General features: G+C 38.9%; 1 protein-coding gene across 2 annotated transcripts; it reads left to right on the plus strand.

The window, feature by feature from the left end:
* The first annotated feature begins 18,430 nt into the window (after positions 1–18,430).
* On the plus strand, positions 18,431–458,522 carry PLXDC2 (plexin domain containing 2). 2 transcript variants are annotated; one of them, XM_069547392.1, is made up of 14 exons: positions 18,431–20,192; positions 201,877–202,088; positions 249,759–249,905; positions 270,622–270,691; positions 328,001–328,123; positions 333,930–334,048; positions 349,806–349,905; positions 364,566–364,661; positions 364,864–364,945; positions 403,375–403,441; positions 410,401–410,551; positions 411,979–412,017; positions 428,637–428,797; positions 458,017–458,522. In XM_069547392.1, exons 1-14 carry the CDS (start codon positions 20,081–20,083, stop codon positions 458,131–458,133), a joined length of 1,596 nt encoding a protein of 531 aa, XP_069403493.1. In that variant the 5' UTR covers positions 18,431–20,080; the 3' UTR covers positions 458,134–458,522. The 2 variants fall into 2 exon arrangements, with proteins under 2 accessions (XP_069403493.1, XP_069403494.1); XM_069547393.1 differs by having other exon boundaries at positions 403,375–403,435.
* The last annotated feature ends 118,194 nt before the right edge of the window (positions 458,523–576,716 follow it).

Genomic DNA, 576,716 nt, shown 5'->3' on the forward strand with positions numbered 1-576,716 from the left:
TGCAATCACCATGTGCAATAATTTTGGAGCCCAAGAAAATAAAGCCTGTCACTGTTTCTATTGTTTCCCCCATCTATTTGCCGTGAAGTGATGGCACCAGATGCCATGGTCTTAGTTTTTTGAACGTGAGTTTTAAGTCAACTTTTTCGCTCTCCTCAAAATGAAGATTGCCCATTAGATTGCTCTGAGCTAGTTTCCTATGTATCTGCCTACTAACCCTTCTAGTATAATAGACTTTATACAGTATTTAACAAGTAATAGAACCATGGGGTCACAGAGAGTTGAACACAATTTAGCAACTGAGAAACAACAACAAAATAATCTTTAAAAATTTGAGTCCAGATCTGCCAAGGCTGCATGTGAAGTGATTATGATTTCCTGAATTTTGGGTTTATCTTTTTATTCTGACCAGAAAAGAGGCACAATTTTGAATCCCTAAGATGACTGTGGTTGACATTAGCCTGTTTATGTGGGCGTGTAGAAACTTGCTGGAGCCATCAAGTTTCAGTTGACTGTAAGGCTGAGTTTTCACCACACCCTTTCACTTCAAGCTTTTGCATCACATTGCATGAGCCATTCTGCCTCCTGTATGCATTGATTTTAATTATCCACATCCCATGTGAGGATTGCCCTTCATTCCTTAGTAAAGGTTGTTGTGCTTGTGATATAACCTATCAACATTTCTCAAGTTTAAATAGTACGTATCTATAATCATGTTGACTGTTAGTTTTCCTCCTAGCAGTAATATGTTTAGAGTTAATTCACTCTATGGTATTTTCTTATTGGAAAATAAAAGAAACTAGAAATAATGTTGTTGATAGATTTTTGTGTGTGTGAATACTTTATACAGTATATTAACATGAAAGAAACAAAAAAGGCAAAAGTTACATTTCATCCAGAATTTGGTTTTTATCTATGTCCAAGTAAACAGATGTCAGTTTTATCTACATACTAGTCGTATAAATGTGGCATAATGCATGCATGTATTCTGAGATTTATATTTAATTTTTTTCACTTGCTGACATTTTCTTCCAACTCCGTTCTCATTTGTTCAAATGGGTTATTATTGTCCTTGTTGAAATGGTTTCAAATGTCTGTTGGTGGAAAGTTATATTGAAAGTTATATTAATAATTTTAGCCTTAAAAATGAATATATGTAATTCACATAAACCTTTAAGACATTATGATAAGTAAGCTAATAAGTCAGAAACAAGGACGAATGTGGTATGATTCTACTTATGAAGTACCTACAACAGTCAGATTCAGATAGTAGAACAGTAGTCGCTTGGGGCTTGGGGTGTAGTGGGCGTGGAGGAGGAGAAATGAGGACTTTTCTTCTAAAGAAACAGACTTCCAGTTTTTGATGAAAAAGTTTTGAATATGGTTAGTCATGTTGGCTGTTCAACAATGTATTTTTAATGCTAATGATTTGTATACCCAAAAATGATAGAAAATTTTTATGTACATTACACCACAGTTTTGACAAAACAGAGATTGAAATATCTTGAGTCCATTTGGGATCTTAGTGTCACTTTAGGGACACAGTGAAATCCAACTAGAAAGGATGTGGAGAAGCACACTGTAGTGGGCTTAAGAGCACTATAAATTAGCATTAAAATAGCTGTTATCTAATGTAATTTATAATTTTAATGACTCATTTTAGTCAATCTTTGCATATGAAGACATTTAAGGAAACTTTGACTTGTTTTTAAGAAGCATTCAGATATTATACTGCATTCTTTATCTGTTTCCTTGTTAAAATTGAACAGACATGAATCAGTTGAAACAAATTTGTTTACAAAGAACTTCAGAAAAAGTCAAGTGAGAAAATAAGTTCGGTTGAATTACATACTGAGATTCCTAACAACACAAGTCAGTTTCCATGTATGTTATTCCTATTTTAAAGATGAAAAGTGAATAACTACTTAAAAAACTATACAAGGGAGTGATGAGCAATAGATATCGAAGTTGCTTTAGGTAGGAGCAGGCTTCATGAAGTTAATGAGTTTAAAATCTGAATACTTTATACTGACATGCAAATGAAGTATATTAAAGGTAAGAAAACTAATAGTATTTTGTAAATCTTAAACTTCTTTAAATAAAATATATAAATGTTATGCTATTTTTGGACTTCCCTGGTGGCTCAGATGGTAAAGAATCCACCTGCACTGCGGGAGACCTGGGTTCAATCCCTGGGTTGGGAAGATCCCCTGGAGGAGGGCATGGCAACCCACTTCAGCACTCTTGCCTGGAGAATCCCCATGGACAGAGGAATCTGGCGGGCTACAGTCCATGGGGTCGAAAAGAGTCGGACACGACTGAACAACTAAGCACACATGCTATTCTTATCTACATTTTCAAAGAATTCACTTAGATCAGATATTTTACGCTTTACATATTTTTCTTCCTGTGATTCTTCAGTGCTTTCAGATTTATTACCCTCCTTAATCCCCAGTTTTCAAACTGTTTTACAAAAAGTGGGGGTACATGTCAGTAAAAATAGTACGGGCAGGATCTCCAAAAACATGTTCTTCCATAAAAGCAATTGGCAAAATTATCAGAAAAATCTTTTCAAATTCTGGAAATTAACCAAAGTATCGTAGCAACACAATGAGTATTATGCAAGAAAAATAGTTAACTCTGAACAATAGTGAGGTTTGGGGTATTTTATCATACGCTGGCCCTATGCACCTCAGTGGTGGCAGTAATAGGTAATATTCTGCATTTCTGGTGTAGCATGGCATTCATTATAGTGAGCAAATAGAACAAGATCTCTTTCAAAGCCTTATTTTCATAGTATGGTCATTATTTTACCTGTCTGAAGGGTTCCTGGAAGATCTACTTTCAATTTGGAGTATATGCTATACTAAAAGCCTCCTTCTCTTACAGCACGGTAAAAACATTTAGAACCAAGTGCTGTCTTTGCAGCTGCCTGGGGAGATTTATAACTACTGAAGAAAATATAACTTTTGGAGAAAACAGATTGACCAAAACAATCTTAAGAAGGAAAACCTGGAGAATGAGATGCCTGTAGTGGCTCTGAAAGACCTCGGACGTATTGCAAGGGATCTAGAAGGCCACATGCATGCGTGCCTGCTGAGAAAGACCATAGAAGACCACAGTGGCTCCTCTGTGGCTGACCATAAGGCCATGGCCAGCAGAAAGTGGAGACTTAAGGTAGAGCCGAAAATTATCTGGCTGAAAGTTGAAGGCATACAACATGCACACAAGCCCCTCAGCAAAGACAGAAAAATTGGTTCCAGTCCTTTCAGGAAATCAGATCAACAAGTGCTAGACCAACCAAATAGACTCAAATGGCCACACGTGACATATAAAGATTTCTCCCAATTAGTACAGGAAATATCACTAAACAAATAGCAATGGCTATAGAGAACAGCAGCAACAAACCCTGGGGAGAGGGTAGAGTCTGATTTACAGAGTTGTCACACTATTTAAAATGTTCAGTTTACAAAAAAAAAAAAAAAAAGTTTGCAAAGAAGCACAAAGGAATAGCTCATGCATGAGGAAAAAGCAATTAGTAGAAATAATCTGAGGAAGGTCACATGTTCTACTAGAAGAAAGCAAAACTTTAAATCAGCTGTTTTAAGTAATGTTCACAAGAGCTAAAGGAAACTATGTCCAGATGAGTTTTTAAAAATTATGAAAATGGTATCTCAAACAGAGAAAGTTGATAAGGAAATAGAAATTATAAAGATGAACCAAATAAAAATTATGTAGTTGAAAAGTATAATAACCAATGGAAAAATTTACTAGAGGGGTTCAAACAATTCTCAATAAACTTAAAAATAGTGAAATCTTTTTCTGACTATGATGATATATATCAGTAACTGGAGGAAAATTGGCAAATTAACAAAACGTAGATGTTAACACACTCCTGACTAACCAATGGATCAAAGAAGTAGTCAGGAGAAATCTAAATATATCTTAAAATGAAAATGGAAACACAATACACCAAAATCTATGGGATGTGGGAAAAGCAGTTCCAAGGAGGAAGTTTATAAAGGCTCTATTAACAAGATCTAAAATAAGCCACCCAACTTTATACCTCAAGGAACTAGAAAAAGAACAAAGTCCACTTAGTATAAAGGAAGGAAGGAAATAACAAAGATCAGAGCAAAAATTAATGAAGTAAATAAAAAAATAGAAAAAAAATCAATGAAAATAAGACTTTTTAAAAACAAACTTTTAGTTAGACTTATCAAGAGAGATGACTCAATTTTATAAATCAAGAGGGAGACACTGAAATTGATACCACAGAAATACAGCAGATCATGAGAGACAATAAAAGAGACTATATACCAGCAAATTAGACAGTCTAGGAGAAATGGGTAAATTACTAGACACATACAGCCTCCCAAATTTGAATCATGCTCAAAATCTGAACAGACCAAGAGACCGTATCATTAATCAAAAGCTTCATGACCAAAAATGTCTAAAATGTCTAATCAGATGTTTTCACAGGTGACTTCTGCTGAACATTTAAAGAATTAAATAGCAATTCTCAAGCTCTAAAAAAAAGAAAAATTGAATACTGTAGGAGAAAACATTCCAAAACCATTTTAAGAGGGTAGCACTAAAGTGAAGTGAAGTCACTCAGTTGTGTCCAATTCTTTGCTACCCCATGGACTGTAGCCTACCATGCTCCTCCGTCCGTGGGATTCTCCAGGCAAGAATACTGGAGTGGGTTGCCATTTCCTTCTCCAGGAGATCTTCCCAACCCAGAGACTGAACCCGGGTCTCCCACATTGCAGGCAGACACTTTACCATCTGAGCCACCAGGGAAGCTCTAGGGTAGCACTATTCTGATACAAAAGAAAAGGGTAGTATTTAAAGTGCAAGTCACTTAGCCATGTCCAACTCTTTGCTACCCCATGAACTATACCATGCATGGAATTCTCCAGGCCAGAATACTGAAGTGGGTAGCCTTTCCCTTCCCAACCCAGGGATCGAACCCAGGTCTCCCGCATTCCAGGTGGATTCTTTACCAGCTGAGCCACAAGAGAAACCCTAGTATAAAAAGAAAATGGCAAACCAATATCTCAGATGAATATAGTTGCAAAAATACTCAATAAGTATTAAGAAACAGAATTAAACACATTTAAAGGATCATACACCATGATCAAGTGAAACTTATCCCTGGAAGTCAAGAATGGTTGTCAAATGTAAGTCAATAAATGCAATATACCACATTAATAGAAACAAAAAACATATGATTATCTAAATAATCTTAAGACTGTCATGTAGATGGTTTATAATCCTAAGATTCATATGGAACCACAAAAGAGCCCAGATAATGAAAGCAATTTCTTCTTAAGCAGTAAGTACCACACTTCAAACTGTATTACAAAGCTAGTAACCAAACCATAAAAAGACATAGATTCATGGACAGCATCAAGTGTCCAGAAATAAACCTACCATACACAGTTAATATTTGAATACTAAATGAGGAAAGGATGGTCTCTTTAAAAATGATGTCGGGAAAACTGATATTCATATTCCAAAGGTTGAAATTGGACAGATATTTTATGACACGCATGAAAATTAACTTGAAACAGATGAAGGATTAAATGTAGTATCTGAAACCATAAAACTCCTACCTAATTCAAGGGAAAAACTTCTTGAGTTTTATCTTGGCAATTTTTTTTTTTGATCTGATACCAAAAACGCAAGCTAAAACAAAAATTAAATAACTGAACTACAAACTAAAAAGCTTCTACACAAGAGTAGCAGTCAAAAAGTAAATGGAGCAACCCATGGAATGGGAGATAATACTTGGAAGCCATATCTCCGGATAAGGGGCTAATATTCAAATATAAGGGACCTAAATAATTTATTAGCAAAAACCCCAATACTAATAATCGGATTTTTAAATGGCCAAAGAACTTGAATAGTCATTTTCTCAAAGAAGACATAAAAATGGTCAACAGTGCTTAATATCACTAATACAAACCATAACCACTAGATATCACCTCCTGCTGCTGCTTCAGCTGCTGCTAAGTCGCTTCAGTTGTGTCCAACTCTGTGCGACCCCATAGAAGGCAGCCCACCAGGCTCCCCCGTCCCTGGGATTCTCCAGGCAAGAACACTGGAGTGGGTTGCCATTTCCTTCTCCAAAACATGCAAGTGAAAAGTGAAAGTGAAGTCGCTCAGTCAGTCCGACTCTTGGCAACCCCATGGACTGCAGCCTACCAGGCTCCTCCGTCTATGGGATTTTCCAGGCAAGAGTACTGGAGTGGGGTGCTATTGCCTTCTCGGAGGTATCACCTCCTGTTACCAAAAAAGCAAGTGATAAGGGGTGGTGAAGATGTGGAGCAAAGGGAACTCTTGTGAACTGTTGGTGGGAATGTTAATTGGCTAAGCTACTATGAAAAAATAATATGGAGGTTCCTCAAAAAATTAAATAAAGCTGTTTATGTAAAGCAATTATTTATTTATTTAAAGCAATAAAGTATATAAAGCAATTATACTCTGGATATTTATCCAAAGGAGATGAAATCACTATCATCAAATTGGATAACAAAGTGGATAACACACCCCTGGGTTCATTACAGAAATATTCACAATAGCCAATATGGAAACAATCTAAATATCCATCAGTGGAGGAAGAGATAAATATCATAAAATGGAATATTATCCTGCTGTTAAAGAAAAAAAAGTAAATCTGTTCATTTGCGATAACATAGATTTACCTTGAAGGCATTATGTTAAGTGAAATGAGTCAGAAAAAGAAATGCTGAATGATTCCACTTATGCGCAATGTAAAAAAGTTGAATTCGTAGAAACTGAGAATAGATTAGTTGTTGTCCAGGACTGAGGGGTGGGAGGATATGAGATATTAATTGTAACTACAAATTTTCAGTTTCAAGAGGAATAAATTCTGGTGATGTAATGTGCAGCATAGTGAATATAGCTAACACTACTGTATTTTATATTAAAAGTTGCTAATAGAGTAGATCTTGGACATTCTCACCACCACCACCACAAAGTCATCATTATGTGAGAAGATGAATGTGATAGCCAACATTATGGTCAATATTTCTCAATATATACTTGAATCACATGGTACACCTTAAACTTACAGTGTTATATCAATTTTATCTTAGCCAAGCTGGGGAAAAATGTCTAAAACAACTTAAACTTCCCACCTTAAGAAATTAAAAAAGAAAGCAAGCTAAATCCAAAGCAAGCAGAATGAAGTAAATGATAAAGATTAGAGGGAAATAGAGAATTGAAAAATACAGAAAAGCAAGACAAACAGTTTCTTTCTTTCTTTTTTTTTTGAATGATCAAAATTGACAGACCTTTAGTTCAACTGACCGAGTATAAAAGAGAAGACTTTAGTTTCTACCATCAGGAATGAAAGTGGACATTACTACCAAACTTCCCCAACGAAAACCAAATTTAGGGGGATATTATGACCAATTGTATGCCAACAAATTAGGTAACAAATGGACACATTGTGAACAAGATACAAAATACCAAAACAGATTCAAAAATGAAATCTGAACAGTCTAACAAAAAGTAAAAACGCTGATTAGTGATAAAGACAGCTTTCCACAAAGAATATCCCATATCCAAGTGGCTTCATTGGAATGTTCTGCCAAATGTTTATTAAAGAATACTAATTCTTCAAACTACTCAAAAAATAGAAGAGGGTACACTTACCAACTTAAGAGGCTAGTTTTATCCTGATGCCAGAATTAGACAAAGTATCAGAAGAAATACAGATCAGTATCTCTTACCAAGATGGCTGCTATAAACCTCAAGAAATACTAGAAAATTCAATTCAGAAGCTTAGTAAAAGGATTATAACCCATTACCAAATGGAATTTATATCATGACTGCAAGATTTGCTTATCAATACACTATATCAATAGAATAAAGGGATACAAGAGATATGGGTTCAAGCCCTGGGTCAGGAGGATCCACTGCAGGAGGGCATGGCAACTCACTCCAGTATTCTTGGTTGAAAAATCGCATGGACAGAGAAGCCTGGCAGACCATAGTCTGAAGGGTCACAAATTGTAGGGCAGGACTGACTAAACACACATGAAGAAAAACAGACATCTCAAGTTATTGAATTTAGTGCTTTTCTATTTATGGGAACATGCTAGAGTCTGAGTTCATTGAAACCATTCCTTCGATATCCACCTCAGCTATCTGGGGCCAGTATCCCATTTGGGGCTTCCCCCGGTTGCTCAGAGATAAAGAATCTGCCTACAATTCAGGAGATGCAGGTTAGATCCCTGGGTCGGGAAGATACCCTGGAGTAGGAAATGGCAACCCGTGACAGTATTATTGTTGGGGAATTCCATGGACAGAGGAGCCTGGCAGGCTACAGTCCATGGGGTCTCAAAGAGTCGGACACAACTGAGCACACACCAAGGGAACAAATGCACAGTCATACTGGCAGATGTAGAAGAAGAAACTTGATCCAACATCCATTCATGATAAAAAAAAAAAAAAAAAAAAAAAAAAAACTCAAACCAGGAACAGACTGTATCTTGCTTAGCCTAATAGAGGGAATCAATGATAAACCCATAGCTAACATTACACTTAGTGATCAAAGAACTAAAGGTTTCCCTCTAAAAACAAGACAACCACTCTCAAAACTTCTATTCATCATTGCACTGGAGGTTCCAGCCAGGGTAATCAGGCAAATAGAAAAAGAAAAAGGCCCAGTTATATTTAAAAGAAAGATATTGAGCTTTATTTGCAGAAAACATGATCTTACATATAGAAAACTATAGAATCCACACATATTAAGAAACTTTTAGAATGAGTTCAGCAAGGTTGCAGAGTACATGACTAATAAGCAAAAAAATCATTTGTATTTCTCTATACCAGTTGTTACTGGATAAACTATATGCCCTCCAAATTAATATGTTGAAATCCTAATACACAGTACCTCAGAATTTGGAGGTCAGTTCTTTAAAGAGGGTCTTATATTACCATGAGGCTGTCAGTGAAGGCACTAATCCAGTCTGAATGGTGCCCTTATAAGAGGAAGTGTGGACATAAAGACTTATACAGAGAGACTTCAGGGAAACACTTGCACAGAGCCAAGATTATGTGAGGACACTTAGAGAAGGTAGTTGTCCACAAACCAAGGAGAGAGGCCTCAGAAGAACCAAACCTGCTGACACTTTGATCAAGTTTCCAAAACTGAGAAAATTTATGTTAAGCTACTCAGAGCATGGTATTGTTTTGGCAGCCATAGCAAAATAATATGCTAGCCATGAACAATTCAGAAATGAGACTGAGAAAGTTCCATTTATAAGAGCATAAAAAAGCATTTATGAATAAATATAACAGAGGTACAAGTCTAGTACACTGAAAACTCCCATCTTGAAAGAAATTAAAGACCTCAATAAATGGAAAGACATTCCACATAAATGGATTGCAAGATTTCTTATTGTTGCCATGGCAAAAGTTTCCCAAGTTAATCTACAGAGTAAGTTTAATCCCTGTCAAAATTCCAACTACTATTTTTGCCTAGTAACCAGAATAGCTTGGTACTAGTACTAGGATGCACATATAGATTAATGGATAGAATTTAGAGTTCAAAAATAAACCAGTCTATGACCAACTGATTTTCAAAAATGATGCCAGTTCATTCAGTGAGAAAATTATTTTGTCAGCAATTACCAGGACAGTTGTATAGCCATATACAAAGAAATAATTTCGGTCCCTTCCCTCATACTGAATAAAAATATTGAAACAAGATGAATTAGAAACCTTAAAAAAATAGCTAAAATTATAAAACTCTTAGAAAACAGAGGTATAAATCTTTGTGACTTAGAAATAGACTTGGGTTTCGTATATATGGTACCTAAAGCAGAAACAATGAAATAGATTTAAATTGATTTTAAATTAGATTTTTTTTTAAGTTGTGCATATAAAGACACTATCAAGAAAGTGAAAAGGCAGTCCACACAATGGGAGAAAATGTTTGCAATTCATATATCTTGATAAGAGCCTAGTGTTCAGAATATATGAAGAGCATTTACATCTCAATAATGAAAATCACCAACCCAATTAAAAAGGAGCTCCCTTGTAGCTCAGTTGGTAAAGAACCCGCCTGCAATGCAGGAAACCCAGATTCGATCCCTGGGTTGGGAAGATCCCCTAGAAAAGGAAATGGTAACGCACTCCAGTAGCCTTGCGTGGGAAAGCCCATGGATAGAGGAGCCTGGTGGGCTACAGTTCATGGGGTCGCAGAGTTGCACACAACTTAGCAACTAAACCACCAACTAAAAAAGAGCAAAAGAGTTTGGATAGACAGTTCTTCAGAGAAGATATACTAATGCCCAGTAAGCAACTGAAAAGATGTTTAATATCAATAGTCAGTCAGTCAGTAAGTGTTAGTCGCTCAGTCATGTCCAACTCTTTGCGACTCCAAGGACTGCAGCCCACCAGGCTCCTCTGTCTGTGAGATTTTTTCCAGGCAAGGATACTGGAGTGGGTTGCTATTTCCTTCTCTAGGGGATCTTCCCAACCCAGGGATCAAACCCGCACTGCAGGGAGATTCTTTATAAACTGAGCTACAAGGGAAGGGAAATATAAATCAAAACCATAATGGGATACTACTTCATACCAACCAAGATGGCTATATAAGTATTTTTTTAATGGGAAATAACAAGTGTCAGTGAAGAGGACAAGAATTTGGGACCCTCATACATTGCTGAGAATTTTAAAAGATGTAGCCACTATGGAAGACAGTTGGTCATTTCCTCACAAAGTTAAAAAGACTCAACGTATCATCCATGTATCCACATATATTGTTCGTGATGTCACAGCATTATTAGTCATAACAGCAACAAAGTGGGAACTATTCAAATGTCCATCAGGTGGATATATAAAATGTAGTATATATCCACTCAATGGAATACCATTTAGCAATGAAAAGGAATACAGTATTGATACTTGCAATAGCATAGATGAACTTTGAAAACACAGTAAACAAAAGAAGTCAGACCCAGAATCACATATTGTCTGATTTTGTTCATGTGAGGGATAAAGAACAGGCAAATACATAGAGTCAGAAAGTAGATTAGTGGTTGCCAGATGCTGGGCCAGGGGAGGACAATGGGAAGTAACTATTAGTATGAGGTTTTTGGTGTGATGGATATAGTTCTGGAAGTAGAAAATCCACTGTACACTTTAAACGAATGAGCCTAGAGCTATGTATGCTAATTAAACTATACATCAATAAAAAAACTCAAAGTGATGAAGATGCAAAGGAGGAAATTTGGCGAAAAGGAAAACAAGAGAATGCGAGGTGAGAAAAGGAAATGCAGGAGAAGCCTTCAAGGCTGAATATTGGTCATGTGGTGGTTTGTGTGCAGAGTACTTCAGCAGTGAACATAAGGCCCATGATCTGTGCAAGGAGTTAAGAGTCTCCATCCAGGGTTTGCACAAGCACAATTTCTGCTGGGTCCCACACTTAGAAAACATATTTCTTGAGGCTCAGACATATTTTGATCAGTTCAGAAAAGCCTGGGTTGACAATGTCCACAACAAATCAGCATTTTCAGAACTTTTCTGAGGGTTTCATATTAGGCATTATGCAGCATATTCCTTAACATATTTCATTTATTAATTCACTAAGTGCTTGCTGAGTACTTGCCCATTTTCCTTTTTAGCAGAATGCAGGAGTTGAATTTATCTTTGCAAATAACCGAGGAATAAGGTCTATGTTGCTAGTACTCATTGTTGCCACATGAAAAGAAATGTCAGGTAATGCCCTTACCCTTTTTAGGGGTTGCTGGGTAGCACCCTGCAGGCCTATAAGCCTTGCAGTGGCCCAGCCCCAAAGATGAAAAAGAACCTGAAAATGGCACCAGAGTTAATGACACTGGATAGGGGATCTTAGATGTCTGAAACAGAGAGTCCTGGAGCAACACCCCACTGTGTATAGCAGACAGAACATGGCAGCCATATTCACTACTCAGTAGAGAAGGCAGCTACCATTTATAGGGGGAATTGACATCAGGTTGGTTCATCAGTTACCAGGGAAACCAGCAGCCTGGGCATGTCATTTATAGGCCCTCAGTTTAAAGAACATCACAAGGGCAAGTGTTTCTCTTTAATAAACTAGCAGGTGGAGCCATTCTCGGGCAGGAGACAAGCAAGTTCATATAAGTAGGGTATACTTAAAGCAGGGACTGGTCGACCAGGGGATGTACAGAGAGCAAGAGAACAGCCATCTTGAGCGGCTTGACCATACATCACACCCCTACACACCCTGCACCACCCTTACAATCTTGGTCCACCCCTCTTCTGTGATATACCTAGCTTAGGTCTGTAGAGGTGTAATGCAACCAGATACAACATATAGAATCCAGAGTCTAAGAAGTGGGCAAACTTTGGATACAGGTTCTTATCAGGTCAAATTTTTATGGATGTCCACAGGACAACATCGGTATCTGGCCAGAGAGCCTGCAATCAAATTCATTTGGCAGTGAGTGAGGTCACTGCTGTTGCCTAGCCCATAAACAGACTCCCTCTACTTGGGCAAGGGACGAAATAGAAGATATTTAGTAGGTACAATACAGGGAAGATCATGACCATTAAGCAGAACACAAGCAGAAAACAGCATTCTGAGATCATATCATTCCTACCTGTAGTTTTTGCCCTGGCCTGTAGTACCCACAGCCAATGCCAAATAGACTGGAGAGAGAGAATTACAGACCATAGGTTAATATAATGGTGCTTTTCTCCACTAGGGGGGCCAGATTACTTACCTTGGTAGTCTTCAGTGAGTCCAGGGAAAAGACAGGTGAAAACGGCAAGTAACTTTCTAGTTCTATTCCACACACAGGGTAGCAAACCCAGACTACCTGCTAGTCCCAGGGTCACTTTTTTATGTTCCTCGGGGGGTGTAGATCCTATGGTGAGGGCAAAAGCAAGTTACTGTCCTGACCTATACCTGGCAGTCGTCTTTTGGTGCCAACAATTGAATTCTGAAGGTGTTGACTAGTAGCCTCTTGCTTAACATGACGCAGGCTCTGAGACGATTGCTCCTGGAATGATCGGTTTTATAGTTCCTAAGACTACAGTCCACGGGGTCGCAAAGAGTCGGACATGACTGAGCGACTTCACTTACTTACTTACTTAGGGCTTGAGTTAGCCTCCGGGCCCACAAGCTGAGAGAGCAGGATTGTAGGGCAGGAGAAAATGCCAGCATATGTCATTTTCATAGACCTGTTCCTGAACTTTGTGGCAGGTGAAGTGGGTTCTTTGGTCACTATGTCCATGGGGTCCCGTACGGTGTGCACAGCTCTTCTATACCCTGAATAGGGGGGTTTGCATTACTTGAGGACTCCCGTAGGCATTCTGCAATCCCTTCCACCTGTTGTGATGCATTGCATACTGCATGTAGCTGTTGTTCCTTCACGCTGTATCCTTGCTTTGCCGCTTTGCATAGCTGTGACGAGAAAGGGACACTCGTTTTGCTATTGTCACAGCCCCTAGCCAAACCTAGGTAACTGCCCATGTCTAACTCACAAGTCTATTCCTGAGTTAGTATCCTTAAAGCTTGTGTCTGTAATCGTTTAGGGGCAGTGGGTCAAGGGTGTGCTTGCATTTTTGAATAATCTATGACCTTGTTCTGTCTGTGTTCACCAGTCATCCCTGTGTAGTCAAGGTGAACCACCAGCACAAGACTGCTACTCTTAAACTTGAAAGACTCTGGGATTAACAGGATATGGAAGAGAAAGATATCTCTCACGGTAGATAACTGCCAGAGAGTCCCCCATGCTGGGTGGGTTAGCCACCTTGGGACTAACCCCACAATCTTCCATTCCCTGTTATTTTTTCCTGACATCTTTGTACTCAAGGGATTTTCCCTGGCATCCCAACTAGCTCACCAGCTGCTGAGTCACACTGGGCAAGTCCACAAGCCTTGTAGTTCACCAGCCTGGACACTGAAGAAAGAGCCCCAAAACAGTGACAGAGACATCAGTAATACTGGATAAGGGAGCTTACCTGTCTGAAATAAAGGGTCCTGGTGTGATGCCCGACAAGGTGCTACAGGCAAGCGACATGGACACCATCTTTACTACTTAGGGAAGATGGCAGCTATTTATAGGGGGAATGGCCTTTATATTGACTGTCAGTTACCAGGGAAACCAGCAGCCTGTGCCTGCCCCTTACAGCCCCTGAGGTTAATGAGCATCAGGAGGGCAAATGTTTTCTTCTAATAAATTAGCAGGTGGAGCCTTTCTGGCCTAAGGATTAGAACAATCACTAGCTGGGGCAGGGGGCAGGCATTTCTGCCTGAGTAGGGTATAGGTGAAGCAGGGACTGGTTTAGCAGGGGCTGTACAAAGAGGATGGAGCAGGCAATGGCATCCCACTCCAGTACTCTCGCCTGGAAAATCCCATGGATGGAGGAGCCTGATAGGCTGCAGTCCATGGGGTTGCTAAGAATCAGACACAACTGAGCGACTTCACTTTCACTTTTCACTTTCATGCATTGGAGAAGGAAATGGCAACCCACTCCAGTGTTCTTGCCTGGAGAAACCCAGGGACGGGGGAGCCTGGTGGGCTGCCGTTTATGGGGTCGCACAGAGTTGGACACGACTGAAGTGACTTAGCAGCAGCAGCAGTCTATTTTAATAATTTGTTTTCTACTATTTTGAACTACACATTTTTGTACTTTGCAATTTACTGGTCAAAAAACTTTAGCTTATTAAGATTCAGAAGACAGTATAAACATGTATGCCATTTTAATGCAGTATGTTATTTCATTATGAGTGAGCCAAATATAATTATATTTTAATTTCATCTAAATGGTAAATGTACTATTGACATGAGGATAAAAGGCATTAAGTACTCTTGCATACTTAATGTCCCTGAAAAAAAATAAGAGTGCTACTGGCTGTCATGTAATTTTTTAAATGCTTATTTCATTCAAAATACTCTATTCATAAAAATTTTACTTAAGATTATAAAAGAGCAAAAAGCTGAAATATCCAGAAATAGTATAATGAATTCTCAGTTGATTCTGAGAGCAGAAGTCAAACAAGGTGAGTAAACAACAAGGAACTACCCTATTGTCCCAACAATCCTACTACTGGGCATATACCCTGAGGAAACCATAACTGAAAAAGACACATGTACCCCAATATTCATTGCAGCACTATTTACTATAGCTAGGACATGGAAGCAATCTAGATGTCTATTAACAGATGAATGGATTAAAAAGTTGTGGTACAATGGAATATTGTACAATGGAATATTCATATATGTATATTTCATGTATACAATGGAATATTACTCAGCCATAAAAAGGAATGCATCTGAGTCAGCTCTAGTGAGGTGGAGGAACCTAAAGCCTATTATACAGAGTGACGTAAGTCAGAAAAACAAATATTGTATATTAACATAAATATATGGAATTTAGAAAGATGGAACTGAAGAACTTATTTGCAGGACAGCAAGGGAGATACAGACAGAAAATAGACTTGTGGACAAGGTGAGGGTGGAGAGGGTGGGAGAAGGAGAGGTTGGGATGAACTGAGAAAAAAAATCACCCAAGATGAAGAAAGCACTCTTGTAATTGTGTGCTAAAGATAAAAAGATTGGTTTTATCAAATGGTGACGGAGAGGAAATGACTTAGACCTGGAGGAAAAGGTCATAATATTAGATTAGGACTGAAGGAAAGGAATCCACTAATAGTAATTTCCCTTTTGTTGTTGTTCGCTCACTCAGTCATGTCTGATTCTCTGTGACCCCATGGACTGAAGCGCGCCAGGCTTCCCTGTCCTTCACCATCTCAGAGTTTGCTCAAATTCATGTCTGTTGATTTGATGATGCCACCCAACCATCTCATCCTCTGTTGTTCCCTTCTTCTCCTGCCTTCCCTCTTTCCCAGCATCAGGGTCTTTTACAGTGAGTCGACTCTTTGCATCGGGTAGCCAAAGAATTGGAGCTTCAGCTTCAGCATCAGTCCTTCCAATGAATATTCAGGGTTGATTTCCTTTAGGATTAACTGGTTTGATCTCCTTGCTGTCCATGACAGCAATTGTATAAAGTTTTAACAAGTCCTATTAAAATAGACAAAAACTATTTCCTGAAATAATAAAAAATAGGTTACAATAAATAATGAGTACCCCCCACAGCCTGTATTACATCTCAATTCTTTTCCAAGTAAGCATGATGGTTTCTTGAGTATCCTGTTAGCCAAGTTTCAATTTAGGAGAGATGACAAAGTTGGAGGTGGGATGAGATGGGTAATTGTAATTACCTTCAGGTAGATAGTATTGCACTTGGAATGTGCAGAAATGGCTCTGAAGGTCAGTATACAAAAGGGGCTGTGAACAGGACTGAAATCTGTATAGACATTACCTCAGGTGCTAATGAACACCCAAAGTTCTCTGTTGGCGAGAGTGATTCTCACGTACAATTTTAAGATCTTAAAAGGAGGGTGTTCAGTGAATTTCAGATCTTTTGTCATGGACAAGGAACTCAAGCACTGCTCCATGAAGATTACTGATTCATTTGTTCCTTGAGAGGTTAGTTAAAATTAGGCCAATGAGTAAAAAACAAACAAACAAAGAAAATCCCAGCAATTCAGTTCTTATAACTACAGTACATAGAAACAAACCTCACTCACTGTAACTCTTCTCTTTCTAGTAAGATGGAAGATGAAACTTTTTCCTTAGAGACATCTTAATTTGTTTCCCTCAAAGTGAAATAGATTATTCTGTGGTGAAATATGTATGGCAGACTTAGATCATTTAGCCCACAAAGTATACTACTTTTAATTAGGAGGATTTTATATGAGTAATGAACTTTCCATTTCACCCTGAACATACCATCCTACATACATCTTAGTTATTTGTCACCTGCTATAATGTAAAGGAAAAATAATTTTTAACAAATAATCATTGGTTGACATTTAAGGCAATGTACCAAAGCCTAACTTTATTATGATGGTGCACTTCTTTCTTAGTTCTGAGCACTAAATCATTACGCATGATTGAATTTTGCTTACCTGCATCTTCTCCCATACTTAAGCATTTTCTGTGTGGGCTGCTCTTCAGAATAAGACTGACTTATTCATAAGATATGAGTAAAATGAAACAACACCAGTGAGATAGACAAAACCTACAGAAGCCTCTCCAGAGTCACTCTGAATTACCACTTGGCTCCCTTCCAATTTTTGGCATCAGATTTCCTCTTAGGGTATATAGCTTCCATCAGAAGGGCAAAGCATTGCTGAAAACAACCCAAAATAAGTACTGCTAATTTGCACATATAATAATAAAGGAAAGAAAGAAAGAAAATGATACCGGGGGGAGGCAGGGACTTGTTCCTTCTTTGAAAAGCAGGAAACACCCATTTTTCTACTGTGAAAGGGGATGGGAAACACTCCAGCCTAAGGAAGAGATGCTCTTGAAATGGCTCCTGCTAGGTCCCCATGATTTTACGTATAAATGGGACAAGGAGCTGCACTGAATGTTTTATTTGTTCAGGGATTCATGAAGTAGTGAGGTCACCAAGGATACAGAGGGAAAAAAAATCAATGTTAATTAAATGACAATCAGATTTTGATAGGAAGATTAGTTTTTCAACTTAATGTTAAATAGATAAGAATCTCAGGTACTCAGCTTTGGGTGTAAGGTTACCCAGAACTTAAAAACGATTGGCTGGGTAGAAGTAAAAGAACCAGGTTTTGTAAATAAGGTGAGGAGGGAAAATCAACTGGTTGGAAGAAAACTCAGGAGAGAGCAAAGAGCATAAAAAAGTGTGTGTGCATAACATTTGCAAAATAGCAAGTTGAGTATGGGGTTGAGGACAACACGGTACACTTTTTGTTTCTCTTCTGCTCACCAGCCAAGTAACCATGAGAGAGACATTCTTTGGGCATCAAATTGGAAGAGTAGTTTAATTATCTGGCTCCACTTCCAGTGGGTATTGAGACAAAATTAAGGTGGTTATGGATGGCACCCATGAATTTTTCAGAGCATGGAAAAGACTAACAGGACCGTTCGCACTTGTGCCACCGAGGCGACTTCTCCATTTGATTTGGAATGCCTTCTCTCCTCTTCCTTCCCTCTCTTCTCTTTAAGAAGCATAAAGTCATGTACATCGTGCTAGGCACTGTTCTCAACTCTTTAATTATTCCCCATTAACGCATTTAATCCAATGCAACCACCTTTTAAGGGTATAACTACAAATCTCCCCATTTGACGGATGGGGAACTGAGACTCTAAGGAAAACAAAGCCATTTAGCTAATCAGTAGGGGAGGTGGAATCCTAACTCAGTCTGGTTCTAGAATTTTAACCGATGTGCTGCTTCCCTTTCTTTCTTTGTAAATCTTTACCCCAATTAAAATAAAGTTAACTATTCAAAACAAGACGTAGACTATTGAGAGGGCTGGAAAGGGTTAACGCTGAAGCACTTCCGCGAGCTGAAAAAACAAAAACAAACGAGCTAGCGAAAGCCAGTTAAAGCCCCCGTAGGAAATTCTGTGGGCCTCCTGTTTCTTTAAACTCTCGCTTTCGCTCCCGCTGACACTTTATAACAAAGCCGCCGTGGCGGGTCTGAGCCGCCGCGCGCTGCCGCGGCCCCGCGGGTCTGGGGTCTGCGAGGGCTTCGCTGGGTCAGTAACCGAATTGTCTTGGGTTTGCTTTCTCCGCACCCCCCACCTCCGCCGCACACGCCCTCCCAGGAATGGCGAGCTGTAATTAACCCTTTAGCGCCCAGGAAGACCCCGTCGGCGGCGAGTGGCCCCCGGGTCGGCTGCTGGGCCGCAGAAGCCCCGCAGACGGGCGCGAGGGCCGCCCAGAGCCAGGTGGGTGCGGGCGCTGCAGGCTCGCCGCCGGTGGGGGCGAGCCGAGTGCGGGGATGGCGCCCGAGCGGCGCCGAGGTGCCGTCCGGCACTCCCCTCCTCGTTCGCCTTTCTCGCCTCCTCTCCCGGAGCTCCTGGCCGCCGAGCTGCCAGGGGCACGCCGGGCTGGAGTTGCCCTCTCACTCCCCCTTGCTTTCCTCCCCGGGTTTAATCTCTCGGTGACTCCTCTGCCAGCCCCGAGGAAAGTGCAGCCATTGGACAGGTCGGTGCTAGCTGCCGGTTTCGGGGAGGAAGGTGGGAGACGCCGGGAGGAGCGAGGGGGAGGGAAGGGGGAGGCGGGAGGAGGGTGCAGCGGCGGATCTAGCAAATTGCGAGCCGCCTTCCCTCCCCAAAGTGTGGAGCAGGAGCGCGGGGGAGCGCGGCGGCGTCGGCGGCGCCTCCTCCGCCACCAAACTCCGGGGCTCGGGGCCACCTCCTCCTTCGCCAGGAGGATCCCTATCCCAATAGGTTTCAGCCTGACTTTTTCCTCCCGGTTTCTCCCCACCCCCCCACCCCCCGTGTCCCAATACATTTTTCTGCCTTCGGACCTCAGACTGCTGCAGCCTGAGCCTTCCCAAGGCTCAGTTCTTAGGGGTTTCTCATCCCTCCCGCTGCGGGCGAGGACGCGCGCCCAGCGTCGGGCGAAGAAAAGAAGAAAAACTTGTCGGAGGGCTTTCGCCAGCCCGCTGTTAACCCCCTTCCCGCAAACCTAAGCCTCCTTGGGGGGGGCATCCCAAGACGGGAAAGTTCCTTCCGAGCCAACAGCCCTCTTGGATTTGGAGGAGGCACCCGCGCCGGCTGTGGAATTAGATCTGTTTTGAACCCAGTGGAGCGCATCGCTGGGGCTCGGAAGTCACCGTTTGCGGGCACCGGGGTGGCGCTGCCTGTGCGGAACAGAGAGTTTGCCAGCCCCAGCTGCAAGTGGCCTCTCGTCTCCGCAGTTGTTGTTCTGTGTCCGGGGTGAGGACTGCGAGTGTTGTGGCAAGTTGTGAAGGGAGACCTGGAGGTCCGGAGAGGACTGCGCTCCGCTTGCACTCCCTTCTTCCTCGTCCAGGCTCCTGGGTGTGCAATCCCAGAGAAATTTACAAAGGCCTCTGCGTCCCTCCGAGACCGGTCCGCAGCATTCAGCCCCGTTGTCCCCATTCCCAACGGGAGCCCCCGAGCAGCACAGGGCGCCGGGAAAGGACTGGCGGGGAGCGGGAGATCGCGGCGGCGGCATGGCGAGGTTCCGGAGGGCCGACCTGGCTGCTGCGGGAGTTGTGTTACTTTGCCACTTTTTAATGGACCGGCTTCAGTTCGCTGAAGGGAAGCCTGGAAATCAAGTCAATGGTAAGATGCACTTTCGCTTGTTGCTTTCCTGCCCAGTCGAAGACCTCTCTGGTACCCAGTTCTCCACCCACCTCCACTCCATCTATCTGCCCTTGGTAAAGTTATTGCAATTGCATTTCAAGTAAACTTGAGCTTCTCAGATGAGCAGAAGGTTGGCTGGATGAGTAGGGTAGTACGAACTGAGGGTTTTTCTTAAGATTTACCACTTGCGGTAAGCAGGGGATGGTACTGTCTTCCCCCGAGGCGTCCTGAGAGGGCTCGGGTGTTAGAGCAAACCTTCCCGCGGATACCTCCCCAGGACGCATCCCGGTCTGCGTCCTCCCGGGCTCCTCCTCCTTCCCTCCTCTTTGCCTCCTGCCGAGATAAACTAAGGGGGTGCATTGTGGCGGATGTGGTGGCAGCCGGGGATTGCAGCGCTCCCCTCTGCTGGAGAAAATTCCCTGTGGCCGCACCTTCCTCCCGCAGGCGGTCCCAACCTCTGCTAGCTCTTGCTATCTGGGGCTGAGCCGGCGCTGGAAGTGGGGCGGGGTGGGTGCGGCGGGACACCGGGGAGGAGAGGAGGTGGCAGAAGTGGGGTGGACGCGCCTCTGGAGACCAACCACCCGCCCCATTGTCCTCCGCCGGCCGGCTTCGCGGACAGGCCTGAACGTGCAGGGGTTCCTGCGAGTGGCCTGGCTCTGCCCCCGCGCGGAGCCTGGGAGCTCCGCACAGCCCAGAGGCGGCGCCCCCTGCTCGGGCGGCTGCGCCAGCCAGGTGCGCGTCCAGCCCAGGACCGCGCCCCCGGGGTCGAGCGCTGAGCGGGCGATGCAGCCCTCGGCCGGGGGCCCGCCGGCTTCTCCCGGCCAGGTTCTGCGGAGCGGAAGGTCCAGCTGCCTTCCGGGACCCTGTCCACCGTGAACCGAGTATCTGCTCCCCATTTCGCCCCGCCCCCGGCCCCCCCACCCCAGAAATGCATAGACTTTGAGAGTAGGTGAATGAGGAAAAAACACGATAAATAAACGCTAGCTGGTTAGAATAATCAAGGTTTTGTTTTGTTCTTTTAATTCCGAGGAGGGGAAATAAGTGATTCCCCGGAAAGGATTCTGGCGTCCACAAATGTCATACTTGCAATTCTCAGAGGGAAGGCTAGGGAGAGCACCTGGGGATTCCAGGTGAGGTGAATCTAGAAGGAGGTCCTTAAATGAAATTTTACCAACCTCAGACAGCCCGAAACACTGTCTGCTCCTGCTGAAAATATTACAGAGAAAACCGATTCTGACTGTGCTCCGGTTTATCATCAGAGGGGTGTGTGTTGGGGATGGGATTGGGCAACAAGATACCACTTTTAAAGCTGTGAATAAAACGCACATTTTCTGGATGTCGGTTTGTTCTGCATAGAAGGACATGGGTGGTTCTTGACAAGGTGTTATTTATATCAATATATCATACCTTCTGTTTATTTCTCTGATACATTTCATTGGTAAAAAAATAAAACTGTTACTCGTCTGGGAAACAGCACATTTATTTTAAAAAGGGCAACAGTAATTTTAATGGGTATATTCATGAAAAAAATAAATGCTTAAAGAAAGCAATTAATTATATCCCATAGAGAGGTGGGTGTGCCAGCATGCATCCTGAGTTGTTTATTTGAAAACTTCTTCGGCACTGAAAGTAAATAATGCATTTACAGTTAAAAAAAAAAAAGCAACAAATGTTTATTTTTTCCTGACCCTTTTCCATTAATAATATATTACTAAGGAAAGAATAATATATATATATATGTAAGTTTACTAAGTTTTCAAATTGAGGGTAAAATCCATTCCACTCTAAAACTGGTCATATAATTAAAAGCTTTTACTTCGGGGATTATAAAATACATATATTGCTCAACATAAATCTTCAGGTGTTGTAAATGAATATTTCTGTTGGAAAACTACTCTAGAAGCCCATATATTTATAGGCTTGAGTAAAAAGGAATAGTTTAAATTTCTTGGCAATTTTTTTAAAGATATATTACAAACTGAAGTAGCTTCTTTCCCAGATATCAATCTCCATTACTTTCATGAAATCATCTTGGAATTAAATAGTTAGCATACTGTAAAATATAAAGCGTAGCAATGAAATGGAAGAAAAAAATACTTTTCTTTGTAAAATAGTCTAGCTAAAAGTTCAAAACAAGAAATTTTTAAAAAGTTCAACAGTCTTGGAATTTGGCATGTAGCAATCAGGATTTTTAATACAGACATTTTGACACAGGGGGGAGAAACCTGATTTCATAACAGAAACATTTTTATTATGCATTACTTTAGAAATGCTGCAGTTGACTTTGTTGCCACCAGAGGGCAAAGAAACTGCTAATTTCCTTCCCATTCTTTCCCAAACCTTGGACTAATGATCCTCAATATTTTGTTTTTCCTATGTGCAATATTTGTTGATATTTCAACTTGACATTTAAAAATGTATGGCAACTTAATGAGAGTTTATTTTATTTCCCATTTTTCATTAAAATTAAATATTCATTTAACATTTATATAGTACTTCCTACATGTAGACTTATACTTTGAATACATTCTTGTGGTATAATAAGTAATGGAAAACCCCGAATGCTCTCTTCTTCATCACTGTTGGCAATTATTACCACATTATTGTGGAATTCCCAAGAATATATTTGAAAACATCTCTCTTATGATTAAAAGTTTGTTATTGTATAGTGAACTTTTTAAAAGATTGAATGTGTTTTTCAGTTCAGTTCAGTCACACAGTCGTGTCCGACTGTTTGCGACCCCATGAATCGCAGCTCGCCAGGCCTCCCTGTCCATCACCAACTCCCGGAGTTCACTCAGACTTGCATCCATCGAGTCAGTGATGCCATTCAGCCATCTCATCCTCTTGTCCCCTTTTCCTCCTGCCCCCAATCCCTCCCAGCATCAGAGTCTTTTCCAATGAGTCAACTCTTCGCATGAGGGGGCCAAAGTACTGGAGTTACAGCTTTAGCATCATTCCTTCCAAAGAAATCCCAGGGCTGATCTCCTTCAGAATGGACTGGTTATATTGATACTTATATCTGAAAAGTATTTGCTCATACTAAATAGTACGCCTCAACCAATATTTAGAGAAAAATAAGCCTAGAATAATGTTAAATTTTATAAGTCTCAAATCCTTTCCGTATTGTCATACATTCATCTTTATATCCTGAACTGATTGTAAAAGCTTTGTAACAATGTCAAAGGAGATAGATGCATTAATCTTAACTCAAAACTTTAAATCAGGAAAAAAGGCCTAAAAATATGTAGTTATATTTTGGCCTCATTATTGCTCTTAAACATGATTTAATGCAGCAAATACATTCATTACCACTAGAGAGAGAGCAATGATAATTTAGGACCCCAAGGAATTTTCACTTTTTAAACTTTCTAATATTGTTGTAGAGACAAGTAGTTTATTTTTAGCAGATCATTTACATTTAGTTGTTTCTCTAGTTGGATGTTTTTCTATTATTTTCTGCTTTCATTAGAGTTGAAAAACTTAGTTTGAAATACCACTAATTTGTGGAGTTTGCTATGAGAGCATTTCTGTTGAGATGTACTGTCACTATATATAGACATATCTGGGGCAAAAGATTATGACAGAGGGTTAATTCAAGTGAATATTCTCTATAAAATGGGCATGTGTCAGATTATTAGAAAATTTTTAAAAATTTTTTTTTATCAATGACTCCAGATTGCATATAAAACATTTTTAAAATATAGAATGTGAGAGTCTTTTTTCTTTAAAGGATAGATAGAATTTGAAGCCTGAGACTGGGTAAGTTTGGAATGAGACATAACTAATCTTGAATATTCAGTTCGGAAGTAAGGTTTGAAATTCATGGATATTTGCCCAGAGATTCAGAATCATTACAATTAGAACCATTTATGCATTTCTTAAGTTTGATCTTTAGAAAGAGGTTCTTATCAAGGAGAATGTGCTTGAGTAAAACTTAGGAGTGAAAAATACTAATTCACTCCCCACAGATTTCTTGTCTGTGAGAATCAGATACTTTCATACAGAGATGTCGATACTGTGGATTCTTTTCAATAGTTTTGGTCTCATTTTTTGCTTCCTAAAATGTATCTTCCCTTGTAGAAACAGTATGTTCATAGAGATGAATGAATTGATCAACCATGATTATGAGATTTAAAATCTTAGGTCAGTTTCCCACTACATGAATCCCAGCCTCTGAATGAAGCCAGTCAGTACAGAGGAAAGCAGAGCCACATGATGGAGAAGCTTGAGTCCTGTTGACACTGTTTGTGGCCCTGGATCCAGCCATGCCTGAAGCTATTATATCCCCTGGACTTTTCAGTTATATGAGCAAATAACTACCTTTCTTTGATTAAAAAACAAAACAAAAAAAAAAAAAACAAAAAACAGGCTCTTCAGATGGCCATTACCAGTAAGATGGAAATAATACACAATAGGCCTCAGAACAATAGTTTAAAATGAGAGAAGAGAATCCAAAGGTCTGTCATAACGGCCTTAAACCTTCTGTTAATAGAACTTTCAAAAAGTTCATCTCACTATTCTGCTACACTTCTGAGTTCTGACTTTATTTTCTCTCATGTACTTAATCTAATACCTTAAAGTGCAGTGTATACTCTGTGTATGTATGTATATATGTGTGTATATATGTGTGTGTATACATGATATGTGTATATAGTGGTGGTGCTCTATTTTCAGTGGCGATGAACACTATTAAATAAGTTCAGTTCTTTTTGAAATTACTTTTCAACTGAATTGTGCTTAGGCCTCATTCCATGAATTTACACTGAAGGTGGCTTTCAAAACGGTCTCCCAAAACTCATTACTGGATTTCCCAGGTGGTGGAGTAGTGAAGATTCCACCTGCCAATGAAGGAGACACAGGAGAGGCAGGTTCGATCCCTGGTGAGGAAGATCACTTAGGGTAGGAAATGGCAACTTCCTCCAGTATTCTTGCCTGGAAAATTCCATGGACAGAGGAGCTTGGCAGGCTGCAGTCCATGGAGTCACAAAGAGCTGGACACAACTAAGCCCAAAACTGGTCATGGTAGCTGTTACTGGGGAAGGTGGTTGGGGTTGTGGTGCGAAGCTTTGCACAGTAATTGTTCCTCAAGTAAGAGAGGGAGGGAGGGAGGGAAAGAAAGATACTGTGCCTTAACAATGATACAGTTCTTATGAACTGGTTCGTTTGTATCTTTTGGACATTATGAATAGCGACCGGAAATATTACTTTTAAAAAAACAAGGTTTTTTGAAAGCTCAGAGCACAATTTGTGGCTCGAGTCCAACAAGTATATGAACCTTCTGGGGTGCGTTTCTTGTACTGGTTTACCTAGGTCTTCATCTTGTCTTTCCCTACTTTCATTTAGCTGTGTCCAGCTTTTCTCACTGAAAATCTTGTATTAGTTTTAGAGAGAGGAAATAAGTAAATAAAAAGCAATCACCCTAATACATAAGGTTGTATATTACAAAGTTGCTCTTCTGCTTTCTTTTAACCTAATTTCAGTCCTTTGCCTTTATTCTGAGCACATATTTCATGAAGCTTCATGAAGCTCTGATTATCTCTTTCCAGTATCCCACTCTGAGAAATCTTTCTTCTTCCCTGAGGTTTACACAGGAGGTCTTCTCTCACTATCCCCCAGACTATGATTCTGTTCAGCTGAGGAAGTTGCTGCAGAATGACAGACTAACAACTACAGACAGTACTGTATCGATGCTTTTTCTAGGACCCTTTTCCCCACTATTTATTGTGTCATGTATTGCCTGGCCTAAAGAATTCTATTGGAGGAAAGAAGAGAATACAAAATATTCTACATTGTATTGTAACCAGACTTTGAACTCATTGCATGTTTTTTCTTTGTTTCTCTTTTGCCCTCTTTAATTAAAAAGGTGATAAGATATGGATTGATGGCACAGATTTGGGTATTTAAATAGAATTAGAGGTCTTGTCAGGAGCCTGTTTGCAATTAGGATAGCCTGTTAAGAATTGTAGATCTGAACACAGGGTCAGAAACTATGTGACCTTGCTTGAAACACAGACTTGCAATCGCTTCCTCCAGAGGCCATCCAGACACATCTGAGCACTAGTAACTCGCCTCTCCCCTCCCAATTAAAATCAGCTGTCCTCCCTGCTTCAGGCATTACAGTAGACAGTGGCCTGTGATTTTGTCAAGAGAGGGTCAAGAAGGCAGGGATGCAAAATGACTTCCATTTTACTTTTCTGGAATCTTATGGTTTTTCCTGTGGTCATGTATGGATGTGAGAGTTGGACTGTGAAGAAGGCTGAGCGCCGAAGAATTGATGCTTTTGAACTGTGGTGTTGGAGAAGACTCTTGAGAGTCCCTTCGACTGCAAGGAGATCCAACCAGTCCATTCTGAAGGAGATCAGCCCTGGGATTTCTTTGGAAGGAATGATGCTAAAGCTGAAGCTCCAGTACTTTGGCCACCTCATGCAAAGAGTTGACTCATTGGAAAGGACTTTGATGCTGGGAGGGATTGGGAGCAGGAGGAGAAGGGGACGACAGAGGATGAGATGGCTGGATAGCATCACTGACTCGATGGACGCGAATCTGAGTGAACTCCGGGAGTTGGTGATGAACAGGGAGTCCTGGCGTGCTGTGATTCATGGGGTCACAAAGAGTCAGACACGACTGAGCAACTGAACTGAACTGATGACTTAGTTCCTCTCTTTCCCCCACCTATTATTTTCCACTCATTAATTGGAAATTTTCCCTTGAATACGTATTGTTCAAGGTGTGATCCTCTAGGTAAGGTGCTTATCTGACTGTGGCTATAGGACTATAGAGAGCCTGCTGGGAATTTGCCCTGTGGGTAAACTGCATGAGAATCAGAATGTTTAAAAGTCAAGTTTGTACAGAGTCCTTGGAGTGTTCAGTGATAGGAGAAGTCTACATAAAGCCAATAAATTCTCTCTAAGCTTGCTACTTGGTAAGTACACCCTGGTTTATTTAGATCAGGCTCATGTGTTCTTTGGTGCAGTTGGAATATGGAACATTCAATGTGCAGTGATGATTTTTAGATAGTAGTAATATCCTCCTGTGTTTATATGTATCTGTTTGTAGCAGTAGCTCCCAACTTTTTCTCTCTGTAATCATAATTTGGACATCCTATTAAATATTTATTTCCCTAAACCCTGAAAGGGAAGTAAGCTAGGTGTAATGTATTATTTTACAATGTGAAATTCATAAACAATGATGATGTTCAAGATGTGAAGTAGTCCTGTAGGTGCATTTAAGGCACAGCTCTTTCTGAGTCTATGTACATACAGTACATACGTATTTGCATAATTCTCTCCAAGATACAGCTTAGACAGCAGCTACTACTGACCCAATGAACCTGATTATTCAGTTGGTATATTTTTGTTTGTTTGGTTAAAAGAACCTATTGACCTTACTGCAGATGTAGCAGTAGCTGACTTCTTTTGCATGCACCCGCCCCTTTTCCATGTTATCCATTTCCTTCAATACATTCAAAAGGGTCTATGAAGAAATTACATCAATGTAATCTACATTGCAAAATAGTCCTGAAAAAGTGTACAGGAATTAATTTTTGCTGTACTAACTCATATTTTCAATGCTTATGGGTTCTTGATATTTAAAGGAATCCTGTCCTGAACTTTTGATTAAAAAAAAACAAAAAACACCTCAATTATTTTGTTAGACCATAGTTTTGTGTTTAAAATTAGCTATAGGGCACTAAATCCATACTTCTTTGAAATATTATATCATCTGATGTTAGCTGTCTTATTGACTTTAATTGAAGTATGATTGATTGATATTAGGTAGTTTAATTGTGACTTTTAGTATTTATATATTTCCTGGGAATATACACCTATAATTACTTTTTCCTTTTAAGGGTAAGGGTGACTGTAAGGGTAACTTAGCCCTTTTAGTAGACAGTCAACTTGTTTTTATATCACTAATTTCTGATTTACATATTTCAAAACTATTTTCATTTCAATTATTTACCATTTTCTGTATTCCAAGAAACAAGAACTAAAAGGCATATTGCTATGTATTTGCATCTTTGGTTCTTGTTTGTTTGCAGTAGGGATAGAGTCATTGAGTTTATTGTCATGCAACAAAAGTTTAAAGAATATTTTAACACCTATTTGAAAACTCTGAATGCCCTATAAAAGTAAAATTGACTTGTAAGGTTAAAAAAAAAGCCATTTCACATTTTAGTTTGAAAATGTTCTTGCTTCATTATAAAGGTATTGCTCAATGTTTTATTTTCATATGTTGACATAACATCATAGGGTATTGTATATCTTGCATAGTATATATATTTTTATCTGTTTAGATTTATAATTTGAATTTTTAAATTGTATGTAGTTTTCTAAATGCTTATTTATTTTATTCAACTTAAATGGATTTTATGAAAGCTTTAGATTGAAGTATATGCAATAATATTTTCTATATCAAAACACTGTAGTGACATTTGTAAATGTGGCAGGAACTGTAAAATTTTTACATGTTATGAAACAATTTTGATTGAGGCTGAATTTTATATAAATGTATCACATGTAATTGTGTTGGTCCTAACTTTCCCAGTTGAGTTATCCCCCAATCGATTTATATAGTCTTCCAGTTATTTTTCTATAAGGGATGTATCCAATCTTCCATCAGCAAAAAATCAGTACTTTTCTTAAAATGGAACAGCGGTATGGCATGTTTTATTTCTGTTTTATTGAGATGCAATTGATATATAACACAGTGTAGGTTTAAGGTGCATGTGCGTACTGAGTCATGTCCAACTCTGTGCGACTCCATAGACTCTTGCCCACCAGGCTCCTCTCTCCGTGGGATTTCCCAGGCACTAATACCAGAGTGAATTGCCATTTTCTTCTCCAGTGGATCTTCCTGACCCAGGGATAGAACCCAGGTTTAAGGCAGACAGCAAATGATTTGACATCCATACATCATGAAATGATTACCACAATAAGTTGAATGAACATCCATCATCTCATATAGGTACAAAATAAAAGACAAAGGAAAATTTTTTTTGCCTTGCGATGAGAATTCAAGATTTACTCTCTTAAGAGCTTTGATATATAATGTATAGTAATGTTAATTACATTTATCATGTTGTGTATTACATTCCTAGTACTTATCTTATAACTGGAAGTTTGTACCTTTTAACTGCCTTTGTCACCATACAAAGATGTTATGTTATCAGTTCACTTCAGTTGCTCAGTCGTGTCTGACTCTTTGTGACCCCATAAACCGCAGCACACCAGGCCTCCGTGTCCAACACCAACTCCTGGAGTTTATTCAAACTCATGTCCATTGAGTCGGTGATGCCATCCAACCATCTCATCCTCTGTCATCCCCTTCTCCTCCTTCCCTCAATCTTTTCCAGCATCAGGGTCTTTTCCAATGAGTCATCTGTTCGCATCAGGTGGCCAAAGTATTGGAGCTTCAACTTCAATATCAGTCCTTCCAAGGAACACTCAGGACTGATCTCCTTTAGGATGGACAGGTTGGATCTCCTTGCAATCCAAGGCACAAGTCTTCTCCAACACCACAGTTCAAAAGCATCAAATCTTTGGTGCTTACCTTTCTTTATAGTCCAACTCTCACATCCATACATGACTACTGGAAAAACCATAGCTTTGACAGACCTTTGTTGGCAAAGTAATGTCTCTGCTTTTTAATATGCTGTCTAGGTTGGTCATAACTTTCCTTCCAAGGAATACACGTCTTTTAATCTCATGGCTGCAGTCTTGGAGTCCCCAAAAATAAAGTCAGCTGCTGTGTCTGCTGTTTTCCCATCTATTTCCCATGAAGTGATGGGACCAGATGCCATGATCTTCGTTTTCTGAATGTTGAGCCCCCAAAAATAAAGTCAGCTGCTGTGTCTGCTGTTTTCCCATCTATTTCCCATGAAGTGATGGGACCAGATGCCATGATCTTTGTTTTCTGAATGTTTCCTCTTTCACTTTCATCGAGAGGCCCTTCAGTTCTTCTTCACTTTCTGCCATAAGGGTGGTGTCATCTGCATATCTGAGGTTATTGATATTTCTCCCAGCAATCTTGATTCCAGCTTGTGCTTCATCCAGCCCAGCATTTCTCATGAGGTACTCTGTATATAAGTTAAATAAGCAGAGTGACAATATATAGCCTTGACGTACTCCTTTTCCTATTTGAAACCAGTCTGTTGTTCCATGTCCAGTTCTAACTGTTGCTTCCTGACCTGCATACAGATTTCTCAAGAGGCAGGTCAGGTGGTCTGGTATTCCCATCTCTTTCAGAATTTTCCAGTTTATTGTGATCCACACAGTCAAAGGCTTTGGCATAGTCATTGACTGCATTCCCCAAGCTGTACATTTCATCCCTGTTACTCATTTTATTAACTGCAAGTTTGTACCTCTTAATTCCCCTGGCCTGTCAGTGCTGTTTTGAACACTGGTTCTGTGTATAGCCTTACATACATCTCCTCATGTTCATATGTAGGACTTCTATTTAGAGGTAGAATTCATGGGTTACTGGGGTTGTGAATGTTCTACCATAAAAGGTAAAACCTGGGACAAACCCTGATAGACTTTCCAAAGGTCTGTTCCAAAGAAAATAATGCTTCAAAGATAAAGGTGGATGGTACCCTGAAGATTATCCCTGTGCAGATACCACACTCTTCATTACTTTAGCTTTTAACAAGTCTTTGTTTGGTGGGGCAAATCTGTCCTCCTTGTTCTTGGTCTTCAGGAGCATCTTAGCTATCCTAAAGGCTTTTTGGACTTCCCAGGTGGCTCAGTGGTAAAAAATCTACCTGCAGGTTCAATCCCTGGGTCAGGAAGATCCCCTGGAGAAGGAAATGTCAACCCATTCCAGTATTGTTGCCTGGGAAATCCCACAGACAGAAGAGCCTGGCAGGCTGCAGTCTTTGGGGTTACAAAGAGTTAGACACAACTTAGTGACTAAATAACAACAAAGGAATGCTCTTTGCTTTTTCATATCTATTTTAGAGTAAACTTTCAGATTTCTTTAAAAACTCTGTTGAAGTTTTGATGGAAATCACTTTATATCTTAGGGTCATTTGGTAAAGATTTCAATTTCAAAACAACTTGGAAACGATGTAATTTATTTTCTACAACAGCTAAACCCACAACAATTACCACTGTGCTTCATAACAAATTGTTAATAGTAGCTATTTGGCAAGTGACCTTTTTTTAGTTGAAACAATGTCCTTAGATTGAATGTTAGTGCTATTTTCCTGATCACATCATGATGCTAGACATAAATCTAATTGCTTCTTGGGAAATAGCAGGGGGAAACCATAGGTTGATTAAAATGAACAATTCAACTAAAGAAAAAAATGTTAATTCCTAACTTTTTAGGAACTACCACAAATGAGAGGTGGCTGCCAGGCAAATAATACATGGAAATGACGTTTTTACAGTGTCATTTTAGTAACCTATCTCTTGATTAGCATAGCAGTTCCAAGCAAGACTTTAAATTTGCTGCTTTGTAAGCATCATTGAGAATGGTAAAGTCCTCTAGATTTAGGATTTACATTGAAAGAGAGTACACTTTATAAATTGCTTCCATTTAAAGATAGTAAATTTATGATTTTATTTAGACTGTAAGACAATAAATTTAAGGTTTATAATTTGCTTAATTTGAAAATCCTAATTGCACCTCCTTCTCAGCCCAGTTTATGTCTGGCCATTGCTCTGAACCCTGCCTGCTGATCTGGATATTTTTTAATAGGGAGTAAACGGACAGGCTGGGCAGGCTGTTTTATTTCTTTGTTATTTAGCCTTCATTATCTTTTTAACATCTGTTGTTCATTTCAGATATTTTTAAAAACATGATTCAACATCATTTGCGGATGATAGTCTCATTGTCTACACATTGCAAAACAGCTTTACACAGGAAGCCAGATTTGTGCAATCTTAGTTTTGGTCAAGCTGTTTTTAGAAGAGCGGTTTGTAGAATAGGCACAACCAATGAGACACTGATTTTTTACAAACCAAGCACTGATGTTTGACTTGAGACTGCCTTTCTGTATCCCCAGTTCCCTTATCCTAGCTCTGGCAGGCACCATCCTTTCTAGCCTTGTTCGTTTCAGTAATGCCCCACTTTCCCTCCAACATCATCCTGCTGGAATCCTTTCTTCATTCCACAGCTGGAAAGATCTTTCTGAAATGCGAACCTGTGTCACCCTTCTGCTGAAAATGCCTTCAAGTCTTCCTCAGGCTCTCACTCTAGAGGTCAGAGGCCTCGATTACCTGATCCTGGTTTACTTCTTTAGGTTCAAGTCCATCACTTCCTTCCTCCTGCTCTCCCAGGTTTCCCACACTTTCTTTCCCCATGAAGCTACATATGCCGTCCCCTCTGTTTGAAGCATCCTTTCCTTCTCTTCCTGTCTATTGGTCTTTCAGGTCCCAGCTTCATCTTGATTTTCAGCATCAATGACTCATTCCTCAGTGTTTCTCTGCCAGCTCCAAGACTGAGTTGAGTCCCTCACCAAAGTGTATTCCGCACACCCTCATGGTGTCACTTATCATCAGTGGAGTAACAGGCCGTGCCTGCACTTGACTATGAGCTGCCCAAGGTGAGAGGCTGTTTGTGACTGATCACCACTCCCTCACCAGCTCCAAGTACAGGAAGCCCCACTGAACATTTGTAGAATGGAGGGGTCTTGTTATGTCTTCTACTTTGTGTGATAATACTATTAATGGTTGCTTAGTCGCTCAGTCGTGCCCAACTCTTTGTGACCCCATCAACCACAGCATGCCAGGCTCCTCTGTCCATGGGGATTCTCTGAGCAAGAATATGGGAGTGGGTTGCCATGCCCTCCTTCAGGGGATCTTCCTAACCCAGGGATCGAACTCAGGTCTCCCACATTGCAGACGGATTCTTTACTGTCTGAGTCAATTCATTTGTTTAGATTTACCACTCAGACAAAGGGTTTTGTTTGTAGCTTATTTCTACATATTTCTTTGGGCAGAATTTCTCACTCATAATTTCTTTCACATGACACCTTGGATTTAAATACCCATGATTACAATCTGTAGACAAACCAGAGATTGACATCAGAGTAAAGGAATTTGTCATATATGTTTGTGAAGAACTGACAATTCATTCACAAATGATGGTTTAAGAATGATCAAGTCACTCAGTAAGCTAAGAAGAATAGAGAAAGCGATACTTTAGTGATTTATAATCCAACAATTTGAATTGTCTGGTAGAATGTTAAAATTGATTCATTTGTTTCTCTTGAGAGAATGCCATGGTTAAAAAGCATAGATGGATAAACAGTGAGTGAAATAGAAATTAGATATTGAACCATGAAATCTGCATGAAGAGCTTTCCAGGTATTTCAAAGCTAAAGATGCAAACTGGAAAATGTGCTCTAAGATGATATACTTAAAAGAGTTCCAGATACAAATCATTGGGCAACTTATTAGACATTTTTTCAACAAGATCCTAAAAGATTTCTTAATGCTTCATACATCTTAGCTTTTGCTAGGCCATCAATCTGTACCCAGAATGGGACCTCACTGATGTGAGTTAAAATCTTTCCAAGGTTTTCAGTGTGATTCACTTGCTGAAGTTTTGGTCAGCATCCTTCATGATGTATTCAACTTGTATTTGTTATTCTACAAGCATATTTTTTTCACCATATCTTTCTATTTATTGCTTTTCTAGAAACATCCTCCAAAGTCCTTCTGATGTATCACACTAATTTTATGGAGTGAACATCTGAGATGTGTCTCTTACCCCCTTCTTCTTGTAACAGTACCTTCTCATTATTTGGGGATGTTCAGTCTTGGAAACAGCATGTCACCACCATTTAGGAAGGTCATCTTGGTGACTCTGTGTTGTTCACGTGGGTCTTTGTCATTTTGTTGTGCTTCCCCAGATAGTTCAGCATATGTCCCAAAGGTGGATACTCATAATAACCTTTCATCTTGGACTTCAGGCCTATTAGTCCTTGCGTAAATGTTACATGCATATTCTGGAAGAGAGAGTCTTTTTTATAAAAGTTATTTTGGGGGTTGTTGCATTGGGAAAAGATACATCTAAAGCCATCTATAGATAAACTTCCTGACAGGCTTCCTTGGTGGCTCAGATGGTAAAGAATCCTCCTGCAATGCAGGAGATAAGGGTTTGATGGCTGGGTCAGGAAGATCCTCTGGAGAAGGGAAAGGCTAACCACTCTGGTATTCTTGTCTAGAGAATTTCATGGACAGAGGAGACTGGTGGGCTATGGCAAAGAGTTGGACACGACTGATCCCTCTGACTATAAGTCATAAGTCAGGAAATTTCAGTTTTTACTTGAGATGTATTGCTTGCATCTGAGTCTTAGTAAATACATCAAAGTTTTCAGTTATATTGTTATTTGAGTAATCACTTGATTGAGGACTGTTTCTCTCACTAGACTGTAAACTCCATGAGAGTAGGAACCACACTTGTTTTCTGGTTTTTTTTTTTGTTTTGTTTTGTTTTTGTTTTTTTTTTTTAGCACGTTTCATAGTGTTTGGAATATAGAAAGTACTCGATAAATATTTGTTAAATGGAAGTTTCGAATAAGTTCATTTGGGAAATATTCTCTCAGTGATTGGTAAAAGTGCTCAGACATCAGGTGAGATTTATCAGATGAGTTCAAAGTTGCAACTGCAGTAGATTTTTCCCTGTTGGTTTTCTTAAGTAATTCTTTGTCCCTTTCTCATTCTAGAAATTAAGTTCTCTTACCTGAGTCTTATTTTTCTAATCTTTCTTCACATTTAATTTGGTGTTTTCCTTTTACTTTCCCTGCAATTCCTATTATTTTATTTTTCTTATGGGTCTAGACATATATTCCCAGCAGTAAAAAGAAGAAGATCTGAACTCTTCAATGGATGATACATCATAGCTTTTCTTAGGCCATTAATCTGTACCCAGGATTAAGAGGCAAACAAACACGAAGCAGAAAATAGTTGATCCATAGCCAGTGCTTATTCATTTTATTTGCTTAATTCTTTTTTATTGGGATTTCCCAGACCATTAAAAAAAATCTAAAAAGAAAACAAAAATAGTAAGATTACATGCTAACATAGCACCCAACACATAGTAACTTCTCAGTTTAGACTTGGTTGACTTACATATTAAATAAAGACCCACAAAAGCCTGTTGCACTTCTAATTTTAAAATTCATTGACTCATTCCTCTCTTTATTCACTCATTCAATAAGTAATCAATTAAAAAAAAGAAATGGAGGAATAAATCGATGCCTTTTTAAAAAGTGAAATAGGCTCTTGTAGGTTAATTGGAAACCTAGCTGTTCTATCTCACATACGTAAGATATAAGTAAGTAACTTATATGTAAGTTGAGGTCTGCCATATGCTACGCACATACATGTGATGAGTGCTTAAAATACATGACATTTTCATGGTATGATTGAAATCCACTTAAAAGTTCTGTTCACCCAGTTTTCATAAATTAGTTCAGCCGTTCCTCCAATGGGATAATTTTAGTTGTGTCAGGCGAGTGTATTCCCCTCGGTTCTGTCTCATCACAAGAAAGATTTGGAGTGACGGACATTAAAGCCCTCGGCGTGTCACAGCTCTTGGGTCTTGGACAGACTGTTATAGCTCTCAGGTCTCGAACAGACCGTGTTATAGCTCTCAGACAAATCAGTGTTACAGCTCCGTGTTACAGCTCTATTTTATTTAGATAATAGCAGGAAAAGCCATCCTTGAGGCGTGAGGGCATGTCGACTCAAAAGACGTGAGGAGAAGAGCGCCCCAGCGCGGGAGAGAGGGGGGGAGAGAGACCTCTGGCCCTTTGGCCCCTCTTTTTATATGTCTTCCTCCCCCTGGGCTTGCCCCATGTGAATTGGGCTAGCCAGGAGTGCTGTTTGTTCTGCCTGAGGTCCTCACTCTGGTCCTCGGACCTTCTTTGTTGTGTTTTCGCGGGCTTTTCTCTTCCTTGTCTTTTAGCCACCACCATCCTGGACTCCTGTTTCCTATTCTAACTACCCAACAGTTGGAAGATGCGTTTGTTTAATCAATTTAATTTCATATTTTATTGTCTTGGATAAATAAAAACTAGTTTCTATTCTTAAGAAATGTGACCCACAGGGAAACACAAGCACAGACATAGTATGACTCTCATAGAAGAACCATGTCCAGGGTTTGGCAGGGGTGGGGTTGGGAGAAGGCCTTTTGGGAAGACAGCATTTGATTGCTGTATGGTTGTTAAAGGAAGTTTCTGATGCCAGACCGCCTTGGCTCACAATTTACCAGTTGAGTGACCATGAGCAAAAATGTTAACTCCTGGAGCCTCCATTTCTTCATCTGTAATGTGGGAACAAAATTACTTATCTGTGCTGAACATTTCTGTTCTCTGCAGGTTTGGTGAGGTTGCCATAGAAATATTAATATAAGGAAGTGTGGAAGCAGTAAGTGAAGGGAAAAACTGAACAAGAGGGAAAAAGTAGGGCAGAACCAAGGAAGGAGTGCTCCACAGAATGGTGAGCCAGCTGAAAAGGCTTCCAGTGATAATTTAAGATATTAACTACCGTGGTACCCATTTCAGACTGTCTGAGATTAAACCATCATCTTTGGGGTAGTAATAACCACAGGCAGTGGTACTGTTGCAGGTGCAGGAAGAATTAAGGCCCGTGAGTGCTTTTGATGGCCACATGGGCATCAGATGGCATGCAGAGGCCCCGCCAACAGGCTCCAACTTGCATGACAAGGTCCCAGCATCAAAACACTGCTCATTTTCAGAATCCTCGCCCTCACTCAGCCGTAGCCTAGGGCAAGCTTTGGATCTGAAGAACATTATTCCAATAAAATGTACATTAAAAGAACACTCAAATAATTTATTTTTAACAGACTCATGTTGTGTAAAATGAGAGGAAGCTTCCAGAAACAGTTTTCTCTTTTTGGCCTGCGTTGAGGACACAAAATAAAATTCTGCTGCGTCATCGGCTTTGAAGGAAGAAAAGAATTCTTTGACCTTATTATTAATAACATACTTGCTTCTGGAGTAAATAAACTGCCGTATAAGATTACACAACTCCCTTGGGTGATCAGGTAACTTTGTTGGATTTTATTGTGATGTTCTGTGTATAAAGAGATCCAAAATGCTACATGTGTCTTAGTGAATTTATCAGAAAAGGTAAGCAGTATATATGTAAGAGCCTGACAGCTATCCTGAGATTTCATCAGTTAATGGAAGATGAGAAATGTCAAAATAAGAAATGAATAAAAACTCTTTACACATCTAGAGTTCTCTGAGCAGTTCCTATTTAGCATTTTTCCTGCAGAACTACAGAAGGCCTTCAGTGCTTTAGTTAGACCAGCCCTACATACATAGGTGGAAGAGGTGAATACACTTATGGCTCTGTTTGAGAGCCATGGAAAAGCTTCCAGCTTCTGTCCCCTACACTACACTTCTGTTTGTGGCTGCTAACTTCAGAGAGTGGTGTTTTGGGTTGAGGTAATGTGTTGTGGAAAATGTCAGTATTAAAAGGAGAAGCAATAGTCATTCACAGCCTTTCTGTTTGAAACCTTGCAAAACAGGTATGGTAAAGAGATAGCATCCAGGTTCAAACAGACTGGGCGGGCAGGCAGGCCCCTTGTTAGACCAAGAACAGGAAGAAGTCACTAAGAGCATGTGTGGGCATGTGCATGCTAATGTGAAGTGTGTGTGTGTGTGTGTGTGTGTGTGTGTGTGTGTGAAGGTGTATGGAACAGGAATGCCAGAATTGAGGGGCTGATAGAGAATTGCTCCAGAGAGCTGGGTGGGCTTGGAGGACCAAACCCGTATGTGATGTCTCCGTGTGTGGCACTGTAAGGTATAGTGCCTAGGGTCCCATTTTAATCTATAACTACTATTACATTGTTTGCTCATATAATCAAAAGTAATAACTTCTCAATATATCCAAATTATCCAATTGGATTAGCCCATTAACTGGAAGAAATTGGCTTAATTATATGATGATCAGTATGAACAGGAATTGTTCCATCCCTCTCACATAGCCACATATATGTGTTTTACATTATCAATTACATTGAAGTTAATAGGCCATTAAGTTGGTGTTGATGAAGTTTATTTCTCAGAATTATTTATTCATTCAACAAACATTTGTTAGCTATAATCTAGGTGCCAAGTATTGTGTTGTAAAGAGAGAAAAAATATAGTCCCTGCCAGGTAGAGGTTACAGGGCAGTATTAGAAATAGAAGGTAAAGAGATAATTCTAAGAAAATGGGTGAGAGGAAGAGAGGGGACCCCATGATTTTCTGATCAAGAACTGTGGATTAGAAAAAAAAAAAAAAGACCACACAATTTAGGTTAAAGGGTCAAGGGAGACTTCCTTGAGGAACTATTTCAGTCTTGATTTGAAGCAAGAGTAAGATTTAGGAGCGTGGAGAAGATGGAAATATGTTCCCAACACAGAGAATGGCCTGGAGCCAGGAAATAGCAGGCTTTTTGCTGCTGCTGCTGCTAAGTCGCTTCAGTCGTGTCCAACTCTGTGCAACCCCATAGATGGCAGCCCACCAGGCTCCCCCATCCCTGGGATTCTCCAGGCAAGAACACTGGAGTTGGGTTGCCGTTTCCTTCGCCAATGCATGAAAGTGAAAAGTGAAAGGGAAGTGGCTCAGTCGTGTCTGACTCTCAGCGACCCCATGGACTGCAGCCCACCAGGCTTCTCCATCCATGGGATTTTCCAGGCAAGAATGCTGGAGTGGGGTGCCATCGCAGGCTCTTTGGCAACTGCCATTACCTGTGGGGAGAGACAGTTGAAAGACCAAGAAAGGTCTCCTCTGTCATAGAAAGGTGTTGAATTCTTGCCTGCAGGTGACAGCTGGCCATTGACAGATTTTTGTCAGCTGAGAGATAAACTCGGATGGGCCTCTCAGAAAACTAGTATTGGTATGGAAGGGGCAGACCTGGAGACAGACCAGATTTAGAAATGATTGAATTAATAAGGATGTAAGGTGACAAAGACTTCCAATAACAGGAGAGTGTCTAAGCCAGTTCCCAGATTCTCCAGGTGCTTTAGGGAAGGGACAGATGCGTTCAGCTTTAGACATGTGGAGTACTGAGATGGTAAAGGGACATTCCTGGGGAGATAGATGCCAGCTCTACCAGGTGGTGGTCTTGGATGAGATTGAGATGTGGAATCATCAACGTATAAGTGATAGTGAAAACCAGCGAAGAAGCATGACAAGACAGAGAAGAGCAGAGGGTCAAGGTCCTACAGAAGTGGTTTGGGAAGGCTGTATGGAGGAGGGTGCTCAGGAGGGAGAAGGAGGAGGAATTACCTGAAGAGGGAAGCCAACCTGGCTGAGGAAAAGCAGGTCATTAGAACTGGCAAGGAGTGGCATCTGGGAATTCAGTCAGAATTTAGCTTGGGTGGATGAAGGAGAGGTCCGCTTTTGCCAGATTTCATAAGTGATAAAAGTAAGAGAAGTTAGTGATCTGGATGAAACTACAATCTTTAGAGAAAATAAAAGGATGTCTGGGAAAGAACTGAAGGGGAGGAAGTACTTACTGTCAAGAGAGGGTTTTGCCAGGATGGGAAATTTGAACTTGTTTACAGGGCTTACCAGGTGACTCAGCGGTAAAGAATCTGCCTGCCAAGGAAGGAGATGCAGGAGGTGTGGGTTTGATCCCTGGGTCGGGAAGATCCCCTAGAGGAGGAAAGGACAACCCACGCTAGTACTCTTGCTTGGAAAATCCCATGGACAGAGGAGCCTGGTGGACTACAGCCCATGGGGCCACAAAGGGTTGGACGCCACTGAACACACACACACATACACATAGGTATGTGGAAGCAGGCAATAGATAGCTGGGCAGATTGAGAATATAAATATAATAAACTATACAAACATAATATTCTATAAATATAATAAACTATGTTGTTTCTGGAAGAATGATCACAGCTTTCCCAAAATGCAGCTTGACTCGTGGAATCCTTTATTATGTTACATGTAAGAAAATTGCTGGGACATCTAATTAACATTTAATTAAGGCTGGATGGTATCACATTTGTGGACCCTGAAGTCATCAAATCCATGAAAACTGAGAAATAAAGTTTGTTGGAAAGAGAATTTCACCTGAAGAAGTAGCAGCAAGAAAAACGAATGTTTCATATATTTTATCAGTTTCATTTATTTTATCAGTTTAGCCTGGGCTGCAAAATCTTTGTAACATGATAAATAAGCTACATGAGAGAAAAGGGCATTTAAAATATAACTTATTTAGTTTTTGTGCATTTTTTTTAAAGCCAGCATCACACCCTGAAGGAAATAGAAGTAATGACTTCATTGTTCTTTTATCAACAGGGACCAGTATTAAAATAATAAACTATGAAAAAGGAGTTGTTTTACCTGCTGTAGTTCATTTTTTATGGCTGTTTATGGATGAATATTGATAGTGATTAAAATAGTGCCCAGCACATAGTACATACTCAGGAAATAATTGTGAACTATGAGTTTTCTAACCTTTATTTGTATATAAGCAATCAAGGAAATAAGACCAAAATACTTTTTCATAAAAACTTTGGGTCTCTCTCCTGCTGCTGCTAAGTCACTTCAATCGTGTCTGCCTCTGTGCGACTCCATAGATGGCAGCCCACCAGGCTCCCCTGTCCCTGGGATTCTCCAGGCAAGAACACTGTAGTGGGTTGCTGTTTCCTGCTCCAATGCATGAAAGTGAAAAGTGAAAGTGAAGTCGCTCAGTTGTGTCCGACTCAGTGACCCCATGGACTGCAGCCTACCAGGCTCCTCCGCCCATGGGATTTTCCAGGCAAGAGTACTGGAGTGGGGTGCCATTGCCTTCTCTGTGGGTCTCTCTTCTAGGAAACAGTAAACTCTTATAAAAGAGGTGTTTATTTTCTTCCAATATTGCCTTCAAGGTGAGTTGGAGTTTTATCAACAGTTGTTTTATAAAATTGTTAGAAAACTTTAAAAGGATTGATTGTTATCATCTGTAACATGCTACCCAGCAAGACATTCCTGACCAGCTTGAAGTTAAGAAAAAAATAATCAGCCTTAATTAAAGGCTGATTAAAAACAGGAGCACAAGTTAAGAGCAATAAAACCCTCTTAGCTGTAGATTTCGTGCTCAGGCACTCAGTCGTGTCCGACTCTTTGTGACCCCATGGACTGTCACCCACCAGGCTGCTCTGTCCATGGAATTTCCCAGGCAAGAATACTGCAGTGGGTTGCCATTGCCTCCCTCTTCCCAACCCAGGGATGGAACCGCATCTCCTGCTTGGCAGGTGTATTCTTTACCACCACAGCACCTGGGAAAGATTGTAAATTTGTTACTCTTTGTAATTGGAACATTGCTCCATGCCTTCAGAGAGAGAGAGAAAGAGAGTGTGTGTGTGTTTGGGGTTGGGAGTGGGGTTGAGAGAGGGGGTTGGGAAGTGATGAGTGAGGAAGAAAGTAAAAGATGAAAAATGACATGGCCTTCGGTTGGATTCTGATAATCTAATGGTATTTCTGGGTATATACATAAAGCCCCTTAGTTTGTGCTTTCTTAAATTATATCTATCCTATTTTAACTTTGAAATGTATTGCAATGACCAAGATGATAAAATGCAGAATTAATTAAATTTTTGTTTCATCAGACATGCAGAAATGCTAATGTGCTTATAAATATGCCTCTATCCACAGTGATCCTTCAGCTTGTAACTGAACTTGTTAGGTCATTTATCATTGTCTACGTTACTGGCTTTGTCATATGCGTCCCTGTAAATCAGGAACACAGGCCTCTCCTTTTAACTTTTTGTGTTTTTTCCATTTCTTGTTCACTTGATCTGACAATATATTAGTGAGAGATAAACTAGCATAAAACCATTTAGTTTTTCTAGCACTTGTATTTGAATAAAAATAGTTATAATTCAGTGAATTTATGTGACTTTTTCTTAGTAAAACTTATGGGCTCTAAATATACACTAATGTGTCTAGAATAGATGATATAATGCTTTGTTAATGTATAAAATAATGAACATACAATTTTTTCATATTTTACATATTTTTGTTAACCTTGTAGTGTTTTCTAACATGTAATAATAAATACAGCATTGGAAATTTGTAATCAAGTTTATTTAGCCTTTCCCTTCTCCAGGGAATCTTCTCAACCCAGGGATCAAACCCAGGTCTCCTACATCACAGGCAGATTCTTTACCAAGTGAGCTATCAGGGAAGCCTAGTAATACAGCACTGGAAATTTGTAATCAAGTATGTTTAAGTCCCAATAAAAAAGACAAATTGGCTTGTTAGACTCCTTAACCTTATGAAGGTCTTGAAACAATTCTGAGACCTGTAAGTTCAGATGCCTTAAGTCAATTACTATAGAGCAAAGACTGAAATATTAGAATGATAAAGCAACTCAACTCATAGCTTCCATCTTCTCACATTCCCTTGCCTTTTTTTTTTCCTGAGTTCCTGCTTGTATTGGGTACACCTGTTAATCTGCTCATCAGTTTTACATCTCACAGTTCACTTGCTCCCTGTGTAAATCTTGTTTCTCTGGCAACTCTGTCTTGCAAGGAGGGATATGGGCATTGAGTTTCATCAATACTTGTGAACTGATTTACTTTTAACCCTGGAGGTTAAATATGTTCTTCTATTTTCAACAGTTGTGCTTTGCGGGGAAAGAGTGCCATGCAGAGCTGACTATTGGTTTGCCTGCTGCTAGTTCCTCCTCCTGTCCTGCCTGTGGTCACTCCCATAGTGGGCAGACAGGCCTCCTCCACCACGTGCTGGTCTGGGTCACAAGAGGAAGCCATGAGCGCTGATGATTGGTAGTCAAGACAAGGGAGTCAGACCTTGATTTGAACTCAGCCCCACCAGTCTTTCATAAAGGATCTTCTTACTTATATGGCATCATAAAATTATTGACTATAATTACTTTGAGAGGAGAGAAAAAGCTATCCTATTCTCATAACTATACTATATCTCATATATATTTAATATCTATGGTCAAAGAGAATTTGACGAGGAGCGCATATAATTTCATTTTTATTTTGGTGAAGCATTGAGCATTACTGATTAGATATATACCATCCATGTCATTGCTATTATCAAAGAAATGATTATGACAGGGAAACAGATGTCAGAAAGCAATTACACTAATAACAACATGATTACTGCCACCAATTTAATTCCAGAAACCTGCCTGGAATCCTTATGAAGCAAATAATTTTCCTCAGCTGTATAGAGTAGGCACTGATCTCTTTCCCTCCTCACAGTTTCAAAGAAAATGTGCATTAAAATGTTTTTTGATTCGATGTATCAATCAAACGGCATCAGCTATCCAACGTTTCTCTAAAATATCAGATCTTTTTCAAAGTAATGTAATTATTTTTTCAAAGCATACTTTTACAGATGGAGGGTTTTGTTTGTTTTAAAAAAAATTGTTTGCATGTATTTAACCATCACAGTTTGAATTGTGTGCATTATGACAGAATATATCATGATCCTTCTTTATTTTCCAGGTTACATAAGTTTCTACCTTGTTTCTCAGTGTTCTCTTTTTGTTTTTTCACCTTGACTCACCAAATTACAATGTTTCAATATTTTGTGCTTTTTCTTCTTCCAAGTTATAAAAGCAATCTCTGTTATAGATATTTTAGAAAATACAAAGCAGTACACAGAGGAAAAATCTTGCCCATCACTCAATGGTCCAAAATGACCAATATTAGAATTTGATGTGTTTTTTTCTTTTTTAAAAAATTCTTATGTATCTATCATCTTTCTTCCATCTATTCTGGCTCTAGTGCAGTACAGTGCTCAGCCACATCTGATTCTTTATGACCCCATAAACTGTAGCTTGCCAGGCCCCTCTGTCTATGGGATTCTCCAGGCAAGGATACTAGAGTGGCTTGCCATTCTCTTTTCTAGGGGATCTTCCAGGCCCAGAGATCGAACCCAGGATCGAACCCGAGTCTCTTGTGTCTCCTGTATTGGCAAGCGGATTCTTTACCCCTAGCACCTGGGAAGCTCCATTCTGGCTCCACCACTTATTAACCTTAGACTCAGACAGAGATCTGCGCCTTATGTTTCTCCTTTATAAAATGGGAACAATAACAAAATCCTACCTCATAGGGTGACTTTGAGGATTAAATAAATTACTTCATGTAAAGTGATTAGCAGAGGGCCTGACACAGAGTAAATGCTCAGCAAATGCTGGTGATTTGCATTCCTCATTTCTTATTTATATCTTATTTGCCTGTCCTGTTGTAGTAGATATATTATAAAAGAGAAACAAAATAGAAATTAAAAGGAACAAGACACCCCAATGGATGATCTGCCATACCCCACATTGGAGACCACTTGGCATAGGACATTGGACATTTACAGGAAAGATAAATGACAATATTTATCAATATCTTCAGATGACTATCTTCAGATGACCATATTTACTTTGAAATTTCAGATTTGGGATAGGATTCCAAAGTCATTTTGAAAACTTGGTACTCTCTAACAATAATTTATATATTCTTACCAAAAGGAGATGTGACTTAAGGGCATCTTATGATGCTTTAGTTTGAAGCCTCTAAAATAACCACAGGCCTATAGTAGCAGCTTTACATGCTGGGATTATTTTTCAGAGTTCAGCTAAATTTACCCGTATCCCACCCCTTCTCCATCATAATAGTTTCCTGACAATTACAGCCCCCAACAGCCTTGTTCTCTCTTGATTTCTCTTCTGTTCTACCTACTTGAACTTGACCATTTAGCTGCTTTATTTTTCCACCTGTGTACGTCATGGCATAATGAACATCTTTACTAAATAATGTGCTTTTGTTGTTGTTGTTGTTTAGTTGCTAAATTGTGTTTGACTATCTGCACCCCTGCAGACTGTAGCCCGCCAGGTTCCTCTGTCCGTGAGATTTCCCAGGCAAGAGTACTGGAGGGTGTTTGCCGTTTTCTTCTCCAGGGGGTCTTTCCAACCCAGGGGTCAAACTATGTCTCGGCATTGGCCCGTGGATTCCTTACCCCTGAGCCAACAGGGAAGCCCTCAAGTAACGTACATGTTGGCTTCAAATCAAATGGACTGAAATCTAGACCTTAGAGATGACCTGATTGGTAATTATTCAATACTTTATTCTTTTATTTTATTTATTTAATTTTTAATTTTTATTTTTACTTTATTTTACTTTACAATACTGTATTGGTTTTGCCGTACACTGACATGAATCCACCATGGGTGTACATGCGATCCCAAACATGAACCACCCCCCCTCCCTCCCCACAACATCCCTCTGGGTCATCCCCGTGCACCAGCCCCAAGCATGCTGTATCCTGCATCGGACATAGACTGGTGATTCGATTCCTACATGATAGTATACATGTTTCAATGCCATTCTCCCAAATCATCCCACCCTCTCCCTCTCCCTCTGAGTCCAAAAGTCCGCTATACACATCTGTGTCTTTTTTGCTGTCTTGCATACAGGGTCATCATTGCCATCTTTCTAAATTCCATATATATGTGTTAGTATACTGTATTGGTGTTTTCTGGCTTACTTCACTCTGTATAATCGGCTCCAGTTTCATCCATCTCATCAGAACTGATTCAAATGTATTCTTTTTAATGGCTGAGTAATATTCCATTGTGTATATGTACCACTGCTTTCTTATCCATTCATCTGCGGATGGACATCTAGGTTGTTTCCATGTCCTGGCTATTATAAACAGTGCTGCGATGAACATTGGGGTACACGTGTCTCTTTCAATTCTGGTTTCCTCAGTGTGTATGCCCAGCAGTGGGATTGCTGGGTCATATGGCAGTTCTGTTTGCAATTTTTAAAGGACTCTCCACACTGTTTTCCATAGTGGTTGTACTAGTTTGCATTCCCACCAACAGTGTAGGAGGGTTGCCTTTTCTCCACACCCTCTCCAGCATTTATTGCTTGCAGATTTTTGGATTGCAGACATTCTGACTGGTTTGAAGTGGTACCTCATTGTGGTTTTGATTTGCATTTCTCTAATAATGAGTGATGTTGAGCATCTTTTCATGTGTTTGTTAGCCATCCGTATGTCTTCTTTGGAGAAATGTCTATTTAGTTCTTTGGCCCATTTTTTGATTGGGTCATTTATTTTTCTGGAATTGAGTTGCATAAGTTGCTTGTATATTTTTGAGATTAGTTGTTTGTCAGTTGCTTCAATTGCCATTATTTTCTCCCATTCAGAAGACTGTCTTTTCACCTTGCTTATATTTTCCTTTGTTGTGCAGAAGCTTTTAATTTTAATTAGATCCCATTTGTTTATTTTTGCTTTTATTTCCAGAATTCTGGGAGGTGGATCATAGAGGATCCTGCTGTGATTTATGTCAGAGAGTGTTTTGCCTATGTTCTCCTCTAGGAGTTTTATAGTTTCTGGTCTTACATTTAGATCTTTAATCCATTTTGAGTTTATTTTCGTGTGCGGTGTTAGAAAGTGATCTGGTTTCATTCTTTTACAAGTGGTTGACCAGTTTTCCCAGCACCACTTGTTAAAGAGATTGTCTTTACTCCATTGTATATTCTTGCCTCCTTTGTCAAAGATAACGTGTCCATATGTGTGTGGATTTATCTCTGGGCTTTCTATTTTGTTCCATTGGTCTATATTTCTGTCTTTGTGCCAGTACCATACTGTCTTGATGATTGTGGCTTTGTAGTAGAGCCTGATGTCAGGCAAGTTGATTCCTCCAGCTCCATTCTTCTTTCTCATGATTGCTTTGGCTGTTCGAGGTTTTTTGTATTTCCATACAAATCTTGAAATTATTTGTTCTAGTTCTGTGAAAAATATGGCTGGTATCTTGATAGGGATTGCATTGAATTTGTAAATTGCTTTGGGTAGTATACTCATTTTCACTATATTGATTCTTCCGATCCATGAACATGGTATATTTCTCCATCTATTAGTGTCCTCTTTGATTTCTTTCATCAGTGTTTTATAGTTTTCTATATATAGGTCTTTAGTTCCTTTAGGTAGATATATTCCTAAGTATTTTATTCTTTTTGTTGCAATGGTGAATGGAATTGTTTCCTTAATTTTTTTCTACTTTCTCATTGTTAGTGTGTAGGAATGCAAGGGATTTCTGTGTGTTGAGTTTATATCCTGCAACTTTACTATATTCATTGATTAGCTCTAGTAATTTTCTGGTGGAGTCTTTAGGGTTTTCTGTGTAGAGGATCATGTCATCTGCAAACAGTGAGAGTTTTACTTCTTCTTTTCCAATTTGGATTCCTTTTATTTCTTTCCTGCTCTGATTGTTGTGGCCAAAACTTCCAGAACTATGTTGAATATTAGTGGTGAAAGTGGGCACCCTTGTCTTGTTCCTGACATTAGGGGAAATGCTTTCAATTTTTCACCATTGAGGATAATGTTTGCTGTGGGTTTGTCATATATAGCTTTTATTATGTTGAGGTTTGTTCCTTCTATTCCTGCTTTCTGGAGAGTTTTTATCATAAATGGATGTTGAATTTTGTCAAAGGCCTTCTTTGCATCTATTGAGATAATCATATGGCTTTTATTTTTCAATTTGTTAATGTGGTGAATTACATTGATTGATTTGCAGATATTTAAGAATCCTTGTATCCCTGGGATAAAGCCCACTTGGTCACGGTGTATGATCTTTTTAATGTGTTGTTGGATTCTGATTGCTAGAATTTTATTGAGGATTTTTGCATCTATGTTCATCAGTGATATTGGCCTGTAGTTTTCTTTTCTTGTAGTATCTTTGTCAGGTTTTGGTGTTAGGGTGATGGTGGCCTCATAGAATGAGTTTGGAAGTTTACCTTCCTCTGCAATTTTCTGGAAGAGTTTGAGTAGGATAGATGTTAGCTCTTCTCTAAATTGTTGGTAGAATTCAGCTGTGAAGCCGTCTGGACCTGGGCTTTTGTTTGCTGGAAGATTTCTGATTACAGTTTCAATTTCCGTGCTTGTGATGGGTCTGTTAAGATTTTCTATTTCTTCCTGGTTCAGTTTTGGAATATTGTACTTTTCTAAGAATTTGTCCATTTCTTCCACGTTGTCCATTTTATTGGCATACAACTGCTGATAGTAGTCTCTTATGATCCTTTTTATTTCAGTGTTGTCTGTTGTGATCTCTCCATTTTCATTTCTAATTTTATGATTTGACTTTTCTCTCTCTGCTTCTTGATGAGTCTGGCTAATGGTTTGTCGATTTTATTTATCCTTTCAAAGAACCAGCTTTTGGCTTTGTTGATTTTTGTTGTGGTCTCTTTTGTTTCTTTTGCATTTATTTCTGCCCTAATTTTTAAGATTTCTTTCCTTCTACTAACTCTGGGGTTCTCCAAGTCTTCCTTTTCTAGTTGCTTTAGGTGTAGAGTTAGGTTATTTATTTAACTTTTTTCTTGTTTCTTGAGGTATGCCTGTAGTGTGATGAACTTTCCTCTTAACACTGCTTTTATAGTGTCCCACAGGTTTTGGGTTGTTGTGTTTTCATTTTCATTAGTTTCTATGCATATTTTGATTTCTTTTTTGATTTCTTCTGTAATTTGTTCGTTATTCAGAAGTGTGTTGTTCAACCTCCATATGTTGGAATTTTTAATAGTTTTTCTTCTGTAGTTGAGATCTAATCTTAATGCATCATGGTCAGAAAAGATGGTTGGAATGATTTCAATTTTTTTAAATTTATCAAGGTTAGATTTATGGCCCAGGGTGTGATCTATCCTGGAGAAGGTTCCATGAGCACTTGAGAAAAAGGTGAAATTCATTGTTTTGGGGTGAAATGTCCTGTAGATATCAATTAGGTCTAACTGGTCTAATGTATCATTTAAAGTTTGCGTTTCTTTGTTAATTTTTATATTTGAAAAATTTCTTGTGAATTTTAAAGCATCAACTACTGCTATGTCCAGAGTGTCTTCATAAGAACATGGATACTGCTGAGGACTTCTTCTTAAGATATTTTCTAGGAGAGAAAGATATGTTAGAAAACAAAGAAGTGGGAAACAAGGGTGAGGAGCAAGTGAATAAAGAACAAATAATGCAGGAAGATACCTTTGTCTACATAGAGGACAGAGGTCTCAACATCAGCTGCCTGAGTTTCTCCCTTCTAGGGTGTTTTACATGGTTGTGAAGAGCAAAAGCACAGTTTGTTTAGGAATAAATCTGATACTTAGTGGTAAAACAGGATTAACAGCAAGCTTATCTGGTAAATGTATTCTCAAAACAAGGTTTTCTAGCCATGTGAATGGAGGCTTCCAGTCAAAATTGCTAACATCTTGCCTTAGAAGATGAGGGAGGAAGGGGAATTATTTTCATGGGTGCTATCGAAGGCTATGCACAACTAGCTTTGACTCACTCAGTCAAATGACCAACTATTAATTACCAATACTCACAGATAGAGAAGGATCTTCCTTCCCAAAGATTATAGAAATGTGGGATTTCCTATATTGTTGTAAGGTCACGTGCAAGGTCATTTATTATCTCCAAAATTCAAGATTCTGGTCATTGGAACTATAAATATAAGCCCAGATTTGTTTTCTTTCAATATTTTCAGAATCTAATTGTGCCAGGAAATGTCTCGCTTTGATTTATTCTGGTTATTCATCTCTTATGTCTGATAGGAACTTACTGGGACATACTTGCAAGTTCTCGCTTAGCAAAGCCACTGGTCCTGGACATGCTTCTCTTTGGTGAGCCTTCCACCCTTCACATGGGGCCAAGTCACTTCACCTCTCTTTTTCACTTTCTCTGTCAAAGAAGGCCTCGTGCCAGTTCTGGATCTCTCACCAGGTGTGCCATAACACACAGGTCTCACAGGTGCCCGATAGATCATAATAAATGTGTAGGATTTATTTTTTGCTACACCTTTGGAGAGGCAATTATGGTGACTTCTTGTCAGATGAAATGTTAAGCCAAGCTGTGTAGAATTGGGGCAATTTATTGTCAGCAGGCAGTAAAGTGTAATTTTAAACCCTTGCCAAGAGGAGAACAGGTGTTTGCTGGAACTTGTGGGAACTTTTCTCCTGCGTGTCAATCATAGAGCCAGGCCCTGCAGTAAACAGCTCTCCTCAGTAAGTAACACTAGGTGGGTACTTACCAAACGAAGAGGGCCCCATCTCTGAAGGCCATTTATTTAATTCTGTTAAGTCAGTTCTCTTGTTTCCATAATATTCTGACCACACCAACATTTTACCAAGCTGCACTAGATTTTATGAGTCAGACCTCTCACTTCTTGCTAGGTACCTCCAGTGTAGCCATGGCAACCACCCTAATGAGTAAATATAAACCTGGTGCTTGTGCCAAAGGTGAGTAATTTGGATCTGGTAGTAGCAGGAAAGCTATTTTTAGGGGAGGTGGAGGAGAAAATGAAAGGGAAAAAAGCATTAATTATCTTTCTTCTTTATTTTCTTGTGACTCAATATTTTTGCCTTAGAAGACATGAGTGGAAGGGGGAAATGGCAGCTTTGTGAAGTGTTTGAATCCAGATCCAGGGCAAAAAATAAGTCTCACTGCATCAGCTTCTCCTTGAGCCTTTTAGCTTTTGAAAAACAGTGTTAGTGATATGAAACACTCTAATCATCTTTTCTTCATATATAATAGCTCTCTTTATAGGAATAAACCTTACTGGGAACAGTTTTTGTCCACAAAAACATAATTGAGATTTTTGGTTGTGTTCATAATAAGCCCTGAATGGAAGGATTCCTTCATCTCCCAAAACGTTTCAGAGAGGGGCTTCCCTGGTAGCTCAGCAGTAAAGAATCTCCTTCGCAATGCAAGAGACATGGGTTTGATCCCTGGGTGGGGAAGATCCCCAGGAGAAGGAAATGGCAACCTGCCCCAGTATTCCTTCTCTTTTCTTTTTAAAATTTACTTATTTTTAACTAAAGGTTAATTGATGCCCAATATTGTGTTGGTTTCTGCCATACATCAACATGGCGGAGCCATAGGTATGGCTATGTCCTCTCCCTCTTGAACTTCCCTCCCACCGCCTACCCCATCCCACCCCTCTCAGTTGTTACAGAGCCCCCGTTTGAGTTCCCTGAGTCATTCAGCACATTCCCACTGGCTATCTATTTTATATATGGCAGTGTATATATTTCCATGCTACTCTCCCCATTTGTCCCACCTTCTCCTTCCTCACTCCAGTATTCTTGCTAGGAAAATCCCATGGACAGAGGAGCACGCTGGGCTACAGTCCATGGGGTCACAAAAGAGTCGGACACAATTTAGTGACTAAACAACAACAACAATCAGTTAGTCTTCAGGGAAACAATGTCAACACACACAATGTGGGAAAAAGGGAAGAAGAGAGAAGAGTCTCTAAGGCAACATTCTTAGGTACATCACTGGCTTGGTATCCAGTGGTCATTTGAGAAGTGTGACAAATATCCCCACAAAGAGAATTTATGGGTCATTTTGTTCCATTCTACAGTCCGTGGGATCACAAAGAGTTGGATACAACTGAGCAACTAACACTGCTTGTTCCATTCTAGTTCAAGTCCTTACTGAAATTAATAAGATGTTTTACAGCTTCTCGCACCAAATATTTGAATGTACATGCTTTCTTTTTGGCCCCAGGTAGAGTTCCTGCTCAGTGGCTTCAGTCGTGTCTGACTCTTTGCTATCCTATGGACTATAGCCCACCAGGTTCCTTTGTCCATGGGATTCTCCAGGCAAGAATACTGGAGTGGGTTGCCAGGCCTTTCTCCAGGGGATCTTTTCCACCCAAGGATCGAACCCAGGTCTCCTGTGTCTTCTGTATCACAGGTTAGATTCTTTACCTCTGAGCCACTAGGGAAGCCCAGGTAGAGTTCAGGTTATTTCAAATAGCAGATTTTCATACATGGCAAAAAAAATTTTTCTGAGTAACCATTATAAATAAATGGAGCACACATCCCAGAGATTCAGAAGCACCACTTTGGTCTTCATGCAGACCTATAGAACACATGGGAAAATCACACAGGCAAGTGGTTTTCTCAGGTGAAAAATGCCTGGCTGGTGTACATGTCTTAACTCAGTGGTTCCCAAAGTGAGGAGCATAGCATCACCTGAGAACTTACTAGAAGTGTGGAGTCTCAGTTTCCTCCCACCCTAGGTCTACTGGATTGGAAACTTGAGTAGGCACCAGCAAGCTGTGACTTAACAAGCCCTCCAGGCAATTCTGATAGATACTCAAGTTTGAGAATCACTGCCTAAACTTATCTTTCCTTTAGGAAAGCCCCCTCTCATTTCCTGAGTCCTGAACTTGACTTATTTCAGTCTAACACATCCCAGGTGGCTCCGTGGTAAAGAACTCACCTCCAAAGCAGGAAATGAGGGTTCAGTCCCTGAGTTGGGAAAATCAACTGGAGAAGGAAATGGCAACCCTCTCCAATATTCTTGCCTGGGAAATATCATGGACAGAGGAGTCTGGTGGGCTACAGTCCATGGGGTTGCAAAGAGTCAGACATGACTTAACGACTAAACAACAACAACTCTAACTATAGCTAACATTCACTGTGCTCTAAATTGTATCATAGTGTGTGCCAGGCACTTTACATGTATTATCCTGTTCTCAGAACAACCCTGTAACAGAAAGTCTATAATTAGCTTCATTTTAATGATGAAGTAATGGATGCTTATGGAGAGAAATTTTCCCAAGGTTATACAATTAGTGAGCAGCAGTGACTGGGATCCAGACTGTTTCACAATTAAATCTGTGCACCTAACCAACAGAACTATATCTCTGATATATTTATCAAATGCAAAGTTGTTAAACACTTGGGTTAGAATAAAATTGTCTCAGACCCAGTGGGATCCCATTTTATGTGGGAAATTGATCTGTCTTCGCCAACTTCCTCTGTGTGTACTGACTCACCTAGAAAATATTGCTTTTGTTCTTCCTTAATCCAGTTCTGTGACTACAGTCTCAAAACGCAACTGACTCCTGGAAGCTTTCTCAGATTTTCTCTGTGCTATGGATCATTTCTGTAGGCATTTGCTGTCAATTTTTGTTGTCTTCTGTTCCTGCAGGTTGGTGGGTTTGCACTATTTGCATGCCTCCTGCATTGAATCCCTCAAGTGAATTGCAAATTCTTCCAATAGAGGAACTACATCTTTTATTGGTGACTTCTCTCAGTTTCCCAGCAGGGTTCTGTACCTGGTAGGCTTCCAACAAGGCTTGTTGTCTAACAAGGATGTTTATAAACTCTCTTCCTGGTCCTTGAAAACTGTTTTAGGTTAGGTTAAGGAGAAGCCCACCTGAAACACTGCTGTGAAATAGCAAAAATGAATTAGAAGTGCTTAGTCAAAGTACCGAAACGAGAGATAACTGTTGTTTTTTTTTTTTTTCTTTTTTTTTTTCTTTTTAGTTTTTTATTTTTTACATTTTAGTTGTTTTTTAATTTGAATTTCCAAACACCTTTAGTGCACATTAAGATGAATTTCAAATGTTTCCATGAAGTACCCACTAGGATTGCATAGTCTTTCCTCTCCTTGTTGCACCCATGGGCTGTTCTTTTTGGCTGCACCTGAATTTATTGAAATGATTCTGTTTGCCTCAAAGAGTTTTGAAGGGAAGAAGAGGATGGCAGAGTTTTTAATGAACTCACTCTCCACCCCATGAAACAAAGCCTTCAGAAAAGACTGTTTCACTTTGTAGTTTTAGTCTAAGTAATGGGACAAAGGTTTTAAACTCTAAGTGGTAAATAAGATTTTTATCATATGAAGAAGGAATTCCTACTAATGCCTTTTTGATATCTCATCACATGCATTTATGCAGATTATCATTTCCTTTATGATCCTTAGAAGTCCATGTATTTTTATTTAAATATAGTGATTTGTGGAATTTCTAAGTTTTTCAATGCATATACACACATGTATAATATTTTAAGTGAAAAATAGTCTTATTACAATAGAAACATGTTTATTGTAGATAAAGGAAATAAACAAATATAAACACAATAAAATAATCCAAATGCATTTTTCTTTCCCATGTGATAGACTTACTGATATAAATTAGTATACATGTATATAAACAAATACTCTCTCTCACACACACACACACACAGAGTCATAAACATTTTTAACTAAAACCTAATTCTACAACGGTGGCTCAGTGGTAAAGAACCCACCTACCTGCCAATGCAGGAGATGCTAGAGGTGTGGGTTTGATCCCTGGGTTGGGAAGATCCCCTGGAGGAGGGCATGGCAACCCACACCACTGTTCTTACCTGGGAAATTTTGTGGACAGAGGAGCCTGTCGGGCTACAATCCACAGGGTTGCAAAGAGTTGGACATAACTTAGCAGCTAAACAGCAACAATTCTACAAAATGAAGTCTGATATAATATTACATATTATATGTGTTATCCTTTCCCAGTGTGTGGATAGATTATTCTGACATTCAAGAAGTCTGAAGTGAAATAAGCACCTAGGAGCAGAAGACAGTACAGAGAAAATAGTTTTCCAGACTTCTGTGAGGGCTGCTTTGCCTGGAGAATTGGGCAGCGGGGACAGCCCAGGCCAAGCAGTCTTTGGGAGTATTAAACATAGTTCTCTAAGTTACTTGTACTTTCTCCCTAAATTATGTTAATCTGATAGACCTAAAGTAGTATCAATAATTGACGTCCCACTTCAGCAACTTTCATTAATTTTGAGCACCGAGGAGGAGTATTAGGCTTAGTGCTAGCCTCACTGAGGAGGTTAGTGCCAACCTCACTAAGCATGGACAATAACTGCTTTCCTTGTCAATTTTCTTGCTCTGGGTAGTTGAATTAGAAATACCCCTTATCTTACCTAGCAGAAAACTGCACCTGCCTGACTGCCAGATTTCCTCAGACATACACACACTCTTTGAATAAGGGAAAAAAAAAAAAACTGAATATGTATTTTCCCACACAGTAATTTAGAGTACATAAGTACTAATTTTTCCTTTAGTAAAAGTCTCCCTACTTAAAAATTTTCAGTGAGAAGTCAGCTGAGTTGTTTATAGATGCTGTGCCCTAAAACGTTTGAACCTCTTCTCTTTTATGGGGTATTATAATTAAACGGCAAAGTAGAAAGCAAATTTGCTTAAAAGATTAATATCTCATGGATGTTTAATCATGAAAGACCAGTCTAATCAGTTCCTTCAAGACCACTACTTACCCACCCCATCCTGAGAGATTCTAAAGCAAATAATCTGCATTTGAATTACTATCTGTTAAATTCTTTATCAGGGCGCCAAAATATGCATTTAAAAATATTCTATATACTGCAGTTTAGGAGAGACATGAATTTTAATGAATTTTTGAGCAACTGACCAGAAAGCAAATTGTGTCTTACTCAGAACTTTTGACTGAATGGCAAACCTAGACCCTAGAGCTAAATGACAAGTGAATTCTGCTTAAAGTTCAAGTGCTTTGCTGTTGTATCTTGTTCTGGGATAGCCAGCCCTCTTGTTTAGTTGCTCAGTTGTGGCTCTTTCGGGATCCCATGGATCCCATAGCCCACCAGGCTCCTCTATCCATTGACTTCTCCAGGCAGGAACACTGGAGCAGGTTGCCTTCAATTTGGTTTAACAAACATCTGATTAGTGCTTGCAATATATGAAGCATTCAGGTATGTAACCCTAGAAGAGTCAAAGAATAATAAGACCTATTTCTTGTTTTTGCAAGTTTTAAAAAATAAAGGATTTCACAATAGACAAAAATAGACACATAAAATATTTTATGATGTTGATAATTGTTATAAATAATGGTATTTTATAGTGCTGTGTTTTGGGACATCAGTGGAGAACTATTATCCTTGCCAGGGATGGTCATGTTCCAAACAAAGGACTGATTTTCTCTTATTCCCTTATCATCAACCATTAAGAATCATGTAACATCACAACTTAGGGCCTCTCCCATAATAAAAGTGCAACACAGAGTTGCTTAGCTGACCTGAATCAAAGTATTTCTACTTGGAATTTTTAGAATATTTTTAAGGAGCATCAGGCTCACTTGAGAGATTTTTAGAAATTTGAAATCTCCCTAGGCCTACTAAAACAGAATCTACTTTGGAAAAAGATTCCTACATGGTTCATTCATTAAAGTTTAAGAAGATCTAGTCTAGAGCCAGTGAAAAATGGGATAAATCATTGAAAAGTAAGAAAGAAAAGTGAATTTTAGAGATAAAAGTTTTTTAGCCATGGTAATATTGTTACATTTTATAATTCATCTAAAGTCTGTGGAATTATAAAATGGAAATGAAGGAGAATCCAGACCTCGAAACATATATTCAGTAAATGGGCACTACTTGTACCTGCCAGATAATGAAAACCTGCATTTTTATGAATGTGTTTTTTATTTTGTTTAGACCGCAGAATAGTCCGTATCAAAAGGCCCTTCTAAGGTGAGTGAATTACCATGAGTCAATTATTAAGCAAAAGAGTCTGGATTAATAAGAATATTTTTTGATCTCCTCATATTGTTGTGATTGTTTCTAACTCAATCGTAGTCTTAGGCTGGCACAATAAAGCAAACAATGTAATCATCACCAGGCTGAGAGTGAAAAGACTTTTTATTAATTTTATAGATGTGAACTAATCACAGTAATTTGAATCTTGGACCCCATTCAAAAAAGCCATTTATTTGACTACTCTGTGATGTGTGTGTGTTTTCAAGTGTTCCATAAAGGCAACAGATACAGAAAAGTCAGAAAATAAGAGCTCCATTTTAAAGTCTGAAAGATTGGACAAGGTATTCAATGCAGAGTCCTTTGTTATCTGAACTCCAAGAACTTTTGAGAAGTGGCCATTGTATGGTTAGATTTTGCTACTTGGCTGTAACAATTTTATCTTCTGTTTTTGGTCCTCTCCCTTCCCCTTTTTCTTTTTAGTTTCTTAGTGCGGGGTGTATAGAATACTGAGCTTGCGAAGTGTTTTGTTACTGTGTTTTTGAAGGATGTGCAGTCCCTAGAAAGCTGGAGTGGGACGAAGGAAAGTGAGAAATGAAAGCAGACAGGCCAATAAACAGTGTTGCTGAAGTGGCCACAATTTCACAAGAACACACAGCTGGATGCTTAGTACCACAAGTTGTGCCTGAGCGGTTGTCTGAAACTATAATGTCTTGAAACAGATTTTTATCTGGATCAGTTTGTTTCCTGGATTCTCCCATCTTTTGTTTCTCTTTGATCAAAACTCACTCTAAAGGGCTCTGACTCCTCTGTACTTCACCCCCTCCCAGAAGCACCTGCAGGATCAGGCATCTCCTTGGGTGTTTTGTTATTACTATAGATAGATTAAACTGTAATGGAACTAAAATGCAAACTCTGTAAGGGCAGGGATCTTGGTTTTATTCATGAATGCATCCAATAAGCTTTAAAGTGTGCCTAGTTCATATAGTAAACGTTTGGTTTTTTAAAATTTACTTTTTAATTGGAGAAAAATTGTTTTACAATGTTGTGTTGGTTTCTGCCATACAACAGTGCAAATCAGTCATAATTATGCATATATCCCCTCCCTCATGAGCCTCCCTCCCCTCCCTCTTCTCACCCCCTAGGTCACCATAGAGTGCCAGGCTGGGCTCTCTGTATTATAGAGCTGGAGAGGGTGTGGAGAAACGGGAACCCTCTTGCACTGTTGGTGGAGATGTAAATTGATATAGCTGCTAGGAAGAACAGTATGGAGATTCCTTAAAAAACTAGGAATAAAACTACCATATGACCCAGCAACCTCACTACTGGGCAAATACCCTGTAAATATTTGTTGAGTATAATTTTTCATCTGTATTAGTAGAAATGACGTTTCTGACAGCAATAGACAAATATACACGTAATCAAAGCTCAAATACCATTTTACGTTTTTGGTCTGAGTTAACTGATATAACAGACTCATCAGGCCAATGAAATGTCTGATGTCATTTCAAATTATTATCAACTATCGGCCCTTGAAGTTCTTGAAAAGAATATTCTTTACTAAGTCTCATTAGATATTTATATTTATGGAATCAAACAGACCCAGATCTGAGTCCTTATTCTGCCTCATACAACTTTAAGAAATTTTCTTGAACTTTTTAAGTCATAGTTTCTTCTTTTATAAAACCCACAGTATTAAATGAGTTAATCGAATGGTTTTGGTTTAGTGCCTATAATAAAGCAAGTGCTCAAAAATGTCACTTCTCACAGCAAAGGAAACTACAAATAAGGTGAAAAGACAGCCCTCAAAAAGGGAGAAAATAATAGCAAAGGAAAAATTGGCAAAGAATTAATTTCCAAGATATATAAGCAACTCATACAGCCCAATACCAGAGAAACAAACAACCCAATCAAAAAGTGGGGAAAAGACCTAAACAGACATTTCTTCAAAGAAGATATACAGATGGCTGACAAACAGATGGAAAGATGTTCAACATTACTCATTATTAGAGAAATGCAAATCAAAACTACAGTGAGATACCATCTCACACCAGTCAGAATGGCCATCATCAAAAAGTCTACAAACAATAAATGCTGGCTAGGGTGTGAAGAAAAGGGAACCCTCTTGCATTGTTGGTGGGAATATAAATTGATACAGCCACTATGAAAGACGGGCTGGAGATTCCTTAAAAAACTAGGAATAAAAGCACCCAGCAATTTCATTACTAGGCATATACCCTGAGGAAACCAAAATTGAAAAAGACACAGAACCCTGATATTCATTGTCGCACTATTTATAATAGCTAGAACATGGAAGCAACCTAGATGTCTATCAACAGATGAATGGATAAAGAAGCCATGGTACATATGTATACAATGAAGTATTACTCAGTCATAAAAAGGAACACATCTGAGTCAGTTCTAATGAGGTGGACGAACCTAGAGCTTATTATACAGAGTGAAGTAAGTCAATAAGAGAAATATAAATATTGTATACTAACGCATGTATATGGAATCTAGAAAGATGGTACTGATGAATTTATTTTCAGGGTAGCAATGGAGAAACAGACATAGAAAACAGACTTATGGACATGGAGGAGGGGAGGAGGGAGAGGGTGAAATATATGGAGAGTAACATGGAAGCTTACAACTCCATGTGTAAAATATATAGCCAATGGGAGTTTGCTCTATGACTCAGGGAACTCAAACAGGGGCTCTGTAACAATCTAGAATGGTGGGATGAGGAGGGAGATGGGAGGGAGGTTCAGAAGGGAGGGGACATGGATGTACCTATGACTGATTCTTGTTGATGTTTGAAAGAAAAACAACAAAATTCTATAAAGGAATTATCCTTAAGTTAAGACATAAATAGATTTAAAAAATCAATTTAAAAATGCCACTCAGTATCACATGCCATTTAAAAATTGGACATATCAGATTTTATTATTTGAAGGTATTTTGTCAAGTTACTATGTTTGCTACTAGTAGCCCAGTCTTTTTTGTGAACTGTATATTTCTCACAAGTGTTACACATCATTTAGTGATTTTTTTCTTTAGCAGAAATGTCTTTTTTTTTTTAATCACACTTTTAACCAGAATCTTACTTTGGGGTCTTTAGACTTTAGCATGAGAAAATTATAGTAAAAATACTATCATTTTTATTAAAGATACCCAATAATTGAAACTTTACACATACACACACACTCACACCATGTGTCAGTATCTCCTCGAAGTGAAATCAGGTTTGACAAACATCGTTATCTGCCAGCTTGATGATCTGTGATGAACTTAGAAGCAGAGTTGAGCACTGAAAACTCTGTGCTGAGCATCCACGTGAAGCTCAGTCACCAGGAGCTCAGGGAGGACTCGGGCTTCGTGCGGTGTTAGTGCTCGTCCATCTCTTGCATCCTTGTCTCTTCTGGGCCTGACAACTCTGCTCTGGCATTTCACCCTCTGTCTGCTTTCCTCCACAGTTCGTGATTCCAGGCATACACGAAGAAGGGAAATGCAAACAGCGTGTACTGAAATTCTGACAGTTTTGAAAATTTTTAATTTTCCCTTACTTCTTATTTCATTATTATTCTTAAATACATTTAATTGCCTTCTTCAAGATATATATGTCACCACAGCGATGAAGATGAAAAAAATTATTGCTGAATCATTTCCTCATGGAAAATCGATCAGGAAAAATAGACATGTACAAAATAACTAGGACTATGCAAATTGGATTTCTACTGTGGCTAACATATTTTAAAACATACTTTAAAACATACTTTATTAAGTGTTTACTATATGCCACACATTAGGGCATTCATTTTACATGGATCATTTCATTAGACTTACTACTAACTATGTTGCTGCTGCTGCTGCTGCTGCTGCTAAGTTGCTTCAGTTGTGTCTGACTCTGTGCGACCCCATAGACGGCAGCCCACCAGGCTCCCCCGTCCCTGGGATTCTCCAGGCAAGAACACTGGAGTGGGTTGCCATGTCTTCTCCAATGAATGAAAGTGAAAAGTGAAAGTGAAGATGCTCAGTCGTGTCTGACTCTTAGCGACCCCATGGACTACAGCCCACCAGGCTCTTCCACCCATGGGATTTTCCAGGCATTTGCATTAGGAGAAATAAAGAATTCACATATTAAGTTACTTGTCCAAAGTCCTACAGCTAGCAAGTTACAGAGCCGGCAGACCTTTACCAGAATAGGGAGTCACTTATTTATTTCAGTTTTCAGAGTGTAATTAAAATCATGCAGTTCTTATATTTCAGTGTCAGGAGAAAGCAAAGATTGGCTAGAACTAAATCTATCTCTCTTAACTTTAGAATCACAGCCTACCCAGTTTTTAAAGCCTGTATTAATATTACAAGTTATTGCCTGCAAACAGTCAGTTTAAGGGATCAGATAATTCATGCTCCTAATTAGAACTTAAGAGGAATTAATCACTCATTTTTGTGTCCTTTTTTTTTTTCTTTTGGCTAAGAATCACTTAAATATTCTTCTTAAATATTCACTTAAATATTCTTCTCAACACTTCCAGAAGATATCTGGGAATAATACAGAGGGGCAGTTCTCATTTCCTTCAGTGTTGATTAGGGAATAATCATCTCTAGTGGCAATTGTTAGAAGGCTCTTTTTCTGGTATGGAAAGTTTTTATCTGTGGCTCAAGACATATTGTATTGTAATTCAGGCTTCACATAGGAAATTGACAAAGACATCAGAGATGTTGTACTTGAGATATATGCCTCTTCTTCATTCCTTTCAAGGGCTGGGCAAGCTTAAGTTCTAAAGAAGCATGTCGGCCAAACAATAGCCACAAGAATAGACCTGCAAAGGTAGTATTTACTCAATTTGAATCAATGAACCCTTGGCCAGTGGGTCATTATTAGAGTATTTTAATTTGCCTATATTTTCCTCCAGAAGTTGGGTATTTTCAATAAATTTGTTGGGGGGATGTCAGTTGTTGAAGGGCATTTCCTCCTTGGAATTGCTTGGTTTTTGGCTTGCTTAAACATGGCCTTGAAATTATAAACTATTATCTCCCCTTCTTCTGGTTTGCCTTAATTCCTATTGTTTTGGGAGCAACATGCAGACACTCGGTCAGCCAGCCAGCTGGCTTCTTGGAGGAATCAGTGCGGAAGTGCAGAAAGATGAGAGGCAGGAATAACAAGTACAGTTTTGAGCTTCTGATTTCTGAGGGCAAATTTTCAGGCAGAAAACTCCCCAGAGGTGGCTTTGGCCCTCAGAGTTACCTTCCTTTGTCACTCACTTCTCCTGTGGTGCATCATCTGCCAGCAGCTTGTGCCATGCAGTTCATTTCTATCTTCCAGCTGAACTGTATGGCTCCTGAGGGTGGACTATTTACTTCCTTTTTTTTTTTTTTTTTTTTCGGTTGTGTGGCATGTGGAATCTTAATTCCGCCACCAGGGATTGAACCTGTGCTCCTGGACCGCCAGGGATTGAACCTGTGCCCCTGGACTGCCAGGGAAGTCCCCCTTTTCAAAGAGAAATCCACAACACTTGATGCAGTATCAAGCACAAAACAAGAGTCTCAATAAATACTTGCTGAATAAGTGAAAGAATGATTTCTCAAAGCCAGTCTCATTTTAACTTTAGGACTGCAGATACAGTCCATCAAATCAGTCATTCATCTGAATTATCAACCCTGGCCTTGTAAAAGATATAAATATTTTTGATAAGATAAGGAGCTCTCAGGTTAATGGGAATGACATTTAGGTGTCCCTTTTCTCAACATGTAATTGGGATTAGCTTCACTGAAGAAGAGAAAGTCGCTCAGTCGTGTCTGACTCTTTGTGACCCCATGGACTGTTACCTGCCAGGCTCCTCTGTCCTTGAAATTCTCTAGGCAAAAATACTGGAGTGGGTAGCCATTTTCTTCTCCAGGGAATCTTCCCAACCCAGGGATCAAACCTAGGTCTCAGGCCTTGCAGGGAGATTCTTTACCATCTGAGCCACCAGGTGAATTCAAATTGAGGGTGGGGGAGAGTTTGGAAATAAGGAAAGTGAGTAGATTGGGGGATGGAAAGGACTTTGGGTTGAAGAGTGGTCCACTGGGGGAGGAGAGAACAGCAGGCATTGCCATGGCAATAGGAGCACTAGAAAGGAAGAGAGGTGGTAAATTAGAAGTCTCAAGATGCAGGGGAAATGGCAAGGGTACCCCGGAGTTAGCCTGCTGCTGCTAAGTCGCTTCAGTCATGTCCGACTCTGTGCGACCCCATAGATGGCAGCCTACCAGGCTGCCCCGTCCCTGGGAGTCTCCAGGCAAGATCACTGGAGTGGGTTGCCATTGCCTTCTCCAATGCATGAAAATGAAAAGTGAAAGGGAATTCGCTCAGTCATGTCCAACTCCTAGCGACCCCATGGACTGCATCCTACCAGGCTCCTCCATCCATGGGATGTTCCAAACAAGAGTACTGGAGTGGGTTGCCATTGCCTTCTAAAATGCCTCAAATCTTTCCCTTCCTTTCCTTGCTAAATTTTTTCCTGTTCCCAAGGCTTATATTTCAGGCCATATCATTAGTATTGCATTTCCGACTGTTATATTACATTGTATTTTATTATATAGAATAGTATTATATTATGGGTGAAGTAAGTTGTAGCGAGTTGACACAGGGGCCTATCACCATTCATTAAAGTCTTTCTATGGGGAAAATGCAGAGGATAACATTTTAGAATTTTGAGAAATCTTAGAAATCTTCCAACTCAGTGGGTCTTTAACTCAGCTTCAGAAATCTCTTTTTAAAAAGGAAAATCTTACTTTGCCTTGCGAGGTGTGACAGATGCAAATTGGGGTGGTCACCCTACCTATTCAGCTTGTCTTCCTCTTCTCCCTCCCTACCTCTCCGCAGGTGGTCTGGCCTCTGTGGAGAGGTCTGGCTCTGCAGTGCAGTTTGCAGTCAGTGATCTAAACACTTACACTTGTTTACTGGTGAAAGAAATCCAGTGACATTTAGAAAGTTGGCAAAACAAGTCAAGAGCAGGCCAAGTCTGGTCACCAGTGCCGTGTGCTTGCCCCGCCACCAAAATTCCCTGGCAAGTAAGAGCATCTGGCACCATATCTAACACAGTGTCTGACGCAGAACAGACACTTCATAAATAATAGAGGTGGTGTAAGGAGTGAAGAAAGTGAATGAATGAGCTCTGAACACAAGGTTAAATAGGTATCCAAGTATGTGGTGTCCTGGCTTCTTTTGAACAATGCTTGAGAGTTGCCTATACTTGGGGAAAAAAAGCCAACAGAGAACTGATCAGAAGTGATGCTTCATCGTTTTCTGAAGACATCTTTCTCGCTAGTCAGGCTCTCTCTTTCCCTTGTGAGAAACCCTCTTTCCATGAGGGCAGGGAGCATGGGTGTTTTGTTCACCATCGATACATACTAGGCCCAGTACCTAACAGTGTGCGGGACAAACCAGACGCTCAATACGTATTTGTCGAATACACAGTTTACTGGATCCCTCCATCTATATGATTTAACTGGGTAATGAATATGCTCCAAACTACACCCATTTCCTTCAGTATTTCTGGTCCTGGATCATTATGTACACACTCTTCATTGACAGAATATATCTGAGAGTCAGTTTTATCTAATCTCCTTTGCTTCCCTTCTGCGACCACACAGTTGTCAAAGTCTGATCATTTTACCATCTCAGTATTTCTTGAATTTGTTCAGTTCTTTCTGGCTCCTAAGTTACCCCCTGAAGTGTGGTGCCTTCGTGTTTCTTTCCTGGGCCACTTGTTTTGTTGGAGTTACCCTTGAGGCAAAAGCAGAAGGGGATGGCAGAGGATGAGTTGGTTAGATGGCATCACCGACTCAGTAAGCAAACTCCGGGAGATAGTGGAGGACAGAGGAGGCTGGCAGGCTACAGTCCATGGGGTTGCAAAGAGTTGGACACGACTTAGTAACCAAACAACAACAGCTCAGCAGCTCAGCTCCTTTTGGTCACTGTCTTCTTGCTTCTTCCTCTTCTTGCCTGATTGGTCTTTTCCAAAGTGAAGAAATCTCACTTTACCACCTCCTGGCTTAAAATGTTAATGTCTCCCTAGTCTCTATGAGATTGTCTGAACCCCTTAATTAGCACAGATTCAAGTTACCGTTTTAGCCTCCTTTCATGCCACTCTATTCTCAGCTTCCCCTAAACTAACAAACTGCATCTGCTTAAATGCACTATCCTCTCATTCCCTGTTCATCTATCTCTGGTGCCCTTCTGCCCCTCCTTTCAGCTTTGCAATTTCTTACCCATCTTTGAAGCCACAGTTCAAATGTCCAATTTTTGACCTTCCCTATAGTTCTCTTGACCTCCAGCTCCACCTCAGTTAGAGTTGGAGCACATCTTTTATAACTCTTCTGAATTCTAAGGTAATTGGCTTCCTACTAGTGTCTCCGTTGGACCATGCACTTGGTGGGAGAGAGGCTTCCTTACTTACCTGGAAGCTACATCAAGAGTCTGGTCTTTCAGACAGAGAAGGTTTTTCTGTGGATTATTCATATGGATTAGTAAGTGGTGTTAATTTAAAACTCCTAGGGAAATGCTAGAGTCTTAAACTCTAAATAGAGGAGATTCAGAAATTCCTTGACTTGCAGTGGGGTTATGCCCCCACAAACCCATTAAAGCTGAAAATATCCTTAAGTAGAAAGTCCATTTAATGCATCTAAGATCATATCTTAGCCTAACCTACCTTAAATGTGCTTGGAACACTTATATTAGCCCAAATTGGCACAGTCATTTAAAACGAACTCTATTTTATGATAAAGTGTTGAATATGTTATGTAATTTATTGAATGCTATACTGAAAGTGGAAAAACAGAATGGTTGTTTGAATCCAAAATGGTTGTAAGTGTATTAGTTGTTCACCCTTCTGACCACATGACTGAATTGGAGTTGCAGCTCACAACCTCTGCCCATCAGAATGAGAGAGTACTATGCAGTATGTTGCCAGCCCAGGAAAAGATCACAATTCAAAATTAGAACCTTTTATACTGAATGCATATTGTTTTTGCACAGTCATAAAGTCAAAAAATCATTAAGTTGAACTGTTATTAGTTGGGGACTATCAGTATATTATATGATGATATTTAAAGATACTCAGGTCTAGGGACTTCCCTGCTGGTCCAGTGGTTAAGACCTCATTTTCCAGTGCAGCAGGCACAGGTTCAATCTCTGGCTGGGGAATTAAAATCCCACATGCTGTGCAGTATGGCCAAAAAGAAAAAGAATGCCACTACCACATAATGTGGTATCAGAACACTATTTTTAAAAGGAGAAGTTAAAAACACCTCAAAGAAAGTAAAGATCCTCAGGTCTAAATACAGGAAATGATATTAGATATGTTCCAAACATGTATTTCTTTGTAGAACTTATAGTGGCATGATATTAATAATGACTATCATAATTAATACATAGGATAATCTGACTTAAGGAAATTTAAAAAAAAGTGTCATAATCCAACTAGTTCTAATTAAATAGCTTTAATTATTTGTCTTCTCTGCTAAGCTTGGGATACCCTTTTGCCTAGTACTTGCATGGTATTTATCTAGTATTTATATATGTAAACATAGAGTGTGAATAAATAGATTGGATTTAGATATCTATATATAATTATACAGCATAGTAATAGATAGTATTTATATTTTGTCCAACTCAGATGTATTACTTTTGTGTAAAATATGAGATTACATAAGTAACCCCATTCAGTCCAGAAGCAAAGATTTTATGCAGCCAGTATTAGTTGAGTCATGGTATTTATTAAATGTTTACTGTTTTCCAGTCAATAGAAATTCAGTAGTTAACTAAAGAGTTGCAGTAAAGATAGAATCATGGGAAGAGGGAACAAAGAGAGTTCTTTTCTCTTTGTGTCTTCTTCAAGTTTACAAATTTGAATCGGCTCATTAGTCGTGAATGAGAAAGTTTACTTGCTTTATGTTTTGCTATTAAAGGCATTTTATAATACCTACACTACACAACACCTACCCTACAGCAACTCATTCTTCTTTTCTTTTTAACACTGAACTTTCCAATCAGGGAAAATAGAAGCAAATGGTGTTAAGATCTATTTACACCCTGCCAAGAGTTAGCCAAGCTTCTTAGACTTATTGTAGGTTTGCATCCGCTTTCTTTTAATTGCCATTAGTCCCTGGGGCCTGATCTCCTATTCCTTCAGAATCTAGAAGTGAGAGATGGAAGCTGTCTGGCGCCCCAACTCTAAATCTGCTTTGAGGAATAGCAGAAATAAGCTGGGAAGAGCCTCCTATAACCTGCTGGAGTGGTTCCTGTTCTGCATAAACTCTTTTCTAGTTTTCTTTTTAAGAAACATAAACAAAGTTAACAAATGGGAACCTTTTTTTCCCCCAGTTGTGTTTTTAAAGGCTAAGAGGAAGTGGTTTTAATCTTTAAGATCTAAAACTGATCCCACCTCTCTCTTACTTGAGTCTTCATGGTGTATTTCAATTTCTAGCAGCATGTGAGATGGCTAAGGATGTGAACATTGTGCTATGACGTTTCGGGTTCCTTTTTCCCTGCAGTTTTGTTTAGATGAATCTTGGACCTCGGATAGATGTTCTTGCAGAAGTCGTGTTGACAAAGACATCTGTGCAGATCCCAGTTGGGAACAATATTTTAGTTTTGGGAATTGTTCTGAAACAGCTGCCAGCTGACATTACATTATAGAAGCATTTGCAGGGCTGATACACTGCGTGTAGCTTTTAAATTTGCCACTTATGAACTGACAGCTGGGCTGCTTAGAAATTATATTTAATATAATTGTTGTGAGGAACAGCATATCGAGCAGGACTTCCTAGGATACAGATGAGCATTGCTGCCCTACGCAAACAGCCCTAGGTTTGTCCCCAGCAATTCCTTATTTGTATGCTGTTTTGTACAGATAACTCCAAGAATGGAATTACTGTCTTGATGTTTCTTTTCAAAGAATGAATGAGTTAATGATTCAGTACCTTTAGAGAGCAAGAACTATTAATATATCCCTTGGTTTAATTCAGTATAATTTTTTACTTGTGGTCATGTCTCTTTGCAAAGGATTGCTGTTTCAGTATTTTTAAGAAAACAGAGTCCAAATATCTATAGGTTTTATACTAAAAACAAATACACATTTTTTATTGGTTTGAGATAATTGGCCATATATTAGCTGAGAAAAAGCAAAAAACAATTTTTTTGGTCTTTTTTTTTTAATGGAAGGTATAAACCAAACATACTTTTCAAAATATTATTTAAATACCAGAGGAAAAGAATATTGGTCCTGCTAGAAATGTGATTTAAATATGGTAATTCATGAAAATATGTGTTGGGGCTCTGACCAATTCACACTAATTATTCAGACACAAAGAACACATTGTTTTCTTCAGAGAGGGACCAAGTGAATGAATTGAAACAAAATGCCACTTGTGATAAATCCAGGAAGATTTTTTAATTTGAATGTGAGAAAGCATGCTTTCCTGCTGATTAATCATACTATGTTTTAGGCTAAAATAGGCACCTAACACCATTTTAGGTAAAATCTGAAAGTAGCACTTGCAAAGCCTTTTAGTATCCTGATTTTGACTGGATTTTGTCTACTGATTTAAATGTATTTCCTTTAAGAGCATTTGAAGAAAATATCCCCACATATATTTTGGTTGGTATCATTTGCTGTAAAGTTTTATTTACGGATATTTTATACATTTGATTGGATATACTGTTTTTAATTTTATAATGATAAATTTTGTCATATAACTTTATGTTTAACATCCTCTTGACTAGTAATGTAGCTGTGCTCAGAATTAGATTTCCTCACATGCTTTGCCTTATAGTTTAACAGGAAATTATATTACAACTAGATTTGGTAGCATTTTCCTCAAAAATCAATTACAGTTTTGCTTTAACATTCTTATATATACCAAATGCCATTTTTTCTTAAGCTTCATATTCTTCCTGAAACTAAAGTATAAATGATTTGAAAATTAAAAAATAGAATAATTTAAAGAAGTGTATTTTATTAAAATAATGTGCCTTTTTGCTAATTCTGAAGATTTTAGTGAAAGTGCTGATGAGATGCTGATGTTTTGGAAAAGGAGAAAATGGACATTGGATGAGAATTAACTAATCATATTATACTTGCAGTGAGTATTCACTGGCAATCATTATATGCATTGTGCTAGATAATGAAGATGCAAAGATGCATAGGATACAAATCCTTCAAAGAGAGTGTAGCAAAATAGATTGGATAAATATGGAAATATATTCTCAGGAGTCCGGAGAAGGCAATGGCAGTCCACTCCAGGACTCTTGCCTAGAAAATCCCATGGACAGAAGAGCCTGGTAGGCTACAGTCCATGGGGTCACAAAGAGTCAGACATGACTGAGTGACTTCACTTTCACATTTTACTTTCATGCATTGGAAAAGGAAATGGCAACCCACTCCAGTGTTCTTGCCTGGAGAATCCCAGGGACGGGGGAGCCTGATGGGCTGCCGTCTGTGGGGTCGCACAGAGTCGAAGGAATGCACATTGGGCTTTAGTCACTATGAGAGAGATTAAAGTTCATTTGCTGAGTTGTGTCCAACTCTTTGCAACCCCATGGACTGCAGCACACCAGGCTTCTCTGTCCATTACCAACTCCCAGAGCTTGCTCAAACTCAAGTTCATTGAGTTGGTGATGCCATCCAACCATCTTATCCTCTCATCCTGCAGGAGGAGAAGGGGATGAGAGATATCTAGTGTAGATTTAAAGAGTGAGTCAAGAGGGACTTCCTGGAAGAGGTGACAGCACTCCTGAGTTCAGAAGGGTAAGTGAGAGCTGGGGAAGCCTGGACAAGAGGTTTTCCTGGCAGTGGAGGTCAGTTTAATCAATGCCCTGATCAATGTCCTGTGGAGACAGAGAAGATGATGCTTGGGAAAAAGATCATGGTTCAGTGTGGCTGGAGGAGACAGTAGAAGAGCAAGCAGAGATAAGACTCGTTACGCTTTAGGTGTTTTACCAGCAAAAGAGTAGTTTTTAGATCATCTCTCAATGTTTTTAGATAGTCTCTCAATGTTGTATTCCGCATAGATGCAATGTCGATTAAAAAAAAAAAAACGGGGAGGGGAGTAGATCTAGTTACAGATGGCCATGAAGGTTGGAACAGCTCTGGAAACCTCAGGGGCACTGTACCTGTTCAAAGTTAAATCTGCACGATGGAAAGATTCCCTTTCCGGATACTCTGCGCCATAGGGAACTTGTCTAGTGAGTACTCAGTCGCTAAGTCGTGTCTGATTCTTTGCAACGCCATAGACTATAACTCTCCAGGCTCCTCTGTCTATGGGATTTCCCAGGCAAGAATACTGGAGTGGGTTGCCATATCCCTTTCTATGAGATCTTCCCCACCCATGGATCAAACCCACATCTTCTTCGTCTCCTGCATTGGCAGGCAGATATGAATCCTGGGAAGCCCAACTTGTCTACCCTCTGGGTTAAATTCTTTTGCTTTTTTTCTGTGCATAAGAATTAAGAAAGTTGGTGGAAAAAATTAGCACTTTTTTTATTCTTATGAAACGTATTTTCCCAGAGAATTGAGCTGTGCTTCACTTTGCAAATTTAGAAAAAAAGAATAAAGCTTTTATATGCTCTGACGGTCCTGCCTTCTCATTACTAGAATGAATGGATCAAAAGATACCCTGTTTGGCTTTGTGTTTTTAAGGCTTTCTTACATCATTATCATTTACTTTGCTTGCTTCTCCATGTTTTATCATTCCAAAATACAATAGGGAAAGGAAAAAAAAAAAACCCTCTAAAATACCTCCAAGTTCCTGAATATTCCCATGGAAGTTCTAGTTGAAGAGTTTTACTTTCTGTTTCAGCCTTGTTCATCTCAGGAAACTCTATACAGAACTGAAGTTTTTTTTTTTCTTTTTTTAATGGACCATTTAGAAAGAACAAACTCCTGTGACAGTAATAAGACTAAGGCAGGTTTTCACAATTGTTTAACACATCTTTTTAAGGCATCTCTAGGAAATGTACAGCTTTAACTTCCAGCTAAGGGCACAGGATAAACACCTACACATGGATGCCCTTACACCCTCCTTCCTCCATTTCCTGGCAGACATACAGATTCTGTTACCGCCCCACTGGTTATTGTTATTTCAGCCATACCAAAAATTTTTGTACTCTCCTGTCAGCTCCGGGAGTCACGCCTTCATCCTTGTTTATACTTTATTGCCACTGAAAAAAAGGATTATTGAAATGGACTTATGGTAAAAATCATGTTGCTGAGCTTTGTAGTTTTCTTGGCTTTTAGGTGATTAACACAAGAGGAAATGAGGTGTAATTTCCTGAATAAACTGAGTAGAAAGATAATCATATGCAGTCTCTCATTTTAGTATTCTAAAATGTGAGAATAACAACCATGGTGGAGGTAATTCCATTGAAGAAAATCCAGTAAAGAAGAATATACTTAGTGTCTACAAATCTATCTTTGAAAATCCAGAAGGAGTGACCCTATACAAGTTGATTGCTGGCAATATTCATAAATAGAATTCTCATGAAATCTATAAACATCAATATTAAAAACTAATAGAGGATCTCAGCTAGGTGTAAATTTATCTGTAAGCATACTGCATTTAGAAATTAAAGCTGTTGTTTACAGTTTTAGAATCTGTTCAAATATAATTGATGTTTTTATACACAGGTTGGCTTCCCTGATGCCTCAGCAGTAAAAGAATTTAACAAATGGTGCTGGGATAACTGGTCAACCACTTGTAAATGAATGAAACTAGAACACTCTCTAATACCACACACAAAAATAAACTCAAAATGGATTAAAGATCTAAACCTAAGACCAGAAACTATAAAACTCCTAGAGGAAAACAGGCAAAACACTCTCTGAGATAAATTACAGCAGGATCCTCTATGACCCACCTCCCAGAGTAATGGAAATAAAAGCAAAAATAAACAAATGGGACCTAATTAAACTTAAAAGCTTTTGCACAACAAAGGAAACTATAAGCAAGGTGGAAAGACAGCCTTCAAAATGGGAGAAAATAATAGCAAACAAAGCAACTGACAAAGAATTGATCTCAAAAATATACAAGCAGCTCCTGCAGCTCAATTCCAGAAAAATAAACGACCCAATCAAAAATTGGCCAAAGAACTAAATAGACATTTCTCCAAAGAAGACATACAGATGGCTAACAAACACATGAAAAGATGTTCAACATCACTCATTATCAGAGAAATGCAAATCAAAACCACAATGAGGTACCATTTTATGCCAGTCAGAATGGCTGCTATCCAGAAGTCTACAAACAATAAATGCTGGAGAGGGTGTGGAGAAAAGGGAACCCTCTTACACTGTTGGTGGGAATGCAAACTAGTACAACCACTATGGAGAACAGTGTGGAGATTCCTTAAAAACCTGGAAATACAACTGTCATATGACCCAGCAATCCTACTGCTGGGCATACACACCGAGGAAACCAGAATTGAAAGAGACACGTGTACCCAGTGTTCATCACAACACTGTTTACAATAGCCAGGACATGGAAGCAACCTAGATGTCCATTGGCAGGTGAATGGATAAGAAAGCTGTGGTACATATACACAATGGAGTATTACTCAGCCATTAGAAAGAATGTATTTGAATCAGTTCTAATGAAGTGGATGAAACTGGAGCCTATTAAACAGAGTGAAGTAAGTCAGAAAGAAAAGCACCAATTCAGTATACTAACACATGTATATGGAATTTAGAAAGATGTTAACCATGACCCTACATGCGAGACAGCAAAAGAAGACACAGATGTATAGAACAGTCTTTGGACTCTGTGGGAGAAAGTGAGAGTGGGATGATTTGAGAGAATGGCACTGAAACATGTATATTATCATATTTGAAACCGATTGCCAGTCTAGGTTCAATGCATGAGACAGAGTGCTCAGGGCTGGTGCACTGGGATGACCCTGAGGGATGGGCTGGGAAGGGATATGGGACTGGGGTTCAGGATGGGGAACACATGTACACCCATGGCTTATTCATATCAATGTATAGCAAAAACCACTGCAATATTGTGAAGTAATTAGCCTCCAATTAAATAAATACATTAAAAAAAAAAAGAATCCACCTGCTAATGCAGGAGACAGGGTTTCAATCCCTGGGTCAGGAAGATTCCTCTGGAGAAGTAAATGGCAGCCCACTCCAGTATTCTTGCCTGGGAAGTCCCATAGACAAGAGACTGGCAGGCTTCAGTTCACGGAGTGGCAAAGAGTCAGACATGACTTAAAGCCTAAACAACAAAGACATAGATTACAAAATCTTATTCAAGTTGTCTTTAAGTGCATACAAATAAAGGAGATGCATGGTACTGAGGATTTCCTCACAAGTTTTCCAAACTATTGATACACTCTTAAAAATAAAAACCAGTGTTGTACTTTGAGGATAAATGAAAAGCAGTGTACAACACTGGTTGTACAGGATCTGAATTCAGTGTCGTCTATTTTCTGACTATAAAGTGAAAGTCGCTCAGTCGTGTCTGACTCTTTGTGACCCCATGGGCTATACAGTCCATGGAATTTTCCAGGCCAGAATACTGGAGTGGGTAGCTGTTCCCTTCTCCAGGGGATCTTCCCAACCCAGGGATTGAACCTGGGTCTCCAGCATTACAGATGGATTCTTTACCAGCTAAGCCACAAAAATTTGCTTAAAAAGTAAGTTCAAAGCTACACTATTAAAAGGACATATGCAATCATAATTGTTTTATTTTTATTTAGTTAAATAGTTGCCCAAATAGCAGGAAAAAAAAATCTGTTGATTTTTGAAAAAGCATCCCTTTTGCTTACTGAATCACTTTTGTTATCCTAAAAATAATTTTTGTAGTGTTATCAGCCCACTTTTTCTTTTTTAACCTTCACACTATAATTCAAATATTATTTCAGTGCATAGTGATTGTATAGGAACCACCAGGATGAAACATATTTATGATTAATTCAAAAGTTTTAATGAGAAACTGCAAATCTTATATAAAAACGTAAGATATTTTTGTTTCTTCTGATTTTTTTTTCCTGTCACCACCTGATTATATCCTTTGGTGATTTTTAATTTTATAACTATTAGCACCTTCTAGCCTATCCTATAGATTATTGCAGATAGATTAGAATAAATCCATACAGGTGTTTTGAGTCAGACAACTTCAGGCCTAAGATTTTGCTATGTCTACTCTTAGTAATTATGAACAAGATAATTTAATTTCTCTAAACTTTCTTTGTCTAAACATTCTTCTTATTTGTATAATATATTAATTATTATATCACAGAATTCTTGAGAGGATTAAATAAGAATAAACAGTATAGTTATTGCTATGTTACTTTTTAATGTTTAAGTTGAAATGTGTAATTAATATTTTATAACTTTTATTATAGAGCAGTGTTTGTGTTTATCTATAATGTTAAATTTTTACTTTACTTAGTATAATAGCAACACATTGTATTTCCGAGCATCCTGATTATGCTAGAAACATGTCTGTGTTTTTGTGAAGAAAACACATGAAAATATATTTTAAAATTCACAGTGGAGGAATATATAGAAAGGCAGTGGTCATCAAAACAGTTAATAAGCCCTAGTGAGTATGCCTGGAGAAGGCAATGGCACCCCACTCCAGTACTCTTGCCTGGAAAATCCCATGGATGGAGGAGCCTGGTGGGCTGCAATCCATGGGGTTGCTAAGAGTCAGACACAACTTCACTTTCACTTTTCACTTTGATGCTTTGGAGAAGGAAATGGCAACCCACTCCAGTGTTCTTGCTTGGAGAATCCCAGGGATGGGGAAGCTTGGTGGGCTGCCGTCTATGGAGTCGCGCAGAGTCGGACATGACTGAAGCGACTTAGCAGCAGCAGCAACAGCAGCAGTGAGTATGCCCTTGGATGTTGTTTTATAAAAGCACTCCTAGAGGTCTGGGGCATCTCTTGAAACACTGAGAGATCAAAGGTAAATGAAATGCACATGATTTGAAAGTAAAGGTGATTTCTGGTGAAACCTTACCACCAGAGGAATGCTGAAAGAAAAGCCAGGAGGCTCATTAAGACAGAGTAAGCATTGCTTAACATGTTTTTGCACAAACATAGCCAAGAAAACAGTTTTTTGGGGGATCTTATTCCAAATGCCGATTATAAAATTATTTATATTAATGAGACGCTATGGAACATGAGCACAATTAAGAAACGACAGGAAGGAGAAGAAATGCACTTCCTAAGGAAAAGGTTGAAACTACTAGGGCATTTCAGTAAATTGAAAGTGGAAAATGTGATGTCTGTTGCTGCTGCTGCTGCTAAGTCACTTCAGTCGTGATGCGTGTTATTTTTTCTCTAAATATGGCTAGTGATAAAGAACCTGCCTGCCAATGCAGGAGCCATATGAGACATGGGTTTGATCCCTGGGTCGAAAAGATCCTCTGGAGGAGGGCATGACAACCCACTCCAGCCTGGAGAATCTCATGGACAGAGGAGCCTGGTGGGCAACAGCCTACAGGGTCACAAAGAACTGGGCAGGACAGAAGCCGCTTAGCAAGCACACACAGTTGAAGGTGATAAATTAACTGAAGTACTGAATGTAAAATGCTTAGGTCATTTCCTGGTATGAATGAGTACTCAGTGAAGATGAGAAATGTTACTGCTCCTCCTACTCCTTTGTTATCTTCTACTTCTGTTATTACTGTGATGTTTGATTGCTCAGATAAGGAGGGAAAGTGTGTCTTATTTTATTGACTGCTCACTGTGTACTAGATTGTGTGTTAAATGCTTTTTATGCATTAGCTCATGTAATATACACAGCAATCATGTGAGGTCGGGTCCATCATTGTCTCCTTTGAATATAGATAGAACAAACTGAAACTTGGTCTGAATTGCCCAAGATGAGAGCTAACATTTGAACCCAGGCAAACCGGCTATTAACCACCATTGGGATCTGACTTCACGATCTGACTTCATGCTTTCTCGTAGTGAGGGATTTCAAATGAGAGAGACAGCGGGTCTGTTTTATTCACTCCTAAATTGACAGTGCTTAGATGCCTGCCTGGTATATATTAAGCATGAAGTGAAGTGAAGTGAAGTCACTCAGTCGTGTCCGACTCTTTGCGACCCCACAGACTGTAGCCTACCAGGCTCCTCTGTCCATGGGATTTTCCAGGCAATCGTACTGGAGTGGATTGCCATTTCCTTCTCCAGGGGATCTTCCCAACCCAAGGCTCGAACCCGAATCTCCTGCATTGTAGACAGACACTTTACCATCTGAGCCATAAGCATAATAAATATTAATTAATAATAATTTAATAGATATTTGTTGAAGGAGTACCTTTTCAGGGATAATTAGGCTGAAATGCTCATTTAGAATAATGGGTGAGTTATTTTTCTTTAGGAGGAATTGGTGATTTTCTGAAGAAAATCAGGCATTTCTGAGACTATTAGCTATAACAGAGTCCTGAAAGTGAAGGACGGCATCTGTCAAGGCAACTGACTTGAAGTAGAGGAAAAAATCGCAGGCTTTGGCCAAAGCAAATTCATCCTTGTGGTGAAGTTCAATCCTATAATGCTGAGTTCCCAGAAGTCAAGAAAATACTGAGATTAAGTTTGGGGAGATCACAAAATATCACTAACTGGACAGTGGTGACAGCCCTGTTAGAGAATGCAATAGGCCAGAAAAACATTGAAACCTGGCAGGAATGAAAATCAGGACAGGGGATGAATCTGTGGCTTCTTGAAGAGAATCAGCCCAGCAGAGATGGTGTCAATCTTTAGTTCTTTTATCCTAAGAACACCCTGTACTTATTTCTGTGTTTTTGTAGTTTTGCCCTTAAATGCCTAGTAAAATTCTCTGAAAAATTTCGACATTGGCTTAGCTCAACTCAGTAGAGAAGCGTCTCAGCCACACCTAGACAAATGTGGTTTGGAGCCTTGGAATGTTCCAGAGGGAGAGGGCGGCAGCTATTGAGTTGGGCAACAGGGTGGAGTGAGGGGCTGCAGGGCGGAGACTTAGGATCAAGGTGGGGGTAGTTGAGGTTGGGTAAATGCCCATGACCTCCCTCCAGGGTATTCTCCAGCCATGAGGCCCTGTGGTCACGGGACATAGATTTTTCTCTGGGCTAAGTCAACCCAAATGTAGAGCACTGCATTTTGTTGCACCCTGAGAAATGCTTTTAAAGTTTCTCTGGATCTGTTTGAAGGTCACCAGGATATGAGGAGGAGTCTGGGACTGTTTTGTTAACTCCCCTTTTCCACTTGTCTGATCTTTATGCTGATTCAAATGATTGCACAAACTCCTCACAGAACATTTTGGCTGTTTACACAAAGAATTGTTTTGACAGAAAACCTCCTAATACTGCAAAAGGGTCTTTGCTGGTTCAAAACAAGGGTGTTCATGCAGTGTTTTTATCACGTGTGCCAAAGTGTACTGCAGTTCAGGGCTGATGCTTGCCCTCGGAATTCCCAGAGTTCTTTGCTGCAGAGGTTAGGATTGGGGAGGGGTGCCCAGAGGAGCGCTGGGAACAGGACAGCTTTGCTCGTGGAAAGTTGCCGGGGCTATGCTTAATGTATTATACACCTAGCAGAACTGTATGCTTGTTTGTTTTCTCTTTTGTAGAAGATCTGTGTAAAACTTAGAGGTAATATGGATCTAACATGGAATTCTACTCGGGGAGAATTCTTTAATCCAGTGTTTTTGAATACTTACAGTGATTCTGGAATTGATCCCAAAAGTTTATTTAAAAAAAATCATAATGTAAACAATGTATCAAATTTGTTCTTTCATTAAACATTACTTCTTTGGTATTACAAAGATCTATTTCCACTACAAAATGGGATTAGGTGGGGGTGGGGGTGCCATTGTGGTATTTTGTACTGCCTTAAATAATCTGGAGTCAGAAGAGGTTTGAGAGTCAATCCTTGGAACAAACTTGCAATTCTTATGAGGCTATATGATAAAAGATCCGGAGAGTTGTTTGTTTTTTTTTAATCATGGAACCAGGTATCCATATTCTTCAAATTTCAGACCTATCTGTGGGTAGCCAAGGAAAAGCAGGTGGTAGAACATTTAACTACAGCTTTTCTTACTGAAGATATACATACCCCAATAAATAGCTGGTTTGCACAGTTAAACACACTTATGATTGCAGATGTCTATCGTTGCTTACTGCAGCCAGTGAACTCAGTGAAAAGAATATTCTTACCAATGGTCTGAAGAATGAGTGGCATTTTCTGGGACAGTTGCTAGAATAGCTGCAATATAAATAAAGATTTTCTCTAACGTGTTTGTGTGTGTGTGTGTGTGTGTATGCACGTGCATGGGTGCGTGGGCACACAAGCTAATTGCTGTTCCATTTCTTCCAGAATGCTCAGCTAAATACATATGGGATTTAGAGTTCTTGCTGTGAATTTGTGTCTTACAGTGGATATGGAAATACGAGTTAATGTAATTAGTTCAACTTTTCCAGGGAATCAACAGCAAAACTTCTGTTTCCTTGAACTGTAAGATTTCCTTCAAGGTAAAATTCGAGTTCGTGAGATTTTATAATCTCTCATTCAGTCATATAAAATATGGGGCATTTTAACTGAGAGCAAAGCTCAGCATGTTGATTCTCTTGATATAGGCACAAGCACTCAATGCAGATTTACTCCTGAAAGTTTTGGTAACTGTTTGCCTTTTGACAACAACAAAAAATCTTAGCATTTGTTTGGAGCTTTTTGTTCCAATGTACTCCACAAAATTAAATGGTAATCAGTGGTCGAGATTATGAGTCCAAAATATGGTCCATAATTGATCCTTCCCCATTTCTTATTTTCAAGTCTTATTTGCCCTATGGTTCTGGGAGAGTGCAAAAGGAACTAGAAGGGGGGAAAAATAGGTTATGTGGGAGGGATTTAGGATTACAGAGTAAGAGATCTTTTCCTTTTGTGGTAAAATGAGTTTTGCTAACTTCAGAGGATTATTTTGAAACTAATAAGAAAAACGTGTATCAAGATTGAAAAATCTTTGTAGAAACTAGATTATATTCTCCTGCTTGACTGTGGTGAAATGTATACAAAACTGTAATGTCTGGTTTCTCAACCAACATTGTGCTAGTTGGTCTAGTTTCCTCAAAATAACAAAAGATTTTTAAAAATTTAAAAAACAGATTTTCCTTCAAGAGGAAACAAAACATCAGTAAATGTGAATCGTTGTGACAGAATCACTCCTGAGTGTGTCTAGTTATAGCAACCACAATATATTGTGTTTTTTTTTTTCATTTAATTTCACAGTTTCTCAGATTCCTGATTATGACATTAATCTCTTGGCTGCTGCTGCTGCTGCTGCTGCTAAATTGCTTCAGTTGTGTCCGACTCTGTGCGACCCCATAGACGGCAGCCTACCAGGCTCCCCCGTCCCTGGGGTTCTCCAGGCAAGAACACTGGAGTGGGTTGCCATTTCCTTCTCCAATGCATGAAAGGGAAAAGTGAAAGTGAAGTCACTCAGCCATGTCCGACCGTTAGTGACCCCATGGACTGCAGCCTACCAGGCTCCTCCATCCATGTGATTTTCCAGGCAAGAGTACTGGAGTGGGGTGCCATTGCCTTCTCCGAATCTTTTGGCAGATGGAAGCATTTCTGCCTCTTAATAACTGTTCACTGTTGTCAGGTTAAATATTATCTTTTGGCTAGGTTACAGTTGTGAAAGTTGAATTTTTCATCAGTGATATTACATTGCAGGTTCTTAAGAAATGTCATACAAAACATATTTCATCTTTTGTTAATTAAATTAACATTAGCTATAGGTTGCCTAATTGAAACCTAGAAAACAGATGATTTAATTTATATTGCAAATTCAGGGATGTGCTACTACTACTACTACTAAGTCGCTTCAGTCATGTCCAACTCTGTGCAAACCCATAGACAGAGCCCATCAGGCTCCCCCGACCCTGGGATTCTCCAGGCAAGAACACTGGAGTGGGTTGCCATTTCCTTCTCCAATGCATCAAAGTGAAAAGTGAAAGTGAAATCGTTCAGTCATGTCCGACTCTTAGCGACCCCATGGACTGTAGCCCACCAGGCTCCTCCATCCATGGGATTTTCCAGGCAAGATTACAGGGATGTACAAATGACCTCAAAAGTTCTCTATGAAGAACTATATAAAAGTTCTTTATATCCCACTGAATACAAAAAGATTGAATTCTGTGGAGAGAAAATGAGAATAGCAATATTCTGGTTAAAACTCTTTAATTTTTAGATGACCAAAATATGGCAGGGGGCTTCCCTAGTGGCTCAGATGGTAAACAATATGTCTGCTTTGTGGGAGACCGGGGTTTGATCCAGGGGTCTGGAAGATCCTCTGGAGAAAGGAATGGCAACCCACTCCTGTATTCTTGCCTGGAGAATTCCATGGACAGAGGAGCCTGGCGAGCTATAATCCATGGGGTTGCAAAGAGTTGGACACAACTGAGTGACTAATGCACACACACAAAGTAAGGCAGAGAAAGAGGGAGATTAAATGATTTTTCCAATCCGTGCAGATAAGTAGCATCAGCACTGGGACTACATCAAGCTTTCCTGGATTATCATTATTTCTATATATTGTATTCAAATGCAACTCTCTAGTTTGCTCTTTGCCCACAAAATTCATCCTCCATGTCTTTCAGGGTTATATAGTGTTTAGTTGGGCACATGGCCGCCTGGAGAGCAATGATTTTTTTTTTTTTCTTACCTACCTATTTGTCCAGGTATGACCATGTGACTAGGTTTATGCCAATTATAGAAGTGATATTTGCAGTGCCTGCATCATTGCCTAGAAATACTGCTTCCCATCCAAGGGGGTTAGGATGGAGGGCTGATAACCCAGCTTCAACGAGGAATTCAAAGACAATGCCATAGCAGAGAATAAAGTCAAAGGGAGCTGGGTCACTAGATAACTTCATGGAGCAAAACCACTCACTCCCCCTTAATTTCTGTCTCCCTCTTTTATAGTGGTTAAAATACATTCTATAAAACATTGATATGTTTTCCTTCCTCTTCCTTGGTCTTCAGCAGGGGTTAACATCAGTGGAAGAATATGTGCTCCTTAACCTAATGCCAGGTACCTTGGGATGGGAGGAGCTTAAAGCAGCCTCGGGTAACATTGCTGTAGCAGATATTACCTGAATCAACCTTGCTTTTTTGGGAAGATGCATTGGACAATATATGTATGGATAAGTGAAGATACCTAGAATGGGGTTGAGCAAGAAAGAATTTGGCAAAGGAATAAAAATGTCAGAAATACCACTTAGTAAATTAGAAATTTTATATTTCCTACAAAATATCAACATGAGATATCAATATTAGATATGTTTAAATATAAATACTTGGAAAATATCACATGACCATCACTTACACTTTTCATCAGACTTGACATTTTATTATTCATGGTCTTATATAAAAACTGAAGACTGGAATTATATTATTTTCCCACTTTAAAAATGTTTATGAATTTTGATTTACATTTTAAATTAAAGAATTTTTAAAAATACACATCTAGAATGTTATCTTTATAAATGCTCTTTCCCACTTCTTAGATTTTTTAAAAATGTATATAATTTTTGAAAAAGGAATAAACATTAAAAAACTTTGCAAGTTGCACACTGCATAAATAAATGCCGGGTTGAGTCAAGTTTAAGTAGAATAATTTTGGAGGGAATGATGGAATTCCCAAAGAAAAATCTTTGGATAACTACAGTGCTCAATTCTAGGCAAACGCCTATAATATATAACATGCTCATTGGCATTTGGATAATTTAATCCATCAATGAGCTAGCCTGACCTGCAATATTTAATTGAAGCTAGAGTGGAAAGTCTTTCTGATTTATTAATCTCATTGCATAGTTTTCACAGCTCAATTTGTTTTTATTGCTCAAGCAAATTTTTTTGAGTTTTTTTTTCCTGCTAATATTTTTCAGTTTCAAATCACCCTGTCCTCTTTGACATATTAGCAAGGACTATCAAATGAACTCTGGCTTTTTCTGAGTGTCATGCTATTTTGAAATAGCTCTCAATAGGTATTTTAATTTTCTTTGAGAATTGACGGCAAACTTGAGTCACAGCATGGGGAAGCTAGAACAGAAGGATTCTCTCCAACATATGTAGAGAATGATTCCTTTGTATCATATTGTCTTCTAAACTTCTTTAGTTTTCATTGATGCCACTGTCTTTGGTATACTGACCAGTCTTTAGGCAGGCGAGAATTCTACTACTGAACCACCCATGCAACCCTGACCAGTCTTTAAAGTCAGCGAGCTCTTCTTATCTCTGCCTATAGTATCAGCCAGAGAATCATTGCAGAATCTGGGGATCCAAATTTCTTAGTCACCTGTAAAGAAAAATACTTCATTTAGAGGAATAAAACAATACAAGGACAACTAATTAGAACTCTGAGAATTGCAACTTTGCAGAACACCATTAAGAAGAAAATGCAAAGTATAGGCCTGATTACACTACAGATTTTTAGGCTCTCATTAGCATTGACGACCTATAAAATATTGCATGGGTAGCATAGTGCTGGGCTTATGAAATGCATTCAGCTGAGGTTTGCTGTTTAAAATGCAAGTTCTTATTTATCTAGAACATCTAGATGCCATGTTTCATGAATTCAGGCAGTCTATGGGTTTTGTATCTCTATGTATGAATATATATATATATATCAAATTATTCTATTATTAAATTTGAAATGCCCTTTATAGACTAGGACACTTTACCAGGTGCTTGTATTTTAACAAATATAGATATTTAGTGATTTATATACAAAACCTGTTTGTGTATAACTTTCTTGAAATTTTTTTTTTCCATTCAGCTATTTTAGTATTGCATGGGGGAGGTCTATGGGCTTCCTAGGTAGCTCAGGCAGTAAGGAATATGCCTGCAGTGTGGGAGACCCTGATTCAATTTCTGGGTCGGGAAGATCTTCTGGAGAAGGGATAGGTTGGGCTTTCCTGGTGGCTCAGTCAGTAAAGAATCCGCCTGCAATGTGGGAGACCTGGGTTCGATCCCTGGGTTGGGAAGATCCTCTAGAGGAGGGCATGGCAACCCACTCCACTAGTCTTGCCTGGAGAAACCCCATGGACAGAGGAGCCTGGCAGGCTGTAGTCCAGGGGGTGGCAAAGACTTGGACACAGCTGAGAGAATAAGTCTGTAAGGTCCTGAAAAAACTGTAGCTGCAATGAAAGTAGTTTTGATACCATGTTATTTTTAAGCACCAAAGGACACTCACTCAATTGAGATCAAACATTGTCTTTTGCCTTAAAGAGACTATAACCAAATTGTGCATTTATTGAATTATGACTTTCTACCTTCGAAAAGATATTTAGGGCAGAGCAGTCAGACTGGTCTGTGGATGCAGGTGAGGGAGAGGATGAAGGACAGAACAAATAGAAGTGGACACAGAGCAAGTGAGGAAACAGTTTAGAAGCTGAAGTGTGCTCTAGAAATTCAGAGATTGAAGCCAGCACATCTTGTCGAAGAAATTAGAGCATCTGCATGGTTGAGTTGCCAAGTGAAGGATCACCCTAGAAGGATATCTGTTGCCCAGACAAAGAAGGCACATGGAACCAGTAGAAGTGTATATAAAGGGCGGGGGCAGGGGGTGACTAATGCTGTTAAGTGCAGTAAGCAGGCAGTGCCTATTTTGTGGGAAGGGAGAGCATTATCAGAGGTATACTTCTGGGAAATCAGAAGGCATATTTGACAAGAATTAGTTCAGAATTGTGGACTATCATGTAGATGTAGGGATAAGATGAGGGACTCAGGAGATGAACCACTCCATGACTGTATTATAGAAGGCCTTGCATTTCCCCTGAGGAGGTTATACTTACTTCAGTAGGAAGGTGAGAATCCACTGAACACATCATATTGCAAACATGCTGTGAAAGTGTGTTTAGAAGGATTACTTTAGCTGTGTTCTCTAAGATGGGTTTAAATATGAAGGAAGTGATGGTGGGACACCAGTTTGGAACCTTCTGTGGGTAATAGAGATAACATGTAGACAGTGGCTGACCTACTTGTGATTTTCATTGGTGGTAAATTGATTTAGGAAACTTGACCATAATGAATGTTTAGAAACCCTTGATCTAGGAAATTTTTTCTTTCCTTCTATTGTGCAATTGAAAAATAAAAATTTTCCTGGGGGGGGGGGGTCGGTTTGAAACAAATTCTCAGTTGGTATGACTCATGTGACATTATTCTGGAATAGTAGAAGCATTTGGGCTTCCCTAGTGGCTCAGACGGTAGAGACTCCACCTGCAGTGCAGGAGACCCAGGTTCATTCCCTGGGTTGGGAAGATCCCCTGGAGAGGGTAATTGCAACCCATTCCAGTATTCTTGTCTTTGTATCTATTTCTTTGTATCTATTACAGGACAGGCCAACTTGAATAATGATGTTTTAAAATTCTTTCCTATTTTTTAAAAAATTCTTTCCTATTTGAAATCAGTGAGAAAAGTACTGTCAATTACATTTACTCTTAAAAACACATTACTGGAATTTCCCTGGTGGTCAAGTGGTTAAGACTTCACCTTCCAATGCAAGGCTTGTGGTTTCCATCCCCGGTTAGGAAGCTAAGAGCCCAAAAAACCCACAACATTTAAAAAAAAAAACCATTATGAATATTAGTAATGTCATATGTAGTGTGTTAGGCAGAAGGGATATTTTTGAATTCTCTGTAAAATAAAGCTGTGAAGTGATGGGACCGGTCCCATCACTTTGTGGCAAATAGATGGGAAAACAATGGAAGCAGTGAGAGACTATTTTTGGGAGCTCCAGAATCACTGCAGATGGTGACTATAGCCATGAAATTAAAAGATGCTTGCTCCTTGGAAGAAAACCTATGACCAAGCTAGACAGCATATTAAAAAGGAGAGACATTACTTTGCCAACAAAGGTCTGTCTAGTCAAAGCTATGGTTTTTCCAGTGGTCATGTATGAATGTGAGAGTTGGACTATAAAGAAAGCTGACTGCTGAAGAATCGATGCTTTGAACTGTGATGTTGGAGAAGAATCTTGAGAGTCCCTTGGACTGCAAGGAGATCAAGTTAGTCCATCCTAAAGGAGATCAGTCCTGAATATTCATTGGAAGGACTGATGCTGAAGATTAAACTCTAATACTTTGGCCACCTGATGTGAAGAACTGTCTCCTTGGAAAAGACCCTGATGCTGGGATAGATTGAAGGCAGGAGGAGAAGGGGACGAAAGAGGATGAGATAGTTGGATGGCATCACCAACTCAATGGACATGAGTTTCGGCAAACTTTGGGAGTTGGTGATGGACAGGGAAGCCTGGCGTGCTACAGTCTATAGGGTCGCAAAGAGTCAGACACAACTGAGCGACTGAACTGAACTGAACTGATGAAATAAAGCATCCAAAGCTTTTCATAAATTGTCTATCTTTTGACTGCTTTTGCTTAAACTCATTCTCTGTCTAGACCTTATGCCCCAGTCATCTTAACACTATATTTATACTTTAATGCTTCTCCCCCTTATTTCAAACTGTTGTTACCCCTGAAATGTTCTTTGTCATCTCAATTTCTGTTTCTTTTAGGATCGTTTAAAATACAATAGCTAGATAATTTTTAAAATAGCCTCATGTATTTACAGTTCTTAGAAGTTTTCAAAACATTTTCCTATTATCTCAAAAATTTAATTTTATAATTAAAAAATTTTAGACTTTAATTTTTATAATAATCTTATAAGATTTTGAATATTATGTTTACAGAAGAATAATTTAAAGTGAAGTTCTGCTCAAATGAGCTTTGAACTTTCTTAAGTCTTATCAAGAATTGTTTCCTCAACCCCTCCACCGCACAACCGGCGTCTTAGATACCTCCCACTTCTCTTGCCTCTGAATGAACTCTGTGTATAAGATGTACATTTCCTTCAAGAATGGAGTCTTGTGATTTTCCCCCCAGTGTGTCCTTTACATTGTGAGCCTTTTTAACCCCTACAGCTGAGGCTAATTACAAAACTAGTGTGACTGAAGTAGTAACTGTGAAGTAACTTTGTAATTTTGTGAAATAGCTATTATATTTGCTGATATCAACTATATGGTGGCAAAGTTTCTAACAGAGTTTTTCTACTTTTCCACAACTTGTTTTAACATTACAAAGCTGCTCTCAGTTGCTTGAAAAGGCAGATGTGACAGAAAAAACTTAAAGATCTATTATATTATTGATAAGTGGAAAAAGGTTAAAGAACTTTAGTGGTCAATTAAAGGGCTAAATGAAATGATAAATTTCTCAGTTATTAAAACTGCAATTAAATGTAGATAACTTCACTATTGTTATGTTGTGGAGGGCATTGTAGTTAGTAGTTTTAAATTTGATATATCTTATTATTATACAGAGTCCATATTTAGCTATTTACCCTCTACAAATTATCAATGTTGTCTTTCTGATGTAACTGAAAGAATACTTAGCTTAGCTTAACTTAATGTTCCAGTTATTTCTTCATACAATTGTGCTGGTAAACATCTATTTTGGAAAGCTTTTGACTGCTGATTCCAGCTCAAGTTCATGTATAAAATTCAACATGTTTCAATTAAAGTTGCTTTTGAGTAATTTCTACGTGAATAGTTAAGTGATCAGTGGACTTTTGATGTATTCCTCATTATGGACCTCTGGCTAGTACTGAAGCAATTTGAATGTTTATAATAAAATTCAGGGTAATACAAATTCAGATTTGCTTACTTTTCATCATAAGATCTTAAAATTTTCATTTACATTTATTTTTGCTACAACTTTACATATTAGACATCAATTCATTATTCTGCAGTAGGAATGTTCACCTGAATATAGCAATAAGGACTAAGGGATCCGAGAATTTATATCCTTTAATCAAAGAGAACAAGAAGTCCAGAAGGTCAATATCAGGACTTTGTTTAGGCTGATAATGGAAGGATGGAGGAAGAGCCTAGTCAGGCTTTGGAGAAATCAGATAGCCAGCCAGCAGATCTAGGACTAAAACCCAGTTCTGTCTGACTCCAAAGTCAGGCAGCAGAACAACAGGCAGCTGTTGTCCTGCTTCCGTGAATAGACGTCATGAAGGCGTGTGGTAGAGGTGAGTCAATGAATTGGATATAATAGTGTGAAAGGCTTATAAAACCAAATATCAAATTCTGCACTGGATTCAAAGATACTGCTGTGATCAAATAGATGAGTTGTGGATAAATAGGAACATATGTAAAAAACATTTGCTTAATGTAAATTCAATATTAGTCAACACTCTGACAAAGCCAGCCAAGACCCCTTGACTAGTGTTAAAAGAAGCACAAAATGAAGAACAAATAAGATGAGAGTCCTATTTTATATTGTTTGCTTGGACTTGAGTCATGGTTTCTTTGTTCATCTTATACTTCAAGTTAAAGAACACTTATTTAGAAAATAAAAGCAGTAGAAGTTAAAAATGCTTGGCTTATAAGGAATGATTAAAAAACGTGGAAGGTGTTTGTTTAGTCACTGTTAGAAAGCCTAGCTGGTCATGATAGATGTCCTCAAAATTTGACCTTCTTCTTTTCAATATATCGATATATTTTGTTAAGATTTAAAATCCACAGCATGAAACTCAAAACTCAAAAGTATCATGTTCTACCTGTTATTACTTCTCTATAAGTCACTGTATGTCCTACATGAGTATATAATGGTTTATCTCAAAAGGCTAGTCTTTTACTATGAGGAAGAAGAAATGAATGCTGAGAATTCACTTTTGTCACTTTTTCCCCCCTCTGGAATATTGCAATAGTTTAAATAGTGCTCCCTAAGATCAATATTTTGATCTCTCTTTTCCTATGATATTTTTTCTTTCTTCTAAAAAAGTTTTTTTTCTTTTTCCTAGACTTGAAAACAATCATAGGAATCAAGAGAAGATAGTGAAAATCAAAACTCAGTTCAATTCTCTGGCCTCAAATTCTATATACATCTCCATCATCCAGCTTCTCCCTCTACAAACAAGTCAGTGTTGCAGAAGCTCATCTTTATTTAGATCAGTGATGCTCAAATGTTTGAAGCTTTAAAAATTTCCAGTAACTTGTCTATTGTGAGTTATATCTCTGTATTTACTATACTAGAAATGAAAAGTGAATTAAAATATTTACCTAATAGTTCATTTAAAAATAGAAAACCCATTTTAGGTTTAGATAAATGCCATTTTATGAAAAAAATAATATATTCCCGAAGACAAAACAGTAAGAAGAGTGGCAATATATTTTCCATGTTTGTACATTTCTCCAATTCAGCTTAATGGAAGATGGCTATATTCATCCATATGCTTCAGCATCCCATCTCTTATGTTATATTACACATCAGTCCAGGTAGAACAGTGGTTAAGAATCTGCCTGCCCCTGCTGGAGATGCAGGAGACATGGGTTCAACCCCTGGGTCAGGAAGATCCCTGGAGGAAATGACAGACTACTCTAGTATTCTTGTTTGGGAAATCCCATGGACAGAGTGGCCTGGCAGAGTACAGTTCATGGGGTTGCAAAGAGTTGGATGCAACTGAGCATGCACACAACCCCTAGAAAATTCCACCATAGACTCATGATAGAATGAGAGTGAAATGGACAAATACATTTGCCCTTTGAACAACACAGATTTAAAGAGCACAGGTCCACTTATGTGTGGATTTTAAAAAATAAATATATTGGAGATTTTTGGCAATTTGAAAAACCTGACATTAACAGTGCAGCCTGGAAATGTTGAAAAACATTAAGAAAAAGGTATGTCATACATATAAGATACAAAATTTGTGTTAATCAATTATGCTTTTGGTAAGGCTTCCAGTCAACAGTAGGCTGTTCCTAGTTAAATTTTTGAAGGTTCAAGAGTCATGTGAGAATTTTCAGCTGAGTGGGTGTCAGTGCCCCTAAACTTCCTATTGTTCAAGTATCAACTGAAATGTCTCAGTGATATTATGAAAATAGTTTTGACCTCTGGCCCCTTGAAAAGGTTCTCAGGAACACCTATGGGTCCCCAGAACACAATGCTCTGAAGAGAACTGGATATTCGGTATATTTTTTAATCTTCTAATTATGTCTCTGGTGGTTAAAGATAATGTGGTCATTGTACTCTGGATCATTGGCATTCAGTGATACTCTTATCAGAGAAACTAATGATTAAAACTTGGGCTTTATCTAAGCAAGAGTTTGGCTCAAGAGTGAAGAGGCTAAATATAAACAGTGTATGTGTGGGCATATGCCTGCTTACAGGTGCCTACTTTACATTTTAAATATGAATGTGTTCCTTGTAGATCAGTAGAGAATGAAGTAATACGGATCACTCAAAAAAATAGCAATGGTATCAAAGACAGTATTTGCCCCTGTCTTGAACGTAAAAGTGTTAAGACTTATTCAGGTTATTTGACACAAAAGTAAAAATAAAATAGATTTTTTTTTTTTGGCTTGAAATAGGATGGACAGTTTTTTACAATTACATAGACAACATCAGCAGGATGTAAGTCATTTAAAGATGACATTAGTCCTGAGCCAGCTAAAATAGGGAAGGAAACAAGATTTTGAGTTATCTACACAGCCCACATTCTGTCACCTATAACTGTTTAATTTCACTTTGAGATGCAGTCCTGGGGAGAAGAACACACATCATTCTGCTTCTAGCAGTGCAACATGCTTTGGTGTCCATCTGTGGGGAAATATTAATGGATTTGCCATAATTAAAGCATTTGCTATTGGAAGAGCTTTCCTTTCATATTTTCATTTTATTTGAGATTTTAAAAATAAACTAGCAACTGAGTTGTCAGCTTTGCCAAAAGAATGATAAGCAAGTATCATTAAATAAAGATTTATCTGACTGAAGGTGATATGAATTTTGCTCCCCGAGAATTCTGGGAGTAATAAAATTACTGGGAAATCATTCACCTGTGTATGGGATTGGGCATAAATGATATATTTTATTTTTAGGCCAAGTCCTTTTTTTAAAAAAATTATTTTGGTTACTGATCTCCATCCAGCAGGGTGTTGGGCAGCCTTCAAAATTATGATTAAAAAAAAATGCTCAGGAGTAGATTCCCTACAGCAGGGTGCAATGGACTGGGGTGAATTAGACATATTATTAGATTGGTTTCTAAGAGACGGCAAAGTAGCCTGAGGAGACTAGAAGAGGAGCAGGCCGAGTGACAATGTTATAACCAGAGCAAGGCAGCAGGCCACAGGCAAACAGTCCCCATCAGGGAGGTTCAATATGGATACAGATGACACGTCACAGCAGACAGATGGAACAGAGACACAGCCCATTCCTGCACAGAGGGAGATGGCCAAGCAACGGGCATCTGAGAAATGGGTCTCACAGCAGGCGTTTGGGATGGGTTTGGCCATACCTGGGATGGAGGGGTGGCAGTAGTGTTAGTCGCCCAGTCGTGTCCGACTCTTCATGATCCCATGGACTGTGGCCCACCAGGCTCCTCTGTCCATGGGATTCTCCAGGCAGAAATCTGGAGTGGATTGCCATTCCCTTCTCCAAAGGGTCTTCCCGACCCAAGGATCGAACCTGGATGTCCTGCATTACAGGGAGATTCTTTACCGTCTGAGCTACAGGCAAGACCCAGGGTAGAGGGGGAGGGGGAGTAAAATCAACAAAAAGCTCGGTTATTAAAAGTGCCATTAAAGAGAGACACCTGCTGCAAATCAGGCACAATTCTGTATCAGCAGAGCATGTAGAGCAAGAGTGGTGGTTTTGATGGTGCCAACAGGCATTCTTTGGAGGCCATCTCCAAATGAATTTCGGCTGTGTGTGTGTTGATTACAGAGTTTCAACTAATTCGATACAAATTTTCTCTTTTGAGTTTAGCCTGTGGTTTGATTTTACATTCTACAGGATTTAGTTGAGAAAAAAAAATACCATTTACCTCTTGGAAACATTTTTATGATAATACAATAGAGACCCATTTTTGTTTTTTTTGGAAGATGGTTCAGTTCAGTGCTAGTGTTCATTTTTCTTTTATGTTAGGATTTATTTATAAAATGCTTAAGAGCCCTTTGAAATCTTTTGGAAGTAGTATACTCCCTCTTTTTTGGGTATACTCTTTAAAATTATATGGTGACAAACTCTGTTGATTCTTTTCATTGTCAGTTACTTTTATTTCTCCTAATGCCCATGACACTCCTGTTATTAATTGTGCATTTAGGGTCATGCATTAACTCATTCAAGCCACTTGGGCTCCTCCCAATATACGGGTGTTCGATTCATTAAATGACGCATTAATTGTTTTCAAATCACTAGGGCCTCACTTAATAACTTGCTGGAGCCTGCAATTAAGTAGTGTCCCAGTGCCCCCAAAATGTATCCTCATTTAATGTCTCAGTCACTCTTGAAAAGGGAATTTGTTAAGTGACCACAATTATGCTAGAGTTGGGAAGCAAACTGTTACTTTTCTGAGTTCCTTTCTTTTTTTTTTTTTTTTTTTAAATCTGTGGCCTTCCCAATATCTTGCTGAGGTATCAACTGCAAATATATATTAATATCATAAAAGCTTGTAGTTTTGCAATTTCAAGATCTAACACATTACTCAACCTTAATTTTAGGCATCCACAGACCAGAAAATCAATGACCAAGACAGACCTTACACCTTGCACTCTGAGATGGGCTCCATAACAGTGCCAGCAGGTACCCCGTATAACGGAAAGTGTTACGTATAGGCACTGGACTAAATCTCTGTTTCAGTGTTTTCATTGAATTCTCCCCAACTATGGGGTGTAGGTTTTTATATTCACCTAGATTTCACAGATGAAGTAACTGAAGCTTACAGTAGTCCCAGGCAAATGGTAGGGTTAGAATCCTAGCAAAGCCAGTAGCCCTTTCATCTCCACATTTCAGGGACCTTTGTCATTCTTTCATTCCTCTAACAATCACTGATGCTCTCTGTGACAAATTTGACAGCTTACTGAAAGTGAAGGGTGGGGAGTCTATTATTCTGAATTTTGGGATAGCTCTGAGCTTCCTCCAATTCCTCTAAACTGTATAGTCATGATGGAGAACCACCTCTTGGTTTCCTTAAACCAAGAGTTGCGGAGTCCCAATCTTTAAATTCAGGTTACGCATAAGCATATAGCATATGTTTGCCTAACACAGTTTAATGTTCTTGCTGCTGTGACACATGGATGTATATGCGTGTATGTGTAGCTAATATGAGTGTATCTCCCTTCTATGCTGATCGTCCCTAACATATCTATGCCCTGTGTGTAGAAGTCTAAAAAATATGCCACCTCTGGAAATATTCTGCTCTGGGCCATTGGATTTAGATTCCCCCAACCCACCCCTAACCTTCCCCCCACCACCTGCTCCCCGACTTAACTCCTTTCTTTCCGATCTTCGATCGACTCTCCTACCGGTCCTGCAGCAGCTGTAGCATCCGCCGTCGCCCGTGGTCAAACTATTCTGCCCTGCGTTCTCCTGCTTGTACTGTCCTCTCCGCAGGTTCACTGCTCTCTCTCTCACATGCCTCTCTTTTCTCCGAGCCACCAGAAAAGAGAATTACACAACTAAAGCACTGAGGAGATAACCCAATACGCCCTGTTCTCTTTTTATCAAAATATTGGGTAGTTAGTGTTTCTCTTCCCTTTGTGGTAATACAAAAGTACAACGTTATAGTGCTGTGTGTCACTTACTCTGGGTAAAAGTTTGTTGTTTGTCGGCTTTCAGTGTTTCTGACTTAAAGAAGACTCGCACGTGGTTCTTGACTCGCTTCTTCCTGCACTTCCCCGCCCCCATCCCCGCTTTCTCTTTTGTCCCGTTTCTCTTCCCCAGTCTCCTGTAATTACCTTTCAGATCTGTTAAATTGCCTTCCAGGCTTTTGACCAGCATAGCCACAGACGCTAAGGTGGGAAATCCTATTTTCTGAGCTCTGCTCCCTTCTCCTCCAGGGCCTGCTGCGGGCTTTGTCAAATGAAAGCCACGGGGTCCCCACCTCTGCCTCCTGCTTAAAAGCTCCTTGCCTCTTCCCTACACAGAAATTAGGCCTAATTTTGGACCCGCTGCCTTGGGAGGTTGGTCGCCTCTGAGGTGGTTTTAAAGCTAGGCGTGATTAAGGAAATCTCTCTTTTACTCCTACACTAATTCCATTTACCCGTTCTAACTTATTTTTGAAGTAAAATTCAAGTCCAGTGACCCAAAGAATTGGTTTTACCTTCCAAGTCTGAACAGAGTAAACGGCAAATGATATTACATGGTAAATTACTCCTTTGATTTAAAAATAAAAATTGGATTTTTCATTTTAATAGGATAAGAGACCCTTACTGAAACAAAAGGTAGCATAGCTTCATTCTCATGTTGGATTGTTCTCTTTTAACCAGTTTTCTTGTTTATGGCGAAAAAAAAAAAAAACTCATGTGAAGAGACACTTCCCTATTTTAGAAGAAAACAGGGAATTTTAGTAATATAAAATATTAATATTTACAGTGCAAAGAAATTTCAGGCCACATTATTTCCTATAGAAGAGTCATATGCTCCTGGTGCTTAGTAGGTACTTGATTCATATTTATTGAGCAATGGTAACAGCTAGTACTGAAATATTTCTTTTATGTGCCAGCCACCATGCAAGGATTCTTAGTTAATCCTTACAGCCACTTAAAGAGGTATATTCTATTCTTGTTCTTGAGTTACAGGTTTAGCTCTAGGGTACACTGAGGTTATATGACTTAAACTTGTTCAAGGTCTCTTAGCCAGTAAGGAGCTAAGTGGGGATTCAAACCCTGACTCCAGAGGCTTGCTCCTACATCCACTGTGTATACTGCCATCCCGTGTATAAAGACCAGGCTTGTTCATGACATTGTATACCAAAGGTACCTGATGAAATAATTCTACTCATGAAAACTTCAGATGTAAACTTACAACTGTGACTGCAGTCAAAATTGCTGGCCGCTATGTACACAAAATCAATAGTCCTATACAGGAATATTGATTGCTAAGATTTCCTAATTCAGACTATTCCTGTTACTTCATCTTTAGTCATTAAAGCTAAATCCTTTGGTCAGAATTTTATTTAAAGGAAACAATACTTTCTATAAATAAACATTGACTTCTTATACTTTGAAATTCCTTCCACTCCGTCCCCAAAACTGCCTCCACCTTTGATGGTCACTTCATACAGCAATAGGTTTTGATGTTCTCTGGTGTGCCAACAATAGCCGTAAGTCTCAATATGGATTTGTTTATCTCCAAGTAAAACCCTTGGCGTGTAGAACAGACTAAGGCCCAAGTTAGACAACAGGAGGAAACTTTCTTCCTGACTGTTGCCTTAGATGCAGTGAGTGCCCTTTGCCACAGTAATGATTCACCATTGTTATCACAAGGGGTAGCTTCATCTGCTGCTGCTGCTGCTAAGTCACTTCAGTCGTGACCGACTGTGTGCAACCCCATAGACGGCAGCCCACCAGGCTCCCCCGTCCCTGGGATTCTCCAGGCAAGAACACTGGAGTGGGTTGCCATTTCCTTCTCCAATGCATGAAAGGGAAAAGTGAAAGTGAAGTCGCTCAGTCGTGTCCGACTCTTCGCGACCCCATGGGCTGCAGCCCACCAGGCACCTCCATCCATGGGATTTTCCAGGCAAGAGTACTGGAGTGGGGTGCCATTGCCTTCTCCAAGCTTCATTTAAGGCAGGTCAATTGGATAGCTATTTAGAGATCTAACTTTTGTTCTCAGGGCTTGGTTCCAACTGTCATCCATGAAGGGTAATACTTCTGTTTCAGTGGGGCTGACATGCATAATCATATTTTACTAATCAGTTTATACAGCCCATCAGGGGACTCCTGGGTGTGGGGAATTGATTTGATGCAGGACTTACAATGGTTGTGGCTATGATAAACACATGAGTGTTTGTTCAGAGTTTTCTGTGTTCATGATGAAAAAATTGCAAATGTATCCATATAAAATATTGTTATTCTGAATATTAAGTCTTACTGCATATTTCCAAGGCTGAATATACATCTTAAGTGTATAACAGTTGTCATGTTTGTTGCAGGAAGCATTAAACAACATTTGGTGGAATAAAAAGTACCATATTCTGATACTTCATCAGTTGAGATAGTTGAGAGCTTATAATAAGGTGTTCTATGGGCTACTTAATTTTTACATAATGACTGTTTATACATGCATTTTTATAACGCTCATCCTCAAAGTCCTAAATTCCTTTAGAAAGTCACATAACATAAATAATTGGGGGAAGTATTCCTTTATTCAAGAATGGCCATCAAATCCATCTGAATATTCTAAGGCTTGTTTTACAGAAGATGTGTCTGGGTCCAACATAATAATAATGTTTCCTCTGCAAAGAAGCAATCCTTCTGAAATCACGGCAGTGCATTAAGAGTGTATATAATAAACAGTGGAAAATAATCTTAGAGACAAAACCCAAGGAAGTGAAATTTTGTGATTAATAAAACAATTCTCCAGGGTCCCTTCACCATTCCATCAGCACATCACAAAAGCACATGGCCTCCGGGGCTCTGCTAGTAACACAGTCCTTTCAGAAGTGATTCCTTTCTTGCAGCATAAGTGAACTTTGATGAGGAAACCTGAATATTCAAGAGTAGGATTTAGTAAATGACTTGAATGGTTGGGGAGTCAACCACACTAACAGTGAACCCACTCCAGTGTCCAGGGGTTTGACCTGATGCAGTTTCATTCCTGAAACGGTATAAAGTCAAAGAAACACACTGGTCCTGAGATCGCAGAGGGAGTCAAAGCCCAATTTTTAGAAGGAAAAACTAGCCTGGGCACTCCTGCCCAAGCTGGAGGTACAGCAGGAGCCAGGGCTGTGAGAAATCTTCTGGAGGAAGATAAAGGTAGATGTTAATGAAAAAAGAAATTTCCAAGGTGTCCTTGGAGTTTGAAATCACAGGAATCCCTGGAAAACCAAAGGATCAGTACTTTCCACTTTCCATCACAGTCTAAGAAGTTAATTTGTTCCCCTAAGTTTTCCATGGCATAATTCCCCTATGTGTCATAGTCCCATGAATCAGCGATGTGTTTGCATTAACCACTTTCCAGTTACTGCCTTTCTTATGTTCCTTAGAGGTCAGAGTGAGGTGAGGGGGGATAGTCATTGGTTCTTACAGCTCCTTGTGCATGAGTGCTAAGTCGCTTCAGTCATTTCCCACTCTTTGCGACCCCGTGGACTGTAGCCTGCCAGGCTCCTCTATTCATGGGATTCTCCAGGCAAGAACACTGGAATGGGTTGCTGTGCCCTCCTCCAGGGATCTTCCCAACCCAGGGACTGAAGCTGCATCTCCTGAGGCTCCTACATTGTAGGCAGATTCTTTATCACTGAGCCACCCGGGGACCGGGGAAGCCCATATCTCCTTGTAGATCCTCTTAACTGGATTACTTTTCTTAACAACAACAACAACAAAAATTCATGAGCCTGGGGAATCATGGTCTTCTGCAGGGGGACAATGATAGATCTCCTTCTGTGGATGAGTTCAAGACTTGTCTTCTTTAGGATTCTTCTGTATTCCAGAAATACATTGGAATACTTTTCTTTTTGTTACATCTCTTTCATGACTCTTTTCTTTAGTGTTATCAACAAAATGTGGGAAGTGTTTTCAGAAACAGAAAATAGAAAATATACTTCATGCTTTTTATTGTATTTAAAATTTTTAACATGTTTATTTTCTCGGCTATGCATAGTGGGATTTTTTTTTTGTGGCTATCCACCCCATTGTCAGTTTTTCAGTTGAAAGTACCAAAGCCTGAGAAATTAAATGCTTGGTCAAAATTATACAGCTAGTTAGTAGCAGAGCTAGGAATTGATATTAGATTTCCCTAACTGGAGTGTATATGATTATATATGATAAATCTTCGTATATAATAATACACTTGCAATAGGTAGTTCATTAATAAATAATAATGTAATAATGTGATTTTCAAGTAGCAGGACTGGCTAAGAACTTTGCTTTTGCAACATCAGAAATTATGCTATCAGCTACCATGCATTTTCTCTTGTGCAGTCATCAAAACTGAAGAATACCCTCTACCTATAACATCAACTCATAAAAAAATATATTTTATCTTGGCTACCATACTCTGGAAGTTCCATTTAGGATTCATTTTTTTAGATATAAAAATAAGTAACATTATTTTCATATTTCAGATGACTAAAATCTTAGCCTTGAATCATTCACTCAATAAATAGAATAGGGAAGACAGTTCCCACTTGACATCAAAGAGTTTAGATATAATAAAATTGTCACCTTTTGTTCTGGTTATGCATATATAACCACTTCTCTTACTCACTTAAGAATTTTACCGCTCCATCATATCTGGAACTATTGAAACAGGTCTTAATCTTAATTTATAATCTTGGAAGCAGAACCAGTAGCAAATTAATAGCAACCACAAAAATTAGTTTTAATTAACAACAACTCCCAAAACTGATTCTAGATTAGTCGGTCATGCACAAGAATAGAAAATTAACAGCAACAACAAAAGTTAACTTTAACAGCAACAAGAGAAGGTGACTTTAATTTGAGGATTAGGACACATAGATTGCAAACCTATATCCCTTCTTTTCTTTGCCTCTGTGGTCCTAACTCTTGCCTGGAACAAGAGGGAATGAGAAAGTTTCCTTATCAGTCTAGGCTGAGGACTGTTCCATAGTCAGATGACCGCAATTGTCAAACCACAAGTATTTGTTCCTGCGGTTTTGAACATTCGACCTAGAACAGTTCCTTGCACACAGCAGGTATTCATCCCATATGTTAAAGAATGAATGATCGAGATAAATCAGTATATACTTAGCACCTGAAGTATTGCCACTAGGCTAGGTTCCATATACACAGTTCTTGCCCTCAGAAGTTCAACCCTCTTTTTCCTTAGCATCTCGTCTGGTGCTACAAAACAGAAACTGAAAACTCAAAAGATAACCTGTTAATCACACGCAGAGTTCACGTCAATTCTGCGGAGAGGAAGCCAACTTGGACTTCTGCTCTCTCCTCCTACTATCCTTACCCTTCACATCTGCTTTTCCTTTCATCACAGAACATCATCCCCAGTCTCCTCTGGGACCTCTCCTACCAGTTGTTTCTCTCCAGTTTGTTCTTAAAGTTGTTTCTCATATTTTTTGCATCATGCTTGTGGAAGATTTGCACACTTCACTGAAACATTAAATACTTAGGGATAATAATAAGTAAGCATGATGGCCAATTTCCTTCCCAGCTAGATCATTTATATAGATCAACCTTCTTGCCCTCCATCTGCTGCTTGAGCTGATGATATTCTGGTGGTTAAACATTCTGGCCTTTAAGGTGCCAACTGCTGCCTAATTAAAACATCATTTCTGCAAAATTATTGCAGGATTATTGATTGCACCTATTAATATGAGAATAAATACTCATGAACCATATCAAGTAGCTTCAAAAAGAACCTTGTAAGGCCAAATCACTGCAATCAAAGTACAGAAAGGAGCAGTACTTTGCTGGTAGATGTACCTCAGATGGATGTATTATGATCTGAAAGTATCACTAAACTCTTATTATTGGGGAAAAAAGTCAAATTTTAAAAAATTTTCCCAAATTAAATATCACATAGTTGCCAAAGGTGAGAAGATGATAGGATCCTGAGTTCATTGTATAAGAATACAGTGTGTGTTATTTTATATTTCTTTAAAACTTGCCCTTATGATATGCTAAGTCACTTTAGTTGTGTCTGACTGTTTCTGGCCTTTTGAACTGTAGCCCACCAAGCTCCTCTGTCCATGGGATTTTTCAGGCAAGAATACTGGAGTGGGTTGCTATTTCTTCCTCCAGGGGATCTTCCCCAAAAATAGCATAATAAAACTACAGTATTTTAATGAAAATTTCTGGCTTACCTGTTCTGATTTTAACTTCAAATCCTTATGTCTCTTGAATCAGTTTTTGACAGAAAACCACAAGATTCTGTAAAGCAATTATCCTTCAATTAAAAAATAAATAAAGTGGCAAAAAGATCTCGCATGCCGCAACTAAGACTTGGTGCAGCCAAATAAATAAAAATTTAAAAAAACCACTTCTGATTATTCAATTTTTTGTCATATTTTCTTACATGGTTAGAGCATGATTTTTTTCATAATCTTTTAGGTACATCATGATGGGAAAAAAGATACAGACATGAAGCTAGGAAATACATCACAATTCCTGGGGATTTCAATTTGGCCCCAATAAAATTGTTATTCCCTGTCCTACTGATGGTTTGCAAAGCCACATAACAAATGTGATTTCATTTCCCTACTTAATTTGAAAATATCATTTAATGAAGGGCTTGAAAAGCAATGAGGTTAAAATACAAATAGATGCAAATGAGAAATAGAAAGAATACAGGGACCAAAAGGTTAAATTAGGACTAAGAGGAATATGGTTGGAAGTGGCACTTTATAATGATAATTTTTAAGCTACATGTCTCTCAGCAATCATTTAGTTGAAATTTTGATTGTGACCTTCCTGATGACTAAAGCTAAAAGAGAAAGAAGCAGTTACATGATTCACAATTGTCCTCTAGGAAAATGCATGCCATTTCTTTAAAAGAAGCAAAAACTTTTCTTCAATAGAGAAAAAAAAGTTGTGTGCTGTGTATTCAGGTAAAATCCTCTACAAAGTCCCTATAGTTTTGGAAATAACAAGTACCTCGGGGCTTCCTATGTTAGAGTGTTTCAGTGTAAGCAGATGTCTGGACTCTAGGCAAACAGAACAGTGTATGCAAGTGTCTTCAGGCAAGGGCACGCATGATGTTTAAGGGAACGATACAGAGACCTGTGTGTCTGCAGCAGAATCAGTGACTAGAAAAGTGAGAGATGAGTTCAGAGATCTAGGGCAAAAGGGGAAATCACAGAGGCCTGGTGGGGACTGTCAGGATTTGGCATTTGCTCTGACTGGAATGGGACGCTGGAGTGTTTTAAGCAGAGGAGCCACACAACCCAGCTTATGCTTTAGTAGGATCATTCTGGTTGCTATGCTGAGAATAAACTACAGGAGGAATAAGGTGGTAGCAGGGGGCCTGAGTTAAGAGGCTATTGCCACAATGCAGGCAAGCTGGGCTTGGGCCCAGCTAGTACACTGAAGTTTGTGAAAACTGATCAGATTCTGGATCTGTTCTGAAGGTAGAGCCAATATGATTTTCTGAAGATTAGGTGAAAGGGAGAAGTCAGAGTCAGATAAAAAGCAGGCCACTATTAGCTTTATTTGTACCTTTGTATGAACAAGGAAAAGATGCTCCCTCTTGGACCTTATAGCTCTGGAGATTGTAGTTTGATGGCAAGTACATGAGTTGGATTTCAGTCCCTCACTTGAGCCGCTTGCCCAGGTATATTTGTCACCGGTTAGAGGATTCATGTATTTTCTCTGCTTTCCCCTGCTCCCCACCTGCGTTAAGGGAGCATGCATTCAACTCATACATAATCAAAATTGGTCAACTTCAAAGAGATGGCAACATAACTACTAGAAAAAGTTTACTGTAGCATATGAACCTTTTTTCTCATGGAAATGTGTTTATTAAATTTTCCTTTGATTTTTAGATACTAGGATTTTATTTTCATGGGAACTGAGAGCCTGAAGTTCTGAGGCTAGATGATAGTGGTAACTCCACATTCTCATTTCTTGTAAGGATCTAGATGTCTCTAGTTCCACTGAGTTGTTCTTTAGTCATTGAGTCATGTCCGACTCTTTGCAAACCCATGGACTGTATGTAGTCTGCCAGGCTCCTCTGTCCATGGAATTTCCCAGGCAAGAACACTGGACTGCATTGCTAGTCTCTTCTCCAAGGGGTCTTCCTGACCCAGGGTTCCAGCCCATGTCTCCTGCATTGGCAGGTAGATTTTTTACCACTAAGCCACCTGGGAAGCCCAAGTATACTATATCTTATGGCAAATAGTTCTTAAACATACAAAGCAAAAATATTGGAAATATACCTCTAAAAGAAAGGGAAGGGGTGAATGTTGGTGAGTGTTGGTGGGTCGGTGTACTTGTAATCGGAAAGGAGTTTACAAGTACAGATCTATTGAACCTGCAGGCAAATAGAGTATAGTTTACTAATTCTTTCATGCCTTTGTCCCTGGAGCTCTCTGCTGGCTGAGATGTTGCCATTTCACAATGATGACCACAGAGATGGCAACATCACCCTGTACCACTCATGCCCTTTGAGTGTGTGTGGCTGATCAACACAGACACACTCATTAGGATGCCGTATTATGGTGCGTTTGTAGTTGGGGCCCTGGAATTCTCTTTTTTTTTTTTAAACTGAAGTATAGTTGACTTACAATGACAGAATAATATATATATGTATATATATTATTACCATTGGATTCTTTTTCCATTATATACTATTACAAGATATTGAAATAATTCCCTGTGCCATACTGTAAATATTTGTTGCTTACCTGTCTTAGTAGTGTGTATCTATTAATGCCATACTCCTACTAAACTATCTGCCCCAGCCCCCAGTGACCCTGGAATTCTAATCCCATCTTTAAAAGGAAATATTTTGTGGAGAACAAAGTATTTGTGTCCGTGTTAATCAACCACACATGCTCAAAGGGCCTGAGTGGTACAGGGTGATGTTGCCATCCCTGTGATCATCATTGTGGAATGGTAACATCTTAGACAGCACAGAACTCCAGGGACAAAAGTATGAAAGAATTAGTAAACTATACTCTATTTGCCTGCAGGTTCAATAGATCTGTACATTTTAAATACATTTTAAAATAGATTTGGTTTGTTTTATTCACAGACTCTATTTTATATTCCTTTTTTTGACCCAGGCCCATGGCAGTGAAAGCTCAGAGTTCTAAACCACCGGGGAATTGCCAAGTCTTTTTTTTTTTTTTTTAATTTCTTTTTTGGCCTCAAGTGCAGCACCCAGGATCTTAGTTCCCCGACCAGGGATCAGACCTGTTCCTCTTGCATTGGAAGCATGGAGTCTTAACCACTGCACCTCCAGGGAAGTCCCTTAACCACATTTTATAGCTCTTAGAGCATCTGAGTTTTAGAACTCAGAACAGCACCTGACTTCTAGTCAGGCTGATGGAAGGAGCTTTCATCATTGTCTTCATCTTTGTAATGACTTATACCTGTCTATTCCCTCTCGCCATCAGAGAGCAAGCTTCCCAAAGCAGGGATCGTGATTTAGTCTTCTTGATATCTCTAGTGCACTGAATACTGCTCGACCCCATAAGTGTTTATTAATAAGTGAGTAACTGAATATGTAAATGAATGAATAATCAAATAATTGAGAGTGAGTAAATGAGAGCAAATAAAGTTGCTGGTCATACTCTATTCTGCCCTGGCCATCCGATCATTCCTCTAGTCTCTTGCCAAGCTGCTGTCAACTTTGATTTGTGACTTGGGTAAAATATATGCTGGCTTCTACAAGCTTTATTAATCTCTTTCTTCTTGCTAAGTTGAGTTTGGATTCTAGAATGCTGAGGTGGTAAGACTCTGGGATGTATTCTATTTTTCCAATGAACCAGAAGTAAAAACTAGTCTGGGCAAGATAAAAATGAATCTAAACAAAGAAATGTGATTGCTTCATGATCTCAAGTGTGTGTGTGTGTGTGTGTGTGTAAAATTCTGCCACACAACAGTTACCAAGATTTCTGAGATTTTGATTCAGGAATTGTCAGCCTTGCTGAGGCTACTACCTTATTCATAAGTCCTTTCCGAGTTTCAGTTCTTACCCATAGAATGTGGGTCATCACACAGTAACACACCATGCAAATTCCTGAGAGGCTGACATACAAAATAGAAGGCCGACAGTTACGTTACACATACCACAGCGAACAGTTGTAAAGATGGCTTTGTCTGTGCATTCTTTCTTTGAAAGGAACTTTATATGGAGGTAAAATTATAATCAAAACTTGTTTAGTGATCAAAACTAAGACAGATTAGCTGATCTTAATAGTAACAACGCTCAACAAAGAAGACTTATCTTCCCCATTATTAGAACAGAGCTTTCGGTGTCCTCTCTCTTGAATACCTCCTTCCCTGGAAATGTGGGGAAAACTATGGTCAGTATCCCAAAGCAGTCTTAAAGGGTTTGGTGAGGAATAAATGAGAAAATATATGTAAGATATATCACCAGGTAATTAGTAGTTACTCTGTACCAGTATTCTTCAAATCGGGTTATTGTGTACCCATGATGGAACACAAATGCTTACCATCTTGATCATAAACTTCAATACTTATTATTCCTTATAACCGATCTCTTTTATTCATCAGAATCTTACTATGATGCATTTCTTAGGAGTGTTAAAACTTCATAAGCACCAAGCAGAGGACATTTCCAAATAGGACTTCTGTAACCAGTGAGCTTTTTGATCATTCTGAATAGTAGGGAAAATTGAAATTGTTCTGCTAAATGGAATAAAGATTTAAAGGTTACCTTTCTGCATCTGTTTCATGTCTATGTATTTTAAGGTATATATTCTCAACACCGTTCTTATTTAACTTTAAATACCCGATGCCTCTCTTTAACTCTAAATATTTTTTTAAAATTTGCACTGGGATCATTTTTAAAAAGACCTTTGTACCTGTCTCATTCAAATTTCCTAAGGTTATTGTTTGGCCCTACAAAATTTCCTGAATATTTTACCCTATATTTGAGTCAATATCCTTGTGATAGTAAAAACTGTAATGTTAGCCAAGCAAACCTTTGTTAAATACCAAAAGCATTGGGAAGTGTTAGACTTATGGATTCACAGGCAGAGGAAGGGGGATCATTGAAGTCACCTCATTTCACCTTATAGTTAGAAAAGAAGCCAAATGACATCTACATTGAAGCCAGTATAATACGTGTGGTTAAGCCAGGTAGAATCCTGTTCTGTTGCCTGTAGTTTACAGCTTTTCCTACAGTGCCAAGAATCACCTTTTTCTATTTTCAGTTCATTAAAGAACAAAAGTATTTTATCAGTGGGATTTATTACAGTATATTTTGGGTTACAGATGAGTATTTAAAGCAATTTCCTGCAAATACAGATAGTGAATAGACACATAATATTTCAGAGTGTATGTTCTGTGTAAGCAAATTCTGTTTCTCCAGCTTTGAAATTTCTGTCTGCTGCATCTCAAAATATTTCCCTGAAGCAATTTCCATTTTTTAATAGTCTCCACTCTATCTTAGTTTATTACTCATGTCATTTTCCTCCGACTTGGTTTATTTTTCTCAAACTGATTCCACATGCTACTTTCAATCACAGCATCTCAAGACTTTGGATAAATGGCCCTGAAGCATTTCCCTGGCTTGGCATTCTGCAAGGATTTCAGTCTGAGTATACGGAGGCACTAGAGCTGAGATGTGAAATACTTTGTCTTCGTATTGCCTGTCCTTCCATAAACCAGTTGAGATTTAAAAGCAAACAAAAACTTATTTTATTCTTTGTCTATAAATTTAGTCTTTTACAAACTCCTTTTAAAGTCAGGTTAACCAAATGAACAGAAATCAATCCGAATTTTTTTCTTTTGAACATTCTAGTAGGTTGTCTAACCTTCTAATAGCTGGAATTTTGCCATACCATGAAGAGGAGGAGACATTGGGAGGTGAATAGAAAAACTGTTTACCAAACATCTCTGATGTATGTAAGTAAAGCGCTAATTACTGCTTTAATTTCTTTATGGTACAGTTCAGTTCAGTCGCTCAGCTGTGTCTGGCTCTGCGACCCCATGGACTGCAGCACACCAGGCTTCCCTGTCCATTGCCAACTCCCAGAGCTTGCTCAAACTCATGTCCATCGAGTCGGTGATGCCATCCAACCATCTCATCCTCTGTTGTCCCCTTCTCCTCCTGTCTTCAATCTTTCCCAGCATCAGGGTCTTTTCCAATGAGTCACTTCTTATCAGGTGGGCACAGTACTGGAGCTTCAGCCTCAGCATCAGTCCTTCCAATGAATATTCAGGACTGATTCCTTTAGGATTGACTGGTCTGATCTTCTTGTAGTCTGAAGGATTCTTAAGAGTCTTCTCCAACGCTACAGTTCAAGAGCATCAGTTCTGTGGTGCTCAGCTTTCTTTATGGTCCAACTCTCACATCCATACATGACTGCTTGTACGGTTGACGTTAATATCATAACTTTTTTTTAGAGTCAAATTCAGTGGCCATGGCCAGTAGGAAAAATGATATTAGTAATATCTTCACAAAATAGATACTGGTAATAGCTCTTTTCCTTACTCCTCTAAAGGTCTATATTGTATTTGTTTTAAAGAAACATAGGTAACATTCATATTTCCCTGGTGGCTCAAATGGTAAAGAATCTGCCTGCAGTGCAGAAGACATGGGCTCGAACCAGGGGTCAGGAAGATCCCCTGGAGAAGGAAAAGGCAACCCACTCCAGTATTCTTGCCTGGGGTATCCCATGGACAGAGGAGCCTGGCGGGCTGCAGTCCATGTGGTCTCAAGGAGTTGGACACCTGAGTACACGCACATGCACACACAGGTAACATTTAACACAATTTTTAAGCTGCCACAAATTCTTTCAGACGTTGGTGGTATATAAAATCTAAGAACATGAAAACAGAGACATGACAGCATTTAAATATGAGAAATGCATGTGCTAGTTAGCTCTATATCTAGCTAGACAGTCACATTTTTCTTTTGATAAGCATCCAAAGCTTGGATTGTATTTTCAAATAACTAGTTCTTCTAACTGTCTAGAGTTGAGAAAACCAGAAACTGGAGCTATTTTAATCTGGAACTGTTTCCTAAGGCAGTTTAATTATCTAAAATGAAGCTTTAAAGACTGGTTTCTTCAGCTTTGACCTGGGACAGCTTGACTTTTAATAAGCTCTCATGTTTGAGATCTCCCAAGTTTTTAGAGTATCTGAATGTTTCTGAAGGCAACAACATGTGATAAATTGAATTCCCATAAAAAGCCTGTGAGCATTAGTTTTTTCTATTAATAAATTATAACTTCAAACTTAATATTAGGTTATTTGAAATTTTATGTTTCAGTTCATTTTTTTCAATTATTTATTTAGTAACTCATTTGATAGCTAAGTCATTTCTGAAAATTAAAATTTAGTTAGTATAAATTAGTAAATCCCTGTGCTTCACTCTATTCTTTTAGTCAGTTATGATGGATGAAAATAATGATACCTACTATTTGGGATGCTATTCTGTCAACTATCAAGAGCAGACAGTAGTATACCTTTTGGAGAGGAACACTTTTTTTTCTTTTTCATTTTCTTTTTAATCTTTTCTAGTGTCTTTTGAAGTGGTAAATTTTGGCCTAGACCAAAATTTGTAAGTCTGCAAATAGAAAAGTTAATTTCTACTGAAGCTTGTTACTTTAATTCTACCTGAATCACTTGAGTTACAATAGTTAAAACATGTACATTTACTCACACACACATTGATAAGGATGGTGGTTAAAACGAAAAATGCCTCCATTCCCCAGCAAATAGGAAGATGAGAAATACACACAGAAAATTAAAAGAAAAATAGAAATAAGGAAGGAAGAAAGGATGGAAGAAAATATTCAATGTGATTACTTGAGTAATAATTTTTTGTTATTTCTTTTTTGCAATTCTTCTTGTTTTGTGGAATATTAAATAATTGCATGTGAAGTGAGAGTCGCTCAGCTGTGTCCAACTCTTTGTGACCCCATGTACTAAACAGTCTGTGAAATTCTCCAGGCCAGAATAGTGGAGTGGGTAGCCTTTCCCTTCTTCAGGGGATCTTCTCAGCCCAGGGATTGAACCCAGGTCTCCCACATTGCAGGTGGATTCTTTACCAGCTGAGCCACTAAATAATTGCATGGTCTAGTTTATTTCTCTTATTCCTTACCTTTCCTTCCTATTTTAAATCTGAAAAGAAGAGGCAGGTGAAAATATATAAGGATCTGGATTCTACTCTATTGCCATATGTAATTATTATATTCTATGTCAACAGAATTTTCATTGATTTATCCATAATTACATAGTAATTTCTGAAATTAATTGGAATTCTATATTTCCAAGATCTTTATTAATTTACCAGCACGTTTTTCCCGTTATGCTTTACAGCAAAACACCGTGCTCTGCAAATAAAGTTTATTATTCATGAGAAGCGATATGTCAAAAATTGGAAAGTCAAGGTTACTTTGAGGATTTCTTGTGTCCATTTTCAGACCAAAGCATTTACATGGTAGTGGAGATACAAACAAACACATGGTACTTTTATAATTGACCTCATTTCTACATTTGAGCAACCCAAGGCATGGCCATTATTATTCCTATATTTTTTGAGATGGGAACACTGAATCTTAGAGAAACATACAGAAAACTGAAGTCTAAGGTTACCAGTATTATGATCAAGGTCTATCCTCATATCCTTATACTTGAAACCATAACACTCTTCATCTTGGTGCATTGACATGTCTATCAGTATATAATGTTCCTTTCTGTGTCCAGTAACTTTCTTTGGTCTGAAGTCTACTTTATGTCATATTACACCTTTCTTTTGATTGGTATTTTTTAATATAATTTTGTTTATTTATTTTTTAATAAATTTATTTATTTTAATTGGAGGTTAATTACTTTACACTATTGTATTGGTTTTGCCACACATCAACATGAATCCGCCACAGGTATACACGTGTTCCCCATCCTGAACTCCCCCTTCCTCCTCCCTCCCCGTACCATACTTCTGGGTCGTCCCAGTGCACCAGCCCCAAGACTGGCGATTCGTTTCTTATATGATATTATACATGTTTCAATGCCATTCTCCCAAATCATCCCACCCTCTCCCTCTCCCACAGAGTCCAAAACACTGTTCTATACATCTGTGTCTCTGATGTTAGCGATAACATACAGGGTTATTGTTACCATCTGTCTAAATTCCATATATGTGTTAGTATACTGAATGGGTGTTTTTCTTTCTGGCTTACTTCACTCTGTATAATCAGCTCCAGTTTCATCCACCTCATTAGAACTGATTCAAATGTATTCTTTTTAATGGCTGAGTGATACTCCATTGTGCATGTGTGTGTTTATTTATTTTCACTGTGCTGGATCTTCCTTGCTGCGTGGGCTTTTCTCTAGTCGCAGCGAGCAGGGGCTTTTCTCTAGTCTCAGTGAGCAGGGGCTTTTCTCTAGTTGCAGCGCACAGGCTTCTCATTGCGTCCACTTCTCTTGTTGCAGAGTCGGGGCTCTAGGGCACACAGGCTTCAATAGTTGCCAGCACTTGTCTCAGTAGTTGTTACGGCTCCCGGGTTCCAGAGCACAGGCTCAGTAGCTGTGGTGCATGGACTTACTTGCTCTGGGGCAGGTGGGATCTTCCTGGATCACTGTCAAACCCACGTCTGGTGGATTGGCAGGAAGATGCTTTACCACTTAGCCACCAGGAAAGCCCTTGATTAGTATTTTCATAGTTTGTCTTTGCTTTCATCCTACCTATATCATTATATTAGAAATGAGTTCCTTGTAGACATCACATAATTGGAGCATTTTTTAAAAATCCACTGTCAATCTCTCTCCTTCAATTGGCCTGTTTGGAACACTCATACTAAATGAAATAATTGACAGTGTGTTGTGTTTAACTTCTTTATGTATATTGAAAAGCACATTGGAAACTATTATACTTTTGCTTTCAAATAGCTATAACAGAATTTTTAAAACTGAATAAAGAATAAGTAGTATATTTTATTTTCCAATATTCTTACCTGTTCTGTTGATTGCTCTGATGTTCCAAGTATTTTTCTGTTGTCATTCCCTCTCTATTTTCATCAGTTCTTTCAACACAAGTCAATTAGTCATTCTTTGCAGAGCAAGGTTCCCTAGAAAGTCTGCCTTTTGGTCTCTACCTTTTAGAGTTTTCTGCTGGTGGTTTTATTCATTTTAGCCAGGGTTTTAGGTGTGATAAGGAGGAGATGTGCTTACTCCATCCTTCCAGAACTGAAGTCCCCACTGCCCCTACTCATTTAAGTACAGCTAGCTAACATCAGAAACATGCATAGGAACAGAGAGCTCACTTTCCCCTTTTCTCTGTCTCAGAGTCTAGGGTCTAACAGCCAGCTTTAAGTATTCACCTCATTAGTACAGAGTGCATCTGACTTGTAAACTCTGTGGGGAAGAATATAGTGAGCTGCAGCAAAGTAGATAAAATGCCAATGAGGAAATTATGTGGAAATTAAATTTTTCCTTTGCTTTCTTCTCAAAATACTTATAGATGGATGAGGAACTGAAGTTGGGAAAACACTCAGGTAAATCTTAAAGCAGTAACTGCTAACAGTTATTTACAGGCCCTCTGCTAATCTTTTTACTATTTTAAACTGCATAGTGCTGTATGAAGTGACCATTATTCTTATTTCTATTTAACAGACTTGAAAATTGAAGCTCAGAGACAAGTCTCACAGAGCTCCACAGTAGTGGTGCTTCTATGAACTCAAATTTCCCCTCAAATATCAGTGTGTTAGAAATAAATACATGAAGTACCTGGCATACAGTTGGTGTTCCAAAATAGAAGACACAGCATAATTATGATTTTTTTGTAGTTTAAAGGTTCATTTGATCTGACTGTATTCCTGGTTCTCCAGCAGTAAAGTTCAAGAGCAGAACACAGGAAAATTTTCTAGCTAAAGAAAGCCGTTGAAAAGAGGCAATATTTAACCATGATAAATGCATTGCCAAAAGAATCTGAAGACCTTTCTTCTTTATAAAAGGCTCACTTGCAGGAGTCGACTGATTTTCATCATTTAAGTTAGAAAGCTGGTATTAAAAGGTCTCAACTCTTCTTAGAAAACTGTGGAGTTTAGTCAGGGCTTGGCTCAATTCTGACCCCTGCTTTGTGTTACTCAGAGTAGCACAGAGCTTTGGTTCCAGCCGTGCCAGCTGAGCAAGGAGCACTCTCACAGAACCTGAGCATTGCTCTAAATGTGGCCACAGAAGCAGCGTGGAACTGGGCTTCACATACTTCTGTAACCAAATGAAGGATTTTTTCTGTCCTTGGTGGGCTGCGATTTAAGCTGTGCCAGCCCTCCTTATAAACTACAGTGTCCTTCCTTGATACCTTCAAGTCACCCTACAGCTGATCTTCAAAACTATTACAGAAACTTAAATCATGCTTCATACTCATCAAATTCTATGACTCTCCTTTAACTTTTGGACATAAATTCTCCCAGATGGTTTTGCAGTTCTTGAGAATGTCTGACTCAATTAAACTCTAATCCTTTTAGCAATGAGAAGTGAATGCAGTTTCTAGTTGTTAAATGCTTATGTTCAATTTGAATTTCAGTAACTATCCTTTTAGGTTTAGGCCATTTGTGTTTTCTCACATCAGTAAGATAGGGATTCAGACGATGTGGGTGTCTTATTAAAGATTGCTGGAGAAGACTCTTGAGAGTCCCTTGGACAGCAAGGAGATCAAACCAGTCAATTCTAAAGGAAATCAACTCTGAATATTCATTGGAAGGACTGATGCTGAAGCTGAAGCTCTAGTTCTTTGGCCACCTGATACGAAGAGTCAACTCACTGGAAAAGACTCTGATGCTGCAAAGGATTGAGGGCAGGAGGAGAAGGCGGCTGCAGAGGATGAAATGGTTGGATGGCATCACCGACTCAGTGGACATGAGTTTGAGCAAACTCTGGGAGATGGTGAAGGACAGGGAAGCCTGGCGTGCTGCAGTCCAAGGGGTCGCAAGCAGTCAGACAGGTCTTAGCAACTGAACAACAATTTAACCTTTAATTTAACTTTTAATTCTCCAAAGTCTCTGATCTGTGTCAACAGCTGAGTAAACCTTTTAATGGGTATGTATAACCTACTCATCTCAATGCATTATAATACAATAAATTAAATGCCTATATTATGCTTCAATTTCCTCTGAATAGCTCATGAACTAGAGATCTGGGTAACAAAGGAAACACACATAGTTTTCTCCTCAGACTAAAGCAGTGAACCTGATTTGCAAAGTTCACAGCACATACTCTCCTGGTGAATGATGCGAAATTGGGCACACCACGTTTCTCCTCTGGCTTGAATGAGCTAGGGAAATGCTTTCACCCTTTTTTTGCAGGTACCCCATTCCTGGAGTCAGCCTTTTTGGATTTCAATCTAACTGAGTTCTTACACTCCATTTAGCCATTGGTTAATTTGTGCATCGTAACTAGATAAACACTCTGTTCTTGCCAGAAATGCTAAGCCGGTTAAACCCTGAGTTTAGATTGCTACACTATGCAATGCCACTTTCATCTAGTCCTTCATTTTACAAGAGAGGAGATTAGGCTGTGAGACATCAAGAAAGCGTTGCTTGAAGACGTTCAGCTGGTTCATGGCAGAGCCAGGAAGTCCCACCCTTCCTTCTCAGAATAGAATGTAATTAACCTGGGCTGCAACAGTTGAAAACAATCTTTGCAGAGGAGGTGGAGCTTCTAACAGCCTAGGTAATTAGAAGCATGTGAGTAGGTAGCGTTCAGCATCCCCACAGTTTCTGTAGGAAGAAAATTCTGTAAAAGGTCTGTGAAAATGATGGAAAACATAGATGGGTCTGGAAGACTATAAGCATGCTGATATTTTCTAACATCAAGTATATTAAACACAAGCTGAGCAAATTGATGCAGCTGTTTTTTAACTGAGTAAAAATTTGAACTAATACCTGTTTTAAGACAACAAAAAATAAAGGCTTGCCTTGGCTAGAGTAGGGATTGGGAGGGTTGAAAATTGTGGGAACGTGCTTACTAAAGAAAAGTAAGAAATTAAGGCAGGCACTGCTTTTCTATACTCTACTATCGACACTCCTGGAAGATAAGTACAGAGCAGGTTGATGATTATATGCTCTTCTTATCAGAGAGCAAATACAGCTTTCTTAAACGGCATCTGTAAGGATGAGCCTTTTCAGTGGCAGGTAACAGACTGTTAAGTGTTTCTAAATTATTAAGAACTTACTGCATCATGCATGCTGTACAAGTGGAGCTGCGGGACATACACAGAACCATTAACTCAAGTATATGCATCACTTTGCTGAGTTCCTTGGAGTTTTCTCACAGGAAACAACTTGGGCAGTTACTGAAGACATTTGATGTATTAGTAACACTATGGAAGTGTATACACCTTGTGAAGTGTCAATCACGTTAACTTAGACCTTGCATTTGTAAACATGCAGTGTTTACTGTATTCCATGGTGACTATAAATTATGGAGAAATGTCAACAGAAGAGGGTCTCACTCTCTGTAAGTGGCTTCTGATTATTCCTAACAATGTGTTGTTTGAAAATTGTTTTTCAGTCAATGCAATGTAGGATTTTTATCCCAAAAAAGTGACAATAAAAATTCATATAATAGACCCTTTAGCTTTAATTGCTATTATATGTGCATTTACATGGTGGTGCTCATTTTCCTTTGCACCAAAACCTTATTTTTAAAAGGACAGTCTTTACAATTACATATATACAAGGTATGTGTGTGTGCTCAGCCATTTCTGACTCTTTTAACCACATGGACTGTAGCCTGCCAGGCTCCTATGTCCATGGGATTTCCCAGGCAAGAATACTGGAGTGGGTTGCCATTCCTTCTCCAGGGAATCGTCCCGACCCAGGAAGCGAACCTGCGTTTCCTGTGCATCTCCTGCACATCTCCTGCATTGACAGGTAGATTCTTTACCACTGAGCCTAGGCTCTTGCTAAAAGGACTGCAGTTTGCTGGCAGAAAATATTTTACACTGCCAATCTAGATGGGAGCCTGCTGTAAAAACATCTGCAGCTTGGAAGAACTGGAGACAGCTAATAAGAGTGACTGTAATTAATAGTTAATTGTTTTAAGGAAAGCAATTAGCAAATTGAGCTGATGCTTAATCTAACCGATTAAAAACAGGAAGCAAAAAGAATTCAGAAAAAGGAAGCAATGTATATTGTATCCACAGTTGTTTCTAGTGGAGATGGTCAGTTTTTCACATTTTCTTTTAAAATATACCTGCTGCAATATACTTTGACCCCTAAGACCTAGTTTATTTTACCTTTTTTCCCCCTGCTGTTTGTTACTTAAACCTTCACTTTTGCTATTGGGTATTGAAACTCAATCTGGTACTTCATTCTAGACACCATACTTTAATACTGACATTAAACAAACCGGACAGTGGCAACTGGAGTGGGAAAGTACGTGACTGTAAAGTGCAGCGATGTTTAGTCTGCAGAAGAAAGATTAGGCCAAGACATCCTAAACCACCTACTAGAATTTGAAAGGCTGTGTCTTAAAAGCTAGAGATACATGTGTTGCCTAGTTTCAGGAAGTTGATTTGGGTCCAATGGATTAAAAGAAAACCAATTGCCATGTTTATCAACCCCAAACATACACCCAAATAATTTTATAAAATTCCTGCATAGCAATACGTGACTGGAGCTTGATTGCTACCATTTTACCACTTTTTGAAGCTGTCTGAGTCCATTTGAGCTGCTCTAACAAATATACAGTAACTTGCTGGCTTTAACAGCAAACATTTATTTCTCACAATGTGGGAGGCTGGGAAGTCCAAGTTCAAGGTGCTGGCAGGTTCAGTGTCTGGTGAGATCCTGCTCATTTGTTCAGAGAGGACGACTGTACTCTTGTGTCCCCAGGTGACAAAAAGAGAGCTAACTAGCTGTCTGGCTCTGGCCCTTTTTTTTTTTTTTTTTAATAAGGGCACTAATAAGGGCACTAATCCCATTCATGAAGGCTTCACCCTCATGACTTTGCCTCCCAAAGGCCCCATTTCTGAAGACCATCACATTGGGATGAGGGTTTTGACATATGAATTTGGGGGACACAAATGCTCAGTCCACAACAAATTAAACAAATATCTCCTGCTCTCTCTACCTGGTGCTGATACCCAGCACTGAGACCCAACACCAGTAGGTGTTTATCATTGTGCCTGCAGCTTGGTTTCGTTACACATGGCAATCTATCATGCTAATGGTACTCGTTAAACCTCTAGACATTTGAGTTTTGTCTCCTGACATCTGAGTTTTTTGTTTTTTGTATCCTTGACTGTGATACTTAATGGTTCAATATGATGGGCTATATTCTGTTGATTTTTATTCTGTTTGAAAGTGAAAGTCACTCAATCATGTCTGACTCTTTGCAACCACATGGACAGTAGCCCTCTAGGCTCCTCTGTCAATGGAATTCTCCAGGCAAGAATACTGGAGTGGGTAGCCAGTCCATTCTTCAGGGGTCTTCCCCACCCAGGGATTGAAATACTGGGTCTACTACAATCTATTGCAGGCAATTTCTTTACTGTCTGAGCCACCAGGGAAGTTCACTTATTCTGGTTAAGTGAACATTTTACTCAACTTCGATTTGTATAATTTAAAAAAAAAAAGGAACTTTTCAGTTTCATAATTTAAAAAGCATAGTTTGTGATGTAGCTTTTTACAAAATCATCTTAACCTTTATGAGCTAAAATGGACAAAACAGTTTCACATACATCAATTAAGAGACAGCCAGTTAAGCACAGAGTGCTACTCCCTTGTGGATGTTTCAGAGGGGCAGTTTCATCTCTGCTGACCATTCTTCTCATTGCTAAATACTGAGAACCTTCCTCCCTCTGGGTGGGGATGACACTCACCCAGGGATTTGGAGAGGATTCCAGTAACACATGATTCTGAGATGGTTAATTGACTTTAGCCATGTATCATATGTAATTGGAAAAAAACAAAGCACAACATGTAAATTTTAGCTTCATTTTTTCCTCACTGAACTCTCAATTATGCTTATTATTTTCTTCTCTTCTTTAAGGCTCTGGCTTTAGCTGAATGGGGTCAATGGGGCTAGACAGGGCTGCTGTATAACTATTGTGAGGTCTGTGCCCTGCATTTGAGGCTCTGGCCCCTGGAGGTGAGGGGCTGAAAGCCAGTTTGCATTCTGCTCACCAAGCCTAGCACCCTGGGGCCTGTTGGAAAGCTCTGCCTAAGTGCCCAACTCAGGGACACTCGACTAATGTTCTGGTTTGTGTCTCTGCTTACTCACTGTGGACTGAGGGACAATTTGCCAGTATGTTAAAAGCTTAACATAACTTAACCTTTGTGGGGCTATTCCTTGAGAGTAGAATTACATCCGTGTGTTGGAGTGGAGGGTGAAAGTGAAAGTCGCTCAGTATCTCTGACTCTTTGTGACCGCATGGATTATTCAGTTCAGTTCAGTTCAGTCACTCAGTCTTGTCCGACTCTTTGCCACCGCATGAATTGCAGCACGCCAGGCCTCCCTGTCCATCACCAACTCCCGGAGCACGTCCATCGAGTCAGTGATGTCATCCACCCATGGACTATAGTCCCTCTTAATTGATGTATGTGAAACTATTTTGTCCATTTTAGCTCGTAAAAGTTAAGATGATTTTGTAAAAAGCTACATCACAAATTATGCTTTTTAAAGTGTGAAACTGAAAAGTTCCGGCATGGAATTCTCCAGGCCAGAATAGCCTTTCCCTTCTCCAGGGGATCTTCCCAACCTAGGACACGAACCCAGGTCTCCCACGTTGCAGGCAGATCTTTATCAGCTGAGCCACCAGGGAAGCCCAAGAATACTGGAGTGGGTAGCCTATCCCTTCATCAGTGGATCTTCCCAACCCAGGAACTGAGCTGGGGTCTCCTGAATTGCAGCTGGATTCTTTACCAACTGGGCTATCAGGGAAGCTCATCAGGAAGCTATCAGGGAAGGAGTGGAGAGCAATTAAACACAAACCAACATTGTGTGCTTGGTGTTTTGTCACAGCCCTTGTTCTGTGATCAGTGGGAATGACCTGTTGCTGGTGGGAAGTCATTCTTCTCGTCTGTTGAGGATGGCTTGAGGACCTACTCTGGATTGGTCCTGCTGCTTCTCCTTTATGGTTAATTGGCTGGGATGAGCCTTCCTTGGGAAGAGAAGATCAACCATGACACTTCAGGGAGCATATCTGAGACTTGGTGACTTGAATGGCAAAATATAGCTCAGTGATTCTAAAACTACAGCATATTTTTTAAAGCTCATAAAATTGGCCCAAAGTGCCAGAAATCCCCATTTTGGACTGCCTTCAAGGCGATGAGAGCTCAGACACTGACTCATCGAACTGTTTCCTTATTAACAGATGTGGTACCAAACATTTTTGAGGATTGAAAAAATAAGCTGTTGTTCAAACCCTGTGAGTTTCTTAACTACAAAGCTCTCTTAACCTCTTAATCTTGAGACTTTGGGGATTTCAAAGGAAATCTGGTCACGATGTATCAATATACATACTCAGTTTTGTTGTTGTTTATCTTTAACTCATCCAAATGCTATTTGGCCAAAGACACTTATTATATTTGAGAAATCTTTTGAGTCATTTTATAAACTGTTGGGTGCTCTATTTCTTTCAGCCAGGAAGTTGCAGTTGCCAGCATTAAGCAGAAAGTATGTTATTGAGTTTAAGCTTTATTTAGAAAGAATGAGGTTTTGTGTGTTTGTGAATAGATTTATTTCACTGACCGTCCACTCCAAACATCACGTAACGGCTGAAATTTCTCTTAGCATTAGATATACTGTCAGAAAAGTCTCCCCTAATTAAAACAACGATTATCATTTTAACAAAATATAAATACATTTATGTTCAACACAATAGAAGAGAAAAGTTTATGAAAGACTCCCACAGGAGTAAAAATAGATCCAAGGATTTATCTTTCTTGGTGTTGTGCCATGTTCTTCTGAGGGTTTGGTATTGGTGTACATACTCATGAAACCAAATACTTGTTATTCAGTGTAGGCAGAAAAAATGGTTTATCCAAGTGTTACACTGAGGTACTGGAAAAGGAAATCACAACCCACTCCAGTATTCCTGCCATGTGAAATCCTACAGACAGAGGAGCCTGGCAGGCTACAGTTCACAGGTTCACAAGAGCAGGACATAACTTACTGACTAAACCATCACCAGCACACCGAGGCAAGTAAAGATAACTTTTAAAAAATTCATGCCAGTCAACAGAAGGTGGGGTTGGGAGTGGAGAACTTAGCAAGCTCCATTGGTACTTCCACTTGAATAGGTTGATTGACTTTTTTTCTAGCCAAAACTGAGGTGTGAATGCTGCTGTATGTTTGTATAAATAAAATTGAGCATCTTCAACTGATTCCCCCATTGTTAGTTATTAATATACACTTTATCCACTTCTCTCAGATTTGATATAGAGCTAGCAATTATGTTGACATTCCTGCTGAGTGGAGGGCCTATTTCCTTAGCAGGGGTATATAACAGGGCTTATAATGTCCTTATCCATTCATAGTGAAAACATTGACACAGAAGTAGAAAATGATTTTTCAGAGCAGCGAAGGAATTAATAGGGTTCTGAATAAAACTTTTTTGAAAAAAGGCTTTTCATCCCCACACATGTACTTAACCCTCAGGCAGTCTGTGTAAATCATTTGGAGGAGATCTGGAAAGATGACCTAACATGTGTGTCCAGTTTTTTCCTACCAAGGGATAAATTTTGGTAAAGACATTCAACTTCTTGATGGTTCAATTCCTGCATCTATAGCGTAGGTATTGGTGCTTGCGGGTTCTCTTGCAATTCAGGTGATGAGTGAGCATGAGTAAAACCTACTATACTTCCCAGATGGCAGATGTTGTCTCCTAGGGCCCGCTTTATTGCCATCCATAGAGATACTATAATGGCTTGTTCCATATGACAATGAAGTTGTATTTCTTATCTATTACCTCTCCATGCTTTGTGGGGGGAGTGGAGATTGGCAGGAAAGAATTCAAAATCGGGGTGAAGTGGAAGGTCTGCAAACTGCAAGTGCAGAGAATATAAATTTGTAGGTCTGCTCCAGACAGCACAGTTAACTCACTTAACTTCCAGCCGTGACACCAGTGAGCTGTATTTAACATCAAAGCACCAGAGAAGGTCACCCAGGTCCCACAGGAAAGTCTGTCAAACTTATTTCAGCTCAGCTGGCATCCTGAGGAAGCTGAAAGCATGGAGAGTTTAGTAGCCTCTGCCCACTGGTGGTACATGATAGCACTCAGGCAATTTTGTGCTGAATGGGCCTTGTGTGTGGACAGTCTGGTAGGTATAACAGACTTACAAAACAGTAAGGGAGTTGCTAGGAGTGTTGATTCATTTCTATTCCATGTCAGAAGGGCATGTTGAAGCCTTGATCTTTTATTATTGCTGTTGTTTTTAAGTTAATAACATCTGCATGAATATCCTTGAAAAAAAAAAAGGACAATATCTAAATGTTTGATCATGGAATTTTATGCCAAATTATATGCTACTTAGCTCACCTGCACTTTGCACGAAGTGCAACGGGGCAGTAGTTGAAGTCACAGGTGTTTGAGTCGGCTTTTCTGCTCCGGATCTACCCATCCCTAAAATAGGCTTTCATCAGCCCCTGTAAGGTGGTACTTTAGTGAGGAATAAGTGGCTTTCATTGAGTTGGAGTTGCCTGCTGTTTTCCAAACAGCGAAATGAGAAAGCTTGCAGCCTGAGAAGTGTTTCATTGACTGCTCTGTGCCAGGGTTTATCAGCTACGCAGTACATTCATTGCACCTACCCACTGAAAGAAGAGTTCCCACGTATGGACATTTAGTGCGTCCACATGTGTGCGTTAAGCAGAACAAGAGAACTGTAATGTCAGGGAGATAGGCTTGGTATTTTCCCTTATTTTTCAATATAGGACAAACAGGAGTAAACGAGGAAATTTTTGAGCCTAAAAGAAGTGACACAAAATACAATTCTATCTGGCAGATTTGTACCAGAAGCAAATTTAGAGAAGCAAAATTGCCAGTTTCTTGCACAACAGTCTCCACAGTGTCTGAATCTGCGACTTTATACCAATCCCATGGAAGCAAATAAAAGTGAGAAAAATAGTAATGTCTACTCATGCTTAGTCAAGGATCCAGGTGAGATTCTGTCCCCATATGAATGGACACTGTTGCCATTCTAGCTTAATCTAATGGGCATTACAGTTTTGCATTGAGTACGTAGACTCAAATGAAAAATTAATTAGTGAATATAATGGCCTTTTAAACTGTAAAAAGAGTAAAGTTTGAAAAGAGTCAACAACCTACATGAGGGTGTTTTTTGTTTTTGTTTTGTTTTTTTTTGTCTGTTGGATTATTTTGTCTGAAAACCAGCAAAAAGAGTAGAGAAGAGATTGTCTGTTGACGGGAAGCATCTGAGGACGGAAATCTACAGGATTACAGCACTGAGCCCACTGTGGCTGGGAAATGTACTAGGTACTACAGGGAAAGGATGATGGAATCGCTTTCTCAAGGATCTAAGATGAGGGGAAGTGGACTGAGGCAGACTTTATTTCCATGCTTTCCTATGGATGTTGTCATATTGTGGAGGAGACATTAAAATCAGAGTAGACTCTTCAATGTCAGTCTTGCTTAAAGTATGTCCTCCCCCATTCCCAACACTGCCTTTGAGAAAAGTGGCCTCATGGGAAGAAATGAGAAAGCATGTAGTGTGGGGAGTTGTGCAGAACTGACGAAAAGAGACATGTCCTGTGGCATTTCAGTGAGACAGGATGGTGATTGCAATATCTATTGACATGAAGTGAATGGCAGCCCTTGAAAGTTTGATCGCTGCATTATCTACTAAGGTAGACTTGAGAAGTCGGTACCTCCTGATGTAGAGGGTTCTGCAGTTTGGATAATGATTATTGTCCCAACTCTTTCCATTTCTTTTCTCATCCTTCTTTCTTTCTTTTTTATTGTAGTATAATCAATACACATTGTTACATTAGTTCCTGATGTACAACAAAGTGAATCAACTATACAAGTGTCCCCTCCCTGCTGAGCCTCCCTCTCTGCCCCATCCCACCCCTACAGGTCATCACAGAGCGCCGGGCTGAGCCCCCTGTGCTAAGCAGCAACTTCCCACCAGCTATCTGTTTTAAACATGGCAGTGTATATATATCAATGTTACTCTCCCAATTTGTCCCAGCCTCCCTTACCCCATGTCCACACACCCATTCTCTGTGTCTGCATCTCCCTTCCTACTATGCAAATAGGTTCATCTGTACCATTTTTCTAGACTCTGCATGCATGCATTAATACATGATATTTGTTTTTCTCTTTCTCATTTCTAGTGCTTGAGTCCTAGATTCCTTTCCCTTCTCTGGCCTTATTTAACTGCTGTCCAACTCACCATAAAACTGATGTTCCTGACAAAATTTACTCTTTCATTCATCCATCCAATTTACTGTGAGTGTTTAACACATTCCAGTTGCTCTGCTAGAATTCTGAGAATAAAAAAGATGAGAGGTAAACCCCACATTGAGAAACTAGCACGCAAAGCAGTGAAATACAGTGAAACATGCTAGGTGATGGAGCGCGTGCCTTGGACGCACCATGGCCAGGTAGGGAGGGCTGGCAGAGTGTGGGAGAGCTTCCCAGAGGAAATTGGTATTTGGCTTGGCTTTCAAAAGATGAGATGACATTTTTCTGATAAAGGCAGAATAAAGGGCAATTCAGGTAAAAAGACAAATTTACAATAGCAGAGAATCGTGAAAAGGTGTAGTATCTTCATAGAATAATAATAGGTTCAATGGCACTAAATCGTAAGTTCATGATAGGCTGTGAAGGACTTGAAGTCTGGAGGAGGAAGTAAGTACAAGGTTATGCTGGGCGTTGTCCACCCTTTTATAAGATTTTTGCCTTAGGTGTCGGGAAATGAACAAGTATGTTAAGGCTTTTACAGAAATAGCCTATTTTTTTTTATGCTAACAGACCATATTTATTGCAAAATTTAGAAAAACAAGTAAGTGAGCAGAAGATAAAGAGCACTCACATCCCACTGACAGGGTGGGCACACTGGGGAGTCCATCTGGTGATAAAGTGTGTCAGAACCAAGGGTCACCCTTGGGTGGGGTTTAGTTGAACTTCCTGTGACAGGGAGCCTGAAGAGCAGTCTGGTCTGGGTGGGCTTTATTGTAGACAGGACCCTCATCCTTTCTTCCATCCTAGAGTGACCCAGAGGGAGATAAAGGCTTTTTGTCCTTTAATAATGGACCCATTCTCTAGAGGGTGTCAGTTTTGTTTAATATTTAAATCTATGTTTTAATTTTATCTTTGGGTGCACTGGGTCTTTGTTGCAGCCACAGCTTTCTCTAAATGCATCAAATAGGGATTACGCTCTAGTCACTGTGTGCAGGATTTTTATGGTGGTGGCTTCTCTTGTTGTGGAGCATGGACTCTAGTCACGTGGACTCAGTACTTGTGGCTTGTGGGCTTAGTTGCCCCATGACTTGTGGAATCTTCCTGGACCAGGGATCGAACCCATGTCCCCTGTCTTGTCAGTCAGACTCCTAACCCCTGGACCATCAAGGAAGCCTGAGGGGGTTGGTTTTCTACAGGAAAGCTGCAGTGGGGCTTGAACCATGGATGTATACCCAGCTCTCAGATTTCCATCTTGGAGAGTTAGCCTAAAGCCTAAAGTGATTCTAGAAATGCCTCTGTACATGGAATCATAAGATTCTTCTTCAGCAATATGAAATGTGAAATAGACTGTCAAGGGAATCTATATTTCTTTGTGGAAATTTGTTCTCACCTTTTAACAACTGATTGATACATTTTTAAACAGTAATCTTTTAAAAAATCATGTTCTAAAGTTTGCCTAAGTCAGTTTCCTTCTGGCTTTGAAGTTATTTGTACACAAATATAAACGAGATTAGCTTTTCTTCTCCTGGCCAGAATCAGAGTATAAGCGATGGCTAACACAAAGCTATGGGTCAGGAAGAGAAAAAAAAAAAAGACAAATCTGCTTTTTCACCCAGACACTCAGAATTATGGACTGCTCAGGTGGCTCAGTGGTAAAGAACCCCCCAGTCAATGCAGAAGCCACAGGAGACACGGGTTCAATCCCTGGAATGGGAAGATCTCCCAGAGGAGGCAGAGGCAACCCACTCCAATATTCTTGCCTGGGAAATCCTCTGGATAGAGGCGCCGGGCAGGCTACAGTTCATTGGGTTGCAAAGAGTCGAACACAATCGAGCACGCGTGTACTCTGAAATATAGCCCCCGATACTAGAACCTGTGGATTGGTTACACCTCCTGAGAAAAGGGAAGAAAGAATAATTTTCATTGCCACTTTATGTTAGTGTTCTGAAAACTCGTTTCATTCTCTGGGATATTCATATTTAATTGTTGGAAATTACTCTAAAGCTAGAACTTTTCTAACAATCGTTTTTCTGAAATCACTGTAGAACTGAGTTTTCTTGGGTGATTGGTCTGTTTAGAGATTCCATAAGGACAGTTTCTCCAGTGTCCTGAGGAAGCTCCTTCAGCCATCAGTTCATGCTCTTGAAAGAGCACGTTCTCATTTCTCTTTTTGCCCCAAGGATTTCATTTCCCAGCACATTTTTTTTTCTTTGCTTTTTGGTACATTTTAAGTTCCCCAAATTCCCTATTACCATTTCAGTATGAAATATTATCCTCTTTCTAGGCCCCCAATTCGAAAATTCCAATCTGGGAGATTATTTCATTAAGAAGATGACTGAAATCAGTTTTTAAAGTGGAGATGCTATATCTCAATTGGAAATGGAACTTCAGGAGCAAACATTTACTGAAGAAAGAAAAATCTTTCTTAAAAAAAAAAAAAAACAGCTGGGATGTTTTTTCCACTTGAGCTCACTGAAAACCACTAATAAGGTCTTTAGCTGTGTGATCTCAGCATAATTCATGGTTGTCGAGAGGAATATTTGCCGACTTAGAGGATATGTTGACTCTTATCAATGAAATGCAGTCAGGCTGGTATTTATAGTCAGATTTTAAAAATTTCAAGCACACTGGACTTATTCCAAATACATAGTAAAACTGAAAAAAAAAATAGCATACCATGATAAGCAGAAGTATAGGCTAATTTTGTAAAATGTGTCAGCTATGTTTGGGAAGATAGCTAAACAAGTGAAAACAGATTTTACAAAGAAAAAGCACAGGTGTTCCAGGTGCTGAAAGATGGGATAGGTATCAGCACGTGTTACCTCCTCAAATGTCAAGAACCAGGGGGAGGAAAGCTTGTCTGGTTCTTCAGATACCCTTGTTGACTCAGTGTAAATTTGGTACAGGAGGGGGGGGTCAGTGAGCCCATTCCCCCTGGGAATTGAACTCAAGTTCTTCAGAAGCAGGAGCAGGCTCCAGCTGGCACATTCCTCTCCTTTCCAGTACCCACCACTGCCTCCTTCCCTTCCGCTCTCATCTCTCAATGTTGTGAGCAGCCTCTGATTTGCCCAGGGCACCAGGCTGTGAGCCAAGCTTATTTTAATGACTATCCTTAAGCTTCAGCCAAACAGATGTTTTACAGGTGCACATTGTTGGGCAATTCACAGTTAATGTATTATTTAAAAGGTGCCCGTAAATCTTTTAAAAATGTAAATCTTTTAAATCTTTTAAAAGATTTAAAAAATCTTTTAAATATTTGTTCTGGTGGGCTTTCTCATTAAAGGAGCCCTACAGCAAATCTTTCTTGAAAAGAGAAGGATCTCTTTATGATGTCAGTAACTATCAGCAGCCCCTAGGTTTGGCCTTGTATATATTTGATGGATTGAAAGCAGGGTAGAGCCTTATTTTCAGGCTGTTACCCTCTGCAGAGGTCCAAATTCAGCTTCACCAGCTCTCTTATCAGTTTTTATAATATATTTATTTATTTTTAATTGGAGGATAATTGCTTTAAAGTATTGTGTTGGTTTCTGCCAAACCTCAACATGAATCAGCCATAGGTATACATATGTCCCCTCCCTCCTGAACCTCCCTCCCAACTCCTTCCCCATCCCACCCCTCTAGTTTATTACAGAGCCCCTGAGTCGTACCGCAAACTCCCATTGGCTATCTATTTTACATATGGTAATGTATGTTTCCATGTTACTCTCTCTATATATCCCACTGTCTCCTTTCTCCCCCAACAGATAGAGTCCCTTATCAATTTTGTTGCTGTGTGCCTCACTGGAGGGTCAGATGGTTTGGTAGGAGGGAGGCAAATTGTCTACAATACCTCTCTTTTCCTGCTTTGCAGTGTCCTTTCAGGCTTTCCTGCAAGTTCCATATTTCTGTGAATGAACCTTAAGGAAAACACACACTCGCATAAATAACTAGATCCTCAAGGATGACAAATTTGGGAAACAATACCTAATGTGTTTAGCTTCAAAACAGGAAATACCTTCTAATTTGGGAAGTTTGGGTACATGTGTGTATTTAAATTAAATAGTGAAATCTAATAAAAACTTCCTGCCTGAAGGACTTGCATGTCTGTGCAAACAGATTTTTGCGAGCGTGCATCACATCACGTGCTGTTTTCAATATCCTACCCATCCCAGTGGGTCTCGGGTCAATGTCTCTTCCTGCTTGTGTCATGGAACATAGCTTTTGCAATTTTCATTACAAATTTGACAAAGTAACAGATAGCAGCTCAATTCCTGATATTATTCTTACTTCTGATTTACTTATCTTCTAGATTTTTCCAAAGGTCAAATTTTTCCATTTCTCTTGTCTTTCTTCCCAATTTCTTTATTTTCTTTCCTCTCGGTATGAATACAATCTGTGTCTTTCCTGATCTTGATCATCTTACCTTCTAGCCTTTCTATTTATGCCCAGATGATGCAGTCAGTCAACTGAAGTTATCAGAGAGGCTCTTCTGACAGGGTTCCAAATCTCTTTTGACAGATATTAAAATAAACATGTACTTTTAAAGACTTTTCAGCTTCTTTCATTTATTTTTATTTGTTTGGCACACTCTATGGCATTTTCTGATTTCCTTTTATTTTTGATTTTCTGCTTTAGGATTATGTTTTCTTCTGCACAGTGAGACACCACCCACATGTGCAATCAACTGAAGGAACACAAAGGATAGCTTTCCACACGAAATGACTTTTAAGTAAATTGTAATGTTTTGATAGATTACCCTCATATCTCACATTGGAGGTCTTGGTTGCAAAGCCCAAAGTCAGAATGTTATGGGGAAAAAAAAAAAAAAAACACAAAAAAACACCTTCCTTTTGAGCATGGTTGAGTACCATCCTTTCCAAATTAGATATTCTCCTAAACTCATCATGCTCTGCTTAAGTAATCCATTACCTTTGAGATACACAGAATCAAGTCCATGACTTTGGGTCAAGTCAAAAGTGGGTTCTATCCCTGGGTTGGAAAGACCCCCTGGAGAAGGAAATGACAACCCACTCCAGTATTCTTGCATGGGAAATCCCATGGACAGAGGCGACTGATGGTTACACTCTGGGGTGGCAAAGAGTCAGACAGCTGAGCACAGCACAGCATCCAGACCTAAGTGATATTCTACTCCTTCTGTGATTCACTCACTAAAGTGAAGCAGACTTTTCAATGGTTTATTTTTTTATTAATATTTTATTGAAGTATGGTTGACTTACAATGTTTCAGGTACACAGCAAGGTGATTCAGTTATACATATACACCTATATTATTTTTTAAATTACTTTCCGTTATAGATTATTACGAGAAATTGATTATAGTTCCCTGTGCTATATAGTAAACTTTTGTTGCCTAATGTGTATTTTATTTTTAAATTTAGTTATTTTAGTTGGAAAATAATAACTTCACAATATTGTGATGGTTTTTGCCCTACATCAGTATGAATCAGCCATAGGTATACATATGTGCCCTCCATCCTGATCAATGGTTTCTTTTAAAGAAAAATTTCCAAAGAAAAGCTTCTGTCATATTTCCAAGGAGGTGTGTTGACTCATAAAGTCAAGAATATTTCAGCATCAGTGTTGGCCTCAGTAATGCCTCAGGGCTGCTCCATTTCCAGAAAGAGGAAATAGGGTCCCACTGAAGATTTAGTAGAAAAAGTTTTGAAAAATATCATGATTAAGTAAACAAGTCACTGTTAGGGTTTTTGGCCTCTTCTTATCTTCAGTGGTAAAGAATCCCCCTGCCCAAGCAGGAGACATGAGTTTGATCCCTGGGTCAGGAATATCCCTTGGAAGTAGGAAATGGCAACCCACTCAAGTATTTTTGCCTGGGAAATCCCATGGACAGAGAAGCCTGGCAGGCTACAGTCCATGGGGTCGTAAGAGTCAGACACGACTTAGCCACTAACAACAGCGTCTTTAACACATACTTCTTTGTAATTGGGGCTGGCCTCTGAGTTCACGGGTGGTAGATGCTGGCAGGGGGAACCTACGGCGCCTTGGCTGTCTTGATGGTCTCCCGGCAGGCTTCACCAGCACCCGGTGCCTCTGTGCGTGGTCACCATCAGGTAACAGGCTGGCTGGCTGCTGCAGCCAGGGCACACAATGCCCCGACAGCTGACAGGTGGTGTGGCCTGGCGCTGGAGGAGTGTCCTCTCCCATCTGGAAGGTGGCCAAGCTGGCACCTGGCAGGAGGAAGAGCCAAGGCAGCGAGAGCTGCGGCTCCTCTCATTTCATCTCAGAGGGAGATGTGGGCTCTCTGGCTTGGTCAGAGAAGGTGCACGTGTTCAAGAATCTGCCGTGGGAGCCCAGACTTGGCCATGGCTGCTCCTCGGGCTCCAGTGCACACATCTGGGCTGTTCCCACCGATGATCGGCTGTAGCCAGGCATCTCTTTCTCTTAGCCCAGCCACGTTACAGGCGGTTAGCATTGACATGATTGATCTGCCTCTCGCTTTTTTTGAGTCCAGTTCATGATAATCAAAGCAGTGAAGAGTCACTCCCCAAGGATGTGCACTGAGCCCATAGACAGCCTTTTGGTGTGAGTGCCATTCAAACGAATTTGCATTCTGAAAGCACTAAATGTGGAGAGAGAACCATGAGAACTCTGCCAGGGCAGTAGAGATGGGAAAAGACTAAACTATCGAAAGGAAAGTTTTGGCAGAATAACACCCAATAGATAAATGCCTTTATTGCTATTATGGATACATATAGAACTCATCAGAATCTGTTGTAAATGAAACAGACAAGTATGTGTTAATTCTCTTCTGATTTAAATAAAGAAGTTTAAAACAAAATTTTAAAATTTGTTCTCAGAACATCTTGCTCTTTTTTTGAAAAAATAATTTTATGTATGGAAGTATAATTTGCATATATAAAAATGCACATATTATAATTGTAAGTATGATATCTTCTTACTAGGGAACCAGCACCCTGATGATAAAATAGAACATTCCTAGTACCCCAGAAGTACTGCGTGCTTTTTTTGATCACTTTTCCCCACTTCATCTCTCTTGAGGTCTCCTCTACTCTGACTTGTCATCGTATAAATTGGTTTTGTCTGTTTTACACTTATATCATTAGTTGGCAAGTATTTTCTCTAATGAGCCAGACAACAAATATTTTAGGCTTGGGGGGCATCATGTCTCCACTGCAACTATGCAGCTCTGCCATTGCAATGTGAAAATAGCCACAGGGAATACATAGACATTTGGGGATGGCTGTGTTCCAATAAAGCTTTATTTACAAAAACAGATGTTGACTGAATTTGCGTGTGGCTGCAGTTTGCCAGCCTCTGCTTTACATAAATGCCTGCTGGTATGTTTGTGAGATCAATCCAATGGTGCAGTGGGGCCAGCTCACACTAGCTCCTAAGGACCAGCTATGCGCATCTCTTCCCAGCTCAACAATCAGTGACTTCAGTGGAATATTTACACCATGGAAACTGGCAAATGCTACAAACCATGCCATCCCCTATTCCCCATTTGCTTTGGAATGTGAAAGAATAGGGTGTTAGTGACAATTAATTCACTTCATGTCTCCTAGTTTTTGTTTCTTCATTTGTAATGAGGTTGTGGAAACACCCAGAGATAATGTGTATAACATACTTAGTGTCTTTCATGCTGCTGCTGAGTCACTTCAGTTGTGTCCGACTCTGCGGCCCCATAGACAGCAGCCCTCCAGGCTCCCCCATCCCTGGGATTCTCCAGGCAAGGATACTGGAGTGGGTTGCCATTTCCTTCTCCAATGCGTGCATGCACGCTAAGTCGCTTCAGTCATGTCTGACTGTATGCGACCCTATGGACAGCAGCCTACCAGGCTCCTCTGTCCACAATGTGCTGCTATTACCTGTTTCATCCCAAAATGATGATCATATTCTGGAATATTTCCGGATATTAGCAGATTGTGAGAGTTCATCTTAGCACTTTCTATGTTCTAATTTTGGATCTTTGATGCTCTTAATGACGTTGGAAACATCTCTGACACTTGCCCCCCGCCCCAGTCTCCAGTTACATTGAGATGTATACCTGACTCAGCTTTTTATATCTAGAATTGGCTCTGACATTTCTATACCTAGAAATGTCCTCTGGTCCTCTGCACATTTAGCCCGTCCTCCACAACTGTCGTTAAAGTTTGCCTTTTCCAAAGTGTGACACGTATCTATTTGCTAATAGTTCCCAGAATACTGGAATGTTTTTGCTAATGTTAATGGTTCCCGGTGCCCACAAGTTGGGCATCATCCCTTTCACCAAGTCATGTATTGTCCCAATCCTTCATCTCCATTATCTGCTCAGCATACTCCAGGCCTCTGGTCATGCTGATGCATATTCTCATGTCATTTCCACCTAATCTGTAAGGGCCAGTTTCCATGATACCTCCTCACCCTCGACGTTTTTCCAACCCTCCTTCCTATCGCACCCACAGCAGAATGAATTGTACCCTCATCTATGTCCCTATGGTCATTTGAGCTTAACATTTGTTATAATGCATATCCCATCGTGTTTTAATTGGTTGCTGGTTTATCTGCCTCTCTTATTGAGTTGTGAGTTTCATGAGGACAGAGGCTTCTTCATACCATCTCACCATAACTCTGCTGGGATACAAACAGGTGGCTGGAATGTAAGCCAGAGAAACAGGGAAACCCAAGAAGGTAATAACGTGGGCTAATTGTCACGCCTCATCCAGGATCTGCCATCCCTGGGTAGGCACGTCTAACAAGAACTTCTTTCTGGATGAGGAAGGGCTCCTGGTTAAATTGACATTTGAGAAAAAGCCAGGAACTAGTTCTTTGAACTGATTATCTCCAGAACACCTTTGGGAGAGTGTTTAACATACTTCTGTGGGTGTGGCATTAGCTTTGTGGGACACAGATTGTAATTGCGGCTTTCGGCCCAGCATAAGCAGTGGCTAACACATTTCTCTTTGCCCTGGATGGCTTTTGCATTTGATTTCTCAATGGTTACAAAAACTCAAAACCTCTGTTCATGTGGTGGCATTACTAGCCTTCCTGATTTGCAAATTCCATACCTATTCTTACAACATTGCAATATATTCAATACAGCAGATGTAGCTTATCTTACATTGCCATATGCCAGTCGCACAGCTGGGATGCTCAAGACTCTAACTCAGGCAAAAGCATTAAATAGTTCCTAGGGCAGGAGTCTGATCTCTCACACACAAGATTTTCAGTTACCTGGTACTGCAGGGAGATGGAAATAGAGGGAGATCAAGTTGTGGATGTCCTGAAAATAGAACTGCAGAGATGGAACTGAGCTTGGTAGGCAACCAGAAGTAACTGAAGCTTGACTCTCAGGTTATGGGAGGGTTCAACTGGCATGTGTTCTTAGAATAAATTAGAGTAGGAAGAAACAAAATGCAGACATCCTGTGAGAAGTCTGCTACAATAGTCTGATATTGTAAGTAATGATGTAGGCTCACAGGAAGTAGCGAGGTTTCTAACTATGGTAGTGGCGGTAAGATTTTTATATACACACACACACACACACACATACACACATATACATATATGGGCTTCCAGGTGGCACAGTGATAAGGAATCCACCTGCCAATGCGGGAAACCCAAGAGACTCAGGTACCAGTCAGGTACCAGTCTGTTGAATAAAACAAATTAACCAATTAACACATTTGAATGTCCTCTCTGGGATATCTGTTTGGGAACTGTATAAATTAATGAGACAAAGCATCCGTTCCTGTCAATCAAGGTCAACCCCAGGTCAGAGTTTCTCCATGAAGTTAAATTTCATCAAATTAGCTTACGGGACATGGTTTTTCCAACATAACAAGAAAATGGGTTGTGACTCCAGGATTTATCGAGTGACACTGGTAAGCTTCTCTTTCCTACTTGCATGTGAGATTTTATAATTACGAAAGCTCAGGAAAGTTAGGTTTAAAGAGGCTGAAATTTTTCTCCTCTCCGTTTTTTTTTTTTTTCTTTACAGAACTGTTACATGGTGATGTGTGGTAAGAAGAAAACAATACAGTAACTGAAAAAGATGTAATATTTATAGATTTTAGTAAAACATTCTGTTGGGCAAAATGTGACAAACGACATAAAAGGCAGAAAATGTGGATGATTTTGAGCTATGAGGGGAAATTTACTTTTCCAACTATCACTTCTAAAATCTGAGAGGTGCTTATTTGAACTTGGGGACATCAAAGCAGTGATTGAATTATCGTATTAATGTGGTTGATGTTTTATGTAATATGTTTGTTTATACATGGACTTTCCTGGTTGCTCAGTGGTAACGAAGCTGCCTGCCAATGAAGGGGATGTGGGTTTAACGCCTGGGTCAGGAAGATCCCCTTGAGAAGGTATTCTTGCCTGGGAAATCCCATGGACAGAGGAGCCTGGCAGACCACAGTCCACGAGGTTGAAAAAGAGTCGGACATGACTGAGTGCAGATGCATGCATGCATTCAAGGTGGTCACTGTAATCAATTCAGATTTAGGTAATTTTCAAATATTGAAAAGAATTTAGGTGATTTAATGCAGGTATGTGAAAGAATCTCAAAACCAGAAAGATTTATCATTAAACAAACTTATATTCTGGAAATAGAATGTGGCAAAATAACATGGTTTAATGTCATACTAATACTACATTCTGGGAGGATTTACTTCATTTAGAATAAAGCAAGGAATTTGAATGTTATAAAATTATTTGTATCAAGAAGCCTAGAATTTGGAAATATATTTTTTAGTAAAAATAAAGCGCTAGGAAGTCATGAGTTTTAAATACACACTAATTTTCAAAATAATCTATAGAATTAAGAAATCATCTGTATGATATATCCCTTTAAAATGAATCTAAATTTTGGCCTCAATTAATTGGATAGTAATGGAATAAGATTTTTTTTTTCTTACTTGAATTTTACAAGACAGGTATACTCATTGAATATCCCTTAGTAGTTGTAATGTAAGTCACTCAGTAGTTGTAATGTCTGACTCTTTGCGACCCCACGGTCTGTAGCTCTCCAGGCTCCTCTGTCCATGGGATTCTCCAGGCAAGAATACCAGAGTGGGTTACCATTCCCTTCTTCAAAGAATCTTCTCGACCCAGGAATTGAACCTGGGTCTCCTGCATTGCAGGCAGATTCTTTACCATTTGAGCTACAGGGAAGACCTGTTGGGTAGGGTACAAATACATTTCTTTACTATAAAAGTTTATTTAATTGTGTAAAAAAAACCTCGATGTTTTTTGGATGCTCAACCATTTCTAAGGTAGCTTTCTGGAAATAATTAAATTTTTATAGCGTTTTAATTTTCTTCAGTCAATAGAGTTGAATTTAATATCTTACTAGTGTTTAAACATGTGTGGAAGAAGGAAAGAGCATCTCTGTTGGTTGGGTCTCCTCCTTCACCCCATTTCTCTGCCCAATAGTTGCTTTTTTTAAGAGCAGACAGATTAAATTGGTTCTCAGAATTGCTTGGCTTTTTTGATTCTCTGATTAGCTTCATTGTGTTTCATCATCTGCATAGAGAGGATAATAGTGCCTTTAGTCAAAAGTTGTGGAGCGCCTGAGTTCTATGGGTTTCCCTGGTTACTCAGCTGGTAAAGAAGTTGCCTGCAGTGCAGGAAACCCAGAATAGATCCCTGGGTTAAGAAGATTCCCTGGAGAAGGAAATGGCTACCCATTCCAATATTCTTGCCTGCAGAATTCCATGGACATAGGTGCCTGGTGGGCTATTAGTCCATGGGATTACAAAGAGTAGGAAATGACTAAGCAACTAACAATTTTATTTTCACTTTGAGCTCTTCAACTGAAATATGGCGGTGGGGGGGGGGGAACATTATTGCCTCCTTGAACAATAGATAAAAAGCACATCCCATTCACCTGTTGCCCTTATAGCTTAATAAAAGAATGAGACATTTCAGTACTTTTGAAATTTAACAAGAATTTTTGAGGCAGTATAATTAAATACTTGAAGAAATTCTCTTAAAGAGCAGTTGTTAATAACTTTTCAAATTCTCAAATTGTAATCATTGAATATTTCTAATCTGAGATCTGTCTGGGATGTGGGGTGGTTAACACTTCAAAAGTTATCTTGTGGATTCAGGTTCTGGATTACATTATGAAATAGAGTGCTAGAATCATTTATTTCTAGACCTAAAGAATTTCAGAGCAAGAAATTCAGTGCTCTACTTCTACAGGTAAATAAACTAATAAAAGCAGAACTCAGATTGGGTTTGATCCAACTGACAAAGCTATGCCATGGAAGAACAGGGCTCTTAATCCCTAACAGGATTCCTCATGCCTCTGTTTCATTTTATTTCAAGAATAAATGCTCTTGATCCCTAGATATGGGAACTTTCAGAGACACTTCCCCGAAAATATAAGTTTCAAAGTAATTGGAATTTTTACAGGCAGCACTGCACATATCTGCTCTGTATTCCCGCTTTGGGGAGATAATGTGTCCCTCTCAGGTGTTACACGTGTGCTCTGATGGTCAACCCCAGTATCTGCCCCTGAACTGTAGCTGTGATGACCGGTGGGGCCCTGAGCTGCTGCACAGACTGGAGTGTGGAAGCCTGAATGGAGATGAGCCAGTCAGCGCCAGTCCCCCTGGAACTGAGAACTGTGACAGAAAGTTAAACTCCGATTCCTGGACTGTCTCAGTGAATGCTGGCACCAATAGGTGGCATTGCATAGCTCTGGGAGCAGAGGAAGCTGCTCTGTGGAAAATTATAGGCAGAGAATTTTGCTGGAGCCTGACTGGTTTTCCAGTTCTGGGTTCTAGTCATTCCAGGGAGCCAGCTGTACTGGGTTACGTCATAGCACACTGCATGCTAAGTCGCTTCAGTCATGTCTGACACTTCATGACCCCATGGACTGTAGCCCACCAGGCTCCTCTTGTCCATGGGAATTCTCCAGGCAAGAATACTGGGGTAGGTTGTCATGCCCTCCTCCAGGGGATCTTCCCCATCCAGGGATCAAACCTGCATCTGTTATGTCTCCTGTAAATCTTTATTAGAAATTCCTTTTTAATTTTTTTTTAAAATCTTCTCTAAAGCTAGGACAAATGGAAGTCTTACTTGAAATGATGCCTAATCCATGTTTATCCTTTTAAATATCTTTATGGGAGAAAGAAGAATGCCTTTTGTGACTATGAACATTGCAAAGAACTCTATACTTCATTCACAGAAATGCACAAGGACACCGAAGGTGTTCATCTCCTTTTGTCTGTCTTTGTCCCTCCTGCCCCCTCCAGTTTATATCTTTGAATTCTAACTCTCCTTTACTGGAATTCCTGTTATGTGCCATGTACTGTGTTCCATATAGGTCTTCTTATTTCCTTTCAGCCAAATATATATTTTTGCCTTTCATGAGATGAGGTACACTTCTTCAGTCAAGCCTTTTTTTTTTTTTAGATTGTGTTTGAAATTTTGAAAGTTAAGAACTTTGATTTTAGAGTCAAGTTTCCACAGTGATGGAAGAGTTGTGCACACAAAGCAAAAGACCCCGGTGCTATTTATCTTGATTGAAGGGCAAGATTTCATAACTAGCCATGGTTGCTCTTTTGTAAAGATGGGAGTAATTTTGCAACCATTCTGTATCTTTTCCAAAGGCCAGAGAAAGAATAAATGGACTTAAGTTGAAATATTGAAAATGCTATTGAAAAGAAATGCTCTCGAGAAGAAAAGATTGTCCAGATGGTAAAAGCTGTTGAATATCATGTGACGAGCCGAGTAGCATTATACAACACCGTCCGCTGTGCCTGAAATTGCAAGATTTTCATTGTCTGATTTTTGTAGTTGTTTTCCCTAATAATTTTGAGTACTATCTTATGGAGGTTCCATTAACAGATTTCATAAATGTCCTCTATGTTAGGCAAATTTTGTAACTTTTTATATACTATTTTACATGGCTCAAACATTTTTCATGATTTTTCATGAATCCTAATTGGATTCTCCAAAAATATTGCAAAGAAAAATCTAATTTTTTCTTCTCAGATCCAGTCCAAAATATATTATATAGTTTCATTTTCAGTTGACCAAATTGTAATTTAAATATTTATGGGGAAAAAGTCAAGGCAACCGGTGCTTATTGGTAATAGTGAGGAGATGCTTATAATGAATAGTGACAACCCCAGTTTGTTCAAAATCAGTATTTTAGCCATTAATTATAATTTTTCCATCTTAAAAAAAAAAGCTTTTTTTCCATACTATTACTTACAGATGGTATTTTGGTTTTAAGTAAGGCTTACTTTCTATCTCTACATATTTGATAGATGTACGGTCGCTAAGTCGTGTTCCACTCTTTGGGACCCCATGGACTGTAGCCGGCCAGGCTCCTCCGTCCATGGGATTTCCCAGGCAAGAAATACTGGAGTGGGTTACTGTTTCCTTCTTCAGGGGAGCTTTCCAAGTCAGGAACTGAACCCACACCTCATGCATTGACATGCGGGTTCTTTACCCGCTGAGCCACCAGGGAAGCCCGTGTATTTAATAGTACAATGGCTAAAATTCAGGGTGTAGCTTGAGAACTTTTCAAAAGAGAAGGAAACAGCAGCCAGAGAATGAAGTCCCCCTGCCCAAGTTGTATATTTTGCCACTGAGTAATCCAGATTTAACCCTGCTTGGTTGCCTGCTTATGTAATGGGGCATTTTTCTTGCTATAGGAGTTTTATAACAACAGGACATTGATGTAAGCATGTATCTTTACCCTAATTGCTGCTGAGTCTAAGTGTTTTTCTGTTGTTTTGTACAATCTCTTTAGGTCTCTGAGAATATTCTCAGCTTCTAACGCTAAGGATTGCTCTGTCTTTGCCATCTTTCTTTCAGAAACAAGGTAGACAACAGAGCTCTCACTTCTGCACTCTGCCAGGGTGAAAGTATTTTAATGGGGCAGCCATTATGTAAGATCTATTTCACAGAGTAGTTGAGCACATAAGCATTGCCATATGCTATGGGCATGGCTTTGCTGGTCAAGATCTATTAAAGCAAAAAAAAAAAAATTGCTGTACTTTGTAAAATATTAGACCAAGCAAAGCTCCCTGTGCCCCTGGGCTTTCTTCCTATTCTTCCCTATTTTCCTTTCTCCCTTGTACAGTACCAGTCATCTGAAGAAATTCTTTAAATAGGAGAAGTATTTTTTTGTCCATTTAGACCTGTGAAATCCAATCGACCCATCCGAAGAAAGAAAATGAATTATTTCAGGGACTTGTTTATTTGGAAGAGCAGATGGTCATCAAGGTGATTTGTGTTTCTTTATGGAGGAGATAGACTTCTGCCGTGCATTGTTCACTGGAAGGATCAGTTGCCACATTTGATAGAATGTGGTCTTTGTACCTTAAAGTAGCCGGCTATCAACTCTTGCCGCTTTCCTCTAAAAAGTTGTGGGCTATTTTTAACTTTCTGGTAGCTGTTATGCAGAAGTAGCTACATGGTAAATTTGATAATGATTGAAGGATTTTAGATTATAATTGCAAGATAAATATCTGTAACATCCTTATAAACCAGGAATCGGTCTGATATACTTTCTCGGAGGTGTAGTATTTTTTTTTTTTTCAGTTACAATTGCTTTAGAGGGATTTTCTTGTAGCCTGGTAATAATAAATATTCTCTCGAGAAATAGAGAAATGATGGTATATTTCGACTAAGAAGCTGTCACATCTCGTTGGCTGATGTATTTTAAAGACATGGAAATAAGGTCCAGAATAAGACGCTGTTTTTTCCTCCAACTTCTGACGTGAAAGCCTTTAGAATATATATTAATTTGCATGGATATACCACATATTATAGATTTGAAATATGTATTTCTTTACTTGTTAACTTCTGTATTCAGTAATTTTTCTTGGAAAAAAACATTCAGATCGGTGCATATCATAATGAACTTTATATTAATATTGCTATTCAGATACGTGAATCCTTGTGGTCTTATTTGTCCTTTTAGGGCTGCTTACTGACTGTACTGAGAAGCTCATCATTGAGGAGATTGTCTTTCTGTCAGTGTCCATGTGGCCAAAAAGAGAGTCTGATGAAACTATTTAAAAAATCTTGCTGTGTTTGTAGCAGAGCGAAATCCTGTGGCCATGCTGGTGATTAGGCATTATCCCCATCCTGTAAACCTTCAATTTGTTTGGAAATGAATGCCATGTTGGCAACACTCACCAACCATCAGCCTTGCCAAGGCCACACTGGCCTGGATTCAGTTCTCTTGGCCTGGGTGTCTTATTTTCCCCTGTGCAGTCCTGATGGAGCTGGGGGATAGCTTTTAGCCTTGAAGCACTAGTGAAATCCTTAGCTGTGAGCAGTTTGTATATGACTTGAATTGTCTTCAGGTTCATCTGACCTGCAAAGGACTCCACAGTCTTTTCATGTCGTCTTGCCTGTCCTTCCCAAGTGCACTTAGATGCTTCAAGTAAATTCAGTTGCCTTTTTCTTTGGTTTGTTTCATTTTTATTTTTCTTCTATCTTGAATATATATATATTTAAAATTTTACATTGTTGTGTTGATTTCTGCCCTACACCAATACAAATCAGCCATGATTATACAAATATCCCCTCCCTCTCTAGCCTCCTTCCCCTCCCACTATCCCACCCCTCCAGATCATCGAGAGCTCCAGACTGGACCCTCCGTGCTACACAGCAACTTCTCACCAGCTAATCCATCTTACATCTAATAGTATATATGTTGATGCTACTTTCTCCATTCGTCCCACTCTCCCCCTCAATTGCCTCTTGATATTGGTGAATTAACTCTCTTATGGAGGGAAAAAAGCCTACATCTAATCCCAAGAAAGCACTTTCAGTTGATGTGACAGAGCCTAAAATTCACTCCAATCAGATATGAAAGATTTATATCATTCTCTACCCTGTTGAGTTGAAAAGAGCTTCCAGAGGACTAGAAAAGTATTTTCACACCAGCTTCCAAAATCCTTTGTTATAATTTTGGACAAGACCACAGAAGAGAATCTTCATTCAAGTTGGACCTGATATGATGTGCCACTCAAATTTATTCCCCCCACTGATTAAGGACGTGGATGGCTCAGGCAGACTGCTTTCGACTTTGAAAAGACTGTCAACATCATCATGAATCAGCCCTGGTATATTAGAGAATTTTCTCAAAGTAGCTCAGCTGAATCCCCTGATTCCAACTGTCTTGTCCTTTAACTAATTCTACACACCACTTCCTGAATGAGTTAACTCCTACAATGCAGCTCTAGTAATGTAGGAGGTGGGATGGAGGAGCCTCTCATTACTTGTTGTTGTTCAGTCGCTAAGTCCTGTCAGACTCTTTGAGACCTCACAGACTGTAGCGTGTCAGGCTTCCCTTCTCTGTCCTTCACTATCCTGAAGTTTGCTCAAATTTATGTCCATTGAGTCGGTGATGCCATCTAACCATCTCATCCTCTGTTGTCCCCTTCTCCTCCTGCCCTCAATCTTTCCCAGCATCAGGTCTTTTCCAGTGAGTCAGCTCTTCTCATCAGGTGGTCAAAGTATTGGAGCTTCAGCTTCAGCATCAGTCCTTCCAATGAATATTCAGGACTGATTTCCTTTTCAATGGAGTGGTTTGATCTTGCAGTCCAAGGGACTCTCAAGAGCCTTCTCTAGCACCACAATTCAAAAGCATCAATTCTTCGGCACTCAGCCTTCTTTATGGTCCAACTCTTGAAACCATACATGACTACTGGAAAAACCTTAGCTTTGACTATACGGACTTTGAACCCTAGATTCATTAGTATTCACTGAGCTCCATAACCTTTCTTTCCATCTTCAGCTTCCACTCCATTCCTTCGCACTAACCAAATATAATATCCTATTTGTGGTAGGTAGGGTAAAGCCTCTCCTGAGGTGTCTACCTCCTACTCCCCTGAACCTGTGACTATGTTATAGCTCATGGCTAAGGAGAAGTAAGTTTAGGAAGGCATTAAGTTTGCTAATCAGCCACCTTGAGGTGGGAAGCTTATCCTGGATTAATAGGGTGTGTTTGGTGTCATCTCAAGGGTCTTATAAGTGAGAGAGTCAGAAGCCTGAGAGACTGGAACATGCTAATTAGACTTCTGGCTTGGAAGATGAGGAAGGGGGTCATGAGGCAAGAAAGAGAAGTGATGGGACCTCCAGAAGCTGGAAAGTGCAGAGAAACAAACAATCCCCAAGAGCTTCCAAGAGGAATGCAACTCTGGGGAAGTCTTAATTTTTAGCCCAGTGGGACCATTTTGAATTTTGAACCTCCATAACTGTTAATAATAAATTTGTGTTATATCAGCTCCTAAGTTAATGCTAAATTGTTGCAACAGTAAAAAGAGACCCATACAATGTTGTGTAGTGTAGTAGTTATGAAAACAGACTCTGAACCCAGACAGCCAGGCTTGAATCCTGACGCCAACACGAGCTTTGTGTCCCTGGGCAAGTTACTTGAAGTTTTCTGCAACTTGGCTTTCTTCCCCTACTCACTGAAGTTTCAGATAACTAGATAACTGTTTTCTCCAAAAAACATCTTGTGCTTCACTGCTAGCATAGTTTGCTAATGTTATGCCCATAATTCTACTTGGGAAAAAATGTACTTATGTTATTGAATCCTGCACTGATATTCTCTCCTCAAAAATTTTTGTGATCCCATCAGGGTAATGTATGTCTTCCTCTGTTTTTTTCTTGGTGCAACTCTAACATTTTTATTTTTATCAAGTTGCAAATTTTGCTGTAGTCAGGCATTGCATTTACTTTATTTGAACTCCTTTAAAATATGGACAGATTTTGTTCACATTTGAATCTCCCACCCCTAAGGATTTGGAAAGTACAATGCTTGTTAAAGATGTCCCTAAATCTCTGTGGAATCAGTGAGCAGGTTGCCTTTTCCTTCTCCAGGGGATCTTCCCCAACATAGCACTGAGCCCACATCTCCTGCATTGGCAGGCAGATTCTTTATGACTAGGCCACCAGAGAAACCCGAGTCTTATAAAATTAAGGGTTCCATAAGATGTTGTTGGAGGCTATACTACCCATTTTAATAAATAAATGAAATCATATCCCCAGGAAGGGTTTTAAAATGTTCAAGGATGAAATGGCTAAATAAACTTATTCAAGCCATTCCAGTAAAGTGAATTTTTAAGTTCACAACTGACAATTTGTAATACACTTTTTAAATATTAAAATTAGCACCCAGAGGTATCCTTTGCAGGGTTCAAATGCTCAAAGTGTTAGTATCAGGGCCTCGAGTAAGGGTGAAAATTGACGGAGATGTGTTCTCTTTCCTCCTGCCCCAGCCCTCTGCTGGGGTCCAGTCTCAAACTCTAATAAAGGGGGAAATGGAGAAAATAAACAAGGATCTTAGTGCAAGCAGACAGAGGATGGCATTGCAGAATGATTTTCTCTGTGTCTGGAGGAATAGAGAGAACACAATGCCCTCGGTTAAGACTGATTTTGATATTCTATTCTATTTCATACACCGGGACCAGTGGTTCCCACATCCACTTCTCCATTAACGGCTGGAAGTTTTCTCTATAAATTATGCTTGATAGTTTCAACGGAAAATTGTGGTTGCGATCAGGAAATTCTGTCCTTGTGTGCTAGTTCAATTAATGCTCTGAGTTCTGGAGAAAGAGACAGCTTAATGTGGATTCCACCCTTGTCACTTGGGACTTTTGTGGCTTTGAGCCCAGCTTTGCTTGTCCAAACTTCTCTTTTCTTATGTAAAGCTATTAATAATAAAAGAACCTACTTTAAACATAGCAGTTATTACTCTTTCCAAAATTCTGCTTTGTATATCTTTTATATTTTAAAGAATAAAGTGTCATATTATTATTTAATAAATGAGAACGCACATACAGGATATACTTAGATAGCAAAGCTAGTTTAATGTACAGAACAGATGCTCCTTTATTCATTTGTGAAGAGCCTGATTTGGGCAGGAGCATTGTCCATGTCAAAATACTAATTCTTTGTGTGTTTGAAGGCTAGTTGAAAATTTGACCTTTAATATTGAAGTGGGAAAAAAATTCTGATATGCAGAAATGAAAGAATTAACAGCTATACTGACATGGTCATTTTTCCAGTGCTTGTCAGAGCATAAGTACCTGAATATCCCCTGGGAGCACATGAGGTTAGACGCAGAGGAAAACAATTAATAGGAACAATAGGGGAAAATCAGAGATTCACCTTTAACCTCAATTGAAATGTGATAAATGAAATTGATGTTTCAGAGTGCTATTAGGGGGCTAAAATAATAGGTGCTCCTGCTCAGCTGTGTCTAACTCTTTTTCATCTCCATGGACTATAACCTGCCAGACTCCTGTGTCCGAAGGATTTCCCAGGCAATAATACTGGAGTGGGTTGCCATTTCCTTCTCCAGGGGGTCTTCCTGACCCAGAGACTGAACCTGTGTCTCCTGCATTGACAGGCGAATTCTTTACCACTGAGCCACCTGGGAAGCCCAAAATAATAGGAATGGTGCTTATGAAAGTTGTTCAGTCGTATCCAACTCTTTGTGACCCCGTGGACTATACAGTCCATAGAATTCTGCAGGCCAGAATACTGGAGTGGGTAGCCTTTCCCTTCTTCAGGGTATCTTCCCAGCCCAGGGATTGAACCCAGGTCTCCTGCATTGCAGGCGGATTGTTTACCAGCTTGAGCCACAAAGGAAGACCATGGTGCTTATATTAGGATGTAAAAAGAATATCATTTCTCAATGTAAACTGATTTGTGCATGACTACCTAATAGACAATTATAATTTAATTTGATAATGGAGAATTTTCTGTCAGTGGGCCTACTTACACACTGGACTACAAAGTAGAAACTTGAAAAAAGAGTAGTTAGCATATGTGTGTGCGTATGTGTGTGCGTATGTGCCCTGTTGGTCATAACCTAATAATATTTTTTTAGAAAAACTGAGTTGTAGAAGACATATTGATGACTTTAACCATATTTAATAGGCAGGCTTGTTGTTATAGCCCAACTTTTGGGAACCAAAGTGACTTATTGAAGGACAAACTCTCTTTAATGTGGTATTTTCTCCCTCCCTTCCTTCCTCCCCTCCTTTTCTGAGAAATATTTGTTGAATGCCCCCTATATGTTAGGCAGCGGGGAAGAACAGTGATCTAACAGGCAAAAATTCTCCACCTCAGGCAGCTTACTTTATAAGATAATAAATTAGACAAGTAAGAGACAGATAATAAACAAGACAAATAAGATAAATAGTATGTCAGGGAGTGATATGTCTCTGAAAGCAATCTCCCTCATCATCTGAGCTTTTTCCTCAGATCTTCAAAAGTTATTTTTCCCTAGCCATTTTATCTGAAATTTCCACCCTCTACCCCAAGTACAACTTATTTCGCATCTCAACATATCAGATTTCTCAATCCTTTTGTCTGGATATTAGTAATATCTTGAATTTAACCTCTTATCCTCAGATAACTACAATTCTATGAACAACCTTGGTTTGAAGTTATGGAACTCAATTTTTTGTATTGTCTTTACTTATTCAGTTCAGTTCAGTTCAATCGCTGCTTGTTCAGATACCCCCAAACAGGAAAATTGGGTGTAACACCATTCTGACATTTTCATTATGAATCTGGAAAATGAAATGGAGTCTCTACTTAAGCTAATGAACAAATAGTTTTGAAAATAATTGAAAACATCTCACAAACCCAAGATCTAGTTGCTGTGGCATACTCCCAGTAAAGTCTCTATTGGAATACCGCACACTAGTGGCTTGTAGATTTTACTATATCCATACTATAAAATGGTTGCTTCAGTACTGAATATACATGAGTGAATCCTGAATGTAAAATCAGTATATGAACCTGAACCTTGGTTTGGTAGTTTTTAGCCAAACAATCTTGACCTGCACCAGCAACTTGGCTTGTAGATTAATTCATGCTTATAGTCACCTGGATTCATTAAGAACAAAACCCATAACTCTGTAACTAGTTCCTCTGAAATATTCCTTTCAAAGCAAAGTATTCAGTTTAATTTAGTTCAGTCACTCAGTCTTGTCTGACTCTTTATGACCCCATGGACTGCAGGACGCCAGGCTTTGCTGTCCATCACCAACTTCTGGAGCTTGCTCAAACTCATGTCCATCAAGTCAGTGATGCCATCCAAGCATCTCATCCTCTGTTATCCCCTTCTCCTCCTGCCTTCAATCCTTCCCAGCATCAGGGTCTTTTCCAATGAGTCAGTTGTTTACATCGGGTGGGCAAAGTATTGGAGTTTCAGCTTCAGCATCAGTCCTTCCAATGAATATTCAGGACTCATTTCCTTGAGGATTGACTGATTTGATCTCCTTGCAGTCCAAGGGACTCTGAAAAGTCTTCTCCAACACCACAGTTCAAAAGCATCAGTTCTTTGGTGCTCAGCTTTTTTTATAGTCCAACTCTCACATCCATACATGATTACTGGAAAAACCATAGCTTTGACTAGACGGACCTTTGTTGGCATAAATATTTGTTGAGAGATTGATTCATTAACAAGACTGTCAATCTCTACAGTAAAATAAGAGTCTTTGTCTGCATATTACTGTCCTTTTAAAACAAGCTCTTTCATGATTCCTTAGAAACTTATGCAACTTACAGTGATAACTTCTTATAGTTTGGACTTAAGGAGTTAGTCTACTGAATTTGCTGATGCAGAATATTTTATCCTGCACACAAATGCTTCAGAGGTCATGACTTAAAATATTTACTTAATATTTGTTTTCTGCAGATTTAGAACTGACCAAATTTGGCCAATTTTAGTCATATGAGAGATGAGTGGTCATTTATGTTCCTTCTACAGGCTACTATTGTTAAACTGAAATTGAAAAGAAACAAAAACAAGGTCTTATTGATTCATCTAATTCAGGGAACTTTGAAGTCAGTACTGAAAGTACTCCAAAACTTGTGCTTCCCTGGATTTTTTTCTCCATTAAAATGCCCCTAATGAAAGAGGAAGTTGAACCTAATTAAGGAAGTTGAGCTGACACTCTTAAGAAATCTGAATATAAGGTCTGACTAATAAGCTAGAGGTTTCTTTGAAGATTTATATCTTATTTTAAAATTCATGTGATTTTAAATTCATCAATAATATAGATTTTGATATTTTTAAAAATCATATTTTTTTCCTGTCTTTGCCAAAGTCACACTCTAGGTTGCTGTTATGACTTCAGGTAGCCTCTGCCTCATAGTCAGCTTTTCTAGGCATTGTAGACTGGTTTGTTTGATTTCTCTTCAGTATCAGATTCTGACTCAAATAGAAGAATTTCTGAGTTACAAATGGACTTATCTAAGAACTCAAGTGTCCAAAAGATTTCTCTTGACCTGCTCGAGTACTTAACAGCAGCTGTTATTTAGACCATAGTCAGCCTTTCCACCAGCTGACTGGCTGCTATTTCTCAGGAAATGACACTAATTTTTTATGACCCTCACATAAGTAATGATAGTCAACCTCCTCGATTCATTCAACTTTAAGTGAATAAATACAGTGTGGATTCTCCCACAGGATCTCAAAACCAAACCCAAAGTTGTTCACCTAAAATTAAACAACCTTTGACTGCATGAAACTAATAGGAGTTGAAATGCAGGAAGTTCCATTTAGCAGTCAAGACCCCTAGACAATTCCAGACTTAATCAGAGCATTGCCTCCATGGTTGGTTCAGAGAATATACAGGGAAAAATATGTTAAATATATGACATTCTGTTATGGTTGCTTGGGATGAAAGGACCTGTTTGCCTGTGAACCTATTAGAAAAGCAGCAATCTTGGAAATATATTGAACTGTCAGTAAATTCTACAGAGAAATTGGCTAGTTGTCACTTTAAGTTTCTGAGACATAGGGACATATTTTAAACAGGCTAACTTGTTCTTGTCTGGCCTAATGGCAATGGGCTTAAAGGCAGGTTATCTTTTTTTGTTTGATTTGGGTGGGGAAGGTTTTAATCTTATCTCTTTTTAGTTGACTTTACATGTATAACACAGAAGTCTGTAGTTTCTGTATATTGTCTTAAAACTGAGAACTCTAGATGTTGTAGTAATCATTTTTAGACCTTATTTTATGCTACTAGTTAATTTTGCAGTGTAAATTTTCTATAGTACTGCATTGGCCAAAAAGTTCCACCCAAATGAACTTTTTTGGCAACCCAATATTTGGGAAAAGAGTAAATGATTTTAATAGGAATGATGCATAAAAACTATGTCAAATGCAATATTTATGCATTATTTATTGAGCTGATTTAACACATATTTATTGAGCATCTACTACATGTCAAGCACATAATACTAGGCATTTAATATCCAGCAGTAGAATGGACAGTGAAAGTTTCTGCTTTATGAGGCTTGTGTTCTAGTGGGAGAAAGGGGTAAGCAAGCAGTGAAGTAAACCAGGTATTATCAAATGTTAAAATGGTCTGAAGGAAATTGACAAGCTTAGGTGTCATAACTGTCATGGGGGAGATCTCCATTTCATAAGATGGTTAGATGATTCCTTCAGGGAAGAGCATTAGAGCCTAAACCTGACAATATGAAGGTTCTAGCTTTAGCTAGAAGAAGAGGATCTAAGGCAGGTAAAGCCTTCTGTACTCTGAAGAGAAATGTCATTGGAGCCTTTATTAATAGGAGGATGAGACTTAGTTGATATCAAAGCCAGTGTTCAGCTTCTTTAGGAGCTTGGAAACCAAGGGGAGCCACTGAAAAATGTCAAGGATGTGAGATAATATCAAGATCAGATTTATAGTTTTAAATATTTAGACTGCTGTGTAGACAATGAATTTTAGGGATATAGCAGTGAGAACAGAGACCATTCCAACTGTTACAGAAGCTCAGGCCCGGGTGATGGTGATGTGGACGAGGGCTGCTGAGTGGGGAGGGGGAGGATTAGAGGCATTTGAGGTTTTGTCTCGGGGCAGAAGCGTTAGAACTTGATAAAGCATTCCATGTATGTGTCTGTGAGTGTGTTTGTGTGTGTGTGTGTGTGTGAGAGAGAGAGGAAATACATGCACCCTGGGTAGTTAAGGGTGAAGAACATGGGAGAAATGGAAGATGAGGCAGCAGGGGAAATCGACGAGAACTTCTGTTTCTTGGTTTGAACAGTAAAACAGAACAACAGGTCTATCAAAAATAACAATTCTTGTTTACAATTTGGAAAAACAGTTCAGACTTACAGCAGGTTGAAAAGTGTTGGCATCAAAATGGATTCTTTTGGATTTGGTTTAAAATAGAAAGATTGGAAGGGGAAAGATAAAATTTCTGTTTCAGAGCCCTCAAGCTTGTATCTTTCTTGAACACCAAAATTGTTTTCCTTAAATAGGTTTATAATCACCATGCTTTCAGTAATTGCTAGGAATGATTTAAATTTTTCTTTTTACTATAAATCATCCTTGATATAGAATGAAAAGAAAGTGACCTATTTCTTTGCTTTTAAATGTGACAGTGAATATTGTTTCACTGATGAAATGATGTTCTTTCAAGCCTTGGTGATTGTCTTTTAATTTCAAAGAGTCCAGAAAAGAAAGTGACAGCTGTTAACTTTTGGAAGTATGAGAGGGGTGACAGAAGCGTGCATTTAAATCATGTTAAAAGCTTGACTTGAGCTGTTAGAAGTTTAGTAATTTATAGTAAATGATATACAGTGAGCTGAAACTGATGAAAAATCAACAGAATAGGCATTGGAACAGGCAGAGGTTATGAAAATAATAATGTAAAAAAAGCACAATTGACTTAGTTAAGCGAAATATATGGGCTTATCTTTTATAGCAATTTCTTTGAAGGTACTTAGAAAAAGTAGATCAAGCCTTGCATATTGACTGACTTTCTCTGTCAGCTCATTTCACACTATTTCCTGAGGACAAAATTTTTATCCTTTATTATTCTTACTAACATTTTGAATGAAAATCTCCTCTAAGCCAATCTTTACCAATAGACAGCTAAAGTAATCATTGTACATGCCATCTGAAGGAAAAACTCAGGAGAAAGCACCTCGCATTCTGTATGCATTCAGATATTTCACAGGATTTCCATTTCGTAGAAATCTGACATCTACATCTGACATTTGATTTTTGCTGATCCCTATGTATTCTGTCTTATCTATTTAGGACTTCATTGGAGAGAACAAAAATACAGCTTTGATTCCATTTTCACAGTATAACCTCATTTACTTGAATTTATTTTATTTTTACTTCAATTAAATTAATGTAGAATGACTAGAAAACTATTGCCTGGGAATCCTCAGGTAATTTGCATATTGATATATTGATTTTTCTGAGTTAACATGCTATTTAATACAGATTGCTTTCATAGTGAACAAGTAGGCATAAAGGTATAAGCTGTTCATATTGAAAAATGGATATAAGTTTGAAAAATATTTTTTCTGTCATAACTTAAGCAGTCAGAAAACTCTCAGGATGGTTTTTGGTCTGCTTAAGGGCCAGTCACTTAAGGGATATCTTAAGAGGAGGAAATTAAAAGACATTTGCTCATTGGAAGAAAAGCTATGGCAAACCTAGACAGCATATTAAAAAACAGAGACGTCACTTTACTGACAAAGGTCCATATAGTCAAAACTATGGTTTTTCCAGTAGTAATATATGGATGTGAGAGTTGGACCATAAAGAAGGCTGAGTGCCTAAGAATTGATGCTTTCAAACTGTGGTGCTAGGGAAGACTCTTGAGAGTCTCTTGAATAGCAAGGAGATCCAACCAGTCAGTCCTAAAGGAAATCAACCCTGACGATTCATTGGAAAGACTGATGCTGAAGCTCCAATACTTGGCCAAATGATGTGAAGAGCCAACTTGTTGGAGAAGACCCTGATGCTAGGAAAGATTGAAGATGGGAGGAGAGGAGGATGACAGAGGATGAGATGGTTGGATGGCATCACTGTCTTGATGAACATGAGTTTGAGCAAACTCTGGGAGATGGTGAAGGATTGGGAAGACTGGCGTGCTGCAGTCCAGGGGATTGCAAAGAGTTAGACACAATTGAGCAATAGAATGACAACAGCTCCATCCCTGTCCTTTACACTTCCTTCAGGACGCTTCTCCTAAAGTGGATGTGTGAATTATGTTTTAGCTCAAAACTCTCTACCCTAACAAACCCAGATGGGGACTACAAGTGGCCTTCTCCATACTAATCTTCTATAATTGTTTCTTGTTCTGTCCTTCCTTGATCTCCTACCAAACTGAACTACAGTTTACCCTTGAACAACACAGGCTTGAATAGCATGGTTCCACTTGTATGTGGATTTTTTTTCAGTAGTGATCAGTGGTTGCTTGAATCCTTGGATTCAGACATGCAGTATGTAGGACCATGTATAGGGAGGACCAGCTATAAATTATAAGAGGATTTTCCACTGTGTGGAGGGTTGGTACCTCCAACCCTGCAAGGGTCAATGTACTTCCCCCTTCCCCAGAAACATTCCCTACCCCATCCGCAGGAAATTCATAGATCCTTTCCACCTTGCAGTACACACCTTGCTTCTCCCATCACTGGGATCCAAGGTTGTTGTTTCATCACTGAGTTGTGTCTGACTCTTTTGCAACCCATGGACTATATCCTGCCAGGTTCCCCTGTCCATGGAATTTCCCAGGCCAGAATATTGGAAGGGGGTGCCATTTCCTTCTTCAGGAGATATTCTTATTGCAGGGATTGAACCCTCATCTCCTGCATTGGCAGGTGGGTTCTTTACCACAGAGTCACCTGGAAAGCCCCATTTTGTATACACTGTGATTAATAAGATATATAAAATAATTTATCTCATTTCTTTTACCTTTAAATGTATTTTTAGAAAATATATAGTTGCACATACAGTTCTCACTTCATTATTTATTTCTATATCTATTGGCTTCAATATTATTTATTTCTGTATCTGTTTCTTTTCTGGAATCTGTATCAACATTGCTCAATGAAGACCTCAGCTGTCAAACCCATTGACTTGAGAATTTACTAATTGCGGACTGATAACAGCTAGCTTATTACCTAGCTTCATAAGTAAATGGGTAAATGAATAAATTTTATGGACCAAAAGACTAAAAGATGAATGACAGTGCAGGCTGTGTTTGTCTCACACTTATCTTTCCATCTTATCTAGCACATTCTCTGCCAATTACGAGTCCTTTGTACATCTGTCTTATATACTAGTATAGAATTACCTCCAATTTTTTATTGATTTAGTCCTAGTATATAGAACTACCTTAATTTCATAATGTCTATCTAACATAGACAGAAATCAATTCTTTGCAGCCAAAGATGGAGAAGCTCTATGCAGTCAGCAAAAACAAACCTGGGAGCTGACTGTGGCTCAGATCATGAACTCCTTATTGCCAAATTCAGACTCAAATTGAAGAAAGTAGGGAAAACCACTAGACCATTCAGGTATGACCTAAATCAAATCCCTTATGATTATACAGTGGAAGTGACAAATAGATTTAAGGGACTAGATCTGATAGAGTGCCTGATGAACTATGGATGGAGGTTCGTGACATTGTACAGGACACAGGGATCAAGACCATCCTCATGGAAAAGAAATGCAAAAAAGCAAAATGGCTGTCTGAGGAGGCCTTATAAATAGCTGTGAAAAGAAGAGAAGTGAAAAGCAAAGGAGAAAAGGAAAGATATAAGCATCTGAATGCAGAGATCCAAAGAATAGCAAGGAAAGATAAGAAAGCCTTATAAAAAAGCCTTCCTCAGTCATCAATGCAAAGAAATAGAGGGAAAGAACAGAATGGCAAAGACTAGAGATCTCTTCAAGAAAATTAGATGCGTATTTTTATTTCTTTTTTGATTTCTTCTGTGATTTGTTGGTTATTCAGAAGTGTGTTGTTCAACCTCCATATGTTGGAATTTTTAATAGTTTTTCTTCTGTAACTGAGATCTAATCTTAATGCATTATGGTCAGAAAAGATGGTTGGAATGATTTCGATTTTTTTAAATTTATCAAGGTTAGATTTATGGCCCAGGATGTGATCTATCCTGGAGAAGGTTCCATGAGCACTTGAGAAAAAGGTGAAATTCATTGTTTTGGGGTGAAATGTCCTATAGATATCAATTAGGTCTAACTGGTCTAATGTATCATTTAAAGTTTGCATTTCTTTGTTAATTTTCTGTTTAGTTGATCTGTCCATAGGTGTGAGTGGGGTATTAAAGTCTCCCACTATTATTGTGTTATTGTTAATTTCCCCTTTCATACTTGTTAGCATTTGTCTTACATAATACGGTGCTCCTATATTGGGTGCATATATATTTATAATTGTTATATCTTCTTCTTGGATTGATTCTTTGATCATTATGTAGTGGCCTTCTTTATCTCTTTTCACAGCCTTTGTTTTAAAGTCTATTTTATCGGATATGAGTGTTGCCACTTCTGCTTTCTTTTGGTCTCTATTTGCGTAGAATATCTTTTTCCAGCCCTTCACTTTCAGTCTGTATGCATCCCTTGTTTTGAGGTGGGTCTCTTGTAAGCAGCATATAGAGGGGTCTTGTTTTTGTATCCATTTGGCCAATGTTTGTCTTTTGGTTGGGGCATTCAACCCATTTATGTTTAAGGTAATTATTGATAAGTATGATCCCATTACCATTTACTTTATTGTTTTGGGTTCGGGTTTATACACCCTTTTTGTGTTTCCTGTCTAGAGAATATCCTTTAGAATTTGTTGGAGAGCTGGTTTGGTGGTGCTGAATTCTCTCAGCTTTTGCTTGTCTGTAAAGCTTTTGATTTCTCCTTCGTATTTGAATGAGATCCTTGCTGGGTACAGTAATCTGGGCTGTAGGTTATTGTCTTTCATCACTTTAAGTATGTCTTGCCATTCCCTCCTGGCCTGAAGAGTTTCTATTGAAAGATCTGCAGTTATCCTTATGGGAATCCCCTTGTGTGTTATTTGTTGTTTTTCCCTTGCTGCTTTTAATATTTGTTCTTTGTGTTTGATCTTTGTTAATTTGATTAATATGTGTCTTGGGGTGTTTCGCCTTGGGTTTATCCTATTTGGAACTCTCTGTGTTTCTTGGACTTGGGTGATTATTTCCTTCCCCATTTTAGGGAAGTTTTCATCTCTTATCTCCTCAAGGATTTTCTCATGGTCTTTCTTTTTGTCTTCTTCTTCTGGGACTCCTATAATTAGAATGTTGGAGCGTTTCATGTTGTCCAGGAGGTCTCTGAGATTGTCCTAATTTCTTTTAATTTGTTTTTCTTTTTTCCTCTCTGATTCATTTATTTCTACCATTCTATCTTCTATTTCACTAATCCTATCTTCTGCCTCCGTTTTTCTACTATTTGTTGCCTCCAGAGTGTTTCTGATCTTATTTATTGCATTATTCATTATATATTGACTCTTTTTTATTTCTTCTAGGTCCTTGTTAAACCTTTCTTGCATCTTCTCAATCCTTATCTCTAGGCTGTTTATCTGTGATTCCATTTTGATTTCAAGATTTTGGGTCATTTTCACTATCAATATTCAGAATTCTTTCTCAGGTAGATTCCCTATCTCTTCCTCTTTTGTTTGGTTTGGTGGGCATTTCTCCTGTTCCTTAGCCTGCTGAGTATACCACTGTTTCTTCATCTTGGTTATATTGCTGGGTTTGGGGTGGCCTTTTAATATTCTGGTATTTGTGGATTTGTATGGAAATACAAAAAAACCTCGAATAGCCAAAGCAATCTTGAGAAAGAAGAATGGAACTGGAGGAATCAACTTGCCTGACTTCAGGCTCTACTACAAAGCCACAGTCATCAAGACAGTATGGTACTGGCACAAAGACAGAAATATAGATCAATGGAACAAAATAGAAAGCCCAGAGATAAATCCATACACATATGGACACTTTATCTTTGACAAAGGAGGCAAGAATATACAATGGAGTAAAGACAATCTCTTTAACAAGTGGTGCTGGGAAAACTGGTCAACCACTTGTAAAAGAATGAAACTAGATCACTTTCTACCACCGCGCATGAAAATAAACTCAAAATGGATTAAAGATCTAAATGTAAGACCAGAAACTATAAAACTCCTAGAGGAGAACATAGGCAAAACACTCTCTGACATAAATCACAGCAGGATCCTCTATGATCCACCTCCCAGAATACTGGAAATAAAAGCAAAAATAAACAAATGGGATCTAATTAAAATTAAAAGCTTCTGCACAACAAAGGAAAATATAAGCAAGGTGAAAAGACAGTCTTCGGAATGGGAGAAAATAATAGCAACTGAAGCAACTGACAAACAACTAATCTCAAAAATATACAAGCAACTTATGCAACTCAATTCCAGAAAAATAAACGACCCAATCAAAAAATGGGCCAAAGAACTAAATAGACATTTCTCCAAAGGAGACATACGGATGGCTAAGAAACACATGAAAAGCTGCTCAACATCACTCATTATTAGAGAAATGCAAATCAAAACCACAATGAGGTACCACTTCACACCAGTCAGAATGTCTGCAATCCGAAAATCTGCAAGCAATAAATGCTGGAGAGGGTGTGGAGAAAAGGCAACCCTCCTACACTGTTGGTGGGAATGCAAACTAGTACAACCACTATGGAAAACAGTGTGGAGATTCCTTAAAAAATTGCAAATAGAACTGCCATATGACCCAGCAATCCCACTGCTAGGCATACACACCAAGGAAACCAGAATTGAAAGAGACACATGTACCCCAATGTTCATCGCAGCACTGTTTATAATAGCCAGGACATGGAAGCAACCTAGATGTCCATCAGCAGATGAATGGATAAGAAAGCAGTGGTAGATATACACAATGGAGTATTACTCAGCCATTAAAAAGAATACATTTGAATCAGTTCTGATGAGATGGATGAAACTGGAGCCGATTATACAGAGTGAAGTAAGCCAGAAAGAAAAATACCAATACAGTATACTAACACATATATATGGAATTTAGAAAGATGGCAATGATGACCCTGTATGCAAGGCAGCAAAAAAGACACAGATGTGTATAGCGGACTTTTGGACTCAGGGAGAGGGAGAGGGAGAGGGTGGGATGATTTGGGAGAATGGCATTGAAACATGCATGCTATCATGTAAGAATCGAATCACCAGTCTATGTCTGATGCAGGATACAGCATGCTTGGGGCTGGTGCACGGGGATGACCCACAGGGATGTTGTGGTGAGGGAGGAGGGAGGGGGATTCATGTTTGGGATCGGATGTACACCCGTGGTGGATTCATGTCAATGTATGGCAAAACCAATACAGTATTGTAAAGTAAAATAAAGTAAAAATAAAAATTAAAATAATAATAATAAAATTTAAAAAAAAAGAAAAAGAAAATTAGAGATACCAAGGGAACATTTCATGCAAGGATGGGCTCAATAAAGGACAGAAATGGTATGAACCTAACAGAAGCAGAAGATATTAAGAAGAAGTGGCAAGAATACACAGAAGAACTGTACCAAAAAGATCTTCACAACCCAGATAATCACGATGGTGTGATCACTGACCTAGAGCCAGACATCCTGGAATGTGAAGTCAAGTGGGCCTTAGAAAGCATCACTATGAACAAAGCAGATGATGCTGTGAAAGTACTGCACTCAATATGCCAGCAAATTTGGAAAACTCAGCAGTGGCCACAGGACTGGAAAAGGTCAGTTTTCATTCCGATTCCAGAGAAAGGCAATGCCAAAGAATGCTCAAACTACCACACAATTGCACTCACTTCACATGCTAGTAAAGTAATGCTCAAAATTCTCCAAGCCAGGCTTCAGCAATACGTGAACCGTGAAATTCCAGATGTTCAAGCTGGTTTTAGAAAAGGCAGAGGAACCAGAGATCAAATTGCCAACATCTGCTGGATCATGGAGAAAGCAAGAGAGTTCCAGAAAAACATCTATTTCTGCTTTATTGACTATGCCAAAGCCTTTGACTGTGTGGATCACAATCAACTGTGGAAAATTCTGAAAGAGATGGGAATACCAGACCACCTGACCTGCCTGTTGAGAAACCTATATGCAGGTCAGGAAGCAACAGTTAGAACTGGACATGGAACAACAGACTGGTTCCAAATAGGAAAAGGAGTACGTCAAGGCTGTATATTGTCACCCTGCTTATTTAACTTATACGCAGAGTACATTGTGAGAAATGCTGGGCTGGAAGAAGCACAAGCTGGAATCAAGATTGCAGAGAGAAATATCAATAACCTCAGATATGCAGATGACACCACCCTTATGGCAGAAAGTGAAGAGGAACTAAAGAGCCTCTTGATGAAAGTGAAAGAGGAGAGTGACAAAGTTGGCTTCAAGCTCAACATTCAGAAAACGAAGATCATGGCATCTGGTCCCATCACTTCATGGGAAATAGATGGGGAAACAGTGGAAACAGTGTCAGACTTTATTTTTGGGGGCTCCAAAATCAGCGCAGATGGAGACTGCAGCCATGAAATTAAAAGACATTTACTCCTTGGAAGGAAAGTTATTACCAACCTATATAGCATATTAAAAAGCAGAGACTTTGCTTTGCCAACAAAGGTCCATCTAGTCAAGTCTATGGTTTTTCGAGGGGTCATGTATAGATGTGAGAGTTGGACTGTGAAGAAAACTTAGTGCTGAAGAATTGATGCTTTTGAACTGTGGTGTTGGAGAAGACTCTTGAGAGTCCCTTCGACTGCAAGGAGATCCAAGCAGTCCATTCTAAAGGAGATCAGTCCTGGGTGTTCATTGGAAGGACTGATGCTAAAGCTGAATCTCCAGTACTTTGACCACCTGATGCGAAGAGCTGACTCATTGGAAAAGACTCTGATGCTGGGAGGGGTTGGGGGCAGGAGGAGAAGGGGATGACAGAGGATGAGATGGCTGGATGGCATCACCGACTCGATGGACATGAGTCTGACTGAACTCCGGGAGATGGTGATGGACAGGGAGGCCTGGCGTGCTGCGATTCATGGGGTCTCAAAGAGTCAGACATGACTGAGCAACTGAACTGAACTGAAAATAGAGGACTTCATGCAATGGAGAAACAGTGGATTCTGATAAAGGGAATTGGGAAATTTACTTGCCCCAGATGCAGAAAGATGACTTTCTGGCTGTTCTTAAGAGCATTCGCTGTTCCCGTTTGCACATAAAATCAATAGATAGTTTGGTAAGCTATACTTTCAGGTGATTAAATTAAAGTAGCCCATCAGCAATTCCTAGGTCCCTTCTGTCTTAAAGGACTCAGTGAATCCTCTATGAAGTCTCAAAAAGAAAACCAGCTGAACCAAAAATGCATTCTGCACGGCTTCTGCTTGCACTCCATTATATGCCACTCAGTCTTCCTAATATGAATGTCTTCTTCAATTCTAAGTACCCTTTAGCAGTTTTCTTCCTGACTTTTCTGTCTTCTCTCCTCAGTAATGAACTCTTCTCTGCTGTGGAAATGCCCTCTCTCTAAAAAGGCCAAGTCACATTGCTATGAAAGGGTAAAAGTTTGCATTCTTTTTCTCCATCACACTTGTTTGAAAGATAAATGGAGTGTGTAGGTCTCCTGGGTTGTCTTTCAAATCCAGAATTTATTCTAAGGATATTTTGATAACAGAGCTCACAGTACATACTAGAAGAATGTGTACATTTGAAGAATACTCATAATCTAGGGACTCTACTGTCATGAAAATGATAAAAAGATTTATCATACCTAATAAAAGCAGCACATGTGTGGTACAAGTGGTGACACTTCAGGGTAATGGCAAGATTCTGTTTCATGCACATTTTAAGGATATCTAGATCAACATGGGCTTCCCAGGTGGCATTAGTGTAAAGAACCTGCCTGCTAATGCAGGAGACATAGGAAACGTGGGTTCAATCCCTGGGTCAGGAAGATCCCCTGGAGGAGGGCATGGCAAGCCACTCCAGTGTTCTAGCCTGCAGAATCTCTTAGACAGAGGGGCCTAGCAGGCTATAGTCCATGGGGTCGCAAAGAGTCAGACAGGACTAAAGCGACTTAGCATGCACATACACAGACTGACATATGATTTCATTAGAAGTCAGATTTTTGTTAAAAGTTTACAGTTATCCCTATTTTATAGTATAAATACTGAAAACTTCAGAAATATTAGCAATTAAGAAATGCTTCTGGGAACCTCTATTTAATTAAAGGGTAATTTTAGATACCTACTCTTTGGACACTTGTATAATTTGTAAAATGTCAACGTAAATGTGTCTCATTTCTTACAAAGCATCTCAATTTGTGAAAATGAACAATCTGGAAATTTTGCAAGTTGTGACAAAGATATATATGCTTACTGAAAAACTGGTGCTTAAGGAGTTTGCAAGCAAGCTCACACCAATTTAGTTCTATCTCTAATTCTAGTCTTCAAACTAGGCCAGTGTGGAAATTAATTTTAGAGCAGATAGAGTATTCTGCTGATGTGTGTCACATTTTAAAAGGCATATTGATCTCTTTACAGTTTCTTTTGTGGACTATAGGCATGGTAAATGCTCACTGTAAGAATGTGAAATATAGAAAGTTTGATACGCAAATAAAAAGAGTTACGTATTTGATACAGAGTGTTAGCCACTTTTAATGTTTTCATACACAAATTTCCAGCAGCTTTTCATTCTTACATACAGTTAGATTACATGTATATAATATTACAAGAAGCTTGCATCAACTGCATAAATTTTTGATTCAATAGTATGCTGGAAATGTCGTCTTTCTGTGTTAGCACATGGAATTACCTCTTTTATGGCAGCATAGTGTTGCATGAAGTTATTGCCTCATAATATATGTAACCAAGCCCCTAATGATGAACATGTCCATGTTTCCCAATTTTTTATTTGAGTGACACTAACGTGAAGTTTCTGGCACACTTGTCTTTGTGCCCTGATCTGATTGGTTCTTCAGTAACATTTCTGCATATGACCTTGGTGGAACAAGGGTATATAGATATTAATACATGTTGCCAAATTGTCTTCAGAAAAGTTGTGCCTGTTTATATTCTGTTTTCATTTTCTCTAGCAATACAAATCTAATTTTTGCAAATCTAGTTATTGGGACAATAAGGTTTATTTTTTCAAGTCCAAGTTATATATAATATTGGTACCTATTTTTATATTGGGTGATACCAGAAAGGCTAGCAGATATGCATACTGTTTTCTCATTGTGATTTCCTGGTGATCAAATATTTAGCCTGTTCCTTTGAACTTATCTGACTTAGATCACCATGTTCTTGTAAATTCAGCTCTTAACTAGAGACTTAACTTGTTTTTCTTTAGATCTAATATCTTCTTGGGTTAACACATGTTCCTAAATGAAAATTATTTTTCTGTGTACATTTGCTGCTATTTCATAGGAGAAAGACCAGATGAACTTAATCATCTATTTTTTTACTGTCTCAGACTATAATCAAGCTTGATTTTATAGTGATAAGATTCCTGTTGTACAATTACTATCTAAGAGAGACACAAATGCCTAATTTCATGACTTTGTTTATACTTACACTGTTGTGGAAAGTAAATGTTTGACCCTTTTCTGAACCAAGATAAAGTTCTGGGTCACTCTTTATGTGCTTGATTCAATAACTGCTAAAACCTACAGATCTAAAACAAATCATTGTAACCTATTAGCTATACTGTTCTATGACATTTAAACACATGAGCTAGAATTGAAAAACCAACACCTTTGTCTGTTCAGTAAAGTGTCTGGTAAAGCCAAGTATCTCCATAAGCAGTTCTGTCTTTCTAAAATTAATTGGAATTGTCTATGAAATATAATTGGCCAGGGCATTTGGGATTTAGCACATCTTCAAGGCCATGATGAACCCCAATACTTGAAGTCCATTCCATAGCTGCCTTCGTTGATGTTGTTCAGAATTAGATTGGGGAGATTTTTTTTTTTTTAATGAGGTACAAGGAAAGAATAGATCATCTAAAAAAATTGTGTTTAATCCTAGATTAGATAAGCCTCATGTAAGGTTTTTTTTTTTTTTTTGGCTATTGTTGTTTTTCCTCAAATTAAATTCCCATGCTGGCATAGACCTCGTTCCCAGAAAAGTGAGTGGAACAGTTAGCCAGACTGTCAAGACATATCATCTTGTGGTCAACAAAGGAAATTTTGAACTCGTTTCTGTGGCCTGTTGCAGGCAGGCTTCTGACTGAAGTAGAAATAGAAAGCAGTTACTTTACTTTCTGTTATCTGAACAGAGGGAAAATAATGAACCTAAGTTTGAACCTTTGCTGTTATCCCATTGAATGCTTATTTTTCAAATGAAGAAAGCAGTCCTAAGAAGTCACACAATTTAAGGATTACCATCTCTTGATAAAAATCATCCAACTCTCCAGCCAATGAACTCCTTTTATCTTTCAAAATGGGGATTGCATGTTTTTTAAAGGGGTCATAAAGGGACCTGCAATGATAATCTTGGTGTTTCTGAGAAACACATTGCTAATAAAAAAAGGGAAATAAAATCAAAGATCGTGTTACTAGAAATAATTGAAAGGAAGTCTTATCCAACTTTACCTTTTGATAAAAAGCTGCTAGAGAACATTTCACCTCTGAGAGGAAAACAACTCGCCTCAAAGGGGTATCTTTATAGCCATGAGTTTATATGGTTCCTTTCTTGGCAAGGACTTTGTCCCGGTTTTCATTAAATATATGCTCAGTGTGAGTTGAAGGTTCATATCTTAATTCACAAAACTTGAAAAAGTTTGTACTTTGCCACTTAAATTTAGAAGCATTCATATATGAATATACTGCGCTGTAGAGTGACTTGCAAAGGTCTTTATTTAAATCAGTCATTCTAAACCTGGAATCTATGTGTCTCTTTTTTAACATCCTCTCCTTAGGGATGCCATATTTCTTTAGAATATAAAATATTCAGTAAGGTAAATAGAACCTTAGCGACCTGCGTATCTTGAATATCTCAGAAGTTGGTTCAACAGCTTCACCTCCAATTCTATGCCCTATAGAAATACAGAGCTATTGTCAGGATTTCTGAAAATTTCTAGGACATTTTCTCTGTCTCTAGCTTTTAGAGTTTCACTTCTTACATATTTTCTTCATACTGTGCTATGTAGCATAGATGTGAAAATCATCACCATCTTTGAGTTCCCACAAAGACTACCTACACAGAAACTAAAGATTTTTCTACTATTGGGTTGGCCAAAAAGTTTGCTTGGGTTTTTCCATAAAATGTTATTGAAAAAAGAGAAAACTAGAAAAATAGAACAGAGATTATCTCCATTTTTGCAGTGTCTTTTGCACACTCCAGTGTCATAGTCTTTGTTAGGAGAGAGCTTCATGCTCTTCATAGCTCCTCTTTCCTTTTCCCCTCTGTTCTCTCCTCTGGTCTCTTCTGCTCTGTTCTCCATGGAGGTAGAAAACTTCTCTCTTGACACTCTGAACTTGCACTTATGCCATCAAAAGCTTGTTGAGAAATTTTCCCAAGCAAAGTAAGTTCCCTTCCACCCTTCAGCCAAGGAACCATGGTGCCAGGGTACACCTTTTTTCCCCCACCATGTTACAATAAAAAATTTATAATAAACTGTGACAGCCCACAAGGTCAGTTTGCAGAGGCCATGAATAACTTATTACCCCTCAGCTGTCATTTTGCATAATCAATTGGAGTACAAGTCATCAATGTACATCGCTCACTGACCTGCAGACTAAAAAATATAACATCTATGAAGGCATAAGTGCAGCAGTTATTTTAGTGCATTAGAAAGCAGAGCAGCAGTCACTTACTTACCTTGAGCCATGAGACCTCATTTTACATTGTATACCTGTAATATCTAGGCTGTTCTGGAAACTGCTGGTTTTAACTGTACAGCATGGAATTATGTTTGTATTCACTTAGCTGTTGTTAGCAGAATATTCCCTGCTTGTTTTCACAACAGTTTCCTGCGGGGTTTATGGATAGTACTTCTATATTTTCTTGCACACTGTTGAAGAACCTCAAGTTAGAGGATTACTTTGGTGGGATCATGGATGTGGCTGTAACTCAACAGCAGCAATGTATACATGCCGACTCATTATTTTCAAGATCAAAATACTAGCCATTGATTTTCGCCGAATGCATCAACAAAGATCATGGAAGTCTAACCAGACAGGATAGTGATGCACTGACGTTCAGTGTCAGGCGACAGGTGAACGTGTATGGAGCTCTAAGCACATTTGAATATGTGTAACTTGAACCCCCTTGTACTTAGCATTCAGTTATGTTTTTGATGCAGGTGTGGCATTAAAGAAACCTTCAGTTCAGTTCAGTTCAGTCGCTCAGTCATGTCCGACTCTTTGCGATCCCATGAATTGCAGCATGCCAGGCCTCCCTGTCCATCACCAACTCCCGGAGTTTACTCAGACTCACGTCCATCGAGTCAGTGATGCCATCCAGCCATCTCACCCTCTGTCATCCCCTCCTCCTCCTGCCGCCAATCCCTCCTAGCATCAGAGTCTTTTCCAATGAGTCAACTCTTCGCATGAGATGGCCAAAGTACTGGAGTTTCAACTTTAGCATCATTCCTTCCAAAGAAATCCCAGGGCTGATCTCCTTCAGAATGGACTGATCTCCTTGCAGTCGAAGGGACTCTCAAGAGTCTTCTCCAACACTACAGTTCAAAAGCATCAATTCTTCGGCGCTCTGCCTTCTTCACAGTCCAACTCTCACATCCATACATGACTACTGGAAAAACCATAGCCTTGACTAGACAGACCTTAGTCGGCAAAATAATATCTCTGCTTTTGAATATGCTATCTAGGTTGGTCATAACTTTTCTTCCAAAGAGTAAGCATCTTTGAATTTCATGGCTGAAGTCACCATCTGCAGTGATTTTGGAGCCCAAAAAACTAAAGTCTGACACTGTTTCCACTGTTTCCCCATCTATTTCCCATGAAGTGATGGGACTGGATGCCATTAGGAGAGAAGAAATATTAGCAAAATCTCATATACTCAAAGTGACAAAGATTACACTAAGATCAGAAAGCACAAAGAAAGCTCAGCAGGAATCTTTTGTCCTAGGATCACCAATCGGGTCTTGAGATGAGCCATGTTAATTTCCATCAAGTTACAGAGGTTTCTAAGTGAACTCTGTTAATTTGGGTGTTGTGTATATGAGTCAAATGGTGATGTGCAGAGATGTTTGGGTGGCACATTAAACAGAAAGAGGTCGTGGAGGAACATTTGCTCAGAGAAGCATTTCAGTGACCCATAAAAGGAATCTGTCTGACTGGCTTCATCACAGCCTGCGTTGATTTCTGAATTGAAACTGGACTGCTCTACCCTGATGCCTTTACCATGGTAGAAAGCCCCTCAAAATGATGATACTTTGTCTTTTGTGTCATGCCCTTGCTGAGAAGCAGTTTCCTACAAACTTAATGGGTCCACTTTCTCTTGTGACAATTGCTGTGAACTTGAACAGAGTAACTTGCTCTCATTGCCCCCTCTCCTATTGTGTTGTTTAGTCACTAAGTGGTGACCAGCTCTTTGCAATCCAATGGGCTGTAGCGTGCCAGGCTCCTCTGTCCCTGGGATTTCCTTTTTCCAGAGCAAATGATACTGAACACACTGTCATTTTTAGAATGAAAATGAGGTGTCTTTTGGTGACTAGGTATCTTTTTGTATGTTTAAAGATGGAAAGAAATAAATCAAGATGTTCTTTACCAGCCAAACATTTAGTAACCATTCAATAAACATGAAATTTAGTAAACATTTTTGTATTGGAAAGATTTGTTTCAGAAAATAAAAGGATGAGCCTTACAGGTCAAATCATATTGAATTTAGAGCACTTGGGTGTTCTCATGCCTGACCATTTTCCCCTGGAGAACTGACAGTGAAAGGGAATAGATTCTGGACCATTTACTTGAAACAAGATTCTATCTAAAATAGTAATATGATAAAACACAATCAAAAGGAATTTTGAGGCAGGACCCCAAACTGAATTTTACTAAAGGCAATGGAGCCTGGAGATTTTTTGATGTATTCAGTTAGCATCACTTCTTTAATGCATAAAGAGAGCAAAGGAAGGCTGTTCTTTTAGGAAGTGTTTAGTGACCTTGACCATGGGCAGACACTGTGGAAGGTAATAATGATACAGGATACACATAATCTGTGCCTTCACATGTGCCATCTATCAGTCCATCTTTGTGTGAATTAGAACATACCCTGATTTATCTTTTACTTCTAAACCAGGGGTTCTCAAACTTTGAGATCAGAATCACTTGCAGGGTTCTTCAAAGTGTAGATCATTGAACGCTACCCATTTTCTTCCTTTTTAAAAAAAAATTTATTTTTTCGTTTTTCCAGCTTCACTGAGGTATAATTGAAAAATGAAATTATTAGATATTTAAAGTATACATCTTGGTGGTGGTTTAATTGCTAAGTTGTGTCCGACTCTTGCAACCCCATGGACCATAGCCTGCCAGGCTCCTCTGTCCATGGGGTTTTCCAGGCAAGAATACTGGAGTGGGTTGCCATTTCCTTCTCCAAGAGATCTGCCTGACCCAGGAATTGAACCTGGGTCTTCTGCATGGCAGGCAGATTCTTTGCCAGCTGAGCTACAAGGGAAGTCTCTAAAGTATACATCTTGGAACTTGATATAAGTATACATTTTGAATCGAGTTATTTAATATACTCATCACCTTCATATTTACCTCCCCCCTTTTTATAAAGAACATTTATAAAATGTTCTCAGCAAATTTCCATTATATAATACAGTTTTGTCAGTTATAGTTAGATTCAGTAGGTCTAGGGTGAAGCCCAAGAATTTGTATATCTAACTGGTATGCCTGGATGATGCTTTTAGTCTGGGATCATACTTCAAGAACCACTGGTCTAAATAAAGGTCAGACACTGCTTAAATGTGAGTGAGGATGGATGTGAATATTAACCAATCATTCTTGTAATTCAGTGAGTAAATGCTATCACAGAAGAATCATAGTTCCAGTAAAATTTGATGTGTGTTATGCTTTGGTGTGTCCAGTGTTACTGTATCATTGTGTGTCCAATGTCACTGTAAAATGAAAAGAAAACCCTTTTACATTTTAAATTCTGTTTTTTATAACGTATTCTTCCTCTTAAAGAGCTCACCAAATTGGGTGGTTTTTGATAAGACATTCAAAAATGTTTTTTGGTGAATGAAAGGAACACAAGCTATAGATTAAGAATCTGGATTTAAATATTGAGAAGCCTAGCGCCTAATTTATCTAATTAATCCTGATGAACTGTTTGTTAATAACCACTTGATTACATGATGTTTGTATTTTAGGGGAGCCATTTTGACTTTTTCTTGTCATTTGTACTGAAGTGTCTGCAGCCATCTTTCTCTGTGAATTGATTTTTATTCCCCTCTCCCAATTTATAATGGATTATGGCTCAGAGCCCTCCTCTCACTCTCTCTGGGATACACCTTTGTCCTGGTTCTTCTGTGCTCTGTTAGTAACTCACTCGACACAGCAGGCTTAACAGTATTTCAGAAATAAACTTTAGAGGGCAGGTATTCCATGCCATACTCTTGTCCCCTGAAATCAGAAGTGACACACTCTGTTGCCCCCTCAAGGGTATGATCATTTTTCATTACTGGTTGTTTTCATCTGACATTTGATGTACTAAACTCAAGGATACAGATTTCAGGAGACATGATGGGAAATATCTGGAGAGCCCTTTTGATTATCGCTGATTAGAGCCAACCTTCTTTCTTTAGGTTTTAGGTCATGTCTGCAGTCAGAAAATGAGTTTGACCACTGGAAAAGGTCTTCTTTGGGAAGGAGAAGCAGTGATTTTTCACCTTCTGCCAACATTGATAAGTAGATTCCTGTAAATGCAAAAATTGCCAATTCATTGTCGAGAATATGTCAACTAGGAAAATTCTATTGCCAAAATAATAGCATTAGTTACAAGCAACAGCATGCCAGTAAATGTTTAGAAACTGACTCTTTGAGGGAAGAAAATAGGTCTGACTTGTAGCACTTGCCAATTTCCTTGGTGTAGATACTGCCACCAAGACCACTTTTATGCTACCAACCAGATATCACTGAAAATGGCATTGGCAAGAGATGTACACAGTTGACTCCTGGAAGCTGGCTTCACACCATGAGAAGCTTACAGCTTTATTGTCTGTTTACTTTCAGGTGAGAGAGCTGAACAATAGGAAGGAAGATGACCCTCAGATTTTCAATATTGTTCCTTTATGTGAGCAAAAATATTTCAGGGTTGGACTTTTTCCAACTGCTAGCTTCCCGCTTCCACATAATGTAATAAAAGACACACCATCTCTCATCACTGTAGAAATAGCTCAGAAATTCAAAAGATGCAATACACTAAAGAAAACTCATCACTAAAGGGAAAATAAGCTCACAGCATCCTAGCAATGTCTTTGTAGTAAGGCCTCTGAGCTGTGGGTTGTGTGCTAGGCACTTCCACTGGCACAGTGCCTCACACCGTTATTCCAGACCTATCAGCCTGCCTTGTGTCCTTCTTTACCTGCTCTCTGCTCCACTAGACCCTGAGATCCTTGAGGTCAGGCACCATTTTTTTTATCCTTATTGCTGAACCTTAGCATAGCTCTTGATTAACAACACATGCTTGCATGGGTCCTGTGCCTCTGTAGCGGCAACTCTGAAGGGCCACATTAGTCCAGAGCTCCTCCTGGGGTTCAGTTGGTAAAGAATATGCCTGCAATGAAGGACACCTAGGTTCAGCTCCTGGGTTGGGAAGATTTCCTGGAGAAGGGAATGGCAACCCACTCCAGTATTCTTGCCTGGAAAGCTTCATGGACAGAGGAGCCTGGTGGGCTACAGTCCATGAGATCGCAGAGAGTCACAACTGAATGACTATCACTTTCACTTTCTGCTATAACTACATTACAATTAAAGTTTTCCCTCTGCCTAATCCTGCTTCCCTTAACAAGCTGAGGGCATGCTACAATAGACCTCTTGCATGCAGATCTCCATTTCAAAGACAATAGTTAATACATGGGGCTTTGAATATTGCATAATGAAATATTTGGAAATCTGGCCACTTTTCTACAGCAGCGCACTTCAGAGCGACATGAAATAATTTGCATTTATTAAAAAGCAGCATGCATCATTTTGCTGAGGCTGCTATTAAACTAGATAATCCATTAGATTCCTTAACTTCTTAAAAATTTCTCTGCCACTCTACATTAGAATGACCTGGCTTAGCTGTTATCAGTGCAGCAAAATCTCGAGATAGATGATAAACTCTTTTGAGAAGGAGTTCTACCACAGTCAGAAAGTCTCTTAGAAAATTCTGTAGAATTGGCATGGACTATGGGTCAACTTTTTTTTCCTAGTCCCAGTGAAAATGTAAATATGTGCCTTTGGTCTCACGGAGTGAGACATACTGTACTGACCTTTTTATCATCTTAATTCCTTAGAATCACCTGAGATTCCTAAAGACAATCCATTCCCATGTCTTTTGTGTATCATGTGGCCAAGAGAACGTGACGTCTGCATCTGGAATAACAGAGCTCTGTCTATGGCAGCAGCAAATCCCCAGGCTTAGGTGAAGCAGAGCCAGTGAGCAAACCTGTGACTGTGTGTGTTTGGACCCACAGATCCTCAAGAGCACAGTAGATTTCCTTGCAAAACGTATTTTTTGGGTTTTTTGTTGTTGTTATTACACGATGAAATGACATCGTCTAAATGTATGAATCTCAGTTATGAGGATGATTAAGTTTAGATTCTACAGCACGCCCCAGCACAGCTATTATTAACCCCGGGCTTGCGTGCCCTAGTTTTAGAATGAAGTTCCTACTTAATTATATCCCAGTAGTCCTCAAATGGGTTTACAATGTTCTTCTTACTAATAGGATCCCATTCTCAATCGTAGAAGATGCTTCTTTTAGCTATCAGTTAAATGGGACAAGCAGACCTTCAACTCCTGTCCTGAATTAGGGAGGAGAAGGCAATGGCACCCCACTCCAGTACTGTTGCCTGGAAACTCCCACGGACGGAGGAGCCTGGTGGGCTGCAGTTCATGGGGTCGCTAAGAGTCGGACATGACTGAGCAACTTCACTTTCACTTTTCACTTTCATGCATTGAAGAAGGCAATGGCACCCACTCCAGTGTTCTTGCCTGGAGAATCCTTGGTGTGCTGCCGTCTGTGGGGTCACACAGAGTTGGACACGACTGAAGCGATTTAGCAGCAGTAGCAGTAGCAGCAGGATGGGCTATTATAATCACATTTGTGATCACCATGATTATAAATCAGAGAAATATGTAGTTATAGAACGGCAGGTACTAAAGAATGACACAAACATTGAACCACAGCTATGTGGCTATCTCTTTCTCTGTATGTATATTGATAGATAGGTCTATATGGGTGTATGATACTGATACTGAAATAGATAATATTATAATCTGGGTTACCTTTTTAAATGGTGCCACCACTGTAAATCTAGAAGTGAAATGTCAGTAATTACTCAGCATACCTATTCTTTATCATTTTGGTTAGAAGGAAGTAACAGAAAGTAGAAATCTTTGCTGTTTATGTGTTACATTTATACTCAAATAGGAGAAATATGAGCTTATTGTATTCTTTTGCTTCATGAGTAGAATGTACAGGTTTGCATTCTATTATCAGTCATAATAATATGACTTCCCTTCCCTTCCCTCTTCTCCCTTCCCCTTTGTCTTTTTAATTATGATAAAAAGGCAGGACCTTAGCACTCAAGTCCAGCCACACTGGACCTGAGATTTTCCCAACTGTGCTGAAGCCCTTAATTGGTGAGACCTCCCAGAGAAGAGAATGATTGGTATTAACATTTTTTCCAAGGTAGGCTGGCCTGGAGTGTGGAGGCAGGGTAAATGCTGGGGAAATGGCTCTGAGGATCTAGCAATGCGACTGCGGCAGCTGGTGCTGGGGTCACTGTGTCCACAGCCACGTTCCGGAGCTCTGAATGGCCTGTCCGGACATAAATCCAGCCTGTCTTTGTCTGCGCTAACAGATGGCAACCTCATGGCAAGACTTGTTTTATGGTGCAAATTTTATGTGCACTTGGAGCATCCAACCTCCTGTAAAATGTGGCCATCATGACCATCACATTCCTTACCTCTAAAAAGCAAAACCTTTTTTTCTTTAAAATATACATGTTTTAGTATAATGTATGGAGCACCATGTTTTCCTATTAACTGCTTATTCATAACCTTTGTTGACATAAAATCACAAATGGGTTTGTGCAGCAAAAACAACAACATGGGGAACCTATATGGTGTGTTCATCAAGACACCCATTTTGGGCTAGATTTTAAAAAATATGTCCCAGGAGATGGAAATATGATAGTAGTATCAAAGACAAGGGGGAAAAAAGATTTTATCTATGTCTGGATGAACTCAGGAAAATAAGGGAGTTTGAAAAGATGATGTAAGTGAATAAAATGAGCTCAAAACACTGTATGATTTCAATATTTGGGCTTAGACCTAGGAAAACCACTTAATTTATTTCCTACTTCATTTTTTACTGTTAAGATATACTATACTCAAACTAGAAAAGGTAAAGTAAGCATATGAAGATGAAACAACTAAAATAATAATAACAGCAATGGTACTAATAGTAAAAATTTTTAAAAACATGTGAGGAAGGAATAACCTATGTTAAAATCATACTTCACTGCTTAAAATTAGTTTAAGATTTCAGGTACAAAGGAGACACATTTCAGTGCACTGAAATAATTGCAAGGAACACCTTACTCATTTGTGTCTGGAATCTGGAACAATTTTAAGTAGATAGGTGGTACAATATTTATGGTATAACTTAAAGAGAAGGAATACCTTGCTTGCTTTCTTGTTTTAAAATGAAAAAAAAAAAAAACCTCACACAATGTTCAAAAAAATGGAGCCTGATACCTCAAAAGTGAATGTATTAGTAGGTAATATTTGTGTCACAATTTTTCTGGAAAAATCAGACTGTATGCTTGATTAGACTGTTATTTAGTATTGTGTACTTTTTCAGAGAAAGGTTTTTATACTGCCATTGACGGAATGGATTTTGTTTGTAACAATAACATTAAGAAGAAAAGAACACAAGTATCATGTGAATTAGGTGAAAGAATTTGGAATATTTAGAAAAGACTTGAAGAGAAAGATAGCTATTTCAAATATTTGAAAGACTGTCATAGAGACGGTGGTTTAGGCTTCACCGACATCAATTTAATGATCAGAACAATCAGTAAGTTGAAGTTTCAAATAAACCGGGCTCCACTCAATGTCAGGACAGGTCTTGTATGATTGCAGCTCTTTAAAGTAGAAATGGACTGCTTTGGGAGACAGTAAGCATGTTTGCGGGCTTCCCTGGTAGCTCAGCTGGTAAAGAATCTGCCCGCAATGCAGGAGTCCCTGGTTTGATTCCTGGGTCAGGAAGATCCCCTGGAGAAGGGCTAGGCTACCCACTCCAGTATTCTTGGGCTTCCCTAGTGGCTCCGATTCGTAAGGAATCCACCTGCAATGTGGGAGACCTGGGTTCAGTCCCCGGATTGGGAAGATTCCCCTGGAGGAGGGCATGACAACCCACTCCAGTATTCTTACCTGGAGAATTCCATGGGCAGAGAAGCCTGGCAGGCTACAGACCATGGATTGAAGAGAGTCGGACATGGCTGAGCAATTAAGCACAGCACAGCACAACCATGCTGGCCTGTTCAAAGAGAAGGTGAGATCAATCTTTCAGGTTTATAGTGGAAGGAATTTCCACTTTGCGTGACAGATTAAGTATGATGACCTCATATCTATTCTATATTTGGTTAGGGGAAGAATGTCACTTAGAATTCATTCAACAACTGTGTCAGATTGTGACATTTGAATAGTGCCATTCATTTGGGACATTTTATTTTTAGATATTATCAATAGTGGCTAGAATATAGGGGAAAAGCTAAAATAAAATGTCCTTTGGTAATGTAGATGGGATCCTGTAAATATGAATGATTATTCCTTGCAACGGATGGCACAACCCAGTGTTAGACTGGTAAGTTTTGTCAGGGTGAGGCTGCCAACCCAAAGATTGAAAACAGGTGACAAAAGTTCTCTGGGGCACTTGGCATCTGTAAGTAATCAGTTACTGTAAAAGCCTTGGTCAGACACAAATTAGCTTAATTGCTGATGACATTTTTAATAGCTGAAGGACCTCACAGCTTTATTTAATTAGAATTGTAATGTACTATATATATTGTAGCTGATCACCTCTGACAAGTGTTTCGTTCTCTTCTACTTTGTTAACCTAAGTTGCAATGTACCGGACATTTTATTTCTGTAACGTGAAAGGCTCATAAACACATGATAGAAGGCCAGATACACTCCTCTGTGCACTCTGCTCCAATGTTTCTCTATTGCATTTCTCGGTTCTTGCATTCATCCATAACCAACCCTTAAGGGGAAATCAAATACCTCTGTACTTGGTTTCTGTTCAGTGGAAATTAAATCCCACAAAAACCAAATGGAGGTTTGAACTGAAAATGCTCATTTTAAAAGTATGTTACTAGCCTTTCTGATATTTTATTCCACTGCCCTCTTGCCCCTCCCCAATGGATGTGTGAGCAAATTAAAGTTTATTCATAGGGGAATTGATAGATAAGAAATAAAGACTTAAATTGCTAACATTATCCAAAATCAGCACTTTCCAACTTTTGGGTTCTTATACTTCAAAGCATCTTTGGAAAATGTAGGGGAGGGGGGAGGATTTAGTGGAAAGGCCAAGCTAGTCAGTTTGGAGAGAAATCTTTTAGCGTGTCATGGGAACATTTTTGTAGATGCCTTTATGCCATTGGCCAATATTTCCATTAATACAATGAGATAAATTTTCTTATCATACCCTGGGTAACTCATCAGAAAAACTTTTGCTTTGTTGAAACAGTAAGATACTGTACTTATAACAATTGAGACAAGCCATAAAAAAGGATACAAATATATATAAGGAAAACAATGTAATAATTTAAAATACAGTCTTTTGTTTAATGTCAAAGAACAGTACACTACATGTGTTTCAGAGAGAGGTGTCACATTTTCTGTTTTCTCCATAGGAATAGGGAAAACTATAAGGCAGAATTCTCCTTCACAAAAAGGCTACATTTTTAGTTCAAGTGAAGAGTGATTGATCGACTTGGTGGAATTTAAATCTTATCCTACAGTTGTACATTAGCTTGTGTCCCCCTGCCTCAGGAGATCTTTTATTTTCACAGGTTGCATTGCTTCTTAGTAGGCATTGAGCTATCATTTAATAAGAAGGAAGCATTTTGCATTATTGTCTGTTGTCAAGCCCCTGCTTTGTATTTTATTGGTTTATTCAGGTAATAAATGACTGATCTATTGCTTGGGAGCAACTTTTTGCTCTTGACAGTCCTCATACCTTTTAAGCATCAACTAATCACAATTAAAATTTGGAAACAGTTAGTCACTTGACAGACTACAGTGACATTTCCAAGGCAGTTCATGTGAGAAAGAGAATTAAGCAGTAGACAGCGAATGCCTTTGTGTTGTGTATAACTGTAATGTGAACTTAAGACTTCTGTTTCCAGTGGAAACTCTATTGGATTACTTCACATAATCCTTCAGATTTCTGAGCAGTTTCTGACTGTGAAGCACATGTAGTAACTTCCTCTATATCCTGTGAAGACATTACCTTGGCGTACTCTTGTTATTTAGGAGACAGTTGTTGAATTTTTCCAGTGGTTACATTGTGCAAACATGAGACATCTTTTAGAGTTTCCTGACTATAAGACACTCAGATCCTCTGGTATGGCTTCGTAGCCCCCAAGCATACCACCACAGTTCAGTAAGGGATTTCTGGGGAATAAGATGCAACATGCTGGCACCTCCAAGAACTAGGGTGGTGAAAATGTCATGGACGACAAACCTGGTGTCCCTCTGGTACCCCTGAGTGGTCCTGAACAAGTCCCAAGGAATCTAGACTAAACATGTCTCGCCCTGAATTTCATTCCAACATCACAGAGTAATTTGTCAGAAGTTGGCTTGGACCTAACAAGTATAAAATCCCTCGGATGTGTTGGGATTAAATTATGCAGCTGTTCCCAGTGTCTTTCAGGTCCTGCACTGCTCCTTTCTCTTTCCCTTAGTAAGATTTTTGAGTTTACGTATAATTTTAAAATAGATATGATTAATTTATAGCATAGCCAGTTTGTGATTATTTTGTACATTTTGAGGTTGCTAAATTATGCAAATGTATTATTGTTGCATTCTACTGCTTGCCTTTTAATTATTTCTATTTTTCAAGGAGCTATCAGTTCAGTTCAATCACTCAGTCGTGTCCAACTCTTTGTGACCCCATGATCTTCAGCACGTTATTAGAGAGAGAATAAACCAATATTTGAATATACTGATTATTACATGATCAATGAATTGTTTTCAGAGGTGAAAATTATGGACTAAAACCAAAGCAAAACCCTGTGTATTTGGGTTTATCACACAATCTCAGTTCCCTCTTATCATAAATACATAGAAAAATACTATAGATTTTTTATAGAAGGGTAGCCTATCCCTTCTCCAGAGGATCTTCCCAACCCAGGAATCAAACCCGGGTGTCCTGAATTGCAGGTGGATTCTTTACCAGTTGAGCTATTAGGGAAGACCACTATGGACTAGTTAATGTTTTGACTTTGACAGTCAAGGTTGCTATGCCCTAAATCAGAGGTAAAGAAGAAATAAAAGGCCTGAGAAGAGGGGATTATATTCTGAGGCAAGAGAGGCAAGTTGCATAGCCTAGTGAGTTGATAGCCTGCAAAGTGGTCACGCTCAAGGGTAAAGATTGCTATGGTCAGAACTGTAGGATGAAGGAAAATGAACAATGCCTGGGCGAAGAAGCACATATGGGTTTTCTACATTTAATGGTTTATTAGGTAACTTATGTTGTCCTAGACTTCCGCTTGGCACGTGGTTTTCTCCTTTATTCACCTCTCAGCAAACATTTATTAAACCCTTTTAACGCAGCAATGCCCAGTGCAGGTGTCATGGAGTGAAAAGATGGGATTACCAGTGATGTAAGTCAGAATATGTCAGTTGCCATGATGAGGAGGAGAAAAGTCATGTGTGTGTGTAATCAAGCTGGGTGCCGTGTTGTTGTTGTTTAGTCACTGAGTCCTGCCCAACTCTTTTTTGACTCCATGGACTGTAGCCCACCAGGCTCCTCTGTCCACAGGTTTTCCCAGGCAAGAATACTGGGGTGGGTTGCCATTTCCTTCTTCAAAGGTGCCATGACCTATGGTTTAAGAACAGAATAGATGGAGGTCGTGGGGACGGGGCAGCAGCAATCTAAGACAAGGGAGTGGCATAAACTAGGCATAGAGGTAGGAATGTCCAAGGATTATTTGGGAATGGAGGAGCAGTTTCTTTTTGCTGGAAGGTTTGTAGAGTGGGGTGGGACATCATTTGGAATGGTCTTTTTAGTATCAGATTACTAGGTCTAGCCTTTATTCTGTCAATAGTTATGAGCCAGTAGAAGTTTTCGAACTGGTCTTTTGACTTATCATGATGTATCTAGCAACAGCGAGCAAGGGAGATTTCAATGAGAGAATGGATACAGGTTAAGAAAATAGGATACAGAAGTAATATAACCAGATGAACTATGGTGTTAAAGTTGAAATGAAAACTAAGTTGCATTTAATTGATCAGTTGGAGGAATCTGAACTAATTAATATCTGTTAGGTACTTTGAAAAAAATTTTGGCAGTGGTGAGACAATAAACTTAAAATATCCCTACTCCCTATCTACCCAGAAAGAAGAGTCAGAATTTAGAAAAATATTGAAAGGGTTAAAGAAATTACTATTTTTGCTAAAGGAAAAACCCATAAGATTTCATTAACTCTCCTATGAATTGGGCAACTCTGTCAATTCATATGTAAAAACTTTTATCAGCCTTCAATTCAGTTGTCCAATCATGTCCCCATGGACTGCAGCATGCCAGGCCTCCCTGTCCATCACCAACTCATGGAGTTTACTGAAACTCATGTCCATTGAGTCAGTGATGCCATCCAACCATCTTATCCTCTGTCATCCCCTTCTCCTCCTGCTTTCAGTCTTTTCCAATGAGTCAATTCTTCACATCAGGTGGCCAAAGTTTTGGAGTTTCACCTTCAACATCAGTCCTTCCAGTGAATATTCAGGACTGGTTTCCTTTAGGATGGACTGGTTGGATCTTCTTGCAGTCCAAGGGACTCTCAAGAGTCTTCTGCAGCACCACAGTTCAAAAGCATCAATTCTTCAGTGCTCAGCTTTCTTCAGCGCTCAGCTTTGGATGTCCAACTCTCACATCCATACTGGAAAAAACCATAGCTTTGACTAGACAGACCTTTGTTGGCAAAGTAATGTCTCTGCTTTTTAATATGCTGTCTAGGTTGGTCATAACTTTTCTTCCAAGGGTCAAGCATCTTTTAATTTCATGGCTGCAGTCACCATCTGCAGTGATTTTGGAGCCAAAAAAAATAAAGTCTGTTTCCGTTTCCACTGTTTCCCCATCTGTTTGCCATAAAGTGATGGGACCAAAAACCGTGATCTTGGTTCTTCTGAATGTTGAGTTTTAAGCCAACTTTTTCGCTCTCTTTTACTTTCATCAAGAGGCTCTTTAGTTCTTCGCTTTCTGCCATAAGTATGGTGTCATCTGCATATCTGAGATTATTGGTATTTCTCCTGGCAATCTTGATTCCAGCTTGTGCTTCCTCCAGCCCAGCGTTTCTCATGATGTACTCTGCATATAAGTTAAATAAGCAGGGTGGTAATATACAACCCTGCTGTACTCCTTTCCCGATTTGGAACCAGTGTGCTGTTCCATGTCCAGTTCTAACTGTTGCTTCCTGACCTGCATACAGGTTTCTCAAGAGGCAGGTCAGGTGGTCTGGTATTCCCATCTCTTTAACAATTTTCCACAGTTTGTTGTGATCCACACAGTCAAAGGCTTTGGCATAGTCAATAAAGCAGAAATAGATGCTTTTCTGGAACTCTCTGTGCTTTTTTGATGATCCAAAGGATGTTGGCAATTTGGTCTCTGATCAAACTTAGCATCCATAATTTTGAAGTTTAGCTATTTAATTCTTAATAAGCTATAACTTCAGTTAATTTCTATAATTTTTGAGAAATTTTATCATTTGCAATTGATGCAGCTCTTTCAGCTGTCTAACATCCTCTGGGGTTTGAGAAAGTACAGGATGCTTCCTAGCAGGAGCTCTGGCCAGTGCTGCCAAGGTAACCTCAATGTTTTCATTATTATAAAGGGATTCAGAGGCAAAAAAGAATATTGTGGTGGTTCGGATAGTAAAGAGTCTGCCTGCAACTCAGGAAACCCAGGTTCGATCCCTGAGTTGGGAAGATCCCCTTTGAAGGGAATGGCTACCCACTCCAGTGTTCTTGCCTGGAGAATTCCATGGACAGAGGAGCCTGGCAGGCTATAGTCCATGGGGGTCACAAAGAGTCAGGCACAAATGAGCAACTAACACTAAGGATGTTTTGGCCTCTCTGTTTTTAGTTAGAAATATCTAATTTCTACCTAAAGCCTGAAATTAGTAAGAAGAAATATATGACAAAGTTGCTCTGGTGGAAACTATGGAGTCAAAAGCTTAAGCTTCAGGTTTACCTTTAAAGGAGAATGCCAGTTTTGCTGCTACAGAATAAAGTTATAATAATGGAATTTTCCCTCCGATGATGAGTTGCCAGTCTGAGAGGAAGTGGTAAGGGAATGGTAGCCCATCAGCCAGAAAGGCCCAAGAACAACCATTAATAAGCACTGTTTGGTTGAACACCTATCATTATGGGGTCTGAGCTTGCTGGGAGAGCGCCATTCTGCCTCCATCTGACATTCAGGACAGTCAGTAAGAGAATGAATGAAAGAGTATAAAAAAACTTCCAAAAACAGACTGAAGAAGCCTTCATTTTAGATAAAGAATAAATAACTAAAATTAGAACATTTTATTTTTTTAAGGGAGTTTTATGAGTGAAACTAAGGAATCTTTAGAGTTAACTGTGAGTAACTGTAAGGAGTTAAGATAAACAACTTTTATGCATAATATTTTGAACTTTAAAATATGTGATACTTGAATTTTGAGAGCCTAAATAAGGGGAGAGCAAGATTGACAGAGCACATCAATAGTTTGCCTTTTGAAGTTATTTTTGAAAGGTCGGAGAATGGTTCTCATGTCTGTCAAGATTGTAGTACTGTTCCTTTAAGAGAATTTCTTACGTCACATTCCTATCAGGAAGTCGGAAGGTAGCCAGTTTCTCACGTAGTTCCACAATCCTCAACAAAATCTACTTATTACAGAATCCTCATTGCACCACAAGATGTAAATCGTTAGTTCCCCAACCGGCTGGTGGTTTCTGTGGCTCTGGTGGGGCTGTCAGCCAGTCTGTGGGCTGAAATGTTGGCGACAAAGCAGCATTGACATGGAAACATGAAGTCGTTTAAAGGCCATACTTGAAATGCTGGTGGTGGCTGGACCTTCCTTGGCACTGAGAAAGAAAGGAAAAATAAATTTCTCAGTGCTTACTGTGTCAGTAAATGAAGTCAAGAGTTAGACTGGATGTGGGTAGAAACGTTCAGAAGGAATGTAGGAAAGAAACATATGAGTGTACGATTAGGAGACTCAATTTCCAAATCTTATGGTCTTCTAGTTAACAGTCAATGTCATATAGATGTCTCTGAGCAACTCATAAACTCCATGGGGACAGAGACTGGGTCTAGTTTTGCTCCCTGTTTTACCTCCAAGAACTAGTTTGCACTCAGTAGATTTTTGTGAAATCTCTGAGGGAACAATTATCTAAAGTTTTATGACTGTGGTTATGTTTAAGAACATAATTATGCCAGGTTAAATAATGAAACAGTGAAATGCTCTGGTCCTGGTTCTTAAAGGCCACTGATTGAGGGACCAGGGAAAAGGTCGTAATTCTGAGTCTCTCGGGTTCTTCATGATTAAAATGAGTGTTAGATTAACTCACTGTTATTCTTCCCATTTTCATAGACACTACTGTGTCAAATAGTTTAAAGAGTTGAATAAATATCATCAGGGGACTTCTCTGGTGGTACAGTGGTTAAGACTTTGCCTTCTGATGCAGGGGTTGCAAGTTCAGTCCTTGATCAGGGAGCTAAGATTCCACATGCCTTGTGGGCAAAAAAACAAAACAGAAAACAGAAGTAATATTGTAACAAATTCAATCAAGACTTTTAAAATGGTCCACAGCAAAAAACAAAACAAAACAAAACAAAACAAATAACCATCCTCAGCCCACATCCATGGGCCTGTAATTTCCCACTTGACAGTGGTGGCTGTTTTCACTTCTTTTTAACTATTCCTCTTGATATTTATTAACACATATCTAAATAGTATGCTTATGGTGCTGCTGCTAAGTCGCTTCAGTCGTGTCCAACTCTGTGTGAACCCATAGATGGCAGACCACCAGGCTCTGCCGTCCCTGGGATTCTCCAGGCAAGAGCGCTGGAGTGGGTTGCCATTGCCTTCTCCAATGCATGAAAGTGAAAAGTGAAAGTGACGTCGCTCAGTCGTGTCCGACTCTTAGCGACCCCATGGACCACAGCCTACCAGGCTCCTCAATCCATGGGATTTTCCAGGCAAGAGTACTGGAGTGGGGTGCCATTGCCTTCTCCGATGCTTATGGTGCTAGCTTTGGTTTTTCAACTTTACCATTTCATAAGACACAATTGCAAGATGAGATTTTAGTTCTTTGTATTAACCCCGACCTTCTATTACACATCATCTTTCCAGCTTCCAAACATTAACATTATTAGGGCTATGAAAGCACATTTTGGCACTGAGCTATGTATGTATTAGGATTCCCTTCATCTCTCTTTTGAACTGGGTTTCTAGCTTCATAAGTTCTTGGTCTCGTATTTCCTTTAATACGTAATTTTGGTACAGGAGTATACACTCCAGTAGTTTCCTGAAAAAGAATGCTTGAGAGAGAGATTTTTGAGACTTGGCATATCTTAAGTGTTATACTTTCATGCAAAATTGACTGCATATAGAATTTTTAAGTTGGAATTCATTTACCTTCACAACTTTTGAAGGTTTTTTTTTTCCTTCTAGTTTGCTGTCACACTTTTGAGAAGTCTTAAACCATTTTCACCTTTTGGTCTGTGATCTATTTCTCATCTCTCTTTCAATATATTTTGGTTGTCATATCCACAGTGTTCAAAAATTTCATGCTGCTGTGCCAAGTGTGTGTGTGTATAAACCCAGCGGTTTCTATTGGTTTGGAAACTCATCATTTCTGGGAAATTTCCTTACTTGGCTGATTAATGTTTTACTCTTCTCCATTTCATCTGTCCTCCCCACCCCGCCTTTCTGGAGTTCCTGTTGTGAGATAAGTGTAGAGTGAGGCTTTCTAGGTTAATATTCTCTTTCTTTTTTTCCACTTTGTTTCTTCTTATTTTTCCACCCATTTTTAAAAATTTTGCTAAATATTTCTGTCAAAGTTCTCTTCTAAGCCTTTTATTCCTAATATCAAATTAATTTCTTAGAGTTGTTTTTCCCTGTTTTCTTAAGAAATAAAATCATGTTCTTATTTCATGAGTGAAATATTATCTCTGGTATTTCTAAGGATAGTTATGGTAATGTTTATCTCATTGCATAACATCATTTCCCTTCAGATTGTCTTTATCTGATTGGTCTTACTCTTTTATATTAGAGACATTCCTCAGATGTCTGGAAGTCCTTGGCTGTTCGCTCATTATTATAGAATGGAGTGCTATAAAGCTAACTGCATTCACTCTAGGTTGATCTGGCTGAGTCTCATTTGTTGAGAAATCTCAATATCAGTCTCTATCCTTTTATGTTGGTCAGATTCTAGGACTTGCCACTAAAAAGTATAGGCTGTGACCAACAGCATCCATATCACCTGTAAGCTTGTTAAATGTATTAATAGAACATTTGGCTGGCTGCTCCAAAGCTTCTGATAAGAATCTACTGTTTATCAGGATCCCATGGAGCACAGTTTCTTCATTTACTTGGAGTTCCTCAACCCAGACACCAGGATCCTAGGAGGCCAGTGAGGGATGGCGTAGAGGGCAGGTGTTTCCACGTTTAGATGATAACCTTTTAAGTAATCTTCCTGATTACAAGGCAGTGTCCCTGCTTTCATTATTGCCTGAAGTCCTAGTCTGTTTGGGCTGCCTTGATAAAATACCATACACTAGGTAGCTTAAATAAAAAATATTTGTTTCTCACAGTTTCAGAGGCTGGGAGTCCAAGATCAAGGTGCCGACAGGTGGAGCATCTGGTGAAGTCTTACGTCCTGGTTTGCAGATGGCCACCTTCTTGCTGTATCCTCTCATGGGGGAAAGTTTATAAGGGCAATAATTTCACTGGTAAAATCCCCACCCTCGTGACCCAATCTAGGCCTAATTATTATACATCCCAAAACCTTACCTCCAAATAACATCATCATAGAAATTGGGGCTTTAACATTTAAAACCTGGGGGAACATAAACATAGCATCTGGTGTTACTTCTGTTTTGTCCTTTCTGGATAATATGCCTCCAACTTTTTGCTAAGGTGAACAGAGAATCTGATGGTCTAGTTTCTTCTTAATCCTCCCCAATTTTCTGCCCCACATCTGTGCCTACTTTCTGATATAGTTGGTAGATCCAAATTCTGAGCAAATCAGCCTTCTGTTTTTCTGACAGCTAAACTTTTGTAGTTGTTTCTTTCTCTTCCATTTAAGTTTTGTATGGATTTTTGTATTTAAATATTCCTGCACTCTGATTTATTGGGTTTTAAAGTAAGATCAGGAGCAAATATGTAGATGTAGTTTACCACCTTAACCAGAAATAGACTAAACTTTTGAATTCCTCTGACTCTCAAATTTTATGTCTTAATTTCTTTACTATCTTTATAGAATAAATATATCTTATTATTTATTTGTACATTTACTTGCTTCTTTATAATTTGTCTTTACCCGGTGTTTAAAAATCTGAGCTCTGTCATTTCTAGTTATTTTATGTGAGCAACAAATAGTGCTGTGTTAAACAGGATTTATTTGTGTAGAAATTTTCTACATACCTGGTTTTTTGAAAAAAAAATCTTAATAAAAAGAAATTTTATTGCTCAAGTTTGAATTGCAACCTAGTTCTGAGGTCAAAGGTTATTAGCACCATCAGAATTCATTGTTAGGTCTTGGGGTGTTAACAGTTGCAGAACCAGAAAAACATCGTCTTATTTCTAGTTTCACCCCTCAGTAATTACTTGGCATCTGAACAAGATTATAAAGTGCTATCAATCAATCATAATTCCATGTAAGACCAAGCACTTTAAGCATTTTAATTATCACCAGACCTGCTATTTAGTGAGTAATATTGCAGTTGGGGGCTTCCCTCGTGGCTCAGATGTTAAAGAATCTGCCTGCAGTGCAGGAGTTCCAGATTTGATACCTGAGTCGGGAATAACCCCTGGGGGAGAAAATGGCAACCCACGCCACTTTTATTGCCTGGAGAATCCCATGAACAGAGGTGTCTGGCAGGCTACAGTCCATGGGGTCACAAAGAGTAGGACAAAAGTGAGCAACTAAGCACACACACACACACACACACACACACACACACACTGCAAACTGGATGCTTTGTAATCACAGGTTATTGACCACTCTGCAAAGTATTGATTACAACACAATGCTCACAGCTATTGTTTCTTGTAACTTTGGAAATGACTAAACAAGAACTTGGTAATATTGACTATAATTACTTATGAACATTGTATGTGTGTCTATGAATGTGTGTATGCAGGCGGAACAAGAATCACATGAAATACTTCTGGACAAAAGTTCTCCAAGTTGCCAAGTCTCCAGGTTGGAGAATCTTGCTACACTTTAACATAGTAATGACTATGAGTGGTCCTTCAGCCTTTGAATACATTTGACTTGGTTTAACCAAACCTTCCTGAAAACTGTTTTCTGCAGAACATGTTAGTTTTGCTTATTTTGTTTTTGTACAGCACTTTAAGAAATGCTCCCATTGGAATAGGAAAGTGTTAGTCTCTCAGTCATGTTCTATTCTTTGAAATCCCATGGGCTGTAACCCATAGCCCACCAGGCTCTTCTGTCCATGGGATTCTCCAGGCAAGAATACTGGAGTGGCTTGCCAGTCCCTTCTCTGGGGTATCTTGCCTATCCAGGGATTGAACCCAGGTCTCCTGCACTGCAGGCAGATTCTTTACTGCCTGAACCACCAGGGAAGCCAAAGCTATAGGTGTGAGAAAGTGTTAGTCGCTCAGTCATGTCTGACTCTTTGAAATCTCATTCCCACCTTGGAATAGGAAGGCGTATGGTAAAACTATTTCGTGATACCTCTGCACAAGGCGAATTTTGTGTTTCCTGAACTTCGTTCAGTATTTGGCACATACTTAATAAATAGTTTCGAAATAACCTGAGCCAACTTGGATAAACTACTTTTTTATCAATATGTGTTAAGCAAGTTCTTCAAATTGTCATTTGAGTTGGTAATGGGTTTTTTTTTCCTCCCTACCTTAGATTCTCTGAAGGTACAACTGATCTGGTTTGCCTTATAACCAGGGGCTAGTTAAGTTCCTGCACATGTAATAATGTGAGCTGCCTCTAAACCATCTCCTGAAATAAATTTTGCCTCTAACATATCCACAGTGGAGAAATGGCTAAGCCTAAAGATTCCAGATTGATCTGAGTGCTTGGCAGTTGCTTCAGTTTCCAGTTGAGTCTATATCATTAAAAATCTCTTTAAAAAATGGTTCTTTTGTCAGTTAAATGTCATATATGCTGGGTGTATTTGAAGTAATATCAAAGTATCTTATGTGTTATTAAAATTCTCTTTGATGATTTTTGTAGTGCCTGAGGCTTCTCATTTCAATTATATTTTGCTGAACTGTGAACATACAAGATGTAGAAAAGATGAGAGGGAATGTCGATCTGATGGCAGGTCTTTGCATTTTTTTAAATAACAAAATGTTATGATTTCTTTTATATCTATTTTTTGCTTGAATGAATCTTTGTGGTGGTTATATGTAGTTGAAGGTCGTAGTGTATCAGTGTATTTTATCAAGGTGTATTTGGAGGTGGGGGGGGGGAGCCTGATACTCTTGTATGTCCTTCACAAAAGCTACTTAAATACCAAACACACAGTAGAGGATCAGGTAACATTTGTTGGTAAGTCTAGTGTCTTACAGCTTCCCAGATGGCTCAGTGGTAAACAACCCACCTGCTAATGGAAGAGACACGGGTTTGATCCCTAGGTCGGGAAGATGCCCCAGGAGAGGACATGGCTACCCACTCCAGTATTCTTGCCTGGATAATTCTGCAGATAGAAGAGCCTCGGAGGCCACCGTCCATGGCATCCCGAGAAGTTAGAAATGACTAAGCACAAGCGTACCATGGCGTGATCTAATGTCTTGTTGTGCTCAAACTGCTATTAAAAAATACTATACACTAAGCAGTCTAACAATTTTTTTCTTTTCTCACAGTTCTTGAGGCTAGAAATCCAAGTTGCTGGCAAATTCAGTTTCTAGTGAGTCTCTTCTTAGCTTGTACACAGCCACCTTCTCACTATGTCGTCACATAGCCTTTCCTCTGGTGTCTCTTCTTATTGGATCACTAATCCTGTGAGGTCAGGGCTCACTCTTATAGGCTCATTTAACCTTAATGACTTCCTGAGAGGCCAAATCTGAAATACAGCCAGACTCAATGTTAAGGCTTCAACCTGTGAATTTTGGAGCGACACAAAATTCAGTCCATAACCTCTGGTTTTTTAAAAATGTATTTTGAGTTGGTCTTGATTAATGTATTAAGGATTACATTCCAAAGCTTGCAAAGAAAGCACTGAGTGTTCTATTTTCTTGATTTTCTTAAATTGAAGTAATATTAGTTTATAACTTTCATGTGTACAACACTGTATTTCTACTTCTGTATATACTGTAGCATGCTCACCACCAAAATTTAGTTTCCATTCATCACTGTATAATGGCTCAGTCACTCAGTCGTGTCTGTTTGTGACCCCATGGACTGCAGCATGCCAGGCTTCCCTGTCCTTCTCTGTCTCCCGAATCTTGCTCAAACTCATGTCCATTGAGTTGGTGATGCCATCCAACCATCTCATCCTCTATCATCCCCTTCTCCCCCTGCCTTCAATCTTCGCCAGAATCAGGGTCTTTTCTAACGAGTTGGCTCTTTGCATCAGGTGGCCAAAGTATTGGAGCTTCAGCTTCAGCTTAAGTCCCTCCAGTGTATATTCAGGGTTGATTTCTTTAGAATTGACTGGCTTAATCTCCTTGCAGTCCAAGGGGCTCTCAACAGTCTTCTCTGGAACCACAGTTCAAAGCATCAATTCTTTGGTACTCAGCCTTCTTTATCATCCAGCTGTCACATCCATATGTGACTACTGGTTTAGATGGAATAATACATGGGAAAACCACTGAAGTTCTTTGACAAAGAATAAAAGAGAAATCCCAAATGGTGTTATCATTAGCTCAAAATACATAGGCTTCTCAACTGACTTTGGCCTCTGCATATTATGCTGCCTTTTGACAGAGTATATGTGCTCATTGTTCTGAAGCTGGATTTTTGTAAAACATTCTTCAAATCAGGGAGTCACCTAAGGTGACTAGAATCTTTTTTCCTTGAGGAAGAAATGACAACACTTCACATGACTTGTTTTAATCCTAGAGTTCTTTGTTGGTCATGTGTGTCTGATTTGCTATGGATGCAGTCAGAGTCATCCCTGCATTCTGTTAGCCCTTTTCACTATCCTGATTTAGTCATAATCTTCACAATCATTTTTCTTCCTGAACATCATAGACTCATGAGCTCATTTCAACTATGGGATTTGGAATACAATCCAGTACAAGCAAAAATAATACCTGTCTGATTTATTACTTTGACTCTTTGTTAAGTAGAGCAAAATTAATCTGCTTTTTTTAAATTTAAAGTTGATAATGTACTTACATCATTTAAATATGGAAATCATGGTCGCTGGCTAACTTTTTTATGGGCAACAGCAAGAGATTTTTAAAAGTAGGCTTTATTTTTAGAGCATTTTTAGGTTTACAGCAAAACTGAGAAGAAGGTACAAAAATGTGTCATTTATTCTGTGCCACTTACATGTACAATCTATCCCACTATCAATATTCCTCACCAGAGCAGCATATTTGTTACAATCTATGAACCTATATTGACACATGGTTATTATCCATAGTACCTAGGTCGCAATCAGATTCACTATTAATGCTGTATATTCTATGGCTTTGGACAAATAATGACATATGTCCCTGATTATAATATCAAAGTAATGTATTTGTCCTAAAAATTCCCTGCATTATCCCTCTTCATCTTTCCTCATCCTCTAACCCCCTGCAACCACCGATCTTTTTACTGCCTCCATAATTGTGCCTTTTCCAGAATGTCAAATAGTTGGAATCACAGTATGCAGCCTTTTTATACTGGCTTCTTTTACTTTCTAATATTCACTTCAGTTTTCTCCATGTCTTTTCAGGGCTTGATAGTTCATTTCTTTTTAATGCTGAATAATATTCCATTGTCTGGATGTACTACCATGAATTCATCCATCTGCCTCCTGAAGAATATCTTTTTTTTTTTTTTTTGAGATGCCTATTCAGCATCTAGTTGGCAGGTTTTGCATTAAAAAAATAAACATTAAAAATCATCTTCTTTGTTAGTGATGCTCATTGCAAAACAGAATTGTACAGAAATAAACAATGTAACCTTCATTCTACAGGGACATCATTTGTATTGTTGAAGGGATACTGAATCTTTGCATGATATTATTATGACTGGTATTATTGAACAAAGAACAGCAGCTCTTAAAAGTCAGTTTATCTTTGTGAGAAGTGAATCTGCTAAAATTTAAATATGTTATCATAAAGTTCATATCAGCACATGCTTTTTTATTCCATTTATATAGGCTTTAGTATATTTTTTAAATCTAAAATTATTCATATCATTTAGTGGATAAAAAAATCTTCTAAACAGCAACTCTCTTCAGGTAACCACGACTTAATCAGTAATGAGAAAATTCTAAATCTTGAATCTTCACTAGTGAATCAGTTGATATAAATATCAATAGTAGAGTCAATAACAATCAGTGGGTAATTGCTTAATTCCATCCCTTTTTCTAAATGAATCTAGCCAAATCAGAAGACAATGGCATTTTCTTGTGAAAATCAGAAGGAGAGGAGAAAAACAGTTTTCTTCAATTTTCCATGATAGTGCCTTTCATAATTCAAGGGCTATTGAGAAAAATAAAGTAGATAATAGTTTAGAAAGCACTTTTCAAAGTGGTATAGGTGGATAAGGAGTTAAAATAAGGTTCTCAATATTGGAAGAGAAGTCTTTTCTATGTCAGAATAAAATCAGAGCCAATATCCACAGACTATTTAATGTTTCCCTTCGTGTTCCTCCATATTCCATACCTTTGAAAGGTGCCCCCAAGGTATAAACTTACGATGTTTAATTCCGGACACAGAGGAGATAAAATTCTTTGGAGTTTTACCATGGCAGTGTTTCTCCAAGCATTGTTCTCTGGTCTACCTGCCTCAGAATCTCCTGTGGGCTTCTCAAAGAGAGTGGACTTTAGGAATCTTCAGGAACACTGTGATTCTGATGCATTCTAAAGCTTGAGAAACTAATTTGAGTGTGTTTTTGCTGTTTTAGGAAAAATTTATTAAAGTTTAACACATAGGCCTTTATATTTCATGATAGCTGCTCGTAATTTCCTCTTTCATGTTTACTCTTCTAGAAGGAAATTGTACTTCTGCTTTTTGTCCTGAGATTATGTTAACTCATTCTTTCCACAAAAATTTATTAAGGATCTAACAGAACTTTAAAAGTTTATCATCTGTCAAAGAAAACCACTTCATTATTAAGTTTTGCATTCCTAATTTATTAGTGCAATAAATACTTAAAAGTGATCTTTGATTAGATTTTTGGGAGGAATGTGAACTTTGGACACAGCCTCTGATTGTGAACAATAAGCCACCCTAAATTTTGAGGGCCCCCCCCCACTGTATTGCCTTTTCTTTTACTTTAAGCCAAAATTGCTATTCTCTCTTCCTACTGTGATATTAAAATTAAATAAAGACAGAACAAATCTTGTTCTTTGCTCCTCCATGCCACACCTTAATACATGGAATTTAAATGTATATATGCTTGGAAAATTCCACGGGCAGGGATGCCTGGCAGGCTATAGTCCATGGGATCATAAAGAGTCGGACATTACTGAGTGACTAAGCATACACACACACACACACACACACACACATAAAATAGATAAACTAATAACAACCTACTGTATAGCACAGGGAATTGTACTCAATAGATTATAATGATCATATGGGGAAAGAATCCATAAAAAGAGTGTATGTATAACTGATTAACGTTGTTGAACAGCAAACAGTAATACAAAAGTGTAAATCAACTATACTCCAATAAAATTAATAAAAATTTAAAAAAAATAAATGTATATTCTACTATCGTGGAGATACTATAGTAGTAGATTATACTGGACACTATTTTTTTTCCTTTTCTTACTTAGAGACATTGGTGATGATGTTTTATATATAAAATTTACAGTCAGATATTTTATGTATCTTATTAAATACATGAAATGAGAATTAATTATCCTAGACATTTGTTAGTCCCCTGTCAGCTTAATTACTCATTTTTCTTACTGTAGTCCACTCTTTTATGCTAATTGACAACTCATTGGAATCGGTCAAGCCCTTATTGAGTGAACATGTTAGTCTTTCTATATGACAGCTGAACATCTTCAGAATAAAAGTGTTTTCTTTCTGACTGTTATCAGTAGAGCCTAAAATGATAAAAAAAGAAAAAAAAAACACCTATATTCCTAGTAGTGGAGGTGATCTTTCGAAAACACGGGTCAGATCATGCACTCTCCTGGTTAAACCCTTCCACTGACTTTCCACCTGTCTCAGAATAAAACCCTACTTCCTTACACACTGCTAGTGCCCTGTGTAATCTGGTTCCTCCTCACTTCCCTAGACTACTCTTATGCCCTCTGCCCAGGCTCCTTCTCTTCCAAACACACTATTCCTCCTTCAGATTCTCCAGTAGAATGTCCCTTCTGGTTATTTCTTCTACATACTGCTGGGAACCTTTGGAAAGTTTGAAGATGGTCTGGAACAAGATGTGATTCATGCGAATGAATGAATGAATGTACAGGAATTTGAGAAGAATGCATTTCTTCTCTTAAGCAGGAAGTGACATAGGCATTTTGGGGGAGTGCTTTGAAATGTCTGATATTGGTAAATGTATTATGGATTGGCATGAGGCCTTTCTAATTGGCCCCAGAATGAGTTTAAATATGGTAAAGTTAGGATTAGCATTCTCAGAGCAGACCTGCATCTAAGCTTAGAAACAAATTTACATATAAATAGAAAATTAAATCAGTTTTCTAACCAGGTATTTTTGAAAATCCAATAATAGGTTAACAAATTTAAGGTTTATACAAGCACACAGAATATTTTTGACTTAATTTTAATTAAACTTCATGAAGTATTTGATGGATAAGTAAAAAGAGGAAGAAAGCATTCTCTTGGCATTCTGAATAGCGCTGAAGGATATTGATGGCTTTACAAAAATGATCCCAGACTGCCTGTCTGTTACCCAGCCAAGCAATTCATAACAAAAGGCAGGTTAAAACACTTCACTCTAGAGCAGTGTGTTGTGAGATGTGAGACATTACATAAAGTTAAAGCAAGAACAAGCTGATGTGTTTTCTTCTCTTTATTCACATGCCATTCTTTATAAGCAATACATTTGAAAATTTGCCTCAGAGCGTTTTGCGTTTTCCTCTAGGGAAATGTGAAAGAGAATTATCTGTGTAGAAATAAAAACATATTACTGTGTGTTAATTTATTCTACAAGAGATGAAGAGGGTTATGTTGGAGTAGGATGGGCTGCTACTGCTAAGTCGCTTCAGTCGTGTCCAACTCTGTGAGACCCCATAGACAGCAGCCCACCAGGCTCCGCCGTCCCTGGGATTCTCCAGGCAAGAACACTGGAGTGGGTTGCCATTTCCTTCTCCAATGCATGAAAGTGGAAAGTGAAAGTGAAGTTGCTCAGTCGTGTCCGATTCTTCATGACCCCACGGACTGCAGCCCACCAGGCTCCTCCGTCCATGGGGTTTTCCAGACAAGAGTACTGGAGTGGGGTGCCATTGCCTTCTCCGAGGGTAGGACTGGAGCTCAATTCAAATTGTGATTTCTGTGCATGAACACGGGAAATGTTCACGGCCAGTTATCACCAGTTTTTGAAGTGTGAACTGGTTAGGGGTGAAAATGTACATATATGTTTAATTTATTGATATCTCTCTTTCCCAATGTTCTTTTTTCAAGTATGGCCATTCTTAGGGCTTCCCAGGTAGCACTAAGTGGTAAAGAACCTGTCTGCCAATGCAGGTTAGACGTAAGAGATGCCGGTTTGAACCCTGGGTTGGGAAGATCCCCTGGAGAAGGGAATGGCAATCCACTCCAGTGTTCTTGCCTGGAGAATCCCATGGACAGAGCAGCCTGGAGGGTTGGAATCCATAGAGTTGCAAAGAGTTGGGTAAGACTGAAACAACTTAGCGTGGCCATTCTTAAGTTAAATTAATTAAGCTATAAATGGAGTACAACCATTACCCAGGTTTCAATATGGTGTAAAAGGACAAACAAGGTTCATTCCTTTTGTCCGGAGAACATAGGAAAATGGACCCAGATCCAGACACAGAGCAAACCACAGCAGGTCACACCTGCATAGAGTAACCATATGACAACCCAGCTGCTCACTCCAAAAGAATTCTCTCTACTCTAATCAACTCCCCAAATTATTTTTACCTAAATAATTTCTAAATCTTTGTCATTTTGTCATTTTTCTTCTAAATACTTCAATTAAAACTTCTTTTTCTTTCCTTTTTCCTTTTTCCTAGATTATCAAAAGGCTTGTCTGGCTCTTTGATGTAATGTGCATCCCACCTCCCCCGTGATTTGTTTTTATACCCATTCAATACTTTAGCTTACACCCCTTACTACCTTAATTTCTTCCTTTTGGTGTCCAGGGTGTTGTGAATAGATATCTGGATTTAAATTGATTAAAATTTAAATATGAGTGTATACCTGCCATCCTTCTTTACCCTAGGTTAACTTCCTAGCTTTTTATGTTGTTTGTTTTGTAAAATTTTTGTTAACAAAATGGAAGAGTTCAGCATTATAACTTTCATTTATATTCTATTGCTTTACCCCTATTCTATCTTGTTTAAAATTTGGAATCTTTCCCCAAAATAATTGCACTTTTTCTTCCTGTGGCCTTTGTTAAATGATGAATGAGTTTAGTGTTTCTGTCCTTGATGCAGAACCAGATTTGCCATTTGTATATCTGCTCTTGGGGTTGTTTGTTGTATAGACTGCACTTCATTTGTGGGGGCTTTGAAGATTCAGTGTTTCTGAAAGTCTCTGGAAGTCTCTGAAAGTCTCTGATATCTAGGGAAACTCAAAACTGGAAAATACCTGATGGGTGGATAGCTTTCAGAAAAGAGGAAGACATTCCAATATTTTATAAGAGTTTGGACCCTCCCAGAATTATAACCAATGCTTTCCTACTATTTTTCATGAATTCTATTCATTCATTCATTCATCAAATATTAAATAATTGCTTAAATAATAAGACTATAGAAAAGGAGCAAATCTAATTAATGGGGCTCTTTGGTGGGGGTTCATTTTTTATGTGGTAAATACACATAGCAGAAAATTCACCATTTTAACAATTTTTAATTATGCAATTCAGTGGTATTAACTACACTCATCATGTGTTGCAGCCATCACTACTCTCAATCACCAGAACATTTTCTTCATCACAGATTGTACTCATTAAGCAATAATTCCTCATTATTTTGCCTTTTATGTGTCTGGTAACCTCTACTCTACCTTCTGTTTCTAATGTTTTGACTACTGTATGTGCTTCAGATAAATGGAATTATATTTGTCCTTTTGTGTCTAGTTTCTTTCAGCTTGTACACTCTTCAAGGTTTATCCAAGTTGTATTATACATAAGATTTCTATTCCTTTTCATGGCTGAATAATATGTATCTCTCTATATATATATACACACACACACATATATGTATACATAATATATAAACCATGTTTGTTGAGCTTTATATGAAAACATATCCCTGTATCTTCCCTTTATGTCATAACCATGCAAAGGCACCTAAACAACATAATAGTCTCATATATTAGGAAAATATATCATGATTTCAATAAATTTGTCTGAGGCAGATTTATATAGTGAATGATTTTCTGAAAAAATTTTATAGAGTTTTTACTAAGCTGACAATCCCTTCAATTTAAAAAGTAAGTTACCTATCTCACAAAAGGGCTTGAATAGAATAGTAAAAAATGAAACAAGGGAATAGCATTAAAAAATGTTGACTCACTAACAGTCAAAAATTGTTAATTTTTTAATTGTTAAATTAAATTGTAAAATTGTTAATTAAACTAGTGAGATTCTGTTATTTCATTGAACAAATAGGCAAAAATAAATGTTTTAAGATACCATAAAGTGATTGATGAAAATATGGGCTATCTGGCTTCATGTCCTTCTGGTTATTTTGTAGACTGATGGAGTTTAAATACAATAGAGTACAGATTCCTCTTTCATAAATTGTTCCTGAAAAAGAATTGAGGCTGCTTACAAAAGTTAACCTCTACAATCAACGTAAAAATTCAACAATTGCTGACTAATTAGATACTTTATGATGTATTTTAATAAGTACTTAAAGTGGAGACTACTCCAGTTTATCTGGAATTTGTATGAGTCAAAAATGTTTATAGAAAATAATTCAAGGATAAAGGAAGAATGAAGCAAGAGATTCTAAAAGTTTCAGCGTTCTCCTGATATATACATGGTTGAAATGTTTCTTCGGATTTCTGTCTCGCTTTGGTGGCTTAATTCTTACCTGGTGGTTTGACTATTTCAGGATATATCAGAGAAATTGAAATCTAACTTTAGTACAGTTTTACTGTTTTAATTTCTTTTTTAATGTAATTTTGTTGATTGTGGTTTATTTACAATGTGAGTTAAGTTGTGTAATCAGCATAAATGTATGCAATCAAGCAGTTTAATTAGGCAATGTTATTTAAGAAAGTAGCTACAGAATTCAGATATTCATACCATTTTAGAAATTCTTGGAACTGTATTTTAAAACTGCTATTTGAATGGTAGTTGATATTCAAATTTAAGTATTTCTCTTTAAAAAAAAGGGAAAATACAGTGAATTCAATGGAGTAAAAATACAGTATTATAACTATGATACAGTTTGTAAAAACATCAAAATTTCTTGACTAAATTTGCATTATTCCTCTTATTCCCAGTTCTATCCCTCATTATTGTCCCAGTTTTTCACTTGAAGTATTTCAATCCTTATCAAAGAGGCTATTTGGAACATGATTTTTTTTAACTGAAAATCATAGGTCTACGTAAAGAAAAATTTTTTTCTGTGTCAAGATATTTCACCCCAGTACTATCTTGAGTTAGTCTTAAGGGGAATTAGGCAAGGAGATGAATCATAGAAGTTATCAGCTAATAAATACTCAAGAAGTTCTAATGAAGTGCACACATCTTTGTATATAAAGTATTTCTTATTTAAATATAGATAGCAGAGTGTCAGTTTTGTTTAAAGAATTATATGCTTCCTACTGTAACTAATATATTATTTATGAATCCTTGCCTAACAATGCCTTTGATATTCAGAAGCATAAATCTTTCCTGTGATTTCATTTAAGGAACTTTTTGTAAAGTTATTTGGAGATATCAAAGCTGAATAATTTTGCCCATTGCTGTATGGTTCTCAGGTCGTGTGAAAATATATTGCATTAAATATATGAATTAAATGTGAGAAGTAGAATAACTTGGGGGAAAATCACTTTCTCTTGCTGTATTAATCTCTCTGAACATTTTAAAGGATGTTACAGATAAAATGTTGTAACACTAATATTTTACTTGATGAAACACATATAGAAAAAGATGATAAAATATAGGAAATGGCACAGAAATTGATAGAGCTACATCTAATTTTCTCAAGAAATAACACAAAAAATTATATGTATACAAGGCTAAGAATTTTAAGCAGAGAAATGAGAGTGCCTTAAGCAAGAGGTGCTATGATAGAAAATGCCAGGTCACCACCCCAAGCGTATCAGGACATAGCTCAAGGAAATAGCCTGGGCAGTTTTAGTGAACATCTATTATAATAACAAAAAAGAGCACAAAGATGAATAAAGGCATGACACCTCCCATGGATAAGTTCATGGTAGTTTGTGAAGGAATGGCATTTAATCAATAATTACACTTTCATGAGAAGAACACAGAAATGGGTTTGATTAAAGTTCTATGAGATCACATTAAAATACTCTGCCTAGGAAAATCTTCTATTGGTGATGAAGGAAGGCTTCACCAAGTCAGAATATTTGAACTTGACTTTCAAAAGGTAGGACTTCCCTGGTGGCTCAGATGGTAAAACATCTGTCTACAGTGTGAGAGACCTGGGTTCGATCCCTGGGTTGGGAAGATTCCCTGGAGAAGGAAATGGCAACCCTCTCCAGTACTCTTGCCTTGAAAATCCCATGGATGGAGGAGCTTGGGGCAGGCTACTATCCATGGGGCTGCAAAGAGTCGGGCATGACTGAGCGACTTCCCTTCACTTTCAAAAGGTAGAGATGTAGGGATTTTTTCCCTTGCCATAGAAGTAACACATTGTAGAAAATGTACAAAATAAAGATATGTCAGAAGAACAAAACAAATAAAATTGACTGCTTCCAACTTGCATAACATGGAAAAAAATCACTAGTAGTATTATAATGTATTTCTTTCTGTTTTTAATTTTGTGTGCATATGTATGGTTTTCCTTTTAACCAATTCAAATAATACTATTGCAGTTTTTTATACTTATTCATAAATCATTTTGCACATCTAAGATTTCCACAGCATCAAATCCTAGACGACTTTTACTACAGATGGAAAATATGCACATATGAAATTTTGATTAAAATTGGAATCTGCCTACCAATGTTAGAGAGAACAATACTATTTTCATAAAATAACCTTATCACATACTGACAAGTACAATTTTACAATAAATCTTTGTGAGTGTGGCATATAAAAAATTACAATATATTGTATTTCTCTGACGTCTTAAAATGTTAAATATTCTAATATATTTGCTAGTATTTATATTTCTTTGCTGTGAATTACCTATTTATGAAATTTGCCTATTTTTTAAATTTAAGGACTAGGAAAAGGAAATGGCAACCCACTCCAGTGTTCTTGCCTGGAGAATCCCAGGGATGGGGAAGCCTGGGGGGCTGTCGTCTCTGGGGTTACACAAAGTCAGACACGACTGAAGTGACTTAGCAACAGTCTTTTAAAAAAATTTATTAGATAGGATATACTTGTGTAGATTAAGGAAAATATACATGATTGCAATTTTATAGATCAAAAAATTGAATAGATATACGTAGTATTAATCTTAATCTGTGCTATTGATGTTTTTCCTGCTGGTCTTTTAAGTTTATATAAAACTGAAATGGGATTTTTAAAATTTTCTACTTAATGTTTTTTAATGTCTTTGTGTGTGTGTTTGATGCTCAAATTTGAGCATCTTAAGCATATTTTGTAAGCCTATATTATCAACTCTGGCAATAGTAGAAAGTCAAAAATTCCAGACTTTGTGATTATGCTTTTCATCTTTATCCAAGAATGATATTCAACACTAACAACTAGTATTATCTGTTTAGTAATAATGGGAACAGAGCAGGCTATAGGGCTAAGCCCTGACCTTGCCAAACCAGGTCTTTAATTCCTTAGTTGTTGGATTATGTGAAGGGCATTGCTCATTATTTTAGGGGTAGGTAGAGAGTGGGGTGCAGTTAATATGTTAATTTGTAGAAATATGGGGATATTTTGATAAGTATGATTTATAATATGATTTATATTGGGCTCCCCTGGTGGCTCAGACAGTAAAGCATCTGCCTGCAATGTGGGAGACCCAGGTTCAATCCCTGAGTCAAGAAGATTCCCTGGAGAAGGAAATGGCAACCTACTCCAGTACTCTTGCATGGAAAATCCCATGGGTGGAGGAGCCTGGTAGACTCCAGTCCATGGGGTCACAAAGAGTTGAACACAACTGAGCGACTTCACTTTCAAATCAAAGTTACAAAAACATAATCTGATTCATGTTTGGGAACGCATGTAAGAATTAAAGATTTTAAAATAAAAAAAAAAATAAGAAAAAAAAAGAAATATTAATACATTTAATACATGAATTGTCTGTCGTCTGTGGTCATTGGCTAAGTCAGTCTGGGCTCCTTTATGGACACATATGTGCTAAGTCACATCAGTTGTATCTGACTGATTCTTTGTGACCCTATAGAGCCTGCCAGGCTCCTCTTCCATGGAATTCTCCAGGCAAGAATAGTGGAGTGGGTTGCCATGCCCTCCACCAGGGGTTTTCCTGTCTCAGGGATCAAACCCATGTCTCTTACATCTCCTGCATTGGCAGGTGGCTTCTTTACCACTAGTGCCACCTGGTAGTGGTGCTTTACCACTAGTCACCACCTCCTTTATGGATCTGACCTCACAAACTGAATATGGGCTGATGACAACATGCTGTGAAACTGAGTCTATCAGACATCTGGCAGCCATAACCTAATAGAAGGCCCTTAGTGATTTGGGTCATAGGCATCTGGGTATCATCTTTGACATGGGGCACCATTATAACAATTGATTCTATCTGCCCTATTTTGGCTCAGGAGACTAAACTTTCCTCAGAGTCTATTGGCCACAACTGGTCCTTGTTTACAGAAATTTCCATCTCCATTGGCTGGCAAAGTCACAATTTTCATACATTGGATCTACCTTTTGTTTTTAAATCAGCCATTCTGAATACAAGAAATAGGAGTAGTTGTGGATGGCCCATAATAAAGAGAAATATTGAAGTATTTCATCAAATAGCTTTACTTTTTTACTGTGCTGTGGAGACTCAAAAGTTTTATAATACATGGATTCTCACAAATAGTAAACCTGAAAACAAATGTATAGAATATTAAATATATGATTCCAAATAGCCTCAAGTATGTTAATGAGATATTTAGCTAGCAAGTTCAGCTCAGTTCAGTCGCTCAGTCATGTCCGACTCTTTGCGGCCCCATGAATCGCAGCACGCCAGGCCTCCCTGTCCATCACCAACTCCCAGAGTTCGCTCAAACTCATGTCCATCGAGTCGGTGATGGCATCCAGCCATCTCATCCTCTGTCATCCCCTTCTCCTCCTGCCCCCAATCCCTCTCAGCATCAGAGTCTTTTCCAATGTGTCAACTCTTCGCATGAGGTGGCCAAAGTGAGTAGATGATAGAACTTTATAAGCTAGGAGAAACTGTAAAAGTAAAGTTGCCCCTGATTTTACACACGGCTAGGGTCGCAAAGAGTCGGACATGACTGAGCAACTGAACTGAACTGAAGTGAGGGTCATGTAACCTAAAAATTCCATGTGCTTTCTGGCTTTATGATGCTGTGTTTTCTGCAGAAAAGCCTAAAACCTGATTAAAAGATAGACCCTTAGATTTAATTACATGCTGTGTTCACTATCCGTAGGTTATTTGTAGGCTATGGCTAATGTGGAAATGAGTTTATTCTCCAAATCTGACAGATTTATTGAAAACAAAATCAGTGGATAGCCTGAGTTCTCTGACAGTCATCTTTGTTATAATAAAATAGGAGGCTATCATCATGGTAAAACAAGTGCTGAAGTCTACTTGAAGAAATTCAGTTCTTCTTTTAAATTTCTACTAGGGAGTTTTAATAGAAAATACTCAGTTAACAAGATTAATTATCTGTTTTAAAGCACTTCCAAACTTTTCAAGACATTAAAAAATATAATCGGTATTAAAGTGCTCTTATTTTCTGCTGTTTTTACATCAACATTGTTTCATTTCTTCCCATTGGCAGAGTCAACTTGATGAAATATTATATTCTTTATTTGCTTTCAATGCTGGATTGTTTACATATTTTTGCCATTTCAAATAGTGCATTTTGTCTGATTCATTTTTTCTTTTAGATTCTTTGTGTCATATTGTCGTTGTTCAGTCACTAAGTCATTCTGACTGTTTGTGACCCTATGGACTGCAGCATGCCACTGTCTTCCAGAGTTTGCCAAGTTCATGTTCATTGAGTTGGTGATGCTATCCAAGCATCTCATCCTCTGCCACCCTCTTCTCCTTTTACCTTCAACCTTTCCCAGCATCAGAGTGCTTTCTTTGTGTCATATCATTAGGCTTTCTGATGGATGTCTAATTCTACCCTGGAAGATTCATCTGAAGTAGATTAGATAACAGTTAATACCAAGCCTATGGGTCCAGCTCTGGTTATTTTCCTAGTGTATCACTCACCCTGTCATATACATGTTGCCTCATATGTAAAACAGGAAATGCCAAATAGTACATGCCAAATACATTAACATATGCAAATGTTTAGAACAGTGTGTTACATTCAGCCAATCCTAAATGAAGGTCAGTTATTATTACTAATATTATTATTATTAACCCATTATTAGAAACAGTATATAGATCACCTCTATGTATAACTGTTAACACAGTTTTATTTTCTCTTTATTTTTAAGATTTTAGTAAATATGGACCAATACCTTAACATTGTCTTAAATATTATTAACCTTGGCTCGTAAAGCTAATCGTGTTTTCCATAGGATAATTAACCATTTTATATATAAGATTAAGATGTCTGCTTTTTAAAGTAAGGTTAGAAAACTATTAAATTTTTAATGTGTAAGTTTTTTCTGTGCATACTTTGGACTATTTGGTTCTATTTTCCCATTCTCTTTCATTTCCTGTGTGTTTTTTCTTGAACCACCTAATGTTCTTCTCTGGAAAAATACTGCAGAGCAAGCAAGAATCCTATGATGACTCAGAAGTCAGAGAAGGGGAAGACTGGAGAGTCACGGTATGCTGGACACTTACTCTTGTCTTAGGCCTGTGTGGTTCTTCTACTTTGTGCCTCAGAGACTGGACTCATGCTTCAGACTTGTAGAGTAGTCTCCATTTATTTTCCACAATGTCCTTGTTTCAAGTACTTCATACTTCTTTAACCTCACTGGGCCATGCCCACGTTCTTCAAACACTTGTGTCCTATTTCTTACTGAGTTCATGAGCCGAAAAAGAACTGCAACCACGAGGGTTGCTGAACATCACCCAACTAGCCAGCGAGCTTTTGTTGAATCAAACTCATATCCGATAAGGAGAAGCTGCTATAGCTTTGTTTTCCCATAGTTTTCTCCTTCCGCCCTTTTATCTAAATGAGCAACAGACATAATTAAAGTCTTAAGAAGTTGGACAACAGATCACATACGTAATCCTTAAAGACACTGTCTCAGATGAGCAGCAGCCTGGCCAACCATTCGCTTACTCATTCATTCATTTGCTTTTCAAAAAGAAAAACTCTGGGTATTTATCATATGTCAACGTCCATGTTTGTGCCGATGGGACAAAAAGTATAAATAAGATCGAAGTCCTGTTCTGAAACATCTGTGTCGGGAGACTTCAAGGCCACTGTCAAGTTTGGTGATGTGATAGGAGGACTCACAAGACTCAGTTGTGCTTTGTTACAGCAAAAGGCTACAGAGCAAAATCCACAGAGGGAAAAGGCACTCGGGGTGATGTCTGGAAAAAGCAGGGCAGGTTTCCAAGAACCTCTCCAGTGGGAGCACAGTGGAAGCATTTACTTCCTCCAGCAACCAATTGTGATAACAACTGTGTGAAATATGGTCAGCCAGGGAAGTTCACAAGAAACTCAGTGCCCAAGGATTTGTACTGGGAACCGTTCACATAACCACTTTCTGTCTGCCATGTACCTAAATTCCACACTCCTGGAAGGAAGACAGTAGTCAGCATAAACAATATTGCCCAGGCAGTTTAGCCACAGTAAGCCCCTCTTATCTGTTAGGGAAAGGTGAGGACCCTCCCACCACCACCTGCAAATCTCAGTTCCCAGGTGCCAGCCAAGGGCCAACCTTACAAACAAGATTTGCAAAGGATAGCAGTCTCAGACCTGCTGTCTCAACTCTTTTCTGCACAGTCTCACAGTGAAGTGGGGATAGGTGGAAGAATGATTAAAGAATCAGATGAGATGAGGCATTGGACTGCAGAAGAAAACTTAATCAGCTCTGCTTAAAGGAATCCAGGGATGCTCCATTTACCAAGACAATATTTGAACTAGATCTTGAAGGAGCTGTGAGATTTCCCAAAGCCTGGAGTGAGGAAGGACTTTCCCCCCATGCAAAGGTATTGGTTGCAGGTAAAGAGGTTATTGAGAGATTCTGTGTGGTGGGAGCATAGAGCTGATGAAAGAGGCAGAGTCAGGGAAGAGTGGGTAGAGCAAGAGCATGAAGTGCTTTATCATTTTGTTGGGGGGTAAGGAGCCTTAGTGGTTTTAATAAAAAGGGAGAAGTGAATAAATTTGAAAGCTATCTCTGACAGCAGATGGAGAAAAAGATTGGAGAAGGGAGAGTTTGAAGAAAGTAAGACCAGGCAGGAGGCAAGAGATGGTGAAGACGTGACCTTAGGCGCCTGTCGTGAGAGGATGGCATGGAGCAGTGGTCCTCAGCTGGGAGACATGAAGAAGCGTGTGTGAAGCTCAACAAGAAAATGATGTCCAGGTCCCACTCAAACCCTCTACTGTCTCTCAACAAAGCATTCTGTATGCTTTCTCTTCCGTAGCTATCTTCTCTGTAATGCTATCAGTCAAAACCTCCAAGTCCACTACATAACGAGCTCATCATTGGACATAACCAGTAATATAACCATTTGTATGGACTTTCCCCTTCAGTTCCATAAATTGAGGTGTGTGAAACCATATTGTGGTCTACCTTAGCTAAATAATTTGCCTATTCTTGGATGAATCAAGGCAGTAAATCCACTTGTAGTGAAAAATTGTAGCTTTGCACAGGATCCGCAAGGGTGATTTTGTTCACTTGTGAAGTGCAAACCAAAGTGTGTCCGAAAGGTACAGTCATGATGGGTCCTCACTATATAAAATACATTTCAATTTATGTGGTTGCTCCTTGCTCATTTCACATATATTGCATATATGATTGTATGTAAGACTCAAGAAATACAGTACAGCTAGAACTAATATAACATTGTAAAGCAATTATACTCCAATTAAAGGTAAGTGAATAAACAATAGAAGAAAAAAACATGCTGGAGTTATAATAAAAAGAAATGCAGTTAAAGATGCATTCAACTATTAACTGAGTATAAGGTATTTAAATAAAATCATTAGGATGAGATGCAAATATAAACATAGCTAACCCAGAACAGTTTTCTTCCCTTTTGTTTTTATTTTAAATGAATTTATTTTATAGTAGATGGTAACATAAAAGAAACTTGCAAGTTTTGCAAAGAATTATATGAACAGGTACATGAGTTTCTTATTTTGCTCTCAGATTAACTAGACATTATTGGGTTTCATAATGATGATCTATTTGAAAGGTAGTGAAGAACCTTTTTCAATAATACTTTATCTGCAATTTTTATCAAATAAAATATCTCAAGAATGTGTTAAGGTCAATTTATGTATTAAATGTACAAAAATGTGACCTTTAGCTTTCTCTCCTTATATCCAAATGGGAGTCCTTAGATATATTTAATGTTTCCATGAACTATGTGATTAACAACTATAGCAAAGTGTGTTCGTGGAAATTATCTTGGAAGGTTTTCCGTCAGTGGTTTAATTAACATACAGCAGACAGAAAGCAAACAATCTGTTCAACCAGACTACTGAATGATCCCTACTGTTGCTTTCGTTTTCACTACAGCTGGGAAGGGAAAGATTATTTTACATATATCCTTTCCTCTTGCTTCAGAATGATCCGTTTTGGTGGTGATTTAAAGAATTATTTGAAATATTTTTATGAGTTGGAAAGCCCATGAAATGATTAGGAATAATTTACAATGTAGATAACCAGACTGTGGCTTTGCCAGTTTTTCTCCATCTTTATTTCTGGAAAGCATCCATTTTTGACTTATCTCCTCTAAAAATCATTCTGAAAAGGGGTCAAAATGGAAGCCAATGTCAAACTTTCGTCTTGATGAACCATGTACTACTGAGTCATGAGCATATAGGGAATGTTTCCTCTATGCATGATTGTGTAGTTTTGCTTATCCATAACCTAAGCAGAGAAGACTTACATGTAAAGCAACAACCCTAAGGAAAATTCAGAGGCTAGGCTCTAATGCTCACAAATTTTGTCACTGGAAAACCCTTAAGTCCTTTCTTGAAAGTGAAAGTGAAAGTCACTCAGTCATGCCTGACTCTTTGTGACCCCATGGACTGTAGCCCACCAGGCTCCTCTGTCCATGGAATGCTCCAGGTAAGAGTACTAGAGTGGGCAGTTGTTCCCTTCTCCAGGGGATATTCCTAGCCCAGGGACTGAGCCCAGGTCTTCCTTGTTGCAGGTGGATTCTTTACCAGCTAAGCCACCAGGGAAGCCCCATAGGTCCTTCCTTAGCCTTTGTTTACTCTTCACAGTCTGAGCCAGCAAGTGATTGAGCGATTGGTTTACAGAGTTCAAGGTGGTAAATTCTAGGAGGAGCAAGCATGTCCATCTTGGAAGCAAACTAATCAACAGCTCTAAGAGGTGTTAATACAACAGTAAAGAAAACAAGAAAAAAAAAAAAAAGCATGTAACACCACTAAAAAGTAAAAAACAAACACCTTATATTGGTCTGGGGACTTAACCTTATATGGGATTGGCCAAAAAGTTTGGGTAGGTTTTTCATAAGATGGTACAGGAAAACCCTAATGAACTTTTTTGGCCAACCCAATAAATTCCAGAGGAAGCATTTATGCCTGTTTTATGTGGGAGGCCTATCTGTTAAATTCACCTTCCCCAGTAATCTAGCTAAAGGATGAAGTAGAATGTTCATCACAGAAACAAGAGTTTAACACATTCCAAATTTCAGCTTGCTACTGCTACTGCTGCTAAGTAGCTTCAGTCGTGTCTGACTCTGTGTGACCCCACAGATGGCAGCCCACCAGGCTCCGCCATCCCTGGGATTCTCCAGGCAAGAACACTGGAGTGGGTTGCTATTTCCTTCTCCAATGCATGAAAGTGAAAAGTGAAAGAGAAGTCACTCAGTCATGTCCGACTCTTTGTGACCCCATGGACTGCAGCCCACCAGGCTCCTCCATCCATGGGATTTTCCCGGCAAGAGTACTGGAGTGGGGTGCCATTGCCTTCTCTGAAATTTCAGCTTAAGTGGTGTTAAAAGATAAACTGAGGCATACTAAACATTTTAAGAGTCTACCTGAACAAAAATCAGTTTCAATAGGGCAGCGGCATACCAGAAGTGGTTAGGAAGACTCCAAGGACCCCAACTAGGGCAGAGATTTTATGGAGAAAAGACAGACGAAAACAGGGAAATTATTTCATTGGCTGTAGCTTAAGTGTTTGCCTGATTCAGAAAAGTCTAGTAGGGAGTTTGTGACTGTTGTCCTTAGGTTTTGATTTCTCAGACTTGCACCTACAGGCTTGGGTTTAGCTTTCCTGCTAAAACCATCAAAGACTCCTCAATCTGATGGCCTCCTTGTTTAATTAATTTAATAGTGGGGAACATGGACTGTATCCTCCCTATGTTTTGAAGCTCTTTTTATTTGTTCTCTAGGGTAAGAAGGCAGAAAGGGAGAAAGGAGAAAGGGGACTTCCTATGCAGACAGCTCCTTCATTGTTTGTTATTTCATCTCCTACATTTAGACCACAGGGGCTAGCGTGAGGTTTCTGGCCCAACAGTTTCATGCAAAGCACTGTATTTTGTCCTGTGTTATAAAAATCTAAAAGGACAATGGTGAAGTTAAAGTAGTTGGGCAGTGAATATCCAATGATAACATCTATTTTAAAGAAACCAACAGTGGGATTGAATTTCTGGTTTGAAGAGTTTAATGAAGACTACTACTTCGAAGATTTAGGTTTATTTTTCTGATTTACATTATAAAGAACTGACAAACCTCTGGCTGGAGCCTTTCCCTTTCTGTGATGTTAAAAAACAAAAACAAAAACACTTATATCTAGGACTGTTTGACCCATTGACTGCATTATACTTGCTATCTTTCTTATCTAGACTGATGTTATAATAAGGATACTATAGGTTTTCAGTTGTTCTTACATAATTGTATTCAGATCGCCACCACCCCTAGGGCAAAGTGAATGCATAGCTCTAAAGTTTAGTCTAAGTGCTGTGCTATGAGGCCTTACCTGGTTGTTATAAAACTTTATTGTGTACTTTTGTTGTAAGCTACATCGTATATTTTTAGTAATGAGGCAGGACATCTAAATAAAGCAAATAAAATTGCTTTATGTAGCTTTACCTAGAATCATAAGTCTTAGAGCCTGACATCTACTCAAGAAAAGCAGTCTGCTTTTGCAGGTGAGATATTTTCATTCCCATTTGCAATAAAGGGTAACAAAAGCACAGAGAGTTTTGTAAATTATGCAACATCCCCTATTCAGCTAACCTAACAGAGAGAATTCCACCCCAGTTCTCTGGAATCCTTGCCTTTCTTCCCTTACCTAATTCTGCCTGCTCTCATCATCTTTGTCTACAATTTATTTATCATTCATTCAGTCAGTCAACAAACATTTATTGAGCACTATTCAGTAGCCAGTGGGTATAACACCTTAAAAAAGAAACATTTTCTGCAAAATCCTCTTTAGACATATTTGCTGAAACTTACTGCGTGGCAGGTGGGAGGCACTGCGATCAACCCTCCGTGTACCTGAGTTTTTTCTTTAGCCTTGTAACAGTTCTGTAAATTGAGCACAGTGCTGCGTTGTCTGGCTCTCAGTTACCTCTCTATGGAATGTTTGGTCGTTTCCATTTCCATGATTCTTTTACACGCTAATATTCTCCAAGCCCATGGAAAGGTCTAGATGGCCTGCACTATGGTAGTGTTTCACTCTAGGTTGTCTCTGCTGCTGCTAAGTCGCTTCAGTTATGTCCAACTCTGTGCAACCCCATAGACGGCAGTCCACCAGGTTCTACTAAAGCATTAAACAATGGCAGATCTTTTAAATTCACCGTGAAATCAAAGGACATCCCCTCAAGAAGAAATGATTAGCAGCTTCATGACTTCAAAAGGAGATGTTTTAGACATTTGCATGTGACTAATAGTGGTAGTTATTAGAGTTCAAAGTAATGGATTTAATGGTATTATTTGTCGTTATTTTTGCTCAGTTGCTAAGTCATGTCCGACTCTTTGCAACACCATGGACTGCAGCACACCAGGCTCCCCTGTTCTTCACTGTCTCCCAGAATTTGCTTAGATTAATGTCCTTTGAGTCCATGATGCTATCTAACCATTTCATCTTCTGTCGTCCCCTTCTCCTCTCGCCTTCAATCTTTCCCAGTATCAGGGTCTTTTGCAATGTCAGCTCTTTGCATCAGGTGGCCAAAGTATAAGTTTCAGTAAATATAGTTTGGTTTCTTGGAATCTTCTTGTGTTGATAGCAACATCACAGCTGTAATTAAATCACCCTTCTCTTAGCCCTTTTGAACCCATGTCCTGCTAGCTGTAAAGGCTGTCAACTCATATCTTTTGGTAATTGTTGCCTAGAGGAGAACTGTTCTTGGTCAGGCGCTGAATTTCCCACACTTGTGGAACACCTTCCCCTGCTGACCCACTGAAGTGAAAGACTAAGAGTAATGATGAAATCTAATTTTCCCTGCGTAGGAGCGGCATGAGCTGGGTCAGCAAAGCTAGTCCCTGCAGATGGCTTTAAAATACCTCTGTGATTTGATCTCCTTGCGTTTCTCTAAGTGCCTATCACTGTCATCCTTAACCACTCTGACAAGATTCCAAGGTGAGAACAGCCCAAATGAACAATGCATTTGTGATGCCTCCCATGGACGGTGCTTATTAAATGAATTCGGCAGTGAACCAAGTCTGACTTGTGAGCTACAAGGCAGGTTATCACATTGACGTGAAGATCATTCCATATATTTTTTAATCCGTGCAAATGCTCTGTTATCTCTCTGCTGCCCAGCATAATTTATGTGAAACAATATAAACTTGCAAGTTAATGATGTCGGATTTGTATTTTCAAACGTGCAGGGAGTCACTTGGTTTCATTCCTTTGTTTGGATTGCAGCTTGTTTTCTCAGAACAACTAGAGAATGTTTATGAAGTGTGTGCGTGGAGGGCGGGGAAGGAAGGGAATAAAAATGCATTGCTTTCGGGCAGCACATCTGTTTTAGGGACCCTGTTGGATCTGCACATTAAACATTGTCACGACTTACAGCATGTCCTGAAATTGCCTTCTACTCAGTTGTTCATACCAAACTCAAAATATTACAGTTAAATGGGTTTCACTGTTTTGAGTTAGTTTCCTCTTTTCATGAGTGGCAGGATATTTTTCTTCTCTATGAGAAAGCATGCGAACGATGCCTAACAGGTGGTAACTCATTATTTTATTTTATGTTTTCAAACAGATGGGCAGTATCAGGTTGCTCAAGCCTTCCCACAGACAGAAGAGGAGGTGGAGGTGGACACGCATGCATTCAGCCACCGGTGGAAAAGGAACTTGGATTCTATCAAGGCCGTAGATTCGAACCGAGCCAGCCTGGGCCAAGACTCCCCGGAGCCCAGAGGCTTCACAGACCTGATCCTGGACGATGGGCAGGACAACACCACCCAGATTGAGGTGGGTCAATAATCTGGGTGATTGAGATGGATTAATGAGTATGCTTCTTGGAAGGCACCCAAATTCCACATTATACTGTCTCTTTGGCTCAATTTGTAACTTTTGGACCTTTTTGCAGGGATCAGTTTAATCATTAATTAATAATTGATTAATGATGATAACAATAATCACAATCTATAACAATAATTATGTGTTATACAATTTGTTGATATTCAGGAACTCAATGATAAATATTATTATTACTTATAATAATTTAATTAAATAATTAATTAATATAAATAAATAGCTAAGCCATTTAATCATCCACAGATTCACTTACTCAAGAAACAGACAAACAGGGGCTTGGTGTGGTGATAACAGTGAGGGGAGAAAATAAAGCTCCTCCACGCTGGGAGATCAGTATGTCAGAGGGTCAGAAAGTCTAGCTGCCATAGCCAAGTGATATGCACAGAAGTATGTACAGGCCAGCGTGGCTTAGAGGAGGGGTATCACCTGCTAGCAATTGGGGGATGGACTGCTCGCAAAGAGGCTTAGGAGTGGGCATTTAAGCTCAGGCTCAACTGATTGAGAGGAGCTCAGTAGGCTGATAATCTGTTAATAGTAAAAGAAGATTGCTGGCAGAATGAATTACACCTGCAAAGGCTGACTGTCAGGATGAGAGGCACGGAGTCTCATATGGTAACCAAGCAGCTGTCCCAGTTTACCTGGGACTGAGGAGATTCCTGGGATGTAGGACTTCAGTGCTTAAAAGGGGGAAGTTCTGGGCAAGCTAGTATGGTTGGTTGCTTTGTTCAGTTCAGTTCAGTTGCTTAGTCGTGTCCAGCTCTTTGCGACTCCATGAAACGCAGTATGCCAGGCCTCCCTGTCCATCACCAACTTCCAGAGTCCACCCAAATCCATGTCCGTTGTGTCGGTAATGCCATCCAACCATCTCATCTTCTGTCATCCCCTTCTCCTCCTGCCCTCAATCTTTCCCAGCATCAGGGTCCTTTCAAATGAGTCAACTCTCCACATCAGGTGGGCAAACTATTGGAGTTTCAGCTTCAACATCAGTGCCTCCAATGAACACCCAGGACTGATCTCCTTTAGGATGGACTGGTTGGATCTCCTCGCAGTCCAGGGGACTCTCAAGAGTCTTCTCCAACACCACAGTTTAAAAGTATCACTTCTTCTGTGCTCAGCTTTCTTTATAGTCCAACTCTCACATCCATACATGGCTATTGGAAACACCATAGCCTTGACTAGACAGACCTTTGTTGGCAAAGTAATGTCTCTGCTTCTTAATATGCTGTCTAGGTTGGTCATACCTTTTCTTCCAAGGAGTAAGCGTCTTATAATTTCATGGCTGCAGTCACCATCTACAGTGATTTTGGAGCCCCCAAAATAAAGTCTGACACTGTTTCCACTGTTTCCTCATCTATTTCCCATGAAGTGATGGGACCAGATGCCATGATCTTCGTTTTCAGAATGTTGAGTTTTAAGCCAACTTTTCACTCTCTTCTTTCACTTTCATCAAGAGGCTCTTAAGTTCTTCACTTTCTGCCATAAGGGTGGTGTCATCTGCATATCTGAGGTTATTGATATTTCTCTCCGCAATCTTAATTCCAGCTTTTGCATCTTCCAGCCCAGCGTTTCTCATGATGGACTCTGCATAGAAGTTAAATAAGCAGGGTGACAATATACAGCCTTGACGTACTCCTTTTCCTATTTGGAACCAGTCTGTTGTTCCATGTCCAGTTCTAACTGTTGCTTCCTGACCTGCATATAGGTTTCTCAACAGGCAGGTTAGGTGGTCTGGTATTCCCATCTCTTTCAGAATCTTCCACAGTTTATTGTGATCCACACAGTCAAAGGCTTTGGCATAGTCAATAAAGCAGAAATAGATGTTTTTCTGGAACTCTCTTGCTTTTTCCATAATCCAGTGGATTTTGGCAATTTGATCTCTGGTTCCTCTGCCTTTTCTAAAACCCGCTTGAACATCAGGAAGTTCATGGTTCACGTATTGCTGAAGCCTGGCTTGGAGAATTTTGGCCATTACTTTACTAGCGTGTGAGATGAGTGCAATTGTGCAGTAGTTTGAGCATTCTTTGGCATTATTTTTCTTTGGGATTGGAATGAAAACTGACTTTTCCAGTCCTGTGGCCACTGCTGAGTTTTCCAAATTTGCTGGCATGTTGAGTGCAGCACTTTCACAGCATCAGCTTTCAGGATTTGAAATAGCTCCACTGGAATTCCATCCCCTTCACTAGCTTTGTTGGTAGTGATGCTTCCTAAGGCCCACTTGACTTCACATTCCAGGATGTCCGGCTCTAGGTGAGTGTGAGTGATCACACCTTCATGATTATCTGGGTCGTGAAGATCTTTTTTGTATAGTTCTTCTGTGTATTCTTGCCACTTCTTCTTAATATCTTCTGCTTCTGTTAGGTCCATACCATTTCTGTCCTTTATTGAGCCCATCTTTGCATGAAATGTTCCCTTGATATCTCTAATTTCTTGAAGAGATCTCTAGTCTTTCCCATTCTATTGTTTTCCTCTATTTCTTTGCATTGATTGCTGAGGAAGGCTTTCTTATCTCTTCTTGCTATTCTTTGGAACTCTGCTTTCAAATGGGTATATCTTTCCTTTTCTCCTTTGCTTTTCATTTCTCTTCTTTTCACAGCTATTTGTAAGGCCTCCCCAGACAGCCATTTTGCTTTTTTGCATTTCTTTTCCATGGGGATGGTCTTGATCCCTGTCTCCTGTACAATGTCATGAACCTCATTCCATAGTTCATCAGGCACTCTGTCTATCAGATCTAGTCCCTTAAATCTATTTCTCACTTATACTGTATAGTCATAAGGGATTTGATTTAGGTCATATCTGAATGGTCTGGTGGTTTTCTCCACTTTCTTCAATTTAAGTCTGAATTTGGCAATAAGGAGCTTGTGATCTGAGCCACAGTCAGCTCCCAGTCTTGTTTTTGTGACTGTATAGAGCTTCTCCATCTTTGGCTGCAAAGGATATAATCAATCTGATTTTGGTGTTGACCATCTGGTGATATCCATGTGTAGAGTCTTCTCCCGTGTTGTTGGAAGAGGGTGTTTGCTATGTCCAGTGCATTCTCTTGGCAGAACTCTGTTAGCTTTTGCCCTGCTTCATTCTGTACTCAAGGCCAAATTTGCCTGTTACTCCAGGTGTTTCTTGACTTCCTACTTTTGCATTCCAGTCCCCAATAATGAAAAGGACATCTTTTTTGGTTACTCTGTTACTGTATGTAATTCTCTATGATAATTAGAGCCATGAAGTGGTAAAGAAAAGGATGGTTGCAGGTAGGCTTGATGAGTATGGAAGGCTGCTGAAGGCACATTCCAGGCAGATTTTGGGGTTGCCCAGAGGCCTCAAGGGAGGTTTTGCATTGCTTATGTTCCCATTGTTGTTGTCATTCAGTCGCTAAGTCATGTCTGACTCTTCCTGACCCAATGGACTGCAACACGCCAGGCTTCCCCATCCTTCACCATCTCCCTGAACCTGTTCAAACTCATGTCCACTGAGTTCATGACGCCATCCAACCATCTCATCTTACTGCCCTCTTCCTCCTTCCTTCAGTCTTTCCCAGCATCAGAATCTTTTCCAATGAGTCGACACTTCACATCAGGTGGCCAAAGTATTGGAACTTCAACTTCAGCATCAGTCCTTCCAATGAATATTCAGGGTTGATTTCCTTTAAGATTGACTGGTTTGATCTCCTTGCAGTCCAAGGGACTCTCAAGAGTCGTCTTCAGCACCACAGTTCAAAAGCATCTAGGTTTCCATGGTCCTTTGCATTGCAAATGGTAAAATATGATCTTGTTAGTACACTAGACATAACAAAAAGAAATAAATGACTCTTATGGAAATAAGTGAAAACCACTGGAAGGAGAACAGAACTGTTTGTTCAGTTTGTTACAGCAAGGGAGTGAGCCTTCATCACTGGCCTTCAGAAGAGACTCAAAGAAGGCAGGAGAGTGGGAAGGCTTCTCAGTTTAAAAAAAAAAAAAAGAGCTTCAGCTATGCTCTGACTGGAGGTGGTTGGCATGGAGAAGCCAGAGTTGGGCTAGTCAGAAGCCAAGAATCTTGTGGGATTGGTCTGGGGGCTGTTTGGCTTTCCATGGTTGGTCCAGAGTTGGGCAAAGTAACAACAAAAAAAGAAAAACCATCAGTTGTCAATAAAGTCCTGCCCATTCTGGACCAATTGCTTCCAGGATTGAGTTTTGGCTCCTGGACTAGTTGCTTTAGAAGTTGATGTCAGACTTCTGTTTTTATCCATGTTGTGGACACTGTCCGTTTGTATATTCTCTCCATCTGAAGTTTTAGTTCCTACCATCTTCTAGGTAACAGGCTTATGTTTTAAAGAACCACGCAGCATTCTTTTTGGTGCCCTGAAATACTCATTATTTAGGAAGAGAACTCAACTTCATGAAGCAGATGTGACATAGTTCTGCAGATAGTAACAAGGCTTTGTTTTGTTCCCTCAGGGTGAGAGCAATCTTCAGATCTGAAGCATAGGCTTTGGGATTCTGTGGATGTGAGAGGCCCAGAGATTTTCAAAACCCTTCTCCATCGCCTTAGCTAGTGTGTGACTTTTGCCCCCAAGTCAGCCCCTTAACAGGCAACAGAGGATGTGCCATTAGCAGAAGTTATATAGTACTTCCAAGAGGCTATTCAGACTCCTGCAGAGTGTCTGCTATTTTGTCAACAATGTAGTTAGAGCAACTCAGAGTGGGCAACGCAGTTCTTCTCTGACCTGCTCTTTGTCCAGGGTGCAGCAGAAAGCAAGGAGAGCAGAACAGAAGCAGAGCTGTTTACCCTCTGCCTAGAACTAAGCTAGTAACATGTAGAGATTAAAAGAGGAGAACACGGACTCCTAAACTCTGTGGTCTCCATGCAGGATGCTGAATTTTTCTTACCATTTATCAAACAGAAAAGTCCTTTTGCTCAGAGATGTATGAAGACTTCTCAAAATTAGTCCTAGTCGTTAGTATTGTCATGATTTTATTATTCAGCCACTTTTTCTCTTAATGTCAGAGATTCTGAACCCGTAAAAAGGAGGAAGGGTGATGGAGGGAGCTGTTTGCTGAGTACTGTCTTGGTGCTGAGACCTGCCAGATGCCCCATGGAATCATCTCACCTGGTCCTCTCATCAACCTGGCCGGACTTGCATCCCCAGGTTCACTGGCTAATCTTAGTGATTTACATGAGGGGACTTTCTTATTTTAGTATTTTTCTTCAGATTTAGGTTTAGTATTTTTCTTAAGTATTTTCTTTAGTATTTTTCTTTTAAGTGTTTTTCTTTAGTATTTTTCTTGTGAGCTGCCCAGCTCACAAGACAGCCTTACTACTTGACTTCCTCTAACATAAGGGGTGATTTTTTTGGATAGTGGCAGCACCTGAATATAGATAGAGTAAATCTGGGGTTTCAAACTGTTTGAAAGGGGACTTTTCTTGAAGCTAGATTTCATAACAAGAGGACTGCTTTTGAGTTGGTTTCTGTGGGGTTCTTGGGATAGACTGAGATTATTGGGGATCTAAAGCTCCATAAGTCACTCCTTGGCACCATCACTAGTTCTGGAAGCAAAAGCCTACATCTGAAACTTCTCAGCAAAGTTTATTTATCCTGGCCCTCGAAATAGTATTTTTGAACGCTGTTGCACCCCTTTGGGGGCTGGGGGCGGAATACTTTTGCCTGATTGAGTTAAACGGGAATAAGAAAGAAAGGAACCAAATGGTTAGAGAGTGACTGCTCTGCCCTGGGCATTGTGACAAGATCTTTCTTATCTTTTAGGAATAAGCATTTTGATTTATGTTGCTTAATACAAGCAATGAGCATGAGAGACTCTGTATGCTTTTTCTTTTTAAAAGCTTCCAAAGTCGATGTCAGGAATCAGAATTATTTTGCCTAAGAGCCCTGACTGTAGCAGCGGCTGTTAAAATAATACGTATCCCAGTGAGATTTAAGGCACCCAGAATGGCATTCATGTGCATGTTCTCCCCAGCTTCTGCCACCGTCTAGACTTTATATCCCACTTTCACTGTACAAAGACAGAAAACAAAAGACAATGGTATATTTACTCTTTTGGCACAGGCTCATTCTGAAATAAACAAAGGCTGTTATTCTCTTAAATTGGTGACAGTATTTTTTCTGGCTCTGCATGAGAACAGATAATGGAGGGATTATAAACCTTAGTATCCCAGTTAAAGAATGTTTCCAATGGAAGTTTCGTTGTTGTTGTCATTGTTTTTTTTTTTTTTTTTTACATTCTTTTCATGAAGATATAAAGATGTTTTGAAACTATTTGTATTGATTGCCTGGTGAATAAGTGGGGACTCAGTAGTTGACAAGCGCCCCTGTTGATCTGGATGTTTATTTACATGGGACCTTTCTTCTTGTATCTTCTCTGTTCATGTGGACGTGTGACCATGTGGACATATGACCACTTGAACAGAGGGGATCCAAAAAGAAGCATATCTTACCTGGGCAGATCGAAAGAAGCATACTTCCTTCTGATTAGCGGGTATTTAAAGCAGTCACTAGCATGCTTTTTGTAATTACTTTGGGAACATAAGGGCTTCAAGGACTTTCAGGTGAGACTGAATTCCATTCATGATTTGGCCTTGTTTGAGCAGTCCTCAGTGAATTCCATGCCCCCAGGGACACATGCATGGATGAGCAACACATGGACCTTCTCCTCCCTGCTGACTGCCCTTCTGTTTTCTGGGGCAGAGCCCTTACAGCATTGAGGGGGCCTTATAAGAAAGAGGGGGCTTAAGCAGTGTTTGGTGAGAATGGCCAGTCTTTATAGAGCTAAGGTTCTCGGGCTTCTTCCTGTGTGATACTGTTGGTAACTTACAGTTCATCACTTTACAGAAATCGGTCACAAATTCCTTTCTAATTCAAGGAAGCGAATATGTGGTACTTACCACTTTTTTCACATGCAGTGTTTGGAACTTCATATTCCTTCTCTTGGGACAATGAATATTTTTCTGAAAAGGCTTGTCAAGCGTGATTTTGTTTTTGGCTTTGATTCCGTATTACCTGGATGACTTGAAGAAGGGAAGATTAAAAACAGAATTTAGGGATCATATAAGTGCAACTCCATGATCCAGACTGACTGATACACTGTGAACTTGACCAGCACCTCTCCGGTGATGCAGATATGGCCAAACCATAGGCCACACCTGGCCTTGCAAGGAGTTAGAGCACAGAGCAGATTTAGCTGTTGGTTTTGAGGATGTAAATTTCTGAAAAATCCTAGATTAAACTGCACTGACTACCAACAATATCGCTCATGGATTTCCCATTCTTATACCAAATTAAAAATTGCAGGCACATCTAGCAATTGTATCACCTCTGTTTACATTAAAGCTTATCTTTAAGGAAAGTATCCTGGAGAATGGTTAGCAAATATGCCCTATGTTGTTGTTTAGTCACTAAGTCATGTCCGACTCTTTGCAACCCCACGGATTGTAGCCCGCCAGGCTTCTCTGTCCATGGGATTTCCCACGCAAGAATACAGGAGTGGGTTGCCATTTCCTTCTCCAGGGGATCTTCCCCACCCAGGATAAAACCCACATCTTCTGCTTTGCAGGCATGTTTATTTATTTTTACCACTAAGCCACATGGGAAGCCCCAAAATGTGCTGTAGTTGTAGTAAAAACTAGAGATCAAAGACTTCCCTGGTAATTCAATGGCTAAGGCCCCGAGCTCCTAATTCCAGGGACATGGGTCCCATCCCTTGTCAGGGAACTAGATCCCATATGCTACACGTAAGAGTTCACATGCCACAAGATTCTGGGTGCTGCAACTGAGACCAGGCACAGTCAAATAAATAAATATTTAAAAAATATATATAGATCAACTGTTTTTCCCCAAATGCATATATAAAAGCTCTTTTTTTGATCATCTGCTGTGGCACATTGCCAATTGTATCTGTATCATATTGTCCCAAATTCTGTATTTCTTTAAAAAGCTAGCAGTTGCTAATTGCTGCACACAGGTTATTGTATGCATTCTAATATTTTATTGTAGTTCATAACTAGATACTCTGTTTGCCAAGAAGTCACTGGCAAATCCTTGATCTAAAAGAGAGTGTGATTGCTTTAATGGCATTTTACAAAGCAAAGGCAAATTTCATAATGTCTCATGTGGGCATAATCTCCTTGGTATGTTTGCAGGATAGAGAATGCATCAGAATATTCTTAGATAATGAAATTCTACTGTTTGTGTGTCTCAAGGCTAGATATGCTTTCTTAATTTCAGAGATCTGACAATAGAAATATTTCTAAATAGAAATATCAGGTAGAAGTAATAAGACACATCATCCCATTTCACAGAAATAATGGAAATTTGCAAAATACTTCTATGCTGATTCTGCCTCAGGCCACTGTTCTGCTTAGGGAACTCATGGAAGACAGTCCTTATAGATGAGAAGGATGTGATTATAATACAGATTTGTGACATTTTTCAAAAGAAAGAAAAGTCTCACCTGATACTGGAAATTTCTGTTATTATGCTTACTATGAATGTGAACAGCTGGTGTAGATTTTTTAATGAAGCATTTCCATCTCAGGGGAATCTTAAACTTGCGGAGGTATCTCTCTGTGGTTGCAGAATCAGAAAGCTGTGCAAAGGGAATACTAAGATAAATCCTGAAGAAGCACACTTCTCTGACTGAAGAGTGAATTGAAATTTCCTAAATGCGTGGGGATGTCAGATCAGCTTCCACAAAATATGAGAAAGAAAGTTTTGTGAGGGCCTCTGATTAAAAAGGAGCAGAAATACTGCCTAAATTAATCGGTACCCAGAGGAAGACCCTTATTCTGTAGAGAGCCAGGATTAGTGTAGAGACAAGTTAGCATCTGAACCCAGTCATGGAGACAGAGTTAGATGGAAACCGGGTATCAAGGTATTTCTAGCCAGAGAGTTTTGCACAGATAAGCAGGGACAGGATTCCAAACTTCCTTATATACTGTGTGTCTTAGTCTGTTCAGGTTGCTACAACAGAAATACCACAGGCTGGATGACTTAAACAACAGACTTTTGTTTCTCACAGTGCAGGCTGGAAATCAAGTGCAGGCTCCAAAATCAAGGAGCTGGCAGATTTGGTGTCTGATGAGACCCCACTTTCTGGTTCATAGAGGGGGCTCTCTTTCTGCTGTGTCTTCCCATGGCTAAAGGCGCTAGAAGCCTCTTCAGGGATCTCTTTTATAAGGGCACTAATTCTACTGATGAAGGCTTCACCCTCATGAGCTAGTCACCTCCTAAAGGTCCCTCCTAATACCATGGCATTAGGGGTTAGGTATCAACATGTGAATTTTGGAGAAACACGACTGTTCAGTTCATATCACTATGCTAAGGTGTTTGGGATTTATGAGGAAGGTACTTGGAAGCTACTGAAAGGTTTTAAATAGGGAAAGGTGAGACTGTATTGGTGCTCCAAAAATATTACTATGGGGGCCTGAGAGAGAAGTAGATCTGAAAACACAAATCTAAGGAGTGGAAAGATGATTACATTTAGATGAGAATTACTGTGAAGTAAAGTGAAATAGTAGTTAGAGGAATGCTGCTAATGAGCATATGAATTTCAGGAATATTTAGATTTCTAATCAATAACATATATTAACCACTATGATCAAGTTTATACCCAAACTTCTGGTGTCTGCTTGATTTTAAGGGCAATTACAGATCCTGGTCATTTCCTTCCCTGGCAGGATGGCCAGCTACAACCTTGACAGCACCTATCTCATATGGTTTGGGAATTGGATTCATGTCTTCAACTCTGTATTGCCAAAGGTTATGTGAACTGACATCAAAATCTGTTTCACTTCCTTTTTGGGGGGAAATTGTTGAAAACACACAGTTTCAAACTTATGATTTAATCCCATTCATTTTCTTTTAGAATCTTGATGATGATGACTTTCAGTTTTCAAGGAAGAAAATCCACTGAAAATAGTAAATCAGGCAGAACTTATCTGCAATTATTGCTCACCCTCTAAAAAGATAATGAGGATTAAAATAGAGTGTCATATATCTTGCTCAATTATAGATTATTCTGAACTTGACATGTCAGCTCTTTATTGAAACAAAAATGGAAAAAGATCCATAACTGTCCTTCAAAGATTTCCATAAAGAATAACGGAATTATCTCTGTGATGCTTCATTGTTAGTTAATTGAGTTTGCTTACAGTAAGAGCATGTAAATAGTCTTTAGAAAGATATATACAGGTTGTAAAATTTCAGCTGAATCTTAACCAATACTTTGGCCACCTGATGCAAAGAACTGACTCATCTGAAAAGACCCTGATGCTGGGAAAAATTGAAAGTGGAAGGAGAAGGGGACGACAGAGGATGAGATGGTTGGGTGGCATCACTGACTCAATGGACATGAGTTTGAGTAAACTCTGGGAGTTGGTGATGGACAGGGAAGCCTGACATGCTGCAGTCCATGGTGTTGCAGAGTCAGACATGACTGAACTGAACTGAAAATTAAGCGTGTTATAGTCATATGATTTATTTTTAGAACAAGAATTTTATTTTGGAATAATATTCTTACATTCTCCATATATGAAGAGAAATATCATATTTAACCTCCCCTCACCAGGACCCTGAGATTAATAGAGTCCTGCTCTGAGTTTCTCCAACCTCACTTTCCTAGCTATTCATGAGGACCGTATCATATCATCTACCTTCTTCACATTAATTAGGATAGGGATAGGGAACTTCTAATACAGGAAACAGCAGGTTAACAAGTTGAATTTCTGTCTTGTCATCTTGCAGTCTTCTTTTTTGTCTTTCCTTAGGTTAACTTCCAACAGGATGTTTAAAATATGCTTTCATGAAAATTATTATTATTTTCATTACAAGATTATAGTACACCTCAATGTTATCAGTCTAAGTAATTTATCTAGCTGATTTTTTAAAAATAATGCTGAATGATTAATTTTTTGATAGTCCAGAATGTGTCCAGTCTTTGTATGTTGAGGAAGGGGTATGGTAAAGAAACGAGTGATCACTAAGGAGGGACTAGAAATTGGTAGCAGAAAAGCCAGTAGAGTCCTCTGTTCCCCTGCATCTCATGGAGGGGTGTCTGCCAGTGGACAGTGGCTCAGGAGTGCTGTGTCCTGTTGCTTTTCCTCTTTATAGGACAAATCTAAAAGGAGCATTGTACAGGGGAAATACACACTTTTGGATCAAGTGCCAAGCAGCCCAGACTGACCCACTGATGATTTAGAAATGCCAGTACCTTGGGCTGGTCTTGCCAGATTCCATGCAGAGTTGGGTTCAGGCTCAGTCCTTTTCCTTGCTGGGTACATAGCTCATCTTCTCAGCTATCTAGTTTCTGGGCAACAAAGAGACAGCTTTGGGGGTCATTCACTGGCAGCCTATTCTCTATTAATGGATTATGCCTTAAGGATTAGTCTTTGATGTGACTCTTTCAGAAGCAGAATAATATAAGTAATAGTAGCTCAGTGAAAATCACTCAATCATGTCTGACTCTTTGCAACCCCATCGACTGTAGCCTACCAGGCTCCTTTGTCCATGGAGTTCTTCAGGCAAGAATACTGGAGTAAGTAGCCATTCCCATCTCCAGGGTATCTTCCCAAACCAGGGATAGAACCCAGGTCTCTCACATTTCAGGCAGATTCTTTACTGTCTGAGTCACAAGGGAAGCCCAAGAATACTGGAATGGGCAGCCTATCCCTTCTGTAGCAGATCTTCCCAACTCAGGAATCAAACCGGAGTCTCCTGCATTGCAGGTGGATTCTTTATCAGCTGAACTACCAGGGAAGCCCTTAATTGTAGCTCAAAGGCTCTATAAGTCTGGATTGATACAGGTGTGCCAATAACATGATTTTTATTACTACATCTGGAAGAGTATTGAGGCCACTACTTAATCACCTGAAGATTTTTGGTATAGTGAATCTGCCAGTGTTATTAAGTAAAATTAACTTATTTAATTTTAGAAATACTAATACCAACTGAGCTCTCTAAATCACACCAAGTCTTTGCCATTTATTTTATCTAACAAATTAATGTGTACTCTGCAGTTTAGTACCAATGCTTTGGAAAAATAAAGACAAAGCCTCTGATAAACAATGATGATCTGGCATTTTGTATGGCACCCAGAAGTTTCTATGAATCTTTGTCAAAGATGTCTCATGTGTCTTTGCCAAATATTGTGACTTAGATGGAGACGTTATTAGGTCTCCACATAAGTGGGCCATTGCTTACATAGGAAGTATTTAAAATTTTCTGCTTTAAACTTACAGTATGATAAAGTATATAGTTTTATTCTTAAACAATGACGTATAATGTATTTTGCCAAGTGTTCAGGGGACTTTTATCTCACCTTGTATATTTCTGAAGCAGTTTTAAGGTAGATAAAATGACAGTGTGTTAGTTGCTTAGTTCTGTCTGACTCTTTGCAACCCCATGTAGCCCACCAGAATCCTCTGTCCATGAAATTCTCCAGGCAAGAATACTGAAGTAGGTAGCCGTTCCCTTCTCCAGGGGATCTTCCCAACTCAGGAATCAAACCAGGGTCTCCTGCATTGCAGGCAGATTCTTTACCATTTGAGCCACCAGAGAAGTCCAGTGTAGATAAAGTCTCTCTATAAAAAGGCACTCATATGCATATTTATATTCTCTGGTTTTTGCATTTGCCGTAAAGACATTTTCCAACATGTCACTCTGTACTCTATTCAGGAAGGCATCAAATATCCAAAGGTCTTTTTAAGAAGGGGTGGTTAACATTTGGAATGAACAGAGAATGCCTTAATTTTCTTTTTATGTGTCCAAAAGAAAACCTTTCTGTTCATGTCCCAGCAATGCATAGATGTCTGAATCTGTCTAGAAACGAGAAAAGAATTGAACTTTGCAGCCCTTGGGAACAGTTGTTTTGAGCTATTTTCTGATGGTATTTCAAGCCTGAGCTATTAAACTGAAAAAATAGTTTGGAATCCATGGCACTGAATTGAATGAACAGATTAAATACTGCTGAAACTATTTCTCTTTTACAAGTACTTCTTTGCTCTTTTTGTAAACTTCATAATTTACGTGATCTCTAGCTTAAAAAGCAAAGCTATGGAAAACACTAACATTCACCTTTTAGACAGTATCTCTGTCATCTATCTAGCTATATAATTCTATATTCACAATGCTGATCCCACTTGTGGCCAAAGGAATTTGAATGAAAAACTAGGAAGCAAATTTTTTTACTGTTTAAACATTTCTCTTAGTCACAGCCCCTTTTATTAAAGAAGTCTTTTAGATATTTGCCAAACTAAAAATATTTCTTCGTCTGATAGGATTTTTCCTGTTAAATATAATATTGCCTACCTTTTAAGCTTTCATGAATTCTACTCTATAAATTTTTTGTAATTTTCAAAGTTAAATATTATGATTTATGATCATCAGATTTTTTTTCTGAGAACATTTTAGGTTATAATATTTTCCAATTTTCTTAGTTTATAGTGCTTTGCCCAGTATTCATATTTGAGTGCAAATCTTTACTAGTTCTGTCATATAAAACTAATATAGAGCAAAAGATGATTTAAAATTGTAGTTTCTGAAAATGTTTACAGGGAACACTAAAAAACATCTCCAAGGAACTCAAAACAGTTTATTTATTCATTGTAAATAGTGTTATAGATGATCTGTTATCTTAAAAATCAAACAATCATTTTTCTCCTTCTTATTGAACAAAGAATGACTTGTCAACTTTCTCTGTCCATTGAGCAATCAGATTATTTTTACAAGAAGCAGATTAATCTTTTATTATTTTATTTATTATTTATGTGTTAATTTTATTTTATTTTTACAAAGGAGGAGATCAATCTTTACCAGAGTAGGAGGATGTCATATTCAGATGGGAAAGGTGTAATTCAAAGAGTAAGAAAACAACTCTATGAATAAATGCAGAAACGTGCAGGCCAAAATAAGTATTCATTGGAAAATTTTCTCACATTACTGATTTGACCTGGTGATAAGAAATTTATCCTCTAAAGTTAAAAATTTTAGACAAATCTTTGTATTGTCACTGTTCCTCCGAAACTCTGTGGAAAGTAATATTTTCTACCATAAACCTAAGGAAATAAAATGATCAGTTCATTGAAAAGCCCCTCTTCTTTCCTTCTGCCAAAAGTCCAGCCAATGTGACTGTATTTAGGCAAAAGACTTTACGAAGAAAACAGCTGCAGTCCAGTTACTTATTGCTCCACAAAGAACTTATATAGAAATCAAAATCACTTTTGCCACGATGGTTAAAATGTTATTTTGCCTCATCGAATAGGTTTGCCACGGTCTGAGCAGATTTCAAATGTATTTGATATGCTTTATTCAGGCAGTTTAGTTGCTGAAACATCATAACTGCCACTTGAAGGATTTTTTTTTTTTTTTGGAAATTTCGCTTTGTAAAGGTGTATTTCTAACTTCGTTCTTAAAAAGAGAATGGTGACATTTTCTGCATTTAAATCATTTGCATCAAAGGACAAAAGAAAAAATAACTCTGCATTTTAATTTCCGAAAGAAAAATGTTTAAACATCTTCAAAGGAAACTTTTTTTTTTCAGTTGGTGATTACTTCTGAATGCAAATTAGAGTAAGCGGTAAATGACTGTTCTTCCTGATTTTCTGTTGACTTTGTAAGAGTTGGTAATACAGACTCTGGTAAGAGAAAATGATTTCCAACTTTGAAACAGTCCCTGAAACAAAGCTAGAAGCCAGCTGACAGCACTGAAGCAGAATCTGGGACAAACGTTATTTTTTTCCCTTTGCGCCTTTTCATTCTAGCAGTGCTTTCCACCAGTGATCTTCCATCTGCCCAGTAGCCTCTGTACCAAAGTATCTTGGTCTTCCTTTGGGCTGAAGTTGCAAAATTAAAATGCCAAAGAATTTGGCATTGTAGGTAGTGGTTTTAAAAATCCTTTTGTATAGGCAAGGTTGCTATAAACTACAGATTTTTTTTCCAAAGCCTGTAAATTGAAGTTTTAGTCATTTGTAAATGTATGTGTTATCTATATATGTTTGGGTGTGTATGCTTTTTGTATGTCTGTGGACATATACATGTGTCTACATTATTCATAATCATTGTAAATAAAAATTACCTCTGTCAGGGAAAATAAACTGTGGCTGGATAGCCCCTAATACATTATACTTATACAATTATTTCTCTGAGCAAAAACCAGTAATTTTTTTTTTTAATGAAGACAATAAAAATTAAACAGCAACCTGGAAGACATGGCTAAGGTTCCCTTTGCTTCAGTGAATGGCTTAAGCTTTGAATATGTTCTTTAGATTATGGTTCTGGAAGGGAAGGACGAGACACAATGAAGGAAATCAAAGCATAATGGGCTTTTGGAAATAATGGGAATCAGAAATTATGAAAACTGGAAGGGAGATGTGACCACGAGCTCAAGACATTGGGGCAGCTAGGGTTCTCCAGTCCTGTCTTCCTTCACTATGCCCCTTTCAGCACATGCACACAAACCCCTGGTTCACCTGGTTCTGTTTCAATCTCTGTGGCCCCTCTTCTCCCTTGGGGCAAATTTGCCCTTCCTCTCAACCAAGAAGAAGCCAGGCTTTCTCTTGATTGGAAGCTCATGTTACCACTAACAACTTCTATAGTCTGAAGTCATTATCCTGTCTCTCTGTTCCTGCAAGTTCCTATGAAAAATACAAGCTAGATTCTCTTCTAGAATAAGTGAAAAGGCCTCTTTTGTGAAAGCGTAGTTTGGCAAGAGAAACTCCGTGAATATCCACCTAAATCATATAGCCAAGAAATGACCAGATTGTTTCAAAAAACCCGATCTAGGGAAATCTAACTCAGATTACAGCCTCCGTGAGAGATGGAACAATGCTGGATCCTTTGTTGGCATCCATAAATCATTCATCGATTTGAAGTAAATTTTATTGGCGGCACGGAGAGTAGTTATTTAACTGAGGGTTAGATGTAAAACCCAGAAAGGGTAGAGAGACTCAACTTCCTCTCTGACCAAGAAAACCGAGATTCACTTGTGGCTTGGACTGTAAATAAAGTAGAATGCGCCAAGGGCTAGAACTAGATGACCAAACAAAAGCCTGACATTGTCCTTGGCTGTTTCCACCTTTGAATGAGTAGTGAAGTGGGGTATGTGATTATCGCTTGTCTACTGGGATTCTTCCTATGACAGTAAATTCGTCTTCATACTCAAATGATCTGAATATGATTTTCTGCAAAAGAAGAGATGAAGAATGAGGATAAGTGGTTACCGAGAAAGTGTTTGTCTCATGGTTGTGGTGTAGAAACCCCTTTCCCTCAGGTTCAGGCACAGTAACACGTCCTCAGTGCCTACCTGGAACCCTGACTTGTTTCCACTGGACTAAGTCCCCATCCACTTGCACTGACTGAAGCTCCTGCTACCTGTACAAACTTGCTCCCCCACCCCCTATAAACTGTGTTTTTGAAGCATTAAATTTAAAGCTGTCCACATATACAAAGTAGGAGTAAGAGGCGACAGCAGTGCTGGTTTCCGCAGCATCAGATCCATGCAGTGTTCTGCAGCAGAGCAGTGAAGCCACGATGCTTTGCAAAAGCAAGGGTGCACCTGCAAGAGAAGTGTCCCCTTGGCCCTGGCGAGCTGCTGAAGCTGCTGCTCTTCAGTCAATTCGCCTCTCCTGGGGCTGTTCTTACCCACTTTGCTGCCTTTCCTTATGCTTCCCCTCTGACTGTTGCAGTGAAATGAAATGAAATGCTGCAAAAGCACACATGCCTGGGGACAGAGAGAGGCAAAGAGACAGAGAACAGAGAAACACACCACTGCTGGGAATCCTAGACCACCTGCCTTGGGTGCTAATTGGCCTTTCCCTGATAACAGCAATATTACAGTGCTTCCAGATGGGCAGCAGCCATCGGGCATCTAGGTAGAAAAGGGAGGGAAAAGGTTCAGCATAACACTGGACCCTTACAGTGTTGTGCGCCCACTCACTCCTTGAGTCATCCACGGTGCAAGGCTTCTTTTAATAGAGTAATCCATGTGTCAGCCTCCTATCAGGAATCAGGAGAGACCTGTTTTCAAGTTCCCCTGTGATGTGATCAGTCTGGAATTTCTCCCCCCATTTTCTTGAGGGATTATGTATCTGCCTGCTTCTAACATGAAGTAATCAAATTCCATTTTTTAAAATGGCTGTATTAACCACTGTTTTGGATTGATGACTCCCTTTTGCTTAGACTTCTTCCAAACACAATTCCGTCTAGTTCATTAAATCCCTTTCTAATTATTATGCTGGCACATGCCAAATATGTTGTCATGACATTTAAGTATAATTGCCTTGATTGGGTTCTGAGTGACCTGAAACTCTGCAGTCCTGTATTTGAAGACAATCACTGGATTTACATTTGGTTGGCAAATCTGAGCCCTTGGGGTCATGGTGGCAAAATCCCAAAAACTTAAAAAAAAACACAACAAAGATTTCATCACAGGTGGCATGATTTACTGCATTTCCGGGTACAGGAGAGCGATGGGGCATGGGGATAGAACTGTGGCAGCTGCAACAGAGTGGAACCATGTGGGAGTGTGGGCACGGATTGCCAGAGTTTCTAGTTTCTCAAGAGATACCCAAACACTTTAAAGTTGTTCATTCATTGTTGTTGTTTTTGTTGTTTTCATAATCACACCTGGACCAATACAGTGATGGCAAAATAAAACATGTCCATAGGCCCATCTATCAAATGGTCCGGGGCTTCCCTCATAGCTCAGTCAGTAAAGAATCTGCCTGCAATGCAGGAGACCTGGGTTCAGACCCAGATTCCTGGGTCAGGAAGATCCCCTGGAGAAGGAAATGGCAACCCACTCCAGTATTCTCGCCTGGAGAATCCCATGGACAGAGAAGCCTGGCCGGCCACAGTCCATGGGGCTGCAAGAGTTGGACACGACTTAGTGACTATATGACGACCCAATGATCCACACAGATACTATTGCTACTCTATACCAAACAAATAACTGATATATTAATAATAAAATAATTGATATAAACTTGCTAGGTCATATCCCAGAGGGCCAAGTTCTGAGAGGAACCTCCCTGTTGTCTTCATGTGTACCCCAGAGGCAGCATACTCTATGTTGAGTTAAATTCAGTCGAATGTAATCTGATTCTTGGAGATCTATCCCAGATCTCTTCTGTCCTACTTTTCTTCTACCCTTATTTTATGTAAGTATAGTCCTGATGAACTGCTTCCTATTGTGTCCCTTGTAAACATGACTTGATATTGAAAACAAGAAGTGAAAGTTGGTTTTAAAGATCTCACCTTCACTGGTTATTTCAAAGAATGTTTCTAAGATTATTTTTTGGTCTTCAGAAATCTTGCAATCCCATGGACAGAGGAGCCTGGCAGCCTTCAGTCCATGGTGTTGCAAAGAGTCAGACATGACTGAAGCGACTAACACTTTCACTACTTTTTCATGATGTCTATAACTAGCTTTCTAAAAAGTTAAATAAATAGCAAATGGATTAAACTGTATGACTGTATGATCACCATGTATTCAGTAGTATTGTGTATGTATAAAATAGGCACAGCCTTTCTCATCTGCAGGTAGATATGAAGGAAAATGAGACTGAAACTCAAACTGACTAAGGGGCACACTCATAGAGACTTTTTTTTCTTTTCAGTTTTATAGATGTTGCACCAGATACAAGTGGCACCTTACATACCACACTAGCTTTAGAAGTCTGATGGAGTAACTGCGTTCAGCTCAGATTACTGGCAGAGCCAGGATAAGGACTGACATCCCCTGTTTCTGCCCCTGATGTCAGCCAGTCCCTCCCCACTCATCACTACACTGTAGCGCTTTACCTTGACCCCAGGATAACTGCTACTTGGTGCACTGGCCTGAATCTTATTCTTCCCCCAAGTCCAGATGTTGAAGCCCTCATCCCAAATCTGACTGTATTTGAAGGCAGGGCTTTTAGGAGTTGATTAGGTTAATGGTAAGGTTAAAGTTACATGGTTAAATGATTACGGTTAAATTTAGGAGTTGATTAAGGTTAAACCTAATGAGCTTCCCTTGTGGCTCACCTGGTAAAGAATCCACCTGCAATGTGGGAGACCTGGATTGAATCCCTGGGTTGGGAATATCCCCTGGAGAAGGAAATGGCTACCCACTCCAATATTCTTGCCTGGAGAATCTCATGGACAGAGGAACCTGGAGGGCTACAGTCCATGGAGTTGCAAAGAGCGGGACATGACCGAACGGCTAAGCACAGCACAAGGTTAAATGAGTTCCTAAGGGTGCGGTCCTCATCTGATACAGTTAGTGGTCTCAGGCAAAGAGCAGGAGGGACAGAGCTCTTTCTCCACGGATACACACTGAGACAAGGTCAGGAGGCCTGACAACATGGTAAGAAGGCAGCTGTGTGCAAGGCAGGAAAAGGGTTTTAACTGGGATCTGCAGGCATTAGCACCCTAATCTGAAACTTCTGGCCTCCAAAACTGTGAGAATAAATTTCTATTGTTACCACCATTCAGTCTATTTAGTCATGGCAGCCTGAATGAACTAAGACACCTGGGAAGTGTGAAGAGACAGTTTACTCCATGACATTTTCTTAAAAAGGTCCTTTGAAGCTTCTGACACTAGAATATGTAGCCTTCCAATCTGAACTTAGTCAGCCAGTCAGTTCAGTCATGTCCTGACTCTGTGACCCCGTGCACTATAGCACACCAGGCTTCCCTGTCTATCACTAACTCCAGGAGCTTGCTCAAACTCATGTCCATTGAGTCAGTGATGCCATCCAACCATCTCATCCTCTGTCATCCCCTTCTCCTCCTGCCTTCAACCTTTCCCAGAATCAGGATTTTTTCCAATGAGTCAGTTCTTCGCATAAGGTGGCCAAAGTATTGGAGCTTCCACTTCAGTGTCAGTCTTTCCAATGAATGTTCAGGATTGATTTCCTTTAGGATTGACTGGTTTGATCTCCTTGCAGTCCAAGGGACTCTCAAGAGTCTTCTCCAGCATCACAATAGAGTCTTCTCCAGCATCACAATTCAAAAGTATGAATTATTCTGTGCTCAGCTTTCTTTGTGGTCCAACTCTCACATCCATACGTGACTACTGAACTTAGGTACTGTTTTCTTAATGAGAATCGTACTCTTCTTCAATCCTGTGACTGGCTGCAGGGTTCCCCACAATAGAAGTTTCATATTGTATCTTCTTTCCACCCCACTTCCTCATGGTGTATTTTCCAGTGAACCCATGATAATTTATCTCTTCAAGAAAAGTAGCAAGGTCAATTTACCAGTGTGCACACTTTCTCTCTTTATTGATATGCACTCCCTATTTGTAAACAGTATTTCCTTAATGGTCTGAAAGTTTTGGTTACAGTGTTTTGGAAACTGAATTATCTAACTAAATCCTTCAAAGTTTGTGCATGTGGCTAGAATCACTCAGAGTTGCACACATCGTTCAATAATCATTAGTGCCTGGTGAGAAAATTAAATATCAATTAATGATACTTTTCTTCTTGTACCCTAGATAGCCGTGTTTATTTAGAATGAGACATCATATAAGGTAAAGAGTGTCCTAAGAGCATTGACTCCAGTGAATAAGTACAAGCCAGAGATAGAATGTGGAAGGGAAAGATGGTGAAGGTGAAAAATAATCTAGGTCTTTTTTTGGAAAATTCAGATTGATCTCAGCTTATTTCTTATCCAAATAGCAAATTATTTAGTCACCAATTACTTCTGGAAGTAGTTTTAAATATACCTAAATTAAGTATATTTAAATGTGCTTAAAGATAGTAAAAATAATCTGAGGTAGTATAAAATGCATTTCTTATACAAATACATGAAACTTTACCCATAATAGTCCCCACAGCCTTTGCTCAAAGTCTTCTAATGGGAATTTATCCTTTTTTAAGAGAGAAAATTTTGGTTTTGACATCTTAATTTATTAAACTGTTTTCTTATCCTTGCCTGAATATTTCATCCCCAGAAAATCACAGATGAATTGTGCTTCTGACCTTTGGTAAAGTAAGTCCAGTTCCTCTCTGTCATCCAGTGGACTCTTCCCCATTCATTTCCCACATGACTTGACCTATAGAACCTCAACCATTTAGATCTTTCTCCTCTAGCCACATTTTATTTCATTTGTTATTAAAATGCTGAACTCACAATTGTACTCAGCAGGAATTTGTCATGAAACTATTATGGGGCAGACTAGCAACTGTCCCTCAACTTACTATTGAGAAAGTAGTATCAATTTGTTTAGACTCTATAAATTTGCTTAGAAACTGACATGTAGTAACTCAAAATACATTTTTTTAAATAAAATAAAGCAAAGTTTCTAGGTTTCATTCATCCATTTATTTTAGTCATTCAACAAATATTTATTGCTAAGTGGTTTTTTTTCCCATAAATAAAGCAGATACGAACTGGGCCTTCTTGGAGCTTACGGATAAGTGGTAAGGTAAAGATTAAGGTGAAAGTCGTTCAGTTTTGTCCAACTCTTTACACCACAAGGACTCTAGCCCGCCAGGCTCTTCTGTCCATGGGGTTCTCCAGGCAGGAATACTGGAGTGGGTACCATTGCTTCTCCAGGGAATCTTTCTGACTCAAGGACTGAACTTTGGTCTTGTGCATTGCAGGTGTATTCTTTACCATCTGAGCCACCAGGGAAGCCCCACAATTAAGTGGGGGTGGATATAAAAAGTAAATAAATCTAGAATCATAAAGATGAAGAAACAAAGCAGGTGAGGAGACGAGAGTCTCCTGGGGATGCCAGGGGTTTCTAGGATACGATAGATGAAATTTCTGTTGAGACTTAACTGATGGAGCCATAGGGATGGAATATTCCAGATGGGAGAAGTGGCATTTTGAGAAGGCAGTGAGTAGGAAGGAGGTGGCTATATTCCAGGAACTGGAGGAAGGCCATGGTTCCAAGGTGGGTGGGGAGAGACTGGCTCAGGAAGAGAACCTGAAATTCAAGTCCAAGCCCAGAGACCTTTGAAAGCCCTGTGAAGGAGTCTGCCTATCTTGGGGGCGTAATGCCCTTCCTGTGCAGTATTTGTGCTAGGAACAGCTTGATCCTCAGAGGACCCTCAGAGGCTGGTTCCTGGAAAAAGGATTAGAAGATCAGTACCATGTAAATACTCTCTGCCACCCCCACATCCCTGCTCTGAGGAGGTGACTGCTGCTCTCTGCCTGCACAAAAGCCCTTCAGCCGGTCTTAAGCACCGGCGTGACCTTGGGAGGCCTTTAGAGCTGCGTACCAAGAGGAAGAAGTGTAGATACATGCAAAATCTCATATGCTGGAATCTTTATTGTTGCTTTTAGAGGTGAGGGGGGACTCTTGAGTTTGAAGATGGAAACCTTGTAACTTTCCTAGAGGCCTTGTGAGTTAACTTGGTCAGAGTATGAGGAGTATGAGAAATTCTCTAGGCTTTAGCTCACCAGTTTTATGACCAATATTTCGGTTCTTTAAAGATGTTGTGTTGCATTAAAAAGATCATACACCATGACCAAGTGGGCTTTATCCCAGGGATGCAAGGATTCTTCAATATCCGCAAATCAATCAATGTAATTCACCACATTAACAAATTGAAAAATAAAAACCATATGATTATCTCAATAGATGCAGAGAAGACCTTTGACAAAATTCAACATCCATTTATGATAAAAACTCTCCAGAAAGCAGGAATAGAAGGAACATACCTCAACATAATAAATGCTATATATGACAAACCCACAGCAAACATTATCCTCAATGGTGAAAAATTGAAAGCATTTCCCTTAAAGTCAGGAACAAGACAAGGGTGTCCACTTTCACCGCTACTATTCAACATAGTTCTGGAAGTTTTGGCCACAGCAATCAGAGCAGAAAAAGAAATAAAAGGAATCCAAATTGGAAAAGAAGAAGTAAAACTATCACTGTTTGCAGATGACATGATCCTCTACATGGAAAACCCTAAAGACTCCACCAGAAAATTACTAGAGATCATCAATGAATATAGTAAAGTTGCAGGATATAAAATCAACACACAGAAATCCCTTGCATTCCTATACACGAATAATGAGAAAGTAGAAAAAGAAATTAAGAAAACAATTCCGTTTACCATTGCAACGAAAAGAATAAAATACTTAGGAATATATCTACCTAAAGAAACTAAAGACCTATATATAGAAAACTATAAAACACTGATGAAAGAAATCAAAGAGGACACTAATAGATGGAGAAATATACCATGTTCATGGATCGGAAGAATCAATATAGTGAAAATGAGTATACTACCCAAAGCAATTTACAAATTCAATGCAATCCCTGTCAAGCTACCAGCCACATTTTTCACAGAACTAGAACAAATAATTTCAAGATTTGTATGGAAATACAAAAAGCCTCGAATAGCCAAAGCAATCTTGAGAAAGAAGAATGGAACGGGAGGAATCAACTTGCCTGACTTCAGGCTCTACTACAAAGCCACAGTCATCAAGACAGTATGGTACTGGCACAAAGACAGACATATAGATCAATGGAACAAAATAGAAAGCCCAGAGATAAATCTACACACATATGGACACCTTATCTTTGACAAAGGAGGCAAGAATATACAATGGAGTAAAGACAATCTCTTTAACAAGTGGTGCTGGGAAAACTGGTCAAACACTTGTAAAAGAATGAAACTAGATCACTTTCTAACACCGTACACAAAAATAAACTCAAAATGGATTAAAGATCTAAATGTAAGATCAGAAACTATAAAACTCCTAGAGGAGAATATAGGCAAAACACTCTCAGAAATAAATCACAGCAGGATCCTCTATGATCCACCTCCCAGAATTCTGGAAATAAAAGCAAAAATAAACAAATGGGATCTAATTAAAATTAAAAGCTTCTGCACAACAAAGGAAAATATAAGAAAGGTGAAAAGACAGCCTTCGGAATGGGAGAAAATAATAGCAAATGAAGCAACTGACAAACAACTAATCTCAAAAATATACAACCAGCTTATGCAGCTCAACTCCAGAAAAATAAACGACCCAATCAAAAAATGGGCCAAAGAACTAAATAGACATTTCTCCAAAGAAGACATACGGATGGCTAACAAACACATGAAAAGATGCTCAACATCACTCATTATTAGAGAAATGCAAATCAAAACCACAATGAGGTACCACTTCACACCAGTCAGAATGGCTGCGATCCAAAAATCTGCAAGCAATAAATGCTGGAGAGGGTGTGGAGAAAAGGGAACCCTCCTACACTGTTGGTGGGAATGCAAACTAGTACAGCCACTATGGAGAACAGTGTGGAGATTCCTTAAAAAATTGCAAATAGAACTCCCTTATGACCCAGCAATCCCACTTCTGGGCATACACACCGAGGAAACCAGAATTGAAAGAGACACATGTACCCCAATGTTCATCGCAGCACTGTTTATAATAGCCAGGACATGGAAACAACCTAGATGTCCATCAGCAGATGAATGGATAAGAAAGCTGTGGTACATATACACAATGGAGTATTACTCAGCCGTTAAAAAGAATTCATTTGAATCAGTTCTGATGAGATGGATGAAACTGGAGCCAATTATACAGAGTGAAGTAAGCCAGAAAGAAAAACACCAATACAGTATACTAACACATATATATGGAATTTAGGAAGATGGCAATGACGACCCTGTATGCAAGTCAGGAAAAAAGACACAGATGGGTATAACGGACTTTTGGTCTCAGAGGGAGAGGGAGAGGGTGGGATGATTTGGGAGAATGGGAATTCTAACATGTATACTATCATGTAAGAAGTGAATCGCCAGTCCATGTCTGACGTAGGGTGCAGCATGCTTGGGGCTGGTACATGGGGATGACCCAGAGAGATGTTGTGGGGAGGGAGGTGGGAGGGGGGGTCATGTTTGGGAACGCATGTAAGAATTAAAGATTTTAAAATTAAAAAAAAAAAAAAAAAGATGTTGTGTTGTAATCTGCCTCTGAAGAAGAAGGGAAAAAGCACTGTGGCAGTGGCCTCTGGAACTTGGATATCATAAAACCAAAGTGGAAAAAAAAAAAAGACTCAACGTTTTCATTTGCAAACTAGTGGCATTTTAAAATGTGCGTTATCTATAAAACCTATCTTTTCAGAAAAAGAAAGCATTAACGAGAAATAGAACATGATATTAGAGTAATGATAGGTGAATAACCAAGTGTCTCTTTTAAAAAGCTCATTAAGTTATTGTCATTTTCTCGCATTTTGTTCTTTGAAAACCACTGTATTATGAATTCATTACTGTGGATCTCATATATTTGTCTCTATCATAAATTCTTTGATAAGTATGCAAACAGGTTATTTTTCAGGTAGCCACTTTCCAAAACTCCTTCAGTTAAAAGATTGACCAGCAAATGATTTTATTGCTTCATGAAATACTCTGGGGGAAATGATCGGTTTCCATTTTCAAGGCAATCTTTTCGTTTTTCTTCCTTGGCTTTAAAAATTATGACTATTATTTCTCTGCATGTTTTGCAAACCATTGTTGGTGTTTTTTGCAACCAAAAACCTCTAGGCCATCATAAGTTATATGAAGTCTCCATTATATCCAGGAGGGCTTTCCAGGTGGTTCAGTGGTAAAGAATCCACCAGCGAAGTAGGAGACACAGGTTCAATCCCTGGGTGGTAAAGATCCCCTAGAGAAGGAAATGACAACCCAGTCCAGTAGTCTTACCTGGGAAATCCTATGGATAGAGGAGCTTGGCGGGCTATATACTGTTTATATATATATATATATATATATATATGCTTATACTGTTTGGGACATGTACAGATGCAACCTACAAAACATTCAGAAAGCTCCAAATCTGAGAAATCAGAAGTTCTCCAGATGTCATATTCACTAAGGAATAGAAATCTGGACTCAGCCATCTTTACTGGGAACTTTAAGGATCATCATTTCAAAAACAGATGAAGGGCTGTTTATTTCTCCTATGGTTCTCTGGAATGTAAACCTTGCTGTGTGTGCTTTGAAAAGTGCTAAGCTGAAGGTTTTAAGAAGTGAAATTCTTAAATTCTGGTAAACTCACTGGAGAAAAGTTGAATTTTTTATATATATTTCTAAAGGCTTGGTTTTGGTATGATCATATAGATATCGAGCATGTTCAGTTGCATATTGGGAATTTCAGCTGATAGAGTGAAGTCTGCTCTTGTTCAGTGTTTCCCAGTTGTGTCTGCATGTTGGATTACACTGCAGTCAACCCTGATTCTGACTTAACTGGTCTGGAATATGATCCGGGCTGTGAAATTTGTAGATTACCTCCAGTTGATTCAAACGTGCAGACAAGTTTGGGAACTACTGCTGCAGTTCAAGGGCCTTCATTAACTCATGGCATCATACTCTGCCTGCCTCTGCCTTGGGCACTTATTTGAATACTCAGTGAGAGAAAGAAATACAGTTGTTACTTGAATATGGGTTGTTTGTTGTTGAAGTTGTTGTTGTTTAGTCACTAAGTTATGTCTGATTCTTTGTGACCCCATGGACTATCGCCCACCAGGCTCCTCTGTCCGTGGGATTTTCCAGGCAGGAATACTGGAGTGGGTTGCCATTTTCTTCTGCAGGGGATCGTCCCAACCCCAACGCATCTCCTGCATTGGTGGGCGGATTCTGTACCACTGAGCCATCTGGGAAGCCCGTCTTGAATTTGGGAGAGCTTCTCAGTTAGCATCTGCTTACTCCTCAGGCCTTATTCTGTGACCATTGGTATATGCACTGTTTCTGGGAAGCAGTGATATTTATTTTTCTGTACTTGTTTGTTAGCATTTAAAATGACGTGTTAACTGGCACCGTTTCTCTCAGCTGTCCAGGCAGTCTTGGTTATCCTGACTAAATTCAGCAGGGTCATTTCTGAGTGCTCTTCTCCCTCATAAATACCGGCCAGTCTGTTGGATTCTTCAGTCTTTCTCACAGCAGCCTCTTCCCTTTTGTTCTTTCTCTTAGTCATCTGGTTGAGCTGTTAAGATTTTGTTCTTGATTCTTTTATTCTTTTTTTAAAAAGTAATTAATTCATTAATTTTTTTTAATTCTCTATTCTTATAATAGCTTCCAACCAATGTATGATTCTGATCTCTCCCTTATCCAGCCCATCCTATTTTCTAGATTGTTTCTTCTAAGTCTACACTTAAAACTTCCAAGGCTCTCATTTTATGCAGAATCAAGTTCAGACTTTCTAGACTGATGTTTAATGGTTTATACCATCAAAGTTCTACTATCTAGCTGCACTCACTTCACATTACTCCCCTGTGGTTCCAGTTAGTTTTTGTACTCTTATCAGTTGTTTTTTCTTGCTTATTCCCCTGGGCTCAGACCAGTCCTTCTGAGGAGAATTACCCTCTCCATTCATGTTTTAAAGCCCAGATTAATTATCATGCCTTCTATGAGCCCTATATTTTATCACTAAAGCCAAGTGAGATTTTCTTCTTCTGAGAAGGCTTATGGAACTGACTCTGCCATTAGTACAGCCCTTATCTTTTGCTGGTCTGGAGTAGGGAGATCTGAGTACCTGCATTAAGTAACTCTGTTGCAGGCTTCTGGAGAGCAAAAACTGTGTCCTAAGCATCTTTTGCCCTTCACAGCAGCCAGCTCAAGGCCTCCCACATACATAAACATAAATACTTGTTAGCTTGTATGAGTGACAACTCAAAGAAATGGTTGTAAATAAAGAGGCCATTTTATAGCACCTTCTACATTAGACTATATTCTCTGGAATAGTTGACCTCCATGCATTTCTCTGGCAGCCTTTCTAGCTAGTTCTTAGGAAAGTGAGAAGCTCATAACACTGATTTTCCCCTGTGTGATTTTGTAAGACAGAAGCAAAAAAAGAGAGCCTGCTCCTTAGACTGAATAGGAATAAAATCTCTCCTCACTATCTTAAAATTTGATTGCAAAATATAAATACCAGCTTTATAGATCTGAGAGGGAATCTCTCTGCAAAGTCAGCAAAAACCATATTCTGAAAATATTTGTCTGAATCTAGAATGGGTAATTTTAAAACATAGCCTCAACAGATTGTGTTTTCCCTCTTGCTTCTTTATTTTTAATGGCTCATGGAACGACTGCCTCCCTGCCTTGGCTCTGCCCTTCTCTGACCTGTGCATCAGCTACCTCGAGTTAAGTGAGTTGCACCAAGATTTTCCATCTTCTACAATGGAATCCTGGAAGAATTTATAATTTCAAACAGACTTTTAAAATTCGTATTTAGAAAGCAGTAGGAAGATTTGTATTGTTGAAAGTCCCTCTAAGCTAAATGAAAAGCAGCTACAGATTTTTTTAATTGATGTTGCCCACAGTTATTGTCAAAATGGTTTCTCAGCGGAGTGGAAATAGTATAGTCAGAATAACCTTATGTATACGTAGCAAAACAGCTCAACCATTCAGACACAGAAAATTTGCATGGCTGCTGCTGCTGCTAAGTTGCTTCAGTCGTGTCCAACTCTGTGTGACTCCATAGATGGCAGCCCACCAGGCTCCCCCGTCCCTGGGATTCTCCAGGCAAGAACACTGGAGTGGGTTGCCATTTCCTTCTCCAGTGCATGAAAGTGGAAAGTGAAAATTGAAAGTGAAGTCGCTCAATCGTGTCTGACTCTTAGCGACCCCATGGACTTAGCCCACCAGGCTCCTCCATCCATGGGACTGAAAATTCCTGCAGTTTATCCCATGAAGAGGTACCCTGGACAAGCTCTGTATCTTGTTCTGATCAAGTGATGAGGTGGAAATGACGTTTAACTTCTGAGCAATGCCTCCAGATGCTTGCAGCCTCCACCCTTACTTGCTTGTATTCTCTCAGCTAGAATAAGCCCTGTCTGCTCTCCTTGGGCTTGAGATGGCACAATGAGATAGAGACCCTAAATGTGTGGCCAAGTCCATGTGGAACCAACCAACATGAGAACTGGCCAGAGACCACCAGTGAACCCAGCTGACACCATGTAGGATGGAAGCAATGCCCAGCTGCACCCAGTCTCACCTCAACTGAATCCTGAACAAAAGAATGGTTGTTTCAAGCCTCTGAGTTTGGGGGTTGTTGGTTATCCAGCAATAACTCCTGACAGAAGTAGCTTGTGGTGGGGGGTGCAGGGGAGGTTGTCATAGATCATGGAAATTTCAAGAATACTAAACTGAATAGTGAATAAAATTGAAGAAAGTAGCTAGACCATTCAGGTATGACCTAAATCAAATCCCGTATGACTATACAGTAGAAGTGAAAAATAGATTTAAGGGCCTAGATCTGATAGATAGACTGCCTGATGAACTATGGAATGAGGTTCCTGACATTGTACAGGAGACAAGGATCAAGACCATCCCCATGGAAAAGAAATGCAAAAAAGCAAAATGGCTGTCTTGGGAGGCCTTACAAATAGCTGTGAAAAGAAGAGAGGAGAAAAACAAAGGAGAAATGGAAAGATATAAGCATCTGAATACAGAGTTCCAAAGAATAGCAAGAAGAGATAAGAAAGCCTTCCTCAGTGATCAATGCAAAGAAATAGAGGAAAAGAACAGAATGGGAAAGATTAGAGATCTCTTCAAGAAAATTAGAGACACCAAGGGAATATTTCATGCAAAGATGGGCTCGGTAAAGGACAGAAATGGTATGGACCTAACAGAAGCAAAAGATATTAAGAAGAGGTGATAAGAATACACAGAAGAACTGTACAAAAAAGATCTTCACGACCCAGATAATCATGATGCTGTGATCACTCACCTAGAGCCAGACATCCTGGAATGTGAAGTCAAGTGGGCCTTAGAAAGCATCACTCCGAACAAAGCTAGTGGAGGTGATGGAATTCCAGTTGAGCTATTTCAAATCCTGAAAGCTGATGCTGTGAAAGTGCTGCACTCAATATGCCAGCAAATTTGGAAAACTCAGCAGAGGCCATAGGACTGGAAAAGGTCAGTTTTCATTCCAATCCCAAAGAAAGGCAATGCCAAAGAATGCTCAAACTACCGCACAATTGCACTCATCTCACATGCTAGTAAAGTAATGCACAAAATTCTCCAAGCCAGGCTTCAGCAGTGCATGAACTGTGAACTTCCTGATGTTCAAGCTGGTTTTAGATAAGGCAGAGATCAAATTGCCAACATCTGCTGGATCATGGAAAAAGCAAGAGAGTTCCAGAAAAAACATCTATTTCTTCTTTATTGACTATGCCCAAGCCTTTGACTGTGTGGATCACAATAAACTGTGGAAAATTCGGAAAGAGATGGGAATACCAGACCACCTGACCTGCCTCTTGAGAAATCTGTATGCAGGTCAGGAAGCAACAGTTAGAACTGGACATGGAAAAACAGACTGGTTTCAAATAGGAAAAGGAGTACATCAAGGCTGTATATTGTCACCTGCTTATTTAACTTCTATGCAGAGTCCATCATGAGAAACGCTAGGCTGGAAGAACCACAAGCTGGAATCAAGATTGTGCTGGGAGAAATATCAATAACCTCAAATATGCAATGACACCACCCTTATGGCAGAAAGTGAAGAGGAGCTAAAAAGCCTCTTGATGAAAGTGAAAGTGGAGATTGAAAAAGTTGGCTTAAACCTCAACAATCAGAAAACGAAGATCATGGCATCCGGTCCTATCACTTCATGGGAAATAGATGGGGAAACAGTGGAAACAGTGTCAGACTTTTTTTTCTGGACTCCAAAATCACTGCAGATGGTGATTGCAGCCACTAAATTAAAAGACGCTTACTCCTTGGAAGGAAAGTTATGACCAACCTAGATAGCATATTCAAAAGCAGAGACATTACTTTGCCAACAAAGGTCCGTCTAGTCAAGGCTGTGGTTTTTCCAGTGGTCATGTATAGATGTGAGAGTTGGACTGTGAAGAAGGCTGAGCGCCAAAGAATTGATGCTTTAGAACTGTAGTGTTGGAGAAGACTCTTGAGAGTCCCTTGGACTGCAAGGAGATCCAATCAGTCCATTCTGAAGGAGATCAGCTCTGGGCTTTCTTTGGAAGGAATGATGCTAAAGCTGAAACTCCAGCACTTTGGCCACCTCATGCAAAGAGTTGACTCATTGGAAAAGACTCTGATGCTGGGAGGGATTGGGGGCAGGAGAAGGGGATGACAGAGGATGAGATGGCTGGATGGCATCACTGAGTCAATGGATGTGAGTCTGAGTGAACTCCAGGAGTTGGTGATGGACAAGGAAGCCTGGTGTGCTGCGATTCATGGGGTCGCAAAGAGTCACACACAAATGAGCGAGTGAGCTGAATGGAGTGAATAAAATATATAAGTAAATTAGATTGGTTCGTATATGATTTTTTACTTGTACCTTGGTATTAAGAAGAATTAACCACTGTAACATCTTTTCTTAGGAGGTAATAAGGTGAAAATAACTAGGTTTGAAAAATATAAAGAAGGACTATAACCTGCATATACTGAGTATGATGTATCAATGTTTACTATTTAGAATATAGCAGTGAACCCAATAGAAGAGAGAGAGAGATTTTAAACGGGGACAGTAAAAAGTTTTTAAGTCCAAAGATAAAAGTTACAAAGGAAATTAAAGCAGACTCAGAAATAAAGCATGACAGACTAGGAAAGGTGCATAAAAGACCAGGCGCACAGTATGGTGTTGGGGTGCGCTGCGTGCTCATGGGGCAACAGGAGGGCCAGCAGAGTTGGTGAGGCATATGATGAGGAAGGTGAAGGGGAGGGGCTGGCTCCAGTGTTTGTAAGGACTTTGGGGTTTTTTTCTAAAGTGTGAAGGGAAATCTCCTTAGAGCAGGAGAGGGATATGATCAGGTTTCTGCTTTAAGAGGATTTCTTTTAAAAGGATTACTCTACTTTGTAGAGAATAAACTAAAGGTAACTGAGATGAGAAGCAGGGAGACCTGTAAGGGAGCTATTACAGAAGGCCTGAGCACTAGCCTCATGAAAGCAAAGTGACCAAAAGTAATATTTGTTGAGGTCCCAAGAGAATTTAATACCTATCAGGCATTTTAGAAGTGGAAAGAACATAGACATTGGAGAGATATAGGCCCTTTTTTTTTTAATATCCCTGGGTTTTATGTGATGCCAAGCAACTTAGTTGGTGTTTCTGAACTTTAGTATCCATACAATTCATTGACTTGTAAAGGTTATATGCATAATGCATATTATGTGCTAGGCTGAGAATTGGCACTCATGAGAGTTAGCTACACTTATTAACCAGCTCTCGTAAATATGTGGTTTTCTTAGTTTTAAAGTAAAAGATCTAAAACAAAGACCTACTAGCTAAAGTCTAATAGTAGATGGCAAAGACAGAACAAATGAATTCAATATGTAGAGATTATAGCACTCTAATTCAGTATTAGATACTAGATGCTTGGTCAGGCCAGTTAATAAGGGGCTGCTGAAACACAGAAAGTAAGTGACCATTTTTCCATCATTTTGTCATTCCAAGTATGAGAGTGTATTTATCTATTTCTAGTTTACGAACAACATAGCTCTTTTCTTTTTTTTTTTTTTTAACATAGCTCTTTTCATGTTTTATTGGGTTTAATAGTTTTGTAAAGTATGTTTATCACAGATCAAATATACATATACAATTTACTTCCAAGCTGTATTTTCTCCTAATTCTTGTTCTATTTCCCACATATTAATTTTGCCTCAAAACCAGTACTATAAAATTTGCAAGTGAGAAAAACTAAAATAATGTGAGATATATTATCAATTAATTTTTTTAATTTTATTGTGAAAGATGTGAACATTGTGATGAAGAGGGCTTAAAAATATATTTAAATAAATGGAGACAGTGTGAAGAATTATCTGTTATTTCACCAAATTTAGAAATTTGAAATAATTACCCAAGTAACATATCTTGTTTATCTGTCCTAATGTTAGGTTTTTAAATATAATTCCAAAATTCCAATGACATTAATATGATTTTATTTAGAGGTAATTGTCAGTCCCTGTAGCTAGATAACTGATAGAACTGGGTACCAAATTTTCTGTAATAGCCAGCAATATTCTCACAAACATAGTTAGGTTAAATATCCTGGTGCTTCTCTTTACTAGCATAATGTGACATATACTATTAATGATGAAATTACTTTCTTTGTTTGCTATACTTTCTATGCTTTTTCTTTTAGAGAAATATTTTGATCATAAAAATGGCAAGGCAATTACATGAAATTTGGTGAAAAGGTGGATTTTGTTCAGAGGTGGACACTATTTGTGAAAATTGTTCTCAAATATTAACTGCTATAGAGCACTGCTCACTCTGTTAATTAGGGACTGCAGGCGATCTCTGATGTTTGAGGAGAATTCATGCTTCAGTAAGAGTTAGTAGCATAAAAATATAAAATGTCTCAAGTTTTTTTTTAAAGACATGAGAGGTTGAAAAGAAGACATGGAAAATTTTATTCTTTGACATTAAAGGTGTAATAATATGCTGGATAATTATATTAATACCTGTCACTTGAAATACAAGACTGGATAGTTTGGGGACTGTAACAGTCACCTTAGAAATGAAAAGATTGGTCAGTTCATAGGAGGAAATTACCCAGCCTTTCCACAAATGGTTATGTGAAAACTGTCAACTGAGTTATAATTTTTAGAAATTGCTCTAGAGTAAATTTTTCCATAATTCTTGTAAAAATATAAATAGTAGTTATTTCTCAATTTTTTTTCTAAGAAATAGGCCAAGACAGGGAACTGTATGGATTTTCAAGAAGCCATCTTATTTTAGAAAACTTGGGTGGCAATTCTGATTAATACTAGAGAATGACATGAACTTTCAAAGGTATTAAATTTAGGGTTTTTTGTTTTTACAAATCCAAAGTTAATAAATGAACTATCTGTATGTGCTATCAACTGGATTTTGTCTTCCCTAAATTCATAGGTTGAAGCCCTAATCCCCAGTGGTTATATTTGGTCGGCCAAAAAGTTCATTCTAGTTATCCTGTCACATCGTATGGGCAAACATGAGTGAACTTTATGGCCAACCTAGTATTTGGCAATAGGGCCATTACAAGGTCAAGATTAAATGAGGTCATTAAGGGTGCAGCCCTAATCCAGTGGGATTGATGTGCTTATAAGCGGAGAAGTGAAGTGAAGTGGTAGTCAGTCACGGCCCACTCTCTGCCACCCCGTGGACTGTAGCCCACCAGGCTTCTCTGTCCATGGCATTCTCCAGGCAAGAATACTGAGGTAGGTTGCCATTCGCTTCTCCAGGGGATCTTCCTGACTCAGGGATTGAACCTGGCTCTCCCACACTACAGACAGATGCTTTACCATCTGAGCCACCGGGAAAGCCCTTATCAGGAGAGGAAGACACTAAGGAACTTCCTCTCAGCCGTTTGACAACATAGCAAGAAGGCAGTCATCTACAAGCCAGGAAGACAGCGTTCACAAAACCACATCAGCCAGAACTTTGATCTTAGGCTTCCCAGAATCCAAAACTGTGAAAACTAAACTTTTGTTGTTTAAGCCAGTCTGTGGTCTTTTGTTATAGCGGCTTGAGCAGTCTAAGACAGCAGTTTATGGTGCCCAGTTCCTGCCTTAGCATGAATGCTACATCCAGAACAGCAGTGGTCATAATTTCAAATTATGATGGTTTTTTATGATTACCAGGACATTTTGAGGTCCCTTACACCATTGTCTTTTGCAATTGATGAGAAAAATACACCAAGAATTATAGAGAAGTTCAGTGATACGATCAAATGATCACACATTTTATGCATCATGATATATTGCGCATTTAAAAAATGCATACAAATACAAATTTAAACATAATGCATACAAATACAAGACCTGTGATTTTTTTCAGTTTGCACAGATAACGTAGTGTCCCCAGGGATTCCTACACTCCTTGCAACAAGTCTGTTAAGTTGCCTCCAATCTTGGGGCCAGTCTACAACTTACCAACAAAGATAGTTAGGGACCTATTGAAATTGTACTATACTATCCAATTACTATAGCTAGAGACCTGTGCCTGCTCTTCAAACTGCACACTTGTATTTCTTTTGGTGGGTATCCCCCAAGTCTTCTGATTCATCCCTGGCAATGTCTTCCCATTTTTCTTGTGGCTTTAGTATCTTGGGACCTGAAAGGCATTTTAAGAGACACCTACTTCAATTTCTTACATAGAATGAAGTCCAGAACTTACAGTGGCTATTTAAGAGACAAAAACTGTACTTCAACCCAAATCTCCATTGAGCAATGTTACTGATATGCTAATTTTGTGCTTTTTAAATAGAAATCTCCTACATATTTAAAAAAATTTTTCATGCATACATTTTTTTCTGTAGTTTTTCTTTCTTTTTTTGAGCCTTCAGGGGTTCTTTGTAAATTGACAATGCATCTCTTAAGTGGCCAATGTCTGATTTGGTTTTACTTGGTTTTATTTATAAAAGGTAAATTGAGATGTTAATTCACTCAAAACTACCCCAGATTCTCTCTCTGGTGGATTCTTTCTCACCCTTCTAAGACTGGGAGTGCTCTCTCACGTTTATTCTTCCAAAGTTTAAAGGTTTCTACCAGGAGGAGATAAATGTATATTATCAATATATCCAGATAGAAATTGCTATTTGTTTCATTTAATAAATGAGTCAACACAAACACATACCAACACATTCCAAAATGCCTGGAGAGCTAGGCAGCCACTTAATTGAATTATGGAGCTTTGGTTTTGTTATTATCTTGAAAGATCATAAATGAATATATTATGCTTGCTTGGCCGTATACTTTACCTCTCTCTACATAGCAGGAGACATGATCTCATCTAAGAGAAACTGTTACTGGGAAAATGAAAAATATTTTATAATGGAAATATTGCTGGGATCCCGTATTTTATTGTGTCACATAATAAACTGACCTCACAATAAATTCACATACACAGCACACACGCACACACGTACACACCAACTAATCTTATATTCTTGGACCGTCATTTAACTAACCTCTTATGAAGAACTGATAAATTAGAGTCTAGACAAGATTTCTAGGGAGACAGACCACGCTGCAAATAGATCAAGCAGGTAAAAACCCTTAGAGAAATGGTAAAGGAATCTGTGAGAGACTGAAAATGCATAAGAGATATGCATAATGAGACCTGGTGCGATGATCTGATATGATCAACAGGAGACAGAGAATTGATTTTAATCCTTCTGACACCACAACATTAAGTTGAACTTTTTCCTGCATAATTGTTCAGAGTGTCTGAAAAAGGGTATTGCTATAGTACTTGCTGATGTATATCGCAGGCTATTTGAAGCTAATATGGAATTGTCCCTATCATGGTAAAATTGTATGGGGCTAATTTAATAATTCTTTATATTCTGTCCATATGCTTTTCAAATGTGCTTAAATATGTTGGTCTAATTTCATTCTTTGGCAACGCAGTGACGGAAAGCTAAATCCTCTCACTGGCTTTTTATTAATAGAGACGCTCATGTGACCTAACTATCTTCCTATACTACCTTCCCTGTAGGTCACCTTCTTGTAATGTAGCTGGGGAAAATTGGAGGTTACCGTGGATTTTTCATCCACCTCTCTTTCCATGTCTAATGGTGTCTTCAATTCTCCCAGAAGATCAACTGGGCAATACCTGCAGGTCCAGGACCCCTGCCATCCTCTGTGTGATTTTACTTCTGGCCAAAGAAGGATTATAAGCCCAGGGAAGTTCACACTTTCAGTCCACTGAAATGAACTGAAGGCGTAATTGACTTCACTGAACTGACAGAATATATTAGTGACCAAGCGTGTGAGAACCATAGAGCAGATCACCTGCCTTCAAGTTCAATGCTGTAGTCCACATCATGTTCCCCTCCCCGCAGCTTTCCCTGCCTTCCATCCTCTGCCCGCAACTTTGTCAGAATGTAGCTGCATCTCAGCATACTGCCTCTTTTTGAGATCCTTCATAACATTCCTGGAAAAAAGCCAGGAGATTATACTAGGATAATAACTAAAAGCAAAGCACAAGCAACTCATTAAAAGTCTCTCAGACAAGGAATTTGGGAGTGTCAGAAAGAGAAAAACAAATATCGCATATTAACACATATATGCCAGAGAAGGCGATGGCAACCCACTCCAGTACTCTTGCCTGGAAAATCCCATGGATGGAGGAGCCTGGTAGGCTGCAGTCCATGGAGTCGCTAAGAGTCAGGCATGACTGAGCGACTTCACTTTCACTTTCATGCATTGGAGAAGGAAACGGCAACCCACTCCAATATTCTTGCGGAGAATCCCAGGGACGGAGGAGCCTGGTGGGCTGCCGTCTGTGGGGTCGCACAGAATCGGACATGACTGAAGCGACTTAGCAGCAGCAGCAGCAGCAGCAGCAACACATATATGCAGAATCTAGAAAAATGATACAGATGAACCTGTTTCCAAGGCATGAATAGAGACACAGACCTAGAGAATGCACATGCGGACACAGCAGGGGAAGGAAAGGGTGGGGCCAGCTGGGGGGCAGGGGTCGGCCTATATACACTGCTATGTGTGAAATACAAAGCTAGTGGGAAGCTGTTGTGTAATAGCCCAGGGCGCTCAGCTCTGTGCCCTGTGATGGCCCAGATGGGTGGGCTGGGGAAAGGGAGGAGAGAGGTCCAAGAGGGCGGGGATATGTGTATGCATATGGCTGAGTCACTTCATGCAGCAGAGACTAACACAACATTGTAAGGCAATTGTATTCCAATTTTAAACAAAGAGAAGTCTCTGGGTAGAATTATAGCCATTGCTAAGATGAAGCTGTACCATTGAAGAATTCTTCAGCATTACCTCCTGTATTTTCTGTCAAAATGTATCTCACTAAAATATATGGTGTCTTATACACACGAAACAAATGATTTCTGCATAATGAATGGAGTTAATTTAGTAATACTTATATAAAATGCTTAGAACATAAATTCACTTTATACAGATTCAAACTCTAAGCAACCTCTCCTTCAAAAATTTAGTAGAAATGACTATTTTCATGTTTCTATTAACACTGATTTCATTCCCCTTAAGTAGTGAAAAGAATTTCACTCTATATCAATTAGGTTGTTAAAACCAGTATTTTAAAGAAAAGGTTTAATGAAAATTTATATATTGGCTTTTTCACAGGGCAGTTTAAATTTGTTGACCTTGAAGCTCTTCACTGAGTATAACTATCTAATTTATATTGTGTTAAAGGAGTCTTTAAGCAGGGTACTTATTTCAGGGTACTTATTAAAGATATTCTACATGATCTGTGTGTAACATTGTAGTCTTGTGTCTCTTGATATATTGTGGTAATTTGATTCCAAATAATCAACAATTAATACTTTGAAGCATCTTCAAGGATTTGTTATTATTTTATGTAAAAAAAGAAAGTGGTTACATGTAATGTTTATTTAAAAAATTCAATAATTCAGTAACACAGATTAAGGGGAAAAAACACTTTCCAAATCCCATCATCTAGAAAAAACCAATATAACAGCTTCTCTATTCTTGTGGCCACGTTTGATTCACTCCTTAGTTGAAATGGTTGTGTAATTAGGTGTTCCATTTTTAAGAAAGGGCTGCCCAGGTGGCACTAGTGGTAAAGAACTCACCTGCCAGTTCAGGAGACATAAGAGGTGAGGGTTCGATTCCTGGATCAGGAAGATCCCCTGGAGAAAGGCATGGCCACCCACTCCAGTATGCTTGCCTAGAGAATCCCATGGACCGAGGAGCCCAGAGGTGAAAATCTTGTTTAATATCCCTCTGTATTTGTGGGTATTACAAATATGTGTGTTGCCTTTATAATTACATTATAACTCAGGCAAAAATTCCTTGAATCCCAACTTCCTTCTCTCACATGGTACAGCCATTGTTTCCACTGAAAATTATGGAGAAGTATCAGCCTATCCAAGGTTTTTTATTTATTATACATGATTCAATTTGTCTTGCTAGATATGTACAAGATTTCTGATTCTTTTTTTTTAACCTATGAGAAATTTCACCAGACGATTTCTTAATATTCAAAATTGTATTGCAGATTTACTTGGAACATAGTGTATGATTCAAGTCTTTATCTCAGAAAAAAATTATTCTAAGATAATTAAAGAGACTTGTCTAAGTCAACTAAGTGTGTGGATATATATGTGTGTGTATGTATATCGTTATTTTAAAATATATAAAGTTTGTAAAATGTATGTCATTTTAAAATAATTTCATTATCATTCTTATATATATATATACACTTCATTCTTCTTTTCCATTTCATTTTGTGTATGCTTCTCAAGACTTTCCCCTATGTCCTGACTAGTAACTAATCACATTTATTCTGCTGCTGTTGGGCTTTCCAGATGGCCCAATGGTAAAGAATCTGCCTGCCAATGCAGAAGATGCTGGAAAGGTGGGTTTGATCCCTGAGTTTGGAAGGTCTCCTGGAGTAGGAAATAGAAACCCACACCAATATTCTTGCCTGGGAAAATCCCATGGACAGAGGAGCCTGGTGGGCTACAGTCCATGGAGTTTGCAAAGAGTTGGACACAACTGAGGGATGGTCGTGCGCACGCGCGCACACACACACACACACACGCACACACACACACACATTCTGCTCTTGTTTCTACTAATGATTTCATCTCGTAAATTTTTCCTTTGTAATTGTCAGCTCACTTTCTTCTTCCTTTTGTAATTTGTTCATATCCTTTTGGTTTCTTATATCAACATGATTTTTTAAATTGATTATTCATATCACTATTTGTTACTTATTGTTTTTGAGGAGGTTTATATACACAAGTAATATTTTTAAATGGCTTTACCTTTAAATATACTATATGACCCTTGTGAAATCATTAACATAAGAATATAATATATTTGGTGTATATTAACACCTGGCAAGAACCATTCAAATTATATTTCTTTATTTATTATGAAACTATCTTTGAAAGGTGACCAATCCATTAAGTGCTAAATAACTTTACCTAAGATCTTTGGTTATGTTTTATGTATCTGTATATTTCAAATGACTAGCACAGTGATGTTCATACAATATACTCATGAAATGAATTTAGAGTTCAAATGCTGTCACCACATAAGGCAATATGAGGCATCCATAAAAATTATTTAACATAAAATCAACTTAATACCTATGAAAACAAGAGAAGACCACATGTGGATTAGGCATTGAGTGAACTGATTGTTGCCAAATGGTCAGGCTATAGTCGCAAAGACGTTTTCTCTGTATTTTTGGTGTGTGTCCTCTGTTTACAGCTGCACATTTCCAGACGTGTCTGAAAAGCATGGACTTACAGGATTTATAGCTACCTGCTGTGCCATCCACTTTCAGTAACAGTTGATTTCCTAGATGAATTGGCAAGTAGGCATATCACAGTGGTGTTTTGTTTTATTTTCTATGATGTTAGAAATAGTTTACTTTGGAGCAGAATAGGAAAATCTTTACGCCTGAAGTGGCTTTTGGCAAAGCTTTAAGTACCATTACTCCTATAAAGGACAATATGTGGTTTGAATAATTTAGTAGTGCTAAGATGTCATATTTTTGAGACATCTAGTTTATGGCGTTCCTGAATAGCTGAGCCAAACACCTCTCCCAGGAATTTAACAACTTCTGTCTCTAAATTCCTAGGTAAACAATAAATTGTCTTCCTCTTTGAATAGAAGTTTCCATGACAACCTGGCAAGCTTGGGCTATAGAAGGCAAACACCAAGAAGTCAAAAGGCTTTAGCTTATAGTATTTTCAAAGATGTAATATTGTTTTGAGAAGCTCCGATTTAAGTGAAAATGTAAATGTATGTTCACATAGCCATATCAGTAATTATAATTACTGATTAGAGACCAAAATATGTATATTTTTGCAGCAAGTCCATTGTTTAGCATAACGATACTCTTATTCTTTATGTTAACTTCAAGACTATGTCTTGATTCATTACAAAGACTTAGAGGTTAAAGGAAATACCAAAGTCATTTTAGATATGTTGATTGCAACAGTTATACTGAACTCTATACTGAAAGTTTGTAATATTAAAGAAAATATCTATTTGGCAGTTATATAAGAATTTGGCACTATCATAGAATCTGTTACATAACTCATATAAAGATTATATCTCTGACCTTAATGATGCTGAACTCTGTAAAAATACTAGGAATAGGAAGAAAAATTAATTTTTTAATTTAAGCTCATTGAATATTTTCTTCAAAACCACTCTATTATACCATTCGTTGAAAAATTAAATGAGTCATTATCATTTGCTATTCAGACTTGATGATTTCTGGCAGGTTAGATAAAAGTTTTCATTTCTTCTATGTGATTTGATGGAATACTAGATATGAATGGGAGATGTTTGTTATCCAGATCTATAAATGTGTAGATAAGGTTGTCTTATTCAACACTGCTTAAGTCTCTTTTCATGCAAGCTAAGAAAACTTGTTTGTCAGGATTCTTTTGGTTGATAATAACTCAACTCAAGGTGTTTTAACAATACAGGAGATTTAACGATTCATCTAAGTGGTTGAACAAGTCTAGGAGCTGGCACACTTAGGTATACTGGTTAGGGATCTGGCTCTTTCTTTGCCTTACGTATGGGCTTATGGTTCTGTCCTTATCTCTGTTTGCTTTGGCTTCAGGCAAGGTTCCCCCTGGGTAAATTGGTGGCAGTAGTTCCAGGTCTCACACCTACACATCTCAACAATCAGAATCAGGGAAGTTATCTCCTCTCTACATAGTTCCCTGGATGTCTCACTAATTGGCCTTTCTTAGGTTATAGGCTCATCCTAAACAATCAGCCATTGTTGCCAGAAGTATGGCATTTGTAGAAGGACTTGTACCCAAAGTCAAGACAGGTACTCACCACTGAAAGCTTTCCCAGACAATGGGGAGGAGCTGAAGGACAACCGCAAAGCTCGTTACTCTCCTAGAACCCGGGCCGTCCATGTCATCACCTCTGGAAAGGAGAGCCAGAAGATCATTCAACCTTGCCTGAAGCTCCTTTGAGTTGCAGACTCTTATTCCTACTTCTTTCTTTGTATTTCCCTTTTTATTCTTCTCTGTTGCACTTTATCTTTAATCATGGGTATACATGTAATCTGTATATGATACCTAGAGTTTAATTGGAGATTTTCCTAGGATTTATTTTTTAAATTTACTATTAACATTTAATCACATTTCTCAAGATTTACACTTGGTGTCATATTTTTTCTCTTAGTCATGAAGCAACATCTATTTAGAATATTGCTTACCATATTCCTGTCCTTTATGTAGGGATTAGGGTTAGGGTTAGTAACATATATATGGTACTTAAGAAAAGGTACATGGAAAAAAAAAAAAGAAAAGGTACATGGGATTCTTATTTAGACTGGATCGCAAGGAAAATCATATTTTATATAATTAGCACTTAAATAATAAATGCATTAGATAAAATATATCCCAAATTTTATTATTCAAATCATAGACACTCTGTTCACTAACCATTAATCTTACATATACCTGAGTGGTTTCAAATATGTTCTGTTTAGAGACTCCTGAAGTTGATAAGCTAAATTCAAATTACATTTTATGAGCAAATAAACCACAAAAAAACCTAATTGTGTTTCAGATTAGTCAAGAATAATATGATTACTGAGTGTTCCTCAGCAAAAATGCCTTTTAAAGCATGTAAATATTCAATGGATGAGAAACAAGAAAAATAAAGGTTTTGTGGCAGGTTCCATATTGATATCAATAGTGAAAATTCAAGTAAAAATGGAATTCACCAACCCACATTATAGGCAAGAGATGTATTATCTCAATTTCTCAGTCAGTTCAGTTCAGTTCAGTTGCACAATGGTGTCCACCTCTTTGCGACTCTATGAACTATAGCACGCCAGGTGTTCCTGTCCATCACCAAGTCCCAAAGCTTGCTCAAACTGATGTCCATTAAGTCAGTGATGCCATCCAACCATCTTATCCTCTGTCTTCCCCTTTTCCTCCTGCCTTCAGTCTTTCTCAGCATCAGGGTCTTTTCAAATGAGTCAGTTCTTCACATCAGGTGGCCAAAGTATTGGCGTTTCAGCTTCAGCATCAGTCCTTCCAATGAATATCCAGGACTGATCTCCTTTAGGATGGACTGGTTGACTCTCCTTGCAGTCCAAGGGACTCTCAAGAGTCTTCTCCAGCACCATAGTTCAAAACCATCAATACTTCATTGCTCAGGTTTCTTTACAGTCCAACTCTCACATCCATACATGACTACTGGAAAAACCATAGCTTTGACTAGACAGAACTTTGTTGGCAAAGTCATATCTCTGCTTTTTAATATGCTTATCTAGATTTTTTAATATGCTGTCTAGAAAACTCAATTTCTACGACCATTCAATGAAAGCAGGGCCAAATCCTAGTTTAAAAGGAGAAGTTTGAATTTGTTGTCACTCAATAGTAATTATAGTTCACATTATTAGAAAAGACTAGTTCCAGAAAAACATCTATTTTGCTTTATTGACTACGCCAAAGCCTTTGACTGTATGGATCACAACAAACTGCGGAAAATTCTTAAAGAGATGGGAATACCAGACCACCTGACCTACCTCCTGAGAAATCTGTATGCAGGTCAGGAAGCAACAGTTAGAATTGGATGTGGAACAACAGACTGGTTCCAAGTAGGGAAAGGAGTATGTCAAGGCTGTATATTGTCACTCTTCTCATATGCAGAGAACATCAAGCAAAATGCCGGGCCAAGTGAAGCCCAAGCTGGAATCAAGATTGCTGGGAGAAATATCAATAACCTCAGATATGCAGATAACACCACTCTTATGGTAGAAAGCAAAGAAGAACTAAAAAGCCTCTTGATTTAAGTAAAAGAGGAGAGTGTAAATGTTGGCTTAAAGCTCAACATTCAGAAAACTAAGATCATGGCATCTGGTCCCATCACTTCATGGCAAATAGATGGGGAAACAATGGAAACAGTGACAGACTTTATTTTTGGGGGCTCCAAAATCAGTGCAGATGGTGACTACAGACAGAAATTAAAGATGCTTCTCCTTGGAAGAAAAGCTATGACCAACCTAGATAGCATATTAAAAAGCAGAGACATTACTTTACCAACAAAGGTCTGTCTAGTCAAAGCTATGGCTTTTCCAGTAGTCATGTATGGATGTGAGAGTTGGACTATAAAGAAAGCTGAACGCAGAAGATTTGATGCTTTTGAACTGTGGTGCTGGAGAAGACTCTTGTGAGTCCCTTGGACTGCAAGGATATCCAACCAGTCCATCCTAAAGGAAATCAGTCCTGAATATTCACTGGAAGGACTGATGTTGAAGCTGAAGCTCCAATACTTTGGCCACCCAATGTGAAAAACTGACTCATTGGAAAAGACCATGATGCTGGGAAAAATTGAAAGTGGGAGGAGAAGGGGACAACGGAGGATGAAGTGGTTGGATGGCATCAGCGACGCAATGGACATGAGTTTGAGGCTCTGGGAGTTGGTGATGGACAGGGAAGCATGGGGTGCTGCAGTACATGGGGTCGCAAAGAGTGTGTGTGTGTGTGACTAGACTGTACTGAATTCCAAAAGTGACATTTTTTATTTAGGCAGCAGCACATAGAAACCTAACATTACTGGTTTAGTAAAGACCATTGTACACAGATTGCTCATTAGCCTTTGTGTTTTGTTTTTATGTAACAGTTTATTCTAAAGAGGCTTATTACTTTTATATTTTAAAAATCTAATTCACTTACCTTGAAAGTGAAAGTGAAGTCACTCAGTTGTGTCTGACTTTTTGCGACCCCACAGACTGTAGCCTAACAGGCTTCTCCGTCCATTGGATTCTCTGTCCATTGGATTCTCCAGGCAAGAATACTGGAGTGGTTTGCCATTGCCTTCTCCAGGGTATCTTCCCAACCCAGGGATCAAACCCAGGTCTCTTGCATTGCAGGCAAATTCTTTACCCTTTGAGCCAACAGGGAAGCCCCACTTTCCTTAGAGATTATTTAACTCATATACTCACACTTCTAATTCCAGTAGAATCATTTTTGTTTGATCTTTTATGAATTTTAGGAATACCTCTGTTCTTTTTTTTTTTTTCTTTTGGGGGCTGACTTTTTCTTCTTTATAATGAAACTCTAAGTATTCCAGGCAGAGTGTGTGTGCTCAGTTGTGTCCGACTCTTTGCAACCCCATGAACTGTAGCCCACCAGGCTTCTTTGTCCATGGGATTTCCCAGCCAAGAATACTAGAGTGGGTTGCTCTTTTCTCCTCCAGGGCAATCTCCCCGACCCATGGGTTGAGCCCGTGTCACTTGAGTCTCCTGCATTGGCAGGCAGCTTTTTTACCCCTACCACCACCTGGGAAGCCCAAAACTCTATATGTAACTCTTTAAATTATGTAAGTTTGATGTTTAAATGATTTAAATGTTTCTCTTTTTAAAAGGGAATCAGAAGAAAGAAAAATATTTTTTGATCCTAGGACAATAAGAGTATTAAAATTTTAACTGATGTGAAAAAAACATTGAATGTAGCACTAAATTCACCTGAAAAAGAAAAAAAAAATTGTTACAAGTAGATTCATCTTAGAGGTATTATTTTAAAATGCAGTCAGAATCAACACAAAGCTTATAACAAGAACCAAATATGATTACCTCTATCTTTGCTTGCCACAGTTCTGACACACTCTCAATTTTAGAGTAAAAATGGTGTTTAAACGACTCTAGGGAAAGGGCAAAATAAACTGATGAAATGGAGAAATTTCAAGCGGCAAAGGTCATAAGTAAACTATACTTTTTTATATTCTAAATTAGAAAGTAAAATGCTTTAGGCAAATTTCGCTAGTACTGAGTAGGTTCTGAAAAAAAAATGTTTCTCTTTCTTTCCTACCTTTATTGAGATGTAATTGATATGTAACATGATGTAAGTTTAAGGGGTATAACATGCTGATTTGTTAGCATCATAGCTAATGCTAACATCTCCAACATGTCATACTATTACCATTACTTTTTTAGTGGTGATAACTTCTAAGATCTACAGTCTTAGCAACTTTCAAGTTACTATATTGTTATTCAGTCAGTTAGCTGTGTCCAGCTCTTTGCAACCACATGGACTGCAGCACTCCAGGATTCTCTATCCTTCACCATCACCTGGAGCTTGCTTAATCTTATGTCCATTGAGTCAGTGTTGCCATCCCACCATCTCATCCTCTGTCATCTCCTTCTGCTCCTGCCTTCAATCTTTCCCAGTGTCAGTCTTTTCTGATGAGCCAGCTTTTTGCATCAGGTGGCCAAACTATTGGAGCTTCAGCATCAGTCCTTCCAATAAATATTCAGGATTGATTTCCTTTAGGATTGACTGGTTTGATCTCCTTTCAGTCCATGAGACTCTCTAGAGTCTTCTCCAACACTACAGTTCAAAAGCATCAATCCTTAGGCGCTCAGCCTTCTTTATGGTCCAACTCTCACATCCATACATGACTACTAGAGAAGTTACTATATAGTTACTCTCAGTTCAGTTCAGTTCAGTCACTCAGTTGTGTCTGACTCTTTGTGACGCTATGGACTGCAGGACGCCAGGCCTCCCTGTCCATCACCAACTCCTGGAGTTAACTCAAACTTATGTCCATTGAGTCAGTGATGCCATACAACCATCTCATCATCTGTTGTCCCCTTCTTCTCCCGCCTTCAATCTTTCTCAGCATCAGAGTCTTTTCCAGTGAGTCAATCCTTTACATAAGGTGGCCAAAGTATTGGAGTTTCAGCTTCAACATCAGTCCTTCCAATGAATATTCAGGACTGATTTCCTTTAGGATGGACTGGTTGGATCTCCTTGCAGTTCAAGGGACTCGCAAGAGTCTTCTCCAACACCACAGTTCAAAAGCATCAAATCTTCTGCACTCAGCTTTCTTTGTAGTCCAATTCTCACATCCATGCATGACTACTGGAAAAACCATAGCCTTGACTAGATGGACCTTTGTTGGTTAAGTTATATCTCTGCTTTTTAATATGCTATCTAGGTTGGCCATAGCTTTTCTTCTAAGGAGTAAGCATCTTTTAATTTCATGGCTGCAGTCACCATCTGCAGTGATTTTGGAGCCCCCCAAAATAAAGTCTGCCACTGTTTCCACTGTTTCCCCATCTATCTGCCATGAAGTGATGGGACCGGATACCACAATCTTAATTTTCTGAATGTTGAGCTTTAAGCCAACTTTTTCACTCTCCTCTTTCACTTTCATCAAAAGGCTCTTTAGTTCTTCTTTCTGCCAGAAGGGTGGTGTCATCTGCATATCTGAGGTTATTGATATCTCTCCTGGCAATCTTAATTCCAGCTTGGGCTTCCTCCAGCCCAGTGTTTCTCGTGATGTACTCTACATAGAAGTTAAACAAACAGGGTGACAATATACAGCCTTGACGTACTCCTTTCCTGATTTGGAAGCAGTCTATTGTTCCGTGTCCAGTTCTAACTGTTGCTTCTTGACCTGCATATAGTTACTCTATACTACAGTATTTTTGGCTACAATCACCCATGCTGTGCATTAGATCCTCAGAACAAATCATGTCATTACTGGAAGTTTGTACTCTTTGACCAGCATCTCCCCATTTTACCCCCTTCCAGCCCCTCATCACCACTAATCTCATCTGTTTCCATGAGTTTGGCTTTTGTAGATTCCGCATATAAGTGATACCACAAGGTCTTCAATATTTATCTTTCTCTTGCTGACATTTCACTTGGTACAGTACCCTCAAAGTCTGTCTGTATTGTCTGTGTTCTTGATGTGCCTTATTTTCTATCATTACAGGAGGACACAGATCATAATTACTATATATCACGGATATATGGTCCATCTGATTCTGCCAGCCGGGATTTGTGGGTGAACATAGACCAAATGGAAAAGGACAAAGTGAAGATTCATGGAATACTGTCCAATACTCATCGCCAAGCTGCAGTAAGTGCTTGGACATTTTGAGTTTCTTTTTTTTTTTTTTTTTGCTATGAAAAAATTTTTGCTTTACCTGACATACTGACATTGTTTCTTGTGATCACTTTTCAAGTATATTTAGTTCTGCATTTGCAGTTAGGTTACTAATTACAGATATGATGTTGTACAATATGATAAGGAATTATTTTGAGACGCCAGTATTAATTTAACCATTAGTTAATTAATTGTCCACTGATTTCTCCAGTAAGTAGCATGAGTTGCATATTCCATTCAAAGTTGAGGTTTATCTTGATACTTTTCAGTTTTCGTATAATCCATGCATTTAGACAACATTTTTAATACAATTACATTAATTCACAATCTTCTATTTTATAATAGTTTATTACTGTTGGTCTGAAGATGATTTAAATAGACACATTCATGATTCAAATAAGACATGTAGACTAAATTACATGTGGTAAGCAGAGAAGTTTAATATAAAAGAAAATAATTAATTAAATATAGAAGGCTCCAAAGGAGAAGGCAATGGCAACCCACGCCAGTACTCTGGCCTGGAAAATCCCATGGACGGAGGAGCCTATGGGCTGCAGTCCATGGGGTCGCGGAGGGTCGGACACGACTGAGCGACTTCCCTTTCACTTTTCACTTTCATGCACTAGAGAAGGAAATGGCAACCCACTCCAGTGCTCTTGCCTGGAGAATCCCAGGGACGGGGGAGCCTGGTAGGCTGCCGTCTATGGGGTCACACAGAGTCGGACACGACTGAAGTGACTTAGCAGTAGCAGCAGCCCTTAGCTTACATGGTCACTGATACCGTGTTCTATGTGTCAGGTTGAATGCTTACATGGATTAGCTTTTTAAAAAGTTTTATTTCTTTATTCGTGGCTCTGCTGGGTTTTTGTTTCTGTGCAAGGGCTTTTCTCTAGTTGTGGAGAGCTGGGGAGACTCCTGAGGTGTGGGGTGAAGGCTTCTCATTGCAGTGGCTTCTCTCGTTGCAGAGCACAGACTCTCGAGCGGGGGCTTAGTAATTGTGGCACCCGGGTTTTGATGCCTTGTGGCATGGGGCATCTTCCTGGACCAGGGATCAAACTCATGTCCCTGTCTTGGCAGGCAGATTCTTAACCACTGAACCACTGAGGAAGCCCAGCTTTTCAGTTTTCACAACAGTTCTAAATTTAAATATCATTTACCATCTAGGTATTGCAGATAGGAGAACTTAACCTTGGAATAACCAGCCTCTCTAAGTTTCTCATGCTAGTAAGTGGTGTGACTCAGTTACGAACCTAGGCAGTCAGTCCCTCATTCAAAATGTATGTGTAAAAGTTACCACTCTTGGTTCTCAGAATATTCTTTGATAATCATTTTGTCAAAGATGATTCCTGATTTAACATTTCAAAAGTTATTTAGTTTCATTGCCACTGATTACAGTGGTAATCTTACTATCGTGAAGCAATGTCCTGTTCAATTTAGAAAGATGTGCCATGAAAACAAAATAACTTTAACTTTTCAAGTGTAATTGCCAGATATTATTGACACAAAGATAGAACTAATAGAGTAATGGCTGATCTGATTTAAAGAGGCATTGATATGATAAGTATAAGATATCAAAAATATGTTGGCCAACAGCCTTCATTGTGTATATGTAGATGTTCCTATATCAGGAGATCATCTTCTAACAGTTAAAATGGAAATTAATAGTATCATGATGCTTCATTGAAGTTCAGAAGCAGATGAAGTAGCCACCTCCCCTTGCTGAATTACATCATTCCTTTTCCTTTGCATATTCAAGCAGTCTCAGAGAAGATGACGGATTCAGAAATGACTCACCGTCTGGCTTAGAACAGATCTTCAAAAGAAGAGACAATGAGAAAGATTGGATTAAGACCATGATTTTCAGGAATGTATTGCATTTGACAATCTTCCCACTATATCACAGTCCCTAATAATATAATATATACTTTATAAGAGTTTGAACATTGGCATATCCTCAGGGAGATTCCAGAATATGACCTAGTTCTTTGTCTGGAAGCAAAGGAAGAAGTTCGTCAGTTAAAATGCTAGCTGATTTCTTCTTAGACTTTCTCATATGTTCTCCCACTGGGGCGGTAGTTCGTGTGTCCTGTCTTTCCTTACAGAAGATTTCTTTTTCTATTTGAAATAGAGTTCGGTTGCCTCGTAACAACTTTCTGATAGTTTCAAGAAAAAATATGATGATATAAAGATCTGGTTTTTTCTTACTGTGATTATGAGAGTGACATTGTTGGTTTGAACACCAAAGATTGGCTAAAACACAAATGGACTCGAGCTTGAGCTTGAAACTTAATCTGGTGCTCCATGCATTGATTTTTAAATAGATATCATTGATAGAAACCTTTATTTTAGTTACTGTGCCATTGGTTTTCCATGAAAATCTAAACCATTGTCAAGAATTTCTTCCTGCTAGAAATTAGTCCTGAATCCACTTTCCCTATCACCACCAACAGAACATACACACCCACACCCACACACACAAGCATTCACATCCAGGTACATATTAATAAACTCAGTTTATAACAATAAAGTTGATAATATCATTTAGTTACTTTTTTCAGGAAAAATTTGCCATTTAGACTTTTTCATTTGAATAGTTTAATATCTTAGAATTTACAAATTTTCTAACTAGAATATTTTATAAAAGTTCCCACATTCTTTCTTTCAGAAGCATGATTGTTACATATTTGTTTGAAGATTTCCAAATTGTAGAAAACGATCCATGTTTCACTATTTCTTCCATTGACCTGCTCATCTTTCCAATCCTGCCTTGTTCTCTTCGCTCCCTCTCTATTATGCCAGCCTTGGAGTAGAACCAGGTTTTAGAGGTGATGACAGAATTGCAGTGTTATGGCCAGGGACTCAGTGATGCCCACATATAGCCTCTTCCCCACCCCTCTCCACACACACCTCACAGACACTCAGCTACAGCTACTTTGCCCTTTGTGATATAATTGAGAGGCTTAACCCCTAGGGAAAACAGCAAATGCGAAACTGATCCACTTCATAGATTAGGTTCCTGATATAATCATCAAAATCCTTGATGCAGAGCTTTCTGGTGGACTTCCCAAGTGGTGCTAGTGGGAAAGAACCTGCCTGCCAATTCAGGAGAAGTAAGAGATGCAGGTTCGATCCTGGAGTGGGGAAGATTCCCCTGGAGAGGGGAATGGCAACCCACTCCTGTGTTCTTGCCTGGAGGATCCTGTGGACAGCGAAGCCTGGCAGGCTACAGTCCAGGGGGTCACAAAGATGGGCGCAACTGAAGTGACATAGCACGCAGGCCCCCTCTGGTAGTTTGGCTGGAAACAGGACTTCCGTTTAACCTCTAAGGGAAGAGGGGACTTTCTTAAGTCTTAACACCAAATGATGAAGTTTGCATACCCAGGGCATCCTTTCTGTCAGCCAGTTAGCAAAAGAAGAGAACAGAAAGATCTAGCCTAGGGGAGACTCAAGGGCCAGCTGGTTAACTAACCAGCCCTAGGCAAAGAGAAAGGAAGTCAGAGAGCTGAAAACTGGGAAGGCTGTCCTTCCCAACTTCCCCCCAGTAGGTCACAGGAAGACACAGGAGTGTCTGACCTGGAAACATAACTTCTCAAATAATATTATCCCCTTCACCATTATCATTTGTAAATGTGGTCTGAATGGTATTTTGGGATCTTGGGTTAATTTTCTAGAAAAGGAGGAATGTTGGACATAGAGTGACAGTTGTCTCTTTTCTCCCATCCACAATACTATTATGCTATCAGAGTAAAACTTACCATTTTATTCACATTCTTTACATACCAAAACACCCTGCTTTCTCTTTCCTTTAATAATGTAAGCTAAAATGATTAGTATTTATGCTATATATATATATATATATATATGTAGTAATTTGATTACATGTTCCTTCAATTTCCCCTTGTCCTTTTTTGTTTAAATATCCCCATTGTCCTTTTTGAGTTAAATAACATTTCTTAAATCATATTTGCAGTAAAAACAGATGATAAAACCTAGCTTTACAGTTGGACACATTAAAGGAAGAAACATGTCTTCAAACAGTAGTTAAAGGAAAGCAAAAAATTGGAATATGTCCCTATCACATGACAAGCAATGAGTCAAGCACCTTACCTTCAAATAGTGGTACTTATTTGGGTTTTTTGTTCCTTAATTCAAAGTCCATAGTTATTAGGTTGCAAACCTAGAACTTTCTGACTACAAACCTGGGAACCAGTTGAAATTTCTTCTTTCTTTTTTTTAAATTTCTATGAGACCTTCAAATGCCACCATTTTGAGATTTTCTTCTGTACTTCTCAATCCATATAATTTAATTTATTGCTGGACACAGTTTGATTCAACAACCAAATTAGAAATTCATTTGTCTTTTGAAACCACAGTTTATGAAGTTCTGATTCACAACTTCTACAGAGGCACCATTGTCCCAGTGGAAGGAGTCTGGGGTTACAGACGTTATGAGACCTTGACTCCAAAACTCATTTTCTTAGATTCGGGCCTCTTTGGACCTCAATATTATAACCTAGAACAAAGGGGAAAGTGCCTGCTTTGACTCCCCTCCAGTGTTATTTCAAGAATAAAAGTGAAATAACTATGAAAGGACACTGAAAACGTCAAATAACAAGGAGGCAGTAATGAAGCATTGTTGTTTGAGTCCTAATTCTTCACAACAAAACAGATTAACCCCTAAATATGTTAATTCCTAGGTAATCTCTCAGAATCTTTTTCTATAGATAGATATGTACCTATATATTTATATCTATATATCTTTAAATAATTTTTTTTTTTGGCCAGGAAATTGCCAGTGTGCTTTTTGTTAGACATAAACATACCCTGCCTTAAAAAAGTTTTTTTAAACTATTTTTCTACGTATTAGTAAGAAGATTGATTCTTTATATAAGAAACACTAACAAAATGAAATGAATTGTTGCTCTCCTGTCTACCATAAAGCTGGTAAAGTTTTTGATGAGACTGGTACAGTTAGGCTGTTTTAAAATTTAAAAAATTAGATTATTCTCTGTGGGGATCTTCAGACTACTCAAATACATTCCGAAACCTTCACTAAACAAAAAGTAGGCTTTCTTGAGGTATTTTCTTTTTCCCCAGAAAAATAACAGCATTTTGACTAGCATTTCCATTGGTCTTAAATTTGCATAATGTTGATGTTGGGAGAACTACATTCCAATGCTTGTGGTGACTTTAGTCAATTGTTTTCATATATTGCAGAATTTTATTTTTTCCTGTGCATTAGAAAATCTGTTGATAAGTGATTACTTTTCTAAGTTATTAACTCAAAAGGCAACTTAATTTGCTCTCTCTATCGGGCTATTATCTAGACCACACATTTTTTGTCTGCCCCCTATTCACAGTGTCTAAAAATAAGTTGCTTTTATTTTTATTTTGACTATTAAATAAACTTGCTGCATTCTCTCTTGTGAGTTGTGTCAAGTAAGGCATACATCTGGAGGAGGAAATGGCAACCCACTCCTGTATTCTTGTCTAGGAAATTCCATGGACAGAGGAGCTTTGCAGGCTACAGTCCATGGCATTGCAAAAGAGTCGAACATGACTGAGCACGCAGGCACAAGATACAGTTCATCAACCTGTGCTTACTTGTCTTCATTCCTGGGGTTTTTCTCTAGTTTAATAACAGACTAGGATAAGCTGTGTCTGTACAACTGTTTCTCTAACTTAATTTTTAATTAATTCACTTTACTATTAATATCATCATATTAAAATTATAAATTTTGAGAACAATCATCTGTCCTGAAGAAAGTATTATTTGAGGGCCTTTTATGGAAAAGAAAGGCTGTTTTTTCCCCCATTCCACAAAACCAACCTGAGATCAGAGTAACTGAATTCCTCTGCATGCCATGCAGGTGAGCTGGTCTGCTTGTCCCAAAGCCAGTGGACATGGAAGGATCTAGTCCCTCTTCCACAGATGGTGTTAATGACTCAGGTTAAACATTCCCATCTAGTATTTTAGTCATGGAAGGGACTTTGGAAATTCTTGAAGATAGTGGCCAATTTTTACACATATTCCTAACCTTTGTCTTCCAAAGCAAGAACATACCTTCTTTTTAAAATTCATCCTTGAGTTCATCATATTTCAGTTTATTTTCATCCCATTTCTCCATGTTGTGTCTTTAGTAGAGGACAGGCACCATTCTTTTCGTAAATTTAGAGTCATAGGAAGTAATCATACATTTGCTGTTGCCAGGGATGACTGTAAAATAAATCTAGATATAGAGCTATCTACTCAACTTTTTAAAGTCACAAGTGAGGCAAATACTTGAAGGTTTCATATTAATCTTCTATAATTAGGGGCTGCTAAAGTGGGATCCCACAGTCAGGCAGCTGTGTCTCAGGTGGAATAAATAAGTCCATTTCCTCCTATTTTTCATCGCAGATTGTCTTATCAGACCCATTTTTAATCATCCTTTCTGATCTCTCTAGACCCCATGAAGACTTAACAAGGGTTAATTTTAGATAACGTGAGTGTAAACCATATTCTCATCCTGCAGTTATTAAATGATAAAGCTTCCACAGGACTCTTTTCAAGGAAAACATTTTGTAGCACAGAAAAGTTAGCAAAATATAGATGGAATATAATGTCCCCTAAGAGTAAATACAACTAAAAGCAGATAGGTAAAAGTCTTGTGGAAAATCTTAAATTGTAGAAGATAAAAGACTTAAGACATTTTGGAATTGAAATTTTCTGAACAAGTTAGTATTCTAGTATCCTTTAAAAGTATTTTTTTGTGTCTGTTTTCAGTAACTTTATTTTTGTCCATTTCTTCTTACTAAATTATAGTCTATGACTTAGGTGGATGATTACTTTAGGTGAAATAGTCAAGGTCTCACATTGTTTGTTTATAAGGTGGCCTCCCATCAGAACATGTGTTGTGCCTGAAATTCCAGCCCCAGAACGTAGGTCTCATCCTTTCTTCACTGAAGGTGCTCTGTTCCTATGCCAATGGGACCAGAAGTAAAACACTTTTAGCCACTCTCAATGAGTGATAAATTGCAAGGAATTTCTTGTTATGCAGCCAGTGTCTGACACAAAATGTCAAGTAACGTTCACTCCTGATACTCAGGCTGAGTTTAGCTACCTGAGTCCTGATCCCTGCAGGACCAGCTGTAGACATGGGTAGGGTGGATAAAGGAGCAGCTCTTGGAAGCTGTGTTGTGAGGCATCAATTTACTTATTTAGCTTTTGAAAAATCCAAAAGTTAGCCATTGTGGCAAAATGTTAAAAAACAGTGAATCTGCGTAAAAGATATAGGAGACTCTTTGGATTATTATAACTTTCATTTGAATTTATTTACAAATAAAAAATTAAAAGAATAAATAAATAAAAGAAGGGATGTTAGTGGAGGAGGATGAAGAGTTAAAATTGGACCTGTCCTAAATTTTCATTGCAACCTTGGGTCAAGTTTTGAATGATTTAGTCACCCTTCTGCTGAGATTTGCCTGCACTGAATTCCAAATCCTAATACCCTGCCTGATGTGCATAGAAACCAATACTGTGGCACAGGTGTTTGAGAAAGAAAAGGGCTTTATTGCGAGGTTGACCTGCAGGGAGACAGGCAAGGCTCAAATCTGTCTCTCAGATTCAAGGTTGGGGCGAAATTTAAGAGGTCAGGGTGATTTCAAACCTGGAAGCTGATTGGCTAGTCTCTAGTTACTGTGCTGCTGGAAGCTGATGGACTTCTCACTTTGTAAAGGGCTCCAGTGGCAACTTATCAGTTCTTTGAGATCCATAGATTGACGTTTCTGGGTTCAGGGTCAGTCTGGAGACGCCGGTTCCTATCTTGCACATGCACACTGCTGTTTCTGAAAGTAACCCAGGTTTTGATTATTCAACAGCCTGATCTTAGGGAGCAAAACCAGTTTCAGCTGGTCAGTGTTTCAGCTTGATAGAGTGTATAAGCATGTCGACTTAGAAACAGGCTGCCTACATGAGAGTCTCCACTTCTGCCAGCTGAAAGCTGGGTAACTTAAAGTGCTTTTACTTTATGTTAATCATTTCCCTCAGCTGTAAAATGGGAATGATGACAGTACCTACTTTCTAAGATTTTCACTAGAATGGAATGATTTATTATAACATTTGTGCTATGCTTAATCCGTGGCTGCTCTAGATGACTGTTAGTATTGATACTAATCACTGTCATACAGACATTTTAACTCTAAAACAATCATTTTCCAGTGGCAGGAAAGAAGGGAGGACAGATTATGCTCCACTGAGACAAGCAAGGGCATTTTCAAACTGTCCAGGATAAACTCATAGGAATACATTTCCTGTCCTGCCCTGTTTGAGGGTCACTGGTCAAGGAAGTAGCCACCATGTCCTTGTCCTTAGGTGTACTGAGGCTGCAAAGAGCTTTTGCAAATCATTACTTTAAAGGTGCTCCGCTAGGAGGTATCCCTATCCTTTCCTGCCTTAAATGGAAAATTTCAGGTCAGATGAGCGCTAACAGGCAAAGTGAGATGATGTTATCCAGAATCAAGTCTATTTATCCTTTTAACCCATTTCACGCTTGTCAAAGCTTCCTTACAGCACTGTTTTAGAGTTTCAAAGACCATTTATATGACACAAAGTCTTGACTTTCCAAGTGGGGCAATCTCAGGAGCACTGGGAGCTTGTTAGAAATGCAGAATTTTACTTCCCTCCCCCCACCCCCGACTATCTGCAGCGGAGTCTATTTTTAACAAGAATCCTAAGTGATTGCCATGAATACTCAGGTTGGAGAAGCCTGGTAGAATTACTGCCTTGTTCTCAGAGCTGTGTGGAAAATCCAGATGTGACCTCTGGGTCTCCCCTCGCCCACTGACCCTCCAAGGGCTCCTTTATAAATCCTGTTTTTTCTTACCCGCTGTGCCCTTAAACAGACTTATGCTCTGCACTCTCCCTGAATGGTAAATAGTCACATAATTAATTTGAATAATTCTCAAAACGTGCAAGTATAGGCAGGCAACCATAAGCCAAGTGTTCCTGGGAACCATGAAGTGTAAGAGATCAAAAGATATGATGTTCACCTAATCTCAAGTTCATATGAACAAGCAATGGGTAACTGCAAAATGTTTATATGTTATTTTCTAATTTACATATAGCCCCATGCAGTGTCATTCAATATGCAGGGTTAATTAAGTTCTTGGTTACAAAAAAGTGCTGAAGCAGTTAGAATTTCTAACCCAGAAAATCAATTCGATTGTTGGGCTTTATTTCTGAAAGGAGCCACTCCCTTGCCTGAATATTTGCATATTGATTAGCCCCTTTTCCTGAACAATTTGATCTTTTAATTAGGTTTCCAGTGTTTTCAGTCACTGGATTAATGAACCATATCCTGTTCACTCCCCTGCAAGAGTGAGAGTTTGTTTAAATTCCATTTTGTAAAAATTCCACATGGTAAAAGTGGCATGAAGCATCCTGCCCACTGCAGCTATTTTATTTCTGGCAAATACTCAGCTCGTTTATGGCCTAGAAGCAGGATCTTACTTTAGAATATATCAAAAGAAGCTTGCGTTGCTTCTTTTGCAATGCCACATGGAAATGCCTCTCCATAGTACATTTTCTCTCTTTGGTAGTTACCTGCTGTAGAAACTTGTTAATTTAAATTTTTCTATCTGTATCTACATACATATACATGTATACCAACTTGAAAAGTGTTCGTTGCTCAGTCATATCTGACTCTTTGTGACCCCATGGACTCTAGTCCTCCATGCTCCTCTGTCCATGGAATTCTCCAGGCAAGAATATTGGAGTGGGTAGCCATTCCCTTCTCCAAGGATCACCCAGATCCAGGGATCAAACTGGATCTCCTGCATTGCGGGCAGATTCTTTACCATCTGAGCCACCAGGGAAGCCCATATACTCGTATTCATATCTTTGCAGTTTATGTTACTTTTATAAGTGAATAGTTGTTAAACAGGTGAATAAACCAGTGAAAAGTCATTACCATTGACAATTATAAAATAAATAAATAAATGTTGTATAAGCTTAGAAAACAGGCCCTTGGATCTATCCTTGGCAGATAAGAAACGGAAGCATCTAATCCGCAAATGTGCAAAATGAGTAGTTCAGGCTGTTCCCATCATCCAGTGAGAAGAAACCACCATGTTGCCATCAGACCTCAATGGTGTGCAGCTCACGAAGGCTCCATCCAGCCCAGCACTGCTAGTCTAGTCCCTGTGATTTCATCAGAGAAGACTGCCCTGTACCTTCCTCAGATTTTCTTTTTGTGTGTGTGGTTTAGCCTCAGGCATCTGGGGGCTTTCTATTTCCACTGTTATTAAATTTTAAAGAAAACTAAGTTATGATTACGAAGAACAAAAACATCAGTCACTGACAGTGTTAAGAGTGCCAGGTAGAAAATGGCTCTAGAAGATGTGATAATAGGTAGGAAAAGGATCACCTAGTATAAGGGAGAGAGAATGCTGTCCTGTAGTAGGCAAGATTTAGGAGTTTGGAGTCAAGCACATTTGGATTGAAATCCTGGCTCTGCTGCTCCTAGTGCTTTGAACTTATTAGTTTTCCTTTCTTATAAAGTTTGATCATGGAGATCAAATCAGTCAGTCCTAAAGGAAATCAATCTTGAATATTCATTGGAAGAATTGATTCTGAAGCTTCAATACTTTGCCCACCTGATGCGAAGAGCCGACTCATTGGAAACAACCCTAATGGTGGGCAAGACTGAGGGCAGGAGGAGAAGGGAATGACAGAGGATGAGAGGGTTGGATGGTATCACCAACTCAATGGCCATGAGTTTGGGCAAGCTCTGGGAGATTGTGAAGGGAAACCTGGAGTGCTGCAATCCATGGGGTCACAAAGAGTCACATATTACTGAGCAACTGAACAACTTGTAAAGTTCTATTTTGAAACAATTTCAGGCTTATAAATAAACTTGGAAAAATTATTGAAGAGTTCCCATATAGCTTTCAACAAGCAGCCCCAAGTAGCAACACTTTATATACTCATGGTACAATTTCCAACACTAAGAAATTACCATTGGTGTGAGACTCTTAACTAATCTATAGGCTACATTCACCTTTTGTGAACTGTCCCCAAACCACCCTTATTCCTATCTGGAATCCAATATAGGACCCACATTGCGTTTATCTGTCAAATCTCCTAGTCGCACCTCCTCCAATCTATGACACATTTTCTCTCTTTCTTTATCTTTCATGAACTTGACATTTGAAGAGTCTTTACCAGTCTCTGTACAGTGATCTTGATTTGAGGTTTGTCTACTGCTTCTTCATGGTTAAATATGGGTCTCTATTTTTGGCAAGAATACTAGGGAAGGGACTTCCCTGGCAGTCCAGTGGTTAACATGCAGACTTTCATTGCCCAGGACCAGGGATCCATCTCTGGTGAGGAACTAAGATCCCACAAGATACACAGTGTGGAAGAAAAAAAAAAAAAAAGAATACCCAGGGAATGGTATTTTGTCCATGATCATGCATACATCAGGAGGTACCTGATGTCATCACGGCTCATTACCAGTGATGTTAACTTTGATCACCTGCTTAAAGTGATGTCTGCCAGATTTTGTTTCTTTACTGTAAACTTACTATTTTTCCTTTTCTAATTACTAAGTATCTTTGGGGGAGATACTCTGTGCATACAAAACATCTTCTTTCTTATCACACTCTCACCTAGTTTTAGCATTCATACTTGCTTAATGCAGAAAAAATACTTAGAATAATGTCTGATACATTAAAAGCTAATTCCATTCCTAAAACACCAGTAAATACACTAGTAGTGGTCATTTCAATATAACAAAAATGAAGCCACCATAATGTTTCTGTGAAACATAATATCTAATTGTGATGTGATTCTATTACAAAAGCAATTTGCCTCCATTGCTATTAGAAACAACATATATCAAATCTTTTCCATTTCCTTATTAGAAATCAGATAAGCTGTTATTTAGGAAACTAGTTTTGAGGAACTTTTGCTATGCTAAACCCTTCAGGTACATAATACAATGTTAACCATCATTGACTCCATTGACTCTGCTTATGAGGGTCCAGGTGTCATGTGGTCATTTATTCAGGTATTTTGGATGAAAACCAGTATCATTAGAAATAGCCATGTAAATAAAACAACATGTATTTTTTCTTTAAATTTTCAACTCCTCCCAAAGTTATTAATATAATACTTAACAATATTTGGCCTCTTCAGAAATCTGTATGTAGGTCAGGAAGCAACAGTTAGAACTGGACATGAAACAACAGACTGGTTCCAAATAGGAAAAGGAGTACGTCAAGGCTGTATATTGTCACCCTGCTTATTTAGCTTATATGCAGAGTACATCATGAGAAATGCTGGGCTGGAAGAAGCACAAGCTGGAATCAAGATTGCCGGGAGAAATATCAATCACCTCAGATATGCAGATGACACCACCCTTATGGCAGAAAGTGAAGAGGAGCTAAAAAGCCTCTTGATGAAAGTGAAAGAGGAGAATGACAAAGTTGGCTTAAAGCTCAACATTCAGAAAACGAAGATCATGGCATCTGGTCCCATCACTTCATGGGAAATAGATGGGGAAACAGTAGAAACAGTGTCAGAGTTTATTTTTGGGGGCTCCAAAATCAGTGCAGATGGTGACTGCAGCCATGAAATTAAAAGACGCTTACTCCTTGGAAGAAAAGTTATGACCAACCTAGATAGCATATTCAAAAGCAGAGACATTACTTTGCCGACTAAGGTCCGTCTAGTCAAGGCTATGGTTTTTCCTGTGGTCATATATGGATGTGAGAGTTGGACTGTGAAGAAGGCTGAGCACCGAAGAATTAATGTGTTTGAACTGTGGTGTTGGAGAAGACTCTTGAGGGTCCCTTGGACTGCAAGGAGATCCAACCAGTCCATTCTGAAGGAGATCAGCCCTGGGATTTCTTTGGAGGGAATGATGCTAAAGCTGAAGCTCCAGTACTTTGGCCACCTCATGCGAAGAGTTGACTCATTGGAAAAGACTCTGATGCTGGGAGGGATTGGGGGCAGGAGGAGAAGGGGATGACAGAGGGTGAGATGGCTGGATGGCATCACCTACTCGATGGACGTGAGTCTGAGTGAACTCCGGGAGATGGTGATGGACAGGGAGGCCTGGTGTGCTGCGATTCATGGGGTCACAAAGAGTCGGACACGGCTGAGCGACTGAACTGAACTGAACTGAATATTTGGCATCAAGTATTAATAATACTTGGCATCAATAAACAAACTGAAAATGCTATGACTCCAGTTTACTTGGCCTAATTTTTTGCAAAAATTAATGCAAATCTCACTTTGTCAATCATCACCATCATCATCCTGCTTATTTAATAGCTTCAAGATACAAACACATGCCCTGCAAACATGAAATTATTTGAATTATTAAAAATAGCATGTTCAAATACATGTATAGAAATTAATGATTAACCCATGAATTTATTCTTTTAGTTTTTAAATTTATTTATTTTAATTGGAGGCTAATTACTTTACAATATTGTATTGGTTCTGCCACACATCAACATGAATCTGCCATGGGCGTATTTATTCTTAAATAAATGGATACCGCCTATATTCACTGGACTCATTGCTGTCATGAACTTGTGAGATCAGCAGTTACTAAAAGCTTGTTATTGTTGTTTAGTCGCTAAGTTGTGTCCAACTCTTCTGTGACCCTATGGACTGTAGCCCGCCAGGCTTCATGGGATTTCCCAGGCAAGAATACTGGAGTGGGTTACCATTTCCTTCTCCACTAAAAGATTAGTTATTACTAATTTTTTCCCCCACAGGCTGCTGATTTTTCCCCATCAGGATTATACCTTATAAAGATGAAATGGAGGCTAGGGAACCATAGAGTGTAACTTTGCTCCTGTAAACAAGAAGCTGTCTTAAAACAAAAGGCATTTTTTATGAGTGACTTTCTCAATGGTTTTTAGGATTATAAATGCACCCACTTCCGATTCTTTAACTCTTAGTAGGGGGTTTCTGTCTTCAAGGTCTTGAAAGCATTGATTAATTAATTTATCTTTGTAATTCCACTGAGAATTAGGCAAACAAGTAAAACTGGAGCAGTGTTTACATAGGATTATAATTCTTGTGTTATTAAAAAAGAATTAGCAGAGATCATAATAATTAGAACCCAGATGGCAACAAGCATAAGAAAAATATGTAACAGAGGCAATAAGAGATGTAGACGTGCTTTGTAATCGATCAGAGGGGCTTCCCTGGTGGTCTAGTGGTTAAGACTTCCCCTTCCAAAGCAGGGGGTTGAGTTCCATCCCTGGTGGAAGAACTAAGATTCTACAAGCTGCATGGCATAGCTGAAAACAAAGAAATCTATTAATATGGCCCTAATTTCCTCTGATAGTCTATTCCCCACAGTGATTGCATGGGGCAAGTTGTAGAAGAGCATGATTCGGTTTCAAAACTCACAGTCATATGTGGCTGTACCCGCTATAAATTTGCAGCACACCACCTAGCACCTATTTACCTACTTCTACAAGCTTTTCAGAGAACGCTTCACAAGTTTCTTCTCCCCCATATGATACTTCTTATGCCTGTCTCAGAATTATGATACCTCTCCTGTCAAATAGTTCACTTTCTGCCAAGTATAAGGAATTAGCAAATTCAGTTGATTTTATTTATGTCACACATGCGTTTTACAGTTTCGCTTTTGAGTTTTTACTTTACATTTTGCTCTATTACTTAATTTATTGTCTTTACATGAGAATTTTCTAAACACTTCTTCCTTTTATGTTGTGTGTGTATGTACGCATGCTCAGTCACTCAGTCATATCTGACTCTTTGCAACTCCATGAACGGTAGCCCGCCAGGCTCCTCTGTCCATGGGATTCTCCAGGATCATTCTCTACATAGAATTATAATTCTTGTGTTATTAAAAAAGAATTAGCAGAGATCATAATAATTAGAACCCAGATGGCAACAAGCATAAGAAAAATATGTATAAAGAATACCAGAGTAGGTTGCCGGAGAAACTGACGGCACCTCACTCCAGTACTCTTGCCTGGAAAACCCCATGGACGGAGGAGCCTGGTGGGCTGCAGTCCATGGGGTCGCTGAGGGTCGGACACGACTGAGCGACTTCACTTTCACTTTTCACTTTCATGCACTGGAGAAGGAAATGGCAACCCACTCCAGTGCTCTTGCCTGGAGAATCCCAGGGACGGGGGAGCCTGGTGGGCTGCCATCCATGGGGTCGCACAGAGTCAGACACGACTGAAGTGACTCAGCAGCAGCAGCAGCAGAGTAGGTCGCCATTTTCCTCCTCCAGGGGATTTTCCTGACCGAGGGATTGAACTTGCATCTCCTACATTGGCAGGCGATTCTTTACCACTGAGCCACCTGTGAAGCCCTCCTTTTACCTTAGATATTTCTTACGGGATGAGATCGCAAATGGGAAAGTGTTCACCATTTGTGTCATCTTCATCAATTAAATCTAGTAAATTTCAATGTCATGCTTCTTGTTTGCAGTGGCTTTTTGTGATGTTGTCCAGAATTTTGTTTACCTTTATGGTTGCAGAAGAGTTTTTGTTGCGTATTCAAGTTCTAAAAAATTTCAATGATGTGGTTAAGAAAGAAAGAAAGAAAGTGAAGTCGCTCAGTCATGTCTGACTCTTTGCAACCCCCTACCAGGCTCCTCTGCCCATTGGATTTTCCAGGCAATAGTACTGGAGTGGACTGCCATTTCCTTCTCCAGCAGATCTTCCCAACCCAGGGATTGAACCCAGGTCTCCCACATTGTAGACAGACGCTTTACCGTCTGAGCCACCAGGGAAGTGTAATTAATTAGTGATACAGCAGGTCTTCTCACACCTAACCAAAATAGCTCTTCTTCCTGTATTCATCACCTCAGTTAGTGGGTTGTGGTCCACCAGTCACCTAGCTAGAAACCTGTCCTTTATTCTAGACTTCTCTCCCTCACTCCCAGCTTGTGTGTGTGTGTGTGTGTTCGCAGTCGTGTCTGACTCTTTGTGACCCCACAGAATATAGCCCACCAGGCTCCTCTATCCATGAGATGTTCCAGGCAAGAATACTGGAGTGGGGTGCCATTTCCTTCTCCAGGGGATCTTCCCAACCCAGGGATCGAACTGGAGTCTCCTATATCTCCTGCTTTGGCAGGCAGATTCTTTACCACTGGAGCCACCTGGGAAGCCCAACTTTTAATTATGATTTCAATTAATTATGATCCTTCCAGTTTTACTTTCTACATATATTTTTACCCATCCCTTTCACTCCCGTGCTTTCAGGTCTCATCTGACTAGTCTGGTAATCCCCTTTGAAGAGCTTCAGTGCATCTCCTCTGGGTTAGGTGTCCTCTTCAGGTCCTTACTCTGCTCCTGCCTGGTCCTATTAGTTTCTCCTTCTGTGTTGCTCTCCTGCATCACCTTCTTAACTCCTTGAAGGGAGAAACTGGTTGGGCCTTACTCTTTGAGGCTCAGCCTTGGATTTAGTGCCTGGTATATATAAGGTGTTGAATCAATGATTTTTGACTACGCGAATGGATGAATGAATAAATAAAACTCTCCTTTAGGTTCACCGAATACCTGTTTCATATACCATGAAAAGAAAGTAAAAGTAAAAGTTTTCAGTCATGTCTGACTCTTTGCAACCCCATGGATTGTAGCCACTGTAGCCCATCAGGCTTCTCTGTCCATGGACTTCTCCAGGCAAGAATACGAGAGTGGGTAGCCATTTCCTTCTACAGGGGTTCTTCCCAACTCACTGATCAAACCTGGCTCTCCTGCATTGCAGGCAGATTCTTTACCATCTGAGCTACCAGGGAAGGAAGCAATAATGATCCAATTACCCAGGGGTAATTATATGGAATATATAATAATTTCGCTTCAAAGAGTCCCATGAAATCCTAGCGCTTAATCATTTCTGTTTGTTTTAATAATTTGTGTGGATGTGTTGTTCTGTGTCTGTGTCTATATGTGTTGTAAAGAGGGATGATAATTTTCAAGAAGTTGCCATTAAGTGTGATACTTCTTATTACTTTACTTTCAATATTTCAGTAATTAGCAGCATTGCCTTTGTTGTCTTTCAAATCTGGGTTCAAGTTTTGGTGTCCCACTTGGGCTGTTTTTCCCTGGAGAAGGAAATGGCTACCCACTCCAGTATTCTTACCTGGAGAATTCCATGGACAGAGGAGCCCGGCAGGCTTAGAGTCCATGAGGTCGCAATGAGTCTGACATGACTAAGGGACTGACACTTTGGGGCATTCTTAACCACTCTGATGCTGAGTTAGTTTCTCTTTGAAGCAGTTAAAATTTGAACCCATGTGATTGTTTTATGTGAACATGCATATAGAGAAAGTGCTTGATGAGATACGGTAGGAGGTATAACTTTGCAAGAAGTAATAGTAGAACTCTGAGGATGACACTTTGTGGTCCCTCTTGATGTTTTGCCTCACATCCCTTCTGCCTCCCTGAGCTCATTGAAAATTGAAACTATGCGAGGCAGTTTCTAGGATACCAGCTAACATCCCAACTCAAGTGCTGTGTCTCTTCTTTCTGCCTGAGAATAATCCTGGGGAAGGAGGGAATCATCTGCCAGCTGTCAATCAACAGGAGATCAGAGTGGGTGGATCAATATCCCAGCCTCCTAACCGCCAGTGAGATGATTCTGAGTCATGTTTTCCCTACTCTTTCCCAGAAGGTCTCCAAGGGAGACCTGGCTATAGTGGTAACACATCCAGTAACTGTTACTGGTTTTTCTCTTTTCTGTGTCTCACTGTTCCCCTTTCCTTAGCACATGCTTCCTAGGATCACCTTCCAAACAAACTGTCTGCTCCAAGTCCTTAAGTCAGGTTTAGGGTACCAAGGAAACTAGGCCGAGGCTGGAAGAATGTGGGAGCCATGGCCAACCAGGGTTGAGAGATCATTACAGTCAAAAGAGACATCGTGTTGAAGAACCAGAGCCCGGGATTAAGGGTGGCAGTTTCAAGGAAGTAGCAGTTGTTCTAGAAGGCTGGCCAGTGTAGAGAGAGTGAAGGGAGAACCATAAGATAGTGGAGACCAATTAGTGGTGGGTCTGAAAACTTGTTTTCACTATTTTTGCGTGATTCCAGGGTCAGTGGGATTCTAGATCGAAAGATTTGAATTGGGGAGTGATATTCTAGATAATATAGAGAAAAAAAATTCCAAGGAAAATGGAACCAAGACACCTGTAAGCAAGTTATTGAGATGAAAGTACCTGTGCTTAGGGAAGGGTGTCAGTAGTACCTGGAGAGAAAGGGGTAGATTTCACAATTATTGAGAAGGTAACACCTTTATTAATTGTCATTGCTGTTAGTGCAAAGCAGGCCATGGTGATAACTAAGGTAAGCTGGTCATTTAGACAGTAAATAGGGAGACATTTCAATCATTGATATTGTGCTTCAGGATAATATATTAGCAAATTTTTCTGTGAGAACTTACTATCAAAAATAGTCTTTAACTTATGTATTTGTTTTTCTCAGTTTGATTCTAAAAAATTTAAATATTTGTCGTGGCTGAGAAATTGTCATATTCTTCTGGTTCATCTTTGGTAGTAATTGATAGAGTTTGTTAGTGATAGATGTTTAAACCAAACTCTTATTCTGGAAGTGAGAATGCCAAATTTTACCAATTTGCCCATGGCATGGAAAAAATTAGACTGATGGAGAACAATATACTAGAGCAAGTGCCTTTATCAAACTGTGTCTGATGTCTTTTTTGAAATATATGATTTTGCCACTGAAGCTTTTATTTTATGGTTATTAGTAACCACTCATTTCAGTCAGTGCTGTAAAAATAGGTTTTGGTGTTCCCATTAGTCAGCAGAAAATAAAAAATGAAAATAAACCCTTCTGAAGATGCAGCTTTCACTAAAAAGGAAAGGGAAAAAAACTAATTGAAAGTCACTGTAAATTTTAAATGATTAATATCATGCCAAATAAGTCATTAGGAATCTCTGATGGATATAAAAAGCAATCATTTGCATAATTGGAAAGAGCTAAATTCAATCTAACTATACTGCTCCATTTTTTTAGCTTGTATGTTGGGAGAGATATAATATTGAAATTGTTGAATTTTAACATAATAGCCTTTTATTATAGGTGGTTTGTACATTCTATTGGGCTCTAGATCAGCCGATTGATTTCCCTATGGATCCTTTTATTTCAGTTGATCATCTTTGTTATAGCTCACTGTTTTTTCTCTCATATCCATCTTAATAATAATGAATCTGATTCATATCATTTCAAACATATGAAAAATCTAGGATTTCTTTTTCTTTGCTTTGCTTTTTGTGTCTTGTTTTTTATCTTACTATACATATGTATGTATGCTACTGCTGCTGCTAAGTCACTTCAGTCGTGTCCAACTGTGTGCAATCCCATAGACGGCAGCCCACCAGGCTCCCCTGTCCCTGGGATTCTCCAGGCAAGAACACTGGAGTGGGTTGCCATTTCCTTCCCCAATGCATAAAAGTGAAAAGTGCAAGTGAAGTCGCTCAGTTGTGTCTGACTCTTAGCGACCCCCTGGACTGCAGCCCACCAGCCTCCTCCACCCATGGGATTTTCCAGGCAAGAGTCCTGGAGTGGGGAGTACTGGAGTTATATATATATATATATATAATATATAACAATAAGGTATATTATAAATATATATATATCCAAAGCTTCAGATCTTCTTTTAGAAAAAGAGAGGGGCAAAATTTATGAACTTTATTCCTCGGTCTCTCCAGTTTTCCTCTCTATAAAGTAAAAGTAGCTTTCTAGTAACCAGCATTTTTAAATTATTGGTATCCCATACCTTTAAAAGTGTACAGAAAGTAATTGCTCTCAAACAACACTGGGGGCTAGGGCTGCCAGTCCTCACCCAGTTGAAAATCCACACAGTGATACCTCTGCCTCAAAAACAAAGGAATTAACGAATGACTGACCCAAGGGCAGGATAGAATCAGGACTCAAACCCTAGTCCTTTTGATTTCATACTTTGTGATCTCTAATCAAACTTTTCTCAATGCTGCAATAATTTAAAGATCTCTCTAATGAAAACACAGATACTATATTATTGGGAAAAAAAAAAAACACAAAAACATGTTATAAGTAGAACTGACCAGTTCATTTCAAAGCCATGTTCAAGGGTCATTTGTATACTGAATCAGGGGAGTTTGTCACAATCTGAAAAAGAAAAATATCTCCAGGTTTAGATCTGTAGGTGCAAAGTATCTTATTCCATAAAACTGCCTTTTGTTCTATACAGAAAATAAGTTGACTGTATAATTGCCTAAAATAAAATATTTTTACTTTTTATTTAGTAAAACTGAACAGATAACATGCTCTGCTATTTTGGAGAAGATTAATCAAACAAAAAACAACCCTAAATAAATTGTTGATCATGATGGTTGACCTGCTTTGTAGTGGACAACTGAAAGGCAGGAGTGATGTTAAAGAGAATAGCTTGATTCAGAGCTGAAACTGTTAGATTCCCTTTGGAAGTGAAGAATAGATTAACAGATCATAACAGCCCAACTTTGTTTTTTCACATATTTTAAACAATTAATTATCAGAGGGTAAAAAATTCTTTATTTCCATCCAATATTCAGATTCAGAAAGTCAGCTACAATAATAGTGGTGTAATTTTTTTAGGTAGAAGGCTCTTCATTTTACATTTACTGTTATGCACATTATTGATTTTCTTTTCTGGTTGTTGTTCCTTGCAGAGAGTGAATCTGTCCTTCGATTTTCCATTTTATGGCCATTTTCTACGTGAAATCACTGTGGCAACTGGGGGTAAGTGGTTTTCTACCCATTCACTCTAAATAATCTACAGTTTCACTACAGTTATTATTTTTAATTTACTTCATATTTCAAAAGGGACATTTATTGGAAAAGCCATTGTCTTCTATCAAAAAATCATGGGTATAAATAAAACCTAAGAAAAGTACAGCCATTGGGAAAACTTTTCTGCAGAAAAGAGAAAAGATACTTATAATAATTTTCAGCATAGATTCATCTCTGCTGTCTTTTCAAGTTTTCATTCATTCTTGATAATATGGAAGACTACATGAAAGGGAACAGAATTATAAAGAAAAGGTGCTTAAGGAAGCTATAGAAGTGTATCATTTTCATTTAACTTATGTAGTAGATTGAGATACACACACACACACACACACACACACATTCTGTTAGCTTTAGTTATTTGGTTGTTTCCTCCCCCTTTAATGCCACCTAAGTTGACTGAGAATTTTAAAAATGAACACTGAAACTCGGTTTGAATTCTCTTCATTTTATTTTTCTCCACAAACTTTGGAGGTTAGTTTAGAGATTAGCAATAGCCTAGAAATGCAATTATCAGTTTTCCCAGGAGTCAGAAAAATGTATTCCTTGAATGCTACTAGCAGAAATAAGCAAAATGCCAGAGAATATCACTGTTTGCCTAATAAGGAGCAGTAGAGAAAGTAGGAGAAAGAGAGAAAAACATAAAAATGGAAAAGTAAAGAAGCAAATTATTAATAAATGAAATACACAGATAGGATGAAAGGTCTGTGGATGGCTCATACTAAAGCACCAGAGGGAGTCCCTCTCCTTCACTGGGTTTTGGTCTTCTGGATGGTATAGAAATCAGGTTGGTCACTCATCATATTTCAGTAAAAGACTTAGAAGTTATATAGGATTCAGAGGAAGATTTGTAATCAGGAATACCAATAATCAAGTAACAATTTTAAGCACCATCTCTCAGCACTGGCAAAGAAGGTACCTCTGCCTTAGGATCATGTAACCTAGTGCACAAGGTGAAGCAGAATGTGGGAGTTGCTTAGAAAATATAAACGATGAAATACGAGTTTCCCGAGATGATAAAGCTCAAACGTAAGAATCCTTTAAGACTTAATAGAAAAATTACTTAAGATATTTCTTGAAGGAAGTTAGAATTTCTGTGATTGTGCAGGGAAAGAAGAGTAAGTCACAGGGAAGAATATCTTGAATAAATATTATACAGAAGAGAAAATTTGGTGGAGTATTTTGAGATAGTAAATAACCAAATTTGAATGAAGCTGGGTATGTAGGTTTAAAAAAAAATGTTAAGATGTGAAAAGCAGGTTGGGACAATTTTGTATACTGCCTCAAGAGTCAGTTAGAGTCACTAGTCATTATTTGAGTTCAGTTCAGTTCAGTCGCTCAGTTGTGTCCAAATCTTTGTGACCCCATGAATCGCAGCATGCCAGGCCTCCCTGTCCATCACCAACTCCCGGAGTTCACTCAAACTCACGTCCATCAAGTCCATGATGCCATCCAGCCATCTCAACCCTTCTCCTCCTGCCCCCAATCCCTCCCAGCATCAAAGTCTTTTCCAATGAGTCAACTCTTCACATGAGGGGGCCAAAGTACTGGAGATTCAGCTTCAGCATCATTCCCTTCAAAAAAATCCCAGGGCTGATCTCCTTCAGAATGGACTGGTTGGATCTCCTTGCAGTCCAAGGGACTCTCAAGAGTTTTCTCCAACACCACAGTTCAAAAGCATCAATTCTTTGGCGCTCAGCTTTCTTCACAGTCCAACTCTCACATCCATACGTGACCACAAAAAACCTTAGCCTTGACTAGATGGAGCTTTGTTGTCAAAGTAATGGCTCTGCTTTTCAATGTGCTATCTAGGTTGGTCATAACTTTTCTTCCAAGGAGTAAGCGTCTTTTAATTTCATGGCTGCACTCACCATCTGCAGTGATTTTGGAGCCCCAAAAATAAAGTCTGACACTGTTTACACTGTTTCCCCATCTATTTCCCATGAAGTGATGGGAACAGATGCCATGATCTTTGTTTTCTGAATGTTGAGCTTTAAGCCAACTTTTTCACTCTCCACTTTCACTTTCATCAAGAGGCTGTTTAGTTCCTCTTCACTTTCTGCCATAAGGGTGGTGTCATCTGCATATCTGAGGTTATTGATACTTATCCCGGGAATCTTAATTCCAGCTTGTGCTTCTTCCAGCCCAGCGTTTCTCATGATATACTCTGCATATAAGTTAAATAAGCAGGATGACAATATACAGCCTTGACGTACTCCTTTTCCTATTTGAAACCAGCCTGTTGTTCCATGTCCAGTTCTAACTGTTGCTTCCTGACCTGATACAGGTTTCTCAAGAGACAGGTCAGGTGGTCTGGTATTCCCATCTCTTTCAGAATTTTCTACAGTTGATTGTGATCCACACAGTCAAAGGCTTTGGCATAGTCAATAAAGCAGAAAGAGATATTTTTCTGGAACTTTCTTGCTTTTTCCATGATCCAGCGGATGTTGGCAATTTGATCTCTGGTTCCTCTGCCTTTTCGAAAACCAGCTTGAATGTCTGGAAGTTCATGGTTCACATATTGCTGAAGCCTGGCTTGGAGAATTTTGAACATTACTTTACTAGCATGTGAGATGAGTGTTAGAAGACTCTTGAGAGTCCCTTGGACTGCAAGGAGATCCAACCAGTCCATCCTAAAGGAGATCAGTCCTGGGTGTTCTTTGGAAGGAATGATGCTAAAGCTGAAACTCCAGTACTTTGGCCACCTCATGCAAAAAATTGACTCATTGGAGAAAACTCTGATGCTGGGATTGGGGGCAGGGGAGAATGGGACGACAGAGGATGAGATGGCTGGATGGCATCACTGACTCGATGGACATGAGTCTGAATGAACTCCGGGAGTTGGTGATGGATAGGGAGGCCTGGCGTGCTGCAATTCATGGGGTCTCAAAGAATCGGACATGACTGAGCGACTGAACTGAACTGAGATAAGTGCAATTGTGCAGTAGTTTGAGCATTCTTTGGCATTGCCTTTCTTTGGGAAAGTCCTTTATTAGATAAGTGATAAACTTAAGAAGCAGAACCAAGATTATAAGTGGAATCTAAAAAAAAAAAAATGAGACAAATGAACTTACTGACAAAACAGAAAGAAACTCACAGACTTAGAAAACACACTCATGATAGCTGGGGGAAGGGATAGTTAAGGATTTGGGGAAGGTTATGTACACACTACCATATTTAAAATGAATAACCAACAGAAATCTACTGTATAGCACATGGAATTATGTTCAATGTTATGTGTCAACATGGATGGGAGGGGTGTTTGGGAGAGAATGGATACATGTATATGTATGGCTGAGTCCCTTCACTGTTCACCTGAAACAACATTAACAACACTGTTAATTGGCTATAATCCAATATAAAACTTTTGGTGTTAAAAAAATAAAAACACAAAGCAGAATCAAGATACTTTGTAATGCCTTAAAGTATAAAAAGACTGAAGTTAGTGCATATAGTTGAAAGTGTGAAAAATATTGAGGACCTTGGTAATTCTGTGGCTTCAAACCATAGGAGAGAAATGATGCTATTAACAAAATTTACAAACTCTAAGCAGAAGAACTGGTTTTAAGGCTTCAGTCCAGAAGCTATTATATTTTGTGTAAAAAAAGGACTATATATAAGTAAAATTCATACACAGATTCTGTCTTAATGAGTTCACTGTGTATGTCTGTGCTAGTATATTGCCAGGCATTTAATAGACAATTAATATGTTGAAGGACTGAATGAAAAGGAGAAAGGCAAATTAAAAGATTTTTCCTATAAATCATGAATTACTTCATGTCCACTCACATCTTTAAAGTATGATATAAACATGAATATCTCATAATATGAACATTAAGCATGTTTTCTGAGACTTAGGTTACCAGTGTTCTACTGAATTTTTAAAAGTGAATCATTAATTATGTTTGTTCAAAATCTGTACACACAGTGGTGAAAATATGGGCAGCTTTGCATTTTCAGTTTCTCAAATCATTTTATCTTTAAAAGTCATGTCAGCAATTTAGCCAATATGAAGTAAGATTTCCCTTAGCTGAGTTGGTGGGAAAAAACCCAAACAGATGGCTATATCATGTTTATTGCTTCAAAATAACCTTCTTTCTTTGCAAAGATCCTCAAAATAAGTGAAAAATCTGCTGTCTTGAATGATTTGTATCTTCTTTGATGAAAACAATAATGTAAAAAAACCCTTTTCTATTTTTTGTTTAAGAAATGCTAGTATGGCACTTGCATATATGAATCCATACCCTGGTTAGACACTGACCTAGGCTTCTCCAAAATGGAACCAGAATCTCTTGTAAAAGTTTTCAACTAAATAAATAGCTTGTCTACACCTCCATTGTGTATTTATTCAATCAATTTTGGTTGAGTCCCTCTGTGAAAGACACAGTACATAACATTAATACTTTGGTTTGTATAGAGAAGAATAAACTGGCTCCTCCAGGAGCTTAGAATCTAAGAAGAGGAAGGATTATGTGACTAAGCAATAAGACAAGGTTGACTGTGAGTGTTGGAGGATCAGAAAGGTGCTCCAAGAGAGGGTCATCCTTATTGAGCAAATCAGAAACAGGTTTGTAAAAAAAAAGCTAACATTTGACATTGGCCTTAAAGGAAGGTGGAATTTTAGTATGCAGAGAAGCAGGTTGAAAAGAGGTGAAGAGGGAAGGAATATTCTAGACAAATGGATGCCAAGCTAAGTGACTTTGCTGAGTCCATATTGAGCATATTTGGAGAGCTATCAAGTAAATCTGTTTGTCTTGGGTGGAGACTCAAAGTAAGAAGAGTTCAGTGAATGGGAACTGGGAAGAGTGATGTAAGATACTTTTAACTTTAGACATTTGGATGATATCCAGCAAGCACTGGGTTTCTTTGAGTAAATAACAGATCTGGCCTGATCTGGTAATGGAGGATAGGATAAGGTGAGGGGTTTAAAGGCAAAGGAAGAAGCAGGTTTTTCAGTACTTCTAGTGCCTGAAGCCAGTGAAGGGCACATCATTTGAGTTGTCTAATCATTGTGTTTGCAAAGGTTTTCAGGCAATAGGATTCATTAAGACACAGGTGAGTAAAGCTAAGAACAGCTTGGAAGAGAACTTCTGAATCATAGATTTTCAAGCAGTCTCTTCTGATTAAATAGGTGGTATAAGCAGATAGACCTACCTGACAAATGCTCATCACTTTGCAAAACTAGAGAAAGTGAATTATTAACTATGAAAACCTTACAAGAAAAATAGAAACCACCAGTCAGATAGACTGAAGTAATAAAGTAGACTGAAGGCCATTGCAAATAGACCAGGGACTGAAATTTTTAAGTAGGAATACATTGATTTCTATGAAACAAAATGAAAGAAGATATTCTATTGATTGCCACTTCTCCCTGAATGTGTCCACAAATAACTGTGACCTGTTTTCATATATGGACTTCCTGGTAGCTCACTGGTAAAGAATCTGCCTGCCAATGCAAGGGACATTGATTCAATCCCTGGTGCAGGAAGATCCCCTGGAGAAGAAACTGGCAACCCACCCTAGGATTCTTGCCTTGAGAATTCCATGAACAGAATAGCCTGGCAGGCTACAGTCCATGGAGTCGCAGAGTCAGATATGAGTGAGCAGCTAAATAGCAACAGGATGAATACTTTAATAGGTTCTTTTTAAATTTTAGGCTTCTAAGGTGATCTTTTAAAAGCTTCGAAAAGCAGGTTTACATCTGAAGATAAAATTTTTTAATTCTTGCAACCATCACTAGTAATGATATCTCTTTCATGAGTTCATTGTGGGCACTACATTTAACTAGATGAGAGGAAACTGAGAGGTGGGAAGAATGGTGATTGATGCCTTATATAATGGTGAAGAGAAAAGTTGACATTATCCAGACAATTCTGACCCCAAATTTTAAGTATGTAGTTATAGGCTAATTCAAAATGAGTGTGTAGAATGGCAAGCAAGCCACACATGAGATTAGGAATCAAAGATGACATGAATTAAAAGACAACATTGGTTATGTGAAGGTTTACCCTCCTTTCCTTTCTTTGTGAATTTCTAGGTGGAGATATAAGAAGATAGTTGTTCAGGTTTTTTTCCCAGGGTATGAACACAGTTTTATTGTAAAACCTGTTTCACACACATCTCTTTTTCTGGTTTAGTGATATAATAGACATATAGCATTGTATAAGACGTGAATTTTAGTTCTATTTTCTTTTGTTTGCCAGATGCTAACTAATAAAATGTAAAATGTCCACTAAGTAATCAGTATTTAATATCTGGAAAATTAATGGTGTTTAAAAAAGTCAAACAAAGAAAAGTAAAATGTATACAGTCAGCCCTCCATATCTGTAGGTTTTGTATCCTGTGATGCAACCCACTATGGATCAAAAATATTTTTAAAAAATTTTTGTAAAGTTCCATGAAGCAAAACTTGAATTTGCTGTGAGCTGGCAACTATTTACATAGCATTTACATTGTATTAGCAATTATTTACATTGTATGAGATATTATACAACCTAGAGTTAATTTAAAGTATGTGGGAGGATATGTGTTGGTTACACAAATTGAGTTTCAGGGGATTTTGGTATGAGAGTGGGGCTGTGTCTGGGAGACAGAGGAACAACGGTATCTCCTTTCTTCCCATGCCTCCAAATCCATTAGTACACCTCCCAAGGCGAAAATAAATTAATCTGTATGTGTGTTTTTTAAACTGTTGTTGTTTATTGTTTAGTCACTAAGTCGTGTCTGACTCTTTTGTGACCCAGTGGACTCTAGCCCACCAGGCTCCTCTGTCCATTGGATTTCCAAAGCAAGAATACTGGAGTGGGTTGCCATTTCCTTCTCCAGGGGATCTTCCTGACCCAGGAATCGAATGTGTGTCTCCCTCATTGGCAGGCAGGTTCTTTACCACTGAGCCACCAAGGAAGCCCCACTCTTTGAGCTATGGTATGAAATTCAGATCTAAACTAATTTCCTATATCTTGTTAATAGTCATTTGTTTTTTTTCCCCTTTAAGTCCCTAAGAAGAGAGGTTGAAAAAAATAGTGCACATTATTTTGATTGGGTTTTCAGGAAGTATATTACCAAATCTTCCAGCTTCTATTTTATTCTTTCTTTCAAATAGCAATATTTTAATTGTAGTCCCAAATAATATTTCATGCTTTTTAGAGGTACTTGATTAATAATAGTTATAAAAGACTTTTTAACAGCAGAAGAGAGTTAGTTATTACTCAGGATGATTGATTTTAAATACCAACCCTGTAATCTTCCAAGTATATAACCTCGATATAACAGAACTTTATTGCATCCATTAGCTTTCTGAATCTAGTGAAAAAGTAAATGACATTATTTTGTATTATTATTATCATTATGTTATTATGTGTATCCAGAGATCTGATACATGCAGGGAGATATTGAAGGGATAGATGCTGGACAAAAGAAAATCCATTCCAATTTGGTTCACTAATTTAAAGTAACAAACTCAAGTTTCAAAGATTCCTGGATGGAAAGATAAGTTGTGTGATGTCTGCTCTGCTGTGTCTGAGTGATTCTCTGGATATATGTCCTAAAAGTCCAGCTCAATTGTCCTTGATAATTTACTCCCCCAGACTGTCTAGTGTCCCTCAGTAGACTGAGCAGATTCACCAACATTACTGAATTTCTTTTCCCTGTGGCTTTATGAATTGCATGTTCACAAGCCCATTTGTTTCTCCTGTGTATCAATGCGTTGTCTTTCATCAGCACTGGTTCCTTGGGATTGGGGTGAGGTGTCGCTGGAGATCAGAGTGACAAGAGATGCAGAAAGGGGCCACCCAGGAGATAGACTAGAGTCAATATGAAAATTACCAGAGGCAGCAATGTGGGTAGACAGAAGCACAGTTTAAAAAAAAAGAGAGGATCATTGATCCATGGTGGATAAGTGATGATTGGTGACAGGAATGGGGAAATGTTGATTAATCAAAGTGAAAGTCTGGGTAAGAAGCAGATTCTCCAGGCCTAGCCCCTTCCATCACCATAGCAGCCATAGAGAAGTCCACAGATCAATGGATGTTCACTGTTCACTTAGGAACGTTTGCACATGGAAAGCACCGTTTAGTCTCTTATGGATCCAGGCTGTGTTTGAAATATTGGCAAATATTTGCTTTCCTCCCTAGTTCAGATAAATAACAGTATTACCTAGATGCTCAGATACATCACCCAGTTGAAAACAAAAGGAGTCTAGATGACTAATTAACAAAGTAACAAAGTACAGCAATTGCTCTAACCTTGTCCAGTCCTAGAAAGAGGAAGAAAATACTAAGTGAAGCAGGATTGACTTTAGACTCTGGGCTTCCCAGGTGGCATGGTGGTAAAGAATCGGCCTGCCAGTGCGGGAGACACAAGAGACGCTGGTTTGATTCCTAGATTGGGAAGATCCCTTGAGGAAGGAAATAGCAACCCACTCCAGTATTCTTGCCTGGAGAATTCCGTGGACAGAAGAGGAGCCTGGTGGGCTACAGTCCATGGGATCACAGAGAGTTGGACTTGATTAAGCACACACGCACACGTACACTGGACATTTCAGAAATAAGTTCAAAAGAGTTCTATTTCTACTCAAGTCAGCAACTGAAATTCATTTTCTTGGAGAAGTAGTCTGATACCTAGGTTAAGATAAATACTCTTGTATTGGAATGTGGGTCTTCATAAATCACACCAGTCATAGCTGTTGTAACCTTCAGTGAATTACTTAATCTCTCCTGCCTCAGTTTCCCAATCTGTACAATAGCATAATGAAAGCTCCTAGTTCATGAGGACTTTTGTCAGGAGTTAATGACATAACATGTATTAGTGATACTTATTTCAGAGAAAATGCTACAAAAATAGCTTGTATTATTACTACTGTCCTTTTTTAATACATATGTTTTTCTCTACTATTCCTTTGCAAAATATGTTTGCTGTAAAGCTGTGTTTGCCTGTTAGTTTGTCAATTGTTTTCTTTGATAACGTGATCCATAGCTCAGGAGGTGCTTGGGGACTTAACTTTTCATTATCTCCTTTTAAAGTCTGGCTCATCTGTTCCTGACTGGGCAGTACAGGCATGTGTAGATGACTTGGACGTCCTCTTTGTTAGCGTGGGTATATCTGTCATCTCTAAGTACACCTCAGAAGCTCCTCTAAAGGCCTCCCAGTGCTGCAACTCTGAAAGTCTTTCAAAATTTCACACATGGCAGAAGAATCTTGAAATGTTGCTCTAATTGTGATATTATGGGTCATAACTGGATAACAGGCATTATTATCAACAGCAAGCCATCCATATCTTGATGCTTCTTATTCTCCCCTTTGTAAAACATGAACTTTAAGGACAAGTCATCAAAGCATAAAGTTAGTTATGGGTAAGATGATGGGGGGTGGGGATGACACTTGCCTGGTGTCATCTCATCCAGGTTGCCTTTCATAGACATGAGATTTGATTAATTGCTAATAATCCAACTCTAAAATATACTGAAGACCCAATCCCAAATGCAAAATTAAACACTCGTCTGGTTAAATTTATGTGTGATGTTTTGCCTTTGAATTAGGAGATAAATTTCTTTATTCATGCTCAGTTGCTTCGGTCATGTCCAACTCTGCAACCCTATGGGCTGTACCCTGCCAGGCTCCTCTGTCTGTAGGGAGTCTCCAGGCAAGAATACTGGAGTGAGTTACTGTGCTGTCCTCCAAGGGATCTTTGCAACCCAGGCATCAAACCCACATCTTCTGCGTCTCCTTCATTGCAGGCAGATTCTTTACCACTGAGCCACTTGGGAAGCATAAAGTTATTTCAATGCTAACCTTTATTGTCAGGATTTTCCCCTGTTTACATCACAGGAAACCAGTAGGTATAATGTGGAAACAACTCAAAATTGTGTTCTGACTTCAACTGGTACAGCTCTGGAGCTGGGACATATTATTAAACAATAAATATTTTGTTGGCTATTTCTAATGGGATTATGGTAGATTTAGATTACTTTGTTGATCTGACTAGCCAGAGGGCTACAGTGAGATTTTCATTTAATCTGCTTATGGTTCAAATGAGAGGTTTCTGCTGAAGGCAAAGAAAATGTAGGGGAAAAGCTTTTTTAATTGTTTTATTATCAATTTCCACAGCTCCTTTAAAAAAACAAGCATCTTTTAGTTAATAGCTTGTGGAGAAAATCAATAGCACTTTTAGATTACTCAGGGAACATAGAAAAAGTAAAAGTATTGGGAACAATTAGATTTTGCAAAAAAAGAAAAACACCCCACAAAATTCTATATAAATGATAAAGAGAAAAGTATTTTAATGTTTTAAAAATTGTTGTCAATATACATAGCAAAGGATTTACCATACTATTTATTAAGTGTAGCCATTGAGCTCTGCTCCAAATAAGTTTTCTTCCTGATTATTCTTTTTTTAAGTGATAATCTCCATAGATAACTTATCAATATCCTCCAAAATGCCTTCAAAACACAATTATTTCCCAAAACTTTATACCAGTACATTCTTGTAAGCAACGTTTACTGCTCTTAGTAGGTGGCAGAGAGAAAAACCTATTCCATTAGAGAAACATTTGTGAAGGTCACAGTCCAAAGACACAGGACCACTAAAGGCTGAGAAACTTCTAAAACTGAAATCCAAACAGAAAAAATAGAAGTAAAAATAGAACACCCAAGAACTATGGGGCAATAATAAAAGATGTAGTTCAGTTCAGTTCAATTGCTCTTGTCTGACTTTTTGTGACCCCATGAACTGCAGCACACCAGCTTTCCCTGTCCTTCACCAAACTCCTGGAGTTTGCTCAGACTCATGTCCATTGAGTCAGTGATGCCATCCAACCATCTCATCCTCATCTCTTGCCTTCAGTCTTTCCCAGCATCAGGGTCTTTTCCAGTGAGTCAATGCTTCGCATCAGGTGGCCAAAGTATTGGAGCTTCAGCTTCAGCATCAATCCTTCTAATGAATATTCAGGACTGATTTCCTTTAGGATAGACTGGTTGTATCTTCTTCCTGTCCAAGGGACTCTCAAGAGTCTTCTCCAACACCACAGTTCAAAAGCATCAATTCTTTGGCACTCAGCTTTCTTTACAGTCCAACTCTCACATCCATACATGACTACTGGAAAAACCATAGCTTTGACTAGACGGACCTTCGTCAGTAATAAAAGATGTAATGCATACATAATTGGAATGTCGGCAGAGAGAAAAGAAGAGTAGAGCAGAAGAAATATTTGAAATAATAATAATAGCCAAGAACTTTCCAAAATTAATGACAGACACCAAACCAGGAATCTCAGAGAACACTAACCAGGAAAAAAAAGAATGATAGCAGAAAGCACAGCTGGACATATCAGTTTCAAACTACACACACACACGAAAGAATGCAAAGAGAAATTCTTGAAAGAAGTCAGAGAAAATCACACCTTCCTACAAAATACCCAACCAGTGCTCCTTAAAACGTCAAAGTCATCAAAAACAAGAGAAGTCTAAGAGACTGTCATAGTCAAGAGGAGCCTGGGGAGACATCATAACTAAATACGCTGTGATGTCCTGGCTGGGATGCTGGAATATACAAAGGACAGTATGCAAAAATTAGGGAATCTGAATAAGTTTACTTAATAATTCAGATAATAATTATGTATCATTATCTTTTCATTAATTTTGTCCACAATATGGTCATACTAATGACATAATAATGTAAAGTGTTAGTATGAGAAACCAAGTGTGGAGTATATGAAAAGATTCTGCTCCATCTTTGGAGCTTTTCACTAAATTTAAACCTAGGAATAATAAAAAAAAAACTTATTTCTTTAAAAAATATAGGAAATACAAGTGGCTGCTAAATATATGGAAAATGTGTAATCATACTCCTAATAAAAGAGATACAAATTAAAACAGTGAGATATTTTTTCCACTTGTGATTTGTAAAGATATTTAAAAAATAATTTTCCTAATACAATAATTTTTTTAGGACATAGAGAAAAATATAGTCTCAATTATAATCTGTTAAAATATAAAATGTATAATTGTCATTTCTACTTCTAGAAATATACCGTTTAGATGCACTCACACAGGTGTGAAATAATGTATAAGGCTATCCATTGCTAAAGATTGAAAACAACCTGTTAATAAGGTTGTTCAAGTTGTGAACAGATGAAATAAATTATGCACTCACAGAATGGAATGCCATGTAGCCTTTAAACAGAATGAACAGCTCCATATATCTAGTGAAAAAAATCAAGGTGCAGAACAATGTTACACACATATATGTGTGTCTGTATCTGATTGCAGACAGGTATATTTAAACATGCATAAACTATCTCTGAAATAGTTTGAAAGAGATATGATTTTAAGTTCACAAAGAAGTCGCTGGAAAGATATACAGCAAACTATCAACAGTGGTTACTCTTAAAGAGAAGAATTGGTAGATTGCTGGAGTTGGGGAAAAAGGAGACAGATTCCACAGTCATCTGTACATCAAATGACTGCTTTGTTCATGTATTATCCCTTCCAATGCTATTAGGATTTAACATTCTTATTGGCAAGAACTCACAAGGAATAAATCCCTGAAGTACATAAATTTGTTTTCTTTTTGCATAATCTTTATAGTAGATAGTTTTGGAAAACAGTGGAATTTTCAGATTGTAAGGTATCAAGTTTTCTCGTAATTAGTTTTTTCAAAAATTTCTTATGTTTTAGAGTTTCAGGTGGTAAATGAAGTTGCCATTTTTATTGTGTTCATTTAAATTATTTATTGAAGTATTTATTGGTATATCTAAATTTCTTGAGGATAAACCCAAATTAACATCAAACTGCTAAATGTGACATTGAAAGAAGGGCAGTAAAAAGATTTGGGTGATTCATGGTTTAAATATATCGGTCATATTAGAAGGGAAGATATCACCATCTAATTAATCAACACATATTTGATATGATTAGAAACAATTTATTTGACAATATAGTATCAGTAATTAGAAACTGAAAACAATTAGCTGAGTATTTTCTAAGGAGAAACAGGAAAATGTAAGGAGTGTATCTATTATCATAAGTCTGCAGATTTGGCAGCAAGAAATAGCAGCGCTTCAAGGGTGGACCCGTGAGGAAGGGAAGTTAAATCAGGAATGAATGAGGCCATACCAGTGGAGCTCCTCTTGCTGTGGTGCTACTACTACTGCTGCTAAGTCCCTTCAGTCGTGTCTGACTGTGCGACCCCATAGACGGCAGCCCACCAGGCTCCCCCATCCTTGGGATTCTGCAGGCAAGGAACGCATGTAAGAATTAAAGATTTTAAAATTTAAAAAATAAAAAACTAAAAAAAAAAAAAATTGGAAATACCACTAATATCTAATGAACAGAAAAAAAAAAAAAAAAAAGAACACTGGAGTGGGTTGCCATTTCCTTCTCCAGTACATGAAAGTGAAAAGTGAAAGTGAAGTCACTCCGTCATATCTGACTCTTAGTGACCCCATGGACTGCAGCCTACCAGGCTCCTCCATCCATGGGATTTTCCAGGCAAAAGTACTGGAGTGGGGTGCCATTGCCTTCTCCATGCTGTGGTGCTAGACATTGTTTAATGAGGATATTGTCATGAACTGAATAGCTGTATCCCTCCCTAAGTTCGTATGTTGAAGCCCTAAACTCCTACGTAGAGATGAGGCCTCTAAGAATGTAACTGAGGTTAATGAGTTCACAGGGAAGGGGCCCTGATTCAGTAGGATTGGTGTCCTTAAGAGAAGAGACTATACAAGCTCACGCTCACCCTGTGTGCATTCAGGGGAAAGGCCACGTGAGGATTTAGTGACATGGTAGCCACATCTGCAAGTCAAGAAGTGTCCCCAACAGAAGCCAAACCTTGCCTGAACCTTGATCTTGGATTTTTTAGCCTCAAGAACTGTGAGAAAATACATTTCTATTGTTTAAAGCACCCCATCGATGGTGTTCAGTTATGGCAGCTTGAGCCAACTAATACAGATGCCCGAAGGGCTTAATGACTTTGGACTTTCAACAAGGTGGGAGACAGACTCCAGAAGTTCAGATTTTCTGGACCAAAATGATACTTAAGTTCTTGGCAATGTCCTGATTCTGAATAACCTGTCCCTTGGCCAAGCTATAAGGAGCAGAGCCAGCCTCAGAGAAGCAGAAGCCAGGCTGGGCTTCAGGGCTGGCCAGGATGGCAGAATGAGAAGGGCAGAAGCCAAAGCAGGGTATCATTAGGAATAACAGAGACAGCCTGCGGAAGGTAGCAGATGACCACTCCTCAGAGAAGGTGCAGGGTCCAGGGACTAGTGCCAGCCAGAGGGAAGATTTCCAGACCACAGGATTCTCCAGGAGGACAGTTATACAGGACAACAGACAGCTGTGGGCTGCCCCTAGTGGATTTACTATTGGATAAAAGAGAAGAATGACTTGATGGAACAGCCCACAAATACCTCAGTTGAATATTTGTTCAAGAATGCATAGAATGAAGGATTTCAGGTGGTGGTGGAGGTAAGGAATTGCATGAGCTCTCTGTTTGTAAGAATATCTCTACTGAGAAATCTGTGTCTTATTAATATTGTCCAGGAGGCTTCATTATTTCAGTGTATTCCTTGTTTGTTACATAACCTTTGCGTTTGTTCTGTCTACATTGTTGTTCAGTAGATAAGTTGTGTCCGACTCTGTGACCTCATGGACTGCAGCATTCCAGGCTCCCATGTCCTCCACTGTCAGTTTTCTCGAATTCATGTCCATTGAGTTGGTGATGCTATCTAACCTTCTCATCTCTGCCACCCCCTTCTCCATTTGCCTTCAATCTTGCCCAGCATCAGAGTGTTTTCCAATGAGTCGGCTCTTCAACCTGTAGAATATATAAATTACTTGCCTTTTCAATACATATGTAAATGGTATACCACTCAGGTCAGGGACACGAGCATGCATTTCTTTTTCCTCTAGAGATAATGGGTTGTCTGGGCAGTGGTTGATCCTGTGCATTTGTCCTATGGTTTGGCACTATTTAGTACTAGGCTCATACCTACTGGAGGCAAGGGAGGTAGGGGTGGAGCTGCTATTCAGTTCAGTTTAATAACTCTTATTTTCATAAACTAAACTGCAACTGTGTTTCAACACTTCATGCTTAGCAGGTGGCTGCCATGGAACTGATAAAATGTTAGAATGAATAACAAGTTCTGCCTCAGAATTCCCTGGAGTGCTTTGTAAAAATGTGGATATCAGGGTCCTGCACCACACCCGCAGACAGCAACTTCTGTAGAATGTCTACGTTCAAGGGGCAAGGGATGACAGACCAGGTTAGAAAATGAGGGCAAGGGATGAACCTAGACAAATGGTCATTAAGTTGAGTTTGTGTAGCATACACACTCTATTTTTCCCAGATTCGATTTCATTTTAATAGAAAATTTTTCTAATATTTCATATTCAAAGTACATGTAAGATTTGTACTTTTAATTGATTATTGTTATTTCATTTGGGGAGATATGGAAAAGTGATGTGGATAATGGGGAGTACAGACCACCTCTAGACACCACCACCCTCTTCTCAATTGGACTTCCTGGCAGCAGAACCCAAGAATCCGATTTTCAACAGTCCCCCAGGTGATCCTCGTGTTTATTATGCTTGCAATTTTCTTGGGCTCCAAAATCATTGCACATGGTGACTGCAGCCATGAAATTAACAGATGCTTGCTCCTTGGAAGGAAAGCTATGACAAACCTAGACAGTGTATTAAAAATCAGAGACATTACTTTGCTGATAAAGGTCCATATAGTCAAAGCTATGGTTTTTCCAGTAGTCATGTATGGATGTGAGAGTTGGACCATGAAGAAGGTTGAACGCTGAAGAATTGATGGTTTTGAACTGTGGTGTTGGAGAAGACTCTTGAGAGTCCCTTGGACAGCAAGGGGATCAAACCAGTCAGTCCTAAAGGAAATCAGTCGTGAATATTCACTGGAAGAATTGATGCTGAAGCTGAAGCTCCAATACTTTAGCCACCTGATGTGAAGAGCTGACTCATTGGAAAAGACCCTGATGCTGGGAAAGATCTAAGGCAGGAGGAGAAGGGGGCAGGAGGAGAAGGAGGCAGCAGAGGATGAGATGATTGGATGGCATCACTGACTTAATGGACATGAGTTTGAGCAAGCTCTGAGAGACGGGGAAGGACAGGGAAGCCTGGTGTGCTGCAGTCCATCAGGTCACAGAGAGTCAGACATGACTGAGTGACTGAACAACAAAATGGGACAAAGCGCATTTTGAGAAACACAGCACTTTTGTATAAATCTGGTCAGTGGAGACTCTGTAGTAAAAAATGAACTTATAAACATCTTTCTACTTACATCATCAAGAAAGCAATTAGAGTTTTCAGGCATAAATTCAACTGCAGCTGCCTATAAACTCTAAAAGGGAAAAAAGTCACTACTCATCCCCAGATTGCAGGTCTAATTACTTCCTTGTAATAGTTTGCCTGGCAGGTCAAGATTTAGACTGCAGAACGTAGGATTGTTCTTACAAGGCTCAATGTCACCTCTGCTTTGTGTCTGTCTTCCAGAGCTTTCCACCAGGGACATGGACTCATTATTTTCATAATTTTGTCATCTGGCAGTATTTAAAGACAGTTTGTGCCTGATAACTTTCATTAACTTTTCCCCTAAACTGTGTTCTAAGCAATAATATGGTTTATCCCCTCCTGCCCCATTCTTCGTTATGCCGTTTTCTTTGGGTTATAACGACATTATGTATATTCGTATCACATTCCAGAACACAAGGCATAGTTGACAGTCTCCTCCTAGGTGGGTCCAAATGCAAAATGTTGGGCAGCCTCTTCAAGTTAACATTCCAGTGCTGTGCCATTTGAGTGAGAATTCAAAAGGGGGATAGAAGAGAAGAGTTTTATTTTTTTCCCTTCAGTGATTCAGTGAAACAGTATCTGTCACAAGCATCTCATTCAAATAACCCATCCTCAAAGTGAACAGCACTTGTAGTAGCTCCTTGAAAAATTGAGCCTGTGGGTACAATAGAGCACTTAACTTCAGAGAAGGGATGTAAACACCAGTCTGAACAAATGTTGTGCCACTTCTGCTCAGCTTCTATTAAAAACAGTGAACATTCTATTAACAAATAGAATGATGAGAGTCTTTTATACAGAAGCCTTTTTATCCTAAATAGAAGGCCAAAGAATGTATAAAAAGTTTTCTTTAAAATTCTCAAGGATGAAGAATAAATTCATAATTAAGAAGAAATTCATAATTAAGAATTCAAAACAAAAACGATCATTATATGATCTTGATTTTATGACCCATCCATCTATTCTGGAATGTTTGTTCCAATGCACATTGCCCAGCCTTTCCTGCGGGAGTCCAGCTTGCTTCCTCTAGGCCCCCGCAGGCCAGCATTGACCCCAGCAATATATCCGGGAACTGTATAGCAGGATTGTCAATTTCATTAACACCTAGGTTTGGGCTAGAAGAGGAGGTCTTCTTTGTGTGCCATTCAGCTTGAAGATACTGAGAATTTGCCTGTAACTCAGAGACTACCTAAGACAATTTATTAACATTGAACACAGGATGAAAATGTTTGGCTTGCTTAATAATTTTTTTTTTCATTTTCCAAGTTGTCCATTTTCGTGGAGTAAACCACAATCCATCACCTTCATGCATTTGCCTTACACACAGAGTAGCTTCAAGCCAATACATATCGATGTTGTCCAGTGAGACATTTGTTTCTCAAGCTCTATATGTAAAATCCTGAGCAATCTTAAAACCACGGGGACCTTCTAACCTTAAGTGATTTTTCTTCTTCCAGTAGATGCAGTTTGAGGATTTAGATCTTGACATTTTGGCAGTCGGACACACTATCCCTGAGGAAGAGCCCCGTGGCAGCAGTCAAAAAGTAATCCCTCACCCTAATGAACTTGATCTTTTAAAAACTAGGAGCAATGTATTAGCAGTTCGCTTTAAAAGAGAAAAACAAGCGAGCCTACATCTGAAAGCAGCATTTCTGTTGGTGGACTGCAGTTTCCACATCCTGTGTTCCTTTCATTAGAGTCTTTTTATTAATGATTTCTCTACTACTTCTGACATATCCTTAAACATCCCCAGTGTTTTAATCAAGGATATGTTGGTTCTGGCATTTGGTCACAACACCCTTCCTGTGCTTTAATGTGAATGTTAATAAAATGCGTGTCAGACTGTACAGAATGAGAGGAGTAGAGTATATATATCCCCACTGTCCAGGCTCATTATTCCTTTTTCTTTTTTCATAAAATCAAAATTATCTAAACAGCAATGGGTCAAAGAGTAAAACTTTGAATACTTGACAGCACTAAGGACCTAAGCTGCCTGGAGGTGTTTCAAATCTCCTTTAATTCTGTTTCTGACAAGTGGGTCTGTAAGTGTAGATGAAGGATTTCTCCTAATGTTACTATGCAAAGTGTGCCAGTGCTCACTTTACATGGCTGCAGTGACGAAGCTAAATGTTTCCAATATATATTAAGTCAATTTTTAGTGAAAAACCCAAAGGCAAATGAGAATTTATAGCCTTGCGTTTAAGAAAAAAGTATTACAAGTGAGTGAAATATTTTTTCTGTGTTAGAAAGAAGTATTGAGGTTCAATATTTTAACGAACCTACTGTTAGTTTTACAGTCTGCTATTTACAAGTAACTGTGCTGGGCACTGTTGATGAAACAAGCCAAAAGACGTGATATTGGTGCCCTAGAATGGCACCCCACTCCACTACTCTTGCCTGGAAAATCCCATGGACGGAGGAGCCTGGTGGGCTGCAGTCCATGGGGTCACTAGGAGTCAGACACAACTGAGCGACTTCACTTTCACTTTTCACTTTCATGCATTGGAGAAGGAAATGGCAACCCACTCCAATGTTCTTGCTTGGAGAATCCCAGGGACGGGGGAGCCTGGTGGGCTGCTGTCTCTGGGGTCACACAGAGTTGGACACAACTGAAGAGACTTAGCAGCATCATCAGAGAGGTAGAGATACAATACACCTGTACAGGTGTACTATTTTATACCTATAGTAGGTCATTCATATTTACCACCTGGTAGATAGCAGAGAAGGAAGTGGCAGCCCACTCCAGTGTTGTTGCCTGGAGAATCCTATGGACAGAGGTGGGCTGCTGTCAGTAGGGTTGCACAGAGTCAGACATGACTGAAGCAACTTAGCGTGCATGCGTGCATTGGAGAAGGAAATGGCAACCCACTCCAGTGTTCTTGCCTGGAGAATCTCAGGGATGGAGGAGCCTGGTGGGCTGCCATCTATGGGGTCGCACAGAGTCAGACATGACTGAAGCGACTTAGCAGCAGCAGCAGATAACAGAGTGGGCTTCCCAGGTAACTTAGTGGTAAAGAATTTGCCTGCCAATGCACGAGACACTTGTTTGATCCCTGGGTCAGGAAGATTCTCTGAAGGAGGAAATGGCATCCCATTCTAATATTCTTACCTGGGAAATGCCATGGACAGAGGAGCCTGGCGGGCTGCAGTCCACGGAGCCACAAAAGAGTCTGAGTCACTGAGCACACACACAGATAGCAGAGCGGGTTGGTTAAAGGTGCCAACTACAGAGCAATATGGCCTTGGTTCATACTCTGCCTTTGCAATGAATACTTTTTGCCATCTTTTCCTTAGCTTTTTAATCTGTAAATTGGGTATTTTAATAGCCCCTGCCATACAAATTGCTATGAGAATTAAATATTACAATATGTATGGAATGCATAGGACAGTCCTTGGCAAATGCTAAACATTGAATAAAGATTAGAAACTTTATATATTCCCTGAGGAATATAATTCTTCCACAGTTTAGGAATGTTGCTACAGTGTTTAGTACTTGACCACCAACCCCCAACCACCACTGTATTTGAGCTTATCTGGGAAACAGAGCTTCTGGGCTGCAGGGCACAAGTTAGGCTTACAGCTAGCTGGGGAATTCATTCTAATATGTGCTCCCCACAGTGGGTAATTCAGTCATTGCTTCTGTGAAAACATAAATAATGCATGTCATGGTCATTTAGAACCACTCACAAATAGTCGAAATAGAAAATGTTAAATTCACTAAATTCAAAGATCTGCTATTATATTTACTTAGAGGCACACACTCATGTGCACACATATTTATATGCCTATCAAAACGATAGGACACTGAAAGATGAACTCCCCAGGTTGGTAGGTCTCAATAAGCCACTGGAGAGCAGTGGAGAAATAACTGCAGAAAGAATAAAGAGATGGAGCCAAACCAATAAAGGACAGAAATGGTATGGACCTAACAGAAGCAGAAGATATTAAGAAGAGATGCTAAGAATACACAGAAGAACTATACAAAAAAGATCTTTCTGACCCAGTTAATCACGATGGTGTGATCATTCAACTAAAGCCGGGCATCCTGGAATGCAAAGTCAAGTGGGCCTTAGAAAGCATCACTACAAACAAAGGTAGTGGAGGTGATGGAATTCCAGTTGAGCTATTTCAAGTCCTAAAAGGTGATTCTGTGAAAGTGCTGCACTCAATATGCCAGCAAATTTGGAAAACTCAGCAGTGGCCACAGGACTGGAAAAGGTCAGTTTTCATTCCAATCCCAAAGAAAGGCAATGCCAAGAATGTTCAAACTGCCACACAATTGCACTCATCTCACACGCTAGCAGAGTAATGCTCAAAATTCTTCAAGCCAGGCTTCAACAGTACATGAACCGTGAACTTCCAGGTGGTCAAGCTAGATTTAGAAAAGGCAGAGGAACCAGAGGTCAAATTGCCAACATCCATTGGATCATCAAAAAGCAAGAGAGTTCCAGAAAAACATCTACTTCTGCTTTATTGACTATGCCAAAGCCCTTGACTGTATGAATCACAGCAAACTGTGGAAAATTCTTAAAGAGATGAGAATACCAGACCATCTGACTTGCTTCCTGAGAAATCTGTATGCAGGTCAAGAAGCAATAGTTCGAACTCGACATGGGAAAACAGACTGATTCCAAATCAGGAAAGGAGTACATCAAGGCTGTATATTGTCACCCTGCTTATTTAACTTATATGCAGAGTGTATCATGAGAAATGCTGGGCTGGAGGAAGCATAAGCTGGAATCAAGATTGCCAGGAGAAATATCAATAACCTCAGGTATGCAGATGACACCACACTTATGGCAGAAAGCGAAGAAGAACTAAAGAGCCTCTTGATGAATGTGAAAGAGGAGAGTGAAAAGTTGGCTTAAAAGCTCAACATTCAGAAAACTAACATCATGGCATCTGGTCCCATCACTTCATGGAAAATAGATGAGGGAACAGTGGAAACAGTAACAGACTTTATTTTGGGGGGGAGGGGCGGGCTCAAAAATCACTGCAGATGGTGACTGCAGCCATGAAATTAAAACATGCTTGCTCCTTGCAAGAAAAGCTATGACTAAACTAGACAGCATATTAAAAAGCATAGACATTAGTTTGCCACAAAGGTCCATCTAGTCAAAGCTATTGTTTTTCCAGTAGTCATGTATTGATGTGAGAGTTGGGCTATAAAGAAAGCTGATCGTGGAAGAATGATGCTTTTGAATTGTGGTGTTGGAGAAGACTTTTGAGAGTCCCTTGGACTGCAAGGAAATCCAACTAATCCATCCTAAAGGGAATCAGTCCTGAATATTCATTGGAAGGACTGATGCTAAAGTTGAAACACCAATCCTTGGGCCACCTTATGTGATGAACTGACTCATTGGAAAAGACCCTGGTGCTGGGAAAGATTGAAGGCAGGAGGACAAAGGCATGACAGAGGATGAGATGGTTGGATGGCATCACCGACTCAGCGGACATAAGTTTGAGTAAACTCTAGGAGTTGGTGATGGACCGGGAGGCCTGGTATGCTGCAATCCATGCATCACAAAGAGTCGGACACGACTGAGTGACTGAACTAAACTCAACTCCCAGGTAGCGCTACTGGTAAAGAACCCACCTGCCAATGCAGGAGACTTAAGAGAACCGAGTTAGATCCCTAGGTCAGTAAGATCCCCTAGAGGAGGGCATGGCAACCCACTCCAGTATTCTTGACTGGAGAATCCCGTGGAAGTGGAGGCTGGTGGGCTACAGTCCATAGAGTCACACAGAATCGGACACAACTGAAGTGACCTGGGACCACACGGCATGGCATACGTTGTAGAGATATTGTGAACGACATTGGAAGCCCAGATAAAGCAAATTGATTCCCACTCCGTGTGTCATGAATGGATTTATGGTGGAAGTAGCATTTGACTTGAATCTTGAAGCAAGAGTAGGGTTTTGGTAGGCTGAGAGGCTGGGGAAGGGAATTGCAGGCAGGGGAAGATGTCTAAGTGAACTGTTTTCAGCACACGTGGAAGGTGGTGAGTGGTCCAGAGACTTGTACATGGGGTATGGAGATATTTACTAAGAGAGAAGGTCAAGGAGTGGGTTAGAAACATTATGTAAAAGTCCTTGATATTAGGAGAAGGTTGAACTTAATTTTACAACCACTAAGATGGGACTGTTGAAGACTGTAGAGATACTATGGTTGATTCTTATTTCCATTGTGAAAGATGGATGAAATACAGGGTCCTGGTCACCATTTCTAGTATGTGGTTAAAAAACTATAGGATCTAAATTGGCCCAAGACAGAAGACTAGAAATGAGATTAAAGGAGGTGGTGGTAGTTCATTGACAGAACTCTTACACATGATGTTTCATTAAGAGTGAAAGAAGTCCAGGGGAGAATAACCATGAACCAATACAAGAAACAAAGGATAAATAGCACTCTGAGGCGTTTAGTGACAGTCCCACCTTTATGGTCACATGAGCTAAAGAGGAAAATGGGCATCGGATTCTATATGCATTGTGTGTGTATGTTTATGTTTTTTGAAGACCTTTTTGTAGTAGGGTAACAAACAGGGAACATCTCACAGTTCCCCTGACCTGCACACCCTGGTAAACCCTGTGTAGTGGCGTTTTCCTGGGCACAGCTGAGTGTCAAGGAAGTTGGCTCACCACAAATGGAGCTGAGCCTTACCACTGGGTAAACCAGCTGACTTAACTGCTGGGTGCACGGTGCCCACAGATGTAAATGGTGGTTCATACCCCAGTCCTCTGCCACTTTTTCTGTTTTGTAGATGGCAAGAGAATTACATGGTAAGCAGGGAGAAATGCCCATATGTATTCTGGGATAGCAGGTTATTTTTTAAAGTTCAAGCATGATTTCCACAAAAATCATGTAACAGGAACTATTTTTCACAGGAAAGCAAAGGAAAAAGTAAAACTGACATCATTCTTATGTTTATTAACAGAATCTGAAATAATGATGGAGGGTCAGGAAACTATACAATCTAAACAGGAAGTAGCTCTGGTGAGGGCAGAATGAATGAATTAGATAGAAGGGGAACATGGAGGGAGATAGGCTGTGGAGTTCTGCATCCGTGCCCTGGAAACAGTGTTGCTGTTCAGTCACCATGTCATGCAGTCCTCTGTCACTCCATGGACTGCAGCACGCCAGGCTTTCTTGTCCTTCACTGTCTCCTGGAGTTTGCTCAAACTCATGTCCATTAAGTCAGTGATGCCATCCAACCATCTCATCCTCTGCCACCCCCTTCTTCTTCCCTCAATCTTTCCTAGAATCATAAGCTTTTGCAGTGAGACGTGCTTATATTTAACTTTGCTTTGCTATCTATATAAATTCTGCTCACTGGTTCAGCCTCTCTTATTTTGTGCTTTATAAGTGTAATATTTAAGCTACAGTTACTGTCTTAAATAGAGTTAAAGTTAAAAACTTTCAGAGAAAGTTCTGAAATTCTGAAGTTGTAAGATGTTTCTTCTGCATAATATATTAATATTCCATAATCACTGCATACAGTTGCACATTAGAAACAAAATGACTTGATATAAACCATCATTACTTACCTCTTTAACGGAAGCCCCAGAAAACAATCCCCCCTGTATCCTAAAAGGCAGAGGTTATCACATGTTAATAGTAGTTAAAGAAGCATACTCTTAAACAGTGTTAGCAGTATCATTAATATGACATTGATTCACACAATTTCCAATATTGAAGTTTTTTTTTACTGGAAAATTGAAAGTGAAGTCGCTCAGTCGTGTCCGACTCTTTGCAACCCCATGGACTATAGCCTACCAGGCTCCTCTGTCCGTGGGATTTTCCAGGCAATAGTACTGGAGTGGATTGCCATTTCCTTCTCCAGAGGATCTTCCTGACCCAGGGATCAAACCTGGGTCTCCCGCATTGCAGGTAGACGCCTTACTGTCTGAGCCACCAGGGAAGTCTTGGATATTTTTTACTGGAATATCCAATCAAATGTCTGAATGAACAAATTCAAGACTCAGAATCCTGAGGTAATAGGTAATACATCATTTTGCTACCTGGGTTGCACCCAGGGTAAAGATAGCCTTGTGAACTTGATCATTGCCAGCTTCCCCATGGTTTAAAACATCACTGTGAGGACTTCCCTGGTGGTCCAGTGGTGAAGAATTCTGCCTACCAGTGCAGGGGACACAGGTTCTATCCCTGGTTGGGGGAACTTAGCCACAGGGCAACTTATCCCGTGTGCCATAATTACAGAGCCCATGCACTCTGGGGCCTGTGTGTTGCAACTGGAAATCCCACATGATGCAACCACAACAAAAGATCTTGCATGATGCAACAAACATCCCACGTGCCACAACTAAGCCCTGACACAGCCAAATAATTAAATATTAAACAATAAATAAAACATGACTGTGCAGATCTCTCCAGCCCAGAACTTCCTGGGGATTCTAACATATAGGTATCACTAGCATTTGGGACAACTCTGTGTCGAGGCCCCACCTCAAAGGCAATACCAAATTCAACATCCCATGTCCCACTCGCACCACCAGGGTCCCCACCCTTGCCTCATGTTCCCCACTGTCCTGTATGGAAACTCACACACTGCCCTGTCCAGACCCGAGGTCTTGTTGTCATTATCATTCATGACTTCACTCTTCTCACCAACTCTTGTCATGTTAGCAAGTCTAGAACAAGTGTACTTTTTAATCTTTCTCTAATGCAACAAGTTTTCTAACTACTTTCTGTCTTTGTGTTTTTCCCATTACCCTCCCTCTTGGATAACTCATGTACCCTCTTAAGTTATTGCTGTTCTTCTCATCTTGTCCCTCCAAACTCTTCTCCCTATGATAAAATATTCTTTTAAAGGTGGGGTAGGCACAGCTTTTCTATGTCAGCAGGAATTCCATGAAATGTGGGCTGTTCATGCTTCCAACTTTTTAAAATAGCCCTTCGGTACTGAGTTTCAGCCACACTTTAAATAGCTTAGGGTTATAGTTACTTTATCCCCTCATCCAGGCCTCTTCACATGCTCCTCCTTCACGTATTCATTGCCTGCATCCTCCCTGCCAGGCCTTTGGGTCTCAACTGATACACTTCTTCACAGAAGCCGTGCCTGGCCCCAAGACTTGTATAGGTATTACTCCACTTATTTAAATTTGTAGGTGTATGTGTTGGGAAAAGGATTCAGAAAAAAACTGTTCATTGGTGAATATAACTCTTGGCAAGCATTGGGCAAGTAGCGTGCTTTCTCTCCTAAAGGCAGGATCTGAATATTTGTTTCCTATGTGAATAAACAGTCAGACAAAACTTAGCAACTGAACAACAACACATGAATAAAATCAAAATTAATTCCCTTCTCAGATTTATCTGAATAAGATTTTTAGAAGAGCAGCTCTGCAGGTTTTCCTTGTGGCTGGTTTTCAGCCTGTGTTGTTATTTCTATCCGGTAATCTGCAGATTGCCTTCTTGTTGTGCTTTGGGAATATAGTTCCAATGAGCCCAGTGGGAGAAATCAGTACCTTGAATTGATCCCAGGGCATTTGTCTCCCGTGAATAAGTAATTTAGAGTTGAGAGCGTACTTCACACAGCCCAAGTTAAGCAACATCTTATTTCACCAAGAAATAGGTCATTTGAATCAGGAGACTCTGAAAGTGTGTTTAGGGTAATTACGTGGAGCAGGTGGTCTTCACAGCTAGTGCTGACTTTGATGAAAGAGAGATCACAGTCTGAAAATAGCCCGAGTCATGTTGAGTTCTGGAGAGGAAAAGGGAAAAATTTAATAACTAGCTTTGAAGTGAATACCAATATTCTGTCATCCTGCACTTATTTTCCATGGCAGATTACAGATACTCTTACTTTTTAACTTTTCTGTAGAAAAAGTGTGAGGCAGTGCTCTTTTCCCATTTCCTTAATTTATTCCTTAAAAACTTGTTCCAGTGATAACTTTTAGATTTACCATGAATCTATTTGTTTTTACTCATAAATTTCTTTTTCCGAACTTAAAGTTATAATTGAATGGAAAAAAATTTAGCCTTTGTAGCCAAATCCAGTTTTGAAAATGGCCATGCAATTTCTACAGAAGTCAATGAAATTGGTTATAGATGCCCATGGGTCATATAAAGATTTGTTTAAATTTGGGGGCAGCACCTTGGTGAAAAGACATTATTTCCTTGCAATGGAAATATGGGAAGAATCAATTCTCTGTTTTATAAATTATTACATTTTTAAAATAATACTCTTCTAAAGTAATAAATACATGATTTGGAAAGTAACTGTATTATATTACTTGGTCTCTCTGTTTCTCTCTGTCTCTGCCTCTCTGCCTCTCTGTCTCTCTCTCTCTCTCTCTCTCTCTCTCTCTCTCTATATATATATATATATATATATATATATATATGTATGTATGTATATGTATAATCTATGTGGCAGACATAACATGTCAATTTTTCATCTGTATTAGTTACTTTTGATGGCTGTGACAAATTTCCATAAACTAAATGGGTTAAAACAACTAGAATATATTCAGTTCTAGAGGCCAGAAGTCCGAAGCAAGTATCATTAGGCTGACATCAGGGTCAGCAGGGTGGCACTGCCTCTGTAGGCTCTGGAGGGGAGTGTGTCACTTGCCTCTTCCAGTCTGAATCTCTTCAAGGCCAATGTCTTCTGATTTCTCTCTGCTCTATCCTCACATCGTATTCTCCTGTGTATTTGTTAGTGTGTGTGTGCACATGCACACTCATGTCTTATCTCCTGGTGCCTCCTTGTTTCAAGGATACATGTGATTGCATTGTCCATCCAGACAATCCAGGATGATCCTTAACACCCAAGGATGGGCAGAGATCTCTTTTTGCTGAATTGTATAACATTCACACGTTCCAGGGGTTAGGATGTGAATATCTTTGCAGGTGGTGGTGGGGTGGTGGATGTTTTAGTCTAAGACACTGTTAAATACACATTCCCACCTTCTTCCTTCCTAATGGAATCCTGATTTTGTTCAAGGTTCAGTATTCCTGTAAGATATTGTCATTGACTCACAGTGAATCTAAACCACTTCGGGCAGTCAGTCTCTCCATGCTGTGCAGCTGGGGATGCTCCTGTAATCCAGTTCTGGCAAGTGAGATGTGAGAAAAAAAAAAAAAGACAGAAAAGAAAATCAGTCTGGGTGTTAGTTTTCAGAAAGAGGCTTCAGTAAAGACCCTAAATGGAACAGGCATGACTAACGCTATTTCTGGTCCCATTTTCTACCTTGAAATCAGATATGATTACCTGTTACTAAGGTAACAATTTGTGATCATGAGGCAAAAAAGCCCTTAAGGGGGAAAAAAGTAACAAAGCCAAAGATGGGAGAATTGAAAGAAGGTCATTAGTAAACAGCTGAAGCAATGCCAACAACTTCCTGTTCCAAACTTCTTGATATATAAGAATAATGAATTAATTAAACTGATGTTTGTTGAAGCCGCTTAGTCAGATTTTCAGTTGCTGCAGCCAAAAGCATTCCTAACATATATACTGAAATATTTCAAAAATACTGAAGAACACAAAAACAGAAAAGACATCACTATTAACATCAGCACGCAGGAATTATCACTGCTAACATTTTGTAGTATATTCTTCCAGCCATACAAAAGGGATCTTTCAGAGCATTCTTTTTGATCTAATTATGTTATGACTATGTCCTCATGTCAGTAAATACTAATTTGAAAAATTAATATCTCCATGGTGATCCATCATTTTGATAAACCATAATTAAATAATCTTTACTGAACTTTTATTTAAAAATTAAGAATTGAATATTTTAAGTACTTCTCTCTCCAGTCTATTTCCCACAGACTCTCAAACGAATGTTTCAAGACTTGCTTTTCATTGTTGTTGTTTAGTGTTTCTTGGTTTAGCAATAAAATGTAAAATGAACAGGAACAGCAAAAAGGAAAAAGCACTAGGTTAAGTGAGGATCTCTGAGCCATATGAAAATTTTCCTTGTTTTCACAGTATTCCCTCTCGCCATTGAGAAATCTAACAGAAAGTTCCAGGAGGATAAAACCTAGTTCGGGTTGACTGAGTAAATGATTATATTGCTAAGGAGCTTCTCTTATTTATATTTGATAGAAATCTTATTTGTTTTGCTATTTTCTTTTAGTAATACATTCTGTAAATAACTTTTATGTAAAATAGCTTTATGTAAGAGGTAATACAGCATGATTGTGATTTAACAAGACTTAAAATATAAAATCAATATATAAAATTGGTGCCCAAGGAAAACAAAACATTTCTCATATGTAGAGAAGGAATTCATGGAAAGTATGAGTCTAACAACTTATTCTGTCTCAGAATTTATAGGAGAAAACTGAGACTAGCTTCTAAAAAACAAACTTTGTCTCTATCTTGTTGCTGGCGATAAATACACATCTCTATCTCATTGCTGGCGATAAATACATGGTAAGGGCACAGTGAGTAAGAGAATGTCATTCTAGCAAATGCTGACTCTCCATGGAAGTATTCCTAGCTGTGGAAAACCATAAGAAGTAGTGAGGGAAAGTGTTAAAGAGTTTCTGGTTAAAACAATGATTCATACAGAGAAACTCTAATCCTGTTCTTTCTCACTGAGACCAAGTTACCAACTGCTTAGTCTGCATGGAGGAGTTTGTGATGATATTTTCATAAATTTGTAATGCATCTTGTGTTTCCATTTGTAATTCCATATAGATATGGACAGAGGTGTGATAGGAAAAGAAAAAGAAAATAGGTTTCCATAGCAGCAAAACAGAAAATCCATAACGTGGAGGTGATGTGATATAAATAACTTCTTCCTCCAAGGGGAAGGGTGGAAGTACAATAAACATGGTGGACTTATCAGCCACGTGCAGACATGTTGTGTAGTTCAGAAGGCATTCAACGTAATCGAGAATTGACTGTAACTCAGTCGATCAGGTCGTGTCATACCTGTTGCTATTCTCTCCTCCCCCTGAGTAAATGAATGCGTGAAACTCAGTCAGTCAGTCATGTCCAACTGTTTGCAATCCCATGGACTGCAGCACACCAGGCTTCCCTATCCATCACCAACTCCTAGAGCTTGCTCAAACTCATGTCCATTGAGTCAGTGATGCCATCCATCCATTTCATCCTCTGTCATCCCTTTCTCCTCCTGCCTTCAATCTTGCCCAGAATCAGGGTCTTTTCCAATGAGTCAATTCTTCGCATCAGGTGGCCAAAGTATTGGAGCTTCAGCTTCAGCATCAGTCCTTCCAGTGAATATTCAGAACTGATTTCCTTTAGGAGTGACTGGCTTGATCTCCTTTGAGATACAAAAGTGGCAGGAAAGAAAGGGCAGTCTTTTGGTCATTAAAATAATTTTGCCAATTTTTTAGGTGCATTTTACATTTTGGTTTGTTGTTCAATCAGTTGATTTTAAAAATATTCATCACTAAAACAGTTTTTGCTGGGCACTCATCTAAACTGAGATAAAAATTGCTTATTAGCTATTAGCAGTTTAAGTCATGGATGGAGGAGTCTGGTAGGCTGTAGTCCATAGGGTCGCGAAGAGTTGGACACAACTGAGCAACTTCACTTTCACTTTTCACTTTGATGCATTGGAGAAGGAAATGGCAACCCACTCCATTGTTCTTGCCTGGAGAATCCCAGGGATGGGGGAGCCTGGTGGGCTGCCATCTGTGGGGTCGCACAGAGTCAGACATGACTGAAGCGACTTAGCAGCAGCAGCAGTTTAAATCATATCCATACAAGTTAAAAGAAAAAAGTCTAAGAAATTAATTGTGAGTTACAAATTTAATTGGCAGTTACAAAATAATCACCATATCGTATTATGTTGTCCTCACTTTCTAGGTTAGTAATTCAGTTTGAATTTGTTAAGATGTCAAGGCTTTCATTGGCCAGTGGCTGCCATTCATCTATTTCAAAAATTTTTCTCCATGTAGTGATGAAAATAAGTGATGAAGAAAATGTATGATTAAAGATAAAATAGTTAATGGCATCTGGCTTGGGGACAGTGTGACTTCTGAAAATGGAGTATGTAGATAATATACTATGTTTAAAGATCTCAGTGGGTGGGATAATGTTGATCTACTCACCACACTCTTCCAAGGCACAGTGGACAACGGGATGGCTCTCATTTCAGTTCAGTGAAGGTTTGTGTGAATTCTGAGTCAAGACAGGAAAATTTAATTATAAGCCTAAATAAAATACACTCTTGCCAACCATCATCAATCATGTTATTCTTTAGATTTAGATTCCGGAGGAAGCTACACTCGGCTTCAGTCCTTTCTGTCCTGGTGTCTTGATACTTCCCACTTCTTTCTCTTCGGCTTTTTTTTTTAATCGATTACTATGTTTTATTTATTTATTTTTAACAGAAGTATTTTTATTATTTTTTTTTTACTTTACAATATTGTATTGGTTTTGCCATACATCAACATGAATCCGCCAAGGGTGTACACGTGTTCCCCATCCTGAACCCCCCGCCCACCTCCCTCCCCGTACCATCCCTCTGGGTCATTGCAGTACACCAGCCCTGTATCCTGCATTGAACCTGGACTGGCGATTCATTTCTTATGTGATATTATACATGTTTCAATGCCATTCTCCCAAATCATCCCACCCTCACCCTCTCCCACAGAGTCCAAAATACTGTTCTATACATCTGTGTCTCTTTTGCTATCTCGCATACAGGGTTATTGTTACCATCTTTCTAAATTCCATACATATGCGTTAGTATACTGTATAGGTGTTTTTCTTTCTGGCTTACTTCACTCTGTATAATCGGCTCCAGTTTCATCCACCTCATTAGAACTGATTCAAATGTATTCATTTTAATGGCTGAGTAATACTCCATTGTGTATATGTACCACAGCTTTCTTATCCATTCATCTGCTGGTGGACATCTAGGTTGTTTCCATGTCCTGGCTATTATAAACAGTACTGCAATGAACATTGGGGTACACATGTCCCTTTCAATTCTGGTTTCCTCGGTGTGTATGCCCAACAGTGGGATTGCTGGGTCATAAGGCAGCTCTTCAGCTTTTATATACTTCCTACATTACAAATTGTGATAAAGTTTTGCTTCACTCCGTTTTCTCCTTTGTTACCATGTTTTTCTTCTACTAAAAATATCTTGGATTGTTGCCTTCATTGAAAAGTTCTTAATGCTCTTCCTTTGGCTTCCTTAGGCTTGTCATTACAACATTGGCCTGCTTTAGTAGTGCCCAGCACCATAACCAATCTGAGGGCAGATGACAGATCTTCATTCTCCTTGCCCTCTTTGTGGCATTAGGCTCTGCTGGGCATCAGTTCCTGATGAAATATCGTCTCCCCTTAGATTCTAATATAACACTATTTTGGTGATTTTTGTTTTATTGGAGTATGGCTGATTTACAATGTTGTGTTAGTTTCAGGAGTACAGCAAAGTCATTCAGATATACATATATATATATATATATATATATATATATATATATATATATATATATATATATATACAAGCATGCTCCAAGATGTCACTCAGCTTCTCATCTTTATTTTTGTATTTCAGAAATTCCCTATATGCAAATCTGCAGTCTACATTCTACATTGTTATTATATTTAAGCATCATTCTATAACTATTTCTTTTCTTTTTTAAAAATATTTTAGTTATTAATTTATTTGACTGGCTACAGGATGTGGGGTCCTATTTCTTCTTTGATTTAGACAACCCTGTGTGCTGTGCTTATTAGCACAGTCGTGTTTGACTTTTTGTGACCCCGTGGACTATACCCTGCCAGGCTTCTCTGTCCATGGGGATTCTCCAGGCAAGAATATTGGAGTGGGTTGCCATGTCCTCCTCCAGGGGATCTTCCCAACCCAGGGATTGAACCCAGGTTTCCTGCATTGCAGGCAGATAACTCAGTGTTTCCTCCAACACAGTACATAAACACCATCACCTCTTTGAGAGTAACTGAACACTCTTCCCTAACTTTCCTATTTCTCTCTGTAATACAGCCCTCATCCCAAGGTATAGTCATTACTTATCCCTACTCTTCTTTGACCCATAAATTGAACTGCTCTTTAATATTTATTAAATGGATTATATATCTGGTCCTGTTCCATCACCATTAATGGAAGTCTTTTGGATCTATTTTAAAGGTATTACTGATAGTACTTGCTGATGAATTGGGTAAGGCATGTGAGAACATGAGAAAGTTTAGGGTCACTTTAAGGATTTTGTCTTGAACAGCTGAATGAATGACAGTGTTGTTTATTGTGGTACAGAACAGGGGAAGAACAGGATTGAAGTAGGAAGTCCATTTTCAGCCTGCTAAGTTTGAGATTCCTATAAAACATTCAAATAAAGATATTTTTAAAAAATAACTTTTACAATTTCTGAGTCTGGAATTCAGGGAAGAAGTGAAGATTGGAGATTTAAGTTTAGGAGTAATCAGTTTTTAAAGCCACAGGACAAGTTGAGAGTACCTAGGAATTGAGTGTAGGTAGTTGCCTGGAGAATCCCAGGGAAGGGGGAGCCTGGTGGGCTGCCGTCTACGGGGTCACACAGAGTTGGACATGACTGAAGCAACGCAGCAGCAGCAGCAGCAACAGACAGAAAAGTGTCCTAGACTCGGCCCTGGAGCACATTAATATTTACAAGGTAATAAGGAATGAGAGGGCTTCCCTGGTGGCTCAGATGTTAAAGAATCCGTTGCAGATGGATTTAAGAATCCATTAAAGAACGTGGGTTCAATCCCTGGGTTGGGTGGATCTCCTGGAGGGGTGCCTGGCAACCCACTGCACTATTCTAGCCTGGAGCATCCCCATGGACAGAGGAGCCGGGCGGGCTACAGTCCATGGGCTCACAGAGTTGGACACGACTAAGAAACTAGCAACATAAAAAGAAAGCCAAGATTGTAATGTCATTGAAGACATTTGAGAATAGCTTTCAAGAAGAGGATAATCAATTGTGTGGAATTCTCCTGAGAGTCTGAGTAAGATGAGGACTGTTACAGCCAGGTTTTCCACTAGCTGCACGTGTACTAAGTCACTTCAGTTGTGTCTAAATCTTTGCTATCTTACGGACCACAGCCTACCAGGCTCCTCTGTCCATGGGACTCTCCAGACAAGAATACTGAAGTGGGTTCCCGACCCAGGTATCAAACCCACATCTCTTATGTCTCCTACATTGGCAGGCGGGTTCTTTACCACGGGTGCCACCTGGGAAACCTCAAAAAGAAGATATAAATATAATAACAATAAGTATAATAATGAATCCAGCCTGTATTATATTTCTTTATAACAATACACATAAATTATAATTTTAATACTTCTTATATACCTTTTTAGGTACTTTTTATGGAAAAAAGTCCCCTTGAAGGTCTTAACGTGGCTCTGCTGAGCACTGGATGGGCAGTGGAGGACCACTGCTCACCTTGATAAGAATAGTCTAGAAGGAGTCCTGGGAAGAGAAACCTGATAGGTGTGGCTTCAGGGTGAAGCCAGAGGAGACGTGTGTGTGTGTGGGTGTGTGGGTGTGTGTTTGGGAAACTAGGAAGCCATATCTTTTAGAAGATACAATTGAGGAGCAGAGTCCTTCAGAGTAGAAGGGTGTTGGAAAGATGACCAGTGGGATGAGTCAGGCTTGGATGGGAGACAGTTTTTCCCATGGCTTCTGCTTCCTCTGTGAAATAAAAAATAAGATCATCAGCTGGGAGTGAGGCAATCTCAGAAGTGTGTGGGAGATTTGAGGAGAAGACAAAATATTCAGTAGTCACTTTTATATTGAGAGAATGGATTGTCTAGGGAAATGTAAGAAGATAGTTGAGGGAGAGAGAAGATAAAATAACTGAGAAGGTTAACAACAGTAGTTATCTCTGGGTAGCAGAAACAAATCTGACTTTTATTTTACTCTGTATAATTTTGGTTTTCAATGTTTTTTTATATGGAACTACATTTCAACGTTTTAACATGACGCTTTGTTGTTCAGTCACTAAGTTGTGTCCAACTCTTTGTGAACCCACAGACTTCACAGCAGGCTCCTCTGTCTTTCACTATCTCCTGGAGTTTGCTCCAATTCATGTCCATTGAGTCATTAATGCTATCTACCCATCTCATCCTCTGCCACTCCCTTCTCCTTTTGACTTCAGTCTTTCCCAGTATCAGAGTCTTTATGAATGAGTCGGCTCTTCACATCAGGGGCCAAAGTACTGGAGCGTCAGCTTCAGCAGCAGTCCTTTGATGCTTTATAAAACTGTTAAAAATAATTTTTAAAAACTCCAACAGCCTTCCTATTCTTTGTATCTTGCCTTGATTCTTATTTTCTATATGAATTTTTCCTGGATCAGATCCAGCTACATGTTGAAATTCCACTGAGACAATCTCCAGTGTGTGATGGTACTTTTTTATATATTGTTATGTCATTTTAACTGTTTTCTGTGTGAATATATTATTTCAATAATGAAATTACCAAATCTTCACTGCCAGCAACTAGGTCCCATATCGACCATTCTTGGTTTGAATGCATCAGTGGATCAGTGGACACAAAGGTCTTAGATGCCAGTCTTCTTTGTTAACACGTGGGTTTTCTCTCGCCTTCTGTGGCAGAGTTTGCTCTCTCCTTGTAGGCCGTGTAATCCCCGCTCTGAACTAGACACATCTCGTTCTCTCCCCCCATCCTTCCAAATACATCTCCAGTTTTGTTAAGACCATGAGCTTGCTAACTGCAGAACAGACTTGTGGTTGGGGGGGTGGGGGGGGCAGGGTGGTGTGGCAGGCAGGGAAGGGGAGGTGAGCAAGGAGGTGAGAGAGGGCTCTACTCCTTTACTCACTCAAATTCTCACCTCCATTCCTCACCTCCTCCCCCACAGCACTCCCTAATGTATTCCAGTATCTGGATGGTAGTAAAGAGAATACCTCTGCTAGCATCCCTTATCTGTGGCCACCGTGCTAGAATTTGCCCAACAATGTCCTTCCAGATGATCCTTTGAGATGAATGACTCTTCTCTGTCCCCAGCCAAGCTCCTTGCTGGGTCACGTGGAGGTGGACTGTGTGTGTGTATGGAGGGTGGGGAAGGAGCAAGGAGTGGGTAGTGTTTGGATAGAGGTGGAATGACAACTTGGGAGTTTTCACATTGACCGTGGCCCAGCAATGCTGACCTCCTTTCAGTCTTCAAAGGAACCATGCTCCTTACCATATCAAGGCTGTCATGCCTCTTTCCTCTTCTGGAACTCTCCCTCACCAATGCATGGTTATTAATTCCTAGGCATCCTTCAGTTCAGCCTTTCAGGGCACTCACCTAACTGTCCACTATATACTATGCTAAATACTATTAATATATGGTAAATTCTATACACTGCACACTGCGTGCTACATGCTATATTCTATACACTACATAATGTATAACTTTATGCTGCATACAGTATATTTTCTTCCTAGCATAGCATTTGTCACCATCCCATCGTATATATTAATGTTTCTGGCTATTTGTTCAGATAGTTTTCTCCAATAAATAGATTTGCCAGGCTAGAAGCTATGTCTTTGCTGTTTACCACTGTATACTTAGTGCCTCCATAAATGCTTTTTGAAGGTTGGATAATGAATTATGTTCTTCCAGAAGAGATTAATTTTGAGATTTCTGAAGGGAAAGTGGATGGATGGATGGAAACCTGAAGAATGGGAGAGCTTGGGCAAACATAAAAGCAGAAATAAGCTTCTAACATGTGACAAGTAAACGTCTGGGTTTTTTTATTCTAATGAATCATAAGATTAAATCTACCTTTATGAGACACTGTCCCCAGCACAGTGATTTGCAGTGGTCTTTCTTCACTATCACAGTCAAGGTTCTGAAACTGTTCTGGGAGAGTTATTATGCAAAGGTGACTTTCAAAAGTCTTCCTGATGGACAGATGCCAAGGCAGAGAAAGATTTATTCAGTTTTGGGTGTTTTGAATGTTAGCGTTTATTCAGTTTATGGTATTTTAGCTTCAGTGTTTGGATTCATATCCTTAGAATGAAAATTATTTCAAAGTATGTACCTCTTAGCGGTAAGGATGTGCATATTTATCTAAAAGAAAACAACTTCAAGAGGCAATATAAACAAAAGGAGGCAAAGTCAACAAATTAATCTAGAATATTACTCCTAAGGAAGTTATCTTTAATAATTCTTTTAGAGTAATCTTTTTCCTAGGTTTTATAAATGGTTCCAGGTACAAGTTAAATCCATTGCAGTTCTCTCTATCAGACTTCCTGGATTCCTATTCTCTGCTTATGTATCTTACTCAGACTTTGAAATATTTCAAATAAATCTTCAATACATTTTTAGCAATTCCCTGAAGAAAAGTTTCATCTTTCATTTTCTTCATCTGTTTGCTCAAGAAATTTAATTCAGAATCTTGTATCGTAATCAAGGGGAGGGCATAATTCAGGGAACAGACAAATCTCTGAGGACACAAGCTGATTGTTAAACAAGAAGCTCTAGTCGATCTTTCTCAAAAAAAGACAGATGATGTCTTGTTACCAGTAACCCCTGAATGGAAAATGAGGCAGTACAGCAGGTCAGCAGGTCAACATTAGCAGTGACTCTGCCTGGACCTTCCTGCTCTGCCCTTTTCACTCTACTGTGATGTGTCTCAAGTTGTATCTGTAGGGCTGAGCGATAGGCAGATATTTAAAAAACAGCACATCCTGCTCAAATAAATGTAGATTATCACATACCAAAAATCCCTCTCGGAAATGTACATTAGATTGAAAACTCTAAGGCATTCTAAAATTTTTCAAAAATAATATTCTAAGCTGCACAAATAAAGCATTAAGGAAAAAAAAATCAAGGCACAGAGAACAGATATGATGGCAGTCTTAAGTTTCTCCTATCCTCCCTCCAATGTCTTGTGCACAGTAGATATTAAATACATGTTATGTGAGAGAAAAGAGAAAGATGTTAGTGGCAATTAGAAGTTCCATGCATTGTAGGTTAGGTAAAAAAGGACTGATGCCAGTTCACCAGTATTTGAAAAGGATTGATAGGGGCTATTATGAATATTTAAATTGAAGGAGATCTCATCATCACCTCTTTCTGATAAAGGTTATGTCATTTGCTATTGTTCCAAATCCCCATTCATCCCCAATCTTCTAATTTTTTTGCCTTTTCAATTTGCCAAGTATTGCATTGGCCCATTTTTGGCCAACCCAATGTATGATTTGCCTTAGTTATTTTTAAATTTCTTATTTTATATTGTTATTTTACAGTCACCTTATTGAGCTACTATGGACATACAAAAGCCTGTAAATATTTAATGTATACAACTTTATGAGTTTGGAGATAAATATTCACCCATGTAACCATCGCCACAATCAAATCTATAAATAAATTCGTGTGTTTATAGCAAGTCGCTTTAGTCGTGTATGATTCCTTGCAACCCTATGGACTGTAGCCTGCTAGGGTCCTCTGTCTGTGGGATTCTCCAGGTGAGAATACGGGAGTGGGTTGCCATGCTCTCCTCCAGGGGATCTTCCTGAACCAGGGGTTGAACCCACATCTTGCACTGGCAGATGGGTTCTTTACCACTAGCACCACCTAAGAAGCCCATAAATAAATCCATTACCTCCCACAGTTTCCTCTCATATGATTGATTGATTGATTTTTATGTTTATTTTTCTTTTGTGATAAGAGATTACCCTCCTAATAAAATTTGAAGTATATTTTTAACTATAAGACCTATGTTATAGAATAGATCTCCAGAACATATTTTGTTTTCTAGAATTATTCAATGGATAGCAAGTTTGCAATAGATGCAAAGTTTAGATCAAAAGTGGATTTAAATAAAAGAAAAAAATTTATATTTTAAAAAGATTTTATGATGCCTCTTGATGAAATGAAAGAGGAGAGTGAAAAAGTTGGCCTAAAGCTCAACATTCAGAAAACAAAGATCATGGCATCTGGTCCTATCACTTCATGGGAAATAGATGGGGAAACAGTGGAAACAGTGTCAGACTTTATATTTTTGGGCTCCAAAATCACTGCAGATAGTGACTGCAGCCATGAAATTAAAAGACGCTTACTCCTTAGAAGGAAAGTTATGACCAACCTAGATAGCATATTCAAAAGCGGAGACATTACTTTGCCAACAAAGGTCCATCTAGTCAAGGCTATGGTTTTTCCAGTGGTCATGTATGGATGTGAGAGTTGGACTGTGAAGAAAGCTGAGTGCCAAAGAATTGATGCTTTTGAACTGTGGTGTTGGAGGAGACTCTTGAGAGTCCCTTGGACTGCAAGGAGATCCAACCAGTCCATTCTAAAGGAGATCAGCCCTAGGTGTTCTTTGGAAGGACTGATGCTAAAGCTGAAACTCCAGTACTTTGGCCCCCTCATGCGAAGAGTTGACTCATTGGAAAAGACTCTGATGCTGGGAGGGATTGGGGGCAGGAGGAAAAGGGGACGACAGAGGATGAGATGGCTGGATGGCATCACTGACTCGATGGACGTGAGTATGAGTGAACTCCAGGAGCTGGTGAGGGACAGGGAGGCCTGGAGTGCTGCAATTCATGGGGTCGCAAAGAGTCGGACACAACTGAGTGACTGAACTGAACTGAACTGAACTGAATGCAATCAAGAAAAAGTTATATGGATTGGAGGTTTCACTTGTTTATGTATAAAATAAAGGATGAAAAAAATCAGATCAACAAATATCTTGATCATTTTTCTGAAAGAGAAAATGAGAAACTTGAACTTTTTCTAATTGTGGGACAATACGTGCCTGATTTAAAAAATGAGAAAGCACTCCAACTATTGTGATTTGAAATGCTGACCTATAACATAGGGAGGTTTTATATTTACATTTTTTAAAGTTTTTTGAAATAAAATATCATATTTTCCCAAATTTCTGCTTATACCAATTAACCTTCATATTATGATATGTTTTCATCACCCTGTTTCCAAGATGTATTTAGCAATAGCTGTGAGTTTGGGGTATTGTCGAAGTGATATAATATGTCATCATTTTTTATAACGCATTATTGTTTAAGATACCATGTTGCTGCCTCCAGTGGGAGTTACTGGCTTGTAGTGGTTTTAAATGTTTCCATGCAAATTGGCAACTTGAGCATATTAGATATTATTATTCTTTGATTGGAAAAGCAGCTTCTGTCTTAGCTTGATATATTAAATTGTATTTCCAGTGATGCACTAAAAACATTAAAAACTAATTATAGAAAAATCTTTCTTCTTCTAGGGTATTCTGCCCCAGTGTTTGTAAGCTTAGCTGTAAAAAATTAGATCTGTTTGATTATTTTGTCTGAGAAAACATCTCCTTGTCTAAATGTTTCTCTTCTTAATGATAATTGTAATCAGTAATTATCTATTTTAAAGTGGTCTTTCTAATATCTCCTTTCAGATGGAAAATAACTATAAGATTATCTCAGTGGAGAATAGATATGTTTTAAAAATACCACCATAATTAAAAGTGATTCTTAAAGTAATAAATCTTTAGAATTAGAAAGACATTTAACTAGTCAATGTACATCCAAAACATAAAAAGTAAGCTCCCAGAAGGTAAGACCCTCTTTATCTTTCAGTGCTATATTCAGCCCCCAAAATAACATCTGGCCTGCGTCAGCCCTTGAATTGATAAATGGAAGAAAAAACGAAATATGTAAAGCACAGTTTTCCAAACATTCATGGAGATGTAGTAAATGCTTAGTCTGATCATTTCCATCTTTGAAGGGAAATTAATATGACTAGCAAAAGAATCAAGAAATACACAAAATATGTAGAAGTTCCAAAAATATTCTCCATGTCATGGGAAAGTTGAAAGATGATGGGAAAGTTCAAAGGAATACAAGAACATCTGCCTGGTAGGGATGGAAAATGGCTCAGGAGAAAGATAAAGTGGAAGAAGAAGGTGCAGTTTTGTCAGGAGTAGTTCGCTGGGAAGAAAGGCTTTCGGGAAGGGGGAGATAGAGAAGCGAGTGTGAAGAAAGGAATGGAAAAAACAGTGAAAGGAAAAGACCTGCCATTGCCTATCCAGGGGAGAAACCGAATAGATCATTTATTGCTGCTCCAGGAGGGCATTAAAAGGTAGACCATGCCACTTAGAGCTGTTTTATTATCACCTTTTATAGTAAATGGGTTCTCTTTCCTTTTTCTCTTATCATAAGTAGTAACAAGGAATGCCCTGATCAGAAATTTTCTATTTTATTTTTTTCACTGAGTGCATTTATATTGTAGACGCACCCTCTTTTGCAATCAATCACCTCTTTGGATTTCTGTGATGCTCTTTCGCAGCTCATTCCCTCTTTTCCTGGCTTCCTCTGTCTCCTTGCATGCTCACTCTCCTCCATCAGGAAGGCTGGCTCCAGCATCCCTGTCCTCTGGCCGGCCTCTGTAGACTGACCACTGTGATGTGCAGCCTCTTGTCCCACCTCCACTCTGCTTTTCCAGGTGGCCAACCCCTGAGGACTTCAGGTTTGGATCATCATCACCTCCCCTCCTAAACCTTGCTCCCTATTTCCTCCATCTTTCCACTTTTTTTCTACATTCTAAAGTTAAAGTGGTTTTTTTTTTTTTCCCTTCTGATCATCTTTTCTCTGTTTTTCCCCCTCGTAGACTCTGTTTGACCATCTCTTCCTCTCCATTCTCACTGCCAACAGTTAGGTCACCTCACACCTGAATTATTTCTAATCTGGGCTTCTCGTCTACCACTACTCCCTCAAAAAGAAATATAATTCTACCAAACTACAAACTAAACTAAAATATATCTTTAGTACTCTCCCTTCTGCTTAGTCTTACAACGGAAATCAGCCAACATTTACTGAGAACCGATTACGTGCTACACAGAGCAGGAGGCAGAAGGGGTTACAGTAACAGATGCATTCCCTGCTCCGTAGGGACATTCAGTTTAGTGTGGGTCACAGACTGGTAGACCTTAGTTACTCAATAAATTAAGTCATACAATGCCTTAAAATTTCCTCTATCATTTTCTATTACTTTGACACAACCTTGTTTACTTTAACCTTGATGGTAAACTCTTCATACATTTTAAAATAATTCCTGAGTTGTTTTTTAAATCTACACCAGTAGCTACGATTACTTAAGCACTTAAAAAAAACTGAATTTCTTAAAATAACCGAATTGGTTTTTACTTTAAAAACTGAATTGTTTTATAATTTTTTTTAAATTACACCAACAGCTCTGGTGATGATGTTTTATTATTTGAGAGAGAAGTAATTCTTTTAAACCAGAGGTAGACTTTTTGAAAACATTTGTCTTGAGATTCGGAAAAATATATTTCACTTGGACTGTAGATGTTCTCCAAGCAAAATATACATATTTATAAACTAACATTTGGTTTTGTTTAGTTCAAAAGCTTAAACCAAAAATGTCAAAGTGGAATGTTTGCTTTGTCAATAAACATTATAAAAAATTATGCTGTTGCCATTGCAGCATATTTACTCCATTTTAAAATGGGTTAAGAATAACCAAATATTAGTGTTCTCAGCTTAAAGTAGGCTGTTAATATTATAAGCTGTTTTACGTAAGCTGCATGGTAAGCAGAAAAATAACACATGTGAAAGATACATGAGAGAGGAAACACAGCATACCATTACTAAATTATCAATGAAGTGCAAAGTAAAACAGCAGGAGAATAAAAGACGGACAAAAGGACTACTACAAGACAGCAACTGACAAAATGACAATAGTAAGTCCTTCTTTATAATAATTGCTTTAAATATATTTTGTATTAAACTCCTTCAATTAAACTTAGAATAGCCGAATGGATGTGTGTGTGTGTGTGTGTGTGTGTGCGTATATATATATATATATATATATATATATATATATATATGTCTCCAACTATCTGCCATCACTTTAGATTTAAGAATGTATACAGATTTCAAGTAAAGGATTGGAAAAACATATTTCTTGCGAATGGGCACCAAAAGAGAACAAGGTAACTATACTTATATCACATAAAATAGACTTTATGTCAAAAACTGTTACAAAAGACAAAATATATTGTATTATGATAAAAGAGTTAATTCATCAGGAAGCTATAACAGTTACAAATATATGTGCACTCAACATCAGAGCACCTAAATATATAAAGCAAACATCGGCAGACTGCAAGGAGAAGTTATCAGTAATAGTTTGAGACTTAAATACTCTGCTTTCAATAATGGAAACAACATCCAAACAGAAATCAATTAGGAAATGGCAGGCTTAGGCCAAAATAACACTGTAGGCCAAATGAACCTCACATTTCATACATAACATTCCACTCATCTGTAGCAAAACACACATTCTTCTCAAGTCATGGAACATTCTCCGGGATAGATCATATATTAGGCCATAAGACAATCTTAACATATTTTAATAGACTGAAATCATATCAAGCATATTTTCCAACCACAGTGGTATGAAATTAGAAATTAGTAGCAGAAGGAAACCTGGAAAATGCACAAATATGTGAAAATTAAACAACATACCCTTGAACAACCAACGGGTCAAACAAGAAATCAAAAGGAAACCAGATGATATATTGAAACAAATGAAAACAAAACCATAGCATACCAAAGTTTATGGGATTAGCAGAAGTACTAAGAAGTTTATAGCTATAAAAAAAGAACTTTTCAACTAACCTAACTTTACATCTTGAGAAACAGGAAGAAGGACAAACTAAGTTCAACCTTAACAGAAAGGAGGAAATAATAAAGATTAGAGAAGAAATAAATGAAAAAGAGAACAGCAAAACAACAGAAAAATCATTAAAACTAAGACTTGGTTTTTGAAAAGATTAGCAAAAATGAAAAACCATTAGACTAAGAAAAATGAGAACTGACTCAAATCAGAAATGAAAGAGGATACAAGTTATATCAGAGAAATGTAAAGGATCATAAGAGATTACTGTGAAAAATTATCCACCAACAAATGGATAAGCTAGAAGAAATAGGTAAACTTCTAGAAACATAAACCCTACCAAGACTGAATCCTTAAGAAACAGAGAATCTTGAGCACATCTGTAATTTGTAGGAAAATTGAATCAGTAATCAAAAAACTTCCATACAAAAAACTTTCAGCCAAAAAAAAATATGAATAATACAGAAAACATGTGTGTACCCAATACTGACTGAAGTGGGTAGAATGGACACAGTGAATTTTGCTATGTACCCTTCTCATGTGTTCTTCACTGAAAATAAACACTCTTCTGAATGTGGTGTTTATCTAAGTGCTTTTCCAGTAAAGATCTGGTTGTGTTAAGTCTTGGATTCAGCCCTTCAGTGTGCTCCTGCAGCGTTTGCAAAAAGGTCAAGGAATTGCCTGGTGATTCAGTGGTTAGGACTCTGTACTTCCACTGTAGAGGGCCCGGGTTTGATCCCTGGTTGTGGAACTAATATCCTGCAAGCCACACAGTGTGGCTTTAAAAAAAAAAAAAAGTCCCCACACCTTTGCCATGGTTGGCACAACCTCCCAGAACTGACCCCTGGCTGTTATTCTCCAACCTCATCACACACACACACCATTCTCTGCAAAGTCCAAAAAATGTCCTCTCCCTACCGTGACCTCAGTGCCTAGTGTAATCTCTCCAACATACCAAGCACTCAACTATTACCTGCAAATGGATGTGGACATGAATGACTGTCAGAACTTGTGTTGAGGCACAAATATGAACAAGTCACGGTCTCCGTCCTCTAGAGTCTGTAACAGGTGATAAGTGAGAGGAGAGGCGAGGGGATGGATATGAAAATAAACGATTGTAACTCAGTGTGGTAAGACCTGTAATAGAAGTCAGGTGAGCATAGGGCTGGAACTCCAAAGGGTGTAATCAGATCTTATGGGGTTGGAGAGGATAAAAGAAGGCTTAACACAAGAGGAGACATTTAAATTAAAGCTTGAAAAATGAATAGGACTTTGTAGGACGCAAAAGGAGGAAAGCATATTTCAAGCCGAAAAAGCAGCATGTGAAAATGCATAAAATCCATGGCATCCACAGAGAGCTGTGAGTATCAAAGCCCAGGTTACATATGGAGGAGAAAGTGAAAGAGTTAGTCTCTCAGTCATGTTTGACTCTTTTCAACCCCATGGACTGTAGCCCATGGGCTTCACAGGTGGTTCAGACCATAAAGAAGCTGCTTGCAGTGTGGGAGACCCTGATTTGATCCCTGGGTCAGGAAGATCCCCCTGTGAAGGGAATGACTACCCACTCCAGTATTCTTGCCTGGAGAATTCCATGGACAGAAGAGCTTGGTAGGCCACAGTCCAAGGGGTCACAAAGAGTCAGACACAACTGAGCAACTGAACAGCACAAGAAGGAGATAAATCCACAATGTAATTTTTTAAACCTCTTTCTCTTCCAATATAAGGTTCTCTGAAATGGCTATATCTAATGAAATTGAGGTTTGATATACTTTCAAAGTCATTGGGTAGCAGCCATAAGCCAGAGGGACTGGCATGTCACTCTAACACTTGAGATGAACTGTATTGTGGTATCAAGTCTTTAAAAATCTCCAGCATTGCAGAGCCTACAGATGATGACAATGGTCACCTGAAAGGGATGGTGACTTACATTCACGTGACTTTACCTTCCATGTTTTGCAGGATGGTATGGATTTAGTTGGAGACCTGTGCTGACCCTCCTACCCAAGGTCAGCAGTGAGTAGATGCCTACTGGGGTAATTTCAACCCCTTGTTAGTAAAACAGGAGAGAACCTTTTTTTTTTTTTAGCTTAAGGAGAGTCCTCTTCCTGAAATAACATTTAAATACTCCTGAGAGGGGCTACCATGGTAAAGATCATATGCCATTCACACTGTAGTACACAATAATTCACCAGATTCTTCCTGAGAGATTTAAATAGGAAGGACACAGCTCATAGTCATTTTGTACCCCGGCAGGGTTTTTGACAATGGCAATGATGAAGCCTGAACAGTGAACTCTAATAAATCTTGCCTATTTTTCCCCAGGCTTCCTGTACCCCAGATTTGTAGAAAGGTTAAAACATCATTCATTTTTATTTTAATGAATTTAAAGGGTATAACTTGAGCACTGGGGTCTGGTTGAATATAGGCTTTCCCTGGCTTTGTTGAGCTTTGGGCACATATACAAGGAGCCCTCTTATGACTGGGTTATGTCATCAAGGCCAAATTCACCAGCAGCTACCTTGACTGCTCCATTCATACACATTGATCAGGACCTGCAGATGGATGTCCAGGAAAGAATTCTTCCCAGCATGGAGAACCTTTTCATGCTCTGCCTTAGCAAACATCAGAGTGAAATGAAAGAAAAGCCATCCCTTCAGTTCTGATCAGTCTGAATCAGTTACACAAAAGCACATTTTAAGATATGGGGTTTTGCTGATCTGCCTCAAAAGCTACATATTAGAGAACCAGGTTATCAATTACAGAATAGTGGCCATGCCTTCCTGAGGTCCCCGTTGAGAAGTGCCTCTTTCAACCCAAGAAGATGATAGCTTTGCTCCCCCAGCCTTTGTGGCAGACGTAAATGTAAAGGTGTTGAAAAAATATATATACAAATCTCTTTCACTTTCCCTGGGAGGCAATAAAGTGTTGCCATTGCACATGGAAGGTCTTTTTCTACTTGTCTTACCAGTTAACCTAAGAGCAGGTGGAGCATTATTCATTCACTCTGGGTGGTCCCAGAGTTGTGGTTCTATTGACTGCCTTTTGTTTGCCATATACCTGTATCCATTTCTGCCTGATTCCAGTATTATTCTGGTCAAAGGTTCAGTAAAATGAGAAGTAAATGAGCCATTTTTGTGAATAACATTTGCTACTGCTTTCCTTCAGTTGGATAACGAGATGTTAAAGTATAATTAAAGTAAAAATGTTGAGAAGGAAATGGAAAAATAAGATCCCTAATGGAGTAGGAAGGAAAGTAACATTTTCAGATATCTAAGGATTCATGGCTTAGATTCTCTTTCTGTCTAAGGTATGTATAAAGTAAAAAGAAATGAAATACATGGTCACATATAAAAGCAAACAGAAATTCATTGAACATCACAATATATCCCTGGTTGAATGTGTATGAATATTTGAATATGTACTTAAGCATTTTAGAATCTAAGCAGTCTTTGTAATGACGCCCAAGGTCAAGGAAAAATGCTTTATTGGCATTTTGATCAAAATAAATATATTCAATCCAATTTCTTCATAATGATTATAAGAAGTAGAATCTCTAACATTTGAATTAGGATCTAGTTTGTGAGATATATAGTAATTCTAACCAAGTTCTATTCTCTTCTGCCTCTTGACCATATCTTGAACGAATATGAGTAGCTCTGTGTAGTAACTCTGGTGGAAGAATATACATCCTCATAAACTTTCCCCTGAGGCAACACTAGGAAGGGATGACCTTGAGTAAACAAACTTGATTTCTTTTTGGTTGTTTATTTTTCATGTAGTGTGAGGGAAAGAGTTGGGAGATAATTCTTAGAATTATTATAAATGCGAAAAGGTCTTAGGGCTTCTTTTAGTCTCTCACTGCTCTCAGTAACTACAGTATTTCCCAAAATAGAGTCGATAAATTTTATGTAAGAATACATTATATCCATGGAAATAAATGCTCTTTTTAAAAGCCCAGTCTAGTTGGTATTAATCAAGATATTGAAGGGCTGTGCAAAGGGAATCAGCAAAATGGGTAAAATCATGTTTAAAATGCTTTTAGAAGAAGTAAGCTGATTGGATTTTATTGTGCTTCAGATTTTGAGATACTCAGTATGTGTTTTGAATTGATTTACAAAATCTCTGTACTCTAAGATGTGTATGCACGTGCTCTCTATACACGTGTGTGTATACACCTATGCATGCATATACATATGTGTGTATATAGGGGTGTGTATTGGAGACGGCAGTGGCACCCCACTCCAGTCCTCTTGCCTGGAAAATCCCATGGACGGAGGAGCCTGGTAGGCTACAGTCCATGGGGTCCCACAGATCGGACACAACTGAGCAACTTCACTTTCACTTTTTACTTTCATTCATTGGAGAAGGAATAACCCACTCCAGTGTTCTTGCCTGGAGAATCCCAGGGATGGGGGAGCCTGGTGGGCTGCCGTCTATGGGGTCGCACAGAGTCGGACATGACTGAAGCGACTTGGCAGCAGCAGCAGCAGCAGCGGTGTGTATGCACACAAAACACACACGTGTGTGTATAAAAACAAAGCCAAATATGCTATAAATGTCTTTCTTTTCCCAAATAGAGTTTTTCTTTCAGCATTTACCATTTAGAGTGTTCAAATTGGAGGGCACATTGAAAGTAAAAAGCGCAAAATGTGTAGTATGAATATACAATTGGGTCAGTGCTCTTTTGTAGCTATTTTGTCCCTCTCATTGAGCTCTCGTCACCTTAAGGGAGCAAACTACCCAAACATCTGAGAAAACAGAATTAAGATCACAAGTCTGAGACTGTAAACAGGGCACGTATCTCAAGAGGGTGGAAATATCACAGAAGTTCGAGCCTGACCAGGACCGCAGTGATCAGGAGCTCACGAGGAGAGGAATCAATGAGGCAGTGGCAGATGGGCCTCCCCAGGGCTCGGATTTTAAAAGTATGTCAGAGCAATGAAATGCTCGATGTATATGTTCTGTGTGGTAAAATTGCACCCACATTTGTAGGGTCCCTTTTCAATAGCTAATGCACACAGCAATGTGTTTAAAAGGGGGTTAATTTTAGCCTGATTTACAGAAGAAATTGCAACTCAATGAGAGTAAATATTGACATGAGTTGGGGTCATACAGCTTGGAAAACATGAAAAAACAAAAGAAGTTATGAGTTTTTGTTTCTCTTCCTTTACGCACCTACACAATTCTAGCTCCTGTTCTTTCCTTCTGAGGTTGGAGAGAGGCACTTTACATCCTCAACATAAATGCTTATATTGGTAATTTCATGTATATAATTTGCAGCCAATAACCAAGTTGTCACTAGTTTTTCTTCCCCAGAGGATAACTTGTAATTTGTAATCCCCAATGTGGCTTTAAGCCAATAGAATAAAGGACTCTATGAGAGTTGATGTACTTTGACATGTATGCTGCTACTGCTGCTAAGTCACTTCAGTCATGTCGGACTGTGTGACCCCATAGACGGCAGCCCACCAGGCTCCCCCGACGCTGGGATTCTCCAGGCAAGAACACTGGAGTGGGCTGCCATTTCCTTCTCCAGTGCATGAAACTGAAAAGTGAAAGTGAAGTCACTCAGCCATCTCTGACTCTTAGTGACCCCATGGACTGCAGCTTACCAGGCTCCTCCATCCATCGGATTTTCCAGGCAAGAGTACTGGAATGGGGTGCCATTGCCTTCTCCGTTTGACACATATAAGTTTTCACTAAATAAAATGTGATTGACATATTTTACCTTAACAGGTGGTTGGAATTGTAGAGGAAATGTATTTGATGATTGAGAAGAGAATAGTTTGCTTCCTAGGTGCCCATGGTTAGTAAGTTCACATGAATTTCAGAAATGTTTCTTCTTTCTTTTTCCTTTAATGAAGTTGCATGTACACACCAGTATCCTCAGAGTGAACTGCATGGTCTACTAGCAACAATTTTGTCCCAAGGAAGCCAGTCACATGAAACCCATCATTGTACAGTTGCATCTGGCAGACATTTTCCAGATAACTTACCACAACTCTTAATTTTCATATTAGCAGTTGCTGCTACATGTGATTTTGTTTAAAACGCTGACTGAATTACAAGCAAGTATTTGTCTGAAAGAGGTTGGCTTATATAGCATGGGATAACGTATTATGATTCATAGAATGGCATTTATGCAAAATGCAAGTTGAATTATGCACAAACTTCGTTTGTTTGCTTCAAGCAAGTTGTCCACCAAAAACACCAGTTCAATTCAGTTGCTCAGTCATGTCCTACTCTTTGCAACCCCATGGACTGCAGCACACCAGGCCTCCCTGTCCATCACTAACTCCTGGAGTTTACCCAAACTCATGTCCATTGAGTCAGTATTGCCATCCAACCACCTCATCCTCTGTCATCCCTTTCTCCTCCTGCCTTCAATCTTTCCCAGCATCAGGGTCTTTTCAGATGAATCAGTTCTTTGCATCAGGTGGCCAAAATATTGGAGTTTCAGCTTCAACATCAGTCCTTCCAATGAATATTCAAGACTGATTTCCTTTAGGATGGACTGGTTGGATCTCCTTGCAGTCCAAGGCACTCTCAAGAGTCTTCTCCAACACCACAGTTCAAAAGCATCAGTTCTTCAGCAGTCAGCTTTCTTCATAGTCCAACTCTCACATCCATACATGACTACCGGAAAAACCATAGCCTTGACTAGACAGACCTTTTTTGGCAAATGAATGTCTCTGCTTTTTAATATGCTGTCTAGGTCGGTCATAACTTTGCTTCCAAGGAGTAAGCGTCTTTTAATTTCATGGCTGCAGTCACCATCTGCAGTGATCTTGGAGCCCCCAAAAATAAAGTCTGACACTGTTTCTCTGTTTCCCCATCTATTTCCTATGAAGTGATGGGACCAGATGCCATGATCTTCGTTTTCTGAATGTTGAGCTTTAAGCCAACTTCTTCACTCTCCTCTTTCACTTTCATCAAGAGGCTCTTTAGTTCTTCTTCACTTTCTGCCATAAGGGTGGTATCAAATGTGTATCTGAGGTTATTTCTCCCAGCAATCTTGATTCCAGCTTGTGCTTCATCCAGCCCAGTGTTTCTCATGGTATACTCTGCATATAAGTTAAATAAGCAGGGTGACAATATACAGCCTTGACGTACTCCTTTTCCTATTTGGAACCAGTCTGTTGTTCAGTTCTAACTGTTGCTTCCTGACCTGCATACAGATTTCTCAAGAGGCAGGTTAGGTGGTCTGGTATTCCCATCTCTTTCAGAATTTTCCACAGTTTGTGGCAATCTGCACAGTCAAAGGCTTTGGCATAGTCAATAAAGCAGAAATAGATGGTCTTCTGGAACTCTTGCTTTTTTGATGATCCAGTGGATGTTGGTATTTTGATCTCTGGTTCCTCTGCCTTTTCTAAAACCAGCTTGAACATCTGGAAGTTCATGGTTCATGTATTGTTGAAGCCTGGCTTGGAGGATTTTGAGCATTATTTTACTATCATGTGAGATGAGTGCAATTGTGCAGTAGTTTGAGCATTCTTTGGCATAACTGATAAAACTACAACCACAAACAATACCCTATTAAACAACTCAGTTCTTCATGAATAGAAATGGGAGAGGTCATGTATAAGGTTAAGGAAAGATCAATGTGAGGAATCTACTCTGTAAGTCTTCATGGATAAAAGGTCATAAATTTCAGATCTATTTGAAGAACGTGTAGCATTCATAGTACACATCTCATAAAGGTAGCAACAGTGGCATACCCCATTGTCATTTGTACTCTAAGGGCAGCATTTAACTGTAAATGTTCAATGCCCCTACAGGCATACCCATCAGCTTCAGCTTTTCCTCTGGGGTCAAAAATGTCAATTGAATCATGAAGTGAATTATTTTAGGTAGCCCTTTACACATTAAAGCTTTATAAAATGTTTCACAGGTGATGACTGCCTCTTCAGGCTTCCTTCATTACTGTGCCACTCTCTATTAAATAAAACAACAATTGGCAACCAATAGGAAGTTGATATTTTTACAACATGCTTATTCCTTTAGAATGTAAAGAAATACAGATCTACACAAATGCAGAACTTTTGACATGAAAGCTTTTTCATTACCTGTTGTCTTGGAGTTAGGTCCAGCGGTACACTGTAACCCAAACTAGAATAATGCAAGGAAACATATATCATACCATTTGAGTCTGAAGCACAGCTTTGAATTTACATAAGTGTCCTACTGTAGGTATATCAACTAGTAGGCATTAGGCAGAAAAGTCTTCAAGGGGTGAAGATTAGAGAGAATTTATTTTATTTTCTTTAAATTTATTTTTTAATTGGAGGATGATTGCTTTACAATGTTATGTTGGTTTCTGCCATATGGTATGTGACTCAGCTATAAGTACACATATATCCCCTCTCTCTTGGGTCTCCTTCCCATCCCCTCTAGGGAGAATTTAATTGATTGGTTTTTTCTTGCACATTTTTGTTTTAAACACTGTCTTTGGGTGTTTTTTACTTATTAACTCATTCAACCATCATAACAATCCAAAGATATTGATATGATTTTTCCTCCATTTAATGGATTAGAGAACTGAGGCACAGAAAAGCTGAGGAACTTAAAACAATAAAGTCAAAGAGCTTAAGTAAAATTATTAGAAATAATTTTATTTCACCATTAAATAAATTCTCTACTCATATATCATTCACCTACCAATTTGAGAGTCATTTGCGGGACTGTAATAAAGGGCATCCCTCCTAGCTCAGTTGGTAGAGTCCACATGGACTGTATAGTCCATTGGGGTCGCAAAGAGTTGGATATGACTGATCGACTTTCACTTTCACTAGAGGAATCTAATTTAAATCTATTTATACAGTTTGAAGCCTCTAAAGAATAGAGGCTGAAGCAGTACAGCAAAAGTAGCAGGACTTAAGAGGACTGCCCCTCTGCTCTAAGGTGGAGGTGTTGGAACTTTCAGAGACAACAGGTCTTTTCTTCCTCAAACTCTTTGTTTAAGAATGAAATCCAGTGAGGGAGAGTGTCTATTACAGACATGTAATGAATTCTAAAGTATGTTGTGAAGAGGTCATAAAATTTGGAGACCAATTCTAGCCATGTGGCTTTAAGCAAATTGCCCAGCTTCATTATGTGCTTCATTTAATAAGTGGAAACTTGCATCTCCAGCACTGGCAGGTAGATTCATTACCGCGAGTGCCACCTGGGAAGCCTAATAATAATACTAATATTAATAATGTGGACATCCCTGGTGTCTCAGAGGTAGAGAACCCACCGGCAATGCAGGTTCAATCCCCAGGTGGGGGAGATCCCCTGGAGAAGGAAATGCAACCCACTCCTACCTAGAGAATCCCATGGACAGAGGGGACTGGTGGTCTACATTCTATGGGGTTGTAAAGAGTCAGACATGATTTAGTGATCAAACAACAACAAAATCAATAATGTAATTCCTTTCAAAGTTATTATAAGGATACATTGAAGAGAATATATAAAAGTGATGTGATTGGTAAGGCCCATATAGGTATTGGGGTCTTCCCTGGTAGCTCAGTGATAAAGAATCCACCTTCACTGCAGGAGACATAGGATACATGGGTTCAATCCCTGGGTTGGAAAGATCCCCTGGAAGAGGGCATGGCAACCCATTCCAGTATTCTTGCCTGGAGCATCTCCATGGACAGAGGAGCCTGGCAGGCTATAGTCCATAGGGTTGCAAAGAGTCAGACACAACTGAAGTAACTTAGCATGCATACATATAGGTATTGGAGCTTCCCTGGTAGCTCAGCTGGTAAAGAATTCACCTGAAATGCAGAAAACCCCGGGTTGATTCCTGGGTTGGGAAGATCCCCTGGAGAAGGAATAGGCTATGCACTGTAGTATTCTTGGGCTTCCCTGGTGGCTCAGATGGTAAAGAATCTGCCTGCAATGCGGGAGACCTGGTTTCAACCCCTGGGTTGGGAAGATCTCCAGGAGAAGGGAACAGCTACCCACTCCACTATTCTTGTCTGGAGAATTCCATGGACAGAGGAGCCTGGCATGCTACAGTCCATGGGGTTGCAGAGTCAGACACAACTGAACAACTTTCACTCATATTCACACTGGTTTATTTTAAAGGATACAACTCAGGAACACCTGAATGGAAGAGATGCATAAGGAAAAGGGAAGGGGAAGGGGGTATGTGTGCAGCTTCCAGGCCCTTTCTGTGTGTGCCACGCTTCCAGGCCCTTTCTGTGTGTGCCACCCTCTAAGTGAAACTGTTACCTGAGAGGGGACCCCTTCCAGGACCCAAGAGCAAGCTCTTGTTTAATATTCTAAAATGAATTGTCCAGGAAGACACATGTACTGACAAAGCACAAGACTTTATTGGAAAGGGGTACCTGGGTGGTGCTAGTGGTAAAGAACCCTCCTGTCAATGCAGGAGATGGAAGAGATGTGGGTTCAATCCCTGGGTCAGAGAGATCCCCTGGAGAAGGAAATGGCAACTTACTCCAGTATTCTGGCCTGGAAAATCCCATGGACAGAGGAGACGGACAGGCTACAGTCTGTGGGGTCACAAAGAGTAGAACATGATTAAAGCAAACTAGCACCATATAGGTGTTGGTTAATCTCACAATTATCACAATAATATTTGTGGTTAATAAATATTTAATCATGGTTAGTAAATATATAATTATTGTGTAGGGGTTATTCATATCAGGACTTATGGTGATAGAATTCTCAAAGGCTTGAGGAGGTGTACAAATTTAAAACTACAGATTATTCAAGTGACTAGAGACTATCTACAGAAATAGCCAAGTAGAGCCTTCAATTGCAAGAGAAAATCTGTCAATTATAGCTGAGCTCAGAACTTGACTTTAGGGTTAGTAATGAAAGCAAGAGAAGTGTGTAACTGTTGAAATTCAAAAATCAAAACACATTTGCTTCTCTTATTTGGACTTTTTAAGTGGAAGTATCACTGAGTTACACATATGCTCAGTAATAACCACTTTTCTACAAATCTTATGACCAGGTAGATAAATTCTATTTAAACTAGAAGCATGTAATGAGTAAAAGAGACATTTTGTGATCAGCTTTTCAAGAGGCTACAACCAAGCTTAAAAATAAAAAAAAATTAAAAAACAGTAAATATATGTTACCTAAATTACCTTAAAATGTGAAGGACCAGAAAAATGAAATATTTTTTCATACAGCTGGACATGCTCTAGACAACTAAAGATAAGAGACAAATGTCTAAATGGATTATAGGTAGCTATGAGTGCTTTTGAAGATCTGGAAAAAATTTATTCAAATAAAGATGCTTTACTTTGCATAGCTGGTTCTTATTCAACACCTGATTACACTTTCCTCCCTGCTCTCAGCAGGCCTGGAAGGTTTCTCTCCACTCAGTTATTAATCATTTCTGAAATGATATTTTTAAAACTTAGGAGTGTAAGGAGAACTCAGTAGGGCCCATGGCTACATTCAAGCATTTTACTTTATCGTCATTAAGAACTAACCTAAGATAATGGAGGAACTGGGTTTCATATGGCTAAAGAAAACAAATATTCTCTGAATTAGCAAAATTAAACTCATTGTGTGGAGTAGTGGAATCTTTGTTCTCTTGAATTGTTTTTTACATTAGTCTTGGTGGTAGTGGTATTAATGGTAATAGTGGCAACAGATTAATCATAGTGGCAGATGTGCTAGTAATTATAGTAGCAGCTTCTTGTTAGTGGGTCCACCCTGGTGGCTTAGAGGGTAAAGTGTCTGCCTGCAATGCAGGAGACTTTGATTTGATCCCTGGGTCAAGAAGATCCCCTGGAGAAGGAAATGACAACCCACTCCAGTACTCTTGCCTAGAAAATGCCACGGACGGAGGAGCCTGTTAGGCTAAAGTCCTTGGAATCGCAAAGAGTCGCACATGACTGAGCAATTTCACTTCTCTACCTGTTAGTAGAAGTTGTAGCAATTGTTATACTCCTATAGTTTAATGTTATTGTAAATATAGTTTTTACACACTAGCAAATTCTTTCATCTTTTCACTTAGTTATTTGGGAACGATTTGAGACTTCACCTTTGAAATCTGAGAAATTCTAGTCCCGGAAAACTTTTTCCTGATGAGAGGAAGCAAGAGATAGTGATTCTTGTGATCTGAAAACTGAGTTATATAGAATGGGAAATCTATAAAATAAATGTAATCTTATTTATTGTAAAAACTAATAGTGAGAATTATGTATCTGAAATCTTTTATGACTGCATTTTTCAATTCTGTTTTTAGGAATTGCTGCTGCAATTTCTTACTGCAGTTGTTTCAGTGAATAAATATTGTATTGATTTAAAATTATCTTACTGCCTTGAATTGCTGCTCTCCTTATTCTTTAAATCAATCAGTTTTTCTTATTAGTACATGGAAAATTTAAAGTAGAGGAATAACTATCCAGAGAGATTGACCCTGAAAGAACACTTTCAGAGTGGAAATCAATCTTTTCCTTAAAAGATTACATTTATAGAATTGCTGTATTCCTTTTAATGGTGAAATTGCAAAAGGCACACTGGTGAGGATAAGAGAAAAAAAATCACAGACCCTGAAAAATAGTCACTCTTCATCTTTATAATTGTAAGGATGTTGGACTTTGAACACTGAGAGCCTGACTCTGAGAATCTACAGTGAAATCAAATAAAAGTAATGACTGTTTCACCCTACTGTCATCTTTTAGTACACTTGAGCTATGTGACCTTGCAAATTACAAAGTTCTGCTCAAGACACTGGGAATTTATTTTGAAAGATTTTTTTTTTTTTTGGTGAATGAGAAACAAAGAGTAATTAATGACTATAACATGCTAAAGATTTTACCAGCTTAAGTATCTTTTTAAAAGCTGAATGGCTATGATTAAATTATGCCTTTGGTGAAAAATAAAAAGGAAGTCAAAGGAAAGAAGACACTGCTGGAAAGACAGAAATTGATTTCAAACTAAATAACTACAAATTTAGGGTTCCCTGGTGGCTCAGTGAGAAAGAATCTGCCTGCCAATGCAGGAGACTGGGTCAGGAATATCCTCTGGAGAAGGAAATGGCAACCCACTGTGGCATTCTTGCCTGCAAAATTCCATGGGCAGAGGAGCCCAGGGGGCTACAGGCCATGGCGTCTCACAAGAGTTGAACACGACCTAGCAACTAAACAACAATAACAAACTACAGATTTAATTCTCCAATAACTTACTAGAAATTGCAATAGGGAATTTGAAACAATGAGGGCCATGATATGCTAATGAAAGCTTTGTTCAGACCATGAAGTGAGATAAAAGTTTTACACTTTTAGAAGTTTAAATTCAACATAATTTTGTGGGTTTTTTTAAAATTCTGCTTTTTCTAAAATTAATTCTTATGAAAATATTAATAGAAAAATGATCTATAGTAACCCCAGATAGGTAGTTAACTTATGATTACCTAAACATTACAATTGCGTTGTCACAAATAACTTGCTTTGAATTTTATTTTGTAATAATGTGTGTATATGTATGTTTTTATGTGTTCTTAATTGTGCACTTCCTAGTTTAATATTAGAAATTAGTATTCCCTGAGCTGACTCTCCTTTTAGGCAGCTAAAGACCTTGGAGGCCAGAAGCCAGTATAGGATTAACAATTTGTCATGGATAATCCACAAAGTAAATAAACCCAGTGTGAATAATTGAAGGTGGGTAGAGTTGTAACATGGGAGCTATTGAAATTTAATTCAAGATTAAGTTCTCCATAGTAAATTCCCTCTCGTTATCCAATAGCTGGAATAGGCTGACATCGATAACTCTCTAAATAGAGAGGTATTTGTGCATTATCAATGGTTTACCATCTTATCTGCAAACATATAGACTAACGCCTTGATACAGTGCTACATGAGCAATCTGAGAAATGTGAAGTTTATCCATGAGTGCTTAGCCTCCTTTCAACTTTGAATAGATGGTTCAAAATACTTTGCATTTTAGTATTAAGTATATGTATGTGTGAATTCAAAAGTGTTCTAAACTGAGACTAAGAATGTGTAACTGAACATCATGAGAATACATTCATTTGTAAACTGAACTTACCTGTTTGACTAGTATAAAAATAACAAGGGATTACTAAAGGCAGATTTAACGTTTGGATTACTTACAGTACTATACTAGCCTTTTCACCCTAATAATCTCTCTGGATAGTAGTCACTTTCCCACAGTTAAAATTGTACATATAATAGGTTTCTGATGACTATTCTGCTACCATATTGTATACTATTCTGCTACCATATTAATCCAGACTCAACTATTGCTGATCAGATATTAAAATATTAATTATGTTTCTTTTTTTAACTACTGTGATTTTTTTTTTTCAAAATGTAACTGAAGTTGAGTCAGGGTATTTTAATTAAAATATTCTGTTTTTTTTCTTAACAAGTTCCTATTTTTCTAATTACAGGTTTCATATACACTGGTGAAGTTGTGCACCGAATGCTAACAGCCACACAGTATATAGCACCTTTAATGGCAAATTTTGATCCCAGTGTATCCAGAAATTCAACTGTCAGATATTTTGATAATGGTATGTGTTGGTTAGCCTATATTTTACTGAATGTATACTTATAAACACTGATCATCAGATTCATATTAATATTTTTGTAATCTTGGGTTTAGACTGGATTTGTTAACTGTTTGATGCAAATAGCCTGAGGTAACAAATGTTATACTGCACCAATTAATACTATAGTAAGTGGATCAAGTATATGGTTAAATGTTACTCATGTATTCATTCATTCATTTGCTCGTTCAACAAACATTTACTAACATGTATTAGGGAATGTAATAAATGAGTTGCAGCAAACATTGTTTTGAACAAAGCAAACACATTTATTTGATGCTATTTGAAGTCCTTCCTACTGAAAAGAAGTAAATAAGAAAACTTTTTTAGTTCTGATTTTTAGGTAAAGACAAGTGGCATAATATATTGATATTAAATTTCTAAAACTTATAAACTATTTGTATGTTTTGAAAATATAGGATAGTGTAGTAGTGAAGTCACTCAGTCGTGTCTGACTCTTTGCAATGCCATGGACTGTAGGCTATCAGGCTGCTCCATCCTTGGGATTTTCCAGCCAAGAGTACTGAAGTGGGTTGCCATTTCTTTCTCCAGAAAATATAGGGTAGTGAATAATTAAAATTCACTTGGCCTTCCCAGATGGCTCAGTGGTAAAGAATCCACCTGCCAAGTTGATGTGAGTTTGATCCCTGGGTAGGGAAGATCCTCTAGAGAAGGAAATGGCAACCCAGTCCAGTACAGAAATCCCATGGACAAAGGAGCCTAGTGGCTACAGTCCATGGGGTTGCAAAAAAGTCAGACACAACTCAGCAACTAAACAACAAAATTCACTTAACGAAAAAGTTTTCCTGACTTTGAAATATGAAACAGAGCTGTTAAGTTTTATCGTATATACTGACAACAGTCTATCCCTACTACTTCTTTAGGGGAACATAAAATAGTCAAGGAAGACGTAGACTATGTCGCTTCAGTTCAGTTCAGTTGTCACTAAATGCCCCCAAACCTAAGTAAGACATTTATATTCCTGAAAACATAAATGAATTTTCATGTCTACATCTTAGTGAAAGCTGTAACTATGATAGAAAAATAAATTATAGGAAAAGAGAGTTTGTTTTGGAAACTTAAAAATAGAAATTTCTGTACTGTTTAAAATACAAAAATATTATTTATTTCCCCAGATGAGAATCATCTTTTAAAAAATAGAAGCATGTGGCCTGAATAGAGCTATTTCTCCTCTTGTCTTGCCTTAATGACCAAGGTCTCCCTATTAACCGTAGGGTAGCATAGACTTACTAGTGACCTCAGCTTTGGGAAAATGACATCACTTTGCTGAAAGAGATCTGACCCAGTGTGATAAAGCCATTTTACAAGTCAAAATAGCAAAAGAGGAAGACAACTAAACACATTCAGATGTGCACTTTGAGAAATAGATTTCAAACAATTTGAATAACACCAAAGTGTGTTCCAATAAATGAAGTTAACTCTAAATGTTAACCATAATAATTATTTCCTTCTGTTATGTTAAGAAATGTTATATTCTGTCCTCCCACTTAAAGGAAATTGAGGTACAAAGGGTCAAAGATATACAAGCAGATTTTGAGTATACTTTAGACAGAGCTACAGTGAACAACTTACCTGAAGCTTATCTCCTGAATCACCTAAGGAGTCTACCCTATGTAGTTAAGAAAGTTGAGTATTTTTCAAGCTTTGTCACTTACTAGATGATGTTGGGGACATTTAGTCATGGACACAAGCTTCTGATGATCAAGTTTTTATATCATTAACATCAAAATCATAAAACATATTGTCTCCTTCCTCATACACTCTCTCACATATCTTATGCCTAAGTAGCGCCATAGTTAAATTTTACCTTTATTAAAATGATTTTGAAAAATTGATATGTGCCACTTCAACTGGATTCTAAAGGGCAGTGGCTATTTATAAGAAATGATTTTTTCTTGCATACCTGGACAAGAACTCAATACACAGTAGGTCCTCAATAATTATACAATGAATGAATAAATGAAAAAAATTAAGTACGTAAAATGATTTTTAATTCTGAGACTTGTGAAAGTACAAATACTCAAGAACTATTGCATTTTTACTTTATTGAAATATCTTCTGTGTAGTAATCAATGGGAATACTGAGTTATTTTAATATAATAATAAAAGCTAGTAATTTCTGTGTTTTATTAAATGATAGAAGCACTTTTCAATATTGTAAGGATCTTTCCAAAGTCCTTTCATACCAGGGCAACTTACTGAAATATTTCCAATTCTGATTGGTTAGGATCATTGAAGGAGTGCTTAAGGATGGGAAACTCAACATTTTAGGAAAGCAAAACTTCTCTAATGAGACAGCAGCAGTTTAGAACATTTCTTCTAAGATAACATTTCTGCAAGTATTAAAGCACTGCTGCTGCTGCTAAGTCACTTCAGTCGTGTCCGACTCTGTGCGATCCCATAGACAGCAGCCCGTCAGGCTTCCCCGTCCCTGGGATTCTCCAGGCAAGAATTCTGGAGTGGGTTGCCATTTCCTTCTCCAATGCATGAAAGTGAAAAGGGAAAGTGAAGTCATTCAGTCGTGTCCAACTCTTAGTGACCCCATGGACTGCAGCCTACCAGGCTCCTCCGTCCATGGGATTTTCCAGGCAAGAGTACTGGAGTGGGGTGCCATTGCCTTCTCCCATAAAAGCACTAGGTTTTAAAAATCAGACGATGCTTCCAGATATGATAGCCAGCCTAGATAACTACTGGAGTGTAAGGAAGTCACAGAATATTAATGCACAAGAACTAGAAAAGTTATAAAGCTAAATCTTTTATTAGAAATATAATTTGATGGCTCATAAATAGCAGACTAGAAGCATAATTCTTACCGAAATCATAAACCTAATCAAACATAGAATCAGAAAATTTGGAGTTAACAGTGACCTTAAATGCCCCTAGATCAGCCTGCTTGCCTTGTTTAGTTTTGGAGTTTAAAAAATCGGCATCCACTACTGATCAGAAAGTATGATCACCCTAGCAATACTAAGTTCCAGCTGCTCAGTTCCATTAAGCACATAGGACGGTGCAGCAACTCATATAGTCTGTAACGTGAACTTAAGTAACAACTTCAGCTCCACCAGGAGGAACTGTGCCATTAGATTTTGTGCCCATCATCAGAGAAACAACATATGATTGTCAGTCATAAGCCAAGAGATGCACCACTCTAACCCAGCTCTTTGGTAAATTCCATGCTTGAGTCCAAGGTTTGCTCTTGACAGATTATTCTCCTACATCATAGCTGACCAAAGAAATGTTTTTGATTCACTTATCTAGTTGCTTCCTGTGTTAGGTGCTACCTAGAGAGCAATATGTGATCATTATCTGCTAAGAGAAATATAAGATTGTAGCTCTAGAAGTCGCTCTCCCTAACCTGTGGACTATTAGATTTAATAACAGGTGAAACTTGAAATATTGATTATTTCATAAAACAAAATAGAGATATGTAGGTAATTTTAAAATTTAAGGATAACATTTACACTCAACTAATCTTACTAGTGGGCTTCTCTTGTGGCTAAGGAGTAAAGAATCCACCTACCAATGCAGGAGAGGCAACAGACGGGGGTTCGATTCCTAGGCCGAAAAGATTGCCTGGAGGAGGAGATGGCAAGCCACTCCAATATTCTTGCCTGGAGAATTCCATGGACAGAGGAGCCTGGTGGGCTACATTCCATCGAGTCACAGAGTCAGACACTATTTAGCAACTAAACAACAGCAATCTTACCAGTAGAACCACTTAAATTAACAAATGTTGGAGGAGCTGTGATAGGACATAATATGAAACTTATTTCCACATTTTAGTGTTATTTTAAAAAGCCTGCTATAATAATATGTGGAGAATATCATCATCAGAATTTGCATTAAAAACATTTAATTACTCAAAAAGAGGTAGACCTCTTTTATGCACAAGAATTTGCAGAAACTATGTATTTGGGAGCTGAATGCAGAAATCTCTAGAAAGTGAAAATTAGTCTTCCCATGTTGCAGAAGATACAGGTTCAAGCAGATTGTGTCCAAGGTCACACAAAAAGTTTGAGAGGCAGGACCCAAGTCTAGATCATCTGCCTGCCAATTTGGTGTTTTCTCTGCACCATCAAAGTGCTGATTAAAATTAGTGTAGATAGAAATTAGCAAGGATAGGAATTAGGAGGAGACCAGATGTTGAAAGTTGTGGACACGTGTGAAGGAAAAGAAGCAGTTTTTAAGAGGCATTTTATGATCAGAAGACCCTTTTACTTCTACAGTTATGGAAAATTTCCTGGCTATTACTGTCCTCTTGCCTTTTCCAGCTTAAAAAAAAAAATAGTACTAGAGATACAGAGATGCCCATGAAAGGAAGAGACATGGGTTTTCACTTAAAACAGGGCTATGTCTTAGGTGCTGCTTAAACATACCAAGGTAAAAGTCAAAAATAATGTGTTTACTTATAAAGTTTTACCTCAAAGAAACAAATATTTTTCTGTATTTAAAGTGTACAATGTGATAATTTGATATATGTATACACTGGAAAAGAATTTCTACCATCAAATTAACTAACATATTCATCCCCTAATGTATGTACCTTTTGTTTTTCTGATGTGAACTCTTTAGGTTTTATTCTCAGTAAATTTTGATAATATTATATATACAGTGTTGGGCTTCCCCTGTGGCAAATCCACCTGTAATGCAGGAGACATGGGTTAGATCTATGGGTCAGGAAGATTCCCCTGGAGAAGGGAATGGCTATCTACTCCAGTATTCTTGTCCAGAATTGGATCTCATGGATGGAGGAGCCTGGCAGGCTACAGTCCATGGAGTCGCAACGTTGGACATGACTGGAGCGACTGAGCAAGCACACGTACCTCCAGTGCCAGACACTGTAGTCACTGTGTTGTACATCAGATCCTCAGACCTTATTTGTTACATCAGTGAAAGTTGGTATCCTTTTGTTAGCGTTTCTGTTTGCCCCAGACTCTAGTCCCTGCTTCGTTTTAAGGTTTCACATGAACGTGATACCATGAAGTTTTTCTCTTTCTCTTTTTGGCTTATTTCACTTAGCTTAATGCCCCTCCAGATTCATCCTTGTCTCATTGGTGGCTATTAAGCTGTGTTCCAATTAATATCTCATGTTAATAATTTTATAGTAAACATTGGCAGATTGACTTATCAGACTGTGGTATATAGCACTAAAGATTCATCCCAGTGTACTTTAAGAAGGCTTCAGAAATCTTAGCCTGGGGCACTTAAAGCTGCCTTGCAACCTTCTAGAAGCAATACTACAAAGACAGAAATGCAGGCACTGTGAATAAAAGAAGAAAATTCCCATTAGTGTTAAAGAAATTTCTTCAGCATGGAAGAGTATAATTGGAAATATGGAAGAGACATCAAGTCTGTTATAAGTGATGCTAGCTTCCCTGAATGTGTTCCTTTCTCTCTCAGCATTTGTCAAATGTATTTGAAGTTCATTCAAGTCACTTGGGTTGCATTTTGAAAGTGGCTCATGGAAATTTAAGCAGACAGTAAACCCATTAACATTAATGGACTTCCTAAGGCAAAATTCCCCCATACTGGGCTCAATATTAACCTCAGTGTGAGGTTAGATTTAGAGAATACTCAATTCTTTATAAATATCCCAAATGCTATTTCAGTAACAGAATTCCAATTAACTATCTACAATGCAAGTAGCACAACTACTAGATGAGAAAGTTAGATCCATGCTTTTGTGAAGATTCCCACCAGAACTGATTATTTTTCTCATCGCATTTCTCTGTTCCAATGGGGTTTATAGGCACAGCACTTGTTGTCCAATGGGACCATGTACATCTCCAGGATAATTACAACCTGGGAAGCTTCACATTCCAAGCAACCCTCCTCATGGATGGACGCATCATCTTTGGATATAAAGAAGTAAGTAATATATTGATGAGTTCTTTCCCCTTTGACCTTTGACCTCTCTATCATTTTCTTCAAGTGTCAAGAAAAGGACATTTAACATTCATGAACCTCAAGTCATTTTCTCACCTCTTGATTTCTTTTGCTTTATTAAAAAAATACAATTTTAAAAATCCGCTGGACAACACTAGTTATTTGGGGGTTTTATTTTTGCATTCTGATATCTTTGGCATTATGACCCTTGAACTTCATTAAAATTATTAAATAATTATATTCTTGTGATAGTATAATGAAATATCTCTGAGAAAATAAAATATTCCAAATTGGAAGGCTTTTCATCTAAATCTGATTGTTTATGTTTATATTATTTGTTTTTGCCTCATCAACTTCTGTGACATCTTTTGACTCTAATTTCAAAGTGTTAATAGACATGAAGATTAGTGTGGCTCAATGACCCGATACTGAGAGTGTTCCAGAACAGCTGAGGCCACAAGTCCCTTGGCTAGAGTTTATTGCTACCTGATAGGAAAGATTAGGGCTTCCCCAGTGACTCAGTGGTAAAGAATCCGCTGGCAATGCAGGAGACGCAGGAGACATGGGTTCGATCCCTGGGTCAGGGAGATCCCCTGGAGGAGGGCATGGCCACCCACTCCAGCGTTCTTGCCTGAGAATCCCATGGACAGAGCAGCCTAGTCAGCTACAGTGCATAAAGTCTCGACGAGTCAGATATAACTGAAGGGACTAAGTATGCATGCAAGAAAGATTAGAGATCTAAGTGACAGAATAAATAAGGAAATTTAAACTTTGGTTCATTTCCCCAAGTTGACAGAGAATAGAAATTGACTAGATTGTAACCTTAAATTTATAGAATGTCTAAATTAGAATAATAGCATGTTTGATTTAAAACTCTGTTGACAATGTAATTAAGATCTATTAGACAACCTAAACTTTGGGAGAAGGCAGCAAAGAATTTAAGAATAAAGTTTCAGAAGTATCAGAAATGATGTTTTAGGCAGTCACTAGTCATGAGAGAAATTCTGACAATGTGAATTGATAATGGGCATTATTGACCATGTCTTAATAAGTATTTATAATACTGCAATACTGACTCATTATCTTATTTCCAACTGAAGGGTTATTTTTCCCTTGGGAAATGAATCCCTGACTCTAAAAAGGATGCCAATGATTTTAAAAGGATTCACTTTGGTCACGTCTTCTGAAATCTATCTTTTCTATAAAGTGAGGGATGGTTATGTTTCCGTTAAATAGGCCAACTTTTGGAAATCTCATAACCATGTTAAATGTTTCCATTCCTTTGAAGAATTCTCCCATGTGGAATTAATCATTTACTTGGGGCAATAGTGAACATACAATAGAAGAGAAGTTCTACTCTGCTTGTTGCATCCTCACCCAAAGCTGTTTTGATATCATAGCCCACCTGCTCCTTACATCACGCTCCTTGGAATCTGAGAGAATATTGCTTAAAGGGACTTATGCATTTCTAGTTTTCATTGTAATCTGGTGTATTGCTGGAACTGCCAAGTAATGTTATGCAATGTTATTTTCGACATTGTAACTAACAGTGGTAAAATTTCTGGAAAGATGAAGAGTCAGAAAGTCTAGAATCTGAAATCTCACTAACTGTAGGCTTTGTCAAAACAGAGGTTTGTATTCTTATTGTGGTCTCTCTCTCTCTCTAAACCTTATTATCAAAATTGTCATCTTTATACTGTTCTCAATGGGTGTCTCACATTGCATAGTAAGTTTATTTTTCCTATTCTGTCTTTGTAGTGAGGTTGATATTTTTTCAATGTCCTTTTCTTTTCTTTATTTAACTGAAGAGAAATTTTCCATTATGATTTTCCTATTTTGTCATGGGAATATTAAGCTGAGAGGCAATTTTAACACTTTCTTGATATTCCCAGACTATCAGTCCTTGTGAATTTAAAGTTCTAAAAGAAGTCATTGCTTTATCATTTGCCTTGCTGTCCTTTCTCCTTCCTGGTTAAAAACTAGTTACTTATTTTCTATTCTATTTTTTTCTTCCTGATAACTGTCTTGTATTTTATTTTTCTAAGGCAAGCTTGCTTGTAAAATTTGCCACAATAAAGATCCTCCTGCCCATTTGAGGTGACAGCTAGGTGCTCCCGGCCTTTCTATAAAAGCATTTATAATTTTGGTAGTGTAACAGAGTTGTTTGCTTAATGTATTATCCTTGACAGAGTGCTTACACACACATGATAGTTTTCAATTCTTCAGCAATATCTTATATTCTTATCCTTTCACAAAGGCGCTGGTACATAGAAGGTGTTTAATAAATGTGTGTGGCTTGATTATGGAGTTAGGTCATACACAATTACCTTGATTTTATAGCTATGCAGACAGAAAGGTTAATTGATATGCCTGAGGTTACAGGGCTACCTATGGACAATATTCTTTAGTGTGGTGACCCTAGGACTCCTCAACGTTTTTTTCTTTCCCAAGAAGATTATGTACAAGTCACAAATCTATTTCTCATTTCTTTCATTTCAATAAGTATGTTTTAATGTTTGCTTTTTAATAATCTTTCCACTGGACTCCAATATATTACACAATTATAGTCCCATAAAGTCAGGAGTTAAGCTATAGAGCAAATGAAATTGGAAGAATATAAAGGAGTATAATTTTGTAATCCTGTTCTGATTAAATATACAGAACTAAAATTATTTTCTAATTTTTTAAATAATTTTATTTGTTTATTTTATTTATTGCTGTGCCAGGACTTTGTTGCTGTGAGGGCTTTCCTCTAGCTGCGGAGAGCAGGGGCTACTCTCTACTTGTGGTGTGCAGGTTTCTGATCATGGTAGCTTCTCTTGTGGCCAAGGACCTGCTCTAGGGCATGCAGGCTTCAGCAGTTGTCACGTGGACCTAGTAGTTGTGGCTCCCAGGCTCTAGAGCACAGACTCAATAGTTGCAGCACCCAAGATTAGTGACTCTGCCCACACGTGGGATCTTCCAGGATTAGGGATGGAACCAGTGTCTCCTGCATTGGCAGGCATTCTTCACTGCTGAGCCACCAGGAAAGACCCTATTTTGTTAATTTTTAAAAAAATAAAAAGAAGTTGTAACATAAGTGAAAATCATGATAAAAACATAGATCCTTTCTCAGATAAATGGAATTTGGAAAAATCAAATTACCATTTTCTGTTCTGTTAATACGAATAACTAGCTGCCATAATAGAACCCAGATTCAGTATATTTTTTTAAGTTATCACTGAATAGTGATATTTGTTTGCGTTACAATTATTGTTAGTCGCTAAGAAGTGAAGTGAAGTCACTCAGGTGTGTCTGACTCTTTGTGACCCCATGGACTGTAGCCTACCAGGCTCCATCCATGGGATTTTCCAGGCAAGAATACTGGATTGGGTTGCCATTTCCTTCTCCAGGGGATCTTCCCGACCCGGGGATCGAACCCGGTTCTCCCGCATTACAGACAGACGCTTTACCGTCTGAGCCACCAGGGAAGCCCTGTTAATCACTAAGTTGTGTCCAACTCTTTTGCGACCCCATGGACTGTAGCCCATCAAGCTTCTGTGTCATGGGATTTCCCAGGTAAGGATACTGGAGTGGGTTGTCATTTCCTTCTCCAGGGGATCTTCCCAACCCAGGGATGAAAGCCAGGTCTTCTACATTGGTAGGTGGATTCTTTACCGCTGAGCCACCAGGAGAGCTCTTGATTATAGTACAGACCTGAAATTCTTGGTCTGTTGATAAGGTAACAAGGAAACTGCCTGTTCACCCACACAAAAAAAAATTTTTCCAAAAACACTACAGATGTGGAACCAGAGTTCTTACAGTTCTTTATGCTGCCTGTCCTAGTATATTATCATATTTTAGGAGTTGCATTTCTCTAACTTGTTTCATCTTTCTTCTCCTATTATATTTTGAATTTATTGTTACTTCAGATACAGACTCGGAAAGGAAGTGATCCATTTTGTGACTATTGTAAATTTGATTATTTTTTTTTCACCAGTTCATGGGAAGTTTCAGACAATATGATTAAAAAGAAAAGTCATGCAGTCTTTTTACATGGCCATAGAGGAATACATGTCCCACCTTAGAGTTAGTCTACTTTATCCATTTTCATGGTTGAATACCAATACTTATTATCTCATCCTGCAGCAAATTTTAGAGGAAGTATATATAGAGGAACTTTACTGTTCATTAGGTAAAATTACTTTTTAATCTTTTCTACCATATCAGTATTTCATCCTAATGTTCCTTAGTGTAACATTTACTGTTTCTATGGCAGAATGCATAATTAATAAATCATTGCCAATTAGTTGTAGGTTTAACTGGAAACCTAAATGCATTTTTAAAATTTCTTTGAGGACTATTTCTCTTACTTAAACTGTAATGATCCTTCATTCATGGTAATCATCCTGAAAGTATTAAAAGATGAACACTTAGTGAGCTTGTAAAATTTATAGGAAAAATAAATAAATAATTCAAGGGAAAAGGAGAAAGCCAAAAAGAACCGAACAGTGAAACAATTGCCATTTAGGTATGAAGTGATTTGCTGTTATGGCTATAGCTGTATATGCAAGAATGCTTAACATGTGTTAATATAATGTATATGCATCCCAGAAACTATATATATATATGTGTGTATGTGTGTGTATATATAATCATAAGGGATTTGATTTAGGTCATACCTGAATGGTCTAGTGGTCTTCCCTACTTTCTTCAGTTTAAGTCTGAATTTGGCAATAAGGAGTTCATAATCTGAGCCACAGTCAGCTCCTGGTCTTGCTTTTGTTGACTGTATAGAGCTTCTCCATCTTTGGCTGCAAAGAATATAATCAATCTGATTTTGGTATTTACCATCTGGTGATGTCCATGTGTAGAGTCTTCTCTTGTGTTGTTGGAAGAGGGTGTTTGCTATGACCAGTGCATTTTCTTGGCAAAACTCTATTAGTCTTTGCCCTGCTTCATTCTGTATTCCAAGGCCAAATTTGTCTGTTACTCCAGGTGTTTATGACTTCCTACTTTTGCATTCCAGTCCCCTATAATGAAAAGAACATCTTTTTGGGTGTTAGTTCTAAAAGGACTTGTAGATCTTCATAGAATCATTCAACCTCAGCTTCTTCCGTATTACTGGTTGGGGCGTAGACTTGGATAACCGTGATATTGAATGGTTTGCCTTGGAAACGAACAGAGATCATTCTGTTGTTTTTGAGATTGCATCCAAATACTGCATTTCAGACTCTTTTGTTGACCATGATGGACTGCAGCCATGAAATTAAAAGACACTTACTCCTTGGAAGGAAAGTTATGACCAACCTAGATAGCATATTCAAAAGCAGAGACATTACTTTGCCAACAAAGGTCCGTCTAGTCAAGGCTATGGTTTTTCCGGTGGTCATGTATGGATGTGAGAGTTGGACTGTGAAGAAAGCTGAGCACCGAAGAATTGATGCTTTTGAACTGTGGTGTTGGAGAAGACTCTTGAGGGTCCTGTAGACTGCAAGGAGGTCCAACCAGTCCATTCTGAAGGAGATCAGCCCTGGGATTTCTTTGGAAGGAATGATGCTAAAGCTGAAACTCCAGTACTTTGGCCACCTCGTGCAAAGAGTTGACTCATTGGAAAAGACTCTGATGATGGGAGGGATTGGGGGCAGGAGGAAGAGGGGACTACAGAGGATGAGATGGCTGGATGGCATCACTGACTCGATGGACGTGAGTCTGAGTGAACTCCAGGAGTTGGTGATGGACAGGGAGGCCTGGCGTGCCGCGATTCATGGGGTCGCAAAGAGTTGGACATGACTGAGCGACTGAACTGAACTGATGTGTGTATATATATATATAATTTATTTGATAAATGTATCATACAGGGTTCAGAAAACTCAGATGCCATAAAATGCTAATTATAAACTATCAAGAAATAATTCCAAGAAAAATGTAGGTACAGATGTTTTTATATCATATCATATCACTTCCCTCTATTTTAAAATACATAAACTGCAAAATTATATCTGCATGGCTTTATTTAGGATCTAATCATTTGCATGTATACATTTTTGTTATCTCACATACTAAAGCTCCCCAATATCTTCATTTTCTCAAACTTCCCACAGTACAAGAAAATGACAGATTGAACCATTCTTCCTTTATAATATTAGGAGTGAAAATAAATAAATAAAGTAGCAAGAAAGTAAGAATCAATGACCTACAAGAAATAATTATATTTAGAACAGAAAGTTTATACTAATGCTGCCCTGCAACTAGTGGGTTATGTTGTCCTTGGACAAGATATTTGATCTTCCTGGGTGCATTTTCTCCTTCCAAGCCCCACTTCCCTTTAATCTTTGAGATGACATGGAGAGGTTTGTTTCACACAGGGCTCCTGTCCATATCAGGCCATATCCCATTTCTCTGTTCTGAGGATTCCAGAACCTAAGAGCTAATTTGTCCTTGAGGCAAAAGGTCTTGTACTTTCCCTAGGTCTCCCCAAATCCAGGGTATGCTTCCTAATCCCATTTCCTTTCCCTTGCTGTCTTATCCCCAACTGTTTAGGCAAATTCCCTTATCCAGCTATCATATCAGAAGAACTCCCCATTATGGTTTTGATTATCCTGAGCCAAGTTGTACAGGCTTCTTCAGGGAGCACCTGCCTCACTCTCTTCTTTTAAAAGATGTTCCAAGTCTAGTTTGTCAGTTCAGTAATGGGCTGTCTTTAAGTCAGAGGGCTCAGTGATATGTATTTAAAACATGGATATGTTAAGTTCAGTTCATTCACTCTGTCGTGTCTGACTCTTTGAGACCCCATGGACTGAAGCACACCAGGCTTCCCTGTCTATCACCAGCTCCTGGAGCTTGCTCAGACTCGTGTCCATTGAGTCAGTGATGCCATCCAACCACCTGATCCAATGGATATGTTGCCCACATCTAAATATTTGAAGATTTCACATAAAAATATAGATTTGCCTCCTTTCTTGAGAAATCAGAAGCCCTGGAACACTCATCCTACATTTCCACTCAGTGGAGATTGGCTAGAAAATTTACTCTTGGTGTGCTCTCTCCAATATCTCCCTCATCAATTTCTTCTTTCCTACCCTAGACCATTTCTAACTTACGTAGAAATGAAATTGGAAGCCCCTCTTGTAATATAGAGCTGTTCTTGTCAATTTCATCCTGTTGTCTGCTTCCAGATTTTCTATGGGGTACAATCGTGAAAATGAGAATAGGAAGCATTTTAAGAATATAGCTTTAGGGACTTCCTTGTGGTTCAGTGGTTAAGAATCCGCCTTCCAATGCAGGTGATGTGTTGAGGAACTAAGATCCCACATGCTGCAGGGCAACCTAGTCCAAGTGCCACAACTAAGGCTTGATGTAGCCAAATAAGTAAATAAATAATTTTTAATAATAATATTAAAAATAATATATCTTTAACTTATGGTTCATCTTTGCTTTCAGGCCATTAAGTGCATTTCTTAATAGCTGGCATATGAAAAGCATTCAGAAACTGAAAGCCAGAAGCAAATTAAAACAATTGTGAGAACTGGCAGCGATATTCAGGAAAGCAAATGGATGTTTGTATTGTCAAATTTAACTGAAAGCCCTGCTGTTCAAATGTAGTTTTCAGACAACTAAGCCCTAATACTCAGGACTTTATGTGTTGCTTTGATAGTAATAAAAGAGAGCATGACTTTTAAAAATTGGATGCCCTACTGCATAAGGAGAAGCCCAATTAGATTTTTAAGGAAGATGAGGTAGGAAGTTAAGGGTTAAGTGAAGGTAAGAGTGGTTAAAATTGTAAGCTTTGGGGTTTTTTTAAGGTACATGTATAAGCTATTAGACATCACATTGCTGATTAGCAAGTGAACAAAAATGAGTTTAAAGTAATTCTTCTCCAGTTGCATTCTGCTAGGCATATGATTCATACTTGGGAGCACATGCTCTGCAATCAGACCCTTGCTGAGATGCTGTGCTGCCTATTAGATAGATAGCTGGGCCATAATGGAAACAAATGAATGTTTTGGCAAGGTTTGCAGGGCAGAACACAGAAAAAATAAAATTCTGTTCCCTCGCATGCTGTTACCTACCTAACTGTTATAGAGACAGACATAAAAGTGTATGTTTTCAGTACTGTGTCTGGCCCTCGTGTCCTGGAGAATGATACCACAGATGGAAAAGGGAATAACTTCTATCTTTGAATCTTCCGCCAAAACCCCGCATGCTCTGCCCTAAGCTGACGCCTGATACCATTTCCTGCCTTAATTTCACCTAGTTATTCCAACTCTTTTCTGCCTCCATACTTAATTTGCTTCACTATATCATTTATAGAAAAGAAAAATTATACTTACTTAAATAACAAACTTATCTGTGCCTTATGAAATGGAAGGAACATTAAAACACCTTAAAAGAAAAGAATTGACAAATGCTTGTGTAAGCCGAAATGGGAGCATATTTTAACTGGTGTTAAGACTCCTTTTCTGTATCTGTCCTGTGGAATGAATATCATTGTAAAACCTGTTCTTAGAAATTTATGATTCATTACAAATTATACAGAGGTCAAGTGAAAATTAAGCTTAGCTTTAATCATAAAAAGGTGAGTATTACAGGCTCTTGAAAATAATGAAGCCACATTTTTAAAAAGCTGGTTCAGAGATTGTATGCAGATTGGCTTCCTGACTGACATCCCCAGGAACTAACTTAGGAGACATTTTAAGGATGAATATAAATTTGGAGAAACGATAGCTTCCATAAGTAGAGTTTCAGAGTTTTTCTTCTTGGACATTACCCTTGGCTATGGCTTCTCTGACTTGCGTACTTTGTATCCAATACCTAGTCTGCTATAGAGTGGGGGACTGTGACACTACGACAGGTCCTTTCTTGTGCTAATTTTGTGCACTCTAAGTTCTAACTCTAGACAATTTATTTGTATACATATGCACACACACACAGTTGCTTTGTTGATGTTAGTAAAAAAAACATTGTTCATTTTAAATGTAGTTTTAGCTGTGCTCCTGATTTAGCTTAACAAATGGCCTCTCATTATAAGCTGTGAAGCCTGGCCTGACTCGCTCAAAGGGAGCTCACATGGCCCAATTACTTGCTACAGTAAGTGAGTAGATGAACCATGTTTATACTGAACAACTCCACGCCTTTGAGGTTTTGAAGTGAAAAGATAACAGCCCAAGAAGGCCAAGTGGAAAAGATAAGGTGGTATCAGGTGAAGAGAGGCAGACGTGTTCCTGAAAGAAATCTAAGAGAAAGCCTACACTTGGCCTCATTAATCTTTTCCCAAATTAAGCATTTCATTCAATTGATAAAAGTGGTTTTATTCTAAACATGATATGTAATCATTTCCTAAAAGACTTGGCTGGCCTCTAGGAAATTGTGGAGAGTCAAAAGCTTCTTGTACATTTTCATGTTAATATTTAATCAGGATAAAATAGCAGAGTTTTAGAAATTCTATGCTTTTATTCATACACTCTATAAAATGTGAAAGAAGAGCGTTCGAGGCCAGTGGTGTTACAGTCCTCTTCCTTTTCCATCGCTTCTTGCCCCTAGTCTCCTCCTTCTCTGGACCCTTCTATGGTGCTCTTCACAGCTGTCCTCTCTGCACAAGCAGAGGACACTGTGCTCATAGCCAGCAATGGGAATGAACTCTGAAGGTGTGCAGTACACTGGCTCCAATGAAAAGCATGAGGCCATTTTTCTTGCTACTAATGAAGCAGGGCAAAGACTAATAGAGTTTTGCCAAGATAATGCACTAGTCATAGCAAACACCCTCTTCCAACAACATAAGAGAAGACTCTACACATGGACATCACCAGATGGTCAACACTGAAATCAGATTGATTATATTCTTTGCAGCCAAAGATGGAGAAGCTCTATACAGTCAACAAAAACAAGACCAGGAGCTGACTGTGGCTCAGATCATGAACTCCTTATTACCAAATTCAGACTTAAATGGAAGAAAGTAGGGAAAACCACTAGACCATTCAGGTATGACCTAATTCAAATCCCTTATGATTATACAGTGGAAATGAGAAATAGATTTAAGGGCCTAGATCTGATAGAGTGCCTGATGAAGAATGGAATGAGGTTCGTGACATTGTACAGGAGACAGGGATCAAGACCATCCCCATGGAAAAGAAATGCAAAAAAGCAAAATGGCTGTCTGGAGAAGCCTTACAAATAACTGTGAAAAGAAGAGAAGTGAAAAGCCAAGGAGAAAAGGAAAGATATAAGCATCTGAATGCAGAGTTCCGAAGAATAGCAAGAAGAGATAAGAAAGCCTTCTTCAGCGATCAATGCAAAGAAATAGAGAAAAACAACAGAATGGGAAAGACCAGAGATCTCTTCAAGAAAATTAGAGATATCAAGGGAACATTTCATGCAAAGATGGGCTCGATAAAGGACAGAAATGGTATGGACCTAACAGAAGCAGAAGATATTAAGAAGAGGTGGTAAGAATACACAGAAGAACTGTACAAAAAGGATCTTCATGACCCGGATAATCACGATTGTGTGATCACTCATCTAGAACCAGACATCTTGGAATGTGAAGTCAAATGGGCCTTAGAAAGCATCATTACGAACAAAGCTAGTGGAGGTGATGGAATTCCAGTTGAGCTCTTTCAAATCCTGAAAGCTGATGCTGTGAAAGTGCTGCACTCAATATGCCAGCAAATGTGGAAAAGTCAGCAGTGGCCACAGGACTGGAAAAGGTCAGTTTTCATTCCAATTCCAAAGAAAGGCAATGCCAAAGAATGCTCAAACTACTGCGTAATTGCACTCATCTCACATGCTAGTAAAGCAATGCTCAAAATTCTCCAAGCTAGGCTTCAGCAATACGTGAACCATGAACTTCCTGATATTCAAGCTGGTTTTAGAAAAGGCAGAGGAACCAGAGATCAAATTGCCAACATCTGCTGGATCATGGAAAAAGCAAGAGAGTTCCAGCAAAACATCTATTTCTGCTTTATTGACTATGCCAAAGCCTTTGTGTGGATCACAATAAACTGTGGAAAATTCTGAAAGAGATGGGAATACCAGACCACCTAACCTGCCTCTTGAGAAATCTGTATGCAGGCCAGGAAGCAACAGTTAGAACTGGACATGGAACAACAGACTGGTTCCAAACAGGAAAAGGAATATGTCAAGGCTGTATATTGTCACCCTGCTTATTTCACTTCTATGCAGACTACTCCATGAGAAACGCTGGACTGGAAGAAACACAAGCTGGAATCAAGATTGCCGGGAGAAATATCAATAACCTCAGATATGCAGATGACACCACCCTTATGGCAGAAAGTGAAGAGCAACTACAAAGCCTCTTGATGAAAGTGAAAGAGGAGAGTGAAAAAGTTGGCTTAAAGCTCAACATTCAGAAAATGAAGATCATGGCATCTGGTCCCATCATTCCATGAGAAATAGATGGAGAAACAGTGGAAACAGTCAGACTTTATTTTTGGGGGCTCCAAAATCACTGCAGATGGTGATTGCAGCCATGAAATTAAAAGATGCTTACTCCTTGGAAGAAAAGTATGAGCAACCTAGATAGCATATTCAAAAGCAGAGACATTACTTTGCCGACTAAGGTCCGTCTAGTCAAGGCTATGGTTTTTCCAGTAGTCATGTATGGATGTGAGCATTGGACTGTGAAGAAGGCTGACCACCAAAGAATTGATGCTTTTGAACTGTGGTGTTGGAGAAGACTCTTGAGAGTCCCTTGGACTGCAAGGAGATCCAACCAGTCCATTCTGAAGGAGATCAGCCCTGGTATTTCTTTGGAAGGAATGATGCTAAAGCTGAAACTCCAGTACTTTGGCCACCTCATGCAAAGAGTTGACTCACTGGAAAAGACTTTGATGCTGGGAGGGACTTGGGGCAGGAGAAGAAGGGGATGACCAAGGATGAGATGGCTGGATGGCATCACTGACTCGATGGACGTGAGTCTTAGTGAACTCCGGGAGTTGGTGATGAACAAGGAGGCCTGGCGTGCTGCAGTTCATGGGGTTGCAAAGAGTCGAACATGACTGAGCGACTGAACTGACTGAACTGAAGACCAAAAGTCCTGATGATTCTGTTGACTGTGACTCTCTTCTTCTCCCTCTCCTAAATGCATGACATGTTCACTGAGAATCATCCTCCTGCCACTCCAGCTCCTATACTTACCACTAATCTAGTATACTTCAAGCCACATATATTGATACTAAGTATGACTTGTTCTTGTTTAGTTGCCATGTCATGTCTGACTCTTTTGCAACCCCATGGACTGTAGCCCACCAGGTTCTTCTGCTCAGGGGATTTCCAGGCAAGAATACTAGAGTGAGTTGCCATTTTCTTCTCCAGGAGATCTTCTTGACCTGAGGATTGAACCCATGTCTCCTTCAGCAGCAGGCTGATTCTTTACCACTGAGTAACCTGGGAAGCCCAAGTATGACTTGGAAATTACTAAGTAAATTATCTCAGAGTTTCATTTAGTAAATAAACTTTTAGAGACAAAAATCTTGGTTTGATTTTGTTTGTTCTGTTGTCCACATATCAGAATACTTCCTAATGCTAGTTAAGAACTGGGCACCCTGATATAAAATTGGCAATACCACAGCATTGTTCAGGAGAATACCGATTAGTACATAAATGGAAAATGTCATCTTCCATTTACTTGTTTTGATATAATTCCACAAATTTCAAAAACATTAAAATATCCTCTTAGTTGGTCAGTTTCAATGAAATAAACCTTTTTATAATTTCATGATGTTGAGGCAAAAATAAGCAGTATAGCCCTTATTATATCTTCTCTCCAAGTTATTTTCCTTCCTTTTTATTGGTATGCTATTTATTACGGTTTATACAACCATATCTGATCTAATATGTTCTTTAATGAGTTTCCCATAGATGGTCCACAAGCTGCTTTTTCTACTTAAAGATTTGTTCATGCATTTACCCTTCCTTTTCATTTCTTGCCCCTTTATTTATTGAAGATTTTTTCTTTTTTGTGTTTTTAATTAATTTTTCTTTTACTTTACAATATTGTATTGGTTTTGCCATACATTGACATTAATCAGCCATGGATGTACATGTGTTCTCCATCCTGAACCCCCCCCCAACACCCCTCCCCATCCCATCCCTCTGGGTCATCCCAGTGCACCAGCCCCAAGCACCCTGTATCATGCATCAAACCTGGACTGGCGATTCATTTCACATGTGATAATTTACATGTCTCAATGCCATTCTCCCATATCATCTTGCCCTTGCCCTCTCCCAGAGTCCAAAAAGCTATTCTATACATCTGCGTCTCTTTTGCTGTCTCACATACACGATTATCATTACCATCTTTCTAAATTCCATATATATGTGTTAGTATACTGTATTAGTGTTTTTCTTTCTGGCTTACTTCACTCTATATAATAGGCTTCAGTTTCATCCACCTCATTAGAACTGATTCAAATGTATTCTTCTTAATGGCTGAGTAATATTCCATTGTGTATGTGTACCACAGCTTTCTTATCTATTTGTCTGCTGATGGACATCTAGGTTGCTTCCATGTCCTGGCTATTATAAACAGTGCTGCAATGAACATTGGGGTACGTGTGTCTCTTTCAGTTCTGGTTTCCTTGGTGTGTATGCCCAGCAGTGGGATTGCTGGGTCATAAGGCAGTTCTATTTCCAGGTTTTTAAGGAATTTCCACACTGTTCTCCATAGTGGCTGTACTAGTTTGCATTCCCACCAACAGTGTAAGAGGGTTCCCTTTTCTCCACACCTTTTCCAGCATTTATTGCTTGTAGACTTTTGGATAGCAGCCATTCTGACTGGCATGAAATGGTACCTCATTGTGGTTTTAATTTGCATTTCTCTGATAATGAGTGATGTTGAGCATCTTTTCATGTATTTGTTAGCCATCTGTATGTCTTCTTTGGAGAAATGTCTATTCAGTTCTTTGGCCCATTTTTGATTGGGTCATTTATTTTTCTGGAATTGATCTGCAGGAGTTGCTTGTATATTTTTGAGATTAATTCTTTGTCAGTTGCTTCATTTGCTATTATTTTCTCCCATTCTGAAGGCTTTCTTTTCACCTTGCTTATAGTTTCCTTTGTTGGGCAGAAGCTTTTAATTTTAATTAGGTCCCATTTGTTTACTTTTGCTTTTATTTCCAATATTGTGGGAGGTGGGTCATAGAGGATCCTGCTGTGATTTATGTCGGAGAGTGTTTTGCCTATGTTCTCCTCTAGGAGTTTAATAGTTTCTGGCCTTACATTTAGATCTTTAATCCATTTTGAGTTTTTTTTGTGTATGGTGTTAGAAAGTGATCTAGTTTCATTCTTTTACAAGTGGTTGACCAGTTTTCCTAGCACCACTTATTAAAGAGATTGTCTCTTCTCCATTGTCTATTCTTGCCTCCTTTGTCAAAGATAAAGTATCCATAGGTGCATGCATTTATCTCTGGGCTTTCTATTTTGTTCCATTGATCTATATTTCTGTCTTTGTGCTAGTACCATACTGTCTTGATGACTGTGGCTTTGTAGTAGAGACTGAAGTCAGGCAGGTTGATTCCTCCAGTTCCATTCTTCTTTCTCAAGATTGCTTTGGCTATTCGAGGTTTTTTGTATTTCCATACAAATTGGGAAGTTATTTGTTCTAGTTCTCTGAAAAATACCATTGGTAGCTTGATAGGGATTGCATTAAATCTATAGATTGTTTTGAGTAGTATACTCATTTTCACTATATTGATTCTTCTGATACATGAACATGGTATATTTCTCCATCTATTAGTGTCCTCTTTGATTTCTTTCACCAGTGTTTTATAGTTTTCTATATATAGGTCTTTTGTTTCTTTAGGTAGATATATTCCTAAGTATTTTATTCTTTTCATTGTAATGGTGAATGGAATTGTTCATTCCCCTTTTTTTCTCTATAAAACTGGTAGTAAAAATAGTAATCATACCTCTAATGATTCTTTTCTTCATCTAGAAAAAATGACTACTAGTAAGAATTTGTCTTACTACTGTTGTATCATGTTTAGTATATTCTCAGTGTGTCCTAATTTTTAAAAATGAATGCATTATAGATGTCTATAATATTCAGATTTTGGTTCTATTGAGATTTAAATTTAGGAGATATTACCTTAAACTGACCCATAATAATGTGTTTTCCATATGAGTTTTACCTAGGATAGTGGTTTGTCATCCATTAACAAACAATTGCCAAATTTCACTGTATATTAATAAACTATATTAATATTAATTTTAATCTATTAATATTAATTTTAATCAATGTAATAATCAAATGTATGTTAATAATATGTAGTTAAGAGCACACTATTATCTTTCTCTACATTTTATATCCACAAGGCCACTTGAAAACAAGGATTTTTTTAAACTATGAAAATGAATATATAATAGAGTCTTTAGGGAAAACAAATGATACCAAAAAAAATCTGTATTTCTGAAATGATAGCATGCATTCATGGTGTGCCTGTATGTGTGATAAGTTTTCAGCATTCAACATGCGTTTGATTCCCTGAGAATCTTATTTTCATCATCAAATAGCCCCATCTGTAAGACTAGGAACCCTCTTGTCACTTTAACCCATCAAATAGCTCTAAACAGATGTTATTTTCAGAAATTTATGTCTTTTTTCTTTACTATTTCCTGCTCTTTCTGTCCCTTCATCTCCATCATCTAATTTTATCCATTAAACAGGATGATCACATTCCCCACCCCAACCCCTGAATCAAATTCAAATCTAACTCATAACAATATGCTTTTTCTTTTCCAGATTCCTGTCTTGGTCACACAGATAAGTTCGACCAATCACCCAGTGAAAGTGGGCCTGTCAGATGCATTTGTCGTTGTCCACAGGATCCAACAAATTCCCAGTATGTAGAAGAAGGGTAATCTCAGAGTCTGAGTGCTGTAGGGGTAAATTGAAAGGAGGTTGATTTAGGCTAATTGCTGCTTCTTAATTATATTGTTTGGCTTATAAGTCTAATTGGCATTTGCTATCTCTCTGGTAGTGTTGAACTAATAATTTAGGAGGAGTGAAATTAAATAGCCAAGCCAAGAGAGCTTGGATTCTTTGGAATAGTTTGGTTGTGCGGATATATTTCTTTTATTAATAGGAAGAAGAACTTCAAAGAGTGACAAGTTATATGATTGATAGCTGTGTGACTTTGTTTAGTTTACATAAATTTCTTAGCAAAAGAATAGCTTTGTGCCAGTCTATATTTAGCAAGTTCTTATAAAATTATTTGAGAGGTTAAAGGAAGATTTATTTTAAAAAGTATAGAAATTGAGGTTAAAAAATATTGATGGAGCCATACCTACCACATAATATAGTTTATTTTTTGGTTTAAATCACTTTTGCCTTTCTAGTGCAGTTTATATTTTTAGAATAAAAACATATATGTTACTTGGGCAGCTGGTCATCATATTAAAACTCAAAAATGTAAGTACCATTTGTATTTCTGATCATGTAAATAGCCATTTCTTGAAAGCTTCTGTTTTTTAGAAACCTCCCTCTATTTCAAGAATAGCCCTAAATGTTGCTTGGGTATGGTAGTACCAAAGGTGATTATTATTTGTGTCCTGGATGTGTTCATGTAAAGCAAGAGGTTACAATATAATACATCTCAAGATTAGATCATTCCTTTCCCTTTTGTTCAAAGGTCTTGTTCCTCTTTTATTTCCTTATAGCGGTAGACTTAATTTATCACATGTGTATGCTGTTTGTTCTTGACTTGTGCTACATCTGTTTAATTATGTCATCTCTCGAATATAGAAAGTAAATGCAGTGCAAATTAGACTTTTCAGAGCAGTGGATTGGCTGGAAACATTATAGGGGGTATCTTATAATTACAGTTTAGAATGACATTCATTTGTGGCAGTTCTGTTTGGTGAAGACAGTGAATCTTCCATGGCTGTTTCTCCTTGTTCACTGAGAATTTGTGGGAGGTAATATTCCAGCCAACTGTTAAATCAAGGCAGATTTTCCAGAAACAAACCTGTACTGTGAACAGAGCAGAGACATATCCTTATGTGCAGGCAACATAAAGACATCCTGAAAGAACTCTTAGACAAGAGGCTGAGCCCTGGGAGAAGCCAAGTTGATTCCTGTGTAAGGAAGAATGTTCTCACATTTTTCCTTTCAGAGGTTTTCAGTCAAGCATGACCTAAGTCAATTATCACTCAAGTAAAAGGATCTCTAGTTTTAATTTATTTGTGGCTTCTTTCATCCCAGGAAGAATTTTATTTGCAGCTTCCTCAAAAGACATCCTGGTACACACTGATATTCTGATATATTATTGTTTCAAGAATCCACCAAAGTAAAAGAATTTTTTTTTTTGCAAATGTATTTTAATATTCAATTATTGTGTCAGAGAGGACTTCCCTGGCAGTCCAGTGGTTACAACTCCCCACTTCTACTGCAGGGAGCACGAGTTCAGTCCCTGGTTAGGGAACTAAGATCCCGCATAAGGTGAGGCCAACAAAAAAAAGAAGGAATATAAAATTTATTGAATTGAATAAAAGTGAAAATATGACATATCAACTTAAAAAATATATGGGAAAAGTAACAAATTGAAAACAAAACTGTCAGAACTGACACATAACAAAATTGTCCTCAGACAGCAGCATCCCTAAATGCAATTTTTGCTCCCTTGTGACATTGTAATAGGGTGACCCATGTGTTTGGAGGGGAAAATATCCTTCTCAAGTATAAATTTCATTGAATAAATTGGCAAAGTTAATCTGGATTTTGAGACCAGATTACATCTGAAGTTTGGGACTCAGCATTCATCTAAAGGAAGTACTCAAGCTTTGAGTTCAGGGAGAAGCTTCTCTGAGGCAGGCTTTGCACCAGACTGATGTTCACATTTCCTGTTGACCTCAGTGTCATCTTGAGAAACTTTGCCAAGAAGGAACAGAAGTCCTGAGTTTCCATTCCACTCATCCCTGCCGTTAGATGGGACCATATTTTAGCAAGAACATTGGAACTGATGTGTTCTACTTAACAGTCTTTGGGGAAACAGAAATTTTAATCTCCTTGAAAATCTGTTCCCATGTTTATAAAGTGTAACAGTATCTGTTAGGAGGTTCAGTGTAAAAGACATGGTTGCATGGTTATGGTTGCATTGTATTCTCAGCCGGGGGGGGGGGGGGGGAAACAAACAGCTTACTTATTTATGCCAGAGATTAGGCTAACCCAAGAATACCATAATACAAATTACACAAGTAATATTTTTTTGAAGAATTAGATGATTCCTGGAGATCAATATGCTACTTACTTGCACAATCAGAATTTAGATAAATATTTAAGTCCTTTTCAAGATTCTGTTCCCTTACTTAGCAACCTTCCTTATTAGGAGTCATCCTTATAGGGAATTTAAATCTTTCATCTCTGTTACCCCTTTTTCTTCTCCTGAGTGAATTTAGGGAAAACTAATCATTATCTTCAGCAATGAGTGGTTTTATTTCTTCTGTATTCCAAGGTGCATTATTACACAGGACCTCATTCTCATAAGATCAATTTTCTGTCCTTTTAATCATTTTGGTTGGAGAAGGAAATGGCAACCCACTCCAGTACTCCTGCCTGAAAATACCATGGATGGAGGAGCCTGGTAGGCTACAATCCATGGGGTGGCAAAGAGTCAGACACGACAGAGTGACTTCACTTTCTTTCTTTCTATAGTTCCTTTTGGAGAAGGAAATGGCAGCCTACTCCAGTGTTCTTGCCTGGAGAATCCCATGGACAGAGGGGCCTGGTGGGCTATAGTCTATGGGGTCACGAAGAGTTGGACATGACTGAGCAACTAACTAACACACAATCATTTTGGTTACATGGGTTATAGGATCTAGATCCTTGGCTTAATCTAGCCATAACAACATGGGAAAGTGTGACAACTATGAAAATAATTCTTCCCAGTGGACCCACAATTACTATTCCATTCTCATCAGATCTGGTAGAGGTTTGGTAAAGCATTCAAAAAGCTATAAGGCAAATGGAATTTGTTTATTATGAAGATTCACCTCCCTTTCATCATAACGTCGACAACAAAACAATTTTTTTTTCAGTTTTTAAAGTCTTCCAAATAATAAATGTTTTCCTTATTACTTTCAGCATGGCTTATTAAACTAGACTTTACCTTTCAAAAAAGATTAGGTGGTCTGATAGTTTAAAATATCAAAGGGAATTCAAGCATTGTTAGTTAGTAAACAGTTCTGAGGTTACAAGAGAAATTCCTTTCCTCCTCCTTCAAAAAAAAGAAAAATGTCTATGATGAAATTAATCCTTACATTTGAAAAAAGTAAAAGATAAAATCTAATTAAAAGTCCAGAAAGTTTAAGGGATATTGTCATGTGAATACTGGTCATGAGACCTTGAACATTTTATTTAATTTCTATAACTTTCTTTATATGTAAAATGACCATCTTGGCATCTAAAGATACAATGTGTGTATAGCATGTGGTACCTGGCACAAAGGAACACTGTATTTGTATTTGCATGTATTGTTTATTCATCAGAATCAACGTTGTTACTTTAAAAAGACAGTAGTGCTGACTGAGGTGTCCATACCCAGACCCAGTGCCCTGGAGAGTGAGGCCACAGGGAATTTCCACTCAAGGACACTTTGATACTCTCTCTGAAACTCATTCTTTCTGACTATGACATCATTTGTTAACCTATTGTTGTGTCTGTCAGTTGTATATGTCTGCATTACCTTCTGTTTTTCATAAAATATTTTATAGAACCAAGAAACAGAATAAAAACCACTGAGATAAGTCAGTTCAGTCTCCAAAGGAACAGATGTGAAAAATAGGTCTACATGTAATGAACTTGTTTATAAATTATAGAAATATGAGGTAAAAACATACTTGGGATTATGAGCACAGTCCATATTAATTCAAGAGAATTTTTAAAGTAATAGAAAACCCAAAGAAGGAAATTAAAGTGCCCATAAATCTACTACAGAGAGATAACAATCAATATTTCCTTGTATCTTCATCCAGTATTTTGTTCATAGTGTATACAAACACAGGAAGAAAATTGGTATTATCCTGTAAATATGTTTAGCACCTGTTTTTCTTATACACAACATTTTTTTTCTACACTGCTAAATACCCGTCTAAATGTGGTCATCAATAGCTGTAACAAATTCCTTTGTTTCATAATTTATATAATTTGTTTCTGTACTGGTTTGTCATGTAGGTTGCTTTTCATGTTAATTATCAGTAAAACAACAGTACTGAACATCCTCTTTTTAAATGTTTACATATATCTAATTCATAAAAAGTGAATGTGCAACCCTTAAATGTTAATGGATTTTTATGTACATTGACAAATTGTTTTCTATAAAGCCTGTAACAATTTACTCCTCCAGCAGCGTCATATTACATACCCTTTTTCCCCAAATGCTCTCAGACACTATTATCATTTTTTAAACTTTACAGATTTGATATGCAGAATATGGCATTTCATTGTTGCTCTAATATTCTTGTGGTTACCAGAAAGTTCTAACATTGTCATCTATTCATAGATCATGTATAATTGCCATACGTTCTTGCTAAGTAGCTCTACTGAATAACTGTTTCTCAGTCTCAGCTTATGTCCCTCCAGGTTCTTTTACACAGTGTGTAGAGGTCTTCTCAGATAAATGGACAGTGCTCACTGATACCTTTCATACTTGTTTGTTTCTCTCCACCCCTTTAACATTTTGAATTTCAGTCAGTCTCCAGAGTGCTGACTTTCCCCATCATCCCTCACCTTTTCCTTCACCTTCTGAGCTTAATGAGCATAACATTTCCAGCAAGAAATGCGGAAAATCCACTCGTGTCTCCATGGTTGGCTTATTAGGAAATTCAAAGCTATGTCATTTCAGTAATGTCAAAGTTACACCTGCATGTAGAATTCCTGTACTAGAAACTAATCTGGAAAGCAGCTGACCTAACTTGAAATTGTTCTACTACAGTTAAAATAATGACAATTTCTCAATCCCTTAGAATACTCCACTTTTTTCTTCCCACCAACATATGTTAACTGGCTCTTTCTTAACACCAGTCCCTTTCTTATAGGCATCTACTATTTTAAATATACCGACACTGTTTGTGCCTTCACTTTGTTGGTTATTATTATTCACAGCTTAATAAGAAACAGCATTTTCAAAAATAATTTGGGAAGCAAATATATTTTAAAAATACTTAGAGATGTAGGGAACTCTTTAATGAACATTGTATATAGTTTACCATACATGGTTTCCTTATGAACTTACAGAATAGGCAGCAACTTTTCAAAGAATTTGATTAAAATTATGTGCACAGACTAAACAAAATGTAACTTAAACTGAAACAGAGATGCATTTTTATTATACAAAATACCTTAAGCTTTAATTCTTAAAAAAAAAAAAATAGTAGCATAGACCAATATTGTTCAATAGAACTTTCTGTGCTGTTGAAATGTTTTAAATTTGAATGGTCCAATATTTACTTACTAGCGATACATGACTACCATGCACTTGAAATGTGACTCATGAGACTGAGGAATTGAATTTTTTAATTGGATTAAATTAATTTCAATTGTAAGAGTTATGTATGACTTATGGTCACCATATTGAATACAGTGACAATGAACCATACATAATGTTGAAATAAAACATTAAATTTCAAGTATAATATTTATATTAACTTACTTTTTACTTCTTCTTTGCCTTTTGAAAGGCTTTAGGATTTTAGAAATGATTCAGTGATACATTTCCAAATTTAAGCATTCCACTTTAACTGATTTTGCCATTAAAAAAAATGTGTATAATTTTGGACTTGGTAGTAGGACACATCTACTATAATTACTTAGTAACTAAAATGAAAGAACATGTTGACAATATTTTCCCTAATTTTTATATACTCCAATTAAAGTTTTTTCAGAAGAACTGAGCCTCACCTATTATTTTCAAAGTTATCAGGACTTTTTCATTCATTTAATGATGGATCAATCTACAAACCCTTCAGTAAATTGTGTTATCTTACCTTGTCTCTCCTTAAAATGAAAAACACTTCAAAATTATTCTACAGAAGACAAAATTGCTTCTCTTTACTGCACAGCTTCATTAGGCACTCCGTTGTCAAGTACACACTAGCTCACTTCAGGCTCAACAAAAGGAAGCAGAAATAGAAATCATGACATTTTCCACATCAAGTCACCACTCATAAAACTCTTCAAAGATAGAAAGCATTACGCAAAGTGATATTTTATTGCTTTAATACATATGGTTCTCACATACCCTATTTGATTGGTCTTGATTTTTCAAAAGAAGCAAAAAACAAGGATTTTTTAGATATTAAAAATCACTGATTAATTTTGACATAATTGAAAAATTTTTTAGAATTTTTATGAGCACAAAAGAATAATGAAAGGAAAATCTGAGAGGGTCAGATTAGCACCTCATAGTCACCTAAATTTTATGTTGCCTTGTCCAGTGCTAACTTATATTATTGTTTAATAGAATTAGAACTATGGAGAGAATTTTAAACCATTTGAGGCAGGGATTTCCCTGGTGGTCCAGTGACTAGGACTCTGTGCTCCTAGTGCCAGGGGCCTGAGTTCGATCTCTGGTCAGGGAACTAGATCCGAATGCTGCAACTAAGTGTGTACATGCCACAACTAAGACCTAGTGCAGCGAAATAAACAGGAATAAATGAATATTTTTAAATGTTTGAGGCAGAAGTATCTTCTATTGTAGATGCTTTATTTCACAGCTCCAACTGGCTAATTCTTTTCATGCTTTGGATTTTTGTGTGGGAAGCTTATGACTTCTGTAACAGTGCACTTTTTTACTCAAGAGTCTCTTTTGTCCCTGAGTCTTTATGCTGGGAATGAACTTGTTATTGAGTTTTGTAATATATGTTCTTTGCATTAAAGAGTACTCTCACTAAATGGTGGTGTGTGCTAGGCTCAGTTAGAACTAGAAAAGAAAATAAGAAATAATCCTTAGGGACCAATCATTTGCATTGCAACACATAGATAAGGACATGTTAGCTAATCATTTACTTTATAATTCAGAGAAGATATTAAAATATATAAATATAAGAATCAGACAATTTAGGAAATAACTCATACATCCTCTCCGTGAATGTTAGTTTTCAAGCAGACAAATAAACTAGATTATCACTAATCATGCCACAGGGTACTCATTAAACTGTTGCCATTTGAACTAGAACGGATATTGATTGGAAAGAATTCCTGGTGCTTCCATATGATCACTCAGTCCCTCCTGCTGATATTGTTTAAAATATCTTAAAAAGTACAACTCAACGGTTATGCTTTGAATCATATTGCCTTAAGATTTTGATTATTGAATTTTATTCTCTCTGTGTTAGCTGCTCAGAGATTTATTTCATTTCATTTAAAAAAAAAAATTTAAAGCCCTTCATGGGTATTATAGTTGATCTTAGTTTTGTAAAGATGTAAGAAAACGGTTGAAGCTGCATCACAACAAGACGGAATGTTTGGTTCATCATTATTTTGGCTAGCTTCCTAAGAAGACACATGAGTAAAATACATTTCTGGAATCAAATGAAAGCTTCTAGCATTGGCAGAAGCTACCAGTAAATACATTCCTAATTACTTGTTTTTGACAGGGAGATGTCTGAAATACAACAGAAATGACCATTTGGAAGCTGTCATTAATTGGCAGGTCATCAAACAAAACTCATTCTTATTGATTTTGGTTTTGTTAAATTCGTCTCCTCCCAACTGTTGGAGGTATCTGAGCAGGTGATAGAACTAGCATGGCAAAAAGGTTACTCCTTCCCCTTTCCCCATCTGCTTCATCAATAATAAACTCCCAGAGGCTTCGCTGTCATGCCCATTGTTGGAGCTTTTCAAAGTATAGCATGAAATTAAAAGAAAACTAGTATTTTAAGCACCTAGTAATAGGATAGATATTATGAAATTTTAGGATGCAGAAGGCTCAAAAAGCCCCAACACAGTGATCCCAGGGCAAGTCTATGTTATTTATTTATTTCTGAGAACTAAATTGTTTAGCAAAATGTATAGGAAACCAGTATATAGGAATGTATACCATTTCGGCAGAAGCTGAGTGATGGTTTCATATGCCTTAAAAGTTAAAACGAGAGAGAGAAGACATGATTCATGTACATCAAGACACCTTACTAAATACCATAAAATGAGCATTTTCTCTAATGTTAGATAAAATTTCACTTGAAAATTATATGTATGTCTTTCGTTTATGCCAAAAAGATGTGAATTGGATTTCTAAGCAGTGTTTCCTAATCTGAGAAACGTAAAGATGTGTTTGGTGAAGGGCTCTAGATGCATCCCCAGCCCCAACAGAGTTTATTTTGGGCCACTCCCTCCCCCTTCCTCCTCTGCTGTAGAACTTCATGGAGAATAATCAGAAGTGGGTGAAAGAATATGCGTGGAAAGAAAAGGAAGTACGTGTAGGTTGTGAGTAAGTATTTGACTTCCCTCCCAGATGTGTGGATAGCTACATTCCCTGATCATGGTTACTAACAGACAGCTTTCTGTCTCCTGAGTTACCACACTTCTGCTTCATGTCCTAGAGGACATCATTGTTGGGTCTGTTGATTTCAATCAAAATTTAACCTTCCCAAGACAAGACTCTACACATGGACATCACCAGATGGTCAACACCGAAATCAGATTGATTATATTCTTTGCAGCCAAAGATGGAGAAGCTCTATACAGTCAACAAAAACAAGACCAGGAGCTGACTGTGGCTCAGACCATGAACTCCTTATTACCAAATTCAGACTCAAACTGAAGAAAGTAGGGAAAACCGCTAGACGATTCAGGTATGACCTAAATCAAATCCCTTATGATTATACAGTGGAAGTGAGAAATAGATTTAAGGGCCTAGATCTGATAGATAGAGTGCCTGGTGAAGAATGGAATGAGGTTCGTGACATTGTACAGGAGACAGAGATCAAGACCATCCCCATGTCTGAGAGTGTTTTGCCTATATTCTCCTCTAGGAGTTTTATAGTTTCTGATCTTACATTTAGATCTTTAATCCATTTTGAGTTTATTTTTGTGTGCGGTGTTAGAAAGTGATCTAGTTTCATTCTTTTACAAGTGGTTGACCAGTTTTCCCAGCACCACTTGTTAAAGAGATTGTCTTTACTCCATTGTATATTCTTGCCTCCTTTGTCAAAGATAAGGTGTCCATATGTGTGTGGATTTATCTCTGGGCTTTCTATTTTGTTCCATTGATCTATATGTCTGTCTTTGTGCCAGTACCATACTGTCTTGATGACTGTGGCTTTGTAGTAGAGCCTGAAGTCAGGCAAGTTGATTCCTCCAGTTCCATTCTTCTTTCTCAAGATTGCTTTGGCTATTCGAGGTTTTTTGTATTTCCATACAAATCTTGAAATGATTTGTTCTAGTTCTATGAAAAATGTGGCTGGTAGCTTGATAGGGATTGCATTGAATTTGTAAATTGCTTTGGGTAGTATACTCATTTTCACTATATTGATTCTTCCAATCCATGAACATGGTATATTTCTCCATCTATTAGTGTCCTCTTTGATTTCTTTCATCAGTGTTTTATAGTTTTCTATATATAGGTCTTTAGTTTCTTTAGGCAGGTATATTCCTAAGTATTTTATTCTTTTCATTGCAATGGTGAATGGAATTGTTTCCTTAATTTCTTTTTCTACTTTCTCATTATTCGTGTATAGGAATGCAAGGGATTTCTGTGTGTTGATTTTGTATCCTGCAACTTTACTATATTCATTGATTAGCTCTAGTAATTTTCTGGTGGAGTCTTTAGGGTTTTCCATGTAGAGGATCATGTCATCTGCAAACAGTGAGAGTTTTACTTCTTCTTTTCCAATTTGGATTCCTTTTATTTCTTTTTCTGCTCTGATTGCTGTGGCTATAAAACTCCTAGAGGAGAATATAGGCAAAACACTCTCAGACATAAATCACAGCAGGATCCTCTATGATCCACCTCCCAGAATTCTGGAAATAAAAGCAAAAATAAACAAATGGGATCTAATTAAAATTAAAAGCTTCTGCACAACAAAGGAAAATATAAGCAAGGTGAAAAGACAGCCTTCTGAATGGGAGAAAATAATAGCAAATGAAGCAACTGACAAACAACTAATCTCAAAAATATACAAGCAACTTATGCAGCTCAATTCCAGAAAAATAAACGACCCAATCCAAAAATGGGCCAAAGAACTAAATAGACATTTCTCCAAAGAAGACATACGGATGGCTAACAAACACATGAAAAGATGCTCAACATCACTCATTATTAGAGAAATGCAAATCAAAACCACAATGAGGTACCACTTCACACCAGTCAGAATGGCTGCGATCCAAAAATCTGCAAGCAATAAATGCTGGAGAGGGTGTGGAGAAAAGGGAACCCTCCTACACTGTTGGTGGGAATGCAAACTAGTACAGCCACTATGGAGAACAGTGTGGAGATTCCTTAAAAAATTGCAAATAGAACTACCTTATGACCCAGCAATCCCACTTCTGGGCATACACACCAAGGAAACCAGAATTGAAAGAGACACATGTACCCCAATGTTCATCGCAGCACTGTTTATAATAGCCAGGACATGGAAACAACCTAGATGTCCATCAGCAGATGAATGGATAAGAAAGCTGTGGTACATATACACAATGGAGTATTACTCAGCCGTTAAAAAGAATTCATTTGAATCAGTTCTGATGAGATGGATGAAACTGGAGCCGATTATACAGAGTGAAGTAAGCCAGAAAGAAAAACACCAATACAGTATACTAACACATATATATGGAATTTAGGAAGATGGCAATGACGACCCTGTATGCAAGACAGGGAAAGAGACACAGATGTGTATAACGGACTTTTGGACTCAGAGGGAGAGGGAGAGGGTGGGATGATTTGGGAGAATGACATTCTAACATGTATACTATCATGTGAATTGAATCGCCAGTCTATGTCTGACGCAGGATGCAGCATGCTTGGGGCTGGTGCATGGGCATGACCCAGAAAGATGTTATGGGGAGGGAGGAGGGAGGGGGGTTCATGTTTGGGAATGCATGTAAGAATTAAAGATTTTAAAATTTAAAAACTAAAAAAAAAAAAACAACAACAACAACAAAAAAAGACCATCCCCATGGAAAAGAAATGCAAAAAAGCAAAATGGCTACCTAGGGAGGCCTTACATTTAGCTATGAAAAGAAGAGAGGCAAAAAGCCAAGGAGAAAAGGAAAGATATAAGCATCTGAATGCAGAGTTCCAAAGAATAGCAAGAAGAGATAAGAAAGCCTTCTTCAGCGATTGATGCAAAGAAATAGAGGAAAAGAACAGAATGGGAAAGACCAGAGATCTCTTCAAGAAAATTAGAGATATCAAGGGAACATTTCATGGAAAGATGGGCTCAATAAAGGACAGAAATGGTATGAACCTAACAGAAGCAGAAGATATTAAGAAGAGGTGGCAAGAATACACAGAAAAACTGTACAAAAAAGATCTTCGTGACCAAGATAATCATGATGGTGTGATCACTAATCTAGAACCAGACATCCTGGAATGTGAAGTCAAGTGGGCCTTGGAAAGCATCGCTACGAGCAAAACTAGTGGAGGTGATGGAATTCCAGTAGAGCTATTTCAAATCCTGAAAGATGATGCTGTGAAAGTGCTGCAATCAATATGCCAGCAAATTGGGAAAACTCAGCAGTGGCCACAGGACTGGAAAAGGTCAGTTTTCATTCCAATTCCAAAGAAAGGCAATGCCAAAGAATGCTCAAACTACTGCACAGTTGCACTCATCTCACATGCTAGTAAAGTAATGCTCAAAATTCTCCAAGCCAGGCTTCAGCAATACATGAATCGTGAACTTCCAGATGTTCAAGCTGGTTTTAGAAAAGGCAGAGGAACCAGAGATCAAATTGCCAACATCTGCTGGATCATGGAAAAAGCAAGAGAATTCCAGAAAAACATCTATTTCTGCTTTTTTGACTATGCCAAGCCTTTGACTGTGTGGATCACAAAAAGCTGTGGAAAATTCTGAAAGAGATGGGAATACCAGACCACCTAACCTGCCTCTTGAGAAATCTATATGCAGGCCAGGAAGCAACAGTTAGAACTGGACATGGAACAACAGACTGGTTTCAAATAGGAAAAGGAGTACGTCAAGGCTGTATATTGTCACCCTGCTTATTTAACTTCTATGCAGAGTACATCATGAGAAACGCTGGACTGGAAGAAACATAAGCTGGAATCAAGATTGCCGGGAGCAATATCAATAACCTCAGATATGCAGATGACACCACCCTTATGGCAGAAAGTGAAGAGGAACTCAAAAGCCTCTTGATGAAAGTGAAAGAGGAGAGTGAAAAAGTTGGCTTAAAGCTCAACATTCAGAAAACGAAGATCATGGCATCCGGTCCCATCACTTCATGGGAACTAGATGGGGAAACAGTGGAAACAGTGTCAGACTTTATATTTTGGGGCTCCAAAATCACTGCAGATGGTGATTGCAGCCATTAATTAAAAGAAGCTTACTCCTTGGAAGAAAAGTTATGACCAACCTAGATAGCATATTCAAAAGCAGAGACATTACTTTGCCAACTGAGGTCCATCTAGTCAAGGCTGTGGTTTTTCCAGTGGTCATGTATGGATGTGAGAGTTAGACTGTGAAGAAGGCTGAGCACCGAAGAATTGATGCTTTTGAACTGTGGTGTTGGAGAAGACTCTGGAGAGTCCCTTGGACTGCAAGGAGACCCAACCAGTCCATTCTGAAGGAGATCAGCCCTGGGATTTCTTTGGAAGGACTGATGCTAAAGCTGAAACTCCAGTACTTTGGCCACCTCATGCAAAGAGTTGACTCATTGGAAAAGACTCTGATGCTGGGAGGGATTGGTGGCAGGAGAAGAAGGGGACAACAGAGGATGAGATGACTGGATAGTATCACTGACTCGATGGATGTGATTCTGAGTGAACTCCAGGAGTTGATATTGAACAGGGAGACCTGGCGTGCTGTGATTCATGGGGTCGCAAAGAGTCGGACATGACTGAGCGACTGAACTGAACTGAACTGAATGGGTTGCCATTTCCTTCTCCAATGCGTGAAAGTGAAGTCGCTCAGTTGTGTCAGACTCTTCATGACCCCATGGACTGCAACCCACCAGGCTCCTCCGCCCATGGGATTTTCCAGGCAAGAGTACTGGAGTAGGGTGCCATTGTCTTCTCCGAATATAAAATGGGAGACAAAATCCTACAAGCCTAATTTCAGGGCCTAAATCTATAGGAATTAGGTCATTACATGCAGTATGATCTATGGTTGCTATATTGAAATTAGACAAATTTATGTCTGACATTTTCTGAACACTTACTGTGTGAAGGGATTATTCTAAGCAAATTTCATTAACTATATCATCTTAATCTTCAAAACAACTCTTTGATATAGGTACTATTATCTTTATTTTATAGATGAGAAAAGTGAAGGACAGAAAGGATAACAAGAACCCAAGGTCATGATATACCTAGTAGCAAAACTGGGATTTGAACCAGACTATTCAAATGCATGAATTTTTTAATTAACACTAGGACATATGACTTCCTAAAATCAATGTTTAAATATAATTTATAGCTTGTCAAATAATTCCTGTAGGTATCATAGTATCAAGAGATGCATTCCTGTTATTCTAAGCATTCCAAGAGCTAGGTAAAATGCTGATAATATTACATTTCTATTTATACTTACCAAAGTCAGGCAAGCTAATAAGTATAAGGCTCAGGTCTTTTTTTAAAGTAGATTTTGAATACGTATCATCAGTGTCTTGTTTTGGTATAAAATACACTTGCCTGTAGTTATCTGATTTTTACTTATTTAAGTTCTTCTCAAAGTTTTCATCTAACCTGTTCTTCAGGAACATGGCTGGATTTGCTGATGAATTATTATAAATTCCTACATGCATTACAAGTGCTAATTATTAACCTTCATTGGATATGACACTGTATATTTAGTAAATAGCAATATTGATTTTTTAATGATTTAAGTTCTATCTTCAATTTTATTAAAGAAACTTATCCTAAACCTTTAAAACAGACTCTTATTCTAGCTAAACCAGGTGTATTGAGAATAAGAAAAATTTTTGATTGCTACCCATTCCTAAAGGGCTCACTTTAGCTTCAGAGAAGTGGGATTATTTTACCTTCTTGATTTCATGTCAAGTTCTTTCAAAATGTATAAATCTATCAAGAAATTATCTTAAGTATACACTGGGTTTGAAAATGTATTTGAACCCTGTTAAATAAGTGAGAAATCTGAGACTTTAATTAACATTTTCAATTTCCTGATGAAAAGACTCCTGGTACATGGGGACTGAGTTTCAGATTTTGATACTCAATCTTTTTACAGGCTTTGATTATTTAAATTTTTTATTTTAAAGGCCCATCAGGTGAAAAACATGTAACTCTACATTCACTATTAAAGTGCAGTTTTTTTTATAAGTGAAAAAATGTTGAAAGGGGATTTTTTTTTCTATTTTTTGTTTTTCCAGATGTTCGAAGAAGAACAATTTATGAATACCACCGAGTGGAACTACAGATGTCAAAAATCACCAATATTTCAGCTGTGGAGATGACCCCATTGCCTAGTAAGTTAACATGTAAACAAAACTGGATGGGAAAACAATATGCATGTTTGATGATCTGGTCTATTTGTGCATGGGTCTCTGGATCCTGCATATATATGGGGATGCATGGGTGATTTCAATTTTAGTGGCGTTATCTTTTTTTTTTCTCTCCTCTTCATGCTGCCAATTAGTCTTGATGCATCCATTCTCTCCTGTTTCCTAGCGTGTCTCCAGTTCAATGGTTGTGGCCCCTGTGTATCCTCTCAGATTGGGTTCAACTGCAGTTGGTGTAGCAAACTTCAAAGGTAAAAGAGAATAATGCAAAATATTTAAAAACTTTGTGAAGACTTGTTGCTTGTACTCTTCCATTGAGTCTTGAATGTGTAAGGTGTGTTGACTGGGTATACATGAACAAATATACACGTGTTAAAAAAACACCAAAATGCCCAGATGAGGGAATTGTCATATTTTTCTATGTTTGCTCAAAATGACTAGGAGTCTTTGTAGTCCATACGATAATTATCTGACCTACTTCTAATCACGATGAGGCTTAAGATAGATGATGGTGATGGATGAATCTATAAATTGATGCTATTGGTTCATAGTCTTCAGAAATCATGATATGATATATCCTCACAGTAACAAGGATGTTTTAAGCTTAATCACATGAACATTCTTAGCAAATTCCTATAAATAGCTCAGAGGTTACCAACCAGGATTAGAGGTATAGTCGGAGGCTAAGGAATGTGATGACACTAACTGATCTGTGCAACATAAATAGAATGTATGGTTTGGGGCTGGGTTGTAACTAACTGACTTTGAAACTTAAGCTGCATCACTTGCTGGTGTCAAAGAGGTTTACCAGTTTTCATGAATGCAAAGAGGATTTTTCAGTCTGTAGGATTTTTCAGTCTGTAGGGTTTTTCAGAGACTGGATGATCATTTGTTGGAAATACAGAGTGAAGACATTTAAATGTGTTTTATAGACTCAACCATTTTGTGCATCAGTTACATCCCAAGCACTGGGAGAGCCGCAGTGGGTCATATAGATCAACCCACTCCAGGATTCTTGCCTGGAAAATTCCATGGACAGAGGAAGAGGAGTCGGGCAGGCTACAGTCTATGAGGCCGCAAGGGTCAGACATGACTGACTAACATTCACTTCACTGCCCACCATGGAACTTCCAGTGTGTCTGAAAATAAGTCCCCGCTTATAACGTTCAAAGTTATGAAAAATCTGCTTCTTGCTCCAGGAGGAGAACTGAGTCTTCAGGTTCCTACATGTTCCACCAGAGCTTTCTGTTTTATAAGAAGCCGGTGTCTTATCATCTTACTGCAGCCTTTGCTGTGATGATAGAGGCATGTTCAGGAAGACTTTAGAAGTTACTGAAGCTTAAAGAATAGAATTCCAATTCCTTGATAACAAGCTTTTGGAAACATGTGTAGCTTGCTGACTTTAGGACAACCACTATAATATCATAGAGAGAGTAGTAGTATTTACTGTAACTGTTGCTTTATTTTCAACATAACATGTTGTTCCAATAATTTCCTTTGTGCAATGTATTGCAAATAATGCAAAATCAAGCAGGCTATTCATGTTCTTAAAAATAGATTCTTGGCTATCTCTCCAGAGTGGGAAGAACTGCTATAAAATTAAGGATTTATAATCCTTTAGATTCAGATATTGCTGACAATGCATTCAAATTACATGCAGATCAGAAGTTAGTCAAAATCCATTTAGATGATGACCAAAATGAATCTAAAGATATGGCATTTTAATATGTATATTTAAGTAATACTGAACTAAAACATGAAAAATGCCCAGAAGAATGAAGTAGAATGTTTTGATTTGGGGTGCAAACTTAATTCAAGTTCCAGTTTAGTGTTCACCAACCTTCCTTCATCTGAGTCTGTGTGAGGTGCCCAAATGCTGTGGTTCCTGGCATGGGTACATCTGTGCTCAGTCGTTCAGTCATGTCCTACTCTTTGCAATACCATGGACTGTAGCCCCCCCGCCAGACTCCTCTGTCCATGGGATTTCTCAGGCAAGAATACTGGAGTGGGTTGACATTTCCTTCTCCAAGGGGAGCTTCCCAACCCAAGGATCAAACCTTTATCTCCTGAGTCTTCTGCAGTGGCAGGAGGATTCTTCACCCTTGAGCCACCCGGGAAGCCTGTGGTTCCTAGCATTCTGTGCCAACCTCTATGTTTAGCATCTTGCTCAGGGCTTATGGACGTTTGTCTCTTATCGGTCTCCTCTGCTAGGCTCTGTGTTTATTAAAAGTGAATTGTCTCCATACCTCCACAGCCTAAGGATGTACCTGCTACTGCAGAAACATGAATGAGTGAATGACTGATGGTTAGGTTCCAAATGAAGAAATCACTAGTCAGTTTGTCTGGGAATGAAACGTCTCACAGGATGAGGGACGTTTAGTGCTGAAACCAGGAACATTGACAGAAAACCAGGACAAACTAGCCACCTAGAGAACTATTAGGACAATTCTCGACTGAAATGATGATATTATAAATGAAGGTTTGGGACACTAGTCTAGAAATCTACCTTCCACTAACCATTTCATTATTTTTTAAAAACATTTTTGATGGGAATATATGTTTAGGGTTCCAAGCAAGCAATTTTGACCATCAAAACGCATCCACAAGTGACAAACTTCTTTATACTATTAATGCTCCCATTTTATGGAGAAGTTTCTCTGACATATATCGTTCCAAGGAATTTCCAAAGATATTTAATTCGTACAACATTTATATAGTTGAGGAAACTGAGGCTTCCAGGAGCTAAGTCACTTGTATATGATCTCAGAGCTCTTCAGTGATGAGTTTGGAATTGAAACTCAATTTCTGTGACTTCTGGCCTTCTGGGGATTTTGTTTGTTTGTTAATTGGAGGATAATTGCTTTACAGTGTTGCGTTGGCGCCAGCCTGCCATTTTGATGTCTCACCTCTTCTGCCTCACACAGATCAGGCCATAGGTGCACTAAGCTACTTAATGTTAACCACTCCCTGATAAACAGTTGACATACTATGGGAAAATGAATATTTCTGTAATTGAGGGTGCAAGAAAAATACATGGTTTTGAAGTTGACATGAAAAGAATGCAGAAGAGAATCAAGTAAAGCATGACTTTTATATATTACTGAAAGCATAGGGGTTTTTTAAAGATTAATGGAAAAAGAAAGGTGATAATGCATATGAATGAGGAAGGAATTTGTCAAAGAAGAGTATTAAAGAAAACTTCAAGTTTTCTGCATGTTACAATTTGGTGTTTGGTTGCATACCGAACACTGGCTTAAAATCTTGGATTTATTTCTAATTCATCAGCAACTCGGTTATATACATATCAAGACCTGCTTAATTAATTGGTTTAACTATGGCTCATTGCACTTTTGTTCAACTTAATTTCCCCACTGCATTTTATTAATTTCTCCTTAGGCCTGTGAGCATCAAAACTTCACTTTTGCTGCCCAGTAGCATTTCCCTAGACTTCAGAGCTTTTGTTAACAAATTCTATAAAACAAGAGACATCTTATCCTAAGGAGCATGAAAATTGCCTCTTCGGCTCTTTTTTCCCATGCTTCTTACCTTTCCCTTTGTGCTTTCTTATCCCTGAATGATAATCAGGTGGTGGCAGTTACTGAATTCTCAAGTTGGCCTTCCTCTAAAAAGATAAGATAATTTTAATTGGTTTGTTTATTTCCTTTAACTCCCATTTTTCAACAAACCAAAACCAAGGCAAAATGTTTATAATGGTTTATCCAAGGTCTAAAGGAATTTGAGTTATAGGAACATTTAATGAGATCGATGTTTTCTCGGAAGAATTAAAACTCAATGCTTTCTCTGCCTTGGGCCTGGGTTCAATCTCTGGTCTGGCAACTAAGATTCTGTAAGCCACTCATTATGGCCCATTGAAAAAATTTTCTTGAAATAGGTGGTCATTACTTCTAAACAAGATTGTTTTTCTTTCTTCACTGAAAGCTGAGAGAACCTGAATCAACCACTTTCACCCATACCTCTTACCTTCACTTATTCAACAAATAAGTTTTAGTATCTCATGTTTAAGTTACTATCCTAGATTGTGAAGTCAATAGTAAATAAGAGAAAATTACTTCTCTCATAGAGCTTACATGTTTAGTAAGCAAGATAGAGTTTAAGCAAAGAGATATGCAGGAAATAAAGTTAGTAGTGTGAGTGCTAGGCCAAAAGAAATAAATAGGATATCAGAAGGTAAAATATAGCAAAACTGATAAGAATAACAGGAGTGTACAAACCATTGTCTTTGTGAAGAGACCTTGGTTTCATCAGCCATCACCTTCCAAATGTTTAATTTTTAACTGAAAATATTGGGTTGGTCAAAAAGTTTGTTATAATTTTTCCATACACTGTTATGGATGTTACAAACATTTTGACAAAGCCAGTATAGTTTGGCTCTTAAAATACGTATTTACTGATTCATTTACTTAAAAATGTATTGACTTCTTTCCACATTGATCTAAACAGCAACTGTGAGTCTAAGCACTGAGGAAGTTAGAAAACTAGTGGAGTATCAATCAAGGCAAAGTTCTCCTGGAGCTTAGAGTTTAACGTATTAAGCCAGAAAATAAATGAATTGAGAATTAAATTAAAAAGTCAGTTGATGATGAGTGTTCTGTCAAGTTTAGAGAGCTGGTACTTGCTCTGGACTGAGTGGCCAGGTAAGGCTTCTCAGGAAAAGTGATAGTTAACTCTATACAACTGTGAAAGATTGAGGGCAGGAGGAGGAGGGCATGGCAGAGGACGAGATGGTTAGACAGATCACAGACTCAGTGGGCATGAATTTGAGCAAACTCCAGGGAATAGTGAAGGACAGAGGAGCCTGGCGGGTGCAGACCACGGAGTCACAAAGAGTCGGACACAACGTAGTGACTGGACAGCAACAACAAAGCCACTGGGAATGATCTACACCAAAGTGAGAGGGAAGAGCATCTCAAAGGGAGACAGATTACTTTGTAATGGGCTAGAAATGGAGGCAAAGAAAATGATATGAATCCAGGATACTTCCTAAATTTTTGTTTGACCAGTTTGATGGATGCTGGTGCTCACTTTTTGAGATAGGCAAGATGGCATATGAGATAGAGGCTAGGGTAGGGAGAAATAGAGTTTGGTTGGGGTAAATTCTTTAATAAATAAAGACTTTAAGTTTAAGGTGCCTGTCAGACTTCCAGGTAGAAATACTGGGTGGGTAGGGATATATGAGCCAAAAATTCCAGGAAAAGGTTATGGCTAGAAGCTCAGATTGGACAGCTATTATCATATAGATAGCATTTAAATTCAGTGGACTGAATGAGATCAGCTGTGTAGAGAATATAAATTGAAAATAGAAGACATCCCAGGAACCAGCCTATGGCTTGGCATAATGAGGTATGATGCTGATTTTCCATTACATAAAATTATTTAAAGTATTTGTATGCATGTATGTTTGTTTAGACAGAGAATATCTCAGAGAAAATATCTACAAGACTGATAAACATATTTGTCTCCAGGGAAATGATAATGAACAGGGACAGGAAGAGAATGAGTATTGCTTTTCATTATATACTCTTTGCTGTGATTTGAATTTTGCCACATGAAGTTAATGACAAAAGGAGGAACCAACAAAGGGGACATAAAAGAACATAAATTCTTTAAAGGGTAGAAATGCAATCTGAGTCTTACTCATTTTCATGTCTCCCACAGCACCCAACACAGCACTGGACCTAATAAAAGATTCCAATGCATACAGGCTGGACTGAACTGTGAGATAATTGAGGCCAGAAATTTCCACTTTACTGAGAATTCTAATTGCTCACTTTGGCCATTTCTCCCCATTGGCTTTGTCAGTGTCAACCACATGGCTATAGAAAGAATTATGGGGATGCCCAGCATAAAATGTCAACATTTATCATTAAGCACTCTGAACACTGAGGAGTTAGTCTATTGGTGCCTCATTTTAAAAGAATTTTCCAACTTATAATTACTTAGTTCCAGTCAAAGTCATAAGACTGGTACTGGTAAAAATTTGGTAATAAATATATTCTATGATTCCACCCATCAAAAGAATAAATAAAATAGGCAAACCTCTCCTAATGGTAGAGACATGGATCTACAGAAGAATACTATAACATATTTACTTAAGAAAAAATAGAGATGAGGGAGAGATGTTTCTGAATAACTCTTCTCTATTTTTTTTAACCTGTTATTTCTACTGCTTCTCCCTGAGCATCTTTTGGCACTGCCTGTTATTTTCCACTAAATAAATTGGATTTCTTTGCAGTAACAAAAAGAGAAATAGGAAGAATCACATGTAATACATTTCAAAAATTTTGAAAATGCATAATGTCAGAAATATTGGCTAGTAATTCATTAACAATATGAAATATAATTTCAACCTAAATTAATTAAGGATATAAATGCACATCTGCTGGAGTAGGAAATGCAACCCACTCCAGTATTCTTGCCTGGGAAATCCCATGGACACCTGAGCCTCGTGGGCTATAGTCCATGAAGTCCCAAAACAGTCAGAAATGGCTGAGAGACTGAACAACAACAGCAACAACAAATAAAAGCACATCGAATTTTTTAAAAGAGAATTCTTCTCATATTTTCATTGAGCTTACAGAAATTAAATTGCCTACATTTGGGAGAAAAAAGGGAGTTGGAGAGAACAAATTTAAGTTGTGCAGCTGATCTCACCTTTCACCAGTCATGAATCTTATGCTTCTAAAAAACAGCACCAGGGTGATTTGAATATATCTTTGTCCCTTGATCTTGGCCCTTTGTACCCCTTAACGCAGGCACCTTTGCTGCACTGAGTGGGACTCTAGTGTTTAAAGACACAGTGGGTATTTTTCATTATCATATGGTTCAAAGAAGCAAGCCAACAACTTCATGACCAAGAACCTCACACTCCATAGCCCACTCTGATATTGAAGGAAGAACAGAATGTCAGGCTCCTGAGAGGCCTGTAACTAAGGGAATTCCAAGCATATTTTGACTGAGTATGATTTTTACTTACTTACCCCTCTCAATATCTAGCCCTGAAGTAACATGCAACTCCACTATAATCCTTAGAGGGCCATGAGTGAATGAATGAATGAATGAAAGTCGCTCAGTAGTGTCCAACTCTTTGCGACCCCATGGACTATAGAGTCCATGGAATTCTCCAGGCCAGAATACCAGAGTGGTAGCCTTTTCCTTCTCCAGGGGATCTTCCCAACCCAGGGATCAAACCTAGGTCTTCCACATTGCAGACGGATTCTTTACCACCTGAGCCACAAGGGAAGCCCTAGAGGGCCGTACAAAGCCATGTAAAGTTGGTCTGATTTAATAGTAAGGCTTAATTTAATCCAAGGTTTTAAGACTGAAGGAGAGGATCAGGAACCTATGATTCTTGTGTGACAAGCCATATACTCTGAAATTATGGTCAAGTCTGAAATTTATAAAATTAAGATAGGTCAGTAGATAGAGTGAGTATAATTTTACCTATTCAAATGCACCTTTTTATCTTGGACAAAGCTCTAGTCTGTAACACTTTTGACATTATGGTCTAATAAATTCACATTGGAAGCTACTTGTAAATTATTCATTTATATGGTTTTTTCACATAAGGAAGGAAACCTATTAACTTTCGTGATACGGTGTCAAGTCCAGACCTAATAATCAAATAGAAGCCATTAAGAAATCTAGAAGCCCTGATCCAAAATTAATTATAATTAGACTTATTTCAGTGGATTGGGGTAGAATAAAGTTCTGTTTGAAAATACACCTAGTTTCAGATGGAGATTTAGAACTCACTTAGTTTTAAATTTTTTAAATAAACTTTTATTGATGTGTGTTCCAATATACTGACTTTCAAGTTGAAATCTCTTCTATCTGCTTGAAAGAATTACTGATTAGTAACATTTTGAGTGCCAAAAATATTATTCTTTTCAGTATATAAATTGAATGTCAGATTTAGATACAAAATGTGAAAGTTATTCATAACTATAGCAAAATCTACTTTTTCTTTGATTGAAGGGATCTCCTTACTTATGTACTTATATCAGATACAAAAAATTATTTCATTGATAAAAATTAATTGGAGTGCTCTGTCACTTTGCCTACTTATGATCAGTTCAGTTCAGTAGCTCAGTCGTGTCTGACTCTTTGTGACCCCATGGACTGCAGCATACCAGGCCTCCCTGTTCATCACCAACTCCCAGAGTTTACTCAAACTCATGTCCATTGAGTCAGTTATGCCATCCAACCACCTCATCCTCTGTCATCCCTTTCTCCTCCTGCCTTCAATCTTTCCCAGCATCAGGGTCTTTTCAGATGAGTCAGTTCTTCGCATCAGGTAGCCAAAGTATTGGAGTTTCAGCTTCAGCATCAGTCCTTTCAATGAATATTCAGGACTAATTTCTTTTAGGATGTACTTATTTGATCTCTTTGCAGTCCAAGGGACTCTCAAGAGTCTTCTCCAACACCACAGTTCAAAAGCATCAATTCTTCGGCACTCAGCTTTCTTTATAGTCTAACTCTCACATCCATACATGACTACTAGAAAAATCATAGCTTTGACTAGACAGACCTTTGTCAGCAAAGTAATGTCTCTGCTTTTTAATATGCTCTCTAGTTCAGTCATAACTTTTCCTCTAAGGAGCAACCATCTTATAATTTCATGACTGCAGTCACCATCTGTAGTGATTTTGGAACCCCCCAAAATAAAGTCTGTCACTGTTTCCACTGTTTACACAGCATTTTGCCATGAAGTGATGGGACCAGATGCCATCATCTTAGTTTTCTGAATGTTGAGCTTTAAGCCAACTTTTTCACTCTCCTCTTTCACTTTCATCAAGAGGCTTTTTAGTTACTGTTCACTTTCTGCCATAAGGGTGGGGTCATCTGCATACCTGATGTTATTGATATTTCTCCTGGCAATCTTGATTCCAGCTTGTGCTTCATCCAGTCCAGTATTTCTCATGAAGTACTTTGCATATAAGTTAAATAAGCATGGTGACAGTATACAGCCTTGACGTACTCCTTTCCCTATTTGGAAAGTCTGTTGTTCCATGTGCAGTTCTAACTGTTCTTTCTGATAGACAAGAAGAAAACAATTGCTGTCACTTCTAATTGAAGGCATCAAGGAAACATTAGGCTTTAATTATATACACTCAGCAACAGTGGATAAATTGCCCAAAAATCTGAAACTGGTGACCACAGTAGCACAAATCTAAACTAAATGAAATTCCTTCTCTTTAGTGTATACTTATTAAGTGTATTGGACTTTCTGTGTCAGGGAGTACTAACCAGCCAAACTTCAAGAGGAGCCCTAAATGGAGGAAGTGTTCCTGAGTTATTCAAAAGGAATCAAAATTCCCAAAATTGAAACTAGAGAGGAAGCCACGTTTTGTTGTCTGAAGTAAATTCAGACTGGATGTCTGAACACCTAGAGCCACAGACAAGAGTTAACTGACTAATCTTGGACAAATCAATAAAGCTCTTTGACTGTATATGCTAAAATGTGAAATCAATATTTCATCTAGATACGTTTGCTTCTTAAGTTCTTTGCATCTGAATGACTGTAAGTTCAGTAGTTCTCACACACAAGTACAGTAAAGAACTGCGAATAAAGCATTGAAACATATACATTACCATATGCAAAGTAGACAACTAGTGGGAAGTTGCTGAATAACACAGGGAACTCAAGCCAGTGCTCTGTGACAAGCCAGAGGGGTGGGATGTGGCGGGAGACATAAGGGCGGTTCAACAGGGAGGGGCCATATATATACTTATGACTGATTCATGTTGTTGTATAGCAGAAACCAACACAATATTGTAAAGCAATTATCTTCCAGTTTAAAAAAAAGATAAGACTTGCTACCAAAGCTTGTTAATATGCAAATATCTCTGAAAACCTCCAAGGGATTCATATTCAGTAAGTCCAGGGTGAAGCCCAAGGATTTAGCTTTTTAACAGCCCTCCTCAGAGGGTCCTGGGTAATGCGAGACTGGTACAGTGGGAATGCTGCTCTTTCACACGCAGGCTGAGAATCCTGTAAGCCTACAGCGTGGAAACACTTGTTCTTCGTTTGGAATAGAGAAATGCTACGGAACAAAAGTTCTGAAGGCAAAAATATTTGTTGTTAAAATCTATCAAGAGTTAACAAAATAGATGATAATGATAGAAAACAAGAAAATTTTGGCCAAGTATAGCATATATAATGAATAAATAAATAAGATTATTTTGGAACATTGTTGGCTTCTTAGAACTGTTGGAGCATGTTTGATTTCTGAATTTTTAAATTAAGTTTTAAATTACTGCTTCCAAAGTAGAAATTCACTGTTCTAAAAGAGCAAAGATACTTCTAGAAATACTATACATCCAAGATAATTGTTTTTGACATGCAGGGCTTATAAGCAGTGAACTGAATTTTGAATTTATTTTAGTGTAAGGCCCTTTATAATCATTCAAATTTAAATAAAGAATCTTAGTACATCTCTTAATTAGGTTATCTTGAAATATAGCACAAACAAAGTTGTCTTTTAAGAATACAGATTTAGAGTCTACTTTTATTTCCTTCTAAGGATTCCATGGTCGGCTTGAATAGTGTACAGATTTTTGTGTGTGAATTAATTCTAATAGTATAATGAGGTGTGATGTCAGTGTATTCTGATATAGAGAGTACTTTTGAAAAGGTACATGAGATACTAGTAACAGAGTTCACCTTTGGGAAAACTGCCATGAATTGGAAATTGACATAAAAAGAGAATATCATTTCATCAGAATCCCTTTTATAGAGTTTGAACTTACATATGTACATAATACCTACACCAAATCAATCAATAAATATTAAAAGAAAGGAAATAGATGTTAAAGTGTATTAAGAAAATTTGGATACTCTTTCTGAAAATTCTAAAGTTAAAGAGCCTTTCAGGAACAGAAAATTATCAATGCTGAATGTATGGGCAATATTTCTTTCTCCAGAAGAGATGCATTGGATTTATTAGCCTTTTGGATATAAAATGCATTTCATTCTTTTGGAAAAAAAAAAAAGTACTGAACTATGTGTTTTATCTACCTATAATCTAAAGCTCTCTATTTTTCATCTATCGTATATTTTGCATTTTGGTCTCTGTCTCCTTTCTGCCACTGGACATCTGCCAATCTCTCTGGATGGATAACTGTGAATACAGATTGGAAACCAGCTTTCTTTTTTACAAAATCTAAAGCAACAGGTGCTTGAGCCAAATCTCCTGGTAACGAAGTCCCACCTGAAATATCAAGGCATCTTTAAAGTTGTCTTTGATTTTCCAGTCAGTGAATGATGCTGTGTTTGCATTCCATCTGAGCACCATTTGGCAAACTAGAGATAAAATCTGTAGAATTATTTAGCATCACATCTGTTTATACTTGCTTTTTCAAGATTATCCAAGTGATTTTCAAGTTTTGCTTATGTGTTAGCCAACTTTGGTGGCTGCATTTTATTTGGTTATAATTTAGAAAACTAAACTTCAACAAATGCAATCTAACAAACATATATGGAGTAGCTAAAAAGGGATCATTCTAGTGCTAAATTACATATTCCATTCCCTTAGCTGGTTTAGTACTAATGCAATAATGAGTTCCCCTGGAAATAGTTAAAATTTAATTGTCCAAGAATGAAATTGAATTTTTCAATTTAAAAACAGTAGGTTCTAAATTATTATAAGGAAAAAAGATCCTTAAAGTACAAGGAAACCAACATTTAAAAGTAAAAACCAAAGTTCACAGTTGGCTTCCATGTTAAAAAAATAGAAAAAACTATTGATATTAGGTGAACCTTAGATTAACAGTCTTATAATGCAAAGACATATTGTGGTAAGAAGAGAACATTTAGTAAAAAATAGTCTGTTGGTTTAAGTATTTGTTTTGCTGGAAATCTTATGTCAAGATGTAGAAAAATGTTCAAAATACAATATATTCATATTCAAGTCAGCTCTTTCAACACTTACATAAGAAAATGATAAAAGTACCATTGGATAGTTTCTGAATTTTTGCTTTCTGCTAAAATCTTTCTCATGAAATTAAAAGATGCTTACTCCTTGGAATGAAAGCTATGACCAACCTAGACAGCATATTTAAAAGCAGAGACATTACTTTGTCAACAAAAGTCTGTCTAGTCAAGGCTTTGGTTTTTCCAGTAGTCATGTATGGATGTGAGAGTTGGAGTATAAAGAAAGCTGAGTGCAGAAGAATTGATACTTTTGAACTGTGGTGTTGGAGAAGACTCTTGAGAGTCCCATGGGCTGCAAGGAGCCCGACCAGTCCATCCAAAAGGAGATCAGTCCTGGGTGTTCATTGGAAGGATTGATGTTGAAGCAGAAACTCCAGTACTTTGGCCACCTGATGCAAAGAGCTGACTCATTTGAAAAGACCCTGATGCTGGGAAGGATTGAGGGCAAGAGGAGAAGGGGATGACAGAGGATGAGATGGTTGGATGGCATCACTGACTCAATGGACATGAGTTTGGGTAAACTCCAGGAGTTGGTGATGGACAGGGAGGCCTGGCATTGTGCAGTTCATGGTGTTGCAAAGAGTTGGACATGACTGAGTGACTGAATTGAACTGAAAATCTTTCTCCGAGAAAAGCTGAAATATTATTTTATACTTCTTGATATGAACATGCTACTTAAGACTTTTAGGAAATTTTCTAAATGCTAAAGAGTTTATTTTCTCTCAAGTCTTGAGTCAGAGATACAATGCATGTAACAATGCTGTTATTTCTTTAGCTCTATGAACATCTAAATAGTGTTCTTCCAGAGAGGTATCTTTCTATATGACTGTAAGGCAATCTGACCAAGCTGATAATACTTTATTAGGGAAAAACAAAGAAGATATTTCAGGATAAAAGTCATCTATTGGTTGAACAAAGACTGTGCTATGCTTAGTTACTCAGTCATGGAACTGCAGCCAGCCAGGTTCCTGTGTCCATGGGGATTCTCTAGGCAACAATGCTAGAGTGGGTTGCCTTGCCCTCTTCTAGGGGATCTTCCCTAGAAGGGAAGGGATAAAACCCAAGGGATAAAACCCAAGTCTCCTATATTACAGGGAGATTCTTTACTCACTGAGCAACCAGGGAAGCTCAAGAATGTTGATGTGGGTAGCCTACCCCTTCTCCAGGGGATTTTCCCGACCCAGGAATCGAACCAGGGTCTCCTGCACTGCAGGCGGATCCTTTACCACCTGAGCTACCAGGGAAGCCTGAACAAAGACTATCATTCCAATTTTCCTTTTCTGGATTATTATAAAATAGATCAGCAAATTCCAGATTAGTGACACTCATTTTTTTTTTTCTCCTTTCTAGAGAACCACTTTCTCCTTCATCCCAGATCTCAAATTTTCCCTTCAATGACAATTCATATTTCAAGGGGGGACTGTTCTCTCCATGTATCATGACCTTGTCTGCAGCAGTTTCTAATGACAGGCTCTCCTAAAAATACACAGATATTATATTCCTAAAATAATGTCTTTCAGCCACCAGAGAAGACCTCTGTATTGAACTGTGCCCTGATCAGAATTCATCTCTTTCTCTTCTGCACTCTGCTAGCACACAGGTTTATTTCATCTTTGCCCAGATTTCCTGCTGCCACTAAATTGCATGAGCTTGAAAAGAAAAGACAAAGGGGTTATTTTAAGGGGAAGAATGCCTTACCTTGGAGATGCTTAACATAATTATAGTACCTACCTTTTATTCTTTATTACCATGGCTAGGCATCACAGGAAAGCCTTTACTTCCACTAATCTTTTAATTCTAAATTCATTATTTTATTCAGTCTTTGCAATCACATTAAGAGGTTTTTAAGATCCCTGTTTCATAGATTAAGTACATGAGAATTAAGAAGGTTAAGAAGCTTAGCCAAGGTCCTGACATTAGTAACCAGTGGAGCCAGGATCTAAAATAAAAATTTTTGAAAGATGGGTGGTTGGAGAGATGAAGGGAAAAATAAATAAGTATCTCCATTAGGTTTCTATGCCTACTCTTAGTATATGTGACTTTGCTAAGAACATTCACAAACTGGATGAGCAACCCAAAAAAGAAGAAGGCCTCCTCTTGCCCACTTAAAGGGGTTTATTATTAATAGCATATTTACTGGAGAAGGAAATGGCAACCCACTCCAGTGTTCTTGCCTGGAGAATCCCAGGGACGGGGAGCCTGGTGGGCTGCCATCTATGGGGTCACACAGACTCGGACATGACTGAAGCGACTTAGCAGCATATATACACTAACTTCTATTCAAAATGTATCTGAATGATTTGTTATAAAAGATACATATAAAATTTCCTTTAATAATTGAAGTTATATCCATGCAAAGTGAGTAAATGGCAAGCTGGAGTCCTCATTAAGAAAAAATTAAAATTGGGAATTGCAGAAAATAACAACATCATATAGATGGGGGAAATTATTTGCAAATAATCCATTAAGATTGCATACAGTAAAAATGGCATATGGACAGTTCATTTCATATAGGAGAGTTAGTCCTGTATCGTTTTTTGTGTGTCAAGTTTTCTACTCATATCAGAAGATGGAGATAAAATGAGTCCATGCATTGTCTATGAAAATAGAGAAGAATCCTTGATGCCATCCATATTTCAGAGGAAGTGGCATAAAATACTTCACAGATTTAAATGTTTGTATGCAAGCATAAACCTAGATTGTCTAAGATAAAGTGAATGTGGTAGGAGATAAATACACTGGAAAACCTGACTAAAAAGATTTACCAAAATTGGGCACAGAATTTGTCTGCTAGAAATGTCTGCGAAGTGTGAGGATTAGATCCATGCTCTAAATGCCATGTGCCCAGTTTCCTCAGTACAAGCCTGCAGGAGCCCCATCATCTCAGTACACCATGTCTTTCTCTCTCCAAAGCGTAGTGGTTCCCAGTTCAGTTCAGTCGCTCAGTCTGCCCAGCTCTTTGTGACCCCATGAATCGCAGCACACCAGGCCTCCCTGTCCATCACCATCTCGCAGAGTTCACTCAGACTCACGTCCATCAAGTCCATGATGCCATCCAGCCATCTCATCCTCTGTCATTCCCGTCTCCTCCTATTCCCAATCCCTCCCAGCATCAGAGTCTTTTCCAATGAGTCAACTCTCTGCATGAGGTGGCAAAAGTACTGGAGTTTCAGCTTTCGCATCAGTCCTTCCAAAGAAATCCCAGGGCTGATCTCCTTCAGAATGGACTGGTTGGATCTCCTTGCAGTCCAAGGCACTCTCAAGAGTCTTCTCCAACACCACAGTTCAAAAGCATCAATTCTTTGGCGCTCAGCTTTCTTCACAGTCCAACTCTCATATCCATACATGACCACTGGAAAAACCATAACCTTGACTAGACAGACCTTTGTTGGCAAAGTAATATCTCTGCTTTTGAATATGCTATCTAGGTTGGTTATAACTTTCCTTCCAAGGAGTAAGCGTCTTTTAATTTCATGGCTGCAATCACCATCTGCAGTGATTTTGGAGCCCAACAAAATAGTGTGACATTGTTTCTTCTGTTTCCCCATCTATTTCCCATGAAGTGATGGGACCAGATGCCATGATCTTCGTTTTCTGAATGTTGAGCTTTTAGCCAACTTGTTCACTCTCCTCTTTCACTTTCGTCAAGAGGCTTTTTAGTTCCTCTTCACTTTCTGCCATAAGGGTGGTGTCATCTGCATATCTGAGGTTATTGATATTTCTCCCAGCAATCTTGATTCCAGCTTGTGCTTCTTCCAGCCCAGCATTTCTCATGATGTACTCTGCATATAAGTTATATATGCAGGGTGACAATATACAGCCTTGACGTACTCCTTTTCCTATTTGGAACCAGTCTGTTGCTCCATGTCCAGTTCTAACTGTTGCTTCCTGGCCTGCATATAGATTTCTTAAGAGGCAGGTCAGGTGGTCTGATATTCCCATCTCTTTCAGAATTTTCCACAGTTTATTGTGATCTGCACAGTCAAAGGATTTGGCACAGTCAATAAAGCAGAAATAGTTGTTCCCACTATACATTAATTATATGATCACCCTACCTAACACCATTATGGGAATCTTTGCTCTTGTCTCAGTTTTAACTATTTTTGCATATTCAGGATCTAAGGCAAAGAGTAGAATTGCTAGGTTAAGTTCAATTATTCTCCATAAAGGAATTCCTGTGACAGAGATCACAAGACCAGCTGGCCTGAAATACTAACTGACCCTTTATAGGAAACTTTGCTGGAAAAATGGAGTACCTGTAACAGATATGTTGATTAAGAAGAAGAAAAGCAAAACATATATTCCAAATACATTATTTCGAAAGAAGATTTTGACTGGTTTTGCAAGGTTTATTGAAGAAAACAGTGACACTGGGATAAACGAGATAGTTGTAATAATATCGCCTAAAGAAACAGCAGACAGTAAATGAAGGACAAGGTCAAATGAATATCTTAGTGTTTGAAAATGAATAATAAAGAATTCATTTTGAGAGTGTTGAATTGACGGGTCTTCTGAACTATTAGCATGAAGATTCAGGTCTAGATAGATATTCTCCATATGCTTCTATAGCTTTTACTATAAATAATTTTTCAATCTGTGTTGAAGGAGTCCTCTGGAATACCAAGTCAGTTTCATTAAAAGAAAAGTTGAAGAAAAAAAGCTACACATCCAAAAATGCTTCTGTTAACATAAGATGACACTAACTGTATTTTATGAAGCAGAAAATTGCTTTATATCCAAATTCTTAAAATCCTTCTTGTTGCTGTCTTTAACAAGACATAGAACATTTGTACACATGAGCTGCATAAAACTCTAATACAATTAGCATTTAGTAATTTGATATTTTATATGCCTGACAAATCTGATATACAGTAAAGCAAGGCAATAAGGAGGCAGAACACTCTTTTATAACCAGAATCATTCGTTAAAGCGGAATGAATTTACTAATACATTGTTTATAATCTACATAAGGACCTGGACTTGCTATAGTCTTAGAAACAGACCATTCCAGGTGAGTCCACAGATTCATATGAAGAGAGAATAATAAAAATTTAAAAAGAAAGATTTATATATATGAAAAATCACTACAAAATTATACATATTATTATTTTAAGCATTGGTATTACAATCTAGACTTCAAGAGGCAAATTGAACTCAAATGTAGATAGGTAGATAGGAAGGTAGATAGATAGAAAGACAGAGATATATTTCAAAATATTTAAACATGCAGTTTTTAAGTAATGAGGAACTCTTGTTTAACATTGCAGCAAACTCTAGAAATCTTAGAAGTTTTTCCATCAAAATCAATTGACTTCTTCTTGGAATAATCCTATTGGCATTGCCTTTCTTTGGGACTGGAATGAAAACTGACCTTTTCCAGTCCTGTGGCCACTGCTGACTTTACCACATTTGCTGGCATATTGAGTGCAGCACTTTCACAGCAGCATCTTTCAGGATTTGAAATAGCTCAACTGGAATTCCCTCACCTCTACTAGCTTTGTTCGTAGTGATGCTTTCTAAGGCCACTTGACTTCATATTCCAGGATGTCTGGCTCTAGGTTAGTGATCACACCATCATGATTATCTTGGTCATGAAGATCTTTTTTGTACAGTTCTTCTGTATATTCTTGCCACCTCTTCTTAATATCTTCTGCTTCTGTTAGGTCCAGACCATTTCTGTCCTTTATCGAGCCCATCTTTCCATGAAATGTTCCCTTGGTATCTCTAATTTTCTTGAAGAGATCTCTAGTCTTTCCCATTCGGTTGTTTTCCTCTATCTCTTTGCATTGATCCCTGAGGAAGGCTTTCTTATCTCTTCTTGCTATTCTTTGGAACTCTGCATTCAGATGCTTATATCTTTCCTTTTCTCCTTTGCTTTTCGATTCTCTTCTTTTCACAGCTATTTGTAAGGCCTCCCCAGACAGCCATTTGCTTTTTTGCATTTATTTTCCATGGGGATGGTCTTGATCCCTGTCTCTGTACAATGTCATAAACCTCCATCCATAGTTCATCAGGCACTCTGTCTATCAGATAGTCCCTTAAATCTATTTCTCACTTACACTGTATAATCATAAGGGATTTGATTTAGGTCATACCTGAATGGTCTAATGGTTTTCCCTGCTGCTGCTGCTGCTGCTGCTGCTGCTGCTGCTGCTGCTGCTGCTGCTGCTGCTGCTGCTGCTGCTGCTGCTAAGTCGCTTCACTCATGTCCAACTCTGTGCAAACCCACAGATAGCAGCCCACCAGGCTCCACCATCCCTTCTCCTAGTGGTTTTCCCTACTTTCTTCAATTTAAGTCTGAATTTGGTAATAAGGAGTTCATGATCTGAGCCACAGTCAGCTCCCAGTCTTGTTTTTGCTGACTGTATACAGCTTCTCCATCTTTGGCTGCAAAGAATATAATCAATCTGATTTCAGTGTTTACCATCTGGTGATGTCCATGTGTAGAGTCTTCTCTTGTGTTGTTGGAAGAGGGTGCTCACTATGACCAGTGCGTTCTCTTGACAAAACTCTATTAGCCTTTGCCCTGCTTCATTCTGTACTCCAAGGCCAAATTTGCCTCTTACTTGAACTGGAATAATCACTGTTAAGACTTTAGAGGAAAAAGCTGAGTTTAGCATGAGCTAAAGACATGCTTGGAGAAATAGGTTCCTTGAGCAAAATAAGTTGATGAAATGGAGCAATGACTGTTTTCAAGTTTGAATGATTAATGTAAATAAATATGGATACCTGAAATGCAGTACCTGGAGGCAATCTCAAAAACAACAGAATGATCTCTGTTCGTTTTTAAGGCAAACCATTTAATATCACAGTAATCCAAGTCTATGCCCCGACCAGTAATGCTAAAGAAGCTGAAGTTTAACATTTCTATGAAGACCTAGAAGACCTTCTAGGTCTTCATACCCAAAAAAGATATGCTTTTCAAATAGGGGGCTGGAATGCAAAAGTAGAAAGTCAAGAAATACCTGGAGTAACAGGCAGATTTGGCCTTGGAGTACAGAATGAAGCAGGGCAAAGGCTAATAGAGCTTTGCCAAGAGAATGCACTGTCATAGCAAACATCGTCTTCCAACAACACAAGAGAAGACTCTCCAGACATCACCAGATGGTAAATACCAAAATCAGATTGATTATATTCTTTGCAGCTGAAGATGGAGAAGCTCTGTACAGTCAACAAAAATAAGACCAGGAGCTGACTGTGGCTCAGATCATGAAATCTTGATTGCCAAATTCAGACTTAAATTGAATAAAGTAGAGAAAGCCACTACCCCACTCCAGTAGTCTTGCCTGGAAAATCCCATGGACGGAGCAGCCTGGTAGGCTGCAGCCCATGGGGTCGCTGAGGGTCAGGCACAACTGAGCGACTTCACTTTCACTTTTTACTTTCATGCATTGGAGAAGAAAATGGCAACCCACTCCAGTGTTCTTGCCTGGAGAATCCCAGGGACAGGGGAGCCTGGTGGGCTGCCCTCTATGGGGTTGCATAGAGTTGGACACAACTCTAGTGACTTAGCAGTAGCAGCAGCAGAGAAAGCCACTAGCCCATTTAGGTATGACCTAAATCAAATCCCTTATGATTATACAGTGGAAGTGAAAAATAGATTCAAGGGATTCAATCTAATAGAGTGCCTGATGAACTATGGACGGAGGTTCATGACATTGTACAGGAGGCAGGGATCAAGACCATCCCCAAGGAAAAGAAATGCAAAAAGGCAAAATGGTTGGCTGAGGAGGCCTTACAAATAACTGTGAAAAGAAGAGAAGTGAAAGGCAAAGGAGAAAAGGAAAGATATACCCATTTGAATGCAGAAATCCAAAGAATAGCAAGGAGAGATAAGAAAGCCTTCCTCAGTGATCAGTGCAAAGACATAAAGGAAAGCAATAGAATGGGAAAGACTAAAGATCTCTTCAAGAATATTAGAGATACCAAGGGAACACTTCATGCAAAGATGGGCACAATAAAGGACAGAAACAGTATGGACCTAACAGAAGCAGAAGATCTTAAGAAGAGATGGCAAAAATACACGGAAGAACTATACAAAAAAGATCTTCATGACCCAGATAATTACAGTGGTGTAATCATTCACCTAGAGCCAGACATTCTGGAATGCGAAGTCAAGTGGGCCTTTGGAAGCATGACTACGAACAAAGCTAGTGGAGGTGATGGAATTCCAATTGAGCTCTTTCAAATCCTAAAAGATTTTGATGCTGTGGAAGTGTTCCACTCAAATGCCAGCAAATTTGGAAAATTCAGCAGTTTCTACATGACTGGAAAATGTCAGTTTTCATTCCAATCCCAAAGAAAGGTAATGCCAGGAATGTTCAAACTACCACACAATTGCACTCATTGCACTAATTGCTAGTTAAGTAGTACTCAAAATTCTCCAAGCCAGGCTTCAACAGTACGTGAGCTGTGAACTTCCATATGTTCAAGCTGGATTTAGAAAGGCAGAGGATCCAGAGATCAAATTGCCAACATCCGTTGGATCATCGAAAAAGCAAGAGAGTTCCAGATAACACTTCTGCTTTATTGATTATGCCAAAGCCTTTGACTGTGTGGATCAGAACAAATTGTGGAAAATTCTTCAAGAGATGGGAATACCAGACCACCTGACCTGCCTCTTGAGAAATCTGTATGTAGGTCAAGAAGCAACAGTTAGAACTGGACATAGAGCAACAGACTGGTTCCAAATGAGGAAAGAAGTACGTCAAGGCTGTATATTGTCACCCTGCTTATTTAAGTTATATGCAGATTACGTCATGAGAAATGCTGGGCTGGAGGAAGCACAAGCTGGAATCAAGATTGCCGGGAGAAATATCAACAACCTCAGATACGCCGATAACACCACCCTTATGGCAGAAAGAGAAGAAGAACTAAAGGGCTTCTTGATGAAAGTGAAAGAGGAGAGTGAAAAAGTTGGCTTAAAGCTCAACATCCAGAAAATTAAGATCATGGCATCTAGTCCTATTATTTCATGGTAAAACGATGGAGAAACAGTGGAAACAGTGACAGACTTTATTTTGGGCGGCTCCAAAATCACTGCAGAAAGTGGCTGCAGCCATGAAATTTAAAGATGCTTCTCCTTGGAAGAAAAGTTAACTGACCTAGACAGCATATTAAAAAGCAGAGACATTCCTTTGCCAACAAAGCTCCATCTAGTCAAAGCTGTGGTTTTTCCAGTAGTCATGTATGGATGTGAGAGTTGGACTATAAAGAGAGCTGAGCACCAAAGAATTGATGCTTCTGAACTGTGGTGTTGGAGAAGACTCTTGAAAGTCCCTTGGACTGCAAGGAGATCCAACCAGTCCATCCTAAAGGAAGTCAGTCCTGAATATTCATTGGAAAGACTGATGGTGAAGCTGAAGCTCTAATACTTTGGCCACCTGATGCAAAGAACTGACTCATTGGAGAAGACCCTAATGCTGGGAAAGATTGAAGGCAGCAGGAGAAGGGGATGACAGAGGATGAGATGGTTTGATGGCCTCACTGACTCAATGGACATGAGTTTGAGTAGACTCCGGGAGTTGGTGATGGACAGGGAGGCCTGGCTTGCTGTAGTCCATGGAGTCTCAAAGAGTCAGACACAACTGAGCAATTGAACTGACTGACTGACCACATGTATGTAAGAGATGTTCTAATTTTGCTGAAGAAGGAAATGGCAACCCACTCCAATATTCTCACCTGGAGAATCCCTTGGAAAGAGGAGCTTGGCAGGCTACAGTCAATGCATTCACAAAGAGTCGGATCCAGCTGAGCAACTGAAAGTTACAGTCACTCAGGATCTTAGCAAAGTTATCTCACAAATATAGTATCTCTTGAAGGATATAAAAGTGCACTATCAAAAATCATTAAGCAAATATTTTTTTAAAGACATGGTTCTGCTCATCATTGTAAGATTCACTCATGCATTATTTCTGGCACTAAAATGCCTTAAGTTGCTTCTACAGATATACAGAGAGAAAAAGAAAAAAAGTTGCTTCTCTTCTTGGAGTTCCCTGTCAATGTTATATTATCATATTTTAAATAAGCTCATAGTACTTGTCTAAAAGATTTAATTACATTGTAAAATATAATGATAACAAGCCTAGATTAATTAATGGGATATACAAATGATTTAATAAAATGGTTTTCAAAATTCTTCATCTTAAGCAGGAAAAACATTTTTGAAAAATGAAACCTCAAATACAAATCGGTTAAAATTAGAACTTGAAAATCCATGATGAGTGCAAGTTGTCCTAGTTAAAAATTCTAACTTTACTAGTTCACTGGTTCTTTCTGCAGATGATTTGCCAGGACCCAAATGTACTGTGATTAGAAACACTTCCGTAAAGATACCACCTGTGAGGCGGGAGACTTGGGTTCGATCCCTGGATTGGGTAGATCCCTTGGAGACATTTATCATCATCTCTCCAGGAAGGGAGAGGACATGGCAACCCACTCTGGTATTCTTGCCTGGAAAATCCCCATGGACAGATGAACCTGGCAGGCTACAGTTCATAGGGTCGCAAAGAGTCAGACACAACTGAGTGACTAAGCACACACACACACACACATACATACACACACACACACAGCTTTAAGGAAGGGGTGGGGAGGAGGAGAAAGTGACTGATTTGTCTGGGACAGTTTAACGGTAGCTCTTCCTGGAGCAGCTGCTGCTGCTGCTGCTAAGTCGCTTCAGTCGTGTCCGACTCTTCGCGACCCCACAGACGGCAGCCCACCAGGCTCCTGTGTCCATGGGATTCTCCAGGCAAGAACACTGGGGTAGGTTACCATCCCTTCCTGGAGAGATGATGATAAATGTCTCTTTTATTCCTTATAGCCCTTTCCTAAATGGTAAGTGAAGGTAAAGAAAAGTTCATCCTATGGGTTCTCTGAGAAACTAGAAGTACCATCTTTATCTGTTTCTCTATAAATCTCAGCATTCCAAATAAAATTCTGAAACTTTTCATAGTAAAAAATAAATAAATAAATTAGAATACAGACCTTTCCTTGATGAGATAATCATCTCCTCAAAGGAATTTCTGGTTCCTTACCCAAGCCCAGAACTGCTATCTTGGCAGAACAGAGGTGAGTTGATGCCTGCATCACTGATGTTCCTGAGGAAGATGGACAGCTCTGAAAGACGAGTCATTCATTTGAGCACCATGGGATAAAAATTTATTGGCAAAGGGATAGTATCTTACAGAGGTATGGCACACCTATATACACAAAACTTTATGCTCCTTTTCCTGAGCCAACATCAAAGTAAAAGTCACTGCTCTTTCTGTCCACCTCTGTGAATTTGAAAGTGCCCTTCAAGTATAATATTTGGTAAAAAGTCAAGAAATTCTAAGAAAGGGTGTCAAAAGTCAGAATCCTGAGAGGTCCAGAAATTTTGTTTATTGCAGGATGTTTGCTTCAATGGCTAACAGCCACAAGGAGGAATCTTCTTTTTTTTTTTTCCCCCTGAGAATTCAACTCTCATTTCTGTTCTATCAACACAGCAAAGCTGAATGCTGGCAAGGAATTTTTAGATTCTTGAAGAATTCATCAGAAAGATTAGATTTCTTCTATTCTTTGTTTTATATCCCTAACTTTTATGGCTGAAGACGCTGGATCAGTACTTGAAGGTTATTTTATAGATTTCCAGTTAGGTTGCAATGTCTTTTTTTTTTTCAACAAGTACTTTTCAACCTGTTCTAAGTGCTATGGATGGTAAGAAAGCATAAAATAACATATTTATTGAGCACTCACTGTGTCAAATGCCAGAAGAGTGCTTCATCTATATTATCCCATTTATCCTCACCCAGTGAATGTATATTTACAGTCTCCAGTTTACAGAAACTGAATCTCCAGTAATAGCTCACCACAGATCCCACCCAATAATCTCCATAATAACTTGGAGATGGATCGTAATCAATCAATGGCAGAGTCGAGACCTGAACCTAATTTTATGTATACAGTTCTGAAGCTCGTGCTCTTTCCACTAAATAAGTCAGTCACAAGTTTTTGCAAGAGTCAAATGGGGATAAATGTAAGGAATACTGCCAGATTTGCATGAGAATTACATAACTGACGGTTATTGAACACATGACAACTACTACATGCTCAGATGACGTCAGTAACCTCTACTTCCTTCCTTTTCTTTTCCCCATTGTACCCATAGCATATTAGGTAATGTTGTTTTTTTCCTGTCAGTGCCCCAGTAGCATGTTGAAATTATTAATCAGGTTAGTTATTACTTTAAGTTTAGAGACTCCATTGCTCTTAGTGCCTGAATTCAGAAGGGGAGTTGAGTGTTTAAGGGGAATTCTCTTTTCTAATGTGACACAATGTGCTGTGCTCCCCAGATTCTTGAGAATGTGCTAGAATGCTGCCCATATTAAAGACTCCAAAAGTTGCACATTTAGTTAGGTGGAAAAAGAAGATTGTTTTTAAAGTGGAATACTCACTTTATACACATATTCTAAAAGCTGCAAAAATGATTAATTTTGTTCTTAGAAATAATTATTAATAAATAGTCTCCATTTTTCTAAAATAAAAGCTATCTGACATCTTATTCATGTATTTATAATTTGAAAAAAACAAAATGAACTGCCTGCTTATGTAATTGTAACAGTCTACCTTCAGTTACCATACCTCAGCCTCAGATTAGCCCATGTCTTCTTTGAAGAGTTGCAGTGTTACTAAAGGAGTTGCAATCTTTCATAATGAAAAAGCCAAACTGTTAAAATGTGTTTTCAGTCAGATTTTGGCAAATTGCAAAAGCGATATTTAAGGTCAGTTAATGAAGAAATATTATACTTGAAGTTGAGATAACAAGTTTGTTTTTAAATGTTAATAGCCTTTAGTAGAAAGGCTAATGGCAGAAAATGAAGAGAAACTAAAGAGCCTCTTGGAGTGAAAGAGGAGAGTGAAAAAAACTGGCTTAAAATTCAACATTCAAAAAACAACGATCATGGTATACAGTCTTATCACTTCATGGCAAATAGAAGGGGAAAAAGTGGAAACAGTGACAGATTTTATTTTCTTGGGCTCCAAAATCACTGTAGATGATGACTACATCCATGAAATTAAAAGACGCTTGCTCCTTGGAGGAAAAGCTATGACAAACCTAGACAGTGTGTTAAAAAGCAAAGACATTACTTTGCCAACAAACATCCATATAGTCAAAGCTATGGTTTTTCCAGTAGTCATGTATGGATGTGAGAGTTAGACCACAAAGAAGGGTGAGCACTGAAGAACTGATGAGTCCTGAAGAACAGATGCTTTCAGACCGTGGTGTTGGAGAAGACTCTTGAGTGTCCCTTGGAGTACATGGAGATCAAACCAGTCAATCCTAAAGAAAATCAACCCTGAATATTCATTGGAAGGACTGGTGCTGAAGCTGAAGCTCCAATACTTTGGCCACCTGATGTGATGGAAAAGACCCTGATGCTGGGAAATATTGAAGGCAGGAAGAGAAGGGGATGACAGAGGATGAGATGGTTGGATGGCATCACCGACTCAATGGACATGAGTTTGGGCAAGCTCTGGGAGATGGTGAAGGACAGGGAAGCCTGGTGTGCTGCAGTCCATGGGGTCTCAAAGAGTCAGACATGACTGAGCCTTTGGTAAACTGAAGACTTTGTATTCATCTCTAATTGGGTAACTTTTATCAGATAGTACATGTCCTGTTCTCAAGCTGGGTGCTGTAATTTTTTAAACTTATTTTTAACTGGAAGATAATTTTTTTATAATATTGTGTTGGCTTTTTCCATACAACAGTGTGAATCAGCCATAAGTATACACGTGTCCCCTCCCTCTTGAACTTCCCACCACCCCCAAGCCCATCTCCCCCCTCCAGGCTGTCACAGAGCACCTCACTGAGCTCCCTGTATTATACAGCAACTTCCACTAGCTATCAGTTTTGCATATGGTATGTATATGTTTCCGTGCTACTCTCAATCCACCCCACCCTCTCTTTCCACGCTGTGTCCACAAGGCTGTTCTCTACATGTGCATCACTATTCCTGTCCTAAAAATAGGCGCCATGTAATCTAACCAGCATATTCAAAAGCAGAGACATTACTTTGCCAACAAAGGTCCAGCTAGTCAAGGTTATGGTTTTTCCAGTTGTCATGTATGGATGTGAGAGTTGGACTGTGAAGAAAGCTGAGCTCTGAAGAATTGATGCTTTTGAACTGTGGTGTTGGAGAAGACTCTTGAGAGTCCCTTGGACTGCAAGGAGATCCAACCAGTCCATTCTGAAGGAGATCAGTCCTGGGTGTTCATTGGAAGGACTGATGCTGAGGCTGAAACTCCAATACTTTGGCCACCTCATGCAAAGAGTTGACTCATTGGAAAAGACTCTGATGCTGGAAGGGATTGAGGGCAGGGGGAGAAGGGGATGACAGAGGATGAGATGGCTGGATGGCATCACCAACTCAATGCACATGAGTTTGAGTGAACTCCAGGTGTTGGTGATGGACAGGGAGGCCTGGAGAGGTGCAATTCATGGGGTTGCAAAGAGTCGGACACGACTGAGCAACTGAAATGAACTGAACTGAATCTTGATTCAGATCTGGGAGAAGGAAAATCCTTCACTGAAGGACCCTTCCCAGAGCACAGCCTGGGTTCAATCCATAGAAGAGATGGGTCAGATGGAAGGAGAAAAGGGACTGCAGTGAAACAGAAGGCAAACAAACTAGAGATGTTAGAGATTAGAGGGAAAGGATTTGGAAAAGAGCTGGTAGAAAGCAAATGAAAATGCTGAGTCTGTTGTTGTTTGAGTCTGTTTTCTCTATGCCCCACCAGCTACCCTCTTCTGGAAATCTTAGAGTAGATCATTTCTTAAGCAGACTATATGACTCAGTGAACAGAAATCTCTGGCTTAGTTTGGTGATACATGCAAATCCCAGTGTTTCAAAAAGAGGAATATGTGCAGTTTTTGTCATCTCAGCAGTGTACGATTTCCACCCTGCTCAAAAACTTTACCCACTTTGCTCTGAACGTTTAACCCTAAGATATACTTTGGATTCTGGCTGATTTTAGTCATTGTAGTATTGAAGTTGTTAGCTTTTCAGCTTTCCAACATCATAACAAATATTACTTTATATCTCTCTCTCGAGGGTTGTTCTGAATCTCGGCGGTTCGGTACTTCTTCTGAAGTCTGCTATGGCTACCTTGTTTTTGCCACTTAATCAGGCTGTGCATTGACTTCTTATTTCACTTTGCATTCTTAGAAGGATGATGCGAAGCAGGAGGCAGTTAATGATTTGACTATTTTGCTGAAACTTCGCTTTCTTGGGTTCTAACTTTGCCTCTTCAAACTGAACAGTACAGTCTTGATTAGAAGAAGTCAGAGTGGCCATTTTATCTCATTTCTAATTTTAGGAGAAAAACATTCATCTCATCATTAGGTACGATGTTAGCTATAGATTATTCATAGAGCTCTTGCATTATAGTTAACAAAGTCAAAATAATTAAAACATTGCCAAATAATGAATTTACCTAATGAAAACAAACATGGTTTGGTTTAAAGAAATCTATTCATGCCATTTATAGCACTAGTATTGAAAATCATTTAGTCATATTAATAGATAGGAATGTATTTAATAAAATTCAACTTTTTTGATGATATATTTAACAGAAATTTAATGTTCTTATTTTATAAAAAACTTTAAGCAAAAAATAGCCCAATTAAATAGAATGAGGAAAATAAATGAATATACACTCAAAGGTGTATGAAATGTTGATAAACATAGTGTGAAGTTTCACCTCACTTGTAATAGAGAAATGCTAAATAAAACATAACTGTCACTTTTAATCCTCAAGTTGCAGAAAGAATAATGGTATGTATTTTTATAAGGGTTAAAATGACATATGCATGCTTACAATATTGTTGTTTAGTTGCTAAGTCTTATCTCTTTGCAACTTCATGGATTGTAGCCACTAGGCTCCTCTGTCCATGGGAATCCCCAGGCAGGTATACTGAGGTGGGTTTACCATCTCCTCCAATGGATCTTCCCGAACCAAGGATCGAACCCTCATCTCCTGTATTGGCATGCAGATTCTTTACTACTGAGTCACCGGGGAAGCCCATATGCTGATATATAGGTTGAATAGTTATTTCCAGTTTTATTGAGAGATAATTGACATACTTCACTGTATAATTTTAAAGCTTTCATCATGATAGTTTGATTAATATATATGGTGAAATAATTACCAAAATAGGTTAAGCTAGCATCCATCTTCACATATAGATACAAAAAAGAGAGAAAAAGAAAAAAAAATTTCTTTCATAGTAACACATAGAATTTACTCTTTTAAAACTTTCCTATATATCATACAATAAAATGTTTATAAAGCCATATAATGGAGTATATGCTGTCATTAAAAATTTACTCTCAAGGGGTATTTATGGACTTGGAAAATGCCAATATTATCATATTAATTGTAAAAAAGCAAGTTATCACATGATATGATTCCAATTTGATTAATACATAAGTTAAGTGAATTCACTCAGTCATGCCCAACTCTTTGTGACCCCATGGACTGTAGCCTACCAGGCTCCTCTGTCCATGGGATTTTCCAGGCAATAGTACTGGAATGGATGGCCATTTCCTTCTCCAGCAGATCTTCCCAACCCAGGAATCGAACCCAGGTCTCCTGCATTGTAGACAGACGCTTTACCATCTGAGCCACCCAGGAAGTCCTTGATTAATACATAAGTATATGTAATTATATGTTAAATAAAGATTGGTTGGGAAATAAAACTAGCAATATCTTAGCACTGGGATATTATTTACTTTAACTTCTGTTTCTATACTTTTCTGTAATTTTCTTTTTTTTTCTATAAGATATTTATTTTTTTTCCTATTCTTTTTTTTTTTTTTTTTTACTTTATTTTACTTTACAACACTGTATTGGTTTTGCCATACATTGACATGAATCCACCGCGGGTGTACATGCGTTCCCAAACATGAACCCGCCTCCCACCTCCCTCCCTATAACATCTCTCTGGGTCATCCCCATGCACCAGCCTCAAGCATGCTGTATCCTTCATCGGACATAGACTGGCGATTCATTTCTTACATGATAGTATACATGTTTCAATGCCATTCTCCCAAATCATCCCACCCTCTCCCTCTCCCTATGAGTCCAAAAGTCTGCTCTACACATCTGTGTCTCTTTTGCTGTCTTGCATACAGGGTCATCATTGCTATCTTTCTAAATTCCATATATATGTGTTAGTATACTATATTGGTGTTTTTCTTTCTGGCTTACTTCACTCTGTATGATTGGCTCCAGTTTCATCCATCTCATTAGAACTGATTCAAATGTATTCTTTTTAATGGCTGAGTAATACTCCATTGTGTATATGTACCATATTAAAATGATTATTTTACAAACCAGGCAATGCTGTTTAAAGTATAAATATGATTAAAATTTTGAACCATGAGGATAGAATTATTCAAACTGAGGGTTGCAATTCAGGAGGGTCATGCTATCAATTACTCAGTGGGTTGCAATCAGCACTTTTGTTAATGAAATAGAATAGAATACAAAATATCTCTGCTTTATTTGGATGTTTTGAAAAAAGAAACATCACAATAAATATGTCACTTCAGCACACACAAACATACAACCATAACACATACCCAGATATATAAGTGATTTAACAATGTTAACTATTTCTTAGTATGGTTTATTTCAAAAAGTTTCAAAGACTACCTTGGAGTAATCTGGTTTTTGATAGATTGAAGATTTCTGAAATTGCATTCTTCATATTACTAATACAGTCACATCCACTTCATCCAGGTGAATTAGGACAAAGCTGGAAGTCACTGAGAAATTCAGATTTAATTATTTCAACTGCTTCTGGTGGGAATCCAGATTTAACTATTTAAGCTACTATTGGTTTAGAAAAATAATAGTAATAATGTCTAAACATATGGCTTAAATTTTTGAATAATACAGAGATTATATGATGCTCTGTAATGAAGGATAATTTAAGTCAATACACAGCCAAACTTGCATAATTTAAAACTCCCTGAGCCAGCATATTTCAGCGTTCACTAGAAGCACTTAAAAGTTAGGAAGAGCAAAGATAAAAATTGAACTTTACTGTGAACAAGTAAGTCCAAGTCTTTTGAATCATATAGTTTTTAACTGTTTCCATATGGGTGAATACTTCATTCTCTTGCCCTTTCTAAGTAGTATCTTAGGAGACTTTTTGATGTAGATATAAAATAAATACTCAGATATCTAATAATCTGGGTACAGTTGCCATCTCCCTGATTAAAACATGATGAAAGCACTGTACTATCACTAATTATTTTGCACTAAAATGGGTTTATTGGATTATCCAGGGTATAACTGACTTTTTATGCATCACATATTTCCTAGGATATATATATATAACCAATAGTTTGGAAGGAAAAAGAAATAAGATGTGAATATTTTTAATGAGATATAAGAATTGGAAGGGTAAAAGACCCTGATATTATGCTTTTAAACACATATTAGGGTGCTCTAGCCTCTAGAAAACTAAAGAAATAGTCTTTATTTTATAAAGCCTGCAGCTCTGCATGATGCCACATCTGATATGACAAGGTACTGCTTATCAGATCCAGATGATTTCACCCCAATTTTCCATCTGAAACTCATCTTCACTTGCAAAGTTCCCGTGTTCTGCAGATAACTATTCTTAATGGCATTGGCTTACAATCCTGGGCTACAATTAATATCAAGAGCTTTTGTTAAAAGGCAACATGCTCCATATCCTTGGATGTTATAATGACGTAAAATTTCGTAATTTGCCTATAGTGTTGTCTCCCCGATAGATTACTGTGTACTCAAATTCGTCTATCATTCCCAGAGCTCTATGTAATGAGTAGTTCAGGTATGAAGATTCTGAAAAACTTTAAGCTCAAGTTTCTTGATTTTAGGAGAAATGCTTTTAGAAATTAAATCATCCATCTCATGCCTGAAGCCAATTAGGAACACACATACCCCATATGGGAAATGAGATATGATTTTTTTACTAACTTTTTATTGACAATAATGATTATTGTACTCAACATTTTAAATTTTATGACCTACCTTTCCAGTGAAATATTTCCAGTATTTCAAAACAAAATCATTTTCCCATATCTTACAGCTCCATACTCATAACAAAACATGTTATGAGTTAGTTTTTGTCACAGCTGTTTATCATTATACTTGTTTCTCATCTAAAACACTTTTTTTTAAAGTATTTTCCATCTCTTTAATGCCAGAGGATCATTTATCACACTTTTGCCGACTACGGCAAGAAAACGTAACAAATGTACAATTGATTTTCCCATTAATATACTATGCCAGTAAATATACCTGAGCCTCAGGGACCATTTAAATAATTAGACACTTTGATGAGGTATTCTAGTCTTCAGAATTTTGAAAGATCTTTATTTTTAGATAACAGATCAGGAAGCTGCAGCAAGTGGACCAAATTGGACCCACTTCCTGGCTTTGTAAATAAAGTTTTATTGAAACACAGCCACACCCATTTCTTTATGCATTTGTATGTGGCTGTTTTTGAGCTACAATCGCAGAGGTTCAGTTCAGTTCGGTTGCTCAGTCATGTCCGACTCTTTGCGACCCCATGGACCACAGCACGCGTGGCCACCCTGTCCATCACCAACACCCGGAGCTCACTCAAACTCATGTCCATTGAGTTGGTAATGCCATCCAGCCATCTCTTCCTCTGGTCATCCCCTTCCCCTCCTGCCTTGAATCTTTCCCAGCATTAGGTCTTTTCAAATGAATCAGTTCTTTGCATCAGGTGGCCAAAGTATTGGAGTTTCAGCTTCAACATCAGTCCTTCCAGTGAATATTCAAGACTGATTTCCTTTAGGATGGACTGGTTGAAACTCCTTGCAGTCCAAGGGACTCTCAAGAGTCTTCTCCAACACCACAGTTCAAAAGCATCAGTTGTTCAATACTCAGCTTTATTTATAGTCCAACTCTCACATCCATACATGATTACTGGAAAAACTATAGCCTTGACTAGACAGACTTTTGTTGGCAAAGTAATGTCTGTGCTTTTAATATGCTGTCTAGGTTGGTCATAGCTTTTCTTCCAAGGAGTAAGCATCTTTTAATTTCATGGCTGCAGTCACCATCTGCAGTGATTTTGGAGCCCAACAAAATTAAGTCTGTCACTGTTTCCACTGTCTCCCCATCTATTTGCCAGGAAGTGATGGAACCAGATGCCATGATCTTAGTTTTCTGAACGTTGAGCTTTAAGCCAACTTTTTACTCTCCTCTTTCACTTTCATCCAGAGGCTTTTTAGTTCCTCTTCACTTTCTGCCATAAGGGTGGTATCACCTTCATATCTGAGGTTATGCTTCATCCACCCCAGCGTTTCTCATGATGTACTCTGCATATAAGTTAAATAAGCAGGGTGACAATATACAGCCTTGACATACTCCTTCCCTATTTGGAACCAGTCTGTTGTTCCATGTCCAGTTTTAACTGTTTCTTCCTGACCTGCATACAGATTTTTCAAGAGGCAGGTCAGATGGTTGGTATTCCCATCTCTTGAAGAATTTTCTAGTTTGTTGTGATCCACACAGTCAATGGCTTTGGCGTAGTCGTAAGGCAGAAATAGATGCTTTTCTGAAACTCTCTTGCTTTTTCAGTTATCACAGAGGTAAGTATTGATAATTAGGACAGAAACTGTGTAGTCTGCAAAGCCTAAAATATTTAGTGCCCTGTGGTTTTTTGGGTTTTTTTTCCCCTAATCTCTTAATCTGACTCCTAATCTCCAAACTAATTCCTAACTGGGTCTCAGGGATCTGTGAAGGTTTTTTCCAGAATTTTCTCTTGTACTGGTTTCATCTTCCTGGTGAAATGACACATGTTCAATTGTGTAGAAAGATATGGACTTCATTTTTAATCCTTATGTATGTATTTTAACATTTACTCTGTGTTCTTTATCTGAACATACTACCTTTGCAAAATAAGTTGCATTTGTGAAGCCCTTTCCACAAACTGAGATCAGTTAGAGATGTGATGAGATTTACTCTTTAATCTCACGATTGAATACATGCTGCAAACTAGGAGAATATTGTTTCCTTTCTCGGCTGCCTTATTAAATGGGGTTCACTTAACACAGTTCCTGGGGGCTTTGAAATCAACATCCCATTGAAGCTGAGTGGAAAATAGTACATTTAACTTGAAGTGTCACTCTCCAACAATCTGCTTTGGTATTAGGTAATAGTGAGAAGAAGGTAATAGCTTGAAAATAAGACCATTGGAAATCTTTTGTAGTTAGGAACCCAGACTGTTGAAATCATTTTTTAAGGAATATTTACAAAACCATATAATTTCTGTTTTTAAATATTGAATAAATATGTGCTCTATATTTGAGAGCAATTCAGATTTTTCTCTCATAAGATTCTATAATATTAATTTCCAAATGTGGTAATAAAGAACTTTTAAGTATAAAACACATTTCATATTACCATGGTACACAGCATTAATTTCTATACATTTTCTAACTTCTATCTTTATAGTGAAAATCTCACACACTCATTTTCAAGAGTTCTTAACCTTGTTACGTACATACTACAAAGACATTACTTAGGTGTTAAAAACAGCTGACATTTACTAAATGTTGACTGTGTACCAAACACTCTACTTTTAGTTCTTACCTAATCCCCCTCCATCATTTTACAGATGAGGAAACCAGTTTAAATAAGAAAAATAGCTTGCCTAAGATCACATACCTATTTGGTGGCCAAACCAGACTTCTAACTCAAGCAGTTTGACCCTAAATTTTCATCTGAATTATGTTCCCCTGCAAAGTCTTATGCGTATGAGAAGCTTGAAAACAACCAATTGTAGTGGAATAATAGACCTTAGCACTGGTGTTGAGGGACATTGAAAACAGGGTGCTATCTCTCCTGGGTAAGAGGAAAAGGAGGTGCTTCTGGGAGGAGATATGTCTTGCATTATATTTGGTTTACTAATTAGAGATAAGGAAGGTACTCCAGACAAACGTAGTGGCATGTTCAAAGGCAGAGACTCCAAAAAGAGAGAAACACAATCAGAGAGGGGTAATAAGCACAGGAGATGGGCTGGTGGAGCAGAAAGAGGCCTATTGTGTAGACATCATATGGGAAGTCAGTGGGTTTCCCACTTCAATGTGGTGAGAGTCACCAGGAACACCTGTTTCCAATGAAATTGCTGGACCTAAGTTGTAGGAGAATCTTACTGAGATCCAGGAATCTGCATTTCAGCAGGAACACCAGGTGATTCCAGGTCAGGAGAGCCTCTCTGAGAACTCTGGAAAACAACCTGCTAAAGCACAATGTGGTTAATGTCGTGATGCTTTAGAGAAACAACACAGCAGCTCAGTGGAGGGAGGAAGGTGTTGTCAGAAGTGATTTTTTTACTTATTTGTTGTTGTTCGCTCAGTCATGTCAGACCCCATGGACTGCAGCACACCAGGCTTCCCTGTCCTTCACCATCTCCCGGGGTTTGCTCAAACTCATGTCCATTGAATGGATGATGCCATCCAACCATCTCATCATCGTCACCCCTTCTCCTCCTGCCTTCAATCTTTCCCAGAATCAGGCTCATTATTTAGAATTTTGAAATAATAGAAAGATAGCTTTTCTTAATGATTGGTACAGCACACACACAGGCACATCTTCTTGTTTATAATTGGGTTTTGATGCTGTTTAAATTAGGTTTTAAAATTAAATTATGAAAAGGCAAAGTCCTGTTTTGTTAATTTGTAAAGGCATCATAAGGTACGAAAATGTATGAATTTTTCAAACCAAATTTTATTTGTGGTTGTCCATTGTCAATCCTTCCCACCCTGGCAGTTAGTAAGCTGTGGATCAACTAATAGGTAATCCATTGTGAATAAGTAAATGAATGAATTACTGAATTGAATTACATATTTTCAGTAGAACCTAATTTCACACACAATAATTGAGAGAGTATTTAATAACTCAGGCAAATTGCAGTGTTTCTATACTTTTCCCTGGGATTAATGTAATATTTTAAGGGACCAATTACTTAAGATAAAATTGACTCATAAATTTAAGATTTGGTACTGTCTTTTTACAATATAAGGTAAAAGTTACTATTTCCCACTGGCTTTGAGTACATCTAGAATGGAGTAAATAAAGACAAACTGCATTTTAAAATTATCTGTTGCGTTTAATTACTTGTCAGATGATTCCCAAAATACATTCTCTGTAGAAAATTGATAGATTCCCATCTTGCAAAAGAGAATATCAGTATACTTTTCAATATTTAAACAAACTTGAAAGGGGAGGAAAAGAAGAGGCAACAACCATCTGATTCATCTGGAATTGGACTCTAAACATCAGAATCTCTTTGGGTAACCAGAGATGGTCTTGACCAACTGGAGATTCTGAACTCAGGATGCTAGATCACACACTGATGTTTATTTCACACTTGAGCTTGTTCAGCACAGATGGTAGGTATAAAATAGCTGAGCTCTAATGGATCATGTCCAAGCAGAATGATAGATATGATCTTGCTGTTGACAGTCGAGCTGTTTTCACATTCCGCTTGAATTAAATTGTGCTCATTCATGCTATGGTACATGATCTCTGGCAAGGATTCTTAGGAAAAAATCATGTGGACTCATTGCAAAACAAGTGAAAAAAGAAGTTGTGAAGTAACAGTGTAAGAAAACATGAGACTAAAATTGAACAGCCTGTAAGAATAGAAGACAAAAAGCCTCCATTTATTTTGAAAAATACATAAATATCTATTTAGATTATTAATATGGATTTATATTTATAATGTATTAAGCATATATTTATATATTAAAATTCAGGATCAATGTAAATCTTTGTTTTTCATAGACTTATAAATATTTGAAAAATAAATCATGTGTCAGATATACTTGTTCAGTCACCCAGTTGTATCTGACTCTGCAACCCCATGGACTGCAGCATGCCAGACCTCCCTGTCCCTCACTATCTCCCGAAGTTCATGTCCATGGCATCAAAGTTCACGTCCATTGCATCGGTGATGCCATCCAGCCATCTCATCCTCTGACAGCCTCTTCTCCATCTGCCCTCAATCTTTCCTAGCATCAAAGACTCTTCCAATGAGTCAGCTGTTCTCATCAGATACCCAAAACACTGGAGCTTCAGCATCGTTCCTTCCAACGAGTATTCAGGGTTGATTTTCTTTAAGATTGACTGTTTGATCTCCGTGCCATCCAAGGGACTTTCAGGAGTCTTCTCTCGCACCACAGTTTGAAGGCATCAATTCTTTGGTACTCTGCCTTCTTTGTGGTTCAGCTCTCACAACAGTATGTGACCCCTGGAAAGACCATAGCCTTGACTATATGGACCTTTGTTGGCAGAGTAATATATCTGCTTTTCAATACACTGTCTAGGTTTGTCATAGCTTTCCTGCCAAGAAACAGTCATCTTCTGATTTCATGGCTGCAGTCACCGTCCGCAGTGATTTTAGAGCCCAAGAAAAGGAAATCTGTCACTACTTCCACCTTTTCCCCTTCTTTTTGCCATAAAATAATGGGTCACATGCTATGATCCTAGATTTTTAATATTTAGTTTTAAGCCAGCTCTTTCACTCTCCTCTTTCACCCTCATCAAGAGGCTCTTTAGTTCCTCTTTGCTTTCTGCCATTAGAGTGGTGTCATCTGCATTATCTGAGTTTGTGTTTCTCCTACCTATCTTGATTCCAGCTTATAACTCATCTAGCCTGGCATTTCTTATGATGTGCTCAGCATATAGAATAAACAAATGGGGTAACAGCAGACACTTAACTTTTCATAGGTAAATATATGGAAAAAAAATCATGTTTCAGATATACTAGGAATGCTCAAATATAACACTGGTCCTAACTTTAAAGTATTCACAATCAAGTTTGGTAAATAAGTGGTATCTGACTCTTTGCGTCCCCGTGGACTGTATAGTCCATGGAATTCTCCAGGCCAATATATTGGAGTGGGTAGCCTTTCCCTTCTCCAAGGGATCTCCCAACCAGGGATTGAACCCAGGTCTCCCACATTAGAGGCAGATTCTTTACCAGCTGAGCCACAAGGGAAGCCCAAATAAGACATAAGGCCATGAAATTTTATATAAATGAGAAATGTTAAATAGTAAAGTAACATGTGAGCACACCAATGATGAAGCTTTATCTGAATGGGCTCTGGGTAGTAATTTCTGAGTCTTGAAAAGTGAATGAACTGTAGTTGGATTTTCTGTAGGGAGAGCAGAAATTATTTCAACCAAGAAAGAGAGTGGAGGACATCCCTGGTGGTCCAGTGGTTAAGACTCCACGCTTCCAATGCAAGAGTTGTGAGTTCAATCCCTGGTTGGAGAGCTAAGATCCCACATCCACACAGCCCAGTCAAAAACTTTTAAAAAAGAAGAAGAAAGAAAGTGGGAGTGAGCAAAATCTCATCAACCCAGTGCTTGCTTAATTTGACCTTTTATTTTTATTATTTTACTTAACTTTTATTGGGGTACAGTTTCTTTACAATGTTCTGTTAGTTTCTGCTGTACAGCAAATTGAATCAGCTATGCATATACATATATCCTCTCTTCTTTGGATTTCCTTCCCATTTAGGTCACCACAGAGCACGAAGTAGAGTTCCTTGTGAAGCTGACCTCTTAGACGTGACTTAATCATAGGGATTATGTAGGCAGGAATCCACAGGAACACACTCAGCTTCACTGATTCACTAAAAGAATGGACAGAAAGGAGAAAAAGTTGTGCTCCAGGTTGCTGTTTATTACAACAAAAGGACCCAGATTAAAATCAGCAAAGGGAAGGAACATGGGGAATCCAAGAGTGACAAGGCACAGCTTCCAGTCTTTCTCCCTCAGTGGAGTCGACACTTGATTCTTCCAGCAACTGTTTGTGAAAACACACACCAAGTATTGCCACTCAAGGAAACTCATCCAAGTCTTTGTGTCCAGAGTTTTTACTGAGGGCCATCATATAGATATGAAATTTTCCATGACCAACTTTATCTCTATTCTCCAGCCCCTCGAGGGTCAAACTGATGCAGCGTGGCCCAGGGCTCCAAGCAAATAAACACAGACATGCACTGTAAATCATGTTGTTGGTGTGAACTATCTGGCATAGCCCGAGACCCAAGATATACAAAGACACTTTTATCAGGCAGGATATTCCAAAGCCATAGATGTGATCTCCCCGGACAAGGGCCAGTTCTCTCTTTGGAATGTGTAGGTTTGAACATCCCAAACCTGACTTACTAACCTTTTACTATACCATAGGGAAAGAGTTTGTGTGACTGTGGATCTTAAGTTTTAAAATGTAAGTAAAACAAACAACAAGATCTGAAATCCTGAAAAATGCCTGCAAAAAAATTTGTATCTGTTTGTAGTAATGGTGAAAAAATATATACGTATGAGGAAAAGAAAAACCAGCTCCATAGAATGGCTACTGTCTCGCCTTTGTATGGGGATCTCTGTATTGTGTGTGAACCTCAGTAGAGTGATCTGTTGTCACGTGCAAACATAACGGCATCATTACCTAAGGTGTGCATGGGTGGTTACACAGAACTCTGTAAATGCTCATCCACTGCTCCAGCTAAGAGTTCTATAGAAGAAAGTTTTTGTTGTGCACATTTGAAAATTAACTACTTACCAGTGTTTCTCTTTTAATTTCTACCTCCACTCTGTATCCCATACTTTCTTTTCTGATCTACAACATGGCTGTCTCTGAAGATGTTCCAGTGGATTTGATCGCCATCGGCAGGACTGGGTGGACAGTGGATGCCCTGAAGAGGTACAGGTGTGCTTTATTACGATGAGATTGCTAAGACCAAGCTGGCGTATATCATTGCTGCAACTTAATGAAACGGGGTCTAATTTAATAAAAAGAACCAGCAGTCATTGAGCCCTTATATGTACCAGATGTTGGGTTTAACTCTACATGTATTATCTCAATTTATTCTCATACCCATCCTATGAGATCAGAGCTGTTATTGCCTCCGTGGTACCAAGAGGGGAAGAGGAAAGGATGAAGGGTGATGTTGAGGTAGGGGTGGAAAGAAAGAAACCAGAGTTAGATATGTGACTCAGGAATCGTAGAACCAGGATTTCAATCTCTTTGATCAAAGGGCAGCTCTCTTAAATATTTGCTGCTTTTTTGAGATCTTTTTTTTTCTTTCATCTTTTTCACTCAAATAATGAAATCAGTGGTATGGAGGAAAAGATTGATTGCAGTAAATCAGCATAATAGAAGAAGGTAGATGTGGTCTAACATGGACACAGTAAGTCTCGGGCAAATATCATGGATACTGTGATGCAAAGAAGTGATTTAAGCACGTAAATAAAATTGCAGAAGGGATTCTAATGTGTTTAAAAGTTTTTTAGTGAATTATATTTGCATTGTGAGTTCAGAGTCACATAAAAAATATCCCATAAAGTTCACAGAGAAAAGTAGTATTTGTTCCTTCTCGCTTTGTTAAGTTTTAGGGTATATATTTCTAACAAAAACCAGAAACAGTTCTATAAGTTTTCTTATTCAGTGATATCATGTCAAAGAGCTGTTTTTAAAACTATTAGGGAATCCTGGTTACTAAAGCCTTTTTAAATTAAGTTTTTATTTATGATGTCTCATAAATATCTTGAGAAATGCATTTTTCAGGATATTCTTGAACTTACTGCCAATGTACCTTTAATCAACTTTTTGACACTTGGTTGAGGGGGTGGTGAATTATAATAATGTATACTGATTTATCAACAAGTATTTCATTTCACTTATTTAACAATGATACTTGAAAAAGAAAACCTATTAATGAGAGTCATTGTTGTGTTTTAAGGTTGATATTTCTTTCAGGTAATCACAGTTACTCAATTAAAGATGTTGAAATTGGATATCAAAAGTATAATTAAGACATCGTAATTTTCCTGCTTCAGTGTGGGCCCAGCATGAAACAAGCTATTGAGAAGAATCCACCACATTCTAAGCCCTCCTAAATATATGTGTGGGGAATACACCATGTCCTATGGTCTGTGCTAAGCACTAATTTTTTAAAAAAAAAATTATTCCCTCTTCCCAAGAAGCTCAGACTCTAGCACATTCTATAATATCCAGTGTTTCCTTTTTATTCCATAACTAAATTGTCAACATTACTAGCTCTATTGTGAGCAATCCTAGACTTCTGTTACAGGTAAGTGAACAGGGTCACCAACTCCAGTCTATTTTCTGTGCTTAAAACTAGCGTTAAATTTTCCTTCTGATCTTGTGAGATCAATTTATTCAATAAGTGCAGATCCTAATATAAGAACGTACTATTTACTGTTCTAAGTACTGCTAATATAAGTGTGAGAAATGTGTGTAGCAGGGGAAACACACACTGAACAAAGAACCACACTTAGAGAATGACCCCGGCAAAGAGGTGCATGGTCTTGTTCAGCAGGATAAGGGAGCGTTTGTTTGAGGAGGTGATATTTAATGACTTCTGAGGGGTAACTGAAGATAAGAGTGGTGAGAGGTAACACTGGTGAGGTGAACAGGGCCCAGTAACACTGAAGCAGTTTGAGCCTCGTGTTAAAGACAGGACAAAGCTATCTGAAGGGTTTTAATTAAGGGGATGATATGATCCCAATGACTTTCTGGAAGAATGAATACATTGTATATTACCCTGTCTTAATTACTGTAGTTTTATAAGGAATATCACTAGCTATAGAACAAACTTTACTTTTTCATCTTCTCAGGTGTTTTGACAACTTTTGAACTTTTGTTCTTCATATAAATTTTAAAATCAGTCAATCTTGTCAGTATTTTTACTGAAACTCTGTTGCTCAGTTGTGTTCAACTCTTTGTGACCCTACGGACTATAACTCGCCAGGCTCCTCTGTCCATGGGATTTCCAAGGCAAGAAGGCCATCTCCTTCTCCAGGGGATCTTCCCAGCACAGGGATTGAACCCACATCTCCTGCTTAGCAGGTAGATTCTTTACCACTGAGCCACCAGGGAAGGCCCTCATTTTTACTGAAGTTACATTGAACTATGAATTATACTGCATTTCCAAATTATGGCAATTTTAAATTTCATCTTTTCAGTATTGACTTCTTACCTAATTGAATTGCCAGACAGCACATTTTATATGACACTGATTCTTTAAAATTAGTTGGAGCTTTTAATGGAATAGTCAATGAGTCATTTGTAACAAAGATCTACGTGTGCTTGAGAAGGATGTGTGTTTTCTAATTGATTGGTTATCAAGTTGGATAAATGGGTTCTAGGTGTTTTCATCATAAGCTTCTTTACCATAAACATTTTGGCCGCAAACATTTTTGCCAAGTAAATGGCCATGAGGTCATAATTTTGCCACTAAAGATACAATAAGGAAAAATAAAAGAGGGACATTAGAAAGGATATAATGAAACATGAAAGTGAATCACAAAATTAAAAAGATTTTATTGAGAAATACAAAGTATCTGAATACATTTAATGTGTGTGGAGACCCACGACAATACTTTGCAAGTAAGCGACTTTATTCTGTGGGTTGAACCTAAGCACTTGCTTTCCAAGTCTTTTGTTCATAGTATTACACGTTTTTTTTTTGCTACCAATTTGTCTGCTTGTTCAATATCCCAATGTTATTTTCAGCAAAATTTCTTCCTTCTTGAAGAGAGGTATCAATTCCAAATGCTAGGATGCATGTTTGTACCTGAGCTTTCTATTGTGTCATAAAAGCCTCTGCACTGCTGTTTGTTCTTGGCATTTTGACACATGCCTTCGAAAGACATTACAAAGTTTTATGGGAAACGCAGATTCACCTCTGTGCCTTCAAGGTCCTTGGCCTCTTTCCTGCCATGTCTTGTGTTTCAGAAGAAGAAACCAACTTGGGCAAATCATCATCATCTGTCATGATTTCTGTACTGTGTATATCCACCCAAACAACCAGCCAGATATTTTATCTTTTACAGCAAAATTGCGTTACAGCCAATTAGTTATGTGGCAAGAGTATTTTCAGCAAAAATGCATGTGACAACGATATTTACAGCAGAGAAGATTATGATGAAAATTCTGAATATGTGATAAATTCAGTCAGACTCTCTCCATTCTCTTCATCTTTACCTTCTGGGCTCTTTAGAGGTAGGCTGGACCTGCTCATCACTTCCTTGCATAACCTCTCTTTTATATCATCTATTTTCTTATTTCTCTGTGCTGAATCCCAGGGGATTTTTTTCAGATCTGTTTGCCAGTTTATTAATTCTCTCTTCCTCTTGTTCAATCTGCTCTTTAACCTATCCATTGAGGTAGTAATTTCAACAATAGTATTTTTCATTTTTTAGTGTCAATCTTTAGTCAATCTGCCATGTCATTTTTATAGCCTGTTTACTAGGTTATTTTTAAATTTTCCTATTTATTTATTTAAATATTTCATGTCTAATTTTTATATGTTTCACACTGGATGATCCCAATCTGGGATCGAAAAGATTTTCCCTAGTCTAGTTATGTTGTTCTCTGTTTTTGCTGGGTCTTTGTCAGACTACTCTTTTTCTCTTTGTGTTTCTTTTTGTGTCCTTTAATTAGCAGTGCATTTGTTTGATCTTATTCCATGGGAATTTCTAGGATGTGGGTAGGTGATGTTTTCCACTAAAGAGGTTTTGATGATGGAAACCTGAGGGCTTCAGGGGGTGCCATCTGTTCCCGCGTTACTATGGGGAGGAAAGGTGGATTCATCTCCCCCATCTACTGCTGGTACCAAGCTGATCTCCTTGGAGCATAATTAGTTTTTGGCATTTTTACCTTCAGTGCAAACCCTGCACTTTTATTTTACCTAATGTATATTGCTCCTGCTGTCTTTATAGCACACAGGTTTTGCTTTATTTTGTTTTGGTGGTAGAGACAAAAGAAAGGCTCCTTCAGAGATTTTTCTCTACTTCTTGAAAATCCTCAAAATGCTTCCAAATTCTTGTTTTATCCAGAATCCACTTGTATTGCGGCAGGAGGACAATTCAGGAGCTGTAGTCTGCCTTTACTGCTATGAGCAAAACAAAGGTCAGGATTTTAGCTGAACCATTAGGGTGATTAAGGATACTGATATACAGATGTGTGTGTGTGTGTGTGTGTGTGTGTGTGTGTGTGTGTGTGTGTGTGTGTAAATAGAACCACAAGGGAAGAACAATGTGTGACGAATTCCGTCTTAGACTTACTGAGCTTGAGAAGTCTGTGACATCCACATGCATATAATTCAATAGATGAATACTTGGGCCTAAAATTCAAGAGAAAAATGTGGACTGGAGTTAGACATTTATGCATAATTAACATAAAGATGTTAATTGAAGTCATAGGTATGGAGGAGATTATTAGTGACCATGACTATAGAGAAAAGACAGGTCAGGAAAGATTCATAAGAACCACCAACCCTTAAAACAAAGAAAGAAATGGAGAAGCAGTTGTTAGACAGGTGTCAGAAAATTGATGAGTGTGTGTCACAGACTCTAAGGTTGGGCAATGGACAGACAGTGCCAAATGCTAATGAAATATTGAGTGTACATGGAAGGTGTGGTAAATAAGGAGATATTTAGAAACACTGGTATGAGAAGTTTCAGTTAAGTTGTGCTGAACAAAAACAAACTTGTGGGCATCTGCAAAGCCCAAGGCTGGTCCATCTCTCTTGAATTCCAACTGTGAATGGAAGGAAAAGCAGGATGATCCCAGGATGCATGTGGAGAAGAGGGAAGATGGAGGTTTTAAAATAAGCTGGGATGTGCTTGAGTATGGTTAAGTGCTGATGATAACAAGGCAAGAGGGAATTAAGATTAAATACTGAAGAGAAGGGAGGGGGTCAAATGAGCAGGTTCACAATCCCTGAGAAGGTAGCCTGGGCTAGGCCAGAGCAGACACTGAGGGAACAGCTGTAAACAGTGGACCTGTCCATCCCAACAGGAGGAAGAAGGACGGATCAGTACATCAAGTAGGGATGCTGATCTGTAAATAAATTTTTAAAATTTTTGCTAATGACTCACTTATCAAAGATATAAAAAGTGAGGCGAAGGGTAAAATTGGGAGACACATTATGGAATGGCAGTTCTAAGTAGAGTGGAGAGGGTTTGAAATTGATGCTGAGGGTAATGAGAGAGGAGGTCAGCAAAGCTGGGCAGTATTGCCAGGCAGCACAGGAGCCCTTGCTGGGGATGCTGGAGGTGAGTTTGTGGAGTTCCCAGTGGGAGGATGTGTGGTTGTTCTCCAGCTTGCGTGGTCGCTCTCTCTCTCTCTCTCGCTCTCTCTCTCTCTCTCTCTCTCTCTCTCTCTCTCTCTCTCTCTCTCTCTCTCTCTCTCTCTCTCTCTCTCTCTCTCTCTCTCTCTCGCTCTCTCTCTCTCTCTCTCTCTGTCTCTGAGCTTTTGCGCAGGCAAGGAAAGGCAGAGTGTTTACTGTATTTGGTATTGCAGGTTTTCTAAGAAGGTGATGTGGAAAACAAAATACAAAAAAAAAAAACAGGGCTAGATGCTTAAAGATATTGAGCAGAGAGGTTGAACTAATGGGGAAAAAACAAGACTAAGGGGAGAGCATCATTGTGCTTGGGTTTTCTACAGAATCACAGGATAAGAAGAATGTGAGTAGCTACATTCATGAACAGCTACATGGATAGACAGGAAAAAGGATAACTGAAGGTGTGATTTCAGAACTAAAGCATCCCCAGCTGCAGAGAAGGTCCAGGGTGTGGGGATGATAACTAAAGTGGAGTCAAGGAGGAGTCATGAGATTACCGAGGCTGAGAAGATGCAGGAACAAAAGCCTGCGGGACTGAATGGGCTGCCAGGATGTTGGAGAGGGTAAGCTGGATCATATCTAACTAGTGACAAGGAAACCATATTGGATGTTCTTCCTGAACCAGCAATACAGTGCACTGGATGTTTCTAATGACAAGAGAACTTTAAAAAAGGTATTTATTTAAGAAAACTTTTCAGTTGTGGGATAAGTACCATCCATATGTATGTAGTTATCTTCTATTAATAGTCAAGGCCCACCAGAGGGATGAAGCACAAAGAGGTAGGGAGAAATACCAACTTCTAAACCATAAAAGTTTGCATGTTGGAAATCGTTACTGATAAATGTCATATTGTTTTTTCTTGAGGGCTATAAATGAAAACTACAATATGCACCTTGTCCTCGTATAGCTCTGCTAGGAAGAAAATATTCTAAGTGATTGCCTGAGTGCTGTTCAATCCTTTGTGTGGGTGGCTCTGAATATTTCATAAAGGAAGGCAAAATTTTAATCTTAAATATCCATTCAACCTGTGGGAACTTATTTTTGAAACAATGAAGTAGTATAGAGCAGTTACATTTTTCAAATTTAGCATTAGCAATTTGATGTGAATGGAATACATTCTTTCTTCACACACTTAACCATGTCTTAAACCTTCTCTTTATATACATTTTTCTTCTAGTCTGTTTCACATCATGTCTTTTAAAAATATATTGATACAAAGTTTAGGTTAAGATCAACAGTAATATGAAAAGTTAAATGCAGAAATGACAGAATCCAAATATCTTAACATGGAAATGCTTTATAACATCCAATTTTAAATATATATATATAAAAAGTCAGTAAAATCTATAACTGTAGTCCTGTACAAAAAGTATTCCTCATCTTGATTTGAGAGGCCTCTGTGCTTTACAGCCCAGCTTCCTTTTATTTTTTTTTTGTTTCTTCTATTATTTTTCTTCTTGATACAATTTTAAAATGTAACTCCTCCATTGTCTTCCCCTCTGTTTCTCTTATTAGTCAAAAGAGAAGATGTGTGACCCCACAGAGCCAGTGGAAAGTTCTACTCGAACCAGCACCACCATACGTGCAACCACCACACAATTCAGGGTCTTGACGACCACCAGAAGAGCAGCCACCTCCCAGCTGCCCACCAGCCTGCCCACAGAAGGTGCCCTGGAGACACTTTTTCTCTGTTACTGAAGGAGGGAAAATTCACTGTTGACAAGTACAGGAGAGGTTCTCTAGGGGAAAAATTTTTCTTCAGCAAACTGGATTTCTTAAGAATGTCTAAAAGGGAAAATACAAAATTATGTTGGAGTAAAACTATGTGCTTTTTTTTTTAATGTATGGATGCCTTTTATTAAGATTTAGTCTTAAATGGTGACCTTGGCTACTAGAGCCCCTAGAAAAGAAAGAAAGAACTTTCTCTCATGTCCTTTCCTTCCTTCCTTTCTAGCTAAACTTTGTAATAACTGTGTTTAACATTTTAACCACAGGATAAGAAGGCAAAATGCATAGAAAATGTCCATTTATTTTGTATTCTGAATAATAGGTAATTCTACTAATACACAATTCTTATATTTGCCTGGATACAGTCAATAAAATATGCTGGTCTATAACCTTATAGAGAAGCGCTGCGTATGGCATAGAAATAGTACTAGAGAAGCATTTCCTTTGCCTGGAAAGGCAAAAATACTAGACAGCATAAATGCATGCACATAGCTCATTGGGGAAAGATGGTATATTAGCCCAAATCTGTTAGTCATTTATTCTGAATGGTGCCACTAGGGAGAGATGTGAGACCAGTTAGCCAAGAGTAAGCCTGAAGGGGAAAACATGGTCTTATTTATTTGCATAAGCCTTGCTTTAATTTGAATAGGATATTAAACTTGAATCTTTTGCTCTTAATTGAAATTTAATTGGATATTTAAAGTTAACTGGAATAAAGTGTTAAAATGAGGTGAAGAACAGCTGCTAAGTACATTTTATTGCTTTTAAAACCAATATTATATTTTAATCCATCTTATTTGGGGTTGTTATGTAGCCTGAGAAAAAATATTTCTGTAATTCAAATCCTCCCCTTTAGAATGAAATATACCATTAAAATTAAAAGCACATTCTACATTTTGTAGGACAAGATATTTTGTATATTATTTTGGTCATATTTATTAGCAATGAATAAGCATTTAACTTTTGAAGTTAAGTTTGTAAATAATGACAAATATTTACTGTTCCAATTAACTTGGAATTTCCTTGATCTTGGCTTTTAAAATAAATAAGAACTCTAGAGTCTAATTACAGTAAATCATTTTAGAAAATTAAAATAAATGTATTTCAAGTAAAAGTTATAACAGTGTACTTTTCTCATAGCTCTTAAGAGTCATATAAAACTTTACTAAAATTTTACAATCTTGATCTTACAAACTCAGGAAGTTTAGTACTGCATCCTATAAGGTAAGACTAACTCTCATTGACCTAGAAATTTACTCAGTAAAGTATCAAAATCCATTCCTGTTAAACAGTACTGCATTAGTAGACAATTGATTTTTGCACCTTAAAATTTTTTTTTGTTGTAACTTTGACTTTCTCTTCCAGATGATACCAAGATAGCTCTACATCTAAAAGATAATGGAGGTAGGAACTGACATTTTTCTTTTATAAATATTTTTAAGATACTAATCTATTTCATTCATTTAAGCACGAGAAAGAACTTGTGGGCTTCTAAATGTAGAGTGAGGTCATATTTTACTCCCTGATGGTATTTAACACAGGAAGAATTCAATGGTTGATTTGAAATGTCAAATTGTTTCAATAGCGGAGTGAAATTCTAATCTCAGTTCAGTTCAGTTCAGTCGCTCAGTCGTGTTTGCCTATAAAACTTCAGGACGTCACTGACCAATTGCAAAGTGAAAATTTATCCACGTTCCTTGCTGTTTCTTGTTGCTGTAGTCCTTGGTTTATTGGTTGCATATGTGGCTATCTACAGGTATTGGGTTCAACCTTGTTTTGTACTACATTGACTATTCAACATCATTTATAATTAAAATTAAGAAAATAGAGCAACATGGAAATATACTTTTACTAGGCGTTTTTATCTTTTATGCAAAGAAAAGGACAAAAAGAAACTTGAGGAAGAATAGTTAATAAGTAGATAACTAGAGTTTTTCTAAGACAATTTAGGAATGTATGCAATAGTACTTGAAAATTTGAGGAAGAAAGGCTTTACCAAAACAAGTCTGTAAAAGATATTGACCAAAATTTTTCAAATAGTTCTTTTCCTTTTAAATTATGTTAGGTCATATGTGCAACTCTATCACAGAATGCTGGATTTCATAAAAGAGATGCAACTGTATTAATAACTGTTTATTCAGCTCAGGAAGGGGGTTTCCTCTTAGCATCTTTTATGTAAATGTGGGTTCATTGTATTATTGATCTCAACAGTCTCACTTTTGCAGCCCCAGGTGATAACCTGAGTAAGTCAGTATCCAACATATATGGTGTTAGGTATATTTCTCTCTGTATTTGTAGAGAATAGTTTCTAAATTACTCAGTCTAAGTCAAGAAAAAATATTTCTGTTTTTTCTTAGGTTACTGTATATCTATATATTTAGATCAGTCCACTTAAAAGTTGCTTAGCCTCTCCATATATATCATTATCACATCAGTTTTCCATTGTCTTGCTTCTATATCACAATGTTTTATTTCATTTATTTACTTATTGTTGTATTAATGCAATAAGTGGATAGCTTCACAAGTGGCCATTTGCTACATATACACTAGCTAGAAATGAAATCTTAGTGTTGAAAGGACTATAGCAATTCCCCCATTCAAAATTTCTCAGAGCAGGTTGTTAGTGAACCTAAGTCTTAATGTTGGGGTTACCTTCTTTGGATGGAGGGTGTTAAAAGGAGATAAACAGAATGGAGGAGGGGTCCCCAGAAGCTTCTGTTGTATTTGCTATATTTAATTATTAACACAGGTAGTAGTTATATGTGTTTGTTATATTGTTCTAGATTCTCTCTTCTTTTTTCTTTAATATGACTAAAATATTCTATAATGCTGACAGAAACAAACTAGAGAAGGAAATGCAACCCACTTCAGTATTCTTGCCTAGGAAATCTCATGGACAGAGGCATCTGGTGGGCTACAGTCCATGGGGTCACAAGAGTCAGACATGACTTAGCGACTAACCAACAACAATAGAAAAAACAAGATTCCCGTTATCAAATAGCTATGAGATATTCTGGTTGAAAAAAAAATGTAAGAAATTTACTTTCTGGAAAACTGTTTAAAGCTTTTACCGTTCATTCATTCATTTACTTATTCCTGCCAAGTGCCTGCTAATTGCAAGGGATTGTATATGCTTGCAGCTATGGTAGTGAAAATGGTTTAGACAAGTTCCTGGCTTTCAGAAAGCATAGCTTCTAAAGAAACTTCAAGATGGTGATAAAGATTTAGCATCTGGCATTTCTCCACTATTTGGTCTTAAAATTTTTTTACAAATAGCTTTCACTGACTTAATGTTTTGAATACACTTTGGGAAATAGTTTTCTAGAATGTTACCAGTTATCCCAGGGAAAATCCTTAGTTTTGTTTAATGCAGCAAGGAAGAGTAAAACTCTGAAGATTTTTTTAATGCAGTGCATTAAAGCTATCTTATGACACTGAGAAATCAAGTTAAGTAAATTCCAAGATTGAAATGGAGGGCTTCTTTTTTTTTTTCAATCATACTAGAAAAATTGACTATTGGATTTTCAGATTATATTAGATCACTGATATCCATCAGGTGGCACAATGGTAAGGAATACACTTGCCGATGCAGAGAGACACCAGAGATGAGGGTTCAAACCCTGGAGCAGGAAGATCCCCTGGAGTAAGAAATGGCAACCCACTCCAATATTCTTGCCTGGAAAAGTCCAAGGACAGAGAAGCCTGGCAGGCTACAGTCCATGTGGTTACAAAGAGTCAGACATGACTGAGCTACTCAGCACAAATGCATCAGGTACACGTCAGAGTTCCAAAATATCAGACTTAATATGTCTACACACTGGAACTCTTCATGGCTTGGTTTGCTAATGAAGCACGTTTCCTAAATATGCAGTTAGAGCAGACCAACTTGACCAGTGCTAAGATAAATGCTCCTTTCAAAGAGTACTTGAGATTGCACATTCCTTTTTATAGCAACTTTATTAAGTTAGATGCTACCACTGCTTTTTATTTTATGGAATATGGAAATGTAGGAAGGATTGCCAATTTAAATCCAACTTCATTAGTTAATTAAACATGTTGAAAGCAGAACTCAGAATCGTTCTTCTCCTCCAACTTAACATTTTTTTCTTTTTTTTTTGAGATTGATTTAATAACGGAAAAGGATGCCTAATTTAAATGCTTTCTCACATTTAGTGAGAATTTTTTTTAAACGCAAGCTAAGACATGTGTATAAATTGCTGTATATTGCAGAGAAATTCGGCACATTTTCTTTTAATTTAATTGGCTGTTCTTAAAACCACTTTAATTTAGAGATCTGCACTGTTCTAAGAAGAGGATGACATTTATCAAAGTACTCATGTGTTGCTATACCCTGCCCTTTACATACGTACATCACCTTCTTTAGATATTGGATTACCTTGGCTCTGAATCTTCCTGGAATATTTCTATGACTTAAAGTAGTTGATTTTCTCAGTGGTATCCACAGCTGACCTGATTATATATTCACTTTCCAGGAGATTTTCCTTCATCTTTGATATGAAAACATAAAATACTCCTGAGCAGCCGGACACCAGAGGCACACAACAGGGCTTCTCATTCACAGGACCCAGACTGAGTTCCAGTCTGCAAAAATCACTCTTGATAAATCGTCACTTGTGCACTGTGTTTCCTGCTACAATTAGATCAGGTCTAGGAAGAGCCTCTGCATATTTCCAGTGAAGTTGTTTGATTGGAGACGTTTTATTAGTCTTTGGCATTGAGTGAAAATCCTCAGTTCTCTAAATAAGTTGGAGAAAAGAAACTGAAAAAATATCTAGACAAAGAGAATGATTCCTAATGAATGCAGGTCCCATCAGTAAGTTAGCACTAATTGGCCATTATAAATGGCTGAATACAAAATCTCAGAGGAACCAATATACAGATAGTGTTTTGTCTCCAACTGAAATGTTCCTACTTGCATGTTTATGGTATTAAGTTGCAAGTAATATATATGTCTAATTAAGTAGCATTTCTGCTCCTTATCCCTGTGAAAGGCAGATAAGAAAGAGGAGGTAAGAGGAGGAGGAGAGGGAGGAGGAGGAGGGGGAGAATCAAAGAAAAAGAAGAGGAAAGGCACTTATCGTTTCCTACACTCCAAGCACTCTTCTAAGGGCTGTACATGTATTAACTCATTTAATTCACACAACATCCTTGTGACTGGTGCTGCCCATATTTCCATTTTTTAGCTGAGGAAATGGAGGTACAGAAAGGTGAGGTTACCTGGCTAGTACGTGGCAGAGCTGCCACGTGAGTCTATTTAGTCCTAATGTGGATTCCAGGACCCTGGCAACCTCACAGTGTGGCTGCTCCCGAGTAATGCAGTCCTCTTAGAAACTTCACATGGGAGGCACCAACCTAAGGAGTTTCGCTCACACCTCCAGAATTCTTTTTCCTCTTTGATAACAACTGATTATACGTATAAGTATTTAGAAATGAAATTTCCTTTTGCCGTGTAATTATGCCTTACTTTTCATTTTATCCTTTCTTTGAAAATCACAGTGCATTGATCCCCCTGTGTAACTGAGTCCTTTCTGAAACGCTGGCATGTGTTCTGCAGACTGCAGGGGTATGCTTTGTTTATGTTCAAAAACTAAGTTCTTTCAGCCTTCTAGGTTTCTTTAGAAATTCAAGTTTAATTCTCTATTAAGGGGTTCCTAGAATGTATTCTTTAAATAATATGCATTTCTGTGGATAATGGTTATAAGCATTTAAAACTACATCTCCCTTGGGTTTTCAAATTCTGGCAAAAGCTTGTTAGAAGAGTCACATTTTTAAGGAATTACCTAGCTGTATGTTTTTAGCTGGTGCAACTATTGACTGCCTTATTTGGCATTTAATTAGTTGCTTCCAAATGACACTCACACTTACCACCTAAATAGAAATGTAAATGCCTTCAAGATGCAAACTGGAAAAAATTATATTTAGGGCTGAAACAGGTCTGCGAGTTGAATCAATGGCAAAGTCTCTTAACTGAGAATTGAAATCTTCAACCAGATTCAGCTCAATTTAACAAACAGAGTTGTGCCATTCTGCTACAATGCAGATGTTAAAATTATATCAAGCTCTAAAATCCTATGACTGATTTTATTATTTAAAATTTGTTGACTGAGATTTGGTACTATGATAATAATACCAAAACCTGCATTCTCTCTTGGTTCCTCTAAAGATTCTTCCTTCTGATAAAGTCACATTTCTTTTTAAAGAACATATTTGCATGTAAGTTCTTAATTACTAATGATATTTAAAGTATGAGCACTCGAGACCACTGGTGGCACTGTGACAATGCAGGTGGCACTGTGTTCATCATTTCTTCCCATTGGTAGGGAGTCTGCTAAACCTGGATTCTGAAAGGCTGTGTTCTTGAGTCGGAAGGTGGGGTCTTCATCAAAAGGATGCTGAAGTAACTACATTAAGCAGTTTGCAGAATGTGATCAAGTTAATTCTGGAGTACAGATCTGCAAAATGATTAATTTTAAAGAGTTAATACAGAAATATTACTTTGAATGAATTATGGAGTGGTCCGTCTAAATTCTGAATCTGTTGTGTTTAATCTCCTACTTCTGAACATATAAAGCTTTTTATCCAAAGATAAAATGTTAGAACATTATTCTGACTTTTTCACTAGACTACTTCTAAGGTTATATTTTTATTACCTAGTGTGTAGTGACAGATCAAGTATCTAGTGTTTCATTTATCATTCAGTCAAATTATTTTTTGACTTTAATACATAAATCATCAAAGTCACCTATCTTTCACTTTTTTCTCCTACCTTCCCTTGCTATTTTTTTTTTCATCTTTTTCTTTAGCAGCGATCACAGTCTTGTAAGCAAAGGGAAACCGTTATTACCTTTTGACAGACTATTGAGTATCTATCACTTACTGTTTCTAAAACTGTAAAAATAACGGCATTTGGTTTTATCTTTTGCTCTGTTTGACTACTTTTCATGATAGCACTAACTGTATAAGAAAGTGTACAAGTGCCATAATAATGAACATTTGTTGTGCTTCAGAATATTATTTTGAATGTCCCCTATGGATTAAGAAATTCTCTTCTAAAATTTTGTTTAGAGTAGTATTTTTCAACTTTTCATGTACATAAGAATCATCTGGTTATTCTCATTTGATTATTCTAGCTCCTAAGAACCCCAGGGCTCAGACTGCTCTCCATAACACTTAAATCTGAGCCTCGGGATCTGGGATCCAGGCATCAATACTTTTTAAGCCCTCAGGCGATTCCCACATATAGTTCCATCAAGAACAGGTGGTCTGAGGCAATGCTTCATAAATATTAAGAAGCACTGGAGTCATCAGGGAAAGATAGAATCTATGCAAATCTGAAATTCACTTAAGAAATACAAGCAAACTATAAATTTAGGCATCATCAGCACATAATGATAGTTGAAATTATCAGAGTGAATGAGATCACAGAAGAATAATGTAAAAATGAAAAGGGCAGAAGACTAATGAGGGAAAATGTACATGCATGCTACGTCACTTTAGTCGTGTCCAACTCTGTGTGACCCCATGGACTGCAGTCCACCGGGCTCCTCTGTCCATGGGATTCTTCAGGCAAGAATACTGGAGTGGGTTGCTGTGGGTATCGTCCTGACCCAGAGATCAAGTTCACATTTGTTATGGCTCACCTGCATTGACAGGCAGGTTCTTTACCACTAGCACCACTTGGGAAGCCCATAAGGGAACACAGCAGTTGAGATTTTGTTGGCGGGGGCGGGGAAGGAAAACTCAAACACAGCAAGACAATCAGAAGAATTTGGAATCACAGAAAACAAGAAGAAAATTTCAGGAAGCAAGTAGTGAACAATGCCAAAGACAAATGAAAAACAAATAGAAAAGTAACCATTGAATTAAATAGTAAGTTGACATTAGTTGATCTTGACCTGATAGTTCTATAGTCCACAGATGCACATTCCCCAGAGAGAATCTGAGAAGTTGATGAGCAATAAGAAAATTGAACTTAAATGGGACACGCTGCTATTTAAAGAAGCTTGGTGAGACGGGAAGTAGGATTTCTGTTGTTTTGTTTTAGGAGTGTATTTATATGTTAGAGGTGTTGAGAAGAAAAAAAAGACATGAAGAAAAGGAGTTGAGAGATGACTGAGAATGAAGTGATATATGTGCAAGCAGGGATGGGTCAGTCCACGTGGATGAGAGGAGTTGGGCAAGAGGGAGAAGTTTAGGGAATTCCTCTTGAGCTTATTGTTTTCTCAGTGTGATAAGAGACAGCAATATGGCAAGAGTGAGTGGGAGAGGTCAGAGTATGGGGACCAGGAGCTGAGATAACCCATAGAACATTTCTGAAGGAAGTGGAAAAGGGAGCCTTTATGTATGTATGAAGGGTGTGCCAATGAGAACGTGGAGCCTGCTGACCGTGGTGACCATCCTTGTGCTTCGGTGACATCAACACTGAATGTTTTCATGTGTGCTTGAATCAATGCTTATTGATCCAGGAATCATGGAAGATGGATTCCTTGAATCCATATGGAATACGAAATATGCTGATCCAGCTTAAGCAAACAAACAAAAATTTTTCTTTGAGAGAAAAAATGTTATTTTTTAAAAGACATAAAGCTTTAAAGACAGTATTTTAACCTGTTAGATGGTAAATTTAGTTTAATATTTTTAGCAGCAAGGTTTTCACTGACTTACTGTTCTATTAAGACTAATTTTTGCTTGAATTTTATTCTGCATGGTCAAATAACACCACGCAAAATTTAAAATGTATCTTGGGTAGCAAGGACAGGCATTAATTATTTAACACTATTTCATAACAGTAAGTACTGTGACCAAATGTTATTATTTTAGTTACAGTAGTGAATTAGCAACTAATTGGATCAAATTTCAATAAGTGATTTCAACATGTGTTAACATTATGCTCAGCAACTACTAAAGGAAAAAAAAATTTAATATAGAGTTAAATTGAAATGGAACTCTGAGAAATATCTGTTTAACTTAAAGAAGGCAGGAGAGGAAGAAAAAATGGACCACATAATGGATGGACACAAAGGAAACAAATAGCAAAATGAAAGACCAAATTCAGGCATACCAATAATTTTACTAAATGAGTCAAAAATTCTACTTATATGTATTCAAAAGAAAGCATAGCCATAAAAATATTGTACAAGAATATTCATAGCAACTGTATTCATAATTGCCAATAACTGAAACAATCCAGATGTTTGTCAATAGAATAAACAAATATTTCATAAGATGGACTACTACTCAGCAGAAAAAAAAACAAACTGCGGATACATGCAATAATATAAATAAAACTTTAAATCATTCATTTAGGTAAAAGAAGCCAGGTATGAAAGAGTATATATAGTATGATTTGATTTATGTGAAATTCAGGATAGATGAAACTAATCTACAATAAGAGGAATCAGCACAGTGGTTTCCATGGCAGGGTAAGGTCAGGATTGATGGGAATGAAATTAATCGATTGACTGATTGATTGAAAATTTTCCGAAGGCATGGAAATAGTCTGTATGTTTGTTTGGCTGATGATTCCTTTGGTATATAAGATCTGTGCATTTCAAGGATGCAAATTTTACCTTAGTGGGAAAAAAAAGTAAGAAAACAGAAATGTCGATGTGTTTCTCATGAACTAGATAGTTTTTTCTTAACTCTCATGAGTAAATTTTTTCAAGCTTCTTAAAATTCTCAACAAAAGAGAGCAAAAAGATTTATCCTTAGCAAAGAAGCTTCTCTAATTAATAAGCATAAAATTTAATACCTCTGATTACTTGATTCGTGGTTTACTTTAAATTATTCTTAGAATCCTCCCATGTAGTTGCTAATAGTGATAAAATTATCTTGCAATTCTTGGACTGTTACTGTACACCAGGCATTCATCTAAGGGTTTTGCATGTTGATCTCATTTAATCCTCAGAGTACCCCATGAAGAAAGTCATACTATAATCCTATTTTACACATGAAATATCAGAAGGACAGGGATTTAAGTATTCTGTCTGGGGGCCCTCATCTGTAAGGGATGTAGCCTGGCTACAACGCCAAACACTCTGCTGTCGGAGCATGCGCTATGCTCCCCATAGCCATCCTGGCCTGCAACCTGGGAAGGCTTCTCCAGTTGTGGCACTGAATGTGGGGGGAGAATCCTCTTCACCCTGTACCTATCAGAGTGAAGACAGATGCGTGTCCAAACCACTGAGCTAATCTAGAGCCTTCGCACCTGCACACCTCTCAGTCACAGCTGTACTACCAGGTCAGTATGAAGCCTTCTTGAAATTGTTCACGTATCAGGATCCTTTTTCTCACTGAAGCTTGAATGCATGTTGAATGAAAGTATGGGCACTGTGTAGCCATTTGCCTGCCACTCCACCTCTACTAAAGCCATCCAGGATCTCAGCAAACAAGGACAGCACCAGGTGCCAGTTCATGATCAGAGTGAGCCCCGCGGGTCCTCTGAGCCCATCCCTCGACAGGTTAAGTGCCCAGGTGACTATAAGATCCATAGTGGTGCTTTATACCCACATGCGGGGCCAGTTCACAAAGCTGATTTGATGGGAAAGGTGAGACTGAGACTAGTGCTCACCTCCAGGACTAATCATATTCTATCCCACATTCAAAGTGTGGAGCTCTGTATTCCAGGAAACTTGATGTTCCAGGACCTAAGGGAAGACAGTCATGACAAACACACTTTTTTAGCATCCTTCTTCCCAAGCAGGCCAGCTGAATCTGCCCCCATTTAAGGCATTATCTGAGCCGTGTTTTGGCAGTTCTGATGTGAAACATACCCTTCAAAACTGGTCCTCAAGTGGTTTCAGTTTTTTCTTTCCACCCTTGATATATGTGCCTGTTTTATTAGCTCTGGTGACACAAATCAAAATACAGTTCGAAGCTCTACCTAAGTTTATTTTTTTCCAATTTCCAATTCTGTCTTTTGAGATACATTCATATAGTCCTGCCCATTTACCCTCCTGGGAAATTTCATACATCAACTGCAACAAATAGCAAAAAGTTTTGTGGTTGTTAACATCAAGGGCTAATGTTCAATCCTGAGGTACCCACAAGGGCCAAATTGACATCTCCAGCAACTAAATTAACCCATGCTTTCATAGGAAGCACATAGGTTCTCATTAATTGTAAATATAAACTCAGGTGCCAAAGAACTTGAGACTGGCTTAATATTTAGCAGTTTTCAAAAGAAGCTCTCCGTAAGGTTGATATTCTTTAGACAGCCTACCAAACCACAGCAGCTGGGCTGCAGATTCTACGTGGCGTGGCCATGTCCCAGCTACTGCTAGAGTCTGGGGAGAGACGGGTTCACTCTTAAGGAGCTTGGTGGTTTGTTTTCCTTCAAAGGGGTAGACAGTGAAGGTACATGGAGATTGATCTTGATCTTTCCACTGGAAAAGCTATTCACTGAGACATCCTTGCTTTATCCAGCATGCACTTAAGCTGCCCATTTCCATGAATAATTTCAAGAAAGCCTCATATTGACTTGGTAAGACAGCCATGATTAAAAGAAATGGCAATAGCAAGGGTTCACATTAGCTAAGTGGTTTGGACACACATCTATCTTTTCACACTGATGGGAGCGAGGTGGAAAGGTTCCTTCTCTATAATCAGAAAACATGATGGGTTTGATAGGGAAGCAAACATTTATTGCATTTGTATATTCGTTCATATGTTTGTATATAAATGAACTGGCTTCATAAGTGACTTCATTCAAATGGACAGGATAAAATGGCATGAAGAGTCACTGTCTTCTGTACCCCCACATCTTGAAAGTACATTGTCAACGTATTCTTTGGTATTCCATTGTAATTGTGAATATATTTGTCATATATATTTAATATATGTTTACTATTTAGATGGGAAACTTAACTACTAACATTTCTGTGAGTTATTTTATAGAAGTAGAGACATTTTTAGAGAACAATTTCTAAATATGCTTTTAAATGAAGAAGCAGGACAACTTGATATAGAAAGCTGATGTTAGGAAAACTTTAAAAGTTAGATCTTATAAAGAGCTTGATTGCTGAAAATATTAGAGACATGGGTCAATTATTACAAAACATAGCACATACAAATAAGAAATGAAAACCAGGATGGATCATTACAAGGATTTGCTTTTGGTGTTACGGTAGCTATAAATGTGGCGAATCCCCTGTTTTTGATGCTCACACACACACATGCACAAAAGCACTAATCACATAACAAGGCTAGTAGCAGACTGGGTGGTGACTACTCTCCAAATTCCCTCATTTTGATGGAATCAAGCATTTCTTTTAATATGATTTCACGGAAATTTTATTTAGCCTTATTTTCCTGAGATAAAAGGTAGCGGATTATTGTTTAAAAAGGATTGTCATTCCCTAAGCTCTTTTAAGCCAGAACATTTTATATGTTTCCCTGAATGAAATTTCACAGCTGCTCTGTAGTAGCACAGGCTGCAGACAAGAAGCTGGGCCAGCTGCCCCTGCCAGAATATTATTCTCACCACACATAATGCACTTAGCTGTGTTTTGTGCACCATTTTAATATCTTTTCACAGTACTTACTCAAATCCCTCCTAAGGAGATGTCATCATGTGAATTATGAATGAATGTAGGGTCACAGTGATTCGTATTGTGGATTAAGTATGGCTTGTATAATAGTTTCAAGGAACCCTAATACTCAAATAATATTGACAGATTGGTAAGCATCCAAAAGAAGAAATAGGGACTCCATGATTAAGAAAATGAAAGAACAGAGAGAATTATGAGAAATAAGAAGATATGTAAAATACTCAGAGAAACTCTAAATGAAGTCAAGGTCATGATCATGTTTGTAGACAGTTAAAAGAGCCATGAAGGAAATTATGTGAGCTATGAAATGAGATCAGTTGCAAGGGAAACTTCCAAAGGAAAAGTCAATTTAGTGAAAATTTTTACTTTTACTTGATTTTGTGCTGTTACATTTGGTAGCTTATAAATGGGTTCAGTAATATTCCACAGGGAAACTCGTGTGTTTTCAATCCAAAAATGCAGCACTAACATTTTAAGCATTTTGTAGTTCAACTTCATTCTAAAGTGTTGAGAAGGAACACTTGACATCATCTGTATAAGATTTATGGATTTTTGAACAAATTCATGCAAGACTTTGCCCAAAGCCTCTTGGTCCCCCAAAAGACATTATATGTTGTGGAATTTGTAGGTTTTTTTAAAAGCCAAGAGAATAGTTAGATTTAGTACTAACTCTTTAAAGTGAATAAAATTTCGGACAAGGAATGTTTCTATTTTAGTTTTACTTTATTGTTGGACTTTAGTTACTGACAAGATTTAAAAATGGGTATGATCATTTCAGCAGTATATTAAAACCTCTAATGTATTCAAGAATTGTACTTCTAAATATCATTATCAATACTACATACATATAATGCTGAAAAAAAAATAACAGACGTAGAAAGACTGAGGAGACACAGAGGTCTAAAATTAAATGCTACACCTTGAAGAAACAAAAGGTCAATTTTTTTCCTTCTTTCCTCCTATCATCTTTCTTCTACTTTTTTCATCTTATCTTTTATCAATAATTTATGAACTTTTCTTGGTGCGCAGAAAATTAAACACACTTACATGAGGTCCTGGATATTTTTCAGAATGTGCTTAATGCCTTTTAAAAATCCGTCATCTTTGCTATCATGGTAGCTATAAAACTTACCAAAAGATAGTATAATGCTTTGATTGATTTGACAGTTCTCAAAGTCCTCCCTGTGTCTAAATATTGATCTGTGTTTTATAAAGTGCTAAAAGTTAGAAACTCATAAGAACTGGTAGGTCACTCTGTGGATCAGATGGGAGTATATTATCTTTGATACTATTGATTTTCTGTGCTTCATTTATGTTTTAAAGTATGCCTACAAGAGAACAGAAAAAAGGCTTTGATTTGGTAGGCTTTTCAAATATATTTATATATTTCCTCTTTTATTTTTGGCTCTGAGGCTCCCTTTGGGGGGGGGGTCTTATTGTCTCTTATCATTAACTCATCGTATTTAAATATACAGTATAAAAGCAAACAAACGAAAGACTCGAATTGTCCTCTGTGTGATACTGTGTGTGTGTGAGAGAGAGAGAGTAATTCTTCAACTTTTGTTCACTTTGGGACGTAAATGAAATAGCATAAGCCATTTCTAAGAATGGAATAAGAACTTGGTTTTTCAGGCTAGATTCCTCCTGACGTCTTTGAATATTCCCCCAACTCACATAGACTCTGACGAACTTTAGTAGTTTGTACCTGAAACAGGTTCAGAGTCTTCTTCGACCTACTTCTTTCTGCCTATTTCCAAGAATAATCAGTTGTACCTCAGGAATGAATATTGTCAGAGATGACATCTTTGTTCATTGTCTTTTCTGAGGAATGAAATCAATTTATTTGAGCAGTCTGCCCTCGAGGTGAATGAACTAAATTTCAATTATGGAAATTACTAGCACTTGCTTAAACATTTTAAATTTCAACTTGGGTTTGAGTTGATCATGATTTTTATCACAGAGGGTTCTCTGTGTTGTTTGCAGTTTCCCATAAGTGTGTAAACCCTATTCCCTTTCATTGAAAAGTGGTATCAAACTGAAAACCAAATAGTGAAATAATTTGAAATCAAAGCACATCAATGATGTATTCACTTTATCTCCAGATTTAACATTTCTTAATGTGCCATCATAATACCTGTTAATAAAGAAAGCAGCTAGAACAGAGATGCAGAAAGCTTGGCTAAATAGTAAGAGCAAAAGAGTAAGTTCTCCAGAGACATGAGTACAATTTTTGCCACTTCATTTTGATTATTTCTGAAGTATTTAGAAATAGCATGGGCTTGGGACACCAAGATACCCCTGTAATATTTTGAAATTTGCTACATTTCTCCTTAAATGATTTGTTCTAATTATGACACATCGTAAAGTCATGTGCATGTTCATGGGTTCCTAAGTATTTCTTCTGTCTACTGGTTAGTAATATTTTGAAAATCCATGAAAATAGTTTATTTTGTTCAAATCATCATCATCCAAAAATGTTATAAAATGCTTATCGGCTTGTAACGAACTACATTCTGTACAGGTTTCATTAGATATGAAATGATGTCTTAACATCCATACCAGCACTGCAAAGAATTTGTAAAGGAAGATATTATAAGTAGCCATTATTAGAAATATAGATTAATAATTATTGTGAGTATAAGCATTTATGCCTAAATAAAAAGAGTGAGTGGATTTCAAGGAATAAATGCAGTTATGATTATGATTTTTTATTTTAAAGACTGGCAACATATGCCTGCAAGTCATAGATCGTTTTATTGATAAGAACTGCTGAGTTCTTGAGTGAAACATGTCCCTAGCTCTCCTCTTCCTTCCTGAGACAACTGTCCCTTGCCTGCTGCCTTCTCAACAGGCTCTGGGTCTCTGGCCCATTTGAGAAATCATAGTTCAGGGTCAAGTCACAGGTGTCTTTTCCTTCCCTTCCCCATCTTCACATAAACACACACACAGAATTAAACTAGACTTTATGATGCTTCTGAAAGATTACTAATCCCAGAGATAGAACCAGATGTTGTTTGGATGAATGCATGCATGGATGCATGAATGGAAGAAGAAATAGATTAATGGAAAGAGGGATAGATGGATGGATGGAAGGGTGGATGGATAAATGGATGGATGGATAGATGGATGGAAGGGTAGTTGGATGGAATTATACATGAGATTTGAATAAACATTCAAGGCTTCCTTTCGTAACTCTAGCAGATATTTTTGCCACATATTCTCCAAAGCAGCATGTTAAGTTAATCCTACTTTTCCATGAAAGGAATCTGTCACCCTCTTTTAAAAATAAAAAAAAAAAAGCCAAGTGTACAAAATGCAATAATACAAGCATACTTAAGAATGAAGCCAGACTCTTAAAAGTAACAAATGTTAAGGGCAAAAACATAATTTATGCAGTGTCCTGAATCTGTGTAATTTGCCTCAATCTGCCTCATATAAGATATAATAATATAATAACTACATTAGCTAAGCACTTATTGTATGCCAGGTGCTTTCCTGTGTATTTAATATGTATGAAATGTTTGATTCTCACAGCAACCCTATGGCATAGTTACTGTTACTGACATGGAGAGAGGGCCTAACCAAAGACTAGACAGGCTACATCAGGAGCAGGTGTGTAGCTGCCTGCCCCATGGCTGAGCAGCCAAGGCTGGGTAGCTACTACTGTCCTAAGTGCTGAAATTGGCTTGAACTAACCACGACATGCAGTGTGAGCCTTCTTCCTGGAAGTTACAGGCCTTCAATAGAGTCCAGAGTCGTCAGATTCTGCCAGTGGAATTGTTGTCAATGTGAGAAGACATATTCCTGATACTTCTTCCCCTACCATCTTCCCAGAATCCTCTGAAAATGAACTTTTACATAATGAATTACTCTAAATTATACATTCTGTAACTAATGAACTTCTGTTATGTTAAAGGAAAGCTTTAGGAATTTAAGCTTTATTAGATGTGGAGTGCTGTGCTGTGCTTAGTTGCTCAGTCATGTCCGACTGTTTGCGACCCTGTGGACTGTAGCCCACCAGTCTCCTCTCTCCATGGGGATTCTCCAAGCAAGAATTCTGGGGTGGGTTGCCATGCCCTCCTGGGGATCGTCCCAACCCAGGGATCGAACCCAGGTCTCCCACATGGCAGGTAGATTCTTTACCATCTGAGCCACCAGGGAAGCCCATCAGACATGGGAAGGATTACAGAATACCAACTATGGGTCTCAGGCAAAGAATAAACAAATAATAGCAACGAAACTTGAAAGCATGGATGGGAAGAATTGGGAGTTCATATTTCTTTTCTCTATTTGGAATTTTGTTATCTTGTATTTACCACACATTCTGATAGGTAGTCATGTCTGTTTTTTTCTACTAATAAAAATTATGATAAAAGAAATAAATCAGTGCTTATTAAGTGAGGTTTAATAGACCAAAAAATGTTTAAAACATAGATGCAAATTTGGAAATAATAAAGACGTAAATTGCTAATGAAAGGATTAGGAATCACTGTTCTAGAACTTCTATGAGTCTTAGAGAATTTTCTAATGATTCAAAAATACCCATCATGTTATGTAATAAGGTACAATTTCCTGGTGCACATAATTTAAGAATATCTCCTCTACTTGCCTGAGTAGACTTCAAATATTATAGAATCTTAGAACAAGAGAAGACTTTAGAGATTGGCTTTATTTGGTTGGTTGGCTTGGCTTGGCTAATTATTGCTTTCAAAATTTAATTTCTCCTTTTTCCTAACTCTCTGAAATAGATATTACAATGGAGAGCATCTTAGTAAAAGTTACAGAAAATGATATTAGTCTGTGGCATAATAGAATATTTTCATATGCTGTGAGTTCCCTTTAGATAGTGATAAACTATTTGTGGGTCATTTAGCATCCATCTGTTACACTTTTATAGAGCATTTCAGTTTAAAACAGATTTTGAAAATTATCCTTTGAACTCATGCACAGACTTTCTCAAAATGCCTGTGTAGCCCACCAAAAGATGTTTGGTACTCTTCAGTTCAAATTTTCCAAAAGAAAATGAGAGAGGAGATTTCAAAAAGTAATCAATTTTTCCATAGGTAAGAGTGCCAGTGGTTTAATGAGAAAGATCAAAGTTAAATTTATTATACAGTTAATTAGAGTTTTAGATTTTCCCCAGTACTTTTAGAATAAAGGCTATTAATTTTGCCTTATTTAACAGAATAAAGACTATTGAACCATAAATTAAAACAGTTATAAATGTGCTTTTAATCATTAAGAGTATGGGTTTTTCATTTGCCAAGGAAAGAGCATCTAACTTCTAAAACTGGTGTTGCAGAAAAGAAAAGTGGTTCAGAAAGTTTAAAAAAAAAATTCACTGGTACTTAATTAAGAATATGAATATCCCCCTCAATGAAAATGCAGATCTACGAGTGTACCCAGAGATGCATTCATGCATGTGAATGTCTGACGGCTGTGCTGTTCTTCCAGCCTCTACAGATGACAGTGCAGCTGAGAAGAAAGGAGGAGCCCTTCATGCCGGTCTCATCGTTGGGATTCTCATCCTGGTCCTCATTATAGCCGCAGCCATCCTTGTGACAGTCTATATGTATCACCACCCGACATCAGCAGCCAGCATCTTCTTTATCGAGGTAAGTGTCAAGTAGAGTACATGAAAACCTTGCCAACTGATGAACTGTAGCCATTTGCTAACACCACCTGCATTTAATATTTAGCACATTTTCTCCACTTTGCACTTGGGAGCTGGCTGGTTTCACATACGCACGCACGCACACGTATATTGATGGATGGCTTTCATGTGCTGAGTTCAGTTACCTTATCTCAGGAGCTTTTAAAGAAATAAGCCATTTTGCCTTTTCCAGACCTGAAAGAAAATAGAAACCATATTTTTTGTCTCATTATAGCAAGTATGTGAACCAGCTGTTCTTCTGATCCTGAAAGGAATGCACCATATGCCACAGGCTGAAGGACTTAGCTTAAATCAACTAATCGATAAATACTAATTGAGTATTAGCTGGGTTCATAATAGTGTGGTGGGCCTGCTCTTAAAATGCTCACAAAATATTTAGGAAAAATACAGATTTCCCTACAAAATAACAGTTATAACAATAAGATAGTGGTATGTGCCATTGCCATTTTGTGTGAACGTGTGTGTTTTTATACATTTATCAATACATATAAATGCACATGCATGCACACACACTCATTCAAACACAATGAGAGCACCATGCCAAATGCATGTTGTGTTTGCATGTACAACATGCCAGTGCCCAAGAGCAGTAGGTACGAGGAACAGCGGCGGTGTGCAAAGGGCCACAGCCAAGCCCTGGTGTCCAGAAGGCCTGAGACTGCGAAGCCTGGGGATCATAGGATAAGGTCAATGTGACCAAGTCATCTTCTACCTCGCAGACAACTGGGCTTCCTGGTCCCTCTGTATGCATGGCTTTCATCCCAACATCATGGAGCCATTGCTCTTCAGTTCAGTTCAGTTCAGTCGCTCAGTCATGTCCGACTCTTTGCGACCCCATGAATTGCAGCACGCCAGGCCTCCCTGTCCATCACCAACTCCTGGAGTTCACTCAGATTCATGTCCATGGAGTCAGTGATGCCATCAGCCATCTCATCCTCTGTCATCCCCTTCTCCTCCTGCCCCCAATCCCTTCCAGCATCAGAGTCTTTTCCAATGAGTCAACTCTTCTCATGAGGTGGCCAAAGTACTGGAGTTTCAACTTTAGCATCATTCCTTCCAAAGAAATCCCAGGGCTGATCTCCTTCAGAATGGACTGGTTGGATCTCCTTGCAGTCCAAGGGACTCTCAAGAGTCTTCTCCAACACCACAGTTCAAAAGAATCAATTCTTCGGTGCTCAGCCTTCTTCACAGTCTAACTCTCACATCCATACATGACCACAGGAAAAACCATAGCCTTGACTAGACGGACCTTAGTCGGCAAAGTAATGTCTCTGCTTTTGAATATACTATCTAGGTTGGTCATAACTTTTCTTCCAAGGAGTAAGCGTCTTTGAATTTCATGGCTGCAGTCACCATCTGCAGTGATTTTGGAGCCCCAAAAAATAAAGTCTGACACTGTTTCCACTGTTTCCCCATCTATTTCCCATGAAGTGATGGGACCGGTTGCCATGATCTTCGTTTTCTGAATGTTGAGCTTTAAGCCAACTTTTTCACTCTCCTCGTTCACTTTCATCAAGAGGCTCTTTAGTTCCTCTTCACTTTCTGCCATAAGGGTGGTGTTATCTGCATATCTGAGGTTATTGATATTGCTCCCGGCGGTCTTAATTCCAGCTTGTGTTTCTTCCAGCCCAGCGTTTCTCATGATGTACTCTGCATAGAAGTGAAATAAGCAGGGTGACAATATACAGCCTTGATGTACTCCTTTTCCTATTTGGAACCAGTCTGTTGTTCCATGTCCAGTTCTAACTGTTGCTTCCTGACCTGCATACAGATTTCTCAAGAGGCAGGTCAGGTGGTCTGGTATTCCCATCTCTCTCAGAATTTTCCACAACACAACATAAATACTAGAGCAGTGAAGGAAACCTCCCTCAGAGCTTCCAACTTGAAAAGTTTAAATCTTCTCCAGTTCACCAGGTGATATACAGACAGTTACTTAGAATTTTATTCACGTGTTAAGTGAGAACTTGTGATGACCTTTAAACTACAAATTTACCTTTGGCCTCTGTAACAGTGGAAAGTGAATGCAGATCAATTAAATAATTGTTCAGAAGTCCTCTATGGCTCTCAGCTGCCTGTGGAGTGAAGTGCAGTCTTCTTAGACCTCCTTCAAGACCTTGGCTGTTTCTATCTTGTCTGTCAGTTCAATTTTTAATCCCATAGCTCCTCAACTTGGAATTCATGTTAGTCGCTCAGTTGTGTCTGACTCTTTGCCACCCATGGACTGTAACCCACCAGGCTCCTCTGTCCATAGAACTCTCCAGGCAAGAATACTGGAGTGGGCTGCCATTCCATTCTCTAGGGGATCTTCCAGACCCAGGGATCAAACCCGGGTCTCCTGCATCGCAGGCAGATTCTGTACTGTCTAAGCCACCTTCAACATGGAGTTTAATACCATCCAATTCATTCCATGTTCTTCTCCACACACACCCCAAATTCTCTATGCCACCAAGACATTGCTCCTTCTGTTCCTTCCACCGAGAAAGTCCCCTCTTCCACCTCAGTCTTTGAATTCTGGATCCCAGTAGCCTTCAATACCATGTACCCTGTAAGCTTTCCTTACCATCGCTCTGCCAGGACAGCCGCACATATTCTGTCTTTCCTCTGAAATTCTATCCATAGTAATACATATGTATATTTCTCTGATATTTACCTTTCTGTTTTGCATTAGAGTTAAATATATAGGTGATTTATTCCACCCTGAAGACTTCTAACTTCCTCGAGATTTCAATTAAATAACTGAAATCTCTTTCAAATAAGGGTATTCTATAAGTACTTTCTAGAAAAAAATATAAATATCCTAGGACATTTCGAACTTCGACTAAATTTTCACACACAATGTCTTCCAAAACTGGTATTCTCATTTAAAGTGATAATTTAATGACTTACTGGAGTGGGAAAGCCATTGCCTTCTCCAGGGGATCTTCCTGACTCAGGGATCAAACCCAGGTCTCCCTTATTGCGAGCAGATTCTTAACCATCTGAGCCACCAGGCAAGCCCAAAGTCATAATAATTGTGTAATGATGAGACATTGTGTGTAGTTAGAAAACTCATACTAAGTCTTGTTAATGTGCTTCCATCTTAATTCTGATGGAAGAAAGGTCATTTCCCAAGGTTATGAGTGCATTGCTCCAAGGGCTGACAGGTGACAAGCTGTAAATCTTCAGTGACTAACCAGACACCAAGCTGCTGCTGTAACCCTCACGTGTTTAAGCCTTTTAACATACTGTGTCCTACACCCTCATAACACAAAGGAAGAGACAGGTCCAGAGTGGTGGATCGCCTTCCCCAAGATCAAAGAGCCACAGTTCTAGGAAGAATCCTCATCTTTCCATACCTTTTCCGCAGTTTCCCAGCTTCTCTTCTCTTTGCCTTTTTTCTTGCCATTGAGTCAATTGCCAATAATTCTGCCTCCATCACTGGCTCTTTGACACCCTGCCGTCCTCATGCAACTCACAGCGGCTGGTCAGCAGATGAGTTTTTAAGATAATCATCATAACTGTACTATTATTAAAGCTGATCCACGTCTGCAAAATCAAAACACAAATGCATTATGACTGCCCAGTTTTACTGACATGCCAGACCTATGAATTCGAAGATTTGAATTACTAACTAAATTAGAGCTATTGGTGCATGAAGAGATTGTGTTTATCAATATTGTCTAAGTTGCTTTTCATCTTCTATATTATATTACTGTCTGCTTTTTAGGTGAATTTGATGTGCTTTTTCCCATTAAGAAAGTTGTACCTCTTTATTATAAAAAAAAGATCTGTGGAAACATAAAAGCAAAAAGTGAAGTCATTTAGAGTCCTAATGTACAGAACTAATCACTATAACTATGTGTTTTCCTGTAATTTTTACATGCATAACTTGGTGTCGCCCATTTAGTATAATTGTGATTTAACTGACATGCAAATTTATACTTTTTATTTTTGAAACATCATTCTGATGGCTGTATGCTCTTCCATTCAACATTCATTCAACAGTTTTACATTGATTGTCCCATATGCTGTGAAGAGGTGTTCAGAAACACCAAGGGCCTAACATTGTTTATGATGCCTTGAAGTAAAAAGAACCTTATTCCAACCAATTTGACTGTGCATTAGTTTTCTATTGCTGCTGTAACAAATTACCGTGAACCTGGTAGTTTAAAACAACACAGTCTCTTACAGTTCTGAAGGTCAGAAATCCAAACTCAGTCTCATTGGGCTAAAGTCAAGGCGGAACTGACTCCTTCTAGAGGCTTCAGGAAAAATCATTTCCTTACCATTTTCAGTTGTTAGAGGCTGCATGCATTTCTTGGCTCCTGGCCCCTTTTTCTCATCATTCCATCTCTGCTTCTGTCATCACATCTTCTATTACTAACTCCAACCCCTACCACCTTCTCGTAAGGCCCCTTGTGATCCCAGATAACCTCCCCAGGTCACAGGCATTAGTTTAATCACATCTACAAAGTCTGTTTTGCCTATCTTGTAGTTGACCGGTTTTTGCAATTAGGACATGGACATAATTGGGAGGCCATTATTCTGCCTACCACAGATTGAATCAAATGTGAGCTGCATCACACACTCCCCATTAAACTGGGACATGCCCTTGACTTTAAGACACATCCCAATGTCCATGATGTTAAAATATGACCCACTATGTTTCTTGTGTATTTCACCACGAAGTCCAGACTACATTGAACATTTATAGAAATTAGTTTCCATGCTAAAAAAAGAAGTGTATGCTGTGATGAATATTTTAAAAATTTATTTATTTTTATTTATTTATTTTTTAACACCAGAAGCAGTTTATATTGGGATATAGCCAATTAACAATTTTGTGATAGTTTCAAATGAACAGTGAACAGACTCCGCCATACATGCATGTGTATCCATTCTCCATCAAACCTCCTTCCCATCCAGGCTGGCTCATAACATTGAGCAGAGTTCCATGTGCTATACAATAGCTTTCTGTTGGTTATCCATTTTAAACACAGCAGTGTGTACATAACCTTCCCAAAGTCCTTAACTATCCCTTCCCCACTGACAGCCATGAGTTTGTTTTCTAAGTCTGTGAGTCTCTTTCTGTTTTTTAAGTAAGTTCATTTGTATCATTTCTTTGTAGATTCCACATATAAGGGATGTCATATGATATTTCTGTTTCCCTGTCTGACTTACTTCACTCCATATGACAATTTAATAACTTGGCCCTTAAGTCGATAGGCCACAGTTTATGCAGCCGTATTGTATTCTGGTGCATTTGGGGTTCTTAACATTGTTTGCTCGTATAACTGGCCCCATGAACATGATAATGAACATGAACATGATAATGATAACAGTAAACATTTATTAAATTCACTGGTGAAAGTGACTTGTATTTATTACCTCATTTAGTCCTCACAGAGAACCGTGAGGCACTAAAATGATCTCCATGTCACAGATGAGGGCAATAAGGCACAGAACTTAAGCAGCTTGCTCAGTATCATGTATTTAGTCAGTGGTGGAATCAGAGTTTCAGCCCAGGCTCTCCAGAATCATGCCCTTAACCTCTAGGCTATGCTGCCTCTCTGTGTAAAGGGGCTTGCTTCACACGCTGTATGTAGTCATGTAGGAAGATGTGTGCGTGCTTGCTAAGTTGCTTAGTCATGTCTGACTCTTTGCAACCCTATGGACTGTAGCCCACCAGGCTCCTCTGTCCATGGGATTCTCTAAGTTAGATTACTGAAATGGGTTGACATGACCTCCTCCAGAGGATCTTCCCAATTTAGGGTTCAAACCCATGTCTCTTATGTCTCCTGCCTTGACAGGCAAGCTCTTTACCATTAGCACCAGTAGAGAAGCCCAGGAAGATGTGTATCTAAGGATATACATGATGTTCCTAGAACAGATTCCCCAAAGTGTGATCTCATGAAACAAAAAAACATCTTAAAGGCACTTAACAAATATTTCCAAAATCATTGCCCAAAGGTGTACACCACTTTATGTAGCCATCCTTGCTATTGTCTTTTTTTAGTGAAGATAATAATGGCAGTAGCTGTTATCTTTGTATTATGTTCTTGCAGAAAAGATGCACTAATTATTATACATACGTTTTGTGGATGCAAACACTCTTCCTCATATGTTACCTGGACTTTAGCTTTTAAACTTTTTCTTATGGAAAGAGAATGGGATAAAACAAGGATTAAATTCTAGAAATTCATTGTTATATGGAATGCTCAGTGAATATGACTCAAGTGATTAAAATCAAGAGAAAAGTAGTCGAGAATGAGGAAGTCTTGATGATAAACCAAATCATGACTTCATATATTGTGTAATTAAATAATAATTGAGCTGACTATTTATACCTCATGTCTTAGAGGATCGGGGCTAAGAGTTCCATTCTCCTGAGACAGTCACTCTTTACTCATTTGGCAGAATAGTCTATTTTTCATAAACTTATCTTTTATATTTCTCTATCATCCTCTTCAGGTCTTAAACTGAGCATTTTCTTTTGATTTTTTACTAGATGGCTTTCGTTTGCATTGGCCTATCTGGTTTCTCTCAGTAATTTTCAGAAAAGATACTTGAGTTTGACTAAAACCTATCTCGTTATACATGAATGAATAACATACTTAAAAATCCTTTTTTGAAGTCAGGATCACTATATTGAAATAAAATAGCAAAGAACGATATTCAAATAAGTACATATTCCTTAATTTTTAATAGATTTTCATGAAGCTACTATTTCTTTGGAAGAATTAAAATGCCTTGGGTTCTACATGAAATTTAATGTTTGCTGAACATTTCTAGGCATAGATTCTGTGATTTACAATACAGAATGAATATGGGTTGTAGACATAAATGTTTGCTGCTGCTGCTAAGTCACTTCAGTCACGTCCGACTCTATGTGACCCCATAGACGGCAGCCCACCAGGCTCCCCCGTCCCTGGGATTCTCCAGGCAAGAACACTGGAGTGGGTTGCCATTTCCTTCTCCAATGCATGAAAGTTTTTCACTTTTCATGACAGTGAAGTCGCTCAGTCGTGTCCGACCCTCAGACATTAATGTTTGCCCACTGTTAAATACTATCATATATCACTATTGAAAATGCCCCTCTATTCCTAAATATTTTAACCTACTCCAGTATTCTTGCCTGGAAAATTCCATGGACAGAGGAGCATGGCAGGCTGCAGTCCCTGGGGTCCAAGAGTCAGGTACTCCTGAGCATGCACGCGCACGCTATTCCTGAAAGCTAGGGGGCAAGTGTCCCTTCTCCCCTCCACCATGTTTGGAGGCAACGCCAGTGCAGAGACAGAAACACAGCATGGTGAAACAGTGCATCTGGGGCATGAGACAGCCAGTTTCAGAGCCAAGACTTGAACTCGGGACTCATCTGGCCTGTGGGCTGTGCTGCTACAGCACCCACATAACCACAGGCTCCTGAGCAGTTTGTCATTCAAGGAATTCCTCACCCCAAGAATATCTGTGAATAACAAGGACCCATGGAGAGTGAGATGAAAGAAAGACGGGCAGCTGTGGCCCTCAACTTTTCCTGGCAATCAGGAGTGCTGCCAGGAAAGAAACTAGAGAAAAGGAGCTAGGCAACGATTCAAGAGGCTGCTGCTGGGGAGAAAAAAAGTGTTTACTAAAAGTTTGGCATCTTGCTTTATGGCTGCCTAATGAATAGCACTTGGAAGACAAGAAGACATGATACACTGACTAACCTGTGTAGTAAATAGAGAATTCATTTCATAGACCCATGGATCTCTTTTTATCTTCAAGTCACATTTCTTTTTTTTTTCATAACTGAATGTTACCCTTAAGGCATTCTTTAGTCTTATTCCAGGCTTAAAGGAAACTCCAGGAAAAAGTAGGTTCTTGAAAGAAAATATTTATTTTTATTTCTTAGAGGAGGCAAAAGGGAGCTACTGTGAAGAAGTAAAGATGAGGCAAAATCCAGCTGAAATGGTTTGACACTCTCCTTAAAGAAGTTGTTTTATTAGATGGCAACTTTCCAGAAATATAGCCATATGAAAAAAGGCAAAAATCGTTTACATTTTTTAAAAAGACACTTTTTGTGTATCTGTCTAAAATGCTGGAATTTTATTCATGTCCATCACTGAATGTTTCTGAGACATCAGTTTAAGTTTATGGTGATTCTTTTATTTATGCAGTTACCAAAATAAGATCTCTTTATAAGTATAATCTTTCATTTACTCTTCTGGATAACATATGTGTGTGTGTGTATGCTAAGTTGCTTCAGTCATGTCAAGCTCTTTGCGACCCTCTGAACTGTAGCTCACCAGGATCCTCTGTTCATGAAATTCTCCAGGCAAGACTACAGTGTTTTTAAATTAATAAAATATTTTCTTCACTTCATCAGGAAGAATTATTAAAAAATAGTGAGTAAAATATTTAATATCTCACTGAGTTCTCTGCTCTAATTGCTTCTTAATTACTATGTGCTATGTTTAGTCAGTCATGTCAAACTCTTTGCGACCCCAGGGGCTGTAGCCCCCCAGGGTCCTCTAGCCATGGGGATTCTCCAGGCAAGAATATTGGAGTGGGTTGCCAGCCCTCTTCCAGGGCATCTTCCCAACCCAGGGATCAAACCCAGGTCTCCCACATTGCAGGCAGATTCTTTATCATCTGAGCCACCAGGGAAGCCCCTTAATTACCATACCAAAACTCATTATTTTTAATGGTACATACAGCTGTGAAATAAATATTATATATATTCATATTGTATTTTTATCATACATATTTATATGTGTGTGTATATATATATATATATATTTTTTTTTAATGGGGCTTCTCAGGTTGTACAGTGGTAAAGAATCTGTCTGCCAATGCAGGAGGAGCAAGAGGTGTGAGTTTGATCCCTGGGTCGGGAAGATCACCTGGAGGAGGAAATGGGGAAAATTCCATGGACAAAGGAGCTTGACAGGCTAAGGGGTCACAAAGAGTCGGACATAGCTAAAGGACCGAGCACACACACAGATATAACTTACACTTGTGTATAAAATTCCACAAGGAAACCCTTAAAAGATGAAAGACCCAAGTGAATAAATAAATAAAAACCCACAGAAATACAGTTTACTTGGGTGTCTGTAAACCTGAATTATGTTGCTTTAAGAACACAATATATGTTTTAGGTATTCCAAGTCTTTCTTTCTGTTAGCTCTTTAAAAGAAATTTGCTCTACTTATAATACCAACGATTGAATAATTTCTTCTTTTTGACTTTAGTAGCTGACTTTTGTTAAAATAAACACTTAAGTCCATTTGTAGAGACAGAGACTATAAACTTTAGTTTAGCAATGATAACTGCATTGCAATCATAATAAATTGAACTATAGATTATTTTTCCACCAATTCAAAATAGTGTGATTTTTAGGACAGCATTATAAAACAACTAAACTAAATAATTTATCATGAACTGATGCTTTTGAACTGTGGTGTTGGAGAAGACTCTTGAGAGTCCCTTGGACTACAAGGAGATCCAACCAGTCCATCCTAAAGGAAATCAACCCTGAATATTCATTGAAAGAACTGTTGCTGAAGCCGAAGTTTCAATACTTTGGCTCCCTGCTGTGAAGAGCCAACTCATTGGAAAAGACCTTGATGCTGAGAAGGATTGAAGGCAGAGGGAAAAGGGAACAACAGAGGACAAGATGGTTGGATGGCATCACTGACTCAATGGACATGAGTTTGAGCAAGCTCCAGGAGATGGTGAAGGACAGGGAAGCCTGGCGTGCTGCAGTCCAGGGGGTCACAAAGAGTTGGACACAACTGAGCGACTGAACAAAAACAACAATGCTTCGGATGGAAAGACACATAATAAATTCATTCCTGTTGTTTAGTCACTAAATCATGTTCAGTTCTTTACCACTGACCTACCACGGAAGCCCAATAAATTCATTAGGATAATGAAATATTGGACTGGGTATATCTTTACAAACAACATAATTGGATTAGAATTTGTTTAGAAAGAGAGGTATATAAAAAATGGACCAGATGAACTAAAAACCACTGAACATGTCGGGCAAAGTCAAAAGAAAACCAAACTGATAAATATATTGATAGCAACAAATCCAAATGTAAAAGAGATGGAATTATTGGGGAGAAAGCTATAGTAACAGAAAGTCATAGACAAAGCTATGGTTTTTCCAGTAGTCATGTACAGATGTGAGAGTTGGACCATAAAGAAGGTTGAGTGCTCAAGAAATGATGCTTTTGAATTGTGGTGCTGGAGAGGACTGTTGAGAGTCCCTTGGACAGGAAGGAGATCAAACCAGTCAATCCTAAAGGAAATCAGTCCTGAATATTCGTTGAAAGGAATGATGCTGAAGCTGAAGCTCCAATAGTTTGGCTACCTGATGTGAAGAGCCAACTGATTGGAAGAGATCCTGATTCTGGGAAAGACTGAGGGCGGGAGGAGAAGGGGACAACAGAGAATGAGATGATTGGATGGCATCATCAACTCAATGCACATGAGTTTGAGCAAACTCCAGGAGATAGTAAAGGACAGGGAAGCCTGGCATGCTGCAGTTCATGGGGTGGCAAAGAGCTGAACACAACTAAATAACATTAAAATGCAAAAAGATATATTACTATAAAAATTTCAGGAGTACAGAAGAGGAAAAGTAGAATATATTTTTTAAAAACTAAGTAATTATCTTGTTTTGGGATTTAAAATTTTATTTACCAACTGTAAAAGCTATTTAGCAGAATATATTTAGTGTAATGGGAAACAGTATATATATTTTTTAAAATGAAATGATTTATGGTATTTCAGTGGAAGAATAACCAGAGGTTATGAGATTTGAAATTATTTTCTATTAGCTTTGGTTAATAGGTGGAATTAACTGATCAGACCTTTCAGGGTACTGTGTTTAAAACAAAATCAGAATGACTTCCCTCATTGTATTATTTTATTTTGCTTCGTAGTGAACTTTAATAAATATATGGTAGCTCCAGGGGACAGAACATTTATCTCATCATTGTTTGTATCCCCAGGACAAGCACAATGCTTAGTAAATATTTGCTGAATAAATGAACACATATGTGCTCAGTCGTGTACAACTCTTTGAGACCCCGTGGGCTATAGTTCACCAGATTCCTCTGTCCATGGAATTTCCCAGACAAGAATACTGGAGTGGATTGTCATTTCCTTCTCCAGGGTGTAAGAAATACGCTCACCAGCTTCAAACCAAGGAATGGAATCAGAGGCCCAAAGCACAGCAAAAGCTAGACTTTCAATGATGGTCTTGAAAGATCGGGTGTCTCGTGGGCAAGCACGCCCCTGACAGTTACAGCAGGCACTTTTATTCCCTATCACACAGATCCCTCCCCAGTTCCTCATTGGCTTCGTACTATGGGGTTACAATCTTCCTGGACTTCATCGTCTAGGTCTCATAGGGTATTCTTTCTACTCCCTTCCCATCCTAAGTCCACATTCCTCAACAAGGACTTTAGTTTATCCTTTCCCAAACATCCTGTTAGCTTAGGGACTCTCCAGGTATAAGCTGTTAGACAACATGAACTTGCCAATAATTTTCCAAGAAAAAATGGCTAACTCTGGAAAACCATTGGTTGATAATTTTCCACACAAGGCCAGCTACCTCATCCTGAAAATGGACCACTCCAAGTTCCATTTCTTACTAGGGGAGCTTCCTGGTCCAGGGATCAAAGCTACATCTCCTATGTCTCCTGCACTGACAGGTGGATTCTTTACCACTGTACTACCTGGCTAAATAAGTAGTCTCATCTAAAATAATCCAAGTAGAATGTCAATAACAGAATCATAAAGTGATAGAAAGTTGGAGACAACAGGAAATTTAAGGAAAAATCAAATGCAGTGGTTCCCAACTCTTGCATTACATGTCTCACCTGAAGAGAAATTAAAACTTCATTTCCCTGAATAAACTTTTGTGTGCTTGGAACTATAAATAACTCTTGAAATTGCAACATTGATGTTATAAGACTTGATGCATTTGGACATTTTCAATGAAAATCTTATTGGAATATTTTAGTTGAATCTTTCACTGTAAGTTTTAAATGCATAAAATTAATGTTGATTTAAAATATTGCCCTTTCAGGACTTCCCTGTTGGCCAGTGGCTAAGACTTTGAGCTCCCAATGCAGGGGGTCCAGGTTTGATCTCTGATCAGGAAACTAGATCCCACTTGCCATAACTAAGATCTGGTGCAGACAAAATTTTTTTTTTAACTTTTAAAAATAAATAAAAATATTGCCCTTTTAAAAAATCATTGGCACATATGTATCAATTATAAGGCTAATTGGAGGTTATAGGCTCATATTAAGTAGAGAACCAGTGTTTATCCATTTTCTCACTTTTTAGATGAGAACGTGAATAATAAGAGATGGGAAGTGATTTGCCTGAGACCTTAGTGTTTGACAGTTATGAAAGCAGGAACCAGCTAAGTGCAGTAAATAGAAAGAGATCAGTGCAAAGAGGACAGACCTTGCAAAAATTCTAGCTTTTAATTTACTAATTTTGTGACTTTTGGTCAATTCCTTAACTTCTCTGTGTAATGCAACCAGAAATTAAAAGCACATTTGCTGCCTCCTAAGGTGACTTCATCAGCATTGTGTTAAAAGCACTATTTTTAAAAAGATAATCATTAGTTTTAGCCAAAAATTGGTATTTAGCCAAAAATGCCAAAATTTATTGGAGGTTTTTATCTTTTTACCCATTGGGCTTCCCTGGTAGCTCAACTGGTAAAGAATCCACCGGTTCAATTCTGGTTCAAGGAGACCCCGGTTCAATTCCTGAGTTGGGAAGATCCCCTGGAGAAGGGAATGGCTACCCACTCCAATATTCTTACCTGGAGAATTCCATGGACAGAGGAGCCTGGCAGGCTACGGTCATGGGGTCGCAAAGTCAGACATGACTGAGCAACTTTCACTTCACCTCATTCATCTTTTTCCCATTGCTTCCTTCTTGTATTTATTGGAGGGGTTCATTTGTTTCCCATACTCACCCTCCTTTCTTAAGCGAACACTAGTGAGTTATCCAAATGAGAAGAGGCAGGAAAAAAGTGATTTAGAATGATCTAAATAATTCACAAACCAAGTTCTCAACCCCTGAATTTAATACCACTGATTATGCAATAAAAGTCATTTTTATAGGTTCTAATTGGTCTGTCTCAGACATCTTGATTTTTTTATTTCTTTCTTTCATTTTAAAAACACTGTGAATGTTGGAGTTACTTCCAGGATTGTAACCTGGCTCATATAATATCATTAGAGTGGTTATCATTACTTCTTTATCACAGGATGAATGTCTTGCACTTTCGACTAAGCTTTTGTAGAAATTACATGAGTCTTTGTAAAAGATAGAAATGAACATCACTGGAGGCTCTAAGTAGGGAATGATTAAACACTGATATTAGTCAGTTACAACATTGTATGAAAATAGCTATAAATGCATCTGTAATACCCCTTCCAATGATCTTGTATAGCAGATATGCTTAACATTTATTTTCCTTCCATCTTAATGCTATATTGTTCCCCTTCTCAGGATTTTAATTACTTTTTTATTTTTTTAAATTGAAGTACTGTTGAAGGACAGGCTTGCCTTCTATGCCTGCCAATGTAGCAGAGATGAGTTCCATCTCTGGGTCAGAAAGATCCACTGGAGAAGGAAATGGAAACCCACTCCAGTATTCTTGCCTGGAGAATCCCATGGACAGAAGAAACTGGTGGACTACAGTTCATAGGGTTGCAAAAGAGTTGGATACATCTTAGTGACTAAACAACAACAAAGTTAATGTACAGCATTGTATTAATTTCAGTGGTACAACATAGTGATTCACTTTTTTATGGATAGGATCATAATTATTTTTTATTTCCATTTCTGAATTGACTTGAAAAGAGATAGTATGTATCCAAAATTCCAAAATAAATAGGACAAGTTTCTCAAATTTAAAAAAGATATATATATATATTGGAGAAGGCAATTGCAACCCACTCCAGTACTCTTGGTTGGAAAATCCCGTGGATGGAGGAGCCTGGTAGGCTGCGGTCCATGGGGTCACAAAGAGTCAGACACGACTGAGTGACTTCCCTTTCACTTTCACTTTCATGCATTGGAGAAGGAAATGGCAACCCACTCCAGTGTTCTTGCCTGGAGAATCCCTGGGACAGGGGAGCCTGGTGGGCTGCCATCTATGGGGTTGCACAGAGTCGGCCACGACTGAAGCAACTTAGCAGCAGCAGCAGCAACATACTATATATATATATTTTTTTTTTTTCTGTAGTACCTTAAATAGATAAAAAGTTTGCCATCTGCCATTTAGAGTTTTTCTAAACCTTTTCATCTTATGTAAACATATACAAATTAAGCACGTCATGAGTACCAGTCAAATACTATAGATCTCTTTTTGTCCTGGCTTGATTGATTAGCATTATTCTAAATTGTCATTGTAAATAGGGTTCACCCTTGGATTTGATGGCATAAGCAGGGGTCCCCAACCTCCAGGATCTAATGCCTAATGATCTGAACTGGAGCTGATGCAATCAGAACAGAAATAAAAGACACAGTAAATGTAATGTGATTGAATCATCCCGAAGCCACTCCTCCACCCTAGTCTGCGGAAAAATTGTCTTCCATGAAACTAGCCTCTGGTGCCAAAATGGCTGGGGTCCACTGGCCCACAAATCAGTCAGTTGGGTTGTTTCCTGATTAAATGTGGATTAAAACATGCAGTCCCTTTAGGACAGAAGATAGTTCACCATTTACCATCCCTAAGGTCATGGCTAATTAGAGTTTAACTTGCTGCTTTTCTTTGACCTCACTGAGAAGCACAGTGATGCTCCAGATACCAGTAACTTTCTGAGAACAGCCTCTTGGGGACCGCAGCCAGTCCTGTTGTTGTTCAGAGCAGCACTAACTCACATTCAACTTTTATTAGAACATTTATGACCAAAGTAGCTTTATCTCGTCTTTCGACCAAGTCACTAGGTGCCAATGAGCTGGCTTGTTTTCACACTCAGTGCAAATCACTTTTCCTCAGAGTAAGTTGCCTGTCTAACAGCAAATTATTACTCTATTTTAGTAGCCAACAACTACTCATGGCTGTTTGGTTCAAAAAATTAAGAGATACTGCTAGCTACATTATCAATATGGTATTATGAGCTAAGACTAAGGCGGACTGGAATCTTCACAACTTATATCATGGAAAATCAATCAAAACTGAAGTTCCTTCTTGTGAAATGCAATCTGGTAGTAGCTGTTAATATCACAGAGGTGTAACTCCTAGTTTATATCTATTGTCTGATATAGCTGTTAATAGTTCTCCCACTCACTCTCAAAGTGTCCAAATTTGGACAATGTCATATGGTCATCCTCTGTCTAATCACATTTGCCAGCTTATTATATAGGTGAAATTGTAGAACATAAAAACTTGAATGACCAAATAGCCACATAGGAATTTAATAATAATACAAGGAACATTAAAGGTATATTCAATGCTGAATAGTGCAGCCAGTTCAGTTCAGTTTAGATCAGTCACTCAGTCATGTCCAACTCTTTGCAACCCCATGGACTGCAGCATGCCAGGCCTCTCTGTCCATCACCAACTCCCGGAGTTTGCTCAGACTTATGTCCATTGAATTGGTGATGCCATCCAACCATCTCATCCCCTGTTGTCCCCTTCTCCTTCTGCCTTCAATCTTTACCTGTATCAGGGTCTATTCCAGTGAGTCAGTTCTTCCCATCAGGTGGCCAAAGTATTGGAGTTTCAGCTTAAACATCAGTCCTTCCAAAGAATATTCAGGACTGATTTCCTTTAGGATGGACTGGTTGGATCTCCTTGCAGCCCAAGGGACTCTCAAGAGTCTTCTCCAACACCACAGTTCAAAAGCAGCAATTCTTCAGCACTCAGCCTTCTTTATAGTCCAACTCTCACATCCATACATGACTACTGGAAAAACCATAGCTTTGGCTAGACAGACCTTTGTTGGCAAAATAATGTCTCTCCTTTTTAATATACTGTCTAGGTTGGTCATAGCTTTTCTTCCAAGGAGCAAGCGTCTTTTAATTTCATGGCTGCAATCACCATCTGCAGTGATTTTGGAGCCCCCCAAAATAAAGTCTGTCACTGTTTCCACTGTTTCCCCATCTATCTGCCTGAAGTGATGGGACCAGTTGCCATGATCTTCGTTTTCTGAATGTTGAACTTTAAGCCAAGTTTTCCACTCTCGTCTTTCACTTTCATCAAGAGGCTCTTTAGTTCTTCTTCACTTTCTGCCACAAGGGTGCTATTATCTGCATATCTGAGGTTATTGATATTTCTCCCAGCAATCTTGATTCCAGCTTGTGCTTCTTCCAGCCCAGCATTTCTCATGATGTACTCTGCATATAAGTTAAATAAGCAGGGCGACAATATACAGCCTTGATGTACCCATTTTCCTATTTGGAACCAGCCTGTTGTTCCATGTCCAGTTCTAACTGTTGCTTCCTGACCTGCATACAGGTTTCCCAAGAGGCAGGTCAAGTGGTCTGGTGTTTCCATCTCTTTAAGAATTTTCCACAGTTTGTGGTGATCCACACAGTCAAAGGCTTTGGCATAGTCAATAAAGCAGAAATAGATGTTTTTCTGGAACTCTCTTGCTTTTTCAATGATCCAACGGATGTTAGCAATTTGATCTCTGGTTCCTCTGCCTTTTCTAAAACCAGCTTGAACATCTGGAAGTTCACAGTTCACATACTCTTGAAGCCTGGCTTGGAGAATTTTAAGCATTACCTTGCCAGCATGTGAGATGAGTGCAATTGTGCGATGGTTTGAGCATTCTTTGGGAAAATAGTGCGGTCAAGGACTGAAAAATTCTTAGGAAAGAGAGAGAGAGATTAATTTAATCAGGGGGAGTTTCATTAAAGAGATAGTATTTGAGCAGAGTCTCAAATGAGTGCCAGGCTGTGGAAGAGGAGATGGCATTCACATGCAAGTAGAGCCTGTTATGATTTTACAAAAGTGTTAAATCAAGGAAGGTTCAGACTGGTTGGCTTATTCAACTATATATTGGTATCTATAGCAAGTACTGGGAGTAGCTTTAATGCAGATGGAGATTACATGTGACAGATTTTGAAGAACTAACTACAAAATCTGGGCTTCACTCTATAGGCAGTCAGAATCAGTGATGTAATAAAGAAGTAGAAATTGAAAAGGCATTAGGGAAATGGGCTGGAGACAGCTGGAGAAGAAAGGAAGGACCCGCACAGGAGAGCTGGAAGGCTATATTTGTAGTTCATGTGTGACATGAGAACTGGGAGCTGATGTAGGGCATTAATAGAAGGAATGGAATGAAGCTAATTCAAGAGCCATGTAAAGGCAGAAGACAGAATTCAGCCATTTTCACCTGCTTAATACTTTATATCTGAAAGTGCCTTCAGTTAATTTTCTTTGGTTCTCAGTGAGGTCTGTAAATGTAGTCATTGTTATACAGAGAAGGTAACTTGAAGAAGTTAAGCAATTTCCAAAACTCCTAGAGCTAATTCACGGTAATGGTAGAGGGTGTCCTGATTCTTTGCATTGAAAGTGTGGTATGAAGAAAAAAGAAGCAAAGATAATTCCCAAGTACAAAAATCTGAGAAACGAGGACATAAAATTTTCTGGTTATTAGAATTAGAAACATCAGAAGACAAAGTTAGTTTAGGAAAGAAAGTGAGAGGGGTTTTAAAGCATGTTTGTTTTGAGCTGTTGGTCAAATCACAGTTGGGCCTCTTCAAAAAAGCAACTGAAGGGAAGGAATGGATTAAGATAAAGCAGTCCGGTGAGAAAATATGAAAGTTACAACAGTGAGAATTGAACTCCAAGAGAATAAAGAATGCCACTGGAAAGAGGGATCAGAGAGTTCACAGTTTTCTTAGGACATCTTAACATTTAGCATTTAGAAACCAGCAAAGGAGACAAGTGTAAAAAGCATATTTTTAAAAAAAGAAAAAGAAAACAAAAGGAAAACCCCAAGATGCAATAATATATGCCATCTTAGAGAACCAGTAACAGGGAGAATATCAGAAATGGAGAGTACCCATCATTATAAAGGGCTCTAGAGACGCCAAAGAATTTGATAAAAAGTATTAACTTGACAAAGAGATTATTTGTTACCTGTGAGGATGCAGTTTCAAGGGAAGGTGGGGACTTCAGATTTAAGAGATGAAAATGGTTGTATAATGTGAAGGCAGAGGATTCAGTCAGACATTTTAGAGAGATTTAGCACCCCCCCCCCCCAAATAAAAATCAGGTAAAGGTGGTTCTTTGTTTTCCTGATGTTGAGTGTAGGCATAAGGTAAAGGAAAAAAATGAATTTTTTTTTTTAAGGTGCTTGGGAAGGATGAAGTAGAGACAGGATTGAGTAAGAAACGCAATTAGCGATGCCATGGAGAGAGACTATCTTTTTATTTCAGACAAGAAGAGAGGATCAGTGGATATGAAGTCTTTAGTGAAGAAAAAGGGGAAGGGTTAGCATCTTAGTGGCTTAATCTTCTCAATAAAAATGGTGATGAAATACATGATTGAGAGAGAATTGGAATTGGATGGAGTTTGGGTGCATCCTGGATTTAACAAGAGAAGAATGAACCTATCACTGAGCTCACAATTGAAAGAGTGTGATTCTGATCTCAGGTGGCCTCAGCCTGCAGGAGCTTGAAGCAGGGTTTTGGGTCCTGGCCAGAGTGAGGTTGGGCCACAGCAGTAAGAGTGCTGAATCGTAGCCACTAGACCAGTGGTCAGTGACAAGGCCCTGGCCCTGCGTTGCTGCAAAAAAGAATTCCCACAAAGAGTAGGGAAACAAGTAAAGTGTTTATTAGGAGGAAAAGAGTAATGTGGAGAGAGACACGGGCTGACTCAGAAATAGAGTCATGCCCCGGTGGCAGTTTGTATCACTTATGGGGGCATTTCTTCCAGATTTCCTTTGGCTGGTCATTTCTATTTGCCTGATTCTGAGTCATTGTTTCATTTATCTCAGGATCCTCCCATGTGCACATCTCTTAGCCAAGATGGATTCCAACAAAGAGGCCTATGGGTAGATTGACATCACTCTCCTTTTGACCTCCAAGGAGCTTTCTAATGGGGAAGGTCTCCTTGACTTTGAGAATGAGAAATATGTGGTCTCTTATCTTTTATCTGGGCAGGGCTCAGCCTCTCCAGTTATCCTGTTTTATGACGTTTCTATCCATAGGAAATGAACTCTATCTGCTTAGTCTGGGGCCCATCTATCTCCTGCCTTAATCCTTTAGGGCTGGCTTAACCTGAATATGTGACTTTTTTCTGCATTAGCGTCACTGCTTAGAGTCTGGAATAGGAAAATATAGAGGATGAGGATTTAAGATACGGCTGGAAGAACTTAATCTAAAGGAATTAGAGGTAGTGCCGTGCAGGGAGATGGCCAGGCCTTGGAGGTGGCTGTTTTGAGATAAGATAGGGTGAGCAATATAGAAGAGACAGAAGTGGATATTTTCGAAGTGATCAGGGAGGAATTCTGAGGAAGTGAATGTTGAAGTTCCTAAAGTTGCTGGAGAGGATAAAGTAGAAGAGAAAAAACAAAGCACACAAAACCAACGGCTCAGGTTTTCTAAAGACCTGGAATGAGTTCAGCCAGTAGCCTCCAGGCTGCACAGAGAGTTTCATTCTGTCCTTCGCCTTCATGTTCAATCTGCTCATGAAACCATCTTTGATAATTCAAATCCAAAGGAAGGCCTCTTTCCTCCAAACTCATAAAATTTACTTTAAATACTTTTAGCACATACTTGATTTTATACTGAGTAATCAAATCTCTTGTATGTTTTTAGTTTTAAGTGAATTCAATCTTTTGTATGCAAATACCTTATTTTCCCTAACTATACGTTAAATGCCTTGAGTTAGTGTTGTGTTTTACATATAGGTGATTAAATAGCAATTTTATTGACTGACTGAATGCAGTTATGCCCACATGAATGCGCTAATAGCCACTATCAACCAGTCATTCTTATTTGGGGCAACAAAATGCCCAATAATGGGTTGAAGTCAAAAGAGAAAAGAAGACTCTGATAGCTGAGTATCTCACGAGGCATAAATTGAAGAAAGAGATCTATGCAAATCGATATGAGTCTCTTTGTGCCTTATACTTTGCTAGACATGGTGAATCAATGTGGAACCAAGGACAGGGCTTTGAGCACAGTCTGCCCCAGGTGCAGGTCATAAGTGGGAAGGGGAGGGATTGTCTACAGAGAATGGTAACCTGAAATAAGTTGAGATTTTTCTTATCACTTGTGTTTGAAATTCTAAATTGTGTTAAAAACTTTTGCTGATCTAAGGTCTAAAGAGTTGATTCAGTCACTGTTGAGTTTTGCTAACATAGTATATATGTAAAGTTCAACTCAGCACGTTTTTTTTGTTTGTTTTTTTACTTTTCCTTTAGTGAATATTGTCCTCTACATGACAGTTAATTCAGAGACCCCCCCCCCCCCCAGTTGCATGCTTGGCACCTAACAACACATTCAGTTGTATGTTTCATTTAGAGGATGAATGAATTCTTATGAATCATGACTCCATAAAAATCTAGTCTTTTTATGTGTTCAGGATCAAGAGGTCTCCAACCCACCAGTACTTCAAGTGTCTGTGTTAAAACAATAGATTCAAAATAAAGAATGACAGCATTGTGTTTGTGAAGACAAAGAAAAAGAACTTGAGTCATGTCAGTTCTATTTTTACAAAGTGCAAATCATCCTCTGAACCTGGTACTCACCCATTTGGCAACATTCCCTCATGTGTCTTTTCCACCTTTTTTCAAAAATACATTGTCATTCTATTTTACCATTTGTGCAGTAATATTTGTTTTGTTTATTTATTAGTTTTTTGCTGATATGATTACATCTATGAAGTTCACAACAGGAAGGTTTTCACCGTCGTCTTCTTTTCCGGTCATTATTATTATTCATTTCCTTTTCCGGTTATGACTGAAAATAACATCTTGCAGAAGAGACAGATGTTACATACAAAAGGCATCTACTCCAGATGTCAGGTATTTTCAGTACACACTGCCATGGCTAGTTCAGGGTTGGATAGATATGACGTTGTCCTGAAGACAGATACGTACAGTGCATGTAGGCAACCACATAAGCAATAACCACGTGGGCTAAACCGTGATAAGACATGTAGCTAAAATATCAGGAAATGTCTGTGACAACACAGGAAGATGAAAAGTAACTTCTGATCTGTAGGTGGGAATCTAGAAAGCTTTCTGGGAAATAATATGAAATGAATAGTGTTTACATAAGTAAAAATGATGAAGTGAGTGGCATTCCAGGTCAGGGAAACCACAGGCAAGGGCTCAGAAGTAGGAAAGCATGGGATATAGACATGGAAAGTGGTTCTCAACCCTTACTGTGCATCTGACTGACCCAGATAACTTAAAAAAATAAAAATAAAAAATCCACTGCCTGAGCCCCAGCGATAGATTCTAAATCAGTTGGCCAACGTGGGCTTTGACTTCAATAATTTTTTTTTTAATTTCCCCAAGTGACATTTTTAGTTCCTTCGGAGATCCAGTGGGCTATATTTAAAAAAAAAAAAAAAAAAAGGACATTGTTTGAAATGTATGTTTGCAAGGTTGTTCTTCCCATATTAAAAAATTTCTTCCCCTAATTTAGCAGCCATTAATCACTTATTTTTCATTTTACTTTGTTTCTTAAGTTTTTATTTTATATTGGAATATAGTTGATTAACAATGTCGTATTAGTTTTACGTATACAACAAAGTGATTCAGTTATGCATGTATCTGTTCTTTCTCAAATTCTTTTTCCATTTAGCTTATACGAGAATATTGAGCGAAGTTCCCTGTGCTATACAGTAGGTCCTGGCCAGTTATCTTTTAGTTTTTGTTATTATTATTTATTTTATTTTTGGCTGTGATGGGTGTTCATTGCTGCATGTAGGCTTTCTCTAGCTGTGGTGAGCAGGGGCTCCCCTCTGGTTGCAGTGCATGGGCTCAACAGTTATGATGCATGGGTTTAGGTGCCCCTAGGCATGTGGAATCTTCCCAGACCAGGGATCAAAACTGTGTTCCTGCATTGGTAGGTGGATTCTTAACCGCTGGACCACCAGGGAAGTCCTAACCTATTTTAAACATATTAGTGTGTACATGTCAGTCCCAAACTTCCAATCTATTCCCTCCTTTTTAAAACTTTTAATTTTATATTGGAATGTAGCTGATTAACAGTGTTGTGATAGTTTCAGGTGGACAGCAAAGGGACTCAGCCATACACGTACATGTATCCATTCTCCCCCAAATTCCCCTCCTATCCAGGCTGCCACATAACATTGAGCAGAATTCCCTGTGCTATGTAGTAACTCCTCGTTGGTTATCCATTTTAAATATAGCAGTGTGTACTTATCAATCCCAAACTCCCTAACTATCTATCACCCCTTTAAGAGTACTTTATCTTTTAGAAAATTATGTGAGTATTATGATGGTTTTGTTATTCCCAGTAAATAGCTGTTCTTCATATGCTTTGGGACAATTTTCATTTGGGATATATGTTAACTATGGTTATAGTAAGTAATTCTTCAGGATTCATCCATAACATAGTTCTAAAATGAAGGGAACAGACCACTGGCAATTCATAATTTTAGGTTGGAAAAGAGACAGCTGCAGGATAGTAAAACAACTTTCACATGAGGAAAAGCAACGGAAATAGGATGAGTAGAGACTGTGCAAAAAACAAACAAACAAACAAACACCCAGGCTTTGTATCACACAAGAGTTATTGCTTAGAATTCTTGGTCACACCAGAAGGCAGACAAATCCATTTGAGTTCTCTTTTTAAGAAAAAAGTAACCTACAAGTTTTGAAGCAAAGAGACACAACCACAAATAGGAGTCATTTATTTTAATTAGATTGCAAGTTTGACTGTCCAGGGCCCACAGATATTATATTGTGTTTTCCTGTGGATTTAGGGTTGCCAAGTCAAATACATGACACTTAGATAAATTTAAATTTCAAATAAACAATGAGTAATTTTTAGTATGAGTATGTCCATGAAGTATAGTTTAAAAATAATACTCATTGTTTATCTGCCATTCAAATTTAACTGATGGCCTATAGATCCATTTGCTAAAACTGGCAGCCCAGATTTATAAGTGAATATAACTTGTGTTGAATTAATATGCAACACAAAATAAGGAGATGAGAGAAATGATTCCCTTCCTCTGGACAGTCAAAGGTGATCAAAGCCAAATGTGAAAAGGCTGACCCAGTCATACTGGAGTTTCCGTGAAGGTCCGCAGAGATCCAAGTAAAGTCAGAGTTCAGTATTTTTTCTTCCACTCACTTTTAAAGAATGCTGATTGCAGAGAGCATAGCGAATCATTGTCCTTGCAATTCCCAACGTGCTGTGGACCAGCAACATCAGCATCACCTGGGACCTTGTTAGAAATGCAGAGTCCCAGACCTCTCCCAGGTCTGCCGAATCAGAATCTGCATTTTAACAGGCTGCCTTGTGATTGTCTGCAAGGTGAGAAATGCAGATCCAGTTCGATAGTTTCCAAAACTCACAAGATCCCCCAGGGCTCAGGAAGTGTGCAAGCAGGGCTTCTTCCATCATAATGAAAAGAGACCTTTACTCTGCAATCCTGTCTGGGCTTCAGGTAAAATTTCATTGGAACAAAGGGTCCATGGTTTAATTTTTTTTTTAATTAAAAAAGAAAAAATTATTTAAAAAAAGATCATCTAGTTCATTTCATTTTCCAAATGGGGAAACTAAGAAACAAAACACTCGACTGTGCCTGAGTCCTGTGCTGGGAAGTGACAGGACCAAGATGCTGTCCACGCCTCAGAATCTCAGCCTCCTTCCACTTCTCCCTGTTTACTGAAGAAAGCACAAAATACTAGACATCTCAGAACAACTGCTTGTCAAGCACCATCAAACACCACAGGTGTCTTCTAGGTGGGCCTGGAAGTTCAGAATTAGCCCCTTGTCTTTCACACTCACGTCTAGTAACTGCCTTTCAAGGGTTCATCTAACACGTGAAAAGCACTCTCTGCTTTGCTCTCTGAGCTTGAAGACAGGTCTCCAGCTGCAGTTTTGTGTACACTGCTAACGGAGGGCACCCTGCAGGTCTGTTTGTGGATATTTCAGCTAATTATCTCGCCACAGACCATTGAGACAGATCTGAATGACTGTTCAGTTAATAGTTCTGAAGGAGTAATTAGGGAGAATACCTGCCTGCATGGCCTGCCCCATTGCAGACATATCAGCGTGAACATTTACTTCTGAATGTGATGAATCGCATAAATAATTCTCAGAAATGAAATTAGAGAGCACCCACGCATTACACACAGTCATGTTTTAAGCCATGACATCCTGCATCTCTGTAATGAATTAACATTACAGTCTGGTTTGAATTTTTCAATATTCAGCATACATCCTGCCCTGTTAACAAGTGACCCTGTGGCCCCCATCAGTTTCTGTAAGAATTTGAATTAGCCATTCTAAAAAGAACACAGGCTGGGACAAGTTTAAGCCTCAAGAAAGAAGTATTAAATGCTGGATTGTGACCCATCCATCATATTTCATGGCAGAGCCAGACATGATGCCCAGGTTTCTAGATCCCATTTGTCTACTGGATAGATGCCTCATGGTATCTACCAAGCTTAAAGATAAGGTTGGTAGTCAACAACCTTACGATTGTTCTAAGAGAACTAAACACTGAATCATGAAAGTCAGAGAACTGACCCCTTGCTTTCATTTGTAAGGAAATTCTCTGAGCAACTGCAGATAGGAAAACAACTTCAGTTAGGACTAGATTTCAGTTTAGGGATCCTAAAAGTTAGTGGAGGAAGGTAGGAGGGACAACGATCAGAAGAACCATGACCCAGAGAAGTCTTTAAGTAACTTCTCCCCAGTGATCAGTTATCTCAGGCAAGCAGGTATAAGGATCCTATAATTTTAGAGGACAGATCCCCAAATATCATTTTACAGATAAGGAAACAAAAGCCCAGAGAAATCAAGTGTTTTATTTAGGATCATTTAATTGATTTGTGATGTGTGAAAGCATTTTAGAAAGGAAGCAGGATTTTGATAAGCTTATTACTCTGTGGCATTTTTAGGGTTAAAATTAAGATAGCAAGAACTGGTAAAAGAATGTAAAATCAGACCAGTTGCATAACAATTGCTAGATTTCATTGTAAATTTTGACATAATATTATGGGAAATGCCCTCTCTTTGCATCTAGTCAAAAACTGTAGAAGTATAAATCTTTCAGTTTTATACATATAAAATAGGAGTCGTGAATAATTTTGTAGTTAGATAACACCTATTCCAGAGAAGGCAATGGCAACCCACTCCAGTACTCTTGCCTGGAAAATTCCATGGACGGAGGAGCCTGGTAGGCTGCAGTCCATGGGGTCGCTAAGAGTCGGGCACGACTGAGTGACTTCACTTTCACATTCACGCATTGGAGAAGGAAATGGGAACCCACTCCAGTGTTCTTGCCTGGAGAATCTCAGGGTCAGAGGAGCCTGGTGGGCTGCCATCTCTGGGGTCACACAGAGTCGGACGTGACTGGGGCGACTTGGCAGCGGCAGCGGAAGCAATACCTATTCTATCTTGTTCATCCTTAGAATGCTTATTTAAAACCTAAATTAAGTCTTACCCCTATTTCCCTGAGGAAGTTTTTATCTTCCATACGGAAACCATGTTTTACACTTCTCTTTGGTCATATGCCCTTCAAAACAGCATCTAGCACCATGTTAGACATTTCAGGTATTTTTAGTAAATAATCTGCACATTCTCTTTGGATCAATAATTTCACTTCAATCAGTTTATAAAAGGAACTAATCAGAAATATTCCTTTGAGGTTAGCAGCAAAAATATTCACTGGAGCATTATTTATATTATCAAACAATCTGGAAAAAATCTCAAAATCAAATTGACTGTATACCTTATATTGAGTTATATGTAGTATGCTTTTACACGCAGTAAAAGTAATTTTGTAGAGGAATAGTTCATAAAATTTTTTTTGTTCTTAATTGGAAATAAGGGAGTTCATAAAACAGTATCTGCTGTGTTTTAGTGTTTCTAGAAATAAGTGATATACACAGATACTTGAACCAAATTATGTGTGGGTGGTGGAATCTCTAGTGATTTTAAATCTTGTTAGGGTGTTTTTTTCTCTAATGAGTAGTGGTAAGATGAAAGAAATTTTTTTAAGGACATGAAATTAATTCAGAAAATAAGTTTGTACTGTGTTAACAGTGGTAGCTTCAGTGTACTTTCTATTTTGAGAACCTCTGTGATAAGCTCACAAAGAACATGATAAACATTATTAATAATCCTGCAACCTTTTCACCTAAGACAGAGAATTAATTATTAACTTAGTTATTCTTAGAATTCTTAGTAATGCTTAGAATACTGAAGTTCTTGGTAATGTCATAGTTTAAGATTGAAATAAAAATAGAACTATGTTCACAAATTTCAGATAGGTTGTACACAAAGTAATGAATTTTAAGAGCTAATTTCTATAGTGGGGGAATTAATTTTGGAAGTTGGTAGCTCTCATTTTAAATCTTAGATCTGCCATTTGCCAGCTTTTTAGGTTTGGGTGCAAGGTAAATTGTACACATTAAATAAGATCATGTATGTAAATCACCTTCTAACAGCATGAAATATGATTAATTATGTTTAATAAAATATAACTTTCCCAGGCATCATCATCAACATTCTCATCAGTGGTGTTCCTTTTTATTTCTTTAATTAGATAAGTTTGGCATTGTGTAGGTTTAAGGCATACAATGTGTTACTTTGGTACAGTTACATATTGTAATATGGTTGCTGTTGTAATGATATTTATTACATTGCATGCTTATAGTATAATATCATTTAATACTCATCACAAGTGTATACCCTTAAGTACCATCAATCTTATCTCCCCATCTTCTATTACCTGGTAACCACTGTTTGCTTTTTTCTTAGGTCTGACTTCTTTCGATTCCACAGATAAGTGATATCACACAGTTCTGGTCTCTCTGTCTGACTTACCTCACTTAGCATCAAATGTTCAGGGTCCATCCATGCTGTCACAAATGGCAGGATATCCTCTTTTCTCATGACAGAATAATATTCCATTGTGTATCCATACTGCATCTTTTTTTATCCATTCATCCCTGGATGTGCACCTGCGATGTTTCCATATCTTGGCTATTGTGAATAATGCTGCCATAAACATGGGAAGATAGATATCTCATCAGACTTCTGTTTTCATTTCTTTTAGGTGTATACCAGAAGTGGAATTGCTGGATCATGTAGTAGATTCATTATTAAGTTTTTGAGGGACTTCCTGATTGTTCTCCATAGTCTTTGGACCAGTCTACATTCCCACCCATAGTATCTAAGTTTCGCTTTCCATCACGTTCTCACCAATACCTGCCATCTCTTGTCTTCTTTATGATAATCAGCACTCCTTTCTAATGGTCACCTGTAACACAATGTCTTTATGACCTGAGTGGTAAATCACTCAGGCCATAGGGCTGTACTTGCCTGCTGGACCCATGGGCCAAGTGGGTCTTGTAAGGTAGAGCTTCAGAACAGACTTCATGGTGCTGCTTGACTCCAAGAAACACAAGGGCAGCTGTGCCCTAAGGAGCCCAGCTGCAAAGTAACTGAAACCAGAGTGGGGGTTATAAAGGGTGGGCACACTGAGGACTTCCCTGGTGGTCAGCAGTTAAGACTCTGCACCTCTGGTGCAGAGGGCTCGGGTTTGATCTCTTGTCAGGAAACTAAGATCCTGCATTCTGGGAATCTAAGATAGGGTGCAGCCAGGGATTTTTTTTTTAAGAACGAATGAGCATATTGGCATTTTCCCACAACAGGAGTGACCATAAATTACAGTGTCCATCTCTCTAGAAACATTTAGTATATTTCCATTGATGATGATTTTTAGTTCCAACAAAGACACTAAATTGCTATTTAGCCCTCTTAGTTTTACCTTCTCTTTTAGGAAAATAAAGATAATTCAGTTTCACTTACATAATGGGACTTAACCAGCTAATAAATATAAAGCATTCTGACCACATAATGTTATAGAGACAGTACTAATATTATTAACAGGCAAGATGCAATTACCATGATTGGTATTTTTCCAAAAGGTAGAGCTAATACTCATTCCTACCTGATGGAAAAACTCTTACAGCCATTAATCATGACAGTGGAATGTAATTGGCCAATCTAGAAAGCTGCCAAATGCCAATATACCTACACTGATATTTAACATTTTTCTCATTAAAATTCTTAGGTAGAAATAAACTTCCTTTAATATTTATTGGTTTATTTACTCCAAAGTAACAGGTACTCTGATAAATGGAATAGTAGTTTCTGGTAACACTGTGGCTGAGAAATGCCTTTTAGTGTCTTCTGCTGCTGTAACTTAATAATTCATTTCATCACTTCTGTTTGTAAATCACAAAAGGTTTGTTTGATGAACAAAGGGTTAGGGAGAAGTGTCAATACAAGTAACCTGTATTTTAAGACCATTGTCTTTATGTGCAATTATTTACATGGGTTTGAGATTATTCACAACCTCTGATGTTGGATTCAGTTTTCAGGGCATGCCATCTGTTCATTTTCAAACACAAAAAGCCATCTAAGAATTAAACTAATTCTTAAGATATTGAGGTGATTGATCGTTTAGTCTGGTTTTTGCTAGAAGTCTAAGCACCAAATTTGAAGCACACCTCTAATAACTGTGCAGAATTTTATGGTCTTAGGTTTTTTGAGTGAATTAATAAATGAAGTGATATCATTATTGACTTCTAAAGAAGAGAAGGTGTCCATGGTTATATATTAAGAAAATTTGTTTTTCATGGCTGTTCATTTTTGCTTAGTTATATCTGGACACTTAATGGAGTCTTTTAGACATAAATATGCATAAAGCATAAACCATGTCTTTGAGAAACTCTCAATCCTTTGGGGGGTAGCTTTGGCCAAGGGACTGTCACCTGGGAGGTGGTGGTAGTGCCATAATAGAGAGGTAAACAGAGTGCTCTGGGCGTGTATAGTTTCAACTGTGGTGGTAATGAGATCATTTAATATGTTGCTACGTTTAATTCAGAAGTTCATCTGAAACAGTTGGCAAATATACTTTTCTTATGATGTGACCATCACCACTCTGTTCACTCCTTTTGCATTTTTCTGTTTCAGAGACGCCCAAGCAGATGGCCAGCAATGAAGTTCCGAAGAGGTTCTGGCCATCCTGCCTATGCTGAAGTTGAACCAGTTGGAGAGAAAGAAGGTTTTATCGTATCAGAGCAGTGCTAAAATTTCTAGGACAGAACAGCACCAGTGCTGGCTTACAGGTGTTAAGACTAAAAATTTGCCTATACCTTTAAGACAAACACACATCCACACCCACACACACACACACACACATACATACATACACAGGAGCCCTAAGCTGCTCTAGCCAGAAGGAGATTTCTGGACAACCCCAGCCCAGAAAGGGTTAAAAAATTTTTTTTAAACTTATAGAGGATACCAGTTACCACTGAACATAGAATTCCCTAGTGGAATGACCTCTATAGTTCACTCAGCACATCTCCTGTGGACTTATCAGAAATATGACAAGATTACAATGCTGTTGGCTTAAGGTGCAGGGTGCAAAGGGATCGAGAAAAAATAATAATAATAAAGCTTTAGTTCACAAGGGATCTATACCTTTGGTTCAAATATTCTTCTCTGATAACTGTGTTCCAAAGCCTGAACCCATTCACTCAAAAGAACAGTGATAAATATTTCCAGTTTGCTGAGAAAAGTAGCTGATGCAGGGGCCCAAACAAACACAAAAGAAGAGATTTTTGTGTCTTTCCACCAGACACGTGGCTGAAGGATTTTGTTTTGCTGCTCTAGACCCACATGTTCCAACCAGTTCTCTACTTTACAGGATGAATCTTTTATCTTTCCAGTTCCGACTTTGCCTCCCTCTTCCTGGATGCCTTCTGTGTAAGCAGTGACAGGATCGTACGTAGCCTTTTAGCTAAGCATGAGGACAGAGGGAGGGACAAAGGAGGCTTCTGGTTCCCCCCACCTCCGAGGAAAACATCTGATTGGTTTTCAGAAGCATCGCCTCCACCTCCCAACTGTGAAGTCCTGTGAAGGCACAGTTGTTCTTGGCTGAAGGAAACAGAAGGACACAGTACCATGAGTTCCTTAATCGTTTTTGAAGCAAAAATGTTAAGGGATTCTAAGCATATGAGGTTTTTGGTGTTTTGATTTTTTTTTTTAACTTTTTGCTGTTTCAGTCTGAGAGGCCCATTTCATTGTCGATTCCTATCTAAGAAGCCGTTCAAGTCAGCATATCCCTGGCGAGAAAAAGAACGAAAGAACCCTGCTGAATCGTACAGTAATTTTCTTTAAAGCACATAGTAGTTACATAAATATATATATATAAATATATTTTTGTTTATAACTAACACAAGGCAGGCTCTTGTGACTCAGAGTGCATTTTGTCATCGAGACAAAACAAATGCGAGATGCATTACTGCATACTTCCATAGAGTTGTAAAATAATCCTTAATATTAGAATATTTTTATGTCACTTAGCGGAAGTGGTTCAACTAGTTGCAGCACCGATTGTTTATCCTGCCTGTTGGAGCCGCTCTCCCATTCATATCAACCCCTTCCCTCCCTGGCAAAATAAAGCAGATGCAAAAAGCTCCTTAGATGGATCTGTTGTTTGCCCCGTAATCACAGTCCAGATTTTGAACCATCCCTGTGAGTGAAGACAGGAAAGGCACCCTCCACCCCCAGAGGAGGAAAGTGGTTAATATATATACTGAGCTCCTAAAGTTTGAATTCAGGTACTGTGTGTACAATTTCATCATCATCTCGACCCATGAAACTTACATCTTGTGCCAAGAAGTTGTTAATTCTCATAAGGTACCCATGTCCAGCATTTGCAGATTCAGGTATCAAGAAGCAGAGCTGTCTCGTAAGTAGCACTTTACTACCAACTCAGCATCTGTACACAGTGTCTACATCAAATGACATCAGTCCACTAACAGAGTATCACACATTATCCTCACAACTGTCTGATGTAAACTCATGCCATTTTCCATCAAGTATATTTTGCTTTACATTTTAAATTACCTGATGAGGGTGTTCATTTTTCCCCTAACCTGCTTAGACAATAATTGCAAGAACAAAAAATTTGACAAGCAAGGTGATTGAAGGGTGTGATGACTGCTATAGCTCTCTGCTATAGCTACGTTCAGTTGATAGGAAATAAACCAATTTATTTCTTGTGGAGTAGGTTTGGTCGGTTAGCAGTTACCAAATGACTTGCCAATATAACTGGTGCAACGGGTATTCTACAAAGGCATTAAGGAACACATAGACGATTCCTTCTAGGATAAGTTGATGCTTCTTTCACTGGCTTTTGTGTTAGGTGTGGCTTCCAATACAGCTGATTGACAGTTATATAAATCCTGCATATATATACATATATATATCCAATACCTTTCTCAACTCTTTGAAGTAGTGGTGTAATTTCTATCCCTTTCAAAGTTCATCTTCCACTTTTGATTTTTTTAAAAAATGCCGATTTTGTAAAATAACCTAAAACTCTCTGAATTGTCCAGTGTACAAGAGCACCCAGTAAGTAAAAGTGAAAAGGCTGCTGAAGTATGGGAAAACTTCCCAGCCAAATCAGGAGTTAAAGGTGGTGAGATGTTTCTGTTGTTGATGAATCTTTTAGAAGTAAGGGAAAAGGCTGACTGAATCCTTTTTTTTTTTTTTTTCATGAAACTTTCATTCAATTCTGTACCTCTGGTTTGTTCTTGGTGCCCATTTGCTGCAAAGGAAGAGCAGACATTCACAGAGTTTCTGGAAATTCAGAATGGACTCTGGTGCTTTGAACTTTTCATGTATTATGTATTAGAAAGGACGCATCTGCATGTTATTTCATCTACTATGAACCCAGTAAAAGGAGAATAAAAGCAAACGGACGTATACAAAGTTCTAGAGAAATCAGATAAATGGTGCTATAGAGGAAGTTAGTTATTTCATCTTAATTATTTGTAAAAACATTTAGTGAATAGATAAAGGATTCCCAGATGGCTCAGACAGTAAAGAATTTGCCTGTGGTGGAGACCCAGGTTCAATCCCTGGGTTGGGAGTAGAATGACTACCCACTCCAGAATTCTTGCCTGGAGAATTCCATGGACAGAGAAGCCTGGCAGGCTACAGTCCATGGGGTTGCAAAGAGTTGGACACATTTTTGCTTGTCAAAAGTATTCAAAGTCAAGAAAAATATCTTAAGCCAATGAGGTGAAACTGACCACGGCGTTGATTTGTTTATGAAAGGTTTGAAATTCAACATGTACTAACAAATAGAAAGTTAAATAATAAAGTGCAGTTTACCTCCAATTATTATTTTAATTTGGGATGTCTAGCTCAGTGGTAAAGAACCCACCTGCCAGTGCAGGAGACAGGGTTCAATCCTTGGATCAGAAAGACTCCCTGAAGGAAGTGGCAACTCACTCCCGTATGCTTGCCTGGGAAATTCCATGGACAGAGAAGCCTGGTGGGCTACAGTTTGTGTGGTCCCAAAGATTCAGAAGCAACTTAGTAACTGAGAACATACAATGGGGCAGTCTCACAGGAAGCTTCTAGGATGTGCTGTCCAATATATACAGTAGCCAAATTGAATGATTTAAACTAACTAAAATTAAGTAAAAATTCAGTTCTTCAGTCACTCTAGCCATATTTCAAGCCCCCAAAAGTCACATGGGACTTGTGGCTTCCTTACTAGACAGCACAGAACACTCCTGTCTGCAGAAAATTCTATTAACTCTGCTGTACAAGTCTTTCCTTTTTGGTGGCTCAAACAGTAAAGAATCTGCCTACAATGCAGGAGACCCAGGTTCCATCCCTGGGGTTGGGAAGAGCCCCTGGAGAAGGGAATGGCTGCCCACTCCAGTATTCTTGCCTGGAGAATTCCATGGACAGAGGAGCCTGGCAGACTACAGTCCATTGGATCACAAACAGTCGGACACGATTGAGCGACTAACACTTTCACTTTCTTCCTGGAGAAAAGGAGGAGGAGAAAAAAATAGATTTGATAGTTCCTGGGCCTGTTTTTCTCTCAGAGAGGCAGCTTAAAATAATGAAAAGAATCCCAGCTGACACAGTTTTGAGTTTCCACTATGTCCTCAGGAAAATCACTTTTATCACTAGAAGTTTCCATTTGCAAGTTGGGAAAATAAAAATATTTCTGTCCTGTCTTCCTTGCAAGATTATTAGTATGTAGATTGAGCAAACACAGACTTTTAAAACCTTATGTCAACTGAACCCAAAGAAGGGGCTTCCCTGGTGGCCTAGACAGTAAAGAATCCACCTGCAATGCAGAAGACCTAGGTTTTATCCCTGGGTCGGGAAGATCCAGTGGAGGAGGAAATGGCAACACACTCCAGTACTCTTGCCTTGGAAATCCCTTGGACAGAGGAGCCTGGTGGTCTACAGTCCACAGGATTGCAGAGTTGGACACAACAGAACAACTAAGCACTCATGTACAACCCATATAAAGCGCATCTCTTGGCCCAGTACCAGCACGAACTTGTATTCTGAGGGAAAAAAGTCCATCCATCCTAAAAGCATTCAAAGACAATCAAATCAGTATAGTTCTTGAGGAAATGCCAAAGGAACATACACTCAAGAATTGCTTCAATTCCTTTTCCCCATATTAAAAATCTCTCTTACGTTCCCCCTGAATGACATCAGCCACAACCATCCTTTCTCTCAAAGTCCTTGGGTGCATCCTTCATCTGGCTCAGTTCTTTATTGTGTAATGTCCCTGAGCTTCTCCAGTTTTTTCTGATTTCCCAGTTAACTCTTCACAACAAAGAGAAACCCTGGAGCTGACCAGCAGGCTTCTCTTTAGAAGAGAGTACCTCAAACAAATAATTTCAAATATGCATTTTCTCCCTGTAACTCAAATGTAAGGGCCTGACACATTAAAATATAACAGTAGGTGGAACTTAATTTTAAATGTAAAAATTTGCAAATGTAAACTACATGAAAAGAATAAAATTGAATTTTGTCATATTCAGGCAATACATATTCTCAGATTAGTGTGATTTCTTAGTTTTGGCAAAAAGGAAAATTCTTATGTTATTTCCTCATTCTGAGGGAGTATAAGTTTGGCAGTGCCCTAGTGTCTATTGCCCAGGGCAATAAGAAAAAGTTTTTCTGGAACTCATGCCTTGATTCAAGACACTTCCATGATAAGAAATTAATATTTAAGATTATCTGAAAAATAGATGCTGCGGTTAAGGTTCTTTCCTCCTGTGAATTGTTATTTTGCTTTGTATTTCTTCAGGCAATTTTTAGATATTTTATTAAGATGTATTTTATTAATTTCCAGAGATTGCTCTTGCTTTTACTTTCCCAGCCTCCAGTTTTCAGCATTATCGTCTATATGCCAGAATCATGGAAGGTCATCTAATCCAACCTCTTCATTTACAGATCAGAAAATTGAGGCCCAGAGAGATATAGTCATGTGCCCAGCATCAGAAGTGAGCCTTGAACTTAAAACTTATTATTCATTTTTGTTCCAATTCTTTTTGCCTACACCCTCTCCGTCAGTATTTAAAGCCAACCACGCAGCTTCAAGAATACTGGAGCCAACCACGCAGCTTCAAGAATACTGGAGTGGGTTGCCATTCCCTTCTCCAGGGGATCTTCCCGACCCAGGGATTGAACCCAGGTCCCCTGCATTGCAGGCAGATTCTTAACCTTCTGAGCCATTAGGAAAGCCCTTAGAAGGCACAGTCTGCCTAAAAGCAGCTTTTATTTGCTATCCTGACTCTCTGCTCTGTCCTAGAATAGAGAACATTGGACCAACCTTCCGCCATCGAGTGGTTGTCCTAAGAACGGTACCAGTAGTTCCAGTTCTGGTTATTGTAAGGTCTTTATCTGGTTTTACATGCCTCTACCTATGGCCATCTAAGTTGGCAGTACTATCTTGTGTCACTTAAAATTGCTCTGCATTTGCTTCACTTCTTCCCAGAGGTACCTGAAAACTAGTCATCTTCATAGCAGATTTTCTTACTGAATTATCACAATTTGTTTTTGCTTTTAAACTAGTGGAGCCTAAGAAGCTTTTTGGAGCAAATGTTATGAGATCAATGGCATTACATACTACATACTCCTATTTCGTTTTGTTCGTAAAGCACTTTACATTTTACAGGGCACTTTGATTTATTTCTTCATTTGTTCATTCATTCAACCATCCAGTTCACTTAAATAGTTATTGAGCACCTACTGGAACCAAGTTCCTGTGCTAGGTCTTGTGATATACAGTGATAGATACAAACAATAAGAGATCAGACATGTCCACTGATAATTGTAATAGGGTAAAATCTTCAAACACAACTTTGCAAATTGATTGGCTCACTATTACTCTATCCAATTTCCAGTTCTAATTTCTATTCTACTAAGATAGGGAACTCTCAAGTACTTGTCTGAGGAACGTTTCTGAAATATGATACATCATTGCCCATCTCTGCTGTTTGCTCAATTTCAAAAGATGTGTTAATTTCATTTATGAGAAGAAAAGTCTTTTTAGCTCATTTGAATTCTTCCTGATTAGATGTAATAATAGTTCACTATCTTATTCTCATATTTCTACTGTGGCTTTGTGATTTATCAATGCCATCTTGTCAAGGTCTTCCAGAAGTATCCGTAGATCAATGAAGCATTTGTACTTTAGGTATGTGTGATTGTTTGTCATTCATTAGGTTGTCTCAGGTTTTCTCAACCTCAGCCCTATTGACATTTGGGGTCCCATAATTCACAGCTGGGGATGGGGTGGTGGAGTGGTCTCTTGCATTGCAGAGTGTTTGCCAGCTTACCAAGTTCCCATTGACTACATGCTGGTAACTCACATACACACACACACACACACACACACACACACACACACACACACATCTCAGCTGTGACAATGAAAGATGTCTCCAGACATCGCCAAATATCCCCGGGGATGAGATTGGGCAAACTACTGAATTATCTAATGAACAAAATATATCAGGAGAAAAAAAGAAATGTTTCTCTTTTTCTTGGCACTTAATCTTCATTATAAATAGGTTTTTTTCAATTAATAGTAAGACTTGGCATCGTAAACTCTTTGCATGAGAAGGGACCGTAGAAGTCACTAGTTCAATCACAACCGAACATCATCTTTTTCTATTTCATCATCTCCTAGTTTTACAAATATTGTGAGAGATCCAAAGATTTTTTGTTTACCTCTGGAACTTGGGGATTTACTTTCTCATAGCAAGAGATAAGGCTGTTTGGTGGTTTTGCTTTGCCCTGAAATAGCTGCCACAGGGGTGTTTGCCTCAGTGAGGGAGCTGGTTCACACAGCTTCAGCATCTCAGAGACTTCAAGGAGTTTTCTTCTGGGTATTTCACACATCTGCAAATCTTGCTCCATCGTCTTTGCTTTCAAAATGTGCATAGAAGTTGATGTTTGGTATGTCCAATTTTAAGTATATCTACATGAACTACTTTTTTCTTAAGTTTTCTATTTCTGATATTGATTTCTTTTTATTGTCCCTCTTTGGGGGAAAAAAATTGGACTGTCCCAAATAATTGCAAGTTGGAGATGTCTGAGTTGTTCTGTCTAAACCTATCAAGCCAAAGTTCCTGCTGATTCAGTGTGCCTTATGTCAGTTTTCCTGTAGGATCAGTGATTTCCCATAAACAACCCTGTGTTTGTACTTGCATCTGTGCTGCACCAATTGGAAAAGTTGGTGACGTTATGAGACAACCCCTTAAGAATATCTTACAAATAACAACAAACCTCCAACTGGAGTATCAGGTCTTCCTCTACTCCTTTGCTAAAAGACCAACCCAGACTTTGGAAGCATTCTTCATTGTTTACTACAAGTTGCTAATTTACATTCATAATTGAAAGCTTTGATTATAATATCCAAGGCTATAGAGTATTGACAAGAACACCCAGAGAGACCTTTCCCAACCAAGACCATCACAGAAATCAGAAAACTCCAACCTAGGAGATCCTCAAGTGTGTGTATGAATTCCTTCTTTACCACTGTCATATCAGACACTGGTGATACTTAAGGTTTTGACAAAGATTTTCCAATATCAACTTAAATTTCAATGCATGTGCCTAATTATTGCCTGCCTGACATGTATTTTAAATCATCCAATGCCCATTGCTCTCACAATGATTATTGCAAAGCAGTAAGATGATCATTGCTCAAGTAAAATTACCTAAATTCTTGAATCAATTCTCCATAACAAATTTATAGAACACATCATCACTGGCTTCTCAGTGTTAATTCTTATTAATTTCCAGATCACTGTCCACACTGAAAGAGTCTATGCTACTTTAAATCCAGGATAAAAGATTCACTAATGCAAAACATGTGCTTTTGCTCATCTTTTTCTAATTTCTAAGATTTATTAACATTTGAAAATTGCTTTTTTAAAAAGCCTCTCCTAATGAGATAAGGTAAAAAGATTTAACTTGGCAGATAGTAATATATGCATTTTTATTTCAGTTGAAAAACCTCAGTGACTTCTGTCAATGCCACTGGAGTGTTGTTTTCTTTTTTTTTATAAAAATGGTCTCTCCCATCCCTAGCATTACTATATATATATATAGTAATATATATATATATATATGTATATATATATATATATATATATATTCATGACCAAATATCACTTACTTTTCATACAACCATAAACCTTTGGTGCCTATCAAATAGATACATAGTGTGAAACTAATTTTAGACATTTCCTATATGAGAAGAAGTCTAGAAATGGGTGGACAGGGGATGATTCATGGAAAAATAAAGATCAAAATATGCCTTCAAGTGTAATTTTCAACTTCTTTAGAGCAATGTGCAAATACATATTCAATGAAGATCAGTTCAAATTTAAGTTACCCAGACTTTGAGACACTGGGTCACAGATCCCGCCAGTTATGCCAAGAAACACGTGACATCCAGAAGGCAGAGGTGGCCCCATTTTAGCTAAAACTCATCTGTGCCTCTTCAATGGCACCATTGCTAAATTCATAAGGCTTCTTCCCTAAAAATGGGACTACTTGAGTAAGTAATGACCAAAAGGACACGTTTCACTTATTGCCCTCTGACTTACAAGGCATAACCACGTACTTTGATTCCCTTATACCAGACAACATGCAACATCCAACCACACATAGACAATAAAAATACTTTTCCTGAGGAAAGGGTACAATATTCTACAGACCCAGATCTAGATCTCTGTGAAGTTTGACCATCTTGGGACCCAGTCTCCATACTCATGTCTAGACATTGTGGTCACGCCTAAGCAACCATTGTAAAACTAATCTGAACAAAAATATACTCCGTGCCATATTTTTAGCAGGGAAATACAAATTCAAAGTGTCTTCTTTGGCTACTATGTAAGTGGCTACTCTGAAAATACCATCAAGTAAAATCAGAGCTTCCTTTGCTAAAAAATGTTAAGATCATTTTAGGGAAATGAAATAAGTTTCTTGAGACACAAACATTTTGTGTTTATTGGAACTAAATCTCAGGGCCGTAGCTGAGATGAGGGAAGTCTTTTCATTGGTCAATCAAAACAAATCTCTCATTTGCCTCATTTGAGGCATTTGAACAGTGCTTGGGAAGAACATTATTTTCAGGGGAAAAAAGAAACAGGCTTTTTTTTTTTTTTTTTTTTTTTGCATGCCAGCTGGGATCATGGTAACTTCCAATGCCAGGAATTTACTACTGTTTCTGGTAATTCAGCTTGTAGTCATCTGAAATGTTGAAGGGTGAAAGGAGGAGAAACTGGGCACCCGGGGAGGGGAGGGCTGTCTGTGTTTCACGCCAGTTGCACCGGCACACAGAATATTTGTAAATGCATTTCAAAGTGGGTATCATTGTAGCCTTTGTCAGAATCACAAAGCTCACTATGGAGCTGCTGAGAGAGAACACTGAGGGGAAAGTCTGATCCTCTACACACAGGGCTCCCCTGGTGGCTCAGTGGTAAAGAATCTGCCTGGCAAACGCAGAAGACACAGGTTCGACCCCTGAGTTGGGAAGATCCCCCGGAGAAGAAAGTGGCAACTGACTCCAGTATTCTTGCCTGGGAAATCCCATGGACAGAGAAGTCTGGCAGGCTATAGTCTATGGGGTCACCAAGAGTCAGACACAGCTTAGTGATTAAATACCACCACCCAGTCAACCCCCAACAAAAGGAAAGGCGATGGGTAAGGCTGTCACCATTTGTTTCTCTTTTCCACAGCCCTGGACTTCAAATCAAGGACATGTCTGTCAGGTGAAGGTTAATTTTGCTGAGGTTTTTCCAAAACTTCATTTAATCCTTGGAAAACTGAGTGTTTTGAATTTACTCCAATCCTCCGGGCATCATTCCTACTTCTTTTGCCATGTCAATGAGACACTGGAGATCGCATTTTTTCATAGTCAAATCATATTCAAATACTTCCTCGATGACCTCATGCTTGACATACCTGAACCTGCAAATGTAAAAATGATTGTATCTGAATTTGCACTGATGGTATATGATAGCAGAAGACCTTACTGGAATCCCCTGTTTAAATTCAGTAATTTGGATGCTACATACTTCTGCAATCTTCTTGATTATTTTCACTGTAAGATTAATTACCTAAGTTTGAATGTATTTCCTTACAGTTTATTCATTTGCCATCTATCTCTTACCTGGGGATCATTATGATTGCAATAATTCATTGACGTTTTCCTCAGCTTCTTAAACCAATTTTTCTGCATTTCTTTTGCTTACAGTATGTGGGAAATCTGATTTCTTTGTTTTTCCTAGTAATCATTTTGTAAGAAAGCGCAGTGTATCAACTGCCATGGTGACCCAATTCATCTTTTAAGGTCTGGAAGCTGGTTGTGACCAAATCGCCATATGTCTTCTCTCTGTCAATTGCTATTGTCAGAATTAAATCATTTATTTTTTATTTTTCACTTTCAGTTGGAGTCAACATATTTGGGAATTTTTAGAAGGGGGAGAAGGGAGCAATTTGTGTAATACTGCTGTCATATTTGACTACATATTAAAAATAATAAATGATCATTTTGTTTTAATTTCTTAAAATAGTTTTGCTTATTTATTGACTGCGCTGGTTCTACATTGCCATGAGGGCCTTTCTCTAGTTGCACAGAGCAGGCGTTACTCTCCAGGTGGGGCGCACAGGCTTAGTGCTGAGGCTTCTGCTGTTGGGGAGCACAGGCTCTAGAGCACAGGCTCAATAGTTGCAGTACACGGGCTTTGTTGCTCCGTGGCATATGGGATCTTCCCACACCAGGGATCAAACCTGTGTATCTTACATTGGCAGGCAGATTCTTTACCGTGGAGCCACCAGGGAAGCCCTGTTTTAATTTCTTAAATGTGTTCACCCTTGTCTTTCAAGGTGTTTTTGTTCCTTTCCACCATTAGCTTTTGAAACATTTTCCCTATTGTGGAAGAAAATCTGAGTGCAGTATCCAGAGCTGTAGGCTAGTGAAAGGATAGAAAATCCTTTTGTTTCTTTTTTTTTTAACATTTTATTTTATATTGGAGTATAGCCCATTAACAATGTTGTGACAGTTTCCAGTGGACAGCAAGGGGATTCAGCCATATATATACATGCTCCCATTCTCCCCCAGACTGCCCTCCCATCCAGGCTGCCATTGAACTCAACATTGAGTAGAGTTCTCTGTGCTATACAGTAGGTGCTTCTTGGTTATCCATTTTAGATATAGCAGTGTGTACACGTGGATTCCCCACTCCCTAACTATCCCTTTCCCCCATCCTTCCCCACCCCCGGCAGCCATAAGTTCATTCTCTAAGTCTGTGAGTCTGTTTCTGTTTTGTACATAAGTTCATTTGTATCATTTTTTTTTCAGATTCCACATATAAAAGATGTCATACAACATTTCTCCTCCTTTATCTGACTTCACTCAGTATGACAATCTCTGGGTCCATCCATATTGCTGCAAATGGCTTCACATCATTCTTTTCAATGGCTGAGTAATGTTCCATTGTATATATGGACCACATCGTATTTATCCGTTCCTCTGTCAATGGATATTTAGGTTGCTTCCATGTCTTAGCTATTGTGAATGGTGCTGCAATGAACACTGGAGTGCATATGTCCTTTCGGACCAGTTTTTGCTTCTAAACAAGCCCTAGTGTAGGGCTGATACCAACTAGAGTGAACTGTAGAAAATGGAGGACCTGGGATGTCTAGGTGGAGACTTGGTTGAGTCCTCCTGGACCAGATAGGTGGGAGGATCTGAGCAGCCAGTATGAAATAAAAATACCCTCAAACTGGAATAAATCATGGGGCTTCAGTTCAGCTCCTGCCTCTGACACTAGTTTGGTTCACAAACTTCCATGACCTTCCAAAGAAATTACTGAAGGTTCTCCCTGATTCCATCCCCTTTTCCCTAACTGGAAATGATCTTACCCCTTTGTTAGGGGGTAGAATGTCTGAAGTGAGATGCTTTGAGTTCCAAATATCCTGTCTCTTTTTTGATCTATCACTCTTAGGATATTCTTATATCAACACCAAGTATGCCCAAGCCTGAACTTGGGCCAGGAAGCAAGTGCCGGAAGCTAGAATTCCAGTCAGTGGTGCTGGTTGAACAATTATTCTGTGCAACTCAATAGTGATTTTCTTTTTAAATCTTTACCTCTGTATGGATCTTTTGGACTGTGTTGATTAAACTTTGAAATCACGTAGTAAATTCAGAACTACCATTTTAAATGGTGTAAATTGCTTCCTGATGCCAAAAGGGAAAATGTATTAATGTAAATCATGCAACCTTCCCTAACAGTAAAAAGCATTAAGGCCAGTGCTTTGAAAAATCATTTAATGTGTGCCATCTCTTTAATAACGCAGTGGAAATATTAAAGAAAAGATGTTAATGACAATCATAAAACTTTTAAATTAGCTGTAGATCTGTCTCCTATAAATTCAAGTCTTCTCACAGGTCCTCTATTCCAAACCACTGTTTTCAGAATCAGAGCTTTCTGACATGCAGTCAGGAATTTTTTTTTTTTTCCCACTCAGTTTATTTTAACTAAGATTTATTGACTGTCTAACCTCTGCTAACCCTGTTGGCTTAGATGGTAACAAATCAATCTGCAGTGCAGGAAACTCAGGTTTGACCCCTATGTTGGGAAGATTCCCTGGAGAAGGGAATGACTACCCACTCTAGTATTCTGACCTGGAGAATTCCATGGACAGAGGAGCCTGGTGGGCTATAGTCCATGAGGTTGCAAAGAGTCAGACATGACTGAGCAACTTTATATACATACATACCCTGTGCTATGCAGGGTGCTTGACTACAGGGCTACACAGACAAAGAAGATGAAACCTTGTTTTCAATTAGCCTGTAGTGTAATAGAGGAGAGACACCTTTAAACAAACACAGCAGATCAAGATAACAGGCACAGGATAGAAATATTAACACAGTTATACAGTTAATTTGCAGAGGAGGGGAGAGTCAATTCTGTATAGAAGACATCAGGAGAGCTTTCATGGAAGAAGTAATGTTTGAATGTAATCTTGGCAGGTGAGTAGGCCTTCAGCAGGGGACAACAGAGGCAACCCAAGGATGGGATTATTGTTGTTGTTCAGTTGCTCAGTCATGTCCAACTCTTTGTGACCCATGGACTGCAGCACCCCAGGCATCCCAGACACTGACCTTCACCATCTCCCGGAGCTTGTTCAAACTCATGTCCATTGAGTCAGTGATGCCATCTAACCATCTGTCATCCCTTTCTCTTCCTGCCTTCAATCTTTCCAAGCATCAGGGTCTTTTTCAGTGAGTCAGCTCTTCACATCAGGTGGCTAAAGAACTGGAGCTTCAGCTCCAATACTTCAGGATGGGGTGGTTAAAGATGAGAAACAACGAGTGGATGGCTGGAGAGTAAAGTCCTTGATGACACCCACAGACAGGCCTTCAGAGTATAACTTGAAAGCAGTAGATACACTAGAAAGTTAAGAAGCAGAGGAGCCATAAAAATGAGACCATTTCAGAAAGATGACCTGGTAGGCCGAGTAATGGGTGAATCACAGGGGAGAAATCTGGAGACCACCTGGAGATAACTGTTCTAGTCTGGCTGCTGTTCCATGACTACTCTTCCTTCTTAGTTCTCAGATCTGGCCTCTATGTGGTCAGTCCCTTTAATAAAATCTGATGTTAATCAGTTGCTTGTCTGGACGCATGCCAAGGTCCTAGCCAAGTGAGACCCTTCGTCTCCACCAGGAAGGTTCTTTTTCTGCTTGGATTCTCGCATTCAGTAATGGAACTGAAGCTAACACTGGAACATCCCAAGCTTTATTCAGTGGTCAACAAATAGAAAAGTAGGAACTCAGTTTGCAAACCAACTTCTCAACCAGAGTGGGGCAGAGATGCAATATATATAGGAGAGCCAAGGTAAAAAGAAAGAATTCGGTAAAGAGAGGGAAGAATGAATGTTTGTGATATATCCGAGGATAGGGGTGTGGTTTGGATGAGAAATTGAGGCAACGCTCCATTTCAGGACTATGAAATATCTCACAATGGGAAGAGAATAAGACCCACTTAGATGATGGAGAGAGAATAAGACTTGCACAGAGAATGGGTTCTTCCAGTTGTTGTTGTAGCAACCATTAACTATCTCGGCACTGGTGGGTGTGTCCCTTAGCATGTTAACATATTACAATGAGTGTAGAATGAGTCTCAAGGTCTACTGGAGGTCAGGTCCTCCACTATCTTGGGCCCAACTGTTTCCAAGCAGTTCTTCTTTTTCATCTGGCAGCTACCTCCTTTTGTAGTTGAATCTGATACTCAGATAAAGGCAGTTCGTTTCCACTTGAAGGAGGGGTTGGGACATGATTCTAGGGTAACAGCCCCATGGCATGGGAGAAATTCCCCCTCCTCTGTAAGCACCCCTTACAGCAAATTATACATTCCCTTTTCCCAAAGTAAGAGCACAGCACAGTCTGACGGACTGTCGTGAAATCAGGTAGACCAGGCCAGGTTTATCCATCTCTTCTACTTCTTCTACAAGAGCTCTTTATTCATCTCCTAAAAATCTCAGGACAACCCAGACAATCAAGACCTCCTGACTTGCCTCCATGATGGGGACAAAATAGGAAAATGAGACATATCATCAATTTCTTCCCTGTCAATATAGACGTGACTTTTTAAAAACATTTATTTGTGTTCATTTATTTGACTGTGTCAGGTCTCAGTTGTGAGAGGATTTCAGTGTAAACTACCTCTGGATCATTTGTGGGTATATTGATGTATTTCAGAGCTCTCCAAGGAAGCAGATAAACTCCTGAGTTAGTCATCAGGGAAATCAAGGAGATGCCAGTTGTAAGGCCAGTTGGCTCCCTGAACCTGATTCTGTGCTTAAAGAATTTAAAGATCATGCATTGCCTTGCAGGTTAAGTGTGTTCTTTTTTCCCATTGGTGTAGAGTTGCTTTAAAATGCTGTGTTAGTTCCTACTGTACAGCATAGTGAGTCAGCTATATGTATACATATAGCCCATCTCTTTTGGATTTCCTTCGCATTTAGGTCACCACAGAGCACTGAGTCTCCTATGCTATACAATAGGTTCGCATTAGTTATCTAATTTACATTGTTGTTGTCATTTAGTTGCTAAGTCCGACTCTTTTGTGACCCCATGGACTCTAGCCCACCAGTCTCCTCTGTCCATGGGATTTTCCAGGCAAGAATACTGGAGTGGATTGCTATTTCCTTCTCTAGGAGATCTTCCCAACCTAAGGATCAAACCTGTGTCTCCTGCATTGCCAGGCAGATTCTTTACCACTGAGCCACCAGGGATATGCGTATCTACAGCGTATATATGTCAATCCCAATCTCCCGATTCATCTCCCTATCCCCCCCCCCCATTTTCTCATGAGGAAGTAAAGCTTGTGCCTTGATGATCTAAGGAGCCAGTAGAAGCACGGAAACCTGCAGTTCTGTGACATTCCTTACACCTCCATCTCGTCTGGGGTATAGCATGTCTCTAGGCAGAGCCGATGGGAGTGTGGAAATAAAGAAAAGAGATGACTGCAGACAGGACGTTACTGCCTCAGCTGATGCGCTTTCCCTGATCCAAGTATATGGCACAGCAAGAAATGTCATCCACACGTCTGCTTCTCCAAGTCTGAACATAGGGCAATTATAGTTTTTGGAAATTTCAAAAATGTGTCAAAGAGAGAAAATCAATGGGACTCCCATCACATTTGCAACTCTAGGTCATGCAGTAACCCCAGCCTCCACCTAGTGATGGACTTGTTATTTTCTGTGAGTTGTTATCATTTTAAAGACACACTGAAATGCACCTGGCCTCCCCGAGTAAATACGCTTCACAAATGCCAGCACCTCTTGATAAATGTTAATTGACCCCTTTTTAATGTGCATTCTTCTTATTGGCTGCAATAAACTTTACTCAGTGTCTTTGAACTTCTCCCAGACAGTCTCCTGACATTTTTTTTTTTTTTGGTGAACTTTAACAAACATTTTGGGGTTGCAGGGTAACACTGGGCTATTTTTCTCCCCAGATTTCTTTGTACAACTGCAATTTAGATTTCCTTCCAAAAGGATTCATTATGGCATGAGCCTTGATAGAGTGTAAAGCGAATTTCTCTTGCTGCAGTTTGGCTCTAAGCCTGGAGGATGGCATGCATAAATTATTCTAAATGCCATAGAACCTTGCATCTTATTTCCTTGTATAACATTTCAAATTGTCCTCAGGGTGCCCCAAAGTGAGACAGAGATCAAGCATGGCCAGAAAGAGATAGGTGCTTTGCTAAAATATTTAAAAAAATCCCTTTTGTAAAACGGTGTCCTTTGGGATTTAATTAGATGTCATTTAGCAAGGAAATGAATGTTTAAACAAGACCAGATCTCAACGGGTTAAAGTGGCAAAGCCAATAGGAAAGGAGCACATGGATAGAGACAAAGTGAAAACCAGAGCGTGAATATCACATGAGGGTCCCCAGCAACCAGGCTGGAAGAGGGGCAGCGCATGAGGAAGAGGGGGAGTCATGTGGATTTCCTGTTGTTTTTCTTTATGCCCTGATATGATGCTTTATTTGAGGCATCGAGGTGGGAGTTCATTGACTTCAGCCAGATTGCTGCAGTCAGTTTGATTTCCTTGATAGAAAACGACAACTGATAACTGACCTGGCAGTCATGGCTCAGAGGCACTGAAAACAACAGTTCCTGCTTAAACAGGAAGGAAGGTCCACTGGTGACTGCTTTTTGCTCTTCTGATAAATGTCAGACCAGGATCCCCCAGAAGCCAAGGGCTCACGGGCAGGCATGGGCTCTCAAGTTTACATATATCAGTTTCCTGAGCTCAGTTTTCTCCCTCTCCCAATACTTTGAGCTATTAGGCCATCTGACACCTACATACCCTATATACGTAGCATTGAAGGCGACAAACTCTGTGACATTGCCCAACTGACCTTTCAAAGCTCGATTTCATCATCTATAATCCCACTCGTCAAATAGTACCTCCTTCCTAGGATGATTATGACAAATAAATAAAATATTTAGTTTTGTGTTAAATTTACAATGTCCAATGAAAGTTATGTTATTGTGTTGCCTATGAAGGATGCATTGATTTGGCTACAAATCAATGTGTTTTCTTAGTTCTTAAGAAGACAAAGGTAAGGCAAAGTAGCAGACGGCAGCAATTATCTGCAAGAGCAGATAGGAAAACAAGCAGCTCAAATTGGAAACTGTTTTTCATTCTCGCTGCAAGTCTCCTTTTCCTCCCCACTGTATATCTTGGTCTTATCCTCTCCTCTTTCTGAGAGATTTATCAGAGTGAAAAGGAGGGAGCTTTAAACCTAAGTGATGAAAAATTTAAAAATCAAATTTTAAAAAGTTTAAATAATTTAATTAAATAAAAAATTAAACTCAAGGACTTCCTTGGTAGTCCAGTGGCTAAGACTCTGTGCTCTCAAAGAAGGGGGCCCAGATTTGATCCCTGGTCAGGGAACTAGATCCCATGTGCCACAGCTAAGACCGAGCACAGCCAAATAAATAAATAAACATTAAAACACACACACACAATGATAGCACTATATGTTATTAACGTTTGGTTATAGAATGTAAAGAGCTCCCCACTCTTTTTTGGCTTTGTTCATTTGTTTATGAATTCACAGAAAAATCAAGTAAGGCTTCTGAGTGTTATTTTAATGCAGTTCACCTGTACAAATAGAACCACTGCTCAGGAGGCAACTCATAGGAGACATCTCTGAAATATGAGTGTACGTGAGTCACTCAGTCATGTCCAACTCTTTGCGACCTCATGGACTGTAGTCTGCCAGGCTCCTCTGTCCATGGGATTCTCCAGACCAGAATACTGGAGTGGGTTGCCATTACCTTCCCCAAGGGATCTTCCCAACCCAGGGATTAAACCTCGGTCTCCTGCTTTGCAGGCAGATTCTTTGCCATCTGAGCCACCAGGAAACAGGAGGCTCCCCCAGATCCAGCAAACAAAACACATTCATCGGCATACCCCCCAACTCAAGGCCTGGTTTTTCTTTTGCTGTGCATTTTTTCTTTTGAGGATTCATTCTATGAATGTTTGCTGATCATCTTCCAAGAGCCAAATAGTATTTTATGTGCTGGAAATTTAACACTTTATTTATTTCATAAATACTGGTTTTCTTACGCCAGATGCTGAAATAAACATATTAAATTTTAATGTTAACATTTGATATGAAATTATTGAATTCTGTTATTACCCTCTCTTAACAGCTGCTTTATCTATCTTCATGTGCCACAGACTGAATTTTCGTGTCCCCCCAAAATTCACAGGTTAAAACCTAATCTCTACTGTGATGGTATTAGGAGGTGGGGCCTTGTGGAAGGGACTATGTTGGAGCATGATGCCTTCATGAGTGTGATTAGTGCCCTTATAAAGAGATCCCAGCACTTCCCTGGTGGCTCAGTGGTACAGAAACCACCTGTCAATGCAGGAGATGCAGGTTCGATCCCTAGGAGGGGAAGAAACCCTGGAGAAGGAAATGCAATTTGCTCCAGTATTCTTGCCTGGGAAATCCCATAGACAGAGGAGCCTGTTGGGCTACAGTCCATGGGGTGGCAAAAGAGCTGGACACAACATATTGACTAAACAAAAACACAACAACATAAGAGACCCCAGTGAGTATTCCCTGGAGTCTAATTCCCTGCCATGGCCTCAGGTTCAATTCCCAGTTGGGGAATTAAGATCTCACAAGCCACATGGCATGGCCAAAAAGAAAAAAAAAGACCCAGAGAGCTCTCTGACCCCCTTCTCTAAGTTAGGTCACAGTGAGAAGATATCTATGGAGGAATGGATTTTCACCACACATCTGCTAGAACCCTCACCTTGAACTTCCCAGCCCCCAGGATATAAGAAATAAAGCTCTGTTGCTTATAAAGCCACCCAGTCTATGGTATTTTGCCATAGCAAACTGAATGAAAACCCCAGGCCACAGGAGAGGAAGTGGAGGAAATTAGTGCTTGAGCAACTGGTCCACAGGCCCTAGACAGTGAGAGGCAGAGACCAGGTGCACGCCTTGGGGCTGTGCTCGTGGTCACTGCTCTGGGCTGCTTTTCAAACAAAACAGTGACCAAAATAACAGAAATCCCTTGCCCTCTGTATACATATTCTAACGGGTGAAAAAGACAAATGAAACAGTTATCGAAATAGTATCCATTAAAATGTTATAAAATAGGCACTATGTAGAAAAATAAAACAGAAAAGAGAAATCAGAGACTTGGAGAAGAGGGCTTCTAATTTTAAGAGCATAATCAGAGAAGGTAACCTCGGAGTATTGACCTGAGCGTTTCCAGGGAAAATGCAAGTCCAAAGCCACACAGAAGAGGAAACATTCCTGGCAGGTTCAAGAACAGCAAGGACATCAGAGCGGCTGATGCAGAATGATTCAAGGGAGAGAAACAGAAGGAGGTGATAGAGAAGGCAAGGCCAGGTGTGATCCCAAGTGAGATGGAAACCAATGGAGAGTCCTGAGCTGTCTGATGACACAACCTGACTTTCGACTGGGAACGATGACTCTGGCTTCTGGGTGGGACTGCGGCAGGGTGGAAACAGAAAGAGCATGTCAGAAGGCTGGTGTGGTCTGTGGAAAATAAAGCCATCAGCCCAAACCCAAGGAATGGACTTGGAGACACGAGGTTGAGGTGCAGCAAGATGCGAGGCTTTAATGATGGTCTTGCATGATCAGGTGTCTGGTGGGCAGGCACACCCAGAGTCACTACAGTGGGATTTTTATCCTCTCAGCATGTGTGATTCTGCCTAGCAGAATCACACAGACTGCATCTGGGGACAAGGCAACAGCAAGCTGGAGCTGTGGGGGACAGCCCAGGTATGACACCCAGGGTGGGGTTAGCTAGGTTTCCATGGGGGCCCTAGAGGATTGGCTAGTTTGAAGAATTTGAGGGGCTCCAGAACATAAGAAGTGTTGCTAGTTGTTGGGCACCTGGCCCTGAAGTGATTAGGGCAAGTGGATGGTGAACCCAAGTGTATGGAAAGTGGTCGGGGTGTGGATTAATCATCTGCTTTGAGAAGGAAACAGACCAGCCATCAGTCAGGACTTCAGAACTAGATCATGGGTCTTCCCTAGTGGTCCAATGGTTAAGACCTCGCCTTCCAACGCAGGGAGTGCAGGTTTAACCCCTGGTTGGGGAACTAGGATCCCAGGTGTTTCAGGGCCGAAAGAACAAAACTTAGAAACAATATTGCAACAAATTCAGTAAAGACTTTAAACACAATCCACATCAAAAAATCTTTAAAACCTGGGTCATGAGAGCATTATAAAGAAAAACACTATATGACAATGAAGCAATAAAGATGTTCAGGATTGGCCAGGTCATGGTTCTATTTGACAGAAGAAGCAATAGGGTTTGCTATGTGGTTCAGATGGTAAAATATCTGTCTGCAATGCTGGAGACCCAGGTTCGATCCCTAGGTCGGGAAGATCCCCTGGAGAAGGAAATAGCAACCCACTCCAGTACTCTTGCCTGGAAAATCCCATGGACAGAGGAGCCTGGTAGGCTACAGTCCATGGGGTCACAAAGAGTCGGACACGACTGAGTGACTTGACTTGACTTGACTTTATTGAGTCAGATACGGGATGTGAGAGAAAGAGGCATCCATCCTGAGGATTTCTGGGGTTGGGAGCCTGAGTCTGGAGGACTGGAACTGCCCGTGATGAAGATGAGCAAGACTGAAAAATGAACAAGTTTGTAAGAAAACATTAGAAGCTCAGTGTAGAACATTTTGTGTTTGATGTGTCTTTTTATTTTGTTTTGATGACATCGCAGTGAAGATGTTGAACGGAAAATGGATTTATGGGTCTGAAATTCAAGAGACACGTCTCAACTGAAGATATAAATTCAAGAGCACTTGACATGAATATGGTATTTAAGGCCACGGGACCAATGAGATCATCTAAGAAGTGAGTGTAGATAAAGGGAAAATGTGACCTAATGCATGACTCTTGGGACATTCCAACATGAAGAAGTTGAGGAAAAGGGGCAAAGAAAACTGGGAAGAGACAGAGTGGCAGAAGGAAGAACAGTGGACTGGCCTCTAGGGAGCCCCGGGAACAGAGCATTGCATGGACACGGAGATATTCAAACTCGCCAGCCATCAGATGTACGTGTTAAAATGACAATGCAATACCACTTTGACCATTAGATGAGGAGGTAGTTGAAAAACAGGCATGTTGGAGGCCAGCATGAGGAACTCCACCCATGACATAGGTCATGAGGAAGGAAGCTTGGCATACGCAAAGGCGTGATCAAGCCTTAGGAAACCCCCTGTTCCCGAGCGTCTACCCCCAAAACCAGAGTACTTTACGGGGAGCTCTCCCCCATAACCATTTCTCTCAGAGAAGGAGTTAACTTGCAGCTCCAGTTAATAAAAATTCCTGGGTGTGATAAGAGTGTTTCAACTTATGAACTCTGGAGGTTCTCTGGCCTGCCTGATCAGGCTCGTCCGGCCGCACGTGATTGTTTACAGCCTCGCAACTGTGAGAGGCACGGGATGTTTTAAAACTTTCTAAGTACAGACTCTTTTGAGAAGTTAGAAGATCATTAGTATCGTATTAGTGGGTCGATTAGGAATTATATTGGTGAAGGGTTTTTTCATTCGTCCTGCCAATAATTACTGCTAATTCCCTGCCCTGGGTGTGACAAGGATGTCTTAGGTCAAACCTCTCTGCTGACAGACTAGCTTGTGTGACAGCCTCTCAGCCATAAACAGCACAGAGTGTTTGGAGTATTAGCATAGGGCTTTTTTCATTGATGAGTCAATGATTGCCATCAGGCCTCCATATCCTTAGGCACCTGGGAATATATTAATCAATGTATTTGGAATATAGAAAAGGAAATATAGTAGTTTTTGATGTTAGCAATACTAGACTTTTTGAGTTTATGAATTTTCTCTTTTATTATAGACCACTGTACTTTGTTATAAATCACTATGCTATGTAAAAATGTGACTTTATCACTATCTTAAGACAAAATAGGTCTTAAGGGGAACATTGGTGAAGGGTTTACATTTGTTGAGCCAATATTTGCTGCTAAATCTCCATATTCCTGCCCTTATAATGAATATAACTAGCATATAGGAGAAATAAGTATTAACCTTTAGGATAAATCATGTTAAACCTTAGGTTAAGTAAATTCCTTTCTTGATTGTAACTCACTACACCCTCACCCTATAGGAATGCAACTTTATTTGGAGGGTGGCACCTGATTTAAGAAAAAATCACCCCTGGAAAAATAAGTTTTCTGGTTAACTGACCGGTATCAGAAAGAGCCATAAAATGTCAGCAGACCTCATGGCTAAAAGATGATGAAACTCATAAGACCTTTGTATAATTTTATATGAAGCACCTGATTGTGGCAAGGGTCAGGTCTGCTGACCCCCGCTTGACTCTATTCATCCCTATGTATAACAAAAAGGTATATAAACAAACCTGAAAAATAAAGAAATTGGATCAGTTTCTGGAAAGACTGATTCCCCCGTGTCGTTTCTTTCTCGCTCCCTGTTTTCCTGGCTGAATTCCCATCTGAAATGTGGGTACTCACCAAGCCTGCTAATTCTGCCTGGGCTTCTGAGATCGGACCAGGGAGGCCTCAGTGCTTCCTCGCCTTTGGGAGAATGGAAAGACGCCTGTGGCCTACGTAGGTGGTGATTGGTATTCCATGTAAACCAGTTATTCAGCATCTTTTCTCCTCTAATTCTCCTACTACACTATCTGTTTCTAATCTCCCTCTATATCTGTAATTAAATAAGTTTTTTCCAGGACGCCGACTCTGTCCCCACCTTCGAATCACCCTGGATCCACTGGGGCTGGACCCCGGCACAGGCACTTTATGTTGTCAAGAGAACTGTGAAGTGGTTGCACAATTTCACACCCTAATTGGGAAAATAACTGGGTTGAGCTTTCTGGAAAGCAATTTAACATGACATAAGAGCAATTTCATTGCAAAGTCTACATACTAAAATTCGGCATTCCCTCTTCTTGGAATCCACCCTGAAGAAATAAGCAGAAACTTAAAGTTTTATATTCACAGATGTTCTCTGCAGGGTTATTTACATTAGTGAACAGGTTGTGGGGGGATTACATTTTGGACAAGGAAAACTATTCAAAACTGTGGAAGTCCCAAATAAAATGGATAATGTAGTCCAAGAAAATGATGATTGAAAAGCATATTTAATGACACAGGAAACTCTCGTGCTACTGCACTAATTGAGGAAAATAAGATGATGTCCTTTCATTTAGTAATAATAAAACTGATACTTACCATTTATGGGAAACCTACTGTGTGAAAAGCACTGTGCTAGTAATTCATATACCTTGTTCTTTTAATTCTAACAAGTAGGCATCATGAGAAAGCAGTGGCTCAAAAAGTTAGCTGATTATGTCATAGTTTACTTGATTATGTTAATGTATTTGGGAGGCTATCTCTCACACACAAGGAAAATCTGATGTCATCTCCTATAAGTTCTTGTTCTCCTTCAAGGACTTCCCTGGAGGTACAGGGGCTAAGATTCCACGCTTCTAATGCAGGGGGCACAGGCTCAATTCCTAGTTGGGGAACTAAGATCCTACATGCCATACACCATGGACAAAACCTTTATTTATTAATTAACTTAAATTGTTGAAGAAGAAGCAGTAGCTTCAGCCACCTACTATGGAATCCAGAGCAAACTTTAAGTTCATGAGTTTCTCCCAAAGAAAGATTATAAGAATGAAAACGGAGTGAAGAAGCAAGCACTAGTTTCCTCACTTATATAAAAGTCATTTTCTTATAATTTCATAATTCTAACTACTCACTTATAAAGATTAAGATGACTTTAGAAACCATCCCTAATCCTGCCAGTTCCTTTCTTACTCCTTTGGTGGCTGAGTTGATTCACTGTGATATAAAAGGCTGAAGGAGTTAAACATTTTTAGAAAATTTATTTTATTGAGGACCAGGATTAATTTATGAACACAGTCTTTTCTCCTTTTATTCTATAACCCCTACTTTTCAAACCGATTCTTTAAGCGCTTTACCCCCTTTTTGAGCTCTCCCTGTGATAAAAATCAGTTTATTCACATCCTAGCATGTTCAATAATGCAGTCAATGATACGACTACTACACCCCACGTACTCTTCTGGCTCCTGGAATGGTCAGAGGAGACCCTTGGGAAGAACAGATTCACATCCTCGTTGTAGCTCCTATTCCAGAGAAATGCATTGTCTAGAGGAGAAAGCAAGCATATCACACTCATGTGAAATGTAACACTGTTAAGAATCTGCCTGCCACTGCAGGAGTTGTAAGAGACATGGGTTCAATCCCTGGGTCAGGAAGATCCCTCTGGAGAAGGAAATGACAGCCCACTCCAGTATTCTTTCTTGCCTGCAAAATTCCATGGGCAGAGGAGCCTGGTGGGCTGCAGTCCACGGGATCACAGAGTCAGACACAACTAAGTGACTGAGCAGGCACGCAAAGGCGGAAATAGGGGAGTGTGTAACAAGAACTATAAGAGTGACGTTTGAAAAAGAGGTGAGGAAGAATAACTTCACCGAGAAGAGGGCGTTGACTGTGCCCTGGGGGTTACAGAGAAGGAAAAAGCAGCCCAAGTGGAGAACAACACAACATAAGACGAAGTAGAATCATGAAAGCCCCAGAGTGGACAGAAAACAGTTCAGCGGGGGCCGGAATGGAGCTATCTACGAAATGGGGCTAAAATAACTGGGTGAGAACGATGGTTAAAGCTGAGTAAACCTGTTTTATGCCTGACAATCAGGAGACTAGTTTCCCTTCCATATGGGGAGAAGCCACCAATGTCCCATTTTGAGTGCCTGCAGGCATTAGTGTAGAAGCAGTTAGCGCAGTAGAGCAGGTGACTAGCGGTCAGGGGCACAGAGAGCCTGGGTCCAAGTCCTGCTGGCCATGTGACTTCAACCCAACCCTGGTAGGACTCCAGGTCCACTTTATGCCGCTGCCCTGGTCACTTGAGTGTGTCGTGTACGTTGCCTGTGACGTGCCTGTCCTGGAGTGTCAGTGTCGCAGTCTGCACTGATCCATTAAGTGTCATCTCTTTGATCCCAACTCTCTGATAGCTCCTCTTCACCCTCCAGCCACTGCCCTATCCTCCTCCCTGCTTCCCATCCCCCACTCCCCATGAGCCACTCAGGCTCAGCGTCTTTATGCAGCGCTGATGTCCCATCCTCAGGAGCCAAGGGTCCCTCTTGTTCTTTCCCCTCCAGCCTTTAAGTCCTCCACCGCCTTTCCCTGCAGGCAGGTTTCTGCTCAGATGTTCTATCCTCTCAGCCACCTTCCCTGATGGACCCATTTCTCTAGAATATTTAGAACCTTCTCTCTCTCCTCCTCAACCCTATTTTTCTTCATGGGGCTACCTGACGTGTTTTAGCGGCTCATGGCTGGGCTCCCCAAGGGAATGGAAGACATGTGAGGGGAGAGACTCATTTCTCTCTCTGTCCATCGTCTACATGGGGCCCAGCAATAGGAAGTGTTCAATAAATGTGTTAAATTAATTAAAATGGATTAATGAATGAATGAAGGTAGTGTTTGGCTTTTACCAGGTGAGCAACTGTCTGCTGTTGAGTCATCACCATCATCACTGATGGAGATAGGAAGGAATTTTCGGGGCCTCTGGGAGAGGCTGGGGTAGAGCTGCTCAAGCAAGGCTGGGGGTGGGGGAGGGAGCAATTCTGTGGACCACAGTCTCACAGCCCTGGGCACTCCTGGTGTCCTTTTTGAAGGACTCTTTCCCTTGACATACTAAGGTCTAGAATTCAGGGGGCCCCATCCTCCAGGATCAAATGCCTGATGATCTGAAGTGGAGCTGATGTAATAGTAATAATAGAAATAAAGTGCAAAATAAATGTAACACTCTTGAATCATCCTGAAACCACCCCCTTCCTCCTACACACCTCCTCCCCTCCCTCAATCTTTTCCATGGAAAAAATTATCTTCCAAGAAACCGGTTCCTGATGCCAAAACAGCCAGGGACCACTGAAGATGATCTGCTAGGCTGCTAACAGCCCCCACACTGATGCACCTGGGGATGGCCGGCTTTGTCCTGGATGTGATGTGCAATCCCTGAGCTTGGCCTTCCTGACTCTGGCGAGCTCTGAATCTCCCACCTTACCCACCACTCAGTCAAGGGCATCTCTTGATGCCCAGTCAAGGTTGGTGAAAAGCTTTCCTAGTGTTTCTGGCCAAGATACTTTGGCTATTCAGAAATTCTATCCTTTTTATCTCAGTGTGAAATCATCTAAACGCCCCTAAGTCCTTAGGCTTCTGCAAGAATAAAGTCGGAGAGGAAAGTATTTTACCTCTTAACTTGGTTTTCTGCTCTGCCACGTCTGGGTCATGAGGTAATCAGCGTGAAGCAGAACATTTGGTGAATGAAGGGAAAGCAAAAAGGCAGAACGGCAAGAAGAAAAAAACAGACACATTCATAAAATATACATACATTATTATTAGCTTGGTCAGATGATCACCTCTTTCCTATTGAAGTACAGCCAGAAAATAAAAGTTACCTGGTGAGTGGCCCTGAGCTTCCAAAGAAAGGGAAGAATGGGACTCTTTTAACTAAATAAGTAAATATCAAATTTAGTATCAAGTATCAAAGCCCTCATGGTTCTGTATAACTATATTTTTCTTATAAAAACATTTTACTGGAGTTATACAATTTTATGGAAAATTTGCCTTTACTCATTCTTGACATATAAGCATTCCAAAGTACTTCTTTAAGGGAAAAATTTTCCAAGAAACGGAACCTTCTAGGACACTTTTAACTTTTCTCTCTATTTTAATCTCCAGGATTTCTTGCTGCTGTTGTTGGTTTATTGTTTCTTTGTTTTGTTTTGTTTTCTTCATTTTCTTGGAAATACCTTAAAAGCTGATATGATAACACCAGCTACTGTTGGAGAAAGATAGCAGTTCAATCCAACCACATTTAAAGTTATCCTGCTTCATTTTACATAACAATAAAACAAGCAAAAATTCTCTCTGAATTATTTTTAAAGAGATAAATAAAGTACACACAGAAAAACATATATTTAGCTCATGTATTTAGGAAGAGTTGGAAATATACCTGGGCATTGTCATTAACAACCACATTTGAATGAAACCAAAGATGAACAACACAAATTAGTTATAAAGATAATGTATTTGCTTAGAGAAGAAGGTTGGCTTTTTGTCATCAAGGTTTGGAGGCATAGTGAAAGCTAGAGGCACTGATCATTTTTCCATTTTTCTGCCTCTGTGTTCAGCCTAAGATATCTTAAATCAAGCAAGCCCTGTAGTTCAGAGATGCCGTCATATTTTACAGTTGCCAAGGCAGCTCTAAAAGAACATTTCATTAAATTTAAACTGTATGTGCCTTTTCCTTTAACTTTCTCAAAAATTTAGGGAGTCGAGCATGTTTATTTCCAAAGTGTGATTTTACTCTGTCTTAGGCTTCAGATTAAAATTTCCAACTAACAGATTAAAAAGGTCTCTTTACCAAACTTCCCTGGCAATCTGGTGGTTTAGACGTTGCCTTCCAATGCAGGGAGTTTGGGTTTGATCCCTGGTTGGGGAACTAAGATCCCATATGCCTTGCAGCTAAAAAACCAAGACATAAAACTGAAGCAATATTGTAACAAATTCTTTAAAGACTTAGGAAAAAAAGGTCTCTTCGCAAAGACAGAGGGGGCTTCCAGAACAATCAGCATTGCTTTGTCGAGTGGTGGGAGGGCTTCAGAGGAAAAAGCCCCGAAGTGATTGAGTGGAACTGAGCAGACAGATGGATGCTCCCTAGAGAAGGTTGGAACCCAGGCTGTATATTAATGCAAACACCTTCAGCTTAACGGTGGGCTTGGCTGTTTTGGAAATGATTTGTGATCTAATTTGAGATTGTTGTTTATGATCCTAACACCTAGTTTATTTCATCCTGGCTGATAGCATAAATAGTTGTGTCTGGTAGATAGGAAAATCCAGCAGTAGGATGAACTACCCAGCTATAGCATAGCATATCGGCTTTATTAATCAAATCCAAAGACAATCCATCATTCTCAGGTTAAAGCTTTGCGTATGTACTGACTACCTATCACCGTTGGGAGGAGAAACACCAGCCCTATACCTGGCATAGAGCAGCTGTTGCAATAAATGTAAATTTCCTTCCCCACTGAGATCAATGAATTTGTGAATTATGGAGAAAACTAGTCCCTTAGTTCTGTTTCCATCTGTTCTGTCAAAAAGTGGGTTCTTCAGTGAAATAAGTATAGGGAATCAGAGTCCAGGGTCCAGACTCCCTCTTGGAGCTTGAAACTGCTTATTAGCTTGTGCAAGGGGTTCAAAGTAGAGTCTAAGGACCACTATCCACTCTTCATTCCTTTGCTGTAAGACTTATATACTTCTGTTTTCTTAGAGGTGAAGTGAAGATACCTTCTACTTCATGTGATTAATATGTTAATATTTACGAAGCACTTAAAAATGTCTGGCACATAACATGCACTGAATATGTATTTATTGAACAACAGAGGTCTCTGAAAGTTTCTTCAGGAAAAAAGTTAATCTGGAGTCTCCCAAACTTTGACCAAGGAAACCCCTGCCCCACCTAACTCCATCCCGCTCCTTTTTATCCCCTCCACAACAACTTTATCTAGGAAAACCATGCTTCTCATTTTGTTTTTTTTAGAAAATTTACTACAGAGAGAAGTATATTGAATCCACTTTCTTAACAAAGGATTAAAAAGAAAAGATTGTAAGGGTGTCACTGGTGTGCGTTTCAATCATAAATCTAAAAGCTTTTGAAACCAAAAGAGAAAATTCCAGAATATGCCAAGTGAAAAGAGTTCCTAGTTAATGAACTTCATGCAAAGCTGTTGATTATCGTGTTTACTGAAGGGAATCATAATAGCGGCATTTAGTGCATGCTGAGTGCTGTGTCTACCAGGCATTCATCTATGTTTGGATGTTATTTCTAGATCCTAACAGTAACCTGAAATAGACACTACCATTCCTCCCCATTTCATAGGTACCGAGGGTTAGCAGGTCAGAGATTTTGTATTTGTTGCCTGAGGTCACCCAGCTAGAACCTGCTAGAGCCAGAAAGACAAATGCAAGAATTCAGACCCCAAGACTGACACCCAGGAGGAGTTCATAGGCATCTTCAACATACAAATGACTTCTCTTCTCATTGTACTTTCTTCTATCTTGGAGGGACTCAGGGACCCCAGATCAGTCTGCCATGGGGTCTAATTTGTCCCTGTGGGACGACAATATACAATAGCTATTGTCATCCTCATGCTAAGTCGCTTCAGTCATATCCGACTCTTTGCAACCCCATGGACTGTAGCCTGCCAGGCTCCTCTGTCCATGGCAGTTTTGGGGCAAGAATAGTGGAGTGGTTGCCATGCCCTCCTCAAATTATCATTCTCAACTGGTGACAAAACTCTGACATATTAGACAACGAAGCAGAATACATAATTTTATTCTTCATCTTTTCCCCTTAAAGACTTGACATTTTCACACACCCAGTGCATGGAGGAGACAGGACTCCAACCACCATACTCTTCTTTCGAGTAAGGGGCTCTTTCTGCTGAATCTTACTGCTGCTGCCAGAACTTTGAGATTTGCTGAAATCTTTGTTGTTCTTTTCAAGTGATGACATTTAACAAATACTACTGGTTGGTTTGCTTTGCTTTTCTGTTCATACAGAAATGTGTTGCAGAGTTCTCAGACATTGGCGGCGTGTGCCTGTCTTGCTGCCCTGTGGCCGGCCATGCTAACGGCACACCCGTGAGCTCGTGGAGAGACTGCAGGACATCCAGCTCCAGGAACCATATGTCTCACTTCACTTTTGCACCATCTGGGCACCACTACATTCAAGGAAGAATATAAACGAGGCTTTTTGGAAAGGAACAAAGTAGATCTTTGTAGCTTTTATTATTGAAAACCAATTCAGTACATACAATGGCTTGAAACTAGCGAAAAATCAACCCAACTGGGAACGTTTTCTTTTGTGCGTGGCAAATTCAGCAGATGGATTGACTTTTTTAAAAAACAGGATGTTCTCAGATCTCAGAAAAAATTGTGCCTTCTAAAAGAAAAACTATCATATGTATTTATGTAATTAAATACAATCAAATTTTTTACTTCCAACCTGTTGAGATTAAATACATCCATCCTTGCCATATTCTATATAAATATCAGTACCGGTAAAGAAAAAACAGAGCAAAGGAAAACCAGAGCTGGACGGAAGTTAAGCAGGGAAAGTAGATTTTATTCAAGACTATTGCAAAAGAGGGACAGAGACCTCGGTATAGAACCAGGCTCAGCTCCGAATACAGCAGAGTAAGGAGGGATTTACAGACAAGAAGCAGCGTGGGGGTGAGTGGATGAAGAATTACTAAGAAGAAGCATCAAGGGTAGAAAGGGTTCTGGCTGAACCTGGCTAACAGGACCTTTGCCGAAGACTGACCTGGGGAATGATAGAGAATAAGGAAATCAATTAGATATTGAAGGGCCATAAGAGGAAGAAGGATGGCAAACTCACACTAAATTGAATTAACATGGCTCTTGCTAAAACGAGATTTTACAAAGAGGTGCACAGATGGCCCTAGGAAAAGGTGATGGAGATTGATTTAAGTTTAGTCAAGCAAGGAATCTGTGTCAGGATCATCCCTGGGGTTTGAGGGCAACGTTGTTCTCTTCAACTGCCATCACCTGTGTGCCTGCACATAGGAACCACACACACAAATCGAGCAACCCAACCCTGTCCACTGTTGGTAAGGAATATGAGTGGTAGCTGACTAAATATCAGGTCCTCAAATCATCCAGTGACCTGGACTTCAGGAAAAAAATCACTGTGTGTACTTGGTGTTCAGCACATATATATGGTTATATACAAGTAAAGTCCCATATATGGTACACATTAGATACACGGTATCAATATCCTGTTCAGAGACTTCCCTGGTGGCCCAGGGGTTAAGAATCCTCCTGCCAAAGCAGGGGACACTAGTTTGATCCCTGGTCCAGGAAGATCCCACCTGCCTTGGGGAACTAAGCCTGTGCATTGCAACTACTGAGCTTGTGCTCTAGAGCCTGGGAACTGCAACTACTGAGCCCATGTGCCACAAGTACTGAAATCCTGGCACCCTGTAGCCCATGCTCTGCAACAAGAGAAGCCACCGAAATGAGAAGCCCTTGCATTGCAAGCTAGATAGTAGCCCCTGCTTACTACAACTAGAGAAAGCCTGAGTACAGAAGCAGACCCAGTGCAGCTGAATTAATTAATTTAAAAAACTTATGTTCAAAGATCCTATAAAACCCACATAGGTTAAGCAGGACTTTGAGCAGCTGGTTCTGGCTCCCTCCTTCCTAAATTCACATCCTTTCTCTCCCCCAGGGCCCTGGATCACACTCAGGTCCAGGATTCTTGTTACTACCACAGTTTGCCATTGGAAAAGTATTGCCCCTCTGTGGACACACGTGCTTTTCCCTAAGGCTGCTCTGTAGGCCACTAGCCTCAGAATCTTGGAGCAAACCTGTTGAAATGCAGGTTTCTGGGCTCCCCCTGGAGTTTATTGAATTTCAGTACCTATAGGGGAGTCCTGGTATCTGGATGTTTCATTTACAAGCAAAACTTTTAGAATCAGAAATATGCACAAAACATATAAGGGGAAAATGAGATTTAAAACAGAAAAGATTCTGTGGTTGTTCAGTCGCTCAATCCTGTCCGAGTCTTTGTGATCACATGGACTGTAGCATACCACGCTTCCCTGTCCTTCACCATCTCTTGGAGCTTGCTCAAACTCACATCCACTGAGGCAGTGATGCCATCCAACCATCTCATCCTCTGTCATCACGTTCTCCTTCTGCCCTCAATCTTCAAGGCAGGGAAACCATGTTTAACTGCACAGCTCAGTGGCACTAAGTGCGTTCACATTGTTGTGCAGCTCTCACCACCATCCATCTCCTGGGTTTTTCACCTTTCTAAACTGAAACTCTGTCCCTGTTAAACACTAATTCCCCATCCCCACTCCCCAGCCCACCCCCTCTCTGGCCCCTGGCACCAATCAGAGTACTTTCTTACTCTATGAATTTGACTGTTCTAGGTACCTCATGGCAATGGAATCAAACAGTATTTGTCTGCACCTTTCATTCCAATCCCAAAGAAAGGCAATGCCAAAGAATGCTCAAACTACTGCACAATTTCACTCATCTCACACGCTAGTAAAGTAATGCTCAAAATTCTCCAAGCCAGGCTTCAGCAATATGTGAACTGTGAACTTCCAGATGTTAAAGCTGGTTTTAGAAAAGGCAGAAAAACCAGAGATTAAATTGCCAACATCCATTGGATCATGGAAAAAGGAAGAGAGTTCCAGAAAAACTTCTATTTCTGCTTTATTGACTATGCCAAATCCTTTGACTGTGTAAATATCAATAACCTCAGATATGCAGATGACATCTCTGAAAGAGATGGGAATACCAGAACATCTGACCTGGCTCTTGAGAAACCTGTATGCAGGTCAGGAAGCAACAGTTAGAACTGGACATGGAACAACAGACTGGTTCCAAATAGGAAAAGGAGTACATCAAGGGTGTATATTGTCACCCTGCTTATTTAACTTATATGTAGAGTACATCATGAGAAACGCTGGGCTGGAAGCAGCACAAGCTGGAATCAAGATTGCCGGGAGAAATATCAATAACCTCAGATATGCAGATGACACCACCCTTATGGCAGAAAGTGAAGAGGAGCTAAAAAGCCTCTTGATAAAAGTGAAAGAGGAGAGTGAAAAGTTGGCTTAAAGCTCGATATTCAGAAAACGAAGATCATGGCATCTGGTTCCATCACTTCATGGGAAATAGATGGGGAAACAGTGGAAACAGTGTCAGACTTTTTTTTCCAAAAACACTGCAGATGGTGATTGCAGCCAGGAAATTAAAAGACGCTTACTCCTTGGAAGAAAAGTTATGACCAACCTAGATAGCATATTCAAAAGCAGAGACATTACTTTGCCAACTAAGGTCTGTCTGCTCAAGGCTATGGTTTTTCCAGTGGTCACATATGGATGTGAGAGTTGAACTGTGAACAAAGCTGAGCACCGAAGAATTGATGCTTTTGAACTGTGGTGTTGGAGAAGACTCTTGAGAATCCCTTGGACTGCAAGGAGATCCAACCAGTCCATTCTGAAGGAGATCAGCCCTGGGATTTCTTTGGAAGGAATGATGCTAAAGCTGAAGCTCCAATACTTTGGCCACTTCATGCAAAAAGTTGACTCATTGGAAAAGACTCTGATGCTGGGAGGGATTGGGGGCAGGAGGAGAAGGGGACGACAGAGGATGAGATGGCTGGATGGCATCACGGACTCGATGGACGTGAGTCTGAGTGAACTCCGGGAGTTGGTGATGGTTAGGGAGGCCTGGCGTGCTGCAGTTCATGGGGTCGCAAAGAGTCGGACATGACTGAGTGACTGAACTGAACTGAACTGAATATATTAATATATTGGGGTGAACTTTTTAATAATTTTATTTTTTTATGACTGTGCTGGGTCTCCATTGCTGCACAGGCTTTTCTCTAGGTGCAGAGAGCAGGGGCTATTCTCTAAGTTTGGTTCTCAGGCTTCTCAATGTGGTGGCTTCTCCTGTTGCGGGGCATGGGTTCTAGTTAGGGCACATGGACTCATTAGTTGTGGCTCCTGGCCTCTAGAGCACAGGCTCAACAGCTGTGGTGTATAAACTTAGCTACTCTGAGGCAAGTGGGATCTTCCTGGATCAGGGATAGAACCTGTGTCCTCTGCAATGCCAGGTATATTCTTTACCACTGAGCCACAGGAAAGGCCCTGGAATGCATGTTTTAGGTTAAAGCTCAACATTCGGAAAACGAAGATCATGGCATCTGGTCCCATCACTTCATGGGACATAGATGGGGAAACAGTGGAAACAGTGTCAGACTTTATTTTTCTGGGCTCCAAAATCACTGCAGATGGTGACTGCAGCCATGAAATTAAAAGACGCTTACTCCTTGGAAGAAAAGTTATGACCAACCTAGATAGCATATTCAAAAGCAGAGACATTACTTTGCCAACTAAGGTCTGTCTGCTCAAGGCTATGGTTTTTCCTGTGGTCATGTATGGATGTGAGAGTTGGGGGACTGTGAAGAAAGCTGAGTGCCGAAGAATTGCTGCTTTTGAACTGTGATGTTGGAGAAGACTCTTGAGAGTCCCTTGGACTGCAAGGAGATCCAACCAGTCCATTCTGAAGGAGATCAGCCCTGGGATTTCTTTGGAAGGAATGATGCTAAAGCTGAAGCTCCAGTACTTTGGCCACCTCATGCGAAGAGTTGACTCACTGGAAAAGACTCTGATGCTGGGAGGGATTGGGGGCAGGAGGAGAAGGGGACAACCAAGGATGAGATGGCTGGATGGCATCACGGACTCGATGGACGTGAGTCTGAGTGGACTCCGGGAGTTGGTGATGGACAGGGAGGCCTGGCGTGCTGCGATTCATGGGGTCACAAAGAGTCGGACATGATTGAGTGACTGAACTGAACTGAATATATGTCCTACAAACATGTACCTTTTTTTTTCCCACCTCTGCTGTATGTAGTAGGTTCTCATTAGCTATCTATAGTAATATATATACATATATATGTCAGATCTATAGTAATATATATATACATATATGTCAATCCCAGTCTCCCAGTGTATCCCACCTTCCTTTCCTCCCTTAGTGTCCACATATTTGTTCTCTACGTCTGTGTCTCTATTTCTGAAAATAGGTTCCTCTGTACCATTTTGGGGGAAAAAGAATATATGTCTTATTGATATCTCACACCCACTTAATCTATAATTTTCCCTTATTCCCCTCTGATCGCACAACTGCAGCTGCTGCCTGATGCATGTTGAAGCGACTGCTGGGCTCTACGGCACATTTGGCCACACACCAAGTGGTCATCATGGGCAGTCACAGAGTGTGCTTCTCCCACCACCTCCTGACACTGGGAATCAGGGGATCTGGGGCTGTCTGAGCACACAGGGTGTTATCATCAAGCCCTGGGCACGATTTCCTTGAAAGGGAGGAGTAAATATCCTTATGCCTGGAAGGAGTCAGGGAAAGAGAGAGAGGTCACCAAAGATTGCATTTTACATATAATCACATTACCCTAAACAAATGCTAAATCAGACAGGATGCCAGGTCAAAGGGCAGACCAGGACTGCCCCAAATGAACAGGAGCAAATGATCACCTTGTCTAACAGCATCTATCTTTTGCAATATTAACCAAAGATAAGATCCAGCTTGGTTTGGCCTGCCACACACATGCCGTACTCTAAATGGTCATTTTCTTTTGCTAAATCACTGTTTCATTCTTAAGGAATTTACCCTTTCAACTCTATTTTTATTTATGTTTTAATTATTGTTTATTTTTTGGCATTTAAAAATTTTTACTTAATTTTGGCATATAACTGATTACCAATGCTGTGATAGCTTCAAGCGGACAGCAAAGGGACTCAGTCATACATATATACGTTATGCCTTCCCCAAACTCCCTTCCCATCCAGGCTGCCATATAACATTGAGCAGAGTTCCCTGTACTATACTGGAGGTCCTTGTTGCTTTGTTGTTGTTCAGTCACTCAGTCGTGTCCAACTCTTTGCGAGCCCATGGACTGCATCACATCAGGCTTCCTGTCCTTTACTATCTCCCGGAGTCTGCTCAAACTCATGTCCATTGAATTGCTGATGCCATCCAACCATCTCATCCTCTGTCATCCACTTCTCTGCCTTCAGTCTTTCCCAGTTTCAGGGTCTTTTCCAATGAGTCCACTATTCACATCTGGTGGCCAAAGTATTGGAAGTTCAGCATCAGTCCTTCCAATGAATATTCAGCGTTGATTTCCTTTAGGATTGACTGGTTTGATCTCCTTGCAGTTCAAGGAAGTCTCAAGAAAGAATCTTCTCCTTGTTGGTTACCCATTTTAAATATAGCAGTGTATACATGTGAATCCCAAACTCCCTTCACCTCTATTTTTAGACTTTCCTTTCCCTAAAAGAGAAATCCAAATAAGAAGTTTATTCATTCATTTCTTTGCTCATTTATTCATGTGAAACATATTTTGGATGGCTCACCACAGCCAGATCCTGCTAATGACTCAGCATGGATGAAGCAGATTACACTTCTCATCCTTATAGAAAGGGAGGAGATAAAGGGATAAACATATAGGTAGATAAATAAAAGTGAACTCTGTGCTGAGTGCTATGAGGAAAAGTGATATGATAAAAATGGAAAGAAGACTATGAGTGGGGAGGGGAAAGGAAAAGGAAGCAGCTTGCAATGTACCCCCTATCCTGTAAGAGGAAGTCATGGTTTAATCAAGTAGCCCATTGAAAATGAAAACAATTACCTAAGTGACATTTTTCTCACCAGTGCTGAGGAAGAGCCCCAAGAGGACAGAAGCCCTTTCCTACACATTGGCTGACATGACTTCCTGGGCCAGGTGATCCGCCTGGAGTTTGGCCCCTGACACAGAAGGAAGACTTGTTCAAAGACCGGCAGGAAGGAAGCAGACACCTATGACCTGATGTGATGGAGGAAGCCTGGGTGGTTATAAAGGAAAGGTCAATACAGGAATAGTGGATAGTTTAAACAATGCTTGTCTGCTGATTAGCCATGTAACCTCAGGCAAATTATTTAAACTTTATAGTTTCCTCCTCCATACAATGAAAGGTACTAAAGTTCTTACCTGGTGGGGTTTTGTGAAAATAAAATAAGTAAATATGGGTTAACATGCATAGGACAATGCCTAGCACATAGCAGGTGTTCAATAAATACTGTTTAAAGGATATAATGTACCTATAGATTATCTTTAAATTATTGAAGTGGTTTACAACGTGCCATCCTAAAATATTGCCACTTTGGCATATTGACTATTTTGAGAGCAAGGCAATTGAGAAACCATAGCTGGAAGGGCTCTCTACCCTCCCCCTTTCTACCTAAAAGCTGGTCATGAGATTTCCATGAAAAAAATCTGCCCTCCCAGCACCAGAAAGATAAAAATATTCTTATCACTGGAGATTGTGAGTTGAAACCTAAATGAACCTATACAAACAAACCAATGAAAACAACCCTGATCTCCCATTCATTTCCCCATATATTTCTTGTGTGTGTTTCAGTTGCTCAGTCATAGCCAACTCTTTACAACCCCATAGACTCCTCTGTCCATGGGATTTCCCAGGCAAGAATACTGGTTGCCATTTCCTCCTCTGGGAGATCTTCCTGACAGAGGGACTGAGCCCGGATCTCCTGCATCGGCAGGCAGATTCTTTACCACTGAGCCACCAAGGAAGCCCTTTGTGTATGTCCTAGAAAGAAAGAAAGAAAGAAAGAAAGAAAGTGAAGTCACTGTCATCTCCGACTCTTTGCGATCCCATGGACTGTAGCCTACTAGGTTCCTCTGTCCATGAGATTTTTCAGGCAAGAATACTGGAGTGAGTTGCCATTTAATTCACTGTCCCAAACCAAGTCCCTTTGTCTTGTCCCATCTTCACAATTTATTGTTCTTTTTTACAATCATGTGTAAGCTCTAGGGTTTAAATTACTTCTTTACATCTTCATTTCCCTCATCAAGACTCCTGAGTGAAGGTAAGACTATTAAAACTTGCATGCTTTTCTCCTGTTAATCTTATGTTGTCAGGGCCAGGCACAGAACTTAAGAGGGTAGAAGTTTTTCCTCCCCAAATTTTACACAGCAGCACTCTGTACTGGTTGGTGAATATCATATGTAGACCTCTGTACTTGATCATGTTGAATATGAGAAACACATAACAAGACTCAGACAGTAGAGTAACACAGAAGCCAAGACACACCTAGAGAGAAAGCAATAACTGAAAGCTATGAGTACACAGAAGCCAAAAGTTCTGGAAAAGGAAAGGAAGTTCTCAACAGTGGCAGCAGAGGCAGAGATAATTAAACCTAAGAACCAGATTAAGAGATCTATATCTGCATGCTAGCAGCAGTACTTTATTTTGAAAGTCATTTCAGTTCTTCATGAACATTTATTATGCTCCTGGATTCCCATGAATTGGTGTGATGCTCAGTGATTACTCCCTCATGATGCAAAGTAGCTATCAACAGCTTTAAGCTTGCACTCCCACACCTTCATGGCACATAGAAAAAGATAACATATCTTTCCTTCAACATACCCTGCCATTGTCCAAAGATTCCATCACACTTGTTCTGACTAAGACTCTTGCCCATCCCTGAACTAATTTCTGTGGCTGGGAGAAAGGGGTATTCCAGTTAGCCAGGCATGAGTCACTTGCCCGTCTCTGTAGCTCAGACTAATATCAATAATTCCCCAACCACAATGGGGATTGAGATGGATGGTAGGATGGTTCCCTAAAGGAAAATAGAGGTAGAAATGGACACTGGCCAGAAAAACAATAACCTCTACTGCAGTTGGTAGGAAACAACATCCGGGCAGAGTAGAAACAAACTTTCTTGAAATAAATGAAAGGAACATGACCTGCAGTCCTGAGGGACACATGAAATAGCTGAGCTCCTCACTCATAGCCTCTCAGAGATGCGCAATTCAAGGCAGAAGCTTGACCCATTGATCCTGCAGGTCACCTCCATGCACTCCCACCACCACCAGCCAATCCACCCTTTATTGAGGATGCTGCCTTAGTGGGAAAGGTTTACTTAGAAGTTTCAGGAAAGTATTATGCAGAAAAAAAGCGACATTACACCTCAATGTATATATTTTACACAGGACCAATCAGGCCCAGTGTTAATTTCCATCATGTCCTGGGGGAATTATTTAATCAGGGATCTCATATCATCACTGTAATAAACCCTCCTTAAACAGTTATAAACTTCCTAGCAACAAGGAGAATGGCTTTTATTGTTCTAAAGGAGATGATGTCTCTGAGCTCCAGGCTCTGAAAAGAAATACAGTATAAGAAAAGTGAAAGGGAAAGTCGCTCACTCATGTCCAACTCTTTGCAACCACATGGACTATAGCCTGCTGGGTACCTCTCTCCATGGAATTCTCCAGGCCGAATACTGGAGTGGGTAGTTTATCCCTTCTCCAGGGGATCTTCCTGACCCAGGAATTGAACCGGGGTCTCCTGCATTATAGATGGATTCTTTACCAGCTGAGCTACCAGGGGAGCCCACAGTTTAGGATCCCTCAGGAAAGGAAAAAAACAAACTTTCCTGTTTTGTAAGTTGAATCTTTTTTGCTATTTAGAAGGGAATGCATGCAAAATTCAAATATATTCCTAGTCAGAAAATTAGAGTCCAGTTGTTCAGTTGCTAAGATGTGTCTGACTCTTTGCGACCCCATGGACTGCAGCACGCCAGGCTTCCCTGTCCTTCACTATCTCCCAGAGTTTGCTCAAACTCATGTCCATTGAGTCAGTGATGCCATCCAACCATCTCATCCCTGTCACCTCCTTCTCCTCCTGCCCTCAATCTTTCTCAGCATCAGGGTCCCTTCCAATGAGTTGGCTCTTCACATCAGGTGATCAAAGTATTAGAGCTTTAGTTTCAGCAGCATAGAGTCTAGGAAGTCAGCTAAAAAATGCTGTCAAAATGTAAAGAAGACATCAAATACAAATAGATTGGGAGACACTTTTCCATGAAACTCCAATTCACTCTATTTCTCCATTAGCAGCAACCTTGCTAGTGACCAAGAGCAATCCAGCTTCCTGGTTTTCAAACTCTATGGAGAATCTACCACTTCAAGCGTTCCCGCCCCTCCAAAGTTTTTTAAAGGATAGAAAGTAGCCATAATTATATATAGACCTACACTCAAACTGGAGAAGGAAATGGCAACCCACTCCAGTATTCTTGCCTGGAGAATCACATGGACAGAGGAGCCTGGCGGGCTACGATCCATGAGATCGCAAAGAGTTGGACAGGACTGAGCTACTAACACACACACACTCAAATATCAACATGCTGTACTTTAAAACTTGCATTTCTGGGCTCAAAACTGTAATGTGATATCTACCAAGATTTAGCAATCTACTCACTCCATTAATACAATTTGTGCTTTTCATTTCATCTCTATCACCAAATCAGAGACTTTGATAATAGGATTTCTAGGGTTTGTGTCTTTTGGATTACAGAAGCTGAGGTGCAGTACAGATTGTTAACTCCACAGCAAGAATACAAATGATTTGGTACTCCCATCTAAGAATAGATCTCTAAATGCCAAGATGAGGGGGGAATATCCCCACACCCCACACATCTTCAAGATCTCATATTCTCCCTCTGGTTTACTCTTCCTGCACATCTTTTTCAAGGTGCCAATGCTTCCATTTCAGCAGTTACTATTATCTTCCAGCTTCTTTTTAATTTTTGAATCCATTTTCTATCCTTTCTCTAACGGAAATAACACCCGCACTGCATCCTCAGCCTTTGGGGCTGTGTCTGTCACATATATCTGTCTCACGGTTTATTTTATTATGTGTCTCATCAACTTGCTCTGAACTTTCTGTTTTCTGGGGAAGCATCACAGTCATGTTTCTGTTCACCTTTCCAGTTTTTCCTGTGGGGAATTAAGAGACGATTAGTCAGTCCTGTAAGGTAATTTTGGGTTTATGACTATTGCAATGAAAATTTAGTGATCTTAACTAGGCAAAAAGCTTTCTCAGGAAGAAATAGGGATTATTTCTCCTCCTCTCTCTCTCTCTCTCTTTTTTGAATGGAGGAAATATGGTCGTTTCTCTTCCTGTTAATACTGCTTTCCTTGACAAATATTTTCTGTTTTCCAAGAGAGAAAAAAATGTAATTCCCAAAGATTAAACTTGAATGGACCATCAAATGATGAGACTTGCCATATGCATTTCTCTAAAACCCCTTCCCTAAAATGGTAACCACAAATTGGAAAAGGACACATGAGCACCTGAAGAGACCAGACAGGTCTCTCTACTAAACAGATCAAAAGAGAGATACAGGCAATTTTGAGAGCCTCGACTGCAGAATGGCTAGGACAACATGGCAAAGCAAATTTTAAATATGCTGGTATTTAAATTTAACGTTTGAATTTGTGAAGATAATTAAATGTCCCACAGATATGTGGGGCATATGCTCTGGAGTGCATATGCTACCAAAGCCTGGATCTGTCCACTAAAGGACAGTAGGGACAAATAGTGTAAGGCAAGTCAGATTTAAGAGTGTAGATATTGAAAATAACATAACATTCCCTGTCTGCTTTGGGAAGTAATTTCAAAGAAATCCAGGCAGTTTCTTGATCCTCTTTTCTGCGCATTTCAAACAGTTGCTTCCTCCTCATGTTGTCACCTCCCCAGAATTCCTCCTGTTATGTCATTTCTCTGCCATATCCCTCCCCCTCAGCATGACTTCTGTCTCCAAGATACCCAGTGGGTTCACAACACTAATCCTGCTGACCTTTTCTCTTCCCTTTGATACTTTCACTTGATACACTATGTGTGTGTCTGTTAGTGGCTCAGTGGTATCCGACTCTTTGCGACCCCATGGACTTTAGCCCACCAGTCTCCTCTGTCCATGGAGTTTCCCAGGCAAGAATACTGGAGTGGATTGCTCTTCCCTTCTCCAGAGTATCTTCCTCATCCAGGGATTGAACCCTGGTCTCCTGATACATGATACTGTCTATACTCTACTCCTCCTGGGGTCCCTTTATCCATCTCTCGGCCCAAAGAGATGGTAATTTCTCTCCTTTTCCCTCTCTTTCTTTCACTGTTTTTGCCTCTTTGATATTTTTTCCCCACATCTCTGGCTCTCACACTAGAGTACTTTCCTCTGAAATCTCAGCCAGTCTATTGGCCACAACCCCTAAAAGAAAAACAATGTCTATATTAGTATCAAAACTCATGTTCCCTCCCTGGCTTCAGTTTGCCTCTCTCCCTGAATCCTAGAAGATGCTTTTAACTTCTGCTTTCTTCTAAGCCATGATCCTCTCTGCACATCCTAACTACTGGCAATGGTGGCACCTGAATTCACAAAAATTTTCCTGTTAAGCTCTTATAGTTCTTGTTCTGTTTCTTTTCTTGATTTGTCTTCACCAAGATCTTTCTCTTTCCCATGTTCAACCTACTGCAATCATCTTGCCCTTGACTCTGGTGCCTCCACTCTCTCTCCATTCATTTAGCTGAGTCAACAGACTCTAAAGGCCAGGGTGTCAAAGAAGACCAAGATGTGACATCTGCTCTGAAGAAGCTTCTGGGTTCAAGGCAGCAGAGGAGGCTGCGAAGGGTAGAAAAGCACATTTATAATTTTCTGAACAACAGAAAGGTAGTAATAGGTGAAAAGAGGCATAGTCTAGACATTTAAGTCACATTTATTAGTCAAAGGTATCCAGGGAAGGCAAACTTGGAAGGGTGTTTTAAATGATGGATATGAAGAGAAATGAGCATAAATGGTATATTTAAAGCTCAGAAGCTTTGGGGTATCTGCACAGGTTCTTTATGGCTAGAGTAAAGGGTGCATCTCAGAACAGGTGGGAGAGGAGACCAGAGAGCAGGCTGCAGTGTTAGAGTCCCAGGAGGAAGAGCTGGCTATTAAAAAGGCTTGAGGTGGGTATAATTTAACAAGGGAACTAGATATGTGGAAATAATGGGGTACATGGAGATCTAATAGGGACCATTAACACCCACAGGCAACAAGGAGCAAAGGAAAGGAGTGATGTTACAGGAAACTGGGGCTAAATTTAGTGAAATTACCACCACAATCAGGTGGGAACAAGCAGCAAGTGGACCTTCACAGGGAGGAATGGGAAGGCAATCCTTCTCACTGGGGGTGAAAGCACCCAATCTGCTCTCCTGCTGGTGCTCCATGTTAGACACTGCCAGCCAGAACCCAGAGAGCAAGGAAGCCTGAAACCTCCCTCAAAACACAGCCCTGGGGGAGAGGGTGCAAATGTGGGGGGAAGAGCAAGTACAGGTATTTCTGAGCAGGTAATCCTGCAAGTTACAACTTGAGTTTGTTTGGCCATTGTGATTTGTATAAATTTCTGCTTAAAATCTGTACCGGACCCATTTTAATTTTTTATCTTTTGATTTTCTTATCCTATTTAATGGCTTCCCATATAGTGCTAGTGGTAAAGAACTTGCCTGCCAGTGCAGGAGATGTAAGAGACTCGGGTTTGATCCCTGAGTTGGGAAGATCCCCTGGAGGAGGGCACGGCAACCCATTCCAGAATTCATGCCTGTAAGATCCCCATAGACAGAGGAGCTTGACAGGCTATGGTCCATAGGACCACGGAGTTGGACACAACTGAAGCTCCTTAGCATGCACATCCACATCCTAGTTAAGATGAAACTAAAAAAAATCACACTGTGATGAATTTCACTTCCATGTAATTTTTAAACTTTGCTTCAAGAACATGTTTTAATTGAACATGTTCTCTAATTCCCTGATGAACATATTCCTCTAGGGAATATGTTACTACTCTTTTAGGGCTATATAAATGTACATTCCTTTAGGGTTATATCAGTTTGACCAGCAATAGTTTCTAATTTTCCATTCCATTCTCTGGCTTGCATTTTAAATCTTGGTGCATTAAAGTAGAGTTCCATGCTAAACACTTTCTTTTCCTGACGTCAGCCTCAAACCATCTACTTTCCTCTATGGCATAAAGTAAATGAAAGTGAGGGGAACATCTAAGTGAGAAGAGTTGTCTCATTTGATAAATGGAGCAATGTGAACAGAATTCAATCTATTTGACAAATGGGCCTAATTTAACCAGTGTCCTGACTCGGGAGAATTTCTCCATTTGGTAAGACCATTAGTGTTTGCAAGCTCTCTTGCCTTGGTATGTAGAAAAGAATCCAGAAGGTGACCAAGGTGACGCCTGATCTTCATGTGGAAACCTCCCCAAGATTTCAATGAATAATGAGAGACTACGCTTTGTCTAACAGATTGACAGATGTGTTCAAATCAGCATTGCTATGTTTTAGGGATTTTTGCAGGGAGATGAGGAGGGAAGAGGGAGTGGATCACATACCAAAGGGCTCAGAATGGAATCAGATTTCTCAACAGCTCCCCCCAAAATAGAAGAGAATGGAAAATTACCTTCAAAACAAATAAAAAATGATTTACAACATGGAATTCTATTTCCAGTCAAATAATAAATCATGTGCGAGTGTTGACTAGACATTTTCAGATATGCCAGGTCTCCAAGCAGTGGATTCCCTGTAGATCTGTTTTCAGGGTTTTGGAAGATATGTTCCAACAAAAATGAGGAAGTAAAGAAGGGAAAGAAAGAAAAAGAGAGAGGGGCATGGGAGATGAGAAAGGGAGAGAAAGGTATAGAAATGAAGGACAAGAATTTCCATGACAAGGTGAAAAAAAAAAGTCTGTGCAGAAATCTAAAGATGCACCCAATCCAGACTGGAAAAAGAGGTATTAACACTCTTAGAGATATGTTTACAGGGCTAAAACAGTCATGATAATAATAAAACCTGACATGACCTGAGATGTCCCATTATGCGATAAGTAGCTTTTGTTGTTCAGTCGCTAAGTTGTGTCCGACTCTTTGCAAGCCCATAGACTGCAGCATGCAAGGCTCCCCTGTCCTTCACTATCTCCCAGAGCTTACTCAAACTCATGTCCACTGAATCAGTGATGCCATCCAACCATCTCATCCTCTGTTTTCCCCCTCTCCTCTTGCCCTTAATCTTTACCAGCATCAGGAACTTTTTCAATGAATTGGCTCTTCGCATCAGGTGGCCAAAATATTGGAGTTTCAGCTTCAGCATCAGTCCTTCCAATGAATACTCAAGGTTGATTTCCTAGGATTGACCTACCAAGGAGTAGAACCCAACTTCCACACATAACTGCTTCTTTCCTCTGCACTCTGGTTTTGAGATTTCCATTTTAGTTTTTACAGAGAAGCAGTAGGTTAGCGGGGGCTCAAACCTGGCTGTGTTTATATACTGTGGATTCCTGGTCTGTGGTTGCTGACGTCCTCTGATGGGGTCAACCAACAGGAAGCTTCTGTGAATCCTTTGGTCCCACCCCTCTTCTCCTGATCTTTGGCTCACATGCAATACCCTCTTCCTCCAACCCCAGTAAAGGCTGGAACCCCTCTTTTTAGCCTCACGTGAAATGCGGGCCATGGATGTTAACAACTGGAAACACTCCAGACCGCCTTTCCTGTCTAAGAACCTGTGTCCTACTCCAGAAAGTGGCCCCACCTTCACACCAGCCTCACCCAGCAGAGCCCTTCCCCAGAAACAAGTGGCCTCTTCCTATCAGAATACATATTTTATTTCTGAATACCCCCAAATTTCTAAAATGAGGACTTCTCATTGTAGAAGTCACACCTGCTAGAATTAAAACATCTGTCTTGACTCAATACCCGGCCATAGAATAGCGACAGTCTGCAACCCAACTCAGAAAACAGAGCTCTGTTTCAGTATTTCTTCCTGTGAATTTATTGTTGGGCTAAGACAGCCACATTCCTATAAAGAATTCAGATACAGTTTTCTCCATTTTTACACAATGAAGGCAAAATATGGACCACTTTTATTCCCCCAAATCTCTTAAATATTGTTTGTCTGTGGTTCTCTCAATAACAACCACATCATTTCCTGAGCATTCCTGGTGCTAACTTGATGCAGATTCTTCAGATTTTAGGAAAAGTATGAATGGGTAGAAAAAATAAAAGTAGCCAAAGTTTTTTGTGTTTTTGCTATGTATTTTTTCTTCATTGACATACTGTAATGATTTAAAGTGGTCTGTTACACTGTATCTTGAGACATTACTCATAAAAAGTTTCCTTAGGTATGTTCATTCATATCTATGACATTTCACATTTCCAGTACATGTGGATGTAAGGCAAACCATTCAAATTCACAGTTATCCAAGTCTATGCCCCAACCAGTAACACTGAAGAAACTAAAGTTGAACGGTTTTATGAAGACCTACAAGACCTTTTAGAAATAACACCCAAAAAAAATGTCCTTTTCATTATAGGGAACTGGAATGCAAAAGTAGGAAGTCAGGAAACTCCTGGAGTAACAGGCAAATTTGGCCTTGGAATGCAGAATGAAGCAGGGCAAAGACTAATAGAGTTTTGCCAAGAGAACGCACTGGTCATAGCAAACACCCTCTTCCAACAACACAAGAGAAGACCCTACACATGGACATCACCAGATGGTCAACACCAAAATCAGATTGATTATATTCTTTGCAGCAAAAGATGGAGAAGCTCTATACAGTCAACAAAAACAAGACCAGGAGCTGACTGTGGCTCAGATCATGAACTCCTTATTACCAAATTCAGACTCAAATTGAAGAAAGTAGGGAAAACTGCTAGATCATTCAGCTATGACCTAAATCAAATCCCTTATGATTATACAGTGGAAGTGAAAAATAGATTTAAGGGACTAGATCTGATAGATAGAGTGCCTGATGAACTATGGAATGAGGTTCGTGACATTGTACAGGAGACAGGGATCAAGACCATCCCCATGGAAAAGAAATGCAAAAAAGCAAAATGGCTGTCTGGGGAGGCCTTACAAATAGTTGTGAAAAGAAGAGAGGCGAAAAGCAAAGGAGAAAAAGAAAGATATAAGCATCTGAATGCAGTGTTCCAAAGAATAGCAAGAAGAGATAAGAAAGCCTTCTTCAGCGATCAATGCAAAGAGATAGAGGAAAACAACAGAAATGGAAAGACTAGAGATGTCTTCAAGAAAATTAGAGATACCAAGGGAACATTTCATGCAAAGATTGGCTCGATAAAGGACAGAAATGGTCTGGACCTAACAGAAGCAGAAGATATTAAGAAGAGGTGGCAAGAATACATGGAAGAACTGTACAACGCATATACACCCGTGCTGGATTCATGTCAATGTATGGCAAAACCTATACAGTATTGTAAAGTAAAATAAAGTAAAAATTAAAAAAAAAAAAAAAAGATCTTCACAACTGAGATAATCATGATGATGTGATCACTAATCTAGAGCCAGACATCTTGGAATGTGAAGTCAAGTGGGCCTTAGAAAGCATCACTACAAACAAAGCTAGTGGAGGTGACAGAATTCCAGTTGAGCTCTTTCAAATCCTGAAAGCTGATGCTGTGAAAGTGCTGTACTCAATATGCCAACAAATTTGGAAAACTCAGCAGTGGCCACAGGACTGGAAAAGGTCAGTTTTCGTTCCACCCAAAGAAAGGCAATGCCAAAGAATGCTCAAACTACCACACAATTGCACTCATTGCACATGCTAGTAAAGTAATGCTCAAAATTCTCCAAGCCAGGCTTCAGCAATATGTGAACCGTGAACTCCCTGATGTTCAAGCTGGATTTAGAAAAGGCAGAGGAACCAGAGATCAAATTGCCAACATCCGATGGATCATCAAAAAAGCAAGAGAGTTCCAGAAAAACATCTATTTCTGCTTTTTTGACTATGCCAAAGCCTTTGACTGTGTGGATCACAATAAACTGTGGAAAATTCTGAGAGAGATGGGGATACCAGACCACCTAACCTGCCTCTTGAGAAATCTGTGTGCAGGTCAGGAAGCAACAGTTAGAACTGGACATGGAACAACAGACTGGTTCCAACTAAGAAAAGGAGGACATCAGGCTATATATTGTCACCCTGCTTATTTAACTTCTAGGCAAAGTACATCATGAGAAACGCTGGACTGGAAGAAAACTAGCTGGAGTCAAGATTGCTGGGAGAAATATCAATAACCTCAGATATGCAGATAACACAACCCTTATGGCAGAAAGTGAAGAGGAGCTAAAAAGCCTCTTGATGAAAGTGAAAGAGGAGAGTGAAAAAGTTGGCTTAAAGCTCAACATTCAGAAAATGAAGATCATGGCATCCGGTCCCATCACTTCATGGGAAATAGATGGGGAAACAGTGGAAACAGTGTCAGACTTTATTTTTCTGGGCTCCAAAATCACTGCAGATGGTGACTGCAGCCATGAAATTAAAAGATGCTTACTCCTTGGAAGAGAAGTTATGACCAACCTAGATAGCATATTCAAAAGCAGAGACATTACTTTGCCGACTAAGGTCCATCTAGTCAAGGCTATGGTTTTTCCTGTGGTCATATATGGATGTGAGAGTTGGACTGTGAAGAAGGCTGAGTGCCAAAGAATTGCTGCTTTTGAACTGTGGTGTTGGAGAAGACTCTTGAGAGTCCCTTGGACTGCAAGGAGACCCAACCAGTCCATTCTGAAGGAGATCAGCCCTGGGATTTCTTTGGAAGGAACGATGCTAAAGCTGAAGCTCCAGTACTTTGGCCTCCTCATGCGAAGAGTTGACTCATTGGAAAAGACTCTGATGCTGGGAGGGATTGGGGGTGGGAGGAGAAGGGGACAACCGAGGATGAGATGGCTGGATGGTATCACGGACTCGATGAACATGAGTCTAAGTGAACTCCAGGAGATGGTGATGGACAGGTAGGCCTGGCGTGCTGCAATTCATGGGGTCGCAGAGTCGGACACGACTGAGTGACTGAACTGAAGATGTAGTGTGTGTCAAGACTAATAGGTTTATCTTATGCTAAAATGCATACTTTAATAGGCTCCCTTAGGAAGGGTGACTTATAAAGCAAATATTTATGCAGTGATGCACAGTTTTTGTGTTTTCTTCCACATTTAAGTCATCGGATGTGCTGAGCTTTTACTTTGTAAGAAATTACAAAAGGTTGTCGGAAATGAGAGAAGAAGGGAGGTTGAAGTTTTATCAACACCCTGGCATCAGGGACATGAGATTGCAACACACAGGCACCTGGGTCCATAAGAACTGACGATTGGCCATTGAATTAATCCAAGACCTTCTGCATGTGTGATTTGGCACTTACAGACCTGAGTCTTAAACTACTGGCCTGTAAAGCTGGACCTGCTCCTACCTAGAGGGTCATTTCCAGTTTCAGATGAAATAATGGAAAAGAGTTTTTGATAACCTGGAACATACTGTGGAAAAATAAGATCATTCTGCCATCAGGTCAGCATACCATTTCGGTTCTCTTACCACTGAATACACAAGCAGGCAAGGTCCTCTGGGTCCCTGGCAGATAGCAATGCAGGTCATGTGGTAGAGTTTCAGCTATTTTGCAGTCATCCATGGAGTTAAAATGATGACCGTGATCATGGCATCCAGTCCCATCACTTCATGGCGAGTAGATGGGGAAGCACTGGAAACAGTGAGAGACTTTATTCTCTTGGCTCCAAAAGTCACTGCAGATGGTGACTGCAGCCGTGAAATTAAAAGACGCTTTTTCCTTGGAAGAAAATCTGTGTCAAAGCTAGACAGCTTATTAAAAAGCAAAGACATTACTTCGCCAACAAAAGTCTCTCTAGTCAAAGCTATGATCTTTCCAGTAGTCATGTATGGATGTGAGAGTTGAACGATAAAGAAATATGAGCACCAAAGAATTGATGCTTTTGAACTGTGGTGTTGGAGAAGACTCTTGAGAGTCCCTTGGGCTGCAAGGAGATCCAACCAGTCCATCCTAAAGGAAATCAGTCCTGAATATTCATTGGAAGGACTGATGCTGAAGCTGAAACTCCAATACTGTGGCCACCTGATGGGAAGAACTGACTCATTGGAAAAGACCCTGATGGTGGGAAAGATTGAAGGCAGGTGAGATGACAGAGGATGAGGTGGTTGGATGGCATCAGCGACTCAATGAACAGGAGTGTAAGTAAATTCTGGGAGTTGGTGATGGATAGGGAAGCCTAGTGTGTTGCAGTCCCTGGAGTCACAAAGAGTCAGACAGGACTGAGTGACTGAACTGAACTCAATGGAGTTAAAAAGAAACAGTACTGTTTGGGGTGCCACCCAGATCATGTCTTCTGCACCTGAGTACTGATTTCCCCATCTGCTGTGAGTGTGGCTGCTGGCAGCTCACAGCTGAGTTCCTTCCAGGAATTACCCGCCTCAGCAGGAAGCTGTCTTCAGGAAAGCAATCCATGTGTCTGTGCAAAATTCCGGCCCCTCATCTCCCTTGGGGATGATGTGGGAGTGTCTTCCAGTTTGAGGATGCTTTGGGGTCTGTGACAGCCCCTTTTGTAGTGACATTATCACAGTTCATGGTGTCCCTCAGTCCCATGCTTCTTCCCCCACCTCCTTATGGGGTTCATTCCCAGGTCCACTGCTTTAAAAATTCTCCTGCTTGCAAATCTCCATCTCAGGAATTGGTGTCTTTTAAAAGCTCTCAGTGCTCTGTGATGACCTAGATGGGTATGATGGGGAATGGGTGGGAGGGAGGCTCCAGAAGGAGGGGATATATGTATACATATAACTAATTCATGTTTTTGTACAGCAGAAACTAACAAAGCATTATAAAGGAATTGTACCCCAATTAAAAAATAAAATAAATAAAAACTCTCCAAATCATATGGATATCCATCAGGGCTGGAAACGGAAGTTTATCCTCTCCAAGCCCTCTCTGACAATTGGCATAATAACTAACATAGACAGTTTTCGTTAGAAGAGCTTTATAATGTGATAACACAACATCCACAGCATTGTAGATACTCAATAACCGTTTGTTGTAATTTTCTTTATAGCCAATCAGGAAGAACAAAGGTTACCATCCTGTATGATTGGGCCTTACGTATCAATAGATGTACTCTATTAGATACCATACTATATCTGTATCTATATAATGTACTCTATTATGATAAAGAATCCGCCTGCCAATGCAGGAGATGCAGGTTCAGTCCTTGTGTCAGGAAGATCTCCTGGAGGAGGAAATGACAACCCACTCCAGTATTCTTGCCTAGAGAATTCCTTGGACAGAGGAGCCTGGCAGGCTACAGTCCATAGGGTCACAAATCAGTTCAGTTCAGTCACTCAGTCGTGTCCGACTCTTTGCGACCCCATGACTCACAGCATGCCAGGCCTCCCTGTCCATCACCAACTCCTGGAGTTTACCCAAACTCATGTCCATGGAGTCAGTGATGCCATCCAGCCATCTCATCCTCTGTCGTCCCCTTCTCCTCCTGCCCACAATCCCTCCCAGCATCAGGGTCTTTTCCAATGAGTCAACTCTTCACATGGGGTGGCCAAAGTATTGGAATTTCAGCTTTATCGTCAGTCCTTCCAATGAATGGACTGGTTGGATCTCCTTGCAGTCCAAGGGACTCTCAAGAGTCTTATCCAACACCACAGTTCAAAAGCATCAATTCTTTGGTGCTCAGCTTTCTTCACAGTCCAACTCTCACATCCATACATGACCACTGGAAAAACCATAGCCTTGACTAGACGGACTTTTGTTGGCAAAGTAATGTCTCTGCTTTTTAATATGCTATGTAGATTAGGGTTGCTGCTGCTGCTACTAAGTCACTTCAGTCATGTCTGACTCTGTGCGACCCCACAGACAGCAGACCACCAGGGTCTACCTCCCTGGGATTCTCCAGGCAAGAACACTGGAGTGGGTTGCCATTTCCTTCTCCAATGCATGAAAGTTAGTTGGATACAAATTAGTGACTGATCAAACAGCACACACAGCAAAATTAGATATTCAGACAAATGCAATAATTGAAAGAATATTTAACTGGAGAAAGATTAATAGTAACTGATAGCAAACGAAAGATAGTAGGAAGGCTATTTCATCAACTGAAGGAAGCATGATGTTTATTATAGAGATATTTTTGTAAGAAAAGAACTCATACATCTATACCAAGTTTATTGTGGAATATTGGTTGAAAAAATGTTCACCAAAGTTTGTAGCTAACATGATAGTGTAATATATTTGGTGCATGTTGGTTCAAGTCTCGGGGATAATTAAAAGATAAAAACCATTAACTCTGAAGATAAAGTAGAAACTTTGGGGGAAAGTGTTATTTGTTTTTTTTGTAATTTTAAAAATTGCTATTATTTTAAACAAAATGGTGACCAGCTTTTAAATCTTTTGGATTTCATTTGGGAGATGGGAGTTGTGTGGAAAGACATGTAACTATTAAAATTTTTCATTTTCCTGCTTATGTATTTTTTAAAAAGCGGTCATGCTACCCTTACCTTCTGTATAAAGAGATATTCATCAAATGATTCTGTTAAATTATCCATTCAAAGAAAAGTAATTTCTTGGTCTTAAAAGGATTGGATGGGGCAGGATACTGTTAGGATTGATAAAAAGTAGTTATCCACCTTGCCATTCAGTAATCCTGATTAAAGAGGTTTAAATTGTTTCATTCTGATTTTTTAAGCATTTATAAATGATTCACTGATTTTGATCATATAAAGACTCAAGTATAAGAGCTGGAGGATTTAAGATTTGCCACCTATTTCAAAAGAAAATCAGGTAAACTGGCTAATTTTCATATTATTTCCCAGTTGTATTTACCAGTTGTAACTCAGTCTCCCAGATCCTAGCAATCCATAGCAATAAAATAAGATCATAGTGAATATCTTTTGTAACTTTAAAAAAAATTAAAGTACTTCAAATATTTAGGCAAGTAATATAGAGGCTAATTGAATGAAGGCTCTAACACAAGACATCTTATTTTATAAATTCTTGATCATTTTGTATCACACAACTCAGATTATTTTAAGCAATAAAATACTATGAGGTATTTGAAAGCCCTTTATATATCCCACTGTAATCCCATTCTCCATTTCCCTTCCTAGAAGTAACTATTATCTTGGACTTGCATTTATCATCACAGTAATCATTTTTACAATTTTCATACATGTGTAGGTGACCACTGAAAAATATAGTATTATTTTCATATAAATGATATTTTCAATATGCTTTTTCTGGTTAAATATTAAGTTTTGAAGATTTATCTGAAGTGAGATGTGTAAATTTAATTCACTCATTAACTTGCTTTGCAGTATTTTTTATGTGACAGATAGCAATACCTTCACCCTGTCTTTGGTAAAAAAAAAAAAATAGCTTATTTCTAATTTTTTCTCCATTACAAATATCCACTGTGCCCTGGGTAGGGCTTATCTGTGATCTCTACTGAAGGTGAAATGTTTGGGTCTCAGGACCACAAACACCTTCAGTTTCCTTTTTTTTTTTTTTTGATGTGGACCATTTTGAAAGCCTTTACTGAGTTTGTTACAATAATATTGTCTCTGTTTCTGGTTTTGGCTTTTGGCCATAAAGGCATGTGGGATTTTAGCTCCCTGTAATGTGATATAATGTGTGTCTGACTCATTGTGACCCCATGATCAGTAGCCTGCCAAGCTCCTCTGTCCATGGGATTCTCCAGGCAAGAACACTAGAGTGGGTTGCCATTTCCTTCTCCAGGGGATCTTCCTGACCCAGGGATGGAACCTGAGTTTCTTACATCTCCTGCATTGGCAGGCAGATTCCTTACCACTGAGCCACCTGGGAATCCCTTTTATTGTGACATAATTGGCTAAAACATTGTATTAGTATAACTCCATATCATAGTGATTTGATATATGTAGATATTGCAAAACATAGTTACAACTTTTTTCTCCCCTCAATGAGAACTTTTTATGATCTACTCTCTTAGCAACTCCATAATTAATTTAAATGGATGAGTGGTTTGGATTCCAGGTTTCCAAAGATAGATGTTCAAATCCCAGTGCATTAGCCTGAAAGGTTTCCTGTCCTCACTAATGTGTGGACACAGATGCAGGGCCTCTGGGGGAGGAAAAATGGTGCCTGGAACACTTGAGTTAAGTAATGTCTGGGAAGTGCTCCATCATTCCACACTCAGCGGTGGAAACAACATCCTGGGATCATGTGATCTGAAGGAGGAGCTTGAAATCCTGCCTCTTATTCTTAGACTTCTGCGGTTATAATCCAAGACTCTTCCGTTTAGATGGAGAAGCACACTATCAGTGAGAAGATGGGCAGCGTCACGGTTACTGTTGCCTGCTTTATCCTTAAAGTAGGTTCACAGTCTAGTTTCGCACGTACTCTCTCTGTTATCAAAACCCTTAGAGATTTAGTTTCCTAGTTGATGTAATAATATATTTACTGTTAAAATAATGTTTATTTCAGCCTGGCAATAATATTTGCTTCCTAAGCTTTTGACATGTTTAAATAAAAGCTATTTAAGCTACTTAGCATAGAGGAAAACATTTCATCGTACCTATTCTTACCTCTATTTAAAATATATGTTATTATAATTATTGTTGGCATGTTTCTTTTACTCACTATTCAGGGACCTCCTTAAATACAGAATATTTGTCCTGCTCTTTCCCTTCAGTGTCAAGTTTAAAAATCGCACATAATAGACAGAAATGTTTTGCATTAATAATCAAGGTAGTATTTTAGAACTATTAATCTAGTGGTTTCAAATGATAAATCAGAATGTAGAAAGACTGGAGCCAGGGAGATTGGCTAAAATATCCTTACATTTTGAGGGAATTTGATGGGGATGTGTGATCAGAAATGATGGTTAAGGAGAAAAAGAGGTCAAAGACTTCATATATATATATATATATATATATATATATATATATATATATATATATATGACTGTATCAGGTATTAGTTGCTTCTCCCTTGTTGTGGAACGTGGACTTACTTGCTCCATAGCATGCAAGATCTTAGTTCCCCTAACAGGGATGGAACCCACATACCCCAAGTTGGAAGGCAAATTCTTAACCACCAGTCCACCAGGGAAGTCCCAGAAAGCAAATTCTGTAAACCTTGGCCCCTGAGGGAGCCAGTTTCTGTCTGAAGGGTGCCATGCTTTCCTAGTAGAGCCCTAGATTGATTCTTTGCTTGGAAGCCATTTGCTTTGTGAATTTTTCCCTTGGTGATAATAGGGTTGAGAATAGTTTATTTTTGAACCCAAAAGTTTAGATTTCTTTATGGATCCTCTAAACTCAGATTGAAACTTAACAAGTGCTTTTTAAAGCTCCTTCTCTCTTCATATATGTTATTATACATAGACAAAAGAAGCTAGTTGGATCTTTGGACATTCTATCTGGAAATCTCCTTACCTAGGTTCACAGGTTCGTTAGATACATGATCTGTTTTCCATTTTCTACAGCTGATAGTTTTTCTGTTCTTTCCCCTATGATGTAACACAGTTATCTTCCCTCCAGCACTTTCCTCACTGTCCTTCAAGTCCTCCCACTTGTCTCCTTTGGAACCTCCAATTTCCACTTGCTAGCTGGTACAATGTTTTGATACTTGGTTATGGCTGCATTCTGCCTCCAGGTAACAAATTCTGTTCCAGATACACCACAATACACCTAGAGATAGACTACGGGAGCTGTAAGTCTTTCCAAGTCTGAACCCAGACACTTAACAACGTCACTCTTATCAAAGTTCCCCAGGCTGAAGAGGCCACCTCTCTATGGGAGTGGTGCCAAATAAATTGGAGTCATTTTTAATCTACCACAGATGGAGAAGCATGAAGGAAGGGGGAGCAGATTTGAAGATGAAAGTTCAATTCAGCATCTGCAATTGAGAGAGACAAGTTACTATTGCAAATAAATGCAGCAACATGGATGAACCTAGAAATTACCATACTAAGCGAAGGCAGATACTGAAAGACAAATATTATATGATATGACTTATATGTGGAAACTAAAAATTAGAACCAATGGACTTATTTACAAAACAGAAACAGATGCACAGACATAAAAAAAAAAAAAACTTATGGTTACCAAAGGGGAAAGGGGAAAGGAATACATTTGGAGTATGGGATTAACAGATGCACAGTACTGTACACAAAAGAAACAACAAGGATTTACTATATAGCACAGGGAACTAGATTCAACATCTTGTAATAAATTAAAATGGAACCTTTTTTCGAAGGAATATAGTTATATATATGTGTGTGTATATATGTATTTATATAATGTATAATTAAGTTGCTTTGCCATACACCTGAAGCTAACCAATATTTTAAGTCAAATATATTCCAATTTTACAAAATTTCAAATAGACTCTTGGTATGACTCTGGATCTCCAAAGAGAGCTCCAAGCTTGATGAATAAATCCGGGAACTATGAAACTGAACACTATTACTCCAAAGAGGATATGAAGCAAGAAAAGAAGGCTCAGTGCTAACGACTGAGAAATTCCAGTTCAAGCAGTGGAATAGCTCATGGAATAAAAGAGAGAGAGTGTTCAGAAGAAGAGGAAGGGAAGCTGGCCAGTGTAGTGTTTACAGAAGACAGCAAAGAGCAAGTGAAGACAGACAGACTACACAGAGGATATATGCTCCTCCTCATCAGATGTCCTGCCAGCCCCACTGAATGGACCACATTCTAGAACAAACAACAACAGCATACTCTCCTACTGAGTTAAAATTATCAGCAGGGTTTTGAATAAAAGTCTAAAATTTGCTTTTGTACAAGTAAGAAAATATTTAAATAACATGAATTTCCAGGGTGGGGGGTGGGGGAGGGGAGTGTAAAAATCCAATAAACTTGACACCATGACCCTTAAAGGCCAAGCAGAATACGTTTGTAATAAGAACAACATGTAGGGAAGAGAAAAAGAGCATCAGACCAACAATATGTCTGCACACTGCCCTTGTAGGGAAAAATCAAACATCTTGCCATTTCACCCACTTGTTTTTGAGGGGAAGGGTAATCTGGGAAAATTAATAGCCAAGATATGATGTATATTTTCAGTAAGCATAAATCATGTAGGAATGCTGTTGACAAGTAGAAATTTCCTTTTCCAACTACATTTTTGAAAGAGTTTTGTAAAGGATGGCCACCTGGGTGGTATTGTAGGACGAGTACAAGCTGGCTTGAGTTTCTTGGAAGTGATTGCTGCAATTTGCTTAAAATATTCTTCCATCCTAGGATGCGTTATTCACCCACAGACCAGCTCCTGCCCACTAGGGATGTCAGGATTTCACCTCATCTCCCCTCCTCTCTGGCCTCCTCTCTTTCAGTGAACACAAAGCACTGAATGTGAAAAAGAGAAAAAAAAATCTAGAATCTTTGCTCTTTAAAAAGCCCTGGAAAATTCTCTATGGATGGTTGACAGTCTTGGGAGGAAATTATAATACAGGACATGAACTGTTTCAACATACTTTGAGGTGTGTGGGGTTCATGTCTTGCAGGGGGGTAACCATAATGCCACTTTGGGGGGGTGGAGCCAGTGTTAGTTCCCTGATCAGGCATCAAATCTGTGCCCCCTGCATTGGGAGTGCAGAGTCTTAACCACTGGACTGTCAGGGAAGTCCCCATGAATGCCATTTTTATATGGATATTTCCAAATCCCTGAAGCTCTGGAGAAAATGCCATCAACATAAAATCCTCCATGTTTAATGTAAAAAGCCAACCCAAAGCTTTGCTCCCATACCTATAGGGGCAGGTGTCACCTCTAGGTTGGTTGTCTCTGAAACATTCCAAAAAAGATCCTGAAGTCCTGATAGCAATTAAGTATAAGAATGTAGAGAAATCAGCTAAAAGAAAAAAAAAATACTCAGAGAGAGGTGAAATGTAAAGATTCCAGGAAGGCCTGGGAAACTGTACAAGTTTTTCCAGAAGATTGATTTGAATTTTGGAAAAGTCTTCTAACTGCCCAGAGTTTATGCAAATCCAAGTTCTGAATGCTTTTGAGGTCTGCCCTATCAGTTGTAATATATAATGGAAAGAACTAATTATCCTGGAGCAATGCAGCTGCATGCAACCTTCAGATTAATATCAGAGTTCAAAGACAGAAGCAGATGTGTAAAGCAGAAACAATGCCAGATATGTACTTTGGAGTATTAGGAAATATTTGGTTTGATGAAAGAGTCTTGTTCAATAATAATTTTCCATCTCTCAGCCATGGCAATGGGATTAATATATATTAGTCTGTCAACTAGGTTGCTGTTTTTCATTGTATTTGTTATTTTTCCATTTGGGGCTTAATTGACAGGAAATTGCAGCTTTCTCGGAGCTTGTGTAGATTTTGTAAATCCCATGTGGAAGACACTCAGAAAAACAAATCCAAATAAGGTGCCTCTGCTATTGTCAATTGAAACTTATTATGCCTCTTTTAGCAGGGCTTAGAATAACACTGCGCAGTTCCATCTGCTAAAAATCGTCTCTTAATTTTTCAGCTAAAGAGCTGAGATTTGGACACAAATTTTTAAGACCGTTTTTATCAGTATTATGCTTTAAGTAATCTTTCTAGATGCCTCGGAAAGCCAGCCCAGATTTTGGGGGTCTTGGAAAACTCAAAGTCAAAGATGCTGAATAACCACTGTGAGTCTGAAAGAGGCCTAGCTTTCTGACATTGGCATATCTTTTCTGAAATCCAGCCTTTGATCAGATAAAAATATTTCACTTGGAAATGATCTAAATAAAACTGTCCACAGCAAAAATGTAAAGAGTTGTCATTTGTGGGTAGAAGAACCATGTGTGTCTTTCAATTCTTCTTCCAATTTCTCTTCCTTTTCCTAAATTTCCTACAATGGGAATGGAATGGTGTTTCATTGAGATAAAGCTAAATATATATATTTTAATGTTCTACTTAACTGTTACATCTAACAGGATGCCAATTCCTTTATGAAGTAAACATATTAGCTTAATAAGTGATTAGAATTTACAAGAGAATTTTGAAATTCTCTAGTTCACCTGGAAATATTTATTTATTGATAGAGAACGGGGAAACCTATGTCCCCCTGATGTCCAGTATTTGAGGAATATGAGTTTTCTCTGTTTTCACATACCAATCAATAATATGGCTTTTGTTCTCTTTATCTTAACAAGCTGAAATCATGGTCCAGTGTTAGTGATACGTCTTCCTTAATATGAATCGACCATCATTATGCCCTGGCACAAAAAGATACCAAATTGTAAGGTAATAAATTATGTAGGGTTAGATTTGGGACAGTTATCAGGGGAGAGGCAAGGCTGGATTCTGGATTCAGTCTAACCCAGATGTTACAATGTGGAGTGAGCCATTGGAGGAGACAAGACAGAAGATATTAATACAAGCTCTAGCCTGGAAAGTAGCAGCCCTCATCAATAACAGAAGTGAGGAAAAGGAGAACAGATCTTCAACAAACTTCTGGACTTTCTCCCTGGCACAAAGAACAGTGTGACTGCTGAGGTTCACTGCCTGCATCCGCTACCACTGTGTCAACAAGTGCTGAGAAAACAATGCCTGGTCTTGAATCCATCTACCGTATTTGGGAGCCCCTACTCTATGCTGAGCATTGTGGTAAATTTTTCAAATTCTTTATTTCATCTGGGACTCACAACTCTACAGCAGGTGCAGTTGAAACAGAGAAGGACTCTGTGGTCTTTGCCTCTCATGTCCTCAGCCTGCCATTTGTCTGTGGAAAAACTTTAGCCAAGAATAAGTATAATCAGAGAAGTGAGAAAATGCAGAAACAAAGGAAAACAGTCCAACAAGACTAAATAATAATAGTTTGGTCATTAAGCAAAGTCGAGGACCTTAGTTCTTCCTCAAGGGCTATAGATGATATTCTAAACCATATCCTGTGAGCTGTCTTATAGATACTGAAACCCCACCAGGTGGAAGAGGTTAACTGCATGTTGACCAGGCTGCAGCCGTGCAGTCTGCACTTACGCATGAAAGTGAGTGAGTGTTAGTCGCTCAGTCATGTCCAGCCCTTTGGGACCCCACGGATTGTAGCTGGCCAGGCTCCTCTGCCCATGGAATTCTCCAGGCAAGAATACTAGAGTGGCTTGCCATTTCCTCCTCCAGGGGATTTCCCCAACCCAGGGAGTGAACCCAGGTCTCCTGCATTGCAGGCAGATTCTTTACCATCTGAGCCACAAGGGACACAGCTATGGCATAAGTTGCCACAATTCTGAGAATCGGTCTCAAAGAAATGGGAATAAACTGACCCTGAAACTGAAGATTGAAGTGAAGTTGTTAAGTCGTGTCCGACTCTTTGCAAGCCCATGGACTGTAGCCTACCAGGCTCCTCTGTCCATGGGATTTTCCAGGCAAGAGTACTAGAGTGGGTTGCCATTTCCTTCTCCAGGGGAACTTCCTGACCCACGGATCGAACCCGGGTCTGCCACATTGTAGGCAGACACTTTACCGTCTGAGCCACCAGGGAAGTCGAAACTGAAGATTAACTATACTTAAAACAATCAAGATGATGCTAATCAGACCACCAGAGATAGATTTCAAGATGACGGAGCTAACTGTACAGTTTTTGCATGTAGCCCCCTCCCTCCATCTATAAAAGCTCTTGCCCGCTGGTTGTCAGTGAAGGTGGGGGTAGTCAACCTTTGGATAGGAGTCTGCCCTCCCCACTCCCCACCCCCGGTTGCAGCCCTTGAAATAAAGCAAGCTTTCTTTTCCTCTGACTTGTCTCTTTATTGACCTTTGAGCTGCAAGCAGCCAGCCCCCACTTTCATTTACACTGTGACCCCATTTAGCCAGGGAAATCTGAAGCTCAGGGTGGTAAATAACCTTCTCAAAATCACACATCTAGGAAAAGGAAGAGTTGGAGTCTGAATCGGGGTTTGTGTCACTTCCAAGCCAGTGCCCTTCAGTGTTATGACGTCTTGCTCCTAACATCGGTTTCACATATGACTAGCTTATAGCAGCTTCATAGCACCATGACATGGGTTCTCACAGCAGCACTGTGATGAAGGTGGCGATATCACTTCTTTCCTACGCGTAAAAGCACAGTGAGCAGAGAGATGGAGTGCCCTGCTCAGAGCCACAGACATAGAAACAGCAGAAATGGGACACCAACATAGGATTCTGGTCTTTTTTTTTTCCCTCTTAATCCATAACACCTAGTCTGCAATTTCTCATTTCTTTGTGTGGCTGTGAAAGCCATATGTTTTCTACTAACTGAACAGGAAGAATAATAATCTAGAAACAACATAGGATGTTAATAATTTTTTTTTTTTCATTTTTTGGGCCCTGCAGAATGGCATGCAGGATCTTAGTTCCCTGAACAGAAATGGAACCCATGATCCCTGCCGCAGAAGCACAGAGACTTAACCACTGGACTGCATGGGAAGTCCCAGGATGTTAATAATTCTTCCAGGACATTATTAACCTCTCTTTCTAAAGAGACAAAATATGCAAACTCTGACCAGCATAAGGAGTTAGATTTGCCTCTCATTCTAAGTATGGATTTCACTAGTTACTTCATTTATGGCTTTTCTATGAAAATGTTGAGTCTGTATTTTATGAGCAACAAAGTCCTGTTAGATGCCTGTGACAAATCCTTTTTAGCTTTAAGTATCACCATCAGGATGATAGAAGTACCCTTCAGTGATAAAGCTGCAGCCTGTTTTCCTGTTAATACTTGTTATACCCAAGTACTGTTAGTTTCACACAAGCGCTTTGCAGACATTTGTCCTCACCTGTTCTATCAGAATTCATTGGGGGAATTTGTTCCACATTTTGGGACTCCACCCCCAGAGATCTGGATCACTCAATTTGGGGCGGTGCTTGGCATTTGTGTTTTTAAACAAACCCCAAGAGTGGAGAATCGGGGCTTTATTACTGGACTTCCTGCTAAACCTGCGGCACTGATGCTTCCTGTGTGTGTACCAACTCCCAGGAATTCTGAAGCAGCATGAAGCAACTTAGAAAAAGAAGAAAGACAGGCAGACCGGCCCTTAGAGAAACAACTGCTGAAAGACTGAAAATTGCTGGACCAAGCACTGCTTGATTGAATACTCTCTCCTTCCTACATGTCTTGAAGGAGGACTTGGAGTCAGATGGGTTAAAGTTCTACCTTGACCAGCCTTATTGGCCACAATGAGGCTGTAGAACAATCCCTCAAAAACAGAGTGGCTTGCAGCAACATGCTGTTATTCCCATGCTCTGAAATCTGCAGGTTGGTTCTGGTTCTGTGGCTTCAAGGTGGGCTCGGTTGGGCAACTCTGCTTCAGGCTGTGGCTTGGCTGATTTGGGTACCAGTCTCCTCCAAGTATTAGACTCAGAACTATACAGTGTAGGTTTCCTCTGGAGACAAGGCTGGAGGGGCAGTCGATCCCTAAGTTCAGAGGACCCTCTAGAGAGCAGTTACGCCATCTCAGAATGTTTCAAATGTTACCAGGATGGGTCTGCAAGGATTCCTGGGAGACTTAGGTTTTGAGATATAAAAATGCCTGTAACAGTGCTTCAACCACATCATAGTTTTTTGGGGTTAGGAGGGGTGGGCTCTGGGGAGATGCAACACCTCCATAGCCATAAATTGCTCCTCCACTATCTTCAAGTTACAGCATACTTTTGGACTAGGTGATGGAATGGCCTCATAACACAGGGCTAAACAACAAATAGGTTTGTGTGATAAAGAATAACATTCATGGTTCCATCAAACCCAGAGCTGAACGCAAGCCTATGAAAAATATCAAAACGGAAAGTGAATAAGTTCACCTGTACCATTTTCCTAGATTCTACATATGTGGGTTAATATATATTTGTTTTTCTTTCTGACTTACCTCATTCTGTATGTGTAGGAATAGAGATGCAGACATAGAGAACAGAGGTGTGGACATGGTGTGGGGAGGAGGGATGGGATGAATTTGGGGGATTAGGACTGACATATACACACTGTGCTGTGCTAAGTCACTCAGTTGTGTCCGAATCTGCAACCCCATGGACTGTAGCCCACCAGGCTCCTCTGTCCATGAGGATTCTCCAGGCAAGAATATTGGAGTGAGTTGCCATGCCCTCCTCGAGGGGATTTTCCCAATACAGGGATCAAACCCAGGTCTTATTGCAGACAGATTCTTTTACCATCTAAGCCACCAGGGAAGCCAAAGAATACTGGCATGGGTAGCCTATCCCTTCTCCAGGGGATCTTTCCAGCCCAGGAATTGAACCAGAGTCTCCTTCATTGCAGGTGGATTCTTTACCGTTTGAGCTACCAGGGAAGCCCTATACACACTACCATGTGCAAAACAAACAGCAAATGGGAAGCTGCTGTATGGTGCAAAAAGCTCAGCTTGGTGCTCTGTGGTACCTAGAGTGGCGGGGTGGGGGCAAGGGGGGAAGTCCCAGAGGAAATATATGTGTACATATAGCTGACTCATGTCGTTGCACAGCAGAAACCAACACAGCACTGTAAAACAGCTATGCTGCCATTAAAAAAAGAAAACATCCTGGAAACAAAGAAAACAAAGTAAGTAAAAAGGACTACTCTCCCCTTTTTTGCCCCCAAACTTTAATTCCTATGAAGGGAGTCATAAGCATCTGAGCCATCCACAGCAGACAGAAAATGAATAAAAGATTGCCAACTTGGATCCCTATTTTCAAACTGATTAGAATGGCAGAGACAAAAATGATGGGGATTATTTTCCCCCACATTACAATACTCTGCTGTGATTATGCTTTATTTTGCATAATGAAAGGATAGCATCTACTTGAGTGGTCTAAATTTACACTTGCATGTTTCAAATATCAGCATTCATAATTTATGGTCAACTGATTTATACTTCTTCATTTGAGGAGACAGAAAATGCTTCTCATTAAAAATAAATTCCTACACATGAAAATTTTATCTTTTCTTTTCCCATGTTTTTTTCACAGTCATTGGCTAAATGTTGCCACGAAATCTAATTTTAAATTGATACACTTTTATGTCTTTATATTAAATTTTGAAAATACATCCTATATCTGGGAATATTATGGCGGAAACAAAAAACTGAAATACAAAATGAAGCTATTGCAGATGCCTAACAAGAAAATATGGACACAAAAATACCCTCATAAATCTCAGTAAAGTATAATTCAATTTTGCTCCAGATTAAAAAATCTTGCCTGCTGGTTTGAGCTGAAGTTATACTGGCCCCACCTTGCACTGTTCACTTTCCATGGAAAGCAATCCTGTTGTCTGTCTCTTTTGGCCCCTTGGTATGCACAGCTGTGGTGGGGCCACTACCAACTTGTCACTTCAGACAATGCTTTCTTCTGCACTTGCTTAGTGTATCGCCCATAGACCATGGGCATGCAATCCAAGGCTTTGCAACATCCCCTGGCTTCCAGGAAGATACGGACTAACCAGGATTTAACCATCCCAGGAAGGTTCTGGTTTGCTGGGAGGGGATTCTAAGAGTCAGGACATCATCACAGACACTGGCCAAGCAGAACTGTTGGTTTTAATTCAGTTCAGTTCAGTTCAGTTCAATCGTTCAGTCATGTCCGACTCTTTGTGACTCCATGGATCGCAGCACACTAGGCCTCCCTGTCCATCAGCAACTCCCGGAGTTCACTCAGACTCACGTCCATCGAGTCAGTGATGCCATCCAGCCACCTCATCCTCTGTCGTCCCCTTCTCCTCCTGCCCCCAATCCCTCCCAGCATCAGAGTCTTTTCCAATGAGTCAACTCTTCGCATGAGGTGGCCAAAGTACTGAAGTTTCAGCTTTAGCATCGTTCCTTCCAAAGAAATCCCAGGGCTGATCTTCAGAATGGACTGGTTGGATCTCCTTGCAGTCCAAGGGACTCTCAAGAGTCTTCTCCAACACCACAGTTCAAAAGCATCAATTCTTTGGCACTCAGCTTTCTTCACAGTCCCCCAACTCTCACATCCATACATGACTACTGGAAAAACCATAGCCTTGACTAGACAGACCTTTGTAGACAAAGTAATGTCTCTGCTTTTCAATATGCTATCGAGGTTGGTCATAACTTTTCTTCCAAGGAGCAAGCGTCTTTTAATTTCATGGCTGCAGTCACCATCTGCAGTGATTTTGGAGCCCAAAAAAATGAAGTCTGACACTGTTTCCACTGTTTCCCCATCTATTTCCCATGAAGCGATGGGACCAGACGCCATGATCTTCATTTTCTGAATGTTGAGCTTTAAGCCAACTTTTTCACTCTCCACTTTCACTTTCATCAAGAGGCTTTTTAGTTCTTCTTCACTTTCTGCCATAAGGGTGGTGCCATCTGCATATCTGAAGTTATTGATATTTCTCCTGGCAATCTTGATTCCAGCTTGTGTTTCCTCCAGCCCAGCATTTCTCATGATGTACTCTGCATATAAGTTAAATAACCATTTTCAATTAGATCACCTTTAATTTTATGTCTTTATCTGAGAGTTCCAGATACCATCTCATTTGAATATGAGGTTCTCCCTTTTCTGCCATTATTATTTGTTTTAAATCGTCGCTTTGCTTTTATATTTATTTGCTTATTTTAGGCTGTGCCAGGTCTTAGGTGCAGCATGATGGCTTCTCGCCAGTTGTGGGGCGCAGGATCAGTCGTTGCAACACAGAGGCATGCGGGATCTTAGTTCTCCGACCAGGCGCTGAACACAAATCCCCCTGCCTTGGAAGGTGGATTCTTTTTTTTTAAACTTTGTTTTAAATATAAATTCATTTATTTTAACTGGACTGCCAGGGAAGTCCCTTCTCTTCCTAAAGTTCCTTATAAGCACTGCCTTATAACCAATTCAGAAAATAGGAGGCAATGATGATATTCTCTGATGTGCTTTTCATTGAATTGTAGGAAAGCTTACTTTCCAGATCTATCTGTATATATCTACCCACAACCTTCCATTTTTAATGTAGTTGCACACACACACACACACACACACACACACACACATGCATATATATAGGGAGTGTTCAGTGACCTGCCAGCAGTCACTCTGTGTCTTTCTTGAGTCAAATTATTTATTGCAGAAATTTTGTAAGAGATTAATTGGTGATTGAAGAGATCACATCATTTCATCTGTTAGTGTCTATCCATCAACTCACCCCTCAGCCTTCCATGCACTTTTGATCAGAACAATTTTGTCACTAATGCTGATGGGCATCTCACAGATGTAGGGAAAGATTCTGCAACTGCCTTTTCTTCCTCATGTTTATACCTTTATGAGCCTTCATCTAATATTAGGAGGCATTGATTTGTACACATTGGTGGTATCCAAGGACATGCTTAATCATTGTTCTTTAAAATTCTCTGTTAAAAGAAAGCCTCCTCTATTGCAGCATACAAAGGAAGGCAAGAAGTAAAAGTATCTTCTATTTTTTGGAGACCTTGATCTCTTAAAGAGGTTTTATGTTGGTTAATTTATGTAACAGTCACAAACACTTTGGTATGAATAGCATGCATGCTAAATCACTTTCAGTCATATCTGACTCTTTGCTACGCTATGGACTGTAGCCCGCCAGGCTCCTCTACCCATGGAATTCTCCAGGCGAGAATATTGGAGTAGGTTTCTGTTCCCTCCTCCAGGAGATCTTCTGGACCCAAAGAATGAACCCACATCTTCCTGACCCAGGGATGGAACCCACATCTTTTACGTCTCCTGCATTGGGAGGGTGGGTCTTTAGCACTAGAGCTACCTGGGAAGCCCCTTTGGTATGAAGCCACTATGCTACTAAAACAAAGGAAATGATTAAACTATGACAAGAACTTTTTTTTTTTTTAACAGCAGCTGACTCTAAGAATCACCCTTTCTATGTTTTGACCACCTCGTTGTTAGAAGGTGAAGTCTTAACAATTGGACCACTAGGGAAGTCCCTTGAGAAGATTTTAGATAATTTGTGAGTCAAATAAAATGCTCTCTTTTTTATTTGTTGTCCTTCACGTAAGTTGAGGTTGCCATAGCTGAATTGGTTGAATCTCTAAATTCCCCTGTGACCTTTTTATTTGCTCTTTAAAGTTAGCTTTGTAGTTTAATTTCTAGAGCATTATTGTCAGTTATTAAGCCTTTACTGCTCACCCTTCAGGTCTCAGCCTAAATATCACTTCCCCACAAAACATTCCTGAACTCTTTTGCCTGCCTTTGGTCACCTGGCAACATGCCCATGCAGAGAGTGGCAGGTTTCTTTTAACCCATGTTTTGCAGCTTTTTAAGTGACCTATTCCTTTCTTCTCTAATAAAGTGCAACTTCCAGGAGTGGGGAGTATGCCACATTCACTAGCCACAACCTCAGACCTAAGATAACAGCCAGTGGATACCAGAGGCAACATAAATTTGGATAAATCAACGAATGCAGGATGGCATGGTGGCCACTGAGGATGCCAAACTCTGGAAGCATCTCAGGGATTCATTGTCTAGTCAGGCATGCAGGACAGGTAAATATAAACACAAACAATAGGAAGCTAAAATGAAGAATAATCAAAAGTATAACAGATTTTTTTTAAAGCTATATCTTCAGTGAAGTTGACAAGGATTTAGGGGAATGAAGACTGTGGCTTGGGACAACCAAACAACCAGAGGATAAAGCAATTTAGCTCTTGTGGAGAGGGTGTCGCCTTGACCACAGTGAAAAGACTCAGGCCTACTGGACTCTGAGGATATCTGTAGGTTTTCATTTGCTTCTGTAGGATATGGAATATCATATTCTCTCTCTCATTCTCTTTTTAAAACTTTTTTAAACTGGTTGAGGGTATTCCAAAGTAGTCATGTATGAATGCGAGTGTTGGACCATAAAGGAGGCTGAGTGCCAGAAAAGTTGACGCTTTCAAATTGGGGAGCTACAGAAGATTCAAGAATCCCTTGGACAGCACAGAAATCAAACCAGTCAGTCCTAAAGGAAATCAGCCCTAAATATTCATTGGAAGGATTGATGCTGGAGCTAAAGCTCCAATACTTTGGCCAACTGATGTGAAAAAGGTAACTGATTGGAAAGGACCCTATGCTGGGAAAGATGGAAGGCAAAAGGAAAAGAGTAGTGGGGCAGAGGACGAGATGGTTAGGTAGTGTCACTGACTCAAGGGACAAGAGTTTGAGCACACTTTGGGAGATAGTGGAGGACAGGGAAGCCTGGCGTGCTGTAGTCCATGGGGGTTACAAAGAGTCAGACATGACTTGGCAACTGAACAAGTTATTACAAAACCAAACCACTGAGGAACATTTAACATGAAAATATGTAGAGGTTAAAAACAAAGGGGGGAGGGGAGGAAAGGAGTTCACTTTTGTAACAAAGGCATAAGAGGGAAAAGAGTAGCCGGAGAGGAAAGCCTTCCTTCTGTCCTCTTGGATTCTGTGGCTGAGCCTAAGAATTACACTGCCGTAAGACGGATTACAGGAAAAAGCCTTATAGGTGTTATTTAATATAGTCCGCGCTTAAACAAAGCAGGTCTGAACTGCATGGCTGCACCTATATGCAGATTTTTTTCAACATAGATGTGATTGGACTACAGGTTCTTCAGGTGGTAGATGTGGAAGCACAGATATGAAGGGTGGACTCTAAGGTGATTTTTGTTTTTGTTTTTTGACTGAGCCCCATGACATGTAGCATGTGGGATCCCCAAGAACCCCCAGCCCCTGCAACAGAAGCTTGGAGTCCCAACCACTGGACTGCCAGGGAATTAGGGTAGACTGTAAATTATCAGAGGATTTGCTACTGCACAGAGGGTAGCGCTCCTAACCCCTGCACTGTTCAGGGTCAGCTGTATTTTTACAAGCACACTGAGTGTTGATAAGGAAAACGAAGATCTGAAGAAGCAGGTAGGACCAAGCCCTTAGAAGTTTTCTAAGCAAAAAAAACAATGTATTTGGAGAGTGACAAGACAAAGAGGCTTGAACTGGGACAGTGAATTGTGGGTGAGTGACCAGGAAATAAATGGGGAAAACGAGGGTTTTTAGGTTGTTTGTACCTATTCAGTTTGGGGATGACTCCCAGTCTCCAGTGATAAAAAAAAAGAGCTTCTCTTACTGGTGCCTTGAGGGCAGATTTCTCACCGGAAATCATACGACCTGCTCTTAGGGAGAGAGGAGCAGGGCCAGGAGCGCCTCTTGCATCAGTAGTTTCTCAAGTGACTTGGGCTCAAAATAATATCCCAAAATGGCAATATTTATGGGGTGGCATGTCTGCACCCCTTTGGTGGGAAGGAAGAGACAAGGACCAGACCATCAGGATCTGATGCTGGATTGGATGGAAAAGGAGAAGGGAGTATCTTAGAGGATGCCCAGATTTTAAAGGGATGTGAAGAACAACAGTAGGGTATGAGAGAGTGAGAGAGGGAGAGATAGGTGAGGAAGGTTGGCTGCTTTTTGTTTGAAGTCACAACAGCACAGCCCAGCTAGGAGAAACAGCTTGCAGAGGGTGAGATTTGTTCTGCCAGCCTGGAGAGCTCAGAAAGAGAGTCTTTAACTGGAGAAGAAAAACGTTAATGTACTGGCTTTGCTTTTCAATCTAAAAGACAATAATAAAAGTCGTTCTCTCGTGGAGACCCAGAAAGTGATACTGATCTTTCCTGTTCAAAATTTGCATACACCATCAGTGACTTCTAATTGTCATAAAAAATTGGAACTATGAGTCTAGTTTAAATCTTTGGCTATATTCATTACTACCGACCTCAGATGTTAAAGGTAAAAATCCAATGATAAACATGATGAATGTTAAAACCAAACAGATCACCAAGGCCAGTGTAATGACACCATAAATATGAAAATTCCATGCAATCGTTTACCATAAAAGAAGGGCTTCTTATAAGAAGTGAACTTTTGTAGCATGAACTACTCTGCACGGAAGAAAAATTGGCTTTGGTTTTTCAAACTGAAGAGCTAAGTGTGCAAAAAATGAGCCAAAATAGCTGCAAAGTGTCAGGACTGTAAAAACAGTTCTGCAACTTTTCCCAATGGTGTGGCCTTCAAGCCATCTGGGATGTACAGCGTTGTAGTGGTTGGGTGGATTTGTACTTGGATGGGTTGCCGATTCTTCAAGAAATTAACAGATAGTCAGCAACCACAGGGCCAGCTATTAAATTACACCAATTTTTATTGCTGAAAAGTTGACCCTTCTGTGAATGTGCCAGAAGCAATGATGAGACTGCAGGTCAAAACTGGACTGCCAAGTCCCACCTCATTAGGCTCCCATCTGACTTTCACATATCTGCAGCCTGCCTTTATCCAACACAGGAAGCCCTCCTGACACTTGGCTATAGGTATTGGGAGCCATATTGAGAAAGCCAAGAGTGTGACCAGATGGTAGCTCTCTCTTGGACTTCTTCAGAGATTTATTTTTTTTCCTATGAAGCAGAGGGAGTTGGGCCAGTCTGCCAAGCACATGGCCTTTTTTGTACTTTCATTATATGAGGAAGCCCTGGCTAGTCTTTTGGCAGCTGAGGATTTGGCAGGCTGGCAATCTTGGCAAAGCTACACAGCTCACGGACTCAGGGGCCCTTCAGACTACAAAGCAATTCTTGCAATTTGCAAAGTTCCTAGATGAAAGGTGGGGGTGGGGGTGGGCTGGATATCATTCACTGCAGGCACCTAAAAACATTCTGGAAAGATGACCAGCTCTGCCAAGATTGAGAGTGAAGAGATTGTACTTAATAATTATTTCCAAAAGAAGCCTTATTTTGAAAGTTTTTAAATGCATAAATGATGATGGGCATTATAGAAGGCCATCTATGTATTGATTTTCCCACATTTTCCAGAATCATCTCAGACTTCATGAAATTTATAGCGAGGATGCAAACTTGTCATTTTGTAATTATTATTAGTTCCATATTTTAAGAAAAAGTTAACAAGGACACTAGAGGGTTGTATGTGTCCACCCTCTAATCTTTAACTGTTTTTCAGAGAGCAGCATTAAGGACTTCCCTGGTGGTCCAGTGGTTAAGACTACACATTCCAATGCAGGAGGTGTGGGTTCAATCCCAGATAGGGAAGCTAAGATTCCACATGCTTCGGGCCCCAAAACCCCAAACATAAAAGAAAGAAACAATGTTGTAATGAATTCAATAAAAACCTTAAAAATGGTCCACATCAAAAAAATCTTAAAAAAAAAAAAAGGAAAACAGCTTTATTGAGATACAATTCATGTGCCATCTAACTCACCCATTTAAAATAAAAAATCAGTTTTTATTACATTGAATTATTAATTTAGTTAAACTGGTAAGATATATATAACATAATTTGCTATTTTGACTCTTTATAAATGTATGATTCAGTGCCATGAATTGTATTCACAATGTTGTACAAACATCACTACTATTTCCAAAACATTTTCATTACCCCAAATTGAAACTCTGTAATGAGTATGCAAAACCTCCCCATTCCCCTCCTCTCACAAGCCCTTGGGAATCTCTAATCTACTTTCTATCTTAATGAATCTGCCTATTCTAAATATTTAATGTAAATAGAATTATTCAATATTTCTCCTTTGCTTCATGAATTATTTCAATTAACACAATGTTCTTCTGGTTCATACATATTGTAGTATGTGTCAGAATTTCATTCCTTTTTATGGCTAAGTAATATTTCATTGCACATATGTATCACATTTGTTTATTTATCTGATGAATGGACACCCAGGTTTTTTCGACTTTTTGGCTAGTGTGTTCAACTGATTTTGTCAATTGAATGACATTTCTATAGTGATTATGTGTCCCAGATGCATGTAGGAATGAGCAGCACATATGCTTTTAATACCTTGCAACAGTAAATACTCTAAGGACGGCCATCCCATAATGGGCATCCCCCTGTCCAGTACCAGAGAAGATTGGCTGGAATGAATTGCATTGATATAAAAATAAAGAGCAGATCACTAAACATTTTTCTGAACATAATCTATTTGGAAAAAGTAATGTGATTCTCTTAAGCATAAATCATGCCTGACTAATCCAATCGACTTCTTGGAGGTGATACATATTTATGTGGAAAAACAGACACAGAGAATACAATTTGTTTAAACTTTCAAAATGTCTTGGAGAAAGTTGTTCAGCAAGGCTATTAGGTTTTAAGAAAATCAACATAGAACTGTTTTACCATTATAGAAAATTGACATTTAATTCGATGAATATTTATTACATGCTTAGTTAGGAACTATGGAAAATACAAAGTAGTACATACTCTACCAAATCCACAACCCAACAAGAAAGGAAGTACAAAGAATAAAATAAAACGTGTGTGACATAAAAGGTCACACTTACATAAGAAAATATGTAAACAATGGAATTTCGTAGAGAATCAGATCTAAGATCAGTTCTATTTGAAACATATTTCACATAAAAAGTGGTGGAGACCGTATATGAGAAAATACCCAGGTTTGCATATGCCAATAAATTTTTCCAGGATAGAAAGTCAAGGATGAATTTATGCTTCATGAATGAAAAACAATAAGAAAAAATGACTAATACATTCCAATTGAATATTGAATAATATTATTTAATTTAATATAAATTCATCCTAAAATTAATTTTAACTTGTCAATTATGCTCCATCAAATGTGAACTGGGATAAGTGACTAAATATGTTTACCCAAATCAAAATTATTATATTGAATCCACATGATTTTAAAAAAACAGCATAAGGCAATAATAGCAAGATTATTCTAGAACAAGCCAGAAAACATCTCATAATCTAATTATAATCTTGGAAGAGTCACACCTAGTCTGGGAATTAGATGTTTAAAGTTATCAAATTACAGAAGGTATATAACCCTGCAGTTTCAAAAAGTCCATTTCATTGAAAATATCAACTTTATAAGGTAATACAAATCTCACTACTAAAAGAAGCAAAACTCTGTGTGTGTGTGTGTTTTTTTAAAGAAAAGCATCCCTTAGATTCACATTTTGCACAAGACATGAACAATAGTGTGGTATGAATTATTAAAATAGTTTTGTTTAAATTATGTTAAACAGCATTTCAAGCAAAAACTCAAAAACTCAAAAAAAAAAAACCTCAAAATTGATGAGAATGATGAGAAATAGCCATTCAGCTTTTAGCAAATGTCATTTTCATTGTCAACAGCTTCCAGCGTATTACCAGATGGTAAAGTCTGAGTTACCTAATGGTAGAAATTGTATAAAATAATATAAGAACATCATTAAACTAAAAGAGAGTTGAAAACATGTCAGAATACTCAACAAATGCCAAACTTTAAAAGTTTATGCCACATAACAATCATTGATCTAAATTAATGATGGGGCTTGTTACATACCCAGCTCTCCCTCTTTTTTTTTCTTGCTTAAGATCACAAAGTTAATAGATCTATTATTGTAATAGATAGAATAAAACTGACCTGGAAAAGATCCAGAGAAAACAAGTAGAATGATATCAGAGTTGTGGTGAGAGATCTCAAGGAAGACAAATGAAAAAGTTTAGAATTGCAGTTGGAAAGATAAAGACTGAGTGAGGTTATTTTTTATGTTAAAAATTGCAAAAGCTGAAGATGTGAATGAAGAACATCAGCTAGTTCATCAGATCCTGGGATGTTAGTGCAAGAAGACAAGCTCTTCAGTCTTTCAGGAGGAGTTTAAGGTTAATATCAAGAACATAACACTTCATCATGCCATGTGAGCTAAGGTTCCAAATTCTAAATGTGAAAAGAAAATGATTTAAGTCAACTCAAAAATTACCGAGTTTGATGAAAGTTAAAGAGGAGAGTGAAAAAGTTGGCTTAAGGCTCAACATTCAGAAAACTAAGATCATGGCATCCAGTCCCATCACTTCATGGCAAATAGATAGGGAAACAGCGGAAACAGTGGCTGACTTTATTTTTCTGGGCTCCAAGATTGCTGCAGATGGTGATTGAAGCCATGAAATTAAAAGATGCTTACTCCTTGGAAGAAAAGTTATGACTAGCCTAGACAGCATATTAAAAAGCAAAGACATTACTTTGCCAACAACAAAGGTCCATCTAGTCAAGGATATGATTTTTCCAGTGGTCATGTATGGATGTGAGAGTTGGACTATTAAGAAAGCTGAGCACTGAAGAATTAATGCTTTTGAGTCTTGAGAGTTCCTTGGACTGCAAGGAGATCCAACCAGTCCATCCTAAAGGAGATCAGTCCTGGGTGTTCATTGGAAGGACTGATGTTGAAGCTGAAACTCCAATACTTTGGCCACCTGATGTGAAGAGCTGATTCATTTGAAAAGACCATGATGCTGGGAAGGATTGAGGGCAGGAGGAGAAGGGGACGACAGAGAATGAGATGGTTGGATGGCATCACCGACTCAATGGACATGGGTTTGGGTGGACTCCAGGAGGTTGATGATGGACAGGGAGGCCTGGTGTGCTGCAGTTCATGGGGTCGCAAAGAGTCGGACACAACTGAGCGACTGAACTGAACTGAATGTAAGAGAACAATTAGAAGATAGTAGAACCTAACTTTATAGCCGATGACTATGCAGTCAAACCATCTATCTTCCAGAAATACATCGCTGCTAAGCTGGATGTATACAATAACTTCAATCCATTCTTTTGATTCAAGCTCTAGAGATGAGATCAGAGTGTGCTTTAATGAAAAATTAAGCAGACTGCATAATCTAAAAAGATAGGGACTTTCTCCCTGGGAGCCTGGGAGCCTAGAGCCATGCCTAATTTGGAGCCATTATACAAAAAGCTACTACACTACATTGTCCTTATTCTTTCACTCCAAGAGAAGAGGTAAAGAAATCTACACACTTTAGAGAAACAATGGGGAGAAAATTCTGAAACAATGAAAATTTTGAAAATATACAAATGTGACATCATTACACCAAAGTTGCTAGAATTGAGTGTTTCTGCATGACTCATGAGATTCTTTCCTTTTTCATCTGGAATGCCCGGCAGTGAGCAGACCAACATATGTCTTAAATTGCACTTGCTCCTGAGAATGCTCTTTATGTAAGATTAAGTCATATTTTCTTTTTTACTATTTCCAAGAGTATTTTTTTTCTGGAAAACTATTAAAGAATCTTACAATTTACTTTTATTGTTAAAGTATTATTGTTACAATCACAATATTTATCTAACTTCACAGCTTTGCTTGCCTGTGAAATGAGTTGACCTGTAGATCTTGCCATTTCTAAGTCCTTTTTTTTTTTTCAATTACAACTAAACCCAAGTTGAAGAAACATAGTCTCAATAAAAATAAGCTAATCTGTCTTTGGCAAAACAGATATTAGTTCACACGTGATTTGGATCAGGATTCACCTGGTTTCATGAACATTCCAATAACTGCATCTAAAACAGGGGAAATAAGCCAGGAATTTATCAGCACAATAAATAAATTATATCAGTAAAATGATAATTCTTTACTTTGTAAGGAAGTCACCTCTAATCCTAAAATGTTCCAGCTGGAGCTAGAACGATAAACAGATGACTACAGGAATTTAGTGATAAAATAATGGTTAACTTAATTCAATTCAGAAACTATCGCTATTTATCTGTTTAGGAACAGATGCACTAGGAACTTCCAATTATGGAACTAGGATCAGAACTCATTCTTCCCTCCAGTAAAAAAATTTGAAAGTAAAAGCAATGTCTCTCTTCTCTAGTTGCAAATGTCTCTAGGTACTTTTTCTGGAGGTAATGTATTGGTGAAAAATGCTAAGTATGCGTCAGTTGAAGTGCTGTATCAGAAAGCATCACCACAAGATCCATTATTCAACAGCTTCACACCCAGATCATGTGGGAACACCAGCTGCTCACAGACCAAATGCCAGAAGCTTCAGGAAATCTACAATGACACAGGAAAAGAGTTCCACTCTCCACCCCACCCCCCACCCCCCATGAGCATACAGTAGTTGATATGTAAATGTTTTGTCATCTGGAGAAGTCTGTAAGGGAGCTAGGGAATGTGTCAATGCTGTGTCAATACGAGGGCAACACTCTTGATGAAAATTTATTGAAGTCAAATTTCTTGAAGGTGGACCAGATGTCTAGAATTGAGTGTCTCTGCATGACTCGTGAGATTCTTTCCTTTTTCATCTGGAATGCCCGGCAGTGAGCAGACCAACATGTGTCTTAAATTGCACTTGCTCCTGAGAATGCTCCTTATGTAAGATTAAGCTTTCCTGTTTTCCCTTACAAGTGATTTAGCTATGTAAACTGACTTTGAGAGGGTAAAAGGCAGAAAGACTAGCTGCAAGTGACAGACATTTTCTCTCTCTCTCTTAAGCGTCAGGAGGAAACAAACTACAAATGTCAGAATTTTTTTTTCCCTTCTCTATACAAAATTAAAAGGAGCCTTCTCTTAAAATTCTCTGTTGCCATGACAACACCTGGCACCACCTGAACTTAACTTTTGTCAAACCTTGAGCTAACCAATGCGTTTTTCTTATGGAAATGTTTTTCTTAAGCTATATTAGTGAACTATGTGTTTACCCTAGACTCTGTCTTTCTTTGAGTCGGTTCCACTTAAGACTCAGAACCAATAAGGGCTCAACAAACTTGTATGTTTTACTCATACATTGTTCTTCTAATCTATGTTAATGAAACTGTATATTTACTTGGAAGCCTGCCTTTCTTCAAGATTCGTGTCAATCATTTTATGGCCCAGGATGACTCCCTTGGTGCCAATGTTATCTCAAAATTCATGTTGTAAGTGAGGGGCCTGGTGCCACTCTGAGTTTTGAGATATCTTCTTTCTCTAATTAACAGTTTACTGATAGGTATAAAAACATGTTGCTAAAGGCTAGCAGGGGGCACTCTTTCTGCCCCCTTCTGATGTCTACATCAGAAACTATCTCTGTTATACTTTAATAAAAATTTACTACGCAAATGCTCTGAGTGACCAAACTTTGTTACTGGCCCCAGATTGAGTTCCTTTCCTCCAGAGGCCAACAATCCTGGCGTCTTTCACAGCTCAGCAACAACCTTTCAACTTCACTGACAAATTGTGGCTTTCATAAAAATGTTTTAACTGCCTGTGTTTAACCCTTCACAAAATTCACCATTTGATTTGTCTGAATTTTCACCTTTTGAATCTGGGAGTTGAGAAAGCCAGTGTTTCTCAAAATTAAATTCTGATTCAGTTATCTAATGTAGGCCCTGATGGTCTGCATTTCTGACAAGCTCCCAAAACAGGCTGTTACTGGTGGTCTGAAAAAATGCAAAATGGGATTCCCTGGTGGCTCAGCTGGTAAAGAATCTACCTTTAATACAGGAGACCTGGGTTTGATGCCTGGGTTGGGAAGATCCCCTGGAGAAGGGAAAGGCAACCCACTCCAGTATTCTGGCCTGGAGAATTCCATGGACTCTATAGTCCATGGGGTCGCAGAGAGTTGGACATGACTGAGCGACTTAACTTTTTTTTTGCACTGGTGGTCTGAGGATCACACTTAAGACAGCAGAGTTAAGCAATTATTACTTAAGCCATTAGTGAAAACACGGATGTATTCTAAAGATACTGTATTCTGAAGATACTGTATTCTGACAGTGCCATTGAAATTCCATTTTTACATTCCAAAAATAGCCACATTTCCACTCAGGAACTGATTCTAAGTCTGCCTGGATCGTTCATCATGTAGTTCCTATCTTGAATTTACAAAATCAAATCACACCTTCAAAGGACCATGCATAACTCAAATAAGGTCACCCAAAAATTGAGAAGTGCTTTCGAGTTAATAAAAGTTATTTTTTTCATTCCAGAAACTTTGCATATAAAGAGTGAAAGCTGTTTTCCACTCTTAAAAGCTTCTTATCAAAAGGAGTGACAGTGACAATAGTTTTGAAAGGTCAAGAGATTTGCCTCGGATTTCTACAGCTGAAGGCTTTCATTACTTTTTCTGTGGGGTGTTGAGCTGTTTGGACTTTGAAATGAAATATCTACTGTTTCAAAAATTGATCTCAAGTATTTCAGTTGTTCACAGGTAAGTTTCTAGCTAGAAAAGGTCGTGAAATGCTGGATGACTCATTGGACATTGCCACAGGCTATGGAAGGATTCAGGCAAAACCTTTAGAAGCATAAATAATGACATAAAACATAATACATAAGAGACTGCCTTAACAAAATAGGTTTAAAACATATATAATTCAATAAATTTATCTAGTTGCTTTATGAAAGTAAATTATAGATTTCTTAGGAAAAGACACATATCAGTTGAAATTCCAATCAAATAACACATTTTAGTAGTAAACATGTAGGAAAGAGGTAAAGGACAATTGAAGAAATGTAAATGAACATCAGTCAGACATAACTTGCAGAGATTCAAGTGAAATAAATATTGAAACCTCCCACCTTCTGTCATACTCAGCCCCCCAGATTCTATGGTTATGGTTTCCTTTACATTCAGTTCAATTCAGTCACTCAGTCTTGTCTGACTCTTCATGACCCCACGGACTGCAGCATGCCGGGCTTCCCTGTCCATCACCAACTCTCAGAGCTTGCTATGAAGTTGGTGATGCCATCCAACGATCTCATCCTCTGTCATCCCCTTCTCCTCCTGCCTTCAGTCTTTCCCAGCATCAAGGTCTTTCCCAGTGAGTCAGTTCTTCGCATCAGGTAGCCAATATATCGGAGTTTCAGTTTTAGCATCAGTCCTTCCAAAGAACACTCAGGACTGATCTCCTTTAGAATGGATTGGTTGGATCTCCTTGCAGTCCAAGGGACTCTCAACAGTCTTATCTAACACCACACAATTCAAAAGCATCAGTTTTTCAGTGCTCAGCTTTCTTTATAGTCCAACTCTCATATCCATACATGACTACTGAAAAAACCATAGCTTTGACTAGATGGACTTTTGTCAGCAAATCAATGTCTCTGCTTTTTAATATGCTGTCTCAGTTTGTCATAGCTTTTCTTCCAAGGAGCAAGTGTCTTAATTTTAAGGCTGCGGTCTCCATCTGTAGTGATTTTGGAGCCCCCTAAAAGAATAGTCTGTCACTGTTTCCAATGTTTCCCCATCTATTTGCCATGTAGTGATGGAACCTGATGCCATGATCTTCATTTTTTGAATGTTGAGTTTTAAGCCAGCTTTTTCACTCTCCTCTTTCACTTTCATAAGAGGTTCTTTAGTTCCTCTTTGCTTTCTGCCATAAGGGTGATGTCATCTGCAGATCTGAGGTTATTGATATTTCTCTCTGTAATCTTGATTCCAGCTTATGCTTCATTCAACCCAGCACTTTGCATGATATACTCTGCATATAAGTTAAATAAGCAAGTTGGCAGTATACAGCCTTGACATATTCCTTTCCCAATTTAGAACTGGTCCCTTGTTCCATGTCCGGTTGCTTCCTGACTTGCATATAGATTTCTCAGGAGGCAGGTAAGGTGGGCTGGTATTCCCATCTCTTTAAGAATTTTCCACAGTTTGTTGTGATCCACACAGTCAAAGGCTTTGGAGTGGTCAATGAAGCCGATTTTTTTTTTTTAATTCTCTTGCTTTTTCTATGATCCAATGGATGTTGGCAATTTGATCTTTAAAATTCCAAAGTTCTTAATGTATAGACTGCTGAAAGATAAAAACTGATAAATAGATAAAGGAAAAATATGTAGTTAAATGCATATTACACTGATTTCACAGGCTCCATTCAAAATTGGAAACCAATGAATTAACTGTAGATATTAAAATATCTTATTTTTTAGGCTAAAGTGCTTCTATAGGTAGAAAAGTATTAATTTTAAATATCTTATAGTATATTTTTATTTTGTTGAATTGGCTTATTCATTTGGAAGGCAAATAAACTGTTCTCTTCATATAGATCAACATAAATGAATGGTTCCAATAAGTGAAGGTGACAAATAATATTTAGTAGTACCTGACATGAATAGCTGACTCATTGAAAAAGACCCTGATGCTGGGAAAGATTGAAGGCAGGAGGAAAAGGGGATGACAGAGGAAGAGATCACTGCATGGCACCACCAACTCAATGGACACGAGTCCGCGAGATAGTGAAGGACAGGGAAGCCTAGCCTGCTGCCGTCCACAGGGTCGCAAAGCGTTGGACATGAATAAGCGACTGAACAACAGCAACAGGAAATTTTAAAATAACGGAAAACATATACAAACATTCACTACAACTTAAGGATTAGATTTTAAAGTTAAAATAGCAACTTCCCTGGAAGTCCAGTGGTTAAGACTTTCTATGCCTCCAGTGCAGGTTTCAAGGGTTTGATCCCAAGTCAGGGAACTGAGATCCCAAGTACTGCTTAGTACCACCAAAAAAAAAAAGGTTAAAATAAATGTGGCTACAGAGTCTGCCCTCTCAACATAATAATACTGCTAATTGTATAATTGGTAGAGAAATAATAAGAGAAAAGTTGTAATTTGGACAATAATAGAAAGAAAGGATTAAAGATGGTAGCAGACAGGATGGAGATAATTCCAAAGAAAGTATTAACTTGTTGCAAGCACACTCACAACACCTTGAGGCTCATATCCCCAAGAAATACTTATTTCTATTTAGATGTGGCAGTGAAGAAACAAAGGAAATACCCTTAACACAATGCCTCTTTAAAAGAGTCTCTCCCACTATAAAAACTGAGGTGATGGTTATGTTAGCTAACAGATTATTGGCAATATTGTGCTTTATATTTTAAGATATGCTTCTCCCAATGTTTTTAAACTTAATTTTGGTTGTTTGGGCCTTGGCTGATGGTTTAACTCAGGCAAGAGTTTCCTTTTGTTATGCCAAAATTCCATCTAGTGGAAATTTAGGATTACTCTTAATGCTTGGCTGTTGGGAGGAAGAGGATTTGTTTAATCATGATTTGAAGGAGGGAGGGGGTATATGGAAACTCTCTAATTTCTGCTCAATTTTTCTGCAAACTTAACACTACTCACAGTCCCTCCCAGTGAGGAGGACTTTATCTTCCAGTGCAAGGGGGAGAGGGTTTGATTCCTGGTCTGAGAGCTAAGATCCCACATGCCTCAGAGCCAAAAGACTAAAACATAAAACAGAATCAATATTGTAACAAATCCAATGAAGAACTTGCAAAATGGTCTACATCAAAAAAACAGAAAAGAAAACTTAAAAAAATTAAGTGTATTAACTTTAAAAAAAAAAGGAAAGGAAAGAGCAATGCTATCCCTGAAACAAAAGTCACATAAAAATACACAAAAATGAAAAGAAAAAAAAATAGAAGCCTACCTTTTAGAAGAAATCATAGGACAAAAAACTAAAAGTGAAGTGAAGCTGCTAGTGGAATTTATACAATTTTCAATGGGACTTTATATTTTTCATTTATTTATTTCAACTTTTTATTTTGTTTTGGGTTATAGCCAATTAACTATGTTGTGATAGTTTCAGGTGAACCCTGAAGGGACTCAGTTATACATACACCTATATCCATTCTTCCCCAAACTCCCCTCCTATCCAGGCTGCTACCTAACATTAAGCAAAGTTCCATGTGCTTACACAGTAGGTCCTGTTATTTATCCATTTTAGATAAAACAGTATATACATGATTATCCCAAACTCCCTAACCATCCCTTCAATGGGACTATGATTTTTAAATGTAGATACAGAAACAGCAAACCCAAGATAAAATGATCAGGGGGATTAAGTCTCACATTACCATCAATAGCCGAATCCCATCAGGACCTCAAAATTACATGGTTATGCTCAGTATTCGAAAAAATTCATTTGTCTATTTTGGCATATGCAGTTTTCACATTCAACTCTAATTGATATTATAGTAATTAACAGTCCAGGAGAGGGGCCAACTTAATTTAATTAAAGTTTCTCAGGGAATCATCATCATACATTAATATTTAATGTATTATATGCTGCAAAAGGAAAATAACAGAATCATAATTCCATTTTGTCATGATTCCTGACACCCTCATGAAATGTGAAGAAAAGTTATTTTCCTGTTGCATGGTGGTATATTGGGAAATGAAAAGGGGAAATGATGCAGAATTACAGATGATGGCCTGAAGACTCAACAATATACAACTATTTACAGATATTGGCAAATGATATAGTATTTAAGTAGCCAAATATAACTCTGGGAATGAACATAACACCAAAGAGGAAAATTGGGTTGGCCCTGAAAGCCAAGAAGTAGTGTAATTACCACTTTGTTTTGGGAGGGTTCCTTGGGCATTTGTTGCTATAATTTAGAGTGGTATTAGCTATTGGCAATGAAATACTCTCCCTTTAAAGGCTTGATTGTTACTTGATTATTATTTATGATGAGGTCTTTTCTGCCTGTCAGAATGAATTTTTTTCTAAGTGAAACTGTGGATAGTGTAACTGACTCAAGTAAAAATCACAGCATCAAATTTGCCCTCCATCTCTGAGACCAAACATAAAAACTTTGTGCTTCAAAAGACAGAGTGATAGCTAACTCAGTATGGGCTGTCAACCATGTTTCCTGGGTTTCGCATATCTGACAAGCTTTCTTTCTACCGTGACATAGACGAAATAAAATGTCACCGTGTTTCTAAGGCTACAGAACAGAGATGTTCTGTCACAGTTTCACTGAGTGATAAGTGCCATTTGCAGTAGACATCTCTGTCTGCTTAGAACTGTTGAATTCTCTGGCCACTCCTGTAGGGGCAATAGTCCCATCAAGAGGGCTCCACCCTGAAGACCTGTTTACCTCCTGAAAGGCCCCACATCCAAATACCATCACAAATGGTAACTTTGGGCTTCTCTGGTAGCTCAGCTGGTGAAGAACCCACCTGCAATAAAGCTCGATTCCTGAGTCGGGAAGACCCTCTGGAGAAGGGATAGGCTACCCACTCCGGCATTCTTGGGCTTCCCTCGTGGCTCAGATGGTAAAGAGTCTGCCTGAAATACAGTTTGATCCCTGGGTTGGGAAGATGCCCTGGAGGAGGGCGTGGCAACCCACTCCAGTATTCTTGCCTGGAGAATCCCCATGGACAGAGAGCCTGGCGGGCCACACACTATGGGGTTGCAAAGAGTTGGACATGACTAAGTGACTAAGTAGTGACTAAGCACAGCACAACACATAGTAACTTTATGTCTTACATTTTGAAGAATGGTCAAACTAGTTTTCTAGATGTCCTGAACCATGTTAAAGGTCATACAGCCATGTCTGAGAGTTTTAGTTTCTGTACATTCTCACCAGCACTTGCTATTTTCTTTTTGATTATAGCCATACTAGTTTGTGTAGTGGTAGCTTACAGTGGTTTTGATTTTTGTTTTCTTCATGACTAAAGATATTAAGTATCTTTCCATGCGTTTGTTAGCTATTTTCATTGTCTTAGGGCAATGTCTGTTCAGATCCTTGGCTTTTATTAACTGGATTATTTGTCCTTTTAACTAATGAGTTATATAACTTTTTATATGTTCAGGATGCAAGTTCCTTTTCAGGTATATGATCTGCAATTATTTTCTTCTTTTCTGCTGATTGCCTTTTCATCTTCTTGATGGTAGACTTTGCAGCACAAAATTTCTTAATTTTGGTGATGTCCGTTCGTATTTTTATTTCAAGAATGAATCATTAAGATAGGTGTATAACATCCTGAAGGACTTTAGGTCCATGTCATACAATGAGCACTACATAGTTTACTTAGGATGACAATTTTAATAAACAGTGAAAAATTTTTTCCAGGATAACTTTACTATAGAAAAACTTGGTGAACATTTCCTATGTAACTATCTGATATAGTCATATTTTAGTAACCATTCTGAAGTAACCATTCACCAGAGCAATAAAGCTTCTCTGATCATTATAACTACTAAAGCACTTAATGGATTTGTTTTGTACAATTAGCTTTAGTAAAATTAGCTTCACAAAAGGGAACATTCAGTTTGATTAAAATATCTGTTAATTAAAGAAATTCTGGTGCTGTGATGCCCCATGGGACAGGGGCTCACTGTTACACATTCTTGTACCTCCTAAAAATCTGCAGATAAAAAAGAAAGAAAGATAAGATTTACCAAGCTCAAAATATGTGTCAGATACTTTATAAGACATTCTGTGCTGTGCTGAGCTGAGTCGCTCAGCTGTGTCTAACTCTCTGCAGCCCGTGGATGATAGCCCATCAGACTCTTCTGTCCTTGGGATTTTTCAGGCAAGAATACTGGAGTGGATTGACATTTCCTACTCCAGGGGATCTTCCTAACCCAGGGATCAAACACTCATCTCCTACATTGGCACCTGGGAAGCCCTATAAGGCATTCTACTACGTGGTAAGATAATTTATAATAGAGTCATTCGAGAGAAGGTCAGCAGCCACAACTTATGGCCCTCCTTTGTTTCCCTTGTCCCTGCAACACAAAAATGAAGAAGTCATTTAATTGGATCATGAAAAGTTTGCTAAGTTCCTACTATGTGCCAAGTATTGTACTGTAAAACAACAACATTGTAAGGAAACCCAACTGAGCTGATGCCAGCTGTGTGCTCAGGTATGTCATTGTTCCCAGGCAATGATATGTGAGTGAGTTGCCATGCCCTTCTCCAGGGGATCTTCCCAAGCCAGGAATCAAACTTTCGTCACTTACATCTCCCACACTGGCAAGCAGATTCTTTATTGCTGGGCCACCTGGGAAGCCCAAGTATTGTACTGGATATTACAATTACAGATTTGATCTATTTTTCCTCAAGAGGGTGGTATTTTGGGAGGGGTGAGGAGAAAAAGGCAAACAAATAGATATAATGAAGTGTTACTGGCAAAATACGTATCTATAGGACACAGAGATCAAAATACTAGCAAATATAATCCTGAAAAGCAGGTTTTTCATTTCTACTTCACAAATGAGAACTATATGGATCAAGAAAGTTAAACTTTCAAAAGTTCAAAGAAAATGAGTAAGTATCACAATAGAAAGTCAAACCGAGTCCTCCTGTTTATTTTCCCAGTTTGTGAATTAGCTTCTCAAAGACTCATTCTGCTTATCTCTTCAGTCAGGCTAATCACACAGAGGCCAGAGAAGTACAGACCCCAAAGCACTAGACCTTCTGTCAGCATATCTGTCCACATGTGTCTAGTGAGGATTATTATAGTCTCAAAATCACTCTTCTTCACATCTAGAGTCACCCTGCAATGCTGCTGGACTACAAAAGTTATCAGGAATATCTAATAACTGGAAAATTGTTTTCAAACAAGGCATGTTGCAGCCCTTATTTTCATCTGAAAATGATAAGCTTTGTGGTAAATTGAATCATTGTTCAAAATTCTTTACTCTCGGGAATTTCTGTTACAGTCCAGTTGTTGGGACTCCGAGCTTACACTGCAGGGGGCCCAGGTTCAATCCTCCTTCAGAGACCTAGAATTCCACAGGCCCCACAGCTCAGCAATCCTCCCCCTCCCCCAAAATTATTAAGATTCTTTCCTCACACTCCTCACCCCCCTCCCATCCCAGTGCCTTAGATCTCTACAAACTTTGCCGCGTGGTTTTTTAGTATCAGTGGCTAAGGTAGGCAGAGTTTAGTGTCCAGTCCCATTGGCATTGTGTTTGGCCTTATTTGAATGATGGAATAGGAGCAGAAATGATTATGTGCCAATTCCAGCTGAGCCTGAGGAGGGACGGGTACCTCCACATGAGAACGTCGTTCTGTCATGAGCATCATGGTTGTGATATGAAGAGGTTCTTCTGTAGCTGCTGCAGCCCGTACCTGATCCCCATAGTAGACACCTTTGGACCAGACCAGAGCCCAGCCTGCACTGAGAAGCCCAACCTAGATCAGCTGAACCCTAACTATTGCACAAATGCGTGAGAAATAAATGCTCATGGTCACATGCCACTACAATAGCTAACAGAGACAAGTCTCATCTTCTTGCTTATGGGGGAATTTATAATATGAGCATTCCAGATTTATTTACCCAATTTAAAACTCCACTGGGCTGCATTAATCTTAACAGCTCAAAAATCAATTTGTTTTCCCCACTTAATGTATTCCCCCTACTTTGGTCTCCCCATCACAGAAAATAGCACCATGGTTTGGCTAAAAACCCAAGTCATCCTCAACAATTCAGTGTCAATGCTCACCACATCTCATCACCTGCAGTTTTCCAGCAAATTTTCTGGGACTCAATTACTTCTCTCCTTGGCCCCATTCAGTCTCTACTCTGCATCTGGAGCCATGATTTCTTCTCATCAGTACATACAAAGAAGAGAGTGAAAGACAAATCCCCCACAAATGAACACAAAGATATGCTACTAACCAAAGATTGCTATAAGGCTAAAGTAGTGGTATCCAGTAGAAATATAATGTGAACCACAATGGCAATTTTAAATTTTCTAATAGTCATATTCAAAATGATCAAAAGAAACAGACAAAAATAACATATATTTTATTTACTCTACTATATCAAAAATGTAATCATGTCAACAAGTAATTAGTACAGAAACTGGTAATAAGATAGTTTACATATTTTCATACTGGTTTCAACTTCAATTTTTATGTTAAACTTACAAAACATCTCAGTTTGGACAAATCACATTGTAAGTATTCAATAGCCACATGACTACTACAGCAAGCAATAAGATCTAGAATATTCAAATGCTTATAAAACAATAAGAAATAGTCCCGAAGAAAATGGGAAAAAGACATGAACATAAAGGTAAGTACATGCAGCCTTCTTCTACTCTGTTCATTTCAGTTCCGTCACTCAGTCATGTCCAACTCTTTGCAACCCCATGGACTGCAGCACACCAGGCTTCCCTGTCCATCACCAACTCCAAGAGCTTGCTCAAACTCATGTCCATTGAGTTGGTGATGCCATCCAACCCTCTCATCCTCTGTCGTCCCCTTCTCCTCCTGCCTTCAATCTTTCCCAGCATCAGGGTCTTTTCCAATGAGTCTGTTCTTCACATTATGTGGCCAAATTATTGGAGTTTCAGCATTAGCCCTTCCAATGAATATTCCAGACTGATTTCCTTTAGGATGGACTGGTTGGATCTCCTTGCAGTCCAAGGGACTCTTGACAGTCTTCTCCAACACCACAGTTCAAAAGAATCAATTCTTCAGTGCTCAGCTTTCTTTATAGTCCAACTCTCACATCCATATATGACCACTGGAAAAACCATAGCTTTGACTAGACAGACCTTTGTTGGAGAAGTAATGTCTCTGCTTTTTAATATGCTGCCTAGGTTGGTCATAGCTTTTTTCCCAAGGAACAAGGGTCTCTTAATTTTTACATGGCTGCAGTCACCATCTGCAATGATTTTGGAGACCCCCAAAATAAAGTCTGTCACTGTTTCCACTGTTTCCCCATCTATTTCCCATGAAGTGATGGGATCAGAAGCCATGATCTTAGTTTTCTGAATGCTGAGCTTTAAGCCAACTTTTTCACTCTCCTCTTTCACTTTCATCAAGAGGCTCTTTAGTTCTTCTTCACTTTCTGCCATAATGGTGGTGTCATCTGCATATCTGAGGTTATTGATATTTCTCCTGGCAATCTTGATTCCAGCTTGTGCTTCATCCAGCCCAGCATTTCTCATGATGTACTTACTCTGCATAAAAGTTAACTAAGCACGGTGACAATATACAGCCTTGATGTTCTCCTTTCCTGATTTGGAACCAGTCTGTTGTTCCATGTCTAGTTCTAACTGTTGCTTCTTGACCTGCATACAGATTTCTCAGAAAGCAGGTCAAGTGGTCTGGTATTCCCATCTCTTTCAGAATTTCCTACAGTTTGTTGTGATCCACAGTCAAAGGCTTTGGTGTAGTCAATGAAGCAGAAGTAGATGTTTTTCTAGAACTCTCTTGCTTTTTCCATGATCCAGCGGATGTTGGCAATTTGATCTCTGGTTCCTCTGCCTTTTCTAAAACCAGCTTGAACATCAGGAAGTTCACGGTTCATGTACTATCGAAGACTGGTTTGGAGAATTTTGAGCATTACTTTGCTAGCATGTGAGATGAGGACAATTGTGCGGTAGTTTGAACATTCCTGGCATTACCTTTCTTTGGGGTTGGAATGAAAATTGAACTTTTCCAGTCCTGTGGCCACTGCTGAGTTTTCCAAATTTGCTGGCATATTAAGTGCAGCACTTTCACAGCCTTATCTTTTAGGATTTGAAACAGCTCAACTGGAATTCCATCACCTCCACTAGCTTTGTTCGTAGTGATGCTTCCAAGGCCCACTTGACTTCACATTCCAGGATATCTGGTTCTAGGTGAGAAATCACACCATCATGGTTATCTGGGTCATGAAGCTCTTTTTTGTATAGTTCTGTGTATTCTTGCCATCTCTTCTTAATATCTTCTGTTTCTGTTAGGCCCATACCATTTCTGTCCTTCATTGTGCCCATCTTTTCATGAAATGTTCGCTTAGTATTTCTAATTTTCTTGAAGAGATCTCTGGTCTTTCCCATTCTGTTGTTTTCCTCTATTTCTTTGCATTGATCACTGAGGAAGGCTTTCTTATCTCTCCTTGCTATTCTTTGGAACTCTGCATTCAAATGGGCGTATCTTTCCTTTTCTCCTTTGCCCTTAGCTTCTCTTCTTTTCTCAGCTCCTCAGACAGCCATTTTGCCTTTTGCATTTCTTTTTCTTGTGGGTGGTCTTGATCCCTGCCTCCTGTACAATGTCACAAACCTCCATCCATAGTTCTTCAGGCATTCTGTCTATCAGATCTAATCCCTTGAATCTGTTTGTCACTTCCACTGTATAATTGTAAGGGATTTGATTTAGACCATACCTCAATGGTCTGGTGGTTTTCCCTACTTTCTTCAATTTAAGTCTAAATTTGGCAATAAGGAATCCATGTTTATAGACAAAGTATAGTTAAAGTGTTTTTTCTGAGACCAAACTGAAACACCACTGGGGGAAAGGGGAGTGTCTTATCCTCAAAAAGGAATAAAAATGGCTACAGATTAATTCTCTTTAGTCATGATTTTGCTTTTACGGATTAAACAGACAGTCCACATTACCACTGAAATCTCATGTTTAGTTCTGCTGCTGCTGCTGCTGCTAAGTCGCTTCAGTGGTGTCCGACTCTGTGCGACCCCATAGACGGAAGCCCACCAGGCTCCCCCGTCCCCGGGATTCTCCAGGCAAGAACACTGGAATGGGTTGCCATTTCCTTCTCCAATGCATGAAAGTGAAAAGTGAAAGTGAAGTCGCTCAGTTGTGTCCAATCCTCAGCGACCCCATGGACTGCAGCCTACCAGGCTCCTCCATCCATGGGATTTTCCAGGCAAGAGTACTGGAGTTTAGTTCTATTATAATGTAATGATTATCCATGTTCTTAAAATTCTAGTTATCCAAGATAATTTTTATCCAATTTTATTTTTATTGGCTATACAAGCTAGTCAGTTCATTCCTCTTAGGGAAAATTAAGCTTCTACCTAACAGAATCTTCACCATCAGCATAACAACCTCCTCATAATGAATGAGTGAAAGGAAAAAAATAGTAAAGGTGTGCAAATATTTTCCTTAAGTCACAGAAAAGAAACTAAGTAACCAAGTTTAGCTTCTAATTTGTTGCAGATAGCATTCCCAATAAAAGGATGTTTTCGTATCTCTTAAGAACATTCACCTTGTTAAGTCCATTTCTTTATACATACCAGAGAATTCTGTCCTTTTAAAAGAACAATTTTCATAACAATTCTACTAGATGGCTCATAAGAGTTCTGAAAAGTTTATCCATTTCATAAATGCAACTATTAGGCTTTCTGAAGCTCTTTGTTCATAGAGTTCCCAATAAGCCTCTTCAGAGACACAAAGGAATAAGGGAAATAATTACTGATGCCTAGGAATGAAACTTTTGAAAGTCTGGGGTGGGAAATAACTTATTCTGGGAGTGGAGAGGGTTAAACATTGGAGCCCTTCCTGGGGTGCAAGTTCATTCTGAGTAGAGAGGAAGTTACCAATCCTGCATCCTATGACCATGACCGTGAAATCTAGCATGGATTATCTCAGAACAGGAAGCAAAGGAAATAAAAGTCCTACTTGACAATACAGTAAAACAATAAAACCATAAGAACTACAGCAACACGGAAAGAAAAGAAAAAAAAACCTAGCATGGGCAGGCCACCATGCTATATTGGCTATAGGCTAAGGAAGGAGAAATGACACCAGGGACAAATACGGTGACCACACAGCAAGCCTGTGAGTGATGGTAATATAAGAGTAACCACTGGGTCCAAGCCAATCAGCGCTCTCATATGGGCATTAGGATAAGCATTTCCATGAAACCAAGAGGGGGCTACAGCCACCACTGCAAGGGTAAAATAAATTTGGCAGTAGAAGCAGGAGCCTTTTGGGTGAACCTGCCAGATATTCCTGCCAAGGTAAGGAAAGGTGTTGAGTGATTTGAGAGCCCAAAGAATGTTTTGTGGAAACGCAGGGGGACAAATGCTATTTTCCTTTCACTGGAGTCCCCATCCCCACTCTGTGGTACACTGGAGATTGTAAGCTCCAGGTCAGTCACATCTTACTTGTTTTGTAGAAGTTTTCAAAGTTTCCCATCAGCGCTTTTTAAAACCTACTTACCAATTTTATGGACTACTTATTGTGTGTGGTAGGTGATTTATAATGTGAAAAATCCCAACCAGTCTAGTTTATGACCAGGAAGATGGTTCTACTGAGGTTTGGAATCGCTGTGCCTGTTCTTTGACCTATAATATATAGCTCAGGTATTTCTGGGATATTGCATCAGAATCCAGAATTTGAGCTGGAAGAAAAAACAAGAGCTTTATTTTAAATGGAGTCTTTTTAAAAACCATGTTTCCCCATTTTCTTCCCTTCTTTCTCAATTTTCCTCTAGGCAGTTAAAAAGGAAAGCACTATTTCAGAAGACACGCTTTTAACGAACATTGTGGGGGGCGTGTGTTTGAATCTAAAACACCCTACATTTTCTGTCCATTAACAAAAATCAGATCTTGCACTCCCTGAACTAGTTTCATTTAATTGAAAGTGCTCAAAGAGCACTCCATAAATATTAAAATTCAGGAACTTGAACTAATACAACTCTGTTTGACTATACTGTCACTGGATGAAACTGAAAGTAATAAAGCTAATAAGTACAGTTAATAAGCTACCTTCACCTGGATTAATATAGATTAATGGATTAATTTACTTGATTAATATGGAAAGATGATCTGATAAGTTAAAGCAAAACATGCGTTTTCTTTTTAGTAGCAAAGTTATTTTTAATTAAAAACACATATTGGAGTTCTCTCTACCCCAATTTTATATTTTAAGAAATTCTAAGCCTACAGGAGATTTATAAGAGTAAGACAGTGACCATTCATGTCATTTACCCAGATTCATCAACTGCCAACATTTTGCCTCATTGGATTTAGTTCTCTCTCTCCTTTTTATTTTCATGACCTTTGTAAAAATTAGTTGATATCTTGACATTGCACCTTTAAATACTTCAGTCTTCATTATCTGAGAAGAAAGGTATTTCACAATTTAATAATCCTACTCAAGAAATTTAACATTGATCCAGTCTATTTACTAACATTGAGTCCACATTCAAATTTCCCAAAATTTTCCAGTGACACCCTTCATAACATTTTTAAATCAAGGATTTGATAAAGAACCACACAGTGAATTTAGTTGTCAAATCCTCATCTACTTTATTTTTTTATTAAAAATTTGTTTTTATTTATTTGGCCATGCCAGGTCTTAGTTGTGGCATGCAAGATCTTGTGACCTACAACAGTTCACCAGGTGTAAATTCCTATTATTTTTTTTTCTACCTAATTTTGAGAGGAATTTGCAGATATTATGCATACATAATTTAGTATAACTTTCTAAAGAGAAAAAGTATTCCTTTATAGAAATACAGTATGAGTTTTAAAATCAGTAGTTTTTATCATTAAAATTGGTTACTTCTTTTTATTAAAAAAAACACATTATTAGAAAACACAAAATAGTAGAAAAAAGGGAAAAATCATTACCTTCCCCTAGTGAAAAAGACAGTGACTATTTTGTTACACTTCCTTTTAGTCATTTCTTTATAAATTGTTCCTTTGCATATTTGTTGATTTCACATTATTGGGAGCAATATCCTAACTGAAAATTTTAAATAATATATTTTAACTTCCGCTTAATAGCACCTCTAAAACCAGAATAATACAAACCATAGCACAGCTGGAGCAATGAGATCAGAAGCTTCAGGCTAAAAACAGCAGAAGCCAATGTCAAGATCCTCTGGACTCCAAACACTACATGGAACTGTGGCAGTAAATTGACATCTGAAATCTTTCCATTATATTATCCTTTAGAGTTTCAAGGTAATTGTAATCAATAAAATGGTAACTTCAGCCAGACTAATCTGAATTCTAGAGTTTTCTACTGTGACATCTAATTGAAAACCTTCAAGTGGATGAGAGAGTGGATGATGGTTGAGTGTTCCTTCAGTTGCATGATTGTAAATTACCCTAATTCCTCTTTAAGAAGTGTCTAGAGGGCGTTACCAAGATAAAAGTATAGTTTTAAAATGAACTCAGGGGCAGTAAAGGGCATCTAAAAACGTCATAAAATTTGAGTTGATATAGTCTTGGAACAAATCCAAAACCTTCAGCATTTCACTACATTTTCCTCCTTCATCATCGTGACTGTACTTTATGTTTCCCAGAGGCAGAGTCCTCAGAACCATTCAGAATATATTTCAAAGAAATGAGGATATAATATCACATGTATATTGACCTGAAGAGGCCCTCAGAGACTAGTGATACCACCTGATTAAATAAGAGTCTAAGGTTTTCTCCAGTGTTTCAGTCAAAATGCTATGGGGAGCCAGACCCAGACAAGTGAGATTAGAATACTGCTCAAAGCATATGCAGTTCTTATCAATCTGTAAGAGGTTCATATTCGTGGTTGATGAAAGTATGACAAATTTTTAAATAACTGGACTTCTCTGAAAGAAAAGAGTAAGCAAGGAAAAAAGTGTAGGAGTCCTTGGTCTCTTTTAACTACACAGACATAAATGTTAAATGAGAGAAATTTATTAATTTAGAGTCATATACAGTTTCCTTAAGGGCTTCCTAGGTGGTGCAGTGGTAAAGAACCAGCCTGCCAGTGCAGGAAATGCAAGAGATGTGAGTTTAATCCTTGGGTCAGGAGGATCCCCTGGAGTAGGAAATGGCAACCCACTCCAGTATTCTTGCCTGGAAAATTCCATGGACAGAGGAGCCTGATGGATTACAGTCCATGGGGTCACAAAGAGTTGGACATGATTGAGGGCATACACACCACGATTTCTTTTTTTCAGGAGTATTTATGTACTTTGAACATTTCTAAAACAATTTTATGTGACCTGTTTTCCCTTCCTTGTTGAAAGGAACAATTCATTATTTTATGCATATAAAATTAAAAGAATAATTAAAGTGATAAATTATACATAAGAGCTGTTTGTTCTCTGAGAAAGAGAGTTATTTTTCTTTTTGGTAGCTTTCACAGCTAAAAACAAAGTTTACATTTTTATGATATCATTAAATGTAATTGATATTCTTGATTTTTCCTATTATGTTTTATTTGTTTATTTTAAAAAGGGACTATCCATTTGTTCATATTAACACATTCAGATAGTTCTCACAGCCCATATAAAAATTAGATGCCATATATTTTATATTGATCTACTCTGAAAAATCCATTTGTAGTATAATAGTTTGGTACATTTTAAAATGCAAATATAGCTATTATTTGTTACTATAATGTAGCTTAAAAGCCAGAGAACACTTCAGGAATTAAAGTAACTTTAAAACCCTAAGTGCATAACTTGCATATGAATGTAATAAAATTCAAACTTAAATTTTATTAAGATAAGTTGTATATATGTAGGAATATATATATATGTATATGAGGTGGAAATTCTATAGGTTTTCTCTGATTATCAATGTCAAGAAGCAATAAAGAAATACATTCTTAGAATGAATCCTTACCCCAACCCACAGTACATGCCCTCACACACACCGTACTGCTGAGAATTATCAATCAGCTATGTGAATGAAGATAAAACATAAATGTGTGCGTGTATCATCTTTTCACAGATGACACAATTCAGTTTACATAAAGGACTTTCTAAGAGTATTGTCAAATTATTTCCACTAAATAAAAGAAAATGTCCTCTTAACACAGAACCATCAGGACTGAACAACCAGACACTTAGAGACAACACTTCCTGAGATGTGTATCATCCAAATGGAGAAATCCCTACTAAAAAAGAGATTATGCATTGATAGCAGTACTCGGATGCTAATCGTTAGATTCACGTCAAATGCATGAAATTTGAAACCCTTAGGTTACATGCTGCAAAAGGTAACAGAGTAGCTGCTAAAGGAATCAGAAAGTAAGCTTCACACTGCAGAACACTGTGAAACAGGTGGGACGGCATACGTGCTGGAATATACCTCAGCCGTCCTAACCAATAGTCATGGCTGAAGTAGAATGTCAGGGCCGTCATGATGGCAGAGGGACATTCATTTGGTAGGGCATAAGACGCTATTAGGGATTTATATCTCTTCTATTTATGGAAAAGAATTTGCTATTCAAAAACAGCAGCTATTTTAACAGGGTGAGAACCCAGCTGCTTCCAGTCTCAACAGCAAAGATCACCATTTTGAGTATAAATGTGCTTTGAACCCAACCATTTCTTAACAGATGTAGCTGTCTGATTCTCCCAAGCCCCTGCAGGGGTTGAAAGATGTATTGGATTAAATTCATGTCGATGTATGGCAAAAACCACCCCAACCCAATAGGATAAAATAATCAGCCTCCAATTAAAATTAATTAATTAATTTTTTAAAAAGTCAGAAGCCATGGGTTCAAGTCCAGAAGACAACACCTTGCTAAGTACTTTCATCTACCTTATTTAATATTTGCAGTGATTTGATGCGGCAAACGTTATCAATTAGTTTTCACAGGAGCAGAAAGTTTCAGAACGAGTAAGCTGCGTAACTGGACTGGTTCAGCTGGAATTCTCCCGTCACCTCCACGTGCTATTCATTCACTCCTTTGCAGGATCACTCTTTGTGCAGTGGCTCCCTCATGGCTGAGCCATCCTTGTACCATGAACATAGGTGATGCCCATTAAACCTTTGCCCCATAAAGAAAATATACTGAGCAACACATGCTGGGCACAGGTCTTGACAGAGAACAGTCAACAAAGCCAAACCCTAATCTTGTGGAATTCACATTATAGAGAGGAGAGGCATGAAGCCTTATGAACAAATAATTGTATATTACAGGGTGATAACAGCCTGGCAAAATAAAATAAAACTGGACAAAGGGAGAGAGGAATAGAGATGTGCCATTGTAAATGGGATGAGCAGAGAAAACCTCTCCAAAGCAGTGGTATTATGCAGAGGAGAGTGACATGGAGGAATGAACCATTCAGAAATCTGGGGGAAGAACATTCCAGGCAGAGGAACGTGCAAAGTAAGTGCAAAGGCCAGAGTCAGGGCCAGCACACTTGCTGTGTTTGAGGGAAAGTAAGGGTTCCTCTGTGGTTGGAACATCATGAAGAAATCAAAAGTGTTTGGAGATGATGTCAGAGAGAAGACTGGTTGGCAGATCAAAAGATATGTGGTGGGCATGTGAGAATTTTGGATTTTACTCTGCATGACATGAGAAATTAACCAGTGTGACATAATCTAACCGTAATCTCACTTCAGATAGATCCCTTTGGATCAGGGAGAATTGTGAAAGGCAGGCATGGAGAATGCTGGGATTGAAGCTGGGAGCCATCAGAATAAGTCCAGAGAAGCAGCAGCTTGTTTGTTTTGCTTGCTTTATTTTTTTTTAATGGGGGAATAATTGTTTTACAATGTTGTGCTGGTTTCTGCTGTACAACAATGCAAATTAGTCACAATTATATATATATATATATATATATATATATATATATATATATATATATAAAATTATTGGACAAGGCAATGGCAGCCCACTCCAGTACTCTTGCCTGGAGAGCCCAGGGATGGTGGAGCCTGGTGGGCTACCATCTCTGGGGTCGCACAGAGTTGGACACAACTGAAGTGACTTAGCAGCATGTATAATTATGTATGTATATTCCTGGTGGCTCACACAGTAAAGAATCTGGCTGCAATGCAGCAGACCTGGATTTGATCCCTGGGTTGGGAAGATTCCCTGGAGAAAGGAATGGCAATCCACTGCAGTATTCTTGCCTGGAGAATTCCATGAACAGAAGAACCTGACAGGCCACAGTCCATGTGGCTGCAAAGAGTGGGAGCCGATTGAGCAACTAACAGTTTCACTTTCATCCCCTCCCTGTGGAGCCTCCCACCCACACTCCCATCCCACCCTTGTAGACTGACAGGGAGCAGGGGCTGCAGATGGAGGCGGTGAAGAACTGCTCTGATGTTTGGGATTTCATGACTTTTTCTATTTGAGCCAGTTAAAGGGTTTACTGGGTCATTTTGGACATTTCTTTGTTGAGCAACTAACAGTTTCACTTTCATCCCCTCCCTGTGGAGCCTCCCACCCACACTCCCATCCCACCCTTGTAGACTGACAGGGAGCAGGGGCTGCAGATGGAGGCGGTGAAGAACTGCTCTGATGTTTGGGATTTCATGACTTTTTCTATTTGAGCCAGTTAAAGGGTTTACTGGGTCATTTTGGACATTTCTTTGTTCAGAAAGCAGAGATTATTCTTTACAGGATGGGGAAAAGCTTGCTTAATTTTGGGGCGGTCTGTGGGTATAATTAGGCTGAAAGAAGGAATTTTCTAGCACCCAGAGCATCAAGACAGCCAACCTAGGGCTCCTTATTAAATAGATATGTGGTTAAGCTTAAGGGACTTGGCGAATCAAGCTTATTGAAAACCTACTTGACCTATTGTGCAATTTAATTAAGAATTGGATTCTTGCTTGATGGACTTGTGGCTTCTCCATGGTATCATCTTAAAGGCGGGGCAGGGAGGAGGGAAGTGGAATCGCCAGATCCTTTAAAATGGCCTAAACAAAAATGGAGAAGCTTCATCTCCATGAAGAGAACTCTCTGACTATCACAAGTGATTTGATTTTTAATACATAGAAATCAATGCCTTCCTTCCTGAGCAATTATCTAAATAGATATAGCTGTGCTTTGAAATTGTCTCATTTTCTGGACACGATTACTGTGACTTTGTCTCTGCCATTCTGAAGCCCAGAGTACAATCATCTTTGATAGCCAGGACAGTTTTTCAGGTGGATTTCCTTTGAAAAAGAGGAGTTTTTCTCTGGGTTTCCATTACAAGAAAATTAAGTTGAATTGGATTTTCAGGTGCCATTAATTGATGTAACAGAGGGAACAGAAATCTGATGATTTGCCTCAAGGCTCTTTTTTTTTGTTTAAGAAAAAGACTTCAATGTGGAAAGCCTCCAGGCCTCAAATGTCAGCCTTCTTGCTGCTTCCACAGCAATACCTGCAGCAAACAAAGGAAGCAATGTGCTTGATCATTTCCCTGGAGAATGCATGTTTTTACCTGCAGTTTCTATATACCATATTGCAGAAGAAAACCCAGAGATAGTTATTTATAGCAAAAGTATGTTTAAGAGACAGAAACACTGAACAATAGACAAAAGAACCTAAAGTACATTTCACTTTTTTCCCCTCAATCTAAATTTTGGTTTCTAGTATTGCTAATGATTACATAAAGAAACTTTTATTTGGCATGATTCTGTATGTGCCTCATAGGCTGACTGAATAATTAAAAGGCTCCTCACTTGTGGGCAGTAATGAATTGGGTCAAGGGTGGATTTTCTAGATTAAAAATAAATGTATTTTGTTAATTTCCTATTTTGAAAATCTGCATTGAGATGCACAGGTGTATCTGGAAAATTTGTTAAAATCTACTAGGAATTTCTCATCTGGAAGGATATTGAACACTGGCCAAAAACCTCAAAGGCAAAGGGAGATGATGGGAGAGCTGATACCCAGAACCTGTGTTCCCAGAGGGGTGATACTGCCCCCAGTGGGGTGAAAAATGCTTCTCAAAATGCAATAAAATGTTAGGTATTATAGTGGTTCGTGGTCTTCTATGGCAGCCAGAAAAATGTCCCCCTAACACTGGCCTTGGCCCATCAAAGAAGTCTATGCCCTAATCCCTGGAAACTGGGAACATGTATGTCATGAGAAACATAGGAATTAAACTTGATAATTTGCTATCTTCAGAATGGGGAGATTATTTTGGATTATCTGGGTGGGGCCCATGTAATCACATGGGTCCTTAAAAGTACAAGAGGAAAGTAAGACAAGGAAGAGAAGTCACAGATGAAGTGTTTGCTTTGCAGGTGGAGGAAGAGGACCCCAGCAAAGACATGTGTTCAGTTCAGTTCAATTCAGTTCAGTTGCTCAATCGTGTCTGACTCTTTGCAACCCCATGAATCGCAGCACGCCAGGCCTCCCTGTCCATCACCATCTCCCGGAGTTCACTCAGACTCACGTCCATCAAGTCAGCGATGCCATCCAGCCATCTCATCCTCTGTCGTCCCCTTCTCCTCCTGCCCCCAATCCCTCCCAGCATCAGAGTCTTTTCCAATGAGTCAACTCTTCGCATGAGGTGGCCAAAGTACTGGAGCTTCAGCTTTAGCGTCATTCCTTCCAAAGAAATCCCAGAGTTGATCTCCTTCAGAATGGACAGGTTGGGTCTTCTTGCAGTCCAAGGGACTCTCAAGAGTCTTCTCCAACACCACAGTTCAAAAGCAGCAATTCTTTGGCACTCAGCCTTCTTCACAGTCCAACTCTCACATCCATACATGACTACTAGAAAAACCATAGCCTTGACTAGACGGACCTTAGTTGGCAAAGTAATGTCTCTGCTTTTGAATATGCGATCGAGGTTGGTCATAACTTTTCTTCCAAGGAGTAAGCGTCTTTTAATTTCATGGCTGCAGTCACCATCTGCAGTGATTTTGGAGCCCCCAAAAATTAAGTTTGACATTGTTTCCACTGTTTCCTCATCTATGTCCCATGAAGCAATGGGACCGGATGCCATGATCTTCGTTTTCTGAATGTTGACATGTAAGTGCCCTCTAAAAGCTGGAAACAGATTCTCCATTAGGTTTCTATAAAGGAATGCATCCCTGCATCCAGCTTCATCATTTTAACATGGTGAGTCACACTTCCATTACTACAGACATATGATAACACACTTGTGTGTTTATACTGTTAAATTTGTGGTCATTTGTTATAGCCGCAGCAGAAATCTAATACATCCCCCACGGGCCATGGAACATAAACATATACACAGTGTATCTATGGTATTAATTGGTAAGCAATTAGGGGCAATTGTCTAAATAAGGGCAATAATGGGGGGAAATGAAGAAACATTGCCCTGGAAGGTGGCATGCAGGCTCTTATACTTGTATTTAGTAACAGCAGACATAATCAATGTTCAGATGCTGCTGCTGCTGCTGCTAAGTCGCTTCAGTCGTGTCTGACTGTGCGATCCCTAGACGGCAGCCCACCAGGCTCCCCTGTCTCTGGGATTCTCCAGGCAAGAATACTGGAGTGGGTTGCCATGTTCGGATGAGTGAGTTTTATAACACTGGAATCTTTTGCTTTCTATGCAGAAGATCAGAAAGGTAGCACAAGTAGGTGGTGGTGGTGGTTGAGTTGCTAAGTCATGTCCAACTCTTTGCAAAGTCATGAACTGTAGGCCGCCAGGCTCCTGTGTCCTTTGGATTTCCCAGGCAAGAATACTGGAATGGGTTGCCATTTCCTTCTCTGGAAGATCTTCCCAACCCTGGTGTGGAATCCACTTCTGCACTGCAGATGGATTCTTTACCACTATGCCACCAGAGAAGCCCAGCACAAGTGGAGTTATTTCTAAATACAGAGAACTAAGCAAATGTTCTTCAGAGAAAATATGGAGGGAAACAAAATAGCTCATGTGAAATAGAAAGCTGAAAAGCACTGACATGGAAAAGTGCCTACATGTACATTTTTGGTGGAAAAAGATATTTGAGAGCTTTTAGGCCAAAATGTTAATAGTGGGTTTTCTTGGTGGTCATTCTCTGTTTTGCTGCTGTTTTTTTTTTTAATAACTTTTCTACAAGAATTATATATTACAGGAGGTTTTTACTAGATGACAGTAGTTGGTACCTAGATGGGGTCAAAAATTTCTTTTTAATTATTTTTTTAATTCAGTTTGTATAAAATAAGCTACAAGGATATATTGTCCAACACAGGGAATATAGCCAATATTTCATAATAACTGCAAACTGAATGTAGTCTTTAAAAATTGTGAATCACTATATTATACTCCTGTAACTTATATAATATCATACATCAACTGTTCAGTTCAGTTGCTCAGTCATGTCCAACTCTTGGTGACCCCATGGACTGCAGCACTCCAGGCTTCCCTGTCCATCACCAACTCCTGGAGCTTGCTCAAAATCATGTCCATCAAGTTGGTGATGCCATCCAACCATCTCATCTTTGTAGTGCCCTTCTCCTCTTGCCTTCAATCTTTCCCAGCATCAGGATCTTTTCCAGTGAGTCAGTTCTTTGCATCAGGTGGCCAAAGTATTGGAGTTTCAGCTTCAGCATCAGTCCTTCCAATGAATATTCAGGACTGATTTCCTTTAGGATGGACTGGTTGGATCTCCTTGCAGTCCAAAGAACTCTCAAGAGTCTTTTCCAACATCACAGTTCAAAAGCATCATTTCTTCGCACTCAGCTTACTTTATGGTCCAACTCTCATATCCATACATGACTATTGGAAAAACCGTGACTTTGACTAGATGGACCTTTGTCAGCAAATTAATTTCTCTGCTTTTTAATATGCTATCTAGGTTGATCATAACTTTTCTTCCAAGGAGCAAGCATCTTCTAATTTCATGGCTGCAGTCACCATCTGCAGTGATTTTGTAGCCCAAGAGAATAAAATCTCTCACTGTTTCCATTTTTTCCCCATCTATTTGCCTTCAAGTCATGGGAGCAGATGCCATGATCTTCGGTTTTTGAATGTTGAGTTTTAAGCCAGATTTTTAATTTAAAAAATCCAGTTTGACTTGAGTCTTTATTTTTAAAAATAAGACAAGAATTATAAAAATAAAGCTATTTTATCTTACATATTATGAAACGTATGTTGCAAATAAAGCTATATTGTTTGGGACTTCTTTGGCAGTCCACTGGTTAAGATTCAGGTCTTCTAATGCAGGGGGCATGGGTTCCATCTTGGTTGGGGAACTAAGATCCCACACGCCAAGCAGTGTGGCCAAGAACAAACAACTATATTGTTAGAACTGTGTTCTTAGTATAGATTCAAGAAAATAAAAGTTGTGGTAATTTTGTTTTTTCTTTATTTGTATGATTACTTGATAAGACCCTTCCCTTCATGTCTGAGCGTCATGTTTGGAAAAATATTTGAAGCTTTCATCAGTTTTCCCAGGGGTTTTGTCTAATCCTTGTATAATCAAATTATTCCCTTTTGAAATAACTATTCTGTAGTCAACTTTGTGCATTTTTTTCTCTTCCTCAATTTAATTGGTAAATTATGCCAGATTCTCATTTGTCAGTGCTGTGACCTGTAGTTGGAAGAGTTCAGCAACATTGCTTTTCATCAAATGCATCACTCCCATATTTTTAAACCAGATTTTCAATTTCATCCTGCATTGAATAATTAGATGTTTAAGAGTTAGGTGCAAAGAAGGAAAATTTGAATGTGTGCTAATTTTATCATTGTTTAAGCTCCTTAGTTGATAATGTTCTGATGACCTTTGTTTCTCTACATAACTTCAAGTTAGCAAGAACTCAGATAATGAATACTTCGAAAATAAGGCCATCTTATATGTGAATAGCTGGACACTATTTCATCACACACAAAAATAAAAACATATTCTGTACCTTATTTTCAAACATATGAGCATAGGACTTTTGAGAAATCTCCTGCCATACTTTTCAGAAAAAACTCAGCACCCTTTTGCGGCAACGAAACACATAGCTCAGAGGGTTTGGTTGGTTTGTTTTAAATATTTATTTATTTGACTGTGTTGAGTATTAGTTGCAGCACATGGGCTCTTTGTTGTGGCAGGGGGTGGGGGAGTGTGGAGGGGGGGTGTGGGGGCTTAATTGCTCCTCAGCATACGGGATCTTACTTCTCTGACCAGGGATTGAACCTGCATCTCCTGCGTTATAAGGCAGATTTTTAACCACTGGGCCACCAGGGAAGTCCTGAGCTCACAGGTTTTTAATAAGAATATAGGTATGCTAGTTTGATTTAACAACAAAAAGGGACAAATTGTGATAGTTTCAACATAGTGTGCAAATATACAAAATTCCTGTTTAGTCCATTCTGATTTTTGACAATCTCAGACAATGAATGTCTTCTCTAAAGAGTTGAGGGTTTCCAGGGTAACACAGTCCCCCTTTCCAACATACTCTTCACTTGGCCCCACACTAGACATGTGTCCCTGGCCATTGAGGAGCATCTTATGATGGAGTCTTCATCCTTGTCTCCAGAGATGAGGTTTCACTCAATGGTGACATTCCCAAGAGCTGTTTTTCCAACCTCTACGTGTATTGTCTGAAAGCAAAGAAAGTTAGAATTGAGAGTCACCCGTTGACCATCAAGCCCATACATCCTCATTTCATGGATAGAGAAACTGAGCGCCATTGGCACTACTGGTGGTCCTGTTGACAGCAGAGCTCATCTGACATAAACACTCCCATGGAAGATTCCTCTGAGTACACAGGCTGTGAAGATGTGATCATCTGAACAAAACCCACACCTGGCAAATTCCCCCAACCAGGGTGCTCACACCGGTCAAAGCAGCAGAGCCCCAGAGGATGAATCAATAAAGAAAATTCGCCAGATCTTCAGAGGACTCCACATCCACCTGGCCCCTATCCATAGGCTCTCTGAGATGCCCTGGAGTGCCCAGGTAGAGAAGATGTTGTTGGGAGGTTGAACATTGTTTGCTTAAGCAAATAGGAACACCCTTCCAGGGTTGAGCTCTTTCAGATAAGTCAGAGAGGGCCACAGCTTTGGTCAGAACCACTGGTCCCATTGGAGCATTGCTGCCTCTGGGACCTTCCTCTCTATTTGCCCATAAGCCAGTCCTGAGGATCTGTAGGATTCATTCTGAGTAAAACTCCACCCCTCACATCCTCACACTGCTCCATACAACACTTTTCCCTTCCTACTGAACCAGGTGACGGGCTCACTCCCTCCAAAACCCCATGTCTATCCGTCCCTCTTCCATTCACTTTGGCACTCCCTATTTCCTTTAGGATAATGTCAAGAGTCAAAACTTTCCAGAAACTTCTCTAATTTATCCCATAATGCTCACCGCTTTGTCCTGTTCTCCCAGCTTTTGGAGAAAGATTTTTAGACAGATAGATAGACCTACAGATAATAGATATATCAATAAAGATTTGGTATCCTCTACTGGATTCTTTGGGCTTCCCTGGTGGCTCAGCAGTAAAGAATCTGCCTGCCAATTCAGGAGACATAGGTTTGATTCCTGGGTCAGGAAGATCCCCTGGACAAGGAAATAGCAACCCACTCCAGTATTCTTGCCTGGGAAATCCCATGGACAGAGGAGATTGGTCAGCTACATTCCATGGGGTCGCAAAAAGAGTCAGACCCCACTTAACGACTAAACAACAACTGGACTTTAATCTCCTAAAGCCCAAATAGCACATTTTAAAATTTCTTTTATATTCTCCTCCCATATTTCACTGTTGTTCCTTCCAGCATTGCCTCACTCTCCTACTTAGTAACTGTTTTCATCTGTCCTTTGGAACTCAGAGAAGGTCTAGGAGGCTGAAAGCTATTGTCCTACAAACAAGAAATGGGGAACATAGAAAGGCTTTGTGCCTCGAAGGGCCCTTTAGGGTCCTGCTTGTTTTCCCTGAAGCTCATGCCTCCCTAGGTGCCAATCTCTTTAACTTGAAATCTTTGCCTAGGTTTAGGTATCCTTGCCCCTTAGTCTTGAATTTCCTGACATCCTGTCTTCCCTGGCTGCATCTCTGTTCTCTGAGTCCATCAGATTAGCTCACTGGCCCACCTGCTGTGGTCCTGACTGGCCCCAGCCTGCCGGCACCCAGCCCTGTGATCTCCGAGTAAGTGGATTGCCATTGGGATGACATTTCAGAATGATGGCTGGAGTGAAAGTGAGGCATTTCTCTAACATCAGCTCTCATTGTTGGCTGGCCCTCATCTGGCCTGAGTTTAAGGCCATGCTCTGCTTCCAGAGACTAGAAATCATGTTTCTTGATCAACTTTAAGACCTTGGCTATCAGCTATGCTTTCTCTCGCAGGGGATCCATATTGGGTTTATGTTTTCTGGCACTGAAAGCCTCCATTCCCTAAAGCAAACTGAAAATTCAGAAATTTCCTCTGTCTGTTCTCAAAGATCCTCCTAAAACCTATCTTCCAACTTTTGTTATCCAACATCTGTTGCCTACACTCATACTCTCCATATCCACTTTCACCAACCAGACCACCCTTACTGCCAAAGACTTCCTAAAACCAAAGTCCAGAAATCTCTGTCAGTTCCCAGGAGCCAGTCAGCAGCTTTCATCTTCCTCCCCTGAATCCAAGGCTCCCTCGACAAGGGCAGGGAGAGAAGAGAGGGGAGACTGTGAAGGTTTTATTGTGTGTTTCAGGTTGTCTTGGTCAAGCGCCCTGCACATGTGAACTCACTGCAGACACACAGTGTTCTGAAAAGGAGGCATTGTCATGTCCATTTGACAGAGTACAAAACAGACGCTCAGAGGGTTGGAGTGACCTGCCCCAGAGTCACTCATCCAAGATTCAAGTGGATCTGAACCCATGGAACTGAGCTCAGGGTTGATCCACAAAGGAGCAGGATCCATTGCTTGTGTGAGCTCACTGTTCCTCAGAGAATGGTACCAGGAGGAAAATCCCGTATTCAAGAGGAGGCCATCTTTGACCAAATAAACTTGGGGATGATGAACTAAGATGCTCTCCAGTGTGGCTGTCATCCTTAGATCACATTATGTTCTTTTATTCACTGTGGTCCTTTAAAGAAGGTCTTTTTTTTTCTCCTCTGTCCATGTTTAGTATCACTGCATCAGTCACTCCCTTGAGGGAAGTTAAGCTGATGGTGGGGAGGCTGAGCATGTCACCAATATTTCCAGCCATAACAGCAGTGAAAAGACAGTCTTGACTGCTAAGACCAAGGAAACAAATGTGTTGTCTGCCTCAGTCCAGAGAACAAGACTGGTGCAGATCATCTTCATTTATGAGTGAGATGGAAAATAGCCCATGGTGATTGTCCCCGCCTTCATTTCCCCTGCTTCATGCAGGCTGGCATGAAGCAGAAGCACTTCTTCCTACTGAAGAGATGCTGGACTATGCTGCGGAAGCCCTGCAGGGTCACAGTCAAGGTGACCTTTGCTCTTAAAGGACTCTTGAGAGATCTGGGGCTCTGGATGAGTAACTGACTCCCTGAATCTATGCTCCCTTAGCTGCAAAATAAGAGGTCTGATACCTCAACTCAGAGGCAAAAAAGTAGCTGGTTTAGGAATACGATATTTATGACTGTTTTTTTTCTTTTCATTTCTGGTCAATACTAATGGCCTGAATACACTGGCAAAATAAATCCTGTACAACATAAAGACACAGAATGCCATAAATATGTTGATAAAAGTTTGAGAAATATGCATTCCTGTACATAGAATGTGGAATCGTATTCTTTGGGGAGGGTAATGGGTATTATGCATTAAAATTAAAAATCCTTTAGACTCTGCTCTTCTGTACTGTTACTATATAAGCGTGATGTGATATGTATGGGTATGCGTGTTTTCTAAATGTCCAACGATATCTATGTGTGTGACCCCATGGACTATATCCTGCCAGGCTCCACTGTCCATGGGATTCTCCAGGCAAGAATACTGGCGTGGGTAGCCATTTCCTTCTCCAGGGGGGTCTTCCCAACCCAGGGATTGAACCTGGGTCTCCTGTGTCTCTCGCAGTGGTAGGTAGAATTTTTACCACTGAGTCTCAGGGGAAGATGTTCAACAATAGGGAACTAATTTTTTTAATGTACAACATGCAAATAGAGAAGATTATACAACTACTTTTAAATGAACACATTAATATGAAATGTTATCTAAAATGAATTAAATGTAAAGAAAAAAAGCTGGTACTCAGCCTCTGGTACAACATAAAGATACAGAAAGTATAAGGTATAATGTCAACCCACTAATTAAGTACATATGCAAGCATATTCACGGACAGTTTACACTCAAGTATATATTTATTTCTATATGAAAGATCTGAAAGGATGTCCAATATAGTGGGAATCTTCCCTTCCCTCCTGCCTCCCAAGTCCCTATATTTCAAAGGAATTGGAAATACTAGTTAACTTTAATCCTGGCACAAGCCAACTAAAGACAACTAATGAAAGAGTTGAGGTATCTTTGTTGAAGAAAATACATGGAATTTATCTGTTTAGTGATTATGTAGTACTTGTATTAAGACAGCCATAGTTATCATGTGTAAAATAGACGGCTAGCAGGAAGCTGCTGTATAGCGCAGGGAGTTGTTTGGTGCTCTGTGATGACCTAGAAGGGTGGGACGGGAGGGGCAATGCTCCAAGGGAAGAGATATATGTATACTTATGGCTGATTCATATTGCTATACAGCAGAAACCAACACAACACTGTAAATCAATTATATCCCATTTAAAAAATAAATTAAAAAAAAAGAAAGTCATAGTCATAATTCCCAGTCCTTAGAGTTTTCCATAGTCTTGGATACCTGGACCAACTGACTGCACACCTGGTGGGAATATCTAGAGCTTAAGTTTCCTGAAATGAAAAACAACACGCTGAGGGGCAGTCTCAGGGAAATATGTGAGGAGTGGAGAGCACTCAAATCAGTGAGAAAACAGTACAATTGCTTCTCTGCTTCTTTTATCTCTTAGAGATAAGCTTTGCCTACAGAAAGTAAGGACAAAGTTTATTAATGTTCTGGAACTTTTTATTTGACTTCTCAATGGGAAAGAAGAAATATTGTACCTAAATCCTGGAGTTTATTACCCTGCAATTGTTTATGGCTTTTGCTACACCAAACTTCAGCAGTTGAACTGCATCTCTATATATTTTAAAGATGAATTTACTTAGATGATAGCTTATACAAGTTCTATTCCTGAACTGGCCTCCCTAATAGAGGAAAACTACCATTTCTGATCTTCTTATTTTGATTATAGTTTTGATGGATTGAACATGAATGGGGGAGAAACTGGACTGGTTTAGCTGTGAAGGGCTGTGGAACATGTACTTCTCTCTTGATGTTAAAAATGTTTTTGTATCGTTACGGGGTGGAACAAGGGGCAAAGGAATAGTCAGGGAGTTGGAGATGGACAGGTACATACTGCTATATTTAAGATGGATAACCAATAAGATACACTGTATAAAACAGGGAACTCTGTACAATGTAGCAAGCTGGACAGGAGGGGGATTGGGGGGAGAATGGATACATGTGCATGTATGGCTAAAAAAAAAGAGTGGATATGTGTATATGTATAACTGAATCACATTTGCTGTACAAAGAAACTAGCACATTGTAAATCAACTATACTCTAATAAAAATTAACTTAAAAATAAATAAGGTAGTGAATTTCCATCAGGAAAATAGAGTTTTTGGGACATTTTGAAGGCAGTGTCTGTATGTGTGTGGCAGGGGTGTATGTATGCATGTATGATATCACTTCACACCCCAGAAAACTGGCAAGGATGTGGAGAACTGGAACCTTTATCCACTGCAGGTGGGACTGCAAATGGTGTGGTCATTTTTGGAACACAGTTTGGCAGTTTCTTAAAATGCTACACATAGGCTTACCATATGACCCAGCCACTCCACACCTACCTGTTTACCCAAGAGAAATGAAAATATATGTCCACATAAAAATTTGCACATAAACGTTCATAGCAACATTATTCATAATAGCTAAAGAAGGAGAAACAAGCTAAGTTTCCGTCACCCGGTGAACAGATGAATCTTCAGAATGGAATCCTAGTCATCAACAATGAAGAATGAAGTCCAGACACAAGCTGCGGCACAGATGAACCTGGAAAAGTGATGCTGAGCGAGAAGAACCAGCCACTAAAGACCACACAATTCACGAACCCAAGTGTGTGAAATGTCCAGAATAAGCAGGTAACTGCATAGAGACAGAAACCAGATTAATGATTTCCCAGGCATGGGTTTGATCCCTGAGTCAGGAAGATCCCCTGAAGAAGGAAATGGCAACCCACTCCAGGATTCTTGTCTAGGAAATCCCATGGACAGAGGAGCATGGTTGGCCATAGTCCACGCAGTCAAAAAGCGTCAGACACAACTTAAGCACTAAACACCAAAAAATTAAAGCATAGTTTCTTTGAGGGGGTGATGAAAAATGTTCTAACTCAGACTGTGGTGGTGGTGAAGTCTATAAATTTACTAAAATCCATTAAATTATACATGCCACATGAATGAATTTTATGATATATAAATAACTACTGAATAAATCTGTTTAAAAACATATGGAAAGGTTACCAGTGTGCAAAAGATACTAGCAAGAGGTCAAGACCATGGTTACTGGGGAGGTCTGGACTAGGTGTAAAACCAAAGGGCCTTGTGTGTAATATTTTACATACAGAGTCTTTATTTTAACAGGACATGTGTTCAGAGAACCTGTAATCTTTAGCTGGAAAACATTTTGCTGCTGAGTTTTCTTTGAAATAATGTTTTGAGGTGAGAGTGCTATTGGAATGTTCACCTTGACGAACTGCTCTTCAGATTATTTTTCCTTCAGAACAAGTCGAGTTGTTTTCTTCTTTTTTAAAACAACCATAAATAAATGGAAATTTTTGACACACTGTACAACACAGTTTTTTTTTTTCTTCTTTAGAGACCGCAGGAAATGTTTTAGATTTTATTCCTTGTGGAATTCACAAACAAACAAGAAACAGAACAAGAAAAACCTGTCCAGTCTTACCCTCTCTTTCTAACTTTCTCTGAAAGCCAGCTAAGATACACCAAATCTGATTCTCTTTTTATCTACCCAAGGGCAAGTATCCTCATTAGCAAGGAAAAAGTTTGCAAAGCTAAGAAAATTGAGTGAAGAAGTTCAAGGTCATCTCACCAGAACCTAAAGTACTCACTAGGTGTCCCGTAATTAACAGTAAGAAGCCAAATGTCCCTGGAGTGAAACAGAACACATTTCAGCACTCAACTTTGACCTTCCTTGATCCTTTTCCTGAAAGTTCTGTTAATGAATGATTACAGGACATCAGAATGTGAACAGGAAAGGAGAGGTTTGAATCTTTGCTTTAATCACTATGATGGCAAAAATAGTGCTTTAGAAACCTTCACTTCTACTCCTTTCAAATCCAAAATAGCATTTATTATAAATCTGTTCATCAATCCAACATGCAAAGCTCATCAGTACACAAAGAACTTTTAGACCTCAGTTTCTTTCTCATATTTTAAACAACTTTACTGAAGTACAATTTACATATCATAAAATTCATCTGTTTTAAGTATAGAATTTAAAGACTTTTAGTAAATCTACAGAGTTGTGAAGCCATCACAATTCAACTTTTTCTATAGAGAACATGGTTAGACTCTGAAAATTTTAAAGTAATTAAAGAAAGAACTTGCTTGTGTGCTAAGTCGTGTCAGATTCTTTGCTACCCCATGGACTGTAGCCCTCCAGGCTCCTCTGTTCACTGAATTTTCCAGGCAGGAATATGTGAGTGGGTCGCCATTTCCTGCTCTAGGGGATCTTCCTGACCCAGGGATTGAACCCACATCTCCTGTGTCTCCTGCATTGGCAAACAGATTCTTTACCACTGAGCCCTTGGGAGGGTGTAAAGAAAGAACTGACAGAAGATGAAATGGTCCGTCAAGAGTAAGGTATACAACACTCAGGGCTTCCCAGGTGGCACAAATGATAAAGAACCCACCTGCCAATGCAGGAGATACAGGAGACAAGCGTTTGATCCCTGGGTCAGGAAGATCCCTTGGAGGAGGGAACGGCAACCCTCTTCAGTACTGTTGCCTGGAGAATCCCAAGGACAGAGGAAACTGGTGGGCTATAGTCCATGGTTGCAGAGTCAGACATGACTGAAGCAACTTAACATGTACACTAGAATACTGACTTCAAGAACTCTTAAATGAAAAAAAGTGATACCGTACATACCATTACACCAAATTATAACATTTTAAAATGTTACACCTTTTAAGTATATGTTCCTTACTTCTTATTTTAAAATTGGGGCATACTATTGTTGCTATTTCAGGGATCTTACCAGAAATAATGGTGTGCTATTTTGGTGCCATCTCCGTTTGCTTCTAAAAATAAAAATCTTTGATGCATGAATTCTCAAAACATTTTAAAAATTTAAGCCTTTGAATTCTGCCTTTAAAGTAATTGAAAAAAAAGAATAAACTCTTGAGGAGGTATTAAGGGATTTTGCTGCTTCTAACAATAATGTCTTCCTTTAAGGAAAACAAAAAACAGATTCATAGAAGTAATCAAGGAAAATTGTTGGCCAAAATGGTAATTAGTCCCGTTAAATGATAATAAAGGAAGCTGTGATTTAAAAAAAAAAATGAAACAAGCAGTTTCCTTTCTTCTTGATGTGTATTGACTGGGTATGGAATGGAATGTGTTTCTCCTGAATTCCCTGATCACCTGCTTCATTAAAGAAGCAAACAAAAAACTTATCTTTCGATTCCCATCCCTACAGAGCAAATATACATTCAATCCAAAAATGGCACGAACAGCTCCAGACAATAAACACTGAAATGGACCAAACATTGAAATAAACATAGCGCCACCAGCCACAAACCTTGTGTGCAACTGACAGTGATGCTGGAAGGCAAAGTCCTTGGGCCACCATCAAGATTTCTTCATTTCAAAGTTGTCTATGATGGCCAAGAGAATTAAAGAGTTATGGTAATATTCCAATTAACTGTATATCATTATTAGAGTAATGAAAGGGAGTTTGAAAGTGAAAGTGAAAGTTGCTCAGTCGTGTCTGACTCTTTGTGACCCCATGAACTTTACAGTCCATGGAATTCTCCAGACCAGAATACTGGAGTGGGTAGCTTTTCCCTTCTCCAGGAGATCTTCCCAACCCAGGGATTAAACCCAGATCTCCCACATTGCAGGTGTATTCCTTAGCATCTGGGCCACTAGGGAAGCCCAAGAATACTGGAGTGGGTAGCCTATCCCTTTTCCAGTGGATCTTCCCGACCCAGGAATAGAACCAAGGTCTCCTGCACTGCAGGCGGATTCTTTACCAACTGAGCTATTTGAGAATCCTTAAATCATTCTATACAACATCTGACAGTGACCAAATCACCTGGAGAATAGTATAGTGTTAAACCACGGAGATACAGTTTTATTCATTCACTCAATTACTCAGTCGGTCAACTGATATTTACTAAATTTTTATTGTGCCTCATAGAGTTGACATAGAGTGAGTCTTTTTATTTGGTCCAATGTATGAAGGCCGTAGAAAGAATTTCTTCTGAACAGCTTTACTTTTCTCTATAATAACATATGTTTAATATGTTTAAAATAATAATATGTTTAATAAAACATATATTTAATAACGTGAGGGAATTATCTGGCAGTCTGGTGGTTAGGACTCTGCATTCCTACTGCAGGAGACATGGGTTTGATCCCTGATTGGGGAACTAAGATCCCATAAGTTTGGTGTAGTAAAGCCAAATAATAATAATAGTTTTCAATGCACCATTATCTTTATGTAAAGAAAATTCACTGAGTTACCCTACGGCTAATAATCAAATAAGTCTGTTGATTAGATTTAATCCAAATCCACCTCTTCTCCACTATCAAGTTCCTCCCAAAGACATGTATTAATAATTATTTCAGTCAGTTTCAAGCAGCCCTAACTTTTAGAACACTGCAGATGGTTGAGTGCAGCCATAAAATTAAAAGACGCTTACTCCTTGGAAGGAAAGTTATGACCAACCTAGATAGCATATTCAAAAGCAGAGACATTACTTTGCCAACAAAGGTCCGTCTAGTCAAGGCTATGGTTTTTCCAGTGGTCACGTATGGATGTGAGAGTTGGACTGTGAAGAAAGCTGAGCGCCAAAGAATTGATGCTTTTGAACTGTGGTGTTGGAAAAGACTCTTGAGAGTCCCTTCAACTGCAAGGAGATCCAATCAGTGCATTCTAAAGTAGATGGGTCCTGGGTGTTCATTGGAAGGACTGATGCTAAAGCTGAAACTCCAGTACTTTGGCCACCACATGTGAAGAGTTGACTTATTGGAAAAGACTCTGATGCTGGGAGGGATTGGGGGCAGGAGAAGGGGACGACAGAGGATGAGATGGCTGGATGGCATCACCAACTCAATGGACGTGAGTCTGAGTGAACTCCAGGAGTTGGTGATGGACAGGGAGGCCTGGCGTGCTGTGATTCATGGGGTTACAAAGAGTCGCACACGACTGAGCAACTGAACTGAACTAAACTTTTATAACACTTATTCTTTTCCAAATGTTCAAAGACATAAGATCTATAGCAGCAGGTTGGAGAGAAAAGTTAGCTTCAGCCTGACTTTTCTGGACTTGCTAAGTGAAATGCAAAAAAAAACAATAGGTACTTGAAAGAGCCTAAGGAGGAGAACCAGAAATGAGGTGATGAGATGCAGGGGGCAGTCTCTTGCTTCCCCAGTTTCAAAGGCACCTGATCGGTCACCCCCAGGCACAGTTATGCCTGTAAGGATAATGTACACAACTTAAGCGACCCCAAAATATAAGACTTATGCCTCTAGGTGACTGATAGGAGCCAAAAAGCTCTCATCTCACATAAGCCTTAGAGAAACAGGAGGAGACACACTTCAGACTGGAATTCACATGCAGTCAGAGAAATGAAACCAGACCATGCAAATGCCCTCTCCAAGTTGTGGAGCAAGCCAGCGTGTAGGCCAAGTCAACCTGTCCTCAATGTACCGTGTAAACTACTGAATCCTACTGTCTGCATGGAAAGCCTTAGACTGACTCTCTGGGGAATCATCACCTTTTCCAGATGATGCTCTTTGTAGTTTTATAGAGATTTAAAAATCACGTTGCAGTGTGTTTTTCAGTTGGGTTTGATGGTATTTTTGCAACTTATTCACAAACCTGGATCTGAAAACGCTTTGTGGATTTGAGTTTCATTGATGAAAACATTTCTATTCTTAATAATAAACAATAACAGACACATTTTGTTATACATCATTCTTAGCTTTCACTATGATGCATATTGACAAAAGAATAATTAATGTACTTACATTTTTTAGAAATCCATCATTTTTCTGTATGAAGTTGCACAGAAATATAAACAAAGTACAGTTCTCAATTAAACATGCTTCATTAATGGGGATAATGTACTAACATAAAAAGTCTAATCTTTGCTACTCGAGACCCATCAAACTGCTAAAACTGGCTCAAAATCAGAACAGTTGTTAAAAATAACAACTGTTTTTTGGGGGTGGAATGAATTAGGAGATTAGAATTGACAGATATACACTAACGAGTAAAACTGGTAGGTTGTGGGCAGCTGCTGTATAGCACAGGGAGCTCAGCTCAGAGTTTTGTGATGACCTGGATGGGTGGCGCGGGAACAGGAGTCGGAAGGAGGTCCAAGAGGAAGGAGATTTTTGTTTACATACAGGTGGTTCACTTCATGGTAGAGCAGAAACCAACACACCATTGGAAAGCAACTGTACATGCTCAATCCCTAAGTTGTGTCTGACTTTTTGCGACTCCATGGACTGTAGCCCACCAGGCTCCTCTGTCCATGGAAGTTTCCAGGCAAGAATACTGGAGTGGGTTGCCATTTCCTCCTCTAGGGGATGTTCCTAACCCAGAGATCGAACTGGTGTCTCCTGCATTGGCAGGAGGGCTCTTTACCACGGCACGGCCAGGGAAGCCCTAAAGCAACTACACCTCAATGTGAAAAAGAGAGGAAAAGAATAAGACTCTGTTTTGATTCCTGAGCTTCCCAGGTGGTGCTAGTGGTAAAGAACCCACCTGTCCACACAAGAGACATAAGAGCTGCTGGTTCGATACCTAGAGAAGATCTCCTGGAGGAGGGCATGGCAACCCACACCAGTATTCTTGCTTACAGAATTCCATGGACAGAGGAGCTGACAGACTACAGTCCAAAGGGTCACAAAGAACCAAACACAATGGAAACAACTGAGCCTGCTCACATGCACGTCTTGATTCCTACCTGCCTGCACTCTTTTCTAGGACCATTGCTCCATATGGAGATCATCAGCCCTATAGCAGCATTTGGGCATTATCTAGTGTGATGTGTCCCCCATTTGTATGTCACTTCCAGATTCGGGGCAGAAGATCAGGTTCGGAGCATTTTTCCCATTTCCTATCCACCCTACCATCCTTGCACCTGCCTCTCCCAATGTTCACTCACTCCTGGAAAAAAGGCTTTCAAAGATAATGCACATTTCTGGATAACACACTAAACAGCAACAATTCTGGGTTGAAATTTTCTACCTACTCTCTATTCTCTGTCCTTCCCTTCTGCCCTTCAAGATATGTGCTTCCAAGACACCTTCTGTGAAATCCTCAAGACCAAGTATTAGAGGTCATACAGCTTTCTTTCTAAGCCACCAATGAAAAGCAAGTCTTCAGGTATCTCCCTGGATTTGTGTCATTTCACTAAGTAATAGAAAAAGAAGCCCAAAGAGTATAAGAATGTAAGAATTAAAGATATTAAAATTAAAAAAATAAAAATAAATAAAAATAAAAGCACATGCATAACTGGAAAAAAAATAAAATAAAATAAAATAAAAAAAAAGAAAGAAAAAGAAGCCCAGTACACAAAGGACCAAAATGCCTATGGAAGCTCCTTGTCAAGTTACTGTCTGGAGCATTCAAGTTTCTCTTGCTAACTAAGATCACCTTACAGAAGCCAAGATTTACAGGAAAAAGAACTGTGAAAATAAAGTATTAGAAATCTTTTGTTTAAAATGTACTGGCCTCAGGACTTCCTCGGTGGTACAGAGGTTAAGACCTCCTCTTCAACTGCAGGGGCTGAGGGTTTGATCCCAGATCAGGGAGCCAAGATTCCATACACCTTGTGGCCAAAAACCCAAACCATAAAACAGAAACAATGTTGTAACAAATTCAGTAAAGACTTCAAAAATGGTCCACATCAAAAAAAAATCTTAAACAAAATGTACTGGCCTCACGTAAATAGGCTTTCTTCCTTCTCTTCCTTCTCTTCTCCCTTGTTCTTTCTTTCTCGCAAAGATGCAGTTGTATTTATTGAGTACAATAGATTGCTCTAAAAGCTTGTTGAATTAAAGTACAATAATGAGATACACCAAATAAATTCTCTCTAGCAGAGGATTACTGTGGATGCTCAAGATGACTACAATTTAAACAAGAGCAAGCCAAGATCTAGATAAAGCCCTTCTGAGCTTCAGAAATCAGAAGCGGAAGCTGCAAGTTCCTTTAATAGCAAACACTGTTAATCGTAGCTGAGTAATTAAGGATGAGAAGCTAAAAAAACATGGACATTTATCCAAGACTGATGTGCTTGTTATACCGGTTTACAAATCCTTGCATCTTCATTTTGGGACTAGTAGTCTTTAAATCTTTTTGTACCCTGGAGAGGAAAAGAGAGTTATTTGGCAATGCGAAGGATACGTCAAGATAAACTGCTAAGACATTTATATCCTCACTCAGTCTCATCCACTTGAGTGAGATGCAGAGTCATCTCAACGGCTGTAAAGTTGTTATGGTAAATGTGTTTCATTAATATTCTTCATGTGCCAACACCAAATGAAAGAAGCACATGCATAAAGTGGTACCATTTTGAAATACCCCAGATGGGAGTAAGGCAACTGAGCACTGCAACATAGCTGTCCGGATGCTCTGATGCACCACTACACCTTAAGATATCTTAATATTGAGGACTATTTGACAGTTACATTTATAATATCTTATAGCTAAGATCCAATATAAGCTTTCTACTTAATTCCATTGTATTGTGCTCATCTTTTGTAATCTACGTCTCAGTAATTATGAGATGCCGTTACAGCCTCACACATTTTGTGCCATGAATCCATCTATTAGAACTTGGATCTTAACAAAGTATACAGTCCAAGTGAAGAAGAAAACATTGTCCTGACTTTGAGCCCCTGCCAGACGTTCCAGTAGGGATGGTGGTGATAACACAAACTGGCAGCTCTAGACCCTTTTGCCAATGAAAGTATTATTTAAGTAGTATTTCTTCAAAGGAAGGAAGCCTATTTTGTGTTGTGGAGTTCCTTTGCCTTCGAGTATACTTCACGCTTTTAAACTGGCTATACTGTCTGGTATGCAAAATAAGAGGTGGTGAGTTAGAGGTGTGTCAGCTGTTGCAACTGTATTACTTGTGTCTAGTCACCAACGTTACAAACACCACAGTTTCCACAGATCTCCAGTAGAACACACCATGACTGATAAGAAGCAAAGATGATTCCACGCTTTACTGATTAAAAAAGGAAATATCTTTAAAATGCAGTATAACAATGCAATCTTTGCAACAATGTATATATAGATTGAATCCTCCAGGGTATTCAACTTCTATGGCTCTTCTTCACATGCTCGCCCGGCTCTAGAAGATCCAGCCCACTTGGACACAGCAGCGGACGATCTTGTACTTGGAGGTCCCTGCAATAGTTTTCTGTACCAGATGCATGTAAGTTGCATTGCTTCTGTTGTCTTTAAAGCAACTTCTTCGGGAATTTTATCTAACCGAGTCTCGCTATATGACCCACTCAGCTCAACTGAATGGCTTTATGATAAGGCATTCTATAGCATTCTTTCCAGCCTTCTCAGGTGGTAAAGAATATGCCTGCCGTGCAGGAGACGCAGGTTCAATCCTCAGGGTACAAAGATTCCCCTGGAGAAGAAATGGCAACCCACTCTAGTATGCTCGCCTGGAAAATCCCATGGACGGAGGAGTCTGGAGGGTCCATGGGTTGCAAAAAGAGCTGGACATGACTTAGCGACTAACACAACAATAAGCATTCTTTTCACAGGATAACACGTGAAAGTCTGCATAGCAACAGCAAGATTAGTGGAGTTGAACTTTTTAAGCATTTGGTGTTGATTACCCATGTAAAGACACTTGGGCACTGAAACTTCAAAGACACAGACACCCTGCTCTCTTGGGTTATCCCCACAGTTTAAAAATTCATCATATATCTAAGCTCCTGCAGCCCGAGATCCACAAGTCTGATTTCTAAATGAAACTTTTTCTGACACTCTACTGCCATTCAAAGCCTTGGACATTTTTACCCTGAGGAGTTTTATCTTGGGAGAAATGGGGCAGTGGAATATTGATGAAGCATTTGAAGGTGTCTTCATGGAAATGAATTTCCTTCTGAGATATTCCAGAGACACATCAAAAGGAAAGACCAGGCACCTCATGGACTCAGTCAACTTTGAACCATTTCTCTTTCAGGGTGGCTGATACCAGATATTAACTTCAGCATTAGAAACACAAAGTCTTCCTCATTCCATTTGTGATTTTATATTATCACAAATAAATTTGGCTACTGAGAGACATTTTACTTTTGGGGAATGAAAAGTAATCTATCATACTTTTTTAAAAGTAACAAGAAATAGAAAAATGATTACCTATAATTTTATTACCCAAAGGAAATTATGGATGACATTGAAGTATATTTTTCTAGCCTTTTTCCTATGAAATTTTAAAAGACTGAGCTCATACAGCATACACAACTTTGCGGCATGCTTTCTTGAACATTTCATCATGCTTTCTCGTATATCATTAAAAATCTTTCAGGAAGACTACATGTTATTTCATAAACAAATGCATCATAATTCATTAATCACATTTCTATTGTAATTAAATTATTTATAATTTTTCTCAATTATTAATAGACTTCAGTAAACATCTTTAGATGTAAAACCATAATAAATTCTCAAGTTATTTCCTTATGAAATATAGATTTGCAAAATTTTAGTTGTGGGGTTAAAGTTATAATCTTTAAAGCTCTTCACACATTTTGCCAAATTGCTTTTCAGAAAATAATTACACCAATTTAAACTCCCTCAGGCTGGGTATGAGAATAAACGCTGCGCTTTCTGTTATTTGTGTCAGGTCATCTCATTTTTTAAAATTTTTGCTAATTTGATGAATGAAAATAGCATCTATCCAAAAGATACCAGTCTTCTGAAAATTGCTGTATGGATTCAAAGCAATTCAATAGAAGTTCTAACAGAATTTTTCATGGCACTTGAGAAACAATTCTTTAAAAAGAATTATTTATTTATTTGGCTGCATCTGGTCTTTGTTGCAGCATGCCAGCTCTTAGTTGTGGTATGTGGGCTCTAGCTTCCTGACCAGGGATTGAACCCAGGCCCCCCGCATTGGGATCATGGAGTCTTAGCCACTGGACCACCAGGGAAGTCCCAAGAAATGTTTTCTTAAATGTATATGGAAGAGTAACAAGCAAAGGAAAAACTAAATATTTTAGAAAGATAATGGGGGAATTCCTTTTTATTTGATATCTGCACTTACTTTGAAGCTCAAGTAACTAAGATGATACGGGTGTATGTGGAGGTAGACAAAATGACCTATGATAGGCAGGATAGAAACAGACCCATTAAAATATAAAAACTTGACTCATGATGGTGATACAGGGCAGGTCAAGAGGAACAGAACAAATTTTTCAATGATTAGAGCTAGATAAAAAATTACACATACTAAAAAAATAGAATAGGATCCCATTTCTTTCCAAATACAGAAATAAATTCCAGACCGATTAGGACTTAAACATAAAACTTTGAAACTTTTAGTTTTATTGGCAAATATCTTGCTGACCTTGGGAAGGGTACAGATTTTTCAATCGAGACTCAAGAAGCATTAGCTAGACATAAGACACTCATGAAAAAAGAATGATGAATCTAAAATTAAAAGCTTCTCTTCAATATCATATTATTCAATACTTTGAGCAAGTGATTTAATTTCTCTGTGCCTTTGCTCATCTGTAGAATAAAATA

The sequence above is a fragment of the Ovis canadensis genome, chromosome 13 (assembly GCF_042477335.2).
Source record: "Ovis canadensis isolate MfBH-ARS-UI-01 breed Bighorn chromosome 13, ARS-UI_OviCan_v2, whole genome shotgun sequence".
Lineage (NCBI taxonomy): Eukaryota > Metazoa > Chordata > Mammalia > Artiodactyla > Bovidae > Ovis > Ovis canadensis.

Coding starts and splice junctions, on each gene's coding strand:
- PLXDC2 (XM_069547392.1), top strand. CDS start 20,081: ATGGCGAGGTTCCGGAGGGCCGACCTGGCTGCTGCGGGAGTTGTGTTA. Junction 349,906..364,565: donor CAGGATCCAACAAATTCCCA/GTATGTAGAAGA, acceptor TTGTTTTTCCAG/ATGTTCGAAGAAGAACAATT. Junction 364,946..403,374: donor TGGTGTAGCAAACTTCAAAG/GTAAAAGAGAAT, acceptor CTGTCTCTGAAG/ATGTTCCAGTGGATTTGATC.